Source organism: Ahaetulla prasina, chromosome 2 (genome assembly GCF_028640845.1).
Source record: "Ahaetulla prasina isolate Xishuangbanna chromosome 2, ASM2864084v1, whole genome shotgun sequence".
Lineage (NCBI taxonomy): Eukaryota > Metazoa > Chordata > Lepidosauria > Squamata > Colubridae > Ahaetulla > Ahaetulla prasina.
In genome coordinates, this window is record NC_080540.1 from 102,250,010 (window position 1) to 102,801,357 (window position 551,348).

At 39.0% G+C, this 551,348-nt stretch overlaps 2 protein-coding genes across 3 annotated transcripts; one reads left to right on the plus strand and one right to left on the minus strand.

Moving 5' to 3' along the window:
• Positions 1 to 51,056: 51,056 nt before the first annotated feature.
• On the minus strand, positions 51,057 to 364,216 carry PPP2R2B (protein phosphatase 2 regulatory subunit Bbeta). Of its 2 annotated transcripts, XM_058170957.1 has the most exons (10): positions 249,548 to 250,224; positions 249,208 to 249,404; positions 138,652 to 138,749; positions 136,761 to 136,926; positions 128,774 to 128,886; positions 100,439 to 100,616; positions 79,287 to 79,451; positions 56,824 to 56,993; positions 55,404 to 55,495; positions 51,057 to 53,348 (listed from the first exon to the last, which is right to left on the minus strand). In XM_058170957.1, the coding sequence occupies exons 2-10, from the start codon at positions 249,275 to 249,277 to the stop codon at positions 53,069 to 53,071; spliced, it is 1,332 nt and encodes a 443-aa protein (XP_058026940.1). In that variant the 5' UTR covers positions 249,278 to 249,404; positions 249,548 to 250,224; the 3' UTR covers positions 51,057 to 53,068. The 2 variants fall into 2 exon arrangements, with proteins under 2 accessions (XP_058026940.1, XP_058026939.1); XM_058170956.1 differs by lacking the exons at positions 249,208 to 249,404; positions 249,548 to 250,224 and adding an exon at positions 363,095 to 364,216.
• Positions 364,217 to 387,410: 23,194 nt separating this feature from the next.
• LOC131190532 (uncharacterized) lies at positions 387,411 to 462,858 on the plus strand. Its single transcript, XM_058167868.1, is given in 20 exon segments — positions 387,411 to 387,464; positions 388,408 to 388,517; positions 388,955 to 389,067; positions 394,716 to 394,934; positions 396,137 to 396,280; positions 397,916 to 398,002; positions 408,648 to 408,857; positions 415,111 to 415,254; positions 417,140 to 417,303; positions 439,186 to 439,370; positions 439,437 to 439,441; positions 439,516 to 439,647; positions 439,873 to 440,315; positions 440,317 to 441,645; positions 442,923 to 442,932; positions 443,393 to 443,553; positions 457,270 to 457,382; positions 459,063 to 459,178; positions 460,537 to 460,694; positions 462,799 to 462,858. Coding segments are annotated over 20 exon segments (3,957 nt in total).
• Positions 462,859 to 551,348: the final 88,490 nt, after the last annotated feature.

The window sequence follows — 551,348 nt, forward strand, 5'->3', positions numbered from 1 at the left end:
TCACAATAAAACTGCCATAACTGGCTGGAAAAATCCAGATTTCAGCAAAGGGATACAGAAAATTCCAATAGTAGATATGATAATGGGAAAGAAGATGGAAAAACAGCAAACGATGTCAGACAAGAGGCGAGTCCATCAGTGGGCAGAAATGAACAGAAGTCAAGCTTAAAAATCCAGACATCCAGCTGTTCTAGGCCCATTTCTAAAAAAGAATATTATATTGGGACCAAGAGAATGTGAAGTCTTTTCTTTGTTAATTATTTTATTTTTAATTTATTTTTAGCTAATTAAATACTGAAAGAGAAGAAACAGCTACTCTGATTATGCTATGAAGTGGATTTATTTTATTATTTATTTATTTTATTTGATTTTTATACCGCCCTTCTCCCGAAGGACTCAGGGCGGTGTACAGGCAACAATAAAATACAAACACCACAATATACAATTTAAAATACGAGTTAAAAAACTTATTATAATTAGCCTAGAACTTTAAAATTTATAAAACCAAACCCCATTTAAAATTAGTAGAAAATTTATGTAATTTAAAATTTAAAATTTAAGCCAGCCCCGCGCGAATAAAAAGGTATGTCTTCAGTTCGCGGCGGAAAGTCCGAAGGTCAGGTATTTGACGTAAGCCTGGGGGAAGCTCGTTCCAAAGTGTGGGAGCCCCACAGAGAAGGCCCTTCCTCTGGGGGCCGCCAGCCGACATTGTTTGGCGGACGGCACCCTGAGAAGTCCTCTCTGTGAGGCGTGCGGGTCGGTGGGAGGCATATGGTAACAGCAGGCGGTCCCGTAAGTACCCAGGCCCTAAGCCATGGAGCGCTTTAAAGGTCGTAACCAACACCTTAAAGTGCACTCGGAAGGCCACAGGTAGCCAGTGCAGTCTGCGCAGGAGCGGTGTGACGTGGGAGCTCGTGAGCTCCCTCTATCACCAGCGCAGCTGCATTCTGGACTAACTGAAGCCTCCGAGTGCACTTCAAGGAGCCCCATAGAGAGCATTACAATAATCCAAGCGAGAGGTAACGAGCGCATGAGTGACTGTGCACAAGGCATCCCGATCAAGGAAGGCGCAACTGCGAACCAGGCGGACCTGGTGGAAGGCCCTCCTGGAGCGGCCGTCAAATGATCTTCAAATGACAGCCGATCATCCAGGAGGACACCTAAGTTGCGCACCCTATCCTTTGGGGCCAATAACTCGCCTCCAACAGTCAACCGCGGCTGCAGTTGACTGAATCGGGATGCCGGCATCCACAGCCACTCCGTCTTGGAGGGATTAAGCTTGGGCCTGTTTCTCCCCATCCAGACCCGTACGGCTTCCAAACACCGGGACAGCACTTCAACAACTTCATTGGGGTGGGCCGGGGTGGGAAAATACAGCTGGGTGTCATCAGCGTACTGTTGGTATCTCACCCGAAGCCACTGATGATCTCACCCAGCGGCTTCATATAGATGTTGAACAGCAGGCGAGAGAATCGACCCTGCGGGACCCCACAAGTGAGGCACCTCGCGGCCGACCTCTGCCCCCCTGTCAACACCGTCTGCGACCGGTCGGAGAGATAGGAGGAGAACCACCGATACACGGTGCCTCCCACTCCCAATCCCCCCAACCGGCGCAGCAAGATACCATGGTCGATGGTATCAAAAGCCGCTGAGAGATCTAATAGGACCAGGGCAGAGGAGTACCCCCTGTCCCTGGCCCGCCAGAGATCATCCACCAATGCGACCAAAGCTGTCTCCGTGCTGTATCCGGGTCGAAAGCCGGACTGGAACGGGTCTAGATAGACGGCTTCATCCAGGTATTGGGGTAGCTGTCGCGCCACAGCACTCTCTACAACCTTCGCAACGAAGCGAAGGTTGGAGACTGGATGATAGTTACCCAAAATAGCTGGGTCCAGGGAGGGCTTCTTGAGGAGGGGTCTCACCACCGCCTCTTTCAAGGTGGCAGGGAAAACCCCTTCCAACAAAGAAGCGTTGATAATCCTCTGGAGCCAGCCTCGTGTCACCTCCTGAGTGGCCAGTACCAGCCAGGAAGGACACGGGTCCAGTAAACATGTCGTGGCGTGAAGCCTCCCCAACAACCTGTCCACGTCCTCGTAATCAATGATTTGATTATCATTACCATCGATTATACAATTCCCATTCTGTCTTTCTTCTAAAGATCATATCCTGAAAAATCTCTGCTCTACTATTAATAATACCATAGTAGTTGATGTTACATTACATCTTGTTTCCAACTTTTTGCTTAGGGAAGAGAGAAATAAAAAGATTGCGAACAATAAAAATATTGCAAAGATTCCAAACATGAACCTGAATGGATTATCTGTTTATAACAACTAACAAATGTGATATTTCTCAAAATAACAATCTCCTGGCAGCACATCTAGTGTTTAGAGGTCTGATTTTTATTAGAAAGCCCACCTAGTGAATCATTTTTGTTTCATCTGAAGGCTGGTTTTAACTATGCAGACACTGGGAACATTAGAAAGTCTGTAAGGGCATGTATTTACAGCACTTATGTGGAAGAGCTTATTTCCTTTCTTTCTCCCACCATCAATTCTCACAAAAACAAGCAAATCTGTTGAAAGATACAGATTTCTTTTACACTAAACATATTTCAACCTTTATTAAGAAAGGTGAGTGAGTGAGATGGAAAGATCTAGATTTAAGTGCACACTTACTTCATAATAAAATATTCTTTTTCTATTTGTCATATTCTCTTCCAAAGCTATATTTCATAACCCTTTCATTAAAAAAGTCTAAAACATATACTGTCAAATCATTTGATTCATCTAATCAGCTTGCATACATTTATTTATTTGTATTGTATCCCACCTTTATTATTTTTACAAATAACTCAAGGCAAAGAACATATCCAACACACTTTCCTCTTCTTATTTTCCTCACAACAGAAATCCTGTGAGGTGAGTAGGGCTGAGAGAGAATGATGGCACAGCTAAGGCACTACACTAATCCAAAGCAGTTTTGATAGTAACTTGATAAAGCAAGGATTTAGAGGCGGCAAATATTTAAGTACAAATTTGCTTATGAAATTTCCATTGTGAATTTTTTTTGCCATAAAGCTGGAATTTCTGGAATAGAGACTAGCATTAATAATGATCTAATTGGTAATGGTGTATGTCCAAAACAAGCCTTAAGCACAAAATATATATTATAATATATTATATTATATATTCCTGTCTCTTAAGTCTTTTACACACATACACAAACTTAAATATATAAAATCTACATACGTTATATATTATAAGGCTGGTATCAAAAAGAGAAGCTGAAGCTTTTCAGGCATGAATTTATCTTTTCACTGTTGAAGGATCAGTGTCTTAGCAATAAGGATACAAAGCAGGGGTGAAATCCAGTAGGTTCTGACAGGTTCTGGAGAACCGGTAGCAGAAATTTTGAGTAGTTCGGAGAACCGGTAGTGGAAATTTTGAGTAGTTTGGAAAACTGGCAAATACCACCTCTGGCTGGTCCCAGAGTGGGGTGGGAATGGAGATTTTATAATATCCTTCCCCCAGGAGTGGGGAGAGAATGGGGATTTTGCAGTATCCTTCCCCTGGAGTGGGGTGGGAATGGAGATTTTACAATATCCTTCCCCCAGGAGTGGGGAGAGAATGGGGATTTTGTAGTATCCTTCCCCTGCCATGCCCACCAAGCCACGCCCACAGAACCAGTAGTAAAAAAAATTGGATTTCACCACTGATACAAAGTTTTGAGTTCCAGCATCAATTTCCATGTAATAGGTGTATAATTTAGAAGATTTGAAACCATAACTATTATTAATCTCAAACTCAAAAATAATGGTAGTCTTTGACTTACAACCATTCATTTAGTGACCATTCAAAGTTACAACAATAATGAAAAAAGTGACTTATAATTGTTTTTCACACTTATGACCATTGCAACATCCCCATGGTCATATGATCAAAATTCAGATGCTTGGCATCTGGCATGTATTTTTTTTTAAAGTTTTTTATTTATAATACAAATTAAAAACAGTGGACATAGCATGACATCTCCAGTTTAAACATTTTCATCAAATTTTGATACACTTGATTGATTGATACACTTGATTGATTGATACACTTCCTTATCTCTATACATATTTACAGTAATTATCACATTTCCAATACATATATTCTTTCATCCATATAGGTTGTTTCAATATCTACTTCAATCGTATCGTCATAACAAATTAACCTAAAAACTTCCAAGCATTTTATTCGTCAATGATCCTATATCCCAGCATTTCTCCTCCTTTCCAGCCAATAATAAAATTTGTTCCAGATTTCGTAATACTCTGATTCATTTTTATCTTTAAGTTCCAAGGTCAGTCTGTTCATTTCTGTGCAAATTAATATTTTAGCTAACACTTCTTCTTTTGTGGGGGTCTCTTTGTCTTTCCATTTTTGTGCAAAAGCTAATCTTGCTGCTGTTAGACTATGTAACAACATTAGGTAAATTATGCTCTTGTACTTGCCCTCTATAATACCCAATAGAAAGAATTCCAGTTTTGCTTCTATATTTTGCATTAGTATCTCCTCTATCCATTGTCTTATCTGGTACTAAAATTTTGTGGCTTTTGGGCATTCCCGCCACATGTGATAAAAGGTTCCTGGCACTGCCTCACACTTCCAACACATCGACAAATGTTTTTGCTAATCTTGTGGGTGGGAGATGTCACCTATAAAACATCTTGTATAATTTTTTTTTGTATGTAGTAGCTAAGGTAATTTTTATGTTTCTTTCCCAAAGATCCTGCCGCTTGTCTAGATTGATACTATAGCCAAAATATTTGCTCCAAATTAACATAATTTTTTAATCTGTTCTTCTAACGTATCTTGTTCCAATATATTTTCCTTATTGCCTTCTCCTCTGTTCTTAATAAAATTTTATCTAATTCTATTTTTTATGCCCCATCTTTTTTATCCTTCATATATTTTGATAGTACTTGGAGATATGCCCACCATTCAAGTTCAATTCCTTCCTCTTTTAAATTTTTCCTGGGTTTCAACTCTCCCCTCTCATTTAACAAATCTTTATATGTAATAACTCTTCCTGACTTGGTGAAATTCAGGTGTGTAAACATCTCCAATGTTGATATCCAATTTGGAACTTCCACATAAGTACATTACTTAATTTTGATCCAAACATCCAAGCATGCCCGTCTGATGAAGTGCTTCTGGAAGTACTTGTGAACTTTCTATTTATTTTCCCAGAGAATAGCATGCCACACAATCTGTATATCGTGGCCTTCCAGTGCCAACAACCTCCTATTTTTTAAATGTATCCAATCACTCATCCATACAAGAGTTGCTGCACGATAATATTTTTCCCAGTCTGGAAGACCCAATCCCCCTCTTTCCTTAGCATCCTGTAATAATTTTAATTTAATTCTGTTTTTTACCTTGCCAACTGAATTTTGATGTGATTTTATTCAAAAAATTTTAAAATTGCTTTTTTAATCTAATTGGGATACATTGAAATAAAAATAATAATTTGGGTAGAACATTCATCTTGATTGTAGCGATTCTTCCCATGAAGGAAAGTTGCAAGTTTTTCCACATATCTAAATCCATTTTAATTTGTTCAATTAATTTGTCATAATTATCCCCTTTGAGTGTACTACATTTTGCAGTCATTTGGATTCCTAGATACCTTATTTTTTTCGTTGTCTGAATGTTTATTTTCTCAGCCAATTCCTTTTCTCGCAATTTAGTCATCTTTTTTGTTAACATTTTCATTTTATCCTTATTTATCTTCAGGCCTGCTACTTCCCCATATTCCCCCAGTTCTTCCATTAGCCTTACTCTAGACTGTAGGGGTCTTCTATGATAAAGACAAAGTCATCTGCGAAAGCCTCTACCTTAAAAATTTCTTTCTTAATTTCTAACCCTTTAATTTGTTTGTCTTCTCGAATTATTCTGGTCAAAATTTCTAGTGATAGTATAAACAATAACGGCAACAGTGGACAACCTTGCCTTGTGCCTTTTTGAATTTGGAAGTTTTTAGTTAATTCACCATTAATTAGCTTCCTGTTTAAAATAAATTGCTCTATTCTTTTTTTTTTTAAATTTACACCAAAATCCATATGACATAGCTGGTTCAGCATAAACTCCCATTTAACAGCACGGCTGAGGAACTGGTCGTGGCCTGGGAACAGGCCGCGGCCGGGGCCTTGGACCGTGTCGTGCCTTTGCGGCCTCTGACCCGGCGTAGATCTCGTCCGGCCCCTTGGTACTCCGAGGGGCTGAGGGAGATGAAACGCCGAAGAAGACGCCTGGAGAGCACCTGGAGGTCCAGTCGCTCCGAAGCTGATCGGACACTAGTTAGGTCCTATTCTAGGACCTACCTAGTGGCAATGAGGGAAGCGAGGCGTTCCTACGCCTCCACCCTCATTGCGTCGGCAGATAACCGCCCAGCCGCCCTGTTTCGGGTGACCCGTTCTCTCCTACATCAGGAGGTACGGGATGACCCCTTGCAGGGACGAGCCGAGGAGTTTAGCGGTTATCTATACGATAAAATCGCTCAGCTGAGGGACGGTCTGGACCGAATTTGGGATGATCCAAGCGAGGGAGAGGAGGCACGTCTTGTTGAGCTCATTTGGGATGAGTTTGACCCTGTGGCTCCCGAGGACGTCGACAGGTTGTTGGGGAGGCTGCACGGCACGACATGTTTACTGGACCCGTGTCCTTCCTGGCTGGTACTGGCCACTCAGGCGGTGACACGAGGCTGGCTCCAGAGGATTATCAACGCTTCTTTATTGGAAGGGGTTTTCCCTGCCGCCTTGAAAGAGGCGGTGGTGAGACCCCTCCTTAAGAAGCCCTCCCTGGACCCAGCTATTTTGGGTAACTATCGTCCAGTCTCCAACCTTCGCTTTGTTGCGAAGGTTGTAGAGAGTGCCGTGGCGCGACAGCTACCCCAATACCTGGATGAAGATGTCTATCTAGACCCGTTCCAGTCCGGCTTCCGACGCGGATACAGCACGGAGACAGCTTTGGTCGCATTGGTTGATGATCTCTGGAGGGACAGGGGTTATTCCTCTGCCCTGGTCCTATTAGATCTCTCGGCGGCGTTTGATACCATCGACCATGGTATCCTGCTGCGCCGGCTGGGGGGATTGGGAGTGGGAGGCACCGTATATCGGTGGTTCTCCTCCTATCTCTCCGACCGGACGCAGACGGTGTTGACGGGGGGGCAGAGGTCAACCGCGAGGGGCCTCACTTGTGGGGTCCCACAGGGGTCAATTCTCTCGCCCCTGTTGTTCAACATCTACATGAAGCCGTTGGGCGAGATCATCAGTGGTTTCGGGGTGAGATACCAGCAGTACGCTGACGATACCCAGCTGTACTTTTCCACCCCGGGCCACCCCAATGAAGTTGTTGAAGTGCTGTCCCGGTGTTTGGAAGCCGTACGGGTCTGGATGGGGAGAACCAGGCCCAAGCTTAACCCCCCCAAGACGGAGTGGCTGTGGATGCCGGCATCCCGATTCAGTCAGCTGCAGCCGCAGCTGGCTGTCGGAGGCGAGTTATTGGCCCCAAAGGATAGGGTGCGCAACTTAGGTGTCCTCCTGGATGATCGGCTGTCGTTTGAAGATCATTTGACGGCTGTCTCCAGGGGCCTTCCACCAGGTTCGCCTGGTTCGCAGTTGCGCCTTCCTTGATCGGGATGCCTTATGCACGGTCACTCATGCGCTCGTTACCTCTCGCTTGGATTATTGTAATGCTCTCTACATGGGGCTCCCTTGAAGTGCACTCGGAGGCTTCAGTTAGTCAGAATGCAGCTGCGCGGGTGATAGAGGAGCTACGCGTAGCTCCCATGTAACACCGCCTCCTGCGCAGACTGCACTGGCTGCCTGTGGCCTTCGAGTGCGCTTTAAGGTGTTGGTGACGACCTTTAAAGCGCTCCATGGCTTAGGACCTGGGTACTTACGGGACCGCCTGCTGTTACCACACGCCTCCCACCGACCCGTACGCTCCCATAGAGGGACTTCTCAGGGTGCCGTCCGCCAAACAATGTCGGCTGGCGGCCCCAGGAAGGGCCTTCTCTGTGGGGCTCCCACACTCTGGAACGAGCTTCCCCGGTTTCGTCAAATACCTGACCTTCGGACATTCCGTCATGAACTGAAGACCCATCTTTTATTTCTTGTGGGGCTGGCTTAAATTTGGATTTTAATAAGGGGAATTTTATTAATTTTAAATGGGGTTTTAACTGATGGCAATTTTTTAACTTTGGGCTATTTTAAATAAGTTTTTTAAAGGGTATTTTAACTTGTATATTTGTATTGTTGGTTTTTATCTTGCCTGTACACCGCCCTGAGTCCTTCGGGAGAAGGGCGGTATAAAAATTAAATTAAATAAATAAATAAATAAATAAACATTATCGAATGCTTTTTGTGCTTCAGCAAATATTAATACCATTTGCTTCTCATTATATAACTTATAATACTCTAAAATATCTGCAATGGTCCTGACATTGTTTCTTATTTGTCTTTTAGGCAAAAATCCATTCTGGTAGGTATGAATAAATTCTTCCAAAAATTTCTTAAGTCTTTAAGCCATTATCATATAAAAATTCTGTAATCTGAATTCAATTGTGATATGCGCCTATAATTTTTAATCAGTGTCGGGTTGGAGTTTTCCTTGGGAATCAATGTAATCATTGCTTCTCTCCATGAAGCTGGGATCTTTGCGTCGTGCAATACTTTATTAAATACATCTAACAATATGGGGCCTAATATCTCTTGATGATTTTTGTATATATTTTGTTTTTTGAGGTTAGTTCTAAGGGTGTTATGTCCTTATTCAGCAAATCTTTAAAATCTTCTATAACTTTGGGCAGTCCTGCTTTCTGAAGGTATTGTAAAATCTTGTCTTCACCTATATATTCCTCTTTTTTGTACAAATTTTTAAAGAACTCATATCTCACATTTCTCTTCCATCATTCTGGTATATTATCTTTCCCTCATCATTACATAATTTGCTAATCCATCCTCTATCTTTCTGTTTTTTCAATCTGTATGCCAACCAATGCCCTGGTTTGTTTGCATTTTCAAAAATATATATATATTTTGTTTTATTTGCTGTGCCAGACTTTCCTTCTCAATAATATTCAATTTATGTTTAATTACATCTATTTGTTGTTTCAAAACCCATCTTTGTGGTTCCTTTTGAAACTCTGTCTCAGATTTACTAAATTCTTCTTCTAAGCTTTTCAGTTTTTGCCTTTTTTGTTCATTTTCTTTGGCCATATAGGCTATTGCAATCCCTCTCATAAAGCTTTTGCCATGTCCCATAAGTTCTAGTTGTTTATATCTTCTTTCTTGTTGTCCTGCAAAAACAGGTGCATTTGTTCTTCTATCTTTAATTTTAATTTTCCAGAAATAGCATACAACAATTTTCAAACTGATACTGATATTAAGTATACTGATAACTAGGTATACTGACATTAAGTTATATTGATTTGAATTTGATACTGATATCAAACTCAAACTGATATTAAGAAAAAAATGTGTCAGACCTGTTGAATCCCAAATAGTCCACTTAGCTGAAGTTGCTATGTATGAATATTACAAAAGATTGCAAAAGATTGCAATTTATACTACATAAAGGCACCTAAAATTTAATACTAGTCACAAGATATCTACACTGGCAACATTTGGGAAACAAAAATTTTCATCTATAAGAAAGAATTAATAATTTTCAAAGATATGTTCAGAATTGAAGAACCCCATAGAAGCCGAGCTTTTGAAAATATCATCTAGATATGGTATGTATGTGTTGTGGTCCGCCAGCAGCCTGCGGAGCTGGTAGTGGAGTCGGACAGCGATGAGGCTGAGGAAGAGCGTGGGCCAGACTTGGAGGCTGGGGAAGGCCCGGATCAAAACTGGAAGGGGCCAGGGCCATCGGGGAGTGAGGTGCGGACTCCAGAGCCTCCAGAGACTGACAGTAGTGAGGCAGAGGAACAAGAGGAGCCTGTTCCTAATGCACACATGAGAAGAGCTGCCAGAAGGCAAGAACAGCTCAAGCAAAGAGGACGACTCGGGAGAAGGGCCAAGAGATTGGCCCCTCCCATAAGGATTAAAGACCAGCAACGGCATTTGGGCTTTGCCAGAAAACTATGTTGATAGCTTCGTCTTGTTGCATTTATTTTGTATTGGTGTCTTCTGAACTTTTGCCAAGAAAGGCCTTTGGCAGTTTGCCTAATTGGACCAAGGTTTGTGATAGGACTGAGGAATTTGTGTTGGGAGGATTTTGCTTTAATTTAGTTGAACTATGCTGAGAATGAATTAATTCTCAGCTGTAGGAATAAAGTTTGTTTGTTTTTTCACTGACTGAGTTTCCTACTACGTACTTGGTCTATGTACTCTACAATTACATCTTTTAGGCACTCTTGCAGACAGATCTCTTTTCTACATGAATATTACACATGAATTTGCCTCTTTTTCTTCTCCTTTTCACCCATCATTCAAGACTTGTTTTTATGTTAATTGTTTTTAATGTATTGTAATTTAATCATGAAACCGGCAAAATGTATAAAACATATTAAATACCAGAATAAGGAAGACTTGTGAATTATTATTTTTTGTTGCAATTGCTTATAGCCAGTTTGTTCTTTATTTCCCATGAAAAAATGACTTGGTACACTAGATGGCATTACTTCTTCACAGATTTCTGATAAAAATAGAAATGAGGTCAGACTGAGAATGAATGACCACCTAAGCTCTGAGTAATTCTGATACCAAGGTCAATTTCTAGTTAGAAAATCTTCTATGAATTTTTAATCTTGCTCAGCTCTTTTAAAAAGTCCTTTATCATAATAAGTAAATGCTCTGTTCTATCCAGGTTTACAGTTTCTATCAATCCATTGTTTGTAAATTTAAAATCACGAGTTGAGTACAAATAGATAATTGAATACATAATTCAATTATTTGGTCTGATATTTCTTCAGTGAGTTGGATCACAATCGTGATTATCCACTGGTGAAGAAAATAAGGTTATAAAAATAGTTGCGGGGTGTTTGTGTGGTGGGGGAGGATTTTTTTTTAAAAAGCACATTGTTTCATTATTTGAAATGAAATATAACAAACATAGGATCTCAGACTTTTGGCAATGATGAATGTAGAATGTTTAATCAAAGGCATATTAATTTTGTCTCAATTTCCCCAATAACACCATACCAAGAATATGATACAGATGTTATATAGCCCTTTTAATTTTAGGAGTCAAGGAACATAACCAATGGTTCAATTTTCAGGATTTAAATATGATAGAGTATTCTTAAAATGGAACTTACAGTCGAAGTAGTGTGTGAAATAGCAATGGATTATTTTTTAGTCCTAAATTTAATTACACCAGACTTATAGATTATAAAACTTCCTTGCAAAGTTATTAATGATATTTTTCAGGACTAAAAAGCCTAATCCATACTGAAATTGAGGTTGTACCAAACAAGTCTCCTGTAATTATTCTGCCCAGCTTTGCATTTCAAAATAACCAATTAATATTAGGAATTGTTTAGTGGCAGCTAAACCTGTGATAAATAATTCAAAAATATTAATCAAAACATTCCTATTCACTTATGATAGTATTTTAATGTCTAACATAAGAGGAAGTAAAGAGTAGTACGTGCGATCAAATTGCTACAACTGAACAGAAACTTCTCATATTTTGTTTCAGATTTGACTCATCATCTTGATTATTCCCATTTTTCTGACTTAGTGGAAGGGAAAAATAGTGTCAATACGGAAGAATACCAACCTTGACCTCCACCCCCACCCCACCCCCAGCATTTGCTAATGCAGTCATTGACAATAATGAGAGCAATGAGATTTCCCACCTTCAGAGAAGTAATGGAGGCGTCCAAATTAAACAGTCACATCAACTGGCCCTGATCCTGTCCATATATAAAGGAGAATTTCCCATGCTTCCTTTCCATTCTTTTTCAGTTCTTGGATTAATTGAGATGTATTTAAAATTCTTTCAATCTATTGATCTACCATCTAAACAGCCGTGGTGGCACAGTGATTAGAATGCAGCATTGCAGGCTATTTCTGCTGACTGCCAGCTGCCACTAGTTCAGCAATTCGAGTTTCACTGGCTCAAGGTTGACTCAGCCTTCCATCCTTCCGAGGTCGATAAATGAGGACCCAGATTGTTGGGGGCAATAGGTTGACTCCGTAAACCACTTAGAGAGGACTGTAAAGCACTGTAAAGCAGTATACAAGTTGAAGTGCTATTGTTATCCATTCATCCATCCATCTAAAATGCTGTACAATCAGGCCAGAAATGCACTAACAAGGGAGATAAGAGCAGCAAAAAGAAGCTACTCTGAAAAGCTAAAGAATCAATTTTCAGCAAATGAACCAGCAAACATGTGGAAAACTCTTAAAAATATCACCGGCTATGGCAAACCTCCTTCCCAGGCTGAAGGTAATCAACAACTGGCAGATGACCTGAATGAGTTTTACTGCAGGTTTGAAAGGAAACTACAGCCACCTATCTCCACAACCCCCATCTCGGACACAGCAACAACAGCCAAGCCTCCTACAACTGACCCCATTTCATTGGGTTCACAACCCCTAGTGATCACAGAAAAGGAAGTGCAGGACCTATTTCACAGACAAAAGCCAGGAAAAGCTCCAGGCCCAGACAAGATAACTCCTTCTTGCTTAAAAGTCTGTGCTGACCAATTGGCCCCATCTTCACCCATATTTTCAATAAATCACTAGAGATGTGCTATGTTCCTTCTTGCTTCAAACGCTCTACCATCATTCCAGTGGCGAAGAAGCCCACCATCAAGGAACTGAATGACTACAGACCAGTTGCTCTAACATCTGTAGTCATGAAAACCTTTGAAAGGCTAGTGCTTTCCTACCTGAAAACCATCACGAATCCGCTCTTAGACCCCTTGCAATTTGCATACCGAGCAAATAGATCAACAGATGATGCTGTTAATATGGCTCTGCACTACATCCTACAACATCTTGAGTCTCCAAAGACCTATGCAAGGGTCCTTTTTTGTAGACTTTAGTTCAGCATTCAATACCATCATTCCAGACATTCTTCTAACTAAGCTAAACCAGCTACAGGTACCGGAACAGACTTGTAAGTGGATCACAAGCTTCCTAACAAACAGGAAGCAGCAGGTGAAGCTAAGCAAGATCACATCGAATACCTGTACAATTAGCACAGGGGCACCCCAAGGCTGTGTGCTCTCCCCACTTCTCTCTGTATACCAATGACTGCATCTCCAATGATCCATTTGTTAAGCTACTGAAGTTCGCAGATGACACAACAGTGATTGGTCTCATTCGAGACAATGACGAATCCGCATATAGACGAGAGGTCGAACGACTAGCCTTGTGGTGCAACCAAAACAATCTGGAACTGAACACACTCAAAACCGTAGAAATGGTGGTAGACTTTAGGAAAAACCCTTCCATACTTCCACCTCTCACAATACTTGACAACACAGTATCAACAGTAGAAACCTTCAAATTTCTGGGTTCTATCATATCGCAAGATCTCAAATGGACAGCTAACATCAAAAACATCATTAAAAAGGACAAAAAAGAATGTTCTTTCTGCGCCAACTCAGTAAGCTCAAACTGCCCAAGGAGCTGCTGATCCAATTCTACAGAGGAATTATTGAGTCTGTCATTTGCACCTCTATAACTGTCTGGTTCGGTTCTGCAACCCAACAAGAAAACACAGACTTCAGAGGATAATTAGAACTGCAGAAAAATAATTGCTACCAACTTGCCTTCCATTGAGGACCTGTATACTGCACGAATCAAGAAGAGGGCCGTGAAAATATTTGCAGATCCTCGCATCCTGGACATAAACTGTTTCAACTCCTACCCTCAAAACGACGCTATAGAGCACTGCACACCAGAACAACTAGACACAAGAACAGTTTTTTCCCGAAGGCCATCACTCTGCTAAACAAATAATTCCCTCAACACTGTCAGACTATTTACTGAATCTGCACTACTATTAATCGTTTCATAGTTCCCATCACCAATCTCTTTCCACTTATGACTGTATGACTATAACTTGTTGCTGGCAATCCTTATGATTTATATTGATATATTGATCATCAATTGTGTTGTAAATGTTGTACCTTGATGAACGTATCTTTTCTTTTATGTACACTGAGAGCATATGCACCAAGACAAATTCCTTGTGTTTCCAATCACACTTGGCCAATAAAATTCTATTCTATTCTATTCTATCTATCTATCTATCTATCTATCTATCTATCTATCTATCTATCTATCTATCTATCATCTATGTAATCTCTATTTCTATCTCTCTCTATCTCTATCATCTCTATTTCTCCATGCACTGTAAAAAAATCTCTGAACAGTTATCTACTTTTCCATTAATAGGGTAACTTTCTACACAGTAAAAAGCCTACTTCATCAAGCTTATATCTTACAAAATAGTTGCAAACCTATTCTTAGCATTTAGACTTTCCAATAGTCTCCTCCTTCTCTCTTGCTTTTTCTTCACATTACTCCTCATTTCTGATTTTATTTCTAAGCTACAAACATATTGTTACCCTGCTGAATCTACCACTTCTACATTTCTGGCCAGAACTTTAAAAGATAACCTTCAAAGCAGCTCCACTAAATAAACTAACAAAATAAAGAAAAAATTGGATGCAAAGATAGCTCTGCAAGAGAAGGGTTCCAACGTGTGGTAAGAGAACTTCACCTAATGTGGAGGCTGGAAAGGTGAGAGGAGTAGGCCCTCCTTTCTTTGGATAGTTGGCCGGATAGGTACGTTGGTGCAAAGCAAATATAAAAAGCTACATCTGTCTTCATGTTTTTGATGGCAAGAAGCTAACTATCTGATGGAACAGCAAGTCTTCCTACCGTAGCTGAAAGCTGGCTCTCCGCCCCAAGCTTTGGCAAAATGCCCACTCTCTAGTAGCTCAAAGTAGCCCTGCCGAGCCTGGAAACACATTTCTTTCGCTTGACTTCTCACCACCCTGCAGGAGTTCATGCATTTTTTATCCCTGTCTTTAAAAATATGGTTAGCATGTTCATTAAATGAATAAGTTTATTATTAATTTTAATTTATCTTGTTTATTGAGACCAGCTGTTCATTAACATTTATTTATCTGCTTATTTTGCAGCTAAACCAATTATGCAAAAGATGCCTGTGCATAATGCCCAGAAAGACTTTGTGGGTTTTCACTGCACAGTCCATTAGTACCATAGGAATAAAACAATTGGTTGGAGCATCATCTGGCCTTTGAACTCTGTCAGGCCAAGGGTGTCCTTGTGGCATGTAGATAGAGGAGAACATCAAGGATCTAGAAAACGATGGTCTCATGCCTTTTACTCAAAATGATTAGGACTGCACTGCCTCCAAATATTAATTTTAATATTACATGATATTCATAAAAGGAATCATGGCATCACCTCCATATTTACTTGTGGAAGTTCAAACTTCTTCCCCAGTAGGTAGAAAAGTACTATTTATCAACCTGCACTCAGACTTGTGTAAATGTTGAAACCAAGTCCATATGTTTTTCCAGGCAATAATAAACATTTTGGTAATATATTCTGGAATTGACCTCGGAACTCCTTTACCTACATGGAATAACTTCCCTCCAATCTGCAGAACCTCATCTGTGCTGACTCCCACTACACATTACGTTTTAGGTGTGATGCTCCTTCTTAAACAGCAAAGCCGATCCTATGAAGTTGAGCCCTGGTGGCACTGTAGTTTGAATGCAGTATTGCAAGCTAACTCTGCTCACAGCCTGGAGTTTGATCCCGACTAGCTCAAGGTTGACTCAGCCTTCCATCCTTCCAAGGTCAGTAAAATGAGGAGCCAGATTGATGGAGGTAATATGCAAATACTGTTGATATTGTAAAGCAACCAGAGAGTGCTGTAAAACGTTATGGGCTCGGATATAAGTTTAAGTGCTATTGCTAAATGTTCCTGCTCCTGTTGATGCCGCTCTCTGGGTCACTGAGCCCACACACAATGATCAGGCAGTCTGCCTCAGGAAACTTTAAAAAACAAGTCTCCCCCCCAAAAAAAAATATTTCTGCCAAGTTTGGTTTTTTTCTAACATGATTCAATTTAGAAGACTCCATGGATTCACGAAATCAATTTTTGTGAGTTAATATTATCAGTGAGAACGCATTTATTTCTTCTACATTTCAGTGCTTCAGGAGTAGCTGCCAATGAAAACCAGTATTATAATAATGACGTTTCAATTTAATAAATAAGCTTCTCACCCAATTAGCAATAGCAAATAAATGAAAAAGGACAAGACCATGCGTCAGCAAGCCAGTGATCTAATACATTGGCAAGAAATGCAAAAAGGAAGTGTAAAGCAGACCTATCTATGGAAAAGACTAAGATCAGCAGAACCCACACTCCTTGGAGGAAACAGGAGAACAAACTGGTCAACAAAGTGGCTATAGGTAAAAGAGAAATCAGAAGGAGTCCCTTCCTTCTTCTAGCATGAATTGATCTCCAGTTATAGATGGCTTGGATCCAAACCTCCATGCTTAAAACAAGGGCGAGGTTTTCTCTGCACTTAGGAGAGTGAACATATGGACTGGAATGCTAATCATTACTTTGCTACTTAGAAAACATGTGAGCCTCCAAGGCTACTTTTTAAAAATCTTGGATGTGCAGACACAAAGTGGCTTGGAGCAGATTTTTTTTTTTTTTAAAAAAATAGTACATTAGATTTTATCTTATATCCTTGCCCTGGTATTAATACATAACTGAGTTTAATTTATCTAATAAGGTTCTGTTTCTACAATGTTAATATTATGTTACCTAAACAAAGACATTAATTAATTTACATTTTAAAAAATAATCTGTGCTGACTGACTGCCTCAAACTGGGGAAATAAAACCATGTAACTTTGCCATATATCTTTTCATGCAGCATTTCTCTGGAACACTCTTTCAGTATACAAAGGGAGCATCACATTATCTAAAACTCTCCCTGAAGGGAAATAACTCTGCCAGTTCATTCCTTGAAAACCATGGATATTATTTACTTCTTCAGCTGTCAGAAAAGGTCCAATACATTGGGGTTTAAATGAAATTCACTTTAGGGGAGGAAAAGTCAATTTTGAAAGCCAACACATTCAAGAGGATCAACTCATAAGATTTGCCAGAGGTCACAATAGGATGAATTTCATCCCTTCGCTTAGGGAGGCAGATTAATTTTCAGGAATGTACATTCCATAGCCTATAACAACAGCTTATTCAGTCTCCAAACAAATTCATATTTCATATTCGTTCTCTCTCTCCCTCCCTCCCCCCCCCCCTCTCTCTCTCTCTCTCACACACACACACACACACATACACACACACAATATTGTACCTAGATATTTGTTTGAAAGAGAGGAAGGCAATGCATGATTATCAATAGGGACTATGCCTGAACCAAAAACCCATTGAGTCTCTTGTAAATTGGAGACATCAAAACATACCTATTTGTTTCTAAATGGGCAAGAGGAGAGGAGGTGCACAGATTTATTAAGAAACAGGTTTTAGAAGATGGTGAAAGGAGATACTCATAATAAATCACAAGTCACACAAGTCACACCACCAGCACAACAAAACAAAATCCTTCCTGTTTAAGCAAAACGTCTCCTAGCAAAAGCTAAAGCATCTTTATGAAAATATGACTGAAATCTCTACCAATCTCTTACAAGTCAACAGACAAAAATTACAAAGTAATTGTAAGTTATAACATTTTCAAAAACTCTTAATCAGATAAGATTATTTTTTTAAAAACAGGAAAAGAGTGTTTGAAGTTTGCTTGAAAGAAGACATAATGTGACACCAATAATCATTGCACAGTTTCTTCACCCCAACATGGATTGAGAAGAATCCTTGGTGCAACTTAAGGCTACTTCTATACTTAACGGAGTCCAATGTTTTTTTTTATTTGATAAAATTATAATATTAACCCTGTACATTCTCCTGACACTTTAGTTAAGACTTCAACTTGGTGCAGGTCCAGTCAAAATGCAAACCAGGTTTACCTCCCGACTTTGTGCTTGATCTCTGGAATGTTTAACACTCTTGCCTCAAGGCTTTGCTGCAATGATATTTATTTAGTTTGTCAAACATGTATAAGATAACAGATATAAATATAAACATGATTATGAATACAGGAAATGGATACAAATAAATGGGGACAGGGATGGTAGGCGTGTGTGTGTGTGTGTGTGTGTGTGTGTGTGTGTGTGTGTATGTAGGTCTTTGGTTAGTCGGGTTTTCTCCCGCGTAAAATTGGAACTGTCTTGGCGACGTTTCGACGAAGTCTCATTCGTCATCTTCAGGCTTCAGCTTCGTGCTTCTTGCTCCCAGAAGCACGAAGCTGAAGCCTGAAGATGACGAATGAGACTTCGTCGAAACGTCGCCAGGACACTTCCAATTTTACATGGGAGAAAACCCAACTAACCAAAGACCTACATACAAACACCCGCGAAAACCTCAGAAAACAAATATATATATATATATATATATGTATGTATGTATGTATGTATGTATGTATGTATGTATATGTATATGTATATAATATGGCAATTCCAATATCCTTTTGAGCCACCAAGGGAAAGGACGAATTCAAATAAACAAATGAATAATTGATTATCAGCCAATTCAAAAGTATGCCAAGTCTGTGAGAATTCTCTTAATTTCCATAATTTACTTCAATCATATGTTTATTGTTGTTGAGACTTCACATCAGAAGCCCATAAAGTCAGTGCCATCCAGACCTTTCTTTGTTAAATAAACTATGGCACACATTTAGAGATGAAAATAAACCACGAGTGAGCCTGGTTGTCTTAAAAATCTAGTCCTACCTCGCTGATTTCTTTCCTGTCCCACTTTATCTCTTCCAATGAAATGGGGCCAAGTTTGAATGACTCTTTCAAAAAAGCATCTGGAAGTTAGGGTGGGATGTTCCCACATCTTTTTGGCTCTGGAATGTGCTCCCCATTCTTCATGATTTGTTGCCGTCTGAAGAGAATGATGTATCTATCTGCCAGGCAGCTTTTACCCCAGGGAGGAGGCTGTAGCTATGGACATAATTTATTCCAGGAAAGATGGGTAGTATTTAACTGTTAATGCTATCCTGTGAGTTATACATGTTACCCTTCAAATGCCCACAGGGAGTTACATGACAGGTGCATAGTTCACCTACAAAATGTATTATATTATTTTAAATTAAAATACTCTCTGCAATTATTGCATCTGGCCTGTCAATACTGTTTTATGTCCCCATTTCTTCTCCCCTTCCTCTTCCCCCTCCAACATCAGTTACTGATTATTCTCCTGAAACCACACATAAACATCACCTTTGCACGTGCTTGCTCAGCTCCCCTGTACATCACAATTCCTCATTAGCTATGGATGATTTGAGACAGAAGTAAGCTTCTTTTCTTCTTTTCAACCTGCTTTTTTCCTTGGGCTAATGTAAAACAAATAATTTAGCTTTTGGGAAAGAATATGGGGCCATAGCTCTAGAGCAAACGACCAAACTGAATGGCCCAAACAAGAAGATAACTTTCTGCATTTTAAAATAAAGACAGCATCACGTAACACTTCCACCCAGAGACTAAAATTACCTGAAAACACTATGGCTTGTTTTTCATACACCATAATGCTGTATGAATAAAGAATCAGAAGCAGAATAGAGCTGGAAGGGACCTTGGAAGTCTTCTAGTCCAGCCCCCTGCTCAAGCAGAAGACCATATACCATTTCGGCTAGGTGGCTGTCCAGTCTTTTCTTAAAAACCTCCAGTGATGAACCACCCACAACTTCTGTTCCACTGGTTAATTGTCCTCACTCTTAGGATGTTTCTCCTTAATTCCAGGTTGCTTCTCTCCTTGATTAGTTTCCATCCATTGTTTCTTGTCCAGCCCTCTGATGCTTTGAAAATGAATTGACCATCTCCTCTTTGTAGCAGCCTCTCGTATTCTGGAACATTGCTGTCATGTTCCCCCTAGTCCTTCTTTGCGCTAGACTAGCCAAACCCAAATTCTGCAACCGTTTTTCATATGTTTTAGTCTCCAAGCCTTTAATCATCTTAGTTGCTCTTCTTTGCACTTTTTCCAAAGCCTCAACATCTTTTTGTAATGTGGTGACCAAAGATGGATGCAGTATTCCAGGTGTGGCCTTACTAATGTTTTATAAAGCAGTACTAATACTTCACGTGATTTTGATTCTATGCCTCTGTTTATACAACCAAGTATTTTATTAGCTTTTTTGGCTGCTGCTACTGCACATTGCTGACTGATCTTTAAGTGTTTGTCCATTAGGACTCCAAGGTCCCTCCCACAGTTACTGTTTTTGAGCCAGGTTTCACCTGATCTGTACTTGTACCTTTGGTTTTTCCTGCCCAGGTGTTAAACCTAGCTTTTCTCCACATTAAATTTCATGTTGTTGGATAGGACCCATCCAACAATTCAATAGATTCCAATACTATTCTGTTTCCAGTATCTAGCAGTTTGAAGGTTTGAATTTCTTCTTCTTCTTCTTCTTCTTCTTCTTCTTCTTCTTCTTCTTCTTCTTCTTCTTCTTCTTCTTCTTCTTCTTCTTCTTCTTCCTCCTCCTCCTCCTCCTCCTCCTCCTCCTCCTCCTCCTCCTCTTTTTTTGCCTTTAACCACTAATATATTTATTTATTTATTTATTTAGCCACAACAATATATATAAGTATCATACAAAAAGATTATATAGTATATAAACATATATATGAGTAAATATTAGGAGGTATAAGCATATATATATATATATAAGAAGAAGAAAAAGAAAAACAATAGGACAGGAACGGTAGGCACGTTTGTGCTCTTATGCACGCCCCTTAGAGTCCTCTTAGGAATGGGGTGAGGTCAATAGTAGAAAGTTTTTGGTTAAAGCTTTTGGGATTATGGGAAGAGACCACAAAGTCAGGTAAAGTGTTCCAAGCACTGATGATTCTGTTACAGAAGTCATATTTTCTGCAGTCTAGATTAAAGCGGTTAACATTAAGTTTAAATCTATTGGTTGCTCTTGTATTGTTGTGATTGAAGCTGAAGTAGTCTTTAACAGGAAGGACATTACAATAGATGATTCTATGAGTTAAACTTAGGACTTGTCGAAGGCGATGGAGTTCCAAGTTTTCTAAGCCTAGGATTTCAAGTCTGGTGGAATAAGGTATTTTGTTGTTTTCAGAGGAATGGAGAACTTTTCTTATATAGGAAGAAGAAAAGAAAAACAATAGGACAGGAACGGTAGGCATGTTTGTGCGCTAATGCACGCCCCTTATGGTCCTCTTAGGAATGGGGTGAGGTCAATAGTAGAAAGTTTTTGGTTAAAGCTTTTAGGATTATGGGAAGAGACCACAGAGTCAGGTATTGTATTCCAAGCACTGATGATTCTGTTACAGAAGTCATATTTTCTGCAATCTAGATTAAAGCAGTTGACATTAAGTTTAAATCTATTGGTTGCTCTAGTATTATTGCAATTAAAGCTGAAATAGTCTTTAACAGGAAGGACATTACAATAGATGATTCTGTGAGTTAAGCTTAGGTCTTGTCGAAGGCGACGGAGTTCCAAGTTTTCTAAGCCTAGGATTTCAAGTCTGGTGGGATAGGGTATTTTATTGTTTTCAGAGGAATGGAGAACTCTTCTTGTAAAATATTTCTGGACACGTTCAATTGTATTGATGTCAGAGATGTGGTGAGGGTTCCAAACAGGCGAGCTGTATTCTAGAATTGATCTAGCAAATGTTTTATATGCTCTGGTTAGCAGTGTGGTGTTTTTGGAAAAGAAGCTACGCAAGATTAGGTTTACAACTCTTAGAGCTTTTTTTGCTATGCAGTTGCAGTGGGCTTTGGCACTTAGATCATTTGACATGAAAACTCCAAGGTCTTTAACGGGATGGGGGTCATCTGTAAGGTAATGTCCATCTAGTATGTACTTAGTTTTTGGGTTCTTTTTTCCTATATGTAAGACTGAGCATTTGCTGGTTGAAATTTGGAGCTGCCAATTTTTAGACCAAGCGGTTAGATGATCAAGGTCATTTTGAATGATAGAAGTATTGTCTGTGGTGTTAAATAGTTTGACATCATCAGCAAAGAGAACACAATTACTTGAGATATGGTCACAAAGATCATTAATGTATAGTATAAAGAGTGTTGGTCCAAGGACGCTGCCTTGAGGAACGCCACTCTTGACAGGAACAGGATTTGATAAAGCATTGCCAATTTTGACCACTTGTTGTCTGTTAGACAGAAAAGCAGATATCCATTTGTGGAGGGGTCCTGAGATGCCATAGGATGTTAGTTTTAGGAGAAGTTTATCGTGTACTACTGAGTCAAAAACTTTGCAGAAGTCTATGTAGATTGCATCTATTGATTTGCCTTGATCGAGATTTGAAGTCCATATGGTTTTGCAGTGGAGAAGTTGTAAGTTTATTTATTTATTTATTTATTTATTTATTTATTAGATTTTTATACCGCCCTTCTCCCGAAGGACTCAGGGCGGTGTACAGCCAATTTTAAAAACAGTACAATATACAATTAAAACAGAAAGTTAAAAAACATATTCTATAGATGGCCAAAGTTTAAGATAATTAAATTTAAAACCCTTAAAATTCATAAAATAGTAACCCCAGTTAAAAGTAACATTTAAAAATTTAAGCCAGTCCCGCTTGAATAAATAAGTACGTTTTCAGCTCACGGTGGAAGGTCCGAAGGTCAGGTAATTGACGCAAGCCAGGGGGAAGTTTGTTCCAAAGCGTAGGAGCCCTCACAGAGAAGGCCCTTCCCCTGGGGGCCGCCAGCCGACATTGCTTGGCGGACGGCACCCTGAGAAGACCCTCTCTGTGTGAGCGTACGGGTCGGTGGGAGGCATATGGTAACAGCAGGCGGTCCCGTAAATACCCGGGCCCTAAGCCATGGAGTTACATGATAATTTTTTCCTGAAACCAAATTGTTTGTTGGAGAGTAGGTTGTTAGTTTCTAAGTGTGAGGTAATGGATTGGTTGATGATAGATTCCATGACTTTGCAGGTGATGCAGCAAAGGGAGATCGGTCTGTAGTTTTCGACTAATCTTGGGTCTCCTTTTTTGAAGATAGGGATGACTGTGGCTAGTGACCAAAGTTTGGGAAGAGAACTGGTAGTGAAAGCTTTATCAAAGATAATACTTAGGGGTTCTGCTATATTAATGGAAAGTTTTTTTAAGAAGTATGCACATAGTCCATCGGGTCCAATAGAAAGCGATGGTTTTAAGTTGTGAAGAGCTTTTCCAACGTTGTCTTCTGTGAAATCTATATGAGTTAAATCATCATAATCATTGCTGGTTCGTTTGTGGAATGTCGGATATGTGTTATCGGAGTTAACAAAAACTGAGCCAAAGAAAATGTTGAAGAGGTTTGCTTTAACTGTTTCGTCATTGCATTCTTTGTTGTTAGAATCTTTTAGTGGTGGGATGGATCTTGAGTCTTTAAGTTTATTGTTGACAAAATTATAAAAGGCACGATTGGAATTTGTGCGCAGAAGGTTCTCTTCTTGCTTGGTGTGGTAATTTGTGCATTCAGTTTTTATTTGGTTGCATATGTTTCTGTAGCGGTTTTTGAAATTTGTAACATAGCCTTTTTTGTTTCTTGTAAAATATTTCTGGACACGTTCAATTGTATTAATGTCAGAGATGTGGTATGGGTTCCAGACAGGCGAGCTGTATTCTATAATTGGTCTAGCAAATGTTTTATATGCTCTGGTTAGTAGTGTGGTGTTTTTGGAAAAGAAGCTAGGCAAGATTAGGTTTACAACTCTTAGAACCTTTTTTGCTATGTAGTTGCAGTGGGCTTTCTTTCTCTTTCTTCTTCTTCTTTGAAAAGGTGTTAGTTGCCTAGAGAATTCAGTGAGACAGTGAATTAGCTTGTAATTTATATAAATTTTGGTTCTTGGAAATGAGGAACAAAAGGTGTTTTTTTTTTTTTACATTTATATCCCGCCCTTCTCCGAAGACTCAGGGCGGCTTACAGTGTATAAGGCAATAGTCTCAATTGTTAATAATTGGAAGATAACAAAGGTCTTCAGATATTCCAGAAGATGCGAAGTGCATGAACAAAGCACCCCAAACATCTTCTGTAGGCTGCAGTACAGAAATAAATGACACCAATGACGAGGGTCACTCTGTTAATTTCAGTTTATAAATTCTGCACTGATAATCACGTTCAGCAAGTAAAGCTCATTAAGGTTCATATTCATTTCTGATGATTATAATACAGATGAAAGAAATTGCACTGACAGCATTTTACACAGGGATACTTTGGATTGAAACGTGACTTAGATGCTGTTTCAGATGCCAGGCAGATGCCTAATATAATTAAAGTTCCCAATAGTGCAAAATGTTCCTGAGGACCATTAATTCTATTGCTGCATTTGCGGCTGGAGAAATTCCTAGCTATATTGAACTTGCAGGACTAGTTGGGAATTTATCTCATATGACTGGAAGAATTGGTCTCATATGATAGGACCAATAGCACTGACTTTGCCCTCTGTCTCACTTCTCAAGTGAGAAATAAAATCAGATCTTTTGACAGAAATCGAAGATTGGTATGATTCTGGTCTTTCAGCATCATGTTCCCTTTCTAAATGTTTAGAAAAACTAATTGCTCCCTACTGAAATGTATGTTAATTCTGTCTGCTATTTAGCATTGCATTTATATGTCAATTCCAAAAAGACTGCATCAAGTACATATGAGGCTTCTCCTCATCCATCTTCCCAATGATTGCTGCCAAGATTGTTATTGGCCCGCATGCCTGCCAATCTTTACAGCACTGTTCCCATCAGGCCTGATCTTCCTGCTTCTCACCTGCCACAACACCTTCACTTTCTCTCCCTCTTTCTTGCACACCACTCCAGTCTTCCCACTTCACACCTGCCAACCCTTCACAGGCCTTATCTCCCTCCTTCTTGTCTACGTATCTACCCGCAATGATTTCCCCAATCTGTTAATTTTAATTTGAAAATTAGTATATTTCAATGCCTGTAGTTGTTCCATATTATCCAAATGCATTGCTTATATTCCCTACTGGAGTTTTTTTCATAGTCCCTGGATGATAGGACATGCCTCCTGTTTGGGTATCTTACATCTCAATCAGATTGGTATGGATTAGAAGAAATTCTTTGGATTTTTGAATAAAAGTGTCATTCCCTGTAAAGAATGAAAAAAACAATGAAGAATCAGGATGTTTCTTAACTCTGTGATTGATTAAGAAAACTGAAGAAAGGAAAATAATCTGTTCAACCACATACATTATCTATCTATCCTCTATCTATCATCTATCTATCTATCTATCTATCTATCTATCTATCTATCTATCTATCTATATCTATCATCATCCAACAATCATTATCTATCTATCTATCTATCTATCTATCTATCTATCTATCTATCTATCTATCTATCTATCTATCTATCATCTATCTATCTATCTATCATTGTCTGTCTGTCTTTGTCTGTCTGTCTATCTATCATCTATCAATCATTATCTATCTATCTATCTATCTATCTATCTATCATCATCATGTCTGTCTATCTATCTATCTATCTATCTATCTATCTATCTATCTATCTATCTATCTATCACTGTCTGTTTCTATCTATCTTTCCATCCATCCATCCATCCATCTATCTATCATCTAATTTCTATCACTATTAGCAACTATGATAACAGGAGAAGGTCAGGGGCTTCTTATTTTTTTTATCATACTAGCTGTTCATCTAGCTGTTTAAAATTAGCAGGCTTTATCCTTAAAGCTTACATGCATCATGTCTTTTACTGACGATCATTCCACTGAAGAACATTCTTCTGGACAAAACTACTTTTAATTTTATTTATTATACTGCATGAAAAGTGTTTTAATGTAATGTAGTCCTCTTCAAATTTAAAGTATTTATTTTATAGATTTTTTAAAAGTACTGTAATACGTTCTTGGTTCAAATGCATTGCTAGAACTTTTTAATATAAAACTATTGGTTTCAGACAAAGAGTAGATTTAAACAACCTATGACATTAGGTACTCGATCCAGAAAACTTTCAATTGAGGTATAACTTTCAAAAAGTAAAATTCCTAATCATCTATTAAGTTTGATTTAATTAAGATATTAAGAGAGGAAACCATTCCTTGCAATTTGAATTTTAGTGTGAATCAACAATTATAATGAATTTTATGCTATTTTGATTGAATAACTATGGCATCCGTATTGTTAGATTCGGGCAATAACGAGGCAGGAGACCAGGATAGTGACAACAGCTCTTTACTATATGGTGAACCCAGCGACCCGGGCTGGGAAAACCCTCTCTTTATATACAGTTTAGCCAGAGGCTTCATCCAATCAGCAACGTGCTTTTTCCCGCTCAGTTTTCCCTCCACAACTCTTAAAGATACATTACACTCCTTCCCTCCCAGAAAGCACTTTACCAATATTTACATAGAATTAACATCTTATTTTTCAACGTAATCACGCAAGTAGACTGGGCGTCTCCTGACTCTTTCGGACCTGCGCAATTCATTTTCTGGGAGTGAGTCGAGCTGACCGGAGGGACTGTTTGTTCCTCTCAGCTCCTCCTCTAGGCCATCCGGCCCTGGATTATTTGCAGAGTCGTCCCTGCTGTTTTCAGGAGGAACCGGTTGGCGTCGCTGGACCTCCTGGAACTCAGATAAGTCCCGCGTTTGCCCCGGGTTTGAGTCAGCTGTGGATTCAAACGTTTGATAGTCAGGGCCTGTTTCATCTGATTCTGATTTACCGGTTATGCGTTTCCTTATTTGGTCTATGTGGCGTTTCCATACCCGGCCATCCTCTATCTCTACTAGATATGATTTTGGTCCTGTTATTTCTAGGATTTTTCCTGCTAACCAGGTCGGGCCCTCGCTGTAGTTGTGTGCCCACACTAGGTCGCCTATTGCCATCCCTCTTGTTTTTCCGTGTGCCCCCTTGTAACTGTCTGGTGTGTAGTTTGGGTTTAAACGGTCTAGTGGGCACCTAAGCTTCCGACCCATTAATAGCTCTGCCGGGCTGCGGCCAGTTGTTACACAGGGGCTTCTGTGTTGGACTGCTAAGAATGTATCGATTTTTGTTTGCCAATCGCCTGGCCTGATTCTGGACAATGCTTCCTTTGCGCTCCGAACGAAACGTTCTGCAAGGCCGTTCGTCGCAGGGTGGAAAGGCGCCGAGAGGACATGTCGGATGCCCTCCTCTGCCAAGTACCCCTCAAACTGGGTTGCCGTGAATTGCGGGCCGTTATCGGAGACTAACGTGTCGGGCAACCCGTGGGTTACAAATAGGTGCCGTAGGACTGAAATCACGGCATCGGCTGTCATGGATCTCATGGGAATGATTTCCAGCCATTTGGAGTAGGCATCGACTACTACCAGAAAGGTTTGGCCGTGGAAGGGACCGGCAAAATCGATATGGATCCTAGACCAGGGGCCCTGGGGTCTCTCCCATTCCCGAATCGGGGCCGTTTGGGGTAGTGGTCTGGACTCCTGGCAGGCCTGGCATTTCCCTACCCTTTCAGCAATTTCCGAGTCCATTAGGGGCCACCACACATAGCTTCTCGCTAGACCCTTCATTCTCACGATCCCTGGGTGACCTTCGTGAAGGAGATCCAATACCTTTTTCCTCAATTTCTCCGGGATCACCACTCGATCCCCCATAGCAGGCACCCCTTGAGCTGAGAGTTCCCACGTTTTTACAAATTCTTTAAAACGCCGCGCAGCGGCCAACCTCTTTGTACCCAACCAATTACAGTCCTTATTGTAATGTCCTTATCTGAAGCCGAGCCACCTCTTTGGATGTGACTGGGCCAGAGTCCAAAGAGTCAATTAGCAGAACTGGTGTCCCGGAGTGGGGTCTTGATAGTCTCTGGTAACGGGCATCTGCTCAGGCGTCTGCATGCCCTAATTCCTTCCTGGCCGGTGTAGTAATTTGTAAGAATACGCTGCCAGGAAGATAGTCCATCTGGTCAGTCTGGGCGAAAGTGCCACGGGCGTTGGGCGATCGCCTGCCAACAGGCCTAGCAAGGTCTATGGTCCGTGATGATTTCGAAATCACGACCAAATACATATTCATGGAATTTCTTTACTCCGGAGACTATAGCCAAGGCTTCCTTATCAAGCTGGCTATAATTCCTTTCAGCTGATGACATGGTTCGGGAGTAGTATGCAATAGGGGCTTCTGTGCCATTTGGCAACCTGTGGCTGAGCACAGCCCCCACCCCATAGGGAGATGCATCGCAGCTTAACACTAATGGCAGCGTGCCATTGTATTGGATAAGGAGGCTATCACTCGATAGGAGATTCTTTACCCCTTCGAATGCCCTAGCTTCCGCCTTTCCCCAAGACCATGCAGCCGTCTTTGCTAGTAGTTTATGAAGCGGCTCGGCTACTGTTGCCTTATTTCTTAAGAATACCGCGTAGAAATTGACCAGACCTAAGAATGCCTGCAACTCCGTTTTGTTCTTTGGAACCGGGGCCTTCCTGATGGCCCGTACCTTGCTTTCAGTGGGGTGAATCCCTTCCCTGTCTATCCGGTAGCCCAGGAATTCCACAGATTCAACCCCGATCTGGCATTTGTTCAGTTTAACTGTGAGACCGGCAGACCGGAAAATGCCCAAAACTTTTCGCAGCCTTACCCCTAATTCCTCTAGATTCTCAGCGGATACCAGTACATCGTCAAAGTATGGTACCACCCCTGGTAGTCCCTGCAATAGCCGCTCCATTAGGTTCTGAAATAACCCTGGAGCCACACTAACCCCAAACTGTAACCGGGTACACTTAAAAGCCCCTCTGTGAGTCACAATTGTCTGCGCTTCGGCTGTGCTGCTATCTACGGGCAGCTGTTGATAGGCTTGGGCCAAGTCTAGCTTGGCAAAAACTTGCCCTTGCCCCATTGAGTGCAGTAAGTGCTGTACCACCGGACGGGTAAGCACTCTTTGCAACGCTTTGTTAAGCGTTGCCTTATAGTCAGCGCAAATCCGGACCGACCCGTCCGGTTTGACTGGGGTGACTATAGGGTCTCCCACTTAGCATGGTCAACTGGCACTAGAATTCCCTGGTTTACTAGCTTGTCCAGTTCCCGGTCAATCCTGGGCTTTAGGGCTAACGGGACCCTCCTAGCCTTTAGACGGATAGGGCAACTTGGGGTCTAAGTTAAAAGAAATAGGGGTCCCGTGTACTTGCCCAGGCAGTCTCTGAAAACGTCCCCAAATTCTTCATGAGTGCGTCTTTGAGGTTGACTTCGTTTCTGAAGATTCCAGTCACTCCCATGCCCAATGCTCGGAACCAGTCCAGTCCCAACAAGCTTGGCAGGGTCCCCTCGACTATGGTGGTGGGCAGAGTTTTCTTGTATTGGCCATACTCGGCGTGGACGGACGTTACCCTCGAACAGGGATGCGATTCCTTGGTAGTCTTGTACCTTTAATTTCTGTGGTTTCAGCTTGCGCTGCGATGGCGGGTAAGGCTTTCACGAGTGTCCCAGGACATGATCGTGATCGCTGAGCCGGTGTCCACCTCAATCGGCACGGCACCCCTCAATCTTTGCTTTCGTAAAGATTTTTTTCTCTAGGCGTGTTGTTGCGTGACCCACTCTCACGACAGTCTGATTCAACTTCGCGCCTTTTTTGAATTGACCAATCACGGGCTGCTTCGCCGTTCCCGCGCTCTGGTTGGTCAGTTTGAATTTTTGGCGGGAAGGTTGGGGTGCTCGACAGACCTGTGCTAGGTGCCCCTTCCTTTCGCACCGCCGACAAGTCGCATCCTTAAATTTGCATTGTTGTCGTTGGTGTCGCCCTCCACAACTCGCGCAGTCACCCCGGTCTTCTTTCTCCGGCCTCCCGGTGTGGAAGACTCCTTCCTCCTCCTCACCGTCCGACTCGGCCTGGACCTCTTCATTGTGGACCGGGGTTGATTTCGCACCAGCCGTTGGTGCGACCTGCTTTTGTAGGGTTTCCGCCGCTTGGGTAGACATCTCATTAGCCCTGGCTTCATCCAAGGCGTTTGCCAGCGTCAAGTTGCTTTTGGACAGCAGCCGCCGTCGCAAACGGATGTCCCTGACCCCACGAATGAGTTGCTCCAGCAATGCCTCTTCCAAGTCTCGGAACTCGCAATGGTTCGTGGCTTTCCTCAGGGCTGCCATGTATACGCTGATGGACTCGCCCTCTTGCTGCCTACGCTCCCTGAATTCGTACCGTTGCACATACTTGGGACGGCGTTGGTGCATAATGGGCTTTCAATAGGGTCTGTAGAGTCTGCCACGGCACCGATTGTACCGGCGTTGGCTCCGCCAGATTCTGCGGTGTCGAAAACCTCTGGACCGCAGTGGCTCAGGAAATACGCTCGCTTCCTGTTGTCTGAGACTCCTTGGAGTTCGGTCGCCTCGAGGAAACACTCGAAACGAGCCATGTATGACCCCCATTTTTCCTTAGCTGGGTCGAATGGCGCTGGCGGTGTGTAGCTGGACATCGCTGCTTTCCGCCCCTTGTTTGCTGGGTTCGCGTCTTCCTGGTGACTTCAGCTTTTTTCCTGGCGCTCTTAGCCTCGAGATCCCACCTTCGTCGCCAGTGTTAGATTCGGGCAATAACGAGGCAGGAGACCAGGATAGTGACAACAGCTCTTTACTATATGGTGAACCCAGCGACCCGGGCTGGGAAAACCCTCTCTTTATATACAGTTTAGCCAGAGGCTTCATCCAATCAGCAACGTGCTTTTCCCCGCTCAGTTTTCCCTCCACAACTCTTAAAGATACATTACACTTATCTGTGTTGAATAGCCAATGGCTATGTGGCTGGGGATACTGGGAGCTTTAAGACAAAAATGTGCAGGACACTTTTATTGAGAAAGTCTATTTAAGTGAATAATTGGAATAATAGTTTATTCATATCACATTATTATGCAAATAATACTTCTATTGGCTGACTAAATCTTTTGGAAATGGTAACAGGAAGGCTGCAATGCATTAGGGTTATCTTGAAGGCTATATGGCAGTTACAGCAACTTTTACTATTATAATAATGTATTTGTTACTACCCTATAACCAGACTGATATTTTCTTCTCTTTCTAGTTATCAGACTGTTCCTTGGTCCGTTTGGGAGTCTTGCATTCAGCACATTTCAGTTAATCGAAGCACATGACTGATTTTTAATTAAATATAAGTTGTTTGTTTCTCCAACTCTAAAGCCCTAATTAAAAAAACAAACAAACAGCATAAAATTTCAAGTTTACATGCATCAAGAAGGGAAGCAGTGCTGAAATGCTGACTTTTAGAGAACAAATTAGAAACATTTATCAGCACAGGAAGCCCGCTCATATATGCAGATTGGTCACAAGTAAGTAAAGAAGATGAGGGAAGGTAATAGCCCAGCAAGTCATGTGAGAAGAAGAGTTTTCAAGATCCTGGTTTTTTATTTAATGATTATTTTTTATAGTATGCTTGTTGAAATTTGTGTTGTGAGTAAAGTGCAATATTATTCCTTGACAACAGGATACGCAGAAGATATGAAAGATGCCACAAGATTCAGATCCAAACCTAACTCGGTGCTTTAAAAAAAATAAAGTAAAAAGCTCACTTTATCTAAGTAAATTCACTATAAGGTAAAAGGTAAAGGTTCCCCTCACACATATATGCGAGTCATTCCCAACTCTAGAGGGTGGTGTCATCTCTATTTCAAAGCCAAAGAGCCAACGCTGTCAGGAGACGTCTCTGTGGTCATGTGGCCAGCATGACTAAATGCCAAAGGCGCACGGAACACTGTTACCTTCCCACCAAAGGTGGTCCCTCTTTTTCTACTTGCATTTTTTATGTGCTTTCGAACTGCTAGGTTGGCAGAAACTGGGACAAGTAACAGAAGCTCACCCCATTATGCAGCACGGGGATTCAAACTGCTGAACTAGTAACTTTTTGATTGACAAGCTCAGCATCTTAACCACTGAGCTACCGCGTCCCTTCCCATTTCACTATACCTAGAAATAAATAAATAGCTAAATCCATTTCTATTTGGCAGAATTAGATGTGATGTGCGAGAATAGCAGTTCTTTCTAGAAAGATTATACAATTTTCAGATAAGCAGATGGAAACAAATATGTACACTGGATATATTTAGATTTTGATTATTTTTTAAAATAGCGAACTATGTTTTTTATTTCCAGCTAAGCTGGAATTTCAGAAAAGAATATGCAAATTGTTGGTTGTGTTTTCGGAAAAATTGTGAATGACATACGACAGAGAGATCATCCTAGGTAATTACAACTCCCCCCCAAAACCAACTGCCCCCCAACAAAATGTCAGATTCAATCGTTATAAATGCAATTTTCAAATCTGAGGAAAGTAGAAATTAGTCACCTATCTACCTTTTGGCATTTTGTTTTGCTTTTGGCAATTTCTATGCAAATACCAGACATGCAGACAGCCTTATTTAAATAAGAAATATACTATCAAATCGTAGTCGAGCATCCTGTTTCTCCTATCAATTTGAAAGACGCACAAGAAAATGTCCTGAAATATATTCCTGACTCTCCCGATAAGTAATAAATGATACTTTGTGACTACTGTCATTTTGAACTGAATGTTGTGAAACCCATATCCAAAATATCAAGGAAACGGCAGGGGGTGAGGGGGGCGGGTGGGAAATCCCATCTTTCAGAAATGTACAGCTACCAGTTTTCTCCCATCAATATAATTAAACTAACCCTGCATTTTCTCCTTGTTATGCAGAGCAAGCAAGAATTACAGCTAGAAGCTGCGAAGTCTAAAATTAGGAAGACCTCTTTCAGAGGCAGCAAAGGAATGAAATATTCCTTTATAATAGCATAGTAACATTTTGCTCTCTATATACTGTAGTCAATAAAGACTCCTGGAAAGCCAAATCCAATATGGAAGATTAATCCAGGGGAAGGAAGCCAAAAAGCACTCCTCTACAAAGGGAACAAGGTCAACTTTTAGCAACGATTCTACTACTGTGGAATTCTTGGTGCTCTATGAGCTTTGTTATTTGCTTGCAGAAGTTTCATTACCCAGCTAGGTAACATCTTCAGTGTAAATGAGTGTTTGCTGCCTACTTATATAGAAAAGCTTGCCCTGCCAGTGCAGGGCAAGCTACTTGCAGAGCAAGCTGGCAGGACAAATTATACAAAAAAAAAATACTGTACCTTAAAGAAAGAAAAATGGGAGACAGCTGATGAAATTGGTGTGATTGCACGAAGAGCTCTCTGATAAGAGAAACAAAGAGGATAAGATTAAAAACTGAAAAGAGGGACACTGAGCTGTGGTGGCGCGATGGTTAGAATGCAGTACTTCAGGCAACTTCTGCTGACTGCTGCTGCTTGCAGTTCAGCAGTTTGATTCTCACCAGGCTCAAGGTTGACTCAGTCTTCCATCCTTTTACTGAGGTCGGTAAAATGAAGATCCAGATTGTTGGGGGAAATATGCTGACTCTGTAAACCACTCAGTATACTGTGAAGCGGTATCTAAATTTAAATGTTATTGCTATAAAAGAGAAGCAGAATATCAGAGAGAAGACTGAACCTGGAAGGGTGTGGTAAGGAAGGTTAAGGCCCAGAAGGACCTGAGGATTTCAATGAATGCCACCTCTATTTTTTAAAAAAAACGTTCTGTGGATATATGCAAAACTAGCTGGCTGTCCTGCTGGCAGGAGATAATGGTAAAATAGTGATGGGCAAAAGGAGAAGGCTGAACTGCTTAATTCTTATTTTGTATCTGTGTTCCTATGGTCTAACCTGCCACACTATGAGGCAGAAGTGAAGATCAAAATATGTAAGGGATTTGTGAGAAAACGCTCAGTTGTTTTGAATGACCAGGAACATGTAAATTATGTCCTAGGGTGCTAAAGAAATTTGTGATTATGATCTCAGAATGAATTGTAACTTTAAAAATTCATGGCGTACAGGGAAAGTGACAAAAGACTGAAGAAGAAATACTGTTGTTCCAGTATTGGGGTTGTTAAGTTCGGGCAATGAAGGGACAGGAGACGACTCAAGTGACAACAGCTCTTTGGTTTATTGTGATCCCAGCAAAAGCAACAGGCAAAAACCCCTCTTTAAATAGTATTTTGGCTGAGGCATCAGCCAATCAGCAACGTGCAATTTCCCGCCCGAATTTCCCTCCTGAAATTCAAATACATTACAGGGGTGTTGGACACACCCACATTGGTATGTCAATTCCAGGATGTCCTTTATTCCCTTTGTAAAAAAAATGACACACCAAAGGAAATGACACATTAATGTTTAACATCAATACGGGAAAATTCTAGAAAAGATAATCAAGGAAAGATTTGCAAATGTTTAGAAAAAACAGAAACCAGTATAGTTTGTTAAAAACAGGCCATGCCAGACAAATCTTACTGGGTTTTTTTTTCATAAAATGTGTACAGTAAATTAATAAGTGAAGGGAATATTGTAGATGTAGTTTATCTAAACTTCTGTAAGGTATTTGGAAAAATTGAATGTAGCTTCTTTCTTGATAAAATGGAATGATGTAGGATGGATGGGCCCACTATCAGATGGGTTTGTAGTTGGTTGAACAACCACACCAAATGTGTGATCCTTAATAGATTTGTGTCTACCTGGAAAGAGATATGCAGTGGGGTAGCTCAGAGTTCTGATTTTGGTTGTTCTTCAATGTTTTCACAAACGTCTTAGATGAGGGATAGGTAGAATGCTCATCACACTTGGAGATGGCACAAACCTAGGGCATTGCTAACATCTCAGAAGGTTCAAAAGGATCTTGAAACGTTTGAATTTTGGGGCTTATACAACAATATGGAGTTCAGGAAAGAAAAATATATAGGTATATAGTTAGGCAGGAGAAACCAGATGAACAACTACAAAACAGGTACTTGGCTTGGCAGTAATATTTCTGAGAAGGATTTGAATGCTCTGGTAGACCACAGATTAAGTAACAGCCAGCACTTCTTCTGCAGATGCAGAAGAACCAATGCAATATGGGGCTGCATCAATAGAAGTATAGTTTTGAAATCATGGGAAGTAATCATTCTGCTTTATGCTGCATTGGTTAGACTGTGTCCAGTTCTGGTTGCCATAATAAAAGAAAGAGGCTGAGGAACAGGAGAGAGTCTACAGAAGAGGGACATTGATGGTGAGGAGCTGGGAGGATAAGTCCTATGAATAATCATTAAAGGAATTGGTATGATTAGTCTCAAGAAGAGAAAAGTAAGGGAAGATAGGGTAGCACTCTTTTAATACCTGAATATATATATATATCTGCCCTGTCATAGGGTTGGACTAGGACAGTTGCCCCCAGGGACTGGTTCCCTGGAGAATTCTGCGGACCAAAGGGGTCATGGTTTTGCATGCTGCCTGCATCGTGCAGATGGGGCTTCGCTTGTTTGATGGCATGCTGTGGTCCACAAACTGGGGTTGGGGACCCCTGGACTAAAAGATCTCCAAGGTTCCCTCCAACCATATGAAAATGACCAATCTAAAAAGATCCTAAAAAAGCTTGCAGTGAAAAACAACCAATCCCTTTCAAAGCTGAGTGGTGGCAAAAAGCAGACCATCAATCTGCCATTTCATTCTGATAGGGAAGAAGAAGCGCAGAGTCTAATAGGAAGAGGGAAGTGCGTATATCATTGGGAATAGCAGCCTAGCCTGACAAGAGGGTTCCCTGGGGAGCCTTAACAAGGTGCTACATAGCCTAAACCCACTGGAAATCTAATGGATAAGAGTGAATTATGATAAGTTCTCTCCACCAGCTGAAAGCTCTTTCTGTTGCTCTCATCTATGGCTGTGTATAGTGGATGCCTCATATTCCCAAATTCATCTTCCTGATCTTCTCCATGGAAAGCAATTGAGTCTTAAACTCAGATTAAGAGTTAGGGGAGAGGGGAGAAGAAGGAGAAACATGCATTAAAATGGATAGTGCAGCCACTCTGCTGAATTAGACCATAATTCTGGTTACAGGTTAAGTGACTTAGCCATGGTGGGGCAATTTTGCTCCAGTGACAGATTCTGTTAAGGAAGGATAAGAATAAGAAAGTCCACAAATTCAAACCGGAAGTATTTGCTGCATTTCTGTGATCGCTGGGTGATGAACCACCTCAGCTTTAGAAAAGGTTGTCAAGAGTCACGGAGGTAGCGAACTTTCATATTTTATTAGTCTTAAAGATTTGGGGTGCATCTGCAAAAAGGAAATGGCATCGTTAGAATGAAATGAAGAATCAGAGAGCTAGTCTTCAGGAATACTGAACCTGAACTGATTATAGCAACCAAGTTCATGATTTGGTCTCTCTTTGTGTACAGGATATGTACCCTAGTCCAGGGGTAGTCAACCTTTTTATACCTACCACCCACTTTTGTATCTCTGTTAGTAGTAAAATTTTCTAACCGCCCACCGGTTCCACAGTAATGCTCTGTGTTTCGTCGTCTGCGCATGCCTCTCGCGCATCGTGGATTGGGTTTGGGGGAGGGCGCCGGCTACTAGCTCTGCTTGTCTGTTACAGCTGGGAGGCATGGGGGGGGGGAGATGTGCAAGCTATTCTGGGATGAGGCTCTTTTGTTTGAGGTCGCACTATAGCGCCATTTAGTTTCACTTACGTAACGTGAACTAAACTTATGCATGGGCAATACAAATAGTATATTTTCAGAAATTTAAATTGTCATGGGAAATTTTATGAAATCCTAATGAAAATGTTTTTAAATAATGCTATGAAATTTTTTAAAAAGTCAATTAAATTAAAAAAAAGAAAGTGCTTCAGTATCACACAAAACAGTTACTGCCCACCATGAAAGCTGAAACGCCCACTAGTGGGCGGTAGGGACCAGGTTGACTACCAATGCCCTAGTCTAATCAGGTTCTTCCAGGTTCTTGAGGATTACAGATTCTTGAGGATTAAGAGCCCTGGTGGCACAGTGGTTAGAATGCAGTATTGTAGGCAAACTCTGCCTGCTGCCTGGAATTCAGTCCTGACTGAAGGTTGACTCAGCCTTCCATCCTTCCAAGTTCAGTAAAATGAGGACCCAGATTGTTGGAGGCAATATGCAAATAACGCTGACATTGTAAACCACTCAGAGTGCTGTAAAGCACTATGGGGCAGTATATAAATCTAAGTGCTATTGCTATTCTTCCTTCCTTACAGTGCAACAGATCTCCCATCCTTTTGCATATGAAGCATATGAAGGCCAACAGATACTTTTTATATATTATCAGTTTCCCAAATATGCATTTTGGCCCATTCATTTTAAAGGAATGTTTGATTTCAGAAAGTGTCGGAGAGTATAATTTGACCCTATAGAGATGTTCCGTATTTTTCATATAATTTTGATTCCAGCGTTGAACGATGGCCGTTTAAACAATTCAATTAGCTTACATAAGAAGAGCTTAAAATCTGTTTGCTTAAAAATAAAACAGGGCTAATAGTTATTTTGAATTATTTCAGGTAACTAAAATGAATGATTTGAAAACAAACTATTCTTTTGGTTGCCTGTAATTTACAATTGTATCTCCAATCCAAAGACGCTTAAATTCCTGGTGGACTTCTTTTTTTAAATATATATATATATATAGCCAACTTTCTTTCTAATATTGACCTCCAATAGCTTATTGTGCCATAGTAGTGATGTGATGTCACAACAGAAATGGAGGTAATGTTTTGTCTATATAGGGAGGAGAATTACCTAATTCTTAACAGCTATGCCAAATAAGAACGTCAAAGTCATATTTTGCTTCAAAATACTTTTAACAAATGCTTAAACAAAGAGCCAAATTTTTGTAGCATAATCTGGTGAGGCTTCATGGATAATAATAATAATACAGTCGTTATGCTGTTGGCGGCCAAATCCTATTTTAAATTTTCCTCAGAATTTTAACCTTACTACTGGAAACAGAAATGGTTCCCATTAAGTCCTTAAAAAAATCCTCAGTCCTGCTTTTGTATTTCCAGTAGGGCATTTTTTCTCATTGTAAAAATATATTTGACTTTGCCAGACAACTGTATCCCATGTAAATTTTATTTTGTACACACACACACACACAAAAAGCAGACTTGGTTTCCTTGAACTGATCCATGTTTTGTCCCAGTTAATATGTTTTTTTTATTCTACGTAAGAACAGAAAACTTGAAACTGGAGGAGTAAAAGAAGAGATGCCTCCTTAATGGACAGTTCCGCTGAAGAATAATTTTTAAGAAGCATCCTTGAAAGATGGACAAAAATAAATAAAATCTATTATTATGATGATGATTGGTTGCACAGCCAGACAGATGTTTAGCAGTCTTATCCACCTACAGGTTCTTTCCAAGGATCTGGGAGAAGCGGATGTAAAGATTTCATTGCAGGATATAAGCTTTCCAAGTAAGGCTGTCTTTTGCAATCGGTTGATGGCGATTTACGTAAGTAGACAGATGTTTGAATGTAAAGCAGAGTGTTTTGGAAAGAAACAGACTGGACACAACACTTTACAGGCACAAAAACCAAACCATGAAATGCTAATAAATCTTTTTTCTAGTGAATCACAACAAATAACATTTTAATGAAAGAATGTCACTGTGGGCAGGTGAAGTTAAGAGCTGCTTTGAAGCTGCTTATAGCTCATTCACATCCTTAGGCTTCCACTGACTGGCTGTCCAACACTATTTGTGCTTCTTGGTGCAATTTACCAATTTGTTTGGACAAATGCATGCCTTTCCTCCTGTTTATTCATTCTTAAATTTGCTGACTAGGCATCAAAGCTAGAAAAGAACTTTATATCACATTTCAGCATAACTGAAAAAGACTATAACATTGGCTAGCTTTATTGGTATGGTTTTCCATCATAGAAAAGAAAGTACTTTAGCCATCTAATGCTTGAAAAAATATTTATTATTAGTGTAAGGTTTATTTAATACCACCACCGGAAGAAAACTCCTTGACAACCAGAAGCTGCATTCTTCTTTTAATTTTTTGTAAACTCTGAAAAGTATAGGAGGCTGTGATGCCATGTCATGCCTCTGAGCAGAGATGGAAATTTTGGTCCCTGTCCCCCCCTCCTTTATTTTTGGGTACTGGGAGTTAAATATGATTTATTCTGAAAAATAATAAGTTAAGCTTTTGGAGACTTCAATCCATTTCACATTTTAATTTTTGTACTCTGGAGGCTTAATAGATAAGCTAAAGTGCTTTGATGGCTCAGTCCAATTCACAAAAAAATTCACAAAGAGAAACCATATAAATGTGTTTGCAAGTGTGTGAATGCCTGAGTATGTGCTTGCACATGCTTTCCCACATGGCTCTTTGCTTAGCTGTAGATAGAAATATTTTCTGTGAACCTTCCACCAGGGACCGCTCCTGAAAATGTGGCTGCTTGAACTCTTGAGGGAAGGATTTTTTGCTTCCTCAACAGATTCTTTTTAGATGCATTGCCAATACTACGTGGACAAGCAGGGGCTTTTCACTGATTTCTGCAAAAATTCTGTGAGAATTATAGACTAGACAGGGGTTTGGCCCATTCAGGCATTCAGTCAGGCTGTCTTTATATCCAAAGGCTGAGACTTCAGGGCTAATCTTGGCCAGGCACTTCTGATTTTCAATGACTGCTTATTTCAGAATTGCAGAAGGAAAGCTAGGTTGCATCTTGTTTGTATAATGCCATCATGTATTTTGAGTCAGAATAACAGAATAACAGAGTTGGAAAGGAACTTGAACACCCCTTGAGGATGGCATGAGCAGCTATGACAGTTAAGGGCAGCAGCTATGATAGTTAAGGGCAGACCTGCATGTAGAAGTAGAAGTAGGATTCAGTGGTTGCCCACCTAAAGTCTATCCATGGAATATGGCTTGGAGTCTCTTCTTATTATAAAGTATCTACTATAGTCCAGTCCTTATTGCTTCCTATACCTCTGGTCTGGCATGTCCTCACTGTGGTGAAATTTCCACTGAATTTAATTTTCCACTGAATCAGGGTTTCCCAAAGTGGTCAGAATTGACTCCAAGAGTCAATGGGTTTATTCAAGGGGTCAATAAACAGCTGAAGGTCAAAAGAGGGTCAGTAAATGTCTGGGGGTCAATAGCGGTTGCTAAACGATGGAAGGTCAGTTGGGGTCAATTAATCTTTTGGGGTCTCGGTAGAGCGCCACATTAACTCCTAGTCCTGAGGTGAGATGGCTAGCAAAGATTGGATGATCCCAAGATACCCAAGATTGGATGATCAGCCACCAGTGAGTACAGCCTTGAGTTGTCATAAGGGAGTCTTGCTTTAAACAATTGATAATAATTTCTAAATTTGCAAACATTTGTAAAGTACCATATGTAATGGATTTGCAGATCTGTATGGTTGTTTGAATTCTGTTTTGGCACTCTCCTTTTTTGCTGCTGGATAATTCACCTTTCTAATGGTTTAGAATACCTTTACGTTTATTGTTGGAATCATTACGTGGGAAAGGAATAGCCCAGATACCATCTTCCCAAGTGTTGGAAATACAGTTCCCAACTTCCCATTGACTCTGATGGCTCATAATTATAGGATATATAATTCCTACTTTCTTGGCACAGAATGCAATTATTTCTCATACCACCTGTAAGTCTGATTGAGTATTGTGTGATGTGGTCAGAAGGAATACATGGAGCATCATCCTTGAAGAGCTGTTATATTCAGGAATGAAGATTTTCAAGACAATAATTTATTCCCCCATTCATGATACATCTTCTAAAACTTCAAAGCATGAACAAGATCAGAAATCTTGCCTTGAAGTAATGTAATTCTCTACAGTCAAGCATGGCTCACGCTGCTCCATTTGAAGTGCATTTGATGCCTCTTCATCTGAGTGCAGTTAATTATATGGTTCATTCATGTCTTGCATTTTGACCTTCGCATATTGCACATTTTGTGAATGTAACAAAAGAAATATGCCTTACTATATAAATGGATGGTAATTTACAAACCACCTCACAAATACGTGGTGACAATGTTTGCATTGCTATTATGACTGATTTAAAATATTGTATGAGAATATTGGGACGAAACTAGGGCATCCCCAACATTACTTGTTTTTACAGACTGATAGGTTAATTTACTACATCAAATATTTAAGTTTGGTGTCCATCCTTGTAGCTGAGATAGACTTATGAACAGGGAGAAAACAGTTTGCCGCCTAAGTCTTAAATTTGTCCATTTGCTTTTCAGTTTATGACGACAGTGGCAAGCCTCTGTTTAAACACATACAACTTTTTTTTGCAGAATAATTGTAGAATGAAAAATATAGATGGTAGTAGTGCTCACTCTGAAAATTTGACCATTCAAGAATTTCCGCAAATGACTTTATTTTTATGTTCACAATCATCCCTAGAGCCATGGTGATGCAGTGGTTACAAACAATGCAGTATTGCAGTATTGCTCACTGTCAGTAGGTCTATTCTGACCGGCTCAAAGTTGATTCATTCTTCCGTCCTTCCAAGGTGGGTAAAATAAGGACTCAGATTGTTGGGGGCTCTGTAAACTGCTTAGAGTGGGCTGTAAAGTACTATGAAGCAGTATATAAGTCTAAGTACTATTGCTATTGTAGTTGCTATTGCCATTCTGCTGTTACTGTGTAGTTTAATCCATAAGCTACTGTGTAGTTTAATCCATAAACCAGCTATAGTTTATGGGGATCCCCAAAATTAATCTAATCTGCAACAATCTTCTGAATACCTTCTCTTCTTTGGTCTGGTAAAAGAAAATAGCTCTTCTTTCCAGAGTTGCAAAATACGTAATGTCCTGTACTAAAATCATTGGGTGTAATTTTAAGGCATCCATAAATGTCATGGGAGCATTTACATTACTGAGAGAGGGAGGAAAGAAAGAAAGGTTGAATCCCAGCTCCACACTGAAGTCAGGTTTTAAAATAGCAGTATTTGTGTCTTAGTTTAAAGTTTAATTAAGGACTTTTCTTGTATATCTTTGAAATATGAGCAGGTGGATGGCAACAGTTATGTTGGGGAAAGTGGATGGCCTATTGCTTAAAGTTTCCTGCAAGCACTGGTTCGAACCATGTTCATCCTTTGGACCAAAATATGTCCCCAACCTTTAGTTATTTTGAAAAATCGAAGTAAGAATATTATTGTAGAATTACTGAATACCCCTCCCTAGTTCCTTCTCTGGTGCCTCATCATGGCAGAGGGTTGTTCCTGGAAGACAGGAGCAAAGGTCATAAGGATTGTATGTCAAAAGGAAGTACTCCCATAGGGTCATCCAAAGAATGAAGTCCAACCCAGGCATCCAGCTAATGCAAGCAGGCACCTATATCAGACAGTAATGACATAGGAAGATGTTAAAAGTGAATGATCATTTTCATGAAAATGGCAACACAATAATTTTAGACTTCATAGATGATGGCAGCAATGGCCTCTCCTGCACTGTAAAAGAAAACCACAAGGACACACAATATTACATTGGAGAAGGCCCATGTATCAAGTTGCCTAGAGTCATCACCCATCTGATGGCACAGTGAAAAAGTTACTCGAATTCTTTATTGTAGACATGAGTTAAATCCAGTTCTGGACTTTCCTTCCTTCCAGTCAATATTTAATTGCAGATATTCTTACTAGCTATGAATAAAAATAAGCTTATGTACAATAAACAGAAGGTTGTTTTCCTGAAATTATTATGAATAGAGCTTAAAGAATGTAATAGAGGTATTTAAAATGATCATCCCAAAACATTGCTGTACTTTGTCTACTATTCCTTTAAAGTTGTTGCCTGAAACACAATCATGATAGTTATTTTTTGTAGCATATTTCATGATGATGAATGATGAAAACAGAATTCCAGAAGTATAGTCTGTCATTCACTTTCCAACTCTGTCATCTGTACTCATACTATTATATCGGTTGTTAGTGGGTAAAGAAAGGGTCCACACGAGCAATGCAGGAACTCAACTGTTTATTAACATTTCAACTAACTGAACAGTGTGTGGAACAGTAGCAACGAAAACCCCCTTGACAGCTCTTATATACTCGCTGCCTCAGGAACTACACCAATGACAGGGCTTTAAACTCCCGCTTTAATCCTAGCGCGTCTAACCCAATCAGGGACTGCCTGGCTGTTGTCAGGGCTTAAGCGGGTCGTAACCGCGAGGACTTTATTAGAGCCAACAGATATAACACATACCATATTTTCATTTGCCCACAAGGAGTTCAGCATAACTTATTTTCAAGGTTTCTAGTCACAATTACAGTATAAATCACTCATATAACAAGAAAGAAGCAATAAAGTTTTAGGTTTTTTTAAAAATGCTTCAAACGTGGGCTACCTTGCCTAGATTGGGTACATCAGCACTTTGCAAAATGTTTTAATTCAAACTTGGGAAGGCCTCAAATATATTGTAACCTTGAGAACTATTTTTAAACCACCTCTGAAAAGAACAGAGTATGTATTGATGACTGCTCCAATCTGGGAGAGTGTCTCAGAGGCCACAAGATATTGTGAAATAAGAGGAAAAATGAAGGTTTGAATGTCATCTTTGAATGTCATTGGAAGTTCAAAGCTCCCTCCTTCTCAATCAGAGGTGGGTTTCAGCAGGTTCTGACCAGTTCTGGAGAACCGGTAGCGGAGATTTTGAATAGTTTGAAGAACCGGTAGTAAAAATTCTGACTAGCCCCACCCCATCTATTCTCTGCTTCCTGGGTCCCAGCTGATCGGGAGGAAATAGGGATTTTGCAGTAACCTTCCCCTGGAGTCAGGTGGGAATGGAGATTTTACAGTATTCTTCCCCTGCCACCAAGCCACATGCACAGAACAGGTAGTAAAAAAATTTGAAACCCACCACTGTTCTCAATGTAGGGTACCAGAGTAAGAAACAGTTACTCCAGCCCTCATAGTGGTACAGTAGATTTTCCTTTCATTAATGGGAGAAGAGTTGAATAGAACAAAGTAGAACAACTTCTGCCTTTTCTTCTAGGAAATGGTGCTTCTTCCATTGTAGATTCTTTGACTAATACATGGCCCACCCAGGCGCCCAATCTTATTTTAAGATTTGTAATAACCAAGCCATTATCTATCTTGTTCCGCTTATGGATTCTTTTGATAAAACTGCATCAAAACATGCTCCTGAAGGGTTTTTGTATTATTGTTATTATTGCCATTTTTTGTAGTAAATATCATGCTGCATGGGAATTTCTGAGCTCATTATATTTGGTAGTCAGGTGAACAACTATTCCTTTAGGCACTGCAGTCTGAATTTGGAAGGGAAGGGTGTCTTGTATTTCATTATAATCCTGCACAAACTGGAGAACACCTGTGATTATCTTTCCCCTTTAGGAAGGAGTAAGCTTGCTGACAGAGACAAAAAGCCAATTTTGCTGCTTCATGAAACACAAAAGGAATATTTCTTTTCATTGCAATGCATGTTTACCCTAATAATCTGTTTGCTTCAGCAGAACATACTGTACGAGGCTTAGTATCACTAAGATGAATGGCACTTGGTAAAAATTATGTGTGTCGTCCCCCCTGCAATTGAATGTCAACATGGAACGTTGGAGAGCATTTGAATAAAATCCAATACTCTCTGATTCAAATATCTTGTCCCTTCAATTTATTGGGCTGCTTTTAACAGGGGTCCCCAATAGTCAGTGGCCCACTGGGAACTGGGTCATGCAAGTGGCAGGTGAGTGTACAACGCTTCATTTGTGTATGCATGAGACTTAGTTTACATGTGTGAAACCATCCCCTTTCCCCCTCTGCCGCTGCCACTACTTCCGGTCCACGGAGCCACAAAGTTGGAGAGTGGCTTATAATAAAGAAGGATGCCAAGCAATTTTTTTCCCAAACTGTGCATATATACTCTGCCAATGAATTGCTGTTTTCAGTTAAAACAATGGGTATCTTTAAACCACAATAGACAGATTTCCCAGATAGTCAAGATTCAGACCAGGAAACACTGCTCAATATTCCACAAATGTAGCCCAAATTAAATTCGGGCATAGGAATCCTAAATTCTGCTCACTTATCTGCTTAGGATAATCCAATTTACATAGCAATAGCAATAGCAATAGCTCTTAGACTTATATACTGCTTCACAGTGCTTTACAGTCCTCTCTAAGCAGTTTTACAGAGTCAGCATATTGCCCACAACAATCTGGCTCTTCATTTTACCTAACTTGGAAGGATGGAAGGCTGAGTCAACCTTGAGCCTGGTGAGATTTGAACTGCCAAATTGCAGGAAACTGGCAGTCAGCAGAAGTAGCTTGCAATACTGCATTCTAACCACTGCACCACGGCATAGTAAATACTCAACAAAATTTGCAATTACATAATGCATTGTTAGAGAGACCTTGATTCAGCTAGTTTGATCTGATGTAGCTACATTGGTAGAACACAACGGAGCTTGATTATCAAGATAGTACTTGAATGGGAAATTACCAGAAAAGCTATATGCTAAACTCAGCAATAAAAAATGTCCCCAAAATTGTTATGGTAGACCATTGCCAAGAAAATGTACTGATTTTAGTCCCAGTAAAACAAATGAATAATTAGCATCTTTAATAGGCTTTCAATTAGGCTACTCACATACTGTCATAGGAATTTCTGTTTGAAAAGGGCAACAGGCGAGTGTAGAATATATATATTTTATAGCTTCATCCAGTCTAACAGGGTGGCTGCATTCAGAATGGGACAAATTCATCACAGCCTACTCGCCATGGCTAACTCGCCACAGCCAACTTGCTATGGGACAATTCAACAATTCAATTATTTAAAATAGTTTAAAAACTATTTTAATTTTTATCATCAATTGTGTTGTAAATGTCGTACCTTGATGAAGGTATCTTTTCTTTTATGCACACTGAGAGCATATGCACCAAGACAAATTCCTTGTGTGTCCAATCACACTTGGCCAATAAAATTCTATTCTATTCTATTCTATAAGTCTAAGTGCTGTTGCTATTGCTATTTCCTCAATGTAGCTCTTGTTCTGCAGCAAGTTGTCCTGTGGTGAGTTGATCATGGTGAGTTGTCCTGTGGCCATCAGACATGGCAAGTTGTTCTAGACCCAGCTGCATCTCAGGATAGGGCAGAATCATGTTAAAGAAACATGTGGGATAAATTGCCTGATTTAGTAGAGGCCTGCTATTGAAAAAACCGTTGATAGAGTTTTGGCTGTATGAAGAGCAGGGCCACTCATTTTCACTATTCCTTGTTACCTATTAAAAACTTTGATATTTATCATCTCTTTCAGTTACCGTATTTTTCGGAGTATAAGACGCACCGGAGTATAAGACACACCTTAGTTTTTGGGGAGGAAAATAAGAAAAAAGCCAATTGGCAGGTGGATTGGCCTCCCGGAATACCCCCAATCAGCTGTTCTCAGAGGTGAATTTTAGCAACAGGTTCCTTGGTTGTGAGCTCTGTGCCTTGCTATTTTTTATTTTTATTTTTGCTTTTTTTTCTGCCTCTGAAATTTCTGAAATTCTGTTTCAGAAAAAAACTCTTTTCTGCCTCTGAAAGCCTCCAAAAGCCTCTGAAGCTGTATTTGGGGGCTTTTATTCTGAAACTTCGTTTCTGATGCCTTTTTCAGCCTCTGAAACCTTCATTTGAGAAGCTGGGCAGGTCTACATTCGGAGTATAAGATGCACCTAGATTGCCACTCACTTTTTTTGGGGGAAAAATACTCTGAAAAATACTAGTTTAGCATTTCGCTTTCTCTTTCTTTCATCCCTCTCTCTCTACTCTGTCTACAATCACTCATGAGAGTTCTTTCCTTATTTTTGTAATAGAAATCAAAGAAGTTGTATAATGAAGACATATGATCATTTATTTTTATTTCAGGATATGCTATTGTATGAGGCTGCCCTATCAGTTTCAAGAAGATGCATGAGCATTAAATTGTGATGTGGAATCATGTGATGGACATTTGGGTGTGATCGTATTTTGAAGGAACAAACTCCATAGATTATCTCCAGTTTGTGCCTTGTAAAATTAGTTTTTATTTCAGGATCTCATTCAGAAATGATTCAGCAAACTGGCCAGGAAAACTATACAAATGTTATGAAATAGAGAAACTTTAATCATGGTAAAGTAAGATTTTAAATACCACATTTTCTATATTTGTTCCTATTCTTTATTATGTTTTAAGATTATCATAAAAGAAAACAACACAATGTTTTGCGATAATGTTCTGTATTGTAGAATTATTTTTTATTTCATATAGTGGCACTTTTTTTAATGTTTAACTATAGTTGTGTGAAAAACATTTTTTCAATGTGCAGATCAAATTAATCATCCCAAACTCGGAGGTTTCATTTATTAGCGTTTATTTTCCCTGATACATTGAAACCAAATTTCCATCTTTTAGGAGATGAATACGGACACCGTAAGAGAAACTTCTTTCACCAATTAACTTCTTTCACCAATGAAATGTGATGCCAACTCCACTAATTAGAACTGCCAATCTCGGGTTGTTTAGAAACTCACTCCTGATGTGGGATCGGAAGAAATTGGCCCCCAACAAACTCAAAGGGAAAATTTTGGTCTCTTCATTTTCAGAGATTTAGATCACAAGTTCATATAGCCTTGTTATCGGAAATATTGAATGCTGAGACTGAGCTGTTGGGGTTGTAACTAGGATGAGAAATGTCTCTTGCTTCAATGAGCTTAGTATTGATTGTAAGTTGTCATGATTTGGGGACTCTTTATGGGTGCCTGTTTTTAACGAGGAATCATGCCACATTGTTCTCTCACATTTTCTAAGATGGCCAGCAAAACTATCCATGTCTCTCCATAATATACTTCTTGAAGATCTCTGAGGCACTGTTGCAGGTATTCAGAAAATCAGCCAAGATGCACTCCAAATACGTTGGGATTGTACTTGGATAAAGACCATGAATAATTCTTTTATTTGATTACAAATTAGAATTTCTGGTGCAAAGGTAGTCCAGGTAACAATTTTCAACAGTAAAGAAATAAGATATAGCCCTCATAGGCAGAACAAGAAAGCTTGCTCCTCTTTAACTTCTCTCACCATTTTTATCATGTTTCTAATTGAGCCAGTTGCATACACCAATTATATACTGCTCCCACTTGTTTATTTATTTTTACTGTTAGTGCGTTTGAGTGTTATTTTGTGTATAAATTCAAGAAATAAAGCAAAAGCTAACAGGTCTCTATATAAAGTATGGTAGTATGTGAACTTGAAACAATATTAAAACCCTGAAAAATCTTAAATCTTAATTTCACCATTTTCCATCAAATTCCCTCCAATTCTTAAACAAACAAAGTCAATAGTTGAATGTAACATAATTACTACAACCATGACCCATCTGAAAGTATGAGTTAGTTTGTTTTTATAATACTGCCCTACAAGAATAGTCTTTCACTTAGGTCGGGGTCTCCAATCTTGGCAACTTTAAGACTTGTGGACTTCCAACTCCCAGAATTCCTCAGCCAGCTTTGCTGTCCACAAGTCTTAAAGTTACCAAGATTGGAGACCCCTGACTTAGGTAATAGGTTGACAGGTTTCTCTTAGAAATCACATTTATAGTTTTAAGAACCATAGTCATAGTCTCTGGAATTACCCTTTGCCTTCTTATGGCTCTTCAGACATATGATCTATATCAGATCAAGTGATTCTTTCCTCCTGGCTTCCATTTTTTTTAGGTATCTTCTGCAGTATGGCAGCTCCAGTTAGGTTGAGAGTGCAACATCTTGAATGTCTAGATTCCATAGTCTTCTAAGAGTTGTAGTCCTAAAGCACCTGGAAAGCACCAACCTGTGAAGTATTCCAGGCTGATGATCTAGTATACAAGAATATGTTTTGGAGAAACATAACATTCTCAACTGGGGTTATTCCTCGTTCCTGATTTTCAAGTTGTTGTTTTTTTTGGCTTCCTAGAGTGTCTACAAGCTTTACCTAGACTGGTCTTGGAAGCATCAAGAAAGCTGAAGAACTTTAGTAGACTGAGGGATAATTGTCCTCATCTGTTCTAATCTGATACACTGTAGAGCAGATTTTTGGCCCTGAGTGGAAAGGTACCAGAAATGCCCACTTAATTTGTAAATTATCTCTGTTGAATGTGCCTGATGTTAAGAAAAACATTTTTAATAAAATGCAAAGCCAGCCCATGGAAAAGGATTGGATCCTGTATACCAAGTTTGGGCATTATCACAGGATAATAAGGAAAAGTAAATGCAAGTGATTTTCAAACTCCTTAACATCGTAGTCCAATAATTTCACAGCTTCATAGTCCCTGAGTGCCTCTGTGTGTGCTACACTCTCCGGGGGACCCTTGAAAGAAAAAGGATAATCTGTGGCAATCTGGACCCAGTTGTGCATGATGAAACATAGTGTGAATGACTACATTGCAGCAGGACCCCCAAGGGAATATGTGCATGATATGGATCATAGAATTCTCCTGTAAGCTCTTTCCATGCAGTTGGATGTATAACATTCTAACAGGAGCGGTGCAGTGTTTGACAAGGTATTTTAAAATGCTTAAGAGATTCAACAGTATTTTATGATGCAGTGAGAACTGAAATCAAAGAACGGGAGGAACCCTTTGCAAACATCCACAGCCTTCCCTGGTTTATAACTATGTTTGATACGCCATCAGTGACTTCCTTATAAGAATTTTACTTTTGTACACTGCCCAGACTCCGAGATGAACAAAATCCCATAAAAATGGGATAAGTAAATAAAAATAAGAATGCCAGATTTGGATGACAAACCTTGAGGATGACTGCCCTTGATAGAATCCTGTCTGAGCGCGTGTCTGAAGATGGTTAAATACTTTGGCATTCAGCAAAGACATTACTTTCCATAAAACATGTTACCTTTATTCTCTCTTCATACGAGCATGAAGATTAAGTGAAATCAGAAGTTCTACATTTAAATTAGCCTTTCCCAAACTTCCAGTCTCCAAACATGGGAGTCAGATTGGGGAAGTCTGAATGCTTGGGATTGTTAGCCATGGTGGCACAGTGGTTAGAGTGCAGTACTGCAGGCTACTTCTGCTGACTGCCAGCTGCTTGCAGTTCGGCAGTTCAAATCTCACCAGTCTCAAGGTTGACTCGGCCTTCCATCCTTCTGTGGTGGTAAAATGAGGAGTCAGATTGTTGGGGGCAATTGTCTGACTCTGTAAACTGCTTAGAGAGGGCTGTAAAACCACTGTGAAGTGGTATATAAGTCTAAGTGCTATTGCTACTGTTGTGCCAGATCTTTGAACTGAATTGCTCAATATTTAGTAATGGGTAGCTTCACATCAGAGCATCTTGGACAAAAACGTTTCTTTCGGTACTAGAATGTAGACTTGTTAGTTTTGTTTCTTTTTATAGAAAAATGACCCATCTACTTTTTTAAAAATCATTTTTCTTTTTTTTAAAAAAGAGGCTACTTCTTGAAAGCCATTGCTTGCCATAAATTTATAAGCCAGCATACTTTTTGTCTTGTGATTGGCTCCTTTAAGCAAGGCAAAACCACTAATGTGACCGTGTTCTGCTCAGTCTTATGAAAGGAGGACAAAGTTGCAAGCGGTCTAATTTGAAAGAAAATTTTTGGTTCCAAATGTTTAAGCTTCCTCTTGTTTCCAAGATTTTTATGTCCCCTCCCCTTTAGTGTTCTGGATCAGGGGTCTCCAACCTTGGTCACTTTAAGACTTGTGGACTTCAACTCCCAGAATTCCTCAGCCAGCTTTGCTCTGTTCTGGATAACCGTGCAGATGTGATAACTTCTTCAGAAAACGGTGGCCACAGTTTCATTTATAAAGGGAAAGCCTTAGTAACCCAGAACAGGAAAATAAGTGTTTTCCCCCAATCCCCAATCATTCTACCAGATATTGTATCTGGGTATTCTTGTATGCTTACTGCAACAATCACAAACGTTGAAGCTATTGCCTCCTTTTTTACAATCAGAAAAATGCAAAGCACATTGATTTTCAAAAACCTGCCTCGTTAGAGAAAGAAGTAAGTTTATTTTTTATTTTTTTGTAGAATCGGCTATTTGATTTTTTCCCTCCCTCCCTCCACCCTCCCACCTCTTTTTTTTTTTTGCCTCCCAAACTGATCAAATGAAGGCAGGGCTGGCATTATCCTTGTAGTAGAACTGCACAGTTTACCATGCAAAGATGAAGAGCTATTCGAGTTAAATCTTCATACCGCCCGTCTATGAGCAACCTCTCTTAGAAAGCAGCCGAGTGCTAAGAATAATAATAGCATTACAAGATGGTTTGGTGGTTATTTTTGTTTGAGTTCTTTTAAAAGCCATACAGTTTTAACTAAAGAGTTCTTTTTTTTTTTTTACTCTCGAAAAGAAAGGGAAAAAAATGACACTTGGCATAAATAAATAAATAAACAAACAAACAAACCTTTAAAAAATACACGACTAGAAGAAAAAAAAAGGGGTTCTGCTCCCCCACCAACACATATATATTTATGACATGCAAGAGATTAAAAGAGAACTGTTCTGCGATTTCTTATCCAAAGCAAATCAGAACTAAAATTAAAATTAAAACAAACTGAAAGACCCAAAATAAAACTTGCAGGAATTGCAGAAGAAAGCTCAGATTCAATTTGGTTTGCAAATACCACATTTTGGAAGCATTGTGTTTTAAGGTATTTTGTATACCATCAAAAGGCACCAAAGGATTGACTCAGCCAAATCCATCAGAGACCATTTGTGGGGGGGGAATCGTGACGGCAGGTTGCAGCTCGTGGTAGCATCCCTGCCCCTCCATGAATGATGAGTCAAAATGTTCCTGCTGCAAACCTGCTCCTTCTGTCTTGCCTTTGTTTTTCCTGTCTGAGGCTCTTTCCAGATAAGAAAAAGGGTATTTCTGCCCCTTAAGAACAAAGCTGCACTAACCTGCATCCAGCAAGAGTAGCGCAGTCTCCCGTCCAAATGCAGTAGAAGAGAATTTGCATTTGTGGAAGGGAAACAGCTCTTCTTTGCTGAGCGGGATGGGATAGGGCGGATTATCACTGGGAAAGTTTACCTATTTTCCTAAGTTTTAAAAAATTAGTCTTGGGGTTTTGTTTTGTTTTTTTAAAAAAGGGACGGCTGCATCAATGCATCAACAACCGGAGTCAATGGAACTGAACTACATGTAAAAGAAGAAGACAAAGATAAAGAAGTCAGAAAGCCTTAGGTGGATTAGTCTGGCTGTAATGGTCTTCATCTATTCCTAAATGTAAGTACGTTAGCGGTATGGCCAAAGTGAACACGAATCATAGGTCACCTCCGATGTCACAGACACTACTCAACAGGTGACAATGAGAGTTGTGCACCTAGATGTCACTGCACTTTCAAGGCAGTGAGCCCTTTGTGGAAGGAGTGAAAACCTGAAGATGGTGTTTTTTTACAGGCTGCAACTTTATGTTATTATGTTATTTTTAATCCAATGTGCAATCTGGGGCAAAAAAAAGAAAGAAAGATGTATCTCTCACAAGAACTGAGTTACAGGAAAACATTCATTGTGTGATAACAATAAATGATCATCTGGAAAGGCCCTGAGTTAATAAAAGGAACAGACACCACTTTAAAAAGGTAATGGTCAATTACAAGAATGGAATCAACAGGAATCCTAAGTCCTGTTTTCAAATAATGTAAAACAAAAGAAAAATCTCCAAGTAATTAAAAAAAAAAAGAGAGATAGCTTAATACAATGTATCTTTGTTTCATGGCCTTGGCTGAGTTTTGTTTTCTTTTTTTCGTAAATATAATTTAGCAATTTTACCTTTGTCCTAGATTACAAAATAACTTTGTAAAGGAACTAAATTACCAGCAACTACTGGGAAAATGAAAGCATACAGAATTCAAGCTCACTCTGGTAGTAGCAGCTTGGTTGCTTTCAGTACTTAAAATTCAACTGTTCCTAATTTGCTTTGCCACCCAATTTCTTTATACTGGGGGGAAAGCAATAAATGTTGGAATCTGAGAGTTTACCTCTGCACAGTTAGTGTCTGCAGAGGAATGGTGGGAAAAAAACAAAATAAGGAGGAGAAGAAAACAGGACAAAAAAAAACTTTAAAAAACTTTTGTTTGCTAGTTTCCAGAATATTAGATTCCCAAGGAGCATCTTTTCTCCCTCCTAGTTAACCTTGTCTTGAAATATATACAGGTTATTTGTTGCTGCCACTGCTATTATATTTTCTGAAGGATGCCAAGCTGTATGCAGGATCTTTTTGCTAAAGTCCAGACTGTCCACACTAATTTCATCTTTCCTCCTTTTGCCCCCAACACAAACTTTGCGAGGCTTCAGGATGGCACGGGGTTTGCTGTTTTCTCTTGAGGCTTCAAGAGTCACGTCACGCTTGGTATTGCGATCAAACATTCTAAAGAAATTGTTGTAGGAGCCAGTCATGATGACACTAAGAAGCAAGCAAAAAAACAAACAAACAAACAGTCAAGTGAAATTTAGAGTCTTTTTAGTTTTCCTACTTCTCTCAACCACACCCCATTTCAGGACAGATCCAGTTTTAAGCCATACCCACCACTGGTTCTGTGGTGTGGCTTGGTGGGCGTGGCAGGGGTAGAATACTGTAAAATCTCCCCACTCCAGGGAAAGGATACTGCAAAATCCCCATTTCCTCCCGATCAGCTGGGACTCAGGAGGCAGAGAATAGATAAGGGTGGGGTCAGTCAGAATTTTTACTAGCGGTTCTCCGAACTATTCAAAATTTCCGCTACTGGTTCTCCAGAACTGGTCAGAACCTGCTGAAACCCACCTCTGATACCCACCATATCTCTTCTCTTAGGGAGAGGGAAGGCTCAGTGGTTAAAGACGCAGAGCTTGTCAGCTGCAAAGCTGAGAGCCCAAGTTTGAGACTTGAGTGCCACACAACAGAGTAAGCTCTCGTTACTTGTCCCAGCTCCTGCCCACCTAGCGGTTTGAAAGCATGCAAATGTGAGTAGATGAATAGGTACCACTTCAGTGGGAAGGTAACACCGTTCCTTAGTGTATAGTCATGCTGGCTACATGAACACAGAAATGTCTTGGGACAATGTTGGCTCTCTTGGCTAAGCAATAGAGATCAGCACCATCACCTAGAGTTGGACATGACTAGACAGGGGAAACTTATCTTTATCTCCTTTCTTGGGAAACCACTACAAGGAGGCTCCAAAGCAGTGTGGGATGGAATAGCAAATCAGGAGGCAATTTGCTGGCCCTATAAATGTCAACTTAAAGGGGGACTATAATCACCACTGGTAGTTAGGGCAGTTATAGCTAATGCATTTATGCAATGAGAAAAGTCTTCCTTCTTCATTCCTGCAATTTCCACTTATAATCAGGTAAGGTGGCTAAATTGGACTGCCCCTTGGTAGGCAGCATGGGGACAGTTGTTAGAACTCATCTCATTTCTTCATATCATTATTTTGTGTATTCATCCTACTTCACCAAATGCAAGATGATTGTTTTAAAAAATCTTAAATATTAAAATAATGATCTATCAAATAAGCGCTAACCACCTGAAAAGAGAATGATGATACATGGATCCAATTAAAAGCTTCAGCAAATTCAACAGTTGGCTTGGGTTGCATCCATAAATATTTAGACCAAGGGGAATGCTACTTGCAAATAAGGAAGGATCCCAATGCAGCACCATCCCTTAGATTAGGGCCTTTCTTGGGACTGGTGGATTCAGAGAAATATTCCTAGCCACAAATCCTGCAGGCCAATATTTAGATTGAAAATGTAAAAACTAATTACAATGGCAAGTTAATTTCATGCTTAATTTTATGTAACAAATGAGCAATATTCAAATTACTTTTTAATTTTCTAATTGTCCATAGCTGAAAGTATAATGTTGACAAAAAGAAACATCCCAATTCCATTAGCCGTAGTTTCCAAGGAAGAATTAGGCAACTATATATAGGTCACTTCAATTTAATTTCTATTTCATAAATGGAGCCAATTAAATCTTGGCTTTGCACGCGTGGCTATTTCATAAATTCTAATTTATGTAAGTTAGTGCAAGTTCCTTTTCATTTTAAAAACCCCACAACTCATCCCAATGCTAATGTACCATAAGAACATTAATAAGTTGGTGTCATTGTGTGCAGCTCATTTCACCATCAGTCCTATGCTTATCGGGTTTTTGGGATCTGTATGCTCGGCCCAACATAAGCAGTACTTATTCAGCTATCTTAATTCAAGTAACTTCTCTTCAAATTGCTTGCAGCTGCTCTTTGTATGTCTTGTGTTAGTTTTCTGGATGACAAGAGTGACATTTGAACGAGTCATGAGATTTATTGTAGAGCATTTTTCAAGTTTCAATAAAATCTGAAATTTAATGATTTTTTTTCATTTACAAAAAAAAATCGTTTCTGTACTGCATGAAGAAGCAAAGAGCAGAAAAGATAAAAGTGGGTGGATTTGAGGAATCAGAAAATGAAAAATAATTATCCTGCATATAATTCCTCACCTGTCTGACCCATTCCATACACATTCAAATTTATCAAAAATGCAATCATTCTCATAGAGGGAGCACAGCTTGCTGCGGAGGTAATCATGAACCTGGGAGAAAGGGAGACAAAGAATAAAAGGAAAGAAGCACTCAGAACGAACACCATGCTAAAGTTTGATTCAAGCTCTGGTCACAGATTTCAGAGGACAAGAGTCTGAAGTTATTAGCAACAGGTACTTTATCTTAGTTTCTATCGTGGATGTCTTTGGAGATTCTCAGTCATCAAGGTCATGGTTGTCCCACAGGTGCTTTTTTCAAGAGGCAACTGGACTTTCTTATTTTTTGAAGACATTTTGTTTCTCATCCAAGAAGCTTCTCCGATCTACAGCACAGTCTTTTCAGCAGTTCCAAGAAGGCTCCACATCCATTTGCACTACTCACGTGATCCTGAGGACACAGACAAACCTCCAAGTGGCCTCAACAACTCTTTAAAAGAATGCAATTGACCAGCTGTCTGCATGGAATATAAATCCTTCTATTCCCCACCATCCAGTCAGAATTGAAGAAACTTCTTGGATGAGAAGCAAAATGTCTTCAAAGAAAAACAAGAAAGTCCAGTTGCTTGGAAAAAAAAGCACTTTTGGGACTTCTATCATGTATGTTTTAATTTCAGTGTTTTGATTTCTGTTGCTCTTACTACCCGTGTTTCTCCAAAAAGAAGCCTGGGTCTTATTTTCTTTTGACCCCTGAAAAAAGGGCTAGGCCTTCTTTTTGGAGGGTTCTAATTATTGACTCACCTCGTGGCAGTGGCACCGACAGGCCTGCCCAGCAGGAGCCTGCTGCTGGCCCACTTCTTCTGTGGCTGCTTGTCGCCACTCGCACACATCACCCTGGCCTCCATTTCACCTTCAGATGCCTTCTGGTAGGCATCTGAAGGCAAAACGGAGGCCAGGGCAATGTATGCGTGTGGCGGCAAGCGGCCACAGAAGGCAAAGCAGGTGTCAGGATGTGTGAGGACTGGTAAGTAGGGCAGCTCCACCCTCTGATCCCCACCCTAGCTTATTTTTTTACTTGTGTGCCTCACCCCACCTCCTGCACCCCAGGGTGGGTGGGGTCTTAATTAGGGCTAATTTTGTGGGTCCAGCTTAATTTGATCACATCTGCTCAAAAACGTGATAGGGCTTCTTTTCAAGGTGGTCGTCTTTTTGGAGAAACATGGTACTAAAACCCACCAAGAGTCTGTTTTTTTACTGCATTAGCAATATAATTGAAATCAGTAAATTATGTGTAGGCCAATTCCAAGATCTCCCAGCAGTAATAAATAAATACATGTAAAAATAAATGTTTTTGAAACATTTTGGGATGTTGTGAAGTCACCCACACTTTCTCACAGTGTATTCATTCACATCCCAGGAACCAAAGGATAATGATAAAATACCTGGTATGTCTCAATAGGTCTGTTCTCCATATTCAGATCCCACACCTTGACAGTGAGATAATCTCTGGTCATGATGTATCTCCCAGTATGGCTGAACTTTACATCAGAAATTGAAGAGATGATCTCAGAAAAAAAAGATCTGTTACTTGGATCTTCGGGCTCTTCAAAAACTACACAAACCACACACACACAAAAGAAACAACATAAATATAGTCAAGGTATTTGTATCACTCAGCTTAATCCGATAAATAGTGAAAATATTTGAATTTTCCACTTGGTCAGTCATAAGGAAAATTCTGCAAGTACATAAAAACCCTAAAAAAGACTTAATGTATTTGCTGGAAAATAAGTTTTCCTGAACCTAATTACCTTTATTTTGGAGTAGAAAGCGCTAAAGAATTATACTGCAAATGAATCCCACTGAAATCAGTGGAACAGAACTGCACAGATAAAGACTTACGTTTCATCAATTTCACTGGGAAACTAAATGATCACATTAGATGCAATACCTTTGAGGCTGTTGTGCTCACAACTCAAACCTTTTATCCATACTAATTTTCACTTATTTCATGTATTAGTTTAATATAGAAAGCAGCACCATACATTTCTGCAGGCTTAGTCATACTTACAGCTCAAGTGATCCATAGAAATCAATGGAGCTTAACTTAGTCATGACTAAATCCTATCTGCTGTGTTTTAAGATGTGGGAAATTACCATGGTTATTTCATATCATAGAATTTGATTTAACGTTTAGATAATATTAAGTCCACCTGACAATATAACAAGAACACTATAGAAATAAACTCCCTTATCATTCTTCAATCATGAAAAGGCATTGGAGACAGCTAAAGTCGTACAACTAAAGGAGGTGTTCCTTATTGAATGAAAGATTCAATCGAAATGAAACAATTAAAACAAATTCTTGAAATATGAAAAGTTCTTGGCTCTGATATAAATTTTCAAACATTTGTTAGTCTGCCAATGAGAAATCACAGTTATACCAAACCCTGGGTACAGATCTGGTTTAAAAATGAGAAACCCAGAGCATGAGTTTATATGCTGTTCAGAGTTGCTTTGAACTGTGAGATGTGTGCCAAATAAATTTAATAAGAAGAATAAGTATAACGCAGCATGTTAAAATCAGAGAAGCCAAACATCTGCTGGCTGGTTAACATTCTTTTTCAGGCGCTACAGAGATGTTTTGGCAAGGCAGAGAGACAAACTTCCCACTACTTATTCTCTTAAATTAATGAAAAATGAGTGCTGTCCACATCAGGAATATGCCCTCAGCACATCAGGCAAAATTTGATGCAACTGACAGGCTGGTGAAAATAGTGAATTTCTGTGCTAAACCATAGTGTGTGTTTTTTTATTTTATTTAACATCATCATCAATCAAACTATAGCAAAAATTAAGAAAAGTGTATTTCACAAATACAAAATCCTTAGCTACATAAAAGATACCTAAGCTGTCCTTTCGTTTAAAAATGTATGCTTAAATATCAAACAGTTACTCTGAGAGAGATGGGCGGTCTCTTGAAAGCTTGAAGCAAACAGCTATATTTCAAGATGAATCTAAAACAATTTGACAGGAAATCTGCAACCGTGTAAATACAAGAAATGAAACAAAGATGAATTTTCTAGAGACAAGGGGATTTCTTTCAACATACATATAAAATGTAAAATCATGAAATAGCAGAAATGCTGTATGCATCCTTCCCCTCAGGGACCTACTGCTTCGCTAGACATTTAACATCTAGGCACCATAGAAATTTTTTTAAAGTCGGTATAAAACCGGCAGTAGCAATTTCATAAGAAAAAGACAACTTTTTAAGCAAAGGGATTTTTTTTTTTCTTTTGCTTTCTCTGCATAAATATTTGGCCAACTTCACTACTCTGTAGTGGAACACTGGGTTGTAAATCCTGGGTTTTGGTATACGATACAGGCAATAGGAAAAATAATTTTCAGATGCTAGGATAAATGATGACTCTACAAATATGAAATGGCATTCTTCACAGCATTCTTAAGCTTGACGTTTACTCACTGCCAGCAGGAAATCTGATGACTTACAATTTTTCAAAAATATAATAAAAACATCACAGCAGGAAAAAAAAACCCAAGACCTCAGGTGGCTTGTACAAAGTGTCAAATTTCTATATCATAATCATGGACTCCCACACTAGAGAGCACAATTTGGGAGATTAAAAAAATCTAACAAACATCAACATCAATTCTAGGAGATCTATCCTGTGTAAACATAGCTTGAATGTGACAGTAGAAGCCTGGGACTGACTGTTTCTGATGTTGACACAAGGGAGAATTTGCAACTACCATCAAAATGTCAACATGTAGTACAAATAAGAAGTGTAGGGCTATCTTGTGTGTGACATGGGGATTGGTGTAACATTTTTCTTCAGGGCAGTCTCTGGAGGCTTTAGATTGATTGGGGCGGGATTACCGGAAGTATATGGAAGGTTAATCCTTCCCTTGTTCTGTTTTCTTGATCAAAGTCACCCCCCCCCCAGCAAACATCACTATTAAGTCAGAAGACTAATATCCATCCATCAACCATACTTACATATATTCCTCAGCTTACAACCACAGTTGAGACTGGAATTTCTGCCACTAAGCAATGCAGTTGTAAAGTTTTGCCATTGAACATTTGTCACTAAACAAATGGTTGTAAGTCAAGGACTACCTGTAGTACTAAATATACATTGCCCTCACCCATTAGATACATAGGCCCTTTCTTTACAGTGATGAAATCAGCACCAAATGCTTAAGCAACCATGAGGTTCACCTTTGATCAAACTTAAGGATCTTAATTAAAGATTTAAACATTCTTCCATCATTATTTTTTTCCAAAAATTACTCTGAATGTGGATGGATTGTTATTCCAGAAGAGGTGGAAAAGGAGAAAGTGATAGAAGTCCTTGATGGAAAATGAAAGAAGGGACAGTGATAGACATTGAGTTAGGATCAGTGGTGAAATTCAAGTAATTTAACAACCGGTTCTCTGCCCTAATGATTTTTTCCAACAACCAGTTTGCCAAACTGCTCAGAAAGTTTATTTATTTTTTATTTATTATTTATTATTTAAATTTATATACCGCCCTATCTCCCAAAGGACTCAGGGCGGTTCACAGGCATATAAAACATCAATATACAAAATTAAAATAATCTTTAAAAAACTTATTCCAATGCCCTATTATTAAAAATGGAAATATAAATATTAAAATCAATTTAAAACCCCTGTAAAATTTAAAATCTAAGCCAGTCCTGCACAGATGAATAAATGTGTCTTGAGCTCGCGACGGAAGGTTCGAAGGTCCGGAAGTTGACGGAGTCCTGGGGGGAGCTCGTTCCAGAGGAGGGAGCCCCACAGAGAAGGCCCTTCCCTGGGCGTCGCCAGGCAACACTGCCTAGCTGGCACCCTGAGGTCCCTCCCTGTGAGGCGCGGGTCGGTGAGAGGTATCTGGTCGCAGTAGGCGGTCCCGTGAATAACCCGGCCCTATGCCATGGGCGCTTTAAAGGTGGTCACCAAAACCTTGAAGCGCACCGGAAGGCCACAGGTAGCCAGTGCAGCCTGCGCAGGATGGGTGTTATCACGGGAGCCACGAGGGCTCCATCTATCACCCGCAGCCGCATTCTGGACTAACTGTAGCCTCCGGATGCCCTTCAAGGAAGCCCCATGTAGAGGCGTTGCAGTAATCCAGGCGAGGCGTCACGAGGCGTGAGTGACCGTGCATAGGGCCTCCCGGTCCAGAAAGGCGCAACTGGCGCACCAGGCGAACCTGGTAGAGCGCTCTCCTGGAGCGGCCGTCAAATGATCTTCTAGAGACAGCCGTTCATCCAGGAGGGCGCCTAAGTTGCGCACCCTCTCCGCCGGGGCCAGTGACTCGCCACCGATGGTCAGCCGCGGATTTAGCTGACTGTACCGGGATGCGGCATCCACAGCCACTCTGTCTTGGAGGATTGAGCTTGAGCCTGTTTCTCCCCATCCAGACCCGTCGGCCTCCAGACACCGGGACAGCACTTGATAACCGTTGGGGTGGTCGGTGTGAAAAATACAGCTGAGTGTCATCCGCATACAGCTGGTACTTCACACGAAACCACTGATGATCTCACCCAGCGGCTTCATGTAGATGTTAAACAGAAGGCGGAGAATCGACCCTGCGGCACCCACAAGTGAGGCGCCTCGGGGCCGACCTCTGCCCCCCTGTCAACACCGTCTGCGACCGGTCGGAGGGATAGGAGGGGAACCACCGATAAACGGTGCCTCCCACTCCCAATCCCTCCAACCGGCGCAGCAGGATACCATGGTCGATGGTATCGAAAGCCGCTGAGAGGTCTAATAGGACCAGGGCAGAGGAACAACCCCTATCCCTGGCCCTCCAGAGATCATCCACCAACGCGACCAAAGCCGTCTCCGTGCTGTTAACAACCGGTTCTCCCGAAGTGGTGCAAACTGGCTGAATCCCACCACTGGTTAGGATATATGTTTGGATAATAAGAGTGTTGCTGGGTTGAAGCAAGTAGAGGATAAATAGGGGGTGAAAAAGAGAGTAGAAGGCAATAACATCAGTGAACTTGGTTTTGGTGATTTAAAGAAAATAATGGTGAATGTGATCTGCTGGTGGCTTCTGGAGGTTGACATTGGATGGCAGATTATCCAACTGCTGGGCATATTCACCCAATGAAGATGATGTCGGCCATAAAGATAGGCCAATCTAAGAGCCTATACCCACAGAACTGGGGACAAGAACCTGAAACCATGTCACCCCAGTCCTTCTTTTCATAAGACTAGACATATCCAGTTCCAGCAACCGTTCTTTATATGTTTTATCCTCGAGTCCCCTAATCATCTGTATTACTCTTCTCTGCACTCTTTCTAGAGTCTCAACAGCTTGTTTACATCATGGCGATAAAAACTAGATACAGTATTCCAAAACAGAACAATTATTTTAAAATACATAAATCATATTTTGCTTGCAAGGATTTAGAAATGGATTTAAATCTAGGTTTCCTCGAATATATCCAAGCCCAACAACTTTAGTAAAAGCCACTTTAAAAGAATTGTGATTTATTCATCAAAAGAGTGACATCAACACCTTCCTCTGTATATTTTCATTTTAATTATCTGCAATTACCAGATGGTGCTCTTTCATTAAATAAAAGAAAAAACTTGACAGAACCATGACAACTTACACAGAAGGAGCTTTAGAGTCAATTATCACCAACTAGTAGACAAATATTGCGAGGGGAGAGCATATTGCCAAAGGATACCTTTAGACAGAGGAGGAGGGGAATGTTCCATATTATACAAAAGTCAGTCATTACTAATTTAGTTCAGTTTAGTTTTGTAAAACCTTCTATTTCTCCAGAAATTAAGTAAATATATCTAACCAGGAATGTACACTAAGTTGTTGATTTCAGTTTTCTGCCTAACACCATCCTCAGATGGTAAGATATGAATAAGGTATGGAATTGTGTGTATAATATCAAATCTGTACAGGAAGTTATAACATTTTCTTTAGAAACTCTTTCAGTTTATTATTGTTATGGTTTGCTGCACAGTCAGCCAGATGTTCAGACTGGATTTGGCATTTTTATTCACTTATCGAATCCCTTCCAAGGACCTGGGATAGACAGATGTTGATGTTTGATGGTATTAGAGGTATTGTCACTTTTCCCAATTGCAGTCATTTGCAATTGACTGATGGCGAACAATGTTGTTCTTGTTGTTGTTGTTGTTAATTTATCTAGTTGTTTTACAGACTTTTGGATGTAGAGTATATTTGTAGTATGAATACAGCATTGCATTTTCTTTTTTAACAAGTTAGAAGCTGAATATGGGCAGTTCTATATTTATGGTATCGGGATGGGCGTTCATGATGTAAGTGATATATATTTGTTTTCTGAGGTTTTCACGGGTGTTTGTATGTAGGTCTTTGGTTGTTCGGGTTTTCTCCCGTACGGGAGAAAACCCCAACAACCAAAGACCTACACACACACACACACACACACACATATATATATATATATGTAGATCTTTGGTTATTTGGGTTTTCTCCCGCGTAAAATTGGAAGTGTCTTGGCGACGTTTCGACGAAGTCTCATTCGTCATCTTCAGGCTTCAGCTTCGTGCTTCTGGGAGCAATGTGTGATCGCAGCTGTTTCTTCCTTTTAACTGCTAGTGGGGGTTTGAATTGATTGGGTGGGAGCTTGGCTGTGCTCTGATTGGATGGGGTTTTTTTTGTGCTCTGATTGGCTGGGGGTGTGTCCTGTGTTGGTGGGGGCTTGCTTGTGCTCAGTTTAGTCTGTGTTGCAGGGGGTTTTGAGCTGGTGAGCTGCATAGCTGTTGTTTGGCTTTGTGGTCGTGCTACAGCTGCAGCTCTGGCTCATCCCCAGCAACAGGGCAGGCGTCAAGCCTGAGCTCACCACAATCAATCAAACCCATCAGTGAAACAGCTGATCACTGCTCAAACCCGGTGAATGACTGATGCTCGACTGCGAAGCCGCACCTCGTGAGCCTGAATAAAGATCTCTCAAACACCGCGAAAACCTCAGAAAACATATATATATATATATATATATATATATATATATATATATATATATAGGTCTTTGGTTGTTCGGGTTTTCTCCGTGTAAAATTGGAAGTGTCTTGGCGGCGTTTGACGAAGTCTCATTCGTCATCTTCAGGCTTCAGCTTCGTGCTTCTGGGAGCAATGTGTGATCGCAGTTGTTTCTTCCTTTTAACTGCTAGTGGGGATTTGAACTGATTGGGTGGGAGCTTGGCTGTGCTCTGATTGGATGGGGGGGGTTTTGTGCTCTGATTGGCTGGGGGTGTGTCCTGTGTTGGTGGGGGCTTGTTTGTGCTCAGTTTAGTCTGTGTTGCAGGGGGATTTGAGCTGTTGAGCTGCATAGCTGTTGTTTGGCTTTGTGGTCGTGCTACATCTTCATAGTGGGTGTCAGTCTGCTGCATGTATGGATTGGAGGGGTTTGAAATGGCTAATGTTGCAGCTGCGGTCTGGCTTCTGGTCCTTGGTCGTGCTTCATGATCAGTGTGGGTTTGGGTCTGCTTTCTGGGTGGATGTGCGGTGGTGACATCCTGTGTGGACCTCGTGAGTGTGGGTTTGGTGTCATTCCTCGTGTTAGGGACTCGTTTGTCAATAAGGGCAGGTTTCCAAATGGCTGGTAGGCGGGAGGTGTCATCTCGTTTGTTCATGCTGTGTGGGCGTTTTTCTATCTCAATGGCTTCTCTGATTATTCTGTTGTTAAAGTGTTCAGTTTTGGCGATAGTTCTGGTCTTTTTAAAGTCAATATCATGTCCTGTGACTTTAAAGTGTTGGACCAGGGAAGAAGTTGGTTCCTCTTTTTTGAATGAGTTCTTGTGTTCTTCAATGCGTGCACTTATTCTTCTGTTGGTTTGTCCAATGTATGTGGTGGGGCAGGCGGTGCATGGGATTTCATATACTCCTTGATTTTCTAACTCAATTTTGTCTTTGGGGTTTCTTAGGATGGTGGATATTTTTTGGTTTGTGCAGAATGCTGTCTTGATGTTATGTTTGTGGAGGATCTTGCTGATTCTGTCTGTGGTGCCTTTTATATATGGGAGGAGGGCTGTGCCGTTTTCTTGTTCTCTGTCTTTAGTGCACTAAAGTGCACTTTAGTGCACTAGTGCCGTTTTCTTGTTCTCTGTCTTTAGTGCACTAAGGCAAGACAGAGAACAGAAAAGACATCCTCCCATGTAAGGCACAGACAGAATCAGCAGATCTCTGATCAGACAGCTCTGCAAACACATCATCAAGGCTAAAACAAGAGATTGAAAAATCGTGTAATGCACGTGCTGGACACTGGACAGGAACATGGTGCGCGCGTGGCTGAACTCATTCAAAGAAACTATTCCTGGTCAACGCTAAAGTCACGGGACATGACTTTAAAGACAGAACCGCCTCATTGCTGACAGAATAATCGAGGAAGAGATGAACAAACGGTGACACGGCCAGCCATTTGAAACCTGCCCGTGCACAACGGTCAACACGAGGAAGACGTCTCAGGTCCACACAGATGTCACCACCGCATCCACCAGGCAGACCCAAACCCACACTGATCATGAGCCAGACCAGAACCGGACGCGCTGCAACATTAGCCATTCACCCTCCAGTCATACATGCGGCAGACTGACACCACTGTGAAGATGTCACCCAAAGCCAGGCACAGCTATGCAGCTCAATCAAACTGCAGACTAAACTGAGCACAACAAGCCCTCACCCAGACACACCCAGGCAGCACAGCTCTCATCCACCAGCAAGCTCACCCACTTCAAATCACTGGCAGTTAGGAAGGAAACAACTCGATCATTGCTCTCAAGCTGCCTGAATGACGGGCGTTTCGTCGGCGTCATCAGATTCTCAATTTACGGAGGCAACAAGACCTACAGCGTGAAAACCTCAGAAAACAAATATATATATATATATATATATATATATATATATATATATATATATATATATATATGTTTTCTGAGGTTTTCACGGTGTTTATATAGGTCTTTGGTTGTTCGGGTTTTCTCCGTGTAAAATTGGAAGTGTCTTGGCGGCGTTTGACGAAGTCTCATTCGTCATCTTCAGGCTTCAGCCGTGCTTCTGGGAGCAATGTGTGATCGCAGCTGTTTCTTCCTTTTAACTGCTAGTGGGGTTTGAACTGATTGGGTGGGAGCTTGGCTGTGCTCTGATTGGATGGGGTTTTCTGTGCTCTGATTGGCTGGGGGTGTGTCCTGTGTTGGTGGGGGCTTGGTTGTGCTCAGTCTAATCTGTGCTGCAGGGGGATTTGAGCTGGTGAGCTGCACTGCTGCTGTTTGGCTTCGTGTTCGTGGTGGTGCTACATCTTCGTAGTGGGTGTCAGTCTGCTGCATGTATGGATTGGAGGGGTTTGAAGTGGCTAATGTTGCAGCTGCGGTCTGGCTTCTGGTCCTTGGTCGTGCTTCCTGATCAGTGTGGGTTTGGGTGTGCTTTCTGGGTGGATGTGTGGTGGTGACATCCTGTGTGGACCTCGTGAGTGTGGGTCTGGTGTCATTCCTCGTGTTAGGGACACGTTTGTCAATAAGGGCAGGTTTCCAAATGGCTGGTAGGCGGGAGGTATCATCTCGTTTGTTCATGCTGTGTGGGCGTTTTCTATCACGATGGCTTCTCTGATTATTCTGTTGTTAAAGTGTTCAGTTTTGGCGATAGTTCTGGTCTTTTTAAAGTCAATATCGTGTCCTGTGACTTTAAAGTGTTGGACCAGGGAAGAAGTTGGTTCCTCTTTTTTGAATGAGTTCTTGTGTTCTTCAATGCGTGCACTTATTCTTCTGTTGGTTTGTCCAATGTATGTGGTGGGGCAGGCGGTGCATGGGATTTCATATACTCCTTGATTTTCTAACTCAATTTTGTCTTTGGGGTTTCTTAGGATGGTGGATATTTTTCTGTTTGTGCAGAATGCTGTCTTGATGTTATGTTTGTGGAGGATCTTGCTGATTCTGTCTGTGGTGCCTTTTATATATGGGAGGAGGGCTGTGCCATTTTCTTGCTCTCTGTCTTGGGTTTTAGTGGGGGGTTCTTTTTGGATTAGTTTGGTAATCTTATTTCTCTGGAATCCGTTGGATGTTAGTACGTTTGTGAGAGTGTGTAGTTCGGTTTTAGGTGTTGTTGTCAGCTAAGCATTTTGTTCTAGAGATGAGTGTCTTGGCTACGGAGTTGATCTGTGCTGGGTGGTGGTGTGAGTGCATGCAGATAGCGGTTTGTGTGTGTTTTCTTCTGGTAGATGGTGTGTCCTAGGAGCCATTGGGTTTCTTGTAGACTAAGACATCTAGGAAGGAAGTTGGTTGTTAACTTCTGTTTCCATGGTGAACTGTATTTTGGGGTGTAGGCTATTGAGGTGTGTGAGGAAGTTTTCAAGTTTTCTTTCCCGTGTGGCCAGATTATGAAGGTGTCGTCTACGTATCTGAGCCAGAGTTTGGGTTTGTGATCAGATTTTTCTAGTGCTTGGGTTTCAAAGTGTTCCATGTAGAGGTTGGCAATGACAGGTGAGAGGGTGATCCCATGGGTGCGCCTTCTATTTGTTTGTATTTTGTCCGTTATAGATGAAGTATGTGTTGGATAGGCAGTGGTTGGTCAGATCTAGGATGTGCTTGGGGGTTATATTTGTTTTGGATAGCTGTCAAGGCTTCTTTGATTGGCACTTGGGTGAAGAGGATATGACATCAAAGCTCACGAGTAGGTCGCTGGGCTGTAAGTTTTGTTTCTTTATGATCTCTATGAACTGGAATGAGTTTTTACGTGTGAGGCGATGGATTCTGCATAGGGCTGTAGTTGTTTGGCGAGAAATTTGGCTAGGTTTTGTAGAGGTGAGCCTATGGAGCTGACTATGGGTCTGAGTGGGGTTCCTTCTTTGTGTTTCTTGGGGAGGCGGTAGGGGTTAGGGCACCTGGATGATTTCTCTCTGGGAATGATTCTTTGTTGGATTTCTTCGCTGATGGGGAGGCTTTTATTTTGGATCTAGTGGTTTTCTAGGTAGGTGGTGGGGTCTGTTTTAGGGGCTTGTATGCAGGGTCTTGGAGTAGGTTGGTTAATTTGGTTTGGTAGTCAGATGTGTTCATAACCACCGTGGCGTTGCCCTTGTCTGCTGGTAGGATTATTATGCTGGTATCTTTTTTCAGGTTAAGTAGTGCTGTCTGTTCCTCTTTGGGTAAGTTGCTTTTGGGTGGCTTGCTGCTGCAGAGGATGTTGGTGATTTCGAGTCTGATTTTGTTAGCGTCATCGGGGTTGATTTTGGTCAGGCTGGTTTCAACTCCATATAATGGTCTCAGTGGGGATGTATTTGGGAGTGACTGCAAAGTTGAATCCTTTGGAAAGGACATCGGTTTCAGCTTTGGTGAGGATCCTATCTGAGATGTTATGCACTGTTTGTTTCATGTGTTGCTGTGAGGGTGGAGGGTTTGTTTCTGGCGTTCTTGTAGTCTTGAGTTTGTTGGTGTGCGTGTCTGTCTTGAGGGTGGTCTGTGTTTGACTCTCAGGCGGCAAGTTGTTTGGATTTGTCCCAAAGTGCCGGGTGCATCTTGTTGCTGAGTTTGAGGTGATGTGGGAGGTCGTCTGTGTTGATTTGATCTAGGAGGAATCTTTTTGTGTGAAGTTCATTTCTGATTAAGGCCAATTCTGTTCTTTTTAGGATGCGTTTGGTGGCTGCAGAGTTGGAGTGGAATTTCAACTGGAAGCATTTGGGGATTAAATTTTCATCGCGGCAGTTTCGTAGGAATGCGAGGTCACACAAAATTGAGTTAGAAAATCAAGGAGTATATGAAATCCCATGCACCGCCTGCCCCACCACATACATTGGACAAACCAACAGAAGAATAAGTGCACGCATTGAAGAACACAAGAACTCATTCAAAAAAGAGGAACCAACTTCTTCCCTGGTCCAACACTTTAAAGTCACAGGACACGATATTGACTTTAAAAAGACCAGAACTATCGCCAAAACTGAACACTTTAACAACAGAATAATCAGAGAAGCCATCGAGATAGAAAAACGCCCACACAGCATGAACAAACGAGATGATACCTCCCGCCTACCAGCCATTTGGAAACCTGCCCTTATTGACAAACGTGTCCCTAACACGAGGAATGACACCAGACCCACACTCACGAGGATGACACAGGATGTCACCACCACACATCCACCCAGAAAGCACACCCAAACCCACACTGATCAGGAAGCACGACCAAGGACCAGAAGCCAGACCGCAGCTGCAACATTAGCCACTTCAAACCCCTCCAATCCATACATGCAGCAGACTGACACCCACTACGAAGATGTAGCACGACCACGAACACGAAGCCAAACAGCAGCAGTGCAGCTCACCAGCTCAAATCCCCCTGCAGCACAGATTAGACTGAGCACAACCAAGCCCCCACCAACACAGGACACACCCCCAGCCAATCAGAGCACAGAAAAAAACCCCATCCAATCAGAGCACAGCCAAGCTCCCACCCAATCAGTTCAAACCCCCACTAGCAGTTAAAAGGAAGAAACAGCTGCGATCACACATTGCTCCCAGAAGCACGAAGCTGAAGCCTGAAGATGACGAATGAGACTTCGTCGAAACGTCGCCAAGACACTTCCAATTTTACCCGAACAACCAAAGACCTATATATATATATATATATATATATATATATATATATATATATATATATATATATATATATATATATATATATATATATTTTAGCACTTAAAATTTTAAACATTTAAAAATAGTGTTCAAAAAATATTTTGACGTTATTAATCTCCCATGAGATTGGCCTACCAGGCTAAATCTGATCCTAATACCAGATGAGTTGCTGCTGCTAATACTACTTTAGTCCTACATTGTGGAAAATGACCTCAGGCAAAGCATTTTCCATGCCATTTTCATCTGGGGTGTCTATTACCCCTAGAAATGGATAAAATGTAAAAGATTATTAAATAGCTGACGTAGGGTACAGAATTGTGGAAACAATTGTCAAACCTCAATGATATTATAAATATCATTGAAAGGCCACACCAGATTTATTCTGGCAATTAATTTATATTTCCTTTTGCATCTCAAATACCAATGGACATTTCCCAGAGCCCATATTTCTTGCTCTTTTGAAAAGCAGCTTGCAGAAAACTCCAGTTTCTCAGGGGTCCTATCATGTGAATCAGTTAAGAGCAAGTTAACTGAATATAAACCACTATTATGCCTGTTTTACACTGATTATTGACTTAATTTAATTTAGCCTGTATTGCATTTTTTTCCAGGGCACTCAGATGCAGTTTATACTCAATTAATTATATTCAACAGAGATTACAAGGTCAAATTTTGGTTGCCCTTTTTTTCTTTCTAACAAGGGTTTCCCCCTTATCTGTAATTCCAAAGGCTTAACTCCAAATTTGAAATGGGGGGCTAAAATGTGTAAATTTATGCCGCTAAACCTATTACTGTATTTTTATTTTATTTTAGAAATCAGTGTTTGACCCTATCTTTCTTTAAGGCAATTTCTATTCTATAAAGTTTGATTTTTGTTTATTGCTTGCGAGATTCCCCAAGGGAACAAATAGCAGCTGAATTTTCAAGGAATTCATCGTCATGCTAGATGGCCAGGATGGATTATTGAAATTATTTCAGTGTTTTGACCTTTTAAACACCAAAATACAACACAGGGAAGAGGTCCTCTCTCTTACACACATTTGGTTAGTGGGAAGATTTTGGAATATTGATGGTGGCCCCAGGAACGCTCAAGATTAAACAATGGGAACAGAATGTAAAGACATAGGCACTGTTTAAGGGAAAAAGTGGTTTGAGACCTCCATCTATCCATCCTACAGACTTTGGATAGTCTATTACACTATGGCTAAACCTTTTGACACAATTATCATACATCTCCAGATAATCACTAGTTCCATCTGTAATCTTTGAAATGTTGGATTAGAGCAACACTGTGCTACATAGGCAATTTTGAAGCATCTATCAGTCCTATAAAAGGGATGCGATGGCTCAGTGGCTAAGATGCTGAGCTTGTCGATTGAAAGGTCGGCAGTTAAGCGGTTCGAATCCCTAGTGCCGCATAATGGGGTGAGCTCCAGTTACTTGTCCCAGCTTCTGCCAATTTAGCAATTCGAAAGCATGTAAAAAATGCAAGTAGAAAAATAGGGACCACCTTTGGTGGGAGGTAACAGTGTTCCGTGCGCCTTTGGCATTTAGTCACGCCAGCCGCATGACCACGGAGACATCTTTGGACAGCGCTGGCTCTTCGGCATTGAAACGGAGATGAGCACCACCCCCTAGAGTCGGGAACGGTTAGCACATATGTGCGAGGGGAACCTTTACCTTTATCAGTCCTATAATGTAGACAGCTCAAGAAATTGATTCCACAGGAAATTAGAAATCTACTATATTGAGAGAAGTGGCAACAGAGAACTGGCAACAGAAGCTTGCCAGTTTCCTGCAAATTCCCTTCCTTCATATGCCCCTTGGAGTGGGGGGAGTGGAGGGATTAGTCTCTTTCTAATGTTGTCCCTCTTCCCTGAGCTTAACACATGCTTCTGCATCTCTTGTTTCCTAAAGAGCCTATGGATGGTTTCTCCAGAATCATCTCTATGGCATTCTACAATATCTTTCTGACCTGATCTGACTAATGTGTTATCACAACCCAAGAGCCAGGCTCTAAGAGGGCAGCAGGTTAGACCCATCAGAAATTGCACCCATAGATAGCAGGCTCTTCATCTGCCCACATTGAAGGGCCTTCCTTGGTCACCACCAAAACCTTTCCAGCCAAAAGGCTGCCAAGAAGAAAAGGTCAGCACCCCCCCCCCCAAACAAAAGCAGCAGCACACACACACGTGGCAGCTACAGACACATCAAGCCATCTGGATGCCTCATTCATTATCTGCTACCATGGAGGGAGAAAAGCTTCAGTGAGGAGGGGATTTCAGCCACCAGGGGCTGCCTTCCACTACTGGAAGCAACTTTGGCATCCAGCTTTGTGCTCCTTGTTTCATGCTTTCTTGTTCCTGACCTCTGCAATCTTCTTGACCTTTAAGTGTCTGGGGTTTTCCCTTGGTATTTCTAAGACTTCATTTGCCTGTCAGATTATGGATTATTTGTCTCTGTTTTATATCTCTTCCTCAAGCTACTGGTCAATCTGTTGCACAAAACATAGTCTTTATCCTCCTGTCCTTACTCCACTCTTGTAATCACTCTTTGATTGCTTCTGGCTGTCTGTGCTTGTACTTTCCTCCTGTTTTTCCTTCAGCTCCCTGCCAACTGCTTGTGTGTTTGGCTCCTGTGTAGCAGGGGTCTCTAAGCATGGCAAATTGAAGACTTGTGGACTTCAACTCCCACAATTCCCCAGCTAGCATGATCTTAAAGTCACCAAGTTTGGAGACCCCTGCTTGTAGAGGAAAGAGAAGATTGAAAAGGGTTAATGCTTCTTCTGGAAAACTATTTCATCTGTCGAACGTTACAGACAGCACTTTTGCAGCAGGGAAACATGGCTGTCAGCTTCTCACATAATATTGATAAAAGTGCACCATTTTTACAAAACTAGCAACCATTTTAAGAAACCAGCAATTTTTCAGTCTTGATGGGCAGCATCTCTTCTCCCACTGGTGATTTTTGTGTTACTCTTAATATAGAGAAATTGGATATCAGAGAAGCTGGCAGTCAATCCTTTGTAAATTTGAGATTTAGGGGAAAAAGTAGACAGCAGTGTAGTAAATTACACTACAGTAGAGCTAGAGAATCTTACTGAGTCCTGGGGTCAATATGTGGCATACAGGAGAAGATAGCCTTTGCAGATGTTTCCTGACCTTCTTCTGGATATCACTGTGTGCCACATGAAGTATTCTTGCTTGACAGAAAAGACTATTAAGCTAAAAGTGGAACCTATTGTGACAAAGTTACCACTAGTTTTATTATTTTGTTATGAAGATAGCCTGCAATTGGAAAAAGATGCCCCATTCCAACTTAACAGAAGTTAAGAGCAACAGCTTCATAATATAGACTCGGGTAAGGTATTGAACATATACAAGCTTGTTCAAGTTGTTCGGATGGGCCCATTATCTTATAATATTTTCATCCCTCCGCTACAATTTAACACCAGTGTTGATTTTAATCTTCTTTTATAGGGTCAGTTTTAACTGACTATATATTGAATGTGTTTAAGTGTACGCACAACTTTACTTTTCATACTCCAGTATTATGTTAAAAGTAAAACCAGCAAATTCCTGAATCAAAAGAAAAGCAATCTTTGCTCCCCATCTGTTCTTTCAAACTTCAACATGATTACTGATGTTATTACATCTTGCTATAACTCAGGAAGGTTATTTATTTAGGGCAATCTTTTTTTCCCAGTCTGAATAATTATGAAAAACTGTTCCATATCCTTTTGCTAAAAAATAGCTAACTTCTCCCTTACTTCGCCAGCTGAGAAGGAATGAGAGGGCAAATCAATTGTTTCTCCCCCTTCTGATTGATTCCTTAAAAATGGTTTCCAAAATATGATAGGGCATACGGAAGTAGAACTTGGTTTTATTTTACTAAATTCCCAAGGAAAAGGATGAGACCGCTTATTATTAACTCTAGGATTTTAGAAGATTCTTTTAATTCAGGAATGACCTTTACATTTGCTGCTGAACTGAACAACTCTCACCTTCTCTTTCTCTCTTTCTCTTCTTTCTCTAGAATAAACAAAATTAGCTTAGTTTTTCCTTTAAGCTCTCATTTAAAAATTAGCTATGTGTACTTTGATAAAAATGCAATATCTTGTTTTCTAATCAAGCTCTCCCACAAGACAAATAGTATTTTTACTAAATCTTGCTGCATAGCTGGCTTTTTCGTATTATACGCATGAGACTAATACTCCTGATCTATTAACATATTCAGTTCAATAAGAAATCCTGAAGTGTGTTTTAAACTCCTTCAATTAATTTTTAATAAACAAATCACAGCTTTTGGCTGGGATTTTGAGGATATGAAGTTTTAATGAAGCATTTATGCATTAATGTTGCACGGCCCCACCCATTAAGTTTAGTTAACAGATATAGAATGCACAAAAATATATGCAAAAAATCGGATTTGGTAACATTCATAGTTCATTGGAAATATCTGATTATATAAAAATGTAAACGAATACAAGTTTTATGGCAATGAAACTTTGCCTTTCAAGGTCTAGAAAAAAGGCTCAAAATTAAATTAAAATTGAATGACTAACAGTAGAGACACCCCTACACAACTGGATATCTGCTTTTCTGTCTAACAGACAACAAGTGGTTAAAATTGGTAATGCTCTATCAAATCCTGTTCCTCTCAGTGGCGTTCCTCAAGGTAGCATTCTTGGACCAACTCTCTTTATAATATACATAAATGATCTTTGTGACCATATCTCAAGTAACTGTGTTCTCTTTGCTGATGATGTCAAACTGTTTAACACCACCGACAATACATCTACCATTCAAAAAGACCTTGACCATCTAACCGCTTGGTCTAAAATTTGGCAACTACAAATCTCAACCAGCAAATGCTCAGTCTTACATATTGGTAAAAAGAACCCAATCACTAAGTATATGCTTGATGGACATTACCTTACAGACGACCCCCACCCTGTCAAAGACCTTGGAGTTTTCATATCTAATGATCTAAGTGCCAAAGCCCACTGCAACTACATAGCAAAAAAAGCTCTAAGAGTTGTTAACCTAATCCTATGTAGCTTCTTTTCCAAGAACACCACACTGCTGACCAGAGCATATAAAACATTTGCTAGGCCAATTCTTAATTACAGCTCATCTGTCTGGAACCCATACCATATTTCTGACATCAATACAGTTGAGTGTGTCCAGAGGTATTTTACGAGAAGAGTTCTCCACTCCTCCGCAACCAACAAAATACCTTATTCCACCAGACTCGAAATCGTGGGTTTAAAAAACTTGGAACTTCATCGCCTTCGACAGGACCTGGGTTTAGCTCATAGAATCATCTGTTGTAATGTCCTTCCTGCCAACGACTACTTCAGTTTCAACTACAATAACACAAGAGCTACCAATAGATTTAAACTTAATGTCAACCGCTCCAGTTTGGATTGCAGAAAATATGATTTCTGTAACAGAATTATCTGTGCTTGGAATGCATTACCTGACTCTGTGGTCTCTTCTCATAACCCCAAAAGCTTTAAACAAAATCTATCCACTGTTGACTTCACCCCATTCCTAAGAGGACTCTAAGGGGCGTGCATAAGAGCACAAACATGCCTACCGTTCCTGTCCTATTGTTTCTTTCCCTATATATATACTTATACTTCCTTGTTTCTCCTCATATATATGTTTATATATTATATAATCTTTTTGTGTTATTCTTGTGTATATTGTTATGACAAAATTAAATAAATAAATAAATAAATTTTAAAAATTGGATTTCTTTTCCCAGGAATCTTATTTCTCTGTCACAATTTTGTTCAGAGAAACCTAGAACACTTCATCTTCTGCAGTGGCTACCTGCCAAGAACAAGACCGTTTTATAAAGAGCAGCTTCTCTGCTCTTTATAAGAGAAAAGGAGATATTGTAGTGCAGGTAGTCCTCAACACATAACCACATTTGAACCCAAAGTTTCTGTGGTTAAGCAAGGCGGTAGTTAAGTGATTTTTGCTCCATTTTATGACTTTTCTTGCTGAAGTTGTTAAGTAAATTACTGCAGTTATAAAGTTAGTAACATTGTTAGGTGAATTTGACTTCCCCATTGACTTAGTTTATCAGAAGGTTACAAAATGTGATTGCATGACCCTGGGAAATTGCAACCATCATAAATACATGGCAATTGTCGAGTGTCTGAATTTTTATCACATAGCCACGAAGATGTTGCCCCATTCCTAAGAGGTCTGTAAGGGGCGTGCATAAGAGCACAAACGTGCCTACCGTTCCTGTCCTATTGTTTCCTTTCATTATATCCAATTAATATAGTTATTACATACTTATGCTCATATATATGCTTCTTTTTATATAGTTACTTTTATGCTTATGCTTATATATACACTGTTGTGACAAATAAAATAAATAAATAAAAATAAATGTTGCAACAGCCATATGTGTGAAAAATAGTCATAAGTCACATTTTCAGTGTCACTGAACTTTTGAACAATCACTAAACAAATGGTTGTAAGTCAAGGACTACCTGTAGTACTAAATATACATTGCCCTCACCCATCAGATACATCAGCTCTTTCCTTACAGTGATGAAATCAGCACCAAATGCTTAAGGAACCATGAGGTTTACCTTTGATCCAATTTAAGACCTTAATTAAGGATTTAAACATTCTTCTGTCATTATTTTTTCCCTAAAATTGCTCTGAGTGTGGATGGATTGTAATTCCAGGGGTAAGAAGAGTTGGAAATGGAAAAAGTGATAGAAGTCCTCGATGAAAAATGAAAGAAGGGACAGTGATAGACATTGAGTTAGGATATATGTTTGGATAATAGGAGTGTTGCTGGATTGAAGCAAGTAGAGGATAAATAGAAAGGGGCTGAAAAAGCGAGTAGAAGGCAACTGAACATGGTTTGGGTGACTTAAAAATAATAATGCGAATGTAATCTGTTGGTGGCTTCTGGAGGTAGACATTGGATGGCAGATTATTCAACTGCTGGGCATATTCACCCTGTAAAGATGGTGTGGGCCTAAAGAGACAGGCCAATCTAAGGGCATATATCCACAGAACTGGGGACAAGAACCTGAAACAGGTTAAAAATTGCTTGTGATCTGGAAGGTTGTTCGGCTGCTTCAAGATCTGCCAAATTGACCTGACAACTTGGAAAAGAATGTGAAGACCTTACATTTCTCTTCCTACATTTTCCCTTTCTGCTCTCATTAAAAATACAACTGCTTTGAAATCAACTGCATTATAAGCTCCAGTGCTTCTCCTAACCCATTTCTCCTTCTCTTGCCAAGCATCTGCTGCACCAGGCACAGTATCTCACTGCAGTGTGTCAGGTAAATATTGTTTTTTTACCAAGTGAAGCCTTACAAATGCCAGTGAGGAAGAGGAATGCAGTCTGAAAGTAGAATCTATCAAAGGTGAAATGGGAAAAAAGTGAGTCTGCATAATCCAGGGGCACCAATCAGAACTGGCATTTGGGGAGATGCAGAGCAGCCCTTGTTGCACAATCCCATTTAATACATGTTTCCCAAGTGATAAAGGAAAGGGCGGGTAAGGAGAGAGAGAGAGAGTACTGGTGAAGATGGCAGAGTTTGGTACAAAACTGTATTAACAGAATAACAGTGTTAGAAGGGACCTTGGAGGTCTTCTAATCCAACCCCCTGCTCAGGCAGGAAATCCTATACCATTTCAGACAAATGATTGTCCCATCTCTTCTTAAAAACTTCCAGTTTAGAGCATTCGCAATTTCTGGAGGCAAGTTGTTTCACTGATTCAAACTGTCAGGACATTTCCCCTTAGTTCTAAGTTGCTTCTCTCTCTGATTAGTTTCCACCCATTGCTTCTTGTCCTGCCTTCAGGTGCTTTGGAGAATAGCTTGACTCCCTCTTCTTTGTGGCAGCCCCTGACATATTGGAACACTGCTATCATGTCTCTCCTAGACTTTCTTTTCATTAAAGATCCAGGACAGATCATCAGATGCGAACAGCCATATTTATGGCAGGAATGCTCTTTGCCCAGAGAAGAATTGTGAGTTGGCTTTTTAAATTGAAACCAAGGAATAAACCACAGATCTGGGATGTGCTAGAGAAGAGGCTGATTAAAGCACTTTCATAAAAGATTTCCTCTGGGGGTAGGGAAGATCATCTTTTAAAGGGCAGAATTGCATTTATTTTGAATCTTGATGAACAGCCTAAATTCCAACTTCTAGGTCTGCTGAATCACAATCGACTGAGGAGCTGCACTTTGGAAGGATAGGGGGGAAAAAATCAATATTGGCCATCAAGGGAGAGATCAATCTGAACTTGTTTTCACAATTGCTTTGAATGTGCTCTAAAGGACACTGCAGCAACAGCAGCAGAACAAAGGAATAACACTAACCAAGCCAAGAGAACTGTTGTTGGGAAAGGAAGGAAATGAACCCAGCTTGCAACTTATTACTAATATATTTAATCTGAACTGAACCTTCTATTTTACAGTAATCAGACAGCGGGAGGAAGGAGTGAAAAAAAAAACACCCCAGGCTAACCAAGAAATACAAGCGATAGAATCAGACACTTGCAGCAGCCAAATAATTGGCTGCAATGGCATTTTCCACTAAGTCAGAGAGATAAGACCGAAGAGATCATTTCAAGAAGCTGGTTATTAGAGGTTAGGAACTGATTTGGTAGCAAAAGAGCACTCTAAATTACAGTAGTAATATAGGCACTGGAAACTGGAAAGAAGGATGTCGCCTTTAGAATTTAATTCGTCATCCCAAACTATACTTCAATAATTCAAAAAAGGAAGGAGAATGTACTTTAAAATAATAACTGGGATCATAAAATCTTTGAAAAATTGATTGCTTATATTAGGAAGTTGATCAATATTTATAGAAGTCAAAATATGGATCTTGTTCAAGAAATGGAACAGGTACTATAGGAAAAGCAGAACATGTAATGTGTTTTCCCCAGGTCTTATTTTCTCTTGAGCCCCAAAATAAGTACCAGGTCTTATTTTCAGGGGATGTCTTACCCACTTGTGGCAGGAGGCTGTGTGGTATGAGTCACAGCACTAGCTGCAACGTGCAAAGCCCCTGCCACAATGCGTCATGCAGCCTCCTGGCATATGCAGTGGCACAATCTGCCATGTGGCAGCCTGCAGCAAGCGGCGGCACTAGCGCGATCTGCCATGAGGTGTCTGCAATGAGGTGAACCACAGAAGAAGTTGGGCAGCGCAATAGGTGTTGGGGCGTGGGAGGTCTAGCTGCAGTGATCCTGCAGGGTATGTGGGATGCAGGGTGTGTGGGACAGCTCCACCCCCCCACATCTTGATTTTTATGCCTGCCCCTCACCCCACCTTATACAACCAGTGGGCGAGGCTTAACTAGGGCTTATTTTTGCGGTAGGGCTTATATTAGGTACAGGCATGCAAATCAGGCTAAGGCTTCTTTTCGGGATAGGTCCTATTTTCGGGGAAACACGGTAGTATAGAAAAAGCAGATATAAATCAGTTCAACTCTAGCATCAAACCATGATGTATCATTGCAAGAACAAGTGGGGGTATATCTTGATCTAGATTATTGTCTCAATCCCTTCCTTTGTGATGTAGGGCATAACCTTGGTTTATAGGCAAGCTATGATTTGTGAACACTGGTGGCTGCATTCTTGGATATTAAGTCAAAGAATAATTTAATGCAAAGCAGAGCCAAATACCTCTGATTTGCTCGTCTAGAGCAGGGAGAAGAAACAAACTAAAACTTGTATTGCACAAAGCAGTAAGCCATAATTCCACTTGTCTCTTTCATAGTGACAAAACTTAGTGGCATAACCCGATTTCCCACGCATGAAATCAGCAGTCCACTGCTTATGCTATTTCCTCTTGTGCCATCCAGGTATTTTCTGTGTATTTTGAACTTCCAGTTTGACATTAACAATCCAAAGAAGATACCTGAGAACCCAATGAATCAGTTATGGAAATGTTTTCTGGATGTTGCTTGTTCCAGTAGGATGGATTTCACAGGCAAAGGAAAGACTCATTCCTCATGTTAGTTAGCAAAGTAGAAAGGAGTCATTGATCACCAAAGGAAGAGGTTACTGTACTTTTTTCTTATAGCTTTATCTTGAAGAAGGATAAATGGAGGCCACTTAGCACAAAGAATACATAATGCATTTTTTTCTTTTTTATGCTAGAGGAAATCCTTCCATAATACAAAATTCATTCTCAACATTTCCTTTTTACTGTTTCTTTCGACATACGGCTTGATCATACTCACATTTGGAGTGTCTGTCACACAAAGCAGACGTTCTCATGTCACACAATCTTATTGTCCCTTTGCTGCTGCTATAGACGAAGGTGTTGCAGTGGTGTGGATGGAATTCTGCAGCTGTAATCACTTCTGTCAATTCTTCCATGTTTGCTGGTTTTATATCTACAATATCTGATGCGCAAGAGTCAAGGCAACATAAATAACACAATGTAGAATTTCTCAAAACTAACCTCAGGATGATTTAGGTATGATAGAGCATGTTAAGTCAGGACTTGGGTGATTGGGTTGAAATTGCTATTCATTCACTAGGGAAACTTTGATCTAGTACTTTCTGTCTAACCCACAGGACTTTTATGAGGCAAAATAGAATCAGTGACAAAGAGATATGTTTCATCTACTCTCAAATGCCTGCTGAATGAGAACTCCAGCATTTATCCAGCAACTGAGCATCATTTTAGTAAAATACATATTTCCACACTTAAGAGGACAATCCTTAATGGTTTCAGGCAGCTACCTACATATTCTTACATAATTAGTCTTGACATTAAATTGATATGAAGTAAGAAAATAAAAAGACTTGTCATGGAGCAAATCCCTATGTAGCAATGGGAGTTTACATTATACATCTGTCAAAGCTCTCCATGTTACCGTCTTTTAGTTCAGAGAAAATAATGGATTTTTCACATTGCTTTAATTCCAAACTCTACTTCATTACAGTTCTTGCAGACCTTAACTACAAATCCCAGAATTGGGCTCAATTGTGTCATTAAGTAGAGGACTACCTGTACAAAAAAAATTCCTACCTTTTCTAACTATACACATGTGGGATTTGGCTCCCGAGATTGTCCACTTTTTGGAAGACAAAGCAATTCAATAAGTAGAACAAAAGTAGCACATGTTTCTCAGTTATTTGGGGAAATCCTCATTTCACTTCTTTGTCATCCTTCCTTCCCTTGGTTTCCACTAGATATGTTGGGATTGTTTGATCTCTGAGTCTCATATCCATCCACACATCCAAACGTACTTTGTTTTATCTGCTATCAACCCCAGTCCAGATATTGACTTTAAACTACTCCCCATTCATTAGTCAGCAAGCTGATGTAGCTACACAATAGACTTTTCTTTTCAGAAAGCAAAATCAATCTGTATTATCAGGGAAAATAGTCTGAGGAAAATAAGCAAATTGGTCAAATGAAATGGAGAGGTTAGTTAATGAGGAATTTAATCATGTCTATTCTTTATCTCTGAGACATTGTGAGTTTGTGGGCAGAAATGGTCTCCTTTTACCTTGTTGACTACTGAGTAAGATCATTCTTCTTCACCAGTCTCGAGGGCAACCTGCTTTCACTTGCCAAATACCTAGCTGGAGCAAGTTGGTGTGGTTGGCAGTCCTGAGGCTGGCCTTACAGTTTTTGGATCAAGAGTTGTGCTGTTGAGAAAAGTTAAGGCTCCTGACTTCACTAGCCTGGCAGCCCCAGTTATGTTCTCCAATGCCAGTAGCACCTGCATGGCCTCTGGCACTCAAGTGGAAATGAGACTATGTATCTTCCCCTTCTGTTGCAAACTGGTTCAGTGTTTACCTTGCCAATTCATCCTGAGGTGTGTAGATGAATTGGTGCTCTTCCAGTACTTTGCTTTCTGCTTTGCCTCAGCAAGCCAAAACAAGTTTAACCGAGTTTAACAGTTCTGTACACATGTCCCCAAACATAGCGACCTCCCTCAGAACTGCTGTGACTCTGGAGGTCATGACTCAAGACTGGGAACTCTTGAAGTAAGGGGAAGTGGAAATTGGCAGGAAGAAAAATGAGTGACATTTTGTTTAAACCTAACAAAGAGGGTTAACATTCGTTACTAACAGGGATGAACCTTGTTACTTGGGAGAGAAACTATTCTTCAAAAAGCAGCCATTTCCAACCTTTTCAAATCCAAAATGATATCCCCCATTCCTATGAGTGAACAGTTAAATAGTAAAATACAGGTGGAAATATGGTAATCACGTTACCCTTAAGCATGCAATCTAAGTACTGGTAGTCCTCGACTTATGACTACAGCTGAACCCCAAAATTATTTTGTTAAGTGAGACATTTAAGTGAGTTTTGCCCCATTTTATGACCTTTCTTGCCACAATTGTTAAATAAATCAGCTGCAGTTTATAAGTTAGAAACCCAGTTGTTAAATGAATCGGGCTTCCCCATTGACTTTGATTCTTGCAAAAGGTGATCACGTAGCCTTGGGAGACAGCAATGGTCATAAGTATGAATCAATTGCTAACTATCTGAATTTTGATCACATGATCATGGAGATGCTCCAAAGGTTGCAACTGTGAAAAATGGTTATACTGTAAATCACGTTTTTCAGTGCCGTTGTAACTTTGAATGGTCAATAAATGAACTGTCGTAAGTCAAGGACTACCTGTACAGCAACAAAGTTGGGGGAAATTATGGGTTACCCCACAAGCTTCATTTTTTATATTCAAGTACATTTAGCTGCTTTTAGAGACAGCTAAATAACCATATTATTGAAAAGAGCTGAAAAACAGTTGAATGAAAAAGAAATGTTAGCATGCTTTCCATGTTAGGAATCCCAAGAAGGTTCCAGAATATATGCAGGCTTCTAATCATGTTGGCTACAGATACATAACCCCCCTTTCAGACCAAACCCCCCTTTCAGACCAAACAATCACAGCCAGTTATTTTCACCCTACTCTCGAGAAGTACCTGCCTAAGGCATATTAATTAAGTACAGCCTTCTGTTCTTGAATCATAGAGGCAATTTGGGAGCTGCAACTTAATGGAAAGTATTTTTTTCATTCCAAAAAAGCCCAGGCTAAACAAAGGCTACTACAATTTTATCTTATTTTACTGAAGGCCAGGAAAAAGAAATCCTAGCTTCTAGGCAACTGAGGATATAGTTTTCCATTACAAGCCACCAAATAAATCTTTTCTGTTGTGGAGTCCTTGGTCTCTGACAACCAAGCTCAGAGAACACTGCAGGATTCCACAGTTCAACCCTGAGCTACATATATTCTCTTTTATTGGATCTTTACTGTTGGCGAGTGTTACTTGGGACCAGCCTAAGAACTGAGGAAATGAAGGCAGGGTCTGACTTGCAATTGATTTCCCATTATCAAAATGTTTCTACATGCTGCTAGTTGCAATGAAGGCAACAGAATTGTAGCTATTTCCCTTGATTTCTCTGTACTAAGAGAACCTGTAATTATGAAGAATTGGGTATAAAGCAGGGGTCTCCAACCTTGGTCTCTTTAAGACTTGTGGACTTCAACTCCCAGAGTTCCTCAGTCAGCAAAGCTGGCTGAGGAACTCTGGGAGTTGAAATCCACAAGTCTTTTTATTTATTTATTTATTTTATTTTGTCACAACAATGTATGTAGGTATCATACAAAAGATTATATTGTATATAAACACATATATGAGTAAATATAAGGAGGTATAAGCATATATATAGGAAGAAGAAAAGAAAAAAAACAATAGGACAGGAACGGTAGGCACGTTTGTGCGCTTATGCACGCCCCTTATGGTCCTCTTAGGAATGGGGTGAGGTCAATAGTAGAAAGTTTTTGGATAAAACTTTTAGGATTATGGGAAGAGACCACAGAGTCAGGTAAAGTATTCCAAGCACTGATGATTCTGTTACAGAAGTCTTAAAGGGACCAAGATTGGAGACCCCTGGTATAAAGCATTTCCCTCAAACAATCCATCCCATGATCTCATCTTCTTTTCCCAGAGCAAAATCTCAAGTACTCTAAGGGCTACCTGTACAGCTTACTACTAAGTTGAGCATCTCTACACTTTTTATTAGGATCATTATGCAGAGTCTCCATATAACTATGCAGGAAGAGAGGGGTGAAGATTACAAACTTTTGCCAAGACAGATCGCCTGACAAGCTAGACAAAGAAAGGATCTAATGCTCTCCAGAAGCTTTTAGCTTTTAGTCCCATACATCTCAAACACATGTTGTTCCCTGTTTACTTAGCCTAACGTTTTGCTGGATTCTTATTGTTCCTATAACAAGAAATATTTTTATTATTTATTTTATTTTTATTTTATTTATTTTATTTGTATAGATGCTGTCAAATGAACTTTGGTTAACTACGTGGAGTTATCCATGTCATGTTTTTGGTAAAAGGATAGAGCTGCTTTCCCATTGCTTTTTCCTGGGACTTTTAAAAAAAACTTTTCAGTCTCACCCACAAGTTTGGGATGATTTGGTTTTCTATGCAGGTACTAACCAGATACAAACCTACCTTTTTTTTTTTTTTTTTGGGAGATCAGTCAAGATTGGTTATATGTTGTGCTATGGATAATGAACAGCCTTCAATTATCCAAATAATTTTCTTTTGTTTACATCTATTTATTCTCAGTGGTGAACTGACAAAAGCCTTCTACTATGTTCCATGAAATCCTATGCATGTTTATTTGAAAGTAAGTTTTTTAAAAAAAATTGAATTTATATCCCGCCCTTCTCCGAAGACTCAGGGCGGCTTACATTGTGTTAAGCAATGTTAAGTCTCAGTATATTCCCTATAGTATATTGTGAACATAGTTAAGACTGCGGCCTTCATTTCTTTCAGCATTCTGATTACTTCAACTGTCCATCATAATATATTCAGTATCTCCCCTTTCTTCTTTTTCTCACCCATGTAAGTCTCAAACATGAAAATTCAGTCAGTAATGTTGGGCTAATCCAGGGGTTAAATGCTACCGGTTCTCTCTGGTTTGGGTGAACCAGTAGTGATGAAAACTACCAGTTTGGGCGAACCGGTAGTGATTAAAACCATCGGTTCACGTGAACCTGTAGTAAAAAAATGCTTTTAAAAAGTAAAAAAAAGGTTTCAACGATCGCGCAGGACAGCTGTGATCGTTGGAACCTTTTTTTTACTTTTTAAAGCATTTTTTTACAACTGGCTCTGGCAAATAGATAGTAAAAAATGCTTTAAAAAAGTAAAAAAAAGAGCTGGCCATGCCCACCCAGTCACATGACCCCCACCAAGCCACACCCACAGAACCGGTAGCAACAAATTTTACATTTCACCACTGGGCTAAACATTCTCTCCCATCTAGACAAGCTTGGAAAACACTGGAGAAGGGACCACTATGGAGATCCTGAAAGCCAAACTATACATTTAAAAAAATAAAATATATCCATATATTAATAATATGTCCAAATTATTTGCCTATAAATAAATCTAATTTCTTTTAAAAATGAAATATCGAGTACATACATTGCAAAAATGAAAAAAAAAAGTCAAATAGTAAAAGAGAGCTAATGAGGACTAAATTATCAAACCATTACATGCTGTAGCAGGAACAGGATTCCTAGCCAATATCATATCTGCAGAAGAGCTATAGCATTCTAAGGTAAGACTTCTATCCACTAGTCATAAATAATGCTATCCAGCCACCTTTAAGCCAGTGCAATGTTATACATGAACTTGTCTTTCCTAACTGTCAATCATTATCCCACTTCTACTTCCCTTCTTTCCAATCTGCACAGTCCTCTGACTGCCCTCAAGAAAAATGGGGGACAAAACCTAGCCAGATGGTGACAGAACAAAGCGTGGAAATGTTATTTTAACACTGGTATAGCCAAGGAAGATTTAAGCCTGTCCCACATATGGGTCAGGAAGGAGATGAAGGCATTTTTATATAAATAAAGATGTTTTCATGAGGCATTTGTAACACGGTTAGGTGCAAGAGGAGTAAAGCTCAGAGATCGGTAGCAGAGTTCACATTACAGCTAGCATGTATATGTCTGTTATATTTGTATATGTCTGTTATATTTTAAGATTCATATTTAGAAGTCACTATAGATCTAAATGAAGAGTAGATCCAGGATAAATACAATAGTTTTTGTGGACCATTATATTCCAAGTAAAATAAGTATGCTGCATTAAAAAATCTGGGATGAAGGAAGCAATCAAGAGGGGTGGCCGAGGGGGTGGGGAAGGCTCACAAAAATGTTTGTGTCTACACTAATTACATCTCCAGCCTTTTATTGTCTTGATTGATTTTTCCCCGCACTATCAACTAACCTCCAGGTAATGATGGTCCCTTTGGTCTAAGAGGGAGGAATTGTAATTTGTTTTTCTTCCTTTAGACAAAATAAAGCCACCCAAAAGACAAAGATTCATAGCATTTCCAATATTAATCATTCCGGCTGAGAGAACTTCCCCCACTGTTTTGGGTCCAAGACTGTCACAAGCCAAAACACTGTAGGATTCATGATCTTGTACATATTTTGGTATTTTTGAAATCCCAGATTAGTGCAAATACTATTGCCCTCAGTCACGTTTTTAACATAGTGGCTACTAGGGTTAAGCTTTCACACTATAGTAGTAAAAACCCAGCATGAGGTAAGTGTATTGGCTTTTTGAAATCTTAAGTTTAGAGAGAGCAGAGAGGAGAGAGAAAAGCACTGAGACTCACTTTGCCCCATGTGGAAAATAAATTAAGTTCCTGCTGTTAAAAGGAGTGAATGGGAGACTGAGAACATCCCATTCCCTTAGAGATTATTGAGAAAAGGTGTCTGTGTGTGAAGATTACTTTCTTTAATGCTATATGATGGGGAAATTGAATAGGTGACCATAACTTCCTTCTTATCCACTCACAAATGAAAATTCTGTTTGAGACAGATAAGGAGGTTCAGTTGGCTGGTCATGTCCCCAGCGTGAGACCAACCACAATGAACAGCTGCCTTTACATGTCCTAGATTTTTTTGGTGATAAAATTTAAGTTTATCGTACACCCTATCTGAATGGTACCCACTTTAAAGTACTCAGATTTGAAATGATTAATCTTCTTACCAATATCTGTAAAATGGACTCTAAGAAGGAACCCAAAAAATTAAAAACAAGAGGTAAAGAAAGAAAATATGTTTCAATCTGATTTACACCAGCACAATTCATTATACTTCTCCACATTTTTATTTATGTACATTTTCTTGCTTCCATACTACTTCATACACTTTTGTTGCTTAAACTTCTCTAGAGAAGGATCCCTCATTAAACTTCTCTCTCTTTTAGTTATCAATTCCAATTAGATAGGGCTTTTTTTTTTCCATTTCCCAACCTCTTTGTTTCTTTTTGTTTGGTTATTTGATTCTCATTCATATTCTAGATCAGTGGTTTTCAATCTGTGGTCTATGGATCCCTGAGAGTCCTCGGTGCCCTCACATGGGATCCGCGAAGGCTTGAAAAAAAGTTATGATTTAAATCTTGTGTTTTGTTAGTGGCTGTGGTCCATGGTCACAAAAGTCATTTAAAGGGGTCCGCAGTGAAAAAAAGGTTGAGAAACAGATCTAGATCAGGGGTGTCAAACTCAAGGTCTGAGGACCGGATCCAGCCCGCGGAGTGCTTAGATATGGCCCACGGGGCCACCCTGGGAACAGTGAAGGACCGGCCTGTGGTGACTCTGCCAGTGAAGATGGAGCTTGGGACGGCCCCGAGCTCCGTTTTCGCTGGCAGAGGGTTGCAGGAGGCCATTGCAGCCGAAAATGGAACTCAGGAGCCTGTTTTTGCTGGCAGAGCGCTTGGGCCACCACAGGCGCCCCCGACACAAATGATGTCAAGCTGGCCATGCCACCCCAGCCCCCTGAGGTCAAACACAACCCTCACTGAAATTGAGTTTGACACTCCTGCTTTAGATGATCAAACCACCCTAATGTAGTATTTTAGTATTATTACTCTCTTTTGTATTCAATCCATATTTTCCACATACACATCTTATGTACACCATTCCTTCGATATTATTTTTTATGCTGCTACCCATATACTCCAGTTTCCCTTCCATACAGCAAAATGGGCCAGAAACTTTGCTTATAATACAGATAGTCTTCAACTTACAACAGTTCATTTAGTGACCGTTCCAAGTTAAAGGGCACTTATGACTGCTGCAGTATCCCTGTAGTCATGTGATCAAAACTGAGATGCTTGGCAACTGGTTCATATTTATGACGGTTGCAGTGTCCGAAGGTCACGTTTTGCAACCTTCTGATAAGCCAAGTCAACGAGGAAGCCAAATTCACTTAACAACCATGTTACCAACTTACCAACTTGCTTCTTAACAACTGTGGCAAGAATGAGTCATAAAATGGGGCAAAACTCATTTAACAAATATTTCACTTAGCAACAGAAATTTTGGCCTCAATTGTGGTCGTACGTCGAGGACTACCTGTGCAGGGTTTTTGGCTTCTTTTGGCAAATATTAATTCCTCACAGAAGACAATGTATTACCAACTACTTTCTCCCAGCATTTATGCATCTTAAAATTACTTGATAATATTTGCATCTTTAGTAATCATTCTACCAAGCTACACAAGGTCATATACTTGTTCTAACTTTTCATTATGTATGTATAACTTGCAATTCCTCATTCCATTTTCCTTGTCAAACCCAACTTTGCTACTTTAATTTTCATATTGCCACTCCTCATGGTATCATTCATTTTCTCTAACATTCATTGCAAATCATTCAGCTTCTCAGCCAAGAACATGGCATCACCTGCATGCTAAAGTGTTCATAAATATAATGTAATCAGTACACTTCTAATATCGTAAGATTCCTTATAGCTATCCAAAAACACATTAAATAAATAAGAGGGTATTAAGTATACATGTTAGTCCCAGCTCAGTGTTGAACCGTTCATTAAATTTCCCACTTATTCTGACACTTGCTTTGTTTCTATCATTTGTGACTCGTATTATATTCAGCCACCAACTTACCCATCTGTACTAATGCAAAACATTTTTAAGCCTATTTACTTTATCATGCGCTGTCTCAGAATCAATAAATGTAAAATGAACTTTCTCATATTTATTGACTTTTCAGTTATCTGCTGATGAACAGAAGTATGTTCTGCATTACTCCAGCCAACAGAAAGACACACTGTATTTCCCAAATTTTGGTCACTGTCAACCTGTCAACCACAGTTCTAACACCTTCTCAGGCTCACGTACAAAGTAATCTTAGAGTTTTCCTATTTACTTTTGCTATCGTTCCCTTTCTATAAGGGAGCAGTAACTGCATTTTTCCAATTGCTGGCAGAGAAACAAATTTGCATAGACTTGTGATAGTGCAGCTACATAGTAATAAAAGCAGTCCTCCTTTAGCAACTGTCTTGTTTAGCCACTGCTTGCCATTATGTTAATGAAAAAGTAACTTTGCAACCAGTCTTACATTTTTAATCTTTGCAGTCTGTAAAAAGATTATGAAATTGTGATGTTTCACTTAGTGACCACTTTGCTTAACATCTGAATTGCCAGCCCCAATGCTGGTTGCTAAACAAGGACTATCTGTAATGTTTATGGTTCTGTTATATTTAAAAAGCTGCAAATGGAGCAAGAAGGGAAGATTATTTGTTGGTTGAGGAAATACAATCTATAATAAATTAAGGCTGTGACAATTTCAATTTATAAAATTATTCAGGGAGCAAAAAGTGTATAGGGCAATTTTCTTCCCCTCTGTACACTTAGTTAGAATCTGGAATAATCCAATAATACTGAACAATGGCTGATTGAAAAAAAACAACAGCATTTCTTTAAACTGAACACAACTGTATTGGGGTATGGGATTTATAATGGTCATCAATTTGGATGTGTTTAAAGAGGAACTAGCCAAATTTATGGCTGATACACCTACCATTTCTGCTCAACAATATTCAATAGTATGAAAGTAATGATATTATGAGATTAAAAAACTATATACTTATTTTTAATTAGTATTTAATATTAATATTTAATATTAAAATATTAGAATGATGAATTTCAGACTCGACAGGAAAAATTAAACCAGTACATAAATATAATAGAATCTTTTTATGGTTAGTCAGATTGCAGGCAAAAAGTTCTTTTGAATGTTTAAGGAATATTTCATACAGAAGATAATGGTCATGTTTCAAGTTGTTTCTACCAAACAAGAGACTGATAGATGGACTAGTTAATAGCATGGATAAGTAGGCCATGGACTGACAACTGACATCTAGTCTTGTAAAATATTTCAGTGATAGTCTCACTTCAGTGATTGGTGCCCATTCTCCTGCAGGAAGCAAGGGCCACAAATTGGCATCACATTAGGAAATCACAGCTCTTTCTGAATGTTTATTTGTCTAGATTTGTTTTAAAGATGCTTAAAGGGTGCTGATAGTCTAAGAACAATTGTAATCAAATAATTGTAATACAATGACTAAGAGCCACAGTGGCGCAGTGGTTATAGTGCAGAACTGCAGGCTATTGTGCTGATTGCCTGCAATTTGGCAGTTTGAATCTCACCAGGCTCAAGGTTGACTCAGCCTTCCTTCCTTCTGAGGTCAGTAAAATGAGGACCCAGATTGTTGGGGACAATACCTACCTTTTTTAGGTTGCTATCTTCTTATATGGGAATAACTTCTTCTGACCACAGTGGAGTTTACTTCTGACATGCATAGGAGTACAAGACTTGGTTTATTAGAGGATTTAAATCAAAGGAATAATGCTGCTGTCAATTCAAAATGACAGAAAGCATTATTATTACGAATCATTACAAAGCTGATATAGTCGGAATGTCTGCAATAAATTGTACCCAAGAACACAGAGATGGTGTGATATGCATTAAATCTGAATTAAGATGTACATTTTTCTGACATATATTTAATTTACAAATTAAGTAGAATTTGAGCCGGGGTCTCTAAGCGATAGTAAATGGCGTCATTAATTCACTCTATTGCTTCTGTAACCTGGGGCACTTAGATTTCCCTAAACAGAATGAAATATAAAGTTTTCTAGATACAAAATGTCTTGAGACTGAAATGTTAAAATTGACTGACTTCAGTGAACTAACTGGATTAGTGTTTGGCAACCAAAATATATTACTATCACCAGTGAGCATACATATGCACAGATACAGCACTGACATGCCTAGAAGGAAGAACTATAACTCAGTTACAGAGCATACACAAGAGTCCAATGCTAAACTCGAGTACATCTAAACAGAAGTAGGAAAAACTCTTTGTCTGAAACTCTGGAGAGCTGCTGGCAGTCAGAGTAGGTAGCCTGTCCAACTGTCTTGCATTGGTACAGTGCAAATTTCAATATATTTCTTCCTAGTCTTGTGGGATTCTACACAGGCATGTAAATATTTGAGGCACAAACCGAGGAATATGCCACTGAAAGAAGTATGATGGCGTCTCCACCTATAACTTTGCACCAGAAACCACTACTTCACATTATATGTTCACATTATGTTCGTATAGCTCAGGGGTAGTCAACCTTTTTATACCTACCGCCCACTTTTGTATCTCTGTTAAGTAGTAAAATTTTCTAACCACCCACCGGTAATGTGCCATGTATCTTCGCCTGCGCATGCCTCTCGCGCACTGTGGATTGGGTTTGGGGGGGGCGCTGGCTACCAATTCTCCTTCTCTGTTACAGTTGCGTGGTGTGGGGGGAGATGCGTGAGCTATTCTGGGACGGGGCTCTTTTGTTTGTGGTCGCACTATAGCGCCATTTAGTTTCACTTATGTAATATGAACTAAACTTATGCGCGGGTGATACAAATAGTATATTTTCAGAAATTTAAATTGTCACGGGGAATTTCATGAAAAACTAATGAAAATGTTTTTAAATAATGCTATGTAAATTTTTTAAAAAGTCAATTAAATTAAAAAAAAGGAAAGTACTTCAGTATCGGACAAAACCCCTAAGGCCCACCATGAAAGCTGGAACGCCCACTAGTGGGTGGTAGGGACCAGGTTGACTATCACTGGTATAGCTGAAGAGCTGAATTAGCTTTGTTCTCCCTCTGCAGCAGTTTATCTGAAATTAGGATCAACTAAAGCGCATCTGTTTTCTATTGTCATAAATAGTGAGGTTTTGCTTAGTGCCAACTGCAATATAACTGAAGGGAAAGGAAAATCAGTAGACCAAGGAGCAATGGAGTGAATGAGCGCTGGAAGAAAATAAATGCTGATTGAAAGAAGAAAGACTGGGACAACTAGCAGTCTTCTTTTGTCCCAATCTTTTTCTTCAGACTGGCAGCAGTTCTTCCATGTTCCTCTTCGTTAACTGTCTGGAACTTGGCTTTTGTGAAGCTTGACAACTATGGTAATCTGCAGCTCTGGCTGGGCTGAACCCCTCCTAACTTTGTTTCCATCATTATCAAGTGACACCACTATTACCCTTTTACTGGTCAAGTAGATGGCTAATGCTATGGCTTAGGACCGGGGTATCTACGAGACCGCCTTCTGCCACCGATAGCCTCCCAACGACCTGTGCGCTCCCACAGAGTGGGCCTGCTCAGGGTGCCGTCGACCAAACAATGTCAGTTGGCGGCCCCCAGAGGGAGAGCCTTCTCTGTGGCAGTGCCGGCCCTTTGGAACGAGTTACCTCCGGGGTTACGCCAACTCCCCGACCTCCGAACCTTGAAGCGGGAATTGAAAACTTTATTATTTAATCGTGCGGGACTAGCCTAAATGCATTTTAATTATAGTTTTTAAATTTTAAAGGGTTTTATGTCGGTTTTGACCGTTTTAGTAAATTGGCCAATTAAATATTCGTTTTAAATGTGTTTTAAATTTGTTATTTATATTATGTGTACTTTTGTGTTTTTAATACGGCTGTAAACCGCCCTGAGTCCTTCGGGAGAAGGGCGGTATAGAAATTGGATTATAAATAAATAAATAAATAAATAATGTAAATCTAAAACCTTTCCTTCATTTTGAGGCTGACTGGAATCAAGACATTCACACAATTAACTTCAAAATAGTGTTGCAGTGATTAGGGAATAGACTGTGTGTTGTATGGTATCAAAACTCAAATTGCATGTAGTGGTAGTGGCACTGCTGTACCTTTAAAGTATACCTCTGGTTTAAAACAAAGGGATCCAACTATGAGAACCAAAATGGCACATGGGGAAGACAAATAATTTGCTAAAATATCTATCTCCCAAACTTTCCACTGCAGGATTCCATTGTTGCAGGGCTTTTCAAAATTAGCAACTTTAAGTCATGTGGACTTCAATTCCCAGAATTCTACAACTTCTAGAATGCTGGCTGAAGAATTCTGGGGGTTGAAGTTCACACATCTTAAAGTTGCCAAGTTTAAGAAACACTGCATTAGTGGAAGTGCTCGCTGGGAAAACAACTGTCAGCTTTGGAGGAGAGAGGATTCACTTTCTTGCCTCTGAATGCAGAATTTTGTTCTTTAAAATTTCCTTCCTGTTCACTATATGATGAGTACAGACAGAAATTCAAGCAAAACAGCCAATATCATATTGACTTTTAGGTAAATGTGGAACATCACCATCTCTCTCCCTAGGAATTTGTTATTACATACAGATAGTCTTTGGCTCTCGATCACAATTGAGCCCAAAATTTCTGTTGTTAAATGAGACATTTGTTAAGTGAATTTTGCCCCATTTTATGACCTTTTCTGCCACAGTTGTTAAGTGAATCATTGCAGTTGGTATGTTAGTAACTGGATTGTTAAGTGAATCCGGTTTCCTCATTGACTTTGCTTGTCAGGAGGTTACAAAAACTGATTGCATGATCTTGGGACATAGCAACGGTCATAAATATGAACCTGTTGCCAAGCATCTGAATTTTGATTGTTTGATTATGGGGATGCTGCAACTGTGAAAAATAGTTATAAGTCACTTTCCAGTGCCATTGTAATTTTGAATGGTCACTAAATGAACTATTGTAAGTTGAGGACCACCTGTATCTCAAGGACCACAGTTCTTTTCTGCTAATTCCAAATATGCAAATGAGCAGTTTTGCATTGGGGAGATAGTGGCATCTTTCTTCCTATATAGATGAATATCTGAGATAATCATAATATGAGGCTAGAGCAAAGAAATGACTTTTATCCTTAGTTTGATACTTAGTCTCTTTCATTGCTATTTAAGTAGAGCAAGACTTAGGTTATCAGATTTTGATCCTTTAAAAATGTTACTTTTATTGTTACAATCCGAAAAATGGTTTTGGATTGGAAATTAGCATTGGATTATTAAGAAGCAATTCTTCTTTGAGACTAATAGTATTTTGATTCAAACAGACTTGAATCCAAAACACTTTAAGCTGGCCATTTTGATTTCAAAATGGCCGTCTTAAAGCTTGAGATTATCTTGAGCACATTGGGAAATGATTGTGTGTTTAAAACAGAGGTTTCAAAAAACGTTCAAGGTCTGAAACATAGTCTACTTGCTTGAAACAGCACATTTCTCACTCAAAACAGTTAGTTCATGCTCAGGATGTTTCAAACACAAAAGAGGCTGGTTCGAACTGTGACATTTTGAATACTATTTGAAGCCAATAAAAGGTGAACCCAAAGTGAAATATGGGGTGCAGTTATATAATTCAGAGGAGTGTCCCTCACACAATTTTTGCAAGCACCTCTAGCTTTTGCAGAACACCAACTTCAGGGTTCTTCAATATTTGTGAACTATGGACATATTGGAAATTTGAAAGCACGTTATGGGCTCCCTTGCAGAACTGATACTGTGAGCTGATGTGCTCACTTACATACAAAATCACTGCCTAAAGGAACATCAACAGTTAGAAAGTACTCATTAATCAAAATTATGGGCTTCAAAATTTTCAGCAAAGGGTTCTCTGCCCGGTTGCTGGGTGGGCATGGCCATGGTGGGTGTGGCCTAGTCAGTCTCCTGCACCACAGCGGGGGGGGGGGCTTTTTGCCCTCCCCAGGCTCCGGAGGCTTTCTAAAGCTTCTGGGAGGGTGAAAACGGAGGCTCCGGTGGCCCTCTGAAGGCCATTTCCAGCCTTCCTGAACTTCCGGTAAGCCTGTTGTTTGCCTTCCCAGAGCCTCCGTACACACTCTGCACTTACCTGCATCTAAAATGGGCAGTGTGGGGACTCCTGGGAGGGGTGGGAGGGCCAGCCAGGAATGGGATTTGGGGGGTTCTCTGAACTGCACAGAATCTTAGCTAGAGGTTCTCCCGAACCCGTGAACCCCGAGAAGCCCACCCCTGCCGCTATCTCTTCTTGTACCCTAGCCTCCTGCAAAATGTTTCCTATTATCTTTGCATACCTCTGCCTTTTGCTGAACAGATAGGCATCAGACTGCAGTTGCCAACATTTATAACAAATTAATCAATTAATTGTATTTTAAGAAGCCTCAAAAGAACGTAAGGGCATTTATGCAACTCTTGAAAATAAAGAGTTGGTATTTTGCTTTGCAATGTGTCAATTTCTTATTTGGTTTTTAATTTATAGGTAGTGACCCTTTGAAGTTACAATGGTGCTGAATCAGGAGACACTCTTTGTATCTGAGGCTGTTCCAGTGTCCGCAGTTGTGCGATTGCAATTTGGGCACTTGGCAACTGATGCACAATTATGATGCTTGCCCGGTTCACTCGGGCTGTGTACCAGATCAGTGTGACCATGATATCTGGTGGGGGGGGGGGACACCACCAGGAAAAACAATGGTAGTTTCAAACCCACAAGGCATGCAGGCTAGGAAGTGTGAGAGGTTGCTGGTCATATCAACCATGGAGTCAGAATCTCTTGAGAAAGCTTGCGAAAGCCTTCAAAGAACATTAGAAGGCTTTGAATTCCTTGAATGCAGCAGAGTGGAATCACATGGCACACTACTCTGACAATGAACGTATATTATGGTCGCTGGCAATTCAAGACTTTCTCTCTCTCTTTCTGCTTCCCATCTCAGCTCTTTTTCAATTCATCAGCTCTTTTCTTTCTCTCCATAGTGAGCCTTCTGGCAGAGGGGAATCTCCTATGATAAACAGTGCTTAGGAAATGCACTTTTTCCCTCATCCAATCAAATGCCATTGAGTTTCATTTCGATACGAGAAAGAAATTTGAATAAAGTCAGCTGTCCACGAAGGAAAGACTTATTACGACCGTAATTTTCAACTTCCTGCTGGCTTCTCCATTGACTTTGCTGGTTGGAAACCACAGGAAATCGCAATCATGTGACATCACGTTTAATGACCATGCATGACTCATTTAATGACCGTAACTGGAACTGCCATCGTAAGTTAATGTGATCATGTGATTTTTTCATTTTACAGCTGCATTGTTTAGTGAGGAAGTTTCCAGTCCCAATTATGGTTGTTAACTAAGTACTACCTGTACAATTATTTTAATTTAAAATAAATATTAATATTAAATATTTAGTTTAGAGAGTCTGACAAGTTCCAAGTGTCTTTGAGCACATCTACACCTCTGAAGCAATGTAATAAAGATTATAAAAAGACCCACAAGGTGACAAAGCCATTTAAAAGAAAGCTTGTAAAAAGTATATATCCAGGGAAGACTTGCACAGTTTATAATGTCTCCGGCTTTATGGAGATTTGATTAATCTCTAGGTTTTGTTGCCTCCATTAGATATTTAGGCATTTATCAGAAATTAATTATACTCCAAAAGTACAACTGGCTTTGCTGAATTGTCTGTTCTAGTAGGAGTTTCCAGACAGGTGAAGGCCTGTTTGATTTTGAGTATCGCTTAGAAATGTGGTAGGTTTAGGACAAAAACTAAATTTGGTTTCAGATACGTTTGGTGATTCAGGACTTTTTCTTTGTGGCAGATTAAAAACAAAAATTTAGCCAGAAATTTTGGAGAAGGAACTTTAGAAACTCCATAAAAGACGTTGTGGGAGGATAGATATCTGGGATTGCAGGATATAAATTGGATAAAGATGGGCTTATTACAATCTTTGGAAGAACAAGTTCAACAGGCTCTGTATGGAATTAAATTTGCAGAAGGCAATCTGTGACTAAAAGGCAGCTAACTGTTCTAGGACAATAGAATGTTATGCATTGAACAGAAGAACTTTCTTAAATATGCCAACATTTCATTTCAGTGTTTACCAAATAGTCTCAAAAAAGTCCCTGCAAAGCAATTACTATCTGCAATGTGACGTAGTTCTCAACTGATAGCAACTTTCTTGGTGGAAGAAAAAAGAGAGACAGGAAGGAGAATTTATGCCTCTTTTGATACAAGCCATGGCTAAAGTTAAATTACATTTCATACTTCCTTAAACCTTGAATATAATTGGCTAAACCAGTTTTCCCACTCAAGCCATTTAATGGGGCTTATATTTCACAGTTCAAACAAACACAGCTTTAACAATCTTGACAGAACATTGAGGTATCTGCATAATCCTTATTTAAAAATTAGATCTTTTAAAGAATCTAGGGCTTTTACAGCTTGTATTATACACATGGCAAGTATTTGAAATGTTATTTTTGCTAATCCTAAAAAGACTTAACTCTGGCAAGATCCTATGCAATACCCCTTACACGTCTTTTATTCTTCCAAGAAGAAATGAGTGGCAATGGATAGTAAACAAGCAGGACCCCATAAACACACTACTAAAAATCAAGCAGCCACTTCAGATATTAGTCAGTTTCATCACAAACTGTTAAATTCTAGCTATGATTTATCAATAAAGCAGGAGAACCTTTTTCTTTTAGGATAGATCAGTTTGATAAAGATGAGGTTGTTATAATCTTTGGAAGAATAGATTCCTACATCCTATGGAATTAAATTTGCAAAAGGTAACCAACCCGTGATAAAAAGGCAGATTAACTGTCAAGGACAAAGTGATGTAATGCAATAAACAAAAAACTAAGGCTATAAATTAATACGTATAAACTGAACCCTATGAGTCAATGCTGACCCACCATTTCTCTTCTGCCAGACAAGGCAACCCATTGCATCCCTTGGCAGACAAAATGATGAATAGATTTATATCTTGTCTTTCCCCTCAGAAGATGAAGGCAGTATCCAGAGCATTCTCTCCTCCCAAGTTTTCCTACAATCTTTCTAAGAACCAGTGAAAGTTAGCCAGGGAGCTTCCAAGGCTGAAAATGGACTGGAACTCGTACCTCCATCATCCAGAACGTTTAACTACCGCACAGTGCTGGCTTTCTTTAGAAAGGATAGCCCTCCACTATCAAAATATTGTACACCTCTTCTAGTGCTTCCGGCTATCTGAAGTCAGGAATGATTTTGGGTCTACCACAGCTTGCTTTGTGTAAAAATAGTCTAAGGAAGTGTGTGAGATTAAACTACAGGTTGAGAGATATGAAGTGCAGCATCCAACGTCTGGATTAAGCTAGTATACCATATCGGCAAACGATCAGACCCTTATGGGAAAATGTATGATGATTCATTCTGCTTCTCTTTACCACTGCTATTATCTCATGGCCTCTCCAGCACCTCTGTCTTTTGAGGAAAAGTCTATGACATACTATCCAGCAAGCCTCTATCTCATTGCTGGAAAAAAAGAAAGAAAAAATACTTACAATTGCACAAACACTTATGCATACATCTGGCTCTGAAGGTTTTTCTTTCTTTTTTTTCAATCACCTTCAGTAACCGGTTTCCATTTACTGCACAGCAGTGTTACTTAGAAGAATACGTGATGTTTTGGACATGCTTTATAGAAGTGAATTATTGTTCTTTGTCCTATTATAATTCCTATTATGGCTTTATAAACTTGACTGGCAGAATCTCATTTGAATGTCGGCTTCTGGCAGCCTGTCATACATCTCGAGCATAGTGAAAGCTACCTATTAATATTTCTTTCCCACATCTTCTCTAAAGGCACCTGTCTTCTAAATTACACCCTACAATGGCTCCTCTTCTCTCCCATGCTAATCTGTAAGCAAAATCTAAACAGTTGTCAGCCAAGCTGGAAAACAGCACCAGCAACTCATCTGAGCTACATGTGCATTCTTGGCTACCTAAACCAGAATATTCTGTGTTGTTGGTAACAAAGCTGTGCAAGAGGCTCAAGGAATTAATTGTTAAGGCAACACTCGAAAGGCAAGGCCACTTACATGTAAATGGAAGGGAAAAACATATCTAGACATACCTTTCTCTTGCAGGAATAAACTATGGAAGAGGATCACATATCCCACACTCCTCTTTGCATCTTTTTTCTCCTCTTTTGCTCTTCCTTAATGCCACCTGCTTCTTCCCTGATTTCCTTCCCCCAAATTCTAACAGTCGCCTTTCACTGTTGCTATTCCTCTTTATCCTCTGTTGCTGTCTTTCTTCTCTCTCTTTTATGCTCCTTATTTGAGCCATGGTGCTTAGAATGCAGCACTGCAGGCTAACTCTGCCGACTGCCAGGAGTTCGATCCTGACCAGCTTTGGGTTGACTCAGCCTTCCATCCTTCCAAGGATGGTAAAATGAGGACCCACAATTGTTGTGGGCAATATGTTGACAGCTTAGAGAGAGCTATAAAGCACTATGAAGTGGTATATAAATCTAAGTGCTATTGCTATTGCTATTTGAACAGAATACCCTTCAAATAAACATACACAGGATGATCATCTTGATTTAGAGCAGGATGACCTCAATTTAGAGCAGGAGTACCACATGGCAAGTACAAAATTAGAATATACTACAAAGAACCTTATTAGAATACTCCCTGTCACTTCCTTGAGCCCTTGTAGCTCTTCCATTTAAGGATCACAGTTTCTTCCTCCATAGTGAAAGAAGTCTAAAGTTTCTGTTCTCTACACCTAACAGCATAGAAACAGCCTCTCCATTGCGTTGCCTTGGAGAAGGAGTTACTACACTCCTCCAGATTGTTCGTTTAACTGTGTCTTCTGTTCTTCCTATTATCAGAGTTTGAGGATTGCAGAATTCTCTATCCTTTCCTTCTTGCAAAAATCTACCAACCTGTTAGCCACATGCCTTCAAACACAAATGCCAGATTTAAAAAAACCCTGTCTATATTTTAATCTGTACTGAGAAGGAAGTTCTGTTCTCCACAAAGTGTGGTAGCTATTAAGGCAAGGGAGAAGTCAATAAATCTTTGTTAAATACAAAGCTTTGTTTGTACCCGCTTAAAATGGCTATAGTTGATGCAGGGCATGCTAGGAAGGCCTACAATGTCACCTTTCCAAATCCAGTCATACTATTAAGGCTGCCTAGAGCAAGCTTGGATTTTTGCCTAGTTGAACAGGAGAGCTCAAAAGAACTCCTGCCCAAATTTTACACTGTAGCCAACTTACAACGCAGAAGGCAGCTGGGCAGGGACATTTGTGCAGCATATTTCCTACCATTATTGCCTCTATCTCAAGACAAAACTACTGTCTATGTGATCATAGAATAAAATATGTATAAGAGAAATATGGAAATAGATCATGAAATTCATCTGAGCTGCATGGGGAAGCAGCTCCTAAAATGTCCAATGGGACAAATTTCCGGTCTGCAGTACACTGGTTTATACCAGTAGGTGAAAAACTTTGCTCTATATATTGGCAAATCCGAATTTTGAAAGCCTGTAGATTTTTTTTTAAGGCGCAAATACTTTTATACAACACAGTTCATTCCTGCAATGTCTACTTCAGTGGCTAATTAAAAGAAAGACAATTTTAAAAATGGAGCAGCCATTTTGAGAAGTGCTTCTCCTGCAGCTTTGCCATAATCAAAGCACTATTTCTCAAAGTGTCTGTCTTCTTCCAAAAGAAGCTGCTGCTTTGGTGCCCATCCAAGGTCATCTGAGCATGCACATGCCTACTGAGAAGACACATCCTTGACTGTTGACAAAGGATGGCACTTCTGAGGAATATGATCACATCGATGCTACAACAAATGCTGCTTTGCTCATGGAACAACAATAGAGAGAAGCACCCTCGACCCTTTAAATAGTTAATACTTACGTAAACTTATCTTCATGACACAAATCTCATGGAGAACATCTGCTCATCACCAAAGTAAGCATTTGATTAAACTTCAAAACTGCATGTTACTGAAACATTTCAAATAAAAGTCACAGGGATTCCAGCAACAGAATTATAGAAAGAATCTCTGAAAAGATATATTTTCTCTTTCTGGGTTCCTCCTACATTTCTTGTTTCACTTTTTAAATGGCAGTAATGCACTTTCGCTCTTGAGTCACTATTTAGCATTAAATCATACTCATAAAGAATCATAAAAAAGGGAACAAAATCTGCAGATTAAACAGGCCTCAGATATGATAATTTTGAGTAAAAGTTGGTGTATAGGATAAAGGTAGATGGGGCCCAGGAAAATGAACAAATGTAAACTGAACGTTACAACCAACCATTGAAAAGATTTAACTTGTGTATTGAGCAATGTACTTCTTCTTAAAACACGACTCTTCCAACTGGATGATATTTCCAGGCAGACTCATGCAGCAAAGGATACTAAAACTTTGATTGGTTATTTCAAAGTTCCATAAGTTTATCCTCAAGTCATCTGCTGACATGTAGGTTTCATAGTCACTGTTTACAGAAATGGAATTGATGTGATAGGTATGTGCATTTGCAAAGACTCTTCTGGGAGTTGCCTCCACCATTAAATCCATGGGCCTTAGCACAGGTACCTAACAAAGACAAGAAACAAAAAGAGTTAATCAAATATAATCAGTACTTTTATCAAAGAAATTATCACACAGTATACTGTGTGTGTTTGTTTCAGTATTTCATTACTGTTTCCATGTTCCCATGCAACAGTCTTCCTTGAATGGTCACTATGCTGCTATGTTTGTTGCATAATCAGCACTGTCATACAACAATTCAATGTTCACACTTTCTTCCTCTGGTTTTTAAATGTGGCACCAGACAATTTAATTTCATTAGATAAAATATACATACTCAGCAGATTTATGTAAACCAATCAATGAATATTTTTCTTTATTTGGTGCATTTTACTTGGCTTTTTTTTTTACATCACATCTTATTGCTGTTCTATTGTACTGAAGTGCTCTGTAGTATTTTCAGGTGCAGCATTTGATACAAAAATGAAGACATTATATTTTTTTTATAAATGAGTCCAAAGGAAGGATATGAATTTGACAAGCAAACTAACTGAATGATATAACTAGAATATCTGTCCCAATACTGTCAAGAAAGAAATTAAGAAAACTTCAGATCAATCATATAACCAATCAAATTACCTTGGATCAAACACTCATTCATTATTTAACATTAGATAATATTTCTAAGGAATCTATCTGAAAGGTACTAAAGATTCCATTTTTTGTCATCCTCAAATCACATGATATTCATATCCTACCAACAAGGATAATAAAAGAAGTGGGATCACCCAGGGCCCCACCTAAAGACAGATATATAACTCTATCTTATTCCTTATTATACTTATTATTCAATATATACTAATAAGCTGCTGCACCAATCAATGAGCACATGAGTTAACACCAGCAGAAATAAATAGCAGCATACATAATGCCTTCAACTACATAACACCATAGGACAACTTAATAGAACAGCTAGTGGCGGCCGGTGCCAAGAAACCATTTCCTCACAGCAACTTCATTACTAAGCATTATTGTCCGTATGTTGTCTAGGGAGATTTCCCATGGCTGGAGTGATGGAGATGGGAGCATGACAGCCCAGATCAAGTGACTCTAGGACACAGGAGCTGCCAGCTCCAACTCTGAGTGTAATGTGATGAGCCTGCTTTCTAATTCAGCCTGACATATGCAATGATGCATCATTTGCTCTTGGAGGGCCTGCCGCAGCTATCTAGGGACATAGGCTAGTATTCTGCCTGTTGGAAGCAAACAGTCATTCAGACTGTCAGAAACAGGATGGTTTTCAAAAGCTCCCAGGTTCGTGGATAGTCTTTCTGGTACGCTGAGATTTCCACCTTCTCCAGTAAGTTCACTGCTGTTAGCATCCAGTCTTCAATGATAAGCAAATGTTCCATCTTCCAATATTGCGCTACCACAGAAAGATGTATATTGGAAAGGAGAAGATGGATCGACTATTTTTAAAACAAATATTGGATTAAGAACTACTAAATAGCTTATGAATGAATAGAATGTACTGTATATTTTCCTTTTTCTTTCTTTTTCTTTACTATGGAGAAGGGGAGTTAAGGTTCTAGGGGATGGAATAGAATAGAATAGAATAGAATAGAATAGAATAGAATAGAATAGAATAGAATAGAATAGAATAGAATAGAATAGAATTTATTGGCCAAGTGTGATTGGACACACAAGGAATTTGTCTTGGTGCATATGCTCTCGGTGTACATAAAAGAAAAGATACGTTCAACAAGGTACAACATTTACAACACAATTGATGGTCAATATATCAATATAAATCATAAGGATTGCCAGTTAAGGTTCTAGGGGATGGATGGGAGTCAATGGATAGTTTGTGTATTCTAGTTTATGATTTTTAGATATTATACCCTGTATATTGCTCTGGGAAGTCTGGGGGTGGGGTGGCGGGATTGGGTGAAGGGTGAACGGGGGAGGGGGAGGGGAAAGGGGGAGGGTTGGTGGGAGGAGGACGGGATGTATGGGTAACACTTTTTTGTAAAACTTTTCAATAAAAAAAAAAGCTCCCAGGTTCAATGGTTAGACCAGAGTTCCCTGAAAACGAGAAACAAACAAAATTAAAAGTAGGTAAGACTAGGCTGGGGCAAAGCAATACATCAGCGGATAGGGTAATCAAATATGTTTGAGGAGATTGTCAAACTGGATGGCTGAACTAATTTCAGAAGGTTTTTTCCCCACTCTAGTATTGTTGAACAAATGGAACACAGGACAGGGAAGTGGATGAGCATTCTCCTATTAAAATATTGCAACTGAAACAAATGAATATTGCAGTGAGAGGAATCATATTTCTATGGAGCCTATGTGGCTACTAACCGAGTGTATATGCATGCATATACTCTATGTACAGGCTCAGATAGACATCAGAATAACAGACTTGGAAGGAACCTTGGAGGTCTTCTAGTCCAACCCCCTGCCCAGGCAGGAAACCCTATACTATTTCAGACAAATGGTATCCAATCTCTTCTTAAAAACTTCCAGTGTTTTCTGGAGGCAAGTTGTTCCACTGATTAATTGTTGTAATTGTCAGGAAATTTCTCCTTAGTTCTAGGTTGTTTCTCTCTTTGATTAGTTTCGATCCATTGCTTCTTGTCCTACCTTCAGGTATTTTGGAGAATAGGTTGACCCCCTCTTCTTTGTGGAAGCCCCTGAGATACTGGAACACTGCTATCATGTAGCCCCTAGTCAGTGGTGGGTTTCTACCAGTTTGCACTGGTTCGGAAAAACTGGTAGCGGTAATTTGGCCTGGGTCGCCGAACTGCTAGTGACCGCTGGCTGGCCACACCCCTGAATCGGTAGCCCAGTCACCGCTCCCTTGCCCTGCCCATCCACATGACTGCCGGGAAGCGGTTGGCAAAGAGGCTTCTTGCAGTCGCATTGAAAAAGAAAAAGCCTCCCAGCTGCTGCTTCTTTGAGGGCTGCTTTGCGGCTGCTGGCCGCAGGCTGTCGAAAACTACCGGAGGGCGTCAAAAAAGCCGCTGCGGTCGCATCCTATTGCCTGCTGTGTCATGCTTGGACTGACACATCTCATTGCCTGCTGTATCAGCCGGAATGTGGCCAACACAAAGAATGGGCGGCGACAACAGCAGCTTTTTTGGTGACCTTCGATAGTTTTTGGTGGCCTGCAGCCAGCTGCCACCTCTTTGAGAGCTTTTGCTTTTTTGCTTTTTCCCAGCCACCACCTCTTTGCCAGCCGCTTCCCAGCAGCAGTGGCTGGCTGGAGGCCGCCAAAAACTACCAGAGGTCAGGTTGCCTTCTGTACTCTGGACCAGCCACCACGGGAGAAGGGTAAGCAGCCTGAAGAAAGAGTTAGTGGTAGAGGAGGAAACAGGGTAGGTCCAGGGCCACTGAAGGAAGGGAAATGGGACAACGTGTGTGACTGGCAAAGGGAGGACAGGGCCAGGCCAGGGCAGAAAATAAGTAGATAAGTATAAATTTAAAAAAAAAATCCTACCTTTTTCTGTGAGTGACATCATGTTGGCCACACCCACTCAGTCACATGACCACCAGGCCACGCTCACCAAGCAAGCCACATCCACAGAACCGGTAAGAAATTTTTTTGAAACCTACCATTGCCCCTGTCCTTGTTATCATTGAACTAGATATACCCAATTCCAACAACTGTTCTTTATATGTTTTAGCCTCCAGTCCCCTAAATCCCTAGAGCCTATGTAATATATATTTCTTTTCTTTAGACATATTCCAATTGTAGGAATGCCATTAATAAAAAAGAATTGGTAGTTAATTAATGTATCCAAACTGTACAAATCTTCCAATTAATCATGACGGAAACATTTTTCAAATATTCAAAAGCTACGGCTGGAGACACCTCTCAATTCTGTACTTTTTGTATGCATTGCTCACTGAAATGTACCACAAAGTTTGGAATGCGCAAAGGCCAAAGATTAATTAAATCTGTGAAGTGCTAGAAGGAGGCAAATAAGTTTCTCCATTTTATCAAGTATTAATCAGTTTTGAGTATTTGGGGCATATGTACATACAGAAGCTAAACTTATTCAATACTTTTCCTGCTAACCATGAATTATAATCACGGACATTTTCTTCCCAAGAAAACAGGCAGGCCGTGGAAACCTCACATTTAATATGAAAGAAATGATGGATTTAAAAATATATCCCTGCAGAGCACATAGGAGGCTTCAGATGTTGCTGAGTTGCAATATTCAATATTCTTCAGTATTGATTGTGCTGGCTGGGCCGACAGGAGTCGTTCCACAGATTCCGGGGAGCCAAACATTCCCTGTTTCTGCCGTAGGGAATCAAACCCGGAACAGTTGTTTCCAATGTGTTCAGTCAGAAGTCACTTGATGGCTTTGATTTTATCTTACTACCTGTTTGTTATACAGGTAGTCCTTGACCACAATTGATCCTAACATTTCTGTTGCTAAGCGAGATGGTTATTAAGTGACTTTTTCCCCTTTAATACCACAGTTGTTCATTGAATTACTGAAGTTGTTAAGTTAGTAACATGGTTAAATTGTTAAGTGAATCTGGCTTCCTCATTGACTTGGCTTATCAGAAGGTCGCAAAAGATGATCCCATGACCCCGGGACATGGCAATCCTCAATAAATATGAACCAGTTGGCAAACATCTGAATTTTGGTCACATGATCATGGAGATGCTGCAATAATTGTTTGAAAAATGGTCATGAGCAATGGTGGGATTCAATTTTTTTACTACCGGTTCTGTGGGCGTGTTTTGGTGGGTGTGGCATGGCTTGGTGGGCATGTCATGGTGGGCGTGGCAGGGAAAGGATACTGTAAAAATCTCCATTTCCTCTCTACTCCAGGGGAAGGTTACTGCAAAATCCCAAGTTCTTCCTGATCAGTTGGGACTCGGGAGGCAGAGAATAGATGGGGGCGGGGCCAGTCAGAGGTGGTATTTACTGGTTCTCCACACTACTCAAAATTTCTGCTACCGGTTCTCCAGAACAGGTCAGAACCTGCTGAATACCACCTCTGGTCATGAGTCACTTTTTTTCAGTGCCGTTGTAACTTTGACTGTCACTAAATGAATTGATGTAAGTCTACACTGTTTTTAATACGACAGAACAAGCCACATATAAATGGGATGGTGATCATCACAGGCCTTCACTATATATGCAACCCTTGCAATTTACTGAAGATTTCCAGTTCCCAAAGTTAATAAAGTATTAACCCTCCCTGAGTGGCAACATTCATTTTTGGTTACGATTCAGAAGTTAATGTAATTCTAAAAGCAAAGGGAACAATCTTCCTTTTAACTTCTACCTTTAGGCAACCTCAAATTAAACCAGGAAAAAGATAAATTTGATGGCTGCTATTTCCAAGGTTTTTTTTTCTTTATCAGACTCACTCTATCCCTCTGTGGGTCCATCTATTTATCTCTCCAGCTGGAACAAAAGCTTAATCAAACATATTGCATCCTTGGGTTTTATAAATAAATAAAGATTTGCTTTTGGCATATGTCCTTTTTATTCATTTAGGGATCCTTCTACTATGGAGAAAAATTGGGAGAGGTGAACTTCAAAGCAGAATGGAGTAGGAGTCTACAACAGGCAGAGAAAGCCAAAAGCTAAAGTGTAGGTGAAAACAACTACTGAACTCGCCTATTAAACCAAAACCTTGCTTTAGGTCTTTTTCAGACAGCAGCCACCATTGTTGAGCATGTGAAGGCGAGCAGAAGCAGTAGGCTGTTTGCTTTAATGAATGTGCCTAAGTGGTTCTTGACAGACTCAGAAGCAGGAGCCCTGTTGAGCTTTTCCATTACCATTTCCCTACAGAGCTTGTGTCTAGCATGCTGATATGCTGCATCTCCAAAGCATATGAAGCTATGCAAGACATTTAACCAATAACAATAACAACAACAACAACAACACATGGGGAGAATGAAGAAGCTACACAAGAATACATGGGGCGATGCAAGAGGGCAGGGGGCTATAAAATAGTAAACAGGAAAATGACATTTGCCATATTATAGCCCCCTGCCCTACATCTTGTATCACCCCATGAGTTGTATATCCCCATCATCTGGCATCACTACACAGCCTAACAGAGAAAGCTGAGATGTGGCCCAAAGAGAAGAAGTTGGAATCCTAACACATCTCTTGCATAAATTTGCCCTTTCATTCCCAATAGGTTAGACCAGGAATAGAGTAGAGTAGAGTAATGTAGAGTAGAGTAGAGTAGAATAGAATAGAATAGAATAGAATTCTTTATTGGCCAAGTGTGACTGGACCAAGGTTAGACCAGGAATGTCAAATTGCGCCCTGCAGGCCAGATGCGTCACACGCTGGCCATCCCCACCCCCATTTTAGCCAAGGGGGGGGAAAAGTCGCAATACGTCACATAAGGACAACATGACACCACAAGTTGGAGACACCTGGGTTAGACTATGTGTGGGTATCATGTATATCCTTTTTCAAAAGAAAAAGAAAGGGAACTACGAGCCTTAGCAAATAGTTCTTGTAAGTGGATATACCAAATATGATGATTATTTGCAAAACTGGTATAAGTGATCCTGTTCTGCATCTAGGCTGCAATCGAAAGAATGTGTCATTCATATGAAGCCAGATGGCATGAAGTTTGAAGTAATGTAATTTGGGGTTATGGATGGGTATAGATTCTGATAAACAATTTTCAATTTACTACCACGGCATTAACAGTGTGAATGTGTCTTCCATTAACTCTAGGAGGGGTTTGTAATTATTTACTAGAAAGATAAAAGAGAAGAGACCGAAGAAAAAATACATATGGAATGCACGTGGGCTAGGGATGTATGCAATGGTTCATGTATGATACTTGATGGAATGCCTGATATACTGGATTGAGAAGCAGGACGACCACTTCCGCTTATTTTTTTTCTTCTCCGCCTAGTGAGTCAGGCGTATAACTAAGTTCTTGTATTTACCAGTACCAAATAGCGCATTTCTTCTGCCTCACCCTGCTTTTACAAACCATGACTGAAGGGACAGACTGCTTTTGCTTCTGAAATTAGGCCATCGTTCACAATTCGTTCAAGTCCCCCCCCTCACGCCTTAAAACATTGGGAGTGCAGCATTGAGTCCCCTCAGTTGAACTTCATAAACATCTGACTTTGCATTTGATAACACAATTTTGCTTTGCATAATTCTCTCTGTTTAGTGACACAAGAGGAAACTATCAGTCTGAGATTTTATCCGCAAGCTTTTTTTGGAGGGGGGGGGGAAATAATTGATCGGACCACCAAATCTGAGACCGATGGGTTAAGCGTAGATTGAAAAGAAACACAAAAAGGTTTTGTAGAATGATCTAAAAGCTGGACTGAGGTATATCCAATATTACTCCTCTGAATTTAATTTATTTACTGCAGCTTTTCTTTTGTTTTAAACAACAGTATTATGTAGTTACCAGAGGCTTTCTCTCCACTGTGTCAACAGCTTCTGTAGATTTATGGGCTTCTTAGCAATTCACTACTAAAATATAGCTATCCTTTCAAGTGATCTCACTGATATATTTCTCCTTTCTAAAAAGAGCTAGCGGACAAAAAGTCATCTCTCAGATTGATAGTTTCCTCTTGTATCACTAATCAGGGAGAATTATGCAAAGCAAAATTGTGTTATCAAATGCAAAGTCACAGCAATCAGATTCCTCTTGATAACTCTGTTGGGCATATTGTTTTTACAATAAGCCTAGACGCAGATACTGACAAGGTAATTGCTGTGGCAAATCAGAGGAATAGGAAAAAAATTCCAGGAGGCCAGTTCTGTCTTTCAAGGCTCAATGCTGATTTTACAAATATGAAATGGTTGAATAATGAGGAGAAAAGATTCCATTTGTGACCAGGGCAAGAGAATATAAAAATGCAAAGAGGCAATAAAAAAACCCCTCTTTCACTCTTCTTATTTTTCAGAAAGAAGAATTTCACAGTTTTAGTTCTTAATTTTGTAAAAGGAAAAATTGACAAGGAATACCGTCAGTGAAAATTGTACACCTGAAAAGACTGATTCCATATGTCATTTTTCCTCCTCAGAAGCTTGTCAATGTTATTCTCAAGTCTGCATAACCGATAAAAACAGAGCCACAGCACATATAAAATGAGCACAAATCACAGGGCAAAACAGCCTGCATGCAAATGAAAGATTGGGATGCTACTGTAGTTCCCAAAAGGTCAGCTTCCCATACCTTTAAAACTTCTCAGTGAAAAAAAAAAGGTTGGTTTCACACATCACATAAATATTGATTTATAAACGCAACTTGGAGCCGTAAACCAATGCCCACAAGGTTTGATTAATGTGTAATGCTAAACCCAAACCATCATTTATGAACCATAGCATCTGGGTTCACCCAGCACAGTGAGGCAAAATACAGCAGGCCCTGTTATGGATGTGCACTCAAAAATATTCTCCATGAAACAGCTATTTCTTCCTATGCTTTCAGCAGCCTATAAAGATCATTTGTTAGAAGTGCAGTAAATGAAGGAAGTTTCAGGCTTACTACTCTTCCAAGTCTAAATGTCAGTAACTGGCATTATTCTGTTAAAAGTTCCCATTCAGTTTTTAGTTCTAATCAGTTCTCTAAATTACCTTTTCCTTCAGAATTTGAAAATATTTCTTTTCTAGGCTGCATAAACAGAGGGATAGAATCAAGATCACATTAAGTGTTAATACTACTTTATAATGCCTTGGTAAGGCCACACTTGGAATATTGCATTCAGTTTTGGTTGCCATGATGTAAAAAAGATGTAGAGACTCTAGAAAGAGTGCAGAGAAGAGCAACAAAGGTGATTAGGGGACTGGAGGCTAAAACATATGAAGAACGGTTGCTGGAGCTGGGTATGTCTAGTTTAATGAAAAGAAGGACTAGGGTAGACATGATAGCAGTATTCCAATATCTTAGGGGTTGCCACAAAGAAGAGGGAGTCAGGCTATTCTCCAAAGCACCTGAGGGTAGAACAAGAAGCAATGGGTGGAAACTGATCAAGGAGAGAAGCAACTTAGAACTAAGGAAAAATTTCCTGACAGTTAAAACAATTAATCAGTGGGACAACTTGCCTCCAGAAGAAGTGTCGTTTCAACACTGGAAGTTTTTAAGAAGATGTTGGATAACCATTTGTCTGAAGTGGGTGTAGGGTTTCCTGCTTAAGCAGGGGGTTGGACTGGAAGACCTCCAAGGTCCCTTCCAATTCTGTTATTCTATTCTATTCTATTCTATTCTATTCTATTCTATTCTATTCTATTCTATTCTATTCTATTCTATTCAAAGAGATCACTGATGGAGCTTTTGGTCTATCACTCTTGTTCTATTTGTGGTGGGCCATCTGCCTCAGAGTGAACACTTTATAGATGAATTGTCCATCTATCCATCTTCTCCTTGTAGTTATCACTTCTCAATGTTTTATCCTCCAGGAATATCTTTACATGCTGCGTTATCAATTTTCATTGTTGCAAGAGAGCTCTCTTGCAACAATGAAAGAGGACTCTTACAACTTAAATTATTACATTCTTATAAATTAGTATAAGTTTTATACGGGTTTCTCTACCATCTAGTTTATAAAATTGGTGATAATACTAAATAATGTAATCATTAATAACTATTAATTATTAATAATAATCTAATATTGATGATTTATTTACCAAACTTCTTGTGTATTCAATTGAAATTGAGTGCTACCAATGGACGCTGCAAAATCAAAATTAACACTTACAGTGCTTAAATAACCTCTAATTTCTGTTTTCTTTTGCTCAAGGTTATTTAGTAAATCCTGGGAATCACAGGCCAGTTCTTTGAAACTAGAGACTAACTAGTTCCTGAAATATTCCCAGGTTGTTATTTGGTGTTTGCTAATGACTCTTAATAGCATTTCCCCCCCAAGGGCATTCCTAAAAAAAATCTGATATCTTTGGATGAAAAAATGTTTAGTAGTATTAGGAACATAATGACCTTCTTTTACATTAAACATAACAGAATAGTTTAGTAACACAGAGCGCTTTGATATAATAAAATAACTCCAATCAGAAATTAGCAAGAGTTGATCATTCATGGTCCAGAAAAGTCAAAAGATCCTGCCTTGGATGCACTGAATTTCTTGATGAGATCAGTTCAGCATGCAAATAGTATCCACTAAGCATTTTTGGAACTCTCTTAAATGCTTACTGCAAATGGAGAAAACATTTTTTTAAAAAAACCAAAAAACCAATTACTTTTGTTACAATGCTTTGGTGAAGATCTGATAACTCAAAATTAATTTGTTCTGCCACATGAGTTTTATAGCATTTTATTCCTTTTATAAAAGCCATGTGTTTTAAATTGCCCTATCTATCACAAATGATAATGTTATTGAGAACTTTGGGAGGAATAAGAGTATATATACTTTCATGCTGCAGAATAAACCCACATCTGGCACAAAAGTCAAAGCAGTGATTCCTGCAGCATAAAATTTTTAACATGCTCTGCATCAGAAACAGCTTTTTTCATGCTTGCAGTTTGTCTTTTATACATTTATACCTCGGAGTATAAATGCAAATGCTGGAATCATCTGAAAGATGCTGGCAGTTTCTAGGACAACCTGGGGAAAAAAAATCAGCTAAAACCAGATTTAATCTAAAACGTAGCTCATAGAAATCGTACCTGAATTAACTGTTATAGCCTGTAGTCTTTTACAAAGCTATGGCATAGATAGAAAATGAGCACCTTTTCGGGCTAAGGCAGTGGTGAAATCCATTTTTTTTTACTACTGGTTCTGTGGGCGTGGCTTGGTGGCTGTGGCTTGGTGGCTGTGGCACGGGAAGGATACTGCAAAATCTCCATTCCCACGCACTCCAGGGGAAGTATATTGCAAAATCCCCATTCCCACCCCACTCTGGGGCCAGCCAGAGGTGGTATTTGCCAGTACTCAAAATTTCCACTACCAGTTCTCCAGAACCTGTCAGAACCTCTTGGATTTCACCCCTGGGCTGAGGGCTAAATATAACATGTGGGGAAGGAGTTGACATTTATAAGGATGAATAACATCATCACATTGGTGTGCAGGGCTGAGTTTGGGATAAGAGTTATAAAGGGATAGTTTTAATTATATTATGCCTATTTTACATTAGGATACACAATATGATTATTACACTATCATACAATACTCTATCCCTTTCTCAAAGGGGTGAAAACCAAGCTATCAATTTTCCATAGTCTTTGTCAAGAAGCTGCAAGGATCAAATTAAGCCAGGGTTGTCCAACCCTGGAATCTTTAAGACCTTCAGCTCCTGGAATTCCATGGTGGCTAGGAAATTTTGGAGAGTTGAAATCCACAAGCCTTAAAGTTGCCAAGATTGGACATCCCTGCAATGAAGTATTTGTGGGCAGCATGCAGTTCTGGGGTTACAGGTTGTTCACCTCTAGCATAGATCAAAAATTGCTGCTTGATCACCAGAACACAATGGAAAACTTTTAACATGTATGCTTATCTGAGAGTCAAGACCATTGAACCTGCTGGATTTGCTTCTGTAAAGACATATTTTAAGAGTACTCTGCACACCCCAGTTCATACAAATAATCTGATTTTGTTCACCCAAACATTCAAGTATGGTGGTTTGTTTCGTAATAAGCTACAACTAACTTATTACACGATGGCTCAGTGGCTAAGACGCTGAGCTTGTCAATTGAAAGGTGGGCAGTTCAGCGGTTCGAATCCCTAGTGCTGCCGTGTAACGGGGTGAGCTCCCGTTACTTGTCCCAGCTTCTGCTAACCTAGCAGTTCGAAAGCACGTAAAAAATGCAAGTAGAAAAATAGGGACCACCTTTGGTGGGAAGGTAACAGCGTTCCATGTGGCTTTGGCATTTAGTCATGCCGGCCACATGACCACGGAGATGTTTTCGGACAGCGCTGGCTCTTCGACTTTGAAATGGAGATGAGCACCGCCCCCTAGAGTCAAGAACAACTAGCATATATGTGCATGGGAACCTTTACCTTTACCTAACATATTACAGTTAGATTTAGAAGCCACCAGTTGCATACATCGCACTAAAGCATAATCTAACAGACCATATTATGACTTAGCACAACCCAGGAATCAGCCAAACATGATAAGCAGCTTTTGGTCTTGCTGTTTTCTTCTGCAAAGCGAGTGGGGAATAGCAAATTCTGAAATGACAGATTGCCAGCACGGGATTTGAGCCTCCCTCCTCCTTATTTCTTTTTAAATAGCTGCATGTGCAGATAAGCAAATCTATCAGGGGACTCATCTTTCTTCTTCTTCACTAAAAGAAAAATAAAACAAAACTTTATAAATGGCTCCCATTCTCTTCTGGCCATGGGGGGAAAGTTCTCACTGCATCATGTATCTGCCACATAGATCTCCCTGCCAGTAAACTGCATTGCTAATAACTAATTTAAAATTTTTCACAGGTGGAGTTACTGCTGCCACTATTGTTGCTTTTAATAATATTTTACCTAGCTTTTCCTTAATGATCCGGCTAAAATGATCAAACAAACCTCATATCTATACATTAATAAAACCTGAAATAGAGTGCAAGACACTGCCTAATTTTAAAATACTGTGTATTGTGAAAAGGAAAGATCTTCACCTGGGCTTGATTTACAAATAATGCTCTCTCAGGGTTAGGCAATGTGGAATGGGGTTATGATACCCCCAATTTTGCTTAGGTACCAAATGTCTTTGCAAAATGGCTGCCACAATGGGCAAGATCAATCTAGTCTAGTGAAAAAGCAAACAAGCAATGCTACCTAGGATTCCTAGTGGGTGTTTTAGTGGGGACACAAACATTGGTGTAAAGGAGGAGGATTCTAGAAATGGATGCTGTCAACTGACATCTTGGAAATCGCTGCCTGTCTGCATACAGACTCCATAGCTAAACAAACAAGTTGTCTGAAGCAGTTTAAAAGCAATTATTTTCCTCCTCCTCCACTCGTCAAAAAGGATGCATGTTGTTCACAACGGCTCTGCAACTTCATGTTCAACATCCTAAAAATCTGTGCTTCAGTGAGTCCGAGTCCTTCTAAAATTGCAAACTCTATAAATTGGGCTGGTCTGCAAAGTCAGCTGGTGGTTAGAATGAAGAACTCCTTTAGTGCCTAATCCAGTCTTCCCTACCTTGGCCCTCAGCAGGAAAACAACCCTAAACAGTTCAAGGCAACAAATGATCACAGAAAATGAATGAAAACGGAACTCTGCCATGAATGTATTGTAACTTACTTCTGGGTCTACACATGCACAGCTGCAGTCCACAAGGAAAGGTATTTCTCCTTAAAGACAAAGGCAAGCAAAGGATTTTTGCAAGTCATTCCTCCCATTGCCCAGGAAGTCCCAAAGGTGCTTTTTCAAGAGGCAACTCGATTTTCTGGTTTTTCTTTGAAGACATTTCGCTTCTCATTCAAGAAGCTTCTTCAGCATTCTCTGAAGAAGCTTCCTGGATGAGAAGCGAAATGTCTTGAAAAAACACCTTTGGGACAACCATGACCTGGATGACTGAGAATCTCCACAGACGTTGTCCAAGAAATACCTTGTACTTATCCAGAACAAGCTCGTCTGGTGCAAATATATCACTTGTTTACTCATCGCATAGTGTTATCTAGATTATTTGGTATTGCATTTCCACAGTGTTACTTTAGCCTACTTTCCATTTCTTATGTGAGTCCCAGAGGATTCCTCTTCTGGGATATTTTTAAAAGGCAATGAGAGAAAAAGTAATGACAGTGAAAAAAAATAAGGGCATGTCTGTTTTGGTTTTTTTTTTTTTTTGCACAGCATCAATAGTCCGATCCTTTTTGTTAGGGAACTGCATCTTGACACAAAGATGCACAAATGAAATAAACAAAATGTTAAAAAGTTATATTTATGTAGTCACTTACCAAGCACCTCTAAGTTATATCAAAATAACCAAAATATCTTTACAATCCCCAAGGCATGTCACAACTTTTGAGCACCCCTAATGTTTGGAATGTGGTGGCTCAGTGGCTAAAACGCTGAGCTTGTCGATTGAAAGGTCGGCAGTTCAGTGGTTCGAATCCCTAGTGCTGCATAACGGGGTGAGCTCCGGTTACTTGTCCCAGCTTCTGCCAACCAGCAATTCGAAAGCATGTAAAAAATGCAAGTAGAAAAATAGGGACCACCTTTTGGTGGGAAGGTAACAGCGTTCCGTGCGCCTTTGGCATTTAGTCATGGCGGCCACATGACCACGGAGACGTTTCCGGACAGCGCTGGCTCTTCGGCTTTGAAACGGAGATGAGTCGGGAACGACTAGTACATATGTGCGAGGGGAACCTTTACCTTTTAATGTTTGGAAATTGAAAGCTGAAAAGTTTGACATACCTTACAAAGAAAGGGAAGGACTTTGAAACCATCCTCCTCTCTGATGCAACCACAATGAAAGCTGAACTATTGAAAGTGGAAATTTCCTGCCAGCGTTAAAAACATGAAAGACATGTACTGCCTTTTAAAGTTTTTTTTCTTATGCAAAGAAAGATAAGAAAGAATTTTATGGGTTTTTTTTCTAGAGCATTAGATTAGAGCACCATCAACATATGATATATAACTTGATGCTACTTTTCTAAAACTATCCAAAATTAATGGTAACGTAGAAAGGAAATTCAGGCCTCTGAAATATTCCCCATGAAGATTGCTATTTGGGTTGTTTGGGAATTCATGCGTTCAGTCTTACTTCAAACTCTTTGAAACCCAAAGAGCTAAGCATTAGCTTGCTATAGTTTTGAAGATTTCCCATACAATTCCTGCTCGCTGTATTAATTTAACAAAATAATTCTGATATAATAAATACAAACAACCTCCAGTTTCCTGCAAGGCTCATGGCATTTGTTATCAAATATGTCAAAGCCAGATAAGAAAAATAAATTTTAGGAGGCACTGCTACTAGAATCCCCTGGAGCTTGCAGCTGGTCCCGGGGATACAAGATTTCTGGGAACTGCTTATTTGCAGGAAGATATCTCTACGTAGTTTCCTTTGAGGAACATATTTAGTGTCAGCCCCCTGCTTTTACAGAGCCTATTAAAAAGATCAATTTTTTAGATTATAGAACTGAGCATTTTTAGAAAAATTCTAGATGGGCTGTCTTTTGTTGCTACAGTAGTGGCTTAGCACCCGGTGTGCAGTCAGCCATATCCAACACTAATTGTTAGTCAATGTCACAAAAATGACTGGCTTAGAAACCCAATCTGTGGACATCCATCTCCGTCTTCCACCAGGCAGCAAACTCTATTCCCTCTTGCTTCAATAATGGACAAATTCTGCTTGAAAAGAAAACTGAAGACTTTTTAATAAGGTTACATACTATTGGTCAACCTCAAGACTCTCTAGGCCCCCACTTTCCTTTTTACTACCTGATACTGCAAAGACAATTGAGATGATGATTTACATGTTGCCAACTTTCCTGACATGGGTGTTGCGTCTAAAGTTTCTGCAAGACCCAGGCAAACTAACAGGAGACTTCTCTCTCTTTCTCTTTAAAAGCCACCTCCCTGCTTTCAAGTCCTTTCAAGTTGTCCAAAAAGTGGACACTCACCTTTATCTCAGTATCCTGACCCTTTGATGTTACAATGCTCTAATAAGAGCACTAATCTACAAGAGCCAGACAGTGATTCAAAACTGGTAGGCTAGCCTATATAACTAACTAGATCAAGGGTCTCCAACCTTGGTCCCTTTAAGACTTATGAACTTCAACTCCCAGAGTTCCTCAGCCAGCTTTGCTGGCTGAGGGACTCTGGGAGTTGAAATCCGCAAGTCTTAAAGGGACCAAGGTTGGAGACCCCTGAACTAGATGACATTTCTTTCATTACACCTGAAAGGCTGACTGCAAATTTACTGGGTGCCTCATTAGGCAGGGCTGAAAGAAAACAGAATTTCAAGTGGAGAAGGTTTAAATCCTTGCAGCAAGGAATCTAAATGCCAGATACCTGGTCATCCATTGCCTAGATAACTGAAGCATTTTTAAAATAACTTCTTAAGAACAGACTCCAGACATTTTTTGCATAGTAGTCTCAATGAATGACATCCTAGCCGATTGTTTTTATTCTTAATTTGATGTTCTGGTGTTTATTTGTTCCTCTCTGTCTCTCACCCAGTCATCAGAAAAGTCTTTCTGGACCAATAATATGTTAAGCCAACCAAATGCCTATGAAAAAAAAATCCACAAGCAAGACATAAACATGACGTTTTCCTCCTCCACTTATCCCTAACAACTGGGTTGAGATACATTCGGCCTCTGCAGTTGGAGAAAACATAGAAAAAACTACATGATCAGTAGTCACTGGTAGACATATCTCGATAAATGGGTCATTCAAAAAAAAAAATCAAAGTAGAAGTCAGCCCAGAATGTGATCAAGGAACTGGAGCAACTGCTCTAAACAAAATATGGACATTTCAGGCTATGTAGCTGGCTAAGGTTTAAAGTGCTATTTTGACAGTTTTGCATCTTAAGGAATATTTTATTTTATTTATCCCCTTCTCAATCAAGAGCAACTCTAGGTATTTCAATTATGTTAGAAAACCATGGATTATGCCTTTTTCACAGCAACCACCCTCTGTGTTAAAACTTTTATTGACTTACTCATCCCAATCTAATAATATCTTTCACCCATTTCATCCATATAAAGTCAGGATTGCTGTTTTTGTTGAATTGGTTCAGTGTGTGTCTCATTTTATTGGTTTGCACTGAATCACATTTTATGTTTTAATGTGCACTGCCTCAGTTTAGAGTTATTTCTGGAGCTTTTCACAGTCTCTTTTATCTAAATCACAAACCAATATGGCAACTTCACTGCTCATTTGTCACCCAGATTATGAGCCAATGAATAAAAATATAATTCTAATATTGATTGTAGGAGAATCATTGTTTGAATTTCCCTTTTGTGAAAATAGTCTATTTATTCCTAACTTCTGCTTCTTTAGCTGCTGCTTTGAAGTTTTTGATGAAGGACTTGTGAGAAGAATTTTAATTTAGTTCAAGAAGTCTAATCTTTTTCTATATTCTTAGAATACTCTCAAGGAATCTTAAAAGTTTATTGTGCCTCAGTCAATAAAAACTAACTTACACAAAAGAGGAATAAAGACAATGCCTATAATTTCATGAATTGATATATGACTGATATGATGTTGATTACAGTGGTACCATGATACTTAACTGCTTTAATACTCATCAAATTTGGTACTCAATGCATTTTGATGTGAAAATTTTGTCCCTGTATTCATCGTTTGGTACTCAATGCGCAAGCTAGAACTTGTTGGTGTCATCTACCTTGTGACTCTACATTATTCCTTATGGAAAAATATTGTTTGGTACTCATCGTTTTTGGTACTCTTGCACCTTAGAACCAATTAACTATGAGTACCAAGGTACCATTGTATAATGGTTGACTGATTATACTGGTCATCTTCCAGTCATCCATTATACTATTTGTATAATTCTGAAAAATGTAAACAACATTCATATATTATGTTGCCATTACTTTTTAAACTATTTAACAAAGTAAAAATGTTCCAATTTCTTCAGTATCTTTTTGATGTCAAATATAAGTGTTTTGAACCTCCTTGGCAATCTTCCATTTACAAATACCTTTTAATTTTTTTTCATTCTCATCATGTTTCTACTTTGTTTGCTAATCCTCAAATCATCCACTAGGTTCTGAGCATCTCCTAGAATTAAGTTATTCCCCTCTGGTTAATGCCATATAATACTACTCTCCTACTTTGCTTTTGTTAAGAGTCAAGCTTTTTATTAAAAGACCATTTGTCCAAAAATTTTGCCTTGAAGCTCTGATGAGAATGCATGGCACAAGTACAACTAATATCCTGTCTCTCCAGTTTTTGTCTGAGCTACATATTTCAGTGGAATTTTCTTATTGAGCATTCATGTGATTAACAGTGCTCACAATGCTCAGGGCTGACAGCAAGAGGGCATTGCGTGCAATATTCAGTAGCAGCTCTTTATTTTTTTGACATACATAAATATAAAACATTAAAATATCAGACCTTCACATTAGAACATGTCTCCTTGGGCAAAATCCATGAGAAGCAACGAAAACCAGAACTTAGGGAGCTCTGTGTCAGGTTCAAAACTCCAGACTGATAACGACCAACTGTGTTACTAACACAGTGTTACTGTGTTATGCTTGTTTTCCTTCTAACAGCTCCTGACTCAATGCATGACATATTTAGTTAAATAAGATGGAAGACAGAAGAAATGGAGGGTTATGCCAATTGACCACCTTTGGACAGGAGTCTATAGAGATTCTCAGTCATTCAGGTCATGGTTGCACCAAAGGTGCTTTTTTCAGGAGGCAACTGGACTTCCTTTTTCTTTTGAAGACATTTTGCTTCAAGGACCCTCTAAAAGGATGCAAATTACCAGCTGTCTGCAAGAAATATAAATCCTTCCATTCCCCACTATCCTGTCAGAGCTGAAGAAGCTTCTTGGATGGGAAGCAAAATATTTTCAAACAAAAAAAAACAAGAAAGTCCAGTTGCCTCCTGAAAAAAACATCTTTGGGACTTTGGATAAGAGGCTGGAATGAGGGTGTATGTGCAACTACAGAGGAGAGAGATCATCTCGCTCCATTCAGTCTAGTTCAAAGTTGGCTTCGGGATAAAGTCTACCATGATTGCATTCTCAGATAACTTCCTGTAGGAAATGGACTGTTAATCCTACTTACTTAATAGAAGTTTTATTTTTTTTCACCACTGGATGTTCTCCTAGACAGGACTGAAATTTGGGGAGTTATAATGATTCTACTTCTACTTTTAGAAACACCATCAAAAGGTTTTGATAGCTGTGCGATGGGATGCCATGAGTCACTATTCTGTTTCTAATGCTATTTCAAATCAAATGAGGGAGATGGTCATTAGGAATTTGGTGCCAAATGTCTCAATATCGTGATGACACTTGACTTGGATGCTCCATGTCTGGAGAGCTTCTACAGTTCTGTGCCACTGTATGGATGAGATTGATTGATTGATTGATTGATTGATTGATTGATTGACATTTATATCCCACCCTTCTCCGAAGACTCCGATGACTGAATCTTGACAGAGATGTTGCACATGTGCATTTCCTAGACAGGGGAGCAGAGGAGCATTCTGGACTAAATGGAGTCATGCTCGCTTGTATATTGGTTGGGCATTCTCTCTTTGATTCTTCATAGGGCTGCAAGTTCTGTGGTTAAGAGTGGTTATTGGATATCATCTATGGGCTTTGCAGGACAAGGATAGTGCACTGTCTTTTGATCTTTGCGCACTGTTTATCTCACATTTGAACTACTATAATCCACACCATACGGAGCTCTCCTGGGGCTTAAAACTGCAGATGGTACCATATGTGGCAGCCAGGTGCCAGGTGGGACACTAGCCATGCACATGTTACATCTTCCTTGAAGCAACTGCCAATTAACTGTTGAGAAAGATAGGAGGATTTGTTCTTGATTCAAAGCTTTGAAACAACAGGAGACCAGGATACTTCACATACTGCTTTCAACATGAAAGACTTGGTTGATCACTTCATTCATCAGGGAAGACGCACCACTATTGGAGAAAGGGGGGGGGGGCTTCCCTGTGATGACATCACCATCAGATGTTACTTGAACTCTAAATTTTTGAGGCCTAGTAAATATATACGGAGGTTCCAATTCTGTATAGACTTAACATTTATACAGAAGTGTTTTAAATTGTCTAAGTCAGGCTCCCAAAGGTATAAGCTTCAAAACAACTAACATTTTACAGGGGTCAGCTATTTTATATACACACATATACACTCAACTGCTATTTTGAGAAGCTATGTTTTCCCATTGGAATATTGTTCAAAAAGCATAAGAAATGCAGACTGCTACCTTTTCATTGCTTTCGAAAATCAAATTTTCCGCTACTAGATGCAGAAGCTGTTTTGCTCCATAAGTCTCCCCCCTTTTGGGTTCATCAAAGGAAAGCGAAAGTATCTTGCTGTGCAAAGCACTCCAGGGAGATATTTGAAAATCTTCTCGTCTAACTAACACTTTTAAAGATTATTAAAAGTGTGAGGAAAATACTCCCATCAGTGCTTCAGTCGAAGCTTGTTTTGTAGCATGCAAGATCAAAGTAAAAACATTTCCCTTTTAAAGAGATTTAAATCCTAGATGTTGTTTGTGCTAATTATTTCTTGCAACATCCTGCAGAATAGATGAAACCATAGTCATTGGGTTGTTCCAAGACTCTGGTTATATTAAATCAAACTCCCATAATAGAAAAGGCTTTATGCAGTAGTTGCTCTACAAAGGAATAATGAAAATTGCATTTCGAAATATCAATAAAAGTCAAGAGCAGGAAAGCACAATGTTTGGATGAGTAAGCATGCATCAATCTATTTCTTTCATAAAGTGTCTTGAATCACCTCTTTATTGCAACATAAACAACCTAAAAAGCCCTGCAGATATTTTGAACAACAGCCCTCGTATACTTGGAATGGTGGCCATAGTAGTTGGACCTGATGGGAATTGGAGTCCAAAACTTTAGAAGATTGTTAACCCAGCTTAGTTTATAGAAGCTTTTTATACCACTGGATGTTCTCCTAAACTGGACTGAAATCCAGGGAGTCTACTTCTACTTGTGGGAACAGCATCAAAATTTCCCAAAGATTTTGATAGCTATGCAATGGGAAGCCATGCGTCACTATTCTGTTCCTAATGCTATTTCAAATAAATGAAGGGGATGGTCATTAGGAATTTGGTGCCAGATGTCTCAATATGCTTATGACACTCGTCTCGGCTGCTCCATTGGATTGCCTAATCCTGCCCTGAAGAACCCGTCTAGTTAACATTTATTTTTAGAAAAGCAAGGCATTACAGTACAAGTCATGGTACTGTACTATGACCTTTCCCGCCCGCCAGGCTCCCTGAGGCAAATAACTTGCTAGAAAGTGTCTCTCTGTTTTTCCCTCCCTCAGTTTCTCTTTCCATCCTCTTCTGTTATGGTGGTTTCTTCTCTATCCAACATAGATTGCAATCTTCACAGGGTCGGGATATGTCCTGGACACTGATGGTAAAATACTCATTGCAGAGAAAAAACTATCTTATATGATAACAAATACTTCACTTACAGATAGTCCTCAACTTACGATCACAATTGAGCCCAAAATTTAACAACATAAATGTTGTTAAGTGAGACATTTGTTAAGTGAGTTTTGCCCCATTTTATGACCTTTCTTGCCACACTTGTTAAATGAATCATTGCAATTGGTAAGTGAATCTGGTTTACCCATTGATCTTGCTTGTCAGAAGATCGCAAAAGGTGATCATATGATCCCAGGGCCCTGCAACTGTCATAATTTATTTTATTTTATTTATTTTATTCGATTTTTATACCGCCCTTCTCCGTGAGTGAAGTTGCCAAATGTGAGTGAAGTTGCCAAGTGTCTGAATTTTGACGACATGGCATATAAATCCTGCAAAGGTTGTAAGTTAAAAAAAATGGTCATAAGTCACTTTTTTCAGCGATGTTGTAACTTTGAGTGGTCACTAACTAAACTGTTGTAAGTCGAGGACTACCTGTACTCCCAAGAAAAGCGGTTCTTTTCTTCTGGTTTTTTTTGGGGGAAAAAACAGTTGTCCACACTGACTGGCCTCGTATTGTGCAAACCACTTTTCCTATGAAGAGTGATCTAAGTTACCTTTCTCTCAGTGCTTTGCCAAACCAAAGAAGACCTTTTCCTGTGGGATAAAGGTGCCCTGGAGGCATTGTTTTTCTGCTGTGTCCTCGTGATGTTGCCTCTCACTCATTCTCAGCTCATGAATGAAACAGATTAAACTCATCATCTGACTGAAAGATAATATTTTCTCCCTTCTTCGGATTCCTTCCAAGGGCAGCCTTGGGATTTATAAAATCTGTTTCGTTTTTCCACACCGATTACCTTAGAGGGAAGTCAGCTGACTGCTTCAGCTTGAAAGAGAGGCAATAGAAGCAGGGTGTGGATCAGCAATTTCATGCAGATGCAGCTTTCAGCCAGCTAAAAGACGGGTGGAAAGCACTTAGATTGAATAGTGGGAAAAGGTCCAATGGATAATTTGGCGGGGCCCAGCTGCTATTCTTACAACTAAAAGGTTGCAAAGCAATAGGCAAATTTTCAGATTTATCAAAACTCGTTAGAAGAAGAAAACAAAAGAAGGAAATGTGTTTAAAAATTATTTAGAATTCTTGCAAATGTGGTTTTTTTTACAGTGCTCATCCATCCTTCCCCCTTTGGGTTAACAAGGAATTACAGCAATGCCTACACTCCTATGTAGAAAATGTGTTTATTTTATTTATTTATTTATTTATTTTATTTTGTCACAACATCATATAAAAAGGATGTCTAGAGAAAGATGCCAGACTGTGGCAAAGGTTGGGGGTTCCATGTATCGCACTGGCCAGCTGGAACTGAAAAGGCCGCCGCTGCTTGAAGGGGCTCAGCTGAGAGGCGCCTTGCCGGGCACAAAGTAGCAAGCCGCTTTCACCGCAGCAACTTCTATTGCAGCTAAAAACTATTTATTTGAATATTTCTGTTAGAAATACACTGTGAGCTCAATGGGATTTATGCCCAGTAAAAATAAGAAGAACCCTGACTAAAAGAGAATAAGGGTTTTCAGCCTGGAGTGTGGGTCCATTTTCAACAAATATAAATGTTTTGCTATCAACGCCCTTACTGACAACATACTCAGAAATGAATCTAGGACATGTGCTTCTAAAATGCTTCTGGTTCTTATGACAGTCTTAAAAATCAATTTGTTGCTTAGACAACCTAGCTTTACATTCTTTTCTTCCAGTTTTAAACAGTGAGAAGAAAATTTAAATTAAAACCCCTTATTGTGAACAGAAAACCCTTATCCCAGCAGAATTTTTTTTATTATTTCCTTTCCCTCCCTTTTAGACAACAGGATTATAAATTTATATTCCAAAACTGATTACACCCAGATTTCATATAAAGTACAATACAAACATTTTTATTATAGTGATTTATTTCCCAGATCATTGTTTTACTGTTTCTGAACAAGGAGTCGCATTTTCACTGCCTATTTTAAGGTTCATAAAATTGACTCACATGATGATTCCTTAATAAGTACAGCAATATGCACTTCTGCTTTTTCATGTAAACTAAGCAAATATGGACCTCTTTTCATCAAGTTATTCAAATAAATATGTCACATATGAGGTGTTTCTAAGTTACTGACATTATGGTGCATAGGGTTGGCTTTTGATATCAAAAATCCACTCATAAACCTCAACCTAATTTTACTCTCCCTATTCATCCTAAATACCGAAATCTTTATTTTCATAGGAGTCTTTAGGGAAAAGCGCTGATTTGAAAATGGATGGGAATTATCGGTAGAAACAGGCAAGAGGTTATTGCAAAAGAGCAAGGCATTTTGTTGTTGATCTCTGAGGAAGATTTCTCTATAATACTATCGGTTCCAGATAAAAAGACAGTAGTGAAATAATAAAACAAGCTTAACTTTTTATTGCTTTTAGTATGTCTCAGAATGGGGAACTGCAAAGTTAAAGGCATCCAGAGGTCTTACATGATCCCAGTATCTGTGCTACATAATAAGCACAATCGAATTTGACATTTAGAAAATACACTACTTCTTGAAAGTGTTTTAATGTAGGGGTTATGTATTCCCTGAAGATTTCCTGTTACAAATGTAAAGAAATTACAGCAACTTTTTTTTTTGTGGGGGGGGGAGTAATTTGCATTGGGAGACAAAATCGCAAACAGTAAATGTCACTTAGATTATGATGGGATTGTATTACAGTATGTTTATCAGCATTGCTTGGATTACTAAAGGTCTAAACTACCAAGTGGGTAATTGTATTAGTCAGCTGCATAAAATTTATCAGACATGTGAAATGTTATTCCGGCCCAGATCAAGCAGTTCAACTCGGTCAGACATGGTGTTCTGGTTTTTCATTCCAAAATTTAACACAAAGATTCTGGTGTGAACAGAAGTGCAATACACGTTAAAAGAAGGTGTGAGTTTCCAATTCTGTACTTGTGGCTGCATCCTACTTCTTTTGACCTTCAAACACCTTGGACTGCATTTTTTAAATAAAGAGTTGGACTTCATTGCACCTTTTGTGGCATAATACAGAAAACTGCTGCCAGGATGGATCTGGCAAGTCGCAAAACATCTATCTATCATAAGGCAAACGTGTGAGGCTGCATCCCATCATCCTTCCTTTCTCCCAAGGTCTTCTTTATCACTATTTTTTTCCCTAGGCAGGTAAACACACTTCCCAGCTGAGCCCTGGGTTGTGGCAGTCTATAATTTTAATGGACTTAAAAATATGTCCTGGGTGTACATGGGAACCAAAATCTTCATGACTGTAAATCTTACGTTAGAGGTTGGCATTCTGAATACAGCAGCCTCACTTTTCATTTAACTGAACAGATCTTCATTTAATTTTAAAGAGTAACATGCTTAATTTTATTTTAATAATACAATTATGGGGAACATGTAACGTAGCATGCACCAAGGGAAGGCATCTGTTATGCCCTTGGTAGCTTTAGGGGGACTGCAATTGGGATCCAGACTTCAGTGTAATTATTACAGTTTTCATATTTCACATTTCATTTCATTCTGATCTCACTATTATTTTTATTGTTCAACACTTCAAATGTATAAAGAGTTAAGGAATATGACCTTGAAAGAAATATGCAAGAACTATTATTTAAGCAAACATTCTTTATGGCCTGAGAAAGTAGATAATATTTGGAAGTGCTTACTTATATCCCTGTGATTCAATGGACTACAAGAAGGGAGGGAGTATATAGTACATCAGACTTGCCTGATTCTTGTATAATAACCAACATAAATAAAAGTAATTTTAGAACTAATTGTGGAATTGATTTCCTGGTCTAGTCTACCTAGCAAGGGTGACAATATACTTGTCGTCTCTCAGATCTTAAAGATAGAGCACTGCCAGGATTCCTGGAATAATAATTTATTGTTGGAGGGTAGAAAAACAGTGCTCTGAAATCCTGCCAGAGTGTCCTTTGTGCTGCCTCTTATATTATAAACAAAATCAAGGAGGATTATTTTAACTTTCTTTCTCGTGCTTGCTTCAGTCTCTGGACTGTGTAATCATTTCTCCTAATCCTTCCTTAGAATGGAGACTTTCTACATAATACAGTAATATAAAAGTAAGACTCTTGTATATGTGTATTTTGATTATGGATTATACTACCCTGGGGATAAGAAATGCAATAAGGAATTAATGATAAGCAAGAGTATTGGCTACTAATTTTTTAACAGTGCTGGGAATTCTGGGAGTTGAAGTCCACCCATCTTAAAGTTGCCAAGATTGAGAAACACTGGTTTAAACCATGAATGGAGTATTTCATTATGAAATGTCTCTCTACAGTAGTGCCACTAGAACTTTTATTCTTTGGAAAAATTCTGCTTGGACCTTGAAAAAGCAAAAGATGCAAGCTATCTTTTAATACTCAATCCTTGTCTAATGTCCTAAGACACAGAAGAAGGAAACACTAAGTAACATCTATTTGACAGTGTTTTTAAGGAAAATATATTAAGAGAAGAGCGGGCCGCTCTACTGACATAAACCAATTTAACCAATAGAAGAGCTTTGGGAAATGATTTTAAAAGGCACTCTCAGTGAAACTGCAGGCGTCTCCATGATGCAACCACAATGACAATAAACATAGTGTACAGAAAAGTGAAAGCTTTTTCTCAGTCTTGAACAATGTGCAAGAAGGGGCAATGCAATATGGAAGACATTTGTTTCTTAGTTAGAATTAATTAGCTGTCTGGGGTTATTAAATGCCCCTGCTGGTCTGGTACTAATAAAACAAGAAGTTGTAAATTTGAGTGAAAGTAATTACAGCAACGGTGTTTAGAACTGTTCAGAATTAATATTGAAGAACCATGTTACTATAGAATAGATTAATGATAATACTAAGACAACAATTTTCTACATTTGGAGGGAAAGAGAAAAAATAGTAAATATCTCAATATTCTCAACATGAAAATATTCTCAACTCTTCAAAAATGAAAAAGCTTCAACACTTGTTGAACTTAAGGATGAAATTACTGCTGAAGCTTCATAACTCTAGTACGTAAGCATCCAGGTCTAATTACACATATTTCATAATTCTTTTAAAAGAAAAACAATGTAACAGCTCCTTTGATATTGGACCCGAAAGTCTTATGGTATGCTACTGGGTAATAAACGTAAGCTAAAGGTAAAGGTTTTCCTGCCCAGTTGTGTCTGACTCTAGGGTGCAGTGCTCATCTCTGTTTCTTGGCCAAGGACACCAGCATTGTCTGAAGTCATGTGGTCAGCATGGCTATACGTCAAAGGCACATGGAAGACTGTTACTTTCCCACCGAAGTGGTATCTATTTATCTACTTGCATTTGCCTGTTTTCAAACTGCTAGGTTTGAAAGCTGGGGAGAGGAACGGGAGCTCACCCTGGTGCATGGGACTCAGGCAGGGGTGAAATGCTACCGGATCGGAGGGGATCACGCGATCTGGTAGCGATGGCAGCTGCTGGTTCGGAGGACCGGTAGCAAAAATCCCTGGCCCCGCCCCCCTGCCTCTGCTGAGCCGCACCATCTGCAGAGGTTTGTTTTTTTTACTTTTAAAAGCCGGTTTTGCTTCAGCAGAAACAGGCCTTTAAAAGTAAAAAACAGCAGAACCTTACTTGTACTCTTACTTGTAGAAAACATGTTTTCTACAAGTAAAAGTAGAGATTTTAAGGCACTTACCTGATTACTGAAGAACGCATGGCTCTCTTTCCAGCCTGAAAGCTCTAGTTTCAGTTTCAGCCCAGACAGAATCAATCTATTCTGCTAATCTATTTCCTCGGTGATCAACTGGCTGGCTTTGCTGAGGAACTCTGGGATTTGAAGTCCACAATAAAATAAAATAAAATAAAATATTTGTGCAGCTTTCTGAGATTTGGTGTGTTTCTGTAGTGTTTCACTCTAACTACACAAACACACAAAATCTCAGAAAGCTGTATGTGGCATATTGTGTGTGTGTGTGTGTGTGTGTGTTAGTTGTGTGTGTGTAAAGTGTGAAAGTTGGTTTTTGACCTTTTTGTGGCTATGTGAAGTGTGAAGTGCAGTTGCTTTTACATTGTGTGTGAGTCAGTTGTGTTGTGTGTGTGTAAAGTGTGAAAGTTGGTTTTTGGTACCTCTTATTGTTTTTTATACTTTATTATTTTTATTATTTATTGTTATTGGCCACGCCCACCAAGCCATCTGACCACCAAGCCACGCCCACCAATTAAGCTACGCCCACAGAACCAGTAGGGAAAATTTTTAGATTTCACCCCTGGACTCAGGTCTTGAACCCGGGTTGTCAGCTTTCCAGTTGACAAGCTCAGCGTCTTTTAGCACTGAACCATCACGCGCTGATAAACATAAGTCTAATGGAATTTGAATCAACAAAGAAATATTCTATGCTTTTACCTTTAAAATTTACTAATCATGTTCTATGCTTTTAGGTTTAAAATAAGATATAAAATGCTGCTCAATGGCTTTAGTTGCCTTTCTTCAACAAGGCCTCTATTTGAAGCCTCAGAGCTATCAAAATGATGTCAAATGTGTCCTGATGCCATTTGTGTGATGATGTCTTGACACAAATGACAGCAGTTGCTTGCCCTCCTCCATGGACATCTATGGGTCAGTTGCTGACATCTAAAACGGTCCAGTCAAATCTCTTGAGTATTCAGAACTATAGCAAACAAAATGTTCACCCTAGCAATAAATGACACGCTTTTCATCTTAATAAGCTGGAAACTGCTCCCACTTACACAGATTCTTTTATTATGTGTAGCCAAGCCTGATCTTTTTGTTGGAGTTAAAATAAGTACATCACAAATCGAGTGTGAGTGTTTTTATGTCTTCTTTTAAGGATATAAAATGCTGCCTTTCAAACCAGAAGTTTTCCCAGGGTAAAGTACTCAGTGCCTCAACTAATGCAGTTACAGTATTGCATAACTAAAACCACCTTAACTCTGACTCAGGCAAGAATGATGGAGTGACATCAGTGTCAAGTCACATCAATTGCTACATCCAAATAGAAGAAATTCTTGGCACCTAAAACATTGAAGCTAAATCAAATCAGATACCACCGATCCAAACAACCAGAAGTAAAACGTTACAATTCTCTCTTTTAGCAGGAAGAAAGTAGGAAAGTCTTATTTGCTATACCCGTAGTGTGGTAATTGTGGAGGGGTCTCGGAGGCGTCCATCTTCATCTTTGAGATTATAGCCCTCTGGTCTTTTATCTCGTTCACTGACTTTCCATAGTTTCACAGTTTTATCTGGAAGAAAATCAGAACGCTTCATTGAGTTATTGAAATATTATGCATTTTGTAACAGTTAGGATTTATTGTTATTTATCACTTGCACAGTTTATCAGCGGTGATCTTCTTAGTTATTTTATCACTGCTACCATCTGCTATATGAAGAGTCTTAAGAGAACCAATGACTATGGGAAAATGAGAAATGTGTAATTGAACTTTTGTCAATTGCAGTGTTTTTCAAAATTGGCGACTTTAAGATATATGAAGTCCAGTCCCCAGAATTCTGAGCCAGTACACTGGAGGAAATTCTGGGAATTGAAGCCCACATATCTTAAAAGTTACCAAGCTTGAGAAACACTGATCTATTGGATCATATTAATTAAACAATCACTTAAGACAGCAACCTCCAGCCTTTTGGGCAGCAGGGACCAGTTCCATAGAGAGAGGTTTTTCCGCAGACTGGAGAGGATGTGGTTTCGAGTGCTGCCTGCAACCTGCAGATCGGGCTTTGCTTGTTTGTGCAGCCCTGTTGCTGGCATGCTACGACCCAGTGCTGTTCCACAGGCCAGGAGTTGGGGACCCCTGTCTTAAGAGGCTGAAGCCCAAGACCTTTTCAAGTAGCTTCAGCAGTCTTCTTGCTCAGAGAAAGGATGAGTTTTTACAACAATAGATACAAATAGTAGGAACTTTCAAGGATATAAACTAGGAATGATATTTTTATGTATTAAAAATTATCTAGAGCAGGGGTCTCCAACCTTGGCCAATTTAAGACTTGTGGACTTCAACTTCCAGAATTCCTCAGCCAGCTTTGCAAAGCTGGCTGAGGAATTCTGGGAGTTGAAGTCCACAAGTCTTAAAGTGGCCAAGGTTGGAGACCCCTGATCTAGAGTTATGATTGAATAGAGTGGTGACTATATTTGCAAATTGCACTATAATTTAGCTTGGTTAAAACAAAAAGGAACAGTAAGAGACTGCAAACTAAGATAATGCATGCTCTTCAGATTCTGTGGCATTCATGTCCTATTTACAGATTGTCTCATCACCACATACTGGTTAAAACAGAAAATAAATACTGAACATACAGATGCAGAAAAGGGAAAATGTGGCCACTGAGCTGTATATGTCCTTTGACAATTACTTCTGTGGCTTTCAGAGTCCTTCTGAAGCTCCCCAGTTATACCTGACATTTGATTAAAAAAATAATTCATGGCCTGCTTTCTCTTTCTATCTCATTTCTGAATATTTCAAATCAAGTTTTGAAGTTGTAAACTGTAAATGTAGGTCAGGGGTGTCAAACTTACATTGTCACGGCGTTGTCACGTGACATATCATGACTTTTCCCCCCTTCGCTAAACCGGGCATGGGCGTGGCCAGCGCGTGACACATTTGGCTCGTGGGCCGTGAGTTTGACAGCCCTGATGTACCTCTACATGAACAAGAGTTCTGATTACAAACTGGGCGCTAAAATTGAACACCCTGCATGTTGGATATGTCAAGCTACATTAATTTTACTTTTCTAAGAGGTTGGAACAATTTAAACTGAAAGCCAGGGCACACAATGCTCCATAAAAGCAATTCTGAGTTACATGAGATCTAACTGCTCTAGCCAAGCTTTGATTGCAACATATTACGCAAGTACAGCAATGTATGCATGAAAAAGGAGCCCAATCATGTTGGTAATTTACTCAAAAGTCAGTTTCAAGCTCAACGATAGGAATAAAAGCTGACATTTTATCATTGACGGTGAATCCATGTTAAATTCCACAATTGCCAGCTTGCCTGGCAGCTGAATATTTCCATTGGCTTCATCATTTTGCTGTCATTCTGTTTATTGTGTGCCACGAACTCCTGTAGGAAAAAGAGCCTCAGGAACATGTGGCTTTTATTCTGAATGATGGTGTTTTCATTTCCCCCTCCTGGTGGGCATTTTATCAGCAGTTTGTCACTGTTCCCACAAGTTTTAAAGACAATCTTATTCATCTTCATTTCTCCCACCCCCATTTTTCACTTAAGGATTGCAGTTGACTCCCATAGATTTTGTTGTATTAACTCATCCTGATAAAAGTTCAACTTTCACATAGTGTGTTTTGGAAAGGAATATTAAAGAACACTTAGGGACAACTGATAGCGGTAATGTCTGCGCTATTTGGGGGTCTTCCTAGCATATGAAAACACTTTCTGGAACCGCAAACTAATTCTCCTATGGATAAAAAAAAAACTATTTAAAAACTCAATTAACAGAACATTAGGCTATATAATTAATCTTCATTGTGTTTCAGTGAGTCTTCCCCTCAAATGAGTTTAATAACTCTCAGAATTTTATTACAATGATCAATAGGGTAAATTCTCCAACACAAAGTAAGTTGACGATGAAAGATAATTAGACCCCTTTCCTCTGTAGTAATTAAGTCACATTCATCTTAAAACTCCATCCATTCTGATAACAACACTGGACCTAGTGACTGTTATGTGAACATAATTTACATTTATGCTTAGGAAATGAAAACTGAAACAGACTCACAGAAATTCATAAACACCCAAAACAAGAGATAATTTTGCTATGTCATTTCTGGCACAGTCAAGAGATTAAAAAACCCTTACTAAGTTTTCAGTCACTGCATTAGGTTTAAAGGTAAAGTTTTCCCTTGCACTACACCTGATACAATTTGAAGCTGAATCAAGACAAAAATTAGACCGTGAGGGTGATTTTCTTACATTAGAGTTATTAAAGACAAGTTGTCTCCAATCACAATTTATTACAATAAATTGATCACGAGAAGGCTGAAAATAGAGGGGCTGGAAAGATTCACACTTAGGACCAAACTGATCAGCATTTTTCTGCTGTTGAAGAATTTTTTTCATCAGGTTATTGGCAAACCCATGTGTACTTTTCCATTTTACCCTATAACAACCACACCCACATTATTTTGTCCTGCCTTACAGAGATCTCTATTGTTAATCAGGCCAACTTTATTATGTTTTTTAAATAGATATGTAATAGACAACGCAGAGCTCTTAGAGGCATCTGACCATTACTGACCATTAAAATTAACAAGATTCCTTGTTTTCAAATTGACCCATGAAATGAGTACATATCATAAGGTAACATTGGAAAATGACATACTCAAAATTTTGTTCCTTGTAATTAGATGAATTAAAATCTTCTGAAAATCATTATTTTTCTTTAATTGCTGAAAGAAGTATTTGAAAGATCTCTTCTCCCTATGAGTCCATATTTGGTGTGATATATCCATGTTTTATCGCCAGAGCCATACTGGCATCCAGCATCAATGACTTAACTGCTCACTCTCATATAATGAGTAGAAGCCCTAGTTTTGTGGTACGAAGAATTTATATATGCATGTGTACCTATTTGTTTGTGTCCATTTGTGCATACAAACTCCCATATTAGAAAGAGGAAGGACAGAAACTACTGAAGTAACAAACCAACTACTGTATTTTTCGGTCTGTAAAATGCACTTCCCCACCCCCAAAAGTGGGTGGAAATGTCTATGCATCTTATAGAGCGAATGTTGCCGAAGCCTCGCCCTCCTGCTGGCCCCCACCCTTCGGCCTCTGCCTTCCGGCAATTTGTTTCCTTGCAGCAAACAGCCTGATCAGCTTCAGCACAGCCTGATTTAGCACGAGCAGCTGATTGGCAGTTGGATCGGCCTCCCAGAATACCTCTGATTAGCTGTTCCAGGCTGTGTGGAACGCCACTGCCCATCGCCGCCTCCGCGCCCCCCATTTTGAGCCTCTGTGTGCCTCATTTTCGGCCTTGGCGTGTCCCATTTTTGGCCCATTCCAGGTGGTGGGGATCGCCACTGCCACCACCTCTTGCCGCCGAATGGGCCGAATTCTGAATCCTCACTCCCTGCAATGGGCCAAAAACTGGATGTGCGGAGTCCAAAAATGGGGCACGTGGAGGCAGCGACAGGCGGTGGTGGCAATGGGCAGCGGCAGTGATCCCCACAGCCTGGAACAGGTGATCGGTGGTATTTTGGGAGGCCAATCCACCCACAAACAGCTACTCATGCTAAATCAGGCTGTGCTGAAGCTGACCAGGCTGTTTGCTTTTTGCTGCAAGGAGGCAAATTGCTGGAAGACAGAGGCAGATTTTTGTTTGTTTGTTTGTTTACATTTATATCCCGCCCTTCTCCGAAGACTCAGGGCGGCTTACAGTGTGTAAGGCAATAGTCTCATTCTATTTGTATATTTACAAAGTCAACTTATTGCCCCCCCCCAACAATCTGGGTCCTCATTTTACCTACCTTATAAAGGATGGAAGGCTGAGTCAACCTTGGACCTGGTGGGACTAGAACCTGCAGTAATTGCAGGCAGCTGTGTTTTAATAACAGGCTTCTTACAGCCTGAGCCACACCGCGGCCCTTGTTTTCCTCCTCAAAAGCTAGATGTGTCTTATAGTCGGAGCATCTTATAGTGCCAAAAATACAGTAATTAAACGGTGTAAAATGAAAAGTCTTGGTCCATTTGGTTTAAGATAGTTTGCATTGCCTTTTCTCACCCTCTATTCAACATTAGATGGAATTCTATAAAATGTTCAGAACCTTTTTTAAAGCTTCCATGGCATGCTTTAATATTATTTTATATAGAGCTCAGTATAGAATTCAGTGCTTCCAAGGGCCTCGGTCAGAAAGATAGTACTTTTCTGTAACATATAAATCCTATGTATTTTCTCCTGGGATTGCTCAATAGCTGCTTTAAGGAGTGGCAAAATGATACTATATTTGCATGCCGATACTCCAAAGCACCTTATTTCCTTCAAGTGCAAAGTGCTTTGCAGCCCTTGTTTTCCCCTTTCAGCTCAGATTATGTATTTTACCTTGCAATAAAAACTTTATTTATGTGCGTGTATGTGATATATATCATGGGGGGGGGGGGAGGAAGAGTCTTAATTCCATCTGATTTTGTTCCCTATCCACCACCAAAGCCTAGATAATTTGCAAAATGATAAGAACTTTCAAATTCAGTGTTTGGTTATCACAGTTTGACCTTATGTTACTATATCTCCTCCAACACTTAAAGAGTTGTAGGATCCAAGTAGATAAGAGTTCCTAATGTACAGACAAACCTCTAGGTATAACTGTCTCAACTATCTTCCTTTGATAGTTGATCACTGATCATAACCAGCATCAGATTTTATAGGTAATGTGCAAATCAGCAACCAGGAAACATAAGTAGCATAAAATCTCCCCACCCCCACCCATATTTCAAACAATATGGCACTAAATTCATAGGTACTAAATCCTGAACAAGAACAAGGGCTGCTAGAGGGAAGAGGGCATCGATTCATTCTACATAACACCTGAAAGTAGGACAAGAAGCAATAGGAAACTGGTTAGAGGAAGATTAAAACTAGAAATAAGGAGGAATTTCCTGACAGAGAAAACTATTAAGCAGTGGAACAGCCTGGTTCCCAGAGAGAGAGAGAAAGCTGAAAAAAAACAAAGTAGAAGATACAAGGCTGGGATAGGAGGTATGAGCTATCTTCTTAGGCAGGGGACAGCCTAGGTCTAGGACAATGTTTTTCAACCTCTTTTAGCAACTTTAAGATGTATAGACTTCAATTTCCAGAATTCCTCAGAATTTTGGGAGTTGAAGTCCACAAATATTACCATTGCTGACTGATGTTGAGAAACACTGGCCTAGGGTACATCTATAAAACACAAACAGATGGTCAGCAAAGAGATAAATTAAATTCCAGACTCTGTTGAAGATGAGGCAAGAAGTCAATCATCAAGGTTGGAAGAGAGTTGGACGAGACCTTAGAGGTCTTCTAGCTAAACTCTCCACCCAAGGCAAGAGTCCTTATTTCCAGGTTGAATCTTCTTCTGACAAGTTTCCACTGATTGTTTCTGTCCTACTCTTGGCTGCTATGGAGAATGAACTAATGCCACCTTCCCTGAGGCAGCCCTTCAAGTATTGGAAGACTCCTACCAAATTTCCTCAGCCTTCTCTTCATGGTTAAGTAAACATGCCTAGTGCCTTCTGTTGTTCTTCATAGAATTTAGACTCCAAACCCCTTATCATCTTTGTTGCCCTTCTCTGCACTCTTTCTAGGGCTACAGCATCTTTTTTATAGTGTTGTAACCAGAATTTATTTTTATTTTTTTATTCATTTTATTTATTTGTCAAGCATGTGTAAGATAACAGATATAAGTATAAACATGATTATGAATACAGGAAATGGATACGAATAAATGAGGACAGTAGGACAGGGACGGTAGGCACGTTGGTTGGCTTATGCACACCCTTTACAGACCTCTTAGGAATGAGGTGAGATCAGTAGTAGACAGTCTAAGGTTAAAGTTATGGAAGTTTGGGGATGAAACCACAGAGTCAGGTAGTGCATTCCAGGCACTGACCACTCTGTTGCTGAAGTCGTATTTTCTTCTATCTTCTAAACCGTTTGGAGCGGTTTACCTTGAGTTTGTATCTATTGTGTGGTCATGTATTGTTGCGGTTGAAGCTGAAGTAGTCATTGACAGATAGGACGTTGTAGCAGATAATTTTGTGTACTACGCTTAGGTCAGACAAAAGGCGGCATAGTTCTAAGTTGTCTAAGCCCAAAATTTCAAGTCTGGTGGCATAAGGTATTCTGTTGCGAGCAGAGAAGTGAGGACACTTCTCGTGAAATATTTCTGGACTTGCTTAATTGTATTAATGTCCGATATGTAATGTGGGTTCCAGACAGATGAGCTGTATTCAAGAATTGAATACAGTTTTGTATGCTCTAGTTAGTAGTACAATATTACCAGAGAAGAAGCTACACAAGATTAGGCTTGTTGACATAGACACAAAGAAAAAAGACACAGAGCACAAAAAAACAAAAGAGACAATTGTGGACACAGACTTCTAAATGTGACCTCATCAGTGCAGGATAGAGCAGAACTGTCACTTCTTTGATTCATCAATACTCTGTTGTTTCATTAATATGTGTAAATCAGAGCTGTACAATGGCAGGAACTCAGTACTACTAAAAAAAACACCTGGCCATCTGTTGAGAAGTCCTCTTTACTCTCAAGTGCTGTGATTCTTAACTACAGAAATTTCTCATGGGCTAGACTGGGCTCAGACTGGGCAATGCTTTAACTGAGGGGTCCTTGGTGTTCTCTGAGCTTTCTTGTTTTCTTGCAGATGTTTCATTACCCTAACTAGGTAACATATTCAGTGCTAGTAAGGAGTGCTGTGTGCTGTCAGTTTATATTCTGGTGTCTTGCCTATCTATGGGGGTTTCTTGATTGGGCTATTACTTACTTGATTGTTGGTCTGAAGTTAACCTTGGTTAGACCAACAATCATATAAGCAATACCTCAATCAAGAAACTGCCAAAGTGTCATTAGTAAACAGTGAAACCAAAGAATTTCTAAGACTGCCCCCACCCACACAGACAGGCAATGTCAAATCAAGTAGCAAGAGCAAGTATTCTTCATTCTAAGAACAGGACACCCTGTTCTGTGCAGGCAGTTTGAGAAATTTCAGCCTGCCAATTCAGTTCTCATCTATTAGAATAGAATAGAATTTTTTTATTGGCCAAGTGTGATTGGACACACAAGGAATTTGTCTTGGTGCATATGCTCTCAGTGTACATAAAAGAAAAGATACCTTCATCAAGTATCATATTTCTATCTGGAGAAATATGCTTGGGGCATTTTAAGACATATTACAGAAAGGAAGAGAGATAATTCAACATTAGGGATATATTCACCACAATCACTCTTGAGTTCCTCTCTCTGGGTCAAACAGAGCAATAAATACTTGTCCTGTAGAGAGATTACAAGTATGAATGAGCACAACCTATCAAAGCAGGATATTTTGGCTGGAAAGCAACAACAACAACAACAACAAAAGTACCTGTTGTTATAACATACCATTGGTGGAGAGAAGGAAATAGGCTGCATTTTGCTGTGGGAGCCATCGTATTTTATTGATCTTCTCCTCTATCTCTAAGCTCTTCAGGTAATCGAACTCAGGTTCATGGCTCTGGAATGTGCTGTAAACATTATATTCTCCCCTGCGATGGGGCTGATTTTTGCTCTGCAGGAGTGGGAAAGAAACATAAAGGGATTCTTAGACGTGCCAGAGCTAGCAAATTTTCAATTGATTCTTTTGTTCTCTGAAGATTGTTAAAAGAGAGGAAAATGTCTGATTATGGTGACACATTGCAGTTTAGGTACCAAAGCGGAGCTATTTCTTGCACAGTGCCTTCTCCTCCTGTGTCACTTTCTATGTTCATCGGTGACAGGAAGCAGGAAGAGCATCTTTGTTTCATTTTGATTCAAGAAGGCATCAATCCCTATCATTCAATTTAGAGACAAATTGGCATGAAGCAACAATCGCTCAAATCCAGCTTGACTTGTGCACAAAATTCTCTCCAACAGAAAGGACACAGTTCTAATACACAAGCCCATTTAATGTAATAAACAAATTCACAGAGCAAGGTAAACTTAAATATCTGGAAGGCGGTTTCTAGAAAAAAAGTTGGGAGACCAACAGAAAATAAAAGACGAAAGGTCTGAAACAGATATTAGCAAAATCCTTCTATATTTAGGCTAGCATTGGGAAATAAATGGAAGGGAATGGGAGATAATGTCATTAAAAACTCTGTAACTATTCTTTCTTACTTTGCACTTTGTATATTTTTATTTATTTTATTTTATTTATTTATTTGTCAACCATATATAAGATAACAGGTAAAAGTATAAACATAATTTGGATACATGAAAAGAGTAAGTAAAAAGGAATATTAGGACAGGGATGGTAGGCATACAGGTGCACTTATGCACGCCCCTTACAGACCTCTTAGGAATGGGATGAGGTCAACAGTATACAGTTTAAGGTTAAAGTTTTGGGGGTTTGGGAAAGAAACCACAGAGTCAGGTAGTGCATTCCAGGCATTGACCACTCTGTTACTGAAGTCATATTTTCTGCAATCAAGTTTGAATGGTTTACCTTGAGTTTTTATCTATTATTTGCTCGTGTATTGTTCTGGTTGTTAAAGGCTTAAATAAATAACAGAGTAATAGAAATACAGTAGTAAACTGAACACAATTACTCAACTTTGACTTTATTTTCAAAGAACCAGAATATGGTACTGAAACACCTCTGAATGGTACTATCTGGCTATACCCAAATCAGAAAGCTGGTTTGTATCTGCAAAGTAGTGTCTAAGGTAGAACTAAAACTCAAAGTGTCCTGTGAATTTCTAGTCTAGCACCTTAATCACTACACCAATCAAAATATAATATTTACTAATATGGAAAGGCTTCTTAAACTCTTTATTTTATTTGTATATTTAGTTTTTCTTATATGTTGGCATAGATCCAGAGCATCGTTCGGGAGAATAGCACATCCCATCAACATAAACTATAACAAAGCTTAGTATGTGTTTGTTTCTTTATGTTATACTACTAGTTTGGGAAGGGTAGGGATCCTGCTAATTTAAAAAAAACCAGACTTCAAAATCATTACAACTATGGTTGTGCTTGGATTTATGACATTTCAGCGGCAGAATGAAATCTTCTGCCAGCAATTATTGTTCCAAGATGCAAAGGGTTTCAAGAAAATCCAACATTTGTAGGGTTGTTGTTTTTTGAGAAAAAGGCTGCCCGATTGATCTTAATGGCTTTTTTTTTTTTTTTTGCAATTTTCTGTGTGCTGCGATAGAAGCCGGGTAAAGAGTGACACACAAAGATTAGGAAACAGCAGGAAACTTCTTTTAAAAGGGTAAAAATGGGCATTTTTGCATTCACCAGCACTTACCTCCTGCTCACGTTGAAATATTACAACACGACCCCCCTTGTCCCCTGTTGCTAGTAATTCTCCTGTGTGGTTGAATTCTACTGTAGAGATAATGTCAGCTAAAAAGAAAGAGACAAAGGCAATTGAAGTTAACTGCAGACCAGCTTTGCACTGGCAACTCAGAACATCACTGCCTTTACAATCAGAGGAAGAATGGTTGCTAAGACTTTGCCTCCCTGGTGGAATTTCTATGGAGCACTTAGATTTCCAACCACATTTGAATCTTGTTAAGGGGATTCATAAACATTGTTCCTGAAGGATACAGCTAGTCCTTGACTTCCAACAGTTCATTTAGTGACTGTTTGAAATTACAGCGACACTGGAAAAAAGTGACCATTTTTTCACATTTTATCACAAACTTGTAGCATTCCCACGGTCATATGATCAAAATGCAGACGCTTGTCAACTGACTCATATTTAGGATAGTCGCAGTGTCCCATGTGAGCCACCTTTTGTAACCTTCTGACAAGGACAATCAATAGGGAAGCCAGATTCACTTAACAACCTTACTAACTTAAACAACTGTAAAGATTCACTTAACAACTGTGGGGATGAAAGATCATAAAATGGGGCAAAACTCCCTTAACAATGTCTCACTTAGCAACATAAATTTTGAGCTCAATCATGGTCGTAAGTCGAGGACTACTTGTATTGGGGCTCTAAACTCCATTCACACACTTTCAGTATGACCCCCTCTCCCTTTCCCACTTGTCGTGATGCTGCAGAGAGCATTAGCAAAGGCCAAACAACTGGTTAAAGGAAGACACTTTGGTTGATGGACAGCACTTTTCTTGATTGGCCAACGGTTTTCACTTAAAAAGGAACAAAAAAAATCAAGGCAGTATGTATTTCTAGTGCTAGAAAGAATCATGCCATCTTGAAATAATCATTTTGCTTGTTTAAAGATGCATACATTCAAGAGGATGAGTTATGAACCTGTTTAACCTTAACTAATAATTTCTGGAACAACTCAGGATCTGAATCAGCACCCGAGACAGGTATAATTACGTTGCATAGGACACTTACAGTTTTGATTGGCAGGTGGAGGCCAAATTCTCTTTTCTAGCTCTTGAACTGCGATTGATAGGAATGTGATTCCACAGAAAGGGTCAGCATCTCTCACAATAATAGATTTATTTGTTTCTGCTACAACATGACTAGTAAGATTCAGTAACTCTTCCAGCACATATCCTATTCCCTGCCTCAAAACTATGAAACAATACGAGATATTTTGCCACGCTTCTCATTTAGAGCATCGGGAAACAGCAACAGGTAACTTGAAACTTTGTAATATTAAACCATTCTTTCTTTCTTTTCTCACTGTTTTCTATCAACTGGATCCACCCCAATAAAATCGGCTTTCAAAAGACACACTATTCTGCATAACTGACACATTCATAACCACACAGCACGTATACAGTGTAGACATGCAATGTTCCAAATTAAATTCTATATTAATGGCACAATATGGACAGGATCACATTACTTTTTTATTGCAACAGTGAACAAATAATCTCTCCGCTTTCCGGACTAGCCTCTGGGTAGGTCTATCATTTTCCAGTGGGAAGAACATCATAGGTCAAAAGAAGAGCTGGCCTCACCAGGGACACTTTTTCTGATTTCACAAAATAAATCACTTGTGGGACTAAAAGGAATGCACACTTCCCTTCCATATTTGTCCTTCTCTCAATTACTATTGCATCAATATCCTCAATTTTAATGAAGGATAGAGATGAAATCATTAGTCCTGGAAAAAAGTCCAGAACTGAGAAGAGAAGGGAAGCAGAAGAAACAAAGAAAGACAGATTCTTTAGAGGGAAAAAGAAAGGCCAAACAAAGAGGTTTGATCTGGGATTTTCCAGGTTTGGAATTATTAGTGAAGTTAGTGAGGACTGGACTGGGGTGTCAAACTCAATCCCTGCGGGCTGGATCTAGGCCATGGGGTGCTTAGATCTGGTCCGCAGGGCTGCCCCGGAAACAATGAAGGACCGGCCCGCAGTGCCTCTGACAGTGAAAACGGAGCTCAGGAGGGCAATGCATGAGCTTTGTTTTTGCTGGCAGAGGCCTGCAGGAGGGTATCACAGCCAAAAATGTAGCCTGGAAGGGTGGCATGCAACCCTCCTGAGCTCTGCTTTCACTGGTAGAGGGCTGGGGGAGCCTCCTGCCACCATAGGTGTCCCCGACACAAGTGATGTTGAGCTGGCCATGCCCACCTGGACCCCCCGAGGTCAAACATAACCCTGATGTGGCCCTCAATGAAATCGAGTTTGACAGCCCGAATATAAAGTATCTGCAGAAAGTAAAAAAAAAATAGTGCAATTCTAAACACATTCATTCAGAAATTAAGTCTTATGGGTTTTCTTGTATTTAAAATTTCCCCAAATCCTTGTAGTCCATATTTTCTTATACTGGCAGTTCAAAGAAGATGATGGTGATGATGCTAGCTTTTTAAAAACTATGGTTTGGGTCATCTCAAGCTAGTGAACATACCTAATACCAAATATGTTTCCTATTTTCCCACACAACAACAACAACCTGGTGAAGTTGGCTGAGTTGAGAGAGAATGATTGGCCCAAAATCAAGAAGACTGATTTCATGCCTAAAGTAGGATTAGAAATCACTCTCCTAGTTTCTAATCCAGCATGTTCACCACTACACCAAGCAGTTCCTCTTTTGCCACTTTGTCCAGTCCTCAAATCAATTCCCACGTCATGGATTCTAGAAATTTGATATTAGCTATATCGATAGCTATAATAATATTTATAATATTACATTTAGTACTGACTCATCTTTGCACCTCAAAATACAACGCAATAATATGCATGCAGCAGCTAAAAGAAAAACAAAGACTGGTGCAGAGAAATTACAAACAATGTGTTTCAAATAAGCAGAATGGAAAAGAGTTTGCACTGCATCAAGGTAAGCTGCTGATGAGTAGTTTTATCAGGGCTATTGTTAGGGGGGGAAGTCAGAGGTTAATTTTGCTGCAATTACTCCCTCTCTGCCTTCAGTGATTACATTCGAGTGCAGATTTCAGCAAATGCAAAGTATGACTGAGAAGGGAGGGAGGAGGAGTGCTGCTAACCACATTTTCTTTTAAAAAATGAAGCAAGCTTTCACACATTCTGAACCTTTGGCATCCATCTTCACTGCGAGAAGACTAGATCTGACAGTGTTACTTGGTTTAAATCCAGTATTTACATAAGCTTTTTCAGTTTCTTTAGAAGCTTTCAGTACTGCTGCTAAGAAGACTGTAAGTATCAGAGTACTGTTAAGTTTCTATAGTCATGCCTAATAAAAAAATCTAGATGTGCAATCATAATTCTGAAATGAGATCTATTATGCATAACCTTTGGATGCCAGAAGAAAATAGAATGTGTGCATTTCTTATGCCTTTCAAGTCATCAGCTGTTTCAGAGATAAGAGTAAATTATGATATGTGTGAACAGAATAGCACAGCCATGGCTGTACACGAATCCCTCTTCTGCCTAGGATTGTTGCAGAGATGAGGAAAAAGGAAAGGTTTGGTGTTTTGGATTTGACTGAACTACCACAAGCCCTTCCAGCCAAATTCAGATAATGGCAGCTATTTATAATATTATAGGAGTCATTCTAAGTTTGGAAAGCATACTGGTTCTCAACATTAACTGCAATCCAATAACAATAGCCTAAAGAAGCATAATATGTGCTCTGCATACTTACTTGATACGTATAGCTGCCCATAAACATTTACTCTAGCCAGTTTACAACAAAACAATTAAAATCCATAAAATACAAAAAAACCAAATCAAAGTAAAAACACATAGTTGGGCTACGGTTGCATGTGTATGTATGTGTAAATATGCACACACACAAAAGTATGCACTTAATTATCCTTGCCAGAGATATCTTAATCTCACAAAGGAATACCAATAAGCAAAACACAGATGCTATTTAATACCACTTCCCATGGTCACAAAAAATGTTTTACAAGGAGATTTTTCAGTTCACCCATTATGTTTTATTTTAATTTCCAAAAGCAAATATCTTTCTTCCCAGCTAGTAGCTTGTGCTGCCTTGTCATCAGAGGGCTATTTCCATAATGCTGGTGTAAAAACCTTTGCCACGCTGATTCTCATAGACAGCACATGGAGCTCTTTCCCTAGAATCTTGCTACTTCTACAAATATAGAAGTGAGAGATGACACTCCACAACCTTGTCATGTTCAAAGGCATAAGGCTTTTTGTTGAAAGGAAATTGTGACTGCCCCCCCCCCCCCGTTAGTAATGTTGCTGCATAATCCAAATGCATTTCAAACCCTACTTAAAAATAACCTTTACTGCTAAAGATATTTAAATTTTCATAATCGTGCGGCTTATGAATTTCACTGGTAAAAAATGGAACTTAAAGAAAAGAGCTATAATTAAAATAAATACTGAAAATTACTGATCCCCTTTATCTTTTTTTCAAAATATAGTCTCTCTCTCTCAATACAGTATCTTACCAAAGATACGGCTCCACTGCCATTTCTTATTTATTTAGCACATTGTATGAAATGGAATCATTGCATTGGGTTTGATTCTAATGCTGCCTTATCCCTCAGGAGTTGGGGAAAGTGATGCTCACTTTCATATATAGGTATTTCATATATAGAAATGTGACATTACAAGGAAGAAAATCACATGGTAGCCAATTTGTGTCTTGGATGTTTACTTCCGCTTTCAAAAATAGAAAAGGAGAAAATGGAAAATTTCTCAAGGAGATGGTATGTTAAAGATCACCGTCTTCATATGTGGTGATGCATTTCCTTGCAAGTTACAACTTGATTATTCCTAAATTACACACTCTATGATCCATGGCTCAGTCCACCCTGTCTGACTGTCCTTTTTATATCCGCTCTCCCCACTCTCTGCTTTCTATAAGGCAGATGAATAGTGAGCTCTATAAAGCTGCTTCATTCCTAACTACAGAAAAATGTTTACATTTTCTCCATGTTACCCTAACTCAGTCTTTTTAACTTTGCCAACTTGAGTATGCTGGCTGGGGAATTCTGGGAGTTGAAGTCCACACATGTTAAAGTTACCAAGGCTGAGAAATACCGCCCTAATTTTACAGATAAAAGTCTATTCTGGATTTTCATTGTTTTTAAAGTTTCTTGTTCATTCAAAATGAAAGAAAGTAAAATTGGCATATTTTAGCCACTTAACTCTACAGCAAAAAGATTACTGGAATGGTTATTCTCTAGCTTAATTTGCAATAGTTTAAAATTAACTTCATTGAAATCAGCTACACAGCTGTTTAAATACAGCCATGGCACACTCAGTCCATTTAGATAGTATTTGTGAAAGCATCATTATTACCATACAGCCAACCAATCAGAATTTAATTGAAACATGAACATTAGCCCCAGGATACAAATGGAAAAACAACATCAAGTTCTATAAAATGGATTACCTACTTTGACAGGACTGGAGAAACTAATATTGGAGAACTCCTATTTTATGGCAAATCAAATATATACCGACTATCTGGATGTAAATCCTTATGAGCCTACCCACATAAACTGTAAAAATTCAGTCTCATTTCACAAAGTGTATTTTATGTAATTGCTCTGGGGCTCAATGGTCAACATAATGGTGACAAATCTGACAATTCTGTATGCAGCAACTAAGACTGCTAATTGACATCAATGTACAATGTAGAAGCTTCAAAATAATGGGATGGTGATCTTGCTTCCTTTTTCTGTGCATGCATCTTTAGGGATTTTTTTTTAAGAAAAAACCTTTGCCTCTTTTTATTGTGGAGCCACCCAGAGTCAGTCTGAAATCAGGAGGTATCTCCATTGAACTGACAGGGAATAGTATTTTAAATGATAGAAAAGCAGATTCCAGTTAAGAAAAATAGCAATACCAATAGCATTTAGACTTATATACCACTTCACAGTTCTTTACAGCACGCTCTAAGCAGTTTACAGAGTAAGCATATTGCCTCCAACAATCTGGGCCCTCATTTTACCCACCTCGGAAGGATGGAAGGATGAGTCAACCTTGAGCCTAGTGAGATTCGATTTGCCAAATTGCAGGCAGCTGACAGTCAGCCGAGGTAGCCTACAGTCCTGCATTCTAACCACTGCGCCTCCGTGGCTCATTCAAATATCTTACAATAAAAGATATTTGATGGCACCCAGTTTGGTGCAGTGGTTAAAGTCATTAGGTTAGAAACTAAAGGGACCGTGTGTGTGTGTGTGTGTGTGTGTGTGTGTGTGTGTGTGTATTCTATCACTGCACAAACAGAAAGAAGGAAAGACACTAATTTGGCTAATTGTATTCTTTTGGGTCCATATTCTTTCTTGCAATATTGCCAAAAAATTAATCGGTAAGCTCAAAGGAGCACTTTGGATGGGAAATGGCCATGTCAGAGGACAGGCTTGGCCCTTCTTGGTTGTTCAGTTACTTCCTTCCTTAGTTAGCTTAGAAGATGCTCTCATTCCTTCCAAATGATGGGTTAGACGTGATTAAAATGCAAGTTAGCCCTTACTGAGGTATTGCTGCTTTTCAGGTTTGCTTTTGGCATTCTTGAATATTATTATAATCTGAACCTGCTTGTTGCCTGCTACTTCAAGCAACTTCATTTAAAAGCTGGTACACTATAATATTAATTTGGATTTCTACGCAATCAGCATTTGAATGATGTACAATTACTAACTTCACTCAAAGGACTCCAGCGGTATATTGGTAGAAACAGCAGGAGGAAGAATAAGAAATCTTGCCTTTTACTTGCTTTCCTGCATCTTAGATGCCTCCCTTTAATAAAAGCAATTCAACAAAAACAGTTTCCATGGTGACCCTTCATTTTCCAAGTGGCAGATGATATCACTCCGTAGTTTTCTCCTTTCTGAAATGCATTTATGTTCTTTATTGCTCTCAGGCTAAGTATTCTGAAGACTGGCTTTAATTTCCTTATGAGCAATAGGTTAGAATTAGGGGGGACCCCCCCTCCAAATATACACATAGAGCTCAGCATTATTTTAAGAAATAATTTTAATATATTCCACCCACACAATAACCTGTTGGACAGCAAGTGGGTGAGACAATACTGAATTCTCAGGAATATCTTCATTCTAGGGAGGAAAAATATAATTTTTTGTTAGCTGCAAAAAAAAAAAAAAAAAGCACCTGAATTTAAACTGTGGGGTGCTTTTGATAATATTTCTGTCCCTCACTGCTCCCCCCCCATTTTTTTTTCAACAGTGACTTGAAAGCAGGGGTGAAATTCAAAATTTTTCTCTACCGGTTCTGTGGGCGTGGCTTAGTGGGTGTGACAGGGGAAGGATACTAAAAAATCTCCATTCCCACCCCACTCTGGGGCCAGCCAGAGGTGGTATTTGCAGGTTTTCCAAATTACTCAAAATTTCTGCAACAGGTTCTCCAGAACCTGTTAGAACCTGCTGGATTTCACCCCTGCTGTGCAGCTTTTCAATGGTAGTTTCAGTCAGTAGATGAATCCTGTGTGATGCCAGGCATGACGCCAGGTGACTGGCATTTACAACCTTCTGCGTGTTTCCCCATTGGCACTGCTTATTGGAAGCCAGCAGTGAATGTCACAAATGGTGATCATATGTCTGCAGGATACTACAAGCGGATTACCAAGTGTCCAAATTGTGATCATGCGACTGAGGGACTTTGCAGTAGCTACAACCATAAGTATCTTCATTTGAAATATTTGATACTTCATTTGAAGTATCTTCTAACTTTGAAAGTTTGCTGAGCTGTGAACAATAGATTAAGATCTCCTGAACTATCCTATCCAATGTCTATTTGGATCTATTGTGGTGGGTTTTACTAATTAGATGCTCATTTTTACTTCACAATTATTTTACATATTCATATATTAATAATTTAGTTACTTGGCTTTTGTATTTAATTATATTAAAGTTTCTCCTTGGTGATGCCTTAAGAAGTAGCAAAAAAACAACAACAACCCACTTACTCATACATTTTCCTTGATTACTGAGTATCCCAGAGCCAAAACCTATCTTAAGGCCAAGGCACGTTTCCATTGATATAGGTGGCCTCTAAGTTAATTTGGTCATAGACTTTAATAGATCCAGAAGCCAAAATCAAATATCCATTGTGACAAGAAAAAAAACCCCAGAATTATCTATTCTAACTTGTGGATAGAAGCAAAAGTTTCCAACTGCCAAATAATTTAACACTTATCAATGGAACTCATTGTCATTTTTTGCCAATTGAATATTCACAGAAAAAGACAGATCCAGAGGTTTCTTGTTTTCCAATTTTGTTCTTTCAGTGCAAGCATATCTTTTTCTAGAAGAGGTTGAAGCATGTTATTAGGATTACGCTTCAGCTTTTTCATTCCTATTCAACAGTGCATTGCATGAATTATATACTGCCATTGGAGACATTTGTCAAGTATCAGTAATAATAAAAAACAAGGATAAAAACCAGATACTTTTAAAAAAAAACAAGGGAAGGGAAGGGAAGGAAAGGAAAGGAAAGGAAAGGGATTTAAAGCTTAATTCCTGAAAAATTGTTAATGAAACTTGCCACGTTAAACACTTCACGTATGTTACAGCAGCTGGCTCAATGTCAATCTCATCATTAAGCAATCCAATAAACATACTGCGTCAATCCAATCATTAAAAGCAATTGAAAACTCTCAGAAAATACTGCCAACTGGCAGTATTTATAATATAATAAAAGTAGGGCAGAATGGAAGAAGGGAATGAAGCGAAGAATTAGAAACAATTTTTTTTTAATTAACTGTCTTTCTTTAGTAGAAACTCTTCAAATAAGGTTATATAGAACTTCAATTTTGGACTAAAATTCTATATATTCTTACCACTGAGATCAATACTTTTTTTTTGAGTAGCAAATGATGACACATAAATGGATTTTCTGGCTTTTCCAATATTAGAAATGTCTACTTTAATTCCTTCAATCTGTTGTTACATTTAGCAATTTCAGCTATCAGCTATCTCACACTGCAAATCAGAAGTACCACACAGAGAGTTGTTCAAGCATTTATCAACTATATTGTTTATCATCAAAGCAGAATTTGAATCAGTTCAGGTGTGATCTTTAACATCAATAAAAACACACACAAAAATAACAATTTAAAATTTTGATAGTGCATGATTTCTTTGATTTATGTATCATTAGCTTTAAGAAAGAAATTAAAAATATGTTTCTAACAAAAGATTATTAACGGAGTATTCCCTATGAAAATCTGGACAGAAAAATATTTTTTCAAATATACTTTTAAGAGAAAAGAATAGCAATAGTTCTTAGACCTAAGTATCTCTCCATAGTGCTTTACAGCACTCTCTGAATGGTTTACAGAGTCAGCATATTGCTCTCAAAATCTGGGTCATTTTAGTGACCTTAGAAAGGTTGAAGGCTGAGTCATTATTGAATTCCCTACTGTGGGCAGAGTTAGCCCGCAATATTGCATTCTAACTATCTAACCTTGTTCCACCACGACTCTTGTAAATCTCTGTTTTTTAATACGAGTCTTTTGAACTCAATGAAATCTTGATGAAAGCACTTATGCGTAACATTTCAAGCACATATATGTGGAACTAATTATAAAATCAAGTAAGAAATGGCTTCATGTCTTGAATAGAGCTGGGGATGTATTAGAAATTGATTTCAGACATTATGAGAAATAAACCAAATGGAAGAATTCATACTGCCTCTCCCCATACTTTTCATGTGCTTATTATTCCACGGGGAAGTAAGAGTTACTTCTGGAACCTTGGACATCTCATCCCATAAAAAATAGGAAGTATGAATTTTCTATATTGAAAGAACCCTGTTTGTAATAACTAACATTTTTCATAGCCATTTGAGCTCCCCAAATCTCAATTTTTTTTTAAAAAAATTACCATTTTCTACCATAAGCAAGGATTTCAAATTTATGCATAACAAATTAAGAAGTATGTTTTAAAACTCTTAAGAAACTGAAGAAAGATCTAACTCATTAAAATTCCAAAGTAAGGATATCATATGTAGCTTAACGTTGGTAAGAATGGGATCAGGGGTGCTATTCAGCAGGTTCTGACAGGTTCTGGAGAACTGGTAGCAGAAATTTTGAGTAGTTCGGAGAACCGGCAAATACCACGTCTGGCTGGCCCCAGAGTGGGGTGGGAATGGAGATTTTGCAATATCCTTCCCTTGGAGTGGGGTGGGAATGGAGATTTTGCAGTATCCTTCCCCTCCAATGCCCACCAAGCCACATCACACCCACCAAGCCACGCCCACAGAACCGGTAGTAAAAAAATTTGAATTTCACCACTGAATGGGATAATAACTAATGGGATATGGTCACCCTTCCTTCAACTATTCGATGCTCACTAAGAAAATCAACAATAGACTTACTGAAGGAATAGAAGACTGAGTGTTGAATTGCCTGTTACCGCATATCTATTCTTTGAACCTTGGTTCTGATGTATAGTTGAAATAAAAACAGCCACAGTAAGATGGAAGATTCTAGCAGCTGCAAATCAGAATTATAGAAGGACTTCTTTTGTTAATGAAGGTTGAAACCAAGGCTATTCATAGGAATAAAAAAATTCAAAATGGTAGTTATACTCTTATGACTGAAGCCCCACCCTTGTTTACATGCACTGCAACACATGTAAAAAATGGGCAGAAGTTTCTGTAAGCACTGTTGACTTTTTTTGATTCCTTTTCACAGATTTTCCAGGGTAAATTAAACTCACTGAGTTAAAAAGGATGGTCAGTTAAATCAGATGAGGCTACTGTTCTTGGGCACCAATCTCCCCAATATTAGATTCTCACTTTCTTCATGATTATTACGGAAGTTATAAATAACTATGGCTATTCCTAGCAAGTAGATAAAATGCAGGAGACAAATTAATTGCTGGTATTTCTAGGGTTTAAATGCCAAAATAAGGAAGGTTTCTGTTGAATTCAATGATTTTTCAAAACCTATTAGATATACACAATGTCACAAATAGGTTTCAAACGTCAGCAGAGGAATTAAAGCCTTATCTACATACAGTGGAAAATGACACAGATGGAAACAGTCATGTAAACTTTAACAGTTTACTGATTTCATCTTTACAAAGGCTTCCCTCAAATGACTTTGATCCAGGCACTGCTCTGAGTTACATAGAGTGCCCATGGGTGGACCTGGCTTGTCATAGTCTTACTGCAAATACATTCCATGCACACGAATGGTGGATGTTTAATGAATGACTGGACAATATTTAGGTTTAAAATGCACCAAAATGTAGTGCTTTCACCAGTGATTTTAAATTGCCTAAATGATGCTTGAGCCTAATGGAAAGCATATACAATCAGCTATCTGTACATAGCCAGGAGTTAGGGGTCCAAAAAACTGAGAATACTATATAGACACCTATTGCCAAGGTCAAAGGGAAAGGGTATTTGCTTAAATGGAGTGGGATATAGAGGGCTGGCTAACAGGTAAAGAAATAGCCAATTAAAAAAACTCCTTAAAAGTAGCAGTGCTTAAGGATGAATGTTATTTGAAAATTGGAGTGGATGTCTAAGTATTATCTTCCAATTGGACCTTCATTGTTTTTTCACCCGTGTTGTGTTTTCAGGGTGGGAGTAACTATAATTCTCTTAAGGGGGTCAAGGTACATAGCCTGTGAGCCTCCACCCAGTGACCACTGGAGAAAGTACAGGATGGGGTCTGCTCCTTTTGGGCCTGAACCAAGATCTAGGCTACCTCTCTGCCACCCCTTGCAGGAGGTATTATGTTGGTCACAATCAAACAAAGGATCTCTTCAGAATTCAAGACTACAGCAGCAAAAGAAAAAGAACCATCAAAATAGCCACAGAATTGGTTTTTATTTGAGATTGGTGATATTTGTCCATGTTGGAAGCAGACTCAAATAATAAATTTATCCAAGACATTAAAGAAAATGTACAGATCAGATAGGGAGGCAGAATTATCTCACATTCTGAACAGAACAATGCTCCCATTTTTCCTTTAATTCTTGCATGTAACTCTGCTGACCATAAAGTATATTGGCTTAAACCGTGATGGCGAATTTATGGCATGTGTGCCAGAGGTGACACGCAGCACCTTCCCTGTGGTCACACGAGCCATCTCCCCAGTTCAGCTGTGCCACGCATGCACGCATGCTTCCTGCCGGCCAGTTTGCCTTAGGGTCTCTGCTGTGCATGTGGAGGGTGCATGTGATGGGCCGTGCACACATATGCGGAGATGTGTGGCGCTTGTGGGAACATGTACACATGTGGTGGGAGGGGAATGTGTGTGGGGGCATGCACATATGCATGGGGGTGGGACGCATGCAGCAGGCTTGCATGCATGTGCTGGGATGGGGCGCATGTGCGGGGCCCACGCATGCATTGCATTTGGGGAGTTTGGGCACGCATGCATACGCTTTGGGTACTCAAGTCTAGAAAAGGTTAGCCATCACTGGGCGATAAGGTCTCCAGTTAAATTATAGGAACCAAAGTTGTCCTTACAGTACAAATCAAGTCAGGTCTACCAGAACACAGCTGCAAAAATCTGGATGACCACTGTGTGGGAGCAAAGAGTTAGTTTTCTCACAAGTGAAGATTAATATAGGTGTCCCAGGATAATGTTGTAGTATCTAATAGGTCAGTCACCATGACCAGAGGTTTTATCTTCTGAGCTTTTGGACTCGTGCTAGACCTTGATCTCAGGGAAGTTCCCCAAAGATGGAGTCTAGCACTAGTCTGAAATCTTGGAAGTTAGTTTTCTGTATGTATTCAGTGTTTAGTAGTTGACCGGATTTCTACAGCCCAGATTTAGTAGCCATACAATAAAGCAGGGGTCTCCAACCTTGGTCCTTTTAAGACTTGTGGACTTCAACTCCCAGAGTCCCTCAGCCAGCAAAACTTTGCTGGCTGAGGGACTCTGGGAGTTGAAGTCCACAAGTCTTAAAGGGACCAAGGTTGGAGACCCCTGCAATAAAGACACCTTTCTAAGAAGCTAAAAGATATGCCTTTATTTTAATATGGAAAAACAATTTAACAATAACTGTACCACTTCTCTATACATAAGAAGAATATTTTATATTCCAAATAAAAATTGACTATATGGTATATTTCCAATTATAGCAATATAATGAAGACCAAATGGTCTGGAAAACAAAATAACAATAATCCTAGAAGAACCTCCAGGTTAAAATACATATTATTAACTTATTGTTGGAAAGCAAATACTAAGAAGCAAATACATTTCTTAATTTTAAATGCTGTGGGAGATGGAATCCCCTCCATTATTTTGAGTTATCAGATTTGATTTAGGAAGAAAAGAAATGGCCTATCTAAGAGCTGGCCCTTTAAAGCATTGTGCTCATTGGAATGATCAACTGTTTAAAGCTTAGAGATGTAATTTTAAAAAATCAAAATGTACCAATTACGCCTTATTATAAAAAGTCAGCTCAAGTGTTAAAGGCTGCTTTTGTAGGGTAGTGACCAGAGATACAGGGTTTTAATAGAAATAAAAATGCAAAACAATAACTGGTATGATTTGTCCCTCCAGTATAAATTACCAAGAAGTGGAATGACCTGTATTTAATAATTAGGTTAAAAAGTATTAGGAAGGGAAAACCTGCTCTTGATGTTTGAATGGAAGGGTCATGCCCAGATTATCTGAAGCAATCAATCTTCTTTCAAACTGTGTGGTCCACAGTAGGGGAGGGGGCAAAAGAGGTTAAATCAAATCTAATGGCATGCAAAATCACAGATGATTGATCTGTATTGATCTTCCCCTGCTGAGGGGAATGATAGGCTAGCAAACAGAAATCAATTCCACTGCATTAAACTCAGTGTGCATCTGATTTCATCAGCAAAAATGGCTTGCAACATTATTACCCAATCACTGTGATGTGTACAAGCTATATTCACTACAGCTAAACTAATGTCTTTTGAAGTATTCCTGGTCTAATATCAACTTTATGAATTTGAAAGAATTAATATTTGAAAAGAGTGGAGGAAGTTTAGATCTTTTATCAAAAGTTCATATGTTCCTGAGCAATTGCAAAATTGTGTATCTATAAAAATCCAATTGATGTTTTGGCGCCTCTACTAATTCTCCTCCAGTTAATTGGAATTGTCTCTGGACTCTTCAAATACTTTGTTCAATTTTTCTTTAGATTAAGTGATTATCGAAACTAGCAGAAATATTTTTATATTATAAAAATATAAGAACTTTAGTAGTGGTAATAAGTACCATACTGTAGTCCTTTGTTTAATTATTTTCTGTTTCCTTTAATCAATATAATACAACAATCTAATATCTGCCACCTTGGTTATTAAGAATGACCTAGGCTGTGTTGTATTTTATATTAGGAACCAATTTTTGTGTGCAAAATGGCTTTCCTGACATAAAGCTATAAATAAAGCATACACATAAATCATGGCATTTTCTTTCAATATCTGAAAGAAGAGGCCAAGTTATTTCCCAGTTTGAAATGCATGTCCAAAACCAGAGGTTATCTATGCACGATATAAGATTTTCAGTTATTTCCAGCAGAAATCCTTTGTCTGCTAAAAGTTCATGCATTGTTTCACTGTCTCCTAAGAGCTAGATATAAGGATAATTATCCAAAGCAAAAAAATATGGCAATGAATCTAGTATTGCAGTAATACGTAGACATACTTCCTTCTGCAATTGTAAGAACAGGACTCCTGGCCACATTTATTCTATGCATATCATTTTAAAACATTAGACCATAAAAATGGAAAGGGTCAAAGTAAACAACAGAAATTGAAAATGGGGAAGAGAGAGACGTTTTCTTTTTAAAAATTGCTTGTATTTCATTTAAGCATCCTCATCATCCTTGAATATTTGGCTATGTCACCATTTCATGGAGGTTGGGACATATAGCAAAGGCTGTGGGCTAGTTGCACTAATCATTGTGGTGGGTCCTTCTTTTACCGTAGTTACCAATTTGTACTTATTGGGACATTTGTACTTATTGGTGGGATATTGTGTTTTTAAATTGTAAGCTACTCCAAGTTATGATGTTAAAATGGGAATTCAAATTAATCGAAATAAACACATTTTAAACCTGGATGTTCCTAATATAATTTTGTTTTTATTCTTAACTTTGAAGACTGGTCTTCAATTATCTGACTATAATTATCTGACTACACAGGTAGTCCTCGACACGGCACTAAAAAAAGCGACTTATGTCAATTTTCACATTTATAACCATTGCAGCATTCCCATGGTCACATAATCAAAATTCATGCGCTTGACAACGGACATGTGACAGTTGCACAGTCCCAGGGTTACAATTTTTAACTTTCCCCTCTGGCTTCTGAAAAGTAAAGTGAATTGGGGGGAGAGCCAAATTTGCTTAAAGATTACATTAATGATTGCACTGATTCACTTAACAATTGTGGGTTGTAAAAAAGTTGTAAAATGGGGTGCAACTAACTTAATACCTATCCTGCTTAAGAACAAAATTTGGACTCAATTGGGGTTGTAAGTTGAAGAGTATCTGTAATTGATTATACCATGTGTTCCAGTGGTGGGATTCAAATTTTTTTACTGCCGGTTCTGTGGGCGTGGCTTGGTGGGCATGGCAGGGGAAGGATACTGTAAAATTTCTATTCCCACCCCACTCCAGGGGAAGGATACTGTAAAATCCCCATTTCCTCCCAGGACTCCGGAGGCAGAGAATAGATGGGGGCGGGGCCAGTTTGAATTTTTACTACTGGTTCTCTGAACTACTCAAAATTTTAGCTACTGGTTCTCCAGAACTGGTCAGAACCTGCTGAAACCCACCTCTGATGTGTTCACATTTGAATAGAAGAAGGAAGTATTTTTATTTGTTTATTTGTTTGTTTATTTCCTGTGTTTGCTGCCCATCTTGCCTTAAATAACCAAGTGGCACATTTATTTTTAAATTGTGATTTCATAATCAAGTATATTTTCTAAAGGTGCCTCCTCCTTCTCAACTAGAAAGAAACCAAACATTTATATTATGTTTTTACTAAAGGGCAGATTTCAAATTTCAGTTAAGGTACAATAAGCAAGACTCCAAATTACAGGGGAAACTGAGTCATCTCCTATTTCCTGCTTTACCTCAACCCCCTCCCCCATGATTTGGCTCTTTTAAACTCCCCCAACATGTGTCTTGCGGCTATACACATGTCCCTTCATTAAACCTACGGAGCCTGTGCTAAAGAGATCAAGAGGTCAACAGGCCAAGTGTTGAATTTTTTTTTATTAAGCCCCTCATTCTCCATAGATTCTACTTCTCTTTGTCAGCAAATGAAGACTTATAATTATTAGCTAAACATCTTCTGGGGAAACTATTGGATGTAAATGTATTCCTGATTGTGCCCAATGTTTTCTGTTTTGAACAAGTAAAAGACACTGACCTTAGCTTTCAAAATTATATGACACAGCCTGGTAGATTTGAGATTAAAACATGAATGCTTTTGCTACCCAGAAATGACCAAACTAGGAATGTTTTTGCTACCCATTAGAGCAACTAGCAAACGAAGTGTAAAACCAAGAGAACTCAAATGGGTTAAATTAGATTATGACTCTTGTTTATCCTGTTTTCATTTCATAAGGTTCCAGTTTCTTCTTTCCATGGAATCTGATGGAAATGAAGCTTGCAAACCTTATCCTTACAACAAGAAAAGACGCTTACTCCTGGGAGGAAAGCTATGGCAAATCTAAACAGCGTACTAAAAAGCAGAGACATCACCCTGCCAACAAAAGTGTGTATAGTCAAGGCTATCGTTTTCCCTGTTGCAATGTAAGGCTGTGAAAGTTGGACCTTAAGAAAGGCTGAGTGCCAAAGAATTGAGGCCTTTGAACTCTGGTGCTGGAGAAGACTCTTGCGAGTCCCTTGGACTGCAAGGCGAACAAACAAGTCAGTCCTAGAGGAGATCAACCCTGACTGATCTTTAGAAGGCCAGATCCTGAAAATGAAACTGAAATACTTTGGCCACCTAATGAGAAGGAAGGACTCACTGGAGAAGAGCCTAATTCTGGGAATGATTGAGGGCAAAAGAAGGAGGGGACGACAGAGAATGAGGTGGCTGGATGGAGTTACTAAAGGAGTAGGCGTGAGTTTAAATGCCAGAGGATGGTAGAGGATAGGAAGCCTGGAGGAACGTTATCCATGGGGTCGCAACGGGTTGGACATAACTTCGCAACTAACAACAACACAACAAGAATTCTGCTACAAAATACTAGGCTCCTGCCTTTTATATTGGAATAAATATTCTGTGGAGTTCAGGAAATTATGAAATAATAAGTACTGAGTAAAAGTTTTTCATGATAAGGAATAATGCCAAGGAAATCTCTGTATAAAATAAGGACCAAACTCAATCTGAAAAATGTTTGTTTAGCCAAAAAGATTTTTAAGTTCATCTAGGACAGGGGTGTCAAACTCAAGGCCCGGGGGTCAGATCTGGCCCGTGGGATGCTTAGATCTGGCCCGTGAGGCCGCCCTGGAAAAAGCAAAGGACTGGCCCACAATGCTCTGTCAGTGAAAACAGAGCTCGGGAGGGCTGTGTGTGGCCATCCCAAGCTCTGTTTTTGCTGGCAGACGGTTGCAGGAGGTCATTGCAGGTGAAAACGGAGCTCACGAGGGCTGCAGGAGGTACTCCCAAGCTTCATTTTTGTTGGCAAGGGTTGCAGGCAGCCATTGCACCCGAAACAGAGCCCGTTTTTGCTGGCAGAGTGCTCAGGCCACCACAGGCCCCCTTGACACAAATTATGTTGAGCAGGCCATACCCACTTCAGCCCCCAGAGGTCAAACCAACCCTGATGTGGCTCTCAATGAAATCAAGTTTGACACCCCTGATCTAGGAGGAGAGCTCATTCCACCAACAACTCAATTTTAAAAAAAATAATCCAGGTAGGTTTTGGCTAACAGATACTAAACTTCCTGGTCTAAATAATTTTCAGTATTGCCTTTTAAATATTACTTTGATTTTTGGATGCCATTAGCAGTAGTGGGTTGCTACCGGTTCTCCCCAGTGCGTAAGAACCGGTAGTAAACATTTTGAGTAGTTTAAGAGAACCGGTAGTAAAAATTCTGCCTGGCCCCGCCCCCAATCTATTGCTGCCTCCCGACTCCCAGCTGATCGGCTAGAAGGAAAAAATCAAGACTCACTTGTCGAAGAAGAGAAAAAAAAACAAAACCAAGACACCGTCCCTTTAAATTGAGAAGCCAAGAAGCCTCCCAACTGATAGGCTCGTGTCTCAGCCAGGAGATCGCTTGGCAATGAAGAAGGGGGGGGGAAAACGCTGTCATTTTAAATTGACAGAGTGGCTAGAAGCTCTTTTCTGGGTCAGCTGAACAACAAATTGGATAAGAGGAGGAATTCTTATATGGTTCAATGTTTTTGAAGTTTTGGGGTTTGTGCAACATGGGCTTTGTGTTTCTAAAAGGGTTTGGGCGATTTCCATTGTGAAGTGTCCTGTCTTGAATGAGTTTTCTGCCTGCTTGTAAATGGAGCCGAACTTCCGGCTTCCACTTTATATTATCTGTAAGCACCGGTAGCTGTTTTCTGCTTACAAAGTTTCCTTTATGCAGCTGGCAGGAATGTGGAATTCCAGGCATGTTCCTTGCTACCAGCTTGATTATTCCTTAATTATCTGGGATATTTTATTTGGGAAATGAAGAGGGGGGGAGTTTGATTCCTTCCCAGAACAGATTAGTGGGGTGGGGAGGAAATGGGGATTTTGAAGCAACCTTCCCCTGGAGTGGGGAGGGAATGGGGATTTTAGGCTTGCTGTCAAACATCAGCCATAATACTAATGATAGTTTATATGTGAAATTATGACTGAAACCTATATAGGTTCACACTGTCAGGAAGTTTGTCCTTAGTTTTAGGTTGCTTCTCTCTTTGTTGAGTTTTCATCCATTGCTTCTTGTTTTGCCTTCTGGTGCTTTGGAAAATACTCCTCCCCCACTTCTTTCTAGCAGCCCTTTAAAAGACTGTTGCCTATCACACTCTTGGGCAAAGCATGTGAGCCATTTCCTCCATGAAAGTGCATCTATAGCAGAGGTCTCTAACCTTGGCCACTTTAAGACAGCAAAGCTGGCTGAGGAATTCTGGGAGTTGAAGTCCATAAGTCTTAAAGTGGCCACGTTTGGAGACCCCTAGTCTATAGTATGTAGATAATAACGTTGAAAAATGGTGGACAACATTTTTGCAGAACTATAGATACGTTGAGGCTGGGTGTGACAAGGAATGGCTGGGAGGGGAGGGGCCAGGCGAGGTACCCCTTGACATGAGAGACATTGAGTTGGCCACACCTACCCAGTCACATGACCATCAAGCCACACCCACTGTCACATGACCATCAAGCAACGTCCACAAAATAAGCCACGCCCACAGAACTGGTAGTAAAAAAAATTAGAACCCACCCCTGGCCATTAGGCTCATAGCTTTTACTGTTAATTATTACTTCTTCAAATACCAGATAATTTTATCATTATACTCTAGAAAAGGGCTGCTTAAAAATTTCCTCCATGGAATTACAAAGGAATCATCATGACATCAGCTTTAGAACATTATTTTATACATCTTCATTTTGCATCATAGTAAAATAATACATGCGCCATCAAAACCTACCGTGTTCTTAAGATTGTTAGCTTTTGAAAAACCAATGCTAATCCTGATGTAGATATTAAATAAATAAGGATGACCTTCATCCAGATCATGATACAAGATTTCCTCTAGCCATGTCAACATCAGCTCCAACAAAGATTCACCAGCCACGTTTCTGTCATGTTGCAATACGAATCAGCAGCAAAGACAGATTTTTAAAAGGCGGCAATGCTGGATATTTATAAAATATAAAAGACATTTATACATTTTTTAAAGTACTCACCATCATTACAGTTACATCCTCCAAAGTGTGAGACCCACATTACACATAATATCAAAATCATGAAGAAAAGGTTAACAGTAAAAATAGATAAGGATGATCTTCATCTAGATCGGTGATGGCTAACTTTTTTTTCTTTGGGTGCCAAAAGCGTGTGCGTGCCCATAATGCAATGCCCCTCCTGCATACCCTGCCCCCCTGCACATCAGCACACAATCCCCCATGCATGCGCACACAACCCCCCTCCCTTTTGGCCTCACATCCCAAAATGGCTGGGAGAGGAAAAAAAGCCTCCCAAAATGGCTGAGAGGAAGGGGAAAGCCTCGCCTCCCAAAACAGTGCTGGGAGGGGAATCTCCAGATATCTGCACAGGCAGCAGAAAGTGAGGAGAAAGGTAGCTTTCCCCCCGCATGCGTGCACGTTTCCCACTTGCAGGGCAGATCTGAAAATCAGCTGGCCGGTGGGAAGCGTGTGCGCATGCGCAGTGGAGCTGAGCTGGACGACGGCTCGCGTGCCTGCAGAAAGGGCTCCATGTGCCACCTGTGGAATGCATGCCATAGGTTTGCCATCATGGATCTAGATCATGATATGTAGGGAAGGGAGGCTTAACTTTTCTTTAATGCTGAGGAATCCTGAGGAAAATCCAACTCTTTTACCCACTAGCTCTGATTGGAAAGCCTCTACTGACAATGAAGGCAGTTTTCCTGCCAGGGAGATCCTGTGGAATGATTTTTATTAGTAACCAAAAGGGGAGGAGGAAGAAAGTATTAAGCCTCACCTTCCTGCACAACAGGGTCCCTTTAACGTGCTGAGAAAATTACAATTACATTTTTTTCTCAGTCATCCAGGCACACCACAGCAGAATTGCAATAAGGTTTGCCTTCTCTTTATTTCTTGCCTTTAGAGATAAGATCTAAGATGGAAGATTCTTCAGCTTTATCAAAGTCTGAAGTTGAGACAGGTTAAGAGTGTAGAAAGTTAGCACCCACCCCTCTCCTAGAAGAATGAAATATTCTAGGAAATATTAAAAAGGCAGAATGTTATACCACCCTGGATGAGAAAAGGAGAGCTCTTGGAACATGCTCTTGGAAAGCAGCCCTATTTTTTAATAGCCCCAGAAAGACTGGGCCATTCTATCTATAAGACAAAAGGTCTTCAGCTCCAGGGTGATAAGATTAGCCCTCACTCAAGATCTAAACCAGGACAAAGCCATTAAGCCATAATAGGAATTTCCCAACACCCTTTCAGAACACAACCCTCTTCATTATATCATCACCCAGCAAGATTCAACCAAGCCTGGGACAGGGACAGCCTACAAAGTTAGCTGGACCTCCACATAGCCCTCTGGGAGTCTGACAACCAATAGGATAAATTTCTTGCAAGGCCCAAGAGAGGGTATAATATATCCCACTCTCCACTCATTTATCAGTGGTGAAATCCAATTTTTTTTACTACCGGTTCTGTGGGCATGGCTTGGTGGGCGTGGTGTGGTTTGGTGGGCATGGCTTGGTGGGTGTGGCAGAGGAAGGATACTGCAAAATCTCCTTTCCCACCCCACTCCAAGGGAAAGATACTGCAAAATCCCCTTTCCCCTCCCCACTCCTGGGGGAAGGATATTGCAAAATCTCCATTCCCATCCCATTCTGGGGCCAGCCAGAGGTGGTATTTGCTGTTCTCTGAACTACTCAAAATTTCCACTACCAGTTCTCTAGAACCTGTCAGAACCTGCTGGATTTCACCCCTGCTTGATATGGTCATCTACCTAGAATCACCTGTGCTTGGTGGTTCTGCTTCATCATTAAGCCATCCTTCCAAGCAGCCTCCATGTTTCCAGTGTCTTTCTTCCCACTTGGAACTGAGCCCAGATGGACATTTCTTCCAACAAGAGCAGGAGTAGTTCTGCAACTGACTAAACTAAGGTATTTCTGCATGTTTTGCTTACCAATGGAAGCAGAATTTACTTGCAGCATATCAGCTAACACAGTGATTCCCAAACTGTGAGCCGCGGCTCCCCAGGGAGCCGCGCTATCGTCATGGGGGCGCCGCGGAATATCTGCGCCCGCTGGGTCCGGCGCTGATGCGCCATTTCTGGGGCGTCTGGTGCGCATGCGCAGTTGCAGGTCGGATTTCCGGGGGAGCCGCGGGCGCGTCTGGTGCGCATGTGCAGTTGCAGGTCGGATTTCCGGGGGAGCCGCGGGCGAAAAAGATTGGGAACCTCTGAGCTAACAGACTGATCAATTTTAAATTACAGTGGTTTTTAAAGACCTTTTATTTGTGGCCTGTTAAAACAGAAAGTTTGCATTTAAAACAGGAAGTGGCATTCTGAAGAATGATTTATTTGGAGGGTTTAGGGGAGAATGATATTGCTTCTTAGATTCAGCAAGTTTGAAAAGGTCTGGCAAAGCTGCTTATTGATCCAACATTATTTAAATGGGGTTCCCTTTTATTTTAGAGCTTGCCTCTTTTGAGCTGGAAACGAAAGCAATCCTTCCCATAAAGAAATAATGGTGAATTGTCAACAATGTTTTGAAATCACATATGCAAAAAACAGTTTTCCGGGATCCTCTTCCAACTTGGCCAAAGTAACCTTGAGCAGGTCACTATGCTGAATGTTTCCAGAAGTTAAAGTTAATTTTCTGCTTTCCCAACTCATTCCCGAAGAGTCCTAAGCTTTTTAAGCTTGTATTACAAATCTAATCTCCAGTGTGAAGATAAAGCAAAGATAAAGATTTGTTGTGCTGGATTTCAGCCTGTTATAATGTTATTAGAGGTTTTTTTTAAAAAAAAACCATTAAAAAAAAGAAAAGAAAAAAGAGAGCACACTGTTGACCTCTAGATTCTCTCCCAATCCTACAGGTGTTTTCTTGTGGGAAAACAGTAAATTTTCTTTTCTCCTGCCTCAAGGTTATACTTGCTCTTGCTCTGTTATTATCAAAATGTGCCAGAGATATAAAATATAAATTAATACAATAATAAATACAATAATAAAAATACAATATATAATAAAGGAACATTACAATTAAAAGGAACATAGCAAAATAGAAGTGTCTTGATTGTCAGGCAAAGAGGCCACAAAGGCATGATCTATGATGGGGATGGTACCAAAGAAAATGCTGTTTTGTCTGATAAATCAAGCATACTTCCCTTGGTGACAAAACACCAAGGGAGTTTCTGAAATTTTTGCTAGTTGGGCAATATATATATATATGTGTGTGTGTGTGTGTGTGTGTGTGTGTGTGTGTAGGTCTTTGGTTGTTCGGGTTTTCTCCCGTGTAAAATTGGAAATGTCTTGGCAACGTTTCGACGAAGTCTCATTCGTCATCTTCAGGCTTCAGCTTCGTGCTTCTGGGAGCAATGTGTGATCGCAGCTGTTTCTTCCTTTTAACTGCTAGTGGGGGTTTGAACTGATTGGGTGGGAGCTTGGCTGTGCTCTGATTGGATGGAGGTTTTTTTGTGCTCTGATTGGCTGGGGGGGTGTCCTGTTTGGGTGGGGGCTTGGTTGTGCTCAATTTAGTCTGTGTTGCAGGGGGATTTGAGCTGGTGAGCTGCATAGCTGTTGTTTGGCTTTGTGGTGGTGCTACATCTTCATAGTGGGTGTCAGTCTGCTGCATGTATGGATTGGAGGGGTTTGAAATGGCTAATGTTGCAGCTGCGGTCTGGCTTCTGGTCCTTGGTCGTGCTTCATGATCAGTGTGGGTTTGGGTCTGCTTTCTGGGTGGATGTGCGGTGGTGACATCCTGTGTGGACCTCGTGAGTGTGGGTCTGGTGTCATTCCTCGTGTTAGGGACTCGTTTGTCAATAAGGGCGGGTTTCCAAATGGCTGGTAGGCGGGAGGTATCATCTCGTTTGTTCATGCTGTGTGGGCGTTTTTCTATCTCAATGGCTTCTCTGATTATTCTGTTGTTAAAGTGTTCAGTTTTGGCGATAGTTCTGGTCTTTTTAAAGTCAATATCATGTCCTGTGACTTTAAAGTGTTGGACCAGGGAAGAAGTTGGTTCCTCTTTTTTGACTGAGTTCTTGTGTTCTTCAATGCATGCACATATTCTTCTGTTGGTTTGTCCGATGTATGTGGTGGGGCAGGTGGTGCATGGGATTTCATATACTCCTTGATTTTCTAACTCAATTTTGTCTTTGGGGTTTCTTAGGATGGTGGATATTTTTCGGTTAATATTCCCAGAAGCACGAAGCTGAAGCCTGAAGATGACGAATGAGACTTCGTCGAAACGTCGCCAAGACACTTCCAATTTTACACGGGAGAAAACCCGAACAACCAAAGACATATATATATGTGTGTGTGTGTGTGTGTTCGCACACACATATGCAAAGAGGTAACCCTTCAAATAAATTGCACCAGTCTGTTGGAACCACGTTACGGGCATACTGAATGAGAACTGAGGGCCCATGACTCCCCAATTACATCTCCCATCTCATTAGTTCAAGCAGGACAGACATGTTGTAGGTTCTGCCTGCTAGGAAGTGTCATAGGCTGGGCCCAAGGAGACAGGTTTTCCCCCCCCCTGTTATGGGTCCGCCAAATGACACTAAAGGCACCTCCTTTAGAACATCATCTCCCAGAGCACAGATTGGCCCTGATCATTTTGGCTTTCTGTAATGCCTTAAAGATTTGGCTTTGCTATAAAGTCTGGAAATCAGGAGATGGGACTGAGCCATACATTGATTAGCGATATGTGAATTGCTCTTGACAGAATAAACACGGAACTATCATCCCTCAGAGAACTTGGTGGGTATCAAGAAAAGGGTCTATGCATTTTGCTGCTCAGAAGCAACATGTTACAAGATGTTGGTAGATCTGTATTATGTGGTTAAACTGATTTGCACATCATAGAAAAAACTGTAGGGTGAGAGAGATGTGTGATAAATAGTTTCACTTGGCTTCCTAGTGATAGAATATCCTTCAAAATAATGATCTGTCTGTATCCCAAAAATCAATCAAACAAACAACCCCTGAGCCAAATGCAAAGTATTCCACTTTTAGCTAGTATCAGTGTATGGATCACATGCACATTTCTCTCCCACAGAACAGAAGATTGCTGGTTCTCTGTATTTCTGGAAAGGCCATGGTACAGACTGTAATAAATATATGAACTTAGACTCTTACATTTATTGGAATCCTTTTTTTCAGAATCAGAAAGCATTTAATTAAATTTCTTCTGAAATTAAACAGCTTCACTGAAAATGATACTGCTAATATTGATGAATGAAATTTTAATCTAAACATAAAGTTTTCTCAGTTTTTGCTGTTATAAAAGGAATGAGGTCTAAAGTAACTAAAATTAAACAAACTAAAAAAAAACATTGCTCACTAATCCCATGTGAGGAACCATGTGCTATCAGCTTGATCTAGTTGACTTTCATGACCCATTATTATTAGTATGCAAACCACATTCAAAGTCATTAAGTTACTATGTGAGAATTATATGGTCTGATATTTGAGAATTGGATGGGAACAAAGGGTGAAATTACAAAAAGCAATGACTAAACCAGAGTCGATTTTCTATCCAGTTGGGGGCGTATCTTGGAACAGACAAGATGGAACAGATCAGGACTAAGAAATCCATTGTGGGCTCCCTAAGATTTGCTCTTTTTGCTTTGGTATCTAGAGAAACTGCCTCAGATGTGGAGAAGGAAAGGATTTTTTAGCCTTCTTCTGTAGAAGGCCATATGAGACCCACACAGAATGTTTCTGAAAGGGTACCCCCCAAAAACCAAACAATTTCTAGGGAGCTGGAATTGTTCCTTTAAAAATTTTTGTTTGCTTCTAGTCTCTTAACTGATTAAATTTAGTTAGTTATTTTTGTTGAAAGACTCTCAAAGTACTTACATTTCTCTTAGCTCTTACAGAATATATTTTACATTCTTAAAAATATGATAATTGCCTGAATTATGAGATTCTAATCAATCTCATCTTAATTTTCACACAAATAGTTGAGGATAATTTAAATAGCAATGGGCCCCTTTCAATCTCTTCCTTTCTTAGCAGTTCTGGAAATAAAGTTACTCTCTACAAACCACCTTGGAAAAAAATTAAATATGCCTCATTTCCTGCTTAAACTGGTCCCTATATACTTTCACAGGTTTGGTATCATTGAGTACTCAATGTTAACAACAGATTTCTTTCCTGCATGTCATAAAATCTCAGTGGTAATTTCTCTAATTTTTTTTGTTACAAAGGACATAGTCTGAATGGAAGAGAAGTGTGACAGATTAGCCTGAAAATTACATTAGCTGGTAAAATAAATGGCTCTGGAAAAACATTATTCTCTTACATCTCAAATCTTGCTACTATTGCTAGCTAAGGGCTTAATTTAATAATTAATGCATAGTACAAGAGTTCCTTGATGAGTAAGAGAACTGAAAACTGCAAGCAAAATTGTATTCAATATTCATTCCTGTTCCTTTGCACCAACACAGTAACTGTGGGTTCACATCAAAGATTAGCTTTAAATGAATGGACAACCTGGAAGTTGGTGGTAAGGCTTTTTCTCCTTCAGTTACTGAAAGTACAATAGATCCTCTTGAAAAGGGGTAGCAAAGTTCTTATTCTAGCCAGATTGTTTCTAACAATATTAATATAATATATAATATAATATAATATTAATATTATTAGAAACAATCTGGCTAGAATAAGAACTTTGCTACCCCTTTTTAAGAGGATCCATTGTACTTTCAGTAACTGAAGGAGAAAAAGCCTTACCACCAACTTCCAGGTTGTCCATTCATTTAAAGCTAATCTTTGATGTGAACCATATCAAAAATAACCATATTTTTGACATCTTAGCCAATCAAGATGCGTGACCAAGGATATGTTGGTCAGATTAAAATATTGATACAGCTCTGAGACACTCAGATAGTTTCTTATACATGCTTGTATAAGATATATTCTTTATACCTTATAAACAGTTCTTGTTTTAAATGTTCACAAATATTGTTTTTCTGGTTTTGTAACAGATAAATCTGATTTTGTAACAGATACATCTGATTTTCCTAGAAGCTTCTGGGCAACTGACATCTGTGTTACCTTCCCAGTCCTCTTGACTGTACTTCAGAAACAGAGCTAGCTCCCAATAAAGAATCGTTGCCCATGGAAATACATTATTTTGAAGACAGAACTTTATTTTCTATAAAGTGTTCATTATTGAACACAGAATGAGCAACTTTTTAAAATAGTAAGACTGCCAAGGCTGAAGCATTTTCAAAAATGCAAAAAAGAGGAAGTTATATGTAACTTTTGGCAATGCAACTTGCCCACTATACATTATCTAATTAACGTTCACTGTCCCAAATGGCAGGCTTCATTTTTTAATTTACATCTAAAGTAGAAAGAGAAAGATACTGTGACAAAAGTTGGCTGTGGTGAAAGACATACTACAGTACAAAAATGTCACATTCTTAAGTCCCACTTCCATCAGCTAATCTCACTGTAAGGGTATCCACAAGCAACACCATTACCTCCTGCCCCTGAATTAGAGAATTAATTCAAAATACAGGCTTGGTGTTTTTTAATTAGCCAATTTCAATGTATTTAGAGAAAGTTCCTACTTAAGGAAGGAACCTCAGTTACAGCCCCTCCAAAGATGCATAGGAGAACATTTACAATACTTAGATGGATTAATACTGTGGATAAAAATGCCCAATCCAGTCTAAACATTTGAGTGATGGTGCAGTCATAAAATAATGTTTTATCCAGCTTTTTAAAAAAAATATTTGGTCAACTCAAGGTGACAAGGATACCTAATACCCCTGCCTAGTTTCCTCACAACAACTATCTGGTGAGATGGGCTTGATTGAACAAAAGTGATTGGCTCAAAGTTACTCAATCAGCTTTTAAGGTTGGCCTAGAACTCACAGTCTCCTGGTTTCTAGGCCAGCCCCTTCACAAGTACATCAAATGGGCTCTTTGATAGAATGAATGGATGAATCTTCATTATCTATTTCTATGGGCAGTTATGAAAATTCAATATAAAAAAATTAAACTAAAGTTTTAAAAAAATGATGTAATTGACACTAACCATTTTATCGATATGAAGAAATGTGCACACCATGACATGTACAAAACATGTGATGATCACTTCACAGAAATTCAGGTGTTATTAAAATCACTTTCCTGAATATCAACACCGAAAAAAGGGCTAGCATTGAACAGTTTCATGTTCAGTGTTTAGCTTTTCCCTGCCTTCTCTATACAAAAGGATTGTTGTATGTGGAGGCATCCATCTAAATAGGAGAACCAAGGATTTATGTCAATTACCTGAGATATGCATAAGAGTTCTCCTGCTTGCACTCTGTCACATGAAGACGCAGTCATGCAATGTTTGCATAAATATAACTGGAAAGGAACTTTACCGATCGCTACTCAGCACAGGGCCACTGTTGACTGTGTGTGGTATGAATAATTTAAGGTACACTTGAATTAAACAATGCACAAAAGTGAACATTAGCATACAAAGGAAAAGCTACAGCAAAAGATGCATAATCCACTTCTCACATTCACTATTCCCCAGGTTATCAGAAGGAATGGAACATAAAAACATAAAGTTACAGAATAAGTGAAAGTGTTTTGCATTTACAAGGATACAATTATTTTCTGTAATATCCATCAAATATCCATCTGGGGGCACGATGGCTCAGTGGTTAAAGAAGCTGAGCGTGTCAGCTGAAAAACTGACAGCCCAGTTCAATACCCAACCAGTGACAGTGTGAGCTCCTGTTCCTTGCCTCAAACTCCCACTCACCTAGCAGTTCAAAAGGCATATGGAATGCTGTTACCCTCCCACCAAAGTGGTACTTATTTATCTACTCGCAAAGCATGCAAATGCGAGTAGATAAATAGGTACCACTTTGGTGGGAGGGTAACAGCTTTCCATATGCCTCTGCATATAAGGCTGGCCACATGACCACAGAAATGTCTTGGGACAATGTTGGCTCCCTTGGCTAAAAAATCAAGATGAGCACCACCCCCTAGATTGGAAACGACTAAATAGTGGAATTCTTTATCTTTAATTTTTAGTTACTTTCTCACAAGCCACACTGCAACAAATTGTATATACATACCCAAAAGCTCTACTGTCACTTGCAACCTGCTGTCCTATTGGCTGGCTTGACTAAGACTGGCTTTTTAAAAAATGTTCTTTCTTACTAGACTTGCCTATAGTCAAATACTTTGTATATGCTATGAAGAACAATGCTACAGTTTCTTCTCTCCCTATGATAGATTCAAGTCTTCCCATCCCATCTGAAATATATATTCTTTTTAATGGACACAGAGCAACGGAAGGACAACCTATACTTGATTTATGCTCCTTAACCCTACATAGAATCATTACCCTAAGGCAGGGGTCTCCAACCTTGGTCCCTTTAAGACTTGTGGACAACTCCCAGAGTTCCTCAGCCAGCTTTGCTCACTCTGGGAGTGAGCTCACTTTGCTCACTCTGGGAGTTGAAGTCCACAAGTCTTAAAGGGACCAAGGTTGGAGACCCCTGCCCTAAGGGATTAGTATGTTTCTATCACTACAACCACCTTTCTAGATTTAGCTTCCATTGCTATATCAAATAAAGGACAGAATACCCATAGGAATAGCGTTTGCTTCCATTTGATTCAAGACATCTACTCACAATGTATTTCTTTTAAACATAACATTGAAAAATAAACTCAGCCAAGGACATTCAAAGAGCTTTAAAGCCCACCTCCAAAAAATGTTCTCATTAACTTATCTCTCTGAATAAAATACTTAGCGGAAATTAACACTGGAATCCTTCTTAAAAGATACATCATTCTCAATGTAACATTAATTTTACACCAGAGACCTAATGGAAGCTTTAGCCATCAAGTTACGTTTACTAAAATTGCATCTATATATTTAGAGGTATTTAATTCAACATACTGTGAACTATTTCAAGAAAGAAATATGAAAAAGGAAACTAAAGACTAGAGAAGACAAGAAGGATCCTTGACAAATGGTATCATAATTTATAGGCTGAGAGATTATTCCATTTGTAATAATTCCATTTAACTTCAGTATCTGAAGGCAAATACTAAATTGAAATCCAATGATGGAAATAATCTCTTCTTTGAATGCACTTCAAAAATTCAATCTGAATCATTTTAAAAGCCTTTTTTAGAACTGATCAGCCACAATATTCAAAATATCAACCACTAGATGTTGTCTATTTTTTTTAATACACTCAAACTCAGATGTGAACTTTATAATTTCTATTACTTTCTGTAACTTTCTAGTTAGTGTTACAGTTAAGATTTTCGCATCAACAATAAGCACAAATATTTGGTCTATAATTTGCAAGGAGGGTCTTTCTTGGATTTCAATATGACTGTAATATAAATCTCATTAAATGATAGAGGAAATATAGATTAAATTATTAATTTTTAACATTGTAGGTTCTATGAAGCTGTCTACCATTCAGTTAGAGGGCCATCTGCCTTGGTGCTGTCCCTAGATTCATCTATTGAAGTTCCTTTGTAAACTCAGGTTATGAATTTATTTTTTTCTGCCTGTGAAAGGTCTTCCATTTCATTAACTTCCAGGAAATCGGTAATTTATTGTTCAGTTAAAGTGGTTCCTAATCCTTGTAAATGAGTAGAAAAATAAAAAAACTGATTAAAAATCAATGCCGTCTCAGTAAATAACTATTATTATTAACCTGAATTCCAGATAAAACTTTCATTGTTCTTCTGTTTTAAGTGATAAGCCAACAACTTCCCAGCTCTCCCGAGTCCCAGAGTGCTGATTAACACATTTCAAAGAGCATTCAAATTGTTCTGAGTGTAGTTTTAAGTATTTTTTTTCAGTAAATGCTTGATATGATTTGTCTCCGGGGATTCTAGCATATAACAAAAGTGAATCTTGAATAACCTGCATACAATTAAGAGTTTCTGAACCTCCTTTATGCTGAGGTAAAAGCAACGATTTTTTATGCCTTAAATAAATTTCCGAGAACTAACATATTGGTACATCCCTAATTTATATAACCTCTCTCCCAAAATAGTTTCTTCTTAATATGGTTCACCAAAAAAGAATCCTTTAAAAGAAAAATATTCAGATATCATCTAAAATTGTCTAATTTTTAAATTAGGATCCTATTGAGGACTCCATGAGTTGATCTATTAAAGGCAGAATAATTTTTTAAAAATGTAATCTGGAACAGTTTTGATCAGCATGTGAAAAAATATGTTTTAGATTTAATAAGAGCCAGTTTGGACTAGTGGTGAAGGCACCAGATTAGAAAGCAGGAGATGCTAAATTTTTGTTCTGCCTTAGCCATGAAAGGTAAGTGACTTTGGGCCAGTCACTCTCTCTCAGCCCAACTCACTTCACAGGGTGGTTGTTGCTGTGGGGAAAATAGGAGGAGAAAGGAGTATTAGGTACTTTTGCTGTTTGAGTTATTTATAAAAATAATAAAAACGGGACACAAATAAATGAACAACTAAACTGAAATTATTTTACTAAGATTACAGCTTTAATCTACCAGATTTTCAAATGTATATTTGGGTTTTCATATTAAAATCTATATTCCCCACCTTTTAATGAATGCTTTTCTCTTTGGGCCTGCTTGGAGAGTAATTGTGTAACAGCTCTGAAATCTTGGCACGTTTTAAATATTTAAACAGGAATCTTCACTGCCAGTTTGAAAGCTGATGGGCATACTTGGTCAACAGTAGGTTACAGTTTGATCCCAAATCACAGGATAAATTGACAGTGCGGAACAATCCTAATTAGAAAATAGAAGGAGAAATATATTATTGCAATGCTTGGGTCAAACAAATGACCATTACATTTATTCAGATGATGATTTCAATGATTTCGTGTTTGCAATTATCCTTGCTCTTTTTACATTTTAACTTTTATATATTGTTTCTGTGTTTTACTATTTTATTGGACACTGACCAGAGTCCCTCTGCGTGGGAGATGGGCAGTTCCAGAAGGAGATAGAGGAACACGTGATGAATATAATTTTCTTAGAGCTTTTGAACAGAAAACAGAGTTCTGAAATAGAAAATTAGTTCATGATAAATCTGGGACTGACTAAATCATATTTAATAAAAGACAGCATGGGCATAATCTCTACGAAACCAAATTACAAGTGTATGGGGCTCTTAAAGTACATTTAAAGAAACACACTGTAGTTGCTCTGTTTAGTGCTGGCTATTCTCACAAATACTAATACTATGCATGCAAGAAACTGATTTTAGTAAAATAAACTTCCTCCTGGAAAAGCACCAAGAGTTATGATTTTTTTTTTTAGAAATCCCTATTTTAAGAAATTGATTGCACTAACTCCTGAATTATGCCTGTAATAGCAAAGATAAAATTAATCCAGTAATGTTTTACCAGAGTAAACCCCAGAACCAAAATCATTACTCTCTTCTGATGGAATTTTTAAATCACAGCAAGGGATTAACGTATTACTGCACTGATGAGAGGGATTCCAAATGGCACAAAGGCTTGTGGGTCTATTTGTTCTGCTATTTGTATTCTAGGATTGGTACTTAATTGTCAGGTGCCCAGAGAAGCTTTGCTTATAATTTCAATGGGGCTAATATGACTGGATTGTGTTAAATAAAGGTTAGCAGAGCCAGGCATGGATGCCGCCACATACAGCCTGTCATATTCTATTTCACTCTTAATCCCTGTGATCTGTTTATAGCCATCTGCTTGGTGAGCAACTCTATATACTGTTCCTTGCTTCAAGCTTTAACAGAACAATGTTATAAACAAAACAGGGACAGGTGTGAAATGTCAGCATCAGCTTCTCAACAGCTAAAGAAAGGTTTGGCTTAGCCTACACTGTTGTGTTGAGTTACTGTGCAAATACTCATTAGCAGATGCTTGCTGCAGAGCCTCCAGGACAGTTCCACTGACAACAAAATAATCAAGGAGAGAAGCAACCCCGAACTAAGGAGAAATTTCTTGACACTTAGAACAATTGATCAGTGGATCAACTTGCCTCCAGAAGTTGTGGATGCTCCAACACTGGAAGTTTTTAAAAAGAGATTGGACAACCGTTTATCTGAAATGGTATAGGGTTTCCTGCCTGAGACCGGGGTTGGACTAGAAGAACTTCAAAGTTCCTTCCAACTCTGTTACTCTGTAATCAAGCCAATTCCAAATCCATCCCAAGAGCCCAGTCAAATCGCACTAGCTCAGCATTCCTTAAGAATTTAACCTTGGAATTGGAAAGACCGTCTCAAGTTTGCTACTGAATTGGCTGCTATCCCTTTAATAAAAGAAAGTGACAGATGTGCTGTAAATTAAGTGTATGGCTCTACCAAAGTAATCAATGTTGAGGTGAGAGAGTAGCGCAGTGAAGAATAGAGATCTATCACATTCCATGGATTCATACATGACTGCATCCTTTGGCAGAAAGGAAAAAGAAACATGTATAAAAGACTCACATAAAAGTAGTAATCAACTCACCTTCAGCTAAAGCGATAGAAGGATGAAGGACAGAAATCTTAAACACATACACACCTTGGAATTTTACTATAGGTTATGCAGTGCAAAAATAGCCATGGTAAACAAACTGAGCTATTATCTGCAGAATGTGCTGCCAGTAATCCTCCACATTTGTACAGAACAGGGGCTTTTAAAGACTGGCCTCAGGCCAAAATTTCATTTGCTCACTTTGCCATTACCATTTTCTCCACGCTGCCTCCAACATTAATGTCATTTTATTTTTTCTGTATTGATAACTCTGACCTAGGAAATGGGAGTTTCAGGAAAACCCAATATTGAAAACTCCATATTGAGTTTTATAATATAGCTCATTGCCTTTACTGGCTTAAACTAACAATTCTGATCCATTGAAACATTTCAGATATTTTATTTGGATGTATGCGGGATGGGGAAGATATCCACCCAAAGAGACCCTGCCATTAGTTTTGTGAGATATAAGACCCAAATATTTTAATCCTCACAATTCATAAACAAGTCTGGTTCACAAAATCAAAGGTTTATTGGAGATAAAATGAAGAAAAATAAAAAGCGGTTGCAAGCGCGGCCTCTTAGACCTTTCCCAAATGGATTGAGTTCAAAGAGCGCAAGAAGCAGTTTCCAAGCTACACGTTGTGTACACTCCTACACAATGCGTGTCACGCCTAAGAAACTCCTCCCTAACCCTCTTATTCTACTAAGTCATTTTTTTTAAGTCATTTCATCTTCTAAAAGGTCATCATGACGATTTCTCTGGAGGAACAGATATCTTATCTTGTTTACTAGTAGCTTTCTCCTGGGCGGATGTTCCTATCTAACTGAATTGTGGCCTTGCCTTGGACATATGTTCCTGTCTTCCAAGAAAGTTTTTGTCGTGTCCCACTCCTCCGCTGACGGCCGGGTCAGGGAAATCCGAATCAGGCTTGCCTCTGCAGCTCTGCCCAAAGTCCTAGCAAAGTCCTCAGAGAAGGCAGGAGACCAGTAAGTGACTTCAGCAAGGTAAGTTCGACTTTTGCCTGACTCAGAGACTGCCAGAAAGTAGATCCTTTATATAGGCCATGGGGTGTGGCTCCATGACTCAGCACTCATTAAGGCCTGCCCCTCCCTTCCCTCTGTTGCCTCCGCCTATCCAATCTTCTGATGCGAGGGTCACACCAATCAGCTGTTGGTAATAAACCCTCCTCAGGCTCACATGCTGTGGAGGAGGGGGAGGGGTCTAGCTGCTCCGTTTGCCTGGGCATGGAGTCAGGGCTGGGGCAGGGAGATTCTCCTTCTTCTGCAGTTTGTGTGGGCATGGAGCCAGGACTGGGACCGGGAGGCATACATTCCTCAGTGTTCGGGAGCAGGTAAGAAGGCCCCGGCTGCTCTGAGGGCGGGCAAGACACAACAGTTTTTTAGCAAGACATCACATAGTGTTTCACTGAATACAATTTGTGGTCATTTTATGACAGTAAGAACATCATAGCTTTTTAATACATTACACTTTATAAAAGAGTAACTTACTATTCATTTCCTTCAGTTTTTTGGGGGGAAAGGAGCCCACCTCCCCAGAAATCATGAATTCTGGCAAATCCTTACTGAACCCATTAATGTGTTACAACAATTGTTTTAAAACACTCATGGTGACCCATTATTTCATTCCATATCATACAGATCTCTGGCTGCTTAAAAGTCTTGTTCAGCTTTTAAAGTCATCCAGTCAAACTATGATATGTTTTCCCAACCTGGACACTCCAGATATTTTGGATTACAATTCTATCAGCTCCCACCTTGATGCCCAAAGAATTGGAATGCAGGATCATAGTACAAAACCAAACATGGAACCTTCCCCATTGGGAAGAGTACTATTGTAATATCTTTATGGTGGTCCTTAGACACCATCTGATTTGGATCCCTAACAGCTTTTTCAACATCTGTAGAAAGTGGGAAGACTGCTAAACTCAAAGGTCTGCTTAACGGCAGCTCTACTTTTGATTCAAGGTTCATTCTTCCGGCAATTTCCTGGCCACCATGATCCTTCTTTAAAGCTATGAAATTAATGGATGTAAGATTACTGGCAGATCACTCTGTTAATTCTCAGTGGAGACAAAGGAGGTTTTTTTGTGATATTAAGCTTTCTATTACTACTTCCAAAATGCAGCAGCATTAAATGAACTGGTTCAGTGGGTCAGAAGCTGAATAAATTGACCTTTTATAACCTTAGCTAGACTGAAAGCAGAGATCCCGCTTGTCCTTCCCAATAATTCATGTCTCCATCACTATGACTTTTCAGAGACTGCAAATGACAGAATAGATCAACTGTTTTTGTTGCCAGAAAGTAAGACATTTTGGACAATCCCACCTATATAAGCAACACTAGGACACACAGTCATCATTAATAAAAGAGTTACTGAAAGCTTCTCCCGTTCAAGTGCTTCTTTTTTTTCGTTTTTAGAGTTTTTTAAATCTGAAATAAGCAACTAAGTGAAATAAACAACTAAGTGTTTTGGTATATATTGCATTAAGTTATTTTTATGGTATATTTAATGGAGATGCTTTTCATGACTGCATGGGCTAATTCAAAATATTGTTAATAGCTTCTTCCTGTTCTCACAAGCAACTTTAGTTGGAACAAGCAGCAGCAGCTATGGAGAGCAGATCCATACAACAAGACAAAGTTGTGCTTTCTGGCATGATCCACTAAGTTATTTAAACTCATATGATGATCCTGCAATAGCCTCTACATTATTCATATTCATTGACTTGTTTTTATGCTATTTTTTTAAAGAATCAAACAACCTCAGAAATAACCCTCCTCAAAACACAAAGTATTAATATTTAAAATCTCCACACTATAATAGAAAAACCTTTTATTCACCTCCCTTTGTACATTATTCACAATGCTGTGCAAGTTCTCCTTTTAAAAGAAATTTGCTATACCAAACAGAACAAAAAGATATGTTATCTTTTTTTTAAAAAAAGAACCTGTTGAGAACAAAATAATTGTAATGATTTCATGGATTCTTGCCCAAGTTTCGGTGGGCAAAAATATTTTAAAAGCCAATGCTATAGAGTATACTAGAGTTGTACGACATTTATGAAGACCAAGTTCAAATCTCTTTTCAGCCAGTTACAGTGTGGCACCTTAATTTTTTGCAGGATAATTGGAAAGAAGAAGAAAATAAAGTAATCTTCAGCTGTAAAGGATAAAGGAATGTAAACTATTCCAGTTGTTGTGGGTCTGCAATTTCCATAATTTTTGATTTAATGTAAGGGAAAGCTTTGAACAAAATCACTTTTCAACTATTATATTTTTTACATTCTTAGGTGCCAGTCATCCTACTTCCATCCTATCCTATCCTATCCTATCCTATCCTATCCTATCCTATCCTATCCTATCCTATCCTATCCTATCCTATCCTATCCTATCCTATCCTATCCTATCCTACCCTACCCTACCCTACCCTACCCTAACATATCCCATCCCACCCCACCCCATTGAATTATTGAATTGTCCCAAAGCAAGTTGTTCTGTGGCAAGTTGGCCATAGAACGTTGGCCATGGTGAGTTGGCTGTGGCGAGTTGTACCATTCCATATATAAATGTGTTAATGGCCTTTCAAAACACAAAAAGGGTGGAAGGTGTTTCATAAGATATGGCAATTCTGCTACTCTTTTTATTATATCTTGTATACAAATGTCATAACTTTTCTCTGAACTAACTGCCTGTAGATTTTTCAGGGAAGTTGCTGAATTTTGTTAGTTGTGATCTGTTAAAAAGTGCTGAGTGTAGTAGACTGTAAGCTAATTACTTGATCCTAAAAGATTTATTAGCATTTTGCATTTTTATTAAATGCAAAAATGCATTTTTAAAATTAAATTTATTAACTTAATCCCTTAATCCAGTGTTGGCGAACCAATGGCACGTGTGCTGGAAGCCATCACCTGTTGCTCTTCGGTGTGCAGGAGCGCCAGAAACCAAAAGAGCAGCTCCCTGGTGCGCATGCGCATGCCGGGAAGCTGAGCTTCTCGTTTCTGGCATACGCATGCGTGCTGGCCAGCTGGTCTTCATGCATGCATGTGTGCCAGAAACTGGAAGACTGGCATGCATGCGCACCAGAGAACTGCTCTTCCGGTTTCCGGGGCTCCCATGCGTGTGCATCGGAAAGCTGCTCTTCCAGTCTGCCTTAACCTATTTTATTGGGTTACATTATATCTGGTACTATGGTCTTTGACCATAAATACAACCTGAATTAATTATGCTTTTGATCCTTGATAGGAATAACTTGACATCTGGAAGACCATAATTTATCTCTATCTCTATCTCTATCTCTATCTATCTCTATCTCTATCTCTATCTCTATCTCTATCTCTAGTTTGAATTTCTCCTTGATCAGTGTCCACTCATTATTTCTTTTCTTCTGGTGCTTTGGTCCCCCTCCTCTTTGTGACAGCTTCTCAAATATTGGAAGACTGCTATCATGTCACACCTGGTTCTTGTCTTCACTAGACTAGCCATGCCCAATTCTTGTAACCATTCTTCGTATGTTTTAGCTGCAGGCCTCTAATCAGATCTGGGCTTCCTTTTGTTCTGACCTAGGCTTCCCCAGTAGCATGAAGCCGAGTCCTTGTCCTGATAAACCCCCTTTATTGAATTTACAGTGAATTCCTCTCCAGCAAAGTTTTTCCTCCCCCACAGTCTTTCAAGATAGTTCACAATTACAGACCTTTATCAGGCTTGGAAAGTGGCCAGGCTGCTATCTTTCAGGCGCCCCAATACTTGGCAAGAATGCAGAAATGAACTAATTGTCTGCTGCAAACTCCCCTCCCCTTTTGCTCCTCTTTTATTCCCTCTGGGAGGGGCCATTCATCATCCACCTGTGGCCTTACTCCCAAGTCGAACCTTATTCTTTAGCTGTTCCCTTAGTCTAGTAGCTCTGTGCATGCGCACACTGGGAACAGGCTCCAGCTGTTTGTCTGCCTCACTGATGTCTGACTCCAAAGGCAGCTGATAGCTGGCATACGGCCCTGGCTCCCTCTCTGCCTCTGACGCAGAGGCCTCATCAGAGCCTTCTCCAGACTCCAGAACTAGCCCATGTTCCTCCCCAACCTCCTCACTATCTGAATCTGCTGCCAGCTGCACTGGCCGCTGGCACCTTTCTCTTTCTTCTTCCTTTTTCTTTCCTTTCTCTAATCACATCTGAGCTTCCTTTCTCCATCTTCTTCCTTTTTCTTCCTTTTCTCTAATCTCATCTCAGTTCCTTTCTCTTTCTTCTTTCTTTCTCTTTTCTTTCTTTGATCTGAGCTTCCTTTTGCTGGCCTAGTGCAGTAATTCCCTTTCATGGAGTCGAGGGGAACTGCTTTGCTGGGCCAGAGAAAGCGAGTTTGGATTTCTATTCGTTATGTTTGCCGCCTTGAGTTATTTCTACATATAATACAGGGGGATATAAACATGTATTTTTACTTAGCATGAAAATGTATATGGAAGCCCAACTAATGGTGACTTTGCATGGTTTACAACTGTATGAAAATAGAAATGATAAGTTATATGTGTACTTTTTTAAAACTCATCTAAGTAATGCTGAAATCAGACCTGTGCTGAAATCTATATATAAATTATACATAATTTCCCTTTATGATTCATCAAGTCAAATACTTTTTGTGATTTGCAGATTTATAAAAATCTATTTATTTATGGCTACCATATTTAGGTGACCCAGATCCAGACTACCACAAAATGGCAGTAAAAACAGAGGGTTTTTTGTGCCTCTTTGCTGTTATCTAGTAATGTTAACACAGATACAGTACAGTAGCCTTAGTTTTTGAAGTTTTCAATGGAACAAAATACTTAAAACTGGTGTGTTCTAATAAACCTCTAGGTATTTTGTTCCATTCCACTGGTGTGTGCCACCATATGCAATTGACTGGCTGTGTTCAATTGGATGGATCAAATAATGCAAGTTAGCTTGGTATGGTAAAAATTATTGCATCAAATAGCATTGCAGTGCTTCTCATCTTTCTCATAAGAGAGGGCCTGTAGCTATCACTGTTCTCTAACCTGACCTAGCTTTTGATATTTCTATTAGCACATCACAGAGATATCTTGTGCATCCTCTGTCAGGTAATTTGTATGCAAAATAGTGCCCAACACACAGGAGGAACTGAATGGCAGAGCAGGGTTTGGAAGTCAGAATGACAAATATGATACCTAAAAAGAGAAAAAAGAAAAAAAATACCTTACGTATTAAGTTTTAATGCTCTTGGTGAGAGAAGAATGAGAAATCTTGCATTTGGGATCTGACCGAGACACCGTAGTAAACTAAACCAAAATAGTTTTAAAGACTAAAATGCAGAAAAGAGATGAGTTTTTTTAATCTACTTATTCTCTACAAAAATGCTTCTCCTTCATAATATTTTCCATAAGGGATTTATGAGATACACTCACTGGGGTTCTTTACCCCTAAAGGTACTGATGGATACATTTATTAGTCCATATTCTATCGATACCCAATTATCTTCTTTATCTAAAGCTCTAAAATCCTAAGACTTCTCTACTGATATAGATAGATAGATAGATAGATAGATAGATAGATAGATAGATAGATAGATAGATAGACAGATAGACAGACAGACAGACAGACAGACATATAGATAGTCAGACATATATATATATATATGTATGTATGTATGTATGTATGTATGTATGTATGTATGTATTGACAAAGAAATAAAGGGAGACTAGTATAGATCTATATATATGTTCCATTTTGATAGCTGCCAACCAAAACATCATATTAAAAGGCTGGCTGGCCTGTGATAAGCACCCAATTATTCCTACGCATGGGGTCCTCTCATCTGAAGATTCTTATTGGTGGCGCTCAAGCATGCAGGAGAGGAGATAAAATTTAATTAATAATTTTGACAGCTAGGCCAATGGCATATTAAAGGGCTGGTCCTTGCTATTTTTCTCCATGACCTTCTGGCTTGTAAACATTACAGACCTTGACTGGTCATGAGCTCATTGTACGCTTTAATTTATGGCACAGGTTGCTAGTCATAATTAGCTGGGCTTAAACGGAAGCTTTTGTAGGGCTCTTACTGAAAAGATTCAGATGTTTTGCATAAAGAGATTCGCTTTTTGCTATGCCCTGTGCACAGAATATAAAATGTAATTTCCCATGGGTTAAGGCCATGTCACAAAAGAAAGGTAGACAAGCAATTTCTCCATAGTTCCAAAGATTATTACTTGTTTCAATAAAATGTTGATCAGTGGCGACTAATGATAGGTGTCTACAACTGTCATCATACTTATTGCCTTAATTATCCCTGGTCTTGCAATGAAGATGTATATCTCTCTAGCTATATTTTAGACAGTGTTGGAGGCCCGGATGAACCAAGCATCAGTTCCTGTTACAATTTAAATATGCATGTTTGGAAATAAATTTCAAAGAAATACATGAAGTTTATTTCCAAGAAACTTTCTTTTGGATACCAGTGCATCAAAAATACGATTGAAGAAAAAAAAAAAGAATCAATGTTACCTTCCTACAACAGACATAAAGATGTAAGATTTCTACAGTGCTAAGAGCTCCCTAGTTGTTTTCCAAAGGAATCCCATCCTCCTTCCAAAACAAAATAAACATACAGGTAGTCTTTGAGTTACGACCACAATTGAGCCCAAAATTTATGTTGCAAAGTGAAACATTTGTTAAGTGAGTTTTGCCCCATTTTACAACTTTTCTTGCCACATTTGTTAAGTCAGTCTCTGCAGTTGTTAAGTTAGGAACGTGGAAGTGAAACTGGCTTCCCATTGACTTTGCTTGTCAGAAGGTCTCAAAAAGGGATCATGTGACCACGGGACACTGCAAACATCATAAAGATGAACCAGATGTCACACATCCAAGTGTAAACCACATGACCATGGGGATGTTGCAAGAAAAGGTCATAAATCACATTTTGTAACTTTGAACAGTTACTAAATGAAATGTTGTAAGGCAAGGACTATCTCGTAATGAAGGATTATTATTTTTTGCATGAAGGACACAAGGCTCATAAGCATAATAATAATAAAAAATTGGACAAATGGAATATGTTACAAATCCCGGAGTGATGATCGGAGATCAAGAACTTCATATCAACATCTTCCAGAGTTGGGTATCATTTAAATTCAATACATTAGATTAAAAATCAAACTTAATATTGGTCTTTGTGAAAATCTCTTCAGGTAGATTTGTACAATTCAGTTAAGAAAATCACATGCAAACTTATACCCTTAATTTTTATATGGTGAACCAGGGAACTCTTGAGGTTTCTCAAAAGCTTTCTTCAATAAACAGTTAAATAACTGTAGCTAAACTCCTCTGAAAAAATAACTTTTCTGTCAATTAAAATACCTTATTTTGTTGCATTCTAAGCAGTAAGGGATGAGCCTCCAAATGTTTTCTAAGATGCATTCAGTTCTAGAAGTGTAACAGAGAGATCTAGCAAGGATGCCTCTTTTAAAAATATGCTAGCCTAGCCTATAAAACTATATTTTATATATTATAGGAATCTCAATATAATAACCCAGTGATACAGGACAGATTTTTGGATCATGGTCTGAATTACTGGATTGTCCATCAAAAAGATTGACAGGAATGTGTTTGTCAAAAGGATGACAAGGTTCATAAGGAGGAATGTAAACTGAATCCTGATGAGAATAGAAATAAAAACCCTGAATTAAGGATTTCAGATAAAGACTTTTGCATCTTAGAGTGCAGGTATATTGCTGCTGAAAGGGGGCCTCTTAAATCAGTCATAGGAATCACATTGGTTTACAAAGTCAATGTCCTTCATTAGCCATACAATAATGCTCAGAAAACAGAACAAACAAGATGAGATTTCTTCCACAAAGAAGAGGGAGTCGGGCTGTTCTCCAAAGCACCTGAGGGTAGAACAAGAGGCAATGGGTGGAAACTGATCAAGGAAAGAAGCAACTTAGAACTTAGGAGAAATTTCCTGACAGAACAATTAATAAGTGGAACAACTTGCCTGCAGAAGTTGTAAATGCCCCAACACTGGAAATTTTTAAGACGATGATGGGTAACCATCAGTCTGACATGGTGTAGGGTTTCCTGCCTGGGCAGGGGGTTGGACTAGAAGGCCTCCAAGGTCCCTTCCAACTCTGTTGTTGTTATTATTATTATTATATTGATTTCTTACAGTACTACAGAAAGGCAGCAGTAAATACTATTTAATGGCTATTATAGAGGCCTGATGGGATGATTTCATGACTGGACTATAGCAACTGAAGGATTCTATTTGTTCAAAAGATGCAAGAGATGGAGAAGTGTATATGACAAAAAATGCCTATTTTTGTTTGGAAATCCAAATATTCCTTAGAACATTTGAATAAGTTGAAATAAGTTCAGAAGCAAATGAATTGTTTCCTTAAAATAATAAGGACCTATATGATGGTCTGACCTGGCACTTATGTATTATCTTTGATAATTTTTAAGGAACTGATGAAGAGCCAGTTCACTAGAAGAAAACAAATGTCTTCAATACGGGATGGAAGGAAGACCCAGGGAACTGGGGACCTGCCAGTTGAGCATCAATATGCATGTTAGCAGATCATAAAGAGATGGATATATGATGGCATGGACCTGTCAAGAGTAATTAAGAAGATACATTCTTATTTCAGCTTTTGATCAGGTAAGTTCCATAATAGATTGTAGGAATACCCTAGACATAATATATCTTGTTTTCACAAAGTACTCCCTGAAATGCTAATTAGAATGCTAGTTAAGCATGATAATTAAGTGGATACATAATGACTTGAAGTTATACCCCCAAAGTGTTAATCAAACTGGGGAGGGAAATCAACATTTATTAATGACTTGGATTAGAGGTAGAGAAACACTTATTAAATCTGCAGATGGTTTAAGATTGGATGGAAAAGCTATTACTTTGGAATGTATAAAAAAAAGAAAATTTTTTGCTGCAGCAGGCAATGTAACAGACAAGTACAAAGTCCACTTACGAAATAAATATTAAATACATAGGAATAGAATATGACTTTACCTCATATAGAATAGTACTTATGAAAAAGATCTTGGAATAATAATTGCAAATTGAATATGTGACTGCAGAGTAACGTGGGTGTGCCAAAGACAATATAGAGAACTATACTGTAATTTCAAAATCACAGAAAATAATCCATTTTGTTCTACTTTAGTCTGAAATAAATGATATTTAGCTGGCCCTATGCTCTACCATATGAACACTGCAATCTGAAGTTGTATAGTTACTGAATTCTAGCTGATGTCCAATAAAAATATGCTTACATTAGAATTAAAGGTATCGAAATGCTTTTGTTTGCTTTTCAAACTATTTTCCAAAGCAGCATATTTACAAATTGGTTTTACATCAGATTAAACAGGACAGTAATTCATTCTTTAACTGCTTGTTCCTTTGAGACAGGAACACTTATTCCTGTTTTAAAGAAAAGGCACTGGTAGAAAAATGAATGTAACGTAGGGGAAAAATATTCTTCTTGACAATTTAGACTGGAACCTGGTGTTAGAATCCACTATTTCTAATGGGGAGCAGAGCTGAGTAAGACTAAACTGCACAATGACAATCTCTTGACTCTTCTAGTGAGAGTCCCGCTATTTATAAATCCTGAGATTAGAGAGTAATCCATCAGATTTCAGACTTTAAGATTTCAGAAATCCTTATTTTTGGTCTATTTTCTTTCTTGCTATGAGGATTGGGGAAGGGAATTGGAAAGCAGGAAAAAGTCAGAGATGGATCCAGCTACCTAAACCTGTCCCAGGCTGCCAGCCCTGTGTATGCTCAGCTAACTGGGAGTATTTTCAGAGGGGTAATTAGCATCTGTGAACTTTGAGGAATGTTTACTCTTCTAAAGGAAGTGAGATTATTCACAAAAAAATGCCACATAGGTAATCCCATCAAAGAGGAAAAAACAGAAAGGAAATGGCCCATCAAGACAGTATCTCAACTGCTTGTGTGATCATGGCTAAAGAGAACTAGATTCTATTCTGCCAGCATGCTCGTAGGGGCATTTGGCAGATTGACCCCCAAGAAGGATGAATGGATGAGCGTACATAAAGAGAAATCAAGCTCACACACAGGGAGAATGTAATTAACTCAGGAGGCCGCAAGCAAAGCCTTTGCAAGCCAGCCTGCTTGAGTTTGGTCCAAGAATTGCAGCCTGAGGCAGGAGATTAGCAAGCATTCACATAGTTCAAAGCCCAGGAACTCATTTTATCCAATAAACTGGCTGGAGTTTGCACATCCAGTACAGTTAGTAAAAGAAATGTATTCCTGCTTTTCCAGTTCTTTTTAAACTCTTTGGTTTTAAAAAGTTTTTATTCAAAGATTTTTCATAGATAAGAAATACATTTGAAGAGAGAAAGAAAAAAGTACAATAAACGTGAAAAAGAAAGAGGAGAGAAAAATAAAATAAAATAAGAAGACAGACAAAAGAAAAAGAAAATAAAAAGTACAAAAGACATATACAGGTAATCCTAGACTTACAACAGTTCATTTAGTTTGATGTGACAATGGAACTGAAAGAAGTGATTTATGACTGTTTTTCACGCTTATGACCGTTGCAGGATCTCCATGATCACATGATCAAAATTCAGACGCTTGGCAACTGATTCATATTTATGACAGTTGCAGTGTCGCCGGGGGTCATGCAGTCGCCCTTTTGCAACCTTCTGATAAGCCAAGTCAATGGGGAAGCCAGATTCACTTAATAACTGTGGTGATTCACTTAACAACTATAGGAAGAAAGGTAAAATGGGGCAAAATATACTTAATAACTGTCTCGCTTAGCAACATAAATCTGGGGCTCACCTGTGGTCATAAATTGAGGATTAGCTGTATATGAAGAAGTGCTTCTGATCTCAGCAGTTATACAAACAATTCTACGGTAATCAAATCTCTCTCCCACAGATTTCATCATAATTCCCTTCTTTCAATAAACTATTCTTTCTTATCATCAAAATTTAAATCACAAAAACATTTTCTTTCCCGTGCAAAAAAATCCATAAAGGTTTTCCAGTTATTTCAACAAAGAAGTCAATTTGTTCATCTCATCAAGTTCTGTCAATGTAATAGGTTACTTCATATTTTTCCCTTTTTGCATAAGGTTATCTTACTCCAGTTATTATGTACTGAAATAATATTCCATAGTCCTTTTCCGTTTAGCCATGAGTCCTGGCTTCACTGAAAATTACAGTTCTTTGTATCAATGTATTTGAATCCATTTTTAAAGGTGTTTTTTTTACATGTCCACCAAACATGATAACATATCCCTTCAGGTTGTTCACATTTCCAACATACATTTGAAATTCCTTTATACATTGTAGATAGTTTCTCTGGTTTCACTATATATCATTTTATAAAAATTCTCTTATTCTATAAGATCATAGCATAATGTAAACTTCAATCCTTTTATCCACATATTCTTCCAGTGAACCATCTCTATATTGCAATCAAAATTGCAATATAAGGGGCCGCGGTGTGGCTCAGGCTGTAAGAAGCCTGTTATTAAAACACAGCTGCCTGCAATTACTGCAGGTTCTAGTCCCACCAGGTCCAAGGTTGACTCAGCCTTCCATCCTTTATAAGGTAGGTAAAATGAGGACCCAGATTGTTGGGGGTGCAATAAGTTGACTTTGTAAATATACAAATAGAATGAGACTATTGCCTTACACACTGTAAGCCACCCTGAGTCTTCGGAGAAGGGCGGGATATAAATGTAAACAAAAACAAACAAACAAAATTTCTTTTTTTTTTTTTTTTATTAAAAAAAGTTTTACAACAATTAAATTTTTCCCCCTCCCCCCCTCCCTCCTAAACCCCCTCCCCCCCCCGGACTTCCCGGAGCAAACACAAGGTATAGTTCCTTAAACAAAACAGTCATACATTAAATTTTTTAAAATCTAACACAATTATAATCTTTCTCTCTCACATAACCTGACTTCTTCCATTAAAATCAAAAATAACATCCTTCATTCAAAAGCAATCCGAAATTTCTTAATCTGATATCTATTTTGAATATAATCAATCCAGTTCTTCCATTCATTTAAATATTTTTCTTGAGTACTGTCTTTCAAGAAGGCTGAGATTTTAGCCATCTCAGCCAAATTGGAAACTTTCAATATCCATTCTTCTATTGTGGGTAATTCTTTTTTCTTCCAATATTGTCCAATCAACAGTCGTGCTGCTGTTATTAAGTTCAAAATCAACTTAGTCTCAATCACTGTACAGTCCGTTGTTATTCCCAAAAGGAAAAATTGCGGTAGGAACTTTATCTTCTTCTTCAGAACATTCTGCATAATCCACCAGATTCTTATCCAGAAAGACTTAATTTTCTTACAAGTCCACCATACATGAAAATATGTAGCATCATCACAATTACATCTCCAACATTTCGCTTGCATATCTGGATACATACATGATAATTTCTTAGGATCTAAATGCCATCTATAAAACATCTTATAAAAAATTTTCCCTTAAATTCTGCGCTTGCGTAAATTTAACATTTCTAACCCAAATTTTTCCCATGTTTCCAACATTCTTGGTACTTGAATATTGTGTGACCATTTTATCATCCAATCCTTTATTAAATCTCTTTCAGAATCTATTTCTATCAACACAGTATACAATCTCTTTATATGCCCCTGAGTTTGATTTCTAATTTGTTTAACCAGATTTTCTTCATTTTGAATGATACCAATTTTCTGATCTTCTTTCCATCTAGCCTTTAACTGTCCATATTGAAACCAAGTATAATTCCTCCTTCTTCTTTTAATGTATCCAAAGATTTTAGTTGTAAATTTCCTCTCATTGTATAAAAGATCTTTATAAGTAATCATTTCTTGTTCCTGTTCTATATTTATATTCTCTACTGCGTGCGAGGACATACCCATATAGGAATTTTATAATTTAACTTATAATAATATTTTTTCCAGACACGCAGAAGAGAAATTCTCAACACATGATTCTTAAAAGCTTTATCTACTTTCTTATCATACAATAAATATGCATGCCAACCATATAATAAATCATAACCTTCTATATTCAAAATCCTTTCCTCCGTCAAATTAAACCAATCACTTATTACCGAAAGAACAACTGCTTCATAATACAGTTTTAAATTAGGCATTTTAATCCTCCTCTTTCCGTGTATCTTGCATTATTTTCATTTTGACTCTCGCTTTTTCCTTCCCATATAAATTTATTAATTCCAATCTGCCATTCATCCAAATTTTTATCTTTCTTAATTATTGGTATCATCTGAAACAAGAACAAGAATTTAGGCAAAACATTCATTTTTATAGCTGCTATTCTCCCTAACAAAGATAATTGTAATTTTTTCCAAGTATTCATTTCCTTCTGAATTTTTTTCCATAACACATCATAATTATTCTTATACAATTTTCCATTTGATGAAGTAAGAAAGACTCCTAAATATTTAACCTTTTTTACAATTTCAAATCCTGTTATTTCCTCTAGTTTTTCTTTCTGGTTCTTAATCATATTTTTGGTTAACACTTTTGTTTTATTTTGATTCACTTTAAACCCTGAGACCCTTCCATATTGATTAATTACTTCCAACAAATATACACTCGAATTTATAGGCTGAGTCAACATAACAACCAAATCATCTGCAAATGCTCTAACTTTATATTCATATCTTCTAATTCTAATACCCTCTATCTCCCTTAACTCTCTTATCTTATCCAATAAAGGTTCCAAAGATAAAATAAACAATAAAGGTGATAAAGGACACCCCTGCCTTGTTCCTTTCGCAATTTTAAAACTATCTGTCAAACTACCATTAATTATTATCTGAGCTGTTTGCTCTCCATAAATTGCCCTAAGTATTCGTGTAAAACCATTTCCAAATTGCATTTTGTCTGTTAATTTAAATAAAAATTCCCAATGCAAACGATCAAAAGCTTTCTCTGCATCCAAGAATATAAACGCTGCCGGAATCTGATTTTTCTTTTCCAAATATTCCAATAAATTCACTATCTGCCTAACATTATTCCTCATTTGTCTCCCTTTTATGAAACCAGACTGGTCAGTGTGAATCCTTTGTTGTACAATTTCCATTAACCTATTTGCCATTATTTTTGCAAAAATCTTATAATCATTATTCAAGAGTGAAATCGGTCTATAATTCCCAGGCTTAGTACAATCCTGATCCTCTTTTGGTATCAATGAAATAAAAGTAGTCCTCCATGATGGTGGTACTCCTCCTCCCATCAATATCTGATTAAATAAGTGGACCAACTATCTCATCCTGTAACTTTTTATAATATATTGCTGTAAGTCCATCTGTGCCTGGGGATTTCCCTATTTTTAATTGCTTTATTACCAAAATAATTTCCTCAGAAGTTATAGGCCGATTCAACTCTTCCCTTTGTTCATTAGTTAAACCTTTAACTTTATATTCTTTCAAATATTTATCAATATCCATATTCAATATTGTATCTCTGGCATATAAATTTGTATAATATTCCAAGAAAGCTTTTTTAATTTTATCCTGTTGAAATCGCACTTTACCCTTGTATTCAATTCCTTCAATAGTACGTGCTTTCTGTCTTTTCCTTAACATATAAGCCAACCACCTCCCTGATTTATTGGCATTACAAAAAGTATTATGTTTAGCATATTGTATATTGGTTGCCACCTGATCTGCCATTAACATATTAAATTGACTCTGTAATATCTTTATCGCTTCAGTAGTTTTTAAATCATGTGGATTATATACCAATAATTGTTGTTTCCTCTGAATTTCCTCTTCTAAATCCCTACGCTGTTTTTGTAGTTTTCTCCTCTGTCTACTATTAATATATATCAAATTTCCTCTCATAAAGGCCTTGTTCGCGTCCCACACCATTTCTATCGGAGTTCCTTTCCCAAATTATAATCAAAAAATTCTTTCATTTGTTTTTTACATTGATTTACATTATCCTCATATCTAAACAAATTTTCATTTATTCTCCATGATCTTCTTCCACCTTCATATTGCAACTCCATCCATACCGGACTATGATCAGTTAAACACCTTGGAAATATCTTTGTTTTCCTAACCCTAGAAAGCAAGTCATTGGTAATTAATATAAAATCAATACGTGAAAAAGATTGATGCCTGTCCGAAAAATAAGTATAATCTCTATCATCAAAACTTCTGCCTCCTCCATATATCTTTCAACTCAAAATCTTCCATCAAATCAAAAAAAGATTTAGGCAATTTTGCATGCATAGGAATTTTCTTAGAAAGAGTTCTTTTATCTCTTCTAGTGTCCATTACACCATTCCAATCCCCTAATATAATAAATGTTTTATAGTCCCAAAAAGTCAATTTTTCATGTAACAGTTTATAAAATTTTTCTTGTTGTTGATTAGGTGCATATATGCCAATCACAAGTGTCTTTTTTCCTTCTAAAATCAATTCAATAGCAATATATCTTCCTTGAATGTCCGTTTCAATTAATTTACTTGATATATTTTTCTTCAAATATATAACTATACCATTTTTCTTATTCGGAGCAGAAGAAACAAAATGTTTACCTAATTTCGAATTAATCAAATATTTCTGATCTGATAATTTTATATGTGTCTCTTGCAAACATATCACATCATGCAAACAAAATTTCTTAGTTCACTTTATCATATATTCTTTAACCTGTATTATTTACATTTTAGAAATTACATGTTTATCATCAGAACACAATTGCACTTCCAATTCTATTTTACTTTCCGGACTTTTTTATATGCTTTCTATGGACCAAATAAGGTAGGGTGATTGCAAGTATTTTCTACCAGTTTTATTTATATAACAAGAGATTTTACCTTTTACCTTAGTAATACCTACAATATACTACATATAGATCTGTGTCTTTAAAAAAATGAAATTGAGTTTGGCTCCTAGGGTCTGTATGGATGTATCCATGTGGCTTGCTTGGCAACAGCACACAAGTTGTTTGCCAAAGTCTTCTTATGGGATGTTTTTCTGTCTCCCAGTTTTATGCGTAATCTTGGGAATGATTCTAGTCTCAAAGTTCAGTGTCCTACATTTTAAGGACACAAAGACATTCATGAAAATCTCAGCTGGAGAATTCTGCTTCTAATGCAAATTAAAACAGTGTCAAATACACAACTATTTTTATACAATGCTGGTTACCTAGCAGCATTATAAGAAGCCACCATTATTTCTTCTGATGTTTCATGAAATATGATTTTTTTAAAAGGATACTAAGATGCAAACTAGGAAAGAAAGGAAATGATATTTTGATTTCTTTTTAACAAACTGAAAGATTATTTTGAACATTGGCAGAAATATCAACATGTTTTGGAATATTTATTTATTTATTTACACTGATGAAACAGAAGTGCTCTACAATAAGACTAAACCCTCACCCACCCCCCTAAAATGGCAGTGAATATTTTCCACAGCTCATCTAGCAAAATTTTATAACTTAAGGATTCTGTCCCTAGATCCCAGCAAACTGATTTCCTTTCAACAGAGAAAAGCAAATCAAAATATGATGCTTGTTCAGGAAGCCTTTTATTTCCCAGAAGATTGGCAAGTCAAACTATTCATGTGTAGATACTCTGAAATTTTAACTACAGCCTACATTCACTACTATCATGAAAATTAAACTGCAATGTACTATATCTTTACTATTAGCAAAGACACTGAAGCAAGATTAAAAGTAAAAATGAATGCAACCGCATAATAAGGCTAGATAGTTAATATCCTCACTTTAAAAGAAACCAGTAATGCCAGCAAGGTGAAGAAGAAATGGGAGTGAGTCTATGTGGCCTTACAGAAAATCCAAATAAATGCATATCAGCATAAACAATCTGAAATTGATATCACTTATGTTCAACCTTTCTCCAGAGCTCAAGAAGGTTTGAATTTTATTTTATCCCCACAACAACTTGTGAGATAAGCAAGAATCACAGATTGACCATTACCTAATGAATTTTGATTAATTAGCTAGACTAGAATCAGAACATCACAACTGAATACAACTCTTAACTGTTTCATCGTACTAGCAAAATACATTTTAATTTTCCAGCACATTTAATATTCTTAGGCTGCAGTGGGCAGCATCCGGACACTGCAAAAAAATAAAATAAAAAAAGTCATTTCAGATTAAAAATAAAAACAAGACACTCAATTAATTCACAATCACAAATGCAGGCAGTTCTCAGGGTGCAAATACCCACCTGAGCATCTTTCTAAAACAATATAGGACAAAATGCTAATTAACCTCAGCTGTTGGAACAACGCCCTAAATGAAACATGACTCAGAATGAGTTGCAAATCATAAAATAATAATAAAAAACAATCCACAATGCTCTGGAGACATTAAGTGATTACAGAGAATTGTCATTTGGTTGATTTTCACACTTCATTAGCATACGTATAATTTAACGAGTGAACATGTTAAGGATTAGAAAGAGGTAAGAGACCTCTTCTTTAAATATGAACTGTAAATTAAGGTGGCCACATTTAAGAGATCTTAATCATGGTGGGAAAACTATTATGTTCAATTATAAAAAGACAGTATAAAAGAAATGGACTCTTTTCCAGTCAAATAGGATGAACACCAGGCAGGTATGAAAAAAAATGTAGAGTTGGAAGGTCTATTTAAGGTTATCAAGACTAATTCATTGCTGTTGTTTCTTAAGGTTATATATATTCAGCTCTTTTCATTTCTAGGATTGAGTTCCTAGTCCTCTCATTATACCCATTATCCCTCTCTAAACCTTTTTGTATTTCTTTTAATCTACTTGAAATGGGATCTATGAAACAAAATGAATTGAAAAAATTACTTTCCAGGATTTGAAAATTATACTTCAGTTGATGTTCGTTAAAATTGCATTTGCCTTTTTTTTTAACACTGTTGGCTTATATTCAGGTTTTAATCTATTACTATTTCAGGGTGTGTTTTTTTACAAGTTCTACTATCAAGTCAGATATTCATTATACTACATCAATGCATTTGACTGTTTCTCTATCAAATGAAGGTACTGTGAATTTCCGAGTTAAATTTTATTTAGTTACTTTGAGTCAGTTTCTCTAATCCATGAAGATCATTTTGAATGTGGGTTATATTTTCTAAAATTATCAACCATATCATCAAATCTCAACTATCTCTATCAATGTTCCAGCCACTTCTTCATCCAAGTCGTCAACGCAAAACTAAATGTTGTGGCACTCTACTGAATACCTCTCCAATTTGAGAAGTACTTTCTGATTACAATTTTCAAGCCAATCATGTATCTAGCAATTATTATCTTCCAGCTTACACTGGAATTGCTTGCAAATTAACATGTTATGGAGTATTCCCTCAAATGCTTTGCTGAAGTCAAGAGATATTATGTTCGCAATATTCCCAAAATCAAGTGTGATGCCTGACAAACCAATGTTGCCTTTTGGAAATTATCACATTTATTTCTCAAAATAACAATAATTATTAGAATAATTATTATTTAATTGTTGTTAATTAAATTATCAATAATTAATTAATTAATTAATAATTATGTTATTGTTTATTATTTATTTAATTATTAATAGTTGTGTTCAATGTATTCTGAATGAGGACAAGATTCTAAGATTCCTATTTCTGGAAACAAATCTCATAGCTTGACATGGTTGACCTAAATATAGGCCTTCTTTTTGATATTCTTTTGATATTCTTTCTCAATTATTTAGCATGGGTCAGCAGTAGTATCTAATGATCCTCAGCATTTTTCAAAGCCAGCTCTTTTCATATAGGGCTCTAATGTACACTGGATAATCGTAAGCATTATTTTGCTAGCATGTGAAATTAGGGATGATGTATAAGAGCCTGCAAAATTGGTCAAGTCTCCTTTTTTTGATACTAGTATATAGACTGACCTCCTTCAATCTGTTGGCCACAGGTTGGCATAATTTGGTTAGAACTTTTACAGCTGCTCCGTTTGCTGCTTGCCATATTTTCATAGATCAGGCGTGTCAAACTGGTGGCCCGTGGGCCAGATGCATCATGCGCAGGCCACACCCACCCCAGTTCCGTGAAGGAAAAAAAGTCACGATACATCACGTGACGGCAACATGACGTGGCAAGATTGACACCCGTGCCATAGATATCCCTTTAATTCCTGTAACCTTCTCATTTGATAATGACCAGAGTGCTGATGTAACTTCATTTCTAGTAATAAAAATTATATTCATTATATTGTAATAAAAATTATATTCATTTCTAATAATAATAATAATAATAATGAAAATATTTGCAGATCCCTCGCATCCTGGACATAAACTGTTTCAACTCCTACCCTCAAAACGACGCTATAGAGCACTGCACACCAGAACAACTAGACACAAGAACAGTTTTTTCCCGAAGGCCATCACTCTGCTAAACAAATAATTCCCTCAACACTGTCAGACTATTTACTGAATCTGCACTACTATTAATCGTTTCATAGTTCCCATCACCAATCTCTTTCCACTTATGACTGTATGACTATAACTTGTTGCTGGCAATCCTTATGATTTATATTGATATATTGATCATCAATTGTGTTGTAAATGTTGTACCTTGATGAACGTATCTTTTCTTTTATGTACACTGAGAGCATATGCACCAAGACAAATTCCTTGTGTGTCCAATCACACTTGGCCAATAAAATTCTATTCTATTCTATTCTATTCTAATAAAAATTCTATTCTATTCTATTCTATTCTATTCTATTCTATTCTAATAGAAGTTCCTGTAAATAGGGGATATATTGGGTTTTGACATCTCTACTCAGATTTTGACATCTCAGTACATTGCTTTCATCTTTGTTCAATCTTCTTGGAATCAGTTACTATCTATTCTGACTTGAAAACATTCGAAGCTTAGAGATCTTTTGCAATAGCTTTCTTGATTTTCCACGTCTGTTTCCATGTCTGAAGCATCTACAGATATCATTGTAATACCGCTTCTTGTCCTAACAGTTTCCTGAAATTCTTGCCCGAAGATTTGTAGTAAGCTAGTATTCATAATTTTGTTCAGTTCATTAAATGTAAACTTTTCCATGCCAGAGATCTGATATGAATATGGATGTCCAGCTGGACAAATTTTTACTGATGAGCTTGAAGTCAGACATATTCTTGAATCAAGAAATCCTTGCAGGAATAAGTGTATTTATCCATTTTGAATATACATCTTGGCCCTATTTATATTTTCTGACTCCCATTAATTGTGGTGCTGCCTTTGATTTGTTAATTGGATTTCACCCTCTGAACCTTTCTTGCCTCTTCAACATGCAAATTGGATCTTTCAGGCAACATAATTTGCCCAAACTTTTTACAATCAGCTGCCTCGTTTTATACAATCCCCTCTGGTTCCTCTCCTCAGCTTACCCCTCAACTATTTTAATTTGTCACAGAAACTGAAGCAGCCTAAGGGCACCGCTGATTAGTTTGGGATTGCTGTCTTTCTTTATTTCCACTAGATGGGATATATCTCTTCCAATGACTTGGGGAATTTTAGTATCCTGTTCACAGTAGGGGAGAAGCAACTGTGCCCCAAGGATGAGAAGGGAGAGGCAGGATATATGCCTTTCATCTCCATGGTTTTCACACTGTCTGATGTTCATACAAAATCACCAGTCTAAGAAGCCATGACGTCCACTGCACAGACTGAGTTTATACAGTTACCTCAGTAAAAGCAACCATCAAGTTTCCTAACCATAATGGACAATGTAGAAATGCGGCTTCATATTTGACAGGCAGTGGCAGCAGCTTCTGCACATAGTTACTTACTCTTCCCAAAATGGAAAATACCAATTTAAATTAACAGATTGACAGAGGAAGAAGCGCACGCACACACACACACACACACAAACACACACACGGCTCCTCTTACTCAGAACAAAACTGAGATGCAGGTCTCAGGCTTGATTTACAATCCACAGGCCAACAAGATAGAAAGTAGGAAAATGGAATATAACACTTCATCTGCTCTAAAAAAAGACAGCAAACAGGAAAAAAATAGTCAAGCTTAATGAATCCAGGGTACACATTATATTGGAGTGGTTTCTTAATTTAGTTTTTCATAGTTTAATTTTAGGCACTAATTATGTGATTCCCTACCGTAAGTTTGAATTAATGTTACTTTTAAAATCCAATACTTTTTTCACACTGAGTATTTATACCCATCAGTCTTATTTAGTTATCAAGACCCAAATCTTTATAAAAAGAAACGGGCGAACATTTCAGTAAAAACAACTTTGTCATTAGAAATAAACCTTTGGTGCTATAATACAAGATATTATCTATCATATGCAGAGTTAGTGTACCGAGCAGTATCATCACAGTGTTTTTAATCCTATCTAGAAGAGCTAGAAATGAAATCTGGGTCCATCCCTTCTTCTAAGTAGACTAATCTTTCGAAGTATATAGTCTAACTTATACAGGGCAGCATGAGTGTCTATGTAAAACAGAGAAATAAAGCCCTATCATGTCATTGGTAGCAGGATGTAGTTAGTTTGAATAAAGCCAACTTTTAAAGACATAATATTAGACATATTTCACATTTTTTACTTTTATTTATTCTTAAAAAGTTACATAGCTGACCATTTCATAAAACTAGTGACTCTTATTGACCTTATTGGCCTACAGATCTTTAAAATGCACGCAAAAGACACAAGAGAAACAAGAAAAGGAAATAAGCTGAAACTCTTTGTTTAAAGAACCACATACCAAAAAGAAAGATCAGAGCTGCAGAAGTTCACACACCAATGGCATGAACTCTCATAATACGTTAAAAGGAAAGATTAATTGAACCTGAAGGCTACATGAGTGTCAACAAAACCTAAATTTCAACATGACTAAGCCACAAAACCCCGGTCACAGTGCATTAACAATTAAAGTCAATAAAGAAATTTTGCTTTGGGCTATTTAAGGTTGAGCAAACTGCATGTTTAGTTTTTTTTAAGGGTTGTGGCAAGCAAACAAATGAGAAACAGGAAGACATTTTATTTTTTTATTTATTTATTTTGTCACAACATCATACAAAAAGATTATATAGTATATACACATATAAACATATATAGGAAGAAGAAAAGAAAAACAATAGGACAGGAACGGTAGGCACGTTTGTGCGCTTATGCACGCCCCTTATGGTCCTCTTAGGAATGGGGTGAGGTCAATAGTAGAAAGTTTTTGGTTAAAGCTTTTAGGATTATGGGAAGAGACCACAGAGTCAGGTAAAGTATTCCAAGCACTGATGATTCTGTTGCAGAAGTCATATTTTCTGCAATCTAGATTAAAGCGGTTTACATTAAGTTTAAATCTATTGGTTGCCCTTGTATTATTGCAATTAAAGCTGAAGTAGTCTTTGACAGGAAGGACATAGTTGCAAAATCAAAGCATCTTTTCTGCAATTCAACCTTGACAATAAAGGCACATTAATAACTGATTAAAAAAGCAAAAGGATGGTTGAAAGCAAAAAGTAAATCATGTCAGCTGAAAGTGTGTCTACTAGTGCACAATTGCTAATTTCCTATATTTAATGGTAACTCTGAAACTATAAAAGAATGTGAGGTTTACAAATAATGTAACTCCATTCAAACCCAAAATGATTCTTTATTTGATTATCCAATCACAGACAATATGTTTTACAACAAAGATGGTCAATGAACCATGCACATTGATTTATTTAGCCCCACATACCCTAATTGTTGATGTCCCCCTAATATTATTCATCAAAATTCTCCAAAACAATTGAAGAGATGTAAATTATTGGAGTGATTCTACAGTGTTCTGTAGTTTAGTTCATAATGTAGAAAAGAACTGGCATAAAATCTAAGGTTCTTAGAATTAAAGGGAAAATATGAAATATTAAAGTTGTTACCAAATCCAAATAAACAACAACCATACTTACATCATAACTATAACCATAGTAAACAATTTGTAAATATATTTTTCTACCTATAAACATTAATAAGCAGTCTGAATTAAATCTAGGAAGATGATAAAATATTGCAGAATCTATTAAAGCAACTAATCATAAAATTGAAAAGCAACCATATTACAAAATTGTGGGTGTTTTTTTATATAATAAGGCTACTAATAAGAATTTGAGACTGATAAAAGTGAGTAGCACAAAGTGATAGTATACAAACACATATTTATTCTGGTTTTTTGCTGGTCCTAACTACTTCATTTTTAGGTAGAAGAATAAACCATTTTTCTCCCTCTCGGTCTCTTTCTCTATTGTACTAACTTCTAATCAGTTATGCTTTCTTTTTTCATGATGAATCTTGAAATGCCAAGAGTAATTATTTGTTCATGCAAGACTAAAAACACATTTCTGATTACCAATTCTTGCAATTATACAGAAACTGTAAAAGAAAAGAAAATGTGGAAATTATGAGAAACTCCTGTTCCCAACCTCAGAGTTCCAAATTTCTTCAAGGCTATGTTTCCTCTGAAAGAGTGGGAGGGATTATGGATGTATGGTATGTATGTGTAACACAACATGTACCCAGATTTCTTATTTGCAAATTTAAATTAATATGTGGTATTAGGGGGAAGTTACAGTATGAGGAGTAATCAAGAGTAATAAATTATGCACAAATCATTTCCACTCAGAATTTCAATCACCTCAGGTAATGCAAATAGGCACTTCTGAATCCTTCCTTCAGCAGTGGGAGTAAAATGTATAGGTGGGATTTGTTTTAGAGGAAGCTTAATTCCAAAGCTACCAAAAATATGGTTATTAGTTTATGAATAACTTTACAAAAATGGGAATAGCCAAGGGTTCTCTGTAATTTCCTGCCACAATGTTCTATGAGAATGAAAAAAACCTCAAAGGTGTCACAAAGTCTCTGAACTAATTTATTGATAGGCTATTTGTCATCTTTTTTCTGTATAATTGCAATATTTTCTAACTTTAATGTAGAAGTTCCAGTTTTCATTTCAACATTTTAAGATTAATGGGAAAGAAGGCATCTTTTTTTCTTTAAAAAGAGATTTATATTGGTATACTCTTTACGTAAGAAACTAATGGCAAATTGCTAAGTCATACTTTAAGTAATTTCAAAGAAGCAGAAGTGGAAAAATTACAGACATTGCTTAGGATTTTTAAAAGTATAATCTGCCTTATACAGATTAACTGTCTTTGTGCATACTTGGTAGCAGCTAGAGCAGGTAAAAAAATGTTGATCGTGAGATGTATGTATCATATGTACGAATATTTGATAAAGGAAATGAATTCACGTAAACATTTCACATATGAAATAACACTGATTATAAAAATCTCACTTCTGATATTTTTAGTCATCAAACCTATTCACATACGAATTGCTTATGTAAGGCACATGCTCTCCCCACCACCTCCAACTGGTTGCAATTCAATGCATTTTGCTGATAAACATCTTGCATTACTCCCCTATTGCTGACTTGTTGCTAAAAGGCCCTGCCACACTCTTGAAAGTTTTGACTGTTGTTTTTTCTACATAACCTTTATCCAGATCCTTTTGTCTTTTTAGATAGGGGGCAAGTGACTGAAAGGAGACCAAGCAATCCAGGTGTGAACGAATGAAATTGGGACTGCTCTCTGTGCTTTGGAAAAACAACTACACAGATAGTCCTTGACTTACTATCTCAGTTGAGCCCAAAATTTCTGTTACTAAGCGAAACATTTGTCAAGTGAATTTTGCCCCATTTTACAAGCTTTCTTTCGTACGGTTGTTCAGTGAATCACTGCAGTTGTTACGTTAGTAACACTGTTGTTAAGCGAATCTGGCTTCCCCATTGACTTTGCTTGCGAGAAAGCTGCAACCGTCATAAATAGGAAGCAGTTGCCAAGATCTGAATTTTGATCACTTGACCCTGAGGATGCGGCAATAATGTGAAAGTGTGAAAGATTGTCATAAGTCATTGTTTTCACAGCCATTATCATTTTGAATGGTCACTACATGAACTGTTGTAACTCAAGGACTACCTGTAGCTGGGGCGGGGTGGGGTTGGGGAAAGCAGAATTGTTTCCCCCTCAACACTTCCCTCATGCATTCAGGCAATCACTATATATTTATTCACAGGCATACAAGCAGGTATTACAACTGAATGTACGAATTGAACCACATTTTGTGTTTTCATGGATGTGCCGACACCCAGAGGCAGCCTCATCCAGGGGTGGGTTTCAAAAAATTTAGCAAGGGGTTCTCTGCCCGACTGCTGGGTGGGTGTGGCCATGGTGGGTGTGGCCTAGCTAGCTTCCTGCACTAAGGTGGGGGTGCGTTTTTGCCCTCCTCAGGTTTTGGAGGCTTTCCTCGAGCGTCTGGGAGGGCGAAACCGGCCTCCCCAGGCCAGAGGCCCTCTGGAGGCCGGAAACGAGCCCATTTCCGGTCCATATTTCTGGTAGGCCCATATTTTGCCCTCCCCAAGCCTCCACGCACACCCTGCACTTACCTGCATCCAAAACTGGCCATGTGGGGACTACTGGGAGGGACAGGGTTGGGTGGGCAGGGCCAGCCAGGAGTGGGATTTTGGGATTCTCCAAATTGCACAGAATCTTAGCTAGAGGTTCTCCAGAACCCCTGCGAACCCCAAGGCCACACCTGGCCTCACCCCGCCAAATCTAAAATAGTGTAGGAAGGGAGCGTATGTAGCAGGAAAGGTAATACCAAATGGCATACAGTTGGGAAAGAAAAGGTGTTATCTGGAGATTATAAGCAGGCAAGGAGGACTTTCATTCGACTGCCAGGATCACAAGCTAGGATGAGCAGCATCTTCTGCTGGGAGTCCTGCCTGGAACTTGGGAGATTTGCCAATATCTCACATACCAAGAATACCAACTAGAAAAGGAGCAGCCCCCCCCCCCAAAAAAAACCCATCACCTCGCCTCAATTAACACTGAGAACGTTTGGAAAAAGGCAAAGTTTATATGCTACATTATAGGCTTTTATTTGAAATGCGTATTAAAAGACTAAGCATTAAAGGACAAGATTGTAGACATATTTACATAGATCATGTAGCTTGCAAGTCTTAGAAGGATGGAGTTGACCCAGAGCAATCGCCTATTGTTGGAGAAGGTGTGCACTGCAATAAAGTATTGTGTACTGTAGATTTGCTATTGTGTGTTGTATCCAATCCTTGGAAAGCAATGAACTCTCACATCAGAGCAAGTTCACAATGAGTCCTCCCAGCACAGCTGGTTCACCGGTTTTCTGGATGCTTTAGAGTCAGGACTAATTTACATGGCAAAAGTCTGTAGGCATCTTTCAGTGGGCTCTCTAACCCAAAGGTAAGATTTGTATCTTAAGAGATGGAGGATTATCACAAAAATGCACTGGAAAGGCACACAATATGCTGGAATGTGTATAGAAATGGGTCTTCCCTCTTTGCTGCATTCACCATGGCAACACACTGAAAGGTGTGAACTGTTCCAAAAGTATTTCTGTGAATTTGCCAATACCAGTGTCTCTCAGCGAAGTTAAAATTGTATTATCCTGGGATCAGGAGGAATCCTCTATTTAAATCTCCCTGTTCAAGCTAAGAAACTCACTGAGTAAATTATGATGATTCTTTGAGTTCCAACCCAGCCTACCTCAGGTCACTACTGAGGATAAAATGGGCATATACAGGTCACATTAGCTCCAAAGTGCATAAGAAGCAGGATAAGTTAAAAAGAAAGAAACAAATAATAACAAGCAGAGATTTTAACCATCTCCTCTTTCATCAATTTGCTACTAAATGAGATACAAAGCAAGAAGAGTCTATAAAAATAATTTGGTAAATAATGAATACGTTCCTGAACAAGCACAGAGGAAACAATCTCCTGAAATTTATAGAATATATTAGTTCTTATGAATTATTCAGCAGCCTCGCCTTCCAAATAGCTCGACACTAAAATCACATCTGAAATACACTCTCCTGTCAGAATGGAAGCCTCGTCTCCTATCTGGACCATTTTAGCAAATCTCATGAGAAACGTAATTCTTTGCTTCGGCTGTGGAAGTGGTGCTCTGTGCTAAGCAAGCAGGGCAGAATTGTAATTCTTTGCCTCCCTGTCAGGGAAAGGAAAGCGCTAACACTGAAAATACTCTAGTATCTTGGCTCCTTGGTCAAAGCGGGACTGCTAGGATGGTACTCTGATTCCATGGGCCTCTTTCAGCCCAGCCAAACCTCCACCTTTCTGACTTTGCTTCTTTTCTTTCCCTTTGAGCAAAAATGGATGATAAAAAAACATTTTTAGTGGACATTTTCCTTCCACCTCAACGCATAAGCTTCTCACTTAGTTGTGCTAATAGCCTTCCCACATACCTTCAGCAAACCCTGAACATTTACTCAGATCATGGTGAAAGGATAGAAAAAACAAGAGAGAGAAAAAGAGAGAGATGAGCTAGAGTTTGCCTACCTATATACTTTCTCTGTCAATAAAGTCAGGTTATAAACCACTCCATCACTTGTCCGTTCCGTTAATTTCTCCATGGAAACCAGAAGATTTGTATTGTACTGTACTGTAGATATTATCTAAATTAGTTCCAGGTCAACTTGGAACTGAAGTGTGAACTGACAATTTTGCCAACCACATATTTTCTATAGTGGATCAAACCTAGTGCCTAGATTTTTGCACCACAAGCAATCCATCCTCAGCAGAAGGGCTGGAGCTGCACATGTGGTACGATAGTTTAGCAGCACTTCAGCAACCTGGATCTGTCATCTTTCTCCAATCTATGAAAGCATCCAAATAACCTTCATTGGCCTCAAGGTTATCAGTAGCTCAGCTCAGCGCAGCTAAGCTGCTAAGTCTGCGTCAGTCATACAGTATGACTAAGGAGCTGGTGACAGAGGAAAAGCAACTTGACAATATTAATTGATTCTAGTGTGGGATGAAATCATGGGTCCTGGAAAAGAAAGCCTATAAATGTCTCCAACTCTTCTAGTTCATATAGTGTGTCAGCTTTTTATGTGCATTAGGGAAATTAACTTTACTGCTCTGAAGAGTTTAATTACAGGAAGTGATTAGCCTGTTCAATGCAAGTTCATATAGTGGTGCCTCACTTGCAGTTTCAAAAGTTTGCTTTTTAAAAAATTCCATACACAAACCTAGGAATCTTTCCCAAATAAAGAATATCTTGCTGATTGAACTATAGTTTGATAGTGGATAGAAAGAAAAATCTTTATCTTTCAAAAATAAAAAAACTCCACTTATAGGGGAATAATTTTACAAAACTGTTGTCCTCTATGATATTTTTCCCAAAAAATAATCATTAAGGAAGTCCGCATTAAAAAAAAATCCCAACCTTCTGTAGTAATATTGATTTATTTTTGCTGTAGATTTAATTCCAGGCTCATTTCAAAATTCCGAATTTAATCTTTAAAATCAATATATCTCAAAGGCTTCTAAACATGGTCCTATGTAGGTTCTCTATTCTGTAGCATTAGAATTACATCTGAACTGTAGAAGTAGGATATGCATATAGAACACACACTCAATGTAGAATTTTTTTCAGCAGTGGTCTCTAGACCACAGAAATATAAAAACCACAGAAATATAAAGACAGTAATAGAGACCTGCTGATTCCCAATAGTTTCAAGCCCCTTCTTTATTTTTAAAAAACATCTGAGCCTAAATACAAGCACTGTTAGAACGCAAAAATTGTAACTGCAATTTAGTTAGTGCCAGCAATCATTATTTGGAAATGTATCCTGGAAAATAAAACAGAACAAAGGCTATTGAGAACATTTTGGTGCAAAGGATATGTGAAAGAGCCTCCTGGCAAATGCTCAGCCACTGATGGAATAGACAGGCATCAATCCAGGTCGCCAAAGTCAGTCCCTGACATGACTTTGAAATTCCAGCTGTTCCTTATACTAACCATGATCACGGCCCCAAGAATCCTATACTGGTTTTCTCCTCTCTATATCTTGGACCACAGTGAGCTGTTAAAATTTTAATTTGTAAGAGGCCAACAAGCCTCATTCTATTCTACTTATCACCTAACTTTTCTTAAAACAAAAATCCTCCTATTGGTTTCCACCGGATTTATTTTATTTGTTTAAATAAATTTATTTCGGATTCAGACTTAGTCATGCTTTAAGTACATTTAAGTACATCTTCCTGTCGAAGACTACTTCAGAAATCAGCTTCAATCGCAACAATACACGAGCACACAATAGATTTAAGCTTAATGTGAACCTCTCCAAACTTGATTGCAGAAAATATGACTTCAGTAACAGGAGTTGTTAATGCCTGGAATGCACTCTTTCCAAAATCCCCAAAGCTTCAACCAAAAACTATCTACCATTGACCTCACCCCATTCCTAAGAGGTCTGTAAGAGGTTTGTGCATAAGAGCACAAACGTGCCTACCATTCCTGTCCTATTGTTCCCTTTCGTTATATCCAATTAATATAGTTATTACACACTCATACTCATATATATACTCATATATATACATATATATCTGTACGCTGATGATACTCAGCTGTACTTTTCCACCCCAGGCCACCCCAGCGAAGCTGTCGAAGTGCTGTCCCGTTGTTTGGAGGCCGTACGGGTCTGGATGGGGAGAAACAGACTCAGACTCAATCCATCCAAGACGGAGTGGCTGTGGATGCCGGCATCCCGGTACAGTCAGCTGCAACCGCGGCTGACTGTTGGGGGCGAGTCACTGGCCCCAACGGAAAGAGTGCGCAACTTGGGCGTTCTCCTGGATGAACGGCTGTCGTTTGAAGATCACTTGACGGCCGTCTCCAGGAGAGCTTTTTACCAGGTTCGCCTGGTCCGCCAGTTGCGCCCCTTTCTTGACCGGGATGCCTTATGCACGGTCACTCATGCTCTCGTCACTTCTCGACTGGATTATTGCAATGCTCTCTACATGGGGCTACCTTTGAAGTGTACCCGGAGACTGCAGTTAGTCCAGAATGCAGCTGCGCGGGTGATTGAGGGAGCACCGCGTTGCTCCCGGGTAACACCTCTCCTGCGCAGTCTGCACTGGCTACCTGTGGTCTTCCGGGTGCGCTTCAAGGTGTTGGTTACCACCTTCAAAGCGCCCATGGCTTAGGGCCCGGTACTTACGGGACCGCCTGCTGTTTCCACATGCCTCCCACCGACCCGTGCGCTCTCACAGAGAGGGTCTTCTCAGTGCCGTCCGCCAAGCAGTGTCGGCTGGCGGCCCCAGGAAGGTCCTTCTGTGGGAGCACCTACTCTCTGGAACGAACTTCCCCCCGGTTTACGCCAATTGCCTGACCTTCGGACCTTCCGCCGGGAACTGAAAACTTATTTATTTATACAAGCAGGACTGGCCTGACTTTTTAAATTCTAAATTTAAATTTTAAACTTTTAATGGTAATTTTATTGGGTATTTTTATGGTCAATCGACGGTTTTAATCTGGCCTTTCATTGAATAAGCTTTTTAATGGTTATTTTAATATGTATATTTATTGTTTTAAATGAAGGCTGTACACCGCCCTGAGTCCTTCGGGAGAAGGGCGGTATAGAAGTTTGATAAATAAATAAATAAATAAATAAAATAAATAAATAAATATATATGCTTATATATTGTATAATTATTTCATGCTTATGCTTATATATACTGTGTGACAAAATAAATAAATAAATAAATTTTACTGAAATTCATTGACTTTAATTAATTATGACTCACCTAAGTCTCCTTTAAACTAGCTCATTACTTTTAAACTCTGTAATGTGCTGCACCATGAATATTTTTAATAGAGAAAGCTGGTTGAATGTTAAATGTTTTGACATATACATAAATGTTACTATTTTTAGCAATGAGGTGATGGTCCCGCATATTACATATAATAATGTTCTCGCTGTATTCTGGAAAATTATAAAATACATAAATAAAATCCCACATCATTATTTATTAAATTCATATTCCACCCATCTCAGAGAGATTCCTCCTTCAAGGTGGAATTTTAAAGACATACTTCAAAATCTTTGTATACACTTAACCACTAAAATGAAAGGTAGTCCATTTCTGTCTTTGGAAAAGCCTTCACTGTGGCTTTATATATTCTACTATGTTACCTCCAGCTAGCCAGAAAGTTAATTAACTGAATCTTATTTGTAGCATTTGTTCCTGTATATAACATCCATAAATCTCAGGTACTGTGGATTTCTAATTTCTAATTCAGTGCAACTATATTATTCATTCATGCCATCAACTTCCATTTGAAATCAACAGTCTCCATTCAAAAATGTCTTTTAAAACTTATTAAAAAGATCCATAGAACTAAGTCATTAAGCATATATAAATACTGTTTCCATATACCTCAAACTGCAATCCTTACTAAACACATTTATCAGAAGGAAATTCCTCTGATCTATGTGACATCTATTTGCAAAGGAAACATGCATGGAATTTAGCTCACACTGCATCCTCTCTAGCTACTCATTACTGTTTTAGGAATATAATAATATATTCAAGGATATTTATTAAATAATACTATAATGGACTTCTTGCAAACAAATCTCATATTTTTTTGCTATTTCAGAAGAAAATGTGTATACAATGTGGATTTTAATAAAAGAATAATGAATGAATATGGGAGGGAGTTCATTATTATATGCAGATGTAATTTGACCCACAAGTGCCAGTCAATCCCAGGGACAAAATTAAACTTGCAGATTGCACTCACTACTGGGTTCACAAACTGCTATGCAGTAATGCAGTTCCTTAGAACTACCGCAGTTTCTACTTGAATTACACAACCAAGCACTGAACTGTGATTTCTAATCAAATATTTAGAAGAGACACTGAAAAATACCTGCACTTGGCTTATATTATCTTAAATATCTATCTATCCCAATCTGTGGTAATTTATTAACATAGCTCTTAATTTTCTTTCACACTACTGGGTTCTCAATAATAGAAGTAGATTGATTTTCTGTATTTAAATCAAAATTTTCATGCTTGTTCAGAATTTAAACCCCAATTAATCTAATGGGACTGAGGTATATAGTAAGGAAGGGGCATGCTGTGGACCCAATCGGCTGACAGAATCCAGGAAACAGCTTTTTTTGCCCTGGTTCTTGCTCTTTGGGACATCATGCCCCCCACAATCTGCCCCACCCTCTTGGCCTTCCAAAAGGGCTTGAAAACCCGGCTCTGCCAATTGGCTTGGGACCAGTGGTGGAATTCAATTTTTTTTACTACCGGTTCTGTGGGCGTGGCTTGGTGGGCATGGTCTGGTTTAGTGGGCGTGACAGGGGAAGGATACTGTAAAATCTCCATTCCTTCCCTATTCCGGGGGGAAGGATACTGCAAAATCTCATTCCCACCCCACTCTGGGGCCAGCAAAAGGTGGTATTTGCCAGTTCTCCAAACTACTCAAAATTTCCACTACTGGTTCTCCAGAACCTGTCTGAACCTGCTGAATAGCACCTCTGCTTGGGACACTGATGGGCACATCCACTCTGGATCTGGTTAGTAGATTAGGAAAAGATTCCACTTCCACCTATTTACATATTAGAACCTTTTTAACTATTTTTTTGTTAATTTTTAATTTTTAAATTTTTAAAGCTTAATGTTTATAACATTCTAATTGTTTCATGTTGTGCTTTTATGTTGTTGTAAACTGCTCAGAGTCACTTGACAGTGAGATGGGTGTTATATAAATGTAAGGAATAAATAAATCTATCTTCGTTATTCTTTTATAGCAATTTATTTATTTATGTATTGGAATTTGTTAAACAAAAAAGAGAACAAGAATAAGAGAATAAAAATACAATGGCAGAGACAATAGGCATGTTAATGCGCTTATGCACGTCCCCTCTACTGACCACTTAAGTATGAATTAGAGCCATTCAGCAATCCAAATTCAAAGGGCAATGATTCAGTGGGTACATTGGGCATACATGGAACACCTGTTGGAAACATCTTAAAACAGCAATAATCTTACCTGGAAAAGATGCACTTAGTTTGAGGAGTTTCCTGCAGTTGCTGCATCAATGTCCAAACATACTATGAACCACATTTTGTTCATGCATATCCTGAAATACAACTAGTTGTTGTATTTAAAGAGTACATGGTAGAATTGAATAATTTTGAATAATCTATTGTTTCAGAGATTCTTGTTTTTTCAGAAGCATTGATGTCATAACAGGAGGAGGAACCAGGTGACAGGAAAAATGTGCATTTGGAAATAGAAGTGCTACCTACAGTGTCAAAACTGTCACATAGGAGGTGCACTAATTTTAGTCTTCAGTTCTTTTTGGGCAATCCTTATGATTTATATTGATATATTGATCATCAATTGTGTTGTAAATGTTGTACCTTGATGAACGTATCTTTTCTTTTATGTACACTGAGAGCATATGCACCAAGACAAATTCCTTGTGTGTCCAATCACACTTGGCCAATAAAATTCTATTCTATTCTATTCTATTTTGAATCATTTTTGAACCACACCAAATCCACATTTTAATTTCATAGGAAGCAGTAACCATAGGAATAAATACTAACAGGTATGCTCTGTCTAGTATAAACCCCCCTTAGAGAAATAGTAGTAACTGCCTTTATTCTTAACAGAAGAGCACTGAACATCCTCATCAGCAAAACAGATGTTAAAACCACAGCTGAATAAATTTAGATAAGTAAAGCCACACACAAAAAAAATCATATGTTATAAAAACGTATGGCTGATACCCTCACCTGCACACATACATCCTCCAATCATGTAACAGTGTAGAAAGTTAAGGTATAATGTTACTGTATTAGTGGGCAACTCCTTTTTGAATTAATGATCCATCGTGTATTTTATTTTAGCTGATATTAGGAAGAAAAAAGGCAACACAGTGCAAACATCATTCTCTGATTCCTTATCCATATGTAATCCTTTTGCAATTATCAAATCCAGAGATCAACTTTTCACTCTTCCAATTTCATCCAAAATCCAGTCTTTTATAAAAAAATACTTTTATAAGAGGTGCATGACTACAGGTAGTCCTCAACTTAAAAACTATTCATTTAGTGAATTATGACCATTTTCCCCACTTACGACCACTGCAGCATCCCTGTAGTCATGTGACTAAAATTAGGACACTTGGCAACTGGCATGTATTTATGACAGTTGCAGTGTCCTGGGGTCGTGTGATCACTTTTTGCAACCCTTCTGATAAGCAAAGACAATGCGGGAAGCCAGATTCTCTTCACAACCGTGTTACTAACTTAACAACTGCAGTGATTCATTTAATAACTATGGCAAGAAAGGTCATAAAATGGGGCAAAATGCACAACAACTGTCTTGTTTAACAATGGAAATTTTAGGCCCAATTTTGGTTGTAAGTCGAAGACTACTTATATGTTCTTCTCTCACAAGAATTTCTTCTCTTTTACCACTCAGCCAGAAGCTGAGAGAGAGGTTTTCTCATATGAAAATATTCATGTTTTCCTCTTTGTCCACAATTTTTTTAAAAAATAATAATAATGAGATTTTACAGCTTTTGGAAGCCACAATTTCAAGGGTGGCAAACTTCTTTGTAATGTATCGCACACACAAAAATATGTGTTACTGATGATGACTAAGGGTACTTCCTATGCTCTTGTATATTGAGAGAAAAAGCATTGCCCATACTTTATACGATTTATATTATTACACAATCTTGGTATTTAAGCATCCAGAATGCGTTGGTTCCACAAAGTTTCATGTGCAATGAAATCCTTTTAAATTTTCTGAGAGTTGTGTGTCAGTTTGGTCTAATGCAGTGGCCCCCAACCTTTTAGGCACCAGGGACAGATTCCATAAAGGTTTTTCCACAGATCAGATGTGGTTTTGCATTCTGCCTGCATCCTGTGGATGGGGCTTTGCTTGTTTGAACAGCCCGGTTGCTGGCATGCCACGGCCCAGTACCGGTCCACAGAATGGGGGTTGGGGACCCCTGGTCTAGTAGTTTCTAGCACCAGGCTAGAAAGCAGGAGACTGTAAAATTCTAGTCCCACTTTAGCCATGAAAACTGGTCGGGTGACTTTGGGCCAGTCATTGTCTCTCAGCCCAACTCACCTCACAGGACTATTGTTGTGGGCAAAATAGGACGAGAAAGGGATGTTGGATATGTTCGCTGCCTTGAGTCATTTGTAAAAATAATAAAGGTGGGAAACAAACAAACAAATAAAAATACTAATTTTATTCTAAGAACTGGTCAAAACTCTGAGTGTCCATGAATTCCATAGATGGCACAAAGGAAATCAGTTTTCTTTTCTTTGTTCTTGGGTACCTGTCAGAATGTTTGCTTTCATCAAGTTTAATAGTAAAAATCTTGAAATATACCATAAAATACTAAAAACATTTGTTTTTCTGGTCTTTACATGTGGTTTTTTAAAAAAATATGTGTTTTCTTTAAATACAAATATAAATACAAATATTGCTTTACTATTTCTTTATTTATTTATTTATTTAATATAGCCACCCAATTCACACCCAGTGACTCCATTGCGTCATGCTGACACAAATACTACCCATTTGTCATCATGAATCTTGCTGGTATTATCTTATGGTTGCTGTAACCCTCAGACATTGCTGAAGTGTGGGCTCAGCAAAGCATAAAAGCAATAAATGTCAGGACAGTAGGAGAATGTAACTACTATCCAAGAGCATCTCTACATTTATTTATTTATTATTTACTAAAGGGACGGGGGGGGGAGCCTTGTGCACAGATTCCCATCTTCCTATAGATACGTTAAATCTCTTGCAGTTTCACAAGATGCTTCTCTCCATGAACTAAGTGTGATCACACTTCTTCTCTGACCACATGACTTTCCCTGTCATCTGCTGATCTCCCAACTTTTTTTTTCTCCACAACCCTTATCAACACCCTCCTGCACACTGCTGCTGAGATCTGCAAATTAGTCCACCCCGAGAGCCTGAGTTAACAAGCTTTTTGGATTACTATGCTTTCCACATTCAATAATCCCAGAAACATCATCCCCTATCAGACTACACGGATCTATTTTCGGCTCTTCATCTATGACAGTTTTTAAAATAGGTACAATCAAGATACTGCTTTTTAAAGAAATAAGGATTAATGCAGTTATTCTTCTGCTATAACGTTCAGGCGTAAAATGAAATTATATTTGACAGTCTCATAGTAAGAGCAGACTATATCTCTCCCCACCCCAAATTAAGACCTCTGTGAGGATATACATGAAAAACAATTCTAAACATTAATCTTATTCCACAAATCTACATCAGATTTCAGACTCATTTACACCTGTCACATCATTTAATGTTTGTAATGTGCCATCAGCCGAAAAATTCTGGTTACTGAATGTGCAGTAACCCTGTTTATTTTTAGTGAAATATGGACTGCACTAAATTAAAACATGAATATGAATAGTGCAATCAGCACCTCAAATTTTCTATTTATTTTATATTTGGCTTATCTCTTTTCACTATGTTGATATTTCTACATTGACAAGAACATTCTCGAGGGAGCGACTTGGCAGCAAAAAATGGACAGCTGTCACTTTCTGACTATAACGTGCTAGAAAGAGTAGCTATCTTGGTTAACAACTCTCTTTTTTTCAACTCTATAAACCACATAGTCATCAGTACTGCTAAGATAAAGAGGTCACAGCTTTCATCTGCCAGCACAATTAGATCTTTTAAAAGATTGGCGATATTATGCCAAAGCAATGCTGTTTTTTTAAAAGAAGTTTGAAATAATAAAAAAATTTGCTTCTTCAACAGATATTTGAGCTATGAGATTTTTCTATCTAACAAAAAAAAAAGGGGGGGGGGAGTAAATGTGACTATTAAAACTTTCCAAAACTTTCCACCAAACCTGAAAGAAATCTATCACATTATGTCAATATCAAATAAGACTGCTGATTAATTGGTAATATGTCCAACTTGCTATTAAATTTTGTCATTTAGTATTTTAGGTTATTCCTTTTCTTACAGAAGTAGGTGCAATCTTAGGAGAAAAAAATCTTAATATATTCTGGAATTATTCTTTAAATGGGCTCATTTAACAATTTTACTTTTTATTGTACTTTTGTTATAGATATACGTGTCCCATTTTCCCCATTTTTGGGAGTTCAAGTTGGCTAATGTGGGGAACATTCTATTTTATCCTCAAAGCAACAACTACATGCTGTGTTTAGATTTCATTCTCATCGGACCTAGTCCAATAATTAATTTTGACACTGACTACCTTCCTTATAATAGAATGACTAATAGAAATAATAGGAAAAAAGTCAAATAACAATATTTTGCAGCGAGCAATTTCTGAATGACCAGAAATAAAAATTGTGTTCTATTAATATGGTATGTTAACATTATATTATATTCTAAGTATGTATCATCTTTTATGCAAAGTGAAGAACTAAAGTAAAAGGTGGATAATTAGGATTTTATAACTTTTTAGGGCCATAAAAACAGCGTATTTATAAAATGTGTGTTCCTATAGTTCTAACAATAATTATTTTTCATGTCAGCAGATTTTGTAAATATATTTTCAATAATTTCAGATAAAAGCAAAAGAAGTCTGGCCATTTCTCATACGTACTGTATGATCACTATAATTGCCTTTGGGTCAAGATAGTTCCAGTTTAGGACTGAACCCCTCTTAACATTGTAAAACTTCCAGAATTCTTCACCCAAATCAAGGAAAAAGTACAGTGAGAACAGAAGGAAATTCAGAGTCTAAATCACGGGTAGTCAATCTTTTTATACCTACCGCCTACTTTTGTATCTCTGTTAGTAATAAAGTTTTCTAACCGCCCACCGGTTCCACAGTAACGCGCCGTGTATTGTCATCTGCGCATGCCTTTCGCGCATCGTAGATTGGATTTGGAGGGGGACGCCGGCTAACAGCTCTGCTTGTCTGTTACAGCTGGGTGGTGTGGAGGGAGATGCGCGATCTATTCTGGGACGAGGCTCTTTTGTTTGCGGTCGCACTATAGCATCATTTAGTTTCACTTACCTAAAGTGAACTAAACCTATGCGCAGGGGATACAAATAGTATAGTTTCAGAAATTTAAATCGTTACGGGGAATTTTATGAAAACCTAATGAAAATGTTTTTAAATAATGCTATGAAAATTTTTTAAAAAGTCAATTAAATTAAAAAAAAGGAAAATGCTTCAGTATCGGACAAAACCCCTACTACCCACCACGAAAGCTGGAATGCCCACGAGTGGGCGGTAGGGACCAGGTTGATTATCACTGGTCTAAATAATTTTGGGGATTGTCTTAGACTATCAATTCCTTCTCACCTAGTAGGTAGCAGTTGTGGCAGAAAGCCTTTGTACAAAGCCATCTTGTCCATCATATTCCTGGATTACACCTTGATCACCTCCTGTTTGGTCTACTACAATGCAGTCTACATGGGGCTGTCCTAGAAGACCAGTTAAAAATTATACCAAATCCAGAATGTGACAGAGCAAATAATTATAGGCCTACCTCAGTATGACCAAATAACACATTACTGTATAAGCTGAATCCACTATCACTCAGTTTCTGAGAGGAATTCAAGGTGATAGTTATCACCAACAAAACTTTTCCTGGGGCATGGCCAGGATATTAGAGATCACATGTCTCCAATCACCTCTGCTTATCCTCCATCCCATCTTTTAAGCCATTTGAGAGGCCGAGGAAACAACTTTTGTCTGTCACTACACTTCCTCATGGAACAACACTTTTCCTAACATTCCAATGGCTCTAACCCTGTAATCCTACAGGAAGGCCCTGCTAACTGGGCAATCTTATTTTAATGTTATATAAACAATCTTTGCAAGATTGAAAGTATTTCGTACCTCTTCTATTTTTAGTATCCAAAAAAGTAGGGAGGGTCCTTTCTGAAACACTTCCCATATTTTTCTCCCAGCTATGGACAGGTTTTCATCCTATCTTCCAAGGTCATTCCCATGTATCATTACATATGATGAGTGGATGGACATACACACTGAATTAATAAACAACAAAAACTTCCTCTCTTCATAGAATTCACATTAATGAAATTGAGAATCATCTTCAGCTACATGGAAAAATGTAATGCTGTCATTAACAGGATCATGGAAAATGGGAACAATCTAGAGATCTGCAAAATGTGGATGAAGGAAAATTCCCTCCTGCAACTAACAAGCAAACCTGAAATAGAGGACCATCTCTTTGGCATCAATTATTAATGTACCTATTGCAGAAGAGAGAAGGAGCAGCACAGTTTGTTACAGTGGCTTCTATTGCAGGATTATTATTTTAAAAATAACAGATGGTGGTTATTGATTTTCATTCCTGATATAGATCTCTCCATTCATTAGATTCCAAGGACAGTGCTCTCCCTGAAGGTTTTTCATTAAATAGACTCCTATATTGTGTTTTACACTGCCCAGGAATTGCAGTGATTAGACGTCAGTATTGCTGAGCTGTCCATGGTGCTGAAATGAAAACTCCCTAAAGGGTTCAACTTAATCAATTAACTCAACCTAAAATTTAACAATCTTTCTGGTAAAAGAAATTTAAGAATGAGAGATCTTATTTCAGTATTTGTCAAGCTCATATAGCTAGAGAATGCAAAGCATGAGAACTGCATGGATTTAAATGTATATTTATTTAATGAAAACATAACGCTGGGGTGGTGGAAACAGTCTTGAAAACTGAAAAAAGCAGATCCCCAGGCAGATTTTGAGCACGCCAATTAAATGAAAGCCTCTGAAATTCTTCCTATGGTCCCCACCTCTGGACTGTGTTGCCTCTACTTATATCCACCCAACTATTCCTCTGCCTGGTGCCCATTATTTTCTCACAGTATTTGAACATGAAACATAAGCAATAATACCCCAGTGTATTATTATACCACAGTGTATTATTATACCACAACAACAACCACCATGGAATTATAAACATCTAGATTCAAGACTCATTAAAGGCCATATCCCTGTGATCATAAACCCTGCTTCTAAATCTTTTACCATGTGGAAAGACCAGAAAAAGCAGTATATGTTGTCCTTTTGCATTGTGGCTTTTTTTTTACATTTTGTGTTATTGTTTGATCCTTATTGGTTTTTAGCATTATTGAATCTGATAATAATAAAATCAGATATGTGGAGTTTCACATTATGTTGTAATAGTCATGTGGTTCCACAATACAGTATATGATGTTTTCTCATTTCTAACTATGTGACACATTTCCATTCTCACAGAATGAATTTATTATTTCAACATATGTTCTCTGCATAACAAAAATCATTAACCGCAATTTGTTTTTAATTTGTAAGAGGCCCACATTATCATGTTAACAGAAACAACTAGCTATGTTTTCACTTTCACCTTGCTACGTATCCTTTTGCAACATATGTGGGAAAAATCATGTGGGAAGAAGTGCTAGATCTCTGCACATGGCATTTCAAAAGTGGAAGAAAAGAATGTTCATACTGAATCTATTTCTAACACAAACCCCCAAGGGGAGTAATTGAGCACTTTCAGAAGAATGAATAATCACAATGTATACAGTAGTAGACTTTTGTAAGCTGAATTTCATAATATATAGTAGATTAAGTTCCAGCCATTATTTGAGGCCGTGTTATAGCAATTTATCCATCATGGCCATTCTTTCACAGAGTAATCTGGCAAAGGCGACTCTTATAGGGCGTGTCAAATTTTTCAACTTTCAATTTACAAGCATTCAGGGTGCTCAAAAGTTGTGACATGCCTTGGGGATTGGTACTTTGGTTACTTTAATCTAATTTAGATGTGCTTGGAAAGTAGCTAGATAAATACCTTAACTTTTTAACATTTTGTTTGTCGGACAATCTAACTTTGACTACACCAACAATATTAATTCTCATTTTATTTCTTTTGAGCAATTTTAATTTTACTCTTGGAATGACACCGTCTCTTTTCCTCTCCCTTCTATGGGCAGGCATTTTTTTCTCTTTTTTTCCCCCCAATTCCATGGCACAAACAAGTAGATTCTTATAATTTATATTTATTTATTTACATGATCTATGTGCTATTCCAGTCAACAAGTGAGTCTAAGTCACATACATCATTCAGTAAAAAAATACTAATATAAAATATATATTTTATATTATATTTTTTTTACTGAATGATGTATGTGACTTACTCATATATGTATATAACTCCAGTACTGTAATAATAAATCCAACATTAAAAAAACACTAGAAAACTTACTACATGATGAACATTCCCCTACAACATATCAGTAACTTAATATAGGTTACGTAGCATACATTTATACAGCAACCATTGTTTCCAACATATCATTATTTTTTTCATTATTTTCTCCACGTCACTGGAGAGAAAAGACCCAAATGAATATGGGAAATACGTGCTGCTCTTCCTTTCTCAGTAACAGAGGAAAGGAGAAATCCAACATTTTTATTGATCCCTACATGGAATCCTGCTCGTGCAAGTGGTGCACCTGCGCAGGGAAAGATGATCCTACTAATTAGAAATAAAGAAATAAAATGGGTATCTATGGCTTTGAGCTTCAAAAGCTCAGACGACCATCTGTGAGAGCAGATTGCTGCAGGATTTAGCTATTAATAGCTGCTGATATATACTTCTTATTTCCAAATGAAGGCCACAAGAGTGGGAAAGAGAAACAGATGGATAGAAATAACGTACTGAGTGACTTGCTGCCAATCCCCATTCCATCATAAAACAGGAAACTAAAAATACCATATATTAATCAAGCAGCACCAATCCGGAACAAATAATTCCTTCCAACTCCCAAACAGCTGCTTATACAGAAGGATCTGAAGATCTATTTGCACCTTCAATTCTCAAGCATGTACCAAGGGGCCATCAGTACCTCCTGCTACCATTTGGGTGGAATCTTTGAATGTCAGTTACTTTTAGTTTATAGGAAGACATGCTAATTCTTGTGGCCTAATTAAATGAGAGTAACTATTTATTTTCCAATAAATATTTCGGGCTCTAAAGAAGAAATGGGAGCATTTCATTTTCAAACTTGCAAGACTGATGTTAGGAATACAGGTAGAAACACATCCACATAAAACTAATTGTACTTTTTTTGTAAAGCTACATTAACAAGTCTGAAAATAAAACTCTCCAGTCTCTTTTACAGCCTGACAAACAAGGGAGGGTCCCTTCTGATCCTCTTCCTCAGCCTACTATGCAGCTGCAGATTATGCTAGCTCTTATGTGACGATTACCTAGGCAGCATCTCTTTGCCCCAAAGTCTTTCTCACCTATCATTACAGGTGCTATGATGAAGCAAGATATGCACATGGTTCCAAACAAAAAGGGTGATCAACCCTCAATGATATACTGTGTGGTCGATCTATTTATCTATAATCTGTCCGTCCGTCCATCCATCCATCCATCCATCCATCCATCCATCCATCCATCCATCCATCCATCCATCCATCCATCCATCCATCTATCTATCTATCTATCTATCTATCTATCTATCTATCTATCTATCATCTTCCTCAGATTCTATTCAGAAAGTTGCTTTGTTGGGAGCTTCCAGGTAAAATAATTGTAGAAATATAAGAAAACCTTCACTAACAATTGAACAGATTCTGGCAGAATAGAGACAGACAGACAGTTAGCCCCACTTCAATTACACAGTAATTATACTTGACAATATAGATTTAACTCTACATAATAATTATCACCTCTCTCCAATCATATACACTGCATGACAATCAGGCTTAAGAACTTTTAAAAATACAACTTGCATATGGGAGTGTTAGAGAGAGATAGAAAATATACTACTTTTGTGTGTATCCATGTGAGGGAAAGGGAGTATGAAAATATGGGCATAAAAATAGGCAGATGCTTTGTAAGACAGATCAGGAATGGCCACACACTCTGTACTTTGGCTTTCACCTATTTGGAAGGCACAAAATATAAATTAAGTCTTCTGCCAAAAATGGTTCCTTACCACCCTACTTTAAATCAGATTTCAAAGAATGACTCTCATGGAAATTCTCTTATCAGCCTTAATTCTTCCTCTGAATCCTTAGCCTCTCATTCTGAGGCTCAGCTATTGAACAGATTAACAAAAGCAGCTTCCTCTGCTTCCTTCTTCCCCAGAATAGAAAGTAAATGAAACAAAATATCAAGTGCAGTCTTTCCAGTTACTAGTAGGGTTCCAAGCACTGGTGAAATCAAATTTTTTTTCACTACCGATTCTGTGGGTGTGGCTTGGTGGGTTGGTTGGTGTGGCAGAAGAAGGATACTGCAAAATCTCCATTCCCACCCCACTCCAGGCGAAGGATATTGCAAAATCCCCATTCCCACTCCACTCTGGGGCCAGCCAAAGGTGGTATTTGCCGGTTCTCTGAACTACTCAAAATTTCTGCTACCGGTTCTCCAGAACCTGTCAGAACCTGTTGGATTTCACCCCTGGTTCTAAGGATTCAGGTATATTACTAGTAGCAAACCCGTGGCTGCTCATCATAGAAGCATTTTAAGACTAAAAAAGATTGCAAAATCAAAATGGTTAATTCAGGAGTGGGAAACCTGATGTTCATGTAAAACAATGTGCACTCCCTTGTTATGGATCAGGTTCCCTGCCCTGCCTGAATTTACTTTAGGAGGAATTTGTACATTGAATGGCCAGTTGCTGTGCTGCAAACCAAAGCATTATTCTTATTTCCCAACACAACTATCAATCTAACATAAGAAGTCAAAGTCAGTGTTAGAGAACACAATGATGAGTAGCTGAAAGAATAACATATAAAACTGAGCTTCAGTAGTTGTAGAGAATGAAGAGGCAATAATGGCATTGTGTTGAAAAAAGCCAGACAGCCAAAAAAAAAGGCAACTTTTCATCCCCACTGATGTTTACAGTAATTAGCTGCTATGTAAAAAGACTTCCTGGAATAGAAAAAAATACTAATATGTCTTATCCACATGTGCACCCAAGGCAGAGATTCCCAAGATATTGATCAATACCAGCAGAACTGCTAAAGTAAACATACAGGACCCAGTTATGTTCAAGCACTCAGGTGTAAGTCAAGCAGTGGAACATTAGATGTATTATATATGGTTATTCACAATTTAATTCCACCAAACTCAGTTGGCTTTACTCTTAGATTTAGGTCTACATCCATTTATTTTCTTTTAGTTTGTTTACATAGTCAGAAAAAACAATCCAAGTTGCAAACCAATGCATTTCACTATATCTTATTGATCAAAGAGATAGCTAAATAAGTATGACTGTTTGTTTGATTCTAAGGAGATGGTCATAATTAAACAGGACTACTTTGGGGGAAATTTTAGCTGCTGCCAAATCAGAAAATCTCTTGATGTGTGCATTATTTACATTTTCCAGCTGAGAAGGGCTCCTTCCAAACTGCTCTTCAGGACCAAAGATAATCATAAGCAGACATCTGGCATACAATTTCTTTGCTAGCCAAAAATTTCCAGTAGGGACCAGGTCATAAAAAGGCAATGCTCTGTAATTAAGGTTGTGCCAGTCAACTGCATACTCCAGTACATCCGGTTTACAGATGCGTCCAATCAACCTTGTGCTAGATCAAAAGTCCAATATGGACACAACATTTACAATGTAACATTTGCTTCCACTCGGAAAACAAAATAAAATTTAATTTCTGCTTTATTTTAAGGGAGATTGTAGCAGAAATATAACTGGAAGATAGTTCAGTACAGCTGATTTTGACTTCCTAGAAGATGGCCCACTAATGTAACAAATCAGCTCAATATTTCATATCTTACATACATCCTATCTTTTTATTTTCTAAACATCAAATTTGGCCTGAGGAGGAGCCAATAACTTAATAGACACCATGAGTAAAACCTCTGTCTTCTGTGGATTGCTTCTCTTGGGCTTGCTAGTCCTTGAATACATGTGAGAGAGACACTCAAAAGAGACGATGCACAGGTTATGAAACATGTCTCTCAAGATTTTCTGACTAGTCCTCCTTATGCTTTAATAAGTTTACTCTTAGATTCTTTTACCTTTACTGTATTGTTCGCCCCCTTGAGCATTACATATGGAAAGATAAGATTTAAATTTAAATAAATTTAAATGAGTAAAATGGGTAATTTTACTGTGATTTCTAGGAACATAGTTGATCTACCTCCTCCTTCTTCTGTTATGATTTTAGCAAAATGAGTACTAAGGGTTCAAATATAATTGTTCTTTACCATATAAGAAAAGGAAACATTTCTGGCTCATACTCTTTGCTATACTGTACTGACTTTCCAATTAATGTGCCCTTTAGCTTTCTATGCAACTATGCTCCAAAGATATATATTACCAAGGGATGAAGCATAAAATATCCTTCTACATTTCACATAGAAAAACCTCTCTTCTGCAATTCTTATCAGTAAAGAAAGGAAATGGAAAATCTCTTTGATGTACTTTCCATGTATTCTCCAGGGTTCTGGAAAAGAAGAAAGCAATTATTTTGCTTCTAGAGGCTGTCTGTCAGCTTCCACAGTAGAAGAGAAGGCCATGCTCTGTTGGGGCACAGCATTGCACCTCCTCTTGCAGATGTAGGCAATGAAACTGATGAACAATTTACACCTTAGTAATGGAGCATGTATTTAATCAGAATTGTTTCAATCTATATAACATGATGTATCAAGTAACCTAAAATTACTAAAATAGTTCCTAACAAGTGATTTATAGCAAGTGATTTTTGTCAATATCTAACTTTGTCAATATATACTGTACTTCAGAAGTGAAGTTAGATGATCTGTGCATCTCAAAATTCCCTTTTGGTTTGTTTTTACTGACATAACCCTTGGGAGACTTTAATGTCATCAGCATGGAATTGAAGTAAAACAACCATGTGTAGATGCATAGATGTAAATAATTTGGAATTATTATTCCAGTCTAACGATCAGCTAAGATTCTGAAAGAAGTATCAACCCTCCCCTCATATTTTACACCTAACCATGTGTGTGATGCAAAATGTTGCTACTTTAAATTCAGTAGATTTATATTTTTCTGAGCTGTCCAAGCACATACAAATTCATGCACTTCCAATATTTGAAACTGTTATTCCAGTGACAAACTAGGCATCAGGGAGATAACTGTATTTATCTCCATTAACATTTTATTCAGAGACTACAGAGAGAAACCGAACCAAGCGTAGGAAAGTTGCAGTAATTTGCTCCAAGAGTCAGGAGGCTTAGTTAATAGCTATTTTTTATGATGCATTGAGGGCTAGCCCAAGCACCGCAAAACAAAGACCGAATTGAGAGGTTTGCAGTCATTAAAGGAGAAACCACCATATAGATGAAGATTTTCCATTAGAACTATTAACTTTGCACCAAAATTACTGGTTTTCGAAGTAATGCCCATGGCTTGTTATCTAAATACTGTAGTCACTTAGTTATATAAGCAAAGAGAATGAAAAAATTAAAATGCCAATTATGCCAATTAATGTTCTGGAATAGGGAACAAAACTAAAGAACAGATTCCAAAAGTGGCAGAATCTTGGCTGGCTTACTGCAAGAACAGCTTGAGGGCTTGTAGAAATGATATACAGGTACCCAAAAGCTATTAGGCACTATTTGTAGAGTTGACTTCATAATGCCACTCAGCTTTAAACACCACATGGGCCACTAATGTCTCTGGCACAATATTCTCCCTGCTCATCGCTCCCCCCCCCCATAATATATTGAGGGATTTTATAACCTTGAGCCATAGGTAAGACAAAGTAGACAAAGCTTAGAAACAGGAAGCAGCATCGGGATTTCACAAAATATAAAGGTCAGGTATCCCATTGCCTTACTTAAACGGACAACTTGAAAAGTTCATCTTCCGGGATCACAAACTTGCCACTTTATAAACTTCCCATAGAGGTGATCCTTGATTTATGACCACAATTGAACCCAAAATGTTTGTTGCTAAGTGAAACATTTGTTAAGTGAATTTTGTCCCATTTTAAGACCTTTCATGCCACAGTTATTAAATGAATTATTGCAATTGTTAAGTTAGTAACATGATTGTTAAGTGAATCTGGCTTCCCTATTGACTTTGTTTGTCGAAAGGTTGCAGAATGTGATCAGAAGAAGCCAGGACACTGCAACTCTCATAAAAATGGGTCAGTTGTCAAGTGCCCACATTTTGACCATAGGGACGCTGTAAGTGTGAAAACTGGTCATAAATCACTTTTTTCAGCGCCGTTATAACTTTGAACGGTCACTAAATGAACTTGTTAAGTCGTGGACTACCTGTACTAATTAGGCTGGCTTAGTTTAGTTTTGATTTAGGTAGATATCAGCCATTTCAGTTCATAATTAATGCTTTGCATTATTGGATGAACAATTACTATGTATGCTCAATAATCCTCAATTAAGTAAATCATTGCTTAGCCACTTAGAGCTCAACATGTTATATGAACCAAATCATACTACAGTATGTATACTCCTAGTCCCTAAAAATGAAAACTAAATTCTGAATTATCTTTTAGACCCACAGCTAATAACTTGCTATGATCCTTCAAATGCTGAACTTTCTTATACATAAGGCAATCCAGCTCAAGAACTCAATCAAGCTACATGTTTTAATATTATTTTGCTTATTTATTTTATTTACTTATCTTTTGGTCAAATAATGATATTCAAGACAGGTAACAATAGAAAGAATGCAATTAACTACAAAATAAAGTTACAAATTCAACTAAAAGTATACTTAATATTAACACATGAAGTTTATTAGCAAAATTTAGACAATTTATTAATTTATTAATAAAAGACAGCATAACCCAAGTAATCAATATCTTATTAAAGAGCCAACCCAGTTTACGCAGTTGCGTTATTAAAAAAAAAACTGCCTACCACTAGAATGGTAATAGAAAGGAAATTTACTTGGCCTCTCTTCATAAACCGTTAACAGTTGCAAAATATTTTAGAAGTTGTCTTGTCAAACTCTCAGTGCTTAATCAAGTAGAACATCTTTGACAGATGACCATCCAGTCTGTTTAAAGGTCTCCACCAAGGAGAATGCAGTGTCTTGTGATAGAATAGAATACAATTTCTGGACATCAGTTTGCATTCTTTGATTATGTTTTCCTTCCATATTCTACTATATGGATTCTTTCCTGTTTAGCATTTTAGAGAGTTCTGGATCCATTCTGGACTTTTTGGATTCCCCCCATGTTCTTATGGAAGTTGTTTACAATTCCATATTTTGTTTCACAGGATTTCCAACCCTTCTTGGACACTTTTCTCCTTCAGCATTTGAACTGTTAGATATGATCTACCTTCTTTCTGCATTCATCAAACAATATTCTTAGAAATCCAGGTGTTCAAACGATGAGACCCCAGCCACTGAAAATACTCTTTCATGTTCCCTAGTCTAACTTTCAATCTACCCTACTAGATACTATGGATATTACTTCTTTTCTCTCAAGTACTTTGTGATTTAAATTTAGAATTTGTACAGCTTCTCTGGAATTCCAAATAATTGAGAGTCATTCATGTACTTGGAATACCAACTTCACCAATTTCATATAAAATATGTTAAATATCCTTATAACACTCAAGAAGCCCAAGAAAACATCACAGGGCAGCAATATCCTCCACTTCTACCAAGGTAAGCAACTTGGTAGAAGTTTCTCTTTCTCTCCTTGCAGAAAAGTGTTGGTTCTATCCATCAGTGGTCCTTTTATGGACTAGATTTTCCACCTACCAACCAAAAAAGCGGGTGAAATCTGTCAATAGCTTCTGCTAGTCATTTTGGTTGAGGAAACTGATCCTGCTAAAAAGCAGCACCTGCTGGTCTCAGGAATTTGTCTGGAATGTCCATCTCAAGGAAGAAAAGAAAGTTCATCAATTGTTTTTCTTTCCTGGCAGGGGAATAATATATTATACTTAATGCATGTGATGTATATCCATCTTCTAATTTTCCTTAAATAATTACAGACATGGCATGAAATATTACAAAAGAAAGCTCCCATCAACCCACTTAGAATCTTTGAAATTAAACATTCCCAGCCATAAGAAGAATGACATGGAGAGGAAAGAATAAATCTTACTTTCTCCTTTTCCTTCAAATTGCCACTGGACTTGTAATCATTTATAAAATTGGAAGGCAAAGCCACAGGCTTTCAGGATAATGTTGGCTTGAATCTCTTTACTCTTGCTGACAATTGAGATTCTGTGAACTTACCTAGAATAAACTACTTGAAATTAATAGAAATCACCCTTCCTCAGAAAAGAACTAAGTTGGGACAAATATTGTAAGCAGGAATGAATGGAATAAAAGTGCTGTCACTGAGATGAAAATCATGCTGGCAACTCAACTCCATCTTTTTGTATTCAGGTCCTGCTGATATATTACCAAGGCCTTGTCCACAAAAGCATGAGTTTGAAAGCCAGCTGGCAGAAGACAAATTTCCTCCCAATTCAAATTCCACACAGATATTTCACAATTGTTTGTCGGAGGGATGTTAATACTCTCCTCTTCTTCTTTCTTGATTGTATCTATGGCCTTTGTTTTACAACACAGTGTGGGTTCTTTCCCCCTCCATTATAGTATCTGCCATAGCTATACAATGCAGGTGCTACTTCTAATACGAAGTAATGAAATGGGAATGTTATCACTTGAGCCATCTTGCCCCCATAGTTTGAGCACATTGAAGAATCTGTAGACTACTGCATTCTTTGTTTAATGAAACCTGTGTAATCTTCCCACCCTTATTTAGTTTTATGCAGAAGTTGTCCAATTCTCTAGGATTCTGAGCTCAGAAAACCTTCAGGCTGTTGCTATAGCAACAAACTAGTACTACAGGTTGCTATCCATTGAAAGATGTTAGAGACAAATTACTTACGCGTACAAAGCCCAGCAACCGAGCCAGCCAGCAAGCCAGCCAGCCAATCAAAGCCAATAAAATCAGTGTTTCTAATAAATTGGGACTTCATGCTCAAAATTAAAATGGGGGATTAGGAGGGGAGAATTACAGCAAAATTTTATTTTTTAAAAAATGTGTAGCCTATAAAGACACTTCACTCTTCCCTCACCTTCTTTTATATAATTATTGTGAAGGCATTTTTGTCAACATTCAATGCTGTGCAGCGTAAAGGCAGGTGAACAGGACTTGGGCCACACTTGTGTTGATTTCTCCCTATCCTTCTGATATGGTAATAGCCGGAGAACAAAAATTCTATACCATTCTTGATTCCAAGTGTTTCCTGTCCAAAAACAGATCGCAATGGAAGGACAATCCCCCAACCAATAATACAAGTTCAACAGAGAATATTAATAAATAATAAATAATATCCATATTGGAAAAGGTTTGGTTAACAGTGAAGCTTGGACAACTCTGTTTAATGGCAGCACCCAAAGTAACTTACCCTAGAAGGTAAAAAGGGGCCGCCTAAGCCTGCTTTTGAAATATTTCTACAGTGATCAGATGCTTGAGTAGTTCAAGACCTTTCAGATATTGCTGAATATAATTCAACAGCCACACAGTTTGCACAGAGATTGTCGTGTCCCACTCCTCCGCTGACGGCCGGGTCAGGGAAATCCGAATCAGGTGTGCCTCTGCAGCTCTGCCAAAGTTCTAGCAAAGTCCTCAAGGCAGGCAGGAGACCAGAAAGTGACTTCAGCAAGATATGTTTAGACTTTGCCTGACTCAGAGAATGCCAGAAAGCAGATCCTTTATATAGGCCATGGGGTGTGGCTCCATGTCTCAGCACTTATCCAGGCCTGCCCCTCCCTTCCTTCTGTTGCCTCCGCCTATCAAATCTTCTGACGCGAGGGTCACTCCAGTCGGCAGCTGTTGGTAATAAACCTTCCTCAGGCTCACATACTGTGGAGGAGGGGGAGGGGTCTAGTTGCTCTGTTTGCCTGGGCATGGAGCCAGAGCTGGGGGCTGGAGGTATTTCTTCTTCTTCAGCCTGTCTGGGCATGGAGCCAGGGCTGGGGGCTGGAGGTATTTCTTCTTCCGTGTTCGGAAGCAGATAAGAAGACCCCAGCTGAGGTGAGATTGGACGAGACACAACAGAGATGGGGAGTTCAGCAATAATCAGAGAGGCAAAACTTCTGACTCCTAAGCTATTTTCTGTTTGGTTTGTCACTGGCATGAGTTTCAAGCAGAGGCAAAATCGTATTAGAGCAATTTAGACTATATTAAGCTGCAGCACACTATAGAGCTGCAACCTGGTGCCCTTGAGATGAGAACTGTTATTTGTCTCAGCTTGTCCATCTGCATAACTCATGATTCTTTTAAGATGTGACACTGGATCCTGGATGATAATAAATAATCCATTCTGATTATAATAATCAGAATTATTCTGATTATAATAATCTCCGTTTATGGCGGAAATTACTAACTTTTCTGGCAAGTTCTGGCAAACACACTTGCTTTTAAAAAGTGACAAATTATAGGCAGGTATTCAGGGGGAGCTCAAAATATCAAATCTTCACCCAAATACTCAACAGCAAAACAGCATGAATTTGTACTGTTTATTATTCTCACTGCCAGGAAATTTCTCCTTAGTTCTAGGTTGGTTCTCTCCTTGATTAGTTTCCATCCATTGCTTCTTTTTCCGGCCTTCCAGTGCTTGGGATAATAGGTTGACCTCCTCCTCTTTGTGTTCCTGTGTTCCCAGCACATATGGACAGACTCTTTTATAAAACTCCCCCCGCCCCCAATGAATAGTGTCCAATTCTTGGAAAATGTCTGAACAAGTCCCTGCAGTTTTCTTGACAAGGTTTTATAGAAGTGGTTTGCCATTACCTCCTTCCTAGGGCTGAGAAAAAGTGAGTAGCCCAACAACTCTTAACTACAGTAGTTTGTGACTAAGTTAGAACTAGAATTAATGGTCTCTATTCTAGCCTGATGCCTTAACCCAGTGGCCCCCAACCAGTGGTGGAATTCAAATTTTTTTACTACAGGTTCTGTGGGTGTGGCTTGGTGGGCATGGCAGGGGAAGGATACTGCAAAATCTCCATTCCCACTCCACTCTGGGGCCAGCCCATTTCTCCGAACTACTCAAAATTTCCACTACTAGTTCTCCAGAACCTGTCAAAACCTGCTAAATAGCACCCTTGCCCCCAACCTTTTGGGCAACAGGGACCGGTTCTGTGGAGAAAGGTTTTTCTGCGGACCGGAAGGGGCCTGGTTTTGTATACTGCCTGCATCCTGTGGATGGGGCTTCACTTGTTTGTGCAGCCTAGTTTCTGGCATGCCTCAGAGCAGTGCCACTCCATTGACCAGGGATTGGGGACACCTGACTTAACCACTGCACTAAATTAAAGACTTTGACTCTCAGGCATATTTGTTTTCTAGTATAAGAATAGTCAACACAAAGGTGTTTCCCATAAAATAACAGCTTTATATCTCTGACACTGGTACCTTTAAAAGAGCCTTAAACACATTGTAATATTTACTTTTTGAATTATAGTCAAATTCAAGGAGCAAAACTGTAGAACCAAGGCTACTGTCTCTTCAGCACCTCATAACTACTGACATGCAGAGCCAATAGAATATAGGTTAGAATAGAGCTGGAAAGGACCTTGGAGGTCTTCTAGTCTAACCACCTGCTCAAGCAGGAGACCCTATACCTTTCAGACAAGTGCTTTCCAATTTCTTTGGCAAAGAGAACGAAGATACAACAAACATCCAGTGATGAAGCACCCATAACTTCTGGAGGCAAGCTGTTCCACTGGTTAATTGTTCTCACTGTGAGGAAGTTTCTCCTTAGTTCTAGGTTGCTTCTCTACTTGATTACTTTCCTTACCATTGCTTCTTGTTCTGCTTTCAGGTGCTTTGGAAAATAGGTTTATACAAAGAGTAGGTGACCCCTCTTCTTTGTGGCAGCCCCTGAAATATTGGAGCACTGTTATCATGTCACTCCTAGTCCTTCTTTTCTCTACACTAAACATACCCAATTCCTGCAACTGTTCTTCATATATTTTAGCCTGCGGTCCGCCAATCATCTTTGTTGTTCTTCTCTTTCCAGAGCAATATTCCAAGTGTGAAATAAACCAAGGCTTTATAAAACATTTCTAACACTTCACATGACCTTGATTCTATCCTTCAGTTAATGCAGCATTGGCTTATTTGGTGGCTGCAGCAAAAAAAGCATCACTGTACATCTCATATCAATGTCTTTGTCCATTGTTTATCAGAAAAACCAGGAACTACTTAAAAATTTGTGACAAACTATCCATTTCCAGCCAGTTAGGGTTAAATCACAACATTCCTGCTTTGTTCATTTATGGATACAAGACAGTCTTCCGGCAATCACTGTAACTGCTCAGGCTTAACACCAAACTGCTTGGTAAATATCACTTGGCTTGCTGTCAAACAGCTGTAATTCTACCCAAAATGAACTGATCTGGATTCAGCACAAATAAGACTGAGGATCTGCACCCTCACCATTCCATGTACTTCACATATTTAAGAGCCAACAAAAACAACTAAAAGGGACTTCCGGTTTGGCACCGTAGGTGATGGCGGTGATCTTTACGATCACCAACCTCTGGATTATGTGGAATCGCTAGGACAGCTTAAATCTGCTGTCCAGCGGTTCGGAAAACCCCCTCTTCGGGAGAAGGAGAAGGTGGTGAGCTGAGGGCAGAGGTTGAATTTCCCTAAAGCCCCTGAGAAAAAAGGGGTTTGAAGGGTTAAGTTCCCTCCAGTAACCCGAAGTGCTCCAGATCCGAGGATTCTTCTGCTTTGGCGGAACCAATCACCACGACCAAACGCCGAGATTTATTTTGGACAATAAAGGATTATACCGGACAGAACGAAAGTGGGAGAACTTTATGCAAGTAGCCAAGCCGATTCCCCGATACTTTGTAACAAGCTTGAAAACAGTAAAAAAATGGAGGCGAATTGTTAACAAGTTAAGGAGTGGAAAGCGAAAGCGATACTTTCAGCTTTCCGTCTGCAGTTGGTAATTTGCATGTTACTTGCTGCTTTTACTCTTTAACTCTTTGCTGCCTGCTGATAGAATCTAGGGGAGATTTTTAAATACTGCTTTAAAAGACTGTGTTTTTTAGAGGTTAAGAAGATTTAAAGTGAATATTAAGTTGGAAATAAATAAATATATAATTTTATAGAAGATGGCAGCCAAACAATTAAAGTCTACTGTAACAAAGAGCTCTGGAACTTTATCAGCTGGTGCCTCTCCAGCTCATACAGCAGAGACTAGAACATTGAATTTAGAGGCGTTACAAGAACTTAAAAGGCTTTATAGAAGAAAAATTTAAAGTAATAACTGATGAGATGTCTGAAATGAAAGAGCAGATATCAGAAATTCAAGTGGGAAATAAAGAAGTTAAAGAAGGATTTGTAATGGCAGTACGAAGTTTGGCAACGAATGTGATTTTATTGGAGGAGGAGGTTGAAGAAATTAAGCAACATAATTTAAAATTAGAAAATAAAATGGATGAATTTCAAAGTAAAATGGAAAAAACAGAGGATGAAATAGTTTTGATACAATATAGAAATATGGAATTTGTTGTGACCCAGGTTCCTGGACCCAGACTCCTGGACTCGGATGATTCAGAAAATGAGGGAGAAGACCTGGCAAGCCCTGCTTCTCTTGAGCCCTCTCCCTCCCTGGCACCCACTCAAAGGGAGGGGCCGGCAAGGCCTGATTCTCCCGGGCCTTCTTCTGATTTGGCAACGCCCAAGAACAGTTTTGGAGGGACGCAAGATTACGAAGGCTTGATCGGCGCGCAGCAGCGGAAGAGTTGGGACAAAGCCAAGTCATAATTGTCATGCAGTGACATCTGCAGAGACTATAAATAGGAGGCGGACTTCCTGGTTTTTGTCTCGGACAAAGCAATGAATTTGCAAGCTAATTCATGGAGGGAAGAATATATTCGTGAGTAATTCTGGCCTTATCTATAATTTCCTCGTTATCTCCAGAAACTTGGCAGGCCCGTGGGTAGACGTGGCCAGGACATGTATCTATGTAAATAAAAGGAAAAAAAAAGGAAGGCCTCTGACGGACTCTTTGCTGGGAGGATTGGGGAAGGAAACAGAACATTTTGTCCAAGACCTGACTAAAACATCTTCCACCAAAGATGGATCAGCAGCAGGTACAGCAGCAGTTAGAGCAGCTACGCGGCTAATCAACAGCTCCAGCAGCAAGTGGCTCACTTGGCAGGCCAACTTGCTGCCAGGAATGTGCCTGCAGCCCCCATCCTCCCACCTCCTCCTCGCCGCAGTGCCCGATAACCGTGCCGGATAAGTTTTCTGGGCAGCCTGAGATGTTCCCGACCTTCTTGGGACAGTGCCAGCTCTACATGGCTATGAGGCCAGAGGATTTCCCAGACGACCGGGCTAAGGTGGCCTTCGTGATTAACCTTCTTTCCGGCTCGGCTGCTCGATGGGCCACGCCTCTTGCTCCAGGACAGCCCCTGCTGGCGGACCAACAGCGTTTTGGCAGCACCTCGCACCATGTATGAGGACCCGTTCGAATGCTGATGGCAACCAGGCGCCTTAAGGAACTCCGTCAAGGGAAACGCCTGCAGGAGTACATCGCAATTTCGTCTTTTGTGCCAGGACTCTGACTGGAATGATGCAGCGCTGGTGGGCGCGTTCAGGAGGGACTCTCAGAGGAATTGCAAGACGAGCTGGCCGCGTGGGCGCGCGGACCCTCGACAACTTGGTGCCCTTTGTCTCCGCCTCGATGCCCGTCTGCAACGGCGACCGTCCCGTCGCACCCCGGGACCCTCCGTCGACATCTGCACCCCACTTCCTGCACCACCAGCACCCAGGGTCGCCCCGTTTTGTAACCGCTGCGGAAGAGCCCATGGAGTTGGGAGCGGCCAGACCTCGCCTAACAGCCCAGGAGCGGAACCGAGGCGCCAAGGGGATTGTGCCTGTACTGTGGGAGCCCGCCACCGCGCTTCTTGCCCCAGAAAGCGGTGGGGCACGACGCCGGTCCCGAATCACAGCGTGACCAATCGGGAAGCGGGCAGGCCCGACTGGGAAACCCTAGGTCGGGCACGTACTAAGCCCCACTGGACGTTGCGGAAGTAGACTCTGGGCCCCTCGGCATCTGATTCTGGACACACGGATATGGTTGGGGAACCAGTCGGACGGGCTCCAGGCGCATGCGCTGGTGGACTCAGGGCCACAACAAACTTTATGGACCAGGCCTTTGTGACCCAGTTTGCGGTCCCGTGGTTCCGTGGACCCTCCGATGCGGTAGAGACAATTGATGGGCGAGAACTGGTGTCCGGCCCCATTAAATTCGCCACCCAGCCTTTGCGCCTGGCTATTGGGGACCATGAGGAGGCGATCCAGTTTTATGTCACGGCGGACCTTCATTTTCCTTGGTCCTTGGGTTGGCCTGGCCGGACCCACGATCCTCAGGTGGCCTGGTCGCGGAACGCCATCTCTTTCCCGAGTCTGCAGTGCGTCGATCACATCCGCCACACCTGTGCCGGCCAGAACGTCCCCACCGCTGCCATCACCTTGCCTCCTGAGCTGACGGACTTCGCCGACGTGTTCAGCGAGAAGGAGGCGGACCGACTACCCCGATCGGCCCCACGATTGCCCGTGGACCTTCTGCCCAACGCACCACTGCCTGTGGGACGCCTGTATTCCATGTCGGAGCCCGAGTGGGCCGCCCGCAGGGCCTTCCTGGACAAAACCCTGGCCCGAGGGTTCATCCGGCCTACAAAGTCCCCCCTCTCGGCCCCGGTCCTCTTTGTGAAGAAGAAGACAGGGGACTTGCGCCTATGCTGTGATTACCGCCGGCTAAACGCCATTACGGTGCGGAATCGCTACCCCCTGCCGCTCATCCCGGAGCTACTGGAAAGGTTGCGGGAGGCCACGATCTTCACCAAGCTCGATCTCCGGGGCCTACAACCTGGTGCGGATACGAGAAGGAGACGAATGGAAGACGGCATTCGCACCCGATACGGACACTACGAATACACTGTCATGCCATTTGGGTTGACCAATGCTCCCGCCGTTTTTCAGCACTTCATGAACGACGTGTTCCGAGACATGTTGGATCGGTTCGTGGTTATCTACCTTGACGACATCCTGATTTACTCCCGGTCCAGGGAAAGCCACCTTCGACACGTCAGTCTGGTTCTGCAACGCTATGGAGCAACAACTCAATGCGAAGCTGGAGAAATGCGTCTTCTTCCGGACTTCCATAGAATTCCTCGGGCATATCATCTCGCCCGAGGGCATAGCCATGGACCCATGTAAAGTAGAAGCTTTGTGTAGCTGGGAAGCCCCTCGTCGGGTGAAGGATGTTCAGCGCCTACTGGGCTTCGCCAACTACTACCGGACCTTCATCCCGGCTTCGCCACACTGACAGCTCCACTTACCCAGCTCCTCAGGAAGAAGGTTGCATTCGGTGGGGTCCCCGCAGCAAGAAGCATTCACAGCCCTCAAGAAAGCCTTCACACGGAACCCGTCCTGAGGCATCCCGACCCGCTCCGGCCTTTTGTGGTGGAAACGGACGCGTCAATGTGGCTCTGGGAGCGGTGCTGCTACAGGCTCCGACGAATGGTGGCACACTTTTCCCTGCGCTTACTACTCCCGGAAACTCAACCTTCCGAGCGCAACTACACTATCTGGGAAAAGAGTTGCTGGCTATCAAGGCTGCATTCGAGGCTTGGCGACACCATCTGGAGGGCCCGACATCAGGTGGAGGTCGAGCGGACCATCGGAATCTCGAGCACCTCACCACAGCTCGGAAGTTAAACCAGCGGCAGATCCGGTGGTCGTTGTTTTTTGCCCGGTTCAACTTCCGCGTGACCTACATTCCCAGCGGTCACAACCGGGGGGCGGATGCCCTGTCCCGCAAGCCAGAGTACCTCTGCGCCAAGGACCCCTTCCTCCACGGACAGTGCTGCGGCAGAAGCCTTGGCCGCAGCACGGGAGCCAGTGGACTTGCGGGCCCAGGTGCGAGGCGCAGCGCCAGGACGCCTGGTCGCAGCAAAGGAGAGCGGAGGTGGGCCCCACGTCTCCTTGGACCTTGGAGGAGGACTTACTCAAGTTTGGGCGATTATATGTGCCCACAGGACCACTCGAGCCCTCGTCATGACCCAGTGCCACGACAACCCTGCAGCAGGACATTTTGGGTTCTTCAAGACCCTCCACCTGGTGACACGGACCTTTTGGTGGCCCAGTGCGGCATGATATACATGCCTACGTGACATCCTGCGTGCCGTGCCGGCAAGCCAAGACCGCCACGGGGCCTCCCGGCTCCTCCAACCCTTGCCGACACCCGACAGACCCTGGGGCGATCTCTATGGATTTCCTGACAGACCTGCCGCCGTCCTCTGGGTTCACCACGGTGCTGGTGGTGGTGGACATGCTCACCAAGATGGCACACTTCATCCCATGCCGCGGACTGCCCACAGCCGCAAAACGCCCGCCTCTTTCTGCAGCACATCTTCCGCCTCCATGGTCTACCGGACAGGGTGGTTTCGGACCGCTGGAGTTCAGTTCACAGCCCGCTTCTGGAAGAGCCTGATGGCCGCGTTGGAGGTGCAGGTATGTCTGTCGTCATCGCACCATCCGGAGACCGACGGGGGTACAGAGAAGGTCATCGGTATACTGGAACAGTATCTCCGTTGCTTCATCAACCAGCAACAGGACAACTGGGCCGACTACCTGTCCCTGGCGGAGTTTGCTTTTAACAACTCTCAGCACACCTCTACTCAGATGACCCGTTCTTTGCCAATGTGGGTACCATCCGCGGCTCTTCCTCTGGCACCACCGGACTCTCCTGTTCCCGAACGCAGACCTTCCTGACGGAATTGCATGCGGTCCAACAGTTGGTACGCCAGCAGCTGAATCGGGCAAAGGAGGACTACAACGGTCCGCTGACCGCTCCCGACGGGCAACGCCCCGCTGGCAGTTGGAGACCGGGTGTGGCTCTCCACCAAACACCTCCCGTCCGACCGCCGGTAAAGAAGTTGGACCACCGATTCATCGGCCCGTTCCCTGTCGAGGCAGTCATCAACCCGGTAGCCTACCGACTGACCCTGCCACGATCCATGCGGATCCACCCGTTTTCACCGGTCCCTTCTGGTTCCTGAGGCCACACCGAGTCCCTTCGGTGCCCAACAGCACCCGTCACTGTCGCCGAGGACGGGTCGGAGGAATCTGAAGTCCACAGCGCACGAGACTCCGCTGGCTAAAGGGTCGTTTCAATATTTGATCGCGTGGAAGGGATACGGGACTGATTTCTCCTGGGTAGATGCCTCCGACGTTCATGCCCTGACCTGGTGCAGGCCTTCCATGAGCAGAACCCAGCCCGACCGCATCCCGATCGTCAGCCCGGGGAAGGGCCCTGCGGTGAGGATAGTGTTGTGACCCAGGTTCCTGGACCCAGACTCCTGGACTCGGATGATTCAGAAAATGAGGAGAAGACCTGGCAAGCCCTGCTTCTCTTGAGCCCTCTCCTCCCTGGCACCCACTCAAAGGGAGGGCCGGCAAGGCCTGATTCTCCTGGGCCTTCTTCTGATTTGGCAACGCCCAAGAACAGTTTTGGAGGGACGCAAGATTACGAAGGCTTGATCGCGCAGCAGCGGAAGAGTTGGGACAAAGCCAAGTCATAATTGTCATGCAGTGACATCTGCAGAGACTATAAATAGGAGGCGGACTTCCTGGTTTTTGTCTTGGACAAAGCAATGAATTTGAATTAAGCTAATTCATGGAGGGAAGAATATATTCGTGAGTAATTCTGGCCTTATCTATAATTTCCTCGTTATCTCCAGAAACTTGGCAGGCCCGTGGGTAGACGTGGCCAGGACATGTATCTATGTAAATAAAAGGAAAAAAAAAGGAAGGCCTCTGACGGACTCTTTGCTGGGAGTATTGGGGGAAGGGAAACAGAACAGAATTTGCTCTTAGAATTCGAGGTTTGAAAGAAAATAAGGAAGAGAATTTAAGGGAAATTTTTTCTGAAGTATTTGCTGAGATATTAGCAGCTCGTCCAGCAGATGTGGCTTATCAAATTGATAAAATATATCGTGTGAATTCTTGGATAGCAAGGCAAAAAAAGTTGCCAAGGGATGTTGTTATTTATTTTACAAACAGAACAGTGAGAAATCAGATTTTGCAAGCTTCATATAAGGGGGAGAAGATTCAGATTGCTGGTCAAGATATTTTGATATTAAAGGAAATTCCACCAAAAATGTTAAGGGCTAGGAAGGAATTTGCCTTCCTGGTGAATGAACTTAAAAAACATCAGATTGAATATAGATGGGATATTCCAACTGGTATAATAGTATATTATGCAGGAAAGTATATCGTTTCAATACGGTTGGAAAAGCAAGAGAATTTTATGTTGAGGTATTAAAGTTGGAAGTCTTCCCCATTGGAAGCTAGAGGAAGGAGGCTGAAGTGAAGGAAGAGAAGTGAAGCAGGTACAAGAACAGATTGTGATGGAAGAAGATTTATTACAAGTGTTGGAAATACCTACGACGGGTTTAGATTCAAAAGAACAAAGGTTGACAAGAGCTGCTGCTAAACGCAAGGAACAAGAGATGAAGGCACAACAACAACTGGCAACTACTACAACGGAAACAGTGGGAGGAGCAAGGCCTAAAGTAAAATGTGATCTGCGGCTGGTGTTCCAAAAGTTTCCTATCTTGGAATGTTAATGGCCTGAACTCACCGTAGAAGAGAAGGAAAGTATTTCATTATTTGAAACAATTTAAAAATGACATTACCTGTTTACAAGAAACACATATTAGATCTTGCTAAATGTTGGAGATGCGATTGTGAAGATGCTACTTATTACCATATATGGTGGACTTGTAAAAAAGTTAAAGCATTTTGGATTAAAGTATGGTGGATCATGCAGAATATTTTGAAAAAGAAGATTAAGTTTACTCCGCAGTTCTTTCTACTAGGAATAATTATGGACTACACAGCTATAGAGACTAAATTGATTTTGAACTTAATAACAGTCGCAAGACTTTTGATTGCTCAGTATTGGAAGAAAGAAGAATTACCTACAATCGAAGAATGGACACTCAAAGTATCAAATCTGGCAGAGATGACAAAAATCTCCGCTTACTTGAAAGACTATACACTAGAAAGGTATACTCTAGAAGGGAAAATGTGGATTGATTATATTCAAAATAAGTATCAAATAAAAAAATATTGAATAGCATATGAGTAAATTTAGGAAATATTTTGTATTAGATATATTTTTGAAGGAGAGGGGAATTGAGAGTGTGACTAAGTGTGGTGTGACTAGAGATTATAATTTAGGAATTATTTTGGATTATGATTGTTAGTTTTGATACCCTGCATTTTGTTCTGGGAAGTCGGGATGGGGGGTGGGGGGTAAGGGGGAGGGGAATTGGGGGGGGTTTGGTAGAGATGGAGTGATGGTTAATGTACAGGGATTATTGAAGAAATATAATTAATGTAGGATCGGGTCTGCATAGTTACCATTTTAGAACGGTGAGGAGGGAGAAAAGAGAGAGTAGGAGGTAGGAAAGAGGAGAAGAGGAAGGAAGAGGGATAGTAGAGGGAGAAGGAAGGTGTAGGGTGGAGGGAGGAGTGGATGTAGATAAGAGAAGGAGAGGAAGGTTTGGAAAGTAAAAGAAGGTAGAAGAGGGAAGAGTGTTAAAAAGGGGGGTGGTGACTGGGCAAGCCCGACTAATTGTATATAACTGTACATTGGATGAATTATTTGATATGATTGTAAAAATAAAACTTTTTATGAAAAAAAAAAAAAAACAACTAAAAGGTAGTCCTCAACTTACGACAACAATTGAGCCCAAATTGAGCTTGGTTGCTAGGCAAGGTGATTAAGTGATTCATGCCCAATTTTATGACCTTTTTTGGTGATTAATGTTAAATGAATCACATGATCGTTAAGCAAGTCCAGCTTTTCTCTTGTCTGAAGTCAACTGGGAAGGTTCACAAATGGGATTCATATGACTCCTGGATGCTATTGCCAAGCACTTGAATTTTGGTCACTTGACTGTAGGGACGCTGTACCAGTTATAAGAAAGAGGACTTAGTCAGTCTTATCAGTGCTTTTTTGCAACTTTGAAGGTTACTAAATAAATGATTGCAAGTCAAGGACTATCTATATTTTTCCACTGCGAGAAAGAGAGAGAGAGAGAGGGAGGGAGGGAGGGAGAAAGAGAAAGAGAAAGAGAAAGAGAAAGAGAAGGCTTGTATGTAATGAAAATAGAAATCACAGTCTACCAAATATTTGCTCACTTTCTTGTCTTGTCTTTAGGTCTTCTTTCTCCATTCTTCTTAATTATGAAATAAAGGATAAGCATTCATCTGAACATTTTCAAAGTATTGTCAGCTGTAATACCTTCCTTCATATTCTTACAAGCTTTCTTGTTGGGCTTCAAAGAAAAGGTTCTTTCTTTTTTATGAGTTTTTTAAAAATAAACACTTTATGTTAATAATAGTAATAGCAACAAAAGACTAACATATCTGAATTTTGATCATGTGACCATGGGGATGCTGCGATGGTCATAAGTATGAACAATGGTAATAAGTCACTTTTTTCCGTGATGTTGTAACTTTAAACGGTCACTAAATGAACTACCTTAGTTTTGCAGGCACTAATAGGTTTCTCAGTAGAAGTTGCTGATCTTAAGGCTCTTTAGGCTTGGTGCCAAGGTCTCTGAGGATCCCCTTTTCTAGGCAGAACTGACCCCACCAGTTCTTCAGACCTGAAGGAGGCTGTTGAGACAGCTATCCCCAACGAATGGCCAGAGTAAATCTTTCTCTGAATATGCACCTAGTTTTTAGAACCTTGGAGATCCTTCGAGTTCATCTCCTTGCAATATTCCGGAAGGGAATCAAGACTGAGTTCTTCTGCCAAGCAGGTAATTGTTGAGGAATGAAGAAGTCATGGTTACATATTGGGTTTGCAAACAATTTAACTTAGTGATACAAAACCAACATAAATAAATACATACAATCTGAAACACAGCAAAATCTAAATCCCGTAAGCAAGCTCGCCTTTTTTTAAAAAAAATCTTGCCATTTGTATCAAAGAAGCATAATTTACTTTTGCTTTTGGCACAGCAACCTAGAATAGTAAAAGTCGTAAAACAAGGCAACTGGGAAAAAGTATTTGGGGATTTGATCAGGAAACTCACAATAGGTGACACTGGGAACAATCTCAGCTATGCCTATCTTATCTGGCTCTTTATCAGTTAGCCAACTGATGTTGGCTCTTTATTGGCAACAATTATTTTCTTGCCAGAATCAAATATTTGAAACTGATAATTTCTATACTTGACAGAATTGCGATTCTGACTCATTAAGAATACTTTGAGTCATTATCTGTGTATATCAAGTTCCAAGTCCATGTTTTAAAATTCCAACTAGTGGAAATAATGGTAGAGGGTGGTTCAGCAAATGAGATGTTGTAAAATTACAAGTCTTGGAACAGTGCAGACACTGATGAGAAAATAAGGGTCTAAGAAGGAAATGGTAGGATTAAATGTAAACAAACAAAAGCTTTGTAGCAACATTTAAAAATGCATCCAAATTGTTCTTCAGCTTAAATAAAAGTCTGATTAAGGAATAAGCTCCAAAAAAATCATTCCTTCACTAAAGCTAGCTATGACATATCTGAAGTATTCCTTAGCAATATATGTCACAGTTTTCCTTAAAAATTCAAAGAAATTTCATTAATAAAAACCTTGGGCATGTGTTGTTTTCATGAGCTATCATTAAAATATTTCAACATTTTGCTTTAGACAATCAGTAGTTTTATGTCACACCAAGCCATAAATGATTGCTTAAAAACCACAATGGCTGAGTTTATACAAGACAAAGTCAAACATAGTCACTATCTTTCATTTGATATGGCCAACACCTGTTGCTCCTTTATCAATTATTGTCTATTTCAACATCAATTGTCTGAAACTTTGCTCAAAGTACACATTATCTATGTCCATGTTGGAGCTTTTTTAAAGCTGAATTCTAGTCTTTGTTCTGGTATTTACTACCATTACTCTTTTGGGGTTGGGGCAGGCTAGAAATGAATATCCAAATGAATTAAATACATTAAATTCATCTATACATATTAAGTTCCTTTATGAAAGCACATAAATATACTTGACTTTGTATTGGCTCAGAAAGCTAACCTAAAAGTTGGTATATCAAAAATCTAGACTAATTGCAGGATGGTAGCAATATCATTTATTTTTTTCTGGATTTCCTTGCTGCCCAGATAGTGCATTGTTGATAAGATACCACAGAACCAACATTCCTCTGATAAGAAACAATGTAAATTTTAAACCAAATAATTGTATGATTTTAAGTGCACATATAATGAAGTGAAATTGTGAAACTCAATACCACAAGGAGAAAAGGGCAAATTTAATGGGACAATTATCTCCATAAACTGCTTTCACCATCCATTTTTCTGTTATGAAAATGCTTTGAAAACACTATCATTCTCAGATGGCTTGTGCCATGTAACACTATATGTAGATATTTTTACTGAATTCATTTCCCAATATGATTTTGAGGGCAAAAACAATAGTTCATTTAGTGAGTTAGAACCCTTTTTTCAAACTTAAACCACTGCAGCATCCCCATGGTCACATGATCAAAATACAGATGCTTGGCCACTGACTCAGATATATGTCGGCTGCAGTGTCCCAAGGTCCTGTGATCACATTTTGTGAACATCAGATGAGCAAAGTCAATGGGGAAGCCACATTCACTTAACAAGTATGATACTAACATAACACCTGCAGTGATTCACTTAACAAGGATGACAAAAAAAAAAGTCATAAAATGGGGCAAAAATCATTTAAAAGATATCTCTCTTAGCAACAGAAATTTTGGGCTCAGTGGTGATCATAAGTCGAGGACTACCTGTATTAGTTTAAGGGACTTAGCATGCTACTTATTCTGTAGATCCCTGCCAAAGTGATTATCCTGGACAGCTGCTTGGGGGTTGTAATAGAAGACAAAAGATTTGTTTCAGATATGATTTCCTGGTATTCAATTGCAGATTAGAAACTTCTTCTGAGAGGCCACAAAACATGCATACAATTGCAAAATATTCCAAGGCTATACTCATTTTATTGAGATTGAACCTGATCTGAAGCATATTAGTTCAATCAAGATTCCCACTTAACAACTACTAGAAGAGTTTTATCATTGATGGAATGGTACTTGTACTAACCACTGTTTATTTTAAATATAATTAACTTAATAAGACAGTAGTTTGGCTTACATATAATATATAAAAGGATAGCTTACAAACCTAATTGATGAATTCACATACAGTATTAATTCAACAACTGAACTCAAATTGAAATTAAATAAAAAGAAATCCACAGACTGTAGGAACAAATAGCAAACCAACAATGAGAAGTGAGGATCTATATAGCGATGCATTTATTTAGATTTTGATCTATCAGAACTTTTGTCATAAAGCAATAGTAATAAGATAGTACCATTGAAAGAAACGGTAGAAGAAATATGTTTATCTAGGCCAGCAGTTCCCAACCCCACAGGAGGCAATTTGATTTTTAATGGGGGCAATTTGAACTTTGTTTAAACCAAGTTAATGGCCTTTTAGGCTTCCTCTGCATGAGTAGGAGTTCACTTTTTGAGTAAAGCAAAAATTATATGTCTCGGGGGGTATCAGGATTTTAGAGATGCTTAGGTAGGGCATGGCCAAAAAACAGTTAGGAACCACTGGCCTAGGCTAAAGCAAAATGAAATTCTAGATGGAAGTGAGTTTAATATGTATTCCATGAGCTTGGTTCACTATACTAGCCAGGATATTGCTAGGAATACAGGATAGAGCCAGGCAATATTAGCTGTCTCTCTCTTGTAAACCTTTTGAGTACTTTGGCTTGAAGAATTCCATTTTATCTAAGATGAAAAGTAATTGAAACTTTCTTATAAAAATCCTATTGAAACAGACAATGAATTTTCTTAAATATCTATCACTGGCATGGGACCTTCTGAAAGTGTTAAATATTGTTCCAGTTGCCAATCAACCAAATATTGAAATTATACTTATTGTCTAGTTTTGGAAATATCTGAAAGTATGTCAATAAAATATACTAAAAACAAGTAAATTCTAGATTCACATTCTCTTTTCGTACACATAAATAATCAATACATTTGAAACAGATGGCCAAAGATTATAATACATCTTGTTTCATTTCTACAAAATGGGAATCTTTCCAATCAAATCAATTTAACTTTTAAAGAAGGAAAATAATAAAAAAAATAATAAAATAACACTCGCACTACAAAAATACAAGACTATACTTGCTATGTAGTTACAAAAAGAAGAAAAACCCTTTCTGATCAAGGCCAAGAAACTGGTAAAATATTAATGTTACTGAACCTTTCTGTAATGATCGTTAGTCAATATACAAATATTTAACAGTTCCTTAAGCTATCTAACATAATGTTTAACTATATAAAATGATAAATTAGCAACTAATATAAGTGATATTAAGATTACTACTATACTACAGAGATTATGTCATTCTTGGTGACTAAGGCTGAATTATTAAGGTATTTCCACATTGAATCAGAAACAGCAAGTGGAACTTTTCATTGATCTATAACAATGCCTTAAGGGCTCATAGCTTACATCATTTATTCCTATTGAAGCTTTAGTTGTGACTTGATTTTCTGTGATAATATTCAGCTACTAAACGATTCATAAGAAGCAGATACAATAACCCTTGATTTATTGAACAATGGGGGTAGGGAATGTTTGTTAAATCCAAACGTCTGTTAAAACTATATTTATATTGTTTATGTTCTTATGCAATTTTTTATTTATTTATTTATCACATTTGTATACCGCCCTATCTCCCTAGGGACTCAGGGCGGTTCACAGGCAAGTAAAAAAGTACATATAAGTACAGAATAAAATAACAGTTAAAAAACTTATTCTACATGGCCGAATTTTTAAAAGAACAATATAAATAATAAAACCCATTAAAACCAATATTAATTTAAAATCTAATCCAGTCCTGCGCAGATGAATAGATGTGTTTTAAGCTCGCGATGGAAGGTTCGGAGGTCCGGAAGTTGACGAAGTCCTGGGGGGAGTTCGTTCCAGAGGGTGGGAGCCCCCACAGACGGCACTGCCTAGCTGACGGCACCCTGAGGAGTCCCTCTCTGTGAGGGTCGGTGAGAGGTATTCGGTAGCAGCAGGCGGTCCCGTAAATAGCCCGGCCCTATGCCATGGAGCGCTTTAAAGATAGTTACCAAAACCTTGAAGCGCACCCGGAAGGCCACAGGTAGCCAGTGCAGTCTGCGCAGGAGAGGTGTCACATGGGAGCCACGAGGGGCTCCCTCTATCACCCGCGCAGCCGCATTCTGAACTAACTGAAGCCTCCGGATGCCCCTCAAGGGGAGCCCCATGTAGAGAGCATTGCAGTAATCCAGACGAGACGTCACGAGGGCGTGAGTGACCATGCATAGGGCATCCCGGTCTAGAAAGAGGCGCAACTGGCGAACCAAGCGAACCTGGTAAAAAGCTCTCCTGGAGACGGCCGTCAAATGATCTTCAAAAGACAGCCGTTCATCCAGGAGGACGCCCAAGTTGCGCACCCTCTCCATCGGGGCCAATGACTCGCCCCCAACAGTCAGCCGTGGACTCAGCTGACTGTACCGGGATGCCGGCATCCACAGCCACTCTTTCTTGGAGGGATTGAGCTTGAGCCTGTTTCTCCCCATCCAGACCCGTACGGCTTCCAAACACCGGACAGCACTTCGATAGCTTCGTTGGGGTGGCCCGGTGTGGAAAAGTACAGCTGGGTGTCATCAGCGTACAGCTGGTACCTCACACCGAAGCCACTGATGATCTCACCCAGCGGCTTCATATAGATGTTGAACAGAAGGCGAGAGAATCGACCCTGCGGCACCCACAAGTGAGGCGCCTCGGGGCCGACCTCTGCCCCTGTCAACACCGTCTGCGACCGATCGAGAGATAGGAGGAGAACCACCGATAAACGGTGCCTCCACTCCCAATCCCTCCAACCGGCGTAGCAGGATACCATGGTCGATGGTATCAAAAGCCGCTGAGAGGTCTAATAGGACCAGGGCAGAGGAACAACCCCTATCCCTGGCCCTCCAGAGATCATCCACCAACGCAACCAAAGCCGTCTCAGTGCTGTAGGCGGGCGGAAACCGGACTGGAGCAGGTCTAGATAGACAGTTTCATCCAGGTGGGGAAACTGATATGCCACCATACTCTCTACAACCTTCGCAAGCGAAGGTTGAGACCGACGATAATTACCTAAAACAGCGGGTCAGGAAGGCTTCTTGAGGAGGGGCCTCACCACCGCCTCTTTCAAGGCGGAAAGACTCCCTCCAACAAAGAAGCGCTCGTAATCGCCTGGAGCCAGCCTCGTGTCACCTCCTGAGTGGCCAGCACCAACCAGGAGGGGCACGGGTCCAGTAAACACGTGGTGGCATTCAACCTACCCAACAACCTGTCCATGTCCTCAGGAGCCACAGGGTCAAACTCATCCCAAACAATGTCAACAAGACCACCCTCAGACGCCCCATCTGAATCACCGCAATTTTGGTCCAGACCATCCCGAAGCTGAACGATTTTATCGTATAGATAACCGTTAAACTCCTCAGCACGTCCCTGTAACAGGTCATCCCGCTCCCCCTGGTGAAGGAGGGAACGAGTCACCCGAAACAGGGCGGCTGGGCGGTTATCTGCCGACGCAATGAGGGAAGAGGCGTAGCAACGTCTCGCTTCCCTCAGTGCCACTAGGTAGGTCCTACTATAGGACCTAACTAGTGTCCGATCAGCCTCTGAACGGCTAGACCTCCAGGAACTCTCTAGGCGTCTTCTCCAGCGTTTCATCCCCCTCAGCTCCTCGGAGAACCAAGGACATAATGGCATGGTTTCTAATAAAGTCTTGATTTAACAGACAAAAACCTTTGACTTAATTGGCAAGTCCATTAAATGAAGGGGAAGTCTAAACAAAAAATGGGTCCATTGTACCTGAAATCAACTAAGTACAAGATTTACAATATGCTGTAGCTGTCACACCACACCATAGTTAAACATGGTCAGGGCAATCAAGAGTTTCTAGTTCTTTTATTCCCCTTCCCTCCATTACCATAGGAGAAAAACTGAATGCTTTAATTTCTGTGTTTTCAATCATGGATAATTTGGTGCTACATCTAAACTAAATAAAATAATCGTTGGTTGAAACAAACCAGCTTCATGGTTTACATATGACTTCAGTTTAATTTTTTTTATTTATAACATGCTTTGTGCTTTCTTGTCCTTGTTTATTGGTTTGGTATATTTTTATACCAAGATACTTTTAAAAAATGACAATAATAGAGAACCAGTTTGGTCAAGAGAGCTAGGTTGGTCTAGTGGTTAAGTACCAGGCTAGAAACCTGGAGACTGTGGTCTAGTTCTGTCTTAGTCATGAAAGAACTTCAGGAGTTGCGAATGCTTCAGCACTGGAGGCTTTCAAGAAGAGATTGGACAGTGACTTGTCAGAAGTGGTAAGTCTCCTGCTTGAGAGGTTGGACTAGATGACCAACCATGCCTCTTCCAACTCTGTTGTTCTATATTCTGAAAGCCAGCTGAATGAATTTGGTTCAGTCACTCTTTCTCAGTCCAACTCTTCTCACATAGTTCTTGTGGAGAAAAGATACATATATCTCATTCTACTTTATTTTCAAAGTCATCCTTCATTCATTCAAAATTGCATGGAAACTATTTCTTCACTCAACATCTCTTTCTGCACTTACTCGAGCTTCCTTTTGTTATGTAGGCATTATATATGCTGCCTTAAGTTGTACAGTACAGGTGAGATAGAAATCTAATACAGTGTTTCCCTGAAAATAAGACCCTGTCTTATATTTTTTTGAACCCTGAAATAAGTGCTTGGCCTTATTGCCATGCACTCAAAAGCCCGATTGGGCTAGGGCTTTCGGTTGGCTCCGTTGGTGATGGAGACGGTCTTTTTAGACCGGCAGCCCCGAGATCACGTTAGAGCCATCTAGACAGAGCAGATCAGCTGTCTGACGGCTCAGAAACCTTTCCCTTGGGGGAAGAGGGAAAGGTGAGTGTACAGGCGGAGGTAGAGCTCCCCGGAAAGCCCCAGGAGTGAATCTAGGGGCTTGAGGGTGAGAGCTCCCTGTTTAAGCCCGAGAGCTCCGGATCCGAGACAAGTCTGCTTTTTAGCAGACCAAATCACCGCGACCATCTCTGCGATCAATATGATAATTTAAATTAATAAATGGCAACGCAGACAGAGCAATGTCAGGAAGGTCGACAAATGCAAGTACCAGACCTTAACTCCATTTTTAAATGATACTTGAGAAAAGTACTTAAGAAGAATAAGAAAATGGCGTTTCTATCTAAAAGGGCGTGAAAGCAAAAGTTAAGGAAGTTTTCATTAACAAGGCTGGCGCTCTCAGTTCCGTTTAAACTTGTTGGAATTTACATTTACATGAAGATTTTATAAGGAGAATATTCTCTTTTAAAAAAAAAAAGATTACAGACTTACTGAAATTGTTGCAAAGTATAAAATTAAACTGAGAAATGGATCTTAAAGATACAAAGTTTAATGTTAAGGACGGTGGAGTCTTGTCATTTCAAACACATAAGCTACAGGAAGATATGAAAAAAATTTTAAAGGGACTTTAAAAGGAAGTTTTGGAGTCACAATTTTCGGTTATAGATCAAAAATTTAAGCAGATTCAAGAGGAAATCCTGGAAATTAAAGATCTGAATGAGGATATAAGAAATGATGTGTTGGCAGCATTTAACGACTGTGTGAATGTGTGATCCAGTTGGATGAAAGAGTAGAAGAAATTAATCAAGTTAATTTGAATTTGGAAAATAAAATAGAGGAAGTTCAGACAAAGGTGGAGAAGGTAGACGATGAATTGGTGGTGTTGCAATTTAAATCAATGGAGTTTGCTCTGAGAGTCAGAGGACTTAAAGAAAATAAGCAAGAGAATTTAAAAGAATTTTTTTCAGAGGTTTTTGCACATGTGATTGGAGAGCAACCAGAAGATGTTGTAATTAAATTGAAAAAATATATCGTGTTAATTCTAAGGTTGCCAGACAGAAATAGCTACCAAGAGATATTGTGATTTATTTTATAACCAGGATGAGGAGGAATGAAATTTTACAAGCATCTTATAAAAATAAAATCCAAATATTAGGTCAAGAGATATTAATTTTGAAAGAAATTCCTATTAAAATGTTAAGAATTAAAAGGATTTTGCTTTTTTGGTAGATGAGCTTAGAAATCGTCAGATATGGTTTAGATGGGATGTTCCAGCTGGTTTAACAGTAAATCATATAGGAAGAAGATATTGTCTTAATACAGTACCTAAAGCAAGAGATTTTTATATTAATGTATTAAAGACTGGAAGTCCATATCAAATAGTTGGGATTAAAACTGATGCAGAAGAAGCATTGGAAAAAGTAGGGGGTGTAAAGGAGAAAAGATCGAGTCAAGTGGTTATTAAATGTAAAGAACAAGGAGTAAAGAAGCAACAATTTCAAGTGAACAGAGTTTCTCTTTATGGGAAAGGTTAAATTATAATTAACTTTTGTTAATTTATATATGTTTATAAGAATAGTTATTTGGAGTTTGTAAAATTTATTTATATCTGTTTGAATTTATAATTTAAATGTTGGAGATGTGACTGTAGTGCTATTATTTGTTTATATATGGTTGAATTGTCAACAACTGAATTATTTGATTTGGGGGTGTCTTGATAAAAACAGAACAAGAAATGGACTTAATTAAGGAATGCATAAAAATGGCTATAAATTATTTGGTAATTTATAGTGTTGGAAATATGGGGAAGAATTGGGATTAAATGTAAATGGTATTGTTTCAATTTATATTCTAAATGTTGGAGTGATTGTAGTAATGCTAGTTGATTATATGTGGATTTGTTAAAATTTAAATTAATTTGGATAAAAAATAAGGTAACGATAATAATAGATTAAGAAATGGAGTATTAAGGATTGGATAAAAATGATATTATTTATTATTATGTATGATGGATCTATAAATCTGGTGGACTATACAAGGTATTTGAAGAACATCAGCAATTGGACTTTTGCTACTGAAATATTGGAAGATGGATACTGTTGAAGATTGGATAAAAAAATTAATGAACTTAAAAGAGAAAGCAGAAACTTTAGAGTACTTAAAAGACTGTCTACGAAAGAATATTGGAATGGAGAAGAAGGACTGAAAAGCTTAAGAATTGATAGAATGTAATTGTAATAGTTTGTTCTCTTTTCTTTCTTTTTCTTTTTTTGAATAGATAAGGGGAGTTAAGGTAATAGGGGAGGGATGGAAGTTTATGGATTGTTTGCTTATTCTAGTTTATGATTGTTAGGTGATATATCCTGTATTTTGCTCTGGGAAGTCTGGGGGTGGGGTAGGGGGATTGGGTGAAGTGGGGTAAAGGGAGGGGATAGGGTGAGGGTTGGAGGGAGGAGGGGGGAAGTATGAGTAAAAATGTTTGTAAAACCTTTTGAATAAAAAAAAAGCCCGATTGGGTTTATTATCAGGGGATGTCTTATTTTGGGGGAAACAGGGTAATAACTAAGTAACTAACTTCCTTTTCCTAATGCCTTTCAGCAGTGTGTTCCCTCAACAGCCTTTTTTAATTTCCATTCCTACTTGATTTAACAGAGTCTAATGCTGCAAAACTACAATTGCATTACTTTCTATAAACATGTTCCACAGCCATGTTGCCACACACATTAAAACATTTCTTGCCATTTCATTGGAAGCATTGTTCTGTCATTAGTACAATTTTTATATTTGCCCCCATCATAAGTCCATGGAGAGAGGAAAAACAAGAGACTGAGTAATTCAGCAACTCAGTACTCCACAGAGTTAACATAAACCCTGTCATGTAAGCAATCATTAAATCACATGCAATCCCTGAGTAGTTAAATGTGAACAAGAGAGTAAAACGTAATTTCAAACAAAACAAGAAATAGCAAATGATAAACAATATAGCCTGTGGAACTTTTGAAAGTTCCATAGAAAAGAATGGTAAATGACAAAGTCTACAAATGGACAACAGTCAAAGCAGGTACTTTGGTAATATTTTTCATACTATTCTTTATTTTACATGATTTAAAAATGCATTTTGCATTTGCTTAATTATAATGTAAGGATATGCATTTCTTAGGCATAAAAGTTTTATTCTTCCATTTTATTCTTAGAAGACTGTTCTATTTACTCATAATCTTTGTTGACTGTGCCAGTGATAACATACTGGCATACAACAAGGCAAACAGACAAAGCAATAAGACTAAACAATCAAACAAGAGTTTAATAAAACATCATTTTAAAGGGCAGTTTCTAAGAGTAGAATACAGGTGTGGACCATCTTTTTCCGAAAGGCCCATGATGGGATGATGGTCCATATCTTGGATTAAGATAGTGGTCTCTTACAAAGTTCTAAATCAAAGTTAGAGCAACTTAAGTCAGTAAATGTAATTGAGTAATTGAGAATAATTTGGCAGGAAAAGATTAGCAACTTAACTATATGTAGCATTATTATATTTATGAGTTAAAATCTGTATTTTCTGTTGGGAACTATGTATCATGAATTCTAATGCCTCCAAAAATCAGTATCAGAGTTATACTTTTCATTTTATATTACTTTAAAGGGATTCATGATATAATAGCATCAAGTGAATTTTTTATGTGGATTCTGTATAAAAGTTGTAGGAAAGCAGATAGATGAATCTCTATCCAAATTATTACCTGTATTTTAATGAGAATGTTGCCCTTTCCCCAATCCAGTATCTTCTCTGTGAAGATACTTATGATTAAAAAATATAAATGCTACAAGAAAAATCTTCTACCCAGCCCTTTCCCAATACTGGTAAGTTTTATATGTCAATTGCAAAAGAACTTATGACCAAAATAGCAAAATTTGGTAGAGATGACAAAGCTGGTAGAAACAATGGTTAGTATTTTTTTAAGCATTCCAGGATGACAGTGTTGTGGCTGTAATTCCAAGGAAATCAGTGATATCCTAAATTAATCCATACACTTCCCAAAGTCAAACAAAGACAGAAGAGATCTCTATGATTCTTAATAAAAGAACAGAAATGGACACTTATTGAAGCACTTATCTGTTATGCTTATCTTACTCTGAATCAAATTACAGAATCGTCTATAAAAATAACTTTTGTAAACAGATAATAAATACGATTTATAATAAAAATAAAAAAATAGAAAATGCTAACACATATATCTTCAAAAGGTATGACTTGCAAGTAAGGCTTTCCATAGCTTTAGAGGCTTAAAATTAGTCTTCATGTAGTCTTTAAAAAATTACAGCTGACAATTCAGTCAAAGAGATTGAAATATCACGTGACATTCGTGACAATTGCCAGTCATCAAAGGAACAATTACTTGTAGGAGAGTAAGGTGCTCTATTCAGCAAATGAACTCCTATGCTTCTGAAAAGAATACTGATTATCTATTCTGTATGGTTGAAGAGTAACCATTCTATAGACCAGATAGGAATAAATATAGTTGCATGGGAACTATCATTGCATGGGAACAGGTTATATACAAAATGCTAGCATCACCACACACAGAGAAAGACACAAAACTGCTTTGCATCTTTGAAGCCAGAAAGAAGCAGAACCACTGTGTCTTTGTCACTAAAATAACAATGAACTGATATTTTTAGAACTTCCTGGTCAAAAACAGGTTCCCATCAGAAAATTCCCTTGTTCTACTGCAGCTGTGAGAAGCATTATTAGACAAATGCATACCATCAAACACCATTAAATATTCAATCTACTTTATCAGTACAAAAATCTGCAGAGTACTCAAAAATAAAGAAAGGCAGTTTGGTTGTGGTGTCAATGAATTAAAACAGAAGCATATTCAAATACTTCTTGATCCAGAGCTAGAGAGAAATCATTGGGGTTAGAAATCAGTGTATGTTCTAGCATAAACATTAAAATTATTTCTATAATGAAAACTAGCACTAAAGACATTACAGCCTCTCTAGGGTTTCACAGTAAAATCTTCATCAGCTGAAAACATGACTTCTCCTTTGAAGTGGAAAAATCCAACAACAATGAGCTAGGGCTCATTTTTCTCTACATCCCAGGAACCATCCAATTCCCAGATTATCCTTGTATCCTGAATTTGTGTATGTGTGTTTTGGATGTCAATCATTCCAGTCCTGGATCTGTCTCAGTGCTCGGAAGAGCAATTGATTTCCAAAGCCACCACCCCAATTCTGTCATTCCCTGGTCAGGAAGAAGACAATCCCACTCTAGAGATGATGAGGGCATTTTGTTATTTTAAGTCTCTCATTCCAACCCCCAGAGGGCACCATCTTATTGCCATGCCTTTCCTTTTTGGGGAAAAGAGGTCAACTCACTTCCAGGCCTGCCTTGTGTGTGTGTGTGTGTGTGTGTGTGTGTGTGTGTGTGTGTGTGTGTGTGTGTGGGCAGGGTGGTGGTGGGTTGAGGCCTCTGTCATTCTAACCTTTGGACTATGAATGTGTTTAATAAAACATGTTTTAATTAAAAGAAATGGTTTCACCATGATGCAAAAGAAGAAATAAAAGGAAACATTAAAAATAAGTTTTTCAATAACAAGAAAGGAAGGAATAGTTAAGGATGGAGAAGGATTGCTTTTCTTGTCACCCACTCTATCCCCCTCCCAGGATCCACTCCCTGGTTTCTTGACTACTTATTCACAGATCACATTGATTTCAATGGTACCCAACAGGGTCAACATCCCTTCCCATTTGCCATTCATCCCTATGGGCCTCCATTGTTTCCAAGGGCCACCCTGGTTCTTGGGTTCAGCAGGTCCCAAGGAATGCTTCCTGACACCACCACCCCAGAAGAGGGTTAAGCTAGGCTGCTGACACAGAGAGGGGGTTATGATCAAGGGCCCTGATGAATTGGAGCTAACATCACCTAGAGATGGCTCACACACATTGCCCGAGGGACCTTCCCTCCTCATCCACCTGCTGCTGGGCGGCCAAGATTTCCGAGCATCGCTGATGATATGCTCCCGGTATAACTCCACGCTGCTCCCCTGAACGCAGTCTCACCCGCCGCCACCGCCACTACTACTTCCCAGCGATCCGCCCTAAGCTCGATTGTTATTCAGTACCGCGCCATTCTGCTGCCGGATCTGTGCCTCTGAGCTGAGCTTTGGCAAGGCGCCTCCCCGCAGCGGAACTGTGCTGCTCTCTCTCTCTCTCTTTTTCCTACTACCCCGCTTGGCCTTACATTACCTTCTGTTGCATAGCTGTGATCGCGCAGGAAACTGTTGTTTATCTTGCGGGTATCAATGTCCTCCTCCATTGACAGCGGGCTTACTTTTGTGGGAAGTGAGAACAGGCAGGCAAGTATCCATCATCGCCCCACCACGACTGAGATTAGCGGCGAGGAGGGAAGGGGAGCTGCATTGAGACTAACATGTTTCTCTGCCCTGCAAGGAAAAAAAAAATAAAACTAAAAAAAAAACAAACGCAAGCAAGCAAGCTTTCACCTCCTCCTCCTCCTGCCAGGGACGCTGCTGTCGCAAAGGTCCAAGCCCCTTTCTCTTCCTGCCGTTGGCGCAAAGGTGCAAACCTCCTTCGCCTCCACCCAGGAATGGGGATGCGCAAGGTCCAATTCCCCTTCGCCGCCTGCTGTTGCTGCTGCTGCTGCTGCTGGGGCTGCGGTTTTCGCCGTTGCTGCTGCACAAGCTCCAAGTTCCCTCCTCCCAAGGCTGCCGCTGCCGCGCAAGACCCGATGCCCAGGGAGGCTGCTGCAATCCCCAGTTCCAAGGCGAAGTGCCGCAACTGGGCTACTTCTCGATCGCGACGCCCAACAGGTTCCCCTTGTGGCTGGCGAGCTCTCCTCCGCATGCAGCAATTCCCAGGGATGGCCAAGTCACTAAACGCCGCCGGTCACAAAATGGTGTCCGCGTGGACTGCAAAGATCAGCGCTCCGGCGGCAATCTTCCTTCTCGCGCGCGCCGGGTTTTTTTCCCCCCTCTTAGCGCAATTTCAGCAGGCGGGCGGGGAAGGAACCAGCTTGCCACGCCAAATCCCCAGCCCCACGCGCTGTCAAGGGGAACGGGGGGGGGCTGTCTCTCTCTCAAGGGGCAGAGCTGGCGCCGCTGCGGCAAGCGAGGCGGCTTCTTTCAAAGCTCTGCTGCAAAAGCACGCAGAGACCGTGGCACGGGCGGACAGGAGAGGGAGCGCGCCGCCACCGCTGCTTGCTACTGCAGGAGACCGCTCGGGCTTCTGCGGTAACGGCGACGGCGGCGGCTTGCCGGAACCTTATGGTGCATTAAAAGCCCAGGCTCCTCCCATACAGTTCGGCTTTGGCCAACCGCGGCGGCGGCCCCGGGACTCTTCCCCCAAGCGCGGGAGCAGCTTTTTCTGCTGCAGTGGAGCTTCCGAGGACCACCCCTGAAGGGACCGGCTCGAAAGCGCGCCGAGCAAAGGTCGGGCAGAGGCGGCGAGGCGACGCTGCTCTCGTTCTCGCCACCCCAGCACCGGAGACTTCCACGGCTCCCACACGCGCGCGCGATCCCGCCTGGACGGTATTGACGCTCACGTGGAAGGGCCGCCGTTGAAGCGGTCGTCGCCGTCGGCCTTCGGTCGTTTGATCCTCTTGCTCTGAGGGACGGAGCGCCGGGCGTCCGAGACGCCTTCGGTTATGAGGGCTCGGCTAGTCCTAGGGAAAGGGGCCGTGGCTCGGTGGTAGGGTCAGTGCTGGCATCGCCAGGCCAGGTTAGTTTAGAGACGGATGCGGGCGGCGACTTGGCGAGAAAGTAGCTTTCTCTCTTCCCAGTGCTGCGCAAAATGTTTAGGATCCACCTAAACGCCTTTCTGACCTGAGCTTTTTTCCCCTGCCAAAAAAGATCTTCAGGCAGTCGGTGGTTGTGCAATCAGGAGATTTTTTAAATCTTGGCAGTTCTAAGGAAAGTGGGTAGGGAGGTTGATCCGCCCAGTAGTAATTCTCTTCCTTTCTCCTGAATATAAAAGAAACCCACAGGTCATTTCTAATTTACTTATTAGAAACCTTTTCCCTTTCAAAAGTTGTGTCCATAAAAACTTAAAAGAGGAACTGCTTGGTAAAAGTCCTCTTCAGACTTCCTTTTCTTATTGAAAGTTTAAGAGGTCAAACACCACAACTTCCATCTTGTCTTCCCTTGCTGTCCAACCTCTTGCCTACCTCCATCCAGGACATGAATGGCCATGATTAGCAGCAGGAATTATCACTTGAAAGACATTTCTACCACTGGAATTAAATGTCAAAATGATTCTCGGACCCACATTAGGCTAATTTTCAAGACTGGACACCCAATAATATTTGCTATGCAGTAAACAAGATAGTGTAACACAATATTCTGTTGGAAACATAGCTTCCAGATACCTCTATTCTTTACAAGGAAACTAGTCCTTGCAAGTGTCTCCCTTCAACCCCTAGTTTTCTCCTTAACCTCTATTTTGAAGAAAAATTAATTGTAAATGTAATAAGCTTGCTCACAATATGATGTTTCATTTGGTCTTAATTACGGCATAATGTGCCTCTCTTTCCTTTTGAGGGAGACAGTTCTTTTTCTAATGAACCATGTATGTCACCTTGTTCCTTAGAGGAGAAGATGGATATAAAGGTAATAAATAAAAGGATGAATCAATGACCATAGCAACTACACAATCTCTGGCTTCCATATCTTGCAACATGTATCGCCCTGAAAACGGGTAACATAAAGGGTTCTATCTACGGAGTGTCATTTTTTTGGGGTTATTCTTGGTACACGTTACCATCCCAGCCTGGCTTTGTTGCATTTTTCATGTTTCTTGGATGTTGTTGCCAATTAACATGTTTCATTTGTCTTAAATGAAACAGTATCAGTCTTAAGGAGACTGATTGTGTATTGTCTTCCAGCTATTTATTATCAGCAAACTGTAGGGACTTGTCCAGGCAGTTGCCAGGAGTCAACATTGACTTGAAGGCACATACAAGAATACACAAAATAGAATTTGTCACTTTTCTTTAACTTATGTTGATTATGTTAACAGTTGGTATTTCTTGACATCAGTGTATTTGTGTGTGTACGCACACGTGTATCCAAAATGACCATTAGCTAATACATTTACAGCTATACTTGGTATCAATAACTAGCATTCTCATCACTACAGGTAATCAACTTACAACAGGTTGCTTAATAATCATTTAGAATAGAATAGAATAGAATAGAATAGAATAGAATAGAATAGAATAGAATAGAATAGAATAGAATTTTTTATTGGCCAAGTGTGATTGGACACACAAGGAATTTGTCTTGGTGCATATGCTGTCAGTGTACATAAAAGAAAAGTTACGTTCATCAAGGTACAACATTTACAACACAATTGATGGTCAATATATCAATATAATTCATAAGGATTGCCAGCAACAAAGTTACAGTCTTACAGTCATAAGTGGAAAGAGATTGGTGATGGGAACTATGAGAAGATTAATAGTAGTGCAGATTTAGTAAATAGTTTGACAATGTTGAGGGAATTATTTGTTTAGCAGAGTGATAGCCTTCGGGGAAAAAACTGTTCTTGTGTCTAGTTGTTCTGGTGTGCAGTGCTCTATAGCGTCGTTTCGAGGGTAGGAGTTGAAACAGTTTATGTCCAGGATGTGAGAGATCTGTAAATATTTTCACGGCCCTCTTCTTGATTCGTGCAGTATACAGGTCCTCAATGGAAGGCAGATTGGTAGCAATTATTTTTTCTGCAGTTCTAATTATCCTCTGAAGTCTGTGTTTTTCTTGTTGGGTTGCAGAACCGAACCAGACAGTTATAGAGGTGCAAATGACAGACTCAATAATTCCTCTGTAGAACTGGATCAGCAGCTCCTTGGGCAGTTTGAGCTTACTGAGTTGGCGCAGAAAGAACATTCTTTGTTGTCCTTTTTTAATGATGTTTTTGATGTTAGCTGTCCATTTTAGATCTTGCGATATGATAGAACCTAGAAATTTGAAGGTTTCTACTGTTGATACTGTGTTGTCTAGTATTGTGAGAGGTGGAAGTATGGAAGGGTTTCTCCTAAAGTCTACCACCATTTCTACGGTTTTGAGTGTGTTCAGTTCCAGATTGTTTTGGTTGCACCACAAGGCTAGTCGTTCGACCTCTCGTCTATATGCGGATTCGTCATTGTCTCGAATGAGACCAATCACTGTTGTGTCATCTGCGAACTTCAGTAGCTTAACAGATGGATCATTGGAGATGCAGTCATTGGTATACAGAGAGAAGTGGGGAGAGCACACAGCCTTGGGGGGCCCCTGTGCTAATTGTACAGATATTTGATGTGATCTTGCTTAGCTTCACCTGCTGCTTCCTGTTTGTTAGGAAGCTTGTGATCCACTTACAAGTCTGTTCCGGTACCTGTAGCTGGTTTAGCTTAGTTAGAAGAATGTCTGGAATGATGGTATTGAATGCTGAACTAAAGTCTACAAAAAGGACCCTTGCATAGGTCTTTGGAGACTCAAGATGTTGTAGGATGTAGTGCAGAGCCATATTAACAGCATCATCTGTTGATCTATTTGCTCGGTATGCAAATTGCAAGGGGTCTAACAGCGGATCCATGATGGTTTTCAAGTAGGAAAGCACTAGCCTTTCAAAGGTTTTCATGACTACAGATGTTTTCATGACTACAGATATAAATTTGCATTTATAATAACCATGGAATTGAAGATTTATGGCCTGGCTGTTGAAAACAGTCATATGACATGTCGGGCATGTGGCAACTAGTCATCTTTACCTCTGGCTGTGGTGTTCTGCAGTCATGTGACCCATCCAATGAATGGATTTGCAGGTACAATGAACACATTTGCTTAATGACTGTGGCAAAAAGAGTCGTAAAATCACTTCTAGTCACTTACAACCCAATTTCTGGTCTGAACTGCGGTCATAAATCAAGGAGTACATGTACATACTTGGTCTCTATAAGGTTGCCTTTGAAGACATCTTGGAAACTGCAATCAATACACGATCCAGGCTGCTGGCAAGGGAAATCTGATACACGGACCCAAGTCCTCAGTTAACGATAGTAAAGAGAGTGAAATTTCTGTCAGAATGCAGTTGAAAAATGTTATGTCATGTGATCACATTGCTTAACTCTGGCAATTTCCATCACTTGTTAAGTGAGTTTTGAGTCGTTATGCAAATTTCAGGTGATTTGCAAGCAGGCAGGCACAGCTTGTAGCACAAGCACAGTAGGACTGGGGGTTGAGTGGTGCTGCTGGTAGGAGGCGGCTGTGGGTGATTTACTAGATCAAGCAGCAATCTTTTCTGCTGGCTTCCCCATTGACTTTCCTCGTGGGAAGCTGTCAGGCAAGTTCACAAATGTTGATAAGGCGACCATAGGATGCTGTAGCCATCATAAGTGGAAGATGGTTGCTAAGCACCCAGACTGCGATCATGTAACTGGGATGCTGTAGTGACCGAAACTTAGTGGATTCGTCATAAGTTTCCTTTTCAGTGCTGTTATGATTGAATGGTCACTGAACAAATGTTGTTAAGGGAGGTCTACCTACAGCCAACTTGAGTCTACTACACTGGTTCTCACGAGGGACCATCTGGTGAATGATTTTATTCAGATATCTAGAGAGGGTATGTGAAAGGTTCTTCCAGGTAAGAAGGGAGACCCTATGAATCAAAGACAGGCCTTCTTTGCAGTGGCCCCATTGTACATAGTAGCTGCGTGAGATATATGTTAATTGGGGAGATACATTTAGCCATTGCCCTTTCGTTATTCTGAAGTCTCTGAAAAGTCTTGTTTCAGAGGGAGTCCGGCTCGTAATAGGTAATAGTGAATAATCACTGGTGCTTTATTCTAAAGAACAAAGAAAAAATATCATACAGCAATTAAACAACCAGGAAATCAATTGGGAAGAAAAACTGGTCTTGATAAAAAAAACAAAACCAGTTGGCCACACACTTGACATGAAAGTACTGCTCTGCACACAAAAGACAGTAATGTTGGGACAGAATAGTATTAGGTATCAGAAAGAATTGTGAGACATCAGTCTGATGTTTGCAAGTACTATATATAACAGTTCATGGTTGCTGATGACATCAACATGTACTAGATATACTGCTATAGCAATGGACAAACAATAGGAAGAAATGATAATAGCAGAAATGCATGTTGCACATAAACTGTGCAGATAAATTAAAGATATGATTCTTAAATGCATACAACTGGTTTGAATAAATCCCTTGCTAGCCTACAGATTGATCTGTTCAGGAAATGCAGTATTTTCACATTTTGAAAAGAAAACAATGATCAAAAGCACTTCAAATGAAGTCTACCTAATTAATATCTCTTCTTTTCCTGGTGTAATTCTCAAGTGTCTCACGCTTTCAAAGAATTCTTTAGAAGTTTCAGAGACTGACTTAGGGGTTTCTGTATGGTCTCCAATAACAAGTATGTTCTCTACTATTACACATTCACACAGAACAGAAGTCACGACACCCTGGGATAGAATATACAAAAGAGACTTTATTTGTCTTGAAGCAGCTTGCCATCTGACAGCAGTAATTCTCAATTTGTTATAAGCTGCCCCCTCAAAGTACAGCATGAACCAACATAAACATTCCTTAGGAAGATGAAAATAATAGTACAGACACAATTCCCTTGTGTACAATCTCACACTATGATCAGAAATTTCAGTTGCATCTTCTAGTATGCCAGGATAACAATATTGGAAACCAAAAAGGGCCAGTCCCTCGTTTGTTGAATTTGCCTCTGGAGAAACAGTACATATATCACTGAAAATCTCCTGTTTAATGCCTACTTTCCTTGGCTGCACTTTTGTTAAATCAGGGGAGGAACTGCATTTTTATGATTTGTTTCCCAATTCTTGTATGCTGTCCATCTTATCAGATAATAATGCATTGGTACATTTCCTATTAACAAAACCAAGAGCCATATATTTAAAAATTGGAAATAGCAACCACTGCTTCTTCAACCTACCTGCAAAAGACTTGAAAAAAGGGTGATTCTCCCCTCTATTTATTTCAGTCCTTCCCTCAGATTGCACTGTTTTAGTTGTAGTAGGCAATAATAGGCACAAGGCCAACACAATGCAGTACTCATCTCATTTTAATGGTTACTAAGTGGGTAGCTAGTCTGCTAAATGTCCCTACTTCCATTCACGCCAACTGTATGTGTGCCAAAGAACCAGATGCATATTCTAAAAAAATTACTTCTATGGCTGGGTATTTGGACAATCACTGTCAGCCAAAATAAACTCAAAAATCTATGCCCAAACCTGAACTCTCATGATATTTTAATGAGATCTGGAATTCAGCACTTAATGTTTTTATCTTAAGGTACAGTATATTACAGGTTAAATTGCATTGTCAGAACAATGGTTATTGTGTTGTTTTAAATATCCTCTTTAGCAACCTCCCACTGAAGAAAAAATGATAGATGATAGACAGAGAGGGAGGCAGGGAGGGAGGGAGGGAGAGAGAGAGAGAGATCTCTCTCTCTCCTATATTTAAAAAGTTGGTCTAAAATATACTTTGTATCATGATCATTCAAGGACTGTGTCACAAAACCATAATCAGACTAAATAAGTTTTATATATGCTTACATAATGTTATGTTAACATTATTCACTTCACTTTTAAGATCAGCATTTTGTGTTAAATTAAGTATTTTTGCTGCTATGTCTCACAATGAAGGACCAAAAAGGCAGCTAATAAACAGGTTAGAGCAGGGGTGTCAAACTCGATTTCATTGAGGGCCGCATCAGGATTGTGTTTGACCTTGGGGGGCTAGGGAGGGCATGGCCAGCTCAATGTCACTCATGGGGGTGCCTGTGGCAGCCTAAGCACTCTGCCAGTGAAAAAGGGCTCCCAAGCTCTGTTTTTGGCTGCGATGGCCTACTGCAATCCTCTGCCAGGGAAAACAGAGCTCTGTTTTCATTGGCAAAGGCATCATGGGTCGGTTTTTGGTGTTTCCAGGGCAGTCCCGAGGGCCAGATCTAAGAACCGGATCTGGCCCCCGGGCCTTGAGTTTGACATCCCAGGTTAGAGAAATCTACAGAGGCAATATCCTAAGAATTCTACGTATGGAAACTAGAGTTTCTGAGGGCAGAGATGTCAATTTGGTAAACAATCAATGGTTACCTAGTCTACCTAGTTACCTAGTCTATAGCCTATAGCCTATAGACAGGAAAAAATTCCACTAAATAAGGGAGGAATAGGAAAAAGTAGTATCCAGAGTAAACCGCACTTAGTAAAAATGAAACTGCATCTTGATGTTGCAATGGCTTTGTCAGATCTCTATTGGAAGATCTAAATTAGCTGTTTTTTCAATAGTAAACTTTACCTTGTTTGTTCACAAGTAGTGATTACAGTATTCACTGAAAGGCCTTGTTTCCTGTTAGGGCCTCTATTTATCAATGCTGTTTTGGGAGTTAATCCTGAGGAAGAGAGTTGTGCATTGTTCACAGGTCATTTTCATAGTCCTTGTCTATATATCTCCAAATGATAACTATCATCCAAGGGATGGTGAGTAGGTCAGTGAGATGTAGCTTCTTCCATAGACTTGCTCAATTTAATGTCTCTGAACTCCAGGTTTCCTTCACAGATTTCTACTTTGAGGCCTGCAAGGGCTACTTAAAATCTTGTCATTTCTATACCATCTGGCAATTTTCAGGTACCAGAGATGAAAATTGTGCAATTCAGTCTCCATTTTATACTATCTACGGTAAGCAATGATAGCGCCAACTATGAGTTCGACCTCCATTGGCTATTTGATGAACCATGTGGTAGAAATTGATGTTCCCCTAATCACAAAATGATTTAAAATTATTCATGAGAGGGGTGTGTGTATTTACTTCAATAGATGGTGAGCATTTTCACCCTCAGTACAAAGCTGTCTGCTTATCTATCTGTAACATTTACTATATATGGCCACCTATCTACGGTATCCATCAAACACTGGACAATAAATATGGTAATCACATAACAATCTATTAAAAGTGAAAAATAAATAAAATTGAGGGCCATTTAAAAATCTTCATTCCCACATAATAACTTATTATTCCATTGTTTTTCATTACTCTTAAACTGAGAGTGGGGAGAAGCCTCTTGAGTTTTTGATGAGATCAAAATTGTGCAAATCCCACATAAAGTATTTGCTTGGGTCATAAATAGGGTCTGAAGTCATTAAAAAGATATTGAACCAAAGACAATCTGAGTTTTGTGACTTAGGGAACAGGGAAAAGACGACGAGGTGGGCATTCACGTTGGAAACAAAGAACATTAACTATATTTTGTTCAGTTATTTAGATTGGTAACTAGAGTTGCCAGCCTGATTTCATTTCGTTGTTGCTTCTCTCTTCAGGGAATTACTGCAGTACATTTTCCAATGTAAACTGCCATAGTTTCTTTACTGGGACTTGAGAGTCAATAGCTGCGACAATCAACTAATATTTCTATTCTTTATAGTAAATTAAAGTATGGCGTTTTTTAATTAGAGGAACATTGAAGCTCAAGGTGTGTTTCAGTTTGTGAGCACAGGCTATTGCATCTTTCTTCTATGTTGAACTAAATAGGATTTTTAAAAATCCATTTAGTACTATTATTGTACACATATTCCCTGCAGATAATTCCCTAAATAAATATATATCACTCTACTAGCTCTCTTTCCTTAGAACTGACTTGTCTGAAATGGCTGCTTATTCGATCTTAAAGAAGAACTTTAGATAAGTGTAGAAGCTGCCTCTGTGGGAATACACTTTCAAATTATATTCTTGCTCTGGTCAAAATCTAGAAAGATTTCTTTATTTCGGCCTTCTCAACAATGTTCCTCAGAATATTCCTTTCACACAGAGAATGCAGGGGTGCCTCTTGAAGAAAGGGTCAAAAAGGGGGATTTCCTGTAAAAATGGAACATTGCTTTGCCCACTCAGTAATGGTTGCCATCTTGACGCCTTTGATCCCATTCTTCCCCCTTGCATGGACATCCTTGCTGTTCAGAAACACAGTAATATGTGAGAAGCTGTCTGCTCTATAGATTATCTGTGAATTACTGAACCTGAAGGGCAGCATAGCTGGAAAACTACAGGTCTAATAGAACATTTTGATTTATCTTTACTGCTTGTAAAGGGTTACCTGTAATGAAAGCAGATATAAACTATTTTCCTGCCTATTTAGGGAAGTGGAGTGTTGGCTTTTATTTCAAAACTATGTATTTCATGTTAATGAAAAAACTTTGCTTAGTTTAAAGAAAACTATGTTTTGAATTGGTGCCTTGCATCATCTTAACACTTTATTATTTTAGCCCTGCTCTTGTAGGATAACGTATTAAGTCTTTAGGGTCACTGAATGCAATAGAATTCAGTGGAAGTGACAAATTTTTATCCATATGCTGGTAAGATGTCTAAAGCAAAAAATGTCCTCCCTGAATTTTTTATTTGTAATCTTTACCAGCATATCATGTATAATTGACTCCTGAGCTGCCTGGTAAGGAAATGAACAGGAATGTCAGTCTAATTTTATATTCCAGTCTTTTTTCTTTAGCCTGAATACCGAATCAATTTATAATAGGAACAACCCAAGAGATTAATTTATCAAAACTGTTTTCAAAAGGAATTTTCATCAGTAGCACATTGTCCTTAAGTTTTCATAGGGGCTTTTTTTATATTGTCTTTCAAATAAGTTTTGCAAGTATGTTTTACATGGAATTTTACCCCTCTGGCTACAGCACAGTTCCCTCCCACTGTTCCTTCCTTTCATTATTCATGATAACCTCCAAGAAAAAAAAAAGATTTTTCATTTAAGCAATTGCTAAAAACTCATCAGCATGTGAACATCAGGCCACAAGACCGTTGGGAATTTAAATTCAGATATTTTCTTTATTTATTGCGTACTCTTTGAAGTATATTATTATACAGAACCAGTGCTGATGGGAAATACTTCTTTAGAAGTGCCATTCTTGCTGTTATCACAAGCAAAACAATGGTTGGACGGAATCAGTCTTGCCAGTGAAATTCATGTTTCACAGTGGTGTTATACAGTTGGCATATAATATATCCTAAATAACGTAAGATCCATCTAGATTTTATTTTAATGCAAGAATTTGCAGTTAGTACAGAACACCAACTAGGTGATCTTAACTTCATATATAGAAATGAAATAATATTTTCTAAACTATATGATAGTATGCTATTTCTGGAAAAAAATATTTAGTAAATATTCTGAAAGGTGAATTGATTATGGAAAATGACTGCATGACAGATAAGTCTTTATTTGCATAATGATCTATGGCAACTGTGAAGAATATATATATTTTCCTTAGACCATTTAATATTTTCTACAAATGTTTAAGAATTGCTCCAGCAGCAGAACAATATTTGTAATTGGATAGTCTTTAAAGTTGCAAATACTGTTCTCCAAGAGAAAAGGCATTTTATAATCATCTCCTTCTATATTTTAAGAGAGGACTTTGGAAAAAAAAAAGGTTCTAAGTTTTTGTATTGTATATATCTGACTCCTGCAGTCACTTAACTATAAGATCATCCCAAACTAGGGATAGGCAACTATGACAACTTTATGACTTGTAGACTACAACTCTAGAATTCCCCCCAGGAGGCTGGCTCAGGAATTCTGGGAGTCCACAGGTCATAAATTTGCCATAATTATCCATCCCTGTCCCAAACATTACTTGCAATAGAATCTTGTAGGATACCAAACTATGTTCTAGCAATTTTGTAATAAATTGCATGTGTTAGTCTCACCATCAAATGGCATTGGAAATTGCCTAGTACTTGATGCCATTTTTGCACACTTACTTCTAATTATCTGGATTACCTCAAATAATTATACCCACTTCAAGTCTGAAATCCAGACTGAAGATCTCTAGACTCCTGCTTCTAATATTAGACCCCTATTCATGTAAGCCAAGCTTTAAATTCTTGAGCACTCTTTTGCGTAGATCCAAGCTCAGCTCTAAAGCTCTGGAGTGAAGAAATTAACGTCCATAGCTGAGGCTGAGTTGAAAAAAACTGAGGAACGTCACCAGGGAGGCGGAACCTCAGATGTTTTCAATTCAGTCCATAGAGCTAGAGTCTAGAATAACCCAGCCTGGCACCTCCCATTGCCTAGGGAAAACGTGAGAAAGACTCAAGTAGATTTCAATTGTCCAGCAGTTCCAGCATACAAATTCATGTGAGTTGCATCACCCATCTATTTAATAAGCAAATCAGAAGTGGAGGCTATTGTCCAGGTTTTCACGAAGCTTCATTTCAGGAAGCCCAGTTTGGTGTAGTGGTTAAGGCACCAGGATAGAAATTGGGAGATTGTGAGTTAGGCATGAAGTCAGCTGGGTGACCATCAATCAGCCACTTTCCTTTTTTAACTTTTTTATTGGTTTACCAAATTTAAAATACAAAGAAATATTCAAAAAAGTAATAGAAAACTAGGAGGACGGGGAGAAAAAGAAAAGAAAATATGTGTAAAGAGGGAAAAGGAAAGAAAAAGGTACCAACTAGATATAGAATATATCTAACCTTGTTTCTATTCCAAAATTGTTTCTGGATTTTGTGCTTAAAATGAAAAAAACTGAAACTTTCATTTTGTTTTTTCTAATTAGATAGGTTTATGGTTATATAAATGGCTTTTACATACTGTTGTGTAAAAGTAAAAAGTTGCAGTTGTAATACTTGTCTTCCATTGAGGATCTGTATACTGCACGAATCAAAAAGAGGGCTGTGAAAATATCTACAGACCCCTCACATCCTGGACATAACTTCTACCCTCAAAGCACCGCATAGGGCACTGCACACCAGAACAACTAGACACAAGCACAGTTTTTTCCCAAATGCCATCATTCTGTTTAACAATTGATAAAGTAGACCATAACCTACTACTAGATAAAGTAGAAAAATGTGGGTTAGACAGCACCACCACCAGATGGATTCGTAACTGGCTGACCAACCGCACTCAACGTGTAGTCCTCAACGGAACTACATCCACATGGAGGGAAGTATGCAGTGGAGTACCCCAAGGCTCTGTTTTAGGCCCAGTACTCTTCAACATCTTCATCAATGACTTGGACGAGGGGATAGATGGGGAACTCATCAATTTTGCAGATGACACCAAGCTGGCAGGAATAGCCAACACTCCAGAAGATAGGCTCAAGTTACAGAAAGATCTTGACAGACTTGAACATTGGGCGCTATCTAACAAAATGAAATTCAACAATGAAAAAAGTAAGGTTCTACATTTAGGCCAAAAAAACAAAATGCACCAGTACCGTATATGTGGTACCTTGCTCAATAGTAGTACCTGTGAGAGGGATCTTGGAGTCCTAGTGGATAACCATTTAGATATGAGCCAGCAGTGTGCAGCAGCTGTTAAAAAAGCCAACACAGTTCTGGGCTGCATAAACAGAGGGATAGAATCAAGATCACGTGAAGTGTTAATACCACTTTATAATGCCTTGGTAAGGCCACACTTGGAATACTGCATCCAGTTTTGGTCGCCACGATGTAAAAAAGATGTTGAGACTCTAGAAAGAGTGCAGAGAAGAGCAACAAAGATGATTAGGGGACTGGAGGATAAAACATATGAAGAACGGTTGCAGGAACTGGGCATGTCTAGTTTAACAAAAAGAAGGACTAGGGGAGACATGATAGCTGTGTTCCAATATCTCAGGGGCTGCCACAAAGAAGAGGGAGTCGGGCTGAGAGAGAGATAAAAAATAAAATATATTTTCCATCTAACCGAAATATCATGCTTTGTAACATGAATCCCTTCATTTATTCTGACTTGCAACCAATGCTTTTTCAATTTGTCATATTTTTTCTTATAGCCTTTAATTGTATATTAACACAGGACAGTGTAGAAATGTGTAGAGTTCACCTTGACCCAATAAAGCTTTTATAGTTTTAAGGATTTATTAGGTTATACTGTCATCTCACATTGAGAGATTTTGTAATACAAAAATTACTGGCATGGCAAGTCGTAAGTATCCTTCTGGAGGTTCCACCTCATAAAACCCAAGACAGAAATTTCACATGCTACAAAATTCATGTTTGATCACTGATGAAAATCAGTTGGCATGTAAGCACAGCACACTGGATGTAATCCTATTTAGGATTAGATTGTCTTGACATCTTCAGGAGCAAAAATTTAGTTATGTAATTTAATCTCAGTATCATCAGATTTTTTCCCATATTTTATGTCAAAATAAATACTATGTGCTGAAGGGATCATCTAGTTTTCAGAACTAAGATTTAGTGCCTTTAACAGTTGAGATAAATGAAATAATTGGCAAATACACATTTTATTAGCATTATGAAACAACAAAATTTTACTTGGAGAATTCATGCTCCTTAAGGGTAGAAAAATCTTAATTTTAATAAAGAAACAGACATATCTTAAATTGTATTTTTGTTAATTTGTAAAATTGTACATTGATTATTTGAGTTAAAAAGTGTATATACAGTAATTCTTCAAAGTCTTCATTAAATCCTGATAAATTTATTTCAGTAGAATCCCAAGAAAAAGAAACAATTTTTCTTGGATGCTTGAGCAACAAATTTTATAATCTTTATAATTACGGAAACCTGGCTGGGCACGGAAGGGGGTGTGCCCCTTGTTGAGATGTGCCCGCCGGGTTTCCGTGCATTCCATCAGCCGAGGGCCCAGGGTAGGGGTGGGGGGGTGGCGGTTGTGATTAGAGAAAGTCTAGAGCCGAGGGAGACCACTGTACCTCAGATTGCCGGGTGCGAATCCCTCTTTGTGAGATGGGGCCATAGGTGCCAGATGGGTTTGCTGATCACGTACCTGGCTCCTTGCTGCGTGACAGCTGCCCTGCCCGAGCTCCTGGAGGTGCTGGCCGGGGTGGCAGTTGAGACCCCCAGACTTTTAGTCATGGGGGACTTTAACTTGCCATCGTCCGGCTCGTCATCGACGGCAGCTCGGGAGTTCATGGCTTCCATGACGGCCTTGGACCTGACCCAAGTAATTGATGGCCCTACTCACATTGGGGTGGCACCTGGACCTGATTTTTGTCCCTGGTCAGTGGTTGAGAGATCTGGACTTAAAGGAAATAGTCTTTGAACCTTTGTCATGGTCAGATCACTCTCTTCTTCGCCTGGACTTTCTGACCGCCATTCACCACCGCAGGGAGACGGAGCCGACCCGTTGGTTCCGCCCCAGGCGCCTGATGGACCCGGAGGGGTTCCGGACGGAGCTTGGGCCATTTCCTGAGGGTCTGGCTCACGGCTCGGCTGAGGAACTTGTTGCGGCCTGGGAACGGGCCGCGGGGCCTTAGACCGGGTCGTGCCTTTGCGGCCTCTGACCCGGCGCAGGCCCCAACCGGCTCCTTGGTTCTCTGAGGAGCTGAGAGGGATGAAGCGCCGGAGAAGACGCCTAGAGAGTTCCTGGAGGTCTAGCCGTTCAGAAGCTGATCGGACACTAGTGAAGTCCTAAGCTTTAAATTCTTGAGCACTCTTTTGCGTAGATCCAAGCTCAGCTCTAAAGCTCTGGAGTGAAGAAATTAACATCCATAGCTGAGGCTGAGTTGAAAAAAACTGAGGAACGTCACCAGGGAGGCGGAACCTCAGATGTTTTCAATTCAGTCCATAGAGCTAGAGTCTAGAATAACCCAGCCTGGCACCTCCCATTGCCTAGGGAAAACGTGAGAAAGACTCAAGTAAATTTCAATTGTCCAGCAGTTCCAGCATACAAATTCATGTGAGTTGCATTACCCATCTATTTAATAAGCAAATCAGAAGTGGAGGCTATTGTCCAGGTTTTCACGAAGCTTCATTTCAGGAAGCCCAGTTTGGTGTAGTGGTTAAGGCACCAGGATAGAAATTGGGAGATTGTGAGTTAGGCATGAAGTCAGCTGGGTGACCATCAATCAGCCACTTTCTCTTTTTAACTTTTTTATTGGTTTACCAAATTTAAAATACAAAGAAATATTCAAAAAAGTAATAGAAAACTAGGAGGACGGGGAGAAAAAGAAAAGAAAATATGTGTAAAGAGGGAAAAGGAAAGAAAAAGGTACCAACTAGATATAGAATATATCTAACCTTGTTTCTATTCCAAAATTGTTTCTGGATTTTGTGCTTAAAATGAAAAAAACTGAAACTTTCATTTTGTTTTTTCTAATTAGATAGGTTTATGGTTATATAAATGGCTTTTACATACTGTTGTGTAAAAGTAAAAAGTTGCAGTTGTAATACTTGTCTTCCATTGAGGATCTGTATACTGAACGAATCAAAAAGAGGGCTGTGAAAATATCTACAGACCCCTCACATCCTGGACATAACTTCTACCCTCAAAGCACCGCATAGGGCACTGCACACCAGAACAACTAGACACAAGCACAATTTTTTCCCAAATGCCATCATTCTGTTTAACAATTAACTCCCCCAACACTGTCAAATAATTTACTAAGATTGTATTACTATCATTCTTCTCTTCCTAACTAGTATCTATCTCTTTCCACTTATTACTATAACCATGTTTCTTGTATCTTTCAATTTATATTGTTTTTTTGTTTCTTAGTACAATTTGATAACTTATTAGTAACCCTGACTATCACTAAGTGTTGTATCTTTTTATTCTTGATGAATGTATTTTATTCTCCTTATGTACACTGAGAGCATATATACCAAAGACAAATTCCTTGTGTGTCCAATCACACTTGGCCAATAAAGAATTCTGTTCTATTCTATTCTATTCTATTCTATTCTATTCTATTCTATTCTATTCTATTCTATTCTATTCTATTCTATTCTAATTCTCCCTTGTGCTAAAGAAAGTTGAAGTTGGGGTCATTTTTTTTAGACCCTAGGAAGCAGTCAATGGCCAACCCCTTCTGAAATCTTGCCAAGAAAACTGCAGGGATTAGCCAGGCAGTTTCTAAGAGTTAAAATTGACTCGAAGGCATCGAGAGAGAGAGAGAGAGAGAGAGAGAGAGAGAGAGAGAGAGAGAGAGAGAGAGAAAATAAAATATATTTTCCATCTAACCGAAATATCATGCTTTGTAACATGAATCCCTTCATTTATTCTGACTTGCAACCAATGCTTTTTCAATTTGTCATATTTTTTCTTATAGCCTTTAATTGTACATTAGCACAGGACAGTGTAGAAATGTGTAGAGTTCACCTTGACCCAATAAAGCTTTTATAGTTTTAAGGATTTATTAGGTTATACTGTCATCTCACATTGAGAGATTTTGTAATACAAAAATTACTGGCATGGCAAGTCGTAAGTATCCTTCTGGAGGTTCCACCTCATAAAACCCAAGACAGAAATTTCACATGCTACAAAATTCATGTTTGATCACTGATGAAAATCAGTTGGCACGTAAGCACAGCACACTGGATGTAATCCTATTTAGGATTAGATTGTCTTGACATCTTCAGGAGCAAAAATTTAGTTATGTAATTTAATCTCAGTATCATCAGATTTTTTCCCATATTTTATGTCAAAATAAATACTATGTGCTGAAGGGATCATCTAGTTTTCAGAACTAAGATTTAGTGCCTTTAACAATTGAGATAAATGAAATAATTGGCAAATACACATTTTATTAGCATTATGAAACAACAAAATTTTACTTGGAGAATTCATGCTCCTTAAGGGTAGAAAAATCTTAATTTTAATAAAGAAACAGACATATCTTAAATTGTATTTTTGTTAATTTGTAAAATTGTACATAGATTATTTGAGTTAAAAAGTGTATATACAGTAATTCTTCAAAGTCTTCATTAAATCCTGATAAATTTATTTCAGTAGAATCCCAAGAAAAAGAAACAATTTTTCTTGGATGCTTGAGCAACAAATTTTATAATCTGAAGAACATTTTGCAAAAAGTTACCATTCTATTTTAAAAATTCCTGCTAAAAACAGATAGCTGCTAAAATTTCTACTAAAGACAGTCAATGCAATGGGAAATAAAGTTTGAAATTCATGTTTAGATATGACATCGCCACGATGTAAAAAAGATGTTGAGACTCTAGAAAGAGTGCAGAGAAGAGCAACAAAGATGATTAGGGGACCGGAGGCTAAAACATATGAAGAACGGTTGCAAGAACTCGGTATGCCTACTTTAATGAAAAGAAGGACTAGGGGAGACATGATAGCAGTGTTCCAATATCTCAGGGGCTGCCACAAAGAAGAGGGAGTCAAACTATTCTCCAAAGCACCTGAGGGTAGAACAAGAAGCAATGGGTGGAAACTAATCAAGGAGAGATGCAACTTAGAACTAAGGAGAAATTTCCTGACAGTTAGAACAATTAATCAGTGGAACAACTTGCCTGCAGAAGTTGTAAATGCTCCAACACTTTTAAGAAAATGTTGAATAACCATTTGTCTGAGATGGTGTAGGGTTTCCTGCCTGGGCAGGGGGTTGGACTAGAAGACCTCCAAGGTCCCTTCCAACTCTGTGATGATGATGATGATGATGATGATAGTTCTGCTGAATGGAGATTATAGAAGCACTAAATAGTAAACTTAGGCTAGGTTTTATATTATATTAAATTATACAAGTGTTTAATGTCCTCGCTTAATGTCTACTCATTCAACAATTGTTCAAAGTTATAACGCTGAATGAAGGCTACTTACATTGGGTCTTCATAGTGGCAACTGTTGTATCATCTCCACAGTCATGTAATCACAATTTGAATGCTTTGTGACTAGATTGCAGTTATAATGTTGCAGCATCCCAGAGTTATGTATTTGCAATGTTTGCAGTCAGCTTCCAACAAGCAAAGTCAAAAGCCAACAGGATGTCCTAAATGATGATCACGTAACCACAGGAGGCTATGGATATGTGAGATTTGGCAAGTGTCCTACATGGTTAGAAGCTGCAGGTTTAATTGTTCTAAATTTTTCTATATGAAAAAGGACAGTTTCTCATAATTGGGTACTAATCATAAGTTTAATTATTATATTTGCACTTTGATGTTCTACCAAAAAAACCCCATCCCAAAACAAAAATAACACTCAGTGTTTGAAATAATTTGTTGAACATTGTCCGGAATCAATTTTTGTGAGATAAACAGTACTGTACTTCCATACAAATTTGATAAACAAATAAATAAAACCATACATTAAAAATAAAATATTTAATCAAATGATCAATTTTATTCTAATCAACAGTCATGAAATGACCTAAAACTTAATCAAAAAGGAGAAACAACAATTTTCAGACTTCCATCAATTGCCATCATCTTTTAAGGCAACAAAAACTTTAGCCACTGAACAAGTGATATATAATTTCATATCAGAGAAAAGGAGGTTTGTATAACAATTAGCCATTATTCTTAGGTATTGATGTAGCAAGTTGGAACTACTGCAAATAGAACTTACAACATAGTAGGACATGATGAGCTTTTTCTATATCACAGATCCAAAAGTGCAGGTGTGCTTGACTAGTAAAAAAGTTTATGTATATTTAAAATCTTAAATGTAACTCAGCAATTAAACACTTACTTGCATTCCAAACCAACAATAATGTCAGCTCAGCTGCACACAACTTCAATTACTTGTCAGCAAAGGGCTTCCAGAGTTTAAAGAAACATGTCTTGATTTAGCCTTGGTCAAAGAAACCAATTTTATATTATTTTCCTTTTCCTTTTAACAGTCTTGGTCTTTAATTCATTCAGATGTTGCCATAGGATTTGATCCCTCTTCACATTATTTTCCTATCTCAAACCACAGTCCTATGTTCTCCTTGCAAGATGCAGTTCTTGGCAATCTCTCATCCTCTTCTTTTTGGGAGAGTTTCTGTAGGAACATTCTCTCATTGGTCCATTTGGAGACATGTTGAATTTGCCATTCCTCACCTGGCAATCCAACTTTGACAAATATGCTGGCTTTTATGTTACTTGATCAGGAAAAAGAAGAACGGCATTACGGAGACCTGGTTGGGCACAGAAGGGGGTGTGCCCCTCGTTGAAATGTGTCCACCGGGTTTCTGTGCATTTCATCAGCTGAGGGTTCAAGGCAGGGGTGGGGGGGTTGCGGTTATTATTAATAAGAGTTTGGAGCCGAGGGAGATCACTGTCCCGCAGACAGCCGGCTGTGAGTCTCTCTTTGTGCGGTGGGGCCGAGGGGTACAGGTGGGCTTACTGATCACGTACCTGGCTCCCTGCCACATGACAACAGCCCTGCCCGAGCTGCTCGATGTGTTAGCCGAGTCGGCAGTTGATACCCCCAGGCTTATGGTCTTGGGGGATTTCAATCTGCCGTCGGTAGGCGAGACATCGTCGACAGCCGTCTCCAGGAGAGCGTTCTACCAGGTTCGCCTGGTGCGCCAGTTGCGCCCCTTTCTGGACCGGGAGGCCCTATGCACGGTCACTCACGCCCTCGTGACGTCTCGCCTGGATTACTGCAATGCTCTCTACATGGGGCTTCCCTTGAAGGGCATCCGGAGGCTACAGTTAGTCCAGAACGCGGCTGCGCGGGTGATAGATGGAGCCCCTCGTGGCTCCCGTATAACACCTATCCTGCGCAGTCTGCACTGGCTACCTGTGGCTTTCCGGGTGCGCTTCAAGGTTTTGGTGACCACCTTTAAAGCGCTCCATGGCATAGGGCCGGGTTATCTACGGGACCGCCTACTGCGACCAGATACCTCTCACCGACCCGTGCGCTCTCACAGAGAGGGACTCCTCAGGGTGCCGTCAGCTAGGCAGTGTCGTCTGGCGACGCCCAGGGGAAGGGCCTTCTCTGTGGGGGCTCCCGCCCTCTGGAACGAACTCCCCCCAGGACTCCGTCAACTTCCGGACCTTCGAACCTTTCGCCGTGAGCTCAAGACACATTTATTCATCTGTGCAGGACTGGCTTAGTTTTTTAGATTTTAAATTTAGAGGGGTTTTTTAAATTGATTTTAATATCTATATTTTTATTTTTAATTAATTGGGCAGTAGAATAAGTTTTTTAATGATTGTTTTAATTTGTATATTGATGTTTTTATATGCCTGTGAACCGCCCTGAGTCCTTTGGGAGATAGGGCGGTATATAAATTCAAACAATAAATACAATAAATAAAATAATCTGAAGAACATTTTGCAAAAAGTTACCATTCTATTTTAAAAATTCCTGCTAAAAACAGATAGCTGCTAAAATTTCTACTAAAGACAGTCAATGCAATGGGAAATAAAGTTTGAAATTCATGTTTAGATATGACATCGCCATGATGTAAAAAAGATGTTGAGACTCTAGAAAGAGTGCAGAGAAGAGCAACAAAGATGATTAGGGGACTGGAGGCTAAAACATATGAAGAACGGTTGCAAGAACTCGGTATGCCTACTTTAATGAAAAGAAGGACTAGGGGAGACATGATAGCAGTGTTCCAATATCTCAGGGGCTGCCACAAAGAAGAGGGAGTCAAACTATTCTCCAAAGCACCTGAGGATAGAACAAGAAGCAATGGGTGGAAACTAATCAAGGAGAGATGCAACTTAGAACTAAGGAGAAATTTCCTGACAGTTAGAACAATTAATCAGTGGAACAACTTGCCTGCAGAAGTTGTAAATGCTCCAACACTGGAAATTTTAAGAAAATGTTGGATAACCATTTGTCTGAAATGGTGTAGGGTTTCCTGCCTGGGCAGGGGGTTGGACTAGAAGACCTCCAAGGTCCCTTCCAACTCTGTGATGATGATGATGATGATGATGATGATGATAGTTCTGCTGAATGGAGATTATAGAAGCACTAAATAGTAAACTTAGGCTAGGTTTTATATTATATTAAATTATACAAGTGTTTAATGTCCTCGCTTAATGTCTACTCATTCAACAATTGTTCAAAGTTATAACGCTGAATGAAGGCTACTTACATTGGGTCTTCATAGTGGCAACTGTTGTATCATCTCCACAGTCATGTAATCACAATTTGAATGCTTTGTGACTAGATTGCAGTTATAATGTTGCAGCATCCCAGAGTTATGTATTTGCAATGTTTGCAGTCAGCTTCCAACAAGCAAAGTCAAAAGCCAACAGGATGTCCTAAATGATGATCACGTAACCACAGGAGGCTATGGATATGTGAGATTTGGCAAGTGTCCTACATGGTTAGAAGCTGCAGGTTTAATTGTTCTAAATTTTTCTATATGAAAAAGGACAGTTTCTCATAATTGGGTACTAATCATAAGTTTAATTATTATATTTGCACTTTGATGTTCTACCAAAAAAAACACCCCATCCCAAAACAAAAATAACACTCAGTGTTTGAAATAATTTGTTGAACATTGTCCGGAATCAATTTTTGTGAGATAAACAGTACTGTACTTCCATACAAATTTGATAAACAAATAAATAAAACCATACATTAAAAATAAAATATTTAATCAAATGATCAATTTTATTCTAATCAACAGTCATGAAATGACCTAAAACTTAATCAAAAAGGAGAAACAACAATTTTCAGACTTCCATCAATTGCCATCATCTTTTAAGGCAACAAAAACTTTAGCCACTGAACAAGTGATATATAATTTCATATCAGAGAAAAGGAGGTTTGTATAACAATTAGCCATTATTCTTAGGTATTGATGTAGCAAGTTGGAACTACTGCAAATAGAACTTACAACATAGTAGGACATGATGAGCTTTTTCTATATCACAGATCCAAAAGTGCAGGTGTGCTTGACTAGTAAAAAAGTTTATGTATATTTAAAATCTTAAATGTAACTCAGCAATTAAACACTTACTTGCATTCCAAACCAACAATAATGTCAGCTCAGCTGCACACAACTTCAATTACTTGTCAGCAAAGGGCTTCCAGAGTTTAAAGAAACATGTCTTGATTTAGCCTTGGTCAAAGAAACCAATTTTATATTATTTCCTTTTCCTTTTAACAGTCTTGGTCTTTAATTCATTCAGATGTTGCCATAGGATTTGATCCCTCTTCACATTATTTTCCTATCTCAAACCACAGTCCTATGTTCTTCTTGCAAGATGCAGTTCTTGGCAATCTCTCATCCTCTTCTTTTTGGGAGAGTTTCTGTAGGAACATTCTCTCATTGGTCCATTTGGAGACATGTTGAATTTGCCATTCCTCACCTGGCAATCCAACTTTGACAAATATGCTGGCTTTTATGTTACTTGATCAGGAAAAAGAAGAACGGCATTACGGAGACCTGGTTGGGCACAGAAGGGGGTGTGCCCCTCGTTGAAATGTGTCCACCGGGTTTCTGTGCATTTCATCAGCTGAGGGTTCAAGGCAGGGGTGGGGGGGTTGCGGTTATTATTAATAAGAGTTTGGAGCCGAGGGAGATCACTGTCCCGCAGACAGCCGGCTGTGAGTCTCTCTTTGTGCGGTGGGGCCGAGGGGTACAGGTGGGCTTACTGATCACGTACCTGGCTCCCTGCCACGTGACAACAGCCCTGCCCGAGCTGCTCGATGTGTTAGCCGAGTCGGCAGTTGATACCCCCAGGCTTATGGTCTTGGGGGATTTCAATCTGCCGTCGGTAGGCGAGACATCGTCGACAGCTCGGGAGTTCATGGCATCCATGGCAGCCTTGGACCTGACCCAGTTAGTGAATGGGCCCACACACACTGGGGGACACACGCTGGACTTGATTTTTGTCTCGAGACAGTGGCTGAATGATCTGGATGTGGGGTCATCATTCCCCTGTCGTGGACAGATCATTCTCTTCTTCGCCTGGACTTTCCGACCGCAAACCCTCACCGCAGGGAGACGGAGCCAGTTCGGTGGTTCCGTCCCAGGCGCCTGATGGACCCGAGTAGGTTCCTGACAGAGCTTGGGCCAATTCCTGAGGATCTGGCCCACAGCTCGGCTGAAGAACTCATTGCCGCCTGGGAAAGGGCGGCGGCGGGGGCTTTGGACCGTGTCGTGCCTATGCGGCCTCTGACCCGGCGCTGCCCTCGACCGGCCCCTTGGTTTACTGAGGAGCTGAGAGAGATGAAGCGCCGGAAAAGATGCCTAGAGAGCGCTTGAAGAGCCAGCCGTTCCGAATCTGACCAAACACTAGTGCGGTCACATATTCAATAATAATAATAATAATATTTTAATTTGTATACCGCCCTTCTCCCGAAGGACTCAGGGCGGTGAACAGGCAGATAAAATATAAATACACACAATAATTTAAAACAACCCTTAAAAAACTGATTTAAATGCCCAAAACGTTAAAAACATACTCCCCTGTAAAATAACACAATTTTAAAAACCCATCTAATAAAAATAAAAATCAGGCTAGTCCAGCCATATGAAATAAATAAGTTTTAAGTTCGCGGCGAAAGGTCCTAAGGTCAGGTAATTGTCGGAGTCCGAGGGGAAGTTCGTTCCACAGGGTCGGAGCTCCCACAGAGAAGGCCCTCCCCCTGGGGGCCGCCAGTCGACCATGTTTGGCTGACGGCACCCTGAGGAGTCCCTCTCTGTGGGAGCGTACCGGACGATGGGAGATAGAAGCCGGCAGTAGACGGTCCCGTAGATAGCCCGGTCCTAAGCCATGGAGCGCTTTAAAGGTGGTAACCAATACCTTGAAGCGCACCCGGAAAACCACAGGTAGCCAGTGCAGTCTGCGCAGGATAGGTGTTATGTGGGAGCTCCGAGACGCTCCCTCAATAACCCGCGCAGCCGCATTCTGAACTAGCTGAAGTCTCCGGGTGCTCTTCAAGGGGAGCCCCATGTAGAGAGCATTGCAGTAGTCCAGGCGAGAGGTAACAAGGGCATGAGTGACTGTGCATAAGGCATCCCGGTCCAGGAAGGGCCGCAACTGGCGGATCAGGCGAACCTGATAAAATGCTCTCCTGGAGACGGTCGCCAAATGGTCTTCAAAGGACAACCGGCCATCCAGGAGCACGCCCAAGTTGCGTACCTTCTCCATCGGGGCCAATGATTCACCCCCGACAGACAGCCGCATCTGCAGCTGACTGTACCGAGGTGCCGGCATCCACAGCCACTCCGTCTTGGAGGGATTAAGTTTGAGCCTGTTCCTCCCCATCCAGACCCGTACGGCTTCCAGACACCGGGACAACACTTCGACAGCTTCACTGGGGTGGCCCGGGGTGGAAAAGTACAGCTGGGTGTCATCAGCGTACAGTTGGTATCTCACCCCAAAGCCACTGATGATCTCACCCAGCGGCTTCATATAGATGGTGAACAGGAGGGTGAGAGAATCGACCCTCGGCACCCCACATGAGGCACCTTGGAGTCGATCTCTGCCCCCCTGTCAACACCGTCTGCGTCCGATCAGAGAGGTAGGAGGAGAACCACCGATAAACGGTGCCTCCCACTCCCAACCCCTCCAACCGGCGCAGCAGGATACCATGGTCAATGGTATCAAAAGCCGCTGAGAGGTCTAATAGGACCAGGGCAGAGGAGTAACCCCTATCCCTGGCCCTCCAGAGATCATCCACCAGCGCGACCAAAGCTGTCTCCGTACTGTATCCGGGCCGGAAGCCGGACTGGAACGGGTCTAGATAGACAGCTTCATCCAGGTACTGGGGTAGCTGACATGCCACCACACTCTCTACAACCTTCGCCGTAAAACGAAGATTGGAAACTGGCCGGTAGTTCCCTAAAACAGCTGGGTCCAGGGAAGGCTTCTTGAGGAGGGGTCTCACCACAGCCTCTTTCAAGGCCGCGGGAAAGACCCCTCCGCAGAGAAGCATTTGTAATCCCCTGGAGCCAGCCTCGTGTCACCTCCTGAGTAGCCAGTACTAACCAGGAGGGGCACGGATCCAGTAAACATGTGGTGGCGTTCAGCCTGCCCAGCAACCTGTCCATGTCCTCGGGAGTCACAGGATCAAAGTCATCCCAAACCACCTCAACAAGACGGGCCTCGAACCCTCGCCTGGATCTACCCAATTTTGATCCAATCCGTCCCGGCTGAACGATTTTGTCGATAGATAACGTTAAACTCCTCGGCACGCCTGTAGGTCCTCCCGCCTCCTGTTGGAGGAGCGAGCGGTCACCCAAACAGGGCGGCCGGGCGGTTATCTGCCGACGCAATGAGGGAGGAACGAGAACGTCAGAACCCTCATTGCCACTAGGTAGGTCCTACTATAGGACCTAACTAGTGTCCGGTCAGCCTCAGAGCGGCTGGATCTCCAGGCACTCTCTAGGCGTCTTCTCCGGCGCTTCATCTCCCTCAACTCCTCGGAGAACCAAGGAGCTGGTTGAGACTGGCGCCGGGTCAGAGGCCGCAAAGGCACGACACGGTCCAAAGCTCCAGCCGCGGTCTATCTAGTGGCAATAGGGACGGCAAAGCATGAATACTTTTCCGCCCTTATAGCATTGGCAGATAACCGCCCAGCCGCCTTGTTTAGGGTGACGCACTCCCTTCTTTTTCAGGAGGGTCGGGAGGACCCCTTACAGGGGTGAGCTGAGGAATTTGGAAGTTATCTGCACGATAAAATCGCTCAGATTCGGGACGGGCTGGACACTGATTGGGTAGATCTAGGCGGGATGACGCAGACACGTCTTGAGAACATTGTTTGGGCTGAGTTTGACTCTGTGACTCCCGATGACATGGACAGGATACTGGGGAGGCTGAATGCCACCACATGTTTATTGGACCCGTGTCCCTCCTGGCTAGTACTGGCCACCCAGGAGGTTACACAAGGCTGGCTCCAGGGAATTACCAGCGCTTCTCTGATGGAGGGAGTCTTCCCAGCCGCCTTTAAAGAGGCGGTAGGGAGGCGCCTCCTCAAGAAGCCTTCCCTGGACCGAGCTATTTTGGCTAATTATTATCCGGTCTCCAACCTCCGCTTTTTGGCGAAGGTTATTGAGTGTGGTGGCTTGGCAGCTCCCCCGGTACCTGGAGGAAACTGTTTATCTAGACCCGTGCCAGTCCGGCTTCAGGCCTGGGTACAGCACAGAGATGGCTTTGGTCATGTTGGTTGAGGATCTCTGGAGGGCACGGGACAGAGGTTGCTCCTCTGTTCTTGTCCTGTTAGATTTGTCAGCGGCGTTCGATACCATCGACCATGGTATCTTGCTGCAACGGTTGGGGGGTTTGGGAGTGGGAGGCACCGTCTTACGGTGGTTCTCCTCCTACCTCTCCAACCGTTCCAGACGGTGTTGACAGGAGAGCAGAGATTGACCGCTAGGCAACTCATGTGTGGGGTGCCACAGGGGTCGATTCTCTCATCCCTCCTGTTCAACATTTATATGAAGCCGCTGGGAGAGATCATTCGTGGTTTTGGGGTGAGTTGTCAGCTGTATGCCGATGACACTCAGCTGTACATCTCCACCCCGAACCACCCCAACGAAGCCGTCGATGTGATGACTCGGTGTCTTGAAGCCGTTCGAGTCTGGATGGGGACGAAAAGGCTCCGACTCAACCCATCCAAGACGGAGTGGCTGTGGATGCCAGCGTCCCGGCACAGTCAGCTTACCCCATTGCTGACTGTGGGGGGCGAATCATTGGCCCCCAGGGAATCGGTGCGCAATTTAGGCATTCTCCTGGACGCACGGCTGTATTTAGAAAATCATTTGACGGCCGTCGCCAGGGGAGCTTTTTATCAGGTCCGCCTGATTCGCCAATTGCACCCTTCCCTGGACCGGGACTCGTTATGCACAGTCACTCATGCCCTCGTCACTTCCCGCCTAGATTACTGCAATGCTCTCTACATGAGGCTCCCCTTGAAGAGCATCCGGAGGCTCCAACTGGTACAGAATGCGGCCGCGCGGGGGATTGAGGGAGCTCCTCGTAGCTCCCATGTAACACCTCTCCTGCACGGGATGCATTGGTTGCCGGTGGTCTTCCGGGTGCGCTTCAAGGTGTTGGTTATCACCTTTAAAGCGCTCCATGGCATCGGACCGGGATATTTACGGGACCGCCTGCTGCCACCAGTTCCCTCCCATTGTCCGGTGCGTCCAGTGTGCTCTCACAAGGAGGGCCTCCTTGGGGTGCCGTCAGCCAACCAATGTCGGCTGGTGATCCCCAGGGGAAGAGCGTTCTGTGTGGGCCCCGGCTCTGTGGAACAAGCTACCGGTGGGACTCCGTCTTCTCCCTGATCTTTGGACCTTTAAACGCGAGCTCAAGACTTTCTTTTTTCACCAAGCGGGGCTGGCCTGATTGATTGATTTTAATATTTGGGGATTTTAGCGGGTTTTTAACAGGGGTTTTTATCTTTTGTATTTTTTACCTAATAGTTTTAAGTATACAGCAGTTTAATTAGATTTTTAATTTTGTTATGGTATTTTAAATGGTTTTTGTATTATTGTCGTTTTACTTGCTGTACACCACCCTAAGTCTTCGGAGAAGGGCGGTATAAAAATGTGAATAAATAAATAAATAAATAAATAAGTAAGTAAGTAAGTAAGAAAGAAAGAACTACAGGAAGGGAGGCTGTTCTGCAGATTAGATAAATGTCATGGAATTATATAGGGCTGGAACCTCTTTGGGCAATATATGATAATGCTTGGAGAAGTAGTAACTGGAAAAATCCAGCTCACATAATTTATTCAAGTTAAATATTAAACTACGGTAGGTAGAATTCTATGTCAATTATATTGCTGTAGTTTGCACTCAGTGCAAAAGGTGAGAACATAATGACAGGACATCCTCCTCCTACCTATATTTTCTAAACGGAATATAAATAAATAAGGATTTCCTTTATTCTAGTTCTATTCAATTGAATGACACTCTCTTTACCAGAATACATAAAATATATTATTTCAGTGCATTAGTGCCTATAAAGATATTATCTGAAAAAGGTTCAAAATAATTATGTGTTCTAAGTATTATTTATGAATTTATTTTATTTTATTTTTATTTTATTTTTCGTATTTATATACCGCCCTATCTCCCTAGGGACTCAGGGCGGTCCACAGGCAGATAAAAAAGTACAAATAAATACAGAATAAAATAACAATTAAAAAACTTATTCTACACAGCCAAATAATTAAAAAAGCAATATAAATAATGAAACCCATTAAAACCAATATAAATTTAAAATCTAGTCCAGTCCTGCGCAGATGAATAAATATGTTTTAAGCTCATGGAAGGTTCGAGATCCGGAAGTTGGCGAAGTCCTGGGGAGTTCGTTCCAGAGGTGGGAGCCCCACAGAGAAGGCCCTTCCTGGGTGTCGCCAAACGACACTGTCTAGCAGACGGCACCCTGAGGAGTCCCTCTGTGAGAGCGCACGGTCGGTGAGAGGTATTCGGTAGCAGCAGGCGGTCCCGTAAATAGCCCGGCCCTATGCCATGGAGCGCTTTAAAGATAGTTACCAAAACCTTGAAGCGCACCCGGAAGGCCACAGGTAGCCAGTGCAGTCTGCGCAGGAGAGGTGTCACATGGGAGCCACGAGGGGCTCCCTCTATCACCCGCGCAGCCGCATTCTGAACTAACTGAAGCCTCCGGATGAATGAACATAAACATTTTTTTCTTTGCTTTTTTGAAGAGCAGGAAGGATAAAGTATATACTTTTATCCTTCCTATCATGAGTGTGTGTGTGTGTGTGTGTGTGTGTTTATTATTTGTCACACAGTATATATAAGCATAAGCATGAAATAATTATACAGTATATAAGCATATATATAAGTATGTAATAACTATTAATTGGATATAACGAAAGGAAACAATAGGACAGGAACGGTAGGCACGCTTGTGTGTGTGTGTATGTGTATGTATGTATGTATGTATGTATGTGTGTGTGTGTGTGTATATATATATATATTTTCTGAGGTTTTCACGGGTGTTTGTATGTAGATCTTTGGTTATTCGGGTTTTCTCCCGCGTAAAATTGGAAGTGTCTTGGCGACGTTTCGACGAAGTCTCATTCGTCATCTTCAGGCTTCAGCTTCGTGCTTCTGGGAGCAAAATTGCTTCCAGAAGCACGAAGCTGAAGCCTGAAGATGACGAATGAGACTTCGTCGAAACGTCGCCAAGACACTTCCAATTTTACGCGGGAGAAAACCCGAATAACCAAAGACCTACATATAATCAATCTATATATATTCTCAAAATATGCAATCTGATTTTGTGAATGTACCAAAGATAAATTTGGTATTTATCTTTTCGTGAATGAACCAAAGATAAATTTCATTTCCAGCTTTCTAAAGTCATTAGAAAAGTATATCCCATGGTAATGGAGGCTAGTGGCATGATTGATTTCCAGTGAATTTTCCAGGATCACTTAACTCTATATAAAGCCAGGCATTAGGTTAGCAAAATTAGTAAGTCAAATCACATAAAAGGTTACAAAAGAAGTACTTTATGTATGAGAAGATGATGGAAGTCATAACCTTCAAACAGACTAAGAAAAAGATTATTTCACTGAATGCAGAATAGGCACAGATTTCATCTCCCTAGGTTCTCTACAGAATAAATAGAACAATATACTATAGCCTCAAGTTGCCTATGATAAATGGTGTCAAAGTTTTTTCAGTATTCAGTGAATACCTCACCCTAACCTTGGAGATTTTATGCCAAACTTACTTCTATTACACTCATCTTTTTTTCTATAATATTTTGCATATGCATCTCTTCATTTGCATTCTTCTATACCAGTATGCATGATGTACCCAATTAAATTACATACTTCACATCAATCCTGGATAGATTTTCTATTTAAACTTCCAAGTTTCAGTATATGTCTTTTTCCCTAGCTAGCCAACAACTTTGCTTTTTGTTTCAACTTCACTCGTTTCACAATCAATATTCTTTTAAAACACATCAAAATCAAAATGTTTCTAAAGGTTATTTTGACTCTCCTGTTCTTTACTGTTATAATTTTAAGTTCGGAATACTAGGGAGGTTATTTATAGCACATATTCATATTTATTCATAGCACATATTATGATTTACTCTGTAGTCACCTTATGAAGTCAGAGGTATTTATGAAAATTATTTTTCAAAGTTTTAAGTAAGTGTTAGATGTTCTAAATATTAAATTCTTAATATCAAGGAAGAAAGGGATTGTTCTGATCAAATATCTCAGTTTGGATGCACTTAACACAATTGGAACTCCTAATTAGAATTACCCAGTGGTGAAATCCAAATTTTTTTACTATTGGTTCTGTGGGTGTGGTGTGGCTTGGTAGGCATGGCAGAGGAAGGATACTGCAAAATCTCCATTCCCACCCCACTCCTGGGGGAAGACTATTGCAAAATCTCCATTCCCACCCCACTCTGGGGCCAGCCAGAGGTGATATTTGCCCGTTCTCCGAACTGCTCAAAATTTCCATTACCAGTTCTCCAGAACCTGTCAGAATCTGCTGGATTTCACCCCTGGAATCGCCTTAGTTGAAAGGTGTCAAAATATTGCTTCAATTTTGGAATGCCTGAACTGTCATGATTTTGTTTACATTCAGTGCTGACTAATGTGTTTCTATATTATAAACTAGCAGGTAGAGTAATCAGTGATAGAAAGTAAATTGGCACTGGGTTTGGAGAAAGGAAAAATGAATGGAAAAGGAATCCTAGGGAGGAGGAGGTACAGAAAGACCCACTCCTGGAAAAAAAAGCATACGAATGAAACACAATCCCATCCCAGAGAGAAACTAGGACAAGTTTTCAAGATTCTGTTATTAAACCTTGCAGCAATAAAGCAAATTCATGAAATAACGGTTGCTCCTTTTTTTTTAAATCTTGCCTACTTTGAAGGGCTGACATTAAAAAAAATAGTGCAAAGGAGGAAATTTACACTTTCTCTCTTCTCCCTTTTTACTCTATTCAACTCCCCAAAATCTGAAACATAGTCAAAGTCAATATACCCCCACCAAACAGCTTAATTTGATTTGTGTCCTAGCGGTCATTTTATTTTATCCAACACAATCCAACAGAAAAGTTAGGAAAGTCCCCACCCCACTCCTGGGGGAAGACTATTGCAAAATCTCCATTCCCACCCCACTCTGGGGCCAGCCAGAGGTGATATTTGCCCGTTCTCCGAACTGCTCAAAATTTCCATTACCAGTTCTCCAGAACCTGTCAGAATCTGCTGGATTTCACCCCTGGAATCGCCTTAGTTGAAAGGTGTCAAAATATTGCTTCAATTTTGGAATGCCTGAACTGTCATGATTTTGTTTACATTCAGTGCTGACTAATGTGTTTCTATATTATAAACTAGCAGGTAGAGTAATCAGTGATAGAAAGTAAATTGGCACTGGGTTTGGAGAAAGGAAAAATGAATGGAAAAGGAATCCTAGGGAGGAGGAGGTACAGAAAGACCCACTCCTGGAAAAAAAAGCATACGAATGAAACACAATCCCATCCCAGAGAGAAACTAGGACAAGTTTTCAAGATTCTGTTATTAAAGCTTGCAGCAATAAAGAACATTCCTGAAATAACCGTTGCTCCTTTTTTTTTAAATCTTGCCTACTTTGAAGGGCTGACATTAAAAAAAATAGTGCAAAGGAGGAAATTTACACTTTCTCTCTTCTCCCTTTTTACTCTATTCAACTCCCCAAAATCTGAAACATAGTCAAAGTCAATATACCCCCACCAAACAGCTTAATTTGATTTGTGTCCTAGCGGTCATTTTATTTTATCCAACACAATCCAACAGAAAAGTTAGGAAAGTCCCCACCCACTCACCCCCATGCTTTCAGCTCATCCTCATCATTAACAAAATGTTAACCAGACTTGAGAGCATGATGTGCATTTCTGTTGCCTGAATCAGCTAAATTTCTTTAACAGATAAATCATTATTTTATCGCAAGAGACTGCTTGTCTCTTGCTATATATGTATATTTTGTATACATTCTCCCATCCATCCATCCATCCATCCATCCATCCATCCATCCATCCATCCATCCATCCATCATCTATCCAGTACTTTGGGGAAAATATTCAGTATTCACTACTTCATGATAGAAACAACTGTGTCCCTCATTGCATGTTATTCTGTATTATTTTATTTTATTATTTTATTTATACTGTATATCAGTGATTGCTAAAGTTACATAAAGTATTGATAGACACTACGGTTTGATTTATTGAAGTCCAAGCTAGAAACAAATATCAGATTTTATTTGGTACCAACAGTGTCCTGCTACCAAATATTTAAAATGGGAGTTGTAGTTGTGCAATTGAAGTCATACTGCCTGTATGTGTGTACGTTGTTCATGCATTTGCAAAAGGGCTGAGGTTACAACTGTGCTATCACAGTTTGACCCCTCCCCTCCCCAGATGCCTCTGATTGATACGTTCCCTACAGATAAATTTGATGTAGCACGTGTGATAAGACAGTTAGCCTTGCATGTATGTTGTCTGCTTTCCTTTGATCATGGAATTATGGGAGAAATCTTCCAAGTTTATAAGATTTTTAAGTACTTGGAAATGAGGGGACAATCCTGCCTCCTTCCACTTAATTCCTTTTAGGTACACTTGTGTAAACACACAAAATCAGGCATCTCCAAACTGTGGTCCACGGGTCACATGGTCCCAAAATATTGTATTTCCAACACTGTGATCTACACACATTAACTATATTATATATTTTATATGTGGCCCAAGATAATTCCTCTTCACTCAACGCCTCACACACAAGGCAAAAGGTATCCATGTACTAAACGGTTCTAAATAATCTAGGCATAAAAGAAAAATGATCTCATAAAACTCTCACAATAATCTTTCACACTAATAAATCTGCATAAATCTGCATAAATCAAGCACATATATCCAATTAGAAGGAAGGAAAAATGAAGACTGACAAATAACATAGTGAGATGCACAATTTTAGTTGACCTAGCTAAATATAGTTCCAGAGTTTCTCAGGCTTTTGTGCTGGGTGACTGATTTTCAATGCCATCCATGTCGGCTGTGATTGGATTAGGATTTCATGACTTCTGCAGTGACCAAGGACCTTCCCAGATAATTTCTCACCTGACAGTCATCCTTTTATCCAAGTCAGGAAGAACCTTAAGCCAAATGACAGCACACGCTGCAGAATCAAACAGAGATTGGATTCCTACGTCACAGGAAACCAAGGTTTGCTTAGTTACTTCACATCTCTTTCTAGGAGTTTTAAGAGGTATGCAATATCTAAATATATTGAGTAAACAAACAAACACTCTGAGCTAGAAATCATGGATTACAAACTGTGATAGCAGGGATTTACACCATATGGTAAATGAAAATAAGTTTTGTTCAGAATTTTTATTATACTATTATATGATAGCGATCACAAGAATACAGATAGTCCCTGACAGTTCATTTAACGACTGTTCGAAGTTATAACAGCACTGAAAAAAGTGACTTATGACCATTTTTCACACTTGCCACCATTGCAGCATCTTCATGGTCATATGATTAAAATCCAGATGCTTGGTAACTGACTCATATTTATGACAGTTGCAGTGTCCTGGGGTCATGTGATCTCCTTTTGCGACCTCCTGACAAGCAAGGTCAATGGGGAAGCCAGATTCACTGAACAACCGGTTTACTAACTTAACAACTGCAGTGATTCACTTAACAACTGTGGCAAGAAAGGTCATAAAATGAGGCAAAACTCATTTAACAACTGTCTCCCTTAGCAGCTTACAAATTTTGGGCCCAATTGTGGTCATAGGTTGAGGACTACCTGTACTTTTTCACTAACTACAATCATGACAGATATTTGGGTCCAAATTAGGCATTAGGAGTGACAGCACACATTGCATTGAGTTATAAAGAGCACAATTAAATTCTGACAGTTCGGATGGATTGATGAGATGAGTGCAAGTCAGATTCACAATGATGCCCACCTGGGTGAAGTCACTGAAGATACACAATTTCATACAGAAAATTAGAGTTCAAATCTTATGCCCAACATGCATTAATATTTTAAGTAAATACTTTTTTCCCAGCCTCATTTCCCCATCTTTGAAATGGGGATAATGATGAATGCATTTCATCTATGTCACAATAAAATCAGATAAAACTGGCAAAGCAAAGATAATACCTTCCAGAACGAGTACAGGGTAATATTTATAACATTTTTAAATAGGCACCATAAAATTCTAAATATACACTGTCCATCAGGAACATAAACTACAGGGAATACTAATATAATCACAAAATTATGAAACATATAACAAGAACGCTATATAAATGACAATAAGCATTTGCAATTATTAAGAAAAGCATGCAAGGCCATTAGAGAGACCAATTCTCTCTCTTTGTTTCTCTTTCCTTCTCTCACTTACTTTATAATCTTATTCTATTCATGTTCTTTGTTAAATTATATTTTAATTTTTCACCACTTGATTGCTATAATAAAAGATCATATTTGCCATTCAGCCTTATGCCATTTTCTATTTAGATTAAACTGAAATACACATGGGCTATTCAGCCTCCTAAATGACTAAAGATTTGAATCCAGTTCCTCCCAAAGCAACTCAACATTCTTTTAAATGACTAGCTCAACCATCTCCCAGATGTTTCAGCATGATATGTCCCCCAAATTCAAATATCTACCTAATAAGCCTAGCAAAATGATAGTATACCTTCTAAATTATTACATATATTAATTATATAGATTATATTCATTTCCTGCTACTGACTGGTATGCAGCAGCATCCTTACTAATTAAAAGAATGGAATATTTTCAGAGGATCAAATAACACTTTAATACCTTTTACAAAGAAGGCTGCAAACCCTTGTCACATACACATCCCTGCATCAGATAAATAATTCGTTTAGCTACTTACATTGTAAATAGGATTTGAATTTGCAAAGCTCAAAGCCATATGCTAGTATGCCAGTACATCTCAATGGCTGAAACATAAATTTCATAGCATAAGCTTATCTTCTGTTTTAAACTGCCCATTCTAAGTACTTCCACAAATGAGACATTTTGTTTTCTCTATTTATATGCCTATGCTCTATTTATACATTATCCAAGAGGACTAACCATTGATAGTGCAGAATAACTTGCTTTGTTCAGGCTTTTTAAAAAAAATAAACCTCAGAACTGGAATGTTTTTCTACTGTTATACCATCACATCACCAACCTGACCCCTTTTAGAGTAATGCTGTTTATAAGTGCACAACTAGGCAAAATGTATGTGGTGGTCTGCATGATATAAATGCTGGCTTCTAGTTCTTCTTCTTAATTGCCCACAACAAATAAATATGGAATATTAATACTTGGCTGAAGATCCAACCTGTAAGAATATTACTATTGAAGCAAAAAGGCAAGTAGTAAAATTAACAGGACATACTGTAGAATACATTTTTGATATCTTTCCTGGATATATTTTTAAATGGTTAAATTTTTCACTCAGAAGTGTGTTTAACTATGCCAAGCTAATCAAGCTGCTGGCTGAAATGATATTATTATAGGAGGAATGTACATGATTTCGGGATATATTTTAATCAACTCTCTAAATTTTTGTTATTTTTGTTCAAGGGAGCAAAAATAGTTTGGTAAGAATTTTACTTGTTTTATCGTCTAGTTACCTGAATGGAAAAGTTCAATTTTTTCTTCTGTCTTGTAAGTTTTCTAAATGCATTTATCTTAAATTCCTTCTTTTTAAAATTTGCATTTGGCAAACTATTTTGCAACACCATTTTCTATTATTTTTTGTTTCTTAAGAGCCTATTGTGACTGTGGGTTGCTAATTTTTTAAAACTTATTTCAGATTTTTATATGCTAATATATACTGTTCACTAAAATGTATGAAAAGTAATACTGAAATACATTAAAAGTATTCCTACGAAATCTCAGATTTTAGATTTTATTTAGCCTGCGAAGGGCATTTTAGTCCATCAGGATTTTATGTAAGGGATGAGTGGAATGAAAGGAACATGATAAAATTTGACCTTATAGGCAACAGATGTGGTTGGCTTTATAAGCCAAGTAAGCTGAGCAGGATAAAAAAAAGAGGTTAAGGAAATGGAAAAAATGTTTAAAAAATGTATCATATTCAGTCAAAGAGTTGCTAAGGGTCTGGACTCAGCACAAGCCATCCAGATTCACTCAACAGGGAGAGAAGGGCATATAAATTTAATAAATAGTGACAGATGCCTGAAATTTTGATAACTTTGAAAATAAAAGATATAATCTCTGAAAACAAGCTAGGATGTCTTCTTTAAGTTGAGCCGTTATAAATTGCAAGGCATTTGAAAAAAAAGTTTTGGTAAGCTGTAGAGAAAACAAAGAATTGTCTTTAAGTAAAAAAAGAATAAACTGAAAACAAAAAAGAGTAACCTGAAGAAATTGTGCTAATGAAGAAGTGGTGTGGAAAGACAAAATATATGAGAGTTTGAAAAGAGCATTACCTGAAATGGTCAGAACAAAAAAAGCAAGATGAGGAATGCTGTGTCATAATGTAAGTTCTACCTCTTTTGTACACATATGTGCTACATTTCTGGAATTTAAGGTGTAAAAATACCTTTTCCAAAATATCAGGAAAAGATCAATAATGCCCAGAAAAACATAAACAAAATTATTGTCATGTTTCTGCTGCGGACAAAGGGTCCATGTTTACTAATGAATCTAATCTAGCTTTAGTTCCCTAAAAGTTGACAAGTCAAGGGGCCCAGGGATAAGATAGTTTAAAAGAAAAGTCTAAGAGCAAGACAACTAGCTTTAAGAAAGGGAGCTCTAATCACGGATCTTAAGTGACATTTCAAGGATCAATCTGTCAAAATTATGCATTTCTGGGTAGAGTGCATTTTTATGAAAGCTAAATTACCTATCAATGTGAGACATTTTCAGAGAAAATATATAACTCAATAGCTACAGTCCATTGATGATTTACTTGAAACAGAGAGAGCCTGAGAACAACTGTCTTCCTAAAGTTCTTAAATTACAGGTCCCATGTCATGTTGTAAACAGGATTAAAAAGTATAAGATTCTATCTGTTATACACTTGAAGATTGTACATTCTAGTGCTTGTACATATGAATCAGGGGTGGGTTCCAAATTTTTTTACTACCGTGGCTTGCTTGGTGGGCATGGCTTGCTTGGTGGGCATGGCTTGGTGGTTATGTGACTGAGTGGTCATGGCCAATTCAATGTCACTCATGTCAAGGGGTGCCTTGCCTAGCCCCTCCCCTCCCAGCCATTTCTTGTCACACACAGCCTCAACCTATCTATAGTTCTGTAAAACTGTTGTTCACCTTTTTTCAACTTTATTATCTACATACTTTCATGGACCACTGAAAGGAGGAAATAGTTCACATGCTTTGCCCAAGTGTGTGATAGGCAACAGGCTTTTAAGGGGCTGCCAGAAAGAAGGGGGATGTATTTTCCAAAGCACCAGAAGGCAAAACAAAAACAAATGGATGGAAACTGAACAAAGGGAGAAGCATTCTAAAACTAAGGAGAAACTTCCTGACAGTGAGAACCAATATAGGTGCAGAAATATTTCAGTTATAATTTCACATATAAAATAGCCATTCGTGTAATACAACCTGCATATTGTTCAAAACAGCAATTAGTATTATGGCTGATGTTTGACAGAAAGCCTAAAAGTCAAAGATCACAAGAATGCTTCTTTCTCTGTATGTATACAAAACTTCACATACCAGGTATAGCATATTAAGCTGGACTTATGCAACATGATGTACAAAATAAACACACAGAAATTTATGCTCTGGACTATAGACACTGAATGCATGTAAATCCCTGAAAAATATGTGGTAGCCCCAGGCAGTAAAATCACTCTAGGTGTAGGGACAGTGTAAAATATTAACACATGATAAATAATGGAACAATTAAAAATAATAGCACAATTTTCTCTCTCTCCCCCTCTCCCTTCCTTCCTTTTTCTTTCTTTCTTTCTTTTTCTTTCTCTCTCTTTCTTGTCTATTTCCCTTCCTCTTTCTTTCTTTTTCTTTCTTGTCTCTTTCTCCCTTTCTTTTTTTTCTTTTTCTTTCTGTTTTTCTCTTTTTTTGTCTCTCTCTTTTCCCTCTCCCTCTCTCTCACACTTTTCTTTCTTTCTTTCTCTTTCTTTCTCTTTCTTTCTTTTCTCTTTCTTTCTTCTCTCTCTCTCACACACATACACACACACACTCTCACAAACACACACTTCTGGGACGAATGATCCGGCGAGCTCGAGCAGCGGCGGCAGGAGAAGGATGAAAGTGGTGTGTACCCCAAAGTCGAGCGCTCCAGGCCCCAGGAAGGAGGGCAGTGGCGGTGGAAGGGCAAAGCTGCCAGCCCGGCAAGCTGCCCTCCACCATCCCCATCAGGGCTGCAACAGTGGTGGATTCGGGAGCCTCTGGCAGGTGAGAAGGGAGCTGCCTGGCCCAGCAAGCTTCGTAGCCACGCATTTGCTGCAAAGATTGCCAGGCTGCCCCGTCCTGTCTCCATTGTGGCTGCAAAGGCAGTGACTTCGGGAGTCGCTTGCCGGCAGGAAGGGGGCTGCCCGGCCCAGCAAGCTTTGTTGCCAGGCTGCCCATCCCATCCCTTCCCCACCGCGGCAATGGGATGCACGTGCACGAAGAACATAGCGGCGATTAACATGGTGGCCGGGATGAGCGAGCGGTGATCAGGGGACCAGTTCGGGGGCATGGCCAGCTGGCTATCGCTAATGGTTCGGCACCCTTGGCCAAATTTCTCCCAACAATTCGCACAAACCGGTAGCAGCCCATCACTGCTATGAATCAACATGATCTATCTCTGGCACAAATATATTCAAATTTATAATAGGAAGAACATCACTTAACTAAATGACTTCAGCTGAATGGCATTGCCATACCCAATACCCATGGAGAAAAGCTTATACCTACTAGTCAGAAGATAGAACTTGAAAGCACAGAAGAAACCTCCTCCACCCCCCACAAATACTGTAGAGAAAAGCCAGTTAAGGTAATTGCTGTAGGGCCATGTATAATATCAGATATATTTTGGGGAGCATCCAGACAAAGCACCATAATAATTTTAAAGATTCAGCAATTGTAACAGGATCAGGTGAATTGGTTATCTTTCCACAATATACTATATTCAATATGAGAACAGAAGTGTGAGTTTAGACTTTAAACAAAAGAACATTAATACACACACACACACCCTATAGAAATAAGATTTAGACTTATATACTGCCCCATGACACTTTACAGCAACAGTCCCAAACTTTTTGGCTTGGCAGCCCAGCAAGGGGAAAGAGGGGATAGTCCCTTGCGAGTGGCAGGCAGCTGGTTCCAGCTGCTTGCGTGAAGGGAGTTTTGCATGCAAGCACAACACAACCGCCATTTTTGCAAGAGAAATTTTGTGTGTGAGAGCAAGCGGGCGCCGCTTGTACAAGAGGAGCTTCATGTGCAAGCACAAGCAGCCACCGCTCATATGGGGGGAGCTTTGCACGTGAGGGCAAGTGGCTGCTGCTTGTGCAAGGGCAAGCCATCACCGTTCGAATGAGGGGAAGTTTGCGCCCTCGCATGCGCTGGCCCAACCCCTGCATGGGCTGGTTCCGAACTGTCATGGCCCAGGGGTTGGGGACCCCTGTTTTACAGCACTCTTAAGTAGTTCACAAAGTCATTGCCTCCAACAATCTGAGTCCTCATTTTACCTGAAGGCTAAATCAATCTTGAACCCCATCAGGATTGAACTCCAGGCTATAGGCAGGATTGCAGTCTGCAATACTGCATTCTAACTACTGTGCCACCAGGACTCCTACAGTATATAATGGACATATGGCTTGATTACTTGAGGAACCCATAATGCCTACTTAGCTGATTTGATTTTACAGGATTGGAATACTCCGGATTCCTTCAATTAAATAATGCAATCTCCCAGGACCCTGAAGTATACCTACTGTGTAGCAGCTCCTGCCCTGTGGAATGAGATTTCCACTGAGATCCAGATGGCCTCAAATCTGCTGTTGTTTAGAAGTGCTGTGAAGACTTGGGTCTTTGTCCAGGCCTTTGGCAAAAGAAAATAAGGCCCCTCACTTCATTATGCCTGCCACCTTTTTCCTTTATTTTTTATGTTTATTGTAATATCTTTGTTTGATTGTTATATATAGCTTTGGATCACTTTCCTCAATAAATAAATGACCAAGCATAATGTGTTGGACTAATCTGTTTCTCTCTACCTACTGTAGTTTTAAGACCTGTGTAGAGAACAGATAACGTTTCAAGTCATATTTATGCGGAAATATTAAAATTCAAAAAGAACCAGTATATATTTTTTGTACAAAAACCTTGCTGAGTTCTGCAATACAAGCCATCTTTGTGTGTCTACTGTTTGCATTTTTAACTCTTTAGTTGTATGTCTCTTTTCATACAGATGCATTCAAGACACACTTTTAAGAACAAGATACAAATACAGATGTCAAAAGATGCCAATTTGTCTTATGAAATACCAGTTCATTTTCTAAAGTAACAAATTATAGTAATTCCTTTCAACCTTATTGTAGTAACGCTCCATGTTAATAACTATAAAACGGATTGAATTAATCTGTTATTACATATATAACCCAAAGTGAAATTCAGTCCATTCTAATCATAGAGTATTACATATATGTTAATTAACAACCAGATTTCTAAAACAGTGGAGTGCTGGGAGTACAGTTCTATTTCTTGAAATTGCTAATATACCTACTTCTAGAAACTTTCTGGTGCTGCTTCATTGCTTTTTTATTACCGTTATCCTGATGAGCTAAGATATTCATTAGGCATATTCCCCAGAGCCCTCTGATATCCATCACAATCCATTAAACCCTGGAGAAGACCTTTCCAATAAAATCCCATTCCTGCAGAAAGGGAGCTAAGTTTTACCAAGTTCAACCAATGAGGTCATGTGATAAACTTGGCTGCAGCCATGATGTTCTCAAATTAGGTACAGATAGCTCTCGACACAATTGGGACTGGAATTTCTGCCGCTAAGTGATGTGGTCATTAAGTAAGTAGCACCTGATTTTATGACCTTTTTTGCTGCACTTGTTAAGGAAATCTAATTCCCCCATTGATTTTACTTGTTGGAAGCCACCCACCTGCTCCCAATCCCCAGGAAGGTTGCAAATGGCAATCATGTATGCCGACTACCTAATGCCTGATCACATGATCACAGGGACACAGTGACAGTCGTAAGTGTGAGGATGAGGGGAAAGTCACTTTTTTCAGCATGGCCATAACTCTGAAAGGTTGTAAAACAAACAGTCGTAAGCCAGTGACTACCTGCATGGATGTTTGCGCATTTATATTCAGAAAGGATTTTCTTGGATTTTGGAACTGATCATGAAGTTTTCCAGAACGAGGCTAAAGTCTCAAAAGGCAAAAGTCTACATAGATATGTGTCCCCTGCAGAATTAAGTGGCTAATACATAGGAGTAATTTCAAGTTACATACTGATCGTGACTGTCTTTCATGCAAGTCATTTATATTAAAAGGTAATTCTTGTCTTTGCCATTGCGTGCCAAAATTACCATAGAACTCCCATTCTGGTAGAATATGATTGCCTATATACCATGTCTATTTTTGATTAGCACAATGTTTTGCCAGATTGAGAAGTGTTTCTGACACTTACCAAAAAAGATTACGTTAATTCCTTTCTATAAATAACAGATTACTGTGGCAGACCAACCTATCTCACAGGCTGTTACTTGTGGGAAGAAAATAAAATAATATAGTATGCCTTAACTACCTAAAAGTTAAAGGTGGGATGTAACTGTAATAAATAAATTTAAAGCATCTGACAATAAGATTCTATTTCATTTCAAGAATAAATTGTGGAAACTTTATTAACATACTAATTTATTTTTACTATAAATGCAAAGAGATAGTGGGAGAGAAAAATGAAGTAAAAATCTACTAAAACTTATCTTTCAAGTACTACATACAATGGCAAAGGGGTCTTACATATATACAGTGTGTGTGTGCATACATGTCTTTCATAATTAAATTATTAGCATTTAAATCAGTTTACTAAATTATCAGCATTTAAGCCAGTTTACTAAACAATAGGAAACAAATAAACCTGTAATCATGGCAGCTGGCAGTGTAATGCTTGTTCAATTATAGGAAAAGCCCTCCTACCACATTCATTGTAGGGAGGTATGACTAACTCCCGTTTGATCCTCATGATCAGAGGTGGGTTTCAGCAGGTTCTGACCAGTTCTGCAGAACCGGTAGCAGAAATTTTGAGTAGTTCGGAAAACCAGTAGTAAAAATTCTGACTGGCCCCACCCCAATCTATTCTCTGCCTCCTGAGTCCCAGCTGATTGGGAGGAAATGGGGATTTTGCAGTAACCTTCCCCTAGATTGGGGAGGGAATGGAGATTTTACAGTATCCTTCCCATGCCACGCCCATCAAGCCATACCATGCCCACCAAGCCACATCCATAGAACCGGTAGTAAAAAAAAATTGAAACTCACCACTGCTCATGATCATTCTATATTAATATTCTGGGCAAATCTAAATTTTAAAATAGAAAAGCCATCTCTTTATTGGAGGAACTGAGTGTATACTTTAAAAGTATAAATTATTGATGTTGTTATTTGAGGAACTGCAACACTTGCCAAAAAGTGCATAGTGGCAACATCTTCATTTAAAGTATCTCCCAATGTCTACAGTACATACTACCAGGTAACCATAAGTGTTCAGAATCCTGCCTAACACAAGAGAATTTAACAAGTTCTTTATAAAAGAAGCTAATAGTAACTACTGTATTTGTAAACAGTTGATAACACAATACTGAATTAGATGTTCAAGAATGTAGGGAATCAGGAACTGGAGTGTTTGTTATGGAATGCCAATGAAATGCCATTTTAGTATCTCTATATAACATTCCTAGAGATTATGATTAATGCAACAGAAAATGTTTCATGTCTACTGGAAAGTTATGTGCCTTTTCAAAAAGAAATTGATTGATTTTGCTAAACGTGTTGTTCAAAATACAATAGTATCAAATTAAATAATATATTATAATGATCTTTTTTCCTTCCATTCAATCATGTCCGAATCTTGGAGACTGCCTGGACAAGTCCCTGCAGTATTCTTAGCAAGGTTTTCAGAAGTGATTTGCCATTGCCTCCTTCCTAGGTTGAGAAAAAGTGACTAGGTCACCCAACTGGCTTTGTGCCCAAGGTGAAACTAGAAGTCACAATGTCCCAGTTTCCAGCCTGATGCCTTAACCACTACACCAAATTGGCTCCCATAATGAATATAATCTTTTTAATATATAATCTTGTGTTATACTAACTCCCATATGGACAAAACTTATTGTAGGAGTTAATTTTGTTTTCGAACACTCACTGTTTTTTTGTAGATATTAGTGCATGTCCTTTTGAATTATATTTCATTGTTTTGGAAATGAAGAAAAGCAAAGCGAAAATGAATAACTGTGCACGTTTATGAATGCATAATAATTGGTATTACATGGGTAGATGGACATTTAGCATCAGTCAATCACAGAATAGCCTGAAAAAACATATTTAACATTAAATAATAATTGTGGCTTGTTTTTTTTCCCCAGTTATGCTTAGAGGAACATGATTCATAAGCAACTTGTTTCCTATCCTGTGCTTCAAATGTTAGGAATTCTTGTCAACCCACAGTATTTGGTGACTATGAACTTTCCCTGCCCTTAACCAATGATAGTGGCAGATGGTGGCATGAGCTAACTGTACTTCGGGTAGCTTTGCCATTGCTAATCCCAAGGATAAATCAGATATTTAAAAATGTAGGAGTACTATTTTTAAAAAATCAGACTTACAAAAGGGTTTCACATGATCCACTGTCTACACCTACTGTAGATGTGGGCTCATCAAATCCATATTAAATGGATTTCTATATTGTCTTAACGTTCATCACTTTTCTTATATATTTAGAAAGCAAAAATATTATAAACCTGAACTTAGCTCATTAGGTATTCCCAAGTGATACTAGTCAAATGAAATATGGGTAGTCCTTGACTTATGAGCCCAATTGAGATCTGAACTTCGATCCAGTGATGCAGTTGTTACGTGAGTTGCACCCAATTTTTGCTGCAATTAAATAAATTACTGGTTGTGCAGCATATCCATCTTTCTCAATCAACTTTGCTTGTTGGAAATCCCTCAGAAAGATCGCAAATGACAATCTCATGACCCCAGAATTACCATCATAAATACATGCAGATTGCCAAATGCTTGAATTCTGATCATGTGACCATGGGGATAATACAATGGTCATAAGTTACTCTTTTCAGCATCTTCATAATGTTTAGTGGTCATTAAACAAATAGTCATAAGTTGAAGATTATCTGTAGTTATCTTGAAAGAATCACCAACACAATTCCTTTGGAAAAGCTAAATCAAAGACCTGAGAATTTAGAGAACTAATAGCTTCTTATCTTTGATGCTTGGACAAACAAGGGATACATTGCTAATCTTTAATATTTTAAATGATTTTTTTCAAGAGTCCAGAGAGGTCTTTCAAAATACAATTCATAAACCTGGTGCTTAAAATGATATCAATCCCTATAACCCAGCCATACCGAAGCTGAAAAGCGTTAATTAATAACAGATACCACATCTTATTAGCATTTCTATCATAATTACTAAAATCACAAATCCATCTGCTATATAGTCCGCAAACAAGACAAATGACTATGTTCTGTTAAACCGATTATCAAATGCCTCAGGGATGAAAATCTAATAGCCGCAACTAAATCAAGAATCAAGGAACAATCCTCTTAATTTGTATACATAGCAGATGTATATACCCAAAATATAGCTGGATGTACATTAACATTGTCAAATAATTCTATGGGGCTATACAGCTGAACTGTGTATATAGTGTCCTGGTTCTTAGAAATGTAAATTATAATTACCAACAGTGTTTAGTGTTTAAGTGTTATGCTTCCATTCTCCTCTTAATGGTTAATTTTTTTCCTTCTTTGAAATAGCTCCATAAAAACAAAACACATTTCATCTATTTTATTAAAACCCAGATGGTAATCTGGTTTGTTTAATCCAATTTGATAAATAACATTAACCACAGCCTTCATGATGATTTAAGAATTTTCAAGACCAGAATGTGAATTCTAAGATTTTATATGGTCAATTCATGAAGGTGTTTCAGAGTCAAGGGAACACAATTATATTTTTTATCATGCCACATGCTTACTGTAAAATGTGCACATAAAAAACAAAACTACCGAGCTGATAATCTAATTTAGAGAAGTATACATGCTGATTAAATATTTAATCAATATTTATATTAGCCTACCTCAAGGGTTTCAAATAATTTATAATGTGTACAGGGGAGTAAGCATAACATTAGAGAAAAAAGAAGAAAAATATGTTTTTAAACATATTTGTTATGATTTATATTAAAATGGTATTACAAAATGCAGAAACTATAGGTGAAATGAATACTTATTTTTGGTAGAAAATACTTGTATGCATTTTTACATTTTTATATATTTATCAACAATCTGAATGGATATAAATAAATAATATATTAGTGCTGCTGAACTTCCTGGTGAGAATGTAAATTCTAGTCATGATTTTGCTTCTTGTAGTACCTAAAACACCATATACTTTGAAAATTTGTTCTTATCAAGGAAAGCAACATACTTTAGAAACAGAGGTGGGTTTCAGCAGGTTCTCAACAGAACTGGTATTTTGAGTAGTTCGGAGAACCGGTAGTAAAAATTCTGACTGGCCCTGTCCCCATCTATTCTCTACCTCCTGAGTCCCAGCTGATTGGGAGGAAATGGGAATTTTGCAGTCACCTTCCCCTGGATTGGGGAGGGAATGGAGATTTTACAGTATCCTTCCCATGCCATGCCCACCAACCCACACCCACAGAACTGGTAGTAAAAAAATTTGAAACCCACCCCTGGTTAGATGTTTGAAAGTAGTACACAGGTAGTTGTCATCTTACAATAGTTCATTTGGTGATCATTCAAAGTTACAATGGCACTGAAAAAAGTGACTTATGACCATTTTTCACATTTATGACCATTGTAGCATCTCCACTGACACATGATCAAAATTCAGATGCTTGGCAACCAACTTGTATTTATGACGATTGCAGTGTTCCAGGGTCATATGATCCCCTTTTGTGATCTTCTGACAAGCAAGGCCAATGGGGAATCAAGATTCACTTAATAACTGTGTTACTAACTTAACATCTGCAGTGATTCACTTAACAACTGTGGCAAGCAATGTCATAAAATAGGGCAAAACTCACTTAACAAGTGTATCAGCAACAGAAATTTTGACCTCAATTGTGGTCATAAGTTAAGGACTATCTGTACAATTAATCCTTGACTTAGAGCAATTCGTTTAGTGATAGTTCGCTTATAACAGCACTGAAAAAAGTGACTTATGACCATTCTTCACAGTTACGACCTTTGTAGTATCCCTATGATCATGTGATCAGGATTTAGATGCTATTTATGACCATTGCTGTGTCCCAAGGTCATGTGAATACCTCTTGTAGCCTTGTGACAAATAAAGTCAATGGGGAAGCCAGATTCACTTAACAATAAATTACTGACTTATCAACTGCAGTAATTCATTTAATGACTGAGGCATGAAAGGTCATCAAATGGTGCAAAATTCACATAACAAACATCTCACTTAACAAAAGAAATTTTGGGTTCAATTGTGGTCATTAAATCAAGGATTGTTTATTTATTTATTTATTTATTTAATTATTTAATTTATATTGCCACCTATTCGCCCATGGCGACTCAAGGCAAAACCACATTTAAAAACAGTAAAACTAATAGAAAAATCAAATAAATTAATGGAATAAAATCACCACCCACCTCCTGCCCCAGCCAATCACACGAGCCATTTAATGGGCTTCATCCTGCTGTGGGTTCCCTAGCCTGCTAGCAGGACCAGGTCTTCAGCACCTTCTGGAAGAAAAGTACCTGTACTTGGTGAATCACAGAGTGAGATTTGATGCAGAGCATGACATGGTCCTATTTTATGTCTGAACAGTTAATAGATATGCAGCTAGAGATGAAAAAGGTAAATGCAGATGACAAAAATTAATATGAAATTTTCATAATAGAATAGTAGATATTTAGAATGCATTCTACTGTACAGATTTGGAAATGCTAACATTGTTTCAAGTTTTTCCTAGAATATTAAAATTAGGAGGTCACCAAATTTTTTAAGATATCATTTTCTCCTTCTTACAATATTTTTAAGCCTAAAATCTTTTTGCAATTTCATTTTGCTAAACTGTACAAACTTGGGAAACTGTTTACATAATTTGGTGGGGCTTTTTTTTTTATTTTTTTTAAAGTCTCATTTTATTTTTTTATGTAGCATATACAATGGCTATTTTTTTTTATTAACGCTTTAATATTTCTTCCCTCCCACCATATTTTAAACAGAATAGATCTTTCACTGCCACTCTACTAAATTAATTCATATTTCTTAATTAGCAAACACTGCATGATCTAAATAGAGAAGACAGAGATGCTGATGTGTGGCATCTCACAACCCTCAACGCTTTCAGTCTCAAGGACTACTGGCTGTGCACAGCGGGCTTGTCAGGCCAGCAGGATAAAGTGAAAGGTTTTAACCTGTAGCATAAGGCAGATACCAATCTATACATATTGACTGACACTACATCAGGATACGTAATTTGAGAATACAGAGGCATCACACATTTTCTAGAAACATGCATTGATTTTGGATGACCAATATGAATCTTTGAAAGGTCAGTAGAATTTCTAGAAAGCAGAAAGTTGATAATTTGCCGTGAATTTATATAAAAAAATCATGCCCACTTGACTCAGATCCTAGATCTTTATCCATCCAAATGGTTTATCAAATGAATCCCATTCCACAGATCAACAGATAGGTAATTCCACCAGTGAAAAAGAGCTTAGAAAAAAGGACAAGAGATATCCTTCTTTGTCACCCAAAATTCCCACCAAAACTCTTCAGAAGTAAATCAACTACCAGTATTGTCCTTATCAATTCTAAACTTTTTGAAAAGGTGACATTCTAGAATAGAATGTGGTCAACTTGAATACATTAAATCACTTCTTGATTCTCCAAAATTCCCCTGATTATTTTTCTTCCCATTGTACCTAAGGTGAGAAGAAATTAACTCTTTCAAAAAAAATCAGAACTGCTAAAGGCAAACAATACCTGACTTGTATAAGCAAGGAGAGCTTCAGAATCAGAAGTGACTGAAAGAATTCACCATTCGCTTTACAATTGTTCAGTGAAATATTTCTATCGATAATCTGCTGCAAACAAATCAAGTATTAAAATCAAAACCATTTCACAGTCTCTTTATACTGCTGTAGTTTCCATCAAAGATTTACAGAAGGTAAGCACAGGTTGTGCTTATAATGCTTAGCAAACAGATACAGTTATGTCAAATACATTTTTATTTACAAAAAGAGCAATGATTAGGAAACATAGAAAAGGGCCAGTTTTGAACAAGCTTACTGCATACATATATTCAGGGGTGAAATCTACTTACCTTCCTTACCAGTTTGGAAGTGCACGCACCAAGCGTCACATGTGCGCACAGACCTTCTGTGCATGCACAAAAACGTAAAAAACACATTACTTTAAACACATTAAAACCAGGAAGTAATGACACCCAGGCAGATGGGCGGAGCTTTGCTCCGCCATTGCTACTGGATCGCCGAACCAGCCGCCAAGTGCGATCCGGTCCGAACCGGGAGTATTTCACCCCATGTATTATTAACAACATACATACCTTAACTTAAATCAGTGTTTGTCAATTTCAGCAACTTTAAGATGGATGCATGTACTTCAACTCCCAGAATTCCCTGGCTAGCTGCCAAGTCCACAGACCTCAAAGTTACTGAGGTTAACAAACACTGACTTAAGAGTACAGCGAGAATGAAAGCCAGCCTGCTTGGCAATCACCCCTCATAGCAACTACTCAGATTTTTATGCATATGATCAGAAACAACATTTAATGAAATTTTTAAAAAGCCAGCCGTTTTGGCTAGTTCATTCATTTGGCAGCATGTTCTTGGCACTCCTATTGGTCACTTAAAAAAGCATTGATTGCTCATGCCTATGGAGATTCTCAGTCATCCGGGTCATGAAGAATCTTCTTGGATTTCAAAGAAAAACCAGAAAGTCCACTTGCCTATTGCAAAAGAACCTTTGGGACTTTGATTGCTCATGGTGTTACTTGCCTGTTCTCAGTATTTAGTAAACTGTGGGAGTGAAGATAATCATAGGTCAACTTGACCACTGTTTTGTGAGATAGTAGTAAGCAGAAACACTGTGGATAAAATGATGTGTGAATTTGGAGCATAGGGCTTTTTAAAGGCCAATCGCAATTAGACCAAACTACTGTAGTGTTGCTACAATAGGCAAAGATTTTAAAACAAGATAAACGCAAAAGACCCCAGAACCTATACATCCAGAGAGTTTCTCTTCATTTCTACATATATCCTGCAACAGCCAAGTTATGCTATGGATTCTGTTTAGGTAACTGAGAATTCATAATGATGCTCAAAAGCAATAACCTGTTTTTATCAGTTGAATTATTTCTCAATTATTCCCTTGCTTTATGATTTCTGATTAAAATATTGGACCCTAGACAGAAATTTAAATTGTGATTAACTTACATCAGTTAATCACTTTCAGTGGAACAAATTAATTTTAATGATCAGGCATGAGATTAAAACATACCTTGATGATTTTATAATCAGGGTTTAACATGCCATTGCTCTCTTAAAATTTCTTTTATTCTCTTATACAATGCAGTCGAAAATGGAAGAACAAGCCTCTTTCTCAGTAACCTTTCTTCTTAAAGCTATTAAAGGCCATTTTGTGTTGTTTTGAAATTTCCACTTCAGGAATGTTACTAAGAAACCAGATTAAAAAGAAAGAAAGATAGCAGCGGGTAGAGAGGGAGGTGGGGATTTTATGCATATACGTGCCAAGCACTGCTGCTGGGAGAAAAATACTGAGCTTTTTAAAATTTAAATGGGTAACAAATTCAAGCAACTCTGGGTTTCTGATCTGTTTTCACAGTGTGGTTGTCCATTCAGAGGTGTCCTTTGGAAACCTAGGTTATGGATTTGCAGAAAAAATGGCATAAATGTTCTTCTCTTTACCAACAATTCCAGCTTCCCAGTTGAAACCACTCAGGGATTTATTATTTATCTGTTGTCAAGCTTCTATTTTAAAATCAAAATAACCAGATTAAAGGAGACCCCTGCCAATAACATTAAAAAGAAATTACAAATCCATCGTGTCCTTTAAAACACACTATTAAGACAGTCTTCCTAACACAAGACAAAGAAGAGGCAGAGCTATTTAGAAAACATGCTTCCTTTTCAGAATCTTGCATTTTCTGAAAACTGGCAAAGGTACTTAGGACGACATATTACAACAAAGATCCAAATATATGCTTCACACAATATTAAAAGCAAAACCTAAGTAACAGAATAACCCAATCAGTAGTATCAAAAAGAGCAGCTTGGAGGAAATCAATTCTAACACAAAGACCTAACGAAATCTTTGTTAAATTCAAATCAACTTTGAAGTTATGGACTAGACAGTTGTGCCAGATCTGGGAATTCTGAGGGCTAGGTACTATGAGGAAAAGGATCTTGTGCCATGAATTTAATTATGATAGCAAGACATGAAACAAGGACTCCTTAAGTATCGCAACAGGAAGGAAGAGTCTGGTTCTAATCTTTAGATTACATGGAGATGGTTTACCATAGCAATTAAAATCCAAACATCCCCTATCAACAAAAACAATTTGCAAAACCAGATAAATGCAGCCCAAAGCCTAACTAACTTTTCAGACAAAAGGATCTCCTATATACAGAGAACATGCTATCAATGCAGAATCCTTAAGTGGGAGATTTAATGTACTGCGCCTTCTCCAACAGGCTACTAAGGATGGAATGGGAATGGCTCTATTAGGTGGAGAGGCACCCAACTCGCCACACCCAACTCGCCACACCCAACTCGCCGCAGGAAAATTTAGCAATTGAATGTAATTATTTAAAATAAATAAAAATTATTTTAATTTTTGTCATTCACATTTCTTTTTTGTCCCTCCTTTTGCACCCTTTCTTGACTGATTCTATTCCACCATTTCTTGGATATTAGTGTAACTCTTGTCCCACGGTGAGTTGTCCCATGGCGACTTGGCCATGGCGAGCTGGCCATGGCAAGTTGGCTGTGGCGAACTGTTATAGACCCAAAGACAAAATGGGAATGGTTCTATTAGCTGGAACTAAGCACTGATTCAGGTTCAGTGAAAATGTCCCAGTTTCCTGTTGATAGTACATAAAAATGGAATATGAAAAAAAGAATCAGTCCAAAGTTTAACATGAAAATCCATTATAGGAAAGTTGATCCTTCCAATTTGGGTTCCTCTAAGTGTACTGGAAGGGGCACGGTGGCTCACGTGGCTAAGACTCTGAGCTTGTTGATCGAAAGCTTGACAGTTCCTTAGTAAATCCCTAGTTCCGCATAACGGGGTGAGCTCCCGTTACTTGTCCCAGCTTCTGCCAACCTAGCAGTTCGAAAGCATGTAAAAAATGCAAGTAGAAAAAATAGGGACCGCCTTGTGGGAAAGTAACAGCGCTCCGTGCGCCTTTGGCGTTTAGTCATGCTGGCCACATGACCATGGAGACATCTTTGGACAGCGCTGGCTCTTCGGCTTTGAAACGGAGATGAGCACCGCCCCCTAGAGTCTGGAACGACTAGCACATATATGCAATAGGAACCTTTACCTTGAGTGTACTGGAACTTCAATTTCAAAAATGGTGAACTGGTATAGTTAATTTTCCATGAGAAGCTGAAGCTAGGTTGGATGGGAAAGAAGATTAAAAGGTTATCTGCAATTAAAGCAGAAGTAATGCTAAGGATGTGTGATTGTCTCAAATTGGCCATGTGTGTATATAACATTTTGCTCCTTTCCTGACTGACTGTCAGTCTTCAAGGTAGACCCGACTGAGGAACCAAATTTATGAACGCTAAACTAATTTTATTATAAGGCTACAGTAACAGAAACTTCTCCCAGTCTGAATATGCTTCTCTCTTCCCTCCTTTTACTTGCATGAGAACTCAGGGAGGCAGAGTCATGGACTCAGATTTCTATATCTGACTATGATTTTGGTTCCTCTCTTATTCATCAGGGTTATTCTTTCTATACATTATTTCGGACACTGGAATTCCCTCTTCCATACAACAGTGGTGGCTGAGCACTATACTGGCCAACACGAAATTCTGGGAATTTTAGTTCCAACAAATTTGACAAGCATCAGGTTGATGGTTTTCAGCTAACCGATTATGTGCCAAAAAGTCATTGTCATTTATTAGCAACCACATTGATCAGTTTTTCTCAACCCCAGCAATTCATTCATTCAGCAAATTCATATAGGTGACTCCTGGTGACGTGCAGTAGTCAGTGAAAAGACATACATATACAAGTAGTCCTTGTCTTATGGCCACAATTGAGTCCAGCATTTGTTAAGTGAATTTTGCCCCATTTTACTACCTTTCTTGCCACAGTTGTTAAGTGAATCACTGCAATTGCTAAATTAGTAACGCTGTTGTTAGGTGAATCTGGCTTCCCCATTGCCTTTGCTTGTCAAAAGGTTGCAAAAGGGGATCACGTGACCCCAGGACACTGAGCCATAGTAAGTATGAGTCGATTGCCAAGCATCTAAGTTTTGATCGTGTGACCATGGGGATGCTGCAATGGTTGTAAGTGCGAAAAACGGTCACAAATCACTTTTTCAGTGCTGTTGTAACTTTGTGAATGATCACTAGATGAATTGTTGTAAGTCGAGGACCAGCTGTATAAAAACAGACATTTAAAAATAGAAAGGTCAGCATTAAAATTAAGATGAAAAAAACTAAAAATATACAAACACCAATGAGAGAGAAAGTGAGTGCAGTCATCTCAACACTGAAACGGTCTAAACAAGTCTCCAATTGCTGTGACACCCTTCCCCCCCTCTCAGGGCATAGCCAGATGTTGAAGGAGTTCCAGAACATTAAGAGGAATGGAGGTAACCAGGGAGAGAATGTTCCATAGAGCAGGACTGGGGAATGCTGGCTGGGGAATTCTGGAAGTTGAATCCACATATCTAAAATTTGCTAAGCTTGAGAAACACTGACAGAGTTTTCTCCAGGATAGGTTGGAAAAGATCAGTCTAAGACAGAACATTTGCTATTATCTATTCCAAGGAAAATAACATTGCTTCAAAAACACACACAAACATACAGACCTAACCCTCATTTAAACCCTGAGCTACAAATATTCTCCCTTAGATGATAGATAGATAGATGATAGATAAATACACGATAGATAGATAGATAGATAGATAGATAGATAGATAGATAGATAGACAGACAGACAGACAGACAGATAGATATAATGTTCATGGTTATAAAAATAAGCGTTTACAAAAATAATTCATCACCTTCATAAAGAGTGAAAAATTATTTTTCCAAGGGAATATAATGGTTGACACATCCTTCCTTTGTCTCAAAAAACGAATGGCAAAAATGAGGAAACATATGTTTGATCAGAGCATTTTCTGGCTCATTGGTACGCAGCTGACCTTCTGTGCTAAAGAGATGCCAATAAGCAGGGAAATAATTTTCTTTTCAGCTGTTGTTAGAATTGCATTTAACTAGAGGCTTCATGAACCAGCCGTCAATATGGAAAAGTACTACAGAAACAATACAAGTCTCCTGATTGCTTCTGTTAGTCAAAGGTAGGAATGTGAAAAAACATGCTTTGTGAGAAAAAGAATCACTCTTCTTTTTATGTTGTATTCAGCATAGTGAAGTCATGGACAATTGTATGAAGGGCATGCAAATGGCCATTCCACTTTCCAGTAATCCAATAAAAATGGATCTGCCATCCTGACCCAGAGCCCAATGTCTCATCCATAAATATGGCCTAAGGTAACGAGTCTGAAGCATCATTGAAAACAAATAATTCTCTCAACACTGTCAAACTATTTACTAAATCTGCACTACTATTAATCTTCTCATCGTTCCCACCACCCATCTCCTTCCACTTATGACTGTATGACTGTAACTTTGTTGCTTGTATCCTTACGATTTATATTGATATTGATTGGTTCCTGATTGCTTATTTGTACCTTATGACTATCATTAAGTGTTGCACCTTATGATTCTTGATGAATGTATCTTTTCTTTTATGTACACTGAGAGCGTCTGGACCAAGGCAAATTCCTTGCGTCCAATCACACTTGGTTAATAAAAAATTCTGTTCTGTTCTGTTCTGTTCTGTTCTGTTCTGTTCTATTCTATTCTATTCTATTCTATTCTATTCTATTCTATTCTATTCTATTCTATTCTATTCTATTCTATTCTATTCTATTCTATTCTATTCTATTCTATTCTATTCTATTCTATTCTATTCTATTCCATTCCATTCCATTCCATTCCATTCCATTCCATTCCATTCCATTCCATTCCATTCCATTCCATTCCATTCCATTCCATTCTATGACCTTCTGCATATTAAACAGATGTTATAAATATTATGCTCCTGGAAGAGTGTTGGATAGATTTTTTTCCCCAATAAAAGAGAATATTTGTAGCTCAGGGTTGAAATGAGGGGTCCTTGGTGTTCTCTGAGCGTGGTTGTTTTCTTGCAGATGTTTCATTACCCATCAGCGCTAATAACACTGATGAGGTTACCTACGGTAGTTTGGGTAATGAAACGTTTGCAAGAAAACAACAACAAAGAGCAACAAGGAAAATCAGACTTTTCTTCAGCCTGCTTACCTAGCATCAGCATGGGTACAGTTTATGGGTAAAGTACAGAACTGGCCTTACATAAAGGTTGGACTGGCCTGATTTTTAAATTTTAATTGAATTTAATGGGTTTTAACTTTCTGTAATTTTATAGGGTGTAATGTTATTTTAAATTTTTTGGCTAATTGAATAAGTTTTTTAAGGGTGTTTTTAATATTGTGTATGTCTCTGTTTGTATTTTATTTGGCTGTTCACCACCCTGAGTCCTTCGGGAGAAGGGCGGTATACAAATTAAATAATAATAATAATAATAATAATAATTATTATTATTCAGAACCGACCTTGGGGAAGGTATGAGAGAGCTATAAAGAACAGAGCTATAAAGGAGGGCCTCTAGTGGCTCAACAGACTAATGCAGTCTGTTATTAACAGCAGCTGCTTGCAATTACTGCAGGTTCAAGTCCCACCAGGCCCAAGGTTGACTCAGCCTTCCATCCTTTATAAGGTAGGTAAAATGAGGACCCAGATTGTTGGGGGCAATAAGTTGACTTTGTATATAATATACAAATGGATGAAGACTATTGCTTGACATAGTGTAAGCCGCCCTGAGTCTTCGGAGAAGGGCGGGATATAAATTCAAATTTAAAAAAAAAAAGACTGGGGGAGGAGGCACTTTGAGAAGAGATTAACTATTCCCGAGACTGACAGTAGTCTGAGAAAGATGCTGAAAATAACCTCACTTTGATTGTGTTTTGTTTAAGATGGGAGAGTGGGAGACTTTGTGAGGCTTTCACAAATTAAATTATTCCAACTTACTTCATTCCTTATTTACTCCAGCATTCCTGCAATCCCTACTTTGTCTATTTCTTGAGCTGCCCTACCTGCATTGTTAGTAATGCATTCAGCAAATGAATGTGACCGTTATACCTTTTACCTTTTATAATGCTAAGCTTATTTTCTGAAGGTTTCTTCACACTTGTTCTGTAACAATGCATTCTGACAAATGAGAACAATTATTTTCAAAAATACAAGTAGGGCAGTGATGGGTTTCAAAATTTTTTACTACCAGTTCTGTGGGAGTGGCTTGGTGGGCATGTCATGGCTTGGTGGGCGTGGCTGGGGAAGGATACTGTAAAATCTCCATTCCCTCCCCAATCCAGGGGAAGGTTACTGCAAAATCCCCATTTCCTCCCAATCAGCTGGGACTTGGGAGGCAGACTGGGATGGGGCCAGTCAGAATTTTTACTTTTGGTTCTCCAAACTACTCAAAATTTTCGCTACCAGTTCTCCAGAACTGGTCAGAACCTGCTGAAACCCACCTCTGAAGTAGGGGAAGAAAAGAAGGAACACATTCATTTACCAAAAATAGCAAATAAAACACAATATAATGCTTTGGATTTATGAACGATGTTACTCTCCCCCACCAAAAAATGCCAGCATCTGCTTGGCAAAATTGCCCAAGAAGAAAACTGACGAAAATTCAAAACATTAGTTCTTTGAAAATATTAAACTTACAGTATGCCTTTTGTTTAACTTTCCAATAGGGTATAGGTAACTAATACGGGCGGGAAGGGAAGCTTTCACGCCAGCAAATTATCTGTCCAGCATAATGTAGATCTCTCTTGGCTCGCTTCAATGTCTTGCCCTCCACAATGCTGAAAGGAATGGATAACAATACCCCTTTTTTTGCAGAACAAACTTGTCCTTGTAATCTGCAGGAAACCTGAGACTCCAGGCCACGTGTTCTTTCAATGTCCTTTCTATAGCAGCTTCCCTATAATAACTCTCCAACTGCTAACAGTAGTTCTACCTGCTCTGCAGGCAATTTTATTGCTTTACATGATTGGACCAGAACTAATCTCCAAAAAAAGGTCACAAAATTTCTTATTGCTGCCTTTGCTTTACACAGGAAAATACAATCTTATATTTAGGATTTCATAGTGATGCTTAAAAAAAGAAGAAGAAAGAATTATGCTTGTTATGATGCTTTTTACATCTTATGAACTAGTCACTGACTATAAAAAAATATCCTTACTTTTCAAAGAATCAACACAATATTAAAAAAAAAAAAAGTATATTTCAAGTATAAAACACAGGGCAAAGTGGTAACGAAAATCCCTAATTATCTAACTATCATTCATGTTGTCCATAATCTTAACCTTTTTTATTTCCTCTCTGTGTGTCACTGACAAAGCTACTTGACCACTGTCCAGTAAATGTTCCAAATTCATTTCAGTTTTTATCATTCTTGATCAAAATTTATTACTACTTAGTATAAACACTGCTTAAGCAACCATTCATTTTAAACCCATGAAGTATTGATGAATTTCTGCTTAAAGGCAAAATGACGAGGTTTCAATAGCTAAATTGCCACAGCACATCCTCCTCTAAACAGGTACCCAGGTAACCATGGTGATAATGTCTCCATGCTGGGGGAAGGGAGGGGAATAAGAAGAAAACAATCCAATTTCTTTAACTGGTTGAAGCTGGGAGGAGGTTGATTGAGAACTGTCACGTTGCTGATCAAAAGTAAAGGAAAATACATTTTATAAATATTGAGATGTTGTTTACATACCACTAAATTCTTTCATTTTAGATTAGTCAGCGTATCAATGAGAAGTACTGAATGAGTAGATATTATATCAAGTCATGAAAAGCAAGATTTATATATGAGTTTCCTGTTACAAACTGTACATTTTCCCCTTTGGGAAACTGAATGCATATCCTGGATTAGAAATTATACCCATAATACCAATAACTAATTATGGATATATTTATAAGCATCTAAAGTTCCATCACCTCTTAAATCACACAATACCTATACTTAAAAACATTTCAAAAATACAAATTTCTCCACAGTCTAAAATACTATTCATAGTATTGAAAATTTTCTTCTATAAAAACGTTATCATTCATTTCTTAGCTTCATGGCTATGACCTATACCTATCATTCATACCATTCTGTCATTCATTTTCCGAAGATATATAAGTGATTAGTTCAAATACTGCCATTCAAGTCTTTTGGACAATTACCGTGTTTCCCCGAAAATAACATGCTTATATTTTTTTGAACTTGGCCTTATTTTCGGGGAGGTCTTATTATTTTGGGACACATGGAGCAAGATGGGGCTCCTCTTGCCATCCTACCTGATTTCCAGCTCTGCGTTTAAATATTTTCGGGGAGGGCTTATTTTCGGGGGAGGATTATTTTAGCATATGTGCTCCAAAGCCTGATTGTGCTTATTATTAGGGGATGTCTTATTTTCGGAGAAACAGGGTAGTACGTCTAAAGTTCATATCTGTGAGGTTACCATACTTCCTCTTGAATTCAATCAGGCATTGAATGATCACAGAACAGGGGTGAAATGCTCCTGGTTCGGACCGGCTCACCCAATCCTGTAGTGATGGTGGCTGGTGGTTTGTAGCAAAAATCCCTGCCCCCACCCCCTGCCCCTGCTGAGCTGCGTCATCATCAGAGGTGGGTTTTTTTTACTTTTAAAAGCAATTTTTCTTTAGCCGAAAACATGCCTCTAAAAGTAAAAAAAAAGCCTTTGATGATCCCACAGGTCGGCTGGGATCGCCAAAACTCTTTAAACTTTTTAAAAAACTCTTTAAAAAAGTTTTTTTAAACTCTTTCTCTTTCTTAAAAAAATGGTTTTAAAAGGCTCCTCTGGCAATTCCAGCTGAGTTCCTCATCACCAGAACCTTAAAAAACATGTTTTCTACAAGCTCTACAAGAGCTTGTTAAAACAAATATTTTAAGAGGTTCTATGCTGTGATGAGGGAACTTCAGCTGGGATCGTCAGAGGAGCTTTTAAAATCTTTTTTTCTTCTGGAGATCCCAGATGAGTTGCCTTATCATTACAGGCTTTTAAAAACATTTTTAACAACCTCTTACAACAGTCCCCATCCATGCCCACCCAATGCCCCATCCCCACTTGCCTTATTACTGCTTCTTTTGGGCTCGCAAAGCCATGCTTTACATCAGTTGCATCAGCTAGCAACTGAATCTGCCTGCCTGCAATCCATTTCCTCAGTGAGCAACACAATCTGCCTGCTTTGTTGGCTGAGGAACTCTGGGAATTGAAGTCCACAAACCTTAAAGTTACTAAGGTTGGAGACCCCTGATCTAAAAAATGTAAATAAAATAAAATAATAAAACAAAATATTTGTGCAGCTGAGATTTGGTGTGTTTCTGTAGTGTTTCATTCTAACTACACAAACACACAAAGTCTCACAAAGCTGTATGTGGCATTTTGTGTGTGTGTGTGAGAGAGAGAGAGTCAGTTCTGGTGTGTTGTGTTGTGTTGTGTTGTGTTGTGTGTGTGTAAAGTGTGAAAGTTGGTTTTTGAGCTTTTTGTGGCTGTGTGAGGTTCCTGCTTGTTGCAGGGGCCATTTTGGGTGAAGTGCAGCTGCTTTTACATTGTGTGTGAGTCAGTTGTGTTATGTTGTATGTGTGTAAAGTGTGAAAGTTGGTTTTTGGTGCCTCTTATTCTTTTGTATACTTTGTTTATTATTTTTATTATTTATTGTTATTGGCCACACCCACCCAATCATCTGACCACCAAGCCAAGCCCACCAATTAAGCCACGCCCACAGAACTGGTAGGGAAAATTTTTAGATTTCACCCCTGCCACAGAACACATCTTCTCCAACAACCTATACTTAGATAAGCAGGGATTAACATCAGATAAACAATCAAACAAAAAACAATATCCAAATCAAAGAACTACCAGGGAGAAAACCACACCCCACATCACTGGCAGGGCAAGCTACTATATATAACTATGGCACAAACCCCTCACTTACTAGTCCTGATGGTATTACCTAGTCAGGTGAATGAAACATCTGCAGGCATTTAGATCCTAAGAAATTATCATGTATGTATCCAGATATGCAAGCGAAATGTTGGAGATGTAATTGTGATGATGCTACATATTTTCATGTATGGTGGACTTGTAAGAAAATTAAGTCTTTCTGGATAAGAATTTGGTGGATTATGCAGAATGTTTTGAAGAAGAAGATAAAGTTCCTACCGCAATTTTTCCTCTTGGGAATAACAACAGACTGTACAGTGATTGAGACTAAATTGATTTTGAACTTAATAACAGCAGCAAGACTGTTGATTGGACAATATTGGAAGAAAAAAGAATTACCCACAATAGAAGAATGGATATTGAAAGTTTCCAATTTGGCTGAGATGGCTAAAATCTCAGCCTTCTTGAAAGACAGTACTCAAGAAAAATATCTAAATGAATGGCAGAATTGGATTGATTATATTCAAAATAGATATCAGATTAAGAAATTTCAGATTGCCTTTGAATGAAGGATGTTGTTTTGATTTTAATGGAAGAAGTCAGGTTATGTGAGAGAGAAGGATTATAATTGTGTTAGATTTTAAAAATTTAATGTATGACTGTTTGTTCATTGAACTATACCTTGTGTTTGCTCTGGGAAGTTGGGGGGGGGTTTGGAGGGAGGGGGAAGGAGGGGGATGGGAGGGAAGAAATTTAATTGTTGTTGTAAAACTTTTTCAAATAAAAAAAAGAAACATCTGCAGGCAAATAACCCAGTTCAGAGAACATCAAAGTTTCCACATGTTATAGTTTAGCAAATGAAATATATATACATGAGAATTATTTGTACATTTGATTTCATTTAACGGTTATACTTTTGCAGCTAATGATACTTTAAAATAAAATCCAAACACATTAACTTTTTGAGATAGAATGCAAGCTAACAAGACAAAAACTTGATTTGTAAATGCCTATCTTTTTCTTATGTGCCTCAACTATTAGTCTTTCACAATAAATATGAAACATGTTTTTCCTTTTTAGGATCTTTGAGACTTTCAACTCACAACAGAAAGCAGTCAGACCAGATGTGGACTTCTGTATGAGAGAGCGCAAACCTTTACATGAGCCATCACGGTGATAATCTTCTGAAATTAATAAGGACAACTCCCTTAATACTCTTACTAGCCTTTAATCACTTCCTTTAACTTAAAACATTGGCAGAAATGTAAATTGCAGATTTTTTTTCTCAAATCAGTTATTGCAAAGCTCAACTTCTCAAATCACCATCTTAACCAGAAGTCCCTACCAGATACCACAGTAAATTTCTGCTCTCTACAAACTATTTTTTGTAACCAGTTTTGACAGCAGAAGATTCTCAGAGTCAACACAACTTGATAAGCAGAAAAGAAGGCATATATACATACACATCAACCTAATCTGTCAACCGAAGTTCACAGCAGTCAAGGAGACAGAAAGTTCCACCTGTAATAGAGATCTTTGAAGCTGACTCTGAGTCTGGAAGTTGATCAAAACAATATACGAGAAGCAGATAGATATTTCAATGTCAACTGGCAAAAGAGTGGTTAAACCTTTGGTGTCACATTCTGGGGAAAAGGTTCAAATGGCTCTTATAGACCTTATTAATAATAATGAAAAAGGGCTACTATTTTGTCCTATTCAGTTTCTATAATTTATTTATATTTACCTTCCTGACAATAAGCATGAGAGCCATGATTAATCATTTTTTCTGGGACGTACTGTCCAACTCAATAGATCTTTTGTCATTCTCTTTAAGGCCATGGAAGACAGCCACCGCTGTTTACATAACAATTCCATTTGATTTGAGAAGGGTTGGTTCCTGCTTCACGAATTTCAGCTTTCACAGATCGAGAGAACAAATGAGCCTGATTCTCTGGAAGTGTATGTTAAGCCTGGCTGCTGTAAGAGCAATTTGACTGTTTCAGATTGAAACAGATTGAGACAGTCTTATCCCTTGTGTCTAACCTGTGGGACAAATATGCCTGCTAGCATACGTTTTGCTTTTTGGTGAAAACCTATGGTGTTGCTTTGTTCTCGGCCTATGGGTGGGTTACGCTTAATTCTTTTACTATATACCAGCGTTACAGTAGCTTTTTATCTCTTTAACAGAACCCAGTGATGGCTGCAAAGCCTTGCCATCTATTATTTTGGAGGTAAAGTGACCAAGAATGGGTTAGATTAGAGAGTTACTGATTGGTCTTTCAAGTTCATGTGAGTGAGCTTCTTTCCTTTCAGATGAATGACCTGCTGCCATTCTGCTGTTGCCTCTCCAAAATGGTGCTAGATTGTTCAGCTGGCAATATAAACATGCTTTAAATTTATGACCTTTACCCCATTTTGTGAAAGGCTAAAAAAGCATAATAGTGTTCCACCCAACAAAACATGGAGGAATCTTGAAATCAAGGAATCTAGAAGTCAACGTAAGCTGCTTTTATAAAAGCAAAGGAGAAAAATCTGCTCAAATCTCTCATGATTCAAATCTCTTGTAGCCTTTTCATTATTCAACTCATACTACAACTGAATGGGTCATGGGAGGAGTCTGGGAATGGCAACAGTCTCGTGATCAGACTTGCCCAGTTCCTGCTGCAGGAATTGCACCGTCTATGACTGGTGGATATTTTCTCTGCTAGCTGGTGAGATCCTGAACTGGAATGGCTGCCAAACCAGGGGAATCAATTTTTTAACCTAAGATAAGGAATGAATTCTTATATGCTGAATTTGCGTATCACACATTGAGCCCAAAAAAAAATTTTTTTTTGGTTTTGGCCTAATATATTGAATATTTTGTAAGTTGTGGTGTAGCATGGTGCAAACCCAGCCAATTTAGCTTTTTTAAATAAATGATGGCTCACTTTATTATGCGTATCAGACATATGTGCCATGACCATCATATTTTGTGTTAAACCAGATTTTTAAAAAACAACGAACATGGAGGCAGGCAGATTGTATGAAGATTCAGAGCTGATTATGGGCATAGTCCAATTCTAAAAAAGTCAAACATGGTAATTTAAAATACAGCATGTGAAATGAAAGACGTTCAAATAATGCTGTATGAATAAAACTGGCCACGCAACTTCACCCATCCTTATTAATATCTATGTGAACACTATTCTCAATACAGAGGGAGTGCTACAACGAACCAGAAGCAAAGCTGATAATCAACTGGATGAAAACCAGAGGTGAAATGCTCCCGGTTCGGACTGGCTCGCGCGATCCAGTAGCAATGGCGGCTGCTGGTTCGGAGGACAGGTAACAAAAATCCCTGGACCCGCCCCCCCCGCCTCTGCTGAGCCGCACCATCAGCGGAGGGTTGTTTTTTTTTAACTTTTAAAAGCAGGTTTTTCTTCAGCCCAAACATGCATTTAAAAGTAAAAAAAAGCCTTTGAGGATCCCACCCCTCAGCTGAGATCGGCAGAGCCTTTAAACTTTAAAAAAAAATTTTTTTTAAAGACTACTCTGGGGATCTCACCTGAGTTCCTCATCAGCAGAACCTTAAAAAACATGTTTTCTGTAGAAAACATGTAGAAAACCTCCTTTTAAGAGATTCTAAAGCACTTACCCGATTACTGTTCAAACGCATGGCTTTTTTCCCAGCCCGAAAGCCCCAGTTTCACTTTCAGCCAGACAGAATCAATTGCTTAGCTAATCTATTTCCTCAGTGAGCAACTAATGCTGGCTGGCTTTGCTGGCTGAGGAACTCTGGGAATTGAAGTCCACAAACCTTAGTTACTAAGGTTTGAGACCTCTGATTTAAAAATATAAATAAAATAAAATAAAATATTTGTGCAGCTTTCTGAGATTTGGTGTGTTTCTGTAGTGTTTCACTCTAGCTACACAAACACACAAAATCTCACAAAACTGTATGTGGCATTTTGTGTGTGTGTGTGTGTGTGTGTGTAAGTTGTGTTGTGTGTGTGTAAAAGTGTGACAGCTGGTTTTTGGTACCTCTTATTGTTTTTAATACTTTGTTTATTATTTTTATTATTTACTGTTATTGGCCACGCCCACCCAGTCATCTGACCACCAAGCCATGCCCACTAATTAAGCTATGCCCACACGGTAGGGAAAATTTTTAGATTTCACCCCTGATGAAAAGCCACATGTCCACTCACTATGAAGTGTTTGGTGGGCAATCTCCAGGACCTATTTAATTTTTAAGGCTTGCTTAACTTCAAGCTGTCTCTTCTTAGAAGATAAGACATAAGACAGAGACAGCACAAGTTTAAGCAGCTGCCATCAAGTATTTTTTTTCTCATCATATCCAGGAAGATCCTAGGAGATATGTCTAGTTCATTCACCACGTCCCCCAAGGAAGTGAGATCTTCACAAGAAATGTCATATTTATTCCCTCCCTCCTTCTTTCTCCACTTTCTCCTGCTGGCACATATGATGCCTGCACAGCTGCAAGCATTGATGCAGCAGATGGCAGGGCATGTAGGTTGCTTCAGCTCAGAGAAGCAATTACGTGTGCCACCCAGCAAGTTGTCCCGCATCACCCTTGGGTGCTCTACTTTTCTCTAGCATGCATACCCAAGTGTGATTTTTCTCCCATTTCAATGCATTCCAGGAGCAAGACTTGGTTGCTGTTCAACTGGCTATTTATACTACAGAAATAACCAAATTAAGTCAGGTTTTAAGTATGGAATTCATATGCAGACTGCAAGCACAGAAGCCCTGAAATATTCAAATAAATGAAGGATAAAGCATTAGATCCTTCAACTATTCTTTCGCTATACAAAAGTATCTACATTTAGCCCTATTGCTGTCAAGCCCAATTTTAGGTATTTGTTATTATAACTTAGAATGCTAGTAGATGCAGAACACCCCAGAGGAATTTCACCTCCAATAATGAGGATAATGAGCTCCCAGTGACGTCAGTGGAAGGAGCAACATTCAAGGCTTCCTAGCATATGGCCTTTAGCATGGAGCTAATTGCTGTCTGGGAAGTTCTTTTTGCCATATATACTGTACTTGTGTGTATGTGTGAGAGATTTGGTGAGCAGTTAAAAAAGTTGATGAGTAGGATCCCTGGCATGTTTATTGACTATTGTGTAGGCCTTAATTATATTTAAAATCCAACTTAAATGTTTCTTGGTTACCTTACCAACCCACTGTTTTGAAGTGGGCAGGTTTGCCTTTTATGTGGCTAGGCCCTGACATACAACTCAATGAGATTGAGACTGATACACAGAGAGAAAGTGGTACCATCTATTCAAGATTATCATCAAATGATTAAGAGCAAATTTCTAACGGAAAGTAAAAAATCCAGATGTCCACTAGAGGGCAACAAAGAGAGTCTTCTATAGCTCTTTGTAGCCCTCTAGTGATCTTCTGAATTTCTGCAACCTAGATTTGGTAGCTCTAGATTTCGTATTAGTCTTCACCGATTAATTTTATCTCAAACATATTTATTAAACCTATTCCTAAGGACCTCCTATGCACTTCTATCAACAGAGGGCTTCATTCAAGCCTAGAGTACCTATTATTGTACAGATGAATTTATTTAAAGGGAGAGTCAGAAGAAAGGTAAAAAGGAATATTTAAGCTTCTTTTTGTTAATGTACCATTTCTGGTTTACTAGCAAGTATCTATATAACCAGAGCTAAGAAACACACCCTGCAAAACAGCATTTGGAGCCCCTTAAATGAAAGCCATGTGTGAGCTCAAGATAAAGAATGAGATTTCTTCATACTGCACCCAAGCTAGTTTTAATATGTTCACATATTAAAATTTATCTAGCTTGTGAATAAAACCAGGACTGCGGTACTTTCAATAGTTCTATAGAAAACGAAATGTCAGTGGGTGCATACATTCTTCAATAGAACTGCCCAACTCTATCTTTTATACAAACGTTAGGATAAAGAAGCCTTGTTCTGGCACATTAATAATTCTACAAGTGTCCAACTTTCACTTACAGCAAAGGAGTAAAACACCCACTCATGTTGGCAAAGTGGAAACTAATTGGCTTCATGCTTCACTAAGTCTATATATTGGGTTACTGAGATGATGACAAGCATAGGAATTGCACGTTGAGAAACATGTCTGTTGATATTTCTCTTGTTTGTTGCAGACAGATAGCAGCTATTCATACCTTGTTTAAGGCTTATTGAGATCTCTGAACAGCTAACCAGAGTCTGATGGACTGTTTTAGGATTGTTTACTCCCTGATCAACTGCTTCCAAAAAAATCCCTCATATCACATAGCAAGCCCTGAACAAGCCATCTTCTAACCTTGCTACCAAGGAAAGGAGGCAGCTTGGCTAGAAAACCATTAGCAGGGATGTTCTCCTATAAACCAGTTAATTCTGACATCCAACCAATCAACCTTACCTTGAGTTTCAGGACATCATTCTTGCCACTGAATCAGACTTCCTACTGTTATGTTTGTTTACTGTGTTATGATTAGCCTTACTATTATAAAGAACAGCATGAACCAAGCAATATATCAATAATATTCTGATTGCAAAAAATCTCCATTATTTCAAAGGCTGATAAAATGCATTTGTGCTCATAGTTAGCTGTTGGCTCTTTTAGCCCACAGTTTGATGCTATTCTTACCCATACAGTTGTGCATTTGTATATATAACTTCATGGGGGCAAAAATAAGCAAACATTTTTTTAGGCCTTCTCCTGACATGTCCTGGAACTCCTGGGTACAGAGCAGTGGTGGGTTTCACTTACTGTTGCTACCAGTTCACAGAAGATTCTGCGCATGTGCAGAGCATATTTGATGACGTCCAGATAGGTGGCGGGAGCCTCCTGCAGGCGCCGCTACCAGTTCACCTGAACCAGGGCAAACCGGTAGCAACCCACCACTGGTACAGAGACCTCCAAAACATATCAATTAAATCCCCGTAATTTAGTCAAAATGCAGCACTTTGCTCTCCTTTTCCAGCACCACCACCACCATGGCAGTTGGGAGAGTTGCGAGAATGGAAACCCTACCATCTGCATCTGCACAGTGTTAACCAGCAATAAATCTGTTTTGCTCAGGAACGCAAGCAAACATAAATATTCAGCTTATCTCAGCAGATGGCAGCACCTGGCTGTTGCTGCATGGGGTTGGACCCAGTTAATCTGAACCAAGTATTATAGGGCTGTCAAAGTCAAAAAACACCCTTAAAGAAGGCAATGGCAAATAACATCTGAATTGCTGCCAAGAAAATTGTCCCTGTTTGTGTCTATGTAGTCACCAGAATTCAAGTTTGACTCAAGGGCATCTTTATGTATTCAGCTGAGATCTATGTAGGCTGGAGGGAGGGCATGTGGCATCAGAAATTACAGATAAAGCAGCCAACAGTCACTAGGGAGCCACTAACGTAAATGATATGTAATATTTCAATCCACGCAGTGTGTGCAAACAATGGTCAGTGTAAAAAATTACACCTAGCAGAGCCCCGCTGAGTCAGATGAGGAGAAAAAGAGCACACTGAGTTGTGTCCTGGAAAATTTATTACAAACAGCCATGAACTTGCATTTAAATGGAACTGCTGATTATGAATACACCGCCATGGATTTTACAAAGCTGGTGATATATTAGCTCCACAAATATAACTAGATAATCCTATGGCAGAAATGTTTCACAGTCTAATCCACATTAGAAAATCATTCTAAGTCCAGATGGAGAGCAGACAATGGTGAAATGGAAAAGTTCAAGGGGCTGCATGCATTCGCATGCAGAAAATAAGGTCTTACTGTCTTTATCCATTCCCTTGTATCATTACTGCAGGCACCCCTTTATTATATATCCTAGGCTGAGATGACCGACTCAAAAAATACAAGAGGCATTTTCAGGTGCTCAGAGTACCTGGCACCTTCCAAACTGCAAATATATAACATTTTAATGTTCTCGGTATGGACAGATACAATCACAAGGAAAAAGAAATTCACATTACTAGTCAGTTTTGCTTCTTCCTCCTCTCCAATGTTACTTCTTCCCATCTAATTATAGTTGCGTACACTACTCAGAGCAAGTTGTTTTGTGTATGACTCACTTTAAAGCACTGAATAACAATAACAAATTAAATTTACCTATAGGTGTCTCTACCTATATGTGTTACAGGGTAAGTGCAAGCAAAGAGTCTTGAGTTATGAAAAATGGAGGCGTTAATGACTGGTATCAACTACTTTTCCAGGCTTTTAAAGGAATATTAAACAATGATTTTTGAAATATTTCAGGATACTCAGAAATTAAGTAATCCATTTTATTACATGATTTAATAAGCTAAAGGGCTTATTGTCACTCTGTTCTAGTGGATCCATGCAATATTAAAAGAGACCGATATTTTCTTCTCTATTTTCCAATTACACAATGTTAATTAAAACTTATTCTCCTGTATATAGATTGTGTGTACCTTACTTATGTATTTCAATATATAAATACATGTGCTATCCAATGGGCACATTATTTGATTGTATCACTAGTCAAGCCGGTAGGGCATAAAATACTTGCTTTCTGTGCAGAATTACTTTTACCTCAGAAAACCAGATTGGGGACTTGATTTCAGTCTCCAAAGATACATTTCTGTTGACATTCATAGGTGCTGGTTTAGACCCAAGGTTAATTGGAATCCATGCTGCATTACTCATTATACTTTATGGAATTGTCACAAATGTAAGCAAAACTTGTGATTAATGTTACAATAGAAAGCATTTTTTTTTTACTTTGTGCCCTACCCTTTCCCCAACTCTAAGGGTACTTTTATGATGACCATGCTTAAAAGGTCAAACCAATGCAAGAAATCACAGCACATTTAATAGCTGCACAGTTAGACCAAAGCGCTGCTGGAGAGTGAGTGGATAGATCTGTGAGTGGCTCCAGGCTGAACATCCGATAAAGTTCTTTGGATATTATTTTCTCACGTGTACTCTTACAAAAAGCACCAAGAACTTTAATTCACTACAATTGGAATTGAGATTGCTTAAACATTGCTTGCTGCTGAGTTAAGAAAGAAACTTTTCTTTTTTAGCCATGTTTTTTGAACAGGCCAGATGCAATGCTGACTAGGCAGCTGCTTATGCTGCAAATAACTGCTGGTCTACTGCTGAGTCTGGACTGCTGAAAACATGCAGTAGAGGACATTGGGACCACTCCAGATTGCAGTCTGGCATCATGTTGGGAACTGCTCACCTAGTGCAGAAGGACATTTTTACAATGGATTGTTCTTTTGTGTCATGATATAATTGCCAGAAACGGCTAAAATTTTATATCCCAAGACACACAAAGGAAAAGACCTAAATCATGTAAGGGATGTGGCAGAAATGGATAAGATGCAGCCTTAAAACACAGGGAAGCTTATTTAAGGACACTGAAAGATGACCATTTCAACAGCTGCAAGCAAATAATGTAATGTCTGAGCATCTATAGTGCTACAAACAAAGCAGGGGAGCACATACATATATATAATAATAAGATTTTTATTGCCTGTTTGATCTACCCCCTTATACAAAATGCATGAATGCTGTTATTTTCTTTGAAAAAAACAATATTGACAGGTCATCATAATGTTTTTATTCAGAGCACTTTTCTGAAAACACTTTCACAGTGGGGGTTCTTTGCTTGCTGGCTTGCTGCTGCCTCTCTAGGTCAGTGCCCATAATTAAAGTAGTTTGTTTGTTTGCCTTATTAAATAAGCTGCCAATATATTGTATCCGTTAATGATGTTTCCATACTCTTGGCTTCCTAGTCCTTTTTAGCACCATGAAGCCATTAAAAATAAACCTCTTACATCAACCAGATTGAGCATTTATGAGCTTGATCAAGTTAGTCAAGTCACTAATTTCCAAGGGAAAATGCTAATCATATACCCCACGGGCAAATGTCTTAAAAACAAAGATACAGGGAGCATCATGTTTACAAATTGGTTAATTAATTTCAAAGTACAATTGATTTGCCTATCTTTTTTAAAAACCACCACCACCCTTTCCTTTGAAAAAAGTTTCCATTCCACATCAAATACTAATGTAACTATTTTTTCTCCCTTTCCCTCTTTTGTCTGACTACTTTTTGAGCTGAATGCAAAAACTAGAATGCTCTCCTCTCTTTTTTTAATGGAATGTTGCTAACAAAGAACCCTAGGAAGCATTTGTAGTTAACAAGAACTGAGTTACAGAATGATAATTGAGTGTTAATGAACATCCCCACCCTGTGGAATCCTGAGGTAACAACAAGCAAGCAAATGCAATACATTCGTAATACCCTTTATGGAACCGCTGTGTAATATATTGAGGGAGAAAAATATAAAGTGTTGTCTTCTGTTCAGAGACTCCATTTTGTTTTGCTCTACAAGCTAGCATATATGACCCTGCAGCCTCTTTTACTTCATTCACTGCCTACATTGTAAATTAATAGTGTAACTACCATTGATGCACAATGTAAAAGACCCTGGTCTGGAATATAACTGGAAAAATACCCTGGAAAACAACTATGCTGAGACAAAGGAAATGAGGCCATCCTTAAAAGTTTCTAAGAATCTGGTGCTGATGTATAGCTGCAATATTGTTGTATAAGCTCATTTGAAAGACAACCCTGTTACCCGTTGGTTCTTCCTTTGAGATAAAGATACTGTAGTACAGTCTGATATGACAAAAAGGGACATTAAATTTTAGGATGATCATTTTTTTAACCCCATGGGTGGGTCCCATGATCATCTAAGAAGAGAATTTATCATACATAGAAAAATAACTGAAAGGCAAAGGAACTTCGGTAATAAGTCAGTATTTAATTGTCAGAATGACCACAGGCAGCAAAAAAATCAATGGGTTTTTTCTTCCGCCAAGCATCCCCACTGACTTCGTGGGAAGCTGGCAGAGACAATTTTAATTCACAATGCCATAATAGAAATAGACTTACACTTATATACCGCTTCACAGTGTTTTACAGCCCTAAGTGGTTTACAAAGTCAGCATATTGCCCCCAACAATCTGGGTCCTCATTTTACAGAAGGATGGAATGCTGAGTCAACCTTGAGCCGGTCTGGATCAAACTGCCAAACTGCTTGCAGTCGACAGTCAGTAGCATGCAGTACTGCACTGTAACCACTGTGGCACCATGGCTCATGCGGACAGTGCAACAGCCACAACTTTGCAAATACAACTAGTCTGAACATAGTGAAAATTTCAATTTCAAAAAGTAATGGGTGCCAATTTTTTTATGTTTTCTGTAGCAGATTTTAGGTACCTTGATGCAAAACTTGTTGAAGTACAAATACTCCTCAACTTTAAATCATAATGGAGACTGCAAGTTGTGATGGTCATTAAGTGAGGCACCTATGTGATTGCCTCACTTAATGATTCTCCATCCCTGCTCTCCCTAATGCGATCATTAAGTGGAACATCGGCTTCCTCAGGGGTGGCGAATTCTGGGAGGCCTAGCACAGCTCAAGCCCAAGCACTGGCCCAGCTCACATGTGGCCTGCCCCAGACCTCCAAAGACCTCTCCTACCCTTTGAGGCACGCTGTACTCCACTTCCCATCCATCAGGATACCTGCAGGCCTTGGGCCTCCTTTCCTGACCCACTGTAGGTCTTGGGCCTGTTTCCTACCCTACTGGGTCCCACACTCTCCTCCATATACCCCACCACCACCATTGGTCACTTACCTTTTACTATAGTTCTCCTTCTGGAAGCATCGACTGCATCATGTGACCTTCTATACAGTGGAGGCTCCATGGCTCCATGCCTGAAGAAGGCACCAATTTGGGAGTGGCCGCAGTTCATTCTGAAATAGCGCTTGCTTCCAGGACAAAGCTGCCTGGTTTCCTTCCCCAACACAATCTCCAGAACTCCATCCAAGAAGCGTGGCCCCAATTTATTACAACCACTTTCAACAGTGATGGGAGATAGGTGTGGTTGGCCAATGTATCAATGTAGCATCTTTGTAGTCAGGAAGGGCAACTAGGTTGCCAAGTGCCTTAATTTTGTTAACATGACAGTAGGGGCTCTGAGGATGCCACAACTTCAAAATCAGGTAAGTAGCTTTTGAATAGTCTGTCATATCTTTGAATGGTCACTAAGGGACTGGTTGTAAGTTGAGGACTAACAGATTGGGTTAACAGATAATCAGTTAAGAGTTTTAGTAGTATATAGATATTGACTGTTGCTTTCTTCTTTTAGATAGCATGTCAAAAAAAAATCTTAATTACTTAGAAGAGTTATTTTGGATGCCATACTCTTTTTTCCAGCTTTTAATTTCTATTTTGCAGAATTTACTTATTGTAAAAGAGAATTCTTTTAGCCTGAAAATTATAATATACAAAATGTACATAGTTCAGAAAACTACATGGTTCACTGGATAAACTGGAAACATGAATAAACTGGAAACTATTTGTGATCAATATTGAGATTAAATGGATTTTTGACTTAACCGGACAGAGCAATGTCAGGAGGCAAGGTAGATGTGAGTACCAGACCTCAACCCCGTGTGTGGATTCCATTTGAGAAGAAAAGAAATGGCGTCTGAGTATAATGGGCGTGCAAGTGAAAGTCAAAGAGGTGTTTATTAACACTGTTACCGTTTATAACTTTGCTTAAACTTGCTAGATTTTACGTTTATATGAAGAAACTATAAAGTGAAAGCTGGAAAGATTATACAACTGATTTATTCAACTTAAATACTGTGTTTATGAAAAGATTTGACTTTGTTTTAAATTATAAAATCAAAGTAAGATGGCTTCTGTACAAATACAGCCTGCTGTCTTCAAGGAAGTTGGAGCCCCGTTAATTCAACTACATAAATTACAAGAGGAGCTGAAGGAATTTCTGAAGGCTCAAATTTCTGTTCGGGATAAAAAAAATTAAGGAAATTGAGGAGAAAATATTGAAAATTAAAGATTTTGTTGCAGCTGAGGATGAAGAGATAAGAGAAGTGGTGGCAGCATTTAAGACTCTGGTTGAATATATAAAACAATTGGATGAAAAAGTGGAAGAGATTGATCAAGTTAATTTGAACTTAAAAAGCAAATTAGAGGAGTTTCAGACCAAGGCGGAGAATATAAAGCAGTTGGATGATAGAGTTGAAGAAATTAATCAAGTTAATTTGGACTTAAAAAATAAAATAGAGGTGCTCCAGAGCAAGGCGGAAAGAGCAGAAGAAGAGCAGGTTGTATTGCAATACAGAGTTATGGAATTTGCATTGAGAGTAAGAGGTCTGAAAGAAAATAAACGAGAGGTCTTAAAAAAGATTTTTGTAGAGGCTTTTGCACAGCTGATTGGATAGAAACCAGTGGACTTTGAAATCCAAATTGAAAAAATTTACCGTGGTAATTCATGGGTTGCAAAGCAGACATTTGCCAAGAGATGTAGTAATTTATTTTACATCTAGGAAGATTAGGAATGAAATTTCACAAGATTCTTATAAAAACAAAATTCAAATATTGGGACAAGAGGTATTGGTATTGAAAGAAATTCCTTCTAAAATGTTAAGAAACAGAAAAGAATATGCTTTTTTGGTGGATCAGCTTAGAAATTTCCAGATACAGTATAGATAGAATGTACCAGCTGGATTAACAGTAAACTATAAGGGAGGGAAATATTGTCTTAATACAGTTTTTAAAGCAAGAGATTTTTATACTAAAGTATTGAAGGTTGGAAGTTTTCCATTGTTAGAAGTTAAAATGGAAGAAGAGGTGGGAATGGTTAAAAAAGGGGAAAAAGAAGCAAAGCAAATACAACCTAAAATTGGAGCTGTAAATTTGGGAGAAGAAACACAGAAAGCTTCAGGGGAGGATCAAAGTATGATTGTAACTATTAAACGTAAAGAGCAAGGAGTAAAGAAATAATATCTTCAAATGAAAAGACTTTCCTTTCATGGGATAGGGTAAATTTTAAGGGATATTTCCGAATATAAAAAAGGATAGCTAAACTAGATAGTACAAAAGTTTTAGGGGATAATGGATATATAAATTTGAGGGAATATAAGATATATTGAAAACTTTTGATAGTGTAATATTGTGTAGGGATAAGAAATATAATTAGTTACGGATTGTATGATAAATGGGGTGTAAAATATTTAGAAATTTATAGTATGGGGAATATGGGGAAGAATATGAGGTAAATTTTAAAATTATATAAGAAAAGATGATGTTTATTATTATGTATGATGGATATACAAATATGATGGATTATAAGGCACACTGAGGAATAATTTTTGATATTACAACATTGGAAGATGGGATATTGTTTATTATAGAAGATAGGACTTTAAACTTAATGGACTTAGATGAGAAGGTAGAATTATTAGCATATTTGAAAGATTATTTTTGAAAGATATATATAATGGAGACTTTTTTTCAAAAAAATATTGGATTGAAATAACAAAATACTAAATAGCTTTTAAATGAATAGAAGGTAATTGTATTAGTATTAATATTTTCCTTTTTCTTCTTTTTTATGGAAAAGGGGAATTGAGGTTCAAGAAGAGGGATGGGAGTTTATGTTAATTAGCATATTTTAGTTTATGATTGTTAGATATGATACCCTGTATTTGCTCTGGGAAGTCGGGGGGGGCACCATGCCCGGACAGAATGAGCAAACAAACTTCCCTCCTATAGCGTGTGAGCACGAAGCCAGCCACGTGCTAGAATTGCCGGCAGCAGACCAGGAGGACGGAAAGACACAGTGGACGGATCCCCGCTTCCGGAGAATGGAGAGGCGACGTCAGCAGAAGGAAGGGAGGGGCAGGCCTGGATAAGTGCTGAGTCATGGAGCCACACCTCATGGCCTATATAAAGGATCTGCTTTTTGGCATTCCTTGAGTCAAGCAAAGTCTCATGTGGTTGCTGAAGTCACACCTTGGATTCCTGCCTGCCCTGAGAACTCTGACAGGAATTTGGCAAAGCTGCAGAGGCTTTGTGGCCACGCTTGATACGGACTTCCCAGACCCGGCCGTCGGAGGAGGAGTGGGACACGACAGCTATTGCTATATAGAAAGTTATTAATCTCTCTTTAAAGTTTATAAAAGAAGGGGGGACGGGATGGGGAAAGAGGAGGAGGAGGGAAGGGTTAAGGTTGTGGGAGGGGGATGTATGGGGAAATTGTAAAACTTTTTCAATAAAAAAAATAATAAACTGGAAATTGCATTATAAAAACAATTAGAAATTGTGTATTGGCTATGCTATTAAGATGGTGTTGAGTCTGCCCAAATGATCTATCCTTAATCTGTTCCTTTAGATCTTTAATAATGTGCCCATCATTTTAAAGTTCATACATCTTTCTCCTTGTCAACCTCTTCTTCTCTTTCCTTACACTTTCCCAACATTGAAACCTTGGTGTTTCACGTGTGTCCAAAAACAGGTGTTCCCGTGTGTCCAAAGGCCTGGACGACAGAGCTTGAGAAGGCTGTTGTTACCAAAACAAACCACTGCTCGTGAGAGCCTCACATGGTTCAGCTTTCAAATCAGCCTCTAGGGGGGGCAATTTTTATTCTTTTACTTCAATCTGTCACTATGTCTTATTTTACAGACAGTAACATCAAGCAAACTAAGTTTTCCTCCTGTGCTAGAATCTCCCAAAAAGACTTCAGAACTTTAACAATTTCATTAAGAAGTTGTGTTCTCATTTTGAACTTCAATCAGACTAAACAGACCTTGAGGGTGATTGGCAGGGATATTTTAAATAATTGGCTGTCTTCAAAAAAAGGCACAGATTATTCAATACCATTAAATTTGAGGATTTTATTTCCTGTTTAGGATTTTTTTTTCTTTTTTGCATAAAAGCATTGTTAAGGAAGCAAAACCTGCTTCATTGATGTAGCCATATGCCTGATGCTATCCTTTGTCCTCATCTACTCCCTTTATTAGCTCGAATTTTAATTTGTATGGTGCTGTTATGCCTCGTTCTTATTATCCTCCATGATAGTATGCTGACTAGATGCAAAAGAGGACAGAACTCCTGCACCTTTAATAACTGTGTGTAAATTGGGGTCATGCAAGTTACAGATGCTAAAATTGTGTCCTCCATTTTTGTGTCTAAAAAATCAAACTCATTTACTGAATTGCTTCTAAATAAAAGATGTTAACTTTTATGATCATGGAAGCTTATTTCCTATAAGCTTATATATAAGCACATAATAATTATATAATATATATATAATAATTATCACACTTGGCCAATAAAAATTCTATTCTATTCTATTCTATTCTATTCTATTCTATTCTATTCTATTCTATTCTATTCTATTCTATTCTATTCTATTCTATTCAATGCTTTGATGACTGTTATGGTACGAACATTTGTAAAAATGTTCACATCCATTTATTTTGTTTCAAAGCATAATCGAACCTGGAAATTTTTAGGTTGGTTTTTTTTTTCTGGAGCCTAAATGATCACATTCAGTTATCTATTCAAGACTATCCCACAAAAAATCTTGAGATGCGTCAGTTTGGCAGAAAAAAAACATTTCATTTGCAAATTCTTTTAAGGACAATCTATGATACATTTCACTGGATTAAATGGCATTTATTTCTCAGTATCTATGCAAATACACCCGAACACCTAGAAGCAAACAAAATAATAACCAAAAGCCAACATGGGTTTGTCAAAAACAGATCATGCCAGACTAATCTTATTGCATTCTTTGACAAAGTGACAAAATTAGTGGACCAGAGGAATGCTGTCGATATAATTTACTTGGACTTCAGTAAAGCATTTGATAAAGCAGACCATAACCGTACCTGGCTCCTTGCTGCGTGACCACAGCCCTGCCCGAGCTGTTGGAGGTACTTGCCGCTGTGGCGGTTGAGACCCCCAGACTTATAGTCATGGGGGATTTCAACCTACCATCAGCTGGCTTGTTATCGACTGCAGCTCGGGAGTTCCAGGCTTCCATGACAGCCTTGGACCTGATTCAAGTAAATGATGGCCCTACGCACATGGGGGGAGGCACGCTGGATCTGATTTATATCTCTGGACAGTGGTTAAATGATCTGGAATTAGATGATTTAGTAACAGAACCGATGTCATGTTCCGATCATTTTCTCCTTTGCCTAGACTTCCGAACCGCCACTCACCATCGCAGGGAGACGGAACCTATACGTTGGTTCCGTCCCAGGCGCCTGATGGACCCCAAGAGGTTCCTGACGGAGCTTGGGCCATTCCCTGAGGATCTGGCCCACGGCACGACTGAGGAACTAGTCGTGGCCTGAGAACAGGCCGCGGCTGGGGCCTTGGACCGTGTCGTGCCTTTGCGGCCTCTGACCCGGCGCAGATCTCGTCCGGCCCCTTGGTTCTCCGAGGGGCTGAGGGAGATGAAACGCCGGAGAAGACGCCTAGAGAGCACCTGGAGGTCCAGTCGTTCCGAAACTGATCGGACACTAGTTAGGTCCTATTCTAGGACCTACCTAGTGGCAATGAGGGAGGCGAGGCGTTCTTACGCCTCCACCCTCATTGCGTCGGCAGATAACCGCCCGGCCACCCTGTTTCGGGTGACCCGCTCCCTCCTTCATCAGGAGGTGCGGGATGACCCTTTGCAGGGACGTGCCAAGGAGTTTAGTGGTTATCTATACGATAAAATCGCTCAGCTCCGGGATGGTCTGGACCGAAATTGGGATGATCCAAGCGAGGGAGAGGAGTCACGTCTTGTCGAGTCTGTTTGGGATGAGTTTGACCCTGTGGCTCCCGAGGACATGGACAGGTTGTTGGGGAGGCTTCACGCCACTACATGTTTACTGGACCCGTGTCCTTCCTGGCTGGTACTGGCCACTCAGGAGGTGACACGAGGCTGGCTCCAGAGGATTATCAACGCTTCTTTGTTGGAAGGGGTTTTCCCTGCCGCCTTGAAAGAGGCGGTGGTGAGACCCCTCCTCAAGAAGCCTCCTGGACCCAGCTATTTTGGGTAATTATCGTCCAGTCTCCAACCTTCGCCTGCTAAGGTTGTAGAGAGTGCTATGACGCGACAGCTACCCCAATACCTGGATGAAGCCGTCTATCTAGACCCGTTCCAGTCCGGCTTCCGACCCGGATACAGCACGGAGACAGCTTTGGTCGCATTGGTGGATGATCTCTGGAGGGCCAGGGACAGGGGTTACTCCTCTGCCCTGGTCCTATTAGACCTCTCAGCGGCTTTTGATACCATCGACCATGGTATCTTGCTGCGCCGGTTGGGGGGATTGGGAGTGGGAGGCACCGTGTATCGGTGGTTCTCCTCCTATCTCTCTGACCGGTCGCAGATGGTGTTGACAGGGGGGCAGAGGTCGACCGCGAGGTGCCTCACTTGTGGGGTGCCGCAGGGGTCCATCCTCTCGCCCCTTCTGTTCAACATCTATATGAAGCCGTTGGGTGAGATCATCAGTGGCTTCGGGGTGAGATACCAGCTGTATGCTGATGACACCCAGCTGTACTTTTCCACCCCGGGCCACCCCAATGAAGCTGTTGAAGTGCTGTCCCAGTGTTTGGAAGCCGTACGGGTCTGGATGGGGAGAAACAGGCTCAAGCTTAATCCCTCCAAGACGGAGTGGCTGTGGATGCCGGCACCTCGATTCAGTCAGCTGCAGCCGCGGCTGACTGTTGGAGGCGAGTTACTGGCCCCAAAGGAAAGGGTGCGCAACTTAGGTGTCCTCCTGGATGAACGGCTGTCGTTTGAAGATCATTTGACGGCCGTCTCCAGGAGGGCCTTCCACCAGGTTCACCTGGTTCGGCAGTTGCGCCCCTTCCTTGATCGGGATGCCTTGTGCACAGTCACCGCGCGCCTGCTACCTCTCGCTGGATTATTGTAATGCTCTCTACATGGGGCTCCTTGAGGTGCACTCGGAGGCTTCAGTTAGTCCAGAATGCAGCTGCGGGTGATAGAGGAGCTACGCGTAGCTCCCACGTAACACCGCTCCTGCGCAGACTGCACTGGCTACCTGTGGCCTTTCGAGTGCACTTTAAGGTTTTGGTCACGACCTTTAAAGCGCTCCATGGCTTAGGGCCTGGGTACTTACGGGACCACCTGCTGTTACCGCATGCCTCCCACCGACCCGTACGCTCTCACAGAGAGGGACTTCTCAGGGTGCCGTCCGCCAAGCAATGTCGGCTGGCGGCCCCAGGGGAAGGTCCTTCTCTGTGGGGGCTCCCACACTCTGGAACAAGCTTCCCCCGGGTTTACGCCAAATACCTGACCTTCCGCCGCGAACTGAAGACACATCTTTTCATTCGCGCGGGGCTGGCTTAAATTTTATCCATTTTAAATTTTCTATTATTAATTTTAATGGGGTTTTAGTTTTATATATTTTAAAGTTTTTTAGGCCAATTATAAAATAAGTTTTTTAACTTGTATTTTAAATTGTATATTGTATTGTCTGTTTTTTACTTTTGGCTGTACACCCTGAGTCCTTCGGAAGAAGGGCGGTATAAAAATCGAATAAATAATAATAATAATAATAACCTACTACTAAATAAACTGGAAAAATGTGGGTTAGCCAGCACCACCACCAGATGGATTCATAACTGGCTGATCAACCACACTCAACGTGTAGTCCTCAATGGAACTACATCCACATGTAGGGAAGTATGCAGTGGAGTACCCCAAGGCTCTGTTTTAGGCCCAGTACTCTTCAACATCTTCATCAATGACTTGGACGAGGGGATAGATGGGGAACTCATCAAATTTGCAGATGACACCAAACTGGCAGGAATAGCCAACACTCCAGAAGATAGGCTCAAGATACAGAAGGATCTTGACAGACTTGAACACTGGGCACTATCTAACAAATGAAATTCAACAGTGAAAAAAGTAAGGTTCTACTTTTAAGCCAAAAAAACAAAATGCACAGGTACCGGATATGTGGTCCCTTGCTCAACAGTAGTAACTGTGAGAGGGATCTTGGAGTCCTAGTGGACAACCATTTAAATATGAGCCAGCAGTGTGCAGCAGCTGCCAAAAAAGCCAACAATTCTGGGCTGCATAAACAGAGGGATAGAATCAAGATCACGTGAAGTGTTAATACCACTTTATAATGCCTTGGTAAGGCCACACTTGAAATATTGCATTCAGTTTTGGTCGCCACGATGTAAAAAAGATGTTGAGACTCTAGAAAGAGTGCAGAGAAGAGCAACAAAGATGATTAGGGGACTGGAGGCTAAAACATATGAAGAACGGTTGCAGGAACTCGGTATGCCTAGTTTAATGAAAAGAAGGACTAGGGGAGACATGATAGCAGTGTTCCAATATCTCAGGGGTTGCCACAAAGAAGAGGGAGTCAAACTATTCTCCAAAGCACCTGAGGGTAGAACAAGAAGCAATGGGTAGAAACTAATCAAGGAGAGAAGCAACCTAGAACTAAGGAGAAATTTCCTGACAGTTAGAACAATTAATCAGTGGAACAACTTGCCTGCTCCAACACTGGAAATTTTTAAGAAAATGTTGGATAGCCATTTGTCTGAAATGGTGTAGGGTTTCCTGCCTGGGCAGGGGGTTGGACTAGAAGACCTCCAAGGTCCCTTCCAACTCTGATATTATTATTATTATTATTATTATTATTATTATTATTATTATTATTATTATTATTATTATTATTATTATTATTATTAACAACTGTTTTTAAAAAAATGAAGGAATCAATATATCAATACAATTTTATATTGTTTCTTTCAAATAGGATCTTTTTCTGCCTCCAGAGATACTAATCCAGCATACAAACACATACCAAAAATTAAAGCTGTCATTCAGTTCTTAGACCACTCAGAGATGTAATTGCTTACAGCCGATAGGGCTATCGTATCTAGGCTCCAACAGATGACCACTAATTGAAAACAAAGAGTTACTGTTTTCTGTATCTGTCTGTTGTCATAGAATGGTTATCTAGAATTTTGCAAATCAGATGTGGTAACCCTGAAGAAATACTTATTTATAATTAAATCTATTACCATCATTTTGCCCAAAACTCAGTAATACAAGAGATCTTATCATATTCAATTTTATTGGAAGATGTTCATTTATAATTTTCTTTTATAAACTTTAAAGAGAGATTAATAACTTTCTATATAGCAATAGCTGTCGTGTCCCACTCCTCCTCCGACGGCCGGGTCTGGGAAGTCCGTATCAAGCGTGGCCACAAAGCCTCTGCAGCTTTGCCAAATTCCTGTCAGAGTTCTCAGGGCAGGCAGGAATCCAAGGTGTGACTTCAGCAACCACATGAGACTTTGCTTGACTCAAGGAATGCCAAAAAGCAGATCCTTTATATAGGCCATGAGGTGTGGCTCCATGATTCAGCACTTATCCAGGCCTGCCCCTCCCTTCCTTCTGCTGACGTCGCCTCTCCATTCTCCGGAAGCGGGGATCCGTCCACTGTGTCTTTCCGTCCTCCTGGTCTGCTGCCGGCAATTCTAGCACGTGGCTGGCTTCGTGCTCACACGCTATAGGAGGGAGGTTTGTTTGCTCATTCTGTCCGGGCATGGTGCCAGGGCTGGGGGCTGGAGGCATGCCTGGCCGTTCTTCTTCATTATCAGACTCTGGCCGAGATAGCAGAGGGATGGGAGGGGCCCGGCTGCGGAGAGGAGGGCGGGCGAGGCACAACAATAGCACTTAGACTTATATATCACTTTACAGTGATTACAACCCTCTCTAAGCGGTTTACAGAGTCAGCATATTGCCCCCAACAATCTGGGTCCTTATTTTACTAACCTTGGAAGGATGAGTCAACCTTGAGCCGGTGAGACTCGAACTGCTGAACTGCTGGCAGTTGTCAGTCAGCAGATATAGCCTGCAATACTGCATTCTAATCACTGCACCAGCATGGCTCAGTATAATTTGACAATCTGCCCATGTGTTGGGATAACAACTCCTAAAATCACGTAGCAGTATAGTAAACACTGAACTGGGAAAGCTGCATTACTATATTCTTCTGCATTGATAATTTTATTATTTATTATTTTCTTAGAACTTCCCAAGGCCTAGATAGGAAATGATGGGCAGTTTTCTTCTCTTGGAAATCTACACAACTAAATTACTATATTCTTCTGAATTTCAGACACTGCAGCAACCCTAACCCCAGGATCTGAAAGAAGAAATTGGGATGACCTTCTAAGACACTTTGAGTGTGACCAGATGCTATGTTTCATAGCTCTCAGGATGTGAACCCATGTATATAATGTTGGGGCTATAAACATGCTAGATATACTACTGTCTATTCTGCTCCCCAGTAGCATCCCTTTCTGACCTCCTTGAAATGGTGGTGTAATCTCCCAGTCTTAAAGTTTTGGGAGATTTCAATTGCCGTGATCTGGGTGGGGATTGGCTTGGTAGTTGTTCAAGACTTCTTGGCCACTGTAGAAGAGTCCCAGGTAACCACTAGTTCAACCCATACAAGCAACAGCATCTAAAGGAAATTGCAATGATATCAAAATGAAGCCATGATGAAATTTTCAGACAAGCGTAGCTATTATGTACTTGTATCTGACATGGGAGGCATTTTTTGCTATGTGTCATCATTTGTCCCCAACTGGCTCTCCCTTCAGATTCTCATGCATACAGGAAATCATATATCTGACCTAACTTTTGTTTGGAACAGTTGGCTCATAAACTGTACATGAAAAATGTTAATTCTTTGCCATAGACATACCATGTTCTGTTTATCCTACAGATTGCTGCCATGGTCAAACTTCATAAGGGCACAAAGTCCACTTTGGGTGCCTTGTGGATTCTTTGTGTTTCTAGTAGTCCCTTGAGGCATTAGGTTTCTGACAGTAACCAAGAATTGGCAGGTAATTAGTCAGTTAGCACTTAAGCTTTGGAAAGGGCAGAGTTCATAAATAGGCTTGTAACTTGAGCCATTAACAATCTGCTAGCAAGAGAGAGGCAGAGACACAAGAGTTGCTGATAACAATCCAAAGTTCTGTTACCAGTTAACTTCATGAGCCGGTTCCAAATGTCAAACTTAGTCTTGCAAAAAGCAAAACCAGTAAGAAAAAGGTCCAAAGTTAAAGAGCTGTTTTCAACAGAAAGGCAAGAACCTGATTACTTTTATATAGTCCAAACTGTTGACATGGCTTACATTTAGGGGCACTGCCTCCCTCTCTTTTCAGAGAAGCACTGACCATCTTTCCTCTGCACTCCCATCACTGCTGGCCTATTCTGGAATTAGGAGTTTATCAAAATATACTGACTCTGTGGTCTCTTCTCAAAATCCCAAAAGCTTTAACCAAAAACTGTCTACTATTGACCTCACCCCACTCCTAAGAGGACTATAAGGGGCGTGCATAAGAGCACAAACGTGCCCACCGTTCCTGTCCTATTGTTTCCTTTCATTATATCCAATTAATATAGTTATTGCTTACTTTTGCTCATATATATGCTTATATGATGTGTTGTTATTTTATGTTGATGCTTGTGTATACTGTTGTGACAAAATTAAAAATTAACAAAATTTTAAAAAAAGGTCCTTCATTAGATAAGATGATAGTTATTATATGCTTGGGCTCAATATTACCTGGAGGTATCTTAGGTATATGATTGCCTGATAGTCTATCTCGCGGCTGTCAAACTCCCGGACCATGGGCCAGATGCGTTACACACTGGCCATGCCCACACCCAGTTTAGCAAAAGGGGGAAAAGTCCCGATACGTCACATGACACCGCCGTGACGACGCGAGTTTGACACCCCTGGTCTATCTGGTTTGTCAGAGAAAACTATAACAGAGCCCCTGGTTTCTTCTCTCTCCCATGTTATTTAACAGGCACATAAAAAGGGCCGTGGTAGCTCAGGCTGTAAGAAGCCTGTTATTAAAAAACACAGCAGCCTGCAATTACTGCAGGTTCAAGCCCGGCCCAAGGTTGACTCAGCCTTCCATCCTTTATAAGGTAGGTAAAATGAGGACTCAGATTGTTGGGGGGGCAATAAGTTGACTTTGTAAATATACAAATAGAATGAGACTATTGCCTTATACACTGTAAGCCGCCCTGAGTCTTCGGAGAAGGGCGGGATATAAATGTAAATAAATAAATAAAACTACTGGAAGAAACCTCCCATTCATTCAGGATGAATTTAATCAATTCAAGCTATCCAACTGTGTATCTCCATCTCAGATTGAACAACAATGTCTTGACTCGGTATTTGGAAAGTCTTAGGATTTAAAGACAAAACAGCTCAAGTTAAAATCCAGAAAGACAGAGGGACTTGTCCAGATATCATCCAATATAATTAGTTTCAATATAATTGTATCTTTATGCCCTGAAGGGAAATGGTTTGGGTTTCTGATAATTCTCCTGGACTCATAGTTCCTACTAGGACACAGGCAGATTACTGATCTTTGCCTAGATATAATTGTTTCTGGAACAATATGCTTTGGCAACTGTCACTAGTATCCTTATCATCTCACAGGTGATTTACTGAAAAACACAGCAGACTGATTACTGGTAGGATGCAGCTTAGCAGAATTATGTGAGAAGCTGTATTAGTTACCATTAGGTTTCCAAGTACAGACTGCTGGTTATTACCTATAAAAGCATTTATGGATCAGGTCCCCATTTCTTATGGGACTCACTTGTCTGCAGAGACAATCTTGATGTTCTGTTGTTCCATTCAGAAAATCACGCTTACAATTCTATCTTCCTGGATGGTTGGGTGACAATAACATGGAGTCTGCTTTCATTATGGCTGCTTCAATTTTTTGGAAGATGAACCTTCTGCACTTATATTTCTGGAAATTGAGTGAAGACCAGCAGATTTCAAAAGACAGGTTGGTAGAAATGCTGATGCTCTCATGTCCTGATGTTTATAGTTTTATGTTTAGTTTTTTGTTATGAACCCTTGGACACTGACACTGGAGAAGAATGCATGATAGATTGACAGCCTGTGATTGGGAAGGTTTTTTTGACTTACATTCCTTTGGTTTCTCATTGTCCTGACCTTTGAATTCCTTACCTTATAAATGTTCAACTTCTGACCCTGAAACTGGATTCTATAGACTTCATTTGCTCTAGACTATTAACTTTCACTCTGAACCATAACAGCCTCTCCTTTGGTTGATCACAACCAACATGTTTACAAAGCTGCTTTACAAATCACATAAACTGCATAGATGCCTTACCTGATTTACAACCCTCTATCCACTATTACTTTATCTGCTACTTGTTTGCTCATTTATGAATAAGTAAATAAAGTCCAGAGGCTTAGAAGTGCTTCTTCTCTGCCCACATCCAACCTCAGCTGCAAATAGGACAATTAACTTGTTTTTATGAATATATGGTTAACAGGGATATACAACATTCCAGATCTGAAACAAAAAAAGGTGCTTTAGAGTAGGTATGCTACAAACATCCTCCTTCTTATTCTCTTGTTACTTTTCAATGTTTCCTTAAAGACCATGAGTCTTTTCCGGAGTTTGCGTAATTGCTGCGAGACCCTATACATGGTAAAGAGAATGATTTTGATGGAAAGAGGGAACATCCATTAATAAGGCAACTATAACATTACAGAAACTCAGATGAAGGTCCAAAAGCATCTCAGACATCCCAAATTCACATGAAGATAAAAGAACGAGGAAGAGAAGCACATTGAGATTTGGAAGAGTCTGTTTTTTAGCCAGTCTTGATAAAAATGGTTTTAGCTCTAGAATTTAGACCTATTTCTTGGTCCAGTCAACTTTGTAGGGCTGACAGATCTCAGGAAAATAAGTGTTTGAGATAAGGAGGCACTAACAGTTCAATCACATCAATTTGTGAATCATCCAATTACCTCTTGTTGGCATCTCCTTGCCTCAAACCTACATGTCCTAAGAATCCACAGCAACTCCACAAGCCCAAGAAAAGAAACAATTTAATTAAGGAGGCTCTGACTGGCATAGTTTGTGTACCTCCTCTCCCTCCAAAAACTGTACCTGATTTAGACACAAAGTACTTTATATCACCAATGGTAAATCAAGCTTTTACAATTTTAATGCTATGTTTAAATACCATCAGAATCTTGTAATATTGGCAGCTATATAAACATAATGAAATCATCACCTGTCTTGGGAATTCCTTTGTCATCAGAAAAAAAAATCTTCATTTTTACAGGAAATAATTTTAAATATTACAACCAGCAAGCCAAATATTACCTGGAATTATATATTATTCTTATATTCCAATGTGGGAAATATTGCCCCAATAATATTTTGAAGCTAATTTAATATGTAAATTTCATGACATACTTCCCTTTCTCTTATATTGTAATACTTATAATCAGTGGGTTTCTGGTAATACAGTGAGAAAAAGGCCTAGTTCAAAAATCCTGATTATTTTTGTCATTGCTTTGGTTTTGACTAAGCTGTGAGAACCCAACCATTAAAACGTGGTTTAGGACCACTAATATGAATCCATTGTGCTGGTCGCTGAAGCGCCTGGACTCCCAGTGAGGGAGGGTGTCCTTCAGGCACTTGGCTTGGCTTTTGTTTCTGCAACCTTAGATCCTCGAAGAGCTATTTGGACCCATTTCCCACAGAAAACAAAACACCAGGATCTCTCATCTCTCTTCCCCCCCCCCCTCAGTATCTCTTTCTCTTTCTCTCACCTCTCTCCTCTCTCTCCCCCTTCTCTCTTTGTCTCTCTCTGTCTCTCTGTCTGTATCTCTCTCTTTCTCTTTCTGCCTGTCTCTCTGTCATCCCTCCTCTCTCCCCCCCTCTTTTCTGTGTCTCTCTCTCTCATCTTTCTCTCTCCTCTCTCACCTCTCTCTTCTCTCTCTCCCCTCTCTCGCTCATCTCTCCCCCGTCTCTCATTTCTCTCTCATGCTAGCATTGCTCCTAGAAGCACGAAGCTGTAAACACCAGCCTGAAGATGACGAATGAGACTTTGTTGAAACGTCGCCAAGACACTTCCAATTTTATGTGGGAGAATACCCGAATAATCAAAGACCTACATACAAACACCCGCGAAAACCTCAGAAAACATACATACATACATACATACATACATACATACATATATAAAGCATTCTGATTCTCCCTGCTCTGGAGAATCCATCCCCCGCCCTTCCCTTCTCAGGCCAGGTGAAGAGTGATTGGGAGGGCGAGGGGCAGGGACAGCCAGTGGTGGGATCATCCAACAGGAAGCCACAGCAGTAGCTGTGAAAGAGTCATGGGTTACCACCACCTATTGCTTTAGCCCACTTGTGCACACACACACACCCTTGCTGCAACAGCACCATTACCTCATTCTGGCCAGTGAGGGCTGTCCTACTCCTTGCAAGTTGCACGTACCTCCCTCTATGGCAGAGTTTTCAGCCCCATCTGTTTTCAGGCCAGTTTCATATTCCAGAACTCCAGTCACAGGCCACTGGCCATTGGTCATTCCGGAGCAGCTCCTCCACCCGGGTGCACTGCGGACCACCACAATTTTCTCACAGACCACCTGTGTTCCATGGACCATCAGTTGATGACCTCTGGTTTAGGAGGTACCATGCTGGGAGGATACAACTGTGATTTATTCAATAAATCAGGGTTAATCAAGCCATCATATAGCATTACAGCCATAGCAAAATGTGAAGACTGAGAAGGTCAGAAAGGGCCTCTGAACCAATCACATGGGACTTAGAAACTTCTAGGTGTTATCATGTAGTCTAGAAGAAGAAAGGTACTCAAATACTTTGAAGTTGGACACCATTTCACAGTGCCATATTTCACTCTTGCCTTCCCAAATGAAAACCCAAAGAGCCAGCTTATTCCTGTCCAAGAGAAATCAGAGGGGGGGGGAATTCCACATTAAACCTCCCCCCAACAATGAAACCCAACTCATATTAACAGTCAGTGGAACAGGGCTATCAGATGCAAACATCCAGATAACCACTAGAAGATAGCAAAGAAAAGTTTTCAGATTTTTGCAGTCAAGATCTAATAGCCTGAGAATGGAGTGCCATGATTCAGATATTTAATGAAGAGGCGAGAAACTCAGCTTCAATTCCTGTCACCAATAAAAAGATAGAGGAACTGATAAATTAAACTACTCTGTCATGACGTAATTTTATCCTCCCTTCATTGGTGAAAGCCACTTTAGTTTAGTGGTTAAGATAACAAGCTAGAAACTAGGAAACAGTGGGTTCTGGTCCTACCTTAGACACAAAGCCAGACTGGCTAGCTTGGGCCAGTTCCTCTCTGTCAGCCCTAAGAAGCAGGCATTGGCAAACCAATCTGAAATCTTGCCAAGAAAACTTCAGGGACTTGTCTAGGCAGTCACCAGGAGTCAACATCGACTTGAAGGCACCAAAACATAAGATGCCCTTAATACTATTCAGCATTGTGCTATTCTCACTGATATTACCAGGGAGTTATTCCACACAGCAGCCTTAAGTTGCTTGTCATTCAGCTAAAACCGACTGGAAATGAAGAAATTGGCTTAAGCATCTGCTTCCAGATTTCAATCCACTCTTCAGCTTTGGCAACAATCCTGGCCAGGTATTTTATTTGGGCAGCAGTTAATATGACCTGACACATAACTCTGCTTTTTTATTGCTCCTGCCTAAGCTAGAAAAAAAATCACTGATCGCTTTCCATTTCGTGGGTTGGTCTTTGAGGAAATGTGGTTTTGATTAATAGGTCTTTTATAATCATCCCCATCCAATAACCCCCTTTCCTATTTTATTCTAATAGCCCAAGGGCAGTCTGGCAGCTTTGCTGGTGAAAGAGTGGGCAAAAATGCTTTGAAGTACTTTTAAAACAATATATGAATGTCAATTATGAAGATTCATTTTGTATTTAAGAATATAAGGCTGGCTACAAATTGGGAGAACCAGGTTTTACCAAAATAATCAAAACTGGTTGGGCTTGCATAATACATTCGGTCACAAACCATAGTTTACAAACTACATTTATCCACTATACTAATAAATATTATGGATTTTGTGACTCTGGACAACTTATACATCATAGTCTTCTATAATGGGACCAATCAAAGAATGGATTTGCTTTATTTTTACCAAATTCCTTTAAAGATAAAATGTCTTCCCTGTCTTCCCTAGCATCAGCTGTGGCCTATTTCTAAATTTCTATCCATTTCTATAAGGTGGGGGTGTCAAACTCACAGCTCATGGGTGGGATGTGTCATGAGCGGGCCACGTCCACCCCTGGTTTAGCGAAGGGGAAATGTCGTGATATGTCACGTGATGACGTGACGCCGCGAGCTTGACATCCCTGCTATGAGGGATAATGAAAGCATGTTGTATCCTGATTAGCAGCCTGAGGAGAAACTGATGCTATGACTTCTGGAAAACAATCAATTGATTATTTTCATTTTAAGCCCATAGAAAGTATTCTGAACTGCCAATGTCTCTGTTTCCTGAAGACCCTTAAAGAAAAGCTTGTATTTTCCTAACGTTCATTCAGCTAACTGGCTTCTGTCTATTTATTAAGCTCCTCCCTAGTATTTTATGCTCAAGTCCTGGAATGAAAAGATCATAAATATTTAAATAGCTGCCATTCCATGGACCGAAATAATTCACAAGAGCAGTAATTTTAAAAAGACAAATTATGAGCACTTGAAATAAAAGTTACACCTCAGGCAAGAGTTCCTGCAAGATAGATTTGTGCACAACATCTATAACAGCTTGAAAAACTGATCCATCAGCAATTTCCCTAAATATATAGCAGGGCTTCCCTCTGATCACACACTTATTCATTAGGTTGCAAGAACTGTACAGTTCAAAGATTTAAACATTTTAAGAAAGAAAATTAAGATATTTTATAGGTATTTTATAGGTATAAGCAGTGGTGGGATTCAGCCTGTTCTCTCCGGCTCCCGCAAAGTGGTAGTAGCAACTGCGGGAGGATCCGCCCACCCGCCCGGATGTAATGAGCAACTACTCCCCATGAGCAAAAGGCCATACACGCATGCTCACATCTGTGAACCAATAGGGAAGGTAAGTGAATCCCACCTCTGGGTATAAGATATTCACATATTTTACCTAACCAGGTTAAACTATGCCTTATCATATAAACCATAATTGGCTGGTTTTCCCCAATACATTAAACCAAATTGGCTGCTTTTACATGTACTATTAAGCAACTTTATTAACCAGGTTGTACACCCCAGGTCCTTCTGTGCTATGCCAAGGAGGATGGGCAAGTCATTGTGATATGAAATTAATGATGAACGTGAAGACATCGCCAAAATGAAAAAAGAGAAGAAAGCAAACTCAATGCCAGGAAAAACCATGAAAATTGCCCAGAAAAGGAAGAGAAGCCAAGAAAGACAAAAATCTCAGAAAGAAATTTAATGAAGAGTTTCAGAAAGCTGTTAGAAAAGACAGAAAGCAGTACAATAACATCTGTAAAGACACTGAAGATGGAAACAGATGGAAAAACAAAGTAATCTTTCAAAAGATCTATGAAATCAGAAGGAGGTTCAAACCTCAAAATGGTATTCTAAAGGACACCAATGGACAGATAGTAATTGATTCAACGGAAGAAGTATCCTCAAGAGAAACTTACATATATAGGTCAAGAAACCATCTAACAAAACATGGAAAACAGACCATCTCCAGGTTAGCAAACAAGAGTAACAAGGCTGCAAATTCTCCTCTTATTTATTCAACCTATATAGGTAGTCCTCATTTAATGACCACAGTTGGGATTAGCACCTTCATCATTAAACAACGTGGTCATTAAGCTTTAATGACTACGTCACCTAGCAGAAATTCTGGCAATCTAAATTCTGCAGCAATTCTATCTCACACCTTTGGGAAAGATTTGGTAAGTGGACAAAAATGTCAAATCCAGTCTAAACATCTGGCTGGTTTTGTGATCAGTCATAATAATTTTTCTTCTTCGCTGTTTTCTTCTACTCATCCAGTCATATCACCTTTTAGAATTCTTGGACTGCAGTCACTCAGAGTGACATACAATTACCTGTATCTATTTCTTCCATTATTACAATTTACTGGAACGTAATATGCAACTGTCACTAATCCTATAGATTCCCAGTTTCATATGTACCATACCAATTGATACTTCCTGATATAAATTTGAGCCATTTCATTCATAATTAAACCTCCAGCTTGCTAGAGAGAAAACTCATGAATGTCACAGCTCTGTCTCCCTTCTCAACTATTTTTGCAGCAATTTTCATCCCAGTTCTTCATCTACTCAGTTGAGACCATGAACCCAATATTCAATATCCAAAATAATTTATTCGCAAGGATCTGCAGAGCCTGGTCAGTCACACATGAAGGATAAGTTAGCAACGGCTCCCAAGGCTAAACAGCTCCTACTGTCAAACACAAGCTCTATCTACTGTACTTTACAGGAACAAAGAGACTCAAATTACAAACAGATTATTGGTTACAAGGTAGTTATCAAGCACTCCATACTCAGACACAGATGAAGTCATGGTAAAATAAGCGTATATATTAGAAAAATAAGCACTAAGCGATTTCTTACCTCTACAGTGCCATGTGTACTACTTCCTACAATTTTCAATTCCTTGTACCAAATCATCAATTCCAAGCAACTTCACTCTATTATGGCTTTCTCTTCTTTCTGTATGCTCTTTAACATTATTCTCCTTGCATTCCAAATTGACTTATCTTCCACAGATGGCCTATAAATAATGGTCCTTGTCACTCATCACGGCTTTGATCAATTAAAACTTTCATCTAAAACTTTTTAGAGGCAGTGTAAACTATGATATCAACCTGAATACCAACACACTTGGAATATTCCTTGATAACTGTAAAGTCAGGGATCAGTTTTGGCACATTTTGATCAGGATGCCATAAGCACAACTGAGGCCCAGGTTTATGCTACATTCTCACATTACCTTAATACCTTACCTTCTAATCCAGAAATTATTTCACAAGGCAACCAGAGGTGAGTTTCAGCAGGTTCTGACCAGTTCTGGAGAACCAGCAGTGGAAATTTTGAGTAGTTCGGAGGACCGGTAGTAAAAATTCTGACTGACCCTGCCCCCATCTAGTCTCTGCCTCTCAGTAACCTTATATGTTTTCGTAGATTTTCACAGGTATAGGTATGCAAGTCTTGGTATATTTGGGTCTTTTCCCGTGTAAGGTTGAGAGTATCTTGGTGACGTTTCGACGAGATCTCACTCGTCATCTTCAGGCTGTGAGCAAAGCGTGATCGGAGCTGCCGTCTCTCTATAAATACTGGTGGGGACCTGTGGAGTGCTGGCTTTGTTGCCGTAAGCAGGTTGGTTGGCTGTGTTGTTACATCTTGATTGGTTGATGGAGTTGATGTTTGCAGATTAGTCGGCTGTTTTGTAGTGGGTGTGGTCACTATGCTTATTTATTTTTAAAACTTTTTTTTATTGGAACACTATAAAGTAACACAGGTCAAATGTTAGAATTTTCCTGTACAACTATGTTTTTCTTAAGATAGGTTTAATTTAAAATATGTTGAATATAGCAACTCACAAATCAGTGGTGGTATTCAGCCGGTTCTATCCGGTTCGGGCGAATTGGTAGTGGCAGTTGTGGGAGGTTCTGCCCACCTGCCTGAACATCATCACATCCCGTTTTTGATGCTCTGCACATGCATGGAAGGCTCTGCGTGTGCGCTCGCATTTGTTAACCGGTAGCGAAGGTAAGTGAATACCACCTCTGTCACAAATATATTTATCATCACTGTAATTCTAGTAGCTGCAGGACTGTGCTTAGTAATCTTTCTTTTACTTATAATACTTTTTGGCTTCTACATTCTGTTAATATGCATAAGGATAGCTGCCAAAGTATTTATTTTATTAATACTGATTAATATTAATATTAAGGGAGAGGGGTGATTAAGAAATATGAAGTGAGAATGAATGAATGAATGAATGAATGAATGAATTTCAGTTCTACCAATGAAAATCTATGCCATAATGAAAATTTTAAGTACCATTAGATTCTCTTTTTGCTATAGTACCCTGACAACGATTATTTCCTGTAATTGCATTCTAATAACAACTTTCACATATTTGTTTAAATAATAATTACGTGAAGTTATAGGATATACTATTTTAAAACTATATTTTAAGAAGGAGAATCTTTAAAATATTCTTGAAACTGGGAATTAGAAAACTCCAACCTGAGTAATCAGTATATACACCCAATTAGTAGCTCTGAAATACCTTTTCTTTTGCCAAGTTCAAAGTAATTCTTCAAATAAATACTTCTGAGCACAATTTAACCACAAAAATCTCCCTCGGGTACGTTGCCGGGAACCCGAGGGAGATTTTTATCCCGGCTATTGACTTTTTCCATCTTTGTAGCCGAGGAAACAACCAAGGGAAGGCTATTATGCCAACCTCCGAGGTGGAGGTCATTAGATCGGGATCGGACTTTCGGCCCCTTGGTTGTTTCTGGACCCTTTGGATTTTCTACGGACTATAACCAATATCATCGCCCGAGTGGCCAGTAATATGACTAACTATCGGTACGACCGGCACATCTCCGCCGGTTAGGGATGGACATCCTTTCGCTGTATATTGACTATTTCCCATGAGATACTCGTTTGCCGAACTACTACGACTGCGAGGTTCCCCCGCCTCGCAGGAATGGCCCTCCAAATTATCGAGGGCTTACCTTAACGAAGGGTCTTGGGACCCAGAGAGGTGGTATGCGGCCAAGAAGAAGTTGTGGGGTTTTTTAAATAGTTTTTTAAACAAGGGTTTTTAAGGGGGAGGGATTTGACGGTGGGGTGAGAACCCGTCGGGGGATCCAGCCCTGTGCTAGTTCGCGACACTATTCCATCTTGTCTGAAGGCAGGGGAGGACGCCCAGGTTTAGAGGGTTGCTCGATCTATACGGTAAGTGGGAGAGGCAGATATGGCGGGGAGGGCCGTGCGAGTTGAGGGAGCACGTGCTCGATGTTTGAGAGCGATCGCGTGCTCCGCCCTCAGTCCCTACCTGCCTCGGGTGGCCATGATCCTCAGAGCTTGGATCTTGGCTGATGTTATGTAATGCCCGGTCCGTGGTTAATAAGGCCCCTGATCTGCGATCTTATTCAGGGGAGTCCGGACCTTATGGGCATTACGGAAACCTGGTTGGGCCTAGAGGGGGTCCCCTTGTTGAGATGTGCCTCCAGGTTTCCGAGCATTTCATCAGCCGAGGCCCAAGGTAGGGGTGGGGGTGGCGGTTGTTATCAGGAGGATCTAGAGCCGAGGAGACCACTGTTCCTCAGATTGCCGGCTGTGAATCCTCTATGTGCGGTGGGGCTATAGGAATCAGTTGGGCTTGGTGATCGCGTACCTGGCTCCTTGCTGCGTGACCACAGCCCTGCCCGAGCTGTTGGAGGTACTCGCTGCTGTGGCGGTTGAGACCCCCAGACTTATAGTCATGGGGGACTTTAACCTGCCATCAGTTGGCTTGTCATCGACGGCAGCTCGGGAGTTCTTGGCTTCCATGACGGCCTTGGACCTGATTCGAGTAAATGATGGCCCTACGCACACGGGGGGAGGCACACTGGATCTGATTTATATCTCTGGACAGTGGTTAAATGATCTGGTGTTAGATGATTTAGTAACGGAACCAATGTCATGGTCGGATCATTTTCCTTCGCCTAGACCTTCGAACCGCCATTCACCACCGCAGGGAGACGGAACCTATACGGTGGTTCCGTCCCAGGCGCCTGATGGACCCTGAGAGGTTCCTGACGGAGCTTGGGCCATTCCCTGAGGAACTGGCCCACGGCACGGCTGAGGAACTGGTCGTGGCCTGGGAACAGGCCGCGCCGGGCCTTGGACCGTGTCGCGCTTTGCGGCCTCTGACCCGGCGAGGTCTCGTCCGCCCCTTGGTTCTCCGAGGGGCTGAGGGAGATGAAACGCCGGAGAAGACGCCTGAGAGCACCTGGAGGTCCAGTCGCCCGGTTGATCGGACACTAGTTAGATCCTACTCTAGGACCTACCTAGTGGCAATGAGGGAAGCGAGGCGCCTATGCCTCCACCCTCATTGCGCCGGCAGATAACCGCCCGCCGCCCAGCTGGGTGACCCGCCTCCTACATCAGGAGGTGCGGATGACCTCTGCAGGACGAGCCGAGGAGTTTAGTGGTTATCTATACGATAAAATCGCTCAGCTGAGGGACGGTCTGGACCGAATTTGGGATGACCCAAGCGAGGGAGAGGAGGCACGTCTTGTTGAGCCCATTTGGGATGAGTTTGACCGTGTGGCTCCCGAGGACGCCGACAGGTTGTTGGGGAGGCTGCACGGCACGACATGTTTACTGGACCCGTGTCCTTCCTGGCTGGTACTGGCCACTCAGGCGGTGACACGAGGCTGGCTCCAGAGGATTATCAACGCTTTGTTGGAAGGGTTTTCCTGCCGCCTTGAAAGAGGCGGTGGTGAGACCCTCCTTAAGAAGCCCTCCTGACCCAGCTATTTTAGGTAATTATCGTCCAGTCTCCAACCTTCGCTTTGTTGCGAAGGTTGTGGAGAGTGCCGTGGCGCGACAGCTACCCCAATACCTGGATGAAGACGCTCATCTAGACCTGCTCCAGTCCGGCTTCCACCCGGATACAGCACGGAGACAGCTTTGGTCGCATTGGTTGATGATCTCTGGAGGGCTAGGGACAGGGTTATTCCTCTGCCCTGGTCCTATTAGACCTCTCAGCGGCGTTCGATACCATCGACCATGGTATCCTGCTGCGCCGGTTGGGGGATTGGGAGTGGAGGCACCGATATCGGTGGTTCTCCTCCTATCTCTCCGACCGTCGCAGACGGTGTTGACAGGGGGCAGAGGTCGACCGCGAGGGGCCTCACTTGTGGGGTCCTCAGGGTCGATTCTCTCGCCTGCTGTTCAACATCTACATGAAGCCGCTGGGTGAGATCATCAGTGGTTTCGGGTGAGATACCAGCAGTACGCTGATGATACCCAGCTGTATTTTTCCACCCCGGCCACCCCAATGAAGTTGTTGAAGTGCTGTCCCGGTGTTTGGAAGCCGACGGGTCTGGATGGGGAGAAACAGGCTCAAGCTTAATCCTCCAAGACGGAGTGGCTGTGGATGCCGGCATCCCGATTCAGTCAGCTGCAGCCGCAGCTGGCTGTTGGAGGCGAATTATTGGCCCCAAAGGATAGGGTGCGCAACTTAGGTGTCCTCCTGGATGATCGGCTGTCGCTTGAAGATCATCTGACGGCCGCCTCCAGGAGGGCCTTCCACCAGGTTCGCCTGGTTCGCAGTTGCGCCTTCCTTGATCGGGATGCCTTATGCACAGTCACTCATGCGCCTGCTACCTCTCGCTTGGATTACTGTAATGCTCTCTACATGGGGCTCCCTTGAAGTGCACTCGAGGCTCCAGTTAGTCCAGAATGCAGCTGCGCTGGTGATAGAGGAGCTACTGTAGCTCCCATGTAACACCGCCTCCTGCGCAGACTGCACTGGCTGCCTGTGGCCTTCGAGTGCACTTTAAGGTGTTGGTTACGACCTTTAAAGCGCCCATGGCTTAGGACCTGGGTACTTACGGGACCGCCTGCTGTTACCACATGCCTCCCACCGACCCGCACGCCCCATAGAGAGGGACTTCTCAGGGTGCCGTCCGCCAAACAATGTCGGCTGGCGGCCCCAGGAAGGGCCTTCTGTGGGGCTCCCACACTCTGGAACGAGCTTCCCCCGGGTTTACGCCAAATACCTGACCTTCGGACATTCCGTTGCGAACTCAAGACTCATCTCTTTATTCGCGCGGGGCTGGCCTAAATTGGATTTTTAATAGGAAATTTTATTAATTTTTAAACGGGGTTTTTAGTTTATGGTAATTTTAATTTCAGGCTAATTTTTAAATAAGTTTTTTAAATGACATTTTAACTTGTAGATTTGTATTGCTGGTTTTATCTTGCCTGTACACCGCCCTGAGTCCTTCGGGAGAAGGGCGGTATAAAAATCAAATAAAATAATAAATAAAATAATAATAAATAATTAAATGTCCATCCTGCATCATTTCACTGTGATTAAACATGCCAAATAAGTGCGGAATTACTTTTATATTCAAAGCCATTTAAAGCTACTACAGAGATATCTTCATTGATGCAACTTGAAATTCCTCTTATTTGATACCTAGTGTTGCAAAAATTAAATAAAATCATATATATATAGTTGTTACATATATATTTTAGCCTTCCTCCAGAAATTAAAAATAACATATTTAGTATACTTTCCAATTTTATTCTCAAATAATCTTATCAGGTGGATAAACTAGGAGATAATAATTAGCCAAGTGATCTCTATGACTAAGGAGGGCTTTGAAGATGAACTCCCCAGATCTAATCCAAAACTCTCACCAAGGACACACTTAGGTTCTCAGAACTGATTAACTGATTAATTAACTGATAAATTAACTGAATTGCAGAAAATATGACTTTTGTAACAGAGTTGTTAACGCTTGGAACTCACTACCTGACTCTATAGTCTCTACTCAAAACCCCAAAATCTTCAACCAAAAACTGTCTACTATTGACCTCACCCCATTCCTAAGAGGACTATAAGAGGCGTGCATAAGAGCACAAAAGTGCCTACCGTTCCTTTCCTATTGTTCTCTTCATTATAATATTATATGCATACTTTTACTTATACTTTTACTTATATATACTTTTTATCTCATGATGAGTTATTTTTATGTTGATGATTGTATATACTGTTGTGACAAAACAAAACAAAACTGGGCTGCAAAAATTTGGCTAATCAGTATCTCTTACCACCCAGATTTTTGCTTTCCAGACCTGGTCACTCTGCTGTGCACCATCTCTTTAAAATAGTTTCACTTAATTACTTAAAGGTAAATGTTAGCGTTCAAAATGGACCCAATTTAAGTTAAATGCTCCATGTTTCTACTATAAATTAGTTAAAAGCTAAAGAGAAATTGGTGTTGAGTCACAAGAAATGCATAAAAGTCAGTCACATTAAATCATTATAGAATTTGATTTAGATGTAGTACAGTGAATGAACCCATCTTCTAACCAGTTTTGGAGAACTGGCAGGAAATCAAGACACACTGAGATATATTTTAATTCCTCCTTCTAGCTTTGTTTCTGATTATTCTTTTGTCTTTTCCTTCTTGGCAGGTGAATAAAGAAAACTTTTCAATTGGTTGCCATGTAAAGCCCTTACCCAGCAACTGAGAATTCACTGTGGAAAACAATTTGACTTTTTTTTTTAAGTGCTGCCTAGGTTTCCTTTTTTCCCAGACAACTTAAGAAAGCATGAATACTGTTGTACCCTCCCTTAGGGAAAAATCAGAAATAGGGTCTTTTGAGTAAAAGACCTGCCAGCTGAAATGCCACAGCATCATTTCCATTCTTCTGTAGCTCTATAAATTAAAGACAGCTTACTTCTTTATATCTCATCTAGACTCCCTAAATTTTGCTGCAGAAGTCGCTTTAACTCTTACTAGACATGTGTTTTTTTGCTTGTCTTTTTATTTCTGCTGCAATCTGATGAATTCCTCAACAATATTTTTAAAAAGCATGACCTAAGCAATTCTTAACACATCTATTATCATGTGAGGGCACATTTTTTCATTTTAAACCAGAATGCTCCAGAAGTTCAATGAATAAATATTGTTTCAGATAGAATTCAGCTGCATGAATGTGTCAGAAAAATTCTAAGGAAGAATAATTTTGATGTTTAAAAAATGTTAAACTTCTCTAAGCTGCTCAACATTTTATGCTAATCAAGTCCAAAGTTGATAGCTGAAAATGTTATTTTAAATTAAAAGTAAACAATTTCCTTCACACTGATTTATTGATTAATGAGTTGATTCTCATTATTTATACCAAGCTTTCTGGTCCTGAATAAGAGGTGAGATATAAAACAAATAAACAAACATGGGTTTTTTATATGCATAGCCTTGCAGGGATAATTTGCTTTATTTTCTTCTCATAAAACCCTCTTAAAACTGTCACTAGGTTTCCATGTACTAAGTTACTGAATAAACTGCACTTGTTAAATTCACAGCTTCAATTAAGTCACAAACAAGTAGCATTATGCATGAAAGAGCATTAAAAATGACCATGAAAACCCTACCCATTTTTTTACATGCAGTTAATGCATATTAAGAAGGAATGGAATTTCAGTTACATTTGCATCCATCTTGACTTTTTAGAATCTTTTCTCCACAAAGTCCCCAAGCATTATGACTAAGTAAGTTGTGTGAATTAGGCCAATATCATAGCTAAAGTCACAAAGCCAGTTTCTTGCTATCTTCTTCTTGACTGAATTATTATCCAAAATCTGTTGGCTACAAAATGACACCAGGAATGTTCCTCTGTTATGTAAATAGTAGATTTTTCTCTAGAGCTTTGGTCTATTTTTGAACTTAAATATGTTTTTCCATTTTCCCCCCTCTGGTTCTTTGCTTACTCTTAAAAACCTAGAAAAGCAACATGCACTTATTAAGGGCATTAGAAACTTTATAGAACTTTGACTATTTGAGAGCATTTACAGCTAAGTTATTGAACATATAATGGCAACACGTTCTATAGCTACATAGTGCTATTCTAGCTCTTTCCAGGTGTGGCACATTGAAATAATAAACAGGCTATATTATGAGATCTAGTTATTGGCAGTTACTACAAGTGGAAGACAATGGAAAGCAAATTTATGAATATCCGTCTATTCATTTGAGCAGCTGTTTGGCATTAGTTTGTCCAAGCATTATTTTTCTGCTGAATATTCATATAATTTGGATATTGTCCATACAGATATTTGTCTAAAGACCACTGAATATGAATGTATCAGTACTGATAAGATTTCCCTGCATTAATACAAGTGAAATATGTTTTTATGTTTGTCAATGCCACATCTTTTCAGAAGTACTTTCTCAGTAACTCATATGTTCAAAATTAAGAGATAAAATATATCATAGAAGCAGCTGAAGCAATAGATAAATATCATATGGAGTTCTAACTTAGATTTAATTTCCATAGATGCGCTAAGGAGTTATTGCTACCCAATCTAGGAATAGACACAACAGTACACAAGATGGATTTGAGCAGAGTCCTGCTATTAGGTGCTGACATAGCTAAGTCTGTTCCTATGTATCTTAATTCAAAAGGAAATCCCATTCTATCCAATGGAGATTAATTTAGTCCCAGAACTCAAATTATTCTGAGTCATTTTGTGTATTTTCATTTGTGCTTTTGTGTGTGTGCATTTCTGCATTCAAGAAGAATTAAAAAGCTATTTTAAGCCACAATTATAATTTTAAAACTCATAAATTTGCAAAAATGTATTACCAAATTAAGTGTATATCTGACTTTATCACTAAATCACAATTGAAACAAACCCATCAGCTATGACATAGTATTGTGAGTACTACCCATTAATAATTCCAACTAAATCTGAGGATACCCTATATATATTTTGCATGGTATTTCATAGACTCCTTGGTTTTCTATCTGGATCTTATCTTTGGGGTTTCAGCTAGAAAATTTCCAGCTAGAAAACCAAGGAGTCTATGAAATACCAAGCAAAATCTGCCCAGCAACATACATTGGACAAACTAATAGGAGAATAAATGCATGCATAGCAGAACACAAGAATGCAGTCAGAAAAGAAGAAAAAACTTCTTCTCTTTTCCAACACCTTAAAGCAACAGGACATGATACTGATTTTGAAGGAACCAAATTAATCTCCAAAACTGAACACTACCACAAGAGAATAATTATGGAAGCCATCGAAATAGAGAAACACCCCCATAACATGAATAAACGTGACGATACCTCCCGCTTACCAGACATCTGGAAACTAGCCCTAGTCAAAAAACGAATCCCAGCTACAAAAATTAACACCGAACCCAAGATAACACATAATGCCAGCACCATCATCCTCACCAGATTCAAACCCAAACCCATCCCACAGACAAAATACAACCTCGAACCAGAAGCCAAACCATGATGGCATCACCAACTGCTACACACACACACACACACACACACACACACACCCATGGATCCCCACACAAAGCAATCTGACACATGCCATGAGCACATGACAGGACCTCGAACTCGGAACCAGACCAGGGCTCAAAATGCTACATCCCACACAAACATCAACTCCATCAACCAAAACAAGATGTAGCAACACAGCCAACCAATCAGCTTGCAGCAGCTAGGCCAGCATTTCAAAAAACACCCCCCCACCAGTATTTATAGAGAAACAGCAGTTAAAACCACACTTTGCTCACATAAGAACAAAGCCAAAAACTCCAGCCTGAAGATGACAAGTGAGACCTCGTCGAAACGTTGCCTAAATACTTTCAACCTTACACCGGAAAAGACCCAAACATACCCAAACCTGCATACATATACCCGTGAAAACCTACGAAAACAAATACATACACACACACACACACACACACACAGACAGAGAGAGACATGCATACACAAGCATAGAGAAAGTGAGAGAGAAAGAGAGAGAGGGAGGGGGAGGAAGAGAGAATGAATTCAACAATGTGGACTTATGGAATCTTCCACTACAATGAATACTGCAAGTGAAAATCTATCATCTATTTTAGGGGCTTCCATAGAGGAGGGGATCAAGCTATTTTCCAAAGCACCTGAAGGCCAGACAAGGAATAAAGGATAGAAACAGAACAAGGAGAGATTCAACCTGGAAATAAGGAGAAATTTTCTGACAGTGATAGCAATCAACCAATGGAAAAGTTTGCCTTCAGCAGTTGTGGGGGCTTCATCACTGGAAGCTTTCAAGAGACTGGACTGCCATCTGTCAGATATGATGTAGGGTCTTCTGCTTGGGGGGGGTTGGACTAGATGACCTACAAGGTCCCTTCTAACTCTGTTAATCTGTTAATCTATTTATTTGTTAGATTTATAGCCTACCTTTCCTACAGGAGCTCAAGCCTATATAACTACATCCTCCAATTTTCCTCCACAAGGCTACCATAGGGAGGAATGTTGGTCTAGCTGATTACTTGTAATTACCCACTGAGTTTCTATGGACATGGCTAAATTTGAATCTGGATCTTCTAGATACAAGCCCTTACTACAGTACTACTACAGTACCCTGGCTCTCTGTATTCTTGCATAATTTTAATGTATTGTGCCAGTGAGAAATATAAAATAATAAAAAATAGAAACAATACTTTTTTCAGGAATTTGGCAATCATTGGTGGAATTCTATGACTTCACAACTATCACACAAAAATCAGTAATGTAAGTAATAAGCCATCATTATTTTTTTCAGGTCTGCCCAAATGTGTGACTTCCCCTAAGATGCTGGGATTCGCTCTTTCCATACATGTGCAACATATGCAGTGATTGTCTTAGGCCACATGTATCAAACTCGCAGCGTCACGTTGCCGTCATATGATGTTTTGTGACTATTTTCCCTTCACGGAGCTGGGGTGGGCATGGCCTGTGTGTGATGCATCCAGCCAGAGAGCCGCCAGTATGACCCCCATCTCAGGCCATAGTTTACGGATGAAGATAATCATCATCACATGATTTGAATTACATTTGCACAGACTGATCAAAACAAAGCAATCTCTATCAAAGACATGTGACATATTGGAGGTGGAGTAGCGGCCCCATGGAGCCCTAGATGTCCGCGGTCCGTCCTGCCAGCCTGAGAGCCCGCTCTGCTGTGGTTGACACCTTGACCGGCTTTGACGGGCTGCTTACCGTACTTTTTGATATGCGAAGATTTTCAACTGTGGACCTTCTTGCCCTGCGAGATTCCCCTCTCTCACAGGTTTGGCCCTCCACACTATCGAGGGCCCACCTTGAGGACGGGTTTTGGAACCCCGAGAGTTGGCATGCTAAATCTAGGAGACTTAGGGGATTTTTAACTAATTGTTTTAATAGATTTTTTAAGGGGAGTTTTAATGGGGATTTTAAGGGTTGGGGGGGGGAGGGTTGAGATGGGGGGGGGAAACCCACCGGGAGGGTGGGAGGTGGGAGGTTAGGGCAGGCGTTGGGGTAGCCCGTCGGGTGGGAGCCAGTCCTCGCGTGCTCGTGACGGCTCTTTAATGGGTTCGGAGGTTAAGGGGGGAGATTGCGTTCCTGTTGGTGAGGGTGGTCTGATTTGCACGGTAAGTGGGAGGCAGATATGGCGGAAGGGGATCATATCGTTCTGGGGGCGCGTTCGATGTCTGCAGGCGATCGCGCCCGATCCCCCGCCCTTTCCCGCTTCCCGGATGGTCAAGACCCTCAGAGCCTGGGCCTTCGGCTCATGTTATGCAACGCACGGTCCGTAGTTAATAAGGCCCCCCTGATACACGACCTTATTCAGGGGGGCGCCGCGGACCTTATAGGCATTACGGAAACCTGGCTGGGCACGGAAGGGGGCGTGCCCCTTGTTGAGATGTGCCCGCCGGGTTTCCGTGCATTCCATCAGCCGAGGGCTCAGGGTAGGGGGGGGGGGGGGGCGGTTGTGATTAGAGAGAGCCTAGAGCCGAGGGAGACCACTGTACCTCAGATTGCCGGGTGCGAATCCCTCTTTGTGAGATGGGGTCATAGGTGTCAGATGGGCTTGCTGATCACGTACCTGGCTCCTTGCTGCGTGACAGCTGCCCTGCCCGAGCTCCTGGAGGTGCTGGCTGGGGTGGCAGTTGAGACCCCCAGACTTTTAGTCATGGGGGACTTTAACTTGCCATCTTCCGGCTCGTCATCGACGGCAGCTCGGGAGTTCACGGCTTCCATGATGGCCTTGGACCTGACCCAAGTAGTTGATGGCCCTACTCACATTGGGGGTGGCACTCTGGACCTGATTTTTCTCTCTGGTCAGTGGTTGAGAGATCTGGACTTGAAGGAAATAGTCATTGAACCTTTGTCATGGTCAGATCACTCTCTTCTTCGCCTGGACTTTCTGACCGCCATTCACCACCGCAGGGAGACGGAGCCGATACGTTGGTTCCATCCCAGGCGCCTGATGGACCCGGAGGGGTTCCGGACGGAGCTTGGGCCATTTCCTGAGGGTCTGGCTCGCGGCTCGGCTGAGGAACTTGTTGCGGCCTGGGAACGGGCCGCGGCGGGGGCCTTAGACCGTGTCGTGCCTTTGCGGCCTCTGACCTGGCGCAGGTCCCAACCGGCTCCTTGGTTCTCCGAGGAGCTGAGAGGGATGAAGTGCCGGAGAAGACGCCTAGAGAGTTCCTGGAGGTCTAGCCGTTCGGAAGCTGATCGGACACTAGTGAAGTCCTGTACTAGGGCTTACCTAGTGGCACTGAGGGAAGCGAGGCGTAGCTACGCCTCCTCCCTCATTGCATCGGCAGATAACCGCCCAGCCGCCCTGTTTCGGGTGACTCGCTCCCTCCTACACCAGGGGAAGCGGGATGACCCGTTGCAGTGACGTGCTGAGGAGTTTAATGGTTATCTATACGATAAAATCGTTCAGCTTCGGGATGGTCTGGACCAAAATTGCGGTGACGCGGGTGAGACGGCTGAGGGTGGTCTTGGTGACATTTTATGGGATGAGTTTGACCCTGTGGCTCCCGAGGACATGGACAGGTTGTTGGGTAGGTTGAATGCCACCACGTGTTTACTGGACCCGTGCCCCTCCTGGTTGGTGCTGGCCACTCAGGAGGTGACACGAGGCTGGCTCCAGGCAATTACGAGCGCTTCCTTGGTGGAGGAAGTCTTCCCGACCGCCTTGAAAGAGGCGGTGGTGAGACCCCTCCTCAAGAAGCCTTCCTGACCCGCTGTTTTAGGTAATTATCGTCCGGTCTCCAACCTTCGCTGCGGCGAAGGTTGTAGAGAGTATGGTGGCATATCAGTTTCCTTACACCTGGATGAAACTGTCTATCTAGACCTGCTCCAGTCCGGCTTCCGGCCCGGTTACAGCACGGAGACGGCTTTGGTCGCGTTGGTGGATGATCTCTGGAGGGCCAGGATAGGGATGTTCCTCTGCCCTCGTCCTATTAGACCTCTCAGCGGCTTTTGATACCATCGACCATGGTATCCTGCTGCGCCGGTTGGGGGGATTGGGAGAGGGAGGCACCATTTATCGCTGGTTCTCCTCCTATCTCTCCGATCGGTCGCAGATGGTGTTGACAGGGGGGCAGAGGTCGGCCCGAGGCGCTTCACTTGTGGGGTGGCGCAGGGTCGATCCTCTCGCCTTTTGTTCAACATCTATATGAAGCCGCTGGGTGAGATCATCAGTGGCTTCGTGTGAGGTACCAGCTGTACGCTGATGACACCCAGCTGTACTTTTCACACCGGGCCACCCCAACGGTTATCAAGTGTTGTCCCGGTGCTTGAGGCCGACGGGTCTGGATGGGGAGAAACAGGCTCAAGCTCAATCCTCCAAGACAGAGTGGCTGTGGATGCCGGCATCCCGGTACAGTCAGCTGAGTCCTCAGCTGACTGTTGGGGCGAGTCATTGGCCCCGATGGAAGGGTGCGCAACTTGGCGTCCTCCTGGATGAACGGCTGTCTTTGAAGATCATTTGACGGCCGTCTCCAGGAGAGCTTTCTACCAGGTTCGCCTGGTGCGCCAGTTGCGCCTTTCTAGACCGGGATGCCCTATGCACAGTCACTCACGCCTCGTGACGCCTCGCCTGGATTACTGCAATGCTCTCTACATGGGGCTCCTTGAAGGGCATCCGGAGGCTGCAGTTAGTTCAGAATGCGGCTGCGCGGGTTATAGAGGAGCCCTCGTGGCTCCGTATGACACCAATCCTGCGCAGACTGCACTGGCTACCTGTGGCCTTCGGGTGCGCTTCAAGGTTTTGGTAACCACCTTCAAAGCGCCCATGGCATAGGGCCGGGTTATCTACGGACCGCCTACTGCCACCGAATACCTCTCACCGACCGTGCGCTCTCACAGAGAGGGACTCCTCAGGGTGCCGTCAGCTAGGCAGTGTCGCCTGGCGACGCCCAGGGAAGGGCCTTCTGTGGGGCTCCCACCCTCTGGAACGAACTCCCCCCAGGACTCCGTCAACTTCCGGACCTCCGAACCTTCCGTCGCGAGCTCAAGACACATTTATTCATCTGTGCAGGACTGGCTTAGATTTTAAATTTATAGGGGTTTTAAATTGGTTTTAATATTTATATTTATATTTTTTAATAATTTGGCATTAGAATAAGTTTTTTAATGATTATCTTAATTTGTATATAAATGTTTTATGTGCCTGTGAACCGCCCTGAGTCCTTCGGGAGATAGGGCGGTATACAAATATGAATAATAAATAAATAAATAAATATTACTTCATTATTTGGTCTGGTATCATTTTATTTAGGATAATTGCATCCGAAAGCCAGACATTCCATTAAAATATAGAAAAATGCTGCACCTTCAAAACACATGAACATTTCAAATTAATCAGATATACATTTTTCTTTCACAGAATTCTATACAGAAAAGGCTTCTGGATAGCCTTCTGAAAAGCCCAGGCTATTTTAAATCTGACATCAAAGGCATTAAAGTAATGAATGAATGAATGAATATTTTAATTTGTATACCGCCCTTCTCCCGAAGGACTCAGGGCGGTGAACAGGCAGATAAAATACAGATACACACAATAGTTAAAAACATCCCTTAAAAAACTAAATTAAATTTGCCCAAATGTTAAAATAACACACTCCCCCATAAAATTACAAAACTTTAAAAACCCATCAAATTCACTTAAAATTTAAAGATAAAAATCAAGCTAGTCCAGCCATACAAAATAAATAAGTTTTAAGTTCGCGGCGAAAGGTCCTAAGGTCATGTAGTTGTCAAAGTCCGAGGGGAAGTTCGTTCCACAGGGTCGGAGCCCCCACAGAGAAGGCCCTCCCCCTGGGGGCCGCCAGTCGACACTGTTTGGCTGACGGCACCCTGAGGAGTCCTTCTCTGTGGGAGCGTACCGGACGATGGGAGATAGAGGCCGGCAGTAGACGGTCCCGTAGATAGCCCGGTCCTAGGCCATGGAGTGCTTTAAAGGTGGTAACCAATACCTTGAAGTGCACCCGGAAAACAACAGATAGCCAGTGCAGTCTGCGCAGGATAGGTGTTATGTGGGAGCTCCGAACCACTCCCTCAATAACCCACGCAGCCGCGTTCTGAACTAGCTGAAGTCTCCGGGTGCTCTTCAAGGGGAGCCCCATGTAGAGAGCATTGCAGTAGTCCGGGCGAGAGGTAACGAGAGCATGAGTGACTGAGCATAAGGCATCCCGGTCCAGGAAGGGACGCAACTGGCGGATCAGGCGAACCTGATAAAAAGCTCTCCTGGAGATGATCGCCAAATGATCTTCAGAGGACAACCGCCCATCCAGGAGCACGCCCAAGTTGCGTACCTTCTCCATCGGGGCCAATGACTCACCCCCGACAGAAGCCGCATCTGCAGCTGACTGTACCGAAGTGCTGGCATCCACAGCCACTCCGTCTTGGAGGGATTAAGTTTGAGCCTGTTCCTCCCCATCCAGACCCGTACGGCTTCCAAACACTGGGACAGCACTTCGACAGCTTCACTGGAGTGGCCCGGGGTGGAAAAGTACAGCTGAGTATCATCAGCGTACAGTTGGTATCTCACCCCAAAGCCACTGATGATCTCACCCAGCGGCTTCATATAGATGTTGAACAGGAGGAGTGAGAGAATCGATCCCTGCGGCACCCCACACATGAGGCACCTCAAAGTCGATCTCTGCCCCCCTGTCAACACCGTCTGCGTCTGGTCAGAGAGGTAGGAGGAGAACCACCGATAAACGGTGCCTCCCACTCCCAAACCCTCCAACCGGCGCAGCAGGATACCATGGTCGATGGTATCAAAAGCCGCTGAGAGGTCTAATAGGACCAGGGCAGAGGAGTAACCCCTATCCCTGGCCCTCCAGAGATCATCCACCAGTGCGACCAAAGCTGTCTCCGTACTGTATCCGGGCTGGAAGCCGGACTGGAACGGGTCTAGATAGACAGCTTCATCCAGGTACTGGGGTAGCTGACATGCCACCACACTCTCTACAACCTTCGCTGTGAAGCGAAGGTTGGAGACTGGCCGGTAATTCTCTAAAACAGCTGGGTCCAGGGAAGGCTTCTTGAGGAGGGGTCTCACCACCGCCTCTTTCAAGGCAGCGGGAAAGACCCCCTCCCGCAAAGAAGCATTTGTAATCCCCTGGAGCCAGCCTCGTGTCACCTCCTGAGTAGCCAGTACTAACCAGGAGGGGCACGGATCCAGTAAACATGTGGTGGCGTTCAGCCTACCCAGCAACCTGTCCATGTCCTCGGGAGTCACAGGATCAAAGTCATCCCAAACCACCTCAACAAGACGGGTCTCGGAACCCTCGCCTGGATCTACCCAATTTTGATCCAATCCGTCCCGAAGCTGAACGATTTTGTCGTATAGATAACCGTTAAACTCCTCGGCACGCCCTTGTAGGGGGTCCTCCCGCCCCTCCTGTTGAAGGAGCGAGCGGGTTACCCGAAACAGGGCGGCCGGGCGGTTATCTGCCGACGCAATGAGGAGGAACGAGAACGCGCAACCCTCATTGCCACTAGGTAGGTCCTACTATAGGACCTAACTAGTGTTCGGTAAGCCTCAGAGCGGCTGGATCTCCAGACACTCTCTAGGCGTCTTCTCCGGCGCTTCATCTCCCTCAGCTCCTCGAAAAACCAAGGAGCTGGTTGAGACTGACGCCGGGTCAGAGGCCGCAAAGGCACGACACGGTCCAAAGCTCCAGCCGCGGCCTGTTCCTAGGCCGCAACTAATTCTTCAGTTGAGTCGTGGGCCAGGTGCTCGGGAAACGGCCCAAGCTCCATCAGGAACCTCTCCGGGTCCATCAGGCGCCTGGGACGGAACCAACGCATTGGTTCCGTCTCCCTGCGGTGGTGGGTAGCGGTCAGAAAGTCTAGGCGAAGGAGGAAATGATCTGACCATGACAAAGGTTCGACAACTAAATCATTTAAAACCAGATCATTAGACCACTGGCCAGAGATAAAAATCAAGTCTAGGGTGCCTCCCCTGACGTGGGTAGGGCCGTCAATTAATTGAATCAGGTCCATGGCCGTCATGGAAGCCATGAACTCCTGAGCTGCCGAGGATGCCACGCCGGCTTATGGCAAATTGAAATCCCCCATGACCAACAGTCTAGGGGTTTCAACTGCCAACCCGGAATATAGGCAAAATGGGCCCTTGCTGGATGATTCCAAACATGAAGATGAAGGGATAAGCCAAACATCAGAATTCTTTGCTACCACATAGAAAAACATGAGTAACATGTGCATCAGGCACAATCTGCAATTATCTCAGGTGTTGTGGCATCATCATTCACAAGGTGCAAATTATTATACAAATGATGTAAATTATGTAACTTGATTATGACACAACTCCTGTCAAATCAATCATCAGTCAAAAATCACATCAAATTCACACAAAATATTTGGATGGCTTTCAAAAGTATCCTCCTTATTAATCTGAGGCTGCAGCTTTGCATTTTTTATTTCTTTATGCCCAGATTATGCCACTTCCTCCTAGAATCCCATGCTGCTTACAAAAGAATACTGTAACTAAAACCATCATAGAATAACATAAAAATATTATAACAAATAATAAAAATTATCAAGAAGGGTCATAGTTGCACAATGCCATAATACAATATTTATGGTTTCATATCCTGCATAAAGGCAATCAATTGTGGCAACAAACTTTATGTAAAACATAGCACAGCATAGAAATCCAATTATAAATTTTTGACCAAAGTCAACCAAGTAATGCTGTCAAGGTTCTTTCCCAATACCTAGAGATTTGGGAGTCTAGCTAGAGAAGAATGGGCTTCCGTTCAATCCCAACAAAGGCAGTGGTGGGCTGCTGCAGGTTCGGACCAGTTCAGGTGAATTGGTAGTTCTGACGATCAGCTGGTCCTGCCCACCTGCCCCCGCCCTATCCTGTCCTATATTTCCCTTCTTTCTGGCTCAGCTGATTTACGCGGCATATCTGATTTCTGTGCCTTCACTGTTCTACTTACGGGGCTGCCTTAGAAGGTAAGCAGCTGAGCTTCAAATTGCTGTATTTTGAACATTGCGCACCACCGCGTCACCGAACTGGCTGTTAAACTGGTTGCAGCCCACCACTGAACAAAGGGCATCCCGAAGCAAATTGCAACCATTAAGGGCCTTCGCCCAGTTCAACTTTTGAGCCAATAGCATCTGTTTCTGGATGAAGAGACCCTAGTCATGATAATATACTGATTACTGTAGAATAGTATTACTGCAGAACGGGGAATCTTGGCCCTTTTATGACTTGTAGACTTCAACTCCCAGAATTCCTGAACCAATCAGAATGTTCTACATGGTGTTGCACTTCAAGAACATTCAAAAGTTGCAACTGGTTCAGAACACAGTGGTGCAAGCAATTCCGAGTGTTTCTCTACAAAATGCACTGGCTTCCAATGAGTTTCTAGATTGCAATTCAAGATGATGGTTATAGTCTGCATGGCACAGAGCCAAAGTTACTTATGGGGACTTACTATGTCAGATTGTTTGGCTTAACCCACCAGGAGTGACAGTGTGGCCATGTTATTATTATTATTATTTGCATTTATATCCCGCCCTTCTCCGAAGACTCAGGGCGGCTTACACTATGTCAGGCAATAGTCTTCATCCATTTGTATACTATATACAAAGTCAACTTATTGCCCCCCAACAATCTGGGTCCTCATTTTACCTACCTTCTAAAGGATGGAAGGCTGAGTCAACCTTGGGCCTGGTGGGACTTGAACCTGCAATATTGCAGGCAGTTGCTGTTAATAACAGGCTGCATTAGCCTGTTGAGCCACCAGAGGCCCTTTTCCTGTTCCTGGTCTCTTCCTTTAAGCAATGCCATCTTCTGGAGGAGCCATACTTCAGCATCTGCTTTGCACACCAGCATTCCAACAGAGCAGAACAGCCCAGTTGGTCTTTCATAAGTGACTACAGACCTGTTTTTCTTCCGTCAGACATTTGAATCTGGTGTTAGGAGAGATTTGTTGGTTTGTTTATTGTTTATCAATTACAAGACAGAATTATCTATTTGGATCTCTGACATATGATATAGCGATTGACTGTTGTAATTTCTTTTTTAATTGATTTGTTTTGCTGCTTTCTGGTTTTAAGTTAGCCACCCAGAATCACAGAATTGTAATGAGATAGCCATATACATTGTTTAAATCAAGGGTAGTCAACCTTTTTATACCTACCGCCCACTTTTGTATCTCTGTTAGTAGTAAAATTTTCTAACCGCCCACCGGTTCCAGAATAATGTGCCGTGTATCGTCGTCTGCGCATGCCTCTTGCGCATCGTGGATTGGGTTTGGGGGAGGGGCTGGCTACCAGCTCTGCTTGTCTGTTACAGCTGGGTGGTGTGGGGGGAGATGCACAAGCTATTCTGGGACGAGGCTCTTTTGTTTGCGGTCACACTATAGCGCCATTTAGTTCATTTACGTAACATGAACTAAACTTATGCGTGGGCAATACAAATAGTATATTTTCAGAAATTTAAATTGTCATGGGGAATTTTATGAAAACCTAATGAAAATGTTTTTAAATAATGCTAGGAAAATTTTTTAAAAGGTCAATTAAATTTAAAAAAAAAGGAAAGCGCTTCAGTATCGGACAAAACCCCTACCGCCCACCATGAAAGCTGGAATGCCCACTAGTGGGCGGTAGGGACCAGGTTGACTATCACTGGTTTAAATAAACAAATATTGGACTAATGGCCAGAATTCAGAAATGGAAAAATGTGTAATCCTACACTTTTTACAGAAGTAAAAATCCCCACATCAATTACAGAAATAATTGACAATAATTTTTGATTTGCTTCCCTTCTATGGTTTGCTGGTTAAATTAGATTGAAGCGGCTTCCCTTTTTTTAGTTTTGATAGTTTATTATTTATTCCTTTTATTTTATTTAGTGTCATCTAACACCGAACAAGTTCTGGGAAATTCACAGGAATTCAAGCAATAATATATCCAGTTTATCCGATATCAAATTTAGAAGTGGCCACAACTGCTGGATTTTCCCACTGTTTGTTATTTTAACATCAAAAGGAAAGAAATATCAACTAGCTTTTACCCTTCACGTAGCTGGTTGATTACTTTCCTTTTAAAGGGATTCCTCCCTGTCCATTCCTTCAGCAGATCAGTTAAGAAAAATCCTGTGTGTATTATTTTCTATTTATTAATTTGCCACCCATCTCACCGGGAGATGTATATTACTTTTGTGTTCTTTTAGTATATTTTCAAGTCTAGCTTCAGGTGTCAATATCTGACCATTCCTTTACATTGATTTCAATATTACTTTGCAGCAATATCAATATTAATGGCCTTTTCATTAACTTTACCTAATTGTGGACCCTGCTATGTTGAATTGGATTGCAATTTACACATTCTATTGGCCTGAAGATATATGCTAATCCAGTATATCTGATCAGTATCAGATTTGGAAAGACTCATAGAAGTCAAAAGGCCAGATCCTTCCCTGAAAAGTTCATTATCAAAATAATGAGAAAATGAGACAAATAGGAAGAACACACACAGAAATGATAACAAGTTAAGATAAATCAAGATAGGTATCTAAAACATGCTTAGAAATCCTGTCACATACCAAGTCACATTAAAAACATGTTTTTTTAAAACAAATGGATCTTAAATGAGTGTAATAGAATTTTTTCCAGAAATATTCAATGCTAGAAAAAGCCCAAAAATTATAGGATGCAGATCAGTCATCATGTAACAGAAAATATCATTGTAAAAAAATTATTTGTAAAAATCAAAGGCAGGAAAGCATAACCCAAGCCTATTTCTTTATAGCAAATTTACTAACTTTGAATTATATCGCAAGTGAACCAATTTCAAGCACATTTTTACATGTTTTGGCCATTATGAGGACAATTAAAACACTATCCTATCTGCTTTTCCCATCTTCTAATTATAAGTTACTGAGCCAAACTACAATGTGTTTTGATCTAAAATACATAGCCTAACGGCAGCTCAGCATTAGAATGTGTTCTATAGACAACGACAGCTTTACATTTTAATTAGTTAACTTGGAGCATCACAGTCCTATTTAAGCTTGTTTAATAAGCTCACTTGGCTTGTTTACATAGAAATTAACGCAATTTACATTTTGGAAACATTTCTATACTACTGCTAACTCATTATAGATCCAGGATTTTGTACCATGCCTATTATCAGTGGCTCCTCTATCCGACAATTTTGTATAGTATAAGGGATAACGTTTTAGTGTTATTTTCTGTAAGCTTTTTTACATTAACTCTTAGACAGTGAATGAATGGTAATTCATTTTTCAAAAAAAGCCTGATATTGCTCTGCAGATCAGTGCAGAAGGAAAAACTTGTACACACAAACAGAAAAAGTCGCATATTTGCCAACCCCAGAACCTTGTTAAGCTTACCCTTCGCTCATTAGCATGTAAAAATCCTACTAAGAACTTACTATACTGTATGCAGTGGCTGATCTCACCTCTACAGGACAAGAGATCTTAAAAAAAAAAAAAAAACCAGATTGCCAGGGATGTGCGAGGGAGGGAGTGAAAGCAACCTACACGGTAAAAGCATGCTTTCCACGCACCGAACGGGATTGTTTCCACCGGAGGACAAATCTTATTCTTCCGTTTCTTCTCGGGGCAAAACCTAAAAGCCCATGAAACTTAAGAACAACCTTTGTACGCGATCGCCAAAAAACATTCAATGCCAGAAGACCCTCCTGGAAGGGTAGTAGTACCGTGCACCATTCACCTTGATGAGGGACGGCGGATTTTCCACAAGGCCACACCGAGATTCCCGAAATCTTATCGCGGATCCCCCACCCCCCGCGTCCCAACACCCCCCCTTCTCTGCCAAGCCCGGTCACGCACCGGCTGCCAAAGGCGATCTCAGGCTCTCCTCCCACTTTCTCCTCTTTCCCCTCCCCTCGGCTCTGCGCCGTACCTCGCGTCCCACCCATCCTGCCCTTCTCCTCTCCGCCCGGGTACCTTCGGTGTGGCAGCTGGAAGAGAGGATGGTGTTCGGCGGTCGGAAGAGGTAAGGCAGGTAACGAGAAAAGCATTTCATCTTCCAGCGGCAAAGACGCATTTATGCAAAAGTGAGGGGTAAACAATCCTCTCGCTCCATGGGGCTGGGCAGGCAAGGCTACATGATGGATGCATTACGGAATCCCGCCAATTGCTGAGCGAGCTAAGTCACCACCTCTGTTGCCGGACCCCATTTTTGCCATCAGCCCCAGCGAGGACCGCCTCGCATTTCTGCAGACGTCCAGCGCCAACTCCGAAGCCCCCTAGCAAGCAGGGCGAGGTTCCTCATTGGCTAAAGCGCCTCCGAGCAGGATTTGCTGACTAAGTCCCTCCCGCTGGTAAATACACAAGAAGCAACGAGGTGATTTGCGTGCGATAATCCTGGAAAGCCTCGCTCTCGGTGGGGAAGGTCGGCTTCACTGCGCGGGCGTGCAAGATCCTTGGAAATTGCCACGGCAAGTTTCAGGGCGCTGATTTTGGAGCGAAGCGCGGACGACTCCGCCAGGCCGACTTCCAAGGACTGTCAACATCAAGGTTAGCATTGCATGTAAAGGGCAGACTTCCCGCAATGTCAGCTGGACTGGGAGCAACCTCAACCCAGAAACCGAAAAAGGAAAACTCAACAATTCAGGAAAGTCGCGCGTTAAAAGAAAATCAAGGACGATTTGTATTCCTATTACAGGATGCCTTTACCCGGAGGTGTCTTTTTTTTCCATGGTGGTGAAGTTTAATAGAAGCAAAAGAGGAATGCCTTTTGGACTAAAACATGCCAATATTCATCTGTGCAAGGCTACTATAAAAAAAGGGGGGCTGAGTGCAGTTAGTTCAATTGAGTTTGTTCCCTAGAACATGTGCATTGAGGGGTGGGGTGGGGTTATTTAGCACAATCTTTTCAATGTTGCCTTGGGGTTTTTTTTTCCTCCTCTTGGCAGCAAACCACAATGTAAGTTAGAAGCATCTTTTCTGTGGAATACCTTTATTTCTTTCATCTTCATTCCCGGCTCATTAGTGAAACAGAGTTAAATCATCTTTTAACTCTGAAACAGAGTTAAAAACATCAATGAATGTTTTTTAGCTGATTAGCATCCAGGGATAGTCATAAATACTCTATATACATTCTCCCAAAGGTGTTTTTTCAAGAGGCAACTGGACTTTGTTTTTTTTCTTTGAAGACATTTCGTTTCTCATCCAAGAAGCTTCTTCAGCTCAGAAGCTTCTTGGATGAGAGGTGAAACATCTTCAAAGAAAGTCCAGTTGCCTCTTGAAAAAGCACCTTTGGGATAACCATGACCTGGATGAACGAGAATCTCCATAGACATCTGTACACATTGCTACCAGTTTCATGAGCTGACCCTTAATGGCTGGGATTGGAGAGCCACTACACCCTGGTCAGTTGCTCTCTCTCTAAAAACCTGCTAATGGTGGCTCTGTGCCAATGGACTGTCAAAATTACCATAGCAGCAATGCTAGAGATTTGGAATAAGTATCAGCAATGGGTGTTGTAAATTTCAGGCTGTATGTTTTCTTGATTTAAGGATGAGTTTATAGCACTTCTCAGTAGACAGGAAAGCTCCTGAGAAATAAATTACTAAGTATTATATTCAGGAAAATGCCATAGAATTATAGGATAATAGTGCAATTATTTATCCATGTTTATTTTATTCAGTTTTTATGGCAGCCTATCTCACTATGATGATTCTAGGTGGCTAACAGCAGTTAAAAAAACTCAACAGCAAAGTCAAATGCGTAACTGGCATCTAAGGCAAAAAAAAAAAAATCCCAATCAAATAGTAGTTAAAATAACCATCTCATAGACTTTGACAATCTGTCCTCCTTCTCCAAGGCATAAATGAAAGTCCAACAGAGTTGAGGCCATCCAGTCCAAAGAGCGGGTGCCACAACAAAAAAGGCCCACTTCTGGATTCTGCTAGGTCCATGGTGGTGAACCTATGGTACATGTGCCACAGGTGGCACACATAGCCATATCAGTGGGCACATGCATGCCAGCTGCATGCTGCATGCATGCATGCTCCGGCCAGCTGATTTTCTGGCCTTCTGGGCCCACAAGAAGTAGCGCAACAAGCTGTTTCTTGCCTCTGGAGGGCCTCAGTGAGTGGTGGAAAGGCCCATTTTTTGCTGTCCCCAGCCTCCAGAGCCTCTCTAGGAGTCTGGGGGGACAAAAATGCCTTCCTCACCATCCGGAGGCCAGAAATGGCCCGTTTGACAACTTCCTGTGGGACTAGAAAGTCCATTTTTTTGCTGTCCCCAGCCTCCAGAGCCTCTGTAAGAGTCTGGGGAGGGCAAAAACGGCCTTCCCCACCCTCTGGGGGCCAGAAACGGCCCATTTGCCAACTTCTGGTGGGACTGGAAGTTGGCAAATGGACCATTTTTGGCCTCCAGAGAGCCTGGGGGGACGGGGGATGGCCGTTTTCGCTCCCCAGACTCCTAAAGAGGCTCTGGAGCCAGGTAAGAGAGAAAAACAGGCCTACCAGGCCATTGCGTGCCAGGAGTGGGAGCATGGGGGGGAGTCACGCATGCATGCACGGGGGCAAGACACAGAATTATGGGTGTGGGCACACATGGGCGTGACCCCCCTGCCCCCTTTCTGGCATGCAATGGCAAAAAGGTTAGCCATCACTGTACTAGATGATACTCCTTGATTAAGGGGAGTCTTAATGTGCCTCTTAATGCAGATGGATAGAAACAATGAAGAAGAGGCAGTCTACAAATAACAGCCCCATGCCATGAAAGGATTCATAAGTGACCACCCGTGTTTTGAATTACACCCAGAACCCAATTAGTAACTAATTCATTTATTTACATTTTGTTAAGATTGTAGCCTTCCCATAGAGTTCTGTTTACATATGTACAGAAGAAAGTCCCATTCTCATAGGTGGAATCATTATCTTAAATCCACACAGCATACTAAACTTTGTGTCATGAATAATAATTCCATTAAAATGAAAAAAAGAATATCTGTCTATCATCTATCTATAGCTTCTTGGATGAAGCTTCTAGGTCTAGGATGAGAAGTGAAACGTCTTCAAAGAAAGATCAATAAATCTAGTTGTCTCTTGAAAACAGCACCTTTGGGACAACTATGACCTGAATGACTGAGAACTTCCATAGACATCCATCCATCCATCCATCCATCCATCCATCCATCCATCCATCCATCCATCCATCCATCCATCCATCTATCTATCTATCTATCTATCTATCTATCTATCTATCTATCTTAAAAATTATTCACAATTTTTCTGACAATAACTTTGCAATTTCAGTTTAATTTTTGTTTAGAATTGTCAGCCTTGAAATTTTGTAAAGTATTTGATCAACCAGTTCATATTAAAAATAAACCTAGGAAATTATTATTTATTCTATTGTTTAGCAGTTACTGGACTTTTAAAGGTGATCTATACTGATACAGCTGTTAATAGACACTGAACATTTGTGCATGCAGCATTACTAGCAAAGGGACATTTTTTTGTATCTCAAACCAGAGTTATAGGGTTTGAGAAAATTTTGCTGACTTATATATCAGATAGCAGAGACTAATCCAATAGCATCCAAAGGGGTAGCAACAAAGCCATTCTCCCTGTGTAATGAAATATGCAGTAGTGTTGGATTGTATTTTTGGTCTGCAAAATAATGAATTTATTGATTTAAATTAGTTCTCTTAAGCATTATCTAAATATTCTCAATTCCTTTGGAACTATGTATGATAGATAATTCCATCATTCCCCTGCAATAAATTTTAAAACCACAGCCTGAGAAAACAACAGAATCTCACATTTAATCTCTTGTATGTAAATTGTTGAAGTTGAAATTTTAGTTTGTGCTCTCTAATTGCTTTCAGAGTTTGCAAAGAGGAAGAAAGGCAACCAAAAATATGCAGGCCTGACTTTAGTATCTACATTGCTCAGGGAGAAAAAACAGGAAGAATCTACATACATACATACATACTATATATATCAGGCACTGGACTGGAATGCAAGATGATGAACACATCTGATTGGCCTTGGTTATCTGTTTTTCTCTGCAGTGGAGGAGGTGTGATGTACTTTTTATTTTTAATCCCATTCTTTGTCTTTCCATCCAATTGAAGCTACCCAGCATCCTTTCTGAGAGTTGGACAGCTATATAAATCAAACTAATAAATAATAAGAATACTAAGTAGGGAAAATGTGCAAAAATTCAGAAGATCCAAAAGGGGTAAATATTTCAACACAGACCTGTCCCCAACTTTATTCCTATCAGGGCAGGCATTGAACTGACGTCTAGATACAGTAATAAACTGAAACTGAATTTCAACAAGACTAAAGCACGAGAATGGCATCTTATGGTCTGGGAATTGAGTAGGTCTCCAACTCTGAAGCAACAAGGACACAATTTGGAGGGTCTTCTGCCTCTTAAGGGCTACATGACATTGTGGCCCAAAATATGTTCAATCAATTTTTATCTAGTTCTGCAGTTGCACTTCTTCCTAGATAGGTAGTGTACTGGCTGTACAGTCTCATTTGGACAACGGCAACACAGCTCACCCATAAAGATAATTTGGAAAGGCATCTAACAATGTATGCAGCAACACTTATAGAAAACATTCTTCAGAGACCACGTAGTATCAGTCCTAGCACAATTGAATTGCATTACTGATTAGGCTTCAAGGTTTTTGTATAAGGTATTTAAGGCTCTTAATGGCTAATCATTTCTATACATAATGAAGTGTGTCACCAGTATGTACCTACCCAACTGTTAACATCTTCAAATCAATGAGCTGAGCAATTTGCATTATGCAGGAATAGGAGAGAAGGCCTTCTTTGATGTGCCATCCTATTTTTTTGGAATGCCCTTTCTCCTTGTGGCCAGGCTATTGTCAACATTATTTATCTTTTGGGGTATGGTATTTACCCTCTCATTTAGGTCCTAGCCCCATGGCCTTTACAACTAAATCTCTTAATTGCCTTTTTGTTAGTATCACAGGAATTCATATGGGCTTTGAATTAATTTATCATTTAATGTATTTGCTTTTAATGCTTATCGTGATTCCCAGCACTCAGAAGAATGTCATAAAACTAAAAATATACACAGTACGTGGATTGCCAATGTTCATTATATCATGAGTTCATAAAAAACACTTTCAATTCAATTTTATAGGTTGGAGAAATCACTAGAGAATAACAATGCTAGGATTAATTTATATTTACATAAATAAATTTCTTTTTTAAAATATGCAAATGAAATAATGTAACCAAATTAACAATAAATAAAGTATAGGGATGTTATGTTTGGGGGTGGGGTTATGTTAGCTCCTAGTAACTCCCTGGACAAGTCCTTGCTATATGTTGGCAACATTTTCTAGGGTTAAGCGAGCCCCCTAGCTGGCTTCATGCAAGTACAACCTCATATAAGGCACTAGTTTTCATGATGTCCAGGTTTCTGGTCTGGTGCTTTAACCACTATACTCACCTGCTTTTTTTCTGGTTATTGATTATAACTTAAGGCCATCCTAAAAGAAACTAGCACACGAAGAACAAAATGTTTTTATATTTGAATACTTACATTCAGAGAGGAACATTTCTCCTACCCGGATAATACTTTGAGATCTACAACCTATCATTGTTATTTATAACTGTTAATCAGCCAACTAAGATTTTAGCTTTGCTTCTTGAGCGCTAATGATTTTTCACTCACCTGGAAATAAATGGTTTTAAATTATTATATGGAGATGCATTATTATATACAACGCTCATTTGCTAAAGCTTTTCTAATCGACTATTAGAACTTCCCCTCTTTCTATTGCTTAGAATTTTTATTTTTTCTTTATAGCATATAAAATACTTTGAAAGATCTTGAAGCATAGAAAAGCAAGTGATTGTGTTGATGACAATGGAACTGATCCTAAAGTTAACATTGCCCTGCAATTAACATGATTATCCTAATAATACAAGGGTCTCTCAGACATCTAACCTGTGATTCCCGGTCTAATTTCTCAAGGCTTCCAGCATGGTTCTCAAGATACTTCAGATTCTAAGAATAATTGATATTACTATCACTATTAATACCAATTTAGGAAGCTGGTGCAAATCACAGCTCTATTACATGCAACACCCTCAAAATTTCAGAAGAATATAATTATAAAAATGTGATGAAGTTTTCTGATATCATCAGCATTTTAAAGATGATAGAAGTAAAGCTCTAACATTCTAAGACTTCCTCAACAAACAAAGAGAGTCTGTACCAGGCCCTTGGTGAGCACTAAGTCCCCTTTCTTCCCTTTTCTTGTTTTCCTCTGGATTTGTTTTCTTTGCCATCATTGTCTTTTTGTCTTGTGCAATTTTTGTGTTTTGTCCTGTTCTCTGTATTTAAATGTTTTAAACAATTGTAAACCTCTCAAGATTTGCTGTGTAAATGCCATGTTGGAAGGACCTTCGGAGACAGAGGGACAGCTGCACACTAGGCAACTGGCATGTAAAAGATGTCTCAGTCCACAGAAGGGGGGAGAGAGTGAAAAACATTTCAGTAGGGACCCTCCCTAGTTTTCCAGAGAGTGAAAGGAAAAGAGGGGAGAAATAGTTGTAGTTTTGCAAGATTCTGTCAATGTAACCTTACAATAAAGATAGTGTTTTTGGTGATGTATCTTGTTTGGACTATGTCCCAGGGCTAATGCTGGAAGTCATAAAATGTAATAAATTATTATTGTTACAAATCAGGTTCTCTGAAAATAGCCTTAACTTTGCTCCCTGTCTTTATCTCCTGTGGATTGAAGCCTATATTCTGTTTTACTCAGAAAACAGCAATATTAATAGCAAAATTAATATTCATACAGGAATTCATACATAGAATTAAAAACTACTTGTTTTTTGATGGATTAATTAATGGAACCGAAATACTATAGTGAAAAATTCGCTGTCCTGATAGTTAACAAACAGTTCAATGTGAGGAGTTTAGACTGTTAGAGATCCCAATAATTTCTCAAATTATTTAAAATGTTTTACCACATTACAGAATCCGAAAAAATAATAATGCAACATATATTTTGTTGGTTAAAAAAAGGTAAAAAGTTGCATAATTTTACGCTCATAGCAAATTCCCATATCTTATCAGCAGAAAGGATATTAGGTTAAAAGATAATGGTAACCCAATTTCATTTATTTCACAGGTGTTATTAAATCAGCACAACAAAATAAAATCAAGAATTGTACAGCTTGACATTTGAGTACTTTTTTAAAAAACTTCGCTTTTAACATTTCAAGGGCTTCCCTTTTTCCATATTAAAAGTCAATAAATTGTATGCAGCACAACAATTAACGAGGTCTTCATGAAGAACCAGAACAAATTATTCAACTCTTTCCTTTTCAAAAACAGAGCGGGGGAGGCATTCTGCCTTAATGATTAATGCACTGAATCATGATTCTGAATAAAAGCTGTGAGAACAGAAATGTTTGTGGTATTCACATTTTAGACCTTTAAAATGCCCTTAAAAATCATCACATGGGTGCTGTTTGCAGGTTACACCATCAGCCCTTGAACAGAAACAAAACCATGATTGCATGAACAATTAGCTGAAGAAAATACTTCTTTTCTGATTCCAAGAACAGATGAAAAAGAAACCCACCTTCTATGACCCCTGTGTCAATAGTTCCTTTCACTTGACTGAAGCACCACAATATATCTTGCATGAGGTTCTCAAGTCCTGCAATTAGGCAGATTCCCCCATTAAATATAAATGTACAGTATGTTAAATAAACAGGTTGCATCTGAATATTACTTTTTAAAAAACATGAACATGTAATGGATCTAAAAGAACAATAAATGCTTGATTCTGAAAAGAATTCAAATTGTGTTTACTCACCTGGAATCATCCTGCAATGGAAAGTGATAACTTAGCTCCTTGGAAAAGTAGCAACATTATGCCCATGTTGTGAATTGCCTCTCTGTCCGCTTTGTGAGGCTGTTTCAAAAAAAACGGTGCAATTGGAGTCAGCTACCAAGGCTTCGCTGGCAGTGAGGAATCAGAAGACCAGCAGTGACATTCTTTATCATAGCTTCTCTTCATTAGAATACTAACGCATACATAATCACATCTGTTTGGGTTTCTCAGCATTCTTAAAAGGGTGACAAAATATCATTCTGTTCTGAATTCATAACTGAATTCTTTTTATAACATTAAAATGAGTTAAAAAGATTATCTCTTTATTTTCTTCTTTTTTCCTGTTTTCTCTCATTCTCTTCTCCGACTTATTGTCACAAATACGAGTGGGGTAGGGACTTTCCTTTAATTTATTTTCAGACATAATCTGCATACCTTCAGCTAATCGGGATCAAGCTGGATAGTGCTACCCCTCAGAGTGTAATGTGCAAATGCTGAAATATAAAAAGAGCAACACCTCAACTAGAGCAGAAAAGAGTAGAGGCACTCTCATGCCTTGGCACCCCTTTAACACATCCAAATAATGAAGGATTTATCCAAACCAAAATGCACTTAAGTCGTTTTAGGCTCCACGTTTACTAGTCTTATTTCAGCATATATTTTTAAAGTGTTTTTTGCTTCATTTATTTCAAAAGATGGAAAACAATCCTGGTGAGTTTGAAGAGGAGTGATGAGCTGCATCCAAAACCCTGAGCAGGTATCATCACTAGCTTTAGGAAAGGCATCCTAACAATTACTGGATCCCTAATACAAAGAGACAAATAATTAGAAAAATTCTAATGCTTTGGAGGGGGGAATTGAAAGAAATAGAAAAGGAATCTGACAAAAGGCAAGTGACTGGATGCTATCATTGATGACTTCAAACTCACCAGGATTGTTTTCCATCTTTTGAAAGCAATCATAATGAAAAAACAGCATCACGTTATGAGGGAGTTGGAATCAACTGAATGATTACACACAACAAAGCAATTACTATGGATCTTATGTGTTGTCCAAAGGATATACCATTAGGAAAGGACCAGGTAAAACCAAACGTCGTGTCAATTTATGGGGATATATGTTATTTATTTAACCCTTACATGTTCCCTAGTCATGGCACAAACATGACCCAGTAATTGCTTTTATATGACATGGCCCCATGATGTTGCCCTAATCCCTAGCCAATAGCTGGAAGCAGGCAACATAGAATCATTGTTAGCTTGTCCTATTTTAAAGTACTGTAGTACACTTTCTCCACTTCCAAAACATTTTTAGTGTGGATGTTGGATGCTTCACCAACAGCATGCTTCATGATGCATTCAGTAGCTGAAATCTGCCCAGTTCCTATTGTATAGTTTAGACTGCCCTTTCCTCTGGCTACGGCTTTGCAAGGTTCCTTATTCTGGGGTTTTTGTTCTGTCCCCCCACCTCAGTCCGGGAGGCACGTGAAATGACTCAATTAGCCGGCAATTTAATCCACGGCAGCTATCAGCTCTGGCAGCAAACCAGCGAGCGTCTGCCAAGGTTTTCTTTTATCTTTCTTGATGCCGGCATGTCAACCAGGAAGTCAGGAACAAACAGCACTCCAAGCCAAATGCTCAGTCAAATAGTTCAGCTCAAATTTTCTCCAGTCAGTTGATTTGTTCGTCACGAAGTAGTATAGCAGCCCCTCCTGCTTTTATACCCTGTGGGGTGTGGCTCCGTGACTCAGCACTTTCTAGGCCTGCCCCACCCCTGCTTCGGTTGTTCCCACTTCTCTTGTCTACGAAACCTGGGATCTAACCAAGACTGATTGTCCACAGCTGGGTCTGAGAGCATTGCCTGGGCGGGGGGAGATACAGGAGACAGAGGCCTCGTTACTTCCTCCACCTGGCCTGCCTCTGGCTCCTGGAGCTGAGCCAGAGAGGCCGGTCCTGCAGAGGGGAGCCTTGACGGCCCTTCTCCCTCACTCTCTGAGTCACTCTCTGGCAGGACGCCGGGCGGGGGGGGGCCTGGAGCCACAACAGTTTTATTTTATTTTTTATGGTAGGAATGGGAGTGGGTGGAGAGAGTCCAGTTCTTTCAGCATGGATCTCCCATTGTATTTATCTTGTATCTATCCAATCTCCAACTTGATCCCTATTTTTGGGATCTACATTTAGTCCAAACAATAGCTGCCCAATCCAGGGAGAGGGACAGTGGGTCTTGCTTGATGAAGGAGAAGAAAGCCAGTCCTCTCTATTGCTACAAAACACAATACTTCCACTGTGTCTTTCAGCTATATTAAATTGTTAAAAGATTATAAGAGAAACTGGAAAATACAGTCTTATCAACCAAGTTACATACATGTGTGAGGACATAGGCCTCACAATCAAAATAATTTGCTACTTCTTGGCTTCCCCTGTGATTGGAGCAGCTCCTCTGTACTCCTCATCTGCCTGTGCCTACAGACTATGGAGCTCCTTAGCAGCCAGGTAGCACTGGAGGCCTAGATTTTAAAGTGCCACATCTACCCACTTTTTCCATTTACTCTTCCTTTATTGAGCAACATCTATCCACATAATCCCCCATGCATCATGGGCAGGAGACTTAGTGTGAGGAGGAAGATAGCTAGCTAGCTAGCTAGCTAGATAGATAGATCTATGTATCATCTATCCATCCATCCATCCATCCGTCTCTCTCTCTCTCTCTCTCTCTCTCTCTCTCTCTCTCTCTCTCTCTCTCTATCTATCTATCTATCTATCTATCTATTGGATGAGAAGTAAAACATCTTCAAAGAAAAACAAGAAAGTCCAATTGCCTCCTGAAAAAGCATCTTTGGGACAACCATACCTGGATGACTGAGAATCTCTATAGACATCTCCCTTTTTGACAGATGGCTAAACGTGTTATCTGAACAGCAGCTCAGGAAAGTCAACTAAGATGCATGAAAAGCCCAATTTGACTGGGCTTTAATTTTGTAGCCCTTCAATAAATGAATAATATTTTATTGCTTGATTTATTACATTTATTTTCCACCTATTTCATTTCGAAACAACTCATATATGATCTTATATCTTGTCAAAGATCTGGTAGACACTATGATGACATATTTTGTGATACCTTATAACTTAAAAAAATATTTAGTCCTTACGAGTTTACAGAGCTTCTGCTGTTAACCAGTCACTGAATATGGGGTTCAATTTTGACTAGAGTAGACACTCATGGTAGTGGTGGAATTAAAAATTTTTTACTACCGGTTCTGTGGCGTGGCTTGGTGGGCGTGGAAGGGGAAGGATACTGCAAAATCCACATTCCCTCCCCACTCCGGGGGAAGGATATTACAAAGTCTTCATTCCCACTCCACTCTGGTTCTCTGAACTATTCAAAATTTCTGCTACTCGTTCTCCAGAACCTGTCAGAACCTGCTGAATAGCACCCCTGATTCATGGCCCTATTTATGTGTGTAAAGTCAGACAATTAGTAGGAATGTGGGAGTTCTTCAGAAAGTCTCTTCAATAAACAAACAAACAAAGGTGCCATATACTCTCATTGCTACATCAAGAACTACCCATGTAAACTGAACATGCAGATCTGTCTGCACACAAGACACTTTTCCTGCCAAAAAGTTTTGAGCAGAAAATTGGACAGTAGTTTTGTTTACTTCCCTAATTATGCATCTAAATGGTGTTCATCTATATAAAATACTTATGTCACTTCCAACAATAGTTTTGTTGATGCCTGTTATAAACAATGTTCATTATCTGTATGCACATTTTATTTCTCTCTGACCATTTTATTACTATTCTTCCTCCAAATATAAATATCTACATGCTAATTTTCTTTCAGAACAACTTAAGGTGTCCTGAAACTCAGTTTTGTTGTGAAATATGTGTTACTACTATAAACATTACAGAAATTATATTTTCACTATTTTGAAAATAAATGAATAAATAAAAGAATAATAGAGCTAATTTGAACAAAATAGATGAGATTAGGCATTATATAGAGCTTTCATTCTGGATAATAAAGAATAGACTTGAAGGATTTTTACTATGGTTACTAACCAAAACAGCAAACAGAAACAGATTAAAAATAAAAATAAAATAAAAACAGAATAAGATAAAATGTATAACCTTTGGAGAATATCTCAAAATTAGCTTTTAAAATATGTGCACTTCTAAATTGTCAAGCAAATCAATATATTTGCAGTAATACTCTATGAAGAGTTTATTTAACATGATGAAAAGAGAGGAAATAAAGAAAGAATAAAAAGTGAAAAAAGTAAGGTTCTACATTTAGGCAAAAAAAATAAAATGCACAGGTACCGTATATGTGGTACCTTGCTCAATAGTAGTAACTGTGAGAGGGATTTTGGAGTCCTAGTGGACAACCATTTAGATATGAGCCAGCAGTGTGCAGCACTTGCCAAAAAAGCCAACACAGTTCTGGGCTGCGTAAACAGAGGGATAGAATCAAGATCACGTGAAGGGTTAATACCACTTTATAATGCCTTGGTAAGGCCACACTTGGAATATTGCATCCAGTTTTGGTCACCACGATGTAAAAAAGATGTTGAGACTCTAGAAAGAGTGCAGAGAAGAGCAACGAAGATGATTAGGGGACTGGAGGCTAAAACATATGAAGAACGGTTGCAGGAACTCGGTATGTCTAGTTTAATGAAAAGAAGAACTAGGGGAGACATGATAGCAGTGTTCCAATATCTCAGGGGTTGCAAAGAAGAGGGAGTCAAACTATTCTCCAAAGCACCTGAGGGTAAAACAAGAAGCAATGGGTTGGACTAGAAGACCTCCAAGGTCCCTTCCAACTCTGTTATTACATTATATGTTAAAATATTGCTATAACAAGAAATGTGAACTAGTATTCATCCCCACCCATAATGATTGTTGTAATTTCTCAATTACTGCTCGAAGTTAGCCTAATTCTGCTTTTATCTTCTCAAATGTGAGAAGCTTAATGTCAGCTAGATTTTTTTTCTGTGATGTTTTGTATCCAAAGATATTTTCTTCCTTTCTGAATTATCTATTTATATAGAGCTGATATTTTCTGTTAGACAACTTCTGCCTTGTACCTCACAGTTGAGTGATTCACACTGAGGGATGAGGTCATCCTTTGGTTGTTTTAAATATTTTCTTCCAGAAATTATAAAGACTGCATTCTATCGATAAACCCACAAGTCAATAGAAAATTAAATTTACCAATTTTTACAATCTGGATTGGTAGCAAGCCCAGGAAGAATTTTTCCAGGCAGAAAAATTCACAATTTTTTAACCAATACTAATAGATTTAACTGAAAGCATATCAAATCTAGGATCTAGGAGGAAACAACACAATGTTAGAAAGTGCTTCCCTTTATCATTGTATACATACATGTGTTGTATACATCTGTAGAAAATAGGCTGGTGTTCAGTTTGATTTATTGTGCTGTTTTGGGTGTATCTTTCCTGTTTTACTTGGAAAAAAGGTTATGGGTTAACAGCATGAATAATTGGAAGGGCAAACTGTTACTTGAATGGGTGCTCTAAATATAATTTTGCTATTAAATTTTCTAGTGGGCATATCTACTTATTTTGTGCTTTATAACTTTCATGCTTCTTGCAATGATTAGTTACTTAATACACTTACAATTGATGATTAAGTGAAGATAATATATCTGTGTAAGATTTGGAACTATTTCAAAAACCGCTACAAATTTCAAAAACCGCTACAGAAACATATGCAACGAAATAAAAACTGAATGCACAAATTACCACACCAAGCAAGAAGAGAACCTTCTGCGCACAAATTCCAATCGTGCCTTTTATAATTTTGTCAACAATAAACTTAAAGACTCAAGATCCATCCCACCACTAAAAGATTCTAACAACAAAGAATGCAATGACGAAACAGTTAAAGCAAACCTCTTCAACATTTTCTTTGGCTCAGTTTTTGTTAACTCTGATAACACATATCCGACATTCCACAAACGAACCAGCAATGATTATGATGATTTAACTCATATAGATTTCACAGAAGACAACGTTGGAAAAGCTCTTCACAACTTAAAACCATCGCTTTCTATTGGACCCGATGGACTATGTGCATACTTCTTAAAAAAACTTTCCATTAATATAGCAGAACCCCTAAGTATTATCTTTGATAAAGCTTTCACTACCAGTTCTCTTCCCAAACTTTGGTCACTAGCCACAGTCATCCCTATCTTCAAAAAAGGAGACCCAGCTTAGTCGAAAACTACAGACCGATCTCCCTTTGCTGCGTCACCTGCAAAGTCATGGAATCGATCATCAACCAATCCATTACCTCACACTTAGAAACTAACAACCTACTCTCCAACAAACAATTTGGTTTCAGAAAAAAATTATCATGTAACTTACAACTTCTCCACTGCAAAAACATATGGAGTTCAAATCTCGATCAAGGCAAATCAATAGATGCAATCTACATTTATTTATTTATTATTTATTTATTTGATTTTTATACCGCCCTTCTCCCGAAGGACTCAGGGCGGTGTACAGGCAAGATAAAACCAACAATATAATATACAGTTTAAAATGCAATTTAAAAAACTTATTTAAATTAGCCTGAAAATTAAAATTTGCCATGAACTAAAAACCCCATTTAAAATTATTAAAATTTAACATTAAAATTCAATTTAAGCCAGCCCCGCGTGGATAAAAAGGTGTGTCTTCAGTTTGCGACGGAATGTCCGAAGGTCAGGTATTTGGCGTAAACCCGGGGGAAGCTCGTTCCAGAGTGTGGGAGCCCCCACAGAGAAGGCCCTTCCCCTGGGGGCCACCAGCCGACATTGCTTGGCGGACGGCACCCTGAGAAGTCCTTCTCTGTGAAAGCGTACGGGTCGGTGGGAGGCATGTGGTAACAGCAGACTTCTGTTACATAGACTTCTGCAAAGCTTTTGACTCAGTAGTACACGATAAACTTCTCCTAAAACTAACATTCTATGGCATCTCAGGACCCCTCCACAAATGGATATCTGCTTTTCTGTCTAACAGACAACAAGTGGTCAAAATTGGCAATGCTTTATCAAATCCTGTTCCTGTCAAGAGTGGCGTTCCTCAAGGCAGCGTCCTTGGACCAACACTCTTTATACTATACATTAATGATCTTTGTGACCATATCTCAAGTAATTGTGTTCTCTTTGCTGATGATGTCGAACTATTTAACACCACAGACAATACTTCTATCATTCAAAACGACCTTGATCATCTAACCACTTGGTCTAAAAATTGGCAGCTCCAAATTTCAACCAGCAAATGCTCAGTCTTAAATATAGAAAAAAGAACCCAAAAACTAAGTACATACTAGATGGACATTACCTTACAGACTACCCCCATCCCGTTAAAGACGACCCCCATCCCGTTAAAGACCTTGGAGTTTTCATGTCAAATAATCTAAGTGCCAAAGCCCACTGCAACTACATAGCAAAAAAAGCTCTAAGAGTTGTAAACCTAAAACACCACACTGCTAACCAGAGCATATAAAACATTTGCTAGACCAATTCTAGAATACAGCTTGCCTGTTTGGAACCCTCACCACATCTCTGACATCAGTACAATTGAACGAGTCCAGAAATATTTTACAAGAAGAGTTCTCCATTCCTCAGAAAACAACAAAATACCTTATCCCACCAGATTTGAAATCCTAGGCTTAGAAAACTTGGAACTCCGTCGCCTTTGACAAGACCTAAGTTTAACTCATAGAATCATCTATTGTAATGTCCTTCCTGTTAAAGACTACTTCAGCTTTAATTGCAACAATACAAGAGCAACCAACAGATTCAAACTTAATGTTAACCGCTTTAATCTAGATTGCAGAAAATATGACTTCTGTAACAGAATCATCAGTGCTTGGAATACTTTACCTGACTCTGTGGTCTCTTCCCATAATCCTAAAAGTTTTATCCAAAAACTTTCTACTATTGACCTCACCCCATTCCTCAGAGGACCATAAAGGGCGTGCATAAGTGCACAAATGTGCCTACCGTTCCTGTTCTATTGTTTTTCTTTTCTTCTTCCTATATATATGCTTATACCTCCTTATATTTACTCATATATGTGTTTATATACTATATAATCTTTTTGTATGATACCTACATATATTGTTGTGACAAAATAAAATAAATAAATAAAATAAATAAACTACATTCCAAAAAGTACTTTGGAGTGTGAAAAGTACAAACATAGCACCAACCTACAACTTTTAAAAGCATCTATGTCTTTATCTGGAGAGACAGTTTGGACTAGTAATTAAGACACCAGGCTAGAAACCGTGAGTTCTAGTCCCCCCTAAGCTACAAAGTCATCTGGGTGACCTGGGGCCAGTCAGTCTGTCTCAGCCCTAGGAAGCAAGCAATGGCAAACTACTTCTAAAAAGCTTTTCCAAGAAAACTGCAAGGACTTGTCCAGGCAGTCTCTAAGAATCAGACTCAGTTGAAAACAGGAAAAAAAGTCTTTATCTAAGACAGGGGTGTCCAAACTTGGTCCCTTTAAGACTTGTGGACTTCAACTCCCAGAGTCCCTCAGCCAGCAAAGCTGGCTGAGGAACTCTGGGAGTTGAAGTCCACAAGTCTTAAAGGGACCAAGTTTGGACACCCCTGATCTAAGATCATGCAGTAGATAGCAATAGCAATAACACTTAGACTTTTTGCTCCATAAGACACTCCTGACCATAAGACACACCTAGGCTTAGAGGAGAAAAACAAGAGAAAAAAAACTGCCTCTGCCTCCCAGTGTCCATCCATCTGGCTAGTGTCCTTGCAGCAAACAGCCTGCCTCCTCCGTGTCTGCTGCCTCCACTGGGGAACACTGGAGCTTTCACCTCCTAGCAGCTGATCGGCGGTTGGATCAACCTCCCGGAATACCCCCAATCATCTGTTCTAGACTGAAGGGATCACTGCCACTGTTCTCCTCTGCTGCCTATCGCCCATATTCACTCCATAAGATGCCCAGACATTTCCACCCACTTTTGGGAGGAAAAAAAGTGTGCCTTATGGAGCAAAAATACAGTACATACCATTTCATAGTGCTTTACAGCCCCCTCTAAGCAGTTCACAGAGTTAGTACATTGCCCATACAGTCAACAATCTTGGTTCTCATTTACCGACTTTGGAAGGATGGAAGCCCAAGTCAACCTTGAGCCAGGTTGACTGCTGAACTGCTAGCAGTCGGCAGAATTAGCCTGCAATTCTGCATTCTAACCACTGTGCCACCGCAGCTCTTATTTATGAAAAGATGCAGCAGCAGTTTTAAAGACTTGCGAAGTGTTGTTATATTGATATTCCCATGACCATTATATGAAAAATTACACAAATTAGCTAGTTTATTTTTCCTAGGCTCAAGGATAAAGACAGACAGTTTACTGGAGAAGTGAAGAAGGGAGGAAGAAAGGAAAATAATTTTGCTCCATTTTATTACCTTTCTTGCTACAGTTGTTAAGTGAATCACTATAGCTGTTAAGTTAGTAACATGGTTGTTAAGTGAATTTGGCCTCCCGATTGATTTTGATGTCAGAAAGTCACAAAAGGTGATTTTTTTTTTGTTTACATTTATACCCCGCCCTTCTCCGAAGACTCAGGGCGGATTACAGTGTATAAGGCAATAGTCTCATTCTATTTGTATATTTACAAAGTCAACTTATTGCCCCCCCAACAATCTGGGTCCTCATTTTACCTACCTTATAAAGGATGGAAGGCTGAGTCAACCTTGGGCCGGGCTCGAACCTGCAGTAATTGCAGGCTACTGTGTTCTTAATAACAGGCTTTTACCAGCGTGAGCTAAACTGGCCCTATCAATGAACCCATGGCACAATTATAAACAATTACCTCATTTTCACTTGGTTTTACTTAATAAACCACAATGACTGAACCTGATAACATCTTATCAAAAATTCAAAAAATACCTTTATAGTATAATAAAATATAGGAAACATAGAAAGGAATGATTTCACATAATTTTGTATTGAAGTGAAGCCTCCACCTTGAGAATTATGTCCAGGTTTAGGCATCTCAATTAACATTCGAATCAACTGGAACATGTTCAGAGAAAGACAACAGAAATGACTAGCAGACTATAAATTAAAACAATAGCAGAAAAAGAGCAGAAAAAATTACAGGAGGATGAGTGTGATATCAATTTTCAAACACCTTAAAGGACTTCACAGGAAGACCAAGTCCTGTTCTCCAACATCCCTGACTGCAGGACACAGAATAATGAATTCATATTCTGAGAAGGCAGATTCTGCTCTATTTCTTTGTATTTGTTTCATGCTCTTCAGGAATTGTAAGATTGTAAGTCATAATTATATAATATAAACTGCCTTGCATATTTGGTATAACAGTTGTATACAAATGTAGAAAATAATTATATATTCTATAGGATTCTCCAGGAAAAACAATATAGAATCAAAGCTGTTATTAATCTATTAAATTGCCTGGAAAGTAAAGGCAGATGTTCCTGGCAATTTGCATAAAATTAACAGATTGCTGTATTACACAAAGGATTGATATCAGCGTTTATTATGCTTCACTGTGAAAATGTCAGTCTAAAAAAACAAAATGTGCAGAGATCCATGGTTTGTTATGATCAGAGTACTTTTTTTTCCTTTCTAGAGAAAAGCATATGCCTAGTTATTATTATTATTATGGTTCAGTCTTTGTTCATTATTGTTAATATATTTTCCATGAAGCTAATTGATTTTATGGCTAGCAATTTGAAAGCAAAGTGTGGGCTTATAAAAATAATAATGATTTCACATTAAAACTAAACTACACATAATTAGGCAATTGTGAATGAAACAATTAGTTTTTCCAATCATACCAATATTAGAAGTTTTAAAATGAGCTGGTGGGACCACATCGTTGATTGCAACTATTCTTTAATACTCTGTTTCGTGGTTTCTGCAAACCTATATATTTTAACTTAATTTGTAAAAACAAAGCCTGCTAACTTAGTACTCCTATTACAACTAAAGAAACAAAAAGTCAGAACATATGTGGTCTTTACTATTAGGACTCCAAGGCAACCAGCAAGAAAAACAAGTCAAGACCATATTGTGGAAATTATTTTATCTATTTTGCTAGAACTTGGGAAGTCAGTGTTTCCCCTTGTGAGGAAACAGAGAGGAAAACAGAGACCTCTATATTTTTGGATGTGATAGCCAGCACATTTAACATCATCAGCAACTATTAGCTATTTAGCTAAAGCAAAAACCAAATAAAATCCCAAGACTACTATTCTAAACAATGGGCGGCGGCAGGGGAGGCCGGGGAAGGTACATCTGAAAAGGAAAATAATAATACGAAAGCGGTTACGGTATTTGACATGTCCCAAAGATGTTTTTTAAGGAGGCAACTGGACTTTGAAGACGTTTTCCTTCTTTGAAGACGTTTTGCAAGGAGTATAAATCCTTCCATTCCGCACCATCCAGTCAGAGCTGAAGAAGCTCCTTGGATAAGAAGAGAACCGTCTTCAAAGAAAAACTATAAAGTCCAGTTGCCTTTTAAAAAAAAGCACCTTTGGGACAAGCTTGACCTGGATGACTGAGAATCTCCATAGACATTTGACCAATGTCTTGTTTTTGGAAGCGTCGAGCAAGCGGACAGTTTGATTACTCATGAACAGCCTACAACGACATTTTGCCCCTTAAGGATCGGAAGCGACGGGAGCTTTTTCAAGCAGAGAATAATAAGCATGAGGTTGGGATTTTTCGAAAGACTTTCGTGACGGCAACGCGATGGCGGAGTGGGGCGGTTATTGCAGAAGAAAGCTGAGCAAACAGCAAGTCTTGCATACCGCGCCAAGCCACGCGCAACATCCCACTTTTACAGAAGTATCGGCGCATGCGCAGTGTCCCCCCCCCCGTCTCGGCTACTGGCGAGAGGCAGCCCGCTAAGCGCTCTAGCGGACGCTGGTCCTCGGGTTAGAAAGGCCGAGAGAGGAAACGCTGGGATGTGGGCTTTGCTGGCCTTGATTGGGTTTTGGCAAATGCAGTGGGTTGAAACTTGGGAAGATGAAGGTAAAAACAGCCTGAAAGTGCGACTCGGGTTCTGTGGATGTCTGTATAAGGAGCAACCGGCTGGCTCTGTGTCCCTTTCCCCAAAAGGAAGCCTTGCTGGAGAGAGTAAAATCTACCTCTGAGAAAACAGGAGGATTAAGTCAGGTGTCGACTGGAATTTTATTTATTTATTTTGTCGAGTACATATTAGATTACACACACACACACGTATTATATAAGTATAAGCATGAATTGAATACATAAAATGAATACAATTAAAGGGAACATTAGGACAGGGACGTCCCTACACTCCCCCTCTCCCTCTTCCCTCCCCAAATATACCTACCGACCTATCGATCTATCTATTTACAGGACAATATTCAATACAATTTTACTTTGGGGGAAATAGGTCATCAAATAATTTCTCTACATTACCTTAACAATTTAAATTAATGACAGTCATAGGTGCTTATTTTTTGAGTCAATTATTGGTCAAATGATGTGTCATCTGGTCATTTTTGACTCCTGTGCATTTATGATTCCTATTTATGTGTCCACACAAATTTTCTCCATGACATACAAATATGCTTTTAAACAAGTAAAAAAATACAACAGGAAAAATAACCGAATGAAGTATATACATCATTCTAGCAATTAACTAGAATTACAATTCTGTTTATATATTTACTTAATGTAAATTACATCCAAGCATGCATATTTTAATTTCTAATCCATTTAAAGAACCCAACTACCATTTTAAGCACTTTTTATATGTAGTTTGTTTTGAAAATGTATTTTCATTATAATTAATATAAGCACAAAACTTTGTATTTTGTTTCTTGTTTTGGTTATTATTTTTAAAGAATAAATAAAAGTTTTTCTCTATCATGATCTATCCTTAACCTGGTCTTTCAAGTCTTCCAAGAGAGCACTCGTTGCTACTGAAACTGACTTGTGAGTAGAAATCACATATTTTAACAAAATACACCCCACATTTATTTGAAAATGGATATACTCTATGGACTGTAGTGACCAGTTTTCAGCAACCATGGTAAAAGGGGCCTTTAAAGATAGAAGAAAAAGAATTGAGCAGCCATAAGGCAGTTCTAGAGAGCAGATTGCCTTCTACTTTTGTCCAGGTACAATAAATTGTCTCCTATACCTCTCCTATACCTGCTTCTAACATTTTAAAATGCTACAATGTATTGTGATGATATTCACCTGTGCATATTTGAAAATCTCTGGAGAAATTCTGACTATTTAAGTACATCAGTACAATCACTGTGTAGGAATCCAGGATTAGATATAAGTCTTCTGATTTCTGAAGATTTCTTTGCCATAGTGTTAATGAGGAGGACAAAATTTAAGCATTCTCAAACAACTTTGCAGACAGAATCAAAGGAACAAGATGAACACCGTTATGTATAGAAAAGGAATATAGGCATCTTGTCTCTGCATATTCCACCTGGTTCCAGCATAAAGGGAATGATGGGAACTCCATGGTCGCTATTTTCAATCTTGCAATTTTCATCAGTATGAATCAAGTTACCTCTGGTATTAAATATTGAGATGTGTTCAAGGAACCTAATTATATTTATTCTCCACTGAAATACACATACAAAAATAGTCATGGCTAAATTAAATTGCATGGGTTTTAGATGCAATTTTATTTATTATTTGAATTTCTAGGGCCAGCTGTCTCATCACTGATTCTGGCTAGCATGAAAAAAAAAACCCTGATCCAATATATTATGTTTAAAAACAGAACAAAATATGGTTATAATGTAAACATGAACATCAGTTTACAAAGACTATTCCACTATGGGTCTATACCCTGTCCTAGATCAAAATATGTGGAAAAAGCCAGGTCTTCAAGCTTGCATGAAGAAAAGTTCAATAATGTTTAAAACTCTGGAGGAATGATGTTTCAGTGGGCAGTGCAACAGAGGTCCCATGAGATGATATTTTGTAATAGGTGCCATTCAGACCATGCCAACTGTTAAGAGCTTACAAATTAGGCAGAGACAATGGAATAAAGAAAGTAACTAGGATTTATATCATATACTGTAAGCTTAGTAATAGATAACCAGCACATTGCATTGCACTGGAAACCTAGTTATAATAAATGTAACTCATGCAGCAGCTGTGTTAAATTGACATTCAAGTAATCCTCAACATATATGACTGAATGGAGCCTACCCATTACGATGATATGTTGTAATAGTTGTAAAACAGACTATTTTACAGTTGTAATAGTCATAAAATAGGCAACTCAATTTTACAATGTTTTTTGTGACAGTCATTAAGCAAATACCACAGTTATTCAGTGAACCAATGGTTTGCTATGGGTACTGTTTTGCTAAAAAAGTGGAAATGCTGATTTTTAGCAGAACCATTATGTAAAATGTGTTCACATGCCTGCGGGACCCTGCAAGTAGCCATAAATGTGGCCATGTTGCCAAGCATCTGAAGTTCAGCCATGTGACCATGGAGGGGATCCAACTGCTGAAACTTCAAAACTAGGTTGTAAGTCTTTTTTCAGGTTCTCATAACTTGAAACAATTGCTAAGTGACCAGTTGTAAGTAGAGGACTCTTGTGAAATGCTGTTACTGCTGCATTCTAGATCACCTGTAGCTTTCAAAAGGTCTTCAAGGGTAACCCCTTATACAACTTATTGCAATATTGTAATCCACATACAAGGTGATTAGGATATGAGTGACATGGGAAATGCTGCTCAGTTCAGGAAAGGGCACAATTGTGATATAAGACAAACTCTGACAATTATCCCATTACAAGTAGGAAACTATCTCCTATCCATTGAGTCAGTGTTGACACTTGCCAATGTCTTCATTAGTCTGCAGTTTTCTTGGCAGGATTTGAGAAATGGTTTGGGTCTAAGAGAGAATGAAGGATCCACAGTCTCTCAGCTGGCTTTGTGGCTAATGTGGGAATAGAAATTTTGGTCTAGTATAACCACTACACAAACTGGCTCTCTTTAAAAACCATTTAGGAACCAAATGCAAGGTCTTCTAGTCTCATTGAATTTTAAAGAGTCCTGGTTTTCTTCCATTTCTGCAATACTTTTAAAAGATATATTTCCATGTTTTGTTGTTGTAAGTCACAGTTATATTTTGCCAAAAAGGTATGTAAATTTGAGGCAAACAACAATTACAAAGTGTTAAACACAATATTTTTAATTAATTTTCTTCTTGTCTGAAATGTTAAGTAAAAATCTGGTTAGAGGACTTAAACATTTGGTGTTTCAGAGGAATAAAGATTGTAGAAATGCAAAAGATTTTCAGTTTAGCTAAAGTACTATAGTTATACAAGTTCCTGTATCTTTATTTTCTCACTTAAAGCCAGATTTAGACTGACTTGTCCAGATGTCTCATGCTGGCACTATTGGAATGGGAATTGTTATTGTCTAGAAGAAAACCAGGAGGGGACTTGGACTGAAGCATTGAAGTTTTGCAAGAGATATACATCTACAGAGTTAGTGACACTTAACAGTGTTCAGGAAAAAGTAAGTTGAAAAAATATTATTTGTGTGCCACTCTGTAATAATGTTTTATTTATTTTATTTATTTCTTAATTTTTTATTAAATTTGTTTGCCACCCATCTTGCTTTTGGCTTGGGCTTTAAAAGTACTTATATGTCTGGCTTTGTCAGAGTAGACTGGGTGGTTTCATCTTTTATTCATCTGCTGATCTTCCTAGTACTTTCCTTTCCCTAGTTCTTCTGGGCGAGACATTGCTGTTCTTGAATTCAAGTGTGGTGTATCCATCTGATGCATCTGATCCTCATGTTATTGCAGGCAAGCAGGCTGGCTAGATATACTGTGCTTGAATTCCTGGGTAGTCATAAGGGAAAGTAAGCAGAGCATGGTGCAATGAGGGGAGAGGAAACGGGGTGATTGATTATATCATTCTTGAATTCAAGGATGGCATAAAAATGTAACAACTGTAGCAAATCTACTGAGTTCTCACTTTCTGATGTTGCCAATACCTCTCTTTCCATACCTGAGCCCAAATGTGCAAGGATCTATTTCTGATAGCCTTGATTCCCCACCCCTCCGCATTTCTTTTCCTAATACATTTCTATCTAGAACAGTGGTAGTCAACCTGGTCCCTACTGCCCACTAGTGGGTGTTCCAGCTTTCAACGTGGGCGATAGGGATTTTGTCCGATACTGAAGCACCTTCCTTTTTTAAAATTTAATTGACTTTTTAAAAAATTTTCATAGCATTATTTAAAAACATTTTCATTAGGTTTTCATAAAATTCCCCACGACAATTTAAATTTCTGAAAATATACTATTTGTATCGCCCGTGCATAAGTTTAGTTCACGTTACGTAAGTGAAACTAAATGGCGCTAAATGGCGCTAAATGGTCACAGAATAGCTCCTGCATCTCCCCCATACCACCCAGCTGTAACAAACAAGCAGAGCTGGTAGCCAGTGCCCCCTCCCCAAATCCAATCCATGATGCACGAGAAGCATGTGCAGACGACGATACACAGTGCATTACTGTGGAACCGGTGGGCGGTTAGAAAATTTTACTACTAACAGAGATACAAAAGTGGGCGGTAGGTATAAAAAGGTTGACTACCCCTGATCTAGAACTTATGTGTTCCGGGTCTGAGCAGAGACAAAGCATATGTATTTTGGTCCAAACATAGACTACACCAGGGGTAGTCAACCTTTTTATACTTACCACCCACTTTTGTATCTCTGTTAGTAATAAAAATTTCTAACCGCCCACCGGTTCAGGGGAAGATGTGCGAGCTATTCTGGGATGAGGCTCTTTTGTTTGTGGTCGCACTATAGCACCATTTAGTTTCACTTACGTAACATGAACTAAACTTATACACAGGCAATACAAATAGTATATTTTCAGAAATTTAAATTGTCACGGGGAATTTTATGAAAACCTAATGAAAATGTTTTTAAATAATGCTATGAATTTTTTTTTTTAAAAGTCAATTAAATTAAAAAAAAGAAAAGTGTTTTGGTATTGGACAAAAATCCCTACCGCCCACCATGAAAACTGGAACGCCCACTAGTGGGTAGTAGGAACCAGGTTGACTACCCCGGACTACACCAAAGTAGTTGTTCTGGTTCAGTTCAGTTCAGATCAGTTGATTCAGCTGTTCAGTTAGCAATCTCAAATATATCCAGATTATATGCAAGTACAAATTAATATGCAAGCTCCTTATTAATGTTGCAAACCACCCAGAGTTACCTTGTGGTAAGATGGGTGGTCAATACATTTAATAAAATAAAGTAAACAAATAAAAGAAAGAGAGATGTATGATGTAAAAGAAGTAGTAGTTAGATGTCATATTTCAAATATAACTTTGTTAAATATTTGTAGAACTGGATTTTAGATTTACCTTTGGACAACTTTTGGATTGGACTGAATAATTTGGAAGAAACTCAAAGCTTTTCATGGTCAGAAGGCACACGGACAAATGCAAGTTCTTGGTAAAGATTAACTGTGAAAAGCAGTCTTATTTGATTTTACTGAAACATTTCTTTCGATGTGAATATAATATCTTTTATGTATTCTAGTCTTTTGGTCATTGTTTGTCTTGATATTACTTAAACAAGAAAGAAAACTAAAGTATGCAGAAATACCTCAGCCGTTTGTATTGGCAAGCAATTTCAAAATATTTTTAATTATTTATTAAAAATAAAAATAATCACATAATGAAGATTTCCTAATCGAGAACATTATGTTTGTTTCTGAGTTACATGGCTTCGAAAGAACCAAAATAAATTAGGCTGCCCAAATGGCTGGATTTTTGAATCAAGTTTACAGGCGCCTTAAAGAAAAATGTTGGTCACATTCTCTGTATGATTAATTTCCAAGGGAGACCAGTTTGGTTTCTCTTTTGTTTAATTTCTGTTTAATTGGAAAGGTTTCAGCTATCAAATCCAGTTCAGCCAAATACTTGTGTGAAAGTTTCCAAACACAGCTTGGTTGCTGTCAGTTGTGATACAAATGCCCATTGGATCTGTCAACGATCTGCAGGTAAGTTTTTATCTGTTCTCTACGATGTTAAATTATTGTGGGAAAAGAATAGTTTTGAACTTTAGCTCTGTTAAATTTGATTTGGTAAAATAATAGTATAACTGGAGGTGACTAGAATCAGGAAATAAAACAATAAATAATAAAACAATAATAATAATATGCAGATTCTGCATTGAGAAATGACAGCAGTAGATAAGAGCAGTAATTTGTAATGAGCATGTAAAATAAACTTTAAATACCAAAATAACTGAAAATTTAGTAAATATGTAAGATACACAATGTGGATATAACAGCCATTTAATTAAGAATTATGGATGGAATCAATTATCAAGCATATTGTAGAGTATTCTTTTAAAACTTCTATATATACCTACATCATGCTGTTCTCTTTTTTCAGGATAAGCAAATTAAAATATAAAAGTAGTAAGAAATAGAAATTTAGGCATAAAAGGAAAGAAAATATAGCTAAATTTATTTTACGCCTACATCAATTACTATTTAACTGTCTGTCTTCCTATCTTTGCAAACCATACTTGCTTCTATCATGTTCACCAAGTATATGATTTATATATTGTCTTTTGGTTTAAATGTCTTACTGTTTACTTTTTGACAGTCTCATCAAATCCACCCAGTCATGACTTTTCAAGCCTCTCCTTTCATTTCAGTCTGTTCAGTCATCTTTCATAGTTGTACATTTTACAAGCGGAAAGCTATGTTAGTCTGTGATAGCAAAACTTCAGAGGGAGGCTGGTAGCACCTTTTTTGACTATTATATGTTTTACAATTTAGTTTTGGCTAATCTCTTCTAATCTCTTCTATGGGATGCCGCAGTGGCTCAGAGGCTAGAACGTTGAGCTTGTCGATCGGAAGATTGGCAGCTCGGCGGTTCAAATCCCTAGTGCTGCCGTGTAACGGGGTGAGCTCCCGTTACTTGTCCCAGCTTCTGCCAACCTAGCAGTTTTGAAAGCACATAAAAATGCAAGTAGAAAAAATAGGGACCATCTTTGGTAACAGCGTTCCGTGCGTCTTTGGCGTTGAGTCATGCTGGCCACATGACCATGGAAACGTCTTCAGACAGCGCTGGCTCTTCGGCTTTGAAACGGAGATGAGCACCGCCCCCTAGAGTCGGCAATGACTAGCACGTATGTACAAGGGAAACCTTTACCTTTACCTTAATCTCTTCTATATAACCAAACATCTTAACAAACGTTTTTCATACATTACTCTTTCATTCAGTTCAATTCATCTAGCAACTATTTATTTTTGACCCTATAAGAGGGGCTTCCTACTTTAAAGCTCCTGCTATTATTTTTTTTAAGAAAAATTATGATTCACTTTTGATATTTTGTAAGACAGGAAAGAAACAAGAATACAAGACAGTATCCAATAATAGTATATTTTAAAATTTAGTAACTGTTCCCAAAAATCATCCATGTTATCAAAATTAGCTGTTATTGTTAATTTTAACATATAATCTTTCAGTAAAACATAATCTTTCAATAAAAATGTGACCTCTGTGCATTTAATATATGGATTTTATTAGTGAATTTTCAAGAAGAGCAATGAATTATGCCAACTGCCAACTGCCCAGTGATAAATTATCTAAACATTCCTACTTTTGAGTAATTGCTGAATTAGCAGCTAGCAATATAAATATAATTTTTCTTTTGCTTAATTTAAAGTTATCTTCCACAAGGGCATAAGGTCATTGCTGGACTGCAAAAAGAACTTTTTGTTTATCATTCTGAATTCTTCAAATATTTTCTTCCACAAAGGTGAAATTTTTTTCAACTCTGGACACATATGAAAAAAGTCCTTTCTCATTGCAGTTTTTCCAATATTTGGATAAGTAATTATGCAATATATGTATTATTTTAATTGAACATTAATATGCCAATCTGATCATGTGGAAACCAGATTTATATGCTCTTTGGCACTTCATCTGTATTCCTGTATTCATTTTCCTAATTCTGCTTCCCCCACTTTCAAAATCAAGGTGGGTCCAATAAATCCAATTCGAATAATAGTCTATTAATTTTGATATTGTTCCTGTAATTAGGTTGTTTAATTATTGATTTTTCAAAGGCTATTAGAAAACAAAACGCTGAGTCATTTACATATATCTTATTCAAAAGGATTTAAGTTGAATCTTCAATAAATCACTAGAGATATGCTATGTTCCTTCTTGCTTCAAACACTCTACCATCATCCCAGTGCCAAAGAAGCCCACCATCAAGGAACTGAATGACTACAGACCAGTTGCTTTAACATCTGTAGTCATGAAAACCTTTGAAAGGCTAGTGTTGTCCCACTTGAAAACCATCACGGATCCATTGTTAGACCCCTTGCAATTTGCATACTGAGCAAATAGATCAACAGATGATGCTGTTAATATAGCTTTGCACTACATCCTACAACATCTTGAATCTCCAAAGACCAATGCAAGGGTCCTCTTTGTAGATTTTAGTTCAGCATTTAGTACCATCATTCCAGACACTCTTCTAACTAAGCTAAACCAGTACAGGTACCTGAACAGACTTGTAAGTGGATCACAAGCTTCCTAACAAACAGGAAGCAGTAGGTGAAGCTAAGCAGGATCACATCAGATACCTGTACAATTAGCACAGAGCGCCCCCAAGGCTGTGTGCTCTTCCCACTTCTCTTCTCTCTGTATACCAATGACTGCATCTCCAACGATCCATTTGTTAAACTACTGAAGTTTGCAGATGATACAACAGTGATCGGTCTCATTCGAGACAATGAATCCACATACAGATGGGAGGTCGAATGACTAGCCTCGTGGTGTGACCGAAACAATCTGGAACTGAACACACTCAAAACCGTAGAAATGGTGGTAGACTTTAGGAGAAACCCTTCCATACTTCCACCTCTCATGATACTAGACAACACAGTATCAACAGTAGAAACCTTCAAATTTCTAGGTTCTACCATATCGCAAGATCTAAAATGAATTGAACCTTGATGAAGGTATATTTTCCTTTATGTACACTGAGAGCATATGCACCAAGACTTTTTGCGGCCAAATTGAATAAGTTTTTTAGTGGTATTTTAATAGTATTTATTTTGTAATAGGAATGTTTATTTTATCTGGCTGTAAACCGCCCTGAGTCCTTCAGGAGAAGGGCGGTATAAAAATTTAAATAATAAATAAATAAATAAGACAAATTCCTTGTGTGTCCAATCACACTTGGCCAATAAAATTCAATTCAATTCAATTCAATTCAATTCAATTCTATTCTATTCTATTCTATTCTATTCTATTCTATTGAAGCCATGGTAGCCAAGACAAATGACAATCTATTTATAATTCCACTACATTTTTTTACACAGTGAAATGATCTTTGGACAGATCCCCTTCTTACCCCCAATATGCCATTGTTCCCAACCCTGCACACTTTTAGAATGGTGGTGAAAACCTGGCTCTTGACCCAACATACTGCTTGATAATATAATTTTAGAAAGACATGCCTCATCTACTCTGTTTCTGGGTCAATACGTATTCCCTCTGGAAAGTTTTAATTTTTTAGTATGGAAAAAAGAAATTTCCCATTTTCTTTGTCCTAGCATTAATATTTTATTTGGTACTTATGCTAGAATAATTTGAAGTAAAAAAAAAGACTTTGTTTTAACTGTGCAATTGCACCTAGTGTCTTTAAGTATCTCTTATTTCAGATTTTCATTCCTTGTTTTTTTTAAAAATCTTCCTCACTAAAGTTATTATTAAACAACTTGTTAATTTTTGTAATATTAATTCCTAGATAGTTGGAAAGATTGGAGCTGTTCCAATATATTTTAAATATTAAATTACTATTTGTAGTCTAAGAAAAATACGAAAAATCCTATTAATTTTGACTGTTAAAACTCTTGATAGTATATTTTACTATACTTTATTTGATGCTATGCTCCTGCAAATTCTCCCAATTCCATCCTAATGTATTTAGTTAATTCATTGTTAAGGGAATATTATGTTGAATTATTAGTTCCCTCTTCCCAGCAATCTTGTCTTTATATTAATATCTATATACTACACTACCATTCTTCGCATTTTGTCTTCTTTCTCAATGAATATGAAACATGTTTAAGCGTCTATTTTATAAACATCTCATAAGTCTCAAATGCCAGACTTTACCTTGTTTTTATAAAGTTATATCTATTTTTTAAATGTATACATTTTTCTCAATTAGAATTTAATGAAAATATTATTTAGTTTCTAAGACTGTTGGGATTAAGATTAATAGTTTCCCTTGTGGTTGAAAGAAAATTCATTTGAAATGGAACCCTCATTTAAACTATATTCTTGAGTATAGTTTTTCTTCTTTATAATATGGCCAGATTACTGTCTTCAAACAAAAAATGAAATGTTATCTTTGGTCTGATTTATCACTTTAGCACGTGAGATTTTCGCATTCACACCCAAACATTTAAATATTTTATTATTCTATTCCTTGGTATATGCATCCAAGCCAAAGCTAAGAATAAATATTTTATGGGAATGGTCCACATTCTTATTTGAAAGATACGAAATTAAAATATTCAGTTTCAGTATTTTCTGCATTTTCTCTAATTCTTTTCATTCTTAAATTATTATTTTTTATTCTGTACATCACCCAGATTTACTCTGATTTAATGTCATTTTTTAACTCTTTCAAAATCCAGTTCGTTTTCCTAACGGTAGTAATGTCATATCCTTTGATAGCAGTCTGGGTGACATCTGAAACTTGAGAAGACAATTCTTTAGTTGTTATTAACTTCTTTAAGCATACCTGTCAAGTCCTGTAAAATCATATTAATGTATCTCATTCTGATTTTAGTTCTTATTTGACTTGCTTAGATTTTTAGCTCTGTTGGAACATCCTCCTCCACAATTTCTTCTTCATTACTAAACTGGGTAACACGTCAATCATTTTGGTTCATCGACTAAACCTTAATTTCTCTATATTATCACTAAATTTATAAATTCAGTACATACTTATATGAACCTAGAACACATTCCAGTAAATATAGTGATATAGCAGTGCACCTTGGGCTATCTGCAAATTAAGATGATGCTTTAATTGAATATATTGTCATTTCAAATGTTTAGTTTAAGTTTCTCCTGTAATAACATAATTAGCTTAAGAACTTTATTTACAATAATTAAATTATTTAAAATTAATGTGATTAGTAGCTCATGTCTTCCCTGTTCCAAATTTTCAAGCTGTGATTATCCCATAATACACTGTAATTTTATTGTGTAAACAAAACTGAAAATATATTATAGATCCAATATTTTCCGAAGACTCTAGTGGCCTTTAATTCAGGAAATAAAATACAGCAATGCATCATTTCATTGGTTCTAATTTAACTGATAATGCAGTTATAATTATTTTAAAAGTAGACGATTTACCTTCTTTTATTTTTGATTTATTTATTCTCCTGGGATAAACTCAGTGTTCCATTTTTTTAAGTTCTGAAGAAGAATGATATAACATCCCTAAGCTTGTACATGTTTGCCATGCAGTGTAGAAATAGAATTTTCATTTATGATTGCTTTTTATTTATTGAGAATGAAACTTGGTGCGAATGTGAAGGCTTCAAGAATAATATTTTTGTTTGTATTAATGAATGGATTTTTTTTTCTATTGTAGTTGCTGAGCGATATCAAGAACATAAAGGAAAGGTGCTTTTATCACCAAAAGGTTCTATGTCTCAAGTCCACACAGATTTGATTTCTGCAAAAATAGCATGTATGGAGCTTAGAGAGCAGTGTACAGGAATAACAACCTGGAATAATGCCTATGCACTTGCCAGAGGAACAGTATTGCTAAAAAGCAAGGAAAAACAGTCTGTAGCATATGTCAAATCAGGTGTGCTAAGTAATCCAGATTTTTCCTAGGTCTATTTATAGACATGTATCATATTAAAAAGCAAAAAACAACAACAGCAGCCCTAAATCATTTGGGATTAATAGAAGTTAGACTGAATATTTTAAAATGTAATGTTAGAGTTTTTTATATTCTAAAGGAAAGCAGAGGGAGATTTTCTGCTAAAATAAATACAAATGATAAACCAAAATGTGTCCTTTTAGTACATAGTAGTAAAAATGTATTTGGATAATTTGCACTGTTTATTCTGTTTTAAAGGTCTTAAGTTTTATGACTTCTGATGTATAAAAAGGAAATAATTTGGTAGTGATAGAGAAAGCAAGTATTTTATTTGCTTGCTATGGAACAGATTTCTGAAAGATAAATAGAACAGTTAGCCTGTTTACCTTTGAGTTGATAATGAGAAGATCATTAGTTTCATGTGTTACTGTGCACTTTTAAACTTAGTACATTCATGAATTCATGTACCTTAGGATTCTTGATGAAGGTATCTTTTCTTTTTATGTACACTGAGAGCATATGCACCAAGGCAAATTCCCTGTGTGTCCAATCACACTTGGCCAATAAAAAAATCTATTCTATTCTAATATATGATCTAATAGTTAGTCTTAAGTATTTATATACCTCTGAGTTTTGTTATGCAATTTTCCAATTAAAATATTTATATTATGAATTGTACATAAACATGTGGATAGAATGAAAATAATATAAAAGCATGGAAGGGCACTGTAACATTGAGAAAAATTGGCATAGAAAATGTGTATGAAAATGTTTATGACAGATGGAATACTTATCAAAATATGTCAGTGATATTGTTTGTACACTAAATAAATATGGTCACATTTTGAAATTACTTCACAGAAAATAATAAAATACATTCATTTCCATAGATTATTCCAATTATTCTAATTCTTCTGTACTTATTTTTACTGCTGGTAGGCAAAGTCCCTCCGTATATCCTTAAGATAATGGAAGAACATAAGTATAATTCTCCTGAATTATACCCCTGGCCAATGTAATCCAGCAGTTTAAATATTGAATGAAGCCCACTAGTCTTCCATCAGATGGACACAGTTCCATCAAGGCTAGTAGCCATTTACCCCTATCATAAAGATGCTGCTTGATGGAAGTTGTTATGGTAGTAGTGAATATTCATCCTCTTAATACAATTGTTATTTTCACAGATTGTTCCTTGGGTTACTTCGGAATGAACTGTTCCTCTGTTTGCAATAGATGCTATGGTGATGAATTGTGTAATCCCTATACAGGAGATTGTGATGTTTTCCATTCTTGCAGATCTCAAGATTCTCCTGCTGTTTGTGAACAAGGTACTTTAATAAGGCTTTGAAACATGAACGTGAAAGATCGAAAATGGAAGATGGGAAGCAAAAAGGAGTTTTTCTGAATAAAAAATTATATAATTTATTTAATTAATTTTGATGTCACCGAACAATAGATTACTGTTATTAGTCCCATATTATGGGTTGCTGTCAGCCCCATAGGTAGACCAGCACATGAAATCAATTCCAGAAGATGGCTAAAACTATTTTTATTGAAATTGGCTATAATAAAAGCCAGTACCATCATGCTATATTTCCCCCATTTTATAATCTAGTGAATTAAAGAAGCATCTGCCTGAGCTTCTTGAAAATATTGTCTTGGAAACTTACCCTGACTTAAATAATATTTCAACCCCTTTTGCCTAGATAACTGTTCTTGCATATTTCCATCAAGGTCATCTTCCTCAATCTCTATAGTTTCTGAATTGATTTTAAATGTAGCCATTTATTTGTGCATCTACATTGTTGCATGTGGCCCCAAACAATTAAAGTTTTCATTATTTTTCACCTATTCTCTATGTTTCTATTAAATAGCAAAAACAGACTGGTACTTCCTGCAACAAGTATTGTTTACAAGTAGTCCTTACTTACTGATTACTTGTTCAGCGACTATTTGAACTTGGGACAATGCTGAATGAGTGTATTTTTTACCAATCCACAAATTTCATGGCACTCCATAGTCATGTGATTGCAATTCAGGCAATTGGCAACCATTTTGCCCTATCAACAGTTTCAGCATTCTAGGGTTATATAATTGCTATTTGCGACCTTTCTTGCTAGCTTCCCACAAACAAAGTCAATGAGGAACCTGGCAGCCAAGGTTGCAACTTGCTGTGTCCGCTCTCCAAATTCCTGCAGTATACTGCTCTCTCCTTTGCACTTGCGCCGACCTGTGCCCTCTTCCTTCAGCCTTCCTGTGTTCACGCCAACTCATATCCTGTACTCTCCCCAATTTGTGTGCCAGACCACCCAGAGCCTCCCCCACCCCTCTACAGGACCCCGCACTCCTTACCTGGGACTCCCACTGTTTCTCACTTAACAACCTGCATGCATTGGGATTACAGCAGAAATTGTGACTGCTTTCACTAAGAAATGTGGTCACATGATATCGGGCTTTAAGATCACATCACTTAGTGGGAGCAATCCCAGTCCCATTTAATGTCGGAAGCTGAGCCTTACCTGTATATAAAGTGTAGATGGTGTAACTATGTATTGAATCAAATTATGCCCATCTGCCTTTCGAATGGATACTGCTGGTGCTAGTGCAATAGTTTTCCTCTCTTCACGACCAACTCCTTTACCAACATTTGCAGTGGAAGATTGGGAGATCCCGTTCACAGCAATGAAGGGAATATATATTTTCAGTAAACAAGTAGGTGAAGAATTAAGCAATCCTAAATGTTGGTTCTTGTGTCACTCACTTTTTAGTAAACTCTCTTCCTTATTCTTATTCACAATTATTAGAAATGGATAGTGTCCCCAGTTACATTTGTTGTTAGTTGGATAGCTTGATATTGAAATTTATTTTAAAAATCAGGTCCATGTGCTGTTTGCTACAACCATCTGTATTGACTAATAACTTTGCTCAGTTAGCACCTTCTTTGTTCTTGTTGACTATTGCAGATTTAGGGATAGTGACAAATCAAGATAGATATAGACCACCTCTTGCTGGAACAATGTTGCTTAATTATGAAAAAGCAAAGTATAAAAGTATATTTTGCTAGATATTAAACAGTGATTTGACATCTTTTTCTATGTGGTCCTCAGCGTTGGTTCTTTATCCTTATCCTTTGGTTTGGTCTGGTTTGTTCTGCTCTTATTTTATATTATTCTCAGTGGTAATTAGTGTTTCTGTAATCTTATTCTTTTTTTCTAATAATGATCTGCTTTACCTATCTCAAGTGTCTTTTGTCCCTCCCTCCTGCTTATCTCTATTGTATATATGTGTGTGTGCATGTCTGAATGTGTACACATTCGCGCACGCACGCAGACACACACACACACACACACAACTTCTTTTGGGTCAAAGTCCCAGATGTTTTTTCTCCACACAAACACATACACTGTTAATCTATTTCCTTCCTTCTGTGTCAAAGTCCCAGATTTTTTCTTCTGCCTTCTCTTATACTATGACTCTTATACTATGGCTTTTAAAGCTAGTTCATCAAACATCAAAAGGGTGAGAGCTTCTAAAGTTACATATGTGAGAGGTATTTTTAAAATAAAGTATTTTTTTAAAACGTTATTTTTACTGCTATGATAGCCTTGCATTCCTCCTCATTATTTCAAATGCAGAAGTTTCTGTAGTTTTGCTTTCATACACAGAAAAAAAGATGAAGTTCCTCCACATACATAGAAGACAAGAAACTGAAGTTTCTCCATTTAAGTAAAAGAGATAGTTATCTTTCTCCAAAATGCTCAAGCAAATTCAAAAGTCTTGGACGTTAAAGTATTTTTACTCATACCTTTTCCACAATTAAGAAAATACCCTATTGCTTTTTAAAACCTTTTCATAGTCTATTGAAAATGTAATTTACAAAAAGTTCATGACAACTTTATGATAACAAATTAAGAAAAAATATAAAGACTACTTTTTGAAAAAGGAAAGATTGTTACTCTACTATGGCATCATATTATTTTTGTAGTGTTTTAATCTTAGTATAAAGGCACTGACTAAAAAACTTGTAATACAGTGGTTTAGTGTATCTTGAACAAAATACAGAGACTTTTTTATAAGAACTTATAAAAGATGGTATTTCTGATGTAAAAGGAATATACAATTAAACAAAATAAATTTGGGAAGAAATTTGAACTGTAGAATTTTTTAAGCTTTCCATTATTGGGATGAACTGATTTTAGGAGATGTTTTTAGTGGAATATTTCATATTGCATGCTTGCAATAAATTTATTTATTGTATTTGTATATTATCTTTCAAGGTATTCTGAAAGCTATTGTTACAGAAATATTTACATGATAAACATTGGAAAGTATTTAATAGAAGAGAATATTTGTAGCTCAGGGTTTAATGTGTGGTCCTTGGTGCTATCCGAGTTTGGTGGTTGCAATGATATTACCTAGTTTGGTAATGACATGTCTGCAAGAAAACCACCAGGCTCAGAGAACACAAAGAACACCCAAAATATTTAAGCTTAAAAGTGATGTGTGATGATTATATTATTATCTTCAGCACATATATTTTAAAATTAATTTTTTACTTTCATTTGTGGTAGCTTTGAACAGTGTATGGTGCCCTCAGTTTTCTGGCTGGAGATACTGGGAGAATAACTGCTATTATTTTAGTGATGAGAAGGCATCCAATTGGACACTTGCTCGTAAGCAGTGTAGAAGATTCAGAAGTACAGACTTGATTTGGATTGACAAGAAAAGTGAAATGGTATTGATGTATTTTGTGAAAAATTGGAAATCATTTCAAAGCTGGCATATATTTTTTAAAGCTTGTATGTATGTGAATATGTGAGTGTGATTATTTTGAAATACATTAGTTGTATATCAGTATTTATGTAGTATTTTCTCTTATCACTCCACCAAACTGTTTTCTAAGATTCTTTATATTTATGGTTTCATACTTTTAAGGTCCAGAGGACGTTGAACCATTCTGACTGAAACCCTTGGAAGCTCTGAGTTGATTTTCTCTTTACCTCTTCTTTAAAATATGAAACTCACTTTGTTAGGCTTTCATGTTATATGACTTGCATATATATTATGCACCTTTGAATTTCTTTTCCTAGGCCTCAGAGATTCTATCAATGTTTTGAAATCTTTTTGAAGCTTTTTCTTAATTTTATGCCTCTAATCTTCCTACCAGCATAATCTTCCTACCAGCATAATTTTCTTTTTCTTGGAGATAATAGTAAGTTTGAGTGTATATGATTATTACCACCTATGGAACAAATTAAAGAACAACCATGTGCCTTCTAAATATTTAGTAATTAAAAGAAAAAAGGAATAACTAATTGACCTATAGTGTTTTGAGGTTTAAGCTCTTTTAAGGGCGTCTCATATTATCTCAAATATAAGGCATTTTATTAAACAATTCAGTCTCCACAAGCATTTGTTCCTCTGATTTTCTACTGTACTATATAGTTATATAGTGGCTAGGTAATTAACAAGTGTTTGCATTCTTCAACAGTGATTGTAAAATACTACTTGAGTAGAACAGCTTTCAGTTTTCAGACTGCTGCATAAGCCTGAACAAAGGAATGGCTACTTTAAAAGTCTTTTTAATTTTTCATAATTTTCTGAAAAAGATTAGCTACTTTAATTAATGGCAGGGAAGTGTTGCATGAAATCTGATATAGTATTGAATCATTTTTTAAATGTATAAGGTCCTGTTAATGCACTAGCACTAATGTGAACTATATGTAATATACATCTGGGTGGCTTTTGTTTATTGCACTTAGGGTGATTATAGTTTATGAGCTTTTTAAAAACTATTTTGCTTAGAAATAAATTGAGAAACATTGGGTGATTATGAATGGTAGTAAATCCAATTCACAAAGTGAATACAAATCACTTTTCTGAGTATTTCAGTAAATTTAATTTTCAGTTAAGAATATATGTTATTCAAAAGTCTTCAATTTGTGTTGAGCTAGGAAAAAAAAAGCTCTATTTTACCTCTGCATGGTATATGCTGCCCTCTTGTGTTAGATAAATACTTTATAATCACTAACAGGAAAAAATAAATTTTTGAATTATAATACATCTGTATAGTATTTATTTATTTTTATCCCACCTTTAATATTTTTTTTACAAATAATACAAGGTGGGAAACCTGGCCTAAATTGTAAGATAGGAGTGCTCATAAGTATGTTTCTAATTTATTGATTAAAGTATTTTTTAGATTTATACAATCAACTAAAAACATGTATTTAAAAATAGGAAAAATACAGTGCAATATAAATATTTGTAATAGAAAAAAACACAATAGGATAAAGGAGTGACAGAAATAATAAGAACAGAATTTACTTAACATAACATAACATAACATAACATAACATAACATAACATAACATAACATAACATAACATAACATAAAGGTAAAGGTTCCCATCGCACATATTTGCTAGTTGTTCCTGACTCTAGGGAGCGATGCTCATCTCCGTTTCAAAGCTGAAGAGCCAGTGCTGTCCGAAGACCTCTCCATGGTCACACAATGTAAGCCACCCTGAGTCTTTGGGGAAGGGCGGGATATAAATTCAAAAAAAAAAAAATGGTCATGTGGCCGGTATGACTAAACGCCAAAGGTGCACAGAATGCTGTTACTTTCCCACCAAAGCTGTTCCCTATTTTTCTACTTGCATTTTTTACATGCTTTTGAACTGCTAGGTTGGCAGAAGCTGGGACGAGTAATGGGAGCTCACCCTGTTACGCAGCATTAGGGATTTGAACCGCTGAACTGCCGACCTTTCAATCGACAAACTCAGCATCTTAGCCACTGAGCCACCGCATCCCTAACCTAAACATATCTCAGTAAAATAAGTTCCATTTGAATTTGAAGACAGTGGCACTGCAACTTCCACATATTATACAGGAAAGGATATTCCTGATCTTGTCTAGAAATGCTTAAGCCTTGGGAGAAAAACATTTTAAAACAATAAAAACAGCAAAACTATTTTTTAAAAAACCTTTAAAAACATTCAAATTAGCACACACAAGAGCAAGATTTTGGCCCGTTAGTAATTTAGCCAGGAAATGGGGCCCTCAACATATTCAGCATCCCAGACTTGGGAGTGCAGCCAGGTTTTTAGAACCTTATGAAAGGCTTAACAGTGTTGGGGCCATTCTAAATTCCGATGGGAGAATGTTCCATAGAGCAGAGGCTACTGCAGAAAAAGTTTGATATCTGGTCCCCACAAATTGATACTCTTTGGCTGACAGGATCTGAGGCATGCTCATTCTGCTTATCCTGGTTACATTATAATTTGATTATAATATTTTCTTCAATATTAATCTTTTTATTACAAATATATTTATTACAAAAATATCCACTAGGACAAGCCCATCCTACTCATGCCAACAGAGAGGGCCTACTTCAGATCCTATTGGGTTCCAGAAGAGCTTTCTCTGCTGCAGTGCTCACTCTTTGTAAGATCTTACCTTATATCTTACCTGCCCCAACTCTCCTATCCTTCTGTAAGAGTCTGGAGATCTGCCATTGGCCTGGGTACCAAATGGGGGAATTCCACACTGAAGTGAATGCTGGATTGATAGCAGACTCCACTTCTCCCCCCGCCTTGCTCTCTGTTCTCCACCTGTCCATCTTTTTGGTTATCATAGTTATGTATTGTGGTTATGTTCCTTTTTCATTATTTATATTATTGTTTTATTATTTTCCTTCTCATCTGTTTAGACTGTTTTCATTTTCTTCCTTTTTATTATTGTAAGCCACCTAGAATAGCCCTATGGCGAGATAGGTGGGAAATTAATTAATTTGCATGCCATGGAGTGAACTCCTATCCTCACTCCAGCTCCTGCCAACCTAACAGTTGAAAAGAATGCAAATGCAAGTAGATAAATAGGTACCATTTTGTGGGAAGGTAATAGCATTCGGTGACATCATGCTGGCAACATGACCGCAGAAATGTTTTCAGACAATGCTGGGTCAATGGCCTGGAGGCGGAGATGAGTACCTCCCCCTATAATTGGCACTGACTATTGGAATAAAATCTGCAGGGATACACACACACACACGTACACACACACACAGAGTATATGAACAATTGTTTACATTAAGATCACATGTAGATTTGTTTGAGTATTTCCCAACTTAGCCTAATTTATTTTATATATTAACAATTTTATATGTCATTTAAAATAGAAATGTAGGTAAGTGTTTCTTAATCTATACTTTTGGTATTTTCCATTTTTGGAAACATCACAATAATGTAGCAAAAGGAGAAATTCCAAATTTTCATTCTTCTTCTCTATTAGGGATTATTCTAACAGAAGAATAAAGCCTTCTTTCTATAACATTTTGACAGGATTGGATATCATCTGCAGCCTCACGTGAGATTTCGTGGATTGGATTAAATAGTAGGAAGAAAACAGCTATATGGGTTTGGTCAGATGCAAGATCGGCAGCTAAAGAATTACGGTGGTAAAGTTAATTGTTTATATTAATTGTGGCCTGGGATGGAGATATGTTTTTGTGAAAACAAAAAAAAAATGTGATTTAGTATTTTCAAATGTGTATGTATGTATATATGTATGTATGTATGTATGTATATTCCTATATTTTCACCCATTTCTCTTGGATAATTTTTAAATCCCCTGTTAATGATTTAAACATGAATATCGATGTAGAAAATCACTACTCTTAGAACTATACATAAGGCATAAGCCAAAATAAAAATACACAATGAAATATTTCACCGGTTTTTCTTTTTCATCCAGGTTAAAACTGGAAGGGAATCCTTCTGGAAGATGTGTAGGTTTTTATCCTAATAATAACACAGCCCTAAAGATAAATTGTGCTGAAGACCATAGGTGGATTTGTAAGAGAAAGGAAAGTAAGTGGCTAAAGGTGTGGTGTAAAGGGGAAGGCTTTGGTTTTATTAGTCATGATATCTGCAACTGGTCCAATGAAAAATTGTACAAAAGAGATGGATTGCATCCATCAAAGAAAGGGACTGAGTTACTTAGCAATACATTAATAGATTTTCTGGATAAACATTTAAACTGAACAGTGGGGACAGAGAATTAACTGATACAGAAAATTTCTGTCCCCAGCAATCGAAAACTAAAAGGGTTACAAGTGCATGTAACATAGATGTCTGTATGGGTAAGACTATCAACCCTGCTATCAAGCAAAACCAAGCATTTAACAGTGAGTGCCATACCATGTGCACTAAACCAATAGGTGGCAAGAAAGTAGGGGCAGTCAACATAGGTTATGTAGACAGTAAACACAAGGTCAATCCAAATGGACTCAAATGTCTATACACCAATGCACAGAGTATGAGGAATAAACAGGGTGAATTAGAAATTCAAGTAAATGAGGGCAGATATGATATTGTTGCCATTACGGAAACTTGGGATGAAACTGAAAAATGGAACATACAGCTAGAGGGATATAAATTATTTAAAAGAAATAGACCAAATAAAAGAGGAGGTGGAGTTGCACTATATATAAGAAATAACTACATCTCTACAGAAATAGAGCACAACAATGATGAAAATCATCTTGAATGTATTTGGGTCAATATAAAAGGGGTGAAAAACGATATTGCCATAGGTCTATACTATAGGCCACCCAACCAAACAGAGGAAGTAGATGAACTTTTTGCTAGTCAGCTAATTAAGGTATGTAGGAAGCACATCACAGTAGTAATGGGGGATTTTAACTACCCTGACATCAACTGGGAAACAAACTCTGCACCAAGTGGAAGATCCAACAGGTTCCTAACAAACCTAGCAGACAACTTTGTTTCCCAAAAAATAGAGAAGGCGACAAGGGGATCAGCCATACTGGACTTAATTCTCACTAACAGAGATGAAATGATAGAAGGTGTTGAACCTTAGGGGCAAGTGACCACACAATATTGGGATTCGACATTAAGCAAATACAAGTAGTAGAACAAAGTCAAACTAGAGTCTTGGACTTTAAGAGAGCTAATTTCAATAAACTTAGAGAGAGCTTGAGAAGGATTCAATGGATGAGAATCCTCAGGGGGAAAACGACTCAAGAAGCTTGGGAAATTTTGAAAAGTGAGATTATAAAAACGCAGTCTAACATAATACCAATGAAGAAGAAAAATAATAGATCTCAAAAGAAACCAGCATGGATGCATAAAGAACTATCTGACAAATTGAAAGACAAAAAGGACAAATATAAAAAGTGGAAAGAGGGGCAAATAACTAAGGCAGAATATCAGCAAATAGCCCGAGCCTGTAAAGATGAAGTGAGGAAAGCTAAGGCTCACAATGAACAAAGGCTAGCGACAAAGTAAAAAATAACAAAAAAAGCTTCTTCCAACATGTTAAAAACAAGAAAAAAGTCAAGGAAACAATTGGCCCATTGCTGGGAGAAAGTGGCAAGCAACAGGGAGAAAGCAGATCTACTTAACTCATATTTTGTATCTGTCTTTACACAAAAGGAAAAAACAATCCAACCTATCAAAAACAGCACTACAAAAAACAGATTAGAAACACAAGTTAAAATAAGGAAGAAAATGGTAAGTGAACACCTGTCTACCCTAGACGAATTCAAATCACCAGGACCGGATGGATTACACCCCAAGGTTCTGAAGGAACTGGCAGACGTGATCTCAGAACCACTGAACTATATCTTTCAAAGATCCTGGAGCACAGGGGAGCTGCCAGAGGACTGGAAAAGAGCTGATGTAGTTCCCATCTTCAAAAAAAGGAAAAAAAACAGATCCAGGAAACTAGAGACCTATCAGCCTGACCTCAATACCGGGGAAGATTCTGGAAAAGATAATCAAGCAACGAATCACCGAACACCTAGAAGCAAACAAAGTAATAACCAAAAGCCAACATGGGTTTGTCAAAAACAGATCATGCCAGACTAATCTTATCGCATTCTTTGACAAAATGACAAAATTAGTAGACCAGAGGAATGCTGTCGATATAATTTACTTGGACTTCAGTAAAGCATTTGATAAAGTAGACCATAACCTACTACTAGATAAAGTAGAAAAATGTGGGTTAGACAGCACCACCACCAGATGGATTCGTAACTGGATGACCAACCGCACTCAACGTGTAGTCCTCAATGAAACTACATCCACATGGAGGGAAGTATGCAATGGAGTACCCCAAGGCTCTGTTTTAGGCCCAGTACTCTTCAACATCTTCATCAATGACTTGGACGAGGGGATAGATGGGGAACTCATCAATTTTGCAGATGACACCAAGCTGGCAGGAATAGCCAACACTCCAGAAGATAGGCTCAAGTTACAGAAAGATCTTGACAGATTTGAACATTGGGCGCTATCTAACAAAATGAAATTCAACAGTGAAAAAAGTAAGGTTCTACATTTAGGATATGTGGTCCCTTGCTCAATAGTAGTAACTGTGAGAGGGATCTTAGAGTCCTAGTGGATAACCATTTAGACATAAGCCAGCAGTGTGCAGCAGCTGCGAAAAAAGCCAACACAGTTCTGAGCTGCATAAACAGAGGGATAGAATCAAGATCATGTGAAGTGTTAGTACCACTTTATAATGCCTTGGTAAGGCCACACTTGGAATATTGTATCCAGTTTTGGTCGCCACGATGTAAAAAAGATGTTGAGACTCTAGAAAGAGTGCAGAGAAGAGCAACAAAGATGATTAGGGGACTGGAGGCTAAAACATATGAAGAACGGTTGCAGGAACTCGGTATGCCTAGTTTAATAAAAAGAAGGACTAGGGGAGACATGATAGCTGTGTTCCAATATCTCAGGGGTTGCCACAAAGAAGAGGGAGTCGGGCTGTTCTCCAAAGCACCTGAGGGTAGAACAAGAAGCAATGGGTGGAAATTGATCAAAGAAAGAAGCAACTTAGAACTAAGGAGAAATTTCCTGACAGTTAGAACAATTAATAAGTGGAACGACTTGCCTGCAGAAGTTGTGAATGCTCGAACACTGGAAATTTTTAAGAAAATGTTGGATAACCATCTGACTGAGATGGTGTAGGGTTTCCTGCCTGGGCAGGGGGTTGGACTAGAAGACCTCCAAGGTCCCTTCCAACTCTGTTGTTATGTTACGTTATGTTAAGTATGGTTTTGGAGCTCTGAATATGACAAAGATACATTCAGGTTATAATTTTTCATTTATATTATGCATGATTTTAGTCATAAATAGATTACTGCATCTTTCTTTTTCTCTTCCAGTTATGTTCTTCATGCATGATATGGCACAACAATATTTGTGCATCCTTCCTTGTGTTCATGAAGCAATGTGTGTATGTGCACACGCGCATATGCGTGCAAGCATGCGTGCAAAAATATCACTGATGCATGTTTTGGGAGCTTTTTCTTGACAAAAATATAATAATATTACAGAATTAAAGCTTTGTCAAAAACAATAACCAATACATTTGTATTATTTCTTCTAGTTTCAATTTTGTGAGTGTTTTACTATTTCTGCTATCAGGCATATGGTTTTAGTCCCTCACTGGACAGGGTTTTTACCCATACTGAATTATATTTCAGTTCCCAAATGGTGACAGATATAAGAGGTATGGAAGATACCAAAAATATTTTCAAGTGTTTCCCAATTTTTCTGATGTTCCGGTAGCTACATTATTGGTAGCCGAAAATATCTCATCTAAGGGAGATGGCTTCTTCTCATTTAAAAAAATAGAAGAAGCCATGCAATTCAAAATGCTAACCATGGTGTAAAAAGCAGCTTTCAAACCCCTCCAATCCATACATGCAGCAGACTGACACCCACTACGAAGATGTAGCACGACCACGACCACGAAGCCAAACAGCAGCAGTGCAGCTCACCAGCTCAAATCCCCCTGCAACTCAGACTTATCTGAGCACAACCAAACCCCCACCCAAACAGGACACACCCACAGCCAATCAGAGCACAAAAAACCCCCCATCCAATCAGAGCACAGCCAAGCTCCCACCCAATCAGTTCAAACCCCCACTAGCAGTTAAAAAGGAAGAAACAGCTGCAATCACACATTGCTCCCAGAAGCACGAAGCTGAAGCCTGAAGATGACGAATGAGACTTCGTCGAAACGTCGCCAAGACACTTCCAATTTTACGCGGGAGAAAACCCGAATAACCAAAGACCTACATACAAACACCCGCGAAAACCTCAGAAAACATATATATATATGTTTAATGTCTTTTAGAGTTTTTCTGTCTCTTGTGGACTTTTTGACTACTGTGTTTCCCTGAAAATAAGACCCTGTCTTATATTTTTTGAACCCTAAATAAGCACTTGGCCTTATTGCCATGCTCTCAAAAGCCTGATTGAGCTTATTATCAGGGGATATTAACATATTATTATTATTAATATTATTAATATTATTAATTTTATTAAACAGGGTATATTAATTTAGAAAACAACATAGGACTGTTGCAGTAATAAAACAGCAATGTAGGGGTAGGATATAAATTAATGAAACGTATTATTAAGCAACTTACATAAAATGTTTAAATTACAACAAATGTATGATTACAAATTAATTATTTCAAAATGCTTTGAAAACATGATTTGTATTCCTAATGTAAATTTTTCTATTTCAAATTATACATAGACAAAAACTGTAGGAGCAAACAAAAAAAATTATGAGAAAAATAATCTAGCTATTATAAATAATAAATGCAATACATTTAAAAAACCACTCAAACATTTTTTTTCTTTTTCCCATTAGGGGTAGATCTTTTTGATCTCTACACTGATAAGTTTCTGTCAGGACCATTAGACCCAAAGTTCTATACAACTCTTTCCACTGCTGTACTAGACTGCTTAAGTGATGCCAACTGCTCAGGGATAGTGCAAGATAGCCGATTCTTTAGAAGAACAAGAGGTATAGATGAAATTACTGCATCTGATGAAAATGTATTTACATATAAAAAACGAGGTATGTTTATTGGTCTGAAATCAAAAACAAAAATATGCATAGAAATTTATTACCATTTTAAATGTGAATCTTAAGGAATTTTTTAATTTTCTTTTGATATGTAAGAAAAATGGGAGCTAATTTAAAACGACTGCTCCGTTCTTATTTACTTTTATTTTTTATAAAGTCAAATTCTAAAATGTATTTCTAGATTATTCTCTAGATTTTTCTTTTATAATTTGATAAAATCTGTTATTTAAGAGGTAAGCTCTTCATTCTCAGCAGATGGCAGCATCAAGCCAAGTTGGCTGATTTCATATAATTAAGCAGGCTTGGATCTTATTAATACCTGGAAGGCAGACCACCACGAAATCTAAGCACTGAAGCTTAAACTATGAAATTGGGATGGGGGAAAGGCAATGGCAAGCCATTTTTCTATGGAAACAAAGAAAATTTCTGGACCTGCCATTTTAGCTGTCTGGCTAGGCTTTTTGTTGTAATACTGTGGAGAATTTGGGGAGAATTTGTGTTTCCCCTCACCTAGATGAGGTAAAAGGACAAGCAAGTCATCAAGGAAACGTTCAAGACCTGGAATTACTGTATATAGGGAGCACTGGAACAGCTGAAATTCAGGATGAGTCAGGATTGGTGAACAGATTGGTTAAAAAATGTTGTTTGCAGGCAGTTATACATACATTCACAATAAAAGGAACAAAAGTTACTTCTATAACAAACTATTTCTATTTCTTAATCTCAGAGATATTTGAAGCCAACATAATATTGTTCTTGTTTATGTCAGCCTCCAGATGAGAGCACATAGGGGACAATCCTGTGCTTATCCTTCAGCTGACCAGTAGAACTCACTCCTGGAGCAACAAGAATCCTTTTACTCTCATTCCACATAAAAATAAATTACAAGTATCCTCCTCCCCACATGTTTTTAATTCATTAAATGTGCACTTGTTTATTGTTGTCTATGTAGAAATTCCTATTATGTGTAGTCATATCAAATGTTTAAAGCTACTTTTGAACTATTCAAAAGCTGTCAGTAGGCTCAGTCTTCTCCAGGCAGTAAATGTGTGTAATCCTGGGTACAATGGATGAAAAGGAAGATTTTAATTTGAGATTTATAGAGATATTGTCAGGTGATACTTAAGTACCTTGAATAAATTCAGCTAGTCAAAGCTAGGGAAATTGTGTTCTAGTTTTCTGAAGGAACATGACAATGATCTGTCTGGACCCTTATGTATTGTTTTTAAGAAACTCTGAACAATAGGTGAACAGGAGTTGCTCCTTCCTTAAAAAAAAGGAAAACAAGGATCTGGAAACTATAGAACTGTTAGTCTGATACTGACTGAATGCCTTGATCACTAGAAAATGTAGATATGAAAGAATCAAGTCTTACTGCACTACCCCTCAGGCTTGGGAGGTAATTTCATTTACAGATTGTGCAAATGCTATGTATATAATATAATTTGAATTCAGCGCAGCATTTGACAAAGTACGCTATGACATTCTGGTCATCCAGATGGCATATTATTAGGTAGATCTGCAACTGATTTGCAGCCATACTCAGTGAGTACCCATCAACTGTTCTTCATCAAGCTAAGGAAAAATGTCATGTAGAATGATATAAGGCACAGACCTAGGTCCAGTATTTTTCAACATTCATGATTTAGATCAGAAGGGTATATTTATTAAACTTGCAGATTATGCAAGAGAGTGATAACTAACGAAGACTATAACATCAAAACTCAAAACGATTGTGGCAGGATAAGAAGCAGTTGTAAATTACAGAATGATATGTAACTAACAAAAATTATGTAGAAAAATATATTGATTGTAAAGATGTAGACTGCGAATATCTGGCTTGATAAAAGTACAAGTAGTCCTCGGATAACAACTAATTGGGACTTGGAACTCCATTGCTAAGTAAAAAAATCATGCGACCATGCCAGATTTATGACATCAGTTCTGCTGCGATTGTTAAATGAATCACCCATGGTTATTAGGCATAACAATTTAGAGACTCTAATTATCAATTGCAAACCTTACTATTCGCCTCGTGAATTTTCCTCATTTCTTCTAATTGCTGTTTATGTCCCACCACAAGCCTGTGTAAACGAGGCATTACGAACTCTAGCTGACCAAATCATGGAGGCTGAAGCCAAACACCCTGATTCACTGGCCATTGTTTTGGGAGATCTAAACAAGGCAAACTTAAGGAAAGAACTACCAAAATACTTTCAGCATGTCAATTGTCCCACCAGAGGCAAGAATACTCTAGACCACTGCTACACAACACTAAAAGATGCCTATCGGTCTTTACCACGTGCAGCTGTAGGACACTCTGATCATTGCATGATTCACCTTGTACCTGCTTACAGGCAAAGACTTAAAGCCATAAAACCAATAATTAAATCAGTGAAAACCTGGACGGAGGAATCAGAATTAAAGCTACAGGCATGTTTTGACTGCACTGATTGGAATATTTTTAAAGATACCTCTGCAGACCTGGATGAACTCACAGATACTGTAACATCATATGTCAGCTTCTGTGAAGACCTATGTGTACCTACAAGGAACTTGCGAATACACAGTAATAACAAACCTTGGTTTACACCTAAACTTAAGCAGCTACGACATTCCAAAGAGGAAGCCTACAGAAAAGGTGATAAAATGCTGTACAATCAGGCCAGAAATGCACTAACAAGGGAGATAAGAGCAGCAAAAAGAAGCTACTCTGAAAAGCTAAAGAATCAATTTTCAGCAAATGAACCAGCAAACATGTGGAAAACTCTTAAAAATATCACCGGCTATGGCAAACCTCCTTCCCAGGCTGAAGGTAATCAACAACTGGCAGATGACCTGAATGAGTTTTACTGCAGGTTTGAAAGGAAACTACAGCCACCTATCTCCACAACCCCCATCTCAGACACACCAACAACAGCCAAGCCTCCTACAACTGACCCCATTTCATTGGGTTCACAACCTAGTGATCACAGAAAAGGAAGTGCAGGACCTATTTCACAGACAAAAGCCAGGAAAAGCTCCAGGCCCAGACAAGATAACTCCTTCTTGCTTAAAAGTCTGTGCTGACCAATTGGCCCCATCTCCACCCATATTTTCAATAAATCACTAGAGATGTGCTATGTTCCTTCTTGCTTCAAACGCTCTACCATCATCCCAGTGCCAAAGAAGCCCACCATCAAGGAACTGAATGACTACAGACCAGTTGCTCTAACATCTGTAGTCATGAAAACCTTTGAAAGGCTAGTGCTTTCCTACCTGAAAACCATCACGAATCCGCTTTTAGACCCCTTGCAATTTGCATACCGAGCAAATAGATCAACAGATGATGCTGTTAATATGGCTCTGCACTACATCCTACAACATCTTGAGTCTCCAAAGACCTATGCAAGGGTTCGTTTTGTAGACTTTAGTTCAGCATTCAATACCATCATTCCAGACATTCTTCTAACTAAGCTAAACCAGCTACAGGTACCGGAACAGACTTGTAAGTGGATCACAAGCTTCCTAACAAACAGGAAGCAGCAGGTGAAGCTAAGCAAGATCACATCAAATACCTGTACAATTAGCACAGGGGCCCCCAAGGCTGTGTGCTCTCCCACTTCTCTTCTCTGTATACCAATGACTGCATCTCCAATGATCCATTTGTTAAGCTACTGAAGTTCGCAGATGACACAACAGTGATTGGTCTCATTCGAGACAATGACGAATCCGCATATAGACGAGAGGTCGAACGACTAGCCTTGTGGTGCAACCAAAACAATCTGGAACTGAACACACTCAAAACCGTAGAAATGGTGGTAGATTTTAGAAAACCCTTCCATACTTCCACCTCTCACAATACTTGACAACACAGTATCAACAGTAGAAACCTTCAAATTTCTGGGTTCTATCATATCGCAAGATCTCAAATGGACAGCTAACATCAAAACATCATTAAAAAGGACAACAAAGAATGTTCTTTCTGCGCCAACTCAGTAAGCTCAAACTGCCCAAGGAGCTGCTGATCCAATTCTACAGAGGAATTATTGAGTCTGTCATTTGCACCTCTATAACTGTCTGGTTCGGTTCTGCAACCCAACAAGAAAACACAGACTTCAGAGGATAATTAGAACTGCAGAAAAATAATTGCTACCAACTTGCCTTCCATTGAGGACCTGTATACTGCACGAATCAAGAAGAGGGCCGTGAAAATATTTGCAGATCCCTCGCATCCTGGACATAAACTGTTTCAACTCCTACCTCAAACGACGCTATAGAGCACTGCACACCAGAACAACTAGACACAAGAACAGTTTTTTCCCGAAGGCCATCACTCTGCTAAACAAATAATTCCCTCAACACTGTCAGACTATTTACTGAATCTGCAGTAATTAATTTAATTTAATTAATTTAATTAATCGTTTCATAGTTCCCATCACCAATCTCTTTCCACTTATGACTGTATGACTATAACTTGTTGCTGGCAATCCTTATGATTTATATTGATATATTATCATCAATTGTGTTGTAAATGTTGTACCTTGATGAACGTATCTTTTCTTTTATGTACACTGAGAGCATATGCACCAAGACAAATTCCTTGTGTGTCCAATCACACTTGGCCAATAAAATTCTATTCTATAACATCATGTGACTGCAACTTGCAACTTTCTGCCATAAGCACTGTAATAACTTTCAATATTTGCCAAACAGAGCAGTCATAACCATGGACTAACTCTACATGGAAAATTAAATCTTCAAATTCTCTTCCATTAGAATCGTAAAATAGTAGTTGATTACAAGCTGAATATGTGTTAGCAGTGTAACTTGGCTAAATCATATCTGGGTGGATGACCATAAAAATAGAAATTACAAAAAAAATCTTTAAAAATGAAATGTTAGGATTTATCAATAGGAGCATGAGCCAACTAAAACTAAAATAATAGCTTCATTTTATTCTATGTTAGTTAGACTTCACCTTAGGTGTTATTTCCAGTTCTGTATAGAATATTTTAAGAATTCAGACAAGTGGAATGGCTCCATAGAAGGGCAATCTGAGAACAGGGGAACAGATCTTATGAGGAGAGATTGAGAAAACTTGTTATAGGTAGCTTTAAGAAGATAAACTGGATATACAAGGAAGGGTGGAAATGGGGTTATACCATTCATCTATCACACAAATGGATGTGAACCCTATTCCAGAGAATAGGATACAAATAATGGACTTAAAACATAGAAAAGTAGATTCCTTTGGGGTATTAGATAAAATTTTTGTTCTAATAGTTTGACAATGAGATCAACTCCCAGTCAGCTGCTTTCTCCAGATACGATATAGAATAGAATTTTTATTGGCCAAGTGTGATTGGACACACAAGGAATTTGTCTTGGTGCATATGCTCTCAGTGTACATAAAAGAAAAAATACGTTCATCAAGTTACAACATTTACAACACAATTGATGGTCAATATATCAATATAAATCATAAGGATTGCCAGCAACAAGTTATAGTCATACAGTCATAAGTGGAAAGAGATTGGTGATGGGAACGATGAGAAGATTAATAGTAGTGCAGATTCAGTAAATAGTTTGACAGTGTTGATGGAATTATTTGTTTAGCAGAGTGATGGCCTTCGGGAAAAAACTGTTCTTGTGTCTAGTTGTTCTGGTGTGCAGTGCTCTATAGCGTCGTTTTGAGGGTAGGAGTTGAAACAGTTTATGCGAGGGGTCTGTAAATATTTTCACAGCCCTCTTCTTGATTCGTGCAGTATACAGGTCCTCAATGGAAGGCAGGTTGGTAGCAATTATTTTTTCTGCAGTTCTAATTATCCTCTGAAGTCTGTGTTTTTCTTGTTGGGTTGCAGAACCGAACCAGACAGTTATAGAGGTGCAAATGACAGACTCAATAATTCCTCTGTAGAACTGAATCAGCAGCTCCTTGGGCAGTTTGAGCTTACTGAGTTGGCGCAGAAAGAACATTCTTTGTTGTCCTGAGTAGTTACTGAGTAGTTACTGTGGGGATGCTTGTATTTAGATTTCTTCACTGAATAGAGATTAAATTCAGCAACATGGCCACTTTCAATGATCCTAGGGTGATTCCTTTTACATAATGAGAGTATATGAATAAGACGAATCCTTATAGAACCTTATCACGTATTGGACTCAGAATTTGGTTGCTTCATTGCATAACTTTCTTTGGAGAATTGTTGAATATTTTTGAGTATATTATTATGTTGACTAATATGATTTGTGATTCTTTTTATAGAATGTTCCCTTGGTTACTATGGCAATAACTGTGGCTTTCATTGTAAGAAATGCCATGGAGGATTCAAATGTAATTCAATAACTGGAAAATGCCCAGAAAGATTGTACTGCCATGGTCAATTCAAAGGTGAACTGTGTGAATTAGGTACAGTAGTAATATGGTCATCTTCATTTAAATTATTTCTTATTTTTTTCTGAATATAGCATAGATTCAAATGGCATGTACATTGCTTGTAATGAAGGAAACAATCTGTTGGTAACTTTAAATCCTTGGTTAAATCACAGAAAGTAAACAGTTTAATTTTTTTATAAATGAACATCATAAAGCTGATTTTAGTTGAGTTTTATATATCAAAGATTACAATGCATTACAGAATCCAAGGGAATATCTTAAATAGTTATACATGTAGTTATTCATGTTATATATGTAGTATACATGTGTTTTGTGTCAGTTGTGCCCCGTTACCCCCAGTACTCCCCATGTTTTAAAAGAAATTTAGTTTTTGTTCATCGTATGTTTTGTGAAATGATGCAGCTGATGGATAGATTAATTGAGCCTTTATAATCGCTATATATGTAAGTCTACGTATGTAGCCTATGTAAAATATAGAAGGTGCACATTTCAAAAGAAATCAGAATATCATTATTAGTCATGAATCCATTCACACATATATACAGGGTTGGCTTTCCAAGCCGAAGTCTTTGCATGGAATTAGTCTTTAAATCTGAAGAATTTTCTGGCTTTGGCATTAGACTGTGATCATAATTAGGTATAATAGGTATGGCTTTAAGGTAAGAAAAACTATCATACCAATAGAATGAATTTTATTAGAAGAACACTGGAAAAAATAATATTAATCAGATGTGCATAGTAATGTAAAGTAAAAAGTTATGTTAAAGAAATATACTTTTCTATAACTTCTGTACAATTGAAAGGAATTTTTCCTGTGAATTTTAGATAGTCATATTATCTGTAACAGCTGTAATTTTAAATTGAGTACAATGAACAGTTAAGATCCCAGGAAATGCTGCAGCTTGTAGTTTGCATAGCTGTATTTCTTCAGTCTTTTAAGGTTATTTAAAATAGTGTTTTATAAAAGAATACTGGGAAAATGAAGAGGACAACTTTGGATATTTAGTTTAGTGTTAAATTCTTTTAAAGTCTATTCCAATTTGTCTGGATTCTCTTTTTGCCTACTGATATAACCCTATTCAGGGATAATTAAGTCATAAATATATCCATAAATAAAAATGGAAACACTATGTCTTATTTCCATTATTCAGCTTCTGTTAATCATTTAATATTCCCCTGAGCGGCCTATTCTTCTAACTAAAAATTCCTACAGAGATTAAAGAATAAAGTTACGTGGCAAATTAACTTCTCTTTCTGGAAAACTTTGATGTCTGCTTCTGAGCAGCATCCCTCTCTCAGAAATAGGTTCAAGGAGACAGAGTTGAAACAAAATATGCAAGCTGCTTTTAGCAAATCTATCAGAATTTGCTGGTATTTATGTTTAGTAAAGCACACAGATGATTACTCCTCTTGTTATGGATGCATTTACTTCTGCAAATGGCAAAGAATAAACAAAGAGTACAGTAGTCTTGGGATGCCAAACTGGTTCACAACTTTTCCTCACTCGTAATTTTACATAAATAGCTATTTTTTTCCAAGTTCATAAATATATAATTTTAAGAGGAAGGGGGAAGGAGGGAGGGAGGGAGGGAGAAAGAAGCCCCAGTTAACTGCAAGATTCTTTCTCTGTACAGTATATAGATTTGCTTGTAAAATTTTCAATCAGCAAAATTTAGCTGTCTCTGAATTTCATTCAGCTAAATCAAATGTGGGCTTTTAATACTAAATATAATTTGAATATACATTAAAATGTTAAAATCTTGATCAGGAATAAAATTATACATTGTTAATTTTTGCAGACAAAGGCACTGAATATATAACTCACTGAATTTGGTATAGTTTGAACTTGGTATAGTTTTTTAAAATGTTTTTCAAATTTAGTCTGTGTTATTTCCAGGTCTCAAAAATCCAAAATGTCCCCATAATGCACCATGGTGGTATTTTGATGGACATTGCTATTATTTTGAAAAGGAAAAAAAAGGGGACTTTGCCTGGGCAGAAAAACGATGTTCCTACTACAAGGATTCATTTCTTGTCTGGATTTCAAATGAAAAAGAAAAGGTATACTAATTAAGTAGAGATATTATTAGTTTTTAATTTCTTAAATTTCTCTACTGTCACAATTGAGAGTGGTCATAAACCACTTTTGGTCATAAACCACATAAATCAAAACATAAATAAATAAATAACCAGATAAATAAATTTTGGTCATAAACAACATAAATCAAAATCATAAACATCTATGATTAGAATAGTAATACAGACACGATAAAAATAATAAAGAAAATAAAAGATTCATTTTAAAATAACTAGAGCAACATCACAAAACTTCATTCACATCATAGTGTTATCCCATAAAATGGCTCGGGTTAATGCAGTTCTCATAGGTCATTATGATGAATTCTTGCAGAACCATCATGATCAATTCACATTACGTATTTCAGTTAATGTGGTTTTTCTGTTTTGTATTAAATGTGATCATTTTAATACAATCAGAGTATGATTTTGATAATGGTTAAGACACTGGAGGAGGTCTTGTTCTACCTTGCGCACAGAATCAGCTGGGTGACCTTGGGCCAGTCTTTCACAGCCCTAGGAAGGAGGTAATGGCAAAGCATTTCTGAAATCTGGTTACAGAAATTATAGGAACTTGTCCAGACAGTCATCAGAATAGCCATTGACTCAAAGCTGCCCCCCCACCCCCACAGATATGTGGCTAGTCTGAAATAAGGTTGTATTTTTCTGAAGAACCAATATGTGATCTCTATATTATAGTTCATCAATACAAATTTTTGGTTCTGATGAGTAGCAGGAATGGATTCTTTTCTGTGCAGACTCTTATCTAAATGCCATTTTTGTAGTTTATGGGTACTTTATAAAATAAAAGTTAAAACAAATAATATTACCGTAAGAGGTTTTTTTAAAAAAGTTTAAAAAAAATCTAAATTGTAATCTTAAAATAGCGATGGCAAACTTTTAGGTTTGGTGTGTCAAAAATTCAGAAAATCTGTAATTTGAGTGTCTTGGCATGTCACCCCCACCAAGCAAAAGAGAAACAATTTTGTACAACCACCTGCCCCCTTTTAGAATAACAGACTAACACAATAACAGAGTTGGAAGGGACCTTGGAGGTCTTCTAGTCCATCCCCCTGCTCAAGTCTAACCCTATACCACGTCAGACAAATGGTTGTTCAATTTCGTCTTAAAAACCTCCAGTGTTGGAGTACCCAGAACTGGAGGCAAGTTGTTCCACTGATTAATTGTTCTAATTGTCAGAAAATTTCTCCTTAGTTCTAGGTTAGTTCTCTCCTTGATTAGTTTCCATCCATTGCTTCTTGTCCTGCCTTCTGGTGCTTTGGAGAATAGATTGACCCTCTCTACTTTGTGGCAGCTCCTTAGAACACTGCTATCATGTCACCCTTAGTCCTCCTTTTCACTAGTTAGGCATGCCCAATTCCTGCAATCTTTATTCATCATCTAATCATCTTTGTCACTCTTCTCTGCGCTCTTTCTAGAGCCTCAATATCTTTTTTATATTGGGGCGACCAAAGCTGGATTCAATATTCCAAGGGTGGTCTTACCAAGACATTATAAAGTGGTAATAACACTTCATGTGATCTTGATTCTATCTCTCTATTAATGTAGCCTAGGACTGTGTTGGCTTTTTTGAAAGCTGCAGCATACTGTTGGCTTATATATAAGTGGTTGTCCACTAGGACTACAAGATCTCTCTCACAGTTACTACTCTGAGCCATTTTAAACTTGTGCATTTGGCTTTTTTTGCCTAACTGTAAAACATTATTTTCTTAAATTGAATTTCGTTTTGTTAAATAGGGCCCAGTGCTCAAGTTTGTCAAGATCTTTCTGTATCTTGAGCCTTTCTTTTGGATTGTTGGCTATTTTGCTGGCTTGGTATCATCTGCAAATTTGTTTATTTTCCCCTCATCTAAGTCATTGTTGAAGATATTGAAGAGTAAGATAGAGCCTTGGGGCACCCCACTGCATACTTCCCTCCTTGTAGATGCAGTTCCATTAAGAACTACATACCCTGAACACTGGCACTTGGCCACAGCATTGAGACTGGGTCTGAAGATGAGGCCCGGGCCTCAGCTTTAGCCCTAATGCCACTACTGCCACTCTAAAGGCTGCCTCACGCCATTCCCCTGGGCATACAAGACTTGGGAATCCCATGGCCCTAGCATTCCCCAGGATTCACATGTGTTGATTACTTTCAGGTAGTGTTCTCTTTCTGTTGGCAAGCCCATGCAGCCTATCCAAGGCTCCCCCATGTTGTATGAAGCCTTTGTTCTTGAAATGGCTTAAAAAATCTGGTCTGTGGCCTCTGGATATTTTGGGGAATTGGTTTTTCTGAATGGTGGCATATCACCCAAAATGTCATGGCGGGCCACCTTTACCATAGGTTCAGCATCGTTGTCTTAAAGGAACTGTTCAAACTCTTTTAAAAATTGAATAATAAAAGTTAATTCCATTTCTTATTCAAATGTTAAAACAAATAATGACTATGTTCCTCACAGTTTCACTTCCATCAAGTCACATTATAAAAGGTAAAGGTTCCCCTCGCACATATGTGCTAGTCATTCCCGACTCTAGGGAGCGATGCTCATCTCCATTTCAAAGCCAAAGAGCCAGCACTGTGCAAAGACCTCTCCGTGGTCATGTGGCTGACCTGACTAAATGCCAAAGGCACACGGAATGCTGTTACCTTCTCACCAAAGGTGGCCCCTATCTTTCTACTTGCATTTTTTTCATGCTTTCGAACTGCTAGATTGGCAGAAGCTGGGACAAGTACCGGAACCTAGCCCATTACACGGCACTAGGGATTCGAACCGCTAAACTGCTGACCTTTTGATCGACAAGCTCAGCATCTTAGCCACTGAACCACTGTGTCCCTAGTCATATTATACATACAGAGAAACAGACAAAGACAAAAAAACTTCCCGATCAGGAAAAGTTTGATGATGGCAGAAGCACCAATAGATCACTGAGTGATTATACCATGATTCTGAGGATTAAAAAAAGAAAACAAAGGATAGCAATAACAGTTAGGAAATGCAACTGTTATGTGCAATATGTATTTGCACACATCTTATTGCTAAAGAGTTTTACCCTGAGAAATTGACTATGTGTCTAGTAAATTAAGGCTAAGCTTTACTTGCACTAGAAAATCATATTTTCACTGGATTTCTGAAGATGTGCCAAACAATTGAATGGTGAGTAAAGAATCCAATCCCTTTATATATTTTTTTTAAAATCAAGATACAGATTATCTGCTAAAGATAATGAAATGATAACAATAATGAAACTGAAAAGAATGTTATTATGGTCATTAACCAGCACATGTACTTTATATTTAATGTAATACTTCTTCCTTAAGAAGGCTCTTATAGAAAGTATATAAAATGTTATTAAAGTAAACCAGATAAAAATGAAGAACTTTAAAAAGGTTGAATCCATTATTATACTGTATTAGTTCCATATGTACAGTATGTATGTATGTCCCATCTTGCAATGAAATGATTCTGGGCAACTGTCAGCATTAAAACATCTAAATCCTAACAGATAAATATCTTCTCCTGGACACTGCCAGCTAGATTCCTTGAATTCCTTTTACTCTCTTGATGATATAGCAATAGCACTTACACTTATATACCACTTCATAGTGGTTTACAGCCCTCTCTAAGCTGTTTACAGAGTCAGCCTATTGCCCCCAAAATTCTGGCTCCTCATTTTACTGACCTCGGAAGGATGGAAGGCTAAGTCAACCTTGAGTCTTGTGAGATTCGAACTGCCAAACTGCTGGCAGCCGGTGATCAGCAGAAATAGGCTGCAGTACTGCATTCTAACCACTGCACCACTGCAGCTCTTATCTTATTATATGATATCATATAATTTTGTTTGTTCCATGTGCAGGTCTTTCTATCTTTTCTTGTGATGTTGAGCGTGTATCTTTCCATGCTTCCCCTATGCCTGAAGAGGAAAGTTTTTGATAGTGTGTGCTACCTGCTCTAACATATCCCAGTGAAACCTCACAAACAATACAAAAGCTAAATTGATTTATATTTATATTTATATAAATATATTTATTCATATGCAGGAGGTAATAATCTTGTTGTGGCCTGCCAGTGGCCAGCAGAGCTGGCAGCAGATTCGGACAGCGAGGATGTTGGGGAGGAACGTGGGCCAGTCCTGGAGTCTGGGGAAGGCTCAGACTATGGCTCTGAGTTGGAGGCAGAGAGAGGGCCAAGGCCATCTGGTAGTTCTTTGCTGCCTCTGGAGTCTCCTGAGTCTGACATCAGTGAGCCAGAAGAATAGCATGATCCTGTTCCCCGTGTGTTCAGGAGACAGGAACAATTAAGAAAAAGGGTTGACTTGGGAGTAAGGCTTGGAGATGATTGGCCCCTCCCATTAGACATAAAAGAGAAACGAGATGTGAGCTTTTGCAGGAAGCAATTAGTTCATCTGGTTGGTAAAAGCTGTGGAAAAGTTCCTTTTGACTCTGTGCTAAGTTTGGCCCTGCCCTGCGTGTGGCAATTAGTTCTCTGGCAGCATTCCAAGGGAGATAAGGTGAGTGTTTGTGAACACTGCCCTGCAAGACTGTTTGATAAGCCTTTCGACTGGGAATGACAATAATTCATAGCTGTCTGAATTAAAAAAGTTTGCTGGGACTAAGTTTGTGCTGTATGTTGTCTAAGTCAGAACAAATTTATCAAAAGCAGTCCTGCTACTGCTCAGGAATGGCTTCAGCTTGGAGTTCAGTCATACCATCTCCCTGCTTTTAAGAAATAACTAAAAACTGTATTTTCTTGATTTAATATTATGTTAATTATTTTGTAATTTACATTTCTATTTTACCATAGATACTTTAATCACATGCTGCACATTTTGTAAGCCATTGGGAATCATTTAATTGTAGCAGGTTGTAAGTTCAATGAACAAATAAAAAAAATCTGCCATAAATCAAATAACTTTTTTGACTAAATTTCAATTTTTCATTCTAACCCTTTTCCATCATCAGTTCTAGGTAACTCATGAAATCTCAAGTAAGGCACTGTTTAAAAATGATTCTTTTTTTTTTTGAAGACATGGCTTGATGCTATGTTGGAAAAGGGGAGCTGGATTGGTTTGCGACAGAAGGAACTTAAATGGGAATTCATTCATGGGAGTGGAAAAATTAATTTGCCAAGTTACACCTGGTAAGCAGTCAATGCCAACTGTTTTATTTCATTCTCTTTCTCTCACACCTATAAACAGATTAAAAGAAAGGAATGAACTTTATAAATAAACACATTTTTTTACAGCATAAAGAAAGATAGAATAGCCATAATAAAAACGTACACCAGGTCTTTAAAAATATATTTACATTTGTTCAATAATAAATTCATTAAACAACTGCCCTAGATAGTTTCTTGGTTTTGTGACTTCACTATGCAGTAGATTTTTCTTCTAGTTGTATTTGTTGCTGCTACTCGAAAGGCAATGAAATTAAGAAATTAAAAGTTACATAGTTGCAACAGTTTAAAAAAAGAAAGGAAGAAAGAATATTCACTGGGAAATCACAACAGAAACAGATTGTGATGTAAATGTCTATGGAGATTCTCATACATCGAGGTCAAGGTTGTCCCAAAGGCCTCTTTTTCAGGAGGCAACTGGACTTTCTTGTTTTTCTTTGAAGACTTTTTGCTTCTCATCCAAGAAGCTTCTTCGTCTCTGACTGGATGGTGGGGAATGGAAGGATTTATATTCCTTGCAGACAGTTGGTCATTCGCATTTTTATAGAGGGTCGTTGAGACCACTTGGAGGTTTATCTATGTCCTCAGGATCAGCTGTGTAGTGCAAATGGGTGTGGCTGCAGGATGTTCCCTGTGTTGTCTGTGTTGTCTGCATTTCAAATAAAAGCACAAATGGTTCCTGTAGTCTTCAATTTTTCTGGAAACTGTTCATATTCCATTGAGATGAACACCCTTTGAGGAATATGAACAGATTTGAGATGCAGAAAACACAGACTCATACCCAACAGCCTGCACCTGTCTTCAACAGTGAAGGGGCACATGTGTGGGGCTCCACACACATTTGCACTACTCAGGTGATCCTGAGGATATAGATAAACCTCCAAGTGGCCACAACAACCCTCTAAAAGAATGCAAATGACCAGCTATCTGCAAGGATTATAAATCCTTCCATTCCCCACCATCCAGTCAAAGCTGAAGAAGCTTCTTGGATGAGAAGCAAAAAGTCTTCAAAGAAAAACAAGGAAGTCCAGTTGCCTCCTGAAAAAAGCACCTTTGAAATTGTATCATGTATCTCACTAAACTATTATTTAATTGTTTCAATCATATGTTTTGAAGAAGCCAGAAATATGTCAGGCTCATTTTTTTCTTTGAAGTTGGAACATTATTGAATTTCAGAAAAGTATAAAATACAAAGAACTAGGGGAAAATATTTTAAAGGGAAAGGAGGGGGGAATTAAGAAAAAGCAAAATTAGGGATGCAGATCAAAGGAGCAAAAGGTATAGAAAAAAGTAATTTCCCATAAACTAATGAATATCCATTAAAATATATTGTGGCATCTATAAAACAAAAAAAAATCTTAAATATTTCTTTTTTTATGATTTTCTGATAAGCCTAATAAGACTTCTTTCTGTTTGCTCTTATCTTAATCATTTGTTCACCGATGCTTAAAAGAGTCAGACATAACTGATAGGGAAACCTTTACCTTTACTTTTTGTTTAAAAGTGCTTCTGTATCTAGTTTTGGCAAGGAGCTTGCCTGTCTTTTCTGGCTTTTTGCTCTGTGCTTATCCTCGAGGAATTTGCTGCTTGTTTTAAATTAGAGATTAAGATGCATCATGCCTTTTTTTTTTCCTCAGAAGATCATGTTTAACTGTACATGACCAGGAAAGGAGAAATTAGCTTGCTAAATTCATAATGAAATCCATGCATTTCCTTTCTAATTTTATAAATCTGGACTCTCAAAAAGATTTATTAACTATGGTTTTCATTACACCACTATTACTAGGCTTTGGACTTTCCCTTCAACGACAAATAGATGTGCTCTAATGATGAAAGGAAGAGGCCTTCAAGCATTGCAATGTACTGAACAGCATTCCTACATATGTAAAACACAAATAGGTATGTAGAAACACAACTGAAACCATACGGTTTAAGGATAAAGATTTTAAACATCCTCTGACCACCATCTTCTGTCCCTGCCTTGGCGTAGTGGTGTGGCAATTCTCACTATTACATCTTCTAAGAGGCATTTCATCTGGCTCTCTTCTCCTAATTCTGATGCACAAGAGAGGACTCCTATAACCTGAGTTACTTTCTATTAATTAAAAAGTAAAAATGGCAAAGTTGTGCCATTTGCTGGCCATAGAGCTTTGACATGGTCCATTAGGTGTCATTCTTTCACCCTTTAGTGACAGACCAGTCTTAACAAGAGATAAACAAAATTAGAATCTAAATAGAAAAGAAAACAGTAAAGAAGATAAAGAGGAAAAAACTACTTAATTTCATGTAAGCGAAATGGAAATCCCCAAGTAACAGTAAAGTACAGTAAAAGACAAACAGAAAATGTGAAATGTAAAACAATATAATGCTTCGCCAGACTATAAGATAGTATCTGCAATCACTTGATCTACGATTCAGATTATGTTATTAGGATATGAATTAATTTAAAAACAATGCCATGTCTTCCTGATTAGCCTGGAAAATAGATGGCTAGGATTCCACACAACTTATGTTGTATAGAAAAAGTAATTTCCCATAAACTAATGAATATCCATTAAAATATATTGTGGCATCTATAAAACAAAAAAAAATCTTAAATATTTCTTTTTTTATGATTTTCTGATAAGCCTAATAAGACTTCTTTCTGTTTGCTCTTATCTTAATCATTTGTTCACCGATGCTTAAAAGAGTCAGACATAACTGATAGGGAAACCTTTACCTTTACTTTTTGTTTAAAAGTGCTTCTGTATCTAGTTTTGGCAAGGAGCTTGCCTGTCTTTTCTGGCTTTTTGCTCTGTGCTTATCCTCGAGGAATTTGCTGCTTGTTTTAAATTAGAGATTAAGATGCATCATGCCTTTTTTTTTTCCTCAGAAGATCATGTTTAACTGTACATGACCAGGAAAGGAGAAATTAGCTTGCTAAATTCATAATGAAATCCATGCATTTCCTTTCTAATTTTATAAATCTGGACTCTCAAAAAGATTTATTAACTATGGTTTTCATTACACCACTATTACTAGGCTTTGGACTTTCCCTTCAACGACAAATAGATGTGCTCTAATGATGAAAGGAAGAGGCCTTCAAGCATTGCAATGTACTGAACAGCATTCCTACATATGTAAAACACAAATAGGTATGTAGAAACACAACTGAAACCATACGGTTTAAGGATAAAGATTTTAAACATCCTCTGACCACCATCTTCTGTCCCTGCCTTGGCGTAGTGGTGTGGCAATTCTCACTATTACATCTTCTAAGAGGCATTTCATCTGGCTCTCTTCTCCTAATTCTGATGCACAAGAGAGGACTCCTATAACCTGAGTTACTTTCTATTAATTAAAAAGTAAAAATGGCAAAGTTGTGCCATTTGCTGGCCATAGAGCTTTGACATGGTCCATTAGGTGTCATTCTTTCACCCTTTAGTGACAGACCAGTCTTAACAAGAGATAAACAAAATTAGAATCTAAATAGAAAAGAAAACAGTAAAGAAGATAAAGAGGAAAAAACTACTTAATTTCATGTAAGCGAAATGGAAATCCCCAAGTAACAGTAAAGTACAGTAAAAGACAAACAGAAAATGTGAAATGTAAAACAATATAATGCTTCGCCAGACTATAAGATAGTATCTGCAATCACTTGATCTACGATTCAGATTATGTTATTAGGATATGAATTAATTTAAAAACAATGCCATGTCTTCCTGATTAGCCTGGAAAATAGATGGCTAGGATTCCACACAACTTATGTTGTATAGAGAAAAATACTGGTAGTCCTCCACTTACAACAGTTCACTTAGTGGCCATTCAAAGTTTACACTATAACTGAAAAAAGTGATATATGACAGTTTTTCACACTTATAACCATTACAGCAATCCCAATGGTCATGTGATCAAAATTCAGATGCTTGGTAACTGACTCATATTTATGATGGTCACAGTGTCCCCGGAGCCATGTCCACTTCCACAACTTTCTGACAAGCAAAGTCAATGGGGGAGCCAGATTCACTTAATAATCATGTTATTAATTTAACAACTGCAGTGATTCACTTAACAACTGTGGCAGGAAAATTCATTAAATGGGGCAAAATTCACTTAACAAATGTCTCACTAACAATAGAAATTTTGGGCTCAGTTGTGGTCGTAAGTCGAGGACTACCTGTGTAAGCAATATAATTAAAATACTTTTAAAAATGAGTGGGGCAGTCCCTTTCTTTAGTCAATCAACATCTTAGCATTATGAAGAAAAATTGGAGGAGGGGATGTTGTGTGCACCTGTTCTAGCTCCTGAAGGAAACATGGAATACAAATTTATCAAATACTCTTTACCTATTTAGATGGAAATAGTGCTTTGAAATCAACTATGTCATGTTCCTACCTTGTTTTCCTGGGGATATCAGTGGTTTATCACCACTATTAGGGAGTTGGTTGCTGCAATTGAGACATAATAACTTCTTCCTCCATTTATTCTGGAGTTCTGCTTACCCATTTAAGAATAATGTCTCCTGAAAAGAGAGTCTTTGGGACAAATCTGCCTTTTGCTTATAAACAGAAGCATGTGTCTTTAAAATAATCAATAAGGGTATGTCAGAGCTTGCTGGCTCAAGAGGCTGGGACTACATTCATAGCAAGGTACTATTGAGAAGTTTACTATTCATGTGTAGCAATTAAGGAAAGACCATGGAATGTGAGCATTCTTCTATTTGACTATTAAAATATTGTTTCCTATTCCTTTTTTACAGTTACATGTCTAAAACTGTTTAGATTTAGACTAAACAGTCTAAATCTAAATTAGTAAATCTCTGATTCCGTATTGTAGAATTATGCTTTGGCCCAGTGAAGCATCATTGGGGAAATAATTGCTACTGTACTATTTTATAATTTTTTATAATTTTTATGTATTTTATAATTATTTTATAATTTTGTAAATAACAAACTTAAAGACTCGAGATCCATCCCACCCCTAAAAGGACCTAACGGTAAAGAATGCAATGATGAAGCAGTTAAAGTAAACCTCTTTAACACATTCTTCAGCTCAGTCTTTGTAAACAGCAATGGCTCATGCCCCATAGTCCTACCCCTAATGACTACAACAATCTAACACAAATAAATTTTACAGAAGATAATGTTGAAAAGACACTATGTAGACTGAAACCATCTTTATCTATTGGACCTGATGGACTATGTACATACTTCTTAAAAAAGCTTTCCACTGTTATTGAACCCCTAAGCATAATCTTTGAAAAATCTTTCAGGACCAGCTCCCTACCCAACCTATGGTCACTAGCCACGGTCATCCCTATCTTCAAAGAGGAAGACCCCAGCCTAGTCTAAATTACGTGATGCTGCGTCACCTGCAGAATTATGGAATCAATCATCAACCAATCCATTACCTTCCACTTAGAAACAAATAACCTACTCTCTAATAAACAATTTGGTTTCAGAAAAAAAATTATCCTGTAATCTACAACTTCTACACTGCAAAAACATATGGACTACAAATCTTGATCAGGGCAAAGCAATAGATGCAATTTACATATGCTTCTGTAAAGTCTTTGATTCAGTGGTACATGACAAACTACTTCTAAAACTAAAATCCTATGGCATCTCCAGACCCCTCCATAATTGGATAACTGCGTTCCTGTCAAACAGACAGCAAGTGGTCAAAATAGGGAGCACCCTATCAAATCCTGCACCTGTTAATAGCAGTGTCCCCCAAGGAAGCATTCTAGGACCAACACATTTCATACTATACATAAATGACCTTTGTGAGCGTATTATAAGTAACTGCGTTCTCTTCACTGATGATGTTAAACTATTTAACACTAACAACAATGCTGCTACCCTTCAAAAAGACCTTGAATTTGTGTCGGAATGGTCAAAAAATTGGCAACTCCAAATCTCAATGAACAAATGCGCCTACAAGCTAAGTAGACATGACCTTGTAAATAACCCTCACTCTGTCAAGGACCTTGGAATTCTCATATCAAATGATGTTAAGTGCCAAAGCCCACTGTAACAACATCGCCAAAAAGACATTAAGTGTTGTAAATCTAATCTTGTGTAGCTTCTTCTCCAGTAATATTACACTACTAACTAGAGCATACAAAACATTTGCTAGACCAATTCTCGAATACAGCTCATCTGTCTGGAACCCGCACTGCATATCGGATATTAATACAACTGAGCGCATCCAGAAATATTTCCAAGAAGAGTCCTCCACTTCTCTGCTCGCAACAAAATACCTTATGCCACCAGACTTGAAATTCTGGGTGGGTTTAGAAAATTTAGAACTACGCCGCCTTCGGTATGACTTAAGAATAGCTCATAAAATCATCTGTTACAATGTCCTACCTGTCAATGACTACTTCAGCTTCAACCACAACAATATACAAACACACAATAGATCCAAACTTAAAGTGAATCACTCCAAACTCGACTGCAGAAAATATGACTTCAGTAACAGAGTTGTTAATGCACTGGAATGCACTACCAGATTCTGTGGTCTCATCCCAAACCCCCAAAAATTTTAGACTTGCTACTGTTGACCTCACCCCATTCCTAAGAGGTGTGTAAGGGGGGTGCACAAGAGCACCAGCGTGATACCGCCCCTGTCCTAATGTTCCCTTTAATTGTATTCACTTTATGTATTAAATTCATGCTTATGTTTATATATATTATCTAATATGTACTCGACAAAATAAAAATAAATAAATAAATAAATAAATAAATAAATAAATAAATAAATAAATAAATAAATAAATAAATAAATAAATAAATAAATAAATAAAATAGATCAAGTGTTTCCATTATTAATGTATATGACATTTAATGCCATAAGCTGTCTTGACCTTGTTTCTGTCTTTGCTGGTCTTTCTCTTGTTTTGTCCCTAAATCTGTTGAAGGAAACATCTAAATTCTGTAGAGCATATTTGAAGAGATTACAGATACACAGAGAGGGAAAGAAAATTGTTCTTGTAGCAGATATCTTTCCCTGAAGATATCTGGGAACTTGCAACTGATATTATTACTATCTGGATTTTAATACATATTTAAATGCTTCATTTAATTTAATAAGAAAGAAAACATATGTAGCAGTCAGATTGAAGTAATTATTGGGAAAGAAATTAAAACTCAGTCAGCAAAGGGGTATGAGTCAACCTGGAAAAAAGGGGTATATAAATGTAATAAAGCAACTAGAAGGCTTTATGATGGGATTGTTGTTAGACAGTTTTGTTTACTTGATGAAAAGAACACTTCAATTTTCTGAAGCAGAATATTACCTAAGTAAATGGGATAATACTTAAAACCAGTATTAGGCATCATAATCATTGATGCATCTGAAGGATAGTATGTTTTTCCTGTTTTTAATCAGAAGCTCTTGTCCCTCAGTTTAACTAGCAGCTAAATTTTTAAAAAAGTTTCACTGCCTTTCAAAGACTAATATATATCAATCTGTAACTGATGATAGACTATCAGTTGAAACAATTGAGAGAGAGCCAGTTTGGTCTAGTGGTTAAGGCACCAAGCTAGAAAGCAAGAGACTGTGAGTTCTAGTCCTGCCTTAGCCTTGAAAGCCAACTGGGAGAACCTGGTCTCAGCCAAGCTCACTTCACAGAGTTGTTATTGTTGTGAAGAAAATAGGAAAAAGAAGGTGTGTTGCCTATATTCGCTGCATTGAGCTGCATTGAGTTAAAAATAATAAAGGCATGATATAAACAATCCAAACAAACTAACATTATATACTGTATGCTTTCATGAATAATCTGAACTTGATCAATGACAAATGTGTTAAGTATTTGATATGGTACGGAATATTTTGGGTTATTTTGCTACACAAAATTATTATGGTTATTTATCTGGGAAATGTGGGTAAATTAGTAAATGACTAGACTTAGTTTCCTTTACCCTTAGTCTATAATTCATGTTATATTTACAACCCATAATCTTGTTAACATCTTTTATTTTTTATTTCAAAAAAAGGTGATCTTACTAAACCTTTTACTGAGTACCGTGGGAAAATAATGCTGAGTCCTTATGGTCTGGCTGAATATGAAGATCTTGAAGACGCAAGATACCATTGTATAATAAATGTGAATTGTACTGGAATAAGTAGCTGGCCACATGAACATTTTCCTGTCACAGGAACAGAAATGGTGGGGGCTTCAGATGAACACATAGTTTACTTAAAAACAAGTAAGGATACATTCTATTTTTTTCAGATATTGGGGGTACAACATTGCATTTAATATACTTATTTGTGAACTGGGGAATAAAAAAGCAGATTTCTGAAACTTAAAATATTGGCATACAATAAGCATCAAAATTAAACTTGAATATCTTACAAAATGTTAGGTAGAGTCACAAATAAAATTATTAAAAATGGGCCAGATTCAGTTTTTATATGTGATTATAGTATATGACTATGCTTGTGTATAGACAATTCAAAATTATTAAATTGCAGATGAAGCATCAAAGCATTCAAAGTCTGTTACTTTTAGTAACTATTCCTTTGCTATAGATAAGCTCATATATTAACTCTGTAATACAGCAAGGGAACAAATAGACTTCAGAAGCATTAAACTCACTCACAAAGACTGAATGCATATGCAGAACATATATTAGGACACAGAGGTAAAATGTTCCCTGACTGTGGTCATTGTAAAAATTTGCTGTGATTCATTTCACTTTGGTCTGAAAAATCCAAAATAAAAGACATGTGACCAATCATTGGTCATTGAACACGTAGATATTGGGTGAGGTTGCTATCTTTCTAAATTACTAAATAAATGAAATAACTGGCCAAATATAGGCAACATTACTACAATATTTATGCGCGGAAATGGCGGCGATCTGAGAATCATGCAGGCGGTGGGTTGGCGTTTTTTCTAGCCGCGATGCCTCGGGGCTGTTTTCAAGCTATCTGGGCCCGCCGCCCCACAGAACATCTTTCCGGCAGCCGAAATGAGATCTTTGGGTCTTGTTAGACCCTCGGCTGCCGGGAACGGGGCTGGAGAGGCGGGCGAGTGGCGGACGGTTGCCGGTGGCCATTTTGGCTGGGCGTCCGCGGAAACGAGCCCGCGGAAACGAGCCGGTTCCGTGGCGAAGCGGTCGCTCGGACATCAGCGACCAGTTGGGGGGTGCGTTACGCTGGCCAGCGGCAGTGATATCAGCAGCGGCTTGGATACCAGCAGCGGCACTGATACCATCGGCGGCAACGGTAGATGGCGCCGGCCATTCTGGAGGGGCGCGGAGCGGCGCTCGCTAGGAATGGCCGGGCTGGATCGTGGTTTGCTGCTGCCGGCCGCATATGTCATCGGCGGCTGGATGTTCCGCCGCTCTATCCTTCAGTGGCATGGCTCAGCAGCATGGTTTCTACGATTCCACCCATCTGATGGTACCATTGGTAACATCTGGGATTGTCTGGCTGCGTTATGGCCGCACTTATCATCAGTGGCTGGCGGCTGGATTGTTTTGCTGGACTATCTTCAGCGGCACCAGAGACATTGGACACAGGTAGCTTGGACATTTTGGATTTTAGAATTTTAGCTGACTCTTATATATACCATCATTCGACATCTGCGGCTGAAAACTTTTTTCCTGTCCCCGGTATTTATTTATTTATTTATGGCATCAATCGTGGACGGCCTTGGACCTGATCATGGGCGGCACCAGCGGGCAAAAACTTTTGCTGTATCCATTATGGGCAGTACTGAATGGCGGAATCCATCAGCCAAACTTCCATCTTATTTATTACCCTTACCGGGCATTTGGCCCTGGTTTGTGACTGTCCTGACTTTGTCCACAGGCTACGATAACATCAAGTGGCTAGGGAACACCTTTTTTCCCCCCACTGTTATTTAATCTTTTAGCATGAAATATTCGTCCGCTGACCTTCTCCGACTGTGAGGTTCCCCCGCCTCGCAGGAATGGCCCTCCGGGTTATCGAGGGCCGGCCTTAACGAGGGGTCTTGGGACCCGGAGAGGTGGCATGCGAGGAAGAAGAATCTGTGGGGTTTTTTAAACCGTTTTTTAAATAAGGGTTTTTTAAGGGGGGGGAGGGATTCGACGGGTGGGGGTGAGAACCCGTCGGGGAGGGATCCAGCCCCTGTGCTAGTTCGCGACACTATTCCATCTTGTCTGAAGGCAGGGGGGGAGGACGTTCCAGGTTTAGAGGGATGTTCGATCTGTACGGTAAGTGGGAGAGGCAGATATGGCGGGGGGGAGGGGCCGTACCGAGTTGTGGGAGCACGCGTTCGATGTCTGAAAGCGATCGCGTGCTCCGGCCCCTCTGTCCCTACCCGTTCCTCGGGTGGCCGTGATCCTCAGAGCTTGGATCTTCGGCTGATGTTATGTAATGCCCGGTCCGTGGTTAATAAGGCTCCCCTGATTTGCGACCTTATTCAGGGGGAGTCCGCGGACCTTATGGGCATTACGGAAACCTGGTTGGGCCCAGAGGGGGGGTCCCCCTTGTTGAGATGTGCCCTCCAGGTTTCTGAGCATTTCATCAGCCGAGGGTCCAAGGTAGGGGTGGGGGGGTGGCGGTTGTTATCAAGGAGGATCTAGAGCCGAGGGAGGCCACTACTCCTCAGATTGCCGGTTGTGAATCCCTTTATGTGCGGTGGGGCTATAGGAATCAGTTGGGCTTGGTGATCGCGTACCTGGCTCCTTGCTGCGTGACCACAGCCCTGCCTGAGCTGTTGGAGGTACTTGCTGCTGTGGCGGTTGAGACCCCCAGACTTATAGTCATGGGGGATTTCAACCTGCCATCAGCTGGCTCGTCATCGACGGCAGCTCGGGAGTTCTTGGCTTCCATGACGGCCTTGGACCTGATTCGAGTAAATGATGGCCCTACGCACACGGGGGGAGGCACACTGGATCTGCTTTATATCTCTGGACAGTGGTTAAATGATCTGGTATTAGATGATTTAGTAACGGAACCAATGTCATGGTCGGATCATCTTCTCCTTCGCCTAGACTTCGAACCACCATTCACCACGGCGGGGGGACGGAACCTATACGGTGGTTCCGCCCCAGGCGCCTGATGGACCCCGAGAGGTTCCTGACGGAGCTTGGGCCATTCCCTGAGGAACTGGCCCACGGCACGACTGAGGAACTGGTCGTGGCCTGGGAACAGGCCGCGGCCGGGGCCTTGGACCGTGTCGCGCCTTTGCGGCCTCTGACCCGGCGTAGATCTCGACTGGTTCTCCGAGGGGCTGAGGGAGATGAAACGCCGGAGAAGACGCCTGGAGAGCACCTGGAGGTCCAGTCGCTCCGAAACTGATCGGACACTAGTTAGGTCCTATTCTAGGACCTACCTAGTGGCAATGAGGGAAGCGAGGCGTTCCTACGCTTCCACCCTCATTGCGTCAGCAGATAACCGCCCGGCCCCCCTGTTTGGTCACCCGCCTCTCCTACATCAGGAGGTGCGGGATGACCTTGCAGGACGAGCCGAGGAGTTTAGCGGTTATCTATACGATAAAATTGCTCAGCTGAGGGACGGTCTGGATCGAATTTGGGATGATCCAAGCGAGGGAGAGGAGGCACGTCTTGTTGAGTCCATTTGGGATGAGTTTGACCCTGTGGCTCCCGAGGACGTGGACAGGTTGTTGGGGAGGCTTCACGGCACGACATGTTTACTGGACCCGTGCCCTTCCTGGCTGGTACTGGCCACTCAGGAGGTGACACGAGGCTGGCTCCAGAGTATTATCAACGCTTCTTTGTTGGAAGGGGTTTTCCCTGCCGCCTTGAAAGAGGCGGTGGTGAGACCCCTCCTTAAGAAGCCCTCCCTGGACCCAGCTGTTTTGGGTAATTATCGTCCAGTCTCCAACCTTCACTTTGTTGCGAAGGTTGTAGAGAGTGCCGTGGCGCGACAGCTACCCCAATACCTGGATGAAGACGTCTATCTAGACCCGTTCCAGTCCGGCTTCCGACCCGGATACAGCACGGAGACAGCTTTGGTCGCATTGGTGGATGATCTCTGGAGGGCTCGGGACAGGGGTTATTCCTCTGCCCTGGTCCTATTAGACCTCTCAGCGGCGTTCGATACCATTGACCATGGTATCTTGCTGCGCTGGTTGGAGGGATTGGGAGTGGGAGGCACCGTTTATCGGTGGTTCTCCTCCTATCTCTCCGACCGGTCGCAGATGGTGTTGACGGGAGGGCAGAGGTCGGCCCCGAGGCGCCTCACTTGTGGGGTGCCGCAGGGGTCGATCCTCTCGCCCCTTCTGTTCAACATCTACATGAAGCCGCTGGGTGAGATCATCAGTGGTTTCGGTGTGAAGTACCAGCTGTACGCGGATGGCACCCAGCTGTACTTTTCTACACCGGACCACCCCAACGAAGCTATCGAAGTGTTGTCCCGGTGTCTGGAGGCCGTACGGGTCTGGATGGGGAGAAACAGGCTCAAGCTCAATCCCTCCAAGACAGAGTGGCTGTGGATGCCGGCATCCCGGTACAGTCAGCTAAGTCCGCGGCTGACCGTCGGTGGCGAGTCACTGGCCCCGATGGAGAGGGTGCGCAACTTAGGCGTCCTCCTGGATGAACGGCTGTCTCTAGAAGATCATCTGACGGCCGTCTCCAGGAGAGCGTTCTACCAGGTTCGCCTGGTGCGCCAGTTGCGCCCCTTTCTGGACCGGGGTGCCCTATGCACGGTCACTCACGCACTCGTGACGTCTCGCCTGGATTACTGCAATGCTCTCTACATGGGGCTCCCCTTGAAGGGCATCCGGAGGCTGCAGTTAGTCCAGAATGCGGCTGCGCGGGTGATAGAGGGAGCCCCTCGTGGCTCCCGCATGACACCTATCCTGCGCAGACTGCACTGGCTACCTGTGGCCTTCTGGGTGCGCTTCAAGGTTTTGGTGACCACCTTTAAAGCGCTCCATGGCATAGGGCCAGGTTACTTACGGGACCGCCTACTGCGACCGAATACCTCTCACCGACCCGTGCGCTCTCATAGAGAGGGACTCCTCAGGGTGCCGTCAGCGAGGCAATGTCGTCTGGCGACGCCCAGGGGAAGGGCCTTCTCTGTGGGGGCTCCCACCCTCTGGAACGAACTGCCCCCAGGACTTCGTCAGCTTCCGGACCTTCGGACCTTCCGCCGCGAGCTTAAAACACATTTATTTGCGCGGGACTGAGTTAGATTTTAAATTTATGGGTTTTAAATTGGGTTTTAGTTTTATATTTTTAATCATAATTTTAACTATCGGGCTTTTAGAATAAGTTTTTTAATTGTTTTTATGTTGTATTTATGTATTTATATGTTTTTTAAGTGCCTGTTAACCGCCCCGAGTCCTTCGGGAGATAGGGCGGTATATAAATATGATTAAATAAATAAATAAATACATATGAATGCAGGTAGGGAAATGAGTAGCTTTTCTAACCACCCCAGTAAAGGCAGTCCCAAACAGTTGTGGAAATCAGTAGCAAAAATGCCTCCTGTCCTATTGGGTGGGTGGGTGAGTGAATTAAAATAAAGGAAACTTAATAAATGTATCTTAAAAGATTTAGGATTGTCCAAAGAAAGAGTTAGTGGATGTGATAGGTGGAGGAGGCAATGATTTATATATCAGCCCTGTAATTATGATAATGAAATTCAGCAGCAAAATTACAATTTTCGGCAACATCCTGTCTTTAAATTTAAAAAGGAATTAAAAATTATAGTATTACCCATTGCAAGAATATTGTTGCTGTATTCCCTATAGCCAGAAGAGGAGAATATGTAAGTGCACATAATGTCTGGAAAAAAATTGTTCATTCCTATAGAAGAGAATGGAAACTGCAGCTAAGATATGTAAGAGATTGGCCACCACCTTTATTTACATTGTTAAGACATTTGTAATGATTTTCTGTCTTTCCTAGATTTTTAATTCATGGTATTGATTCATACTTTCTATTCTGGTGTTGAAATGTTGAGTATCAGTTGACTAGGATTATTTATTGCAAAGGAAACTGGACTTTCATTATTTTTACTTTAGTTTAGTTTAGTTTAGTTTAATTTAATTTCTATACCGCCCTTCTCCCAAAGGATTCAGGGCAGTTTACAGCCAAATAAAACACAATTATACGCATAGCACAGAATTAAAAAAAACCTGTTAAAAATCTAATTCAATAGGCCAAAATAAAACTAAAAACAATAATACTTAAAAACAATAATAAAACTATAAAACCCCTATTAAAAATTACCATTACGTTAAGCCAGCCCTTCAACTCGCGACGGAAGGTCCGGAGGTCAGGGAGTTGTCGTATCCCTGGAGGCAGCTCATTCCAGAGGGCAGGTGCTCCCACAGAGAAGGCCCTCCCCCTGGGAGCGCACAGGTCGATGGGAGGCTATTGGTGGCAGAAGGTGGTCCCGTAAATAACCCGGTCCTATGCCATGGAGTGCTTTAAAGGTGGTAACCAACATCTTGAATTGCACCTGGAAGACCACAGGAAGCCAGTGCAGCTTGCGCAGGAGAGGTGTTTTTTAAGATGTTGTTTGAAAAAAGAAAGTCCAGTTGCCTTTTGAAAAAGCATCTTTGCGGCAACAATGACCTGGATGACGAGAATCTCCATAAACTAGGATTACTTATTTACAATTCAATTTTGCATTGTCTCTAAAAAGTGATGAGAATCAAAACATCTAATTCCTGACCATGTTTAGGACAAATATATTTTGAAATATCAACATATAATGGATTAAAAATTGTGGGTGTGGATGCTTCTAAATGGATTTGAAACAAACATTTGATCTTGCATTCAGCACTTCTCTGCTATTCATTAAAGCAGTGTTACTTTGTAAAGTTTCTGCAAGAGCTTGAAAAAATATTACTGCTTAATATTCAGTTTTGTATACAGTATAACTCAGGGGTGAAATCCAGCAGGTTTGTCAGGTTCTGGAGAACCAGTAGTGGAAATTTTGAGCAATTCGGAGAACCAGCAAATGCCACCTCTGGCTGGCTCCAGAGTGGGTTGGGAATGGAGATTTTTCAGTACCCTTCCACTGCCACGCCCACCAAGCCATACCCACCAAGCCACACCTACAGAATCAGTAGTAAAAAAAAATTGGATTTCACCACTGGTATAACTGAATTGTATTAGTGAATGGATTTTTAAAGACCATTACATGGTTTTGTCAGGCTTATGTGAAAACCTGAAATAAGTCATGTTATGTATTCTTGTATATACCTTTAAATATTTGGGCGGGAAATCAGCACGTTGCTGATTGGACGAAGCCGCCGGTAGAACTGTATAAAAGGAGAGGTTTTCCTCCCAGCCAGTTGCTGGGTTCACCCTATATTAAAGAGCTGTTGTCACTACCCTGGTCTCCAGCCTCGTTACTTCCAGAACTTAACACTGGCGACGAAGGTGGGATTTCGAGGCTAAGGAGAACCAGAACCGAGCTGAAGCACGATAGACCCGAACCCAGCAAACACAGGGCAGAAAAGCGGAGATGGCCAGTTACACTCCGCCCGCACCGTTTGACCTGGCTAAAGAGAAATGGGGAACGTATATGACCCGTTTCGAAAGCTTTCTAGAAGCCAACGAACTGCAAGGAGTTCCAGACAACCGCAAAAGGGCTTATTTCTTAAGCCACTGTGGTCCGGAGGTCATTGATATCGCGGAAGCCCTGGCAGAGCCAACGCCGTTACAATCGGTGTCGTGGCCAACTCTACAGACTTTACTAAAGAACCACTTCGCACCAACGCCGTCCAAATACGTGCGGCGGTTTGAATTTGGAGAGCGAAGGCAGATGGAGGGCGAATCCATCGGTGACTACATGGCCGCCCTCAGGAAAGCGTCCAAGGACTGCGGATACCGCGACCTAGACGAGGTGCTCCTCGAGCAACTCATCCGAGGGGTCCGAGACATCCGTTTGCGGCGGCGGCTGCTAGCAAAGAGCAACCTAACGCTGGCCAACGCTCTGGACGAAGCCAGAGCACATGAAATGTCCACCCAAGCGGCGGAGACACTGCAAAAGCCAGTCCCACCAAAGGTGAGCGCGAAGCCAACCCCGGTGCACCAGGAGGAGGTTCAGACCGAATCCAACGGTGAAGATGAGGAAGGGGTCTGCCGAACCGAGAAACGCGACAAAGGGGACCGGGACGAATGCGGAAGCTGCGGGGGTCAACACCAGCGCCAACGCTGCAAGTTTAAGGACGCGACATGTCGGCGGTGTGGGAAGAAAGGGCACCTAGCTCAAGTTTGTCGAGCGGCCCAACCTTCCCGCCGAAAATTCAAATCGGCCAATCAGAGCGCGGAATCGGCAAGGCGGCCCGCGATTGGCTCAAACAAAAAAGGCGCGGATTCAAACCAAACGACTGTCGTCATAGGCCGCGCCTTGACCCGAGTGGAGAAAAAGATCTTCACCAAACCAAAAATAGAGGGAGTACGGTGCCGGCTCGAAGTAGACACGGGATCAGCGATCACCATCATGTCCTGGGACACTTTGGCGAAGTCACTGCCGTCAGTCGCGAAGCGCCACCTGCAAGCACAACGGCTACGAGTCCACGACTACCAAGGGAATCGCATCCCTGTTCGAGGGACCACCTCCGTCCGAGTCGAGTACGGACCACACAAGAAGACCCTGCCCATCACGATCGTCGAAGGGACTCTGCCCAGTCTGTTGGGACTAGACTGGTTTCGTGCCCTGGGCATGGGAGTGACTGGCATCTACAGAAGTGACTGTAACCTGAAAGACATTCTCTTTAACGAGTTCGAAGATGTCTTCAAGGACTGCCTGGGCAAGTACAAGGGGACCCCTATTTCCTTCAACTTAGACCCCCAGGTAGCCCCCATTAGGCTTAAGGCGAGGAGAGTCCCTTTTGCCCTAAAACCAAAAATCGATAAGGAGCTAGATAAGCTCATAAATCAGGGGATTTTGGTGCCAGTCGATCACGCAAAGTGGGAGGCGTAATCGTCACCCCAATAAAACCGGACGGGTCAATTAGAATTTGCGCTGACTACAAGGCGACGCTTAACAAAGCCTTACAGAAAAGCGCTTACCCGGTTCCCGTGGTGCAACACTTATTGCACTCTTTGGGGCAAGGGCAAGTCTTTGCAAAGTTAGACTTGGCCCAAGCCTACCAACAACTGCCCGTAGACGCCCGCACAGCCGAAGCCCAAACGATTGTAACGCACAGGGGGGCCTTCAAGTGCACCCGATTGCAATTTGGGGTGAGTGTGGCACCAGGGCTGTTCCAAAACTTAATGGAACGACTCCTGCAGGGGCTCCCAGGGGTAGTTCCCTACTTCGATGATGTCCTGATTTCAGGGGAAAACATGGAGGAATTGGGGGAGCGTTTAAGAAAGGTTTTGGGCATTTTCCGGACAGCCGGATTAAAAGTCAAGGCAAACAAATGCCAGATAGGGGTCGAATCCGTCGAATTCTTGGGCTACCTGATAGACAAGAAAGGAATTCACCCTACTGAGAGCAAGGTCAAGGCAATTAGGAAGGCTCCAGCGCCCAAAAACAAAGCAGAGCTGCAGGCATTCCTGGGGTTAGTGAATTTTTACGCGGTCTTTTTAAAGAACAAAGCGACCGTTGCTGAACCGCTGCATAGGCTTTTAGGGAAAAATACTGTTTGGTCTTGGGGAAAGTCGGAACATAGGGCTTTCGAAGCAGTAAAGAACCTGCTCTCAAGTGACAGCCTGCTCATCCAATATCACAACTCATTGCCCCTAATGCTGGTTTGCGATGCCTCCCCTTATGGAGTGGGGGCTGTACTCAGCCATAGACTTCCAAACGGCACAGAAGCTCCTATAGCTTTTTACTCTAGAACGATGTCCGCCCCAGAGAGGAACTACAGCCAATTAGATAAAGAAACACTAGCCATTGTGTCAGGGGTAAAAAAAATTCCACGAATATGTTTTTGGGCGGGATTTTGAAATCGTGACTGACCACAGACCGCTAATAGGGATACTGGCTGGCGACCGCCCAACGCCTGTGGCACTTTCGCCACGCTTGACCCGATGGACTATTTTTCTAGCCGCTTATTCGTACAAGCTGCAGCATCGACCAGGAAAAGAAGTGGGGCATGCAGACGCGTTAAGCAGATGCCCACTACCAGGGGCTGTCGAAGACCCTACGCCGGGGACGCCCATCCTGCTTATTGACTCTTTGGACTCTGGCCCAGTCACATCTAAGGAAGTGGCTCGGGCATCATACCGGGACATTATGTTAAGGACTGTACTCGGTTGGGTACAAAGAGGGTGGCCCGCTGCGCCGGGCGAACGTTTTAAGGAATTTGTTAAAAAACGGGATGAGCTCTCGGCTCAAGGGGGGTGCCTATTGTGGGGTGATCGTGTGGTAATTCCCGATAAACTAAGGGGAAAGGTACTGGACCTCCTCCACGAGGGCCACCCAGGGATCGTCCGGATGAAGGGGCTTGCGAGAAGCTATGTGTGGTGGCCACTCATGGATTCAGAGATTGCTGAGAGGGTGGGGAAATGCCAGGCTTGCCAAGAGTCCAGACCCCTACCCCCAACAGCCCCTGTCAGGGAATGGGAAAAACCCCAAGGGCCCTGGTCAAGAATCCACATTGATTTTGCTGGCCCTTTCCATGGCCAAACTTTCTTAGTGGTTGTCGACGCATTCTCTAAATGGTTGGAGATCATACTCATGAAATCCACCACGGCCGAGGCAGTAATCGCAACCCTACGCCACTTATTCGCAACCCACGGGTTGCCGGACACTCTGGTGTCCGACAACGGGCCGCAATTCACGGCAGCCCAATTCGAAGAATACTTGGCAGAGGAGGGCATCCGACATGCCCTCTCTGCGCCTTTCCACCCTGCGTCGAATGGCCTTGCAGAGCGTTCCGTCCGGAGCGCTAAGGAGGCATTGTCCAGGCTTAAGCCAGGTGACTGGCAAACAAAAATAGACTTCTTTCTGGCCGTTCAGCACAGAACCCCAAGCACTGCTACAGGCAGAAGCCCAGCCGAATTACTGATGGGACGGAAACTCCGGTGCCCACTTGACCGCTTGAGTCCCCATTACACACCAGAGGGTTACAAGGGGGAAATAGACAAAACAAGGGAATTTGACATAGGCGACCGAGTGTGGGCCCGCAACTACAGGGACGGCCCGAGTTGGTTTGCAGGGCAGATAATAAAAACAACCGGCCCAAAGTCGTACTTGGTCGAATTACAAGACAACCGAGTATGGAGGCGCCACATAGATCAGATAAGGAGACGAATAACTGAACAAACTGAGCCACAGGAAACAATTTATGACCCCTCCTTATTTGAACCCACAGCTGACCATGACCCGGGGGAAGCGCAAGACTTAGCTGTTGTCCCGGAGGTCCAGCGACGCCATCAGGTTCCCGAGGGAAAGGACAGGGAAAATTACAAAAGTAATCCAGGGCCGGATGGCCAAGAAAAAGAACCTGCCAATAATCCAGGGCCGGATGGCCTAGAGAAAGAGCTGGGAGGAGAAAACAGACCCTCCGAACAGCTCAAAACACCACCCAGGACTGAACCGCGCAGGTCTGAAAGAACTAGGAGACGCCCAGGTTATTTGCGTGACTACGTCGAAAAATAACATGTAAATAAAATGCAAATAGAGGCAAAGTGTTTTCTGGGAGGGGAGGAGTGTTATGTATTCTTGTATATACCTTTAAATATTTGGGCGGGAAATCAGCACGTTGCTGATTGGACGAAGCCGCCGGTAGAACTGTATAAAAGGAGAGGTTTTCCTCCCAGCCAGTTGCTGGGTTCACCCTATATTAAAGAGCTGTTGTCACTATCCTGGTCTCCAGCCTCGTTACTTCCAGAACTTAACAAGTCAAAACATTTTAATGAATAGTTGATGTATGATGTTGCTCACACTAGTTCAAAGCATGTGTCCAAATCATTTTTATACTATGCATATCATACAATTTTTTAAATCATCTATCTAAACACTGAAATGTTGATGCTGAGACCTCATTTTTTATTCTCTCAATTTTAGGTTGCAAAGTAGGACGTTATGGATATGCATGTGAAGAAGAATGTACAGAATGCAGAAATTCCTTACTTTGTAACATGATGACTGGCTTTTGTGATGAGAAAATCACCTGCTTAGATAAGACCTCTCTAGAGAGTTGTTCCGGGTGTAAGTGGTTTTTTTTTAACTCAGTCATTAGGATAATATAAGCTATTAATTAATTTTCTGAGTGAAATGGCTTAAGAATACTTCTGAGGGCTTCCCTGTTTATGGTACCTTCTTAACAACAGCAGTAATATTATTATGGTATCTGACACACATTTTTAGAATAGAATTTAGAATAGAATTTTTATTGGCCAAGTGTGATTGGACACATAAGGAATTTGTCTTGGTGCATATGCTCTTAGTGTACATAAAAGAAAAGATATATTTTCTGACACACATTTTTTTATAGTGGTTTAGCCACTATATATCTACTAAAATCCACAAAATAATGCAAGTGTCAGTTACTTTCTTCCTCTACACAGGTAGCAATAGGTATTAGACTTATACACCGCTTCCCAGTGCTTTACAGCCCTCTCTAAGCGGTTTACAGAGTCAACATTTTGCCCTAAACAAACTGGGTCCAATTTGATTAGTTGATGAAATAATGGTTATAAGTCGAGGTTTGTTTGTTTGCTTGTATATATACTGACTATATAAAATGTTTACATCATTCAAGAAAAAAACATTTGATTTTTTTAATTGCAAGTGTGTTTTTGAAGAAAGAGAAAAGTTCCTGTTTGCCTATAAACAAATATTAAATTCTCCTTCATCGTCTGTTTATCTGTTATTTATTGTCTAATACTATTTGGGGAGGGGGAATAATATATATATAGTGAATTGTCTGAAAATTCAAGCTTTATAATAAAATAAATGAATGCATGATGTTAATGATGTAACTAATTGCTCGTTTGATATCAGGATTAAATTACCTGTTATGTTTTTATTTTTAAAGCCTCTGTCAGTGAGAGATGCCCAGATATGACTAAATGGCGTTACTGGAAAAGATACTGTTATTATTTTGTAAGTTCTTTTGATACATGGGAACAGGCAAATTCTTCCTGCAGTCGGTTTAGAGCTTCTGAACTTCTATGGATTGAAGACAAAGATGATTTGGTAGGATTATTACTAAATATTCTTTCTGATGAATTTTTAAAATTATCTTAATGGTATGTTCCAAATACACAATTGTTTTCAGAAGAATACCATATTTTTCAAAAATCTTGAAGGATTTGGTTCATATTCTACTGAAGTTAAGAACTATAGCAAGAATTTAAATGAATTAACAATTTTTAAATACTAGTCAGGGTAATATTCGTGTGGTGTATCAGCAAGCACATGCTTTCTTCCATATATTTAAAGAAATGTATTGGTTTTAATGTGAAATCTGAAAGACAAAAAAGTAACAAATTAAAATAATTACAAGAATTAGACTCCAATGGAAATTAACACAAAGCAAAACCAATAAAGGGGCGAAAGAAAGTGCATGTTGAAACAACAAATCACAGTATAGATATTGATCAGACTCTCTATAACTTTGATAAAAAGCCATATCATATCTAGAAAATGAACATTTGTTCTATCCAGAACGTTAGATTAAGGGTATACTAATATTTCCATCAGACTAATGCATTTTTATGATGCAGCCTAAGTCTAATAAATTCAAAGTTATTCTTATTTAATTTATTAATTAATAGTATTATTAATTTTCTTTCTCATTTTTATCTTTTTCTCTTAATTCTGTATTAGCAGCTTTATGAACCATAAACCAAAACAGCGCTAATGCAGAACAAGACCAGATTATATGAGTCTGTGTTCTCTTCAAAGTATTATATTTCCAACATACCAAAGTAGAAACCCCACCTTTCCATATAGCTAAGAGACGAGAGGAAGCTGACCAATAAACACAAAAAAGAAAATTTGTTGAAGTAATGGCATCTTGAGATGATAGCACATTTATATAGTTTTAGCCATTTATTTGTGAAAACAATGTTCCAGCTTGTTCCATGTTGCCTTTAAATTCCCTAAAGCTATCTAATTACAGTTTTTTAGCTATAGATATTAAGTTTGGAGATTTGGAAACCTCCAAAGCATTTTCTAGTTTAACTGGAAGCCCAGATTGTAAAGTCACAATAGGTTTCATCGGTTTAGGCAACCTAATTATTTTTGAAATATTAAAAATGTTAAAAAGTTGATTAATTCCAATTTTTGCTCATAAACTCCAAAAGAAAAATATACCAGCAATTTGAGGGCTAGGATTATATGTATTTGAGGGTATGCTATAGTGGCAAGTGAGCGTTACTATGTAGCTGTTTTCTGCCTTGCTCCATGACAAAATCCCTCCCTGAGCTCCTAGACTAGACTGCATAGCTCGAGGGGGTGTTGCCACAGCAGATAATGCTGGTGAACCTCAACCTCCATGCTGGTGAACCTCAACCTCCATGTAAAATTCGTAATTTTTAAAATGTAATTATAATTGTACTTGGCCTAACTTACATGAACAATAACATGTTAGATCTGCTCTGAACTTGTTAAATTGAGTCTCTTCATCCCTCCAAGGGCTACTCCAAGCCTCCTTCATTGTTACATGGCAGTGTTCCTAGGTGAAACAAGTGAAAAACATTGAGGGTGCATTTCAAAATATATGAAATCCCTGCAGGATCACTCAAGACACAGAATAGAATAAAAGAAAAACAGCATGGGAGTGGACTTTGGATACCTTTTAATTCAATCCCCTGCTCAAGCAGGAGACCATACACCATTTCAACAAGTGGTTGTCCGATCTCTTCTTAATCATTCCAGTTGTCTCATTAAAGCAAGAAAGTTCATACGGTTTATCAAGTAGAAACACCTGGAAACATTTTGTAGGCAAATGATCACTTTAGTAATAATGTCAATGACTTCATTTCATGTTATGTAAGAGAAGGCATTGGTAATCCTGTATCTTTCAAAAAAAACCCAAAAAAAACCCCCGATGGATAGACAAAATAAAATGATAAATGATTCAGTGCTCCTAGATCAGGGGTGTCCAAACTTGGTCCCTTTAAGACTTTTGGACTTCAACTCCCAGAGTTCCTCAGCCAGCTTTGCTGGCTGAGGGACTCTGGGAGTTGAAGTCCAAAAGTCTTAAAGGGACCAAGTTTGGACACCCCTGTCCTAGATTGTACGATACTCAACATGCTACTGAGAAAGAATTGAAAATCTTTCAGTGCACTGACGGTCTTTATGATGTGGCTAGTTGAAAACCTTTTACATATGTAGTTGCCAATGTTGTCATGCAGGAAAAGAAAATTCAGAGTATTGTAGTGGCACATGGCAAATAAGAAGCATGAAAATTGGAAATCAACTGCACATCGACATCTTAATATCAGCAAATTGAAATGGACTGGAATTTACATGAAAAAGCATCATTTTATTTACTAAGAACACATATAAAAGATGGAGTGGTGCTTCTGAAGGACATAGCAAGGACAGTACTATGAGCCTTGGTGGCGCAGTGGTTAGAGTGCAGTACGCAGGCTACTTCTGCTAACTGTCGGCTACCTGCAATTTCAAATCCCACCAGGCTCAAAGTTGACTCAGCCTTCCATCCTTCCGAGGTGGGTAAAATGATGACCCAGATTGTTGGGGGCAATATGCTGACTCTAAATCGCTTAGAGAGGGCTGTAAAGCACTGTAAAGCAGTATAAAATTCTAAGTGCTATTGCTATTGCTACTTGAGTATAGTACAATCAGTGACTTTCTGGGCAACCTTTTAATATTATGTTAATCCAGATTGGTATTCTTACCATTGATGCAGAAGAAGAGATTGATGAGTTTTATTATCAACTTTAGTCTGAAATCAACAGAACCTGCAAGACAAGCAGGAATAAACATGGACTTTATAGATGAAGTACAGATAAATCAGATTGGTTATATTGTTAGTACAAGATAATGAAACACTGTAGTTCAATTATTACAGCAGAAACATGATCATAGACTGACTAAAATAGAACACAAACAGTTCATGGACAAGTTCCAAGTCAAGTTAAAAAGGAAGAAGAAAGCCAGCCATTTCCCATGGTATAGTTTTGAGCTCCACCATTTTTGTGAAGAACTTCAGGAATTTTTGAAGTCTTCTAAATCTCTAGATTTAGTGGTACCTGGCTCAACAGAAATGTGAGAAGCATCTTGGAATCCTAGTGGACAATCACTTAAATATGAGCCAGCAGTGTGCCACAGCTGCCAAAAAAAACCTAACACATTTCTAGACTGCATTAACAGAGAGATAGAATCAAGATCATGTGAAGTGTTTGTACCACTTTATAATGCCTTGGTAACGTCACAGTTGCAATATTGCATCCAGTTTCGGTCACTCCAATAAAAAAAGTCACCCTCTGCATTCTAGAAAGAATGCAGAGAAGATATTTAAGGTACAGGAGACTGAAACAGTGTCCTACGAAGAACAGTTGCAGGAAATGGGCGTGCCCAGTTTAATGAAAAGAAGGCGTAAAGGTGAAAGGATAGCAGTGTCTCAATATCTAAGGGAATGCCACAAAGAAGAGTGGTCAACCTATTCTCCAAAGCACCTGAAGGCAGAACAAGAAACAATGGATAGAAACTAATCAAGGAGAGAAACAACTTGGAATTAAGGAGAAAGTTCCTAACAGTGAGAACAATTAACCAGTGGAACAGCTTGCCTTCAGAAGTTGTAAGTGTTTCATCATTGGAGGCTTTTAAGAAGAGTGTGGACAGCCATTTGTCTGAAATTGTACATGGTCTTTTGCTTGAGTAGGGGGTGGGACTAGAAGATCTCCAAAGTCCCTTCCAGCTATGTTCTGATTGATTGATTGAAAAAGTGGGAAGGCGGGGAGAAAAGCAGAGTAAGCTAATGGACTCTTGGTAGAGCTTGTTCAAACTATGGTAAGAAACTTTCCAGCTATTCCACCTAGTAAAAATTGTAAATATGAACAGTTTTTTTCTTTTTGATACCAGCTGAGCAAATCTGTCTACAGTTTTCAGGTCAGAGAATTTCTTAATGCTGGAATCTAGAGATAAATATTAAAGCTGGATAAAGAAAATAAATGTTCATTTCTTTGGCTTTGCTGCTAAACATTCCTCACTTAATGTGTTTTATGGAACTATCTGAAGGGGTAGTATATGCCTTCAGGTAAGTCTTGAGTCCTGGTGACTGCCAGGACAAATCCTTACAGTTCAGTTGGAAAACATTTGTCATTCATCCTGAAGAGGTTGAAAGAGAGCAACTGGTTCAAAGTTGCCCAGCGTTTTGCTTAAGGGCAGAACCAATGCTCACAGTTTTACTGTCTTTAGCTAGATGTCTTTAACCACTACACTACCCTGGCTGTCATCTGAGGGATAGAATGAAGAAAATCATCTTTCTTATTTCAAAGATGATTATTTGATTGTATCATCAGTCTATTGTGATCACATAGATACTAATCATGATGATCTGCCCCAAATCTGCTCTTTCAAAGGTACACCGTAACTGAATCTATCCACCTTATCCATCCTCTTCTCTTTCTTTTCACCTTTCCTAACATTATATCTTGTTTATATAGTTAGGTTTTTGCATATGTCTAAGTAGGATAATTTGAGACTGATAATTTGTGCCTCCAATGAGAATTCTGGGTTGATTGTTCAACGATACAGGTGTTTGTTTTCATGTCTATCTGAGGTATTGTCTAAAGTCTCAAATTTCAAAAGTGTAAATTCTGTTCCTATCATGGTTGATCCTAAAAGGTAGAAGCAATCCACTACTTTAGTATCTTCATTGTTGATTCTGAGGCTCATAGTTCTACCTATTGTCATTAGTTTGGTCTTTTTTATATTTAATTTTACATTTTTTCCACCCTGCTCCTCAACTTTTATTATTGGACCTTGAAGATCCTTTGCATTTTCAAGTATCAGGACAGTGGTGTGTCTTCTTCCAATTTTAAAAGCATAATCATTTTCTTTCAGTTCAGTTTCCCTTAATATATATATTCAGCATATATGGTATTTTTCCATCTATAAGATGCCCCATGTATAAGACGCCCCACACTTCTCTTACCCAAAATTCAGAAATGCCACCAAATTTAAGTGCTGGTAGATGCCGGCCTTCCCTCCAGTGGGCCTGGACAACTGCTGGGCCTGTTTCAGTGCTTGGTGCCCAGATGCCCTTGCTTCCCCCAAGCATTTCTTTGTCTACCTGATTTCCAGCTCCATCACGTTTCTCTGTCGTGTTTCTCGCCATTGTGTTCAGGGAAACAAGTTTGTGGGACTAAAAAAAAAGTTCAATCAATCAATTCCAAGTTTACGAGATTTTTTTTTTCCTGCGAGAAGTTGAAATTGATTGAACGAACTTTTTTTTTAGTCCCACAAACTTGTTTACCTGCAGATGACAGCAAGAAATGCAGTGGAGAAACATGACGGGCTGGAAAACAGGTAAGCAAAGAAATGCCAGTGGCATCTTGGGGCTGGTGGTGGGGCAAGCTCTGCGGTGCAGCGCTGTGATGCAATGGGGAAACAGAGTGGCCGGAGCGAGAGAAGTTGGGGTTACTCCTGTCCTCTTGGAGTCGGGGCTGCTGCTTCCAGACCCATTTGTCCCTTCCTTCCTTCCCTCCTTTGCTGCCGACCATCAGTCCATTTGGGTCCTTTGGTGTGGGTGTCTGCCAGAAGGATTTGCCTTGTCACCCCCTTGCGAGCCCCGTTGGTCCCTGCCCAGCTTCTTCACCAGCGTGGCTAATGAGGAGCCAAGATCTGGCTACCTGAGAAATCCGCCCAACCCGCAGTTTTTAGAGCGCAGGGGCTACGGGTCACCAGTGGGCATAGGGAGAAGCAGCCCTCTGTGGGTAGTGCTCACTAGGGGACCTGAGGGCTGCAGCGAGGGATGGGAAGTGGAGAGCTGTACACGTGTGGAGAGATTGCTGCAGGTCAACTCCCCCCATGGGTGATGTCTGCGCTTTCAGCACTTGCTAGCGGGACTGATCTGGCTTTCTCCGTAAACAGCAAGGGCCGAATTCAATGACTTCTTTAGAATCAGGTGATCAAGTTGTTTTCAAGACCACCACCATTTTTACAGAAAGGCCCTTCCCTCCTCCCCTGACATCTAAAACAGACAGGTAGGTGGCAGTAGCTCCAATTTATGCAATTATAATCTATGAAACTTGCTCTTGGCAATTTCCCTGCCCCATTTTGGTCGCTGTGTGATAATACGTTCCAAATGGCCATGTAAAATCTGTAATACCAACAGAAAAAAGTACCGGTAACTGTAACCCTGCTACAGGGCATCTGGGCGGTGGTGGGTGGGGCAAGCTCTGTGCCGTGGTGCTGCACTGCAGTGGAGAAATGGGAAACGGAGCAGCTGGCGTGAGGGATGAAGGAAGCCACTTTCCGTCTTTCTTCTCCCTGCTCCTCCTTCCCTCGTGCAGGCTGCTCCATTACCTGTTTCTCCATTGCAGCGCTGCACCCAGGATCCACTTTGATAGCGTGTGTGTGTGTGTGTGTGTGTGTGTGTGTGTGTGTGTGTGTGTGTGATTTAACAACCAGTTCACCCAGGATCAGGTTGGTCATCGTGGGAGACTCATCCAGCATGTGTGGTAGAGCTGGAGGACGGGGATGGGCCACATCTTCTCCTCTTGGCTCCCCTTTGTATAAGATGCTCCTCCATTTTCATGTAAATATTTTAAAGAAAATGTAGCATCTTATACATGGAAAAATACGATAGATTGAATAAATAAGGGGAGAATCTACAATCTTGCCAACCTGAAACTAATGTGTTTCACCATGTATGGCTTCCTGAGCTGTACCTAGGTTTCTCACAAGGACAATGGGTTGTTCTGGTATTCTAATTCCTTTGAGGACATTCCACAGTTATTATGATTGACACAATCAAGCATATCTAATGAAATATTATCATACGTTATGGTTCTGGGAAACTGGTCCACAACCATGGTGGGGTTTTGTGGTGATTTACTGTAAATTTCATGTATTTTATAAATTAACATTTTTTGTTTATTACAGTACATAGAATCTTTGTAGGAATAACTGAAATGGCATACACTATAAACAGAAACATATATTTAAGTAATAAAGTTTTTTTTACAGTGATCACTTTGAACAAAAACAGTAGAGGAAGAAAAGTAGTGAATTGAAATTAGTGGAATATGGCATGGGAAAAATGGAGCTTAAGATATTTTAATGCAAGCCTTGGAGGACATGTATTATGATTGAAAAGACATATAGCAAGGATGAAAATACAGTGTCAATCCTCTCTGCTAAATTTTTATATACTGTATATACGGCAATTTTATAAATTCCAACAACTCTAATGAAAATTCTAATTATTTTTTTAAAATAATCCATATTAGCTTTTGTATCAGAGTGTTTTGTCTTATTAAAACAGAAAATTTTTCAGCAGAGAAAAAAAGCAAAAAATGATCGTCTTCCCAATAATTGCAAAATATCTGTAATTTTAAATGTATTTAAAGCTATATCGCTGTTTAATGTTTCATCTTAATTTTAATTGAAGAAATGGTTGGAAATGTTTATCATACAGCCAATATGGGTAGGATTGCAAGAATTAAATCTTGATGGAATCTGGGCTTGGTCTCATGAAGATAGTGCACAACATTCATTGAAATGGTATGTATAATGATATTTTACTGTTTCATAGATATCTGATTGTACTCTATAACTGGCATTTCAAACACTGTCTTCAGTCTGGCCACATACTGATGTAAAGTCAAAAGTCAAGCTTGATTCCGAGTTGCTACAGGGATACATCCAGATTGTTTTCTTGGCAACAATATGGAAATGATTTGCCATTAATTTCCTATAGGATAGATTTTCCCCCCCACCCATATAGCATCCAAATAATAATCAAATTCTATCCTGCTTAACTTTACAAGTTTAGCCAAGGTCAACTATATACTGTTATCACCAATTGTGGTATAGTTTTATGTTATATGCTTATAAATAGCCAGAAAAAAGCTCAGCATAGATAAAGTACCTAAAAGTAGGGTGATGCAGATGTTTAATATGATCTTAGATTTACAAAATACTCAAAGAAGCCAACGAAATATTAGGAGAGAGTAGAGGTAAATTTTGAGAAATTGCAGATATATTCATATATAGAAATATTTTTTCTACACAGGTGAAGACTATTAAGATAAAAATCCATTTTCGCTTATAGTAATTGAATCTTCACTATACATCAAAAACAATTAATAAACCACCAACAGATGTTACCACCATATGGCATCACCATAGCACACAAACCAGCTAAAGCTCTCCAAAACATCAAAAGTAAACCAAAAGACACAGCTGCCCCAGAAGAAAAAAACAGAAGTCATCTACAAAATATAGTGTAAGGAATGTAACAGTCACTATTGGAGAAACAGGCAGATGACTAGCAGAGAACATCCCTGAACACCAATTAGCAGCCAGAAGATACGATGAAAACTCCTTAATTTCACAACACATGAGCAGACTTAACCATAGTTTCAACAGGAAACTATGAGCATCCCTAGGCCAAATCAAATCCAAAAAGTGCTAGATAATTCATGGAACCCTAGCACTCAGACAAATCAGCCATCAACAGGCATATAGAGATAAACAATATCTACATATAGTTTAAAAGAGACAATCAAAAAGCCGAAAAGGAAACAGACACTTCGTGACCAGAAATCAACATCCAAATGAACGGAGGTTAACACCAAGATTAATACTAGCTCAATGATCAAGAAGTAAACAGCACCCCAATCAAGGAACTACCAACTCAGACAAATAAGCTGACAACAAACAACAGCCTATCAAGGGACCACCAACACTGGGCAAAACATTACAAAATGTGAAACAAAACATCCTGACAGTTAGAACAATTAATAAGTGGAACGACTTGCCGGCAGAAGTTGTGAATGCTCCAACACTGGAAATTTTTAAGAAAATGTTGGATAACCATCTGTCTGAGATGGTGTAGGGTTTCCTGCCTGGGCAGGGGGTTGGACTAGAAGGCCTCCAAGGTCCCTTTCAACTCTGTTGTTGTTGTTGTTATTATTAGTACATAAAAAGAACAAACCCGACTCACATCTACCATTTATAATGTTACCTATTTTGGTTAAGAAATGTTTGCAAAAAAGCAACCAAGCTTAGAGAGTATCAAGTTGAACCTCTTTTTGCATTTGAATATTGCTTTTGATAATGGCTTAAGCCTAAAAAGAAGTTTACATGAGTAAACCAAATATGTTTTCCTGTGTGTTTCATTTGGATTAGTTGGTTAATACTGATATTTCCAGTATTCTTGCCAGGTTCCTGTTGTGTATATTAAATCCTGTTCTGGATTTTTGTTAGATTTTGAGTTTGTGATTGTACTTCATTTTTCACTGTGATTTTTATGGCCATGCTTAGTGGGTCGAATGTGTAATTTGGCATTTGGGGCTTAGATACAACTTCTGTTTTATACATAATGGATTGACAATATTGAAAAAGTCCTGTAGTGTTCTGAATGAAGTATGTTAGTTCAGACCCAAGAATCAATAAAACAGAATTCTATTTATTTCGAATAAGCACTTTTAAGTATAAATCTGTTCATCCTCACTTCCTTGATGTAATCTTTTACTATTTCTTGATAGGATGAATCTTCACCTAAGCCTTAGGTGGAAAGGATGTGTAGAACTTTCACATGGAGGTGATTTCTATGCAGATCACTGTTATGAAAAGAAAAAGTCAGCATGCAAAAGACCAGCTGAACGAGGTTTGCAGTTTGTCTTGTTACAGCAGTATTATGTAGAAAAAATACAGATGAACATATGTCTATTTTTATAAAAAAGAAAGAAAGTCAGAAATAAAACAAATGTGTTTCATGTTATGAGACACAACCCTTCCATTTTTTCCCACTCTTTCATCTCTTCTTTTGCCCAGACTTGCTGGGAGTCAGGAAGCATATAAAAACAACAGCAACAACAATTTTCTCACTCTTTGAATGTATTTTTTACTGATCATATTTTAACTTATCCATGCTTGATGTTATCTGGGTATTTTATGGTGGGATGAAATCAAGCATGGACAAGTTAAAAATATGACCAGTAAATCAAGCATGAACAAGTTAAAAATATGACCAGAATGCATTCAAAAAATGAGAAGATTGTTAAAGACAAAACTGAAAAACACAAACAGAATGCTGGCAAATAAAAGCATTGCATGATCAATTTTTACAAAAGAATGAGTAGTGATGGTGGCAGGAGGCTCCACCCACCCGCCCAGACATCCCCAAAAATGCTCTGCACATGCGCAGAAGTGTGGTATGCTTGCAAAGCGAGTGAGCATGCCCACGAGCTACTGATAGTGAACAGGTAGCGCTAGGATTTGAATACCACCACTGGCTGCGATGGCTTCCTGCAACCTTCTGCCAGTGAAAATTGAACTCAGCAGGGCCACCTATAACACACATCCCCCGAGCTCTGTTTTTCCTGGTAGAGGCACCACAGGGTGGTCCTTTGCTGTTTTCAAGGAGGCCCTGTGGGCCAGACCTAAGCACCCCATGGGCCAAATCCAGCACACGGGCCTTGAAATTGACACCCCGTGTTAGAAGATTGCACAGACTGAGTATAAAAAGGAACATATGTCTGTTCACTAACCATGAGAAATGATTTTATTTTATTTATTTTATTAAACATGTGGGCATTATAAATTGATGTGATAAATTAAATTCCAGATTTGGTCCAATTTTGCATTACCCTCTATCAACTTCTCCTTCACCCTGAAGGATCTGGTTGTAATATATATTTTTATATAATGATAGATTTGACAAACAGACTTATGACATCTGTTTCTTTCCAAGCAGACCTTGATATATTTTCTGGCTTTTGGGATTCTGTGGTAATCTCAACAACATTAAGTTTATCAGCCAATTCTTCTTACAATAATTCAAAGGATGAATGTATTGCAGACACTGATTGTCTTGGCTATGGCTTATGGCAAAATGGATATTTCCAATTAAATGGCTATACCTTGGTTGGTGGAGGGTTTGGACCAAGTGTAATGTTTTTAAAATCAGGTAACTATTTTAAATATGTTCCTTCAAATATTCAAAATTATTGAATGAATGTTAAAATTAATCATATTCCTCACTATTACATTGCAAGTCATTAGGGTATTTTTTAAAAAAATATTTACTATTTCAAATGAGCTCTGCATTCTTAGTTTTATGTATATAAGGATTATAAACTGGAAAAGTGTTTTAAATGATACATGTTCTTTATATATACTGTTTCTTCTGATGAATTGTTCTTTAAAAAAATTAAGTTGTATTAAATTAAATATGGGAAGGGACTGCAGAAACTATTATTGTGTATAATGGAAATGTTTCTATTAGCTAAAAGCTATAAAAAAGTAATAAAAATATATATATTTTTAGTAAAAAATACTTACGTTTGAGAAAAGTAAACATAAGTATTTTCTTGTTGGAAAAGTCACACTTATAATTAAGTTGTGTTTTACTTAACTAAAAAAACAACACAATTATATTGCACTTTACATTGAGAATTGCCATGTCTCTTCTGGAAAGTGAATAATTGGATTCAGGTAAGTTCCTCCAGCCTACAAAAACAATTCATATGTACATACATAATCATGATCATCATTTTTAAACAATTGTTATAAAATTTAAAATAATATATGTAAGGTATTCTAATGTATTATATAATCATGTATTATTATTGTTATTATTCTTTTGAAGTATGTGATCATGGATATTATGGAGAAGACTGTGATTTTAATTGCCCAAGTTGCCATTGGGGGAAGTTATGCCACCCTGTAAGTGGAACATGTGAGAAACCCCTTATTTGTGCTGCACCAGAAAGCATAGGCACATGTTCTTTGGGTGAGTGGAGTTCTTTAAAAACACACACATCTACTTCCTTTCTAATTTTAATTGTAACCTCTAATTATTCAATTTAAGCTGTTATTCAGTGTATGTTTGAAGTTGCAGAAGCACTGACAGCTACTGGTCACACACGGCTTTCTTCCTCAGGTTGTGCACTACAGTTTCATCACAAGACCTGCAGAAGATGGCCCCACATGGCCAGCAGGTGCCAGGCAGGCATGCCTTGTCAACAAGGTGTAGCAAGGCTTGGCAGGGCTTGCATGAATAGTGGAGAAAGCCCAGAGGCTCAGGGACAGTGTGCAGGGATGTGCAATGGGGGCCATTTTGAAACTTGGGGGTGCAGAAGATTGTGAGGGAAGCATGGTGAGGCACAGAATGGGTCACAAATGGCAGGAGAGGTGACAAAGCTCAGGGGGGATGTGATGGGATGTGCAAGTGTACAAAAGAGGTGCAGCAAGACTTGGGGGGAAGATATAGATGTGTGACATTGCAAGAGAGGCAGAGTGAGATGGGTGTACAGGTAGCAGGCAAGGTATGGCAAGGCTCAGGGAGGGTGTGCAGCAGTTTGTGAAGGTGTCAGCAAGGCTCTGGATGCAGGAGTGATGGTTGAGGCACAGTGAGGCTCACGGAAGATGTGTGGGGATAAGACACAGGTGTGGAAGTGGCACAGCAAGACTCAGGTGTGTGGGGATAAGCTAATGGTTGGTACAGCATGAGGGTGGGGCTGGGGAGGATGCACAGGTGGAGAAAATACCCCAGTGATTTGTGACCACTTCTGTTGGCTTTCTCATTGACTTTTCAGGGAATGTAGCAGGGAAGATTGTAAATGGCAATTCAGTGATGGCAGGATGCTACAACTTGTTGTATGTGTGAGCTGGTTGCCAAGTGCCCAGATTGTAATTGCATGAGCACAGGTAGTGCTGGGACACTGGAACTCCAATGACCATTCTTAACCACCATTCATTCAGTGCCGTTGTAACTTCAAATGGTCACTGAATAAATTATCGTAAGTTGAGGACTATATCTACATTACTTGCCTGCTGATAGAGGAGGGATGGCAATGTAGTTATTCCTCAATCCCAAAATTCCTGTGTCTGCCTATGATTTGACAGATTGTGGTGGGTGACAAGGAACAATGGAAAAGAGCACAAATGGAAAATAATTTGATAACATTTTCTTTCCTTTTGATGATATCAGGTCTTTACAGCTTAAAATGTTCCCTGGGCGCTGGCTGGTGGTATTGGCGAGGAGCATGTTATTGGATAGAAAAAAATAAAGAAGTGACATGGGAAGAAGCTTTGCTGTTGTGTAGCCGTTTTAAAAACACTAGTCTACTTCAACTGGCTAGTCGTAGGGAAAAGGTTGGAATATTTATTTTAAATATTTCACAGAAATTTTACTTTATGGAATAAGTTAGTTTGTGAAACTTGTTGGTACTTTTGTTTTTTAGAAATATTAAGTGATAGATGATCTTTACATATAATAAATATTTATAATAAGATAATTGTTTATTAAATAAAAATAAGAACATTTACAAGAGTACAATATAGACTCATCTTCCTCCCTAATTTTTTTTTTTTTAATTTTGCATTTATATCCCGCCCTTCTCCGAAGACTCAGGGCGGCTTACACTATGTCAAGCAATAGTCTTCATCCATTTGTATATTATATACAAAGTCAACTTATTGCCCCCAACAATCTGGGTCCTCATTTTACCTACCTTTTTGGATGGAATAATTTTTGAATCAAAGCTTTTAAATAGGGGGAAATGAGGGAATGGCTTTTCATTCTAATTCATCTTCTGCAGAAGCATCTTGTATTTTATTTATCTTTAATTGAAAGAAAGAATTGAAGAAAAACTAATCTTTCCTGAAGAGGCAGCTCCATTCATAGAGTATATTAAGATTATATCCCCCAGGTTTTACAATGTTGTGTTAATTATCTATTTTATGTCTTTTCTTGCCTTTCAGGTGTGGCTTCAAGAGATGATAAAACAACCAACGTGGGTAGGACTGAAATGGCATGAAGAAATAAAAGAGTGGCTATGGGGAGATGGGACATCAACAAATACTAGTAGAAAATGGTAGGGTTTTCAAAAGTATGGTTGTTTTATTTTTTATGATTTCTTAAAGTCCTGCAGTTTATAGCATTTTGATTATTGATAATAAATTGTCATGATGGGGTGTGAAAAATATAGTGACCTGAAGGAATTAGTGATTATGTGAAACAATCTATATCAGATAACAAAATTGGAAGAAACCTTCAGTGATTGAATGAGAAATGGATAGAATACCTTGGAAGATGTAATGCATGACCTGAGCAACAACACATACACATCTACATTTAGATGTTTATAGATGTAATGACCTATAAAGCCTTGCGTGGAATGAAGCCAGGTAATTTGAAGGACCACCTCTCCCTAGTTACATCTACTAGTCCCATTAAGCCCGGAGAAAGAGGCAGGTTATAGATTTTGCTTATTAAGGAGTACCATCTGATAGAGCCCAGGAGGAGAGCCTTTTCTCCTACAAAACCTGCCCTTTGGCATCACATTAGGTTAGATTGGCCCCAACTCTGCTAACCTTTCAAAAGGCTATGAAGCCATAGCTTTCATATCATGCCTGCGTGGGGATATATCTAGCTGTGGTTTGGAACTGCTAGATGATTATACTGATTGACTCTTAACTTGCATTTGCCTGCTTATTATTATTTGTTTTAATATAGTTTAAATTTGTTTTTATGGGGTTATTGATTTATTAATATCTGACTTTGTTTATTTTGTGATTGTTTTAATGATAAGAGCCAAACGGAGTTAAGAATGTAAGATGAGCAGCTATATGAATCGTATTAAGAAACCAAGAAAATAAATAAAAATATTGCCTTATTGTTAAGCAGGGCTGGATACAGATTGCATACTGTGTGTTAATGCAGTCCAAAGGTTACAATTTTCCAATACTGACTGCATTTAGGAGAGAGGGAAGTGATAGTTTAATCCAGAAGTTACATTTTCTTTTCAGCCTCCCAGGCTAAAACAATAGTATGGGTCATTTTTCTTAGTTTTGTGATAGGATTCCCCCCCCCCAAAGAAAATGTACTTAAAATAATTAAAATTATTCTAAAAATTTTCGCCCAGATTTTTATGTATTTTCCTCATTATTTGACACCCCTGATGGTGCAAAGATGGCAAAGATCCCTGGGAAGCTGCATGCAGTGTGCCTGTACTAACTTAAAATATAGGATTTTCGGAAAAGTAAATAAGACCAGTGGGAGTTACACTTCTTCATAAATGCCTGTATTGAGATCATTATAATTTTGATACTTTGTATAATTGTTTTGCACTGAAACGAGGTCTATAGGTTTTAGATCTGGTGTTCTCTGGCCAAACGGTAGAAGAAGAAAAAAGTGCATGTACCAATAAAAGACATAAGGGAAAAAAAGATGATTAGAGTCTTAATAATGGGACCAAATTCAAACTCTAGCAGAAGTATTTTTTCAGGAAGTTAGATTTCTGCATCCTGCTGCTTTTTGCATCTTGCTGTTTGATAAATAGTACGGCCTTTACAAGTTGTCAAGCTAGAGTAAAATAAAAGAAAATTATTGGGGCCTGCCTATATAGAATTCTTTCAAGCGCACTAGACAGAAGCATGAGATTCCTGTCTAGTATTTAATCCTATTTTTGGAGGAGTGTTCCTTAAAACAGATTAGTAAACTGGATTATAATGGGTTATATTTTTCAATTTAATTTTTAATTTTTTCTATTCAGGTTAAAGATACAAGGAAACACGCTTGATAGCTGTGGTACACTTATCCAAAGATCATTAGTACTGCGATCTATAAAATGCGAAAACAAGCTCAACTTTATATGTAAAAGAAAAGAAGGCAAGTATCAGCTTTTTATTCTTATCTATCTCTACCTCTCAATAGGGGTAGAAAATAAACATGTGAGAACTATCCTCATGTAATATTCTTGAAGAAAATAACTTTTCCTTTATCTTTTGTGCTGATGACAAAATGATTAGGATTGTTTTCTATGTTTTTTAAATTATAAATGCTAATTCATCTATTTATAATTTATTTAATCCTTCACTTGCTTGCTCAGAAAGTGAAAAAGTGCCATTCCAGTTATGTTATGTTATATTTATTTTGGTTGAGCACAGTTATGTCTATAGTCATTGTTGGCTTTCATTACAGTATTTTCTTCAGACCTTTTGAGAGCTTCCTTTATTGTATAGAGATATTCTGGTTTTTCATTTTAGAGAGATCTTCTGTAAATTATTTATCTATGCCTGCATAATTGTTAGCATAAAATGCCTTCGTATATAACTTTACAAATTGAAAATATTGATTTCAGTCTTTGTTAAATGATTTTCAGATTGAAAAACTATTTAAGTATATATGCTCATAATATAAATTTTAACATAACAAAATTACTTATTTAAGGATACTTATCAGTGAGCACTAGGAGATTGGGGGATTATTTTAAATAAATACATAAAAAACTAAGAACTCTAAATGTTGCTAATGTAGCCAAGAAAACAATCCAGTTTTATACTGATTTTTGATGTAAATCAACTATCACTTTTATTATCTTAAATCTGTGGCTTTGAAAATTGATAACACTGATGGGAGGTTATCATCTAGGGGTCTTCCTGAACTTAGAACTCTGTTCAATGAGCTAGTGGAAGCTGTGACCAAGAAGACCTTTGCACAGCTTCATCTGGTGCATCAGTTGCATCCTTTTCTACTGTAGATGAGGAAGTTCGTAAGATAGTTTTTAAAGCTTTACTATTGCAACATCTCTACTTGAAGCTGCTCTTAAAGACACTCTGAAAACTTCAAATGGTTCAGAATGAAGGCCTCATTATTCCTGTGTTAACACCTCTGCTTTGTGAGCTGCACTGTCTTCCAGTTGAAAAAAAATTCATTTTTCTGTTGTTTTTAATGTTTTTACTTGTGAACTGCCCAGAATTTCAGGGCACCCAAATTTAATTGATTTAATAATGTTAATAATAATCAGGGTGAAATCTACTTATCTTCCCTACCGGTTGAGAAGCATGCATCACGTTAACCAGGTTACTTCCTGGTTAAAACCAAGAAGTAATGACCTCTGGGCAAGTGGGCGGAGCCTACCGATTCTCCAAACCACCTGCCACCGCCGCTACTGGTTCAGTCAATTCGGTCCAAACCGGTAGCATTTCACTCCTGATAATAATGGTCTATAATTCTTTTCTGCGCAGATGTGAATATATTTGAGAAATATGAAGGCCACATAATACCACAAAGGGAAATGGTACTGCCTAAGAGTTTCTCTAATTTGCGATCTGCTGAAGAAGAATGCATTTTTGAAAAAACTATTTGTACCGGTGTAGTCTTCTCACAGAAGCACTACCATATGGTTAGTGGAAAAGAGATATTCAAAAGTCTTAAGGCAGAGGATATATTATACTTGAAGTCTGGTGAGTTATTTAAAGCAGCTAATCTACTGTTTGCACATTATTATAATCAGAGTGGTCGCAGAGTTTTTAAAATTGAACTGTGATTGAGCTCCAAGATAGTGGTTGGCCCAAATTTGCCCCTTGTCTTTCTCTGACTGAGAATGGATTTAAATGTGTTCTTGGTCCTAGTTCAGCACCTTAACCACTATGCCACAATATCTACAGCTAGAAAGACATAAATATTCTGTTTGTAATTTGTTGGCTGCATGTTGTCTGAGAATAAATTTTATATAACTATTGCATGACTATAATAAGAAATACAGTGATTACACGATTTGTTTATTTTGATAAACAAGTAGAAGATGTTTGATTAATATTTCTTATTTTTTATTTCACATTTTAAATTTTTATTAAAATTAATATTCAGCTGTGAACATACTAATACTCCTACATTAAAGTGACTTTTTTTGGTATTTCTCAGACAGTTGTAGATCTTCTCATCTGTTGGAAGATACATTATTAGGATTTATATTTCTTTTTGCAGTCCTACAAGAGCCTATAAAATAAATGTGAAATAGTTAGGAAAAGCACTTACCATATGCTAAGGCTACAGTTCTTTCCATGGTAAACTATGAGAGAACAGAGTCAGTCTCTATATAAGTAGACACAAGTTAGTTCTATTCTATTCTATTGGCACCCTCCAGTCTCAAAAGACTATGGTATCATGCTCTGGAAACAGCCTCTAGTGTGGCTAAAAAGGCCAATTCAAGAATGGCAATCCCTTCCACACTGAGGGCAGATACATTCTATCCCCTGCCCAGCCCCCAGATTTCGCTGGTTCCGGGACTGCCTCTTTGCCTCAACCTGCTGAACAAATGTCTCTTCGAATTGGAGAAGGCCATGCTGCGTCTTTAGCCTCCAAGCTGAACGATCAGAGGTCAAGATTTCCCAGTTGTTAATGTCCATTCCAGGGCCTTTAGGTCCTTCTTGCAGATATCCTTATATCGCAGCTGCGGTCTCCCTCTGAGGCAATTTCCCTGCACTAATTCTCCATACAGGAGATCTTTCGGGTTCTGACCATCAGCCATTCTCACGACATGCCCAAGGCAGCTTAGACATCACTGTTTCAGTAGTGTATACATGCTAGAAATTCCAGCATGTTCCAAGACTGCGCTATTTGGAACTTTGTCCTGCCAGGTGATGCCAAAAATACGTTGGAGACAGCGCATATGAAAGGTGTTCAACTTTCTCTCCTGCCATGCATAAAGGGTCCAAGACTCACTGCAGTACAAGAGTGTGCTCAAGATGCAGGCTCTATAGACCTGGATCTTTGTATGTTCCGTCAGCTTCTTATTAAGCCATACTCTCTTTGTAAATCTGGAAAATATAGTGGCCACTTTACCGATACGTTTATTCAGCTCAGTATCTAAAGAGAGAATGTCAGAGATAGTTGAGCCGAGGCACACAAAGTAATGGACGACCTCCAGTTCTTGTGCAGAGATTGTAATACAGGGAGGTGAATCCACGTCCTGACCCATGACTTGTGTTTTTTTCAGGCTGATTGTTAGCCCAAAGTCTTGGCAGGCCTTGCTAAAACTGTCCATAAGTTGTTGAAAGTCTTCAGCAGAGTGAGCAGTGATGGCAGCATCATCAGTGAAGAGGAAATCCCGTAAGCATTTCAGCTGGACTTTAGACTTTGCTCTCAATCTAGAGAGATTAAAGAGTTTTCTGATCTGGTCTGGAGGTAAATACCCTCTGTTGCAGTCCCAAAAGCATGTTTCAGCAAAAAAGATCCCGAATAAAGTTGGTGCGAAGACACAGCCCTGCTTCACTCCATTTCAAATATCAAAGGAATCTGATGTTAAGCCATCAAAAACTACAGTGCCCTTCATTTCCTCATGAAAGGACCTGATGATGTTGAGGAGCTGAGGTGGACATCCAATCTTGGGGAGAATTTTATGAAGGCCGTCCCTGTTAACCAAGTCGAAAGCCTTCGTAAGATCTATGAATCTTACGAAAAGTGGCTGTCTTTGTTCCCTGCATTTGTCCTGCAATTGTTTAAAGGAAAATACCATGTCAGTAGTGGACCTATTGGCTCGAAAGCCACACTGTGATTCTGGATAAAGTCTCTCTGCAAGCACCTGGAGCCTCTTCAGTGTGACACGGGGAAGCAGCTTCCCTACAATGCTAAGAAGAGAGATGCCATGGTAGTTGTTACAGTCACTATGTTACCTTTGTTCTTGTACAGTGTGACGATATTGCATCCTTCATGTCTTGTGGTACTCCACCTTCCTTCCAACAAAGACAGAAGATTTCATGCAGTTCAGTGGGGATGTTCTCTTTGCAGCACTTCAGAACTTCGGCAGGGATGTTATCTTTCCCAGGTGCAAGGGAGTCCAGGGCTGCATTTAGTTCTTCTAAAGATGGTTCACTGTCAAGCTCCTCCAAGACAGTCAGGCATTCGATGTTATTCAATGCATCTTCAATTACCACACTTTCTCTGGAATATAACTCAGAGTAGTGCTGCACCCAGCGTGCCATCTGCTGTGCTCGGTCCTGGATAACCTCACCTGTAGCAGACTTCAGAGGGGCAGATTTCTTGTGTGTTGGACCTAAGGCCTGCTTGATGCCATCATACACCCCCTTGATGTTGCCTGTGTCAATATCAAGTACATTATGCAGAATTCCATTACCCATAATTTTAGGTATTTGTTGCTGAAAAATACAGATGAAGAACAAAATAGTTTTCTATGGTTTTATTCTCTGCTAAAAGAAAGTTTTAAAATGGATAAAAGGATAATTGGAATTGAGAAAATCACACAACGGTGTTCGAATTTGAACTGTGAAATTACATATTTGAAATACATGCAAATGTTGAACACCTGGTAGTAAAAATGTATAAACTGCTGTTAAAATTTGAAAGTGAAGAAGTTCAAATTAAAGATTGCATGGCAAAATGGGCTATTAATTTTGGATATAATAAACAGATGGACCCTAAAATTAACTGCTGTAATTTTAAATTTACAAATTTACACTGTGTTATAACTGAAAAGAAATGATTTATAAATTGATGCATTATTGGTATAGGACATAAGGAACTTTTCAAAAATGTAGAGAAGTATTTCAAATCAGTACTGAAAATGTGAAAAACATGATGGGACATTTTAAAATGCATGGTAGACTTGTGATAAAAATTATTTGGATACAAATAATATAATGCTGCAAAAGATTTCAAAGATAAATATTGTGACAAACTTTGTTTATTGTGACTTATGGATAATGAATTAGGAAAGAGACATATCAGATTGATTTTGTATACAGTAAATGCTGGAAGATTATTGTATGCTCAAAGATGGAAGAAAAGTGAAATTCCTACAATGGGAGAATTGCTTGTTTTGTCAGAAAAACAAAAACTTTCTGAAAGACTGAAAGCCTTATATGGACCTTTTACTGAAAAAAGAATAAAATGATATGGTGATTTATGGGGTTCAAGGATTAAAAAAGATTTGCATAACATAATTCTCAATAAATATAAATTAATAAGTAAAAGAAAATACAGACCGCACATTGTTATCTATAGGAAAATATTTTACTTATTTATGGTTTTGATTCCTGATTCTGATTTACAAGTTTTTCTATGTGTTTTATTTATAGTAAGACTACAAAAAAGGTAGATGACCTTTGCACATTCAAAGATTTCATTATTCACAATTTCATTAGCCATGATTCTTAGGCTGGTACAAAACCCTTGTGAATAATGAAGACCACCTGTTCTCATAATCATGACCATGTTCTGATTTTACTGTATTTTGTAAAGTACTTAGGAACCTCAAACAGTTCTTAGAAGAAGCATGGAAAAATACCGTACACATTAATCTTCTAGCTTTTTCTGAAGATGTTTAATTTTAAACTTTCCTTTTAGTTTGTAGTTCTGGATTTTATGGCACCAGCTGTCAATCCAAATGCCAAAAGTGTAAAAATGACCTTCCCTGCAATCCTATCACTGGCAGATGTATAGCTCCTACTCTAACAAAATGTGGCTTAGACTCTCCAGATCCAAAATGTATTATACCAGGTAAAATATACTACTTTTAAATACTGGTAACTATTTGCTTTCCCATTTTTTTGCCTTTTTTAAATACTCAGTTTGTTTTTATTTTTCTTATTGTTTTTCTTATTTATTTTTATTTGCATGCATAGATTATGGAATCAATTGATCTTTAGGATTGTAAGGATCACACAGTAACATTTCAAACTATATAATATAATTATTACATTTTAGAAGGTACGATATGCTCAAATTAATCAAATTTGTAAGGCCATACATTTGAATCGTACCCACTCCTATGTTTGCTATATATCTTTTTCTGTGCTATGGTTTTAAAAATGTCCTACTATGCAGATCAATTGTCTACTAGAAAACCAATAAAACCTACATAGTTTATCAGTAAAAATAGTTGCCTTCAGTATAGCTAAACTCAAAGCTTTTATTAATATTAATGTTCAATTATATTATCACATGTGAGATTAATATGCTAATAGCATTTGTGACTCAGAGTAGGCACATTTATGCAACCAAGAAGAGAAAATCATTTCAATATTATTAATGCCAGTTTTCAGTTTTTTGGGCTATAAGTGTCAAGGAGAAAATTTGTATTAGAATAATTGGGAGAATAGAAGATGCAACAGTTTTAAAAATATATCTATTGAATTTCTAGGGATGGTGAATTTGCATTTTCTTTTACTGGAAAATTTACCAAAGGTCTAGAGCAGGAGTTTCAAACTCATATTGTCCTTGCATCATCATGTGATGTATCCCTTTGCTAAACTGGGTGTGGGCATGGCCAGCACATGATGCATCCGGCCCGTGGGCTGTGAGTTTGATGGCCCTGGTCTAGAGTAAGTAGAATATGGTCTAATTTCTCAGGTTACTTTACAATGGAATCAGACTTTCATAGTTATTTTAAAATAACATTCTTCCTGAGAAAAATCTTCTTTGTGTACTAGTTTTAGATTTATGTCTGGTTTGGTACAATGTGCTCTGTCCCTAAGATAGATGCTATTAGGTTTGACTTTAGCAATGCAGCAGGACTTGATTTTTTTAATCCAATGTATCCAGGTATGGTTATCCTTTATTTATGTATGTATGTATTTATGTACAACCCAAAGACAAACACCATCTCCATTCAAAAGGACCTGAAACCTTTCCCAAAGCCTGGAAAAGTAATTAGGTCTTTAATAGCTGACTGAATATCAACAGGGTTCAAGCGATCTTGATCTCTGGAGAAATTTCATTGCCCAGGGCAGGCATCACAAGAGAAAAGCACACTTCTTGAGTCACACTAGATAGCACTGTCTACTGATGATATACAAAGTATGCCCACTTTGCCAAAACACACCAAAGAGACAGAAACAGTTAGAGTTAGGCAGTCCCTTGAATAACTAGGCCCTGTGCTATGGAGGGATTTTATTAGGTTGCAAGCAGCATCTTGAATGGCATCCAGAAGCAAACTGTGAATTCAAAGAACGGTAGAGTCTCTTAAAAATAATGAAGCATGACCATCATTGCCCACACTGCTGCATTCTAAACCTTACAGCTTTCAAGATGTCTTCAAGCATAACCCCCATGTGGGGCACATTGCAGTAAATCTATCTGTAGGGTGACCAAAGTATATGTGAACATTTGAAAGGTCTTCTGTTTCAGAAAAGGGTATGTGCATTAACAGGATCTTTTCACTGTTAGCCACGGTGGCCACTTGTTCATTCAATAGGAGATACGAGTTCAAGGCAATCCAGAAATTGTGCACCAATCTTGAAGTATATTCTTGTTTGACCTCTGTTTCCACATGCAACCATGTGAAGGATTGCTTCATTACAACTGCTCTTTTTTTAAAGTTTTCACAGGCATATGTCCAAAACTACCCCAGTGGCATTATTTTTCCAAAGCATGTTATTATGTGGAAAACATTAAAAAAGATACATGGGACAATGCAAGGATTGCTTGCCAAGGATTTAAGAAAACAGACTTAGTTAAAATCACAAACAGTCGTGAAAAGGTATCATTATTTGTTTTACTATTTTCATATTGTAAGTTAAATTTCATTTTATGAAGGTTTTTGGAGTTAGGGAGAATAGTATATAAAGACTAACTGCATGTGCATGTTACATATATGATTGGGAAGAAATGCACTGGGTTTAACATAAAAATAACCTTTTTCTGCTTCTAATCTTTTTTCCTATTTCTTTAGTATTATTATTATTGTATTACATTTTCTATACTTTTTGGATTTTTTTAACCCAGGATCAGTTCAGAGTAAGGTGGGACCAAAACTGAATAATTAAACTAATCAGATGCCAGCTCTTTTTTCAAGATTCTATGAAGCATTGAAAAAGGTTAAGGCTGGTTTGATGAAGCAGCCACATCATTTTCTGGCTCCTTTTTTTTCTTTGTACAATAGCAAAGATATGCCTTGCTGACACAGGATTTGAATCATTTGTTTCAACTACAACTTCCACTTTATTTAATTTCTGATATTTTACATGCTTTGGAAATCAATAATCTCCAATACATCAGTTATGATAAATAAAATGAAATAATCTGTATATAAAAATCAATCTGCATATTTAGTTTCTAAGTTTTGTTCCAGTCTTAAAATCTCATGACCATGAAAGTCTTTGCTTGCCATGAACATAATCAATCGGTACAATATTCTTATGATTACATTGTACTCATAAGGTACATCAATACACAAAGGTTACTGTCAAGCATCAATTGGTATCAGTAATCCTAATTCTAACTGAGTTGGCAAGTAAAACATGCATGGCAGCTAAAATAAACCCAGTTGGTGCACAAAATTCACTCTTGGGCAAAAAAAGGAGGAAGAGCCTCTTTCTGCTGTCTCTTTCATTTTATTTACATGAAATATATATAAAATTAGATTTATTTTTAGCCTTTCTCCCAGGAGCTCAGAATATTTAATTTTCTTAATGTAACAAAATCTCAATATTGTTTCACCGTTCTTTTATTATTAATAGTAATAATTTTCTCATAGTTTTCCAACCGAAATGTGGATTTGAATGAAAATGTGTATTTTTCAAAAGTACATTGACAGATTTTCCTAATTGATTTGATGTTCTACCCTGGAACTGGTTCAGCTGGCAAAACATATTAAGTTGGCAAAGAGGCCTCTCTAATCATAGTTGTAAATTCTGACATGACTGTGAATAAGTTTCAAAGTAGATGTTGGCTGTTAAATGTCACTGCAGTTAACACTGGTGTTAGAATATAACGTGCACATATTGTTAGAAGTTCATTTTAAACGAATGTATGTATAACCAAAGCCCTGGGCATCTTTTATGAGGAATATATAATTGGAGAATAAGTATATTAGAAGTTCTTGAACTGAATTTTCTATTTTAGAGTATAGGATCTTATGTTGAGTATAAATCTTAATGCTTGCTCCAACATAGACTTTAGAAACGTCTCCCTAGTTAAATATTAATTTTCAAAGGACAAATGGAATGAATTTTTTTGGACAGATGTCAGTTGTTATTTTGATCAAACTTTCTTTCCAGACTCATGTTAATACGTAGTTCAGATGACTGTTTTGTTTTCAGATGTGGGTACAATACAAAGGAGATGACAGCTGGGTTGGTTTAATCTTCTACAAGCGAACCTCTCAGTATCTTTGGGTTGATAATTCATCTTCAGTTTTTCAAAATGCATGGTAAGACTGTTTCTGAAATAAATCAGTTTGGTTGTTATTCAGTGTACGAGCTTAAGCTGTCATAGAAAGGAAGGAAGGAAGGAAGGAAGGAAGGAAGGAAGGAAGGAAGGAAGGAAGGAAGGAAGGAAGGAAAAAACTTAGTGATCTGTCAACTTGTTCTGCTAATCTCTTTTACAGCTACATAAAATGTAATCATTGTGAATTGCTTTTTATTATACTAAAACATAAAATGCTTAAATTAAAATGGTATAATAAGTAAAACATGTACTTATTTTCAGAAATTTGGTAGAGAATTTTTTGGTGTCAGTTGATCTATTGGTTTGTCAATTTGGACAGCCAAAACAGCCTTGCTTAGATGATCATATTGAATTTTAATAACAAAAAATAAGATTCAGTACAAACAAGTATTTTTCCTACGTGCAAGTTTTTTCCTGAAAAGTGAGAAATCAAACCGCCATATTTTAACTAGTTTCCCAATCTGGCCAAACTGAGAAACTAGTTATCAACTGTGTAACAACCAAGAATATTAAATCAACTTCAAATTTTGGTTTAAATATCTTGGTTTGTTTCAGGATTAGGAACCACAGCTGTTCAATTAAGTTTAAATTAATCTGATTGGGCAATTTAGAAAAGAAGATTGAGTTGTATTACGATAAAAAAAAAGATATGTTCATGTGCTAATTATACTTGATATGTGATAAATAGAACTAGGCCAGTAATTTTTAGAAACAGAAAGAACGATTTCAGAACGGCTGTCTTTTTTTATGTAGCTGCAGAACTTTTGAGTTTTCTATGTGGGATGCCACTATTCATTGAGCCAAAGTGACATTTCATTAATCTTAGATCATTGTTTGAAGATCATTACCAAACTTATTTTATATTATTAAACTGTGATAGGCTTAAGAATAACATTTGACAATACTTCTCCTTTATAATTATTGACAGGGTGATTAGGCGAAATAGAAGATACATACCTTCTTATTATGACTGTGGAGTTGCTTTCGAAAATTATCTTTCTGTGGCAGATTGTTCCCATCCCAGAAAATGGATCTGCAAAAGAGAAGAAGGTGAATGAAATAATTCATCATAATTTGTTTTTCAAAAATCAGACTGACAGCTTCATAATGATTGCAAATTATTGTTTTTCATAATAAATAAAGTGGTATAGAATTATATGTCTTGTATGTATAGCTTATAATGGTTAAAAACAGCTTTTAATAGGGATTCAAAATATAGGTCATCTATCTGGTGAAAATGATCACTGAACGGTATACAGTTCAGTATACATAGCTGAATCATATGCGTGCTTACTCTAAATTGAATGCTAATGTGTTTCAGTTACTCATTAGTAAATAGGTGTAGAATATTTTGTTATTTATTATTTTACTCATTTTGGTCAAATCATTTTCCAACAAAATATAGGAATCAGAGCTCACAACTACATATAATAAAATAGAAAAATAAAAACAATTTAAAAGCTGCAGTCAAAGCTCGTCCTTGGGACCAAATTAGGAAAAGCCTGGCTGGAATAAAACCCTCTTTATTGCCTATACAGATACCGTAGATGTACATTGTCCCATATAGTCCTGTGCAGATAAGGATATCCTCAGAGGGCTTGCCTCTTCCACTTGCTTTAAGAAGACGAATATAAATAATGCTTGAAATGTTGTCTCTGCTAAACAGCAGTATGTTGCCAGTTTCATTCCTATCTTTCTCCAGACATTGCTCACTACTATTTGGTCATCTATATCTTTGTCTGTGATTGTTTCCCTTTTATCCTTAGTACAAATTTTTACACACACACACACACACTTTTTACTTTTCTTTGATAATGAAAATTGTGCATTTTAAAGTTTTATTACTATGAGTTAGGATGCTAGGATGTGGGGAATGATTACCCAGAGTTGTCTTGAAGCTCCCCGCCCAAGAAGCTACTGACTGAATAACAGGGAATTCCTGTGACCAGCTCCTCCTCTACAGGATCAGTTTTCTGATTTGAGTTCTGCTTTCAGAGGAGTTGTTCCTTACCTCTTCTTCAGTACTGATGAGTCCTTATGGAAGTCAGCTAGGAGATGTAAAGCATCCTGGAGGTTTCTCCTTCTGTCATCACCGATAGCTAGATTTTTGCCTACCTTGAATTTTGCTACTGAATTAAAAGACCTTTATATGGAAATAGGACTCAGAATTCTAACAGAATCGAAAGTATTACCAAGGCTGTTAATGTTCTAGTTCCGTTTATCATCTAAAACAAACCACGTTCTTCTCACAAAGAACTTTATCTTAGAAAAAAGTAGAACTTCTGATCTTTCCCTTCCTCTGCTCCTTAAACTTAAGATGAAGGCTCCTGTGCCTTCCTTTGATACTAAAGGTGACAAACAGGCAAGTGCTGGAAGATATAAAATCAGACATATAGCTGGAAGGCAAAAATCAGAAAATTCTGACGTACTTATTTTAATCATGAAATGCATTCACAGTCATTGGAAAAGGCAGTTGTGCTTGGAATGGCCAGTGGTAAAAGAAAACAGGGCCTCCAGAAACCAAAGTGGTTAAGCCACCATCAAAGCGATATTTGCCAGAGCATAAAACAAAGAAGCAGTAGAGATTGGAAAATATGGAGGGAGATGATCCATAGAAGTGCTGAGAATTTGATATAATTGGATATCATCATCATCATTATCAGCAGCAGAAGCAGCAGCAAAATCAGACTGGTTCTAGGCCATTGTAAAAAATGTACGATAACCTAATGGGTATCAGTAACCAGTGCAAACTTTAGGAGCATGCTTTAATTTCTTAAATCATGCTAAAGAATAAATAAGTTACCAAGTGATATATTAAAAATAAATTTTCTCTATATATACATGTATCTTTAAAAAAATTAACTATGTTTTTTCCCTCCTCCACCCCCAGTTGTAAGGTTATTATCCACAGACTAATCCACAACCAATTTCATTGTATACATGATGTACAATGACAATAAAAGCTATACTATACTATATTTATCCATGCATGAATTATATGCTGCATATTAACCAGATGCACGTTAGTTTATTTTCATATTTTATAAAAATTGTTTTATTTAATAAAAATTGCTTTTATTTTTAACAGTTGTTGATCTCTTTACGGAACATGATGGAAGAGCATTTTATTTGCCTGATGGAGGAACGCCTAAGTATTCTACCTTGATTGAAGCTAAGCAGGCCTGTTTAGCCTTGCAAACATGTACTGGAGTGACACATTTTGGAAAAGATTTCTTCCTGCACAATAGTATAGACCTATATAATACTAGAAACAAAACAGTCAGAACCTCAATCAAATCAAGTATGCAGTGAAAATATGTATATGATTCTTTGCTATTTGTTTTTGTCTGCAGAGATTACCATAGGCAAGGAATTACTGTATGCTTTCTCTAAATCTGCTGTATGTCACTTACAACCTAGCAAGGTTTCCTGTCAGTCTAGGACTGACTTTCCCAAAATAACATAGAGCTGCCTTGTTATAATGTTTTTTTTATATTTTTTGCCTCTCTCAGAGAATTGCCAGAATAAATATTGAATGCTTTCGGGATGTAAGCAGCCTGCTGTTCTACCAGCAATATTTTAGTAACTTCTGCTATATCAGAAGCAAGGATAAAAGAGGCAGAATAGGAGAGGATGCTCTGGACAAAGGGCAATTCTCACTAATGAGGATTGGGGAAATGTTAAAGCTTTTCCTTTCTGGCTGTTATTGTGTGAGTGCTCTTTAAATGGATGTGTCTATGTGATGTAAATGAAAAATATGTGAGTGCATGTACCATGAGTCCCTCTGTGTGGGTGGGTGTGTGGGTGTTTTTACAGGATATGTCCCATCCTAAAGAAGTTTACTATTGCAGGTTTCCTATGGAAGAGAAAGCAGGGCATCAAGTGGGGGTGGGTTCTACTTACCTTTACTACCGGTTCGCAACAGGAGCATCTGCATGCGCTAGCTTCACTTGCACGCAGAAGCTTCTGCGCATGCGCAGATCGTCAATTATGATGTCCGGGTGGGTGGGTGGAGCCTCCTGCTGCTTTTATTACTGGTTCTAAAGAACCAGACAGAACCGGGAGCAACCCACCACTGGCATCAAGTAACAAAAAATGAGAATGATCATAGCAAACACTACAGCATAATGTCAGATCTATGCGTTAATGATTCAAGCAGATTTTATTCTACAATAATTTTATTAAGCAGATACCTTGAAAAATGTATTTGGTATGACCTACCCCTCTCTCACACACAGATCACACATTCTACCCCTCTCTCACACACAGATCATACATTCTTTTCTCACATTGAAATTATTTATTATTGTGTGAATTATAGAAGCAATTTCTGTATTCTGATATAATACCTTATCCCACCAGACTTGAAATCCTAGGCTTAGAAAACTTGGAACTCCGTCGCCTTCGACAAGACCTAAGTTTAACTCATAGAATCATCTATTGTAATGTCCTTCCTGTTAAAGACTACTTCAGCTTTAATTGCAATAATACAAGAGCAACCAATAGATTTAAACTTAATGTCAACCGCTTTAATCTAGATTGCAGAAAATATGACTTCTGTAACAGAATCATCAGTGCTTGGAATACTTTACCTGACTCTGTGGTCTCTTCCCATAATCCGAAAAGCTTTAACCAAAAACTTTCTAATATTGACCTTACCCCATTCCTAAGAGGACCATAAGGGGCGTGCATAAGCGCACAAACGTGCCTACCGTTCCTGTCCTATTGTTTTTCTTTTTCTTATATATAATGTTTATTCCTCCTAATATTTACTCATATATATGTTTATATACTATATAATCTTTTTTGTATGATACTTATATATATTGTTGTGACATAAATAAATAAATAAATAAATAAATAAATAAATAAATAAATAAATAAATAATGTTTTATTGTTTTTATAGTTTGTTCTGCTGGAAGATATGGGGAGACATGTGAGCTTGTGTGTCCCAAGTGTGATGATGATGTACCATGTAACCCACATACCGGGTTGTGTAGTGATAGCGTGTTCTGCAGCAAAAATGATTCTTCATTCACTTGCAAAACAGGTGATTTAAGAACTATCTTTTCTCTTTTCACATCCTTTCTGAATATGATCATAAGACTCTGAATATCATTAAAACTATGGTGTAGGAATTTCCTACCGGCAGTTTTAATACTTTTCTGATTTGAACTGAAATTACCATCTAGAGAAAGTGGCTAAACATACTGAACAAAATTAAATGCATAAAGTTGAAAATGGTTGATATTTTGTAAAGCCATTAAAACCTGTCTATTCTAAGCCATCCTGGAAACAGATATGGGGAGATAGATCCTTAAAAAAATAGATCTTGTGTGCTTTTGTTTGTTTTTGTTCTTGGACTGATTGTTTTAATTTTCTGTATTCAAGAATGGAAGCCATTCAGCATTCTGCTTGGATTGGATTGGAAGGGTCACTTGGAGTAAGATCATTTTGAGTAAGGACATAGTGAACTGAAGAATGTTTCTGAAGAAAGGTGGACAATTGTCCTGCTTTAGATTTCAACTATACACTCAAACACAGTTTTTATGGAGATCATATACTGTATTAAACTAAGTCTGATTTTATCTGTGTATTTATATTTTAGGAACCTTGATTGGTGGAAAGTGTCCTATTGAGGATAATTGGATATATTGGCGTGGCAGCTGTTACTACATCCATAAAGGAGAAAATAAAAAGTGGCGACAGGCAAGATATATGTGCAGACAGTATAGCAATACAGACCTTCTCTGGATAACCAGTAAAGCTGAAAAGGTAAACTGATGGCTTTTGTTTTGTATCACTGGGTTTTCTAGGAAATTATTTCAATGGGAAATAACACATTTTGAGGTTTTTTAAAAATTAATATTCAGTGTTTCAAAAAAATAAATATTCTTCAATTTCTATCTCTTGTAAGAAATTCCTTCTTTCCATATTGCCCAATGGAACTTATTGGATTGGTCTTAATGGGATTAAATTTTGTACCCATGTGCGATGGTCATACACTAATGCTTCAGATTTAGATATAGAATGGTAAGTTAAATACTTATGTCATAATAGCCCTTAATCAAATAGTTTTTCTAAATAATTTAATTTAAATTTCAGTGAACTCTAACTTATACTCCTTGGTTTATTGAGAACATTTTCCTCTCTAGTTCTGTATGTATATATATTATCCTTTTATTATCCTTTTAATATATACCTGTATATTTTATATTTTCATCACTGAAAATTTAGAAGACTGCAATTTTCCTTGTTGCATCACAAGCTTGAGGTTTTTCTGAGCTATTTTATTTTATTCTCTATTGCTTTGAAATTAAGGTTATATAAGAATTCATGGTCAATCTTTTGGAAGTGCTGTGTATATCTCACCGTTCCTGAAGGTTCACTGATAGGAACTGGATGCATCTGGAACAATTTATGGATTTGCAAAAGAAGAGAAGAAGGTAAGGTGATTTGTCTCCAGTGCAGAAGCTCTCAGTATATATACAAACAAGGTCATAGATCATAAATCATAGTTACAAGATTATTAAAATGACAATCAGACTAACAAATATATTTGAAGACAATTTTCTTTAAGTTGTTATGCTCAGTTTGAGCTGTACATACTTTCTTCCTTTTCCACTGATACAAATGTTTGTGAACCTATACTGGGATTTTGTTATCCCACCCCACCCCACTACCAAGTAATTGTCCTTTTCATCTTATGTCAAAATAAAAACAGCTTGAGCCCTAAATCAGCCCTACTCTGAGTAAGTGTCTGATCTTGGTTAAAGACCTTTTAAAGACCTTGGAGTTTTCATGTCAAATGATCTAAGTGTCAAAGCCCACTGTAACTACATAGCAAAAAAGGCTCTAAGAATTGTAAACCTAATCCTGCGTAGCTTCTTTTCCAAAAACACTACTAACCAGAGCATATAAAACATTTGCTAGACCAATTCTAGAATACAGTTCGCCTGTTTGGAACCCTCACCACATCTCTGACATCAATACAATTGAGCGAGTCCAGAAATATTTTACAAGAAGAGTTCTCCATTCCTCTGAAAACAACAAAATACCTTACCCCACCAGACTTGAAATCCTAGGCTTAGAAAACTTGGAACTCCGTCGCCTTCGACAAGACCTAAGTTTAACTCACAGAATCATCTATTGTAATGTCCTTCCTGTTAAAGACTACTTCAGCGTTAATTGCAATAATACAAGAGTAACCAACAGATTTAAACTTAATGTTAACCGCTTTAATCTAGATTGCAGAAAATATGACTTCTGTAACAGAATCATCAGTGCTTAGAATACTTTACCTGACTCTGTGGTCTCTTCCCATAATCCTAAAAGCTTCAACCAAAAACTTTCTACTATTGACCTCACCCCATTCCTAAGAGGACCATAAGGGGCGTGCATAAGCGCACAAACGTGCCTACCGTTCCTGTCCTATTGTTGTTTTTTTTCTTTTCTTCTTCCTATATATATATTGGTGCTTATACCTCCTAATATTTACTCATATATATGTTTATATACTATATAATCCTTTTTATATGATGTTGTGACAAAAAAAATAAATAAATCTTCCTAGTATACTCAAATTAAGGTGCTCTTTGCTAGCTGATTGCCTCATTTAACAATTGTTCAAAATTACGGCAGTATATAAAAATAGTTTTTTAAATCCTTTACGACTGTTGCAGCATCCTGGGGTCACATGATCACCCTTCAGTGCTTTGCAACGTCCGTGCATTTATGAACATTGCAGTGTCCCACAATCATGTGATTGTCATTTGTGTCTTTCACAACGGGTTTGCAACAAGCAGAAATAATAGTCAAGGTAGAAGTAAAATTGTAAGTCATGGTCACATGATGTTTAACTTAACAAACTGGAAGGGAAGTGAGGTTGTAAGCCTATCGCACTTGCGGGATTTTTCATGTAGTGACTGCAGTGCTTAACAATTGAGTCTTGATCCCTCCCAGTTGCTAAGGGAGCAAATATATAGGCTGATGCCAGGTTCTCACCTACCATTGCAAATTCCTTTCCTGCTATTTGTCACAAAATGCTTATTGTTTACCATACTCTGTTACTAATGTTTTTACATTAATATTGTTAATGGTGGTTGTGATTTTTTTTTGCTTTTTTCCATTTTCTTTTCTTTCATCATTGTGTTGAAGAAACCATATTTCCACATTATTCTCTTAATCTAGAATCCAATTTCATTCTTAATTTGTAAATAGTAGCAGAGAACACATTTTCCTCTCGTCTCACTATAACTTGACTCAAGTTTATATCTTTGTATCTGGTATTCAGCTTTGAGCCCCTTTTATTTTAAAAATTAAGTAGTGCCAACATATTTATAAATTTCTTCTTCCTTTTGCAATTTTGCATACAGACATTTTGAAAATGAAATAGTCACTATTGCAGATTTTGTGCCAGAAGAAGTAGCAATGTTTGAATTTCTGTTTCTATTGTTATTAAAATCACAAGTTTGATCATAGTTTTTGATTTTAATAACAGTGCTTCTCTACCGGTAGATATAATCTAACATCTAATTTGCCATGATTGTTTAAATCTTATCTCTAAAATCACCTTGCCTTAGAGTAATTGTTCATATTCCTGAAATGTGTGATAAAAGCAATCCAAGATTAAAATATTTAAGGAATCACTTCCTTAACTAAAATTTGCTATAGGCAACTTGGTTAATTTTCCAAATCAATTTTGTTCATATTGTAGAAACAAAGGATTTCCGTAAATTTGATGGCTATTTTCTTGCTGGCTTTACCGAAGACAGTAAACCAGTCACCCACACATCATTAAGTGAAGCCTTTCAATATTGTAGAACTGAAGGAAAACATTGTACCGGAATTCAAAGAGTAAAAGCTACTTATATAACATTGCTTGCAAAACGATTGGTGCTTATCATTGGTAACGATGCAACTTTCTATACAGCGTATTTGAAAAGTGGTATGTGTGTCACATTGGATGTTTACTTAGGATTTCATTTTGAGCAATAATATACTGTCACAACATGAATCATAATTTCTATAACATACAGTAAGGCCAAGTTGTTCCTGTGGCAAAAAATATGCTCATTTTTCTAGAGATATTAAAATCTTGGTCATTTATCTTATTATCTTGATCATCTTTACCACTTTTACCATCTGTGGGCTTTTTGTTATCGGCCCCTAAAATATGACTGCCATACCATCACCAGTGGTCTGGGATGAACTTTTTATGCCAGTTTGGCCCAATATGAGATATGAGGTACTCTTCGTTGAAACTCCATCATCTGCGAGGTTCCCCCGCCTCGCAGGAATGGCCCTCTACGTTACCGAGGGCCTATCTCAATGATGGGTTTTGGGACCCAGAGAGATGGCATGCAGCAAGAAGGAATCTTTGGGGTTTTTAAGATAGATTTTTAAGGGAAGGGAGAGTGAAGTCGGGTAATGGGGGAAACCCGTCGGGGAGGGAGCCAGTCCTCGCAAATGCTCACGGCGAGACTTTACTAGGTTCGGAGGGGAAGGGGGAGGTTCATTATTCTATTCCATAGGGATGTTCCATCAGCACGGTAAGTGGAAGGGGCAGATATGGCGGAAGTGTGGGGCCATATCATGTTCAGGGGGGGCGCTCTCGCTGTTTGAAAGCGATTGTGCGCTCCGGCCCCTCAGACTTTTCCCGTTCCCTGAGCGGCCAGTATCATCAGGGCTTGGACCTTCAGCTGATGTTATGCAATGTGCGGTCCGTGGTTAATAAAGCCCCCCTGATTCGTGATCTTGTACAGGGGGAGTCCGCGGACCTTATGGGCATTACGGAGACCTGGCTGGGCACGTAGGGGGGAGTGCCCCTTGTTGAATTGTGCCCACCGGGTTTCCGAGCATTCCATCAGCCGAGGGCCCAAGGTAGGGGTGGCGGGGTGGCGGTTGTTATTAAGGAGAGTCTAGAACCGAGGGAGACCACTGTTCCTCAGATTGCCGGTTGTGAATCCCTCTTTGTAAAGTGGGGCCATAGGGGTTAGCTGGGCTTGTTGGTCATGTACGTGGCTTCTTGCTGCGTGACAACAGCCCTGCCCGAGCTGTTGGAGGTGCTTGCCGGGGTGGCGGTTGAGACCCCCAGGCTTATAGTCATGGGGGACTTTAACTTGCCATCGACTGGCGTGTCATCAGCAGCAGCTCGGGAGTTCATGGCTTCCATGACGGCTTTGGACCTGACACAAGTAGTTGATGGCCCTACTCACATTGGGGGAGGCACACTGGACCTGATTTTCATCTCTGGTCAGTGGTTACATGATCTGGATTTAGGAGATCTAGTCACTGAGCCTTTGTCATGGTCAGATCATTCTCTCCTTCGTCTGGACTTTCGGACCGCCACTCAACACCGCAGGGAGACGGGACCAATACATTGGTTCCGTCCCAGGTGCCTGATGGACCCGGAGAGGTTCCTGACGGAGCTTGGGCCGTTACCTGAGGGTCTGGCCCATGGCACGGCTGAAGAACTAGTCGCGGCTTGGGAACAGGCCATGGCTGGGGCTCTAGACCATGTCGTGCCTTTGCGGCCTCTGACCCGGCGTAGGTCTCAACCAGCTCCTTGGTTTTCTGAGGAGCTGAGGGAGATGAAACGCCGGAGAAGATGCCTAGAGAGTTCCTGGAGATCCAGCTGTTCGGGGGCTGACCGGACACTATCTAGTGGCAATGAGGGAAGCGAGATGCCTCCATGTCTCCTCCCTCATTGCATCGGCAGATAACCGCCCGGCCGCCCTGTTTCGGGTGACTCGCTCTCTCCTTCAACAGGGGCGTGCCGAGGAATTTAGTGGTTATCTATACGATAAAATCGTTCAGCTTCGGGATGGCTTGGATCAAAATTGGGTGGATCCAGGTGGGAGGTTGAGAGCTGTCTTGTTGAGACTGTTTGGGATGAGTTTGACCCTGTGGCTCCCGAGGACATGGACAGGTTATTGGGGAGGTTGAATGCCACCACATGTTTACTGGACCCGTGCCCCTCCTGGCTGGTTCTGGCCACACAGGAGGTGACATGAGGCTGGCTCCAGGGGATTACCAATGCTTCTTTGTTGGAGGGGGTCTTTCCTGCGCCTTGAAAGAGGCGGTGGTGAGACCTCTCCTCAAGAAGCCTTCCCTGGACCCAGCTGTTTTAAGTAATTATCGTCCGATCTCCAACCTTTGCTTTGTGGCGAAGGTTGTAGAGAGTGTGGTGGCACGTCAATTACCCCGGTACCTGGATGAAACTGTCTATCTAGACCCGTTCCAGTCCGGCTTTCAGCCCGGATACAGCACGGAGACGGCTTTGGTCGTGTTGGTTGATGATCTCTGGAGGGCCAGGGATAGGGGTTGTTCCTCTGCCTTGGTCCTATTAGACCTCTCAGAGGCTTTTGATACCATCGACCATGGTATCTTGCTGAACCGGTTGGAGGGATTGGGAGTGGGAGGCACTGTTTATCGGTGGTTCTCTTCCTATCTCTCTGATCGGTTGCAGACGGTGTTGACGGGAGGGCAGAGGTCGACCCTGAGGCACCTCACTTGTGGGGTGCTGCAGGGGTCGATTCTCTCGCCCCTCTTGTTCAACATCTATATGAAGCCGCTGGGTGAGATCATCAGTGGTTTCGGTGTGATGTACCAACTGTACGCTGATGATACTCAGCTGTACTTTTCCACACCGGGCCACCCCAACGAAGCTTTCAAAGTGCTGTCCCGGTGTCTGGAGGCCGTACGGGTCTGGATGGGGAGAAACAGGCTCAAGCTCAATCCCTCCAAGACGGAGTGGCTGTGGATGCCGGCACCCCGGTACAGTCAGCTGCAACCGCGGCTGACTGTTGGGGCGAGTCATTGGCCCCAATGGAAAGGGTGCGCAATTTGGGCGTTCTCCTGGATGGATGGCTGTCTTTTGAAGACCATTTGACGGCCGTCTCCAGGAGAGCTTTTTACCAGGTTCGCCTGGTTCGCCAGTTGCGCCCCTTCCTAGACCGGGATGCCCTATGCACGGTCACTCATGCTCTTGTGACATCTCGTCTGGATTACTGCAATGCTCTCTACATGGGGCTTCCCTTGAAGAGCACCCGGAGGCTCCAGTTAGTCCAGAATGCGGGAGGGAGCCCCTCGTGGCTCCCATGTGACACCACTCCTGCGCAGACTGCACTGGCTACCTGTGGCCTTTCGGGCGCGCTTCAAGGTTTTGGTAACTATCTTTAAAGCGCTCCATGGCTTAGGGCCGGGTTACTTACGGGACTGTCTGCTGCCACCGATTGCCTCCCACCGACCTGTGCGCTCTCACAGGGAGGGACTCCTTAGGGTGCCGTCCGCCAGGCAGTGCCGACTGGTGACACCCAGGGGAAGGGCCTTCTCTGTGGGGGCTCCCACCCTCTGGAATGAACTTCCCCCAGGACTCCGCCAACTTCCTGACCTTCAAACCTTTCGCCGCGAGCTTAAGTCACATCTATTTATCTGCGCAGGACTGGACTAGAATTTTAATTTTAAATTTAGTCTTTAATGGGGTTTTATTATTTTAATTATAATTTTAAATCTCGGCCTAATTCAATAAGTTTTTTAATTAGTGTTTTATCTTGTATTATATTTGTGTTTTTATCAGGCTGTAAACCGCCCTGAGTCCCTCGGGAGATAGGGCAGTATAAAAATTTGATTAAATAAATAAATAAATAAATAAATTTAATAGGAAGCATATGTTTACTTGCTGGGACAGATCCAAGTAATTTGTGATTAGATGAGAGATTAACTTTGCCCTCCAAAGGTAATAGGCCATTTGAAAAGTACATGTGCAACTGATTCAATTTGAGTACTGAACATATACATAAATACTCTGGATAGAGGCTATTTTTGAATTTCCAAGTCAATACCATTGATGGTAAAGAGTACCAACATGAGCATCCCTACAAGTATGTATTAGAAGTTTTTGGGCATAGTGAAAGGCTGATAGATGAGTTAGTATTAGCAGAGAAAAGAGGTCAAAAATTCTCTGCTTGACTTCATGCTAAACTTTGTCATAGTTTATACAGATTTTGTGAGGAAGGCTGCAATGGACCATTTTGGATGTTATACATGAAGAATCAGTGTAGCAGTCAGTTAGTGCAAGTTTAGACTAGGGATTCACCCAACTCAAATGATGTGGAGAAGATGGGAATAGACTTAAGATATCACAAATCAATTTTCACAATTGCTTTTTTCTAGAACCACATTGTGACAATAGTCTTCTACTTCTTGTTTCAACACTGATCTAGCATAGCATCTATTGCTACTAATTTGTGTGTCAGTGCTTAATTGCAGGACAGGTACCAAACTGTGAGAATATTAGGGGATATATCAGGACATCAGCAAACTTTAAATAATGTTTATTAATAAAATATTCCCAAGTATATTCACAGTACTGGGGGGGGGGGCTTCCTCGATGCAATGCACTCAAGGAACAAGAGCAGTCTCCAGAATTCAACTCATAAATCAGATTTGTAGGGCAGATCTTGTAGCTTTTTACGTCATTCTTCCATCCATTGGAATGCTCACCCTGGTAATGGTTTTAGAGGATGGGATTACAAATGAGTAAACAGGGGCACAATAGAAGATTCTCATTGAAAGGAATGCAATAACAACAGCTGTTTGTTTACTCTATGGGCCCCTCAGGAGTTGAAAGATGGGACCATCAACTTATTAAAGTCAAGGGCAGGAATTTTTCAGTTGTAGGCACCAGGGTAAGCCAAGCTAATTTAATTACTTAAAGTCACAGAGTGGAACCTATTAACTGGGTTTAGCACTTATAGAGAAGTGCTGTGCCATGGCGAAAAGTCATGCAGGATAGCTTCTTTAAACAATTTCTTAGATTTGCAAAAAGCAACAAACAAATCAGGCCCAGAACAGTCTCCACTTGTGGCTAGCTTCATGAAAATGGAAATTTATGATAATTCAAGAGTCTTTCCTTTCACCTTTTGAGTATTTTGGTGTCTATGTCTGTTATAAAACTTGTGGGGAGAGGGTACAACACTATAATTATTATTCTGGGACAATTAATTTTTAAAAATTTTCTCGCAGCATGTGCACTGCGTTATTATGGTGCAGAGTGTGGCCTGGTTTGCAACTGCAATGGAAGTGAAAGTTGCAATCCGTTAAATGGAGAGTGTGCAGAAAATGAGCAGTGTAACGAAAACCACATAAAAAAAGATTGTCAACAAGGTACGCAATTTATTTTTTCCCCTCCCTTCTATAAATATATCAGAAGGGGGAACCCTGAGCTACAAAAATTCCCTTTCATTGATATTCTTGGCTGCATTCTTTGTTTCTACTTTGATCTTGCTGCTGTTTTTTGTATACCTTTTTGAGCTTCATATAATCTAGCACCTGTCCCCTACACGAAACTGGCATTTATTCACTAAAAGAAGTGAACTGCTTATTTTGATGGTGTTAATTATCCTTGTTGTTTCAGGCTTCTAAGACACTGTCTTAAACTGCTTTTTCTGATGTAACAACTTTTATTTCACAGACGAAAACTCTTTATTTGACTTTGCTTTTGATCTTAATTATTTTCTGGAAAAACCCTTTATGGTGATCTCAACAAACACACTGGCTTTCAAGAGCACTAATGTTCTGACCCTTAGTTCTGTCTTTACATTCCAGAACCCCACTTGGGTTTCCAAATGCCTGATCACTACTTTTCTTTATATGCTTTTCTAGCTCAAGGTCAGTAAATCGACACAAAACATTTTTCTTCACAAACCATCTATCTTCTCCTTATTTCCCTTTATGTTGCTTTCACACTATTCAAATATTGAATTCTTTTTTTTACTAATCCTTTTGGTTTGTCCCCCCACATGTCAGTATATTGCATTTTTTTGTTCCCACTTCGATATTGCATTCTTTTCTATGTGGCCTCAATTCTCAGTCTTTCACTTTTCTTAACATTGTCATTAAAACATCAGTCTACCATCAAAAAAGGGAAAAAGAAACAGACAGACGACTTTGGACCACTGCTATCTCTCAGCCCAACCTCACAGAATTGTTGTGAGGAAAATAGATGTCACCAATGCATGGTGGTGACACTCATCACATTGAGTTGATATGGACACACAAACATAGATACATAGGCAGGATAAAAATAAATAATCTTCGTGAAAAATATCTCTGTTTTAAAGAAAAGAAAAATCCTTCCACCATCCTTCACGTCTATCACTTTAAGAGTCTGAAAGTTTCTTATACTTTAAATTATTATTGTCTGTTGCATAGTCAGCCAGTTATTCAGACTAGATTTGGTATTTTTGTCCACTTAGTGAGTCCTTTCCAAGGACCTGGGATAGTATTATTTGCTCTGAACAGTCACTGGCTCCATCCCCACCCCATTTTTGCATACTGCTGCTTCAGATTTGTATTAGATTCATTTCATAGAGACATTCTGGGAATCCAGTTTAAAGTACAGTGGGGCATTGCTGACAAATATCCAGTATAATATTTTATTTTAATATTATTATGATATTCCAGACTAAAATCTGCACCAAAGTATGACTGAGGAAGAATCAATAGTTGAAGTGGGATCCTGACAACTTCCTGTCTAATGGCAATTACTTTTCTTCCCTTTATATAACCCCTGTGGAGAATTTAATTTAAGTAACCAGTTCGGTAGTAAGTTATTTACTGTCCTGCTTTCTTAAGTTGACTTTAATGATCCAAATACAATAACATATTAACCCCTGAAGGCTACAAAATGCCTCACGAAGTTAAGAAAACTGAATCCCTTCCACCTCAATTTTACCTCTAATCTAGTGGACAAGGAGGCATGAGTCCTGGAGTTATGGAGAACCTACTGAATTTTACTGAATCTTTTGAATTTGCTGAAATGGCTAGATCAATAATGACTCCAGACCTATTTCTCTATACTCATGTGCAAGAAGAATTAATGGGCTTTGAGATGCTTGATTGATTTACTGACTTGAAACACCGTTAAGTCAGTGTTTATTTTAGCAACCACAAGGACAGAGTTTCTTCAGGATGATCTATCTTCAACCTGGTCCATCAAATCTTCCAGTGATGAACCCGCTATCTCTGTAATGGAGTTCATTCATTTTGTTCCTAGTAATCTCCTTCTTCCCTTTCCTTCTACCTTTCTCAATTTTGTAGTTCAACCCTGAGCTACAAATATTCTTTTCTATTGGTACAAAAGAGCAATCTCATGGCAAACTAGTTACAAATTTAAAAACTGATTCACTCAAGAATAACTCACCCAAAATAATTTAAAACTCATGAATTTTTACATATAAGAAAACAAAATGCTGTGCTATTACTTGTGGGGAATTGTTTAACAAGAATTACTTCTATCTGATTTTAAACATGAAATATATTTCATGTTAAAAAGATTACCACTATGAAGCAATTCACCACATAGATTAGCCCCAATTGTAATTATCCTGCTGAGGTCCTCCATGTATCAGGTTTTATAGCTTTCAAGATAGATTTCCTGACTTTCAATATAAAGGAATTAAACCCTCTACATTGATTTTAGATTGACACTGGTTAACTTAGGCAAAAATATTTTTAAAAGTTGACTTCTTTCAGTTATGTCGTTATTGTTGAGTTATTGGATGCACAATTTTATTGTGTTACTAGCTGGTTAATTTATTGTACTAGTATTTATAAAACAACAGCAGCAAAACTCTGTAAATCTTGTCTTATTGCTTAGTTGTTTAAATATAGCTGTTTATTTTTCAGATGTAATTCATCTTAAATGTCCACAAGATCCTGGATGGTGGTATTGGAATAACAGCTGTTATTATATAGAACCAGCAAAAGTCTTGACATGGGAAGAAGCAAACAATTTCTGCATGGCTTATCATGAAACTAAATTACTACCAAAACCAAGTGATGAGGAAAAGGTAATGTGTTCTTGGATGTACAACTGGAAGGGCATTTTTAGATTGTATAAATCATTATATTACATTGAGAAGAACAGATGTATGAAATACAGTGGATTTTTCTTTGAAGAAAGTAGAACTACCAGCGAGAATGAGCCCTGCCCATGGGATAAATAAGGAAGCCTTTTACAGCTACTTGAAATAATTTAATCAGCTTCTGGAGATTGAATTATTTATTTATTTATTTATTTATTTATTTATTTATTTATTTATTTAGTCATAACAATATATGTAGGTATCATACAAAAAGATTATATAATATATAAAAACATATATGAGTAAATATAAGGAGGTATAAGCATATATGTATATAGAAAGAAGAAAAGGAAAAAAACAATAGGACAGAAACGGTAGGCACGTTTGTGCACTTATGCACGCCCCTTATGGTCTTCTTAGGAATGGGGTGAGGTCAATAGTAGAGAGTTTTTGGTTAAAGTTTTTAGGATTATGGGAAGAGACCACAGAGTCAGGTAAAGTATTCCAAGCACTGATGATTCTGTTACAGAAGTCATATTTTCTGCAATCTAGATTAAAGCGGTTGACATTAAGTTTAAATCTATTGGTTGCTCTAGTATTATTGCAATTGAAGCTGAAGTAGTCTTTAACAGGAAGGACATTACAATAGATGATTCTGTGAGTTAAACTTAGGTCTTGTCGAAGGCGACGGAGTTCCAAGTTTTCTAAGCCTAGGATTTCAAGTCTGGTGGGATAAGGTATTTTGTTGTTTTCAGAGGAATGGAGAACTCTTCTTGTAAAATATTTCTGGACACGTTCAATTGTATTGATGTCAGAGATGTGGTGAGGGTTCCAAACAGGCGAGCTGTATTCTAGAATTGGTCTAGCAAATGTTTTATATGCTCTGGTTAGTAGTGTGGTGTTTTTGGAAAAGAAGCTACGCAAGATTAGATTTACAACTCTTAGAGCTTTTTTTGCTATGTAGTTGCAGTGGGCTTTGGCACTTAGATCATTTGACATGAAAACTCCAAGGTCTTTAACGGGAATAGGGTCATCTGTAAGGTAATGTCCATCTAGTATGTACTTAGTGTTTGGGTTCTTTTTCCCTATATGTAAGACTGAGCATTTGCTGGTTGAGATTTGGAGTTGCCAAGTTTTAGACCAAGCAGTTAGATGGTCAAGGTCTTTTTGAATGATAGATGTATTGAATTAGGCTGACCTAATAAACTATGAGGGTCTTGATCTCTTGTAGGAACAAGAAATTAAGAACTTTATGGGAAGGAGAAACAGATAACAATTTTGAGTATTCTTAACTATCTTTATTTGGGTTTTATACTCAGAAAACTCAGAATACATCAAACATCTTAGATATACACAGAAATAGATAAACCTCAAATATATAGGTGCAAATAAAAAGTAAGTATAACATATAATAAATAACAATACTAGAAAGTAAAGATAATAGCAACAGTAATAGATACTTTTAATAGGTAAGTACACTATCAAAACAACTGGACACCACTTAAATACCGGTCAGCACTGACAAAATCACAACCAGTCAATTGCAAAAGGTAGATTTACTTGGAACAACTTAACATCAAAACCAACAACAATAAGGGCAGTCACAAAGATTAATATTGGAGGATTCCGAATTTAATATCCTGGAAGCTGTTCAGTCCAAGTTTGTAAGAGTAATCTTTCTTGTTCTGAGACGTATCAGGATTGAAATCTTACATTTAGAGTCAGATTTATTTTTCATGGGTGCTAGAACTTGGTACTATCTCATTGGTTTCCCCATCTTCACTGTTTCTCAGATACTATTTTAAAATAACTTGACTCCGAAGAGCTAATGGCAAACTCCATCTTAAGCAACTTATCTGGATAATGGATTCCCAGACTAATCTAAGCCTAATATCTAACGCTTAGCTATAGATACTATCCTTTGTGGGTTTTTCAAAATGCTGATAGTGCTCATTTAGTGACCACAATCGAAGCCAGAAACTCAGTCATCAGCAAAGCAATTTTTAAGATATTTTTGATATTTTCCCCTCTTTTTTTCTTTCCAAGATGAGACAACGGTATCAGCAGGATGCTGGAGAGCCCTCCGTGCAGGTCCTCCAGCCAGTACTGTAGCTGGGAGATTTTATTTTATTTTATTTATTTATTTATTTATCGAGTACATATTAGATAATATATATAAGTATAAGCATGAATTGAATACATAAAATGAATACAATTAAAGGGAACATTCGGACAGGGATGGTAGGCACGCTGGTGCTCTTATGCACGCCCCTTACAGACCTCTTAGGAATGGGGTGAGGTCAACAATAGCCAGCTTTCCTTTGTTTTACAGACCTGCAAAGGTCATAAATGTGAAGAATGGTTGCAATCCTTTCCATCATTGTAGCTATGAATGGGCACTAAAGAAGGCAACCACTAAATGAGGACTATCTGTAAGAATAGCAAAATCAAGGTAAATTTTCAAGAAGGATGATCTGACTTTAGCAGCTGAATTCTTGAATCTCTATCTTTTGTGTCCCATCCTTTAATTAAAATTGCTACAAGTTTTAAAAATGACACTGTTCAAACTTGACTAGATCTATGTGTTATGGTGTTAAATAACAATAAGTTCCTTTGCTTTTGTCAGGATTGAAAGCTGTGATAGGGATGATTCTCATAACAGAGAAAATTACTTTCAATAAGTATACAAAACTTAACATCTCCTTATCAGTTCTTTAAAAATAGATCTGTTTTTTTCCAGAGCTATCTTCTAACACTGAGATGAGAAATACTTAGTACTTACAGCTGAGGATTATCAGACATAATAAAAGATCAATAATTGTATATATTTTTACATTTTCTAAAAAAATGAATATTTTTTTGTTTTCAATACATTATTTTTTGTTATCTCTGTGTACCTTATATTTCTCCTTGATCTGCATAATTTCAGCCAGTTTTTGCTGAGAGTGAAAATAATGTTGACATATTGAAGTTATGCTGATGCTATGCAAATTATTTGTAAAAGAAACAACTTTCTTAATCTGCAGGTGTGGCTAATTACTATGTTAAAGAATGATGCATGGATTGAGTCTGAAATGAGAAAAATGGATATGACAAATCGGTAAGAGAAATTATAATTGTTTCACTAATGGATTGCTGGCCAGGTTTACATTTGTGATGAAGGACTAAGACCAGGAAAATTTAATATCAGGTACACATAAACTCAATAGATTAATTTGGGCTTCTCAGCTTTATCTATCTTTATCTACCTTTTGCGGAAAATGCACCCATTGCAAATGCAAAAACAGGGTGCGCAGAGGGTTGGGGGCCAGGGACAGCGAAAACCTTTTTTTTCTTACTTACCTCTTTGAAATCTTGGTCTTATACACTGGTGCGTCTTATACACCGGTGCGTCTTATAGTCTGAAAAATACGGTAACTGTTATTACAGGTCTTCAGGTTGCAATCTGTCAATTTCTACAAATTTACAGCCTTTTTAGTTGTCTTAGATTCAAGTGAAAACAGATGACTTCCTTCAGTTCTGCTCTATAATTTTAGGAAGGGAAAGAGTTTTATGGGAATTCTATCCATTCAAATGTTACACATAGGGTAGGTCTTCCACTAAACAATTCTGTAGGTTCTATTTATTTATTTATTTATTTATTATTTATTTTATTATTTAAATTTATATACCGCCCTATCTCCCAAAGGACTCAGGGCGGTTCACAGGCATATAAAACATCAGTGTACAAAATTAAAATAATCTTTAAAAAACTTATTCCAGTGCCCTATCATTAAAAATATAAATATAAATATTAAAATCAATTTAAAACCCCTATAAAATTTAAAATCTAAGCCAGTCCTGCACAGATGAATAAATGTGTCTTGAGCTCGCGACGGAAGGTTCGAAGGTCCGGAAGTTGACGGAGTCCTGGGGGGAGCTCGTTCAGAGGCGGAGCCCCACAGAGAAGGCCCTTCCCCTGGGCGTCGCCAGACGACACTGCCTAGCTGACGGCACCCTGAGGAGTCCCTCCCTGTGAGAGCGCACGGGTCGGTGAGAGGTATCTGGTCGCAGTAGGCGGTCCCGTAGATAACCCGTAGATAATTAATAGGGACTTGGAGAACTGGTAAATACCACCTCTGACTGGCGCCGCCCCCATCTGTTCTCTGCCTCCCAAGTCCCAGCTGACCGGCAGGAAATGGGGATTTTGCAGTAACCTTCCCCTGCCATGCTCACCAAGCCACGCCCACCAAGCCATGCCCTACAGAACTGGTAGTAAAACAAATTGAATTCCACCACTGACTTGGACCCATGTTGAGGTCTACATGGAAAACCTGTGTATGATTTTGAGTTAGTCACACTGTCAGTCGAAACAGTTTTGATGAGAAATATTTGATATTTAATGTTTAATTCAATAAAAAACATTTTGAAATATTTGTGTTTTTGACAAAATATAATTGATACAACTTTTTTGCTGATCATTTATCAGATGGATGGTATTGCACTAAATATCTAAACTTTAAAATCACTAAAATCACTTTTCATATGAAATTTAAAGTCAATATGTTGTCAAATTTCAGCATAAAAATGAAACTTAAAAAACTAGAAATTCCATTACTGTATTTTGTTCTGCAAACATGCTTCAGTCTTATTGAATTTGTTTTTGTATTTTTTAATATGTATTATTTTGTTTTTAGCCTACTGCTGTTTAAACATTGCTCATCCTTGTTTATCTTGTACTTCTAAATTGTAGTGAAGTTTCCTATAAACAAGCTCTTTCCACCTGCACCCAAATAAAAAAGAAAGGTACTGTTGAAAGTGTTACTTGTTCATCCTTGGCCAACTGGGTTTGTAAAAGAAGCGTAGGTAGGTAAGACCAAGTCAATTCCATTTTCAGTTGTAAATTGAGTTCTTGCTAGAATTAATTTTGGAAGGCTTTGGGATCCAACTGATCTGATCAAGAAAACGTAGACAAACGTGCAGATGAAAACTGATCCTTCAGCATTTATAGTTTCCAAATGTCTGACACAATTCTCAGTTTAAAATTGAAACCAAAACAGATTTTAAATGTGTACTTTGAGAGAAAAATATATTTAAATTTTAATCTGAAAACTGGACTTGTTCTAATTTTTTTCTTAATACTAAAGATTTGATTTGCTCTAATTCTTTAAAATGGAAAAGGTAACTATTTCAAAGCAAAGATTGAAGAGGAAAGTAGCATTCAAGCATTCTGAGTAAAGTTTTTACTTTCTCCCTTTTGTCCTATTGCTCAAACAAACAAACAAAATCTCAACTCACTTATAGGATCCTTTTGAAAGCTCTGAACATTGAGGCACTATTCCTTCCTTAGTGTATGCTATACTTATTCTCAACAGCAGCGATCATCTCAGAAGTGCTGCAGAACACAAGTAGAAGACCCACACACTGCACAATCAGTAACAGCATTGTGTGTATTGCAATTTATATTCCACTACCGTAATATTTTTATCCTGCTGCCATGCCCAATAGGATAGTAGTAGCAGCAATGACCCCTTCTCCTAGTTGGGTTCCTTTCTGAATCTTCATCTTCCTGCGCCTGTAGATTGGATTTGCCTAGATTGCCTAGTCTGTAATGAACAACATGGGAAGAATGCCTTTCCAGTTAGCATTAAATCTACTGCTTATTCGATTGTCTCAGTATGTACACAACAATATGAATAATTCTGGAAGTGACTTGCCACATTGCAGTACATAGGAGTACTTTGAGTAAACTTACTTTCCATTTTATATGTCTTGCTCAGTGTAAAATGAGTATTGGCTACTGCAGTACCTGCATTAGACTATTCGGAAAGGGACAGTTCAGAAAAGCCTTCTCTGCTCTAGCCTCTGCTTAATGGAATATTCCTACCTTGGAGATTAAAATGGCCCCAACCCTATTGGCTTTTGTAAGGCTTTAAAAACTTGGCTATGTACCTTGGCCTGAGACTTGGAATGTATTAAGAGCCTCAATACTTGGCTTTACTGTTAACTGATTGATCATCATAGCTGCTGTTTCTATTTATTTATTGTATGGATGTTTTTACTGCTTTAATGTTTTTTAATTGTTTTATAATTCTAGAATTGTAAGCAGCCCAGAGTTACTTGATTGAGTTGGGCGTCTATAGAAATTGAATAAATAAATGAATAAATAAAATGTGTAATTTTATATTGATTGTTCATATATCTGAAGTAATATGCATTTTCATAGAAACGCTATGAAAGAGAGAAACATTGTTCTAAGAAAAGCAAAGAAATCAATTGAATTGTGTGTTTTTTTAAAAAAAATATTTTAGATGCCAACATGTTTTGGGAATACTCTAAAAAAATACTTCTCTTTCCATTGAGTAAAAGAACCTATAAAAATAAGGAATATGCAAAATCAGCCTGTCTTTTAGAAAAAGAATGCACGGAATTAGTTATTGGAAACAGAAGTACGGACCTGTCAGTGGTACAGAACTGGTTTCAACTAAATCAAAACAGGATACCGCATACATAAAAACTGGTAAATGTTCCCTTAATGTGATATATATTGTCGTATATATATGTAGTATAATCAAGAAATATAATCTAATCAGACCTATATAACCTGTTATCAGTGTCTCTTTAAGAGGGACAAAATAAAGAGGAGATAAAATTTATGTCATACTTAAAAGAGACTGAAATCTTCAAAATGGGTGATCAAGTTTTGCCATCTGTCTATGATGTCCTGGAAAAAAGTGTATTAAAGAAGCAAGAACATAGGAGCAGTGATTAATTATTTCCATGTCCACAACAAAGCAAATGATCTCAGCAGCAATTGGAGTCTGTGACTGCCATGATGGTTGATGGTTGAAAATACTTGGCCATTTTAGAATTTTCACCTATTTGAGGGACCGCTTCTCCCCAGTTACATCTAAGGAAGTGGCTCGGGCATCATACCGGGACATTATGTTAAGGACTGTACTCGGTTGGGTACAGAGGGTGGCCCGCTGCGGGGCAGTTCAAAATTTGTTAAAAAGCGTGATGAGCTCTCGGCTCAAGGGGTGCCTGTTATGGGGTGATCGGGTAGTAATCCCGATAAATTAAGGGAAAGGTATTGGACCTCCTCCACGAGGGTCACCCAGGGATCGTAAGGATGAAGGGGCTAGCAAGAAGCTATGTGTGGTGGCCACTCATGGACTCAGAGATTGCTGAGAGGGTAGGGAAATGCCAGGCTTGCCAAGAGTCCAGACCTCTACCCCCAACGGCCCCAGTCAGGGAATGGGAAAAACCCCAAGGGCCCTGGTCAAGAATCCACATTGATTTTGCTGGCCCTTTCCACGGCCAAACCTTCCTAGTGGTTGTCGACGCATTCTCTAAATGGTTGGAGATCATACTCATGAAATCCACTACGGCCGAGGCAGTAATCGCAGCCCTCGCCACCTATTCGCAACTCACGGGTTGCCTGACACTCTGGTGTCCGACAATGAGCCGCAATTCACGGCAGCCCAGTTTGAAGAATACCTGGCAGAGGAGGGCATCCGACATGCCCTCTCTGCGCCTTTCCACCCTCGTCGAATGGCCTTGCAGGCGTTCCGTCCGGGCGCTAAGGAGGCGTGTCAGGCTCAAGCCAGGTGACTGGCAAACAAAGATAGACTTCTTTCTGGCCGTTCAGCACAGAACCCCAAGCACTGCTACAGGCAGAAGCCCAGCCGAACTATTGATGGGACGGAAACTCCGGTGCCCACTTGACCGTTTGAGTCCCCATTACACACCAGAGGGTTACAAGGGGGAAATAGACAAAACAAGGGAATTGGGCATAGGCGACCGGTGTGGGCCCGCAACTACGGGACGGCCCGAGTTGGCTCAGGACAAATAATAAAGCAACCGCCCAAAGTCATACTTGGTAGAATTACAAGACAACCGAGTATGGGCGCCACATAGATCAGATAAGGAAGCGAATAACTGAACAACCTAAGCCAAAGAAACAGATTATGACCAATACCTTATTTGAACCCACAGCTGACAATGACCCGGGGGAGGCGCAAGACTTAGCTGAGGTCCCGGAGGTCCAGCGACGCCATCTGGTTCCAGAGGGAAACAACAGGGAAAATTACAAAAATAATCCAGGGCCGGATGGCCAAGAAAAGGAATCTGCCAATAATCCAGGGCCCGATGGCTTAGAGAAAGAGCTGGGAGGAGAAAACAGCCCCTCCGACCAGCTCAAAACACCACCCAGAGCTGACCGCGCAGGTCTGAAAGAACTAGGAGACGCCCAGGTTATTTGCGTGACTACGTCGAAAAATAACATGTAAATAAAATGCAAATAGAGGCAAAGTGTTTTCTGGGAGGGGAGGAGTGTTATGTATTCTTGTATGTTCCTTTAAATATTTGAGCGGGAAATCAGCACGTTGCTGATTGGACGAAGCCGTCCGTAGAACTGTATAAAAGGAGAGGTTTGTTCCCCAGCCTGTTGCTGGGTTCACCCTATATTAAAGAGCTGTTGTCACTACCCTGGTCTCCAGCCTCGTTACTTCCAGAACTTAACAGTTTCACTAATGGATTGCTGGCCAGGTTTACATTTGTGATGAAGGACTAAGACCAGGAAAATTTAATATCAGGTACACATAAACTCAATAGATTAATTTGGGCTTCTCAGCTTTATCTATCTTTATCTACCTTTTGCGGAAAATGCACCCATTTTCCGCAAAAACAGGGTGCGCAGAGGGTTGGGGGCCAGGGACAGCGAAAACCTTTTTTTTCTTACTTACCTCTTTGAAATCTTGGTCTTATACACTGGTGCGTCTTATACACCGGTGCGTCTTATAGTCTGAAAAATATGGTAACTGTTATTACAGGTCTTCAGGTTGCAATCTGTCAATTTCTACAAATTTACAGCCTTTTTAGTTTTCTTAGATTCAAGTGAAAACAGATGACTTCCTTCAGTTCTGCTCTATAATTTTAGGAAGGGAAAGAGTTTTATGGGAATTCTATCCATTCAAATGTTACACATGGGGTAGGTCTTCCACTAAACAATTCTGTAGGTTCTAGATTAGGGACTTGGAGAACTGGTAAATACCACCTCTGACTGGCGCCGCCCCCATCTGTTCTCTGCCTCCCAAGTCCCAGCAGACCGGCAGGAAATGGGGATTTTGCAGTAACCTTCCCCTGCCATGCTCACCAAGCCACGCCCACCAAGCCATGCCCTACAGAACTGGTAGTAAAACAAATTGAATTCCACCACTGACTTGGACCCATGTTGAGGTCTACATGGAAAACCTGTGTATGATTTTGAGTTAGTCACACTGTCAGTCGAAACAGTTTTGATGAGAAATATTTGATATTTAATGTTTAATTCAATAAAAAACATTTTGAAATATTTGTGTTTTTGACAAAATATAATTGATATAACTTTTTTGCTGATCATTTATCAGATGGATGGTATTGCACTAAATATCTAAACTTTAAAATCACTAAAATCACTTTTCATATGAAATTTAAAGTCAATATGTTGTCAAATTTCAGCATAAAAATGAAACTTAAAAAACTAGAAATTCCATTACTGTATTTTGTTCTGCAAACATGCTTCAGTCCTATTGAATTTGTTTTTGTATTTTTTAATATGTATTATTTTGTTTTTAGCCTACTGCTGTTTAAACATTGCTCATCCTTGTTTATCTTGTACTTCTAAATTGTAGTGAAGTTTCCTATAAACAAGCTCTTTCTACCTGCACCCAAATAAAAAAGAAAGGTACTGTTGAAAGTGTTACTTGTTCATCCTTGGCCAGCTGGGTTTGTAAAAGAAGCGTAGGTAGGTAAGACCAAGTCAGTTCCATTTTCAGTTGTAAATTGAGTTCTTGCTAGAATTAATTTTGGAAGGCTTTGGGATCCAACTGATCTGATCAAGAAAACGTAGACAAACGTGCAGATGAAAACTGATCCTTCAGCATTTATAGTTTCCAAATGTCTGACACAATTCTCAGTTTAAAATTGAAACCAAAACAGATTTTAAATGTGTACTTTGAGAGAAAAATATATTTAAATTTTAATCTGAAAACTGGACTTGTTCTAATTTTTTTCTTAATACTAAAGATTTGATTTGCTCTAATTCTTTAAAATGGAAAAGGTAACTATTTCAAAGCAAAGATTGAAGAGGAAAGTAGCATTCAAGCATTCTGAGTAAAGTTTTTACTTTCTCCCTTTTGTCCTATTGCTCAAAAAAACAAACAAAATCTCAACTCACTTATAGGATCCTTTTGAAAGCTCTGAACATTGAGGCACTATTCCTTCCTTAGTGTATGCTATACTTATTCTCAACAGCAGCGATCATCTCAGAAGTGCTGCAGAACACAAGTAGAAGACCCATACACTGCACAATCAGTAACAGCATTGTGTGTATTGCAATTTATATTCCACTACCGTAATATTTTTATCCTGCTGCCATGCCCAATAGGATAGTAGTAGCAGCAATGACCCCTTCTCCTAGTTGGGTTCCTTTCTGAATCTTCATCTTCCTGCGCCTGTAGATTGGATTTGCCTAGATTGCCTAGTCTGTAATGAACAACATGGGAAGAATGCCTTTCCAGTTAGCATTAAATCTACTGCTTATTCGATTGTCTCAGTATGTACACAACAATATGAATAATTCTGGAAGTGACTTGCCACATTGCAGTACATAGGAGTACTTTGAGTAAACTTACTTTCCATTTTATATGTCTTGCTCAGTGTAAAATGAGTATTGGCTACTGCAGTACCTGCATTAGACTATTCGGAAAGGGACAGTTCAGAAAAGCCTTCTCTGCTCTAGCCTCTGCTTAATGGAATATTCCTACCTTGGAGATTAAAATGGCCCCAACCCTATTGGCTTTTTGTAAGGCTTTAAAAACTTGGCTATGTACCTTGGCCTGAGACTTGGAATGTATTAAGAGCCTCAATACTTGGCTTTACTGTTAACTGATTGATCATCATAGCTGCTGTTTCTATTTATTTATTGTATGGATGTTTTTACTGCTTTAATGTTTTTTAATTGTTTTATAATTCTAGAATTGTAAGCAGCCCAGAGTTACTTGATTGAGTTGGGCGTCTATAGAAATTGAATAAATAAATGAATAAATAAAATGTGTAATTTTATATTGATTGTTCATATATCTGAAGTAATATGCATTTTCATAGAAACACTATGAAAGAGAGAAACATTGTTCTAAGAAAAGCAAAGAAATCAATTGAATTGTGTGTTTTTTTAAAAAAAATATTTTAGATGCCAACATGTTTTGGGAATACTCTAAAAAAATACTTCTCTTTCCATTGAGTAAAAGAACCTATAAAAATAAGGAATATGCAAAATCAGCCTGTCTTTTAGAAAAAGAATGCACCGGAATTAGTTATTGGAAACAGAAGTACGGACCTGTCAGTGGTACAGAACTGGTTTCAACTAAATCAAAACAGGATACCGCATACATAAAAACTGGTAAATGTTCCCTTAATGTGATATATATTGTCGTATATATATGTAGTATAATCAAGAAATATAATCTAATCAGACCTATATAACCTGTTATCAGTGTCTCTTTAAGAGGGACAAAATAAAGAGGAGATAAAATTTATGTCATACTTAAAAGAGACTGAAATCTTCAAAATGGGTGATCAAGTTTTGCCATCTGTCTATGATGTCCTGGAAAAAAAAGTGTATTAAAGAAGCAAGAACATAGGAGCAGTGATTAATTATTTCCATGTCCACAACAAAGCAAATGATCTCAGCAGCAATTGGAGTCTGTGACTGCCATGATGGTTGATGGTTGAAAATACTTGGCCATTTTAGAATTTTCACCTATTTGAGGGACCGCTTCTCCCCAGTTACATCTAATAAGCCCATCAGGTCTGGCAAAAAAGGCAGGTTGTGAGTCCTAAGGCACCAAGTAATATCATCTGACAAGAGCAAAGCGGAGGAGAGGCTTTTCTGCAGTAACAGCTGCTGTCTAGAATATCATTTGTTTTGAAGTCAGGCTGACTCCAATTTACTGGCTTTCTGGGAAGGTTCTGAAGACATGACTTTGCCATCCTGTTGGGTGATTTGGTAGTAGTGGTGTGTAGCTTGCAGAAAACCCATACTGTTAGTGAGATTGATTACACTCTCTTGCAGAATATTTTTTTATGATTTTAAAAGTTAGTTATTTTTATAATGACTATTGGGCTTTTAATTCTATAAGCTGGGATTGAGATATAAATTGCACAAATAATTCAACAAAAAATCAACAAACAAACAAATAAATAAATAAAACAGAATCAAGATACAAAAGACTAAAAGGCTAAGACCTCGATGAAGGAATTTGATGGAGGTTATACAAAAATGTGCATTTAAGCTTTTTAAAAAGTAAAAGGCACAGGTATTGGTGGAAATCTGATATGGTCACGCACATATGATCTAAGGATGTTAGTGGACCTTAGTACAATCTAGCAGTATTGCCACTGCTAAAAATGCTAATACAGTCTTAACAGGTGTATTATGTCTTGATCACAAAAAGCAGTATTTCCCTTTTATTCTGCTTTAAGCCAGTTTAGTAGTAAAGTAAAATTTTGGCCATAATAATTTAGTAGAATGTTACAAATAGTGATGTATTCAGAGAAATCTAACCAAAATGGTTAACGGTTGAACATCTTTAGATTAGAAAAAATAGCAATCATGTCTCCCTTAAAGGTCATGTTTTCCAGGATTAGAATGAATGGACCAAACTGTTAATAGTTAAACTGTTTTGTAAAATAGCAAACTATTTGCAAACGTAACACAATTACTGGAATTGGTGTGTCTATTTAAAGGAAATTCCATAGTAGTTCCAGTGCTGTTGCTATTGCTATTAATTATATATGATTAAACAAGCATACAATTTTATTAATAAAATATATTGTGCAAAATATGTTACAATATTATTATGAAATGAGGGTGGAGTTTCGTTATTATAAAGTATCTATTTTTGGACTTTTAGGAACTTTAATAATGAATTTGTCTAAACAATTGACAGAATTATTTGAACTTACACCAAACTTTATAAAAAAAGCAACTTTGCTTAAAACCACTTATATCCTGGCAGCATAGGATAGAATAGAATTCTTTATTGGCCAAGTGTGATTGGACACACAAGGAATTTGTCTTTGGTGCATATGTTCTCAGTGTACATAAAAAGACAAGATACACTCATCAAGAATCACAAGGCACAACACCCAGTGACAGTCATACGGTACAATAAGCAATCAAATCATACTAGGAAACAATCAATATTAATATAAATTGCAAGGATATAAGCAACAAGTTGTAGTCATGCAGTTTGATCAGTTCCAAGCTTTGGAATAAAGCTTGAATTGTCCTTAAATTACAAGTATTTGTAGCAGCCGGAGCAAAGTGAATTAGTATTTCTAATACTATTATTGTCCCTTTCAATTTTAGTCAAAGGTATTTGAACCATAGAGCATACCTTAATTATATTGAAAGTTAGTAGAGCAGTCACCTTTTTGAAAAGAAAAATCCGTAGAGATCTAGACTTATCTATTAATATCAGTTTGTGTTTTTGTGTATGTTTTCAGCCTGTAGTGAAGGACATTATGGAGACTATTGTCAGAAAATATGTCCGGAATGTCCAGCAGATAGACCATGCAACCGATTAACAGGAGAATGTGCTGAAGAATTGACATGTGCAGAAAAAAAGAAAATGCATCTCTGTAAATTTAGTGAGTACTACTATTTTGATAAATTGTCCCTTTTATATATTCTGATTTTGTAATCTGTATATAATTATAATTCCCTATCATCAGCCTTCATTTAATAGTAAATTGTTCCATTGGTATTTCACCATGTGAGATTGTCAAGGCTACCTATAATTTTTTTTTAAGTGAATGGTGCTTGTGGTTTATCTTTCTTTCCAAAATAAAGAACTGCAATTTCCTGTTGGTTTCTGACTCTTAATTGTACTATTGCTTACCAAACTTTATTGCCACATGAATTGCTTCTTTTACTTCATTTTGAATACCAGGTCAAATATGAGAACACTTAGGGTTAGGGTTTTTGTATATATTCTTGCCAATAGGTTTGCTGTCTAGTTGGTATGGAGATACAATATTTTAGGAAAACAAATCTAACACATTGAAAGACGGAGGAGATTAATACAAAAGCCAATAATACAAACAAAAACATTTGGATAATTTTCCTTTCCCAGGATCTCAAATCAGGTAACCAAGATGTGAGCCAGGACCAGTTCCATTCCTCTGGATCTTGGGAGATGTGAGATGCTAGAGTCTTAAGCTTGGCTAGTTTTGCTTCAATGTAATTCTCATTATTGGTTAGGTTAAAACAGCAACGACCATTAAAGACTGCATAGATGTAGAAATGGTCACTTTCAGGAATGTTGTGATGGGAAGCCACTGCTTCTTTTGTGTGATCTCTTTGAACATGGCTGTGTATGGTTTTAAGCATTGTTGTGCAAAATATTAAGCCAGGCTTTGACATGTGTGATATATTACATTGCTGCAAACTAGCAATAAACTCAATCTCATGCCATCTTAAATCTTGGGGTCTTTTTCTCTTCAATAGCTATATTCTTTCAGAATAACAGCATCTCATCAGCATTGAAACCCTGATTTATATTCCTTCTCCTCAATACATCATCAGCTAAAGTACACTTACAAGTTTTATATTAGGTAAAGGTTCCCCTCGCACATATGTGCTAGTCATTCCTGACTCTAGGGGACGGTGCTCATCTCTGTTTCAAAGCCAAAGACCCAGCGCTGTCTGAAGACATTTCTGTGGTCATGTGGTTAGCATGATTAAACACCAAAGGTGCATGGAACGCTGTTACCTTCCCACCAAAGGTGGTCCCTATTTTTCTACTTGCATTTTTTACGTGCTTTAGAGGTTGGCAGAAGCTAGGACAAGTAACGGGAACTCACCCCATTACGCGGCACTAGGGATTCAAACCACTGAACTGCCAACCTTTCGATCGACAAGCTCAGCATCTTAACCACTGAGCCACCGTGTCCCATCAATTTTTACATTACAGATGGAATCATGTCTCTTGAATTTCTGGAATCAAAAATTCTAGCAATGAAAGCATGCTAGCAATAAAAGTACTTTCTGCTGAGCTATTGGACCAAGGGGTGTGTTGCTTAAATTTGTTGTAAAGAAGACAATCTTAGCAGAAATTATACCAATGTATGAATATCGGTCTTTGATCGAAATGAGCAACTTATTCTCTGTTTTTAGCATCACTTTATCACGTGTAAATTCTCACAATATGGTACTTTTACATATGCCACATATTTGAGCCCTTCACAAGATTTATCTGGCATCTGCACTTTCTCATTCAAAGTCCTAAGTTTCTTTTGACCCTTTTAGGATTTTGTCCATCACCAGCTGCACTTCATTTAGAATCCATGGGTAGTCACATAAGCACAGCAGTATTTTAAGAACAAGTAGCCTAACTCAGGCACGCCATCTTATCCAGTGATGCTCACAGTCTCGCTGTGAGATTGAAGATACCCATGCCTCACCTAATTCAGTGAGGAACAACCAAGTCTTTTAGAATTATTCTTAGTATGATACGTTTTGCTACTGGCATTGTGAAAAAAAGAATCTGAGAACAAAGATCCCACAAATATGGAGATTTAAATACAATCCATATGTGTGAACGGTTCAGAGACCAAAAAAAAACCAAAACCCCTCCATTAATCCAATTATAGGGAAGTAACTTGTTCTTATACATAAGGGTAGTGTGGCCTGCTATGTGTTCTGTGTCAACAGACCCCAGTATCAGAAAAAAAAGAATATCATATTATTTTCTCCTAGTGATTTAATTTTGCATTATCAACTCACCAACATATTTTAGAAAATATGGCTTCGTTTTATATCTTATTGAGTATTGTTTGCAGCCAGGATCCCCCACTTTCATTTTAAGAAGTTGTTTTCACCTCCAAAAACCATTGTGATCATGGCAAGTGACAAGGGTATCACGGAAGTAAATGGGGTAGAAGTTTTCATTCTTTTGGTGATGGTGGTGGTGTTTTTTGGATTTCACTTGTTTTAGAAAGAAAAAGAAAATGTTCTGTGAAAAATCAGAATTTATCCCACAAAGTTTCAGTTGCATACTCATTGCATACTTGGAAGAATACAATAGATTCTGGGGAAGAGGATACCCACTCTTAAGTTAAATCCTGACAAATAGGTTGGTTTAGTATTATACAGTATCATATTTTAATCAAGAAATTATATAAAGAAAAATGTAACAGATTTAGATAATCATACACAGTAAATTCCTTTCACTGATACTTCGATAATGTTAATTTAATGCTTTATTTTAAACAGATATTCTATGAATAGTTTTTTATTTATTTATTTACATTTATATCCCGCCCTTCTCCGAAGACTCAGGGCGGCTTACAGTGTGTAATAGTGACCAGGTATGTATTTTTTTTTTCTTTTTTAAGAACTGAAGAGCAAGTTTTGCTATCATTCCTGGATATACTTCAATAAACACTGTTATTATATTCCTAAATTTGGGGTGATCACTAAAAATGATGCAGAATACATGTGCAGCCAATTTAAAGGAGCCGAACTGATAAGCTTGGCTACCATTCAAGAAAAGGTAAATGATTTAGGCATATGCCACAAAGTTTTTTTTAAAAAATAGAATAATAATTATCCTGTTTTTAACATTGTTTCTAATACTAAACTTATTTCTAATGCTTTACTGTATACAATATAAGTAAAATATATTGTTTTGATGAATGGGAATACCTCATGAGTTTTATATATTTCATGATGGTTTTGGGATGCTTTTATATTGTTCTTTTCTTGTTTTAAAATTATTTAAAATTCTTTTTGCTGTTTTTCTATTTGTTTTAACTGTTTGTCTCCCAGAGTCATATGCATGGCTATATAAATTTGAATAATAAATAAGTAGGAAGAAAATAAATTGAAATAATTAAATAATACTTGTTTCCACAATCTATATTATGTGAAGAAAATAATAAAAAAACATAGAGCGATGTACAGTGCATCCATTCATACTTATTTGGGAAACAGTCTGTTTATACAGGTGTTTATATTTTAATTTCACACTGCTTCTGCATTAATTGGAATCAACTTTTAAACTGCCACACACACATACTCCCCTTTAAGTTAACAAACTCTATCATCATCAGATATATTGCAAATAACTGTAAAGAACCCTTAGGGAAGGGAACGTTTACTTTCTTTACAAGAGCTAATGTTCATCTGTTTATTTCTTCTTTCCATTTTCCTTGGTTTAGTGATTTGACATGCAAATACTTGAATTGCAACTGGTGTTGCTTTCTTTGCTTTTAGCAGATTTTGGGAAAGGGTTCTTCTTTATTTCCAGTAATAATTGGGGGATACCAATTAATTGTAATCAGGGGTAATGTCTAACTTTCTAATGCAGATCTGGAATTTCTGGAGATGTTTGGGAGGAAATAAATGAACTGCTGTACAAGTATTTTTCCCCCTTCAGTCCATTTTCCAAAGCACATCATATCTTCTCAAAGATGCTTTGTGAAAGGGAAATTATGAAACTTTAAACCTCTTGCATATTACTACATAGCTTAATTCTTGATTAACTGTGATAAGATATGCTCAAAGTTCATTTAATTCCAAGCTGCCTTTGGGTCATTATTCCTTGTGGGCATTTTCCTTTTATTCTCTTAGGAGGTTAATCTATCCTTGATTAATTTTTCTTGCTAGACTTGTGCTTTCTCTTCCTGAGGCTATTCTATTTTTCCACTTTATTTCCTTTGTCCCATACCTATTTTATTCATTCTTGACACTATCAAAAAAATGATGCATCACATATTCAGAATCTTTGTTTTCTTCATTAACTTTCTCAGTCTTTCTCCATGAACACTTTTGCTTTTAAATTTACATTCATTCTTTTTCCATGTATGTGTATGAATAAAACTTGCTTAAATCATGTCTCCAAAATAATTTCTAATCGGTTACTCACCAGACAATCTCTGTGTCCACATTCTTGGATCTCCCAGTGCCCCACAGTTACTGTCTTATCTTATTATTACAGATCTGTTTATGTCACCTAGGAGACAATGCCCTAGATCACATTCAGAATATTATACAGTTTTGCTGTAAATATATCCCTTTCACTAATTGTAGTCACTATAGCATCATGTACAATTAATAGCAACCTATGAATTCTTACATTCGTTTGCATCTACAGTAACCTAGATGATATTGATTCATACTTTCTGGCAAACAGCTTTGCTTTTCATTTATAATTAAAGTTATATCTTCCATGAACATGTATTCCATTCTCCCCCACAAGACCAGGCCACATTCATTCAAATATCTGTCCTCTCTTATTTTCAAAAACATGCAATATCTATTTTTTCCTTTCATTTAATTGGTTAATTCATGGTGTGTACATATACTCTTCTTTTATAAGAAGAATTTTCTTCATATTACTATCTATTATATATTGCCACTGTCAACAGACCCACAGGTATAGACCATTTCTCTTATAGCTTTAACTAATTGAAGTTTTCATATAAATCTTTTTGATAAAGTAGAAAAGAAATAAACTAGATTGCTAACCTTTCTGCTAATGATAAGAAGATGATACTGTCATTTTGGTTAGTATGATGCATGCCCAACCATTTTTTATCTCAAATATGTTCATGCTATTCAGTGCAAGCTAGTATCATTGCAAGACCAACATACAGCTGCTATATTGCAAGATCAATATATAGCTGCCACATCCCACTAATTAGTAACATGCTGCAGTGTACTAACATACTGAGAGTATTGGAGTGACTAATTAAGCAGTTGCAATTAATATATTTCATATGGGTAATTCTGGTCATCATATACAAGACTGAATGAGCTCTTGGTCCAGAAATAGTTATTCAGTGCCATTTTAACTGATTAGAAAGTACCCATTTACACCATGTACAGTTTATTGGCTGAAAAATGTCTATGGCTGAAATTTATCTTTTATGGCTTGCTGGACTGCTGGAGGCTTCTAGACATCATGACTTTTCCTATTGACTCTGTTCATAAACTGCAGAATTGGCTTGCTGAAATAATCACTGAAAAAATTTGGCTTAATGCAGTTGGCCCAGCTTTCTTCCCAAAAAGAATGCTGTCAACAATGGAAAAAAAGATAACAGAAAGGTAAATCTAACCAATTTTCTTCATATGGGCTGTGTCTTTTCATTTAAATGTTCTCATGTACAGAAATTAGGGTATATTAATTACCCTTAGGACTCTCTTGAATAAGAAAAGGCTACATCCAGTCCAGCCTGGCTTGCTAAAATTAAATCAAAGCATATTTGTCCCCAAATCCAGTCCCTAATAGCCTGCAGTGACTGGGAAGAGTATTGTCAAGATCCTGATCATACATAGCTCTGTGATACAAGTTGACATGCTTCTGTAGTGACTCTGGGTACATGTTTTATAGGAGGGTTTACATAAAACTCTGTAAAATACCACAATAGATAGCTACATTTTTCTCCCCAGTCCGACTGGAACTATCTCCTCTGTATTCTCCCCACTCTTCCCTCCAACCTTTAGAACATCATGGTCCAAGGTATCAAAGGCAGCTGAGAAATTAAGCATATGACTGAGACAAAGCAGTCTCGTTCTCCTGTCTGGGTCGTACCACAGATAATTCACAAAATCACAGCGAATGCCCAGGCTGGATTTAATGTGAAAAAGATCAATGATCTGTTTCTTACAGGGCTTTCCACAACTGCAGACCTAGCATCTTCTTAACCTTCTCCCAAAAGGAAATTGGTTTATGCTTGACTAAAACTAGTAGGCTCTCCCCATCATTCTACTTCCTATAAAAAAAAACTGTTCCTTCCATCATGTATACAAAAGGTTCAGAAGTCCAAGCTCTTCATCTTAATATGGAACTTCCTTAATAAAACCCCACACAAAAGAACCTATTGAGAGGTCCCCTCAAATGGTTTCTTTGTTTGGGGTTTTATTAAGGAAGTTCCATATTAAGATGAAGAGCCTGGACTTCTGAGCTTGGTTGTTTTCTTGCAGATGTTTCATTACCCAAACTAGATAACATAACAGCGCTAGTAAGGAATGGGGTTTGTTGTCAATTTATATTCTACTGCCTTGTCTGTCCATGTTGGCGGGGATGGTCTTAGAGGTTCTTTGGTTGGGCTGTTTATTGTTAGCTTGTTTGGCAGTTCTTTAAATGGGGTATTGTTTACTTCTTCATTGTTGGTTGAATGCTAATCTTGAAGTTAATTTGTGCTTATCTGGATACTGATTGCTGATGGGGAGATGTTTTGGTCTTTTTTGTTTGTCAGATCAAACCTCATAGGACTAAAGGGAGAGGGATATTTGAAAAAATCTTTCAGTGCTAAATGTTAAATTATAGTATTATGTTTGACGATGCAGAGTTCATTATATATGTAAAATCATGTAAGACTGATAAAAAATCATTTTGTCATTTTGTGTTTCAGGGTTTTAACAGACACTGAGGAGCTGTGCCTTCAGTTGCTGCCTAGAGCAGGTCATTTGGTGACAATTCCCTGTTCCTATAATGCTTCATGGATCTGCAAAACCCCTTTAGGTGAATTACTTCCTTATTCCTAATTGCATATTTTTTATCTTCATTAATACTCAAGTTTCTCGAACATCAACAAAAAGTAGTAATAACTGGGCAATTTTCTCAGGGAAGATAAGTAAGAAGAGTTTCTCAAATATCTCTATTGGGATCATGCTTAACTTGTCGATACATGCTGGCCAAGTGTGCAGAAGATATTATTCAGGGAGGTAAAAGCAAAAGTGATTGCAAAGAGCTCCAGAAGCATCTCTTTAAGCTAGCTAAATGATCAAGCAATTGGTAAATGTATTTTTTTTAGTAAATGATGCAAATTGGAGCAAAAATTCCTAAATTCACACATACATTCACTGGAATCTAGACCATCTATAACTAAGCAGGAAAATTGCCTTTTTCACAGATCACAATGAAAATGTTAAATCAATGTTTGGAATCTATGAAAATGGCAATTTTCATACCTGAAATCATTAGGAGGGGTTTTGAAAATAAGAATGACAATATTGTACAGAAATGTATAGAACTCTGCAGTAAGTCTGCATCTGGAGCAATATGTATAATTCTAGGTGCTGCATTCATAAAAGATTATTATACATCTAAATGCAGTATTATAGAAAAAGTGCAGATAAAATTAATCAAAATACGTAATTCAGGAAGCTCAATACTTTTCTGAGAGTGGAATCTAGAATACTGGAGGTACTTAGTCTGGGAAAAAGGCATTTGAGAGAGAACATGATAAAAAGTATATATAAACTCCTGAATGGAATGTAGAAAATTGGTAGGGGATAATTTTTCTCCCTCTCAAAACACTTAGGACCATCAGTCGTCTAATGTAACTGATTGGAGGACATGTAGAAAATATAAAATAAAGTAGTTTTTTCACCCAGTTCACCTTACCCTATGAATTCATTACTACAAGTCATGACAATTCCTATTAATGTGGCTTTGAAAAACTAGTTACAGGATAACAGTTTCCAATGGGAGGTATGTCTCCATGCTTGTAAGCACCCTGGAGAACTCTGAAAACAAGTGCTAAACTGAGATCTTGGCCTGATGCAGCACAATTATTCTTATGTTCTTACTTCCATTAATTAATTATTTTGTTTATCAGGGTATTCTTATGTTTGCAAATTGGTTTAATGTCTAAACCACAGGCCAACACCACATGTTATGGCAACACATTCCACAGGTTGATTATAGGATTTGTGAATAAAGTTTTCCTCCTCTCAGTTTTAAAAAACAATAGGTATGACATTGGAATACAATCATCAAAATTAATAAGATATAAATTTAATGGTAGCCCAAGTAGGAGACAACTGGATATCTCACATGAGAACACGATAGTAAAGATTTCTGTAGGCTTAACTCCTAATAAGTGGTGATGCAATTAAACAAAACCTTTTCTGAATTTATTCTGCAATGTTCAATGGTTTACTCCATTTTCTCCTTGCTTGTCGTTACAGCTTCTATACCAGTAGATGCTCCAGAAAAATGGTGGATGTCATTGGTCACATCCACTATAGCAACCATTATTGTATTGATTGTGACTGTGTTTTTAACATTTAAATATGGAGTCTGAATTTCATACATTACAGACGAAGTGAATCCCACAGTGCTTTAGTGAGATGTCAAGAGCAGAAACTTATGGAAATATATTTTCATCTTAAAAAAAGGGCAAAATCTAATGTGAATAGTTGATAGACTAAATTATTGAGTTTTTATTGTTATATTATTAAATATTTGTGAATGGGTGGATAAAGTTTTGTCACACAAGTAGAAGAAAAAATGCTAAAGATTAAACTGTTCATCTGTTTTAATAAACTTTGGAAAATAACATCATGTTAGATGAATTTACTGGCTTCCAGAATTTATAAAACTGAAGCAGTTCAACGGTTCAATAGCAATCTTTTAAATATAATTCTTTGAACAATTTTATAGTCTCTAGAAGAACTCCCAGTTCTATTTTCTGCTTATTAAATTAATAAATAAACTTGTGGGGGGGAACCCTCTTTGTATTCCATTGTATTCCATTATTTCTGCTGGCATATTTCCCATATTCTTATAAGTTTTTGTACTGAAGGATTCAGGAAAGAATACTGCAACTGTCATCTTCAAAGAATGAAAGCTGAGAAGCTCAACCAGTCCCTTTCCTTAATTCGGCCTCCATTAAGAACACCACTTGGCCTTCTTACTAGAATAAGACTTTTATACATTTAACTGTTTAGAATTGTCAAATACAATAGTTGCTTATTGAAAATAGATGACACAGTGCTATTTTCCTATTGTGAAGGAAAGTACAAATTAGCTGCTCTTCCTACTCCAGTAAACAAAGGTAATGCTACTCAGACATCTGTGAATTTTTCTGCATGAGAAAAAAAATATCTCCAAGTTTCTATCATCTGCAGAACCCAGCTGTATTAATTTTTCTTCATCTTTTATTTCTGTTTAAGTAATTGCTTACTTCCGGTTAACTGTAGGTCTCGGCAATTTCTTAGTTGGAAGTTTATGGTTCAAGAATTAATTTCCAAAAAGATAACTAGGTAACATTCTTACCATAATACTAGGTTCTGTTCTCCCTAGTATTAAGCTGCTTAACTTCTAAATTCAGACAATGTTAATTAAGTGTTGTAGCTGCTGAAGCCATCACTAAAGTATATCTTGAACTGAGTGCTAAATAACAGAAGAATTTCAGAGCAATAATGATCTGAAAGTGAACACCAAAAAATTATTATTTTCTTAGAAGAGCAATCAAACCCTGTCTGATAATATTTATTCTGCTAGGAGAAATTTAGAATAGGATATGAGCCATGGTGGAGCATTGGCTGGAATGCAATATTGCAGGCTAATTCTGCTGATTGCCGACTGTCAGTAGTTCGGCATTTCGAATCTCACCAGCTCAAGATTGACTTATCCTTCCATCCTTCTAAAATCAATAAAATGAGGACCCAGATTGTTGGGGAAAATATGCTGACTCTGTAAATAGCTTAGAGAGGGCTATAAAGTACTGTGAAGTGCTATATAAGTGCTATTGCTATTGCTATTGCTATTGCTATATACACACTGAAAGGGTTAGAAAATTTAGCATGTCCAAACAAATTCATGTCTCCAGAGCCAAATGGTTTACCTCCCAGGGTATGGAAGGAATTGGCAGCAGTAATTGCAGGAGCCCTCTCAATAATCTCTGAGGATACTTGGAGGACTAGTGAGGTCCAAGAAAATTTAAGGAAACCAATCCCCATCTTAAAAAATGGGAAGAAGAAAGTTTTAGAAAAGTATCGAACTGTCAGCTTGATGAGCAAGGTCCTCAAGCAGAATATCCTCTGGCTGAGAAAAATGATAGGCATAACTATAAAACAAGGAGATTATTTTTTTTCTTTATTATTATTATTTATTTATTTGTCAAGCATGTATAAGGTAACATATTTAAGTATAAACATTATTATGAATACAGGAAATGGATACAAATAAATGGGGACAGTAGGACAGGGACGGTAGGCACATTGGTGCACTTATGCACATTCCCTTTACAAACCTCTTAGGAATGGGGTGAGGTCAACAGTAGACAGTCTAAGGTTAAAGTTTTGGGGGTTTGGGGATGAAACCACAGAGTCAGGTAGTGCATTCCAAGCATTGACCACTCTGTTGCTGAAGTCGTATTTTCTGCAATTGAGTTTGGAGCAGTTTACCTTAAGTTTGTATCTACTGTATGCTAGTACATTATTGTGGTTGAAGCTGAAGTAGTCATTGACAGGCAGGATGTTGTAGGAGATAATTTTGTGTACTAAGCTTAGGTCAGACTGAAGGCAGCGTAATTCTAAGTTGTCTAAGCCCAAAATTTCAAGCCTGGTGGCATAAGGTATTCTGTTGTGAGCAGAGGAGTGGAAGACTCTTCTCGTGAAATATCTCTGGACTCACTCAATTGTATTAATGTCCGATATGCAGTGCAGGTTCCAGATAGAGGAGCTGTATTCGAGAATTGGTCTAGCAAAGGTTTTGAATGCCCTACTTTGCAGTACAATATTACTGGAAAAGAAATTCTGCAAGATTAAGTTAACAACTCTTAATGCCTTTTTGGCAATGCTTTTGTGAGCTCTGGCATTTAGATCATTAGAGATGAGTACTCCAAGGTCCTTGTCAGAGGGAGGGTTATCTATAAGGTCATACCCAGCTTGTATTTGGTATTCTGATTTTTTTTTTTTTTGCCAATGTGTAAGACCATTTGTTGGTTGAAATTTGGAATTGCCAATTGTTTGATCATTCTTACACATAGTTAAGGTGTCTTTGTAGGGCAGCAGCATTGTCGGTGGTGTTGAATAGTTTTACATCATCAGCAAACAGAATGCAGTTGCTTATAACATGATCACAAGGGACATTTATGTAAAGTATAAAGAGTGTGGGTTCTAAAACACTGCCTTGGGGGACAGGTGCAGGGTTTGATAGGGCGCTCCCTATTTTGTTTACTTGTTGCCTGTTTGACAGGAACGCAGCTATCCATTTATGCAGGGATCCAGAAATGCAAATAAGAATTTAGTTTTAGAAGTAGTTTGTCGTGTACCACTGAATCAAAGGCTTTACGGAAGTCTATGTAAACTGCGTCTATTGTTTTGCCCTGGTCGAGTTGTGTAATCCATATGTTTTTGCAGTGTAGGAGTTGCATATTATAGGACAAATTTTTCCTGAAACTAAATTATTTGTTACAGAGTAGATTGTTTGTCTCTAAGTGGAGGGTAATGGATTGATTTGTGGTTGATTCCATGACTTTGCAGATGACGCAACATAAAGAGATTGGTCCGTAATTTTCAACTCGGCTGAGGACACCCTTTTTGAAGATAGGGATGACCATGGCTAGTGACCATGGGCAAGAAGCTGGTCCTGAAAGATTTTTCATAGATTATGCTTAGAGGTTCTGCTATGGTGGTGGAAAGCTTTTTTAAGAAGTAGGCACATAATCCATCAGGTCCAATAGATAGAGATGGTTTTAGGCTGTGTAGTGCCTTTTTAACGTTATCTTCCATAAAATTGATATGTAGTAGATCGTAGCAATCAGTTGTGGACCGGTCGCAGACGGTGTTGACGGGGGCAGAGGTCGACCGCGAGGGCCCTCACTTGTGGGGTGCCGCAGGGGTCGATTATCTCGCCCCTTCTGTTCAACATCTACATGAAGCCGTTGGGTGAGATCATCAGTGGCTTTGGGGTGAAGTACCATCAGTACGCTGATGACACTCAGTTGTACTTCTCCACCCCAGGTCACCCCAATGAAGTTGTCGAAGTGCTGTCCCGGTGTTTGGAAGCCGTACGGGTCTGGATGGGGAGAAACAGGCTCAAGCTCAATCCCTCTAAGACGGAGTGGCTGTGGATGCTGGCATCTCGATTCAGTCAGCTGCAGCTGCAGCTGACTGTTGGAGGCGAGTTATTGGCCCCAAAGGATAGGGTGCGCAACTTAGGTGTCCTCCTGGATGAGCGGCTGTCGTTTGAAGACCATTTGACGGCCGTCTCCAGGGGGGCCTTCCACCAGGTCCACCTGATTCGACAGTTGCACCCCTTCCTTGATTGGGATGCCTTGTGCACAGTCACTCACGCACTCGTTACCTCTCGCTTGGATTATTGTAATGCTCTCTACATGGGGCTCCCCTTGAGGTGCACTCGAAGGCTTCAGCTAGTCCAGAATGCAGCTGCGCGGGTGATAGAGGGAGTGTCGCGTACCTCCCATGTAACACCCCTCCTGCGCAGACTGCACTGGCTACCTGTGGCTTTTCGGGTGCACTTTAAGGTTTTGGTTATGACCTTTAAAGCGCTCCATGGCTTAGGGCCTGGGTACTTACGGGACCGCCTACTGTTACCATATGCCTCCCACCGACCCGTACGCTCTCACAGAGAGGGATTCTCAGGGTGCCATCCGCCAAGCAATGTCGGCTGGCGGCCCCCAGGGGAAGGTCCTTCTCTGTGGGGGCTCCCACACTCTGGAACGAACTTCCCCCGGGTTTACGCCAAATACCTGACCTTCGGACCTTTCGCCGCGAACTGAAGACGCATCTTTTTATTCGCGCGGGGCTGGCTTAAATTTTATGGATTTTAGTTTTTAGTATTAATTTTAAACGGGGTTTTAATTTCTATATATTTTAAATTTTTTAGGCAAATTATAATAAGTTTTTTAATCTCGCATTTTATAAAATATTGTCTTATCTGTTTTTTATTTGCCTGTACACCGCCCTGAGTCCTTCGGGAGAAGGGCGGTATAAAAATCAAATAAATGAAATGAAATGAAATGACTAGGAAATGTGGGGCATGAGCCATTGCTGTAATTTTATATAATTAATAGTGATTCGCTTAATAATCGCTTAATAGTGATTCATGTGAGAGAAACCTGGGCGACCAGATAATTGTGAGGAAATATAATCTGAAGGGTGTCATATAGAAGAATGAAAAGATTTAATCTTAGTTGAGCAAAAGGTCAGGACTATGAGAAGCAAGGTTTAAAGTAACAAAGAAGGAGATTAAGGCTAAACATCAGGAAGAGCTGTCAAGTTATGAAATAGCCACAGAACGTGTTGAGTCCTTGCACTGGAAGTCTTGAAACAGGCCAGGTGGTAAACTATTACAGATGTTCTAGTGGACTCTGCAATAAACAGTAAATTGGATTAGATAACCTTTAATGATCCCTTCACTTCTATGATTTTATGATTCTATGCTGTAATTCCTAATGTTTTCAACAGCAGATCTCTTTAGATGCACTCCAATAATTTAAAGGAATGGAACCATGCAATAGAATTTTAATGTAATACGAACATTTATCTAATTATGTGTGTCAGTATCACTTTATAATACTCAATATAATAACTCAAAACCTCCAATAAAGTTACTAGCATCAGAAATATTAGAAAAAGGAAAAACTCTTGTAGCAGGCAACATTTAGTATATTGACTGGATAAAACATAATTTAATGATAGGCAGCTGATGGTTTTGTTATGTGACATACTGTTATACAGTAAAGCCATTAGAGGGCAGCAAATATATTTCACAAGACTTATTACTTTAAGACTTAAAAAACCAGTTTGGAATAGAAATTCTTAAAACTTTGTTCTGTAGTATTTTAATTGGAGATTTTGTTTCAGCATTTATTCCTATTTTATAGCCAGATAGTGTTGGCAACAATTCTGTGGCCAAGTATGTCATCTCAGATAGAAAACCACTTAATTACTAAGCCACAGATCTGTTTAATCTGTATTAATAATATATGAATACAATAAGCATTCTATAAGATTTCATGCAATGTGAATTCCATCCACTCACAAAGAACTGGAGGCAACCAAACTATTGAACAATAACAATAAAATTGGATATCAGTTAACAAGGCAAACTAGATACAATGCGAAGTTATTTTTATTTGTTTTCATTAATGATTGGTTCCTATGTTACAGTAAGTTCATGATAAATTCCTATGATACGGGAATTCAGATTTGAAAATAGCAAGGAAATCTTATTGTTGGGAAATTGTATCCCTTAGATGGCCCACATTTGTGTGTTTCATACATTAATCCTGAAATCATGCCATTGAATTTCGGAAGTAAAATGATAATATTTTGACAGTGATAATAAAAAATGACCATGTTTAAGCCAATTTATACTCAAGAGTTTCAGAGTTTTAAGGATATATCCCTGGGAAAAATGTCTTCTATCCCCATCCTTAAAACGACTAAAGCCCCAATCTACCACCAACTCCAGTTTACATCCTGTATTTTAAATAAATCCCATTTGGCTAGATTGATACATGCTAAGTCAAAACCAAACAATTTATTTTATAGTTAAAATGTGGATCCAATCTGTGGGTTCTTGTGCGGAACACTGGAACTTTCTTTCTTCTTGGTCTTGCTGTGTTTCACTATTCCCAGATTGACCATTTCTCATTTCTTTCTTCTCAAATAGACTTTTTCCAAAAAACTTCATATGGGATTATCTAGCACCTAACTAGTTGCTTCTAAAGCAGTTCTGAAACTCTCACAAGTTTAGCAATAGTTTAGCAAGCTTTCTATATTTTGTGTATGCCAAGTACTGTATCTGTTACAGTACAGCCAGGACCTTGTCACTGCCTAAGACATATGGATACAGCTCCACTGAACATGTCAGATCCTTCCCTCCCACCTGAACAGTGGGATTGAGAAGTGAGCTGACTGTAAAATCTATAGAATGATCTAGCACTGGACCATTGGAAGACCTGAAAGACCAGATTAGGAATAGACTATGATGGAGAAAAACCAGGGGTGAAATGCTACCGGTTTGTTCCGGTTCGGGCAAACCGGTAGTTTAAAACAGCTACCGGTTCCTCTGAACTGGTATTTCCGATGATTTAGGGAAATCGTTTAGCTTTGCTAGAAAGCAGGATTTCCTGCTTTGTAGCAAAGCTAAACTGGGCTGCAAGCTGATTCCCCCTCCCACTGTTTTACTTATCTTCCCAAGCATCCTTTTGGTGTACACTGCGCATGCGCATGTGCACACTGTGCACCAAAAGGAGGCTCAGGAAGGTAAGTAGAAGCGAGAGGTGATCAACTGTGCAGCACAGTTTAGCTTTGCTAGAAAGCAGGAAATCCTGCTTTCTAGTAAAGCTAAATCGCGTGCCACAGCTCATCCCCCCCCCGCTTCTACTTACCTTCCCAAGCCTCCTTTTGGTATGAACTGTGCATGCGCGTACACGCAGAGCGCATGTTTGTTGCACACTGCACACAGCACACATTTGTCACACAATGCGCATGCGCGGCCAGCGAACCGATAGCAAATCGGTTCGGATTTCACCATTGAGAAAAACTATGTTGCACTAAGACTTGACACTGACTTAATGACATGCAATCTATCAATGAGGACTGTGGGCTTTCCATCTCTGAAAGTTTACAAGAGGCTGGGCAGCCACCTCTTCTAGGCCTTTTGTTAGAAGAGGTCAATTTGTCCGAACGCACTGGATTTTCTTTGTATTTTTTACTATTTTTAAAAAATTCTTATGTCATGTAAGTCATTTTGGAGCTGAACGGCCTTTAAATCTTCAAACATCAGTAACTGATTTTCTTGGAGAAGATTGGGTTAGATGAGGTTTGGGGTTCCTTCCAATTCTACAACTGACTTGGTAACACTGTTCTTGCTAGACATCTTGGCCAACAGTATAGAGTCACTCTTCCCTGCCTACTTTTCACTGAAAATCCCTTCCGCTCTAATTCAGCTCTCTGAAATGTCAGTGGAATATCAGTTCCATGACATTCAAACTTGGGGTTGATTTCCTTTGTTCTCATGAGATAAATTTTGTCCTCAATTTGGATGGCTAGCTTTAAAAATTGCTCAAACTCTTCAGAAAGAAAATGTGACCCTTTCTCCAAATCTAAGGCACAGATCTCTCTATGCTATGGTAGAAAAGCAGGTCTCTATTGTAATGTATTTGAATTTCAGGAGGGAAATTTGGGCGGGAAATTGCATGTTGCTGATTGGCTGATGCCTCAGCCAAAATACTATTTAAAGAGGGGTTTTGCCTGTTGGCTTTTGCTGGGATCACAATAAACCAAAGAGCTGTTGTCACTTATATCGTCTCCTGCCTCTTTATTGCCCGAACATAACATTGGCGACGAGGATGGGATATTGAAGGCAGTGAGACTAGGAAAAGAGCTGAAGGAGCAACATAACTTCAAACCCAGCCAGTATCAAGGGCGGATACATAGCGATGTCTAGCTATACGCTGCCAGCGCCATTCGACCCAGCCAAGGAGAAATGGGGGTCGTACATGGCTCGTTTTGAGTGTTTCCTCGAAGCTAACGAACTGCAAGGAGTATCAGATAATCGGAAGCGAGCCTACTTCCTGATCCACTGTGGGCCAGAAGTCTTCGATACCGCCGAATCGCTGTCGGAACCAACGCCGGTACAGTCGGTGCCATGGCAAACGCTACAGACGACACTACGAGCACACTACGCGCCGGTGCCATCGAAGTTTGTACAACGGTTCGAGTTGAGGCAAAGAGTTCAGCGAGAGGGCGAATCGATAAGCGTGTACATGGCCGCATTAAGGAAAGCCGCAAACCACTGTGAGTATAGAGACTTGGAGGACTCTTTATTAGAACAACTCATTTGTGGGGTCAGGGACATCCAACTACAGAGGCGGCTGCTGTCGAAAAGCAACCTAACCCTGGCGATAGCCCTGGATGAGGCCAGGGCACACGAGATGTCCACCAAAGCGGCGGAAACCTTACAAAAGCCGAACACGCCAAATGCCGCGGCGAAAGCAACGCCAGTCCACAGTGAAGAAATCCAGGCCGAATCGGACGGTGAAGAAGAGGAAGAGGTCTTCCACACCGGGAGGCCGGAGAGAGGCGACCGGGACGAGTGCGTGAGTTGCGGAGGCCAACACCAATGACAGAATTGCAGGTTCAAAGACGCAATTTGTCAGCGGTGTGAAAAGAAAGGACACATAGCTCAGGCCTGCCGAGCCTCTCAACCTTCCTGCCCAAAATTCAAACCGGCCAATCAACAGGGCGCCGGATCCGCGAAGTGGCCAGGGATTGGTCAGTTCAAAAAGGGCGCGAAGTTGAATCAGACCACTGTGAGAGTGGGCCACGCATCGACACGGCTAGAGAAGAAAATATTCACCAAGGCACACATCGAAGGAGTGCAGTGTAAAATGGAGGTGGATACCGGCTCATCAATCATGATTATGTCTTGGGACACAATCGCAAGGGACCTGCCAGACGTCGTGAAACGCCAGCTGCAACCCCAAAAGCTGAGAGTGCAAGACTACCAGGGGAACCAAATCCCTGTTCGAGGAGTCACGTCCGTCAGAGTGAAATATGGACAATTCAAGAAAACCCTGCCGATCACCATCGTAGATGGAAACCTGCCCAGTTTGCTAGGTCTGGACTGGTACAGAGCCTTGGGCATGGAAGTAACCGGGGTTCACAGAAGCGGAGTCAACCTGAAGGACGAATTGTTGAGAGAATTCGAAGACGTTTTTCAAGACTGCCTAAGCAAGTACTTGGGGACCCCCATTTCATTCAATTTGGACCCCCAGGTGGCTCCCATTAGATTAAAAGCTAGGAGGGTCCCGTTCGCCCTAAAACCCAAGATTGACAGGGAACTAGACAAATTAGTAAGCCAGGGAATACTAGTCTCTGTCGACCATGCAAAATGGGAGACACCAATAGTGACCCCAGTCAAACCGGACAGATCAGTCCGGATTTGCGCTGACTATAAGGCAACGCTTAACAAAGCATTGCAACAGAGTGCTTACCCCGTTCCCGTAGTGCAACATTTGTTGCACTCGTTAGGACAAGGACAGGTTTTTGCCAAACTTGATCTGGCCCAAGCCTACCAACAATTACCAGTTGACGGTGAAACGGCCGAAGCACAGACGATTGTCACACATCGGGGCGCTTTTAAATGCACTCGACTTCAATTCGGAGTTAGTGTAGCCTCCGGGTTATTCCAAAACCTAATGGAACGACTCCTACAAGGTCTACCGGGAGTAGTTCCATATTTCGACAATGTACTGGTATCAGCAGAAAACTTGGAAGAATTAAGGGTCAAATTGTGGAAGGTTTTGGGCATTTTCAGGTCTGCGGGGCTTAAGGTTAAACTCAACAAATGCCAGATAGGAGTTGAATCTTTAGAAATCTTGGGTTACCGAAGAGATAAGGAAGGCATCCACCCAACTGAGAGCAAAGTGCGAGCCATTAGAAAGGCCCCAACCCCAAAAAACAAAACCGAATTACAAGCATTTTTGGGGCTTGTAAACTTCTATGCGGTATTTTTAAAAAATAAGGCAACGGTAGCCGAACTGCTACATAAACTGCTAGCGAAAAAATCTGTTTGGACTTGGGGCAGGGTTGAGGCTAAGGCATTCGAAGGCGTTAAGAATCTCTTATCTAGCAATAGCCTTCTAATTCAGTACAATGGGACGTTGCCGTTAGTACTAGTTTGTGATGCATCACTCTACGGGGTAGGGGTTGTCCTCAGCCACAGGTTACCGAATGGTTCAAAAGCCCCTATCGCATATTTTTCCCGCACGATGTCCGCAGCGGAAAGGAACTATAGCCAACTAGACCGGGAAGCCCTGGCTATAGTTTCTGGGGTTAAAAAATTCCACGAGTACCTGTTTGGGTGGCAATTTGAAATAGTCACAGACCACAGACTTTTATTGGGACTCTTGGCGGGGGACCGTCCAACACCGGTTGCATTATCACCCATGCTGACCCGTTGGACTATTTTCCTGGCAGCATATTCGTACAAACTGTCTCACCGACCGGGCAAAGATTTGGGACATGCAGACGCTTTAAGTAGATGCCCGTTGCCAGAGACTATCGAAGACCCGACCCCAGGGACGCCCGTCTTGTTAATTGACTCTTTGGACTCTGGCCCAGTCACATCTACGGAAGTGACTAGGGCATCTTACAAAGACATTGTCATAAGAACTGTGATCCGTTGGGTGCAGAGGGGATGGCCCACTGCACTGGGGATCGTTTCAAAGAATTTACAAAAAAGCGTTCGGAACTGTCGGTACAAGGGGGTTGTCTGTTATGGGGGGGATAGAGTGGTTATTCCGGAGAAATTACGAGGGCATGTGTTGGAACTATTGCATGTGGGCCACCCGGGGATTGTGAGGATGAAGAGCCTAGCAAGAAGTTATGTGTGGTGGCCACAAATGGATAAAGACATTAGCGACCGGGTAGGGAAATGCCAAGCATGTCAAGAATCAAGACCACTACCCCCAACAGCCCCCATAAGGGATTGGGAGAAACCCCAGGGTCCTTGGTCCAGGATCCATATAGATTTTGCCGGGCCATTCCATGGGCAGACCTTAATTGTGGTAGATGCCTACTCGAAGTGGTTAGAGATTGTACTCATGAAAACCACAACAGCGGAAGCTGTAATCACAGTATTGAGGCATCTATTTGTGACACACGGGTTGCCTGACACTCTAGTGTCCGATAATGGCCCACAATTCACGGCCACCCAGTTTGAGGGGTACTTGGCAGAAGAGGGCATCCAACATGTCCTCTTGGCGCCTTTCCACCCGGCGACGAATGGACTTGCAGAATGTTTCGTACGCAGTGCCAAGGAAGCGCTATCTAGAATTAGCCCAGGAATTGGCAATCCAAAATTGATACCTTCCTGGCAGTCCAACATAGAACTCCCTGTGTGACCACCGGCCGCAGCCCATCGGAGTTACTAATGGGTAGAAGACTCCGGTGCCCCCTAGATTGGTTAAACCCAACATACTCCCCTGATGGGTACCAAAACACAAAGGGAAGAACCAGAACAATGTCAACAGGTGACCCGGTATGGGCACATAACTATAGTGAGGGCCCAGCGTGGCTTAAGGGAACAATTGTAGGAGTGACGGGCCCAAAGTCATACATAGTGTGGCCGAGTGTGGATGGCCGAGTGTGGAGATGCCACATAGATCAATTACGAAAAAGAATACAAAACAATCCAGAAACCAAACAGCCAGACCCTGACTACCCAATATTTGAACCAACAGCTAACTCAACTCCGAGGCGATCGGAGGACTTAGCTGAGTCTGAAGAAGTCCAGCGACGCCAACCGGCTCCTCCAGAGGACAGCAGGGACGACTCTGCCAATAATCCAGGGCCGGATGGCCCAGAGGAGGAGCTGAGAGGAAAAAACAGTCCCTCCGACCAGCTCGACTCACTCCCAGGGAATGAATTGCGCAGGTCAGAAAGTATTAGGAAACGCCCTGTCTACCTGCGTGACTCCGTGGAAAAATAACATGCAAATGTTATGCAAAAAACTATGTAAATATGGTACAATGTGTTCTGGGAGGGGAAGAGTGTAATGTATTTGAATTTCAGGAGGGAAATTTGGGCGGGAAATTGCACGTTGCTGATTGGCTGATGCCTCAGCCAAAATACTATTTAAAGAGGGGTTTTGCCTGTTGGCTTTTGCTGGGATCACAATAAACCAAAGAGCTGTTGTCACTTGTATCGTCTCTTGCCTCTTTATTGCCCGAACATAACTTCTATGATGAAATAAAGTTCTCAACCCCAAATTCCAGATGCCCAATCGTCTGCCATTCCTAGTTATTCCAAGAGAGCCCTGTGACAACTTGAAAGATAATACATTTATTACAATAGAAAACTTTTGTAAGCTAGAATTTATTCATTAACAAATCAAAAGTGAACTCTAAACCATGCAAGACCTTGCTACAATAAATGCATTTGTTGTGCTTGAACATTTGACTTCACAAGCGTAGAAAAATATGTATCTTCTCTAGAAATTGCTGCTGGTGTAGAGTGTGGGCGTATATGACATATCAGCATTCCAAGTAACGCATCCCAAGAAATTAGAACTCCAAGGCAGGAACTCAGAGAACATGTTTATTGGATACATTGTATCGGTACAGCCAGTGAAAACCATCTCTAAAAGTTTCCAGCGTTTACCATGTAATTAAAAGAGCAAAGTTTCCTTCCTGTCAAGGGTTATTGTCCTATCGAAGCAAGTGGCAGGCTCCTTCAATCACTTCTGTTCCTCCTCCTACAGCCACTTGTTGGGATGCCCTTGGTTATGAATGGGGGAGCTCTTTGTTTTGTCTATGAGACTATCTATCTATTTCCCCCTTATCCTACCTCCATAGTACGTGGCAATTGTGAAGCAGCACAAGATGGCTTCAGCCAGGTTTAATTCAGAGTTGACACACACACAGACATACACTGTGTGTGTGTGTGTGCATGTATGCATGTATGTATGCGTAAGTGTGATTACATGTGTGGGTGTATATAAAAGCAGTTTTTAAATCTAAAAATCTTTAATCAACATATGGAAACTGCTTTATTTGCAATTCAACCTTGATTCAACAGACCACATTGAGAGAAAGTGTGTCCATTAAATGTGAATGTCCATTAAAATCCAAATGCATGTTATTGACATAAATAGCATAATTTGCTTACTTGTGTAGTTTTAATTAATTAGATTATATAATTATGTAAAAATACCAATTACATAATTACACAAATGATGTGAAATGCCATAAATAATGTGGGAATTATGTCAGTTGCCTGGAAAGATTTTAGAAACAATACACTTGTTTGTTGTATTGGGTACATTAGCATCAATTTGGTACCAAATGAAGACCTTTTAAAAGAGACACAATGGCTCAGCAGTTAGAGATGCTGAGCTTGTCTGCTGGAAAACCAACAGCCCAGGTTCGAGACTCAACAGTTATGCAATTGGGTAAGTTCACCTAGCAGTTTGAAAGCATGCAAATGCAAATAGATTAATAGGTACCACTTTGTGGAAAAATAACAGTAACAATTAATATGAAGTCCAAACACAAATTTATCATTTGCACCCAAGTGTGCTAAATTGGCATCCATTAAAGTTTTACAGTATATTTTAGTAGTAGGTTTTTTTTTTCATTCAAATCTTAGACTTGTCAAGGATTACATGGTTTTCCCTACTTTGATCAATATAAAGCTCAGAAGGGTTATGAGCATCTGACAGCTCAGCCTTTCAGCTATAAGAACTGGATGTGCTGAAGAGAAGAATGAAATGCCCAAAATCTGTCATTTCAGCAGGTCAAGCATCGATGCCTAAACACAATCAATCCTGGTATAGTAAAACTTTTTTTGCAATGGACTGCAGTGACAAAAATCATAGCCCAAAGAATGACTAGAATTTGGTAACGTATCATTTTAAATTCTTGAATTCTTTTCTTTCTTGGCAGCCATTCCCACATGGATTGGAGAGTTTATTCAGTTACTGAATAAAAATGAATCCAAATATATTGAAATCTTAATTCTAGTTCCTTTTTGGAGTTCATGAAGAAAAAAAATGAGAAAATCCCACCACATGCTGGGCTTATTACCGAGTGGCACACATACAAGACATATTGACATATTTTTCTGATTAAGAACTATCAATTTTTCTGACAAGTAGTTCTTAACATCAGAGGTTATTGGAACATTCTGAATTGCAGTTCTAGTCCAGTCACTAATACTTAGTCCAGAGTTCTTCCCTTCCAACTTTTTAAATATCAGGACAGGACTGATTGGGTAGACTCGAATGAGCCAAGATGCATCTGGTTCAAGAGGATGATTTTTGTCTTGCATTTCAAAGAAAATGGGAAAGGCAATTAGCATACAACCTTCCTACATAGTGATCCCATCTTCTCACAGTGTCTGTGTTACTAGATTAACCTTCCCCCTTTTTTATGTTGTTCAAATGTGCAGGGTATTGTCATACTACTCAGCCAGCATAACCTTTGCTCATTCTAACTGGGGATTTGGGGAAATGACATCTGGATAAGAAAGGCTTTTCTAGACACACTGTTAGATTTGGGCAATAACGAGGCAGGAGACCAGGATAGTGACAACAGCTCTTTACTATATGGTGAACCCAGCAACTCGGGCTGGGAAAAACCTCTCCTTAAATACAGTTTAGCCGGAGGCTTCAACCAATCAGCAACGTGCTTTTTTCCCGCCAAAACATTTAAAGATACATTACACACACTTTTATTTAAATCAGTATTCCTCAACCCTGGCAACTTTAAGATGTGTGGACTTCAACTCCCAGAATTCCCCACCCAGAATTCTGAAAAGTTGAAGTTCACACATCTTAAAGTTGCTAAGGTTCAGAAACACCGATTTAAAATATGGAGACAGTTTCCTGAAACAGCTAGTTCCTCCAGAAGGTTTAAATGCTTTGCTGGATTCGGGCCAAAGAATTAACGGAACTCCTTCCCGGATCAGAGTCACCCTCCTTCCCACAGTGAATCAGGACCTTCCCGGATCAGAGTCACCCTCCTTCCCACAGGACCAAATCAGCGCTGCATGATACTGTACACCCACATCATTTTAATGCAGATATCTGGGGATGGACGCCGGATCCTCGTTCATCGGCCGCGAATCTTTTTACTCTATGCAGCATCATTTGCATTTTTTTCAGGGTATTTCACTGTGGGAAGGAGGGTGTCACCCGCTCCAGTTTAATCATCATCATCATCATCATTATCATCTGTGATTATTATTATTAATGATCTGTGATACGAAATCCAGCATAGTTATCTCGTTTGCTGTGTATACTGTCATTTTGTGTAAATAATAATAATAATAATAATAATAATAATAATAATAATAATAATAATAATAATAATAATAATAATAATAATAATAATAATAATAATAATAATAATAATAATAATAAAAAACAACGGGCTGAAGACGGCAGTCCCCGTTTAGCACACGAGAAGCAACTTCTTCGCGGATATCTGAAAAGTGCTGATCTGCATAAAGCTCTGAGGCGACGCGACGTTTAAGTGGCAGCCAGCGCGCTTCTGATTCGTCCGCAGAAAAGTTGCCGTTCCGACCGGCGTTAATCACAATTGCGGTGGCTCCTCGTTGCTTTTCACTCATTTCCAGTCTCTTTTCTCCTTCCTCCCCGGGCTCTTCTTACGACTTGCCTATCTTGTCCTCTGTGCGCGTGTCCGTGCATCTTTCGCTACTGTTTTCTGTTGTCTGGCGTGTGTTTCACCCCCTAGTGACTGCTGCAAGGCTCCTCCTGCGCTCTGCAAACGGTAGACCTTCCCTGCAATCGAGGCGCTGCTCCCCGGCGTCCTTGCTGGCCACCGGGAATTCAGCAAAAGGAAACCTTGGCCGTGAGCAAACCACACAAGGTGAGCAAACGTCTCCTCCGCCTCTTCTGCCAGTACCTGCAGCTTCGGGTTATTGAGGTTGATGCGGGTCCGTGGCTCCGTCCAGCGCTGTGGCTGATTTCAAATAAGGTAAGAAAAGGCGCTTCTCTCTCTCTCTCTCTCTCTCTCTCTTTCATCCTGAAAGACGTTTTCCACCGCTAAGCAGCTCCTTCTGTCTCAGGACGATCCACTGGTGACTTTAGAAACTCTCTTGGAGCTTCACTTAAAAACAAACGAAGAAACACACACACACACACACACTTACACACATCTCCCGGTTTACAACTTTGAAGGCTATTTCTGGTGACAGCAGAATGGATCGAACCAAGATGATAGTTAAAGAAACTCCTGGGGTGCGTTTGCAGGCTATTTGAAGAACTGGGTCCGGCTCCAGTTGGGCAGCCAACGGGTCAGCTCCAAGAGATTAGGCTGTCCTGAGCAGAAGAGCGCTGGTCAAGTTTCTTCCTAAGCAAAAAGCCTTAAGCTTTTAAATTACATATTTACAACTTTTTAATAGTTGTGCTTCACAAGCCAAATGACTTCGATATAACTTAAACAAAACAAAATAGGCTTTCCCCACCAGCATTTTTGCACCAATCTGTTTATAGATTATAGTAAAGAATCTTGACTTTTCTTTTTAAGATGATAAATGGCTTTATTTTTTAAAACAACAACAACAACCCCACCTTGAGTTCTCTTGGATAGTTTGACATGCCTGTGACCTGAATATGGCACTTTCTCTAAAATATATGATCTTGAAATCAACTGCTTTTTATGTATTCCCTTTTCTTCATTCCTGCTTTTTCCTCCAGTTATTAATCTATTCACTGTTTTGTTAATGGAGCCTCAGTTATTGTAATCAATAAAAGATAACATCACATCATTCATAAAACTGGAGCCATAAAGAAAGGACTATTGAATAGTACAGATAGTAGTACAGATAGTACAGATCAACAATGTATAAAATGTAATAAAGACCTTCATAATAAAGCTTCAAGGTTTGGCACTTTCTGCTCTTCAATTATCTAAACCAACTGCAGATATATTGATATATTCATATGAGATAATATGTTATTTAAAGTTATTTGTCACATTTATCACTTTTGAGGTTAAATAGAGATTTCTTTCTTGTAAAGGAAGGACTGGATAGAACTTTACATTAAGGACTGTACTGTACCAATGCTGTAAGATATGTGCCAATTATTTAAGATACTTTCTATTTTCCTGGGAGCAACTCATAACTATTGCGTAAACATATTGAAAATGCACTTTTAAATACCATGAAGAGGAAAAAGGTCAGTAAACATACCTAAAAGTAGGGTAATTCAGGTTCTAATTACATATTTGTACAAGGTTGAACAGAATTCTTGAAATTCACTAAACTTCACAAAAACCAAACTTTGTATACAATTGTAGATGATTAGCATTCCTCCTGAAATTTTCATCTTTCAGTTTATCTTTCAGTGATCTTTCAGTTCCAACTCTTAGATATCCTTATGTAACAAATTCATATAAAATATATAGGAAGTGACTTCACATGTTGCTTGTGGTGGGATAAAGTATTGGCATCTTAAATGTCATCACTATATTAGGTTATGATCTTTTGATTTTCATTAACAGTAACCGAACAAAAGAACCAATCTCCAAAATAAGGAGACTTTTTTATTTCCTACTATCGACTTTTTGTTTTTATTCTTAGAAAGTGTTTTTCCCCCAGAATTTCTTTTCCAGTGAACCTTTTAACAAATGTAAAACTGTGCTTTCAGGTAGACTTAAAGATTAAACTGTGGTTTCTATTTTCTGACTATGGTAAAACCAGTTTGTTCTTAATCAGCCCAGATGTATGCATGCAGAAAGTTTTATTATGCTATTCCAACATAATCAGGTGGGTTTTTTTTCAGACTTGTAACATTCTATTGAGAGAGAAAAATGTAGTGAAATTTTCCAATAAGAATGGAGCAAGAGAAGCTGCTTGATTTGAGTTTTGCTATTCAGGGGGAAGATGGGAAGAGAGATTTCTCTTTACTTGTTAACTCATCCTTTGACCTGAAGATAGTGCAGAGTTGAATCTGGGACCACTGATACTATATGGTCCATTAGGGTCACTTGGGATTCTTCATTTTTTGACATCTTTGGTCAAAACCCAAGCCTTACACTTTCCTGTACAAATAATTTTAAAATGTGATTATGGAATCATTTTATTATTAGATCAATAGAGAACAAAATCTCCAATAATCTCTATTCCAACGAAGTCATATTTATAAATATGGTTTAATGCATTATTTTTATAATCTGTTTCATTCCCAGTACATATGTTTGTTTACACATGAGCAGTTCCAGTTTTCTTAAGGTGCAAATCTTTATATGCAAACTTGGAAATAAATAATTTACTAGATGATAGTAAGAATAAGACAGGTGGGATGAAAAAAAAGTGTAATTGATGGTTAATAACTTTGAGTCTGATAACTGTGATAGTTCAGTGAATTATGCAAAGCATAGAACCTGGAAGAGAGGCAGTGGGTCAGTGGCTAAGACGCTGAACTTGTCAATAGAAAGGTCGGAATTCAGCAGTTTGAATCCCTAGTGCTATGTAATGGGTGAGCTCCCATTATTTGTCCCAGCTTTGGCCAACCTAGCAGTTCGAAAGCATGTAAAAAAATGCAAGTAGAAAAATAGGGACTACCTTTGGTGGGAAGGTTACAGCTTTCTGTGCGCCTTTGGCAGCCACATGACCACGGAGACATCTTTGGACAGCGCTGGCTCTTCAGCTTTGAAATGGAGATGAGCACAATCCCCTAGAGTCGGGAATGACTGGCACATATGTGCGAGGGGAACCTTTACCTTTACTTATAGAACCTGGAGTTTGGGAAAAATTTAATTCTAATTTCATCGAGTACAGAAATTATCTATACTATGTGAACTTCTTCAAATATCCTATATAAGTTGTGACCCCTTAATTTAAGTGTATGTTTCTCCTGAAAGCCAGGGTGACTTCAATATGATCTGCCTTATACTGTCAAATGAACAGCTACTTCCTGTTAAGCTATTTACTATTAATATTACCATATTTAGTATACTTACTATTTACTATTAAGCTATTTAGATGAAAAGATGTTCAGGGTACGCAAGAATATGACTGTTTTGCTTCTTCAATACTTCTTTGTCGGTGTTATTAACTTTATTGTTATGCAAGCAAATTGCTGTATTATTTATTTCACTTAAATTTATTTATGAATCTATTTTTGTCTTACTTTTCTGAATTGCAATCAGGATTTTTAGGACAGTGGACGAGCTGTAATGTTTTAAATAAATAATTGTAACAGTTAAAATGGCCTTATTACAGTATGAAGGAAATCCTGAAAGCCCTATTGGTACATAATACCACAAAAGTATGTCACTTATTGACTGAATTTAAGACAAACAGTATATAGTATAAAGTTGAGAATGGAAGGTTTCCTCCTGTGAGCTCTACCAAGATTTTAACTTAGATGGATTTTTGCCCAACTTTCTTCTATTGGGGAGAATACATTGGAAATAGCTTTGTACCGAATCAAACTTTTTTTAGTCCATTGGGTTTAGTATTATTTACATAAACTGGCAATTGCACCCCAGAATTTTAACCCAAGATGTTCCCCAACCCTACCTGATGATGCTAGGGCCGAATCTGGGAACATCTGAATGCAGAGCAGATACTGTGGCTCTTATTTCCTTTCTCATTATGTCGCAGCTTTTCACTAGATACTCAGTCTCCATCTATCCTTCTTCTAGTTCTCATCACTAAGCCTCATGAGGACAAGTCTATTGAAAGGCATCTCCTATTAGGAAAGGCACGCTTGACAGATTGGGATCCTTTCCAGCATTTACAAAACCATCAGCCTACCCTCCAGTAATTCATACTTATTGTTTAAGTATAACTCTGTGCACTCGTGACTTATTGAGCAAAGTAGAATTATATATTTAAGAATATGTTCTTGAATTTGGTTCAGAGCCAGTTCAAGATACTCTGCAGCTGAAGGTGAGATTATGTCAGTTCAGTGCCTTGTGCAGAATGGAACTGGACTAGTAGCTGAATTTCACTTCAATGCTGGAGATTTGTCAGTATCTTCCATGGTAGCCAACATTCTCTTAGTTTAGAGAATGTATGATGACAGAGTTCCCAGCTTCATTCACATGAAAGAAGAAAGGTTCAGCATGTATAGAGTCTATTGTCTATTGTCTGAGGAACTTGCCTCTTTCTGTGTACAGGTAGTCTTCAGCTTATGACCATAATTTATGTTGTTAAGTGATTTTTTTAAAAAATGGATTTTCCCATTTTACGACTTTTCTTGCCACATTTGTTAAACGAATCGTTGCAGTTGTTAAATTAGTAACCTGGCTAAGTGAATCTGGGTTCTCCATTGACTTTGCTTGTCAGAAAGTCACAAAATGACTCCTGAACACTGCAACCGTCATAAATATGAGTCAGTTGTCAAGCATCTGGATGTAAATCATTGTAGCATCCCAATGGTCATAACTGTGAAAGTGGTCATAAGTCACTATTTTCAGTGCCGTTGTAACTTTGAACCAGTGGTGGGATTCAGCCAGTTTGCACCACTTCGGGAGAACCGGTTGTTAACTTTCCAAACAATTTGGCAAACTGGTTGTTGGAAGAAATCATTAGGGCAGAGAACCGGTTGTTAAATTACTTGAATCCCACCACTGCTTTAAACGGTCACTAAATGAACTGTTGTAAGTCAAGGACTACCTGTACTTGTTGGAGGGCCAGCTTTGTGTGATTTGATGGTCGCAATTTTTTACAATGAATAGTGCAACTTTGATGAATTAAAGTTGAAAGACTTTGGAAAAGGAAAAAGAATTAAAACATACTGAGAATAAGCAGAATATAGATGGATGAGAAAGGAATAAACTGGAGTCTCTGGTAGAATTCATTACCTAATTTATCAGTCTATATTTCAGTTAAAAATGCTTTAAAAATGCTTTATGTGGATTAAAGCATTAAATCTTATAAAATAAAGTGCTATATAAGATCAAGACTGAAGCTACAACACAAAAATGTGCCCAGAATTTTTTAAATGTTTAAAAAGCAACTGCAAATGAAACCAGAGCTATATCTGAGAATTTTATTCAAAAATAAAAATCACTTTTGATACAACTATGAACCAGATGACTGAGAATCTTCATAGACATTTAAATGAGAATGTTAAATAAAAGAATTGGGTATCTTCTGCCATTTCTATTATTCAAAAACTATCATCTATCTATCTATCTATCTATCTATCTATCTATCTATCTATCTATCTATCCTTGTTTGTTTGTTTGTTTGTTTGTTAATGCATAACTGATATAGTTTTGTAAATACTTTTTCCAGATAGTCAATTTCAACATGGTTTCCTCAGACTGGCATAAATTTTTGTGTCTATTTTAAATGACTTTATTGAGGTTTGCAAATCTCACCTCCATTTAACTAAACCAGATTCACATTTAAGTTGAAGGCTGCCATAGAGTATCTTCCTTTTTTGCCCACCAAAATGTGTTTGCTTACCAATGAATTCTGTAATCATCACAACAAGGCTATCTTGGAATTCATTTTGCATGAAATATATGTGCAATGTTCATGTATGGAGTGGTTGATTAATATTCATGGAGCTGAGTGATTGATTAATAAAAGTTTGTACCACTTGCCTGTGTGAATTTATCTGCCATTGGGCAAAAAAAAAAAAAAAAAAAGATTTTTACCACTAGTGGCAGGCAAAAAAGAAACAAGAGCTGCTGCTATCATTTCTATATCATTTATTATTTATTAAACACATTTCTACCGCACTGCAATCAAAATGACTGTTGGCAGTTTACACAGAATATAAATAGGACAATTTAAAACATTGATGGTCAATTTAAAACTATTCAGAAACTTTCCCTCTGGCACACAGGAGGTAGAACTGCTTTATGTATATATATATTTCAGGTTTTCTACAATATTATGCCAACAACTTGTTTTTCCCCTTCTAGCAGTAATTGGTGGATATACACTTTCTGCATTGATTTTCTGATCACTGATAAGGTTATTTTTATACAACTTACAGTGTTCGCAAAGTTTTATTATTTAAAGTACCATCAAGGCTTTGGAGGGGATCCTGCCAAAAGGTTTTCAGATGGATTGCTGTGGATGCTTATTTTTGTTCAGGGTTTTTTTTTTTTTTTGCTTATCACGAGTGATAACATCTCCTGTCCCAAAAATGTATACCCAAAAGCAGAAAAATTCAAATAGGCAGGTTGTGTGCAAATGTTGATTCTTTCCCTCCCCTCCCTTCTTTTTATCTCTGTTTTATTTGCTGGCCATAAAATTGATCTAAATTGAAAACTGAACTAATTACAGCTATAATAAGAGCAATCAGCCCCAAGGGAACACTAAAAAGTGATACAAATGAAAGAATGGCATCATAATACATAAGCCAGGGGAAAGCCCCCTGAAATACTTTCTATTAGCGACAATTTCCATTAGCAACAATTTCCAAAATATGGATTATTAGTAGAAGACTATTGACCTCACCCCTTTCCTAAGAGGTCTGTAAGTGGCGTGCATAAGAGCACCAGCATGCCTACCATTCCTGTCCTAATGTTCCCTTTGATTGTATCCAATTCGTATGGTTATTTCAGGCTTATACTTATATATACTGTTGTGTTTGACAAATAAATAAAATAAATAAATAAAGTTATACTTGACTTGACACATCGCAGTCCATGACTGGGTCTTCATACATCACTAAACTACGAAGATATACTGAAAAAATCACAGTTGGGTATGTTCAACTAAGACGTTTAATCAGAAATCATGATTTACACGATTAATCACAGTATGTCTTAATATGATGCATAATATGATGCATGTAAATACAGTTTGTGGTTTAGCAGATTGTCTGAAACAAGTGCATGCATACTTTCCTGCATCACCACAGTAATTTTCCTTTCTATTAGAGAAAGTCAATAGAATAACAAAGCTGCCCATGGCCAAATGAGGCTTGAAGTTAATATACACTTAAGTTTTTCATTTAAAAATACATATATAATTCAGGTTATATCATACTCTAGAAGCCAAGAACCAATATAAAAATATTAGGAGTGCAGAAGGTAGTTTTGCACCTGACTAGTCATCCATCTAGTCTTTTGCAATGTATCTGGCAATATCTTCCCAGAACTTTGGACAGAAGGTTGGTTTTATTTATTTATTTATTGGTTTTTTTACATTTACTACCTAATCCTTTTGAGTATAACCTTGTATTTTATTGTAGAGTGTATGCAATCATGCTGCTCTACATCCCAATTTTTTTTTAAAGATTCAAATAGTTGAGTTTCAGGCATATTACTTTCTTCCAAGTACCAATTCTAAGATCACATTTGGGGTGTTTAATGCCTTTTCTTCTTACTACGGCTACCAAAGTTTTCATGTTTGTGTTACCTTCATGCAGGTGTTACCTTTAATTCTTTAAAGTAGGTGCCATTCAAAGTAACAGGGCGCTACATTACAATACTAGTAGAATAAGGGAATCTTCGTGTCTATGAGTAAATAAAAGCTTCTTTTTATTTAAGAAAACGTATGGATAGAAGGACCTTTTCCCCTCTTTAGCAAACAATTTATCATCTGCCATCATATGCAAAGCTGAGACCATATTAATTATATTTTTACATAAAGTGCCCTGAAGTTCCAGTACTGCTTCCAAGTGCTGTAATAGACATTTCCACAGCCAAGATACTGTAGAAAGGACAATGAATCAAAACGTCATAGTGAAAAGCATTTAGCTTGATTATGAAAAGATACCTCATGAAATAGGTACTGGGTTTTGAATAAGAAAAAAAGGTGGCAAATATGAAATCTACATTTCAGTTGTGTCTTATTATATCTGAGTTTTGTACTCTAACTTCAGGTATTCCAGGAAGGTATTTATTTAGTGTACTTTCTTTTGAATATACAATATTAAATAGGGAAGGTTTTTTTTTTATCCAGTTCAGTTCTGGATAAAGCAGGTAAGATTTATTTCAGTACTTTTTTTTGAAGTCGCACCTGCTAACTTTATTTCTAATACTTTAAAGATATCTAAATGTCATAGAAAGGAAGAATATTTAGTAGCTGAAACTCATTAGGATAGCTGTTTTGTCAATGGCAGAAGCATGTCAAGGGCTACAGTCAAATGAATATGTTTAATCTAAGAAAAATTATATTCATAGAACTAAATCTGTGTTAGCTGTCCTTCTATATTATTTAATAATGTCTCCTTCATTCATTTATATTATATTAATGATTATCAAGGTTAGTGTCAAATTTGTGATTTTCAAAAGCTTATTTCTAATAGCAGCTATGCTGTTGTTTTTTTCCACCCCCAGGATCCACTGGAAGCACATTTACAGATCTGCCAAGTTTGAGGGAAGAAATAGCTGTGCTCTTACTCCATTCTTCTCAAGAATGATGTAAGTGCAGAACTTGTAGCCAAGTACAACATGGGCGCTAACACCTCTAGCAAGACACCAATATACGATGAGAATGAAGATGGTAAGATGAAGATTGCTTTGTTTAAAATGCATTGCTAAGTTAAACCGGATGTTCCCAGACCATTGCCAACCTGTTATATAGGTCTATAGTAGGTGTCCTTGTTAGCCATTATAGCCTGTTGACATGCTGTAGGAGGATAATGGAATCTATTGTCTAATACAAATAGCATCAGGTTGGAAAATACACATTTAGGTGCCGTAATGGAGCTTTATCTTTATTACAACTGCCACTGAAATAGTTATGGAGCAAAACCAGGTGTTTTGGTTTTATTGAGCTTGCTCTATTCTGTTTCTTTGTTGTTGCTGCTAATTCCCTGTCTGTTTGAAATCAGCCAAGGATCTGTGACAGATCTGAAAGCGGTAATTTGATTTGCTATGCGATACATCAAAACTACAGACTGGAATTGAATCTCTGGTGAATTGTTGTAAGGTCTTGGGATCAAAATTTTCTTCCTTTGTATATGACGACTATTCTATTACTTGTTAATGAATTGTGAATATAATCAATTATAAATTATTGCTATGTTTTCAATTTCTGCTTTTGAAATTATGGAGATTCCTTCCTTTGCATATGTTTTCAGAAACACAATAACAACATCATGGTTGACAATGCATGAAATATACAATATCACAGTTAAAAGTCTTATTGAGAAAGACCTTGGAGGCAGTTTTGTTGGCCTCCCTTATCCCCAAGGACCCTTCCAACAATACTATTAGTAGATGACTGCTTCCTACAGAGCTTGATTGCACTAGACAACATTCTATAGGCATCTGACACAGGTAGCAGTAGTCATTATTCTTCCTACAATGGATGATCCAAAAACTTCAAAGCTTTCTCCATTCTGGAATAATGTTGGGAACATGCAACAGTAAGCAGGAAATTTTATTGCAAGTTTTATATAAAAACAGCATCATGATATTTATTAATCATTCTTATTTATAATGTACTGATATTCATTAAGGGTTATATCCAGATATAGCCTTATTTAGAGGAATTGCATGGAAATAAATTGGATTAAGTAACTCTGATTTCAGTGGACTTACTTGAACTATGATTACATCTGCTTACAACTTAGTATCTGCCTATTCCATATCTGCTATGAAAAACAGCCAGACTTTCTGAAATAATGCCAAGGATTTTCACAACACTCTGGGGCATTTCATGGGCAGCTGCTGTGCTGTGAAGTCCTTAGGGATATTAGCCAGGTGCCAATGTTAGTTTTCTAGTTACCAGATGGTGACATTTGGTAACTGTAGTTTTACATTTTACTTAGCCTGGGCTTTTTTTTTTAATCTTCTGGTTTAATCAAAATGGTTTTCATTAAGTTCTGTGAAATATCATGTTTTGAGGTGTAGTGATGGAGTGTAATGATATCAGTCATGGGTGGGATAATTTGTTATTGTTGTTGATTGGAGGAATGCATTCCCTTGGGAATAAACTAAAGGGACACCTACGATAGGGTGGGTGAGCAATAAAATTGGGTTGAAGCAAAGGTAGGTAAGGCATCCAGTTACTCTCTTTTGAAAAATCTATTTTTCTTTTAATAAAATTATTTTTTCTTTGTTATCCATTCCGTTTTGGATTAGCCCTCCTACCTCTGCATATACTGTATATCTATAGGCAACCTGTCAGAGAAGACTGCTTGACCATTTTCAATGGGCTCTGCTTGAAATTAGAGACTATACCAAATTGAGACTATACCAAATCAGGCTGAGAGCTAATTTTGGTCACAGACAATGATTTGCCTTGAGCAAGTTGAGTAACTATTTGAAAAGGAGCTGGTTCTGTTTAACAATTCCTCTCCTCGTTGGGTATAGGAATTAAGTCAAATATGGTAAATGGAGGTGTTTGAGAGCTTCCCAAAGTTCTCAGGGGAAAAAGAATGTCTGAACTCATAATTTTCTAAGATAGCCGAAGAACATAGGATGTCTTTTTGCTATTTCCATGAAGTTCAGGAAAAATATGCTGTAGGATTGATATTGAGGAGTGGAACCAAAATCCTTGTAAGGATAATCTGCCTTTGACACACCCACCTGACCTTGTAAATTAGCTCTACAGATTTTCTGTCCATTCCCAGTGTGGTTTAATTACATTTTGCTAATATTGTAGTAATTATGGGGGTAGGGATTTCGATATTCATTTCTAAGCCTGTCTTCCAAAAACTGGATATACACAGATTAGAACATTGAGGCCTATAAAAATCTCTGGTGAACATGCTTTTATACAGCTGCAGTAACCAAATTAACTTTACAGGCTATATCTGATTAAAGATGGAGATAGGCACCAATGTGTTTAGATACAAACCAGAGCTATCACTAAGCAAATCTCAGGATAAAAAAATTGTTAGAGTTAATCCTTTATGCAATTGGAACTTCTGTTGGCACAATTTTTCTACAGGAAACATTTTCCTGTATACATTATTGAGAATAGTTTATTTTACTTAGGAAAGTATTGATTTTGTATGAGATAGTTACCGAACTCCAACCATTAACTTTAATGTTTAATCTTTCAGGTCAGATTATAAACTCTCTGTTTATGGAACTTCTCCTCTCTTCCCTTCCCCTCAGGAGTTTTTCATATAACTTTCAAAAAGAGGCATTTAAAATTTTTCTATTGAGCCGTTTTAATCTCAGTACAGGTTCTGGCTCAGCAGGATCCTTCTTTCTGCCAATAATGATGCAATGATAAACCTAACCAATCTTCACACCTGCACTGCAGCTTTGCCCTTTTTTATCTTTTAAAGGGAATAATGCTTAGGGAAAGGCCACAAAGCTATTTTTACTTGTGAGCTGGAGCATAATTTTGTGGTAGCAGCTCAGGGAGTCTGATGGTTGACATGTATGAAGGTTATTGTGACGGACCTTGCTACACTTTTGTCTGTTTCTCTCTTGTTCTGTTCTTCTCAGCTTATGCTCTGCTGTCATGTGTTTTAATGGTTGCATGTCTTTCATGACTCCCATATCAGAGGTTCTTTCTTGGTTCCTTAATTTTCTCTTTTGCTACATAATTAAGTTGTATTCTTATCCAAACATGGATCAATTTGAAGCACTCAAGTATAAGCTAGCTTAGATTCTTTTCAAATCTCAGGATTTAATTTGCAATGCAGCTACTCCAGTTTTCATAAAGATGTTTCAACCTTGTGTGGTAATAATTGGATTGTTCCCAAAATATTATTAACTGGAACCTGGGACTTGGGGGAGGGGGAGGAAGTTGTTAGCATGTTATTAGAAAATTAAAATGGTTTCAAGTTTCAACTGAGGTTTAGGTTTTAACCACCTCTATCAAATTAATTGTGGCATGCATGGGAACACTTAATCTAAGTCAATGTATGCACTTTGCATTCTCAGTTCTTCAAGAAAAAAGATGATTTCATGCCATTACCAGTGCTGAGTTGTGTTTGACAATTAGCTGTAATGGAATTTCTGTGTTGGCAAGGAGTTGTTTAGATGACCTCTAAAATTCAATGATTTAAGTTGTGACGGATTTGAGGAAAATTATTTTGGCAGAAATCTGAGGGTTATTACATGCATGATGAATATCCTTGTTGATTTGATTCAAGTATATCATCAGTGATATAGTTATACAACCTAATGATAAAAACCTCTCACTAGTGATCAAAACCTCTCACTAAATGTTTGGAAGACCAAATATGCAAATGTGTACGTGTATTTACTATTTTGAAAGTAATAGCTATGGCTAAAACCTGCCACACAATCTAGGAATATTAATCCAAGAAAGCCTTACTCATGGAGTTGCCTAGGGGAAAGGGATGAAGCTACTGAATTTTCTCAATCTTCCAATATGTGGAATATGGCACATCAATTGCCATTTCTACATCACCTTTGAAATCAGCCTTAGTTCATTGCACTAGTTCGACCTTCAGGTGATAAAAGCATACATTTTCATAATTAAGTTCTCCAAGTCCAACAGGACCACAACTGGTGAATGGGCTACCTTTGAACCAAAGTGGAGTGATAACTTGGCTTTTTTTATTTTTATTTTGTCACAACAGTATACACAAACATAATATATAAGCAAAAGTATGCAACAACTATATTAATTTGATATAATAAAAGGGAACAATAGGACAGGAACGGTAGGCACTTTTGTGCTCTTATGCACAACCCTTATAGTCCTCTTAGGAATGGGGTGAGGTCAGACAGTTTTTGGTTGAAGTTTTTGGGATTTTGAGAAGAGACCACAGAGTCAGGTAGTGCGTTCCAAGCATTAACAACTCTGTTACAGAAGTCATATTTTCTGCGATCGAGATTGAAGCGGTTAACATTAAGTTTGAATCTATTGTTTGCTCTTGTATTATTGCGATTGAAGCTGAAGTAGTCTTTAACAGGAAGGACATTGCAATAGATGATTCTGTGTGTTAAACACAGGTCTTGTCGGAGTTCTAAGTTTTCTAATCCCAGGATTTCAAGTCTGGCGGTATAAGGTATTTTGTTGTTTTCAGAGGAGCGGAGAACTCTTCTTGTAAATATTTCTGGACACGCTCAATTGTATTAATGTCAGAGATGTGGTATGGGTTCCAGACAGGTGAGCTGTATTTAAGAATAGGACTAGCAAATGTTTTGTATGCTCTGGTTAGTGTAGAGTTTTTGGAAAAGAAGCTGCGTAAAATTAGGTTTACAACTCTTAGAGCCTTTTTTGCTATGTAGTTGCAGTGGGCTTTGCCACTTAATTTGATCAAATGATCATTTGATATGAAAACTCCAAGGTCTTTTACAGAGTGGGGTCATCTGTAAGGTAATGTCCATCAAGCTTGTACTTAGTGTTAGGGTTCTTTTTCCCAATATGTAAGACTGAGCATTTGCTGGTTGAGATTTGGAGTTGCCAAGTTTTAGACCGATCAGATACAAAGTCAAGGTCTTTTTGAAGGGTAGAAGTATTGTTGGTGGTGTTAAATAGTTTGACATCGTCAGCAAAGAGAACACAATAACTTGAGATAAGGTCACAGAGATCATTTATGTATAGTATGAAGAGCGTTGGTCCAAGAACGCTGCCTTGGGGAACGGCACTTTTGACAGGAACAGGATTTGATAGAGCATTGCCAATTTTGACCACTTGTTGTCTGTTTGACAGGAAGGCATTTATCCAATTGTGAAGAGGTCCTGAAATGCCGTAGGATTTTAGTTTTAGGAGAAGTTTATCATGTACTACTGAGTCAACAGCTTTGCAGAAGTCTATGTAGATTGCATCTATTGCTTTGCCTTGATCAAGATTAGTAGTCCATATGTTTTTGCAGTGGAGAAGTTGTAAGTTACAAGATAATTTTTTTCTGAAACCAAATTGTTTATTAGACAGTAGGTTGTTTGTTTCTAGGTGGAGGGTAATGGATTGGTTGATGATAGTTTCCATTACTTTGCATAGTTTCCATTACTTTGCAGGTGCAGCATAGAGAGATTGGTCTGTAATTTTCAACTAGGCTGGGATTTCCTTTTTTGAAGATAGGGATGACTGTGGCTAGAGACCAAAGTTTGGGAAGGGAACTTGTCGTGAAAGCTTTATCAAAGATTATGCTTAGGGGTTCTGCTATATTAATTAAAAGTTTTTTTAAGAAGTATGCACATAGTCCATTGGGTCCAATAGATAGCGATGGTTTCCAGTTATGAAGAGCTTTTCCAATTGCTGGGAAGAGGGAACTAATAATTCAACATAATATTCCCTTAACTAAATGAATTAACTAAATACATTAGGATGGAATTGGGAGAATTTGCAGGAACATAGCATCAAATAAAGTATAGTAAAATTTGAGTTTTAAAAGTCAAAATTAATAGGATTTTTCGTATTTTTCAGGCCCAATAGATAAAGATGGTTTCAGGTTGTGAAGAGCTTTTTCAACATTATCTTCTGTGAAGTCTATATGTGTTAAGTTGTTGTACTCTTTGTTAGTACGATTGGGGAATGTCGGATATGAGCCATCACTGTTAACAAAGACTGAGCCAAAGAATGTGTTAAAGAGGTTTGCTTTAACTGTTTCGTCGTTACATTCTTTGCCGTTAGATTCTTTTAGTGGTGGGATGGATCTTGTTTCTTTAAGTTTATTGTTCACAAAATTATAAAAAGCACGATTGGAATTTGTGCATAGAAGGTCTTCTTCTTGCTTGGTGTGGTAAATGGTGCATTCAGTTTTTATTTGGTTGCAAATATTTCTGTAGCGGTTTTTGAAGTTTGCTACATGGCCCTTTTTGTTTCTTCTCCAGAGGGATTTTTTTTTTTGATTGAAGCTTTTTTATTGATATAGAATAGAATAGAATAGAATAGAATTTTTTTATTGGCCAAGTGTGATTGGACACACAAGGAATTTGTCTTGGTGCATATGCTCTCAGTATACATAAAAGAAAAGATACGTTCATCAAGGTACAACATTTACAACACAATTGATGATCAATATATCAATGTAAATCATAAGGATTGCCAGCAATAAGTTATAGTCATACAGTCATAAGTGGAAAGAGATGGGTGATGGGAACTGTGAAACGATTAATAGTAGTGCAGATTCAGTAAATAGTCTGACAGTGTTGAGGGAATTATTTGGGTAATTTGTGGGTTTTTTTTGGATTTTGATGGTGATTTGTGGTATGTATAGTTTGATGATTTTATTGATTTCAAGTAGGAAGACTCTATAAGTGGTTTTCAGCAGTGATACAGGTTGAAAATAGAACTTGAATATTTTTTAAGTTCAGTGATTTTTTTGTAAAAGATAGCTACTCCACCACCTCTGCGGTTTTCATGTTCTGATCGAAAAACTTGATACTCTTTGTTTGAAATAATGGAGTCAGGGAGGGATGAGTTCAGCCATGTTTCACAAACAAATATAATATCAAATGTACCATTGTTTAACAATAGGATAAATTCAAGTAATTTGTTTACAATACTTCTTGCATTTATTAATTTACATTTGAGACCTGTAGTGTTTGGTGTAGGAGAGGTAAGGGGCATGCATACCTAGTTTTGATTGATAGTTGATTGAGGGTTATGTACAACAGGTGGTTGAAGGAAGGTTGGTTGAGCAATGAGTGGTTGATCATTGGATGGATGGAGGTTTTGTACGGGTGGTTGGAGGTTAGTTGGTTGATCGACAGTTGATTGAACAGGTGGATGGATGTTTCGATTGTCAGATGGATGGATGCCTTGATTGATGGATGGTTGGATGTTTTGATTGAAGTGTGATTGAGTGAGGGAGATTTGATTGTAGGTTTTCCTTTTTATGCAGTCAGCACGGTAATCAATGTAAAGGTTGGTTTCTCCTTCTTCTTGCTGTCATTTGAGCTCTGAACGAAGTTCACGGGATCTAATATGTTGTAGGAATGATAGATCTGGTCTAGCTCTAAGTTTGTTGAGGCTGAGGTTGTTTCTGGCAATTGTGTTTATAGTATAGATGAAATTTCTTTTGCTGGTTTCATTTTTGCATATGACTCTACAGAATTTAGGCGCTACTGAGCTATCACTGTATTTGAATTCGGGTCCATCTCTGGAGACTTCGGTTATTTCACTAGGGTTGAAGGTTGATAATTTGTAATTTGAAATGATGTTACGTATTTTATCAATATCTGGTTCATTTGTAATATCTAGTCCAAATAATATAGCATTTTGATGCTTTTTTCTCTCTCAATTGTATCTTTTACTAGTATTGCTACGTTGTTTGGTTGATTGGTAGATGTTTGTGGTTTAGTTTGTGTACAAGGCAATGTTTGTTGAATTGGGAAATGTTTTTGGTCAGTTGTGTTTCCATTTACTTCTACTTCTACTTCCCAAACAATAGTAATGAGTCCAGTTTGGACTGTCAAAGGAAGAGAGACCATTTGTTCAACAACTTCTCCCCTAGCACAACTGGACATAAACTCTTAAAGGAAGGAAGGAACAGTAAAGCCGGCCCCCAGCAGATATGAATGATCCACAAATATACCATACATTGTCTTGGTATTAAACACTGCTAAAACTTCCAGCAAGACCAGAAAGGCTGAATTCCTTGGATTCAGAACCTGATGTAAGTAACCTGATACAGTGACCCATGTAGTTTTCATCTCATGCCCAGGCCTAAATGCTAAATGAAAGGGATCCATGTTATATCATTTGAATGTTCAATAATATACACTACATTCTTTAATTTCATTCATAAACCAGTTCTGAGACCTACCAATTGCCATTTCCTGAATCTAGGGCCAATTTCCTTTCATTTGAAGATGCTTTCATCCTTGTTTCCAAGGATTTGGAAATTTGGCCTCGTTTCAGGGTGTACCTGCTGGCACACATTCTTTGATGATTAGGTTGTTTGTGTACTTAGTAGATTTATAGTGATGCCCTCTGAATGTCACCATTTCCATTATTGCACATCATGGCACTAGACCCTGTAATAAATGCTGAGCAAGTGCATGCACAACAATTACTCCATATTTGGCTAGAATAACTATTGGCTACATTTCAAAATTAATAATGCTATTGTTTAGAAGATATATTTTGTGTGTGTCTGCATTTAAGTAATTGAAAAATATAATGGGGCAAAGCTACCATGAAATTTTCCTGGTTACTAACAAATTATACTCTTATAGATACAATCCTTTCACATTGACATCTCCTATAAATAATCTCTAATGGTGTGTCACCAGTATTTGGAGTACTTATTTCTCAGGAGTGGAGGATTTGAGCAGGAAACTCTGTAATTTTTGGTGTATCATCTTTGCCTCAGGAAATTGAAATTGGTAGTCGCCAATCTGATGCCATGATTTATGGGAATTACGTTCCCAACTTCTCTGGATGGCACTAGGTTGGGGAAAGCTAATTTAAAAATCTGTTTTGTACATAAATGCTGGAGAAAAAACCACCCTCGTGGAGAAAACAAAACACCCGCAATAAACAGCTGGATATATTCAAAATATTTAAAACAACTGAAAGGTGATTGAAAGACCAAATGATTCTCTTGGCAAACAGATGTATTTCTTTTAACTTGCTGGCCCAAAATACATTAGTTTTTGAAATAATACAACTCTTTTCCCCATTAAAATTGTAAAAGAGAATTTATTTAGTTAATTTATTTATATTTATATTGTGTCTTTATTCTTTTTACAAATAACTCAAGGTGGTAAACATATGTAGCACACCTTCCTCTTCCTATTTCTCCACAACAACAATACTGCAAGTTGGTTGGGCTGGGACAGAGTGACTGGCTCAAAGTCACCCAGCTGGCTTTCATGGCTCATGATCTCCTGGTTTCTAATCTTGTGCCTTACCCACTAGGCCAAACTGGTTCTAGATTTACATAGAAGTTGAGCATATACACTATATCCTGAGTCATTATTTCTCTTGCAGAACCCTCTTTGGAAAACATTTTGGCCCATTTCAAAAGACTGATAGATTGAAGCGAACAATTTGGTGCAGTCAGATAGGAGGAAACAATCTCGTTGTATGTGAAACTGAACCTGATGAAGGAGATCAGAATCAGGTGGATTCTATCTGGGTGCTTACTTTGATGGCTTGTCACCTGATCACCATAGAGCTGAAAGCTCTATTTAGTCAACCTAAGTATTAGCTGCCATTGCACAATACTTCAGATCTGAAGGCAAAAAGAACCATGAACATAGTCTCCATTTGCAACTCCTGAAAGCAAATGTGCCTTTTCTGGAATTGTGGGTATACCTGTAGTCTTCAAAGTATCTTTCTGCTTTTGAACCCCAAACATTGCACAGCCTTCCAATAATGTGGAGAGAAAGCCATCAGATCCTTTTGTCTGAAACGGCTATGATGTTGCAGGAACTAAAATGTTCTGACTAAGAAGTTTCCACGGAGTGGTAGCCCTTGAATTAAAAAACAACAACACCATCTCTTCATATGTGTGCAGAGCTTTTTTTTTTTATTGGTACAAAATTCATTTTGTTCTTAATGTTCGCAACATTAAAACACCAGGGAAGGGTTGTGTATGAATCCAGCTATACCTTGCCTTCCCCACCTCCCTCTCTTTTTCTAAGTTTCTAAGTGTCTTTAGGCTTGTGGAATCATTTGGCACGAGAAAGGTGATACCATGAGATAAATTCATATTGTTGGTTGCAATAGTAATAAAGAGAGGGAAAAAACAACATTTTAAAGGTTTCATGTGTAACCAACACTTTTCTGTTTCATATGATTTGTTACCCCCATAGAACAACAGTATTCAAAAGTAACCTCCTGTTTATAAATAGGTCAGATCTTTTCCAATGGAAATAGCCAACTTTTAAAAATAGATGAAGGTTCTTCCTAAGAAGAGAGAGCCACTTTTAACAGTTCTGCTGATAAGTAGCACTCTTATGATGCTGGCAAGTGATTGTTTACTGATCAGGGAAGCAGCTGTTGGTCATGGGTACTTAATCATGGAAAAAAAATGGAGTAATAGTTGCCAGTTGTGGTTTCACAAATTCCAAGCCCTAAAACATTCTTGACCCTGCTCTTCACCTTTTCAGAATTCTTGGTACAGATGATTTTACAATCTTCTTTCTTAATTTGATAGATCTTGCCTCACTTTTGTATTCAGTTCAGTCTTTCCTGTTTTTAAAAATTGATGTCATAATCCCTTCTACTTCTTTCCTCTGCCTGAGCTTTACTGCCAGTCCAGAGATTGGTGGCATAGGCTTGACTCATTTAAATTATGGAATTCTGTCCTTTGCAAATAATGGCTCATTAACAGGCAGCTACCATGATTGTCAAGCATCATTAATTTATTCTGCAATGTTTCTGCTCAAAAAGCAAGCAACTCAACCCAATTTTAATGTGTAAAGGTGATCTCTGGTGAATCTGATAACACTGATATGTTGGCACCTAAAGAAAATATCTAATGTTATTTATTACTCAAAGGAATAGGCTGCAGAATTCCTCTTTTTGAATACTACAGAATTTTTCATTAATAACAAGTAATGTGCAAATTCTTTAAAAGAAAAAGACATTTTATAAATGTCCTTTTTCATCCCAAATTAGCTCCTTGGAAAGTTTGCATAGCCATCATAGCTTGATTCTCTTATAAGTACAAGTTAAATAAAAGATGTTACCTCATAACTGATGATTTAGCATCATGATAGCCTTCTTTTTTGCCACAAGTCTATAAGAAATGTGTCCATTGCTCTTCTGAGCCTTAAGCATACGGCAGAGAGCACCAAATGAGAAGGCAAGTACATATATGTCACCTCTAGATGAGATGGACAGCACATAAAATAAACAAATAACAAATAACTCACACCCATGAGCTGTCCCAAACAGCTTCAGACTCAATTCATGCTAGTAGGATGATAATCTAATCTGGTCATTTTATTTAGGAAATCTATTTTTGGTTAGTAATATTGATAGCAATCTGTGACTCTTTTCCCTCCTTTGATTTGATTTGATGGATTTCATGGATTCTTTTTGTACTCATTTATGCAGGAGTTCGAAAAACAGGAAAACAAAAAGAGGCATACTGAGTAGCATGTTAGCTGCCAACCTTTTTTATATATATAATATTGACAAGCCCTGCTTCTTTTCATTACTATTAGTTGAACCAATATACTCTTTGTCAGACTCTACTAGCCAAAAATATAGTGCTAATGGATGTTTATGTTCAAGTTTCCTGTGGGATTTTCCAACACCTTTCTTCAGTGTTTTGGCACTGCAAGTCTCTTTCAGAAAGCATTTATCTTTTATGTCATTCCTGGTAATAAGGTTACAGCATTAAGAGATCCATTATTTATGTCACGTAGAGCAGCGTTATCAGAGGTACATCTCTTCTGGAGATGGAAACTGACAAAGGAAAAGCTTACTCAGAGATTCTAGAATTTAACGATGGAACTTTGTGAACTCTAGCGTTATGATTTGGTTTCTAACCTACTTTAATTAACAGCTTTTCAGGAATTTGCTTGCCTCTATGCTAGGAGATATTTGAAGTTATTGTGTCAAGTCTTGGAGGGGATGTTCGATTAGGAGCTCACTGAGCAATTTAAATTCATTCCCATCAGAGTTGTTATTACCAAGTAAAATAAATTACATTTTGTGTTTGTCTTATAATCACTTAAATAGCATGTAAGACACTATTTTAAAAAATTCTTAATTTCTTTGGACAGCCTGTGTCCGTGATGGTGAACCGATGCCATGCGTGCCTGAAGTGGCACAAGGAGCCATGTCGCCTGGCACACACAGCGTTGCCTGTTCCTCTTCCAGGTTTCTGGCATGCATGTGCGCATAACAATCAGCTGGCCTAAAACTAAAAGAAACTAAAAGAGCTGGTCTTCTGTTTTGCTCCGTGAGCATGCACGCCAGCCAGCTGATTGTTGTGTGCGCATGTGCACCAGAAACCCGGAAGAGTAGCTGTCTGAAACCAGAAGTTCAGTAGCTGAAGCTGGAAGTTCATTTTTGGGTGTGCACCCCTGGGTTGCGGCCCAGGTGCACGTGCACACGCGCTCCCTTTTCGGAACTCGGTGCCAAAAAGGTTTGCCATCGCTGGCCTGTGTTCTTCTTCATCATTTTAATTTTTATAAAATCTGAGAGAAAATGGTTTTCTGGAGACCATTCAAAGATGGATTGCCCAAGATAGACTGGGAATAGTCAGAGCTCCAGATATCTACTGAAGACATTTAGTTTCAATGTCCCACTAAGTGAAGTTCACTGGTGGATTTAGTTGAATTGCTTCCTACCAGTTTTTATGAAGAAGAAATGGGATGCTGCCATGGGCTCTCAATTCTAATCTTTTAGACAAAGAGTGTGAGTAAACATTGTGATTGTATATTACTTTTTCAATCTTGCCAATTTCTCAAGGAGTGCAGGACGGTGTTCTGGATATCCTCCCAAAAAGTAGGCGTCAGCTTTCAGTGAGTTGCTGGCTTAACATTTGGGAAGTTGAAATCATTGTATTTGTGGGATTTCTAGCCTTTGGGAAAGATACTCACAATTATGGGAGGTAGACTGATACGTATTTCGAGATTATTTTTCAAAACTTAATGGAAAGCTCTAAAAAATTGTTGGAAAGGAGAATTAATTTGTTGGCATTCTTAAATCTCAGTAACAAGAACATTGATTAAAAGCAAATGGTTTCAGGTCATCTCTAGACTAATGAAATAAATACTTCCTTAATGGATTAAATTATTTCCATGCCAGCTGCTCATCTCTAAGTAGTTCTGCACAGTTTCAGCACAGCATAAATAGATAGGTGGGATGACCTATTGGCAAGATGGGGGATGTATAGTTGATACTCAGTTTTAGAGGTTTTGACTGTTTCACCTTATCAGGAGCCCTCAAAGTAATTCAGATTTTTGTCTCCATGGTTAATAGTGATTATACAGTGTGCTCACTGCCAATTTTTACAGGGCTAAAAGTGGTAAAAGATTATTTGGAATGTGACATTCCATTCATTGGCCTTTGTAATCAGGGAATGGCAATTAAGATGGAAGTCTGTGACTTACTTGCCAAAAGTAATTTATTTCAATATTGGCAAGTCAAGCTTTTCCCTCCTAGTTTAAATATTTTTGTTTTCTTGTTAATTGAACCCAGTAACAATTAGGGTGATGATATACTTAAAGAAGCGATTATCTGATTCCAAGATTAATTAAAGTTTCACTTCAGTAAAATATTGAACATTTTCTTTACAAGAGTCCTTTCCACCATCTGCATAGCATTTTGGAATATGGTAAGAGGTTGAGGCTGGATTACAGTTGTGTCTGAAAAATCAGTTCTGTAATTATTAGTTCTAAGAACAAACAGCTATTGAGATAAAGTGAGCTCTGGGGGTATCTAGGAGTCTTAATAGAAGGAAGGATAGATTAGGGCAGTGACGGGTAACCTTTTCCGGACTGAGTGCCCAAATACACATACGTATGACCAAACCCCCAAAATGCAATTCTGTGCAGCCCCTGCGCATCCGCCCTGCCCCCATACATGCATGTGCATGCACCCCCCCCATGCATGTGTGTGCACCCTCCCGCGCCCCCCACTGCATGCACGGCAGAGACCCGAAGACCAGCTGGCCAGCAGGAGGCACCCGTGTATGCGCAGCAGAGCTGGGGCGACGACTCACGTGCCCACAGAAAGGGCACTGCATGCCAACTCTGGCAGGCGTGCCATAGGTTTGCCATCACAAGATTAGGGCAACAGAGAAAGGGAAAGGATATATTTCTGGATGGAGGAGCCATCAAGCCTCTGAATTAGGAGCTGTCATGGGATATGAGAACTCTGAGTGACAGTTTCAAACCCCAGTTCCGCAACCTCCAGGTGCCTTCCTCTCTTGCCACAGTGATAAATTGCTAAAGACTGGACTGCGTGCCTGCTATACATCAGCACCCCTTGCAGGAGGTAAAAGCTAATGCAGAAGTTATTGTCATTCTTAACATTTGTCCTATTTGGTTGCAGGCTCCACTTCTTTCAGTTTGAGATCACATAGCTCTTAGGGCAAAGCTTGTGAGCGCATGATGCAACAAACGACTGGCCCAACGTCAGCCACCCAATTGGCTTCTATGTTTAATGGAGGGATAGAACTTAGGTCTTTCCACTCCTAGTCCAACATCATAACCACTAGAACAATCAACCAATCCATTACTAACAACCTACTCTCCAATAAACAATTTGGTTTCAGGAAAAGATTATCATGCAACTTACAACTTCTTCACTGTAAAAACATATGGACTACTAATCTCGATCAAGGCAAAACAGTAGATGCAATCTACATAGACTTCTGCAAAGCTTTTGACTCAGTAGTACATAATAAACTTCTCCTAAAACTAAAATCCTATGGCATTTCAGGACCCCTTCACAAATGGATATCTGCATTTCTGTCCAACAGACAACAACAGACAACAAGTGGTCAAAATTGGCAATGCTCTTTCAAATCCTGTTCCTGTCAAGAGTGGCGTTCCTCAAGGCAGCGTCCTTGGACCAACACTCTTCATACTATACATTAATGATCTTTGTGACCATATCGCAAGTAATTGTGTTCTCTTTGTTGACGATGTCAAACTATTTAACACCACAGACAATGCATCTATCATCCAAAAAGACCTTGATCATCTAACCACTTGGTCTAAAACTTGGCAACTCCAGATCTCAACCAGCAAATGCTCAGTCTTACATATTGGAAAAAAGAACCCAAACACTAAGTACATACTTGATGGACATTACCTTACAGATGACCCCCACCCCGTTAAAGACCTTGGAGTTTTCATGTCAAATGATCTAAGTGTCCAAAAACACTACACTACTAACCAGAGCATATAAAACATTTGCTAGACCAATTCTAGAATACAGCTCGCCTGTTTGGAACCCTCACCACATCTCTGACATCAATACAATTGAGCGAGTCCAGAAATATTTTACAAGAAGAGTTCTCCATTCCTCTGAAAACAACAAAATACCTTATCCCACCAGACTTGAAATCCTAGGCCTAGAAAACTTGGAACTCCGTCGCCTTCGACAAGACCTAAGTTTAACTCATAGAATCATCTATTGTAATGTCCTTCCTGTTAAAGACTACTTCAGCTTTAATTGCAACAATACAAGAGCAACCAACAGATTTAAACTTAATGTTAACCGCTTTAATCTAGATTGCAGAAAATATGACTTCTGTAACAGAATCATCAGTGCTTGGAATACTTTACCTGACTCTGTCGTTTCTTCCCACAATCCTAAAAGCTTCAACCAAAAACTTTCTACTATTGACCTCACCCCATTCCTAAGAGGACCATAAGGGGCGTGCATAAGCGCACAAACGTGCCTACCATTCCTGTCCTATTGTTTTTTCTTTTTTCTTTCTTTCTTTTCTTCTTCCTATATATATATTGATGCTTATACCTCCTAATATTTACTCATATATATGCTTATATACTATATAATCCTTTTTATATGATGTTGTGACAAAATAAAATAAATAAATAAAAAATAAATAGAATATCCTGAGTCACTAGAAGCCAGGTGAGGAGTAAGGAGTTAATTCAGTCCACGGGTTGCTTTCCCTCATGAAGAATTTTTAAGAGCTGCTTATTCAAGGAATCCCTTTTGAGGAATCCCTTTTGAGGCACACCTCTCTCCATCCATCAAGGCATATACATTCTTCCTTCATCAGTTTAGTTAAGCTTGCTTATCAGTTGATGATACCTGTCATCACATACAATCATTTATCTATATAGTTATATTCTCCATTCATGAGTAGCCATATACATCCTTGTTGGACACCTTGAAAGCTTCTTTCTTGGGTGATTTAGAAATTTGAGACGGTGTTCGATGGTGATAATGAGATTATGTTACATTGCTTAATATGGTTTTTGGCAAACTACTAATTAATTTTTTCCCCATTTATAATTTGCTTTCCCCATTTGCTTTCCCCATTTCCCCATTTCCCCATTTATAATTTGCTTTCCCCATTTCCACCCTTTCAGGTGTTTGGCAAAAAATACTGACCAACTGGAAAAACAAAGGGTTCAAGGCCAAAGGAAGAGGGCTGAGAAAAGAGGCTGGAGATTTTCCAAACTTGATATAGAGTGACTTATGCATAGTTAGAGCCAGAATGATTATTCCTGTATGTCAGATAAGATTGAGAGAATTTATAAAAGATCACTAAAGGTTTGTGGGTGATATATTTATAACCTTGTATTTCTCCTTATAAAATTTTTCAGTACTTTTTCTCTTCTCTTGTTTCATACAACCTCATATTCTTGATGAAGGGACTTTTACATGTGTTTTTATTTTTTTTTATTAACGTACTGTATTAGCAATGTTGTTATATGAAATATCTGCTGGAAGATCCTGCGTGTTAGTATTCACAGTTAAATAACAGATTACATTTCAGGGACTTTGCTCAAAACATATTTAACTTGTAATAATATCCCAATTATCATAACAGTAAAGTCTTACCAAAACACTTAGTCCATATTTAGGATGGTTGTACATGAAAGTTGTGCAGATCGCTTTATTTCTCTGTACATGAAAATGTGAAACTGAAATTGTCCAGAAAAATCTATTTACATTTCTAATGAGTTTTCTCTGAACAAGCTGAATCCCCAACATGGAGCACAAAGTTATGCCCTTCCAGGCGCCATTATCCATTTGACTCTTTCGTTGTGCACTTGACGTTGTGCGCTACCATGACTACACTAGGAAAGGCAACTACTTTCTACCTAGTAGCCATATTATTCATGAAATTCCAAAATGTGGCTGCTTTTCAAAAAGATCTAAAGAGTTAGCAAATCTCTTGATCAATCTTCTCCTCGAAATACCTGGATTTCAACTTTATTTTTTATATAAATTCCCTTCTCACCCCTATGGGTGGTTGGTGTCTCAATCTCAGGTCCTGTATCAGAGGTTTGGGAATTTGGGGGTTCTGGCACAGTATCTTAGCTGTTCCTGGCACTGTACTCTTCTGGGCAGATTGCTCTGAAGTTGTTCCTGGGATCTATTGGGGGCATTCTCCCGGCTTAGGAGTTTCAGCCTTAAGTGCTCCTACCACCACTGGGACCACTTTGGCCTTTACTTTCTTCACCCTCTTTAGTTCTTCCTTCAGGCCCTGGTACGTCTCCATTTTTTCATAGTACTTCTTTCTGATGTTGCTATCACTTAGTACAGCTACATCTATTACCATCTATCTTCTGGTCCTTGTCTACTACCACAATGTTGGGTTGATTGGCGAGTACTTGCCTATCAGTGTGGATCTGGAAATCCCACAGGATCTTAGTCCTTTTATTCTCCATGTCCTTCTGTGGAATCTCCCATCTGGATTTGGGAGAGTCTAGGTCTTGCATAGTGTATTTGCACATACACTATGCACATCTTTTGCACACATCATGTTAGCTACTTTGTTGTGCCAGTCAGTGTACACTGTTCCTGCTTGCATCTTATAAACTATCCTTATCTGTTGGACTGTCTCTGAGGACTTCTGTCTAGTGGGGTAGAATCCCGCGCATGCACATGCACGCAGGCATGCTCACACACTCCTAAGGTAGAAGAGCATTGCTATTTACCAAGGAGTTTGTGTCTTTCTTCCTACACAAACCTTTTCTCAAGCTCAGTGTATAGTTTAGATATGTTATTTATCTAGAATATATTCCAGAATACACAGTGCCACAACTCTTGAAAATGACAATTGTTTTCTTTTAAACAGTTATCTCTAGAGATTTTATGTACAGTTAGGAAAACAATGATGGCATTATTTTTCCACAGTATCTACTCAGAGAAGGCTCAGCTGCTGCTTATGGAAAGTTTAAAAACAAAAGTTGTTGGCTGGAACATACTAGTTCCATCCCCTAATTTGCTGGGATTAACCAAGGTTCTCTTTCAGCCAGGTCTTTTCTTGATGGAATTTGTTAGAATTGTTACATAATATAATATGTAATATAAGTTCTTTGTACGTGGTTTTATTTCAGGTTCTGTAGTATAATGAAACTCCTTCCAATTATTAATGCATAATCAACACTGTTCTGTCTGTAGATCCATTGAAACTGTTCACAATGAAGAATTTGAGCTGTACAATGTTATATTGCAACAGAACATTTTTTCATAGAAAAAAAGATTCCTTCACATAGAAAAGCTCAAAGGAAGAAGGATTGGGAAATTTCTCCTTAATATATAGAGAATTTTAAAAAAATCTTTTTTCATTTGTTAAAATTTTAAATTAAAATTAGGTGCAGTGATACAGCCTAGATATTATTTCACTGGGAGCAAATTATTCAATCCTCAAATTTCTTGGTTATTACTTGAAAAAACTAAATAGGCTCAGTTTTATTTATTTATTTTATTTGTCACAACATTATATATAAGCATAAGCATGAAATAACTATACGATATATTAATTATCTATGCTAACCCAGATGGGGACTGGCGCATTAGGGTGGGCATGAATTATAAGACCTTGGCTAAATCCCAGCAGCCATTTTCTCTGAAGTAATCTCTGGTAGTATTTTCTCATTTGCCAATCAATTTCCCATTTTATGTGTGTTCCAAGGAGGTGGCAGTGGAGGAAGTAAGGTATAGTCTAAGGACCCGTATTTCAAAGGATATCTATTCTGACATGCTATTCATCAGAACTCAGTTCCTTTGATTTATAGTTTCCGATTCCTTGAAGGTGAAGGATCTGCCTTTCTCTATCCTGGTTATTGGCTGTGTTTGAGGCATTGAGCCACATTCCAGGTTATTGAGACCACAGAGAAAGAAACTGAGGGGTTTCTTTTCTCCATATTGTTAAGTAGATTTTTGTTCTTGGTTTTTGTAGTGTGGAATGGTTGTGCGGCACCAGTGTCTTTGCATTAGCATTCTCTTATGACT

What these genes read in the sequence shown, in the direction of transcription:
- PPP2R2B (XM_058170956.1), bottom strand. Translation starts at nt 363,194, where the DNA reads ATGCGTCTTTGCCGCTGGAAGATGAAATGCTTTTCTCGTTACCTGCCT. An exon ending in CCACAATTACCACACTACGG is followed by an intron (nt 100,617 to 128,773) that starts GTATAGCAAATA and finishes TGTCTTTGTTAG; the next exon opens with GTACCTGTGCTAAGGCCCAT. An exon ending in GACCTATTGAGACATACCAG is followed by an intron (nt 55,496 to 56,823) that starts GTATTTTATCAT and finishes CCTTTCTCCCAG; the next exon opens with GTTCATGATTACCTCCGCAG.